Below are 576716 nucleotides of genomic sequence, written 5' to 3' on the forward strand. Positions count from 1 at the left end.
CTTCACCCAGTTCCCTCGTCTCCCCACCCCTTCTCCGGCAACCACCAATCTGTTCTCTGTATCTTTTTACACACACACACACACACACACACAAGCTAGTTTCAAGGGGTATGTTATATTGGTGAGAGAATGTTTTCAGTTCAGTTCAGTCGCTCAGTCGTGTCCGACTCTTTGCGACCCCATGGACTGCAGCATGCCAAGCCTCCATGTCCATCACCAACTCCCGGAGTTTACCCAAACTCATGTCCATTGAGTCGGCGATGCCATCCAGCCATCTCATCCTCTGTGGTCCCCTTCTCCTCCTGCCTTCAATCTTTCCTAGCATCTGGGTCTTTTCAAATAAGTCAGTTCTTCGCATCAAATGGCCAAAGTATTGGAGTTCCAGCTTCCACATCAGTCCTTCCAATGAACACCCAGGACTGCTCTCCTTTAGAATGGACTGGTTGGGTCTCTTTGGAGTCCAAGGGACTCTCAAGAGTCTTCTCCGAGAGACTGTTTTACATGCTCTTTGTACTGAAATGTGAGAAGTCAGTCTATTTAAGCAACCAAATTGCAAATTTGTTGTTATAAACAAAAAGGAAAATGAAAGATGAATTGATTTTTATTTTTTTATAAGTAAAGGGGGTTGCTGAAGATTGACGGCAGACGGGGACGGCAGAGGATGAGATGGTTGGATAGTATCACCAACTGGATGGACAGGCGTTTGAGCAAGCTCCAAGAGTTGGTGATGGACAGGGAAGCCTGGCGCGCTGCAGTCCATGGGGTCTCGGACACGACGGAGCGACTGAACTGAACTGAAGGGCCCTAGCCTTACTGGGATGTCACGCAAGGGAACTCTGGAAACTGAGCCCTAAAACCCGGCAGTCGGGGGTCAGGGCAGGTTTCTGCACAGACGGTCCTTTCGGGCCCGCACCCTCCGCGGTTAGAGCGGGCCCAAGAGCCTCCAGGGGGAGACGGGGCGGAGCCCGGCGGGGCGGGGGCTGGACAGCGGCCGCACCCTTCCTCCGCCGGGGGAGGCGGGACGTCCGCCCTTCCCGCGTGCAGGCCGCGCCGCCCCCCGCTCTCCTCCTGCGCACCGCGCCATTACCGCTACTCTCGCCCGAGGAACCCCTCCGCCCAAGGCCGAGCGCGGCTGGCCCTCGAGCGGCATGAGGCTGACCCCCGAGACGTGCTGGCTGCTGCTCTGGCTGCCGCCTCTGGCCGCGCAGCCCGCGGGCGGCGAGCGCGGGGAGGAGGAGGCGGCAGCCGTCTCAGGTAACCGCGGGCACGGGCTGCGGGCGCGGGCGCCCCCTCCCTCTCCGGCCTCCTGTCGCCCTTCCCCCCTCTTCGTCCCCGCCCACGCCGACACCCCGGCCCGGCGGTGACCCAGGCTCTCCCCGCCCCCGCGGCGCGGAGCCGGGCGCGGGCGGCGTCTCCCTGCCAGATTTAAGGTTTCCTCCGCGAGCGTGGCCCTTACCGCCTGCTTCGGCTTCCCTGGACTCTGCCGGGGACTGGATTTTAGGATTAGAAGCAGCTGCAAAGTTCATTCTGGCCCAGTTCCCACGTTTTACAGAAGCAACCAAAGTCCAGAGAAGTTTTGATTTGTCCAAGGACATGAGGACAAGTCATTGTTACAGATGATCCTTGTCTCCAGACTTTCAACACAGGACATTTGTATTTATCAGTTTAGGTCGAAAAATATTCTTTCCCTATCTAGCCGCAACTTTGGACTCAAGATTCGGGATGGTAAAAGCTTAGCTTTAGAATTACACTGAAATTCTGCTACCCTGACTAGTTCTGTGACCTTGAGTCAGTCAAGCCACTACCGGTCGCGTGTAAAACACGGATAATAATATTTCACAGGATTGTCGTGATGTGTAACGTGTGTGCAGTCCCTGGTCCACAGGAAACAGGAAATGGTAGCTGCTTCTGGTGGTATGGCTATCTGTGGCGTGCTCTCAAGATCCTGACTCCGGGCAGGCCAAGAGTTCTAACTTCAGTTCTGCTATGAGCTTAACATTTCTATTTCATTTTCCCCATTAAATCCTTTAAAAGATTTCCTGGACTCACTGTCCACTAACTTCCCTTCATCTTTTTGCCCACCTTCGGTTGCAAGGGAGGCAACCAGCTGTGGGCTTATAGGTGGGGAAAGCTGCCTCCTCCTGTTAAAATCCGGATTGTCTATGAATGAAGGCAGTTACCAGATTTTCAGCTGGAGCTGCCAACTCCTGGTAATCTCACAGTGAGGTACTTGGGGCTATTCTAGATCAGTTTTCATTGAATAGAAGTTTGTCAAGTGTTTACTTTCTACTGGGCAGTGTTAAAAGTGCTTTGATTGCATTATCTTATTTAATACCCATAGTAGCCCTATAGGGTAGGAACCATTTATATACGTATTTTACAGAAGAGGGCTTGGTAGTAAAAGAGGTAACCAGTATATACTGATAAAAAAATAAAGCACAGATCTGTCTAAGAGTTTCGGAGCATGGCAGCAGCCAGAACATTGTAAGTAGCCTGGACCAGCATCCAGAACTTGGATTTCTTCTTCGGTCATTACATTCAGCCACTCACTTGTAGAATTATCTTGGTCCAGGCAGATAATCTTTAAGGGCCATAGTTTTCCCATCCGTAAAACAAAAATCTTCTGTTGCTGAATGTTCTCCAGTATTTTCCTTACCTTTTTCTCTTTTTAAGGGAATCTTTTTTTTTTTTGGCTTTGGTGGATCTTTGTTACTGCTCAGGCTTTTCTCTAGTTGTGATGAGTGGATGCTACTCTTCGTTGAGGTGTGCAGATTTCTCATTGTGAAGGCTTTTCTTGTGGCGCGCGGACTCCAGGATGCGTAGGCTTCTGTAGTTGTGGCTCGTGGGCTCCATCCAGCGCGCAGGCCCAGCGGCTGTGGCTCGTGGGCTCCAGCGCGCAGGCCCAGCGGCTGTGGCTCCTGGGCTCCAGCGCGCAGGCCCAGCGGCTGTGGCTCCTGGGCTCCAGCGCGCAGGCTCAGCGGCTGTGGCGCACAGGCTTAGTTACTCCGAGGCATGTGGAACCTTCCTGCACCAGGGGTTGAACCCACATCTCCTCATTGACAGGCAGACTCTCATACACTGTGTGCGCTACCTTTTCTTTACTTTTATTTGCCTCAATGAGCCCGTTGTTTTTCAGGTTTCAGCTGGTACTTCGTTTTCAAAATAGGGCCCAGCTATAATGTGAGATGCTTGGATTAGATGATACTTCCTGTTCTAGAAATCTGTCTTCCAATAACACACACACTTAGACACACACATACCCTTACACACCCTTCCATGGAATGGAGAACATCCAGACTGAGGCCAGAACAGCTTTCTGGCTCCCCATTTGGAGGAAAGTCAGAGGCAGTTGATACAGGAGGAGCAGATGGTTGTCTGGCTAAGAGGAAGAGAACCTTCAAACCAAAGTAACCAGGAGTTTGGAACCAGCGGGCAAGGTCCTTAGATGAAATTCAGGCCACTGCGATGAATTCCCAGGATTGAACCATAGTGATAGGCCATTTGAAACCACAGCTTTCAAATTCATCCATGGGGAAGAAAATCAATACTTGAAGTTAGAATCAGACCAGAATGTGCATTTGCATATGATAGTTTCAGTTTCATTCTCTATGTACCTTCTTGCATAGAGAATGCAATGAAGAGAAATGAAGATCAAGATTCATATTCAAGCCAGGTTAGAAAAACAACAAGTACGGTTAACAGAGAAGTTCTTTTGTAACTTTGATACTACCTGCTAATTAGTTTGAATTTGAACTTACAAAATAATACCCAAAAAAATCCTTCCGCCCTGCGAACTCTCAGGAGTTCAAGTTTATTGCTTTTTAACTCTTCTCCCTGCCTTACCTTATCCCTAAAGAAAAGCAGTCATATAGGCCAGATGGGGAAAGTGGGAGCCTGATTTAATAAGTGATTTTATTATTCTATTATAATTTCATCTGGAGATATTTTTTCCCATAAGGGCATGTAAGGTTAAATTTTCAGAAGGAACATTGCTGAAATATTTTTACGTTGGAGATTGTTTAAAATCTGCAAACACCTGAAGAGTGTTTGTGCTCTTTATTTTTAGCATATTCTATAAGTAGGTTTAAGTACTACCTGCCCTTTTTTGAAGTTTTGACTGAATATTTTTACCTTAAAAAGTAAGTTTAGTTTATGACTAAACTCTTTAATTATATCCTTATACCTGTAGGAAAACTAATAAATGACAAAAGTAGTACAGAAGAGTAATTTTAGATTTATTGGTTGAAGCAAGTGATGTGAAGCGGTCTCTTTTATATATGATATGTAGTCCTAACATTAGATTGAATGTTTTCAAGTCGAGTGGTGTTTTAAATGAACTAAGGGATCGCAGTGGTAAAGGGAACCCTGACTCAAATCCTTTGAAAGAACTGAGCTTCGTCATAGCAGTTTGGGCACAGCTGGCCAGAAACCCACTGTTCTCTAGAAGTCGGGGTTATTGACAGGTTCAGGAGAGCCTGCCGAGGACTGCAGGTGGTTAAGGAGGGCTGTGCTCGGTGGTGGCCTTGCTGGGTCGTCATAGTAAGGATGGCACTTGGGGTCGGTCCTGCAGATGCTCCGAGGTGCTTGGGAACTGAGGCAGAGCTGGGCCGGCCCACACTTGCAGACCATTCTCCTGACCTGAATCAGGGTTGAGGAAGTGAGTACCCAGGTTACGGGGGTGGGGGGGCACCCGCTGGGAAGGAGATGTGTTTCAGCTCCGGGGAAGCAGCGGCTCTTTCTGGGCAGGTGTTACTCTCTTCTGACCCAGTGAATGATTGTTTTGACATTTGTATGTATCCCTAAAAGTTTCCTTTTGTTTTCTGGATTGCCTTGTAAGGGGATGTTGCTGTTATTGAGATATATGTCCTTTTGCCCAGTCTACCACCAGGACGTTCCAATGTTACCTGATTGAATGGGCAAAGACCGAGGCTGCATGAATAAATGACACCTGCCGACATGCCCGCAGCCTCGTAGCCTTCAGTGTCAGGGCTTGAACAGGTGACAAAATTCAGCCAATCAGTCAAGCTGGCTACAGTTTTTGTCTGCCCTCCTCCGGCGGAGGTAGAGGAAGTAGAAACTGCCTAATGAAATGTCTCTAGAAGAAGATAACTGAAAGGAGGTGAGGCCTAGGAAAGACATGACCTTTATAAATCATCGAAATGAAAAGATCTGGTTCCCTCTAGGAAGACAGTAGGCCAGCTGTGTTAAGAACCTTGGTTGTCAAAGTTACTATCTTACGCTGGCCCAACTAGTCCATGACTTAAGACTCCTTGGAGTGAATTCGCTTGGAGCTAGGGTTGAGCTTTCTTGTGGCTTGAGTTTCTAGTTCCTTAGGTAGTTAGGAATTCTTGTGTGGGTTGACTGAGATGCAGTCACCTCAGGAGACAGGTGGTAACAGAGCAGCCAGAGAACATCATGAAATGCCAGTGCCTCGTCTGTGATGTCTCCTGTGTGAACTCAATGTCAGTCTCACCTCCAAAGCCAGGCGTTGCTCTGGAGAATTCCAGGGGAGATGCTGTTTGCAACATGCTCTTAGTAGTAGATCTGTAGGTGTCAAAAATCAGGGCAGCCTGCCTCTATCTGTGCTTTCCTTAATCTGGTTGAAGACCAGGTGACATCGGAGCTAGTTCTCGTCCTCCAGCTGGGAGGTCCCTTACAGAGAATGCGCTGACGTACCGTATCAAGTACAACGGCAGCAAGCGGATTCCCGCCTCTTGTCGCCCGTTCCCTCCTCTGCCTGGTGAGGAGAGAGAAGATGGTTCCCAGCTCGAGGGGTGTTAAGGGTTAGCGCTCTCACCCTGTAGTTCAGGGCACAGGGATGCTGGGGTAGGGAAGGGGTGGTGGAGCCTGCAGGTTCTGTTGTGGGGATGGCCATGGTGCAGGCTGGACAGGTGCTGAGCATCAGGTTGCTTCAAGGGGAGCCTGGAGAGCACCCCCTCTTATGGTGCCAGCACTGGCCAGGCTCTTGTGAAGACTGGCCATTGCAGGGAAAGAACAAATTGGCCAAAATGGCGTCGTCAGGCTCTCTTGCCCCACGTTTTGTAGATGGTGATGATGTAACCACTGAGATCACTTAAAGTGCTGCACGTGCACATCACGAGGTACCCAGCTGACCACGGGCTGCTTTTGTTCTGTAAGCACATATAAGCTCCACCTGGGAGTGACCTTGTGGCTGTGTTGTGGCTGCATTATGTCTGTGTCTGCTGGGTCAACCACGAGAGGAGAGAAGACAGCGTGTCTGCAGTTCCTATCGCTCCTCGAGTTTTCTTCCAGCTTCCCTGCTTGTGCCTTGCCTGCCATGGGTTCATCAAACAGCGCGCACAGTGAGATACAGCGAGACAGCCTTGCGTTCACTAGGTCAACTCTGCGACCCTGTGGACTGAAGCCTACCAGGCTCCTCCGTCCATGGGATTTTTCCAGGCAAGAGTACTGGAGTGGGTTGCCATTTCCTTCTCCAGGGGATCTTCCTGACCCAGGGATCGAACCCGGGTCCCCTGTATTATAGGCAGATGCTTTTACCGTCTGAGCCACCAGGGAAGTCCTAAATAACCCACCAGTCCTCTGCAATTACAGCACACGAGTAAAAGACGAATACTTAAATGTGGGGATACAGTAATGAACATGCCGTGTCCTGAACTTCATGAAGGGAGAGTATCAACTAAAAAATATGTATGTAATATGAAGAGAAGAAAGCAGAGTAAGAAGGGAGGGGTTGGAGTGTGCCGTTTTAGACAGCAGGGTCGGAGAAGGCCTTGCTAAGAAGGGAACGTTTGAGCACACAAATGTTATCTATTGGAAGGAGAAACTCTGCCAGGATCTGGGGAAAGCAGTTGCAAGCGGAGGAAACCGCTTGCAGGAAAGCTTGAGGCGGGGGCAGCTCAGCGTCCTGAGGACAGGTTGACCGATGTGGCCAGAGGTGCCTGGATCCCAGGAAAGGAGAGCAGGTTTTGCTTTGAGAAGTCGTTTGGGGAGGGGGTGGTTGAAGAGGTAAACGATGTGCTCTGATTGATGTTTCTAAAAGGTCCATGTGCTGGAAAGAGGATAGTTGTGGAGGGGGGAATTGAGGCGGTTCTGGGAGCCGACCAGCTCGCAGTCCTTTACGTTCATCCAAGTGCATGAAGCCTGTCTGGACGACAGGAACATTTACTCCTAAAGTCAAGCTATTGCCCTGTACCCAGATTGCATCATCTTGCTCGTAGCTGAAGAGTTACAAATATCAAATGATTTAGGAGACAGTCTTAGGACCAAAATGAAAAAAAGCCTCAGTGGAAGGTAACGTTTGCTTGTGACGCTCAGGCTCCACAGCACATTTCCTCTGCCCACTAACAAGCCCGCTAGCCATCAGTTCCCACTTGTGTGAACTGATTTGACCTGTGTAGACGTGGAACTCTCTGAGAGGAAGGACCCTGGAAGGACCACAAGAAAAGCCCCTACGGTGGGCACACGTAGTTTGAGGAGCAACCCTGAGGAAGGAACAGCTGGGGTTCATGTTCTCACGATGGTCTGGGCTGCTGGGGTCTGCAGACCGCTCTTCACCTGCCTCTCCCCCACCTCCACGTGTGCTCCCTCCGCAGTGACAGGCAGGGATCCCCTCTTTTATTGGAGACTCCCAGCAGAAAGATCTCCGCTCTGGCTGACCGATTTCACGTGGTTCCTCCTGAGTCATTACGGGTCACCCCGTCCTTCCCCAGCTTTGGTGTATTTCAGATTTTCCTGGAGAAACAACTGATCACACTCTCCTTAGGGGAGTCAGGGGTTGGCCTGTGGTTTCTCTGTGTGCCCTGTTGATGTTCCATGCTTGACAGATGTGGTGGTGGTACCCTGTCCTAGGTCCAGGACTGGCTTTTGAGTTTCATCTCCCTTTATTTATAATTCAGTAGCAGCAGCTGCAGAGTAAAATGAACCCCATTACTTTATAATTTGGTTGTGGCATTTACTACAGTCATTTACCACCTGTAATGCAGTACTTGTCTTCTGTTTCACAGTGTTATGCTGTGTTACATATTACATACTATATATTGCATATTACCTAGAACACACACACACATGTATGTACACATCTGTTTTGAGCCAGACTTCTCCTGTGCTCCAGACCTGTCATCTTTACCTAGTCCCATCAACCAAGACCTCAGTACATCTAGAAGTGAACTCATGCCCTTTTCACTGGACAGACTTGCTTCTTCTCTGGTATTCTGTATGTGGATAAAGGGCCTCACCATCTCCCCGCTCACCAGAACCATCAGGTTGCCTCTGAATCTCTAAGTCTGTTGATCCGACTTGCTAGGTGTTTTTGATCTGCTCTTTCTCCCTCCTGCTTGGTTCATTTCTTACTCAGATTGCTTCGGGAGCCCCCACAGCTCCGCATGCCATGCTCTTCCCCTCTGGGTTTCACATGGCTTCCAGAATGCTCTTTCCAAGACACGCCTGTGTTTTCTGTTCCCGCAGGTCCGTTTGCCCTCCTCTCCCCTGCTCAGTGCCAGGGAGCTGGCCTCTGCGGGCTTCTTCGCCCTCTGGCTTCCCACTGGGTTTGGCCGATGAGAGACTGGTAGGGGGTGGGGGCAGGAGAGAGCTGCCCCTGGAGTCCCGGCAGTGTCTGTTCCCTTGGGTTGCTGTCCTCTCAGCTCTGGCACCTCCAGTGACAGCGGGTCCCCCTTTGCCATCTCAGGCCTAGGAAGATTGAAGGCTTTCTGCTGTTGTCGGTGCCTGGGAACCCCCATCCACGTCTTCACTGAACTCTTCTCAGTTAAACCCTCTGGCATGTCAGCAGTTTCCTCCTGAAACTTTGTTTGCCTGAAATCCCTCAGTGCTCTGCTTTCAGCCAGAAGTCCTTGTTACTCACTGTAATGATAATTGCTGCTTAGCTCTCTAGCTGCAAGTGTTAAAATGCCCTTGTGTATTCCCTGCGTGCCATCCTCGTGAATGGCTAGACCACGTCCATCGTTTCCCTCATCTCTGGGGATCTCTGCGCACTTGTCACCCCCACCCCCTGACTTCTAGATCACTGCCCCCAGCTGTGGTCAGTGGTCCACTCAAATTTCCTCCTCTCCAGGAAGCCTCTCAGTCCTTCCCCTCTCTTTCAAGACTGAAGATGTGCCTGTTCTCCTTGCTCTTACCGTCCTTCCATCTGCCATATGACTTTTGTTATTAGACTGTAATATTTTTTGTCTCCTGCTAGGCTGGAAAGACTGAAGGACTATAATTACTGCCTAGAATAATTTAATGTTCATAAAGTATAAAAGCAGTCATCATTAACCCTGTGAATAAAAAAGATTTTGGGCAATTATATATTTAGGAAATATATTCTCTTTTCCATCTTTCAGTTTCTACGTGTCAAGTTTTGAAGGAGATGAAGATAATTAAAGCTTCTCTGTCAGGCTGTTACTGCTACAATCAAAATTCCCAAGTGCAATGGAAGTATATATGGTCAACTGTGCAGGTAAGAGCTTACTTTCAAATTATGTCTTAGGAACAGAGACTTTAAAGGTACTATTTCAAGAGTAGAAATAGACATAGAGCTTTTATATGACTTAGAGCTATTACCAGTAGGAAAGCTGCCTGGGGAATCACACGGTAGTTCAAGCAGAGGGATGTGGTAGAAACATAAACTCTCCATATTCTTCATCAGCCCTTCTTCATCCACTCCAAGTAAATATACTATATGATGCAGTGTGCTTGCTGTTGAGACATGGCTCAGGGCAACATCCTCTCATGTACTTCCAAAATCATTGCTGTCTCAGGCCTTTCTATATATATATTATAGAAATTCTGAAGTTATCTCTGATCTCACATATGGTCAAGATAGTCATCCTGGAGTGCAAAGTCAAGTGGGCCTTAGGAAGCATCACTATGAACAAAGCTAGTGGAGGTGATGGAATTCCGGTTGAGCTCTTTCAAATCCTAAAAGATGATGCTGTGAAAGTGCTGCACTCAATATGTCAGTGAATTTGGAAAACTCAGCAGTAGCCACGGGACTAGAAAAGGTCAGTTTCAATTCTAATCCCAAAGAAAGGCAATGCCAAAGAATGCTCAAACTACCGCACAATTGCACTCATCTCACACGCTAGTAAAGTAATACTCAAAGTTCTCCAAGCCAGGCTTTAATAGTACATGAACCATGAACTTCCAGATGTTCAATCTGGATTTAGAAAAGGCAAAGGAACCAAAGATCAAATTGCCAATATCCACTGGATCATAAAAAAAGCAAGAGAGTTCCATAAAAACATCTACTTCTGCTTTATTGACTATGCCAAAGCCTTTGACTGTGTGGATCACAAGAAACTGTGGAAAATTCTGAAAGAGATGGGAATACCAGACCACCTGACCTGCCTCTTGAGGAATCTGTATGCAAGTCTGGAAGCAACAGTTAGAACTGGACATGGAACAACAGACTGGTTCCAATTAGGAAAAGGAGTACGTCAAGGCTGTATATTGTCACCCTGCTCATTTAACTTATATGCAGAGTACATCATGAGAAACGCTGGACTAGAAGAAACACAAGCTGGAATCAAGATTGCCGGCAGAAATAACAATAACCTCAGATATGCAGATGACACCACCCTTATGGCAGAAAGTGAAGAGGAACTAAAGAGCCTCTTGATGAAAGTGAAAGTGGAGAGTGAAAAAGTTGGCTTAAAGCTCAACATTCAGAAAACTAAGATCATGGCATCTGGTCCCATCACTTCATGGGAAATAGATGGGGAAACAGTGGAAACAGTGTCAGACTTTATTTTTTTGGGCTCTGCAGACTGCAGCCATGAGATAAAAAGACGATTACTCCTTGGAAGGAAAGTTATGACCAACCTAGATAGCGTATTCAAAAGCAGAGACATTACTTTGCCAACAAAGGTCCGTCTAGTCAAGGCTATGGTTTTCCCTGTGGTCATGTATGGAAGTGAGAGTTGGACTGTGAAGAAGGCTGAGCGCCGAAGAATTGATGCTTTTGAACTGTGGTGTTGGAGAAGACTCTTGAGAGTCCCTTGGACTGCAAGGAGATCCAACCAGTCCATTCTGAAGGAGATCAGCCCTGGGATTTCTTTGGAGGGAATGATGCTAAAGCTGAAACTCCAGTACTTTGGCCACCTCATGCAAAGAGTTGACTCATTGGAAAAGACTCTAATGCTGGGAGGGATTGGGGGCAGGAGGAGAAGGGGACAACAGAGGATGAGATGGCTGGATGGCATCACTCACTCAATGGACCTGAGTCTGAGTGAACTCCGGGAGTTGGTGATGGACAGGGAGGCCTGGCGTGCTGCGATTCATGGGGTTGCAAAGAGTTGGACACGACTGAGTGACTGAACTGACTGAACTGAACTGAAGGTGTCTATCAGTTTGCAGTTTTACTACTACAAAATGACTATCCTCACTTCTGTGGTGAATGAATATTTTGAGGGGATAATTTGAGACTAGGTATATATTCTGTTGCTCATCAAACTTTCACCCGTTAGTTTTATTATCCATTGATGATGCTTGCCTAAATCAGTCATCATCACAGTGTTTATCAAATGGTGATTTTCTAATTCCATTATTCCTTCTACAGTTGGCTTTCTTCCTTAAGGAAGAGTTTATCTCTCCAATTTTATTTAGATCCATATAGTCTCGTGGATTGCCAGTTCATTCACTGGACTACAGTTGATTACTTGTGTTATTTATTTTTATATTCATATTGTCCTGGATTTGGCCAGTAAGAGCCCCTTCAAACTAGCTCCTATGACTTTTACCTTGTGCTTATCATTATTTGAGCACTTCTTTACCTTCTGGCAAATAGGATGTTCCCAGGCTTACTCTGTGATTTCTTAGACCCGGCTCTGGAGTCATACATTTTCTGAGGAGCCTTAAGTGTTAGGTGTGTTCATCACTACTGGGTATCATTGTCAAATGTGTTTGTACACACATACGCATCCATATTCCTGTACACATAACTGTTCTTCCTTCCTTTCTTCCTTACTGTCTGTCAAAAACCATGCATTCTTCTCTCTCCAGTACCACTGGATTCTAGAGTCTTCATCCTTTCTATCTCTGTAACTCTCTTCTTGGATTGTGAGAAACCTGGTTCCCATTATCTTCAATATATTTTCCTATTCCTAGAGTAATTTCAGAGTTGCTAAGCCATACTGTTGTGAAAAGCAAACCTAGTAACAAGAACTCAGCATTTGTTTACAACGTTTCATCCTCATAGTTTGCACTATCTAAATACTAATGGGGTTACAAATCTAAATACTGTGCTCAAAAGTTACTTGGGTTCCTGCATTCCCACCCATCTCCCTCAAATCTGGTTATATTATTCATTTGGAATACATTTGTTCCTATTTGTTACCATTGCAGAGTTCTTCCTCATTCTAGTTGATTTTATTGTCATTATTTTTTTTAGTGTGTACAACATTAAAAGGGTACAATATTAAAGGCCCCAAAGTCAAAACTACACAAAGATGTTCTCAGAGAAGTGTCCCTCCATCTCATCCCTCTGACCCTTTCCCATTGGATACATGCAGGGAATCAGTTTTGTTATCTTTCCTGTGTTTCTTTTTGCAAAAGGAGCAGTGAGGCATATTTATAGATCATACTTAAAGCCATGAGGCTAAGCAGTGAGTTTAGATAGAGAAAAGGAAAGGATCAGTGGCTGAGACTGGGTCAGTTTGCTATTAAGACATCGGGGTTGAAGGGGGGGATGTGCAGCAGAGGAGACAGAGAAGGAAGAGCAGGTTGAGGAGGAACGCCGGGAGCCCAGGAAGTGCCAGAGGGAGGAGCGGGGGAGGGCCCAGCCGCGCCGGACTCTGAGGACGGGTCAGACAGGATGACAGGGAATGCACTGACCGTTTGGTTTAGCAACATGGAGGTCGCCGGTGACCTTGTCAGGGGCAGCCTGTTGGGAACGAAAGCCTGACTGAAGTTCTAAAGACAGAAATAGGGGAGAGGAACTGGAGAATGCAGAAGAATTTTATTGCAGTGGGAAGCGAGGAAAAGGGTGATAGCTGGAGGGTAAAAGGAAGTCAGTAGAAGGTTTTCATGTGTGTGTGTGTGTGTGTGTGTTTTTTTATGAGAAAAATACTGTCATGTCTGTAAGCTGATGGGAATAGTCTAGAAAAGTGAGAAGAAGTTCTGGTGGGATGTCCTTGAGCAGCTGAGTGGGTCGGATCCAGGGCACAGGTTGGGAGCTTATCTTTAGAATGGAGCATGTCAGTCTCCTTGTGGTGGAAATTTCCTCCGAAATACACAAGCTGGAAGCAGAGCATGTGCCTGCAGGTGCTGACAGGTGGGGAGATATGGGGTTAGGAGCCCGTCCAGGTTCTCTTCAATCTCTTCCGTTCTCTGTGAAGATGGAAGAATCCTCAGCCAACAGTGAGGAGGGGAGGAGTTATTGGGGTGTTGAGGACGGAGAAGCTGTGAGGTCAGGGTTGAAGAGAAGGGAAGAGTGACTGGACAGGAATGGGTGGTGTGATGGCAGGCAGCCCTCTGGTCCCACTTCAGGTTCCCACACACGGATTTGAAGAGAGCACTGCTGGTTTTTCCAGCACAATGGTGCAAATGCAGAAGTGGGAAAGGTGGAGGGTTGAATTTTGTGAGTGAGTGTGACAGAGCACGAGGGGTACAGACGAGGATTCATGGAGGGAATGTTTCGTGATGATCGATCATGGAACTCAGTGGGCAAAAAAGGGGCTGAGGCCACCCAGGGTGCGGAGGAGGGGAGAGACGCTTGATCAGTGCTGGGGTCCATGCTTGCTGGCGGCCGGGAGTCAGCGGGGCACGCTGGAAAGACAGGTGGTGGTTGTCTAGTGGGGTGCATTTGATGCAGCCTGTATTTGGGGCTGCAGTTTGGGACTGACAGGATCTAGCCTGTGGCCGCGAGAGTGATTACCTGAGGTGTGTGGAGAAGAGGAGCTGTAAGAGGGGAGAAGTTCGGAGAACCAAGAGGCCAGGATGTTGGAAGGACAGGATGTGTGTATTGTGTGAATTTAGTCCCAGAGACGTATAACAGGAAGTAGTATTTGGAGAGCAACGGTGAGCCAGGAGCTGAAGTCCCAAGAGGTTTGAGGTGTAGGTGGACAGATTGTGGGTGGTACCACCTGATGCCTGAGATTCAGGGCTGCTGCTGTCACTCCCCTTCTCAGGCTCGCCCTCTCCTTGGACAAGGAAGAAAGAGAGGGATAAAGGCAGCAGCAGAGTGTCGTTTAATGGTCCCTGGGCTGTTGGCCTCTGCTCAGCGTTCTAGATGGCGCTTTGCTGCGGGAGTTGAGTAGGACCTGGGGTTGGGTCCCTCTTCAAAGGACATGGTGACAGAAGCCTGAATCACATGCTCAGCTGGTCCGGAAGACAGAAATGTTTTTTTTCTCAGTCACAGTGGAAACAGTAGAGAGAGAGAGCCTCTTCTCATGAGGTTTAAAACCCAGTAGTTGCTGCCCGTTATTTTCTCTCATCTTTTTTCGTGTGGCCTTTGGTCACAGTAAGCTGCTGGAAGAAGGCGTTAAATCAGCCACAACTCGGGAAGAAGCATCCACTCTCAGAAGTGTCTGTGGTCCCATATGTGTTGGCTACACCAGAAATCCAGGTCCATCCCTGGGATCAGAACGTGACCAAGTACTCTGAGTGTTCTTTACTCACCCAGTTCTGGGTTCTCTTTATTCCTTTGCTCATAATTTTGAGAAGCTGTTAAGAAGTTTTAACTTTTCTGTTTGTAAATTTGTTGATTCTTGTTTCATAGGTGAAAATTAACAGTTCAGACCTGTTCAATGTTGTATATATCACAGAAAGGTATAATTGCCAGTATCCAGAAACCATTCTATCCATCATCAGATGTATGATTCATAACTTTTGGACACCAGAGGAGTCTAATGATATAACCATCACCATCCATCCATACGGACAGACTGTGTGTTTCTCTGTGAAGCCAGCCAGGAAGATCTTTATCTATACGATAAGTGTGAAACAAAACAGTAAGTCTGTTTTTATTATACGTGACTTTCTGGTTCAGCTTTTCTGGAGTGACATTTCAGTAAGCTGCCTGTCTTTCACTGACTGCATTGACACAAAATCCTTGTTTGTCGTGTTTCTGTGTTTGTTTGTTTGTTTGTTTGCTCCAGTTGTGGATTTCAAGCTCGTCTTTGTGTTTGTGGTGGGCATCTTCCTCTTCTTTTACGCAAAGACCTTGAGTCGGTAAGTATTCATTTTTACTTTCTTAATTTTGTGAGTCAAAAAGGGTAGAACAGGAGGATTCCCTGCTGGTCCAGTGGTTAGGACTCTGGGCTTTCACTGCCAAGGGCCCGGGCTCAGTCCCTGGTCAGAGAACTGAGATGACATAAGCCACAGGGCATAGCCGGCAAGGGAAAAAAAAGAGTAGGACACTTTTGACCTTGTGCTAAATGTTTCCATACTAGTTGTAGTTCTTGCTTTAGGTTTTGCCAACAACAGGTCTCAAGATAGTTTTGAAAAGGTTTTTAAAACCAGTGAGAGTTATTTGTATAACGTGGCGTGTTCCGGTTACACCGTGTTTTCACACGCATTATTTTGTATCATGTATCAGCATACGTTATTTTAACTGATTTGTTTCTCTTAACAACTGTGTGAGCTCTGGATGCTGATTCTCATTTTATGGATGAGAAAACCAGCATCCATCATCACAAGACTAGCCTTGCCAGGGCTGAGATTCACACTCAGGTTTTCTGATGCCGTGCCTCTCTCTTACATTTGTACCACCTCCTGGATTTGTGACTCTGATACAGAAGGTTGGATTTAATGTATTATCCTGATGCTTTCTTTCTTATAACTTCTTTTTGGAAAAATTTCTTTTCAGTAATATTTTACTTCTTGACTTGCTATTCTGAACATTGTTTATTTTTGAGCTTTTCATTAGAGCTTCACAGTGTGTATTTAATGTCCTCCATGGTCTTAATTAACTATATGTTGCTTGCATAACCTGAAGAGTAAAGCTTGGACTCAGAGGAGCTGGGCTGCAAGCCTGAATCCTTCCAACTGGCAGATACTGACTGGAGGAAGGTCTTTAACTTCTTGGTGCCTGGGTTTCCTCCCACATAAAACTGAGACATGGATAGCTATTGCACATGGAGTAGGAAATGGCACCCCACTCTAGTATTCTTGCCTGGAAAATCCTGGCAGGCTACAGTCCATGGGATCACAAAAGAGTTGGACATGACTGAGCAGTTGAGCATACACGTAGCTCCTATACAGGGCTATTGTGAATGCATGTAAAGCTCTCAGACAAGTGCCTGCCACATGATAGGTGCTCCAGTAATTACTGTTGGACCAGATTCTGAACACAGGAGATAACTCAGACGTTCTGTTCTGAGTCAGTGGCAAGCTATTTACCATAAATTTCAAGTAGAGATTTCACTTTTTAAGAGTATAGGATATAATTACAGCTGGCATCTTAGTTTTTCCTCTTAGTATTCTTTATTGCATCTGTCAAATTCCACGTTTCTAATACCGAAAGTGTGACTTGGCATTTAAATGACTTTTTTCTGCTTGTCTTGACAGAAGCCCTGTTTTCTTTTACTCTTCGGGGACTGTGCTAGGTGTTCTAATGACATTAGTCTTTGTCCTGTTGCTGGTGAAAAAGTTCATTCCTAAGGTAGGTATATCAGGTACAGATGAATTAAAAAATGGAAATCATTATCTTATAAACATGAAAAATTGATTAAAGTTAATTCATGTTTATTATGACAGTTCCTAATTTCTACATTGTATAAACTGGCTTAAATTGTGTCTTTTCTTAAGAGATTCTATTTTCATTTGTTACAATGTATAGGTTTCAGAATTACATTTTGGCCATACTTTTTTTGAGACCCTTTTATTTTCTAGATAGTGCAACGTTCTTATGAGTGATGGGGACTCATCCTATGCTGAATGAAAATTTCTCTTGTCATAGTTGAGGAATGTCATGATGCTGAACCATCAGGGCCTTGAATAACAGTGTTGCAACACCTGGGGATTTCTTCATCGTTATTAGTTCCCCCAAAACATCTTCCATAAAAGAATGGCCTGCACTTAGTTGAGGATACATATGTATTAGTTCACGATGCTAATGTTGGGTTTACTCTGATGAAAGCCTATAACACCAGCATTATTTTGAGATAAATTTATTTAGAACAATGTTTCTCCAACTGTAACGTACATGCAAGTCACCTGGAGTCCTGTTGAAGTGCAGTCTCGGACTCAGGAGTCTGCTGTGGGCCTGAGAATCTTAGTTGCCACTAGATTCCTAAAGACACTGAAGCTCCTGGTGCACGGACCATACCTTTAGTGAGACTTGAGAAGAGTGTCTTGTCTTGACTTCAGTGTAGTTTGATATACAGATTTCAAATACAAAGGGTTTTATTTGTTTACTTCTACTTTTATGAGCGTGAATGAACCAAAAACCATGTGATTTATTTTCTTCCGCACACAGTATAGCACCTTTTGGGCTCTAATGCTTGGTTGTTGGTTTGCTTCAGTTTATATTCTGGGGCAACTGATGGAAGAGCTGAAGAGACTGTGGTATGAAGGCAGAATATGTGTATTAGGTAGGTAAAGATTTGAAAAATACAGTCTGTTATTGGTAAAGCTGAAAAGTACAGCCAGGGGCCCTTTCTTGACATACGCTCCAGCATTCAGATTTTCATTTTGAACTAAGGAGAAGAACTGTTAAAAATAATATTTTATTCCCACAGTTGGTGGTTTCAGTTCATTAGATATCATTTTAGACTATTTCTCTTTGACATTCTTCTTAGTTTTCTACTCTGATGATCAAAAGAGCAGAACAGCACTTGCCCTTTTTGACTGCACATGCTTTTAAATTGCAGTTAATAACCACCTCTGAATTGTAATGAAAAAATTGCTCTAAAATGCAACTCTTTATTTCTTTTTCTTAATGTATTTGTTACAAAAGGTAAGAAATTGTAAATGACCAATGAAAACTTGACTTTTAGAGACAGACTTGTTATTGTCATTTAAAAGAACAAAAATATCAACTTTTTAGAGTGTTTTAATTGGGAAATAACAGAGAATGGGAGAATCCATTTTCTCCTAACCTCTTAGTCCTGAATTTCTCATATAAGTACTCCCACCCAAAGCAAAAGCAATCGATTTTTGTTTCCCTTGAAGCTTTTATGTTTTTAGTCCATTTTTCTTTTTATAGTAATGCATTTTCAAAGTAAATTACTGCTGCTATGGTGTGTTTCTTTAAATACTTGACTTAATACTTCTATAAGGCAAGAACATTTTCCTCTATAGTTCAATAACTAAATCTTTAAAAATTAATAGTTACCTAAGATTATCTGTTACCTAGGCCATGTTCAGCTTTCCTAAACATCCTTGATATTTGGTTTTATAAGGTAGGATATAGTCCAGAATCACATTTTGCATATATTGTGTCCCTTAAGTCTCGTTTAATCCATAACAGCTTTCTGGTTTGGGCTTTTTCCCCCCCATCTCAGTGATATGCTAAAGAGACCAAGTTAGTTGCCTTACAGCATGTTCCACTTTCTGGGTTTCTCTGATTATTCCTTTGTGGTTTAATTTAACTTGTTTCTCTCCTGTATCTTATATAAGCTGGAAATTGGGTCTTGAGACTTGCTTAGATACAAATGAAATGCTCACTGAATACCTGAGAGGTGATGTGCTCTCGACATTGGATCGCCACTTGTCCCTCTGTTCATAGCACAGAAGCTGAGCACCAGAATGCAAGGGTGATAGCTGATCCCGTCACTGTAAAATCACACTTTGATTTAGTGATTAGAAAATTAAAAATGGGTTTTGTGGCAGACTATGATGTACACTAAGGCTTATTCCTGACCAAAGCAGCTGTGATAACATCTGTCCTCTATGACTCTGGGCCAGAAAAAAGGTACACTTATGTAGTAGTATTATACATCCTTCGGAGAAGGCAATGGCACCCCACTCCAGTACTCTTGCCTGGAAAATCCCGTGGACGGAGGAGCCTGGTAGGCTGCAGTCCATGGGGTCGCTAAGAGTAGGACACGACTGAGCGACTTCACTTTCACTCTTCACTTTCGTGCATTGGAGAAGGAAATGGCAACCCACTCCAGTGTTCTTGCCTGGAGAATCCCAGGAACAGGGCAGCCTGGTGGGCTGCCGTCTGTGGGGTCGCACAGAGTCGGACACGACTGAAGCAACTTAGCAGCAGTAGCAGCAGCATATATCCTTAAGTACTGCAGAGTCCACCTAGTATCTCACAGGGGAGGAATAACTAGCCCTAAATGCATTTTTCAGCTTCACTGGGGAAAGAAAAATGCAGGTGTTCTGATATGTTCTCAGCTCTAAGTCATGACTCCGCCAGGTTTTTCCCATAACTTTGCAGATCTGGCGTTACGTTTTGTACATCTTTCTGCTCTTACAGGCTACATCTTGACAGTTGGCTGTGTCAGCTTTGCTGTTTGCTATAAGCACGGGCCCCTGGTGGAGGAGAGGAGCGTGGTGCTCCTGGCATGGCTGCTGCGGCTCCTGTCCCTGCTGCTGGTGTACATGGGGGTATCCGCGCCCCAGTTCGCCTGCACGGCCGCCCTGCTCCTCTTCCTGTCATCTGGGAGTCGGTGCTATCCACGGAGCGTGCTCGCCTGTGTCGGGAGGTATGTGGCCTCTTTTCTTTCCTCCATCATAAGTTTGATGTTTTGAGCTCTGGTTTTATTTATTCTTTGGGGGAATTTTTTGGACACGTCTTACTTGATATCACAATTCACTCCACTTCATCTGGAGATTTCAGATTTCCCTCTGAGAAGGGGGTAAGGTTAGAGAATGTAAGTGCCTGATCCAAACTCCATTGCTAGCCGTCGTTAGCCCCCGATTACCAGGTAATGACGGCTCACCCAGAATTCACTAAAATCCGTGACATTACTTGGGCGTGGCGTCACCTAACAGTTTACATTTCCTTTCTTTTGGGCCCAAGGACTGCTTTGGGGCTACTCGTGCTTACAAGATACGAGGGAACAGAACTGAATAACAAATTGTTGAAAGTTACAATTTATATAGTCAGGACTTTCTTTTTTCTTAGGTTTTAAGATAAGGCTTAAATGTCCTTCAGCCATGGAGTCTGAGCACCTGTCCTGTGCCAGGTACACAGGTAAAGGAGTGGCCCCCACCCTGGAGGTGTGCTCGTGGAGACATAGGCGTATGGGTGCTAGAGCAAGTGTTCAGATAGGCCTGCCCATCTGAAGTACGCCTGCTTAGTCACTCGGTTGTGTCCAACTCTTTGTGATCCTATGGACTGTAGCCTGCCAGGCTTCTCTGTTCATGGGGATTCTCCAGGCAAGAATACTGGAGTGGGTCGCCATTTCCTCCTCCAGGGGATCTTCCCGACCCAGGAATTGAACCCAGGTCTCCTGTGACGCAGGCAGATTCTTTACCACTGAGCCATTGAGGAAACCCACCCAGAAAGTGTAGCATGTAGAAAAAGTTCAGGAAAGTTTCTGGAAAAGAGACTAATGGGCTGAATCCTAATGAATCAAAACAGCCAGATGAATAAATGTAGGAAAGGCCTTCCTGATAGGGAGAAAGCCCTGTTTGCAGGCAAGTGAAGTGGATGTGGAGGCCTCTCAGGCAGTGCTGGAGAATCTAATCTGATCCTGTACATGGTGGAGGCACTGCCCTTTCTGCATGTCAGGCCATGCACTCTAACTGCTGCCCAGACAGGAGTTAGAAATCAAATGCTTGGGGCCCCAGAAGGTACCGAGTGAAGGATTCCTAGCAGAGGCAAGGCAGAAGTGAGACTGTACAAAGTTCTGCAACTGCCCCAGAGAAATGGGGTCAGTTACCACTCAGTTGGAGCTGATGATTGCCATTTGGGAATACGGGCCTTGCCAGATCACCTCGTTTTCTAGAAAAGCTGGGAACGTGGATTGAATGTCAAGTCTTACGATTTTTAAATGGTGGCAACTAAAGAAAGGCAATGCCAAAGAATGCTCAAACTACCACACAATTGCACTCATCTCACACGCTAGTAAGGTAATGCTCAAGATTCTCCAAGCCAGGCTTCAGCAATACGTGAACCGTGAACTTTCTGATGTTCAAGCTGGTTTTAGAAAAGGCAGATGAACCAGAGATCAAATCGCCAACATCCGCTAGATCATGAAAAAAGCAAGAGAGTTCCAGAAAAACATCTATTTCTGCTTTATCAACTATGCCAAAGCCTTTGACTGTGTGGATCGCAATAAACTGTGGAAAATTCTGAAAGAGATGGGAATACCAGACCACTCAACCTGCCTCTTGAGAAATCTGTATGCAGGTCAGGAAGCAACAGTTAGAACTGGACGTGGAACAACAGCCTGGTTCCAAATAGGAAAAGGAGTACGTCAAGGCTGTATATTGTCACCCTGCTTATTTAACTTATATGCAGAGGACATCATGAGAAATGCTGGACTGGAAGAAACACAAGCTGGAATCAAGATTGCTGGGAGAAATATCAATAACCTCAGATATGCAGATGACACCACCATTATGGGAGAAAGTGAAGAGGAACTCAAAAGCCTCTTGATGAAAGTGAAAGTGGAGAGTGAAAAAGTTGGCTTAAAGCTCAACATTCAGAAAACGAAGATCATGGCATCTGGTCCCATCACTTCGTGGCAAATAGATGGCGAAACAGTGGAGACAGTGTCACTTTATTTTTCTGGGCTCCAAAATCACTGCAATTGGCGATTGCAGCCATGAAATTAAAAGACGCTTGCTCCTTGGAAGGAAAGTTATGACCAGCCTAGATAGTATATTCAAAAGCAGAAGCATTACTTTGCCAACAAAGGCCCGTCTGGTCAAAGCTGTGGTTTTTCCTGTGGTCATGTATGGATGTGAGAGTTGGACTGTGAAGAAGGCTGAGCGCCAAAGAATTGATGCTTTTGAACTGTGGTGTTGGAGAAGACTCTTGAGAGTCCCTTGGACTGCAAGGAGATCCAACCAGTCCATTCTGAAGGAGATCAGCCCTGGGATTTCTTTGGAAGGAATGATGCTGAATCTGAAACTTCAGTACTTTGGCCACCTCCTGCCAAGAGTTGACTCATTGGAAGGGACTCTGATGCTGGGAGGGATTGGGGGCAGGAGGAGAAGGGGATGACAGAGGATGAGATGGCTGGATGGCATCACTGACTCGATGGACGTGAGTCTCGGTGAACTCCGGGAGTTGGTGATGGACAGGGAGGCCTGGCGTGCTGCGATTCATGCGGTCCCAAAGAGTCAGACACGACTGAGTGACTGAACTGAACTGAACTAATATGAAAATAAAAACACAATCAACAAGCCAGAATCCAAGCAGAAGCCACAGTCACTCATTGGGCAGTGCGATGGGGCCCGTCTGTCTTTGGGTGCAGAGGGTGGAGGTTAAGGGCAGGTATGGGGGCAGGAGACCAGTCATCAGACGTCACAGGGGTCCAGGCCAGAGGTGAGCAGGGCCTGGAGCAGGGCAGTGAGAGCAAGGCTAGAAGAGGGAGTTAGTGAATGTTTACGAGGTAAACTTGACTGTGAGGAGGAGACTCTGTGCCAGCTGATAGTTTATGTATCTGCTGATTCCACGGGGGGGTGATGTCACAGGGTTAAAGAGGCACCAGAGGCAGGGCAGGGCCTCTCTGCAGAGGATGCTGGCAAGGCTGCTGCCAACTGCTGCTCTCTGCCCTGTCTCAGAGGCAGACGCTGACTGGGGCTCTTGGAGATGCCTCTGCCAGGAGGGGACTGGCCACTGCACACCCTTTAGGCCTCTCGTCCCTTGTCTGGCTTGTGGCCTGAGGAACCCAGGAGAATTCCTTCCACTTTCCTTGTCAACATCCACTACCCTGCCAAGAGCCGAGTGTGTTCTCTTATCTGCACAGTGATCCTCTTATGCATTTGCTGTGCATTCTGTTTAACACAGACCTAACGATCCAAATGGACTGTAACTTTGTCAACTTTTCATATTGCTGGTGAGTGATTATGTGAAGGATTAGGAAATAAAATAGGAACTCATAGGGTAAACAATAAGCCAAAGAAATAATACTTTGATCATACAGTACTTTGTAGTTTACAAAGAGCTGTTTGAATACATTTTGATAATATATGGTGTTACTATTTTGTCTCTGTCGAACACTTACTGTGCTAAGCATTTGACACAAAGTAATGGTTTTCATCTGTCCAGTGACCTCCTGAGGTAGACGGATGTTGCTTTCACTTTTCTTCCGTGTGAGCAAAGTGAGGCTCAGAACTGTGAAGGAGCTGCCCAGCTCACACAGTGGGTAAACCTCACAGCTCAAAGCATGCCCCTTCTTGTGCTCCAAGCCCGGGCGTTTTCTTCCATGGAGACCAGGCTAGGTGTTCAGTGCTCAGAATAGGAGGAGGAAATAATGTCAGTGGTTCCCTAATCCAGTTTATCAACCAGCAGACGAGCTGTAAAAGTTTACAGATGTTCAGGCCCCAAACCTCAAGGAAGCAAACATACGTTAAAACACCTCCTGGTGATTTTGTTGCTCATTTGTATTTGGGAATCTTTGGTTAAATTTTAAACCACCTAAAACATTTTTTTAAAACTCACTGATAAATATATGTGTTAAAACCTCTTCATCATTAAGCATTCCTTATGAGATTCTTCTAGGACTGTTTTGGTTGGAAAAAAAGTTCCATTTGTGAGCCCTTCCATATGTAGCAAAAGAATAATGATTTTAATATTATGAATTACTGTGTGTACAGGACCCTTGTACTCGGGGGAAGTGTATTTACTTCCTCTGAGGTTAGTCAGTGTCTGCACCACTAGGTGGAGGCCATACCCCGCACATCTTCCCAGCTTCTCTGTTGAGACTCAGTGGCAAGTGATTCTGCTGGGTCTCCATAAAAGGTCATCTCAAAGGTTTGCTGCTGTTGGTGCCCAAGAAAATCAGCAGGGCAGGCAAAAAGAAGCCAGGTTTTTAATTGCCTGATTTGAAAGCACCGAGGAAGAAAAATACAATTATGTCTCTATCAGAAATTGATGCTCAGGACTTCTTGGTGATCCAGTTGGCTAAGGCTTTACACTTCCAATGCAGGAGGCCCAGGCTCAGTCCCTGGTTGGGGAACTAGATCCCACGTGCCACAACTAAGTCTGCATGCCACAGCTAAAGATCCCATGGGCCGCAGTGAAGATGCCTCAGCCCAAAAAAGAGAAAAAGTATCCTCGGTGCCTTAGGACATTATTTAAGCTGGTCCAGGAAGAGGGGGAGTGTGCAGTTAGGCCCAAATTACACGTTCTATAAACTTCAATTGGGATAACAAGAGAAATAAGTATAGTATGATATAGAGGAAGTTAAGAATTATTACTTTCTAAGACATGTATTTTTATAAATCTTAAGAGTTGAATTGAGCAACGAGATATGGCCAGGAATCTAGCAACCAAATGCTGCCTGTTTTAGGAAAATGAAGAAATGGTTTACATCAGAGAAGCCGGCGGTGAAGTTTCTTACTGAAGATGAGTACAGGGAACAAGCTGATGCCGCCACAACCTGCGCCCTGGAGGAGCTCCGCCAGGCCTGCCGCAGCCCCGGCTTCCCGTCCTGGCTGGCGGTCTCCAGGCTCCAGGAGCCGAAAAAGTAAGCCTTGCCCCGCTGCCCACACCACAGCTGGGTTGGCGTTACCCCGGAAATAACATGGCAGTTTGGACCAGGTACTTAAGGCTAGAAACACAGCTTCCCGGGTAACATGACATGGAAGCTATCGAGCTTCTTTTGCTTCAGTGCTCTGCATTGCACCGTAGAACTGCCAGGGTCGGAGTAAATGTTGATCTGATGTATTATATAGGGAAGGCCATAAAGACCACTCATAGGAGAAGGGAGACAGAATGGGATGCGTCATCTGCTTCTCATGCTTTAGGGCTGGAAACTCATTTATAAAGTTCACCAAGAAAGAAAGCTCTGCCCCAGCCTCTTTTCTTTACTGTTTTTCCTTCTTCATTGCTTTATCCAAACAGCAGCGCTCTCAAATTAAAAATCGAAGGGGGAAAGACACTAAAATAGTAAATAATACATTTAATAAGAGAGAAAAGGAATTAGAAAACTGGAGTGGGTCTGTTTCGCAGCACCTGGGCTTCCAAGTCTGCCTGCTTCCTGATCCTTTCCTGAACGTCTGGAGGAGCACACAGCCATTCCTGTTCTCACACCCACTGTGCAAATGCCATCCTGTACTGATGCAAAGCCAAATTTCATTAAGGGGGATAAGTAGCCAGGGAACATGTTATCTTCCAAATAAAGCTTTCTGTGATAACATTAACTTTATTTTTAAAACAAATACTAGGTTTGCAGACTTCGTTCTGGGAGGAAGCCACTTGTCGCCTGAAGAAGTGAGGCTCCATGAAGAACAGTATGGCCTTGGGGGTGCCTTCTTGGAAGAGCAGCTCTTTCACCTGAGGACTCCTGACAGTCTGCCTGCACAGTGACTTCATCCTGGACAAGGAAGTGGGCATGGGCGGGCGGGCAGAACTGTCCAAGGAACAGTGGCCAAAGCGCTCGCCACAGAGAAACATCAAACCATACCGGAAAGGAAAGCTAAACTTCATTGAAGATAACTGATCCTTCTTGGTCAGTTCTGTGTGTTGTCCTGTAGGCGGCCACTGAGATTGTGTGACGATCATTATCACTTTCCTTGAATGAAGACTCTCGTTAGGAACAAGGGAATCGTGTTGATCTTCAAAGGTCTAGTTAATGTGAATAAGTTCCTTGTCAACTCCAGGTCATTAAAGCCTCTCTTAAACCTCAGAACCTGCAACAAAGTAGTGCACTGCTCTTCCTGCCTGTTATCAGTGTCAGGGCTGGAAGAGACCTGGGATATGCTGGACCAGTGTTTTCCAAAGTGTAGTCCATAGGATGCTGCAGTGTTAGCAGGTAAGGGATCCTGAGGTCAACCAGGATGGGTGCTGCAGGACTTCTCGGAGCCTTCAGTAATGCTAATGCGTGTTGCGTGAACCTCCTGAAGAGGGGAAATGGTGTGTAGCAGTCTCTGACTTAATTTGAAAACAGAACCCTTCTTTATGAGATTAATATTCCTTGGACAGAATGTTTAGAAAATGCTGATGGTGAAGGAATGGAGACTTGGAAAGTTAAATAACTTATCCAAGACCACAGAGATTTTTAGAGGCAGCCCTGGGACTAGAACTCCAGCCCTACTGCTTCCTATGATTCAGGTAGAAGAGACTTTTAGAAGCAAGCTGAGGGGCCATCTCTCCACAGCCTTGAGTCTTACAGTATTGGTGACGTATTTTTTTACTTTTTAATAATACCCAAGTAACTGATACCTTCAGTAAAGAGAAACATTTCCTAAGGTTATATTTTAAAGTTTTGACAAGACTTTTATAGACATATATTTAAGATTAGAAGTTAGAATTACTTTTCTAGATCTTTGTGTGTGCGTTGAAATTGTTGAACTACTTTTTGTATTTCTTTGTATGTTGAAATTTAACCTCAAGTTTACTGGCCTGTTTTTTAAAATTGCGTAATTATATATAACAATTTCCTACAAAACAGATTTGTGTTCTTCCTTATAGAGAACAGATCTTTCTTTTTCTTGATCCATGATGTTAATTCTGGAATGAAGTGAGAGACTGATGGTGAGCTTTGACCCTGAGGAAAAGAGGCCAAAACCTAGGTGTGAGGAAAGATCTGAATATGGCACAGCAACCCAGGGGTTAAGATGTTGTTGAATTGATTCTTTTTAAGAATCAAACATGGACTCTTCTGCTATGGGGGGTGGCCTTGAGTAGCAGCATAAAGGACAAGACATCTCCCGTCTCTCGTCTGCATTGAGTAAAGGGGTTCTGCCCTCCTCAGGTGGTTGGCACGGGCTCTGTGCCTCATGCCACCGTGGGCGTGTAGCTGGGGAGCACAAGGGAACCTTCGTTGTGTTCCTGCTTCCACAGGCTGCCTCGTAAAAGCTCACCGTTGCTAGCAAATTGGACTGTTGGACACCAGCATATGTGGGTGAGAGGTAGTGTAGGTGGCCATGTTTAAATAATCGTATCATTCTATATTATTCTTTAAAGGTTTTACAACATATATCACAAAAATTGCTTTGTGAACTAGTTGTTTAGTTTGCCTGTAATACTTAGGGCTGAATTACAAGAGAGTGTCCATCTGACATTTAGGACAGTATTTGAATTCATGACTTTTTTTTTTTTAATCAAGAAATTTAAGAAATTCTAGATTTTAAGAGGTTTGGAATAGTTGATATCTAAACATGTGAAAGAGTTAAGACCCCCAGAATGGCATCAAGAAAAGACAAAGGATCTTATATTTTTTTGTATGTGATTATTACTCCAGAGTTTAGAGAAGTACAATGTTTAAATCACTTTTTTTTTGGTCCAACTGAAAGAAGGATCCTGTGCAAAAATAACATAATGGATGTAGAATTTTGAAGACTCCTGCAGTAAGACAGGTATTTTTAGCTGACCCTAAGAGCCAGATGCTTTCTGTATTTTTTTTATTTCCTCTTTTACATATTTTTAATATGTAATATTAAATATTAAAAATATTTTAAATAACTTATTGAGATATAATTTATATACACATCTATTTAGAGTGTACAGTTCATGATTCTTAATATATTCAGAGTTGTACAACCATTGCCATAATCAATTTTAGAACATTTCTGTCACTCTGAAAAAAACCACTGTGCCCGTCAGCAGTCACTCACTGCTTGGCCCCAGTCTTCTTTCCCGGAGCCACAGCACCTAGCAGTCTCCTCTCCACCTCTCTGTATGTGCATATTCTGAACATTTCATATCAGTGCATGCATGCTGCTCTGCAGCTTCAGTCAATAGCCTCATACAATTTGTAGCCTTTGGTTTCTGGCATTTTTCATTTAGTATAATATTTTTTTTTAACTTATTTATTTTTTAATTGAAGGATAATTGCTTTACGGAATTTTGTTGTTTTCTGTCAAACCTCAACATGAATCAGCCATAGGTATACATATATCCCCTCCCTTTTGAACCTCCCTCCCATCTGCCACCCCATGCCTCCCCTCTAGGTTGGTACAGAGCCCCTGTTTGAGTTTCCTGAGCCATACAGCACATTCCCGTTGGCTATCTATTTGACATATGGTAATGTAAGTTTCCATGTTACTCTCTCCATACATCTCACCCTCTCCTCCCCTCTCCCCATGTCCGTAAGTATTCTCTGTGTCTGTTTCTCCATTGCTGCCCATTCTTCGGTACCATTTTTCTAGATTCCATATATATGCGTCAGAATACGATGTTTATCTAGCTCTTCCTGGCTTACCTCACTCTGTATAATAGGTTCTAGGTTCATCCACGTCATTAGAACAGACTCAAATGCATTCCTTTTTATGGCTGAGTAATGTTCCATTGTGTATATGTACCACAACTTCTGTATCCATTTATCTGTCAGTGGGCATCTAGGTCGCTTCCATGTTCTAGCTATTGTAAATAGAGCTGGAGTGAACAATGGGATACCTGTGTCTTTTTCAATTTTTATTTCCTCAGGGTATATGCTTAGGAGTGGGATTGCTAGGTCATATGGGTGGTTTTATTCTTGTTTTTTAAGGAATCTCCATACCATCTTCCATAGTGGCTTGTACCAATTTACATTCAACAGTGCAAGAGTGTTCCCTTTTCTCCACATCCTCTCCAGCATTTATTGTTTGTGGACTTTTGGGCGATGGCCATTCTGACTGGTGTGAGGTGATATCTCATTGTAGTTTTGATTTGCATTTCTCTAGTAATGAGCGATGTTGAGCATCTTTTCATGTGTTTGCTAGCCATCTGTATGTCTTCTTTGAAGAAACGTCTATTTAAATATTTTCCCCACGTTTTGATTGGGTTGTTTTGTTTTTCTGGTATTGAGTTGTACGAGCTGCTTGTATATTTTGGAAATTAATCCTTTGTCAGTTGTTTCATTTGCTATTGTTTTCTCCCATTCTGAGGATTGTCTTTTCACCTTGCTTATAGTTTCCTTTGCTGTGCAAACGCTTTTAAGTTTAATCAGGCCCAACTTGTTTACTTTTGTTTTTATTTCCATTACTCTAGGAAGTAATGAGGATCTTGCTTTGATTTATGTCATCGAGCATTCTGCCTGTGTTTTCCTCTAAGAGTTTTATAGTTTCTGGTCTTACATTTAGGTCTTTAATCCATTTTGAGTTTATCTTTGTGTATGGTGTTAGGAAGTGTTCTAATTTCATTCTTTTACATGTAGCTGTCCAGTTTTCCCAGCACCATTTATTGAAGAGGCTGTCTTTGCCCCACTGTATATATTCTTGCCTCCTTTGTCAAAAATAAGGTACCCATAGGTGCATGGGTTCATTTCTGGGTTTTCTACCTTGTTCTATTGGTCTATATTTCTGTTTTTATGCCAGTCCCATACTGTAGCTTTGTAATATAATCTGAAGTCAGGAAGGTTGATTCCTCCAGCTCCATTCTTCTTTCTCAAGGCTGCTTTGGCTATTTGGGGTCTTTTGTTTCCATATGAATTGTGAAATTTTTTGTTCTAGGTCTGTGAAAAATGTCATTGGTAATTTGATAGGGATCACATTGAATCTGTAGATTGCATTTGGTAGTGTAGTCATTTTCACAATATTGATTCTTCCTACCTAGGAACATGGAATAGCTCTTCATCTGTTTATGTTGTCTATGATTTCTTTCATCAGTGTCTTATAATTTTCTGTGTACAGTTCTTTTGTCTCCTTAGGTAAGTTTATTCCCAGATATTTCTTTTTGTTGCAGTGGTAAATGGGGTTGATTCCTTAATTGCTCTTTCTGATTTTTCATTGTTAGTATGTAGAATGCAAGTGATTTCTATGTATTGATTTTGTATGCTGCAACTTTGCTAAATTCACTGATTAGTAATTTTCTGATACTATTTTTAGGGTTTTCTATGTGCAGTATTGTGCCATCTGCAAACAGTGAGAGTTTTACTTCTTTTCTGATCTGGATTCCTTTTATTTATTTTTCTTCTCTGATTGCTGTAGCTAGGACTTCCAGAACTATGTTGAATAACAGTGGTGAAAGTGGACACTCCTGATCTTAGGGGGAATGCTTTCAGTTTTTCACCATTGAGACTCATGTTTGCTGTAGGCTTATATATGGCCTTTATTCTGTTGAGGTAAGTTCCTTCTGTGCCCATTTTTTGAAGAGTTTTAATCATAAATGGGTACTGAATTTTGTCAAAGGTTTTTCCTGCATCTATTGAGGTTATCATATGGTTTTAATCTATCAGTTTGTTAATATGGTGTATCACATTGATTGATTTGTGTTTATTGAAGAATCCTTGCATTGCTGGAATAATCCCAACTTGATCATGGTGTATTAGCTTTTTGATGTGTTGCTGAATTCTGTTTGCTAAAATTTTGTTGAGGATTTTTGCATCTATGTTCATCAGTGATATTGGCCTGTAGTTCTTTTTTTGTGTTGTCTTTGTCTGGTTTTGGTATCAGGGTAATGGTGGCCTTACAGAATGAATTTGAGAGTGTTCCTTTGTCTTTGATTTTTTTGAAATCTTTTTTGAGAAGGATAGGTATAAATTCCTCTTTATATGTTTGGTAGAATTCCCCAATGAAGCCATCTGGTCCTGGAGTTTGGTTTGCAGGGAGTTTTATTATTTCAGATTCTATCTTTTCTAGTGATCGATCTGTTCAAATTGCTTGTTTTTTCTTGACTCAGTCTTGGCAGGCTGTATGTTTCTAGAAATTTGTTTCTTCTAGGTTGCCCAGTTTGTTGGCATATAACATTACTTGTCATTTATCCCCCCATCCTCTTCAACTTATGTTTTGATTAATTTTATCCTTTAATATCTCTGATCACTTAATGTTTACAGTTCATGTTGGAACTTATTAGAATAAGTTCCAATGGAACTAATAATGGAATGCCTTATTAGACAGCTTACTGGGTATAGGTAAGCATGTAACATAGTACTAGAGTACTATATCTATAGTACTATAGATAGATAATACTAATCTGTGGTACTATAGATTATGCATGCATAATCCAGCATGCAGTGGATTCAAATGTCACAAAATACTCAGAGCTGGAACTTGATTGGAGAAATGAGACAGCATTTGTGTCTGTCTGCCACACAAGAATGCTGGCAGTATTATGGAGTGCGTACTGTGTGTAAGGCATGTCATTTAGACATCAGAAGTAAGGCCGATGCTTGATGACCTTGACTTTACAGAGGAGGTCCCTGATGCCACACAGGTTACTTCCAGGTGTAAGTCCCCACTGGCAGCAGCGAGACGCACATCCACACGGTGGGGCTCCATGGCCAGCACTCTAGAGGTCCTTGGGTTGCCGTCAGAAAGTGGGGACCTCCCTGGAGCCACAGTGGGGTAAGTGGTCCTGCATTCACACCTGAAGGAGATGGGAGCTGAGTGAGAATAAGGTACTCACCTGGTCTGGCTCATATCTTCCCCCTCTGGACATCACCAAGTTTCTGGCTTACTGGTTTAAAGTCTTACTTTAAATCACAGTTTGTCCTTGCGTAAGGTAAGTCGCTTTGTGATTTGAGAGCCCACTTCCCCTTCCCCCTTTATTCTCTGTCTGTCCAGACACCAGCCTTTCTCCAGTCTGCCTGGTGATTTGGGATTCTTGAGCCAGGGGTTCACAGGACTGCTCTGGGGCTTCAGAAGTAGCTTTCTCCATTTCTCGCACCCAGGAACAGAAGAATTTCTGAAGAGAAAACCATCTTTTGCTTCCCTACATTCAGCTCTGTCACAACCTAAGAGTCGATGTGGAGTTAGGCAGTGATTCTAGGTTAGTCACTCACAGGAAGCCACACCCATTGTTACGGGGCGCTTGTTGTGTGCTGATAACCTTGTCATTTTGTCCTTAAAACCACATGAGGTGGTGTAACGTAATGCCTCTTCACAAAATAATGTTAATTTTAGGGTCCAGCCTTTCACAGTGAAGATGAGAAAACTAAGACCCAGAGATCTGCCAAAGGTGGTTTCTTCCTCTGTTTCTGCATGTCCAGCATAATAGCCAGGAGCCACATGTGGCTGTTTAAACAGCAAGAGAAATTGAATTCCTCGGATGTACTAGCCACATGGCAACCACTTAAGAACTGCTTGTGGCTTATGGCTGCCACACTAGAGGGCGCTCTTCTACAAGGCTGTCGCCTCAGGACATGGAGCAGTGGATGTGTCAGCTGGCCCTTCCTGACTCCATGGCATTGGTCTTCAGAATCCCCGCTGACCTCCAAGTTTTCTCTGCAGGTTGCCAAACCTTCCAAGTTACCCCCAGGGTGGCACTCACGACTAACAGCTGGAGTTTGAAGGTGCTGGACTTCCACGTATCTGGAATATCTAAGGATCCTAAATGGAGCTACAACCGTGCCCTGTGAGTACCAGGCACGTGAGGGGGGGATTCAGAATGACCAGGGCTTTTCTTCAGGCTCATTTTACCACAACAGAAGCAGGGAAGGCCTCCCCGCCTCCTGGGGTCAGGGAAAGTCCTGGGTGGACATTAGGTGGGTTTGAGTTTTGAATCCTGGCTTTGTGACCTGGGCCCCATAACATAAGCTGAGTTAGCTGCAGAATCCTCATACTTAACGTGGGGACAGTGATACGTATCACAGCGGGTGGTTGTAAGGCAGAAGAACAAGGTCATCAGCACACTGCAAGCACCCGGTAACAACGGGTGTGGCTTCCTGTGAGTAACTAACCTCCCAGAATCGCTGCCTAACTCCAGATCCACTGCAAGGAATACTGCTTAAATAATGGTCCCAGCGCCATGGCAGCCTCCACCCTGGCAGTTTTGGAGGAACTGCCATCAGAGGGAAGCACTTCAACAGCATTCTGCTTCCTGTGGCCCATGACAAGATGAATAAGCCAGTAAGGCTGTGATCTTCCTGTGAATTCCTTATACTTTTCATGAGGTTTTTTTGGTAGGTGGAGGTATGTGTGTTAGGGTCATCTGTTATCTACTGAAGGCTCTGAGCAATAGTTTACTAATTCGCAACTAACCTCTTCAGATACCACATGCGCTCAGCGCTTTGCCTGATTTACTTTTTCTACAATTAAGGGAAAAATATGAAACAGGTCATTAAGGCACTGATTGCCAGCCTGGGCTTTGTGACTTCCCTAGGTATTTCCAGGGGTTCTCAAAAGGGATTATAAAATTATCAAATCAAAATTTAATTTGCACTCTATTTTTTAATGGCACTTTAAGGACAGAAGTCACAAAGTCTACAAACCCATGAAGGTGTCTGTTCTGAAAGGTTGGAAATTACTGCATTGTTGAATCAGCTCTCACAGTAAATGTCTCATAATAAAGGTCTGTAGATTGATCTCATTCATTACAGAGCAAGGGACTTTTATTTGTTTGGTCACATCATTATCATTTAGGAAATATTTAAAAATGGTTAGGTTTATTTGAACATGTCAACTGTGCATTTCCAAAACAGCAGGCTTTTCAGAGGAATAAATCAGAACTGTAAACACAAGACACAGTAGAAGTTTTTTGACTTCCTACAGTCAGTTTCACAAATCCACATACTGTATATTCATAGGTGAGGTTCAGCCTGTCACCCATCTCTCTATTTCTATAATTACATAAGCATAATAAATACATCTGATTTTTAAAGGTCACTTAAAATGAGTTATGATAATTTACAGTACAGTACATTTCAGTCAAGTGCAAAAATAACTATTTGCTTAATTCTGTTCCTTCCCATTATTTTATTTTTAGGCTGTGTGCTGTGGTGAAGCTAGATATCCAAGTGTAGAGTGCCTTCTCCCAGATGCTGTTGTGGGCAGAAGTGCGGTGTCGTGAGGAAGCCCTTACTTTACAGTTGGTCCTGCCTAGTTGGGGTCAGAGAGGAAGGTGAGTTTTTCATTTTTAACTCTGTTCTTTTCTTTCCTCTCCTCTGTGCTCATCCACAGTATCGTAGACACTGTGTAACTGACCTTCCTTTAGCTGAAGCCGTGTTCCCTTGTCCACAGCCCTCCCCCAAGGCTTCCTGTAACCTCAGCGTTCATTTTTAGCAGCATGCTCTACGCAGGAGTCACCTGGCCACTGTCCTGACTGTAGCTGCAGTATCCCAGTAGTGTGCTCATACCTGAACTGTCCAGTGTCTGACCGTGTCTTCATGGGAAAGAATGTACTGATATTTGTGTCTTAGGTCATTGGAAAGTGTACTTAACTTCTTATTTCTGTCTTTCCCGTTCCTGGCTTCCTGTCACCACCTTTTCCCCTCACCAAAAACAAAACAAAAACTGAGCCATTATGTAATTTTAAAAAATTGTATCCCTCCCCAGGCACTTAAATCTTATACTGTTATTTGTAAGTAGTACTGCTTAATTAAAAGAAACCCTTAGGAATTCATTGATTTTGTGTTTGTTTTATTCCATCAGCTAATTAGAGCCCAAATCACTAGAAAGCTGTAAATAGTGATAGAGGCTATTTACAGTATCAATATATTTAGTAAACCTTTGTCTATCAAGCCACAGCATACTGAGTTGGTTGGTTTATTTCAAATATTCCTTCCTCTGGTCTTAAAGCCCATTTAAAACAGAAGGCATTTTAAAGCTCAGCTTAGCTTGCAGTGGTCAGTAACAGCTTTTGCTGCTCCAAGAATTGACTATTTTCATTATATACCATACACATATAAAAATATATTTCCTAGAGATATCCCGAGTTTCTAACGAAACTTTTTCCTTTTTTTTTTTTCTTTCGTATTAAACAAAAACATAGATGCTACCAACTTTTATCTGGTTACTTTTAAAATAAGTCTTATAATTTTTAAATGGTTCTTTTTAAAAGAAACAAAATTATAGATGTATTCTGTTTCTTCCCCGTTTGCATTAAGAACCAAATAATCAGAATAAATAATCAGAAGAGGGAACTTACATCAGCATTCACCTTGAAACACTTTCTTCCCCTCCACCCATTCAGTGTAACTGCTGGCTCCAACTCTTACTGCCCTGGCAGAGAAGTCCTGTGGTCCTTAACCTACAAACCCAGAACCGAAAGCCCTCACTGACTCCGTTTTCCCCCGTGACTCCGGTGGGGCTGGGGGAGGTGGCCTGCTTCTGCCAATATGTACTGCAGCTCCTGTGTGTGTGAGTGTCTCCATGGTGATGAGTTCAGGTGTTTAGAAGCGTATGTGGTACTATGCTCCTCAAGTGAGGTGTGTCCTGGGTTCAGGCGCCTCTCCCTCCGTCCTGGCAGAGGAGCCCAGCTCCATGCAGGGTGTGAGGTGAGCGGGATGCCTCAGTGTCCCCCAGCGGCAGGCGGAGCCTGGTGGTCCTCACTGTCCTCTGCGCGCGGGTCCACACTGGGGTGAGCAGGGCTGCTCTGCGTCTGAGATGCGGCTGCTGGAGGGGATGGCTGGCTTCTAGGTGGGTCAGGGGGAGCCTCACATGGTCCAGGCTGGGCTCCACCAGCTGCAGAAGTTTTCTGATTCTCACTGGTCCCCTGGAAGGTAAAGATAGGATATGCCCCATGGTCAGTGCTAGCAAACTTTTTATATGGTTTCAGGTAAGACAGAGGCAGCATGGGGAGAGCATCCTGAAGCAGCGACTTCAGGAAACAAGTAATTGAGGAATAAGGGTGGAACGGCTTACCTTTCATCTCCTTTCCTACGTGCAACTGCCAAAGCCGCATGAAAAACATAAACACTGTAAGCAGATGTACCTTGTGGATAAAGGATACATTACTACCAAAATGCCTGTTACTCTGAGGAAAACAGTCTACATCAGCAGATGCTTCCTGGGCCACCACTGGCCATTGTGGCAAGTCGCTGGGTGAACAGCATGGAATGGAAACTCATGCCGTTTGCTGAGGCCAGAGCATTCAAGGCTGGAAGGCACCTTGTCTAACAGGGAGTGAGGAAGGCGTTCTCGGCCTTGGAGATGGGACCAGGAAAAGAAAGGTCCTGAAATGAAGAATCCTGATGTGTATTTAACTAAACAAATAAGGTGGAACATCAATGTAAAAAAAAAAAGTAAATGAGCCCCTATGTGACCAGCTGGTTTGAGGGAGTACCTATCACTCCAGAACATCACCTACACCATGTCTGTAAAATACCACATTCCTGGTTTCTGAAAATCAAAAAATATGTTTTTGTTTTTGTTTAATGGATTGCCCTCCAAACTAATACCCATCACTTCAAATAGCTAAGCACCAAAAAAAAAAAAAGTTTTATTTCTGTAATTGATTCTAAAATGTGAAAGAAAAAATCGTATGATGACTTCTTTATAAGTTATACCAGCTAGTTTTAATTAATCTTAACATACCAGAAAAAAATGTTTCATGATACTTAAGCCTCATAGGCTTCTGTGAAAATGAGGATAAGTGTCCGAAGTATGAAAACACTGCCGTTTGGGCAGAAGACCTTATTTTTTTCTCCTGCTTCACCTCCTTCATACGGTCTTCCACCCTCTTATCGTCCCTCTTGACTTGTGAGCAGAGGATTTGCATGAGTTTATCTTGATAGACCAGTAAGATCATACATGGACTAGACGTTACCAGCAAAGAATCAGATTTGGTTTAAGCTATAGAAATACTATGTTAGTTTACAAAATTGTGATAAATTAATGTATTTCAAATTAAAGAAATTATCAAAGTACTCTTTAAGTCTTTCTCCTTTATTTTTTTTCCTCCTGTGTCCTCTGAAACTGCTCTAGATATAAAACTGACGATTCATCCCATGAAAGAGAATGATTTGATTAAAAGAACACAGGGACGTTAAACTCGTTACTTTGGCTAAACGAAGTCACACTTAATCATTTTCCAAAAGTATTAATATAGCTTCAGTGACAATTACCTACAATGTTTTATCCATGCGATTCGACTCTACTCAGGAGAGACCACAACTCTAAGGATAAGAAAAACCACACTTTTTATCTTTGAGGTGAGCCCACCAGCAAATCCACACTCCACTCGGGTATCCTATAAGACGCCTACAGTGGCTCAGAGTACTAACTAATTCATCAGATATTTATTGACATACTACTATATAGAAAGTCCCCACTAGGATTTTTAAATTAGAGATTAATATATATATAATCCACCAAGGCAAGAACCATATATCCACACAGTAACTAGTGTCCATCAACACAGACATTTTAAAGAAATATAGAAAATCAGAATGAACTTCTTTCAAGAAGTACTGTCTTCTCTGGAGGCCTTTCTGAACTGTGTAAGGCAGAGTTTTCCCTATGAGACCTTGTATACACCTCTGTAACACACTTGTCACGAAAGTACTGAAATTACCTGTCTGCATGTTTATTTCCCCCGTCAGACCTCCCAGAAGTTTCGCTGAACGAACATCTGGAACAACCAGGCCCGTGTAAGGTGGGGCAGAGGACCTTTACCTGGAGAGGCTGTATCTCAGAAGCACGGCTGTCCCTCGTGAGCTGCATCAACTCTTTGATCTGGTAGAGTGCGTAGGCAAAGGTCACCCAGGGAGAGGAACTGACCCCCCAGGCTGGCTTGTTCACATCCTCCTGTTCTTCCTGGTGCTTGGTTTTCTTGGGGGGAAGTCTGGGCTCAGTGCGTGGCATAACATCTTCTGTCTGTTGTTGGACCAAGTCGATGGTTGCTATGGGAACAGGGCTAGAAGGAACAGGAATCCTTTCTGCCAACATCGTCTTGTCTGGAGAGAAAATCGTGTTTAAATCATTTGTCAATTTTCTGCATATTTAAACAGATGCATGTAAGTATATATAAACAGTAAAAAATAAACAGACAACCTTGATAAGCCCATTCTAGTGTGCTTGGGAATGTCAGCAAGTTGCAGTGCAGCAAGGGAGGCTTCTCTACCTGGTGGAGATTACTGAGCAAATGAATGTGATGTCTGCCTTCCAGGTCTTACAGAGCCTAACAGACATGAACATATTTTTGAAACGTATTGTTAATGTATCAGTATATCATATTTGTGGGGCATAGGTTATAGCTTCAGCCCACTTAAAGTAACTGAAATTGTAAAGATAAGCATCAAAATGGGAAAATCACATGACAGATGCTTTTATCAGACTTCTACTGAAGACATGGACCAAGCTATGTAAGAGATATGATGTGGTTAGGATTATGGTAGAACAAGACTGAGAAAAGTCAGCATTGGTCTTTCTGACTGAGTAACTTGTTGGCATTAAAATTTGTCTCTGGGGTTTCTGTAACAAGTTAGTTTTTCTCTTAATAGAAGCACTTTGAGTACTTGAGGCAAATGCTCCTCAAAGGACAAGACACCATAGAAGATGAGCCTGTTTCAGGACTCAGGAGCTGAGAAAGAATATTTGTTTTAATGGTTGGCCTTCTTCATTCAAAAACAAATTAAAAAGTTCACCGCCCAAATAAGTTGAAAACTTGTTTTCATCCACATATTATATTGGATATAACCTTAGTGTATAGTAATTTTAATGAAGTCCATATCTAATCTGCCTGCAATGCAGGAGACCTTGGTTCAATCCCTGGGTTGGGAAGATCCCCTGGAGAAGGGAATGGCAACCCACTCTAGGACTCTTGCCTGGAGAATCCCATGGACCAAGGAGCCTGGTGGGCCACAGTCCATGGGGTCACAAAGAGTCGGACACGACTAAGCAGCTACCATTTTCACTCTCATGCCTAATTAAGGGAAGACTTCAAATTAACGTTTAGGCTTTTTTTTTTTTTCAGATGAAGTTAAGGCACAGAGATGAATACCACTTCCTGTCCCTAATAGTAAAATGACTGTACAGTCCTTTATGTATTTAAAATTTAAATCTCTTTAGAATACCAGAGAAATTTAAAACCAATACTTTCCCCAGTACCTTGTACCATAAGACAAAACAAAAGGAAGAAAACCCCGTTTTATTTAAACAACCAGTATTCTTTTCAACACAGCAAGTGGCATCTCTCCAGCCGTGGTGCACACGAGCTCAGAGCCATGCAGGTCTGTGGCACATTGTTACCACCTCTGGGTTTCTCAGGGGTATGTGCAGAACTCCCCTTGGCTTCAGCCTTTAGAACCATTAAGGATCAATGAACACGTCTACCTTCTTCCTCATCTGGTACTGCCAGCCACTGGATCAGGGCAAAGAGCAGGAGGATCACCAGGCAGGCCATGCCAATTCCCCGGAAGGTTGCAGCAGCCCCTGTGAAAACAAGTGGTGCTCTAGAGAGTAGTTCCTGGAAAGGCGGGTAGCCCTCACCCAGGCCTGTAGATGTTCTAAAGCGGACAAAGGCAGCAGAGCAGAGAATGGCAAGTGGCCGTTAGCTTCATACCGAAGGAAAAACAAGTCTGGGTAGTTGTCAAGAGACCCAAGAGCTGGTATTGCATATCTGTCATTGATCAGACTGCATTTATAAAATAAAGGGACTGTCTCTGAGTGCCTTTTTAAAATGCAGTGGGCTCTCTTCTTCATAAAGCCCATCTACCTGTTATAAACAGTCCTATTAATCTGTAGTTAAAACAGCCAAGCTCAATAGGTGCTATAAATTCAGACATCTCTGAGCCCACCTTCTATAGATGACTGAGTAGTCCAAGATCCTGGAGCAGAATAATCCCACCTGCACCTCGGCCCCTGTATTTCCGGTAAGGGGGAGCTGATGGAGCAGACAGACTGTTACCACGGGCGCAGGGAGGTCACCAAAGCCAGATGGAGAAACAGTGATGATTCTCTTTTCTCCAGCGTTTTCATCAACAGGTTTAGGGCACTTCACACCAAAATCACGTGGGCTTATTCCTTTGTTTGGCTCCTCTGAGGTACCTGGGTTGCACTGCGGTTAACTGTCTGTCGGCTGTAATCCTCTTAACTACTGAAGCACACTGCACTGCAAATCTGACTACTGTGAAAGCTAGAAAAAGAATATGAAAACGAGAGTCTAGCTTCTGGCGATCTTCAGTAATAACCTGAGCGTTTATGGAGGTGTTGCTGAAAATTTTTAAGGTTTCATCAAAGAAGAAAGGGAAAGAAAGCAAGCCATTCTTACCAAAAAAGTTGACTAACACGCCTCCAATCATGGCACCACAGCCTCTCCCCAAACCCAGATGCAGGCCTTGCAGGATGCCCTGAGCAGACGTCCTCAGCTCAGGGGGAACCGCGGCACTGAGATAAGAAATGCAGGCCGCCCAGATGGCCGCGTGTGTCACTCCTGGGGAGAGAGGGGAGCAGGCGGGATGGCTGATCAGCACTCCTCAGGCTACTCTTTTTTGGAATGTGAGTTACTAATGAGGTACATACACGTGTACACATACACACATATATACACATCTAACAAAGATGTATACTTTTTTGTGGTAAAATACACGTAACAAAATTCGTCATTTAACCATTTTTAAGTGTATGGTTCGGCGGCTTTAAGTACAATTCCAGTTTTGTGCACCCATCACTGCCATCCATCTCCAGAATTTATTTTCAGCACAAACTGAAATTCTGCACCTGTTAAACAACACCATCTCCAGGCCTTGAGAACCACCGTTTATTCTCTATGTGAGTATGACTGCTTGGGTACCTCATACAAGTGGGCTCATACAGGCTTGGTTCTTTGGTGTCTAGCTTCTTTCACTTAGCATAAAGCCTTCAGAGTTCGTCCATGTTACATGTGCCAGAATTTCCTTCCTTTTTATGGCTTATGGATATGTAGCCTTGCAACACTGTTTATCCATTGATCTCTTGAGGGATATTTGGGTTGTTTCCACCTTTTGGCTGTTGCGAATGCTGCTGCTGTGAACACTGAAGTGCAAGTGTCTGAGTCCCCGTGTCAGTTCTTTGGGGGTATGTACCTTAAAGTGGAATTACTGGGTTACATGGTAATATATTTAACACTTTGAGGGTCTGTTTTCCACAGTAGCTGCACCCTTTCACATTCCCAGAAATGCCCACTAGAAATTCCCACTCAAGAATTTCAGTTTTTCCATATCTTACCAGATGTTATCTTCTGTGTCTTTACAATAACGATACTAATGGTTATTAGGGCTTCCCAGGTGGCACTAGTGGTAAAGAACCCGCCTACCAATGCAGGAGACATGAAGAGATGCAGGTTCGATCCCTAGGTCGGGAAAAGCCCCTGGAGGCGGGCACGGCAACCCACTCCAGTATTCTTGCCCGGGGAATCCCCATGGACAGAGAAGCCTAGCAAGCTATAGTGCACACGGTTGCGTACTGTCAGACATAACTGAAGCGACTTAGCACAATGGGTATGAAGTGGTATCGCACCGTGGTTTTGATTTGCATTCCCTAATAGCTACTGATAGTGAATGTTTTTCATTTATTAGCCATCTATAAATCTTCTTGGAGAAAATCTATGCAAGTCTTTGCTCATTTTCAAATTGGGCTGTTTGGGTTTCTTTGCTGTTGTAGTCGTTTTTAAATATATTTTGGATATTAAAACCTTTTATTGGGTACCTATTTTGACATTAAGAACAGATACATAGATCAATGGAACAGAATAGACCTCAGAAATAAACCCATGCACATACAGTCGATTAGTCTACAACAAAGGAGGTAAGAATATACAGTGGAGAAAAGGCAGCGTCTTTACCGTGTGGTGTTGGAAAACATGAACAGCTACATGTAAATCAATGAAATTAGGACACTCCCACATACCATATACAAAAGAAACTCAAAATGGTTTGAAGACCTAAATGTAAGACATGGCACCATAAAATTCCTAGAGGAGAACATAGGCAAAACATTCTCTGACATAAATTGTAGAAATATTTTCTTAGATCAGTCTCCCAAAGCAATAAAGAAATAAAAGCAATAATAAATGGGACTTGATCAAACTTAAAAAGATTTTGCACAGAAATCATCAACAAAATAAAAAGACAACCTAAGGAATGGAAGAAAATACTTGCAAGTGATGTGGCCAACGAGGAGTTACTATCCAGAATCTCCAAACAGCTCATAAAACTCAATATTGTAAAAACAAAGAATGGGCAGAAATCCTAAACAGACATTTTTCCAAAGAAGACATACAAATGGCCAACATACACATGAAAAGATGCTCATCATTGCTCATCATTAGAGAAATGCAAGTCAAAACCACAGTAAGGTATCACCTCACACTATTCAAAATTTTCATCATTTAAAAAGTCTGAAAATGCTGGAGAGGGTGTTGAGAAAAGAGAGCTCTCCTACTCTTTGGGGGGAATGTAAACTTGTGCAGCCACTATGGTAAAAGAGGTTTGGAGGTTCCTTAAAATGCTAAAATAGAGCTAGCATGTGACCCAGTAATCCAACTCCTGGATAATTATCTGGAAAAGGCAAAAATTCTAATTTGAAAAGATATGTGTACCCTAATGTTCACAGCAGCACCATTTACAATAGCAAGACAGAGAAGCAACCAAATGCCCGTCAGTGCATGACTGGCTCAAAAGATGCGGCACACAGATGCACAGTGGGATATAACTCAGCCAAAAAAATGAAACATTCCCATTGACAGCAACAGGCATGCGCCTAGAAGTGTTATAACGGAGTCAGGCAGATCAAGACAGTTACTATATGATATCACTTATATGTGGGATGTAAAAAATAATCCAGATGAATCCATATACAAACCAGAAACAGGCTCACAGCCATAGAAAACAAACATATAGTTATCAAAGGGGAGAGGGAGGGAAGGGGGTACAAATTAGGAATATGGAATTAACAGATAAAACTACTATACAAAAAGCAGATAAGCAATAAGGATTTACGGTATAACAGGAAATTCAGTATCTTGTAATAACTTGTAATGAAATATAATCTAAAAAAACCACTTTGCTGTACATCTGAAAATAATGAAGTAAATCAAGTACGATTTTTAAAAATTATTTCCAATTTTTCCAGTATATTAGCACTATGATTAACATTTTCAGAGAGATAGCTTTTATGTATCTTATTTACATTGGCTATAATTCTACAAGTGGGGTTAATGACTCGAAGGATATAATCATTTTTTTCTTTTTTGCCTTTTAATATATAGTTCCAGTTTGTTTTCCAAAAGACTGCAGGGATTATTTACAATGCCTCATCACCAGTTTCATTATATCTTCACCATTGGTTGGCAGGGAGAGGAGGATAAAGATAACAGGTTGGGAAAAAATTGATCATTAAGGTACAGCATCTACACACTAAATGAATTTAAGTCTTTATTAGAACACAGCTTTACATGGAACAGGAAGATACCATCACAGCAGGTTTATAAACAGCCGCAAAGGATTAAGAAGTCATCTGGTACTGCTTACATTAAGATATGGGCTTGCTCCTGAAAACTAATCTCACTTGGAGATAACATCATCAGAAAGTTTTAACCCATGTTTTGGAAAATTAAACTGAAAGAGTAATATTCATTTAAGATTTAATCTGACAATCTGCTTCTGGCCAAACTGGAATAACAGGTACTGGATTTACTTCCTTCTTGAAACAACCAAAAACTGGACAAAATATATGAAACAATAGTTCCTAAGACACTGGACGTCAGCAATAAGGGCAGTGATCTCTGAGAGACGGGAAACAGTGAGGGGCCCAGTGCACTGGGCCAGAGTCCGACAGCCGCAAGGCACAGAGGGGGCCAGCAAACTGAGGAGATGGGGCACAGTCTGGGAAGACGGGGCAGCTGGGACTCCCGGTCAGAGAGCCAGAGAGAGCGCGCCACAGGAACTCCAGAGGCCCGCAGATGGCTTCCCTCAAGTGTCCAGCAGAGTGCTGATTAACAGGTGCATGTGTTAGAAACCATCCAAAGCCAGGTAAAGAAATGCCCAAGACAATACAAAAAACACTCCTCAGAGCCCATCCAGGGCCGGGAATAGTACCCGTTTCTACCAGCCAAACTGGAAAAACTCGTGATTCCTGGGACTGCTCGATTCAGAAGGGTCTTGTTTTAGGACAACCAACAGGGACCTTCTGTACAGCACAGGGAGCTCTGCTTACTGTTCCACGGCAGCGAGGATGGGAGGGGAGTTCGGGGAGAACGGGTACATGTATGTATGTGGCTGAGTACCTTTGCTGTCCGCCTGAAACTCTCACAATTGTTGTTAATCAGCTACACTCTAATGCAAAATAAGGTTTTTAAAAGACACTGAGGATAAAAACAAACAAACAAAAGGTCGTGTGTTAGTATTACGAAAGAGCCCTAGTTTAAACAACGTTCTGGTCCCATCTAAGTAATGTTTAAAAGCAAGACTCAAGAGGGTCATACTCTTTCTAAGTTTAGGTATGTTCCAGAACAAAGCTCAAGAATATTTGTAGGAAAGCAAAAATATTCAGCACCTAAGGTAAAATTCACAGTGTTGAGCATGTAATCAAATACATTGCTATTCAGTTGCTAAGTTGTGTAGGCCTCTGACACCCCATGGACTGCGGCACACCAAGCTCCTCTGTCCTCCACTATCTCCCAGAGTTTGCTCATATTCACGTCCATTGAGTCGATAATGCTGTCTAACCGTTTCATCCTTTGTTGTCGCCTTCTCCTTTTGCCTTCAATCCTTCACAGCATCAGGGTATTTTCCAATGAGTCAGCTCGTTGCATCAAGTGGCCAAAGTATTGGAGTTTCAGCTTCAGCATCAGACCTTCCAATGAACAGCCAGGACTGATCTCCTTTAGGATGGACTGGTTGGCTGTACGAGGGACTCTCAAGTCTTCTCCAACACCACAGTTCAAAAGCAACAATTCTTCGGCGCTCAGCTTTCTTCACAGTCCAACTCTCACATCCATACACAACCACTGGAAAAACCATAGCTTTGACTAGACTCTCAAGAGTCTTCTCCAGCACAATTTGAAAGGATCAGTTCTTTGGTGCTCAGCCTTCTTTATGGTCCAACTCGCATCTGTACATGACTACTGGAAAAACCAAAGCTGTGACTATATGGACCTTTGTCGGCAAAGTGATGTCTCTGCTTTTTAATACACTGTCTAGGTTTGTCATAGCTTTCCTTCCAAGGAGCAGCGTCTTTTAATTTCATGGCTGCAGTCACCATCTGCAGTGATTTTGGAGATCAAAAAAAATAAAGTCTTTACTGCTTTCACTTTTTCCCCTTCTATTTGCCATGAAGTGATGGGACCAGATACCATGATCTTAGTTTTTGAATATTCAATTATAGGCTAGCTTTTTCACTCTCCTCTTTCACCTTTATTATGAAGCTCTTTAGTTTCTCTTCACTTTCTGCCATTATAGTGATATCATCTGCATATCTGAGGCTTTTGATATTTCTCCCAGCAATCGATTCCAGCTTGTGATTCATCCAGCCCAGAATTTCACATGTTGTACAATTCATATAAGTTAAATTAACAGGGTGACAATAGATAGCCTTGTCATACCGCTTTCACAGTGTTGAACCAGTGAGTTGTTCCATGTCTGGTTCTGTTAGGTTGGTGCAAAAGTAACTGCAGTTCTGCACTGTAGAACTTTACCATTTGATATTAGAATACATTCTTAAATATATGTGGTTATGTTATACATCATTTTAATGGGTGTTTCTCGCTTCATTTTTTTGCTAATGACATTATTTGCTGTTTATACTTAGGGAAATGATGTTAGACAAAAAGCAAATTTTATCAGTTTCTTGATTCAAGTTCAAAATGAGTCATAAAACAGCAGAGACACTCACATCACCAATGCATTTGGCTCAGAAACTAACGAATATACAGTGCCGTGGCAGTTCAAGTTTTACAAAGGAGACAAAAGCCTCAAAAGATGAGGAGTGCAATGGCCTGCCATAGGCAGCTGACAACAACCAAGAACCGTCATCGAAGTTGTGAAAGAACTCAACATTGACCATTCTGTGGTCATTTAGTATTGAAGCAAATTGGAAAGGTGAAAAAGCTCCATAAGTGGTTGCCTCATGAGCTGACCAAAAATTTTAAAAAATCGTTCTGAAGTGTCATCTCATATTCTGCAAAATAGCAAGCCGTTTCTCCATCAGATTGTGACAAAAAGTGGATTTTATATGACAGCTGGTGATGGCCATCTCAAGGGTTGACCGAGAAGCTCCAAAGCACTTCCCAAAGCCCCAGACTTGCACCAAAAAGATCATGGTCACTGGTGGTCTGCTGCCAGTCTGATCCACTACAGCTTTCTGAATCCTGGTGAAACCGTTACCTTTGAGAAGTATGCTCAGCAAATTGATGAGATGCAGTAAAAACTGCAATGACTGCAGTTGGCATTGGTCAACAGAAGGGGCCCAGTTCTTCCCCGTGACAACACCCGACAGCATGCCGCATAATCAACGGTTCAAGAGTTGAACAAATTGGGCTCTGAAGTTTTGCCTCAGTAGCCAGATTCACCTGACCTTGCATCAACCGACTACCCTTTCTTCAAGCATCTCGACAACTTTTTGCAGGTAAAAGCCTTCCACAACCAGCAGGAAGCAGAAAGTGCTTTCCAAGAGTTAACTGAATCCTGAAGAGAGGGTTTTTATGCTACAGGAATAAACAGATTTATTTCTCATTGGCAAAAATGTGTTGACTGTAATCATTATTATTTTTATTAATAAAGATGTTTTAAGCCTAGTTAAAACGATTTCAAGTTCACGGTCCGAAACTGCAATTACATTGCACCAATCTAATAAATGTTACTTCTTGACCACATACAGGTTTCTCAGGAGACATGTAAGGTGGTCTGGTATTCCCATCTCTAAGAATTTTCCACAGTTTGTTGTGACCCACACAGTCAAAAGCTTTAGCGTAGTCAATGAAGCAGATTTTTTCCTGGAATTCACTTGCTTTTTTTACTATCCAATGGACATTGGCAATTTGATCTCTGGTTCCTCTGCCTTTTCTAAACCCAGCTTGTACATCTGGAAGTTCTTGGCTCACATACTGCTGAAGCCTAGCTTGAAAGATTTTGAGCATTGCTAGCAGAGCCTGGTGGGCTGCCATCTATGGGGTCGCACAGAGTCGGACACGACTGAAGCGACTTAGCAGCAGCAGCAGCAGGTGAAATGAGAGCAACTGCATGGTAGTTGAAACATTCTTTGGCATTGCCCTTCTTGGGGATTGGAATGAAAACTGACCATTTCCAGTCCTGTGGCCACTACTGAGTTTTCCACATTTACTGGCATATTGAGTGCAGCACTTTAATGGCATCATCTTTTTAGGATTTTAGATAGCTCAGCTGGAATTCTGTTACCTCCACTAGCATTGTTCATAGTAATACTTCTTAAGGCCCACTTGACTTCACACTCCAGGATGTCTGGCTCTAGGTGAGTGACCTCATCATCATGGTTATCCGGGTCATTAGGACCTTTTCTATATAGTTCTGTGTATCTTGTCACCTCTTCTTTATCTCTTATGCTTCTATTAGGTCCTTACCACTTCTGTCCTTTATCATGCCCATTCTTGCATGAAATGTTCCCTTGGTATTTCCTGAAGAGATCGCTAGTCCTTCCCATTCTACTGTTTTCCTCAATTTCTTTGCATTGTTGATTTAAGAAGGCCTTCTTATCTCCCCTTGCTGTTCTCTGGAAGTCTGTATTCAGTTGGATACACTACTCTTTCTCCTTTGCCTTTGCCTTCTCTTCTTTCGTCAGCTTTTTGTAAAGCCTCCTCAGATAACCACTTTGCTTTTTTGCGTTTCTTTTTCTGTGGGATGGTTTTGGTCACTGCTTCCTGTACAATGTTATGAACCTCCATCCATAGTTCTTCAGGCACTCTGAATATCAGATCTAATCCCTTGAATCTACTTGCACTTCCACTGTATAATCATAAGGGATTTGATTTCGGTCGTACCTGAATGGCCTAGTGGTTTTCCATACTTTCCTCAATTTAAGTCTGAAGTCTGCAATAAGGTGCTCATGATCTGAGCTGGTCAGGTTCAGGTTTTGTTTTTGCTGACTACAGTACAGAGGCTCTCCATCTTCAGCTGCAGAGAATAGAATCCATCTGATTTTGGTACTGACCATCTGGTGATGTCCATGTACAGAGGCATCTCTTGGGTTGTTGGGAAAGGGTGTTTGCTAAGACCACCATGTTCTTTTGACAAAACTCTGTTAGCCTTTGCCCTGATTCATTTTGTACTCCAACACCAAACCTGCTTGTTATTCCTGGTAACTCTTGACTTTCTACTTTTACACTCCAGTCCCCTATGATGAAAATGACCTCTTTTTTGGGTGTCAGTTCTAGAAGATGTTGTAGGTCTTCATCAGTTCTGTAGCTCAGTCATGTCCGACTCTTTGAGACCCCATGGACTACAGCACAGCAGGCTTCCCTGTCTATCACCAACTCCTGGAGCTTGCTCAAACTTATGTCCATCAAGTCGGTGACACAATCCAACCATCTCATCTTCTGTCGTCCCCTTCTCCTCCCGCCTTCAATCTTTCCCACCATCAGGATCTTTTGCAATGAATCAGTTCTTCACATCAGGTGGCCAAAGTATTGGAGTTTCAGCTTCAACATCAGTCCTTCCAATGAATATTCAGGACCGATTTCCTTTAGGATGGACTGGTTGGATGTCCTTGCAGTCTAAGGGACTCTCAGGAGTCTTCTCCAACACCACAGTTCAAGTATCATTTCTTCAGTGCTCAGCATTCTTTATAGTCCAACTCTCACATCCATACATAACTACTGGAGAAAACATAGGTTTGACTAGACGGACCTTTGTTGGCAAAGTAATGTCTCTGCTTTTTAATTATGCTGTCTAGGTTGGTCACAGCTTTTCTTCCAAGTAGCAAGCATCTTTTAATTTCATGGCTGCAGTCACCTTCTGCAGTGATTTTGGAGCCCAAGAAAATAAAGTCTGTCACTATTTCCATTGTTTCCCCATCTGTTTGCCATGAAGTGATGGGACCAGATGCCATGATCTTAGTTTTTGTAGGTCTTCATCAGTTCAGTTGCTCAGTCATGTCTGATTCTGTGCGACCCCATGGATGGACTGCAGCACTCCAGGCTGTTCTTCACCATTTCCCATAGTTTGCTCACACTCATGTCCATCTAGTCACTGATGCCATCCAACCATCTCATCCTCTGTCATCCTCTTCTTCTTTGAATGTTGAGTTTTAAGCCAACTTTTTCATTTTCCTCTTTCACTTTCATCAAGAAGTTCTTTAGTTCTTCTTCACTTTCTGCCATAAGGATGGTGTCATCTGCATATCTGAGGTTATTGATATTTCTCCCAGCAATCTTGATTGTAGCTTATGCTTCATCCAACTTGGCATTTTGCATGATGTACTATGCATATAAACTAAATAAACAGGGTGATAATATACAGCCTTGATGTACTCCTTTCCCAATTTGGAACCAGTTCCATGTCCAGTTCTGTTGTTCCATGTCCAGTTCTGTTGTTCCATGTCCAGTTTTAACTTGCTTCTTGACCTGCATACAGGTTTCTCAGGAGGCAGGTAAGGTAGTCTTATATTCCCATCTCTTGAAGAATTTTCCACATTATGTTGTGATCCACACAGTCAAAGGCTTTGGCATAGTCAATAAAGCAGAAATAGATGTTTATATGGAACTCTCTTGTTTTTTTGATGATCCATTTTCAATGTTGGCAATTTGATCTCTGGTTCCTCTGTCTTTTCTAAATCTAGCTTGAACATCTGGAAGTTCACAGTTCATGTACTATTGAAGTCTGGCTTGGAGAATTTTGAGCATTACTTTGCTAGCATGTGAGATGAGTGCAGTTGTATGGTAGTTTGAATGTTCTATGGCATTGTCTTTCTTTGAGATTGGAATGAAAACTGACCTTTTTCAGTCCTGTGGCCACTGCAGAGTTTTCCAAATTTGCTGGCATATTGAGTGCAGCACTTTCACAGCATCATCTTTCAGGATTTGAAATAGCTCAACTGGAATTCTATCACCTCCACTAGCTTTGTTCATAGTGATGTTTCCTAAGGCCCACTTGACTTCACATTCCAGGGTGTCTGGCTCTAGGTGAGTGATCACACCATCGTGGTTATCTGGGTCATGAAGATCTTTTTTGTACAGTTCTGTGTATTCTTGCTACCTCTTAATATCTTCTGCTTCTGTAAGATCCATACCATTTCTGTCCTTTACTCTGCCTATCTTTGCATGAAATGTTCCCTTGGTATCTCTAATTTTCTTTAAGAGATCTCAGGTCTTTCTCATTCTACTGTTTTCCTCTATTTCTTTGCACTGATCACGGAGGAAGGCTTTCTTATCTCACCTTGCTATTCTTTGGAACTCTGCATTCAGATGGGTTTATCTTTCCTTTTCTTCTTTGCCTTTAGCTTCTCTTCTTTTCTCAGCTATTTGTAAGGCCTCCTCAGACAACCATTTTGCCTTTCTGAATTTCTTTTTCTTGGGGATGGTCTTGATCACTGCCTCCTGTACAATGTCATGAACCTCTATCCATAGTTCTTCAGGCAACCTATCAGATCTAAAGCCTTGAGTCTATTTGTCACTTCTACTTTATAATGTAAGCTCTAGACAGTCAGCAAAAACAAGGCCTGGAGTTGACTGTGCCTCAGATCATGAACTCCTTATTGCAAAATTAAGAGTTAAATTGAAGAAAGTAGGGAAAAACCTCTAGACCATTCAGGTATGACCTAAATGAAATCCCTTATGATTATACAGTAGGTCTCTATAGAACTGGTCAAATTTAGCTTCTTCAGCATCAGCGGTTGACCATAATAGAATAAACATTATTTTCACTGGGTATATTAGATTATATGCCTTGAGAAATATCACAATAATTTTTCTTATGTATGTTTCAGTAATCATTTAAAGTAGGTTGTTTTTTAACTAGAAAGATGAGCTAGATGATTAGAGGCAGTATGCATACTTAATTAATTTCAACAGAATTCAAATGAAATATTTGCTTTATCAGGCTTAACAACTACAGTACCTTAGATAATGCCAGCCTTCTCCAAATTGAACAATGCCTGGATAGAATCTTGATTATAAATGTTGACAGTAGTATACAATTTAAATATTATTATATATATATATCTATTTAAACAATAATTTTTAAAGATGCTGCTAACTTTTCAGATATGACTTTTTTCATTAGCACTTAGGGAAAAACCTCAAAACTATTCCAATAAATAAAATGAAATTCATTCAAAATCAATTCTAATTAATAACCAGCATAGGTTTTGGAAGTCATTTCTTAAAGATGAATCATCAAAGAACTGAAACCACATGAGATGGTTTTAAATTAATTTTAATGGTGATGCCAACTCGATTGTTATGTCTGTGTTTCAGCAATCAATTACAGGATTTACAAGGAGACATAGATGGGTCTACGTATTTATATGATGCTCAGTGTGTCTGACTCTCAACCTCATAGACTAGCCCGCCAAGCTCCTCTGTCCATGGGGATTCTCCTGGCAAAAACAGTGGAGTGGGTTGCCATGCTCTCCTCCAGGGGATCTTCCCAACCCAGGGATCAAACCCAGGTCTCCCACATTGCAGGCGGATTCTTTACCATCTAAGCCATCAGGGAAGCCCTTTATGTTACCAAATGGTAACAAATGTATTTTTGCTATAATTCTATATCAAATATAATTCTAGCAGTTATTCTCTTAAATGTGAAGGCTTGGACACACACAAAATCTTTCAATAATAAAGAGTTTGTTTTCTTTCTTTTTTTTCCAGTCCTAAGGCAATGGCACCCCACTCCAGTACTCTTGCCTGGAAAATCCCATGGGCGGAGGAGCCCGGTAGGCAGCAGTCCATGGGGTCACGAAGAGTCAGAGATGACTGAGCAACTTTACTTTCACTTTTCACTTTCATGCATTGGAAAAGGAAATGGCAACCCACTCCGGTGTTCTTGCCTGGAGAATCCCAGGGACGGGGGAGCCTGGTGGGCTGCCGTCTATGGGGTCGCACAGAGTCGGACACGACTGAAGTGACTTAGCAGCAGCAGTAGCAAGGGCTTTCTAAAACTTTGAGTCTTTTAAGATAATTAAAGCATTTTCCAGCAGGATGACTGAAAATTAGGATACTTTTAAACTAAATTTGTTGGCTGGTATTAAGTGGCAGTTATAAAAAACTCTCTATAGTTAGAATTCTAGAGTTTCCTTATTGCTTTTGGGGACTGATTAGATAATTGGAAACTACATTCTTTAAAGCAACTCAGGGCTTTAACTGAAGGGAAAAATAGTAAAGCATTTAGAGAAAAAATTTTCTCTGGTACTAAAAGCAGAATGAAAGCAATTCTGTCTATATGCTCCAACATTTTCCAAGGTAGATGTAGAATTAAAATTGGTTCATCTGAAATACCTTATTTCAAAATATCATGTAAGTGGAAGAATCCATATTACTTCCAAGAACTAGCAAATCTAAATCCACAAGAGAGCATTCGGTTGATAACAACACCTTGTATACAAAAGACTATTGTGGAGTTGTAGTTCTTGTTCTTAAACTAATGCAGACTTCTAGTAATTCTATTAATAATCTGAAACACTTGCCAATATTTTTACTACACTTGTGTTCTAGTCCTCTAACTTTGAATCATAAAGCAATCTAAAAATCTAAAAAAAGAATCCATTTTCCATATTTGTAAAATTGTATTTTAGGTATAAAAAAACTTTCCTTTAAAATTTAAAGGGTAAGAGATATCATAAGCAGGAAAAAGAGAAGGTTTCTTATGTGCTTGCCTTTTTATTAGATAACTATGAAAAGGAATAGATGATTATTCTCTACATAATGAAATAAGCTAATGTATTCAGTGGCATGGGTAAATATGTTTATACTAGAGTTACCCGTTTTTAAACCTTGTAGTATGAGATAACTAAGTTGGTGGATCAAACAGGACAAATTAAAAGATGTTACCTCCCTGACTGATAATAGTAACAAAGGCACATGAACTGATTCTCCTTGCAATATGTATTACTCTTCCTTGACAACTTGTCATCAAACCACTGGTAACTTTGAGTGGCAATTCAACACCAACTCACATAACAGGTGCTTAATAAAGGTGTTTGGCAATTCAACACCATAGGTTAACTGACAACTAGTGATTCTCCAAGATCACACAGGTCATGGAAACTTAGCTTCTCAGCCTTTTCCCCTTCCCTGGGTCCCTCAGGATCACCTTCAAGGCTAACAGAAATTTAGAGATACTTTCACACCACCTGCTGCCAGGACCTTAGCTGTTTGTGAATACACTACATTTCAGTAACCTTGAACCACTGGAAAGAATTAAGATGAATGTTTAACTTTTCACATTAATAATGATAATTTTTAAGTCTGTGGTGGCTTAGTGGTAAAGAACCTGCCTGCCAATGCAAGAGACGTGGGTTCAATCCCTGGGTCGGGAAGACTCCCTGGAGAAGGAAATGGCAATCCACTCCAGTATTCTTGCCTGGGAAGTCCCACGGACAGAGGAGCCTGGCGGGCTACATCCATGGGATCACAAAAAGAGTCGGACATGACTTAGTGACTAAACAACAACAACAATAATTTCCATTAATGTTGTTACAGCAGTTTACTCTACCAGAACTGTGCTAAGTATTTTATATAGCATTATCTCATCTGTTGTTCTTAGTAACAGTTACCATTTTTTTCTTCATTTTCCAAAAGGGAAACCAAGGGACAGAGATTAAAGTGCCTTCTCCAAAGTGATACAGACATCAGGGTAGTGGAACAGAATTTGAAGCACTTCAGTGCTTAAGAAATAAACTGTACCTTCTCATAACTATTGAAAATATTCCATAATAGTGTGTGTTAGCCGCTCAGTCGTGTCCAACTCTTCGTGACCCTATGGACTGGACCCCGCCAGACTCCTCTGTCCATGGGGTTTTCCAGGCAAGAATACTGGAGTGGGTTGCCATTTCCTTCTCTTTATTATTCTATAATAAAGGTAATCATCTAATTTGAGAGGTTTTATTGATAATATCAAACATGCCCAACAACCTATCAATTTTTTTCAAGTATATTCTCACTACCTTCCTCTCTTCCCTTCTAAAAGTGCTCAGAGCACACATAATATCGAGTTTTTTATCTGCCCCAGAGAACTCCATACCTTATAATACTCAACATTCCCACCTGATTCTGCCACATGAAGTTCAAGATTGTTCAGTCTTGGCTCACAAACATGCTCTATTACAACGCATGGCAGGTATGAACAAGAAAAAAAATCCTTCTTCCCAAGTAGACAGCTGCTCTTTGTACAATGCTGCTTGGCTTGGGGAAATCACATCATAATGGCAGGGAGGGGTGAGAACTGACAAAGCACTGGGGAACTAGGGTGGTTTTGTTTTTCTTGCTCTGTCACTGACATGCGCTTACTCAACAAAACAGACACATCCCTTTAGCACTGGCACACTAGATCACCTGTGACAAACCTTTTCCATGCACGGACCAAAGCAGACATTTCAATTAGTTCACTGGACCATTCAAACGTTGAGATTAAAAGACGTTTCTGAGAGATCAACGTGGTGAAAATCAGTAAGAGACTCTTCTTCAAAAAACAACACAAGAAAAAGAAAAACCAAACAGAACCTCCGTTGGGCAGGCAATAAAAAAAGGAGTCAGTACTGGTTACGGTCGTGCTGCTGTGGTGAGAGACAGGCCTCGGAGCCTTAGTGGTCTCACCCACTGCGCGGTTTCTTGCCTTGCTCACGTCAAGTCCAGTGGGCAAGGAGCCCCTCAGGGCCCCGAGGCGGGCTCACTGCTGCGCTCCACACACGGGCACCTGGGCAGCAGTGCCCGGTGGAGGAGGGAGGAGAAGATGACACGGGGAAGCCTTTAGAGGGGGTTTACAAGCGACACGTCATTCCTGCTTACTACCAGTCAGTCATCTGCTCATACCTAACTGCTAGGGAGACAGGCAGGTGGAGTCCAGCATGTGTCTATGAAGAAAGGGACACAGCAGGTAAACAGCAAGCCAGTCTCTCTGCCGAAGTCAGGGCCACCAACAGCAAGGGACCTTCCAAAGAGAGAAGAGGGCCCCACCAAGAACAGTGGTCCTAGCAGAAGCTTCAAGAACCTTCTGCGTCTTACATGAAGGTAACTTTATGAATGGCAGGCGACAATCGATGCTCCCAAGCCCACCAATATACTTAAGAAACCGCTGCAAGAATCTGCTTCATTTATTCCTTCACGAGCACTTACCGAGCAGCCAGACTAGGTGCCAGAGGCCCTGCTCTGCACTGAGACTGTGGCGATACACAGAACATATCTCTAAGCACTACAGAGCTTACAGTCTCGCGGATGGAAGGGGATAGGATGCACTTGAAGGAGGAGCTGACCGAGCTCCCTGAGGAGAATGAACAGGCTAGGGCCTGGCTCAGGGCTTCACACATACTGGCAACTGAGCAAAAGAGCTGGAATGAAACTCAGCAGGCAGTGGCCTGCGGGCTGGGATGTGAGGAAAAAGCATTTGTGGAAAAAAGGTACCCTGGGTAAGGATGGAGAAAACTAACTCCCATGTGTGAGTGAAAGTGGAAAATGAAGCTTCTATAAACTTCACTTTGCAAAAAAAAAAAAAAAAAAAAGACTTATAAGTTGCTTTTTTTTAATAAAAAAAAAAAAGGTCTGTAGTTAATACACCAATGTTTTGGGGGCCTTTGTGAATTTTACATGCTGGCATAATAACCTTGCGTGTGTGCTAAGTTGCTTCAGTCATGTCCGATTCTTGGTGACCCCACGCACTATAGCCCACCAGGCTCCTCTGTCCATAGGATTCTCCGGCAAGAGTACTGGAGTGGGATAGCATGCCCTTCTCCAGGGGATCTTCATGACCCAGGAATCAAACTAGAGTCTCTTACCTTTCCTGCATTGGCAAGCGGGTTCTAAATCACTAGCGCCACCTGGGAAGTTATTATACCCTTCAGCTCAGATCAGTTCAGTCGCTCAGTCACGTCCGACTCTTTGCGACCCCATGAACCACAGCACGCCAGGCCTCCCTGTCCATCGCCAACTGCCAGAGTTTACCCAAACTCATGTACATTGAGTCTGTGATGCCATCCTATCATCTCACCCTCTGTTATCCCCTTCTCCTCCTGCTCTCAATCCCTCCCAGCATCAGGGTTGTTTCAAATGAGTCAGCTCTTTGCATCAGGTGGCCAAAGTATTGGAGTTTCAGCTCAGCATCAGTCCTTCCAATGAATACCCAGGACCGATCTCCTTTAGGATGAACTGGTTGGATCTCCTTGCAGTCCAAGGGACTCTCAAGAGTCTTCTCCAACACCACAGTTCAAAAGCATCAATTCTTTGGTGCTCAGCTTTCTTTATAGTCCAACTGTCACATCCATAAGTGACGACTGGAAAAACCATAGCCTTGACTAGACGGACCTCTGTCGGCAAAGTAATGTCTCTGCTTTTTAATATGCTGTCTAGGTTGGTCATAACTTTCCTTCCAAGGAGTAAGCGTCTTTTAATTTCATGGCTGCAGTCACCATCTGCAGTGATTTTAGAGCCCCAAAAATAAAGTCAGCCACTATTGCCACTGTTTCCCCATCTATTTGCCATGAAGTGATTGGGACCAGATGCCATGATCTTAGTTTTCTGAATGTTGAGCTTTAAGCCAACATTTTACTCTCCTCTTTCACTTTCATCAAGAGGCTCTTTAGTTCCTCTTCACTTTCTGCCATAAGGGTGGTGTCATCTGCATATCTGAGGTTATTGATATTTCTCCTGGCAATCTTGATTCCAGCTTGTACTTCTTCCAGCCCAGCATTTCTCATGATGTACTCTGCATATAAGTTGAATAAGCAGGGTGACAATATATAGCCTTGACATACTCCTTTTCCTATTTGGAACCAGTCTGTTGTTCCATGTCCAGTTCTAACTGTTGCTTCCGGACCTGCATACAGGTTTCTCAAGAGGCAGGTCAGGTGGTCTGGTATTCCCATCTCTTGAAGAATGTTCCATAGTTTATTGTGATCCACACAGTCAAAGGCTTTGGCATAGTCAATAAAGCAGAAATAGATGTTTTTCTGGAACTCTCTTGCTTTTTCCATGATCCAGTGGATGTTGGCAATTTGATCTCTGGTTCCTCTGCCTTTTCTAACACCAGCTTGAACATCTGGAAGTTCATGGTTCATGTATTGCTGAAGCCTGGCTTGGAGAATTTTGAACATTACTTTACCAGCGTGTGAGATGAGTGCAACTGTGTGGTAGTTTGAGCATTCTTTGGCATTGCCTTTCTTTGGGATTGGAAAGAAAACTGACCTTTTCCAGTCCTGTGGCCACTGCTGAGTTTTCCAAATTTGCTGACATATTGAGTGCAGCACTTTCACAGCATCATCTTTTAGGATTTGAAATAGCTCAACTGGAATTCCATCACCTCCACTAGCTTTGTTCGTAGTGATGCTTTCTAAGGCCCACTTGACTTCACATTCCAGGATGTCTGGCTCTAGGTGAGTGATCACACCATTGTGATTATCTGGGTCATGAAGATCTTTTTTGTACAGTTCTTCTGTGTATTCTTGCCACCTCTTCTTGATATCTTCTGCTTCTGTTAGGTCCATACCATTTCTGTCCTTTATTGAGCCCATCTTTGCCTTAAATGTTTCCTAGTATCTCTGATTTTCTTATTTTTTAATTATTTTTTTTTAATTTAAAAAATTTTTAATTTTATTTTTAAACTTTACAATATTGTATTAGTTTTGCCAAATATCGAAATGAATCCGCCACAGGTATACATGTGTTCCCCATCCTGAACCCTCCTCCCTCCCCATACCTTCCCTCTGGGTCGTCCCAGTGCACCAGCCCCAAGCATCCAGTATCGTGCATCGAACCTGGACTGGCGACTCGTTTCATACATGATATTATACATGTTTCAATGCCATTCTCCCAAATCTCCCCACCCTCTCCCTCTCCCAGAGTCCACAAGACTGATCTATATATCAGTGTCTCTTTTGCTGTCTCGTACACAGGGTTATTGTTACTATCTTTCTAAATTCCATATATATGCGTTAGTATACTGTATTGGTGTTTTTCTTTCTGGCTTACTTCACTCTGTATAATAGGCTCCAGTTTCATTCATCTCATTAGAACCGATTCAAATGTATTCTTTTTAATGGCTGAGTAATACTCCATTGTGTATATGTACCACTGCTTTCTTATCCATTCATCTGCTGATAATCTCTAGTCTTTCTTGTTTTATTGTTTTCCTGTATTTCTTTGCATGGATCACTGAAGAAGGCTTTCTTATCTCTCCTTGCTATTCTTTGGAAGTCTGCATTCAGATGGGTGTGTCTTTCCTTTTCTCCTTTGCTTTTCACTTCTCTTCTTTTCACGCTTGGCATATCTTGAAACAAGTTTGAGAAGCCTGCCAGCACACACTGCTGTGTGTAAGGTCGAGACTGAAAAGCACTATGTCCCAGTTGTTCAGTGTCTCCTCATAGCAGCCTCCCAGAAGAACTTCTTTATTGCAGAGCTTGTAAACATTTCACTTCCCCGAAGATAACTTTAAAAACCTGTTCACTGACTAGTCACTTATGGCAAGGCTTTAATGCATAGTCGCAATTTAACTTTTTAGAGTAGGATTTTCTAAATTGTATTTCTCCTGGTCCTAATTTTTATGATAATTCTTTGTTTTACTTTATTGCATATTATTTAACATTTATTGAAAGCTAACTATGTGCCAGGTAATATGCTAAATACTTTGCATAAATTAATTTATTTAACACTCATTTCAGCCTGATCTGTGGCACAAAAGTCTAAGAGGCTTAGAGTGAGTGATTAAGCAGTTTGTGTAAAGGACACAGACCTACAGGTAGGGGAGCTGGCAAGATGATCTAATTCAAGCACTGTATGGTTTCCAGATTATTGCATATTTTGGTATGCTGTCTCAAATAATATACAGGACAATGTAGGAGCATAAATAAGTAAATAATTAAGACGCACTGATGTTTTTAGAAAGACGCAGTGGATGGCAGGATGGCATCCTAGGGGAAAAGCTATCATATTAAAGATTCAACTTTTAAATTTAGTTTTCAGCTTTTCTTCCCATATTTGTAAGTCTCTGAGACAGAACCTCCTGTATTATTCAAAAGCTTTAATAATTAGAAAACATCAACTACATTTCATCTCTCAGGGGACTGTGAAACCAGAAAAAAAGCATTTATAGTATGTCTTCCTATGACCATGTCTCTTTGAAGAATTCAAAAAGCATAAGATGTGGTCTTTGCTCTTAAGGGTTAAAACCAAGTCAGGAAGTAATATTTGTTCCATAAAATAACTGGGTAACAAGTAAGTGCTAAACTGTAACACAGTCCCTAAGTTTGAGAACAGTTCAGAAAAGGAAGAGCTAAATGTCAGATGCAATTTGCCAGCAAAGCATTCTTGGGGCAGGAGATATTTAAATTCTAAAGGGACAAAATAATGTCTATTTTGAAGATGTTATGTATTAATAAGAACTTTCAGTAACTGTAAAGCATGGGCACGATAAAGAATAAAACTGCTCTGTTACAATTTATAAGATTCTTTTGATTAAAAATTCACAGTAACATCAATGACCTCCGTATGTCAGTCTACCCACTGAAATATCAAGAGCATTCTGTATATATTATGTATTCATGTGACAAGCTACTTGTGTTTCAAGAGTTAAGTCAGACAGAAAATTTCCAATATGGATGATAGCAGCCTAGAATCACAGCTAGAATTTCCACTGTCAGATAAGGACCACATAGCTAATATTTCATAATTCCGCACTCTACCAGAACATGAGAGGAGAGGAAACGTGATTCTCACTTGGCTGAGCAGGCATACTAAACAAGAAGGTAAAGCTTCATGAATGTCAGTTCAAGCCTTCCTACTGGTGACATTAAAAAACTATCTTCTATCAAAATCTTAACCCACATCTTACTGATCAAGCGTCCTGCAGACGAGGAACCAACACAGACCTCATTTTCACAGTTCAGTGCTCGAGCCATTAAGGTGAGCACCACAGAAGGACCTCTTCAGTTACAGCAGTCCTGGTCTGGCCTTCTTCTCCTTAAATACATTTTAATAGCAAGAATAATTTGGATCACATGCATCTCTAAGTCTTGCAAGGGTTTATAACTAATACCCACATAAAAATGAGCATAACAAATCTGACCTTGATTTTTTTTTTGACCTTGATTTTTATCAAAAGTGTATACTCCTGCTCACAATCAAGAATATATTTAAATGCTTCTCATACAGAAGGAGAAAAACCTATGGGTTTTGAAAATGAGATCTTTAAATAAATATAAACTATCCCACCCCTTCCACTGCAACCAGCAATGCTCTGAGGCACTTAGACTCACCATCTCTTTTTAAATTAAATTACAGGCTCCTTACCACCGACTACCAGTTGGTAAAGAATTGGCCTGCAATGCAGGAGACCTGGGTTCCATCCCTGGGTCAGGAAGAGTCCCCTTGAGAAAGAAATGGCAACCCACTCCAGTATTCTTGCCTGGAGAATCCCATGGACAGAGGAGCCTGGCAGGCGACAGTCCATGGGGTTAGAGAGTCTAACATGACTTAGCTACTAAACCACCACAGGCTCTTTATGAGTAGAAAATGTATCTTTCTGCTTCTTTACATAGTAGCACCAGTTGCCTACTGAACAACACATTTGCTGCAAGAGACACTGGCTACTATATGTAAGAAAGAGCAGGGAAAAGAAACATGTTCGTGATCCCCAACAGTGTCCAACAGTCTTACCTCTATCCCCAGATAGTTACCCACATGGCCTCTTTCCTAGGGGCCTAGAGGAGAAGAAATACGCTTTATCCCCATCCCATCTGCCAATTATTACCAGCATGGCCTGAGGAACCAAATGCTAAGATGATGATAAACAGCTTCCAGGAATGTGGAATAACAAGGCATCCTCCATCAGTTACAGGCAGCCCCAAAAAGGAAGAGAGGAGCAGCCCGAGATATGGGTTCAAGCATACCCCTTGTCTCTGCCCCTTTGGTTGCTCAGAGGGTGCTGGTTCTCATGGTGTTTGGGGAACGAGGCAAGGGGTGAGAGGGACGATGAGGAGCCAGCCCTCGCCTCTTTTTTTTTAAGAAGACCCTCTCGTGTGGCTCGGGGGAAGAATTAAAGAGTGCAAGTGCTGTCGTGAGCATTAGGGTGAAAGCCAACCTCCCCCACCCCACCCTCCCCTCCTATGGCTGGGTCTTTGGAAACTGTCAGGTAGCAGTTCCTGCCACGGGGTTACGGGGCATCTATCGTGACAGCGGGCTTGGCCTGTAATTAAATCGTTCCTGCTTTGTCATCATTTCTTGTCTGACTGCATCACCATTAGAGCTGCCTAAAGCACCAGGACTTGACAGTCATTTGGACAAGCCTTGCAAATATGCAAGAATCCAGACTGGAAAACAACCCTGTTCACTCAGAAGTGTGTTCCTAAAACTCAGGATTTACTCCACATAGATAATCCACTGTTTTCCGTGGCAGGCACGGGTCAAAGGCAAGGGAGACTGTGGTGTACAGCCAAAACACTCAGGCCTTACTTCCGCCAGGGGATGGACCCGTCCCCTCCAGGCTTAGACACAGAGAGCCCTGTGGAGCCAGTCCCAGAGCCCTGTTAGACGAGGAGGCTCTTTGTATTTACAGATTCCCCCTTTTTACTTACTTCAGATCAGTAACTAGGTCTCTGCTGGCACAAGGTGAAATAAAATCAAACACAGAGGTATAAACTGCAGCCTGCCACAGGAGGCAGGGGTGACTGCCCGGAGAGGCACGTATGTACAATTTATAAAACCACATCCTGGGTCAGCAGCTGAGGACGACAAACCCACCGAGCCCTCGCCAGGGTCTCCCGCTCGGGTTCCCGGGAGGCTAGTCTGCTCCGCACAGACTGCTTCGGCAGGGGGCTCTGCTCTAAGCCAGCATCTCCACTTCTCCTTAGGTCCCTGGCTGGAGTCCTAGTCCCCCGTCAAAATCCTGCTCACCTATGATCTCCTTGGGGAATCGTTTAACAATATCTCCATCCTCCCACTCTCTGCTTCACAAAGCTAATCATTCCCTCTCTGCAGCATCTCTGGTACCTGGCACATTGCTCCTGATTCCATCTAACACACAGGGTAGCAGGCCATGTGTTTACACATCTGCCTTCCAGAACAGTCGGCGAGACCTTGAGGGCTAAGTTAATACATTGTTTTTTAATTCCATTCCTAGCACCCGGCATCCTGCTTGACTTGTGGTGGCTGTTAAACATTTCTTTGATAAATTAACAGGAAAAAAAGTGTCTCGATTCACAACAGCATTTGTTTTCTTCCCTCTTACAAAATTCTTGTTATAAATATCTTCTTTAATCATAAAAAAAAACTTCTCTCATTAGCTCTATTTTCTTAAGTCACTAATGCAAACCATCTTTTTTCATCTAATTCATATTAAATTAAAAGGAGAGAAAAAAGTACATGCATGTATTATTATGACAGGTATACTGGGTTTTTTTGTTTGTTTGTTTCATTTCTTAGATAAGGGTCTGCACCTGATATCATACCAATAAATAAAGTAGTTAAATCAGGTGCGCATCTTCCTCATAGAACAGAGTAGGAATTAGAGGTGGAATTCCTAAGAACTGTGTTGCATATATCTTGTTATCATTGCACATTTCTTTCCTGCATTTCATATTTTGTGCTTTTTCTTATATGACAGAACACTGAGATGTATGCTCCACCTTAAGACTCTTCAAGAGTTCTCATGATTACAAACAATTTCTTACCATAAGACCAAATTTCCATTTTTTATATATATATATATATTTATAAATAGAATCTGTTTTCATCATTTATACCACTGCATCAGACCTGTGAAAAACATCTTTAAAGTGTGTACATACTTGAATTTTATAATTATCATATGACTATAAATTATGTCTCCTTTCAATTAGGATAATTTTTTTTTCTTGAAACGATGGCATCTGATGAATGACCTTGCATTTTGTACATTTCAGTTAGATATATAATTGTGAATCTTTCATCTTCTATATTATGATAGAGAATTATGTTGATGGTACTGTATTTGTATCTTTAGGGTTACGGAAAATGATAACAGCAATCAATAAAGCTAATGAAATTGTATATAATCACAGATTATTTGGTACAATTAATGCTTTAGGAGCCTGGGTGGTCCCAGAAGACCTAAATTCCAATGATGTTGTCCTGAACCTTTATTTTAATCATAATACCAATCACCAAATGGAACAGCCAAGCTGCTAACAGAGCTTCTCAGGATACAGTCTGGATTATATAGAGCTAATGAATAGAAATCTATGTTTTCACTGTTCTTAAACCACATGGCAAGAAACTTTTTTCAAAGTTACATGTTTCAGGGAAACAGTCCAGTGAAGCAAAGAGAAGAGCTTAGGTCAGGATATTTGAGCAAAGATTTTAAAGGTTCACAGGAAAACAACAGTCTGACTGTAAAGCTTTAGTTACAAATCACTAGCTGTGATCAAAGTAACTGAAGAAATAAAATAATTATGGCAAACATTTTTGTCAATTAGTTAACCGACAAAAACACCAAAATCTTTAAAACATAAATCCTCTTATATTTAAAACCACCTTTGGATGTGCACACCTCACAATTGTATGTAAGAGTTTATTGCAGAGTTCCTCTTTCTTTGTTGAATCACAGGGTGTGGGAAACAGTCCAGCTTTGTTTGGCTTGACAAACACAGAACACTCAGAGGAACTGAAGAGCCAGTCCCGCTGATGTCACCTCTTCCTTCACAACCGTTTCAAACTCATATAAAACAGTGTGTCTGTCCTTCCTCTGTAGAGTCAGATGCTGAAGGCCACTGAACTTTCATGCAGTCATAACTCAGGTAGGAAAATAATCCTAACTCCAACTATTAACTTACCTTGAAGAACTTCCATGGGCAGAACAGTCCAGGCGTTTTCCAGGTAGGAAATATAAATATAGCGAGCTGTATTACAGGCCAGACCAATGTACAGAACCCTAAAAAAAAAAAAAAAAGAAAAATGAGTCACTAGTAGAAATACAAAACATGCAAACATCAACTCCTTTTCCCCCTGCCCAGAATATCCCTGATCCAACAGATGGCTTTCCAAATTCAGGAGTGGAGAAACTAAAGGACAATTAAATGCAACCATGAACTCTTAGGAATAAGAAGACTGCTTCTAACATATCTGCTCTCAGCCTTTTCAAAATGCTTGTTAATATAAAAGCAAACGTCGCCCTTCCTGAAACTTAATTAGTCACAGAGATGATGCTTTTTTAAGATAGTCTGGGCACACTGCCATCTGTAATGACATTGCTGGCTTCCTTCCAGGTGGCTGTAGGGTAAATATGCCTAGGATTGTAACTACCTCACTATGATGGGGAAGGACAGGATAAAAATGAGAACGTATGAACATGTGGCCTCACTTGCAATACACAAGACACCGAGTAGCTTCACAAGGAGACTCTCAAGGTCATTGAAAACTATCCTCCAGTGATGAATAATAAACTACTTGGAAATCAAATACTTTTTTCCTATGAGTTCAATTGATACAAGTTCATTAGTTTTAAAAAATCCATGATATCGCATGCTTATGAAATTGATAAATGCCTATCAGCCTCTAGCTTTCACCCTCACAATCACCGCCACCAAAATTACAAGTGAAAACACAATGAACAAAAGCCTCAAGTGGTGAATCCAAGCACAAGGTTCCGATCTCTCTCTTCTGAGCCAGTCGGGCTGGTTTAGACGCACACGGCGGCTTCTTCTCTCTACAGAATACAGCCTGGGGGGTTTCCTTCTATTGGTTGTTTTCCATTTCTTGGGTAATTTCCAAGCTTAATACTTTTCTTGTTTTCTAAATCCAAGTGAATGAAAAGTAGAAGGTAAAAGAAGGAAACCAATCTGACGGTCAGCAGTTATTTTCCTAATTTTGCTCGACCGTGTTTTTATACCAAAATCATTCCTATAAACAATGTTCTCTTTTTCCAACACTGGATTAAGGAAAGGAAATGCTCGGAGCTATCCAGCTGGCGTTAACGGCAAATATGTGCAGAAGATGGGGGAAGGCAACAAAAGGGCTGAGGTGGCGGCAGGGGCTAGGAAACGGGTATCAGGCACGATTTGGGAGATCTTCAACGGTGAACTGGCCGGGTTATCATAACCTTTGGATTCCGTGTTCTTCTTATTTGTATGCTTTGAGGGAAAAAGTATGTCTCAAACCTGTTTGATAAAAAGTCAGCCGAGCAAACTTGCTATAAATCCGTCAACCAGGGCCCTTCTGCTAGGAAATAACAAAAAATCCACAGGCGATTAAAATGTAAAGTGCACTATACAAAAAACAAGGTACACAAATGTTTCCTTCCAGGTTCTAAGGCAGCCCTGATGTGGACATCAGCTTCACCTCACTCACGCTCAGCAAACACGCTCTATAAAGGGCCATACAGTAAACATGCTTCCAGATCTTCTGCAACTACTCAACTCTGCCTTTGTGGCATGAAAGCAACCATAGACAAAACGTAAATGAATGAGCATCGATGGCTGTGTTCCAGTACAGATTGAATTAGGAACACTGAAATTTAAATTTCATGTCATTTTCATGTATTGCAAAATAGAAGTTTTTTTTTTTTTTTCAACCATCTGAAAGGGTAGAAACAATTCTTAGTTCCTGGACCCTACCAAATAGGCAGCAGGCCAGATCTGGCCCCTGGGTCACAGCTAGCCAACCTCTGACCTAGCTCATTAGTTCTGATTAACTTTGTACATCAGAGCTACTTGGGCAGGTGTTAACAACTACAGATGTCAAGGCCCATACCACTCTCAATTAGGCTGAACCCAGGCTCTGTGCTTTTAAAAGCTCCCCCGGTTATTCAGATACTAAGCTAAAGATGGAGAACCACTGATCTGGCCCTTTCCAGGAAGCTCCCAGTAATTCTTGCCCATAATCCCATCATGAAATATTGGGCAATACATCTTCCTCGTGTTCTTATTGCCTGTGCGTGGTAACTTGCTTCAGTTCTGTCTGACTCTTTGCGACCCCATGGACTGTAGCCCACCAGGCTCCTCTGTGCATGGGATTCTCCAGGCAAGGATCCTGGAGTGGGCTGCCATTTCCTTCTCCAGGGGATCTTTCTGACCCAGGGATTGAACCTGTGTCTCTTATGTCATATTGCGTGTCCTGAAGCTTTCTTTTGAGCCCACTTTTGAATCAGTTACCACGACAACCACTATTCAATCCAGGCCACGGTCCATAGATCTTGGCTCCAAGTAACCCAGAATTGACTGGCCCAGTTTGAGAGGCAGACTGTGCTATACTTCAAACCTCTGCCCATGTGGAATTCAGTCAAATCTGTAACTTTTGGGAGCCTTAGGTCTCAGATTACCACCAATAAACCCAGGGGATACAAGTTGATACATCCTTCTTTTCCACACTGCTAATCTCATAACTGATAGTCCTTCAGGACCAAACATGTGCCTTAAAGGAAAAACACAAAGTAAGTATCCAGGGCAAGTTACTTCATGTCTCAGAGCCTCAGTTTCCTCCTATATTAAGTAGACAGTAACATCAGCTCTGCAGGCTCATTGTGATCATTACAACACAGTGAGTTGCCCATAATAAGCACTCAGTAAAAGGTGTTATTATTACTAGTCTTATTAAAGAATAGTATCCAAGTATCTATTTTTCTGATAAAACTTTGATCCCAGAATTCCAAAAGAGAGTGTGGAGCTTTCCTTCCTTACCAACCATTCTGGGGAAGCCAATGGCTTCAAAAAATCATCAAAGGTAAAAGGATAAGCAGAAAGGAAGACAGCATTTTGGTCTATGAAAAGAGAAAGTAGTAGATACATATTTATTGAATAATCATTGAAAAGTACTGCAGCAAGCTAAGAATCTCTCTACTATCTGAATGGGATATTTAAACTGAGACATTATTCACTGACTTTTGTGCTGATTGTGTCCCCTCTAAAATGCATATGTTGAAATTCTAAGTTCTAAACCCTAGGATCTCAGAGTATGGATATGAAAGAAGGACCTTTAAAGAGGTAATTAAGGTAAGATGATGTAACATCAGTTCAGTCTCTCAGTCGTGTCTGACTCTTTGCGACCCCACAGACTGCAGCACACCAGGCTTCCCTGTCCATCACCAACTCCCAGAGCTTGCTCAAACCCATGTCCATTGAGTCGGTGATGCCATCCAACCATTTCATTCTCTGTTGTCCCCTTCTCCTCCCTCCCTCAATCTTTCCCAGCATCAGGGTCTTTTCAAACGAGTCAGTTCTTCACATCAAGTGGCCAAAGTATTGGAGTTTCAGCTTCAGCATCAGTCCTTCCAATGAATACTCAGGACTGATTGATCTCCTTTAGGACTGACTGGTTGGATCTCCTTGCAATCCAAGGGACTCTCAAGAGTCTTCTCCAACAACACAGTTCAAAAGCATCAATTCTTCGGCACTCAGCTTTCTTCACAGTCAAACTCTCACATCCATACATGACCACTGGAAAAACCATAGCCTTGACTAGACAGACCTTTGTTGGCAAAGTAATGTCTCTGCTTTTTAATTATGCTGTCTAGGTCGGTCATAACTTTTCTTCCAAGTAGCAAGCGTCTTTTAATTTCATGGCTGCAGTGATTTTAGAGCCCCTGAAAATAAAGTCTGTCACTGTTTCCATTGTTTCCCCATCTATTTGCCAGGAAGTGATGTAACATGGGTGGGCCCTAATCCCACGTGACTGGTGACCTGATAAGATAGGGTAGTGACAGACACAGAGGAGGGACCAGGTGAGGACAGTGGAAGGCCAGCCAGGGAAAGAAGTCCTCAGAAGACACGCATCCTGCCAGCACTGTGGCCTGGGACTTTCAGCTTCCAGAACTGTGAGGAAATAATACTTCTGCTTTGTGGGGTGACAGCTCTAGAAGATGAATACATGCACACTCGTGGAATTAAGACTTGCTAATAAAAAGGAATTTACAATATGTTTTACTAAATCATCTTCTGGACCATCAAATTCATTATACTGCATAGAGAGCACACGTTTGAGGTCCAGAACTTTTCCTGGGCACTAAGAGGTCTGGAAATACAGAAGAGTCTGAAAAAGGCCTCTCAGTGAAATATGGAGACCTACCAAGCACCTGTAGTGAAACAGCTCAGAAACAATATCAGTGCTTTCCTGTTTCACAGCTGGAAGTCGGTAAGTATAAAAGTAGACAAGAAATAAAGACAATTTTAGAACTGGTGGCATAGATAAATTAACTGTAAAGAACACAGTTGGTAAGGTGCAGATGATTCAGCAGAAAATACCACACCATGGAAAACTCAAATCACACGTCAAACTCCTTGATTTGATACTTGAGCAAAATATAACGGTGGGAGAAAAGTACTCTTGAGATTCTAATTTCTTACAAAACTACAACCCACAGTATTAACAAGATAAGTTGATTGGTGATTATCTTATAATAAAACGGGTACTTTTTTTTTTCCCCCCAGAAAGACAGTATTCAAGATACAGATATAATTAATTGTGAGTCATCCTGCAATTCCTAACACAGTTGTGGGTTAATTATGATGCCCTACTTTTGTAGTTCAAACCATCTATAACATGGCTGAATGCCCCCTGAGAACATTTCTAAACCACAGAGAACATGAACTTTGCTCAATAAACATTAACGAGGTAACACTCTGTGCTATACACTATGCTGGACTAAAGGGGAATTTTAAAAAATGAAGTGAAATTGGGATTTCCCTAGTGATCCAGGACTAACACTCCACGCTCGCAACTCAGGGAGCCCAAGTCCAATCCCTGGTCAGGAAACTAGGTCCCCTGTTGCTGCGATGAAAGGGTCCTACATGCTGCAACAAAGGTCGATGGTCCTTCATGCCATTACTAAGGCCCAGCGCAGATGAATAAATGAGCAAAAATAAACATTTAAAAAATGTTTCTTAAAAAATGGAGAAATCCTCCATGCCTTCAAGTAACTTAGTCTAGTGGGGAGACAGACACAGAAGCAAGTTAAGTTAAATACAATACTCCAGGAGGTCTGTGACAAAGGAGACATTCCAAGACACCTGCTGCTGCTGCTGCTAAGTCGCTTCAGTCATGTCTGACTCTGTGCAACCCCATAGATGGCAGCCCACCAGGCTCCCCCGTCCCTGGGATTCTCCAGGCAAGAACACTGGAGTGGGTTGCCATTGCCTTCTCCAACGCATGAAAGTGAAAAGTGAAAGCGAAGCCGCTCAGTCATGCCTGACTCTTAGCGACCCCATGGACTGCAGCCTACCAGGCTCCTCCATCCATGGGATTTTCCAGGCAAGAGTACTGGAGTGGGGTGCCATCACCTTCTCCACAAGGCACCCGGGTTAGAAGCAAATGGACAAAGAGGGAGGGCTGAGCATCACAGGCAGAGGAAGAGTAGAAGGTTAACCATGAGACCTCAAGCATGTATACGTAGATAGGGTGTTTGAAAGATATAAGAAGGATCAAAGTCTCAGGATTTATGAAGAGATGAGTGAACCTCTCCAGTCCAGATCCACTCTGAAAATTATCCTCTGTTCCAGAGACAATACAGGTTATGAGCAGCAGAGAAAGACTGAAGAAGGATTATACTACAATGCTCTCAAACGAATGAGACAAAAGAGCAATACCACAGGGAGAGAACCCATTCTCAGCTGAATGAGTAACTGGCAGCAAGCATGTTGCCAAGCCTCTAAGGGACAAACAGAAAAGTTTCTCATAAAAGATAAACCATGGGAGGGGACTTGCCTGTTGGTCCAGTGGTTAAGAGTCTACCTGCCAATGCAGAGGACACAGGTTTGATCCCTGGTCCAGGAAGACCCCACGTGCCGTGGAGCAACTGAGCCCATGCACCACAGTTACTGAGCCCACACACTCTAGAGCCTGTGCTCCGCAACAAGAGAAGCTGCTACAATGAGAAGCCTGCGCACTGCAACTAGAGACAGCCCAAGTGCAGCAATAAAGACCCAGCGCAACCAAAAAGAAAAGTGTTTTGTTTTTTTTTTTAAATTTTAAAGAACACTGGATGAAAACAAAATACCCTGGGTAAAGATGTTTTTTTATCAACCAGACATGAGGTATTTGCAGATGGAGACTGAACATGCGCTCAACCTGTGGTTCAAGTCCTTCCACAAAGACACAGTATTCCCAGGCACACAAGTGTTGCTCCAGGACTGGAACAAACCAAGATTCAGAAAGTAACATTGTGGCAGGTCACAGAGCACTATGCAATGTCCTCAGCTACACCTGGCTGGAGCTTCACAGGAATACCAACTGCTAATGGGGAAGAAGCGGTCCTAAGTACCAGACGCTTGGAGTACTGTCTGCGGTTTGCCTCAGGCCTGAGTCAGCTTAGGTTTGCTGAAGGGTGAACAGTACATGGGCTCACCTTTTAGGCTGGGTTCCGTTATTCCCGGGTCGTTCTTTTCTGGTCTATATAAACTTGTCAGAAAAACAAACAAGCAAATTCCTTCAGACACCATTACAGATGTCTTTCTAGAGCAGGCAGACACCAGCTGCTAATTAAAGTCAGCATTCAGTGTAAACAGTGAATGAAGAATGAAGCTTATTTCCAGTGTAATTACCAGTTCATACTGACAACCTTATAGTAAGATGATGTTCCCGACTGTCAGCTCTAAAAGGTAGGAAAACATATACAGACTTTTTAGAAGACAACTAAAATAGAAGATTTAAGCCCTGAAGAGTTAAATTTTAGCTAGAGAATTCCTGTTTCCTCATATCCATCCCCCTCCTCCCATCCAGCCTCCACGAGGGACCCTCACTGTGGGTGTGCTCAGAGGGGTTCTCTGCCCCGTCTAGTAGAAAGGGGTTCACTGTTACCGTCTGCAGCCTCTTGTCCTGCCTCCCCTTTCTTGTCCCATACCCAGGGCTGGCTGGCTTGAGTGGACCCTGGCTGGCATTCCTGGGAATTCCCACCCGAGCTCCCGTCACGGGCAGTTCTCATGCTACAGTGGTAGCAAACACAACCAGACAGGCCGTGGAGGTGTGGCCGAGAGGCAGGGGCCCAGCAACGTGCGGCAGCAGCGGCCAAGCCCACGCCCACGCCCGGCGCTCGCCCAGCAGCGGCGAGCCGCTGACACACCATCGCTTCCTGCTTCCAAGACACGACTTTGGGGGCTAGTATCTCTGACTGTGAGAGTCTGATCCTTGAAAGGGCTGACCTCTTCTAAGGAACCTTCTCAAATGTCCCCAGGGATAACTGATCCCCTCTCGCCCTGTTCTTCTGTTAGACTCTGTTTCCATCGAGTGCTCGTCACAGCCTACACGTGCTGCACACAGATGACTGAGCGTTCCTGGGAGGCGAGGACTGGGTCTGGGTCACCTTGTTCTCAAAAGGAGCCCCTCTGCTCACGCGCTCTGTGAATCATAGTAACTTAATAAAACCGATGTAGATGGGTAACACCTGAGGACAAAAACCAGCACTATTCTCAGGAAAACAGTATTTCAGGATGGGCTGCTCTCATTTTGGATGGCATAATTTTTTATCATACGGGACACACCCATTCACTGGGGGATGTTTAGGATCCTGGCTCTTGGGCACTAAATCTCTGGAAAAACTAAAATGCTCTCCCCTCCACCCCTGACACACATACACTTCTAAACCTCCTTTTGGGAACTATTAGAAAGATCTCTCTGAAACAAAGGCCTCCTGGTCACTGTGTTATAATGCTGAGTGTGTGTCTCCATATTCAAGTTATATCAGTACATAAACAAATCTGCAAGACACAGACACTAAAACATGACCGATGGTTATCTTAGAGATTTGTGATAATAGATCATTCACTGTCTAAGGAGTGCATTTCTGTAGATTAGAGTCTGTATAGTGGGTTATGTACTTTTTGATAATCATATAAAAATTAAGATTTAAAAGATGGGAAAAACTATACAATTAGGCATAGGAAAGCAACCATTAAAAACCTAGGTTAAAATAATAGAAAGACTAGTAGAATTCCATATTCAGACGGTCTTAAAAGTATCTTTACATCTGTGTTCTACACTAAAGAAACCAAAACCAATGGAAATCATAAACCCCAATAACAGAATCGTTTTCAAGGAAAAGATTTCACCCTACATTCAAAGACTAGCAAATGTTTTTATATTTTTGTGTTTTAAAATGCTTAACTTGTGAATATATCACATTTCATCAATAATCCACCAGCCACTAACCATCTGGATCTGATGCTGTCACCTAAAGCAAGCTAAAAGTCACTCAGTTCAGTCGCTCAGTCATGTCCAACTCTTTGTGACCCCATGGACCACAGCACGCCAGGCCTCCCTGTCCATCACCAACTCCTGGAGTTTACTCAGACTCATGTCCATTGAGTCGGTGATGCCATCCAACCATCTCATCCTCTGGTGTCCCCTTCTACTCCCACCTTCAATCTTTCCCAGCATCAAGGTCTTTTCAAATGAGTCAGTTCTTCACATCAGGTGGCCAAAGTATTAGAGTTTCAGCTTCAGCATCAGTCCTTCCAATGAATATTCAGGACTTATTTCCTTTAGGATGGACTGGTTGGATCTCCTTGCTGTCCAAGGGACTCTCAAGAGTCTTCTCCAACACCACAGTTCAAAAGCATCAATTCTTCAGCACTCAGCTCTCTTCACAGTCCAACTCTCACATCCATACATGACCACTGGAAAAACCATAGCTTTGACTAGATGGATCTGTGTTGGCCAAGTAATGTCTCTGCTTTTTAATATGCTGTCTAGGTTGGTCATTACTTTTCTTCCAAGGAGCAGCATCTTTTAATTTCATGGCTGCAATCACCATCTGAAGTGATTTTGGAGCCAAAAAAAACCGAAGCCAGCCACTGTTTCCATTGTTTACCCTTCTATTTGCCATGAAGTGATGGGACTGGATGCCATGATCTTAGTTTTCTGAATTGAGTTGAGCTTTAAGCCAACTTTTTCACTCTCCTCTTTCACTTTCATCAAGAGGCTCTTTAGTTCTTCTTCACTTTCTGCCGTAACAGTCATCTGCATATCTGAGGTTATTGATATTTCTCCCGGCAATCTTGATTCCAGCTTGTGCTTCATCCAGCCCAGCATTTCTCATGATGTACTCTGCACAGAACTAAAATAAGCAGGGTGACAATATACAGCCTTGACGAACTCCTTTCCCGATTTGGAACCAGTCTGTCGTTTTATGTCCAGTTCTAACTGTTGCTTCCTGACCTGCATACAAATTTCTGAAGAGCAGGTCAGGTGGTCTGGTATTCCCACCACCAATTTAAGAATTTTCCACAGTTTGTTGTGATCCACACAGTCTAAGGCTTTGGCATAGTCAATAAAGCAGAAGTAGATGTTTTTATGGAACTCTCTTGCTTTTTCAATGATCCAGTGGATCATTGAATTTGATCTCTGGTTCCTCTGCCTTTTCTAAATCCAGCTTAAACATCCAGAAGTTCATGGTTCGTGTACTGTTGAAGCCTGGCTTGGAGAATTTTGAGCATTACTTTGGTCTCTGGTTCCTTTGCCTTTTCTAAATCCAGCTTAAACATCCAGAAGTTCATGGTTCATGTACTGTTGAAGCCTGGCTTGGAGAATTTTGAGCATTACTTTGGTCTCTGGTTCCTTTGCCTTTTCTAAATCCAGCTTAAACATCCAGAAGTTCATGGTTCATGTACTGTTGAAGCCTGGCTTGGAGAATGTATAATAGGCTCCAGTTTCATCCACCTCATTAGAACTGATTCACATGTATTCTTTTTAATGGCTGAGTAATACTCCATTGTGTATATGTACCACAGCTTTCTTATCCATTCATCTGCTGATGGACATCTAGGTTGCTTCCATGTCCTGGCTATTATAAACAGTGCTGCGATGAACAATGGGGTACACGTGTCTCTTTCCCTTCTGGTTTCCTCAGTGTGTATGCCCAGCAATGGGATTGCTGGATCATAAGGCAGTTCTATTTCCAGTTTTTTAAGGAATCTCCACACTGTTCTCCATAGTGGCTGTACTAGTTTGCATTCCCACCAACAGTGTAAGAGGGTTCCCTTTTCTCCACACCCTCTCCAGCATTTATTATTTGTAGACTTTTGGATCGCAGCCATTCTGACTGGTGTGAAATGGTACCTCATAGTGGTTTTGATTTGTATTTCATATTCTAACACCATACACAAAAATAAACTCAAAATGGATTAAAGATCTAAACGTAAGACCAGAAACTATAAAACTCCTAGAGGAGAACATAGGCAAAACACTCTCCGACATACATCACAGCAGGATCCTCTATGACCCACCTCCCAGAATATTGGAAATAAAAGCAAAAATAAACAAATGGGACCTAATTAACCTTAAAAGCTTCTGCACATCAAAGGAAACTATTAGCAAGGTGAAAAGACAGCCTTCAGAATGGGAGAAAATAATAGCAAATGAAGCAACCGACAAACAACTAATCTCAAAAATATACAAGCAACTCCTACAGCTCAACTCCAGAAAAATAAACGACCCAATCAAAAAATGGGCCAAAGAACTAAATAGACATTTCTCCAAAGAAGACATACAGATGGCTAACAAACACATGAAAAGATGCTCAACATCACTCATTATCTATTGTTTTCCTTATTTCTTTGCATTGATCACTGAGGAAGGCTTTCTTATCTCTCCTTGCTATTCTTTGGAACTGCTGAATAGCAAATACAGCATTCTAATCCTCACGTCAGAGGAAGAGAGTTACATATACATGTGTGCACTTACACGTGAAGAGAATATCTCTGGAAGAAGATGCTAGCCCTCATGTCACTAAGGGGCTCCGGGGGACAGGGTAGGGGGGCTGAGGGGCTGTCCCAAGGGTGGGAGAGAGAGACTTTACTGGTTATCTTTCAGTGCTCTCGTGTATGTGTGTGCTCAGTCATTCAATCAAGTCTGACTTTTTGCAATTGCATGGACTGTAGCCCACCAGGCTTCTCTGTCCATGGGATTTTCCAAGCAAGAATACTGGAGTGGGTTGCTATTTCCTTCCCCAGGGGATCTTCCTGACCCAGGGATCAAACCTGCATCTCTGTGTCTCCTGCACTGGCAGGCAGATTCTTCACCACTAGCACCACCTGGGAAACGCCTTGTGTATATCTACTTTGTCAAAGAATAGGGATCAATTATGTTTCATGTAGCTGTAAGCAGACACAGTAAGTGATGTATGATGTCTGACCCAGGGCTCTCCTACCAGAAGGAATCATTATCTAGATTCCTATTTTGGTTTAAAAACAATACAACGTCCTGGAAGAATGGATCCATGTGTATGTACAGCTGAGTGCCTTCACTGTTCACCTGATACCATCATAAGATTGTTAATCGGCTGTACTTCAACAGAAAATCAAACGCTTAAATGAAAAAACAATACAACCTCCTAACTTAATTAATCTTCAATATTATTTCCATATTTGAATCTATTATGAGATGTAAGTCAAATAGTCATACAAATAGTTAAGAAAGGCACATGAAATACTCAGTATTGCCATGATTGGTTCCTTCTGGACAAAGAAAATTGGTATTCTGTAGAGATAAACTTAAGAAAGTATTCATTTACCTCAAGAGCCACCTGGATCATCTGAAAGTATTATATGTAATACAATAGGGAACTCGGAATCAAAACTGCTAACGAAAAAGTTTCTATTATAAAGCTTCTTTTTTCAGTAGCCTTTATGACACAGTGCTCTGCCTAGCTCTCTGTCCTCTAGCCGCATGAATTCCCAAGGGACCCACTAGGCCACTGTCCCCACCCATTCCTACCTGTGCCCTGATGTCCCACTCCTCCTCCAGAGCTCACTCAGCTCCTTACATGTGATCACAGTATCATGTGCTTCTCCTCATAACCCTTTTCTGAGTTGTAACTGTACACTGACAACTTGACTGTATGCTCCATGTAGGGTGATGTCTATTTAATATTATGTTGATGTAGATTTATCCACTCTGCTTGACACATAGTACATACTCAATACTCATGGACTAGTGGGAAAATATCAATACTTTAAATAGAACATTACACAACAAATATTTATTGAACATAATCTGTGCTAAGTGCCAGGTGTAGGGCAGTGAACAAGGTATAAATGTAAACTCTGCACAAACTATCCTTCTAATTGTATGTATATGTAGGCACCTACTGGGCTTCTCTGCTGGGCTCAGCTGGTAAAGAATCCACCTGCAGGAGACCTGGGTTCGATCCCTGGTTTGGGAAGATCCCCTGCAGAAGGGAATGGCTATCCACTCCAGTATTCTTGTCTGTAGAATTCCAAGGACAGAGGAGCCTGGCAGGCCACAGTCTTTAGGGCTGCAAAAGAGTATGTTTGACTCTTTTGCAACACACAGGCACCCATTATATTGGTAATTATATATGCATACTTGTAATTATATACATATGTATAATATAATAAGATACTTGATCATGGTATAGGAATAAGTGATGGGTATGTGGGTTTTCCAAGTGGCACCAGTGGTAGAGAATCTGCCTACCAATTCAGGAGATCCAAGAGACATGGGTTCTATCCCTGGGTCTGGAAGATCTCCTGGAAAAGGAAGGCAACCTACTCCAGTATTCTTGCCTGCAAAATCCCATGGGCAGAGGAGCCTGGTGGGCTACAGTCTATGGGGTCGCAAAGACTCGGACATGATTGAATGACTGAAAATATGTGTACTTAGTCAAAGGCTGAAGGTCTTTCTTTTTCTTTTCATGTGAAAGAATAAACTGTCTTATAAAAGAGGCCTACAACTAGGCTGATTAAAACAGTGGATGTCCACATTTGGCAGTATTCTTGATTAATGTTAACAGGCTACGCTTGAAGATAAATATCCAGTCATTTACGAACAAACAATAGTTCAATGAATAGTTGACTGCAGTTTGTATTTTGGGGGGGCATCCTGAAGTACTATTCAATGGATCCCCAGCACATGTGCACAAGCAGATAACAAGGCTCTTGGGTACCCACAGGCCTATCTCACCAGGGTGAGAATTAGCATATAAGCCACAAAGCTCAAAGAGTCAGTCAGTGGTGCTGCCATGCCAACCACAGCACAGCCAAAGGGATCACCAACAGGGACTCTGGAAGACATCAAGCTTCTATCGCCAAATACAGCTGGCCACTAGCCCATCTTTGTAGAACACAGCATAAGACTCATACCATATGTCAGAAGAGTCAATTGGGGAGGGGGGAAGAATATCCATTTAGCTGTGTATGTTTTCTACAGCTCCTAATATTTCCTTCTATTTTTTCTGCTAGAAAAAGAAAAGGTAAAACTGAAGTCTTAGTCTCTGCTGGTCTTAAGTCATTCTTTATTTGCTGCCTTCAAATCTTTCTTCTCCAAATGACCAACAAGCTAAGCTAAGAGAATGACAGTGGTAACCATCAGCCAGGTCAAGGTGCTGGTTCCTGGCCGTTTGTACATTTCTCCATTGCTCTTTTAGTTTTTATCAATCTGCTTTTTCTCAGCTTGTGTATATCTCTAGGTAGAAAAATAAGGACGTTTAAAATAAAATAGAAAAAAACAAAAACAAACTATACCCCTGATTAATGGAGCCCAACCAGCTGAAAGATACAATATGCTGTTTTGTTGTTCTACTTTCCATCTGGGCAAAAGTCACATGACCAAATGCACGTACATATACATACACATACATATACATCCCCACACACCACGATTTTGTTTAAAAACTTTCCGTAAGATGGCCTGAAGTACACATAAAATACAAACTCTGTAATTTCCAGACAGGAACCACTGACATCCGTCATAGCAATTAATTTGAAAAAGGCCTCAGGAGTTTTAGTTGACCCTATGCTGTAAACAAGTCCATCAAAATTCAGGCTGAAGGAATATCATGACCAAACCAAAAGGACATAATAATCCTACTGTTCTTGACTTTGGCCAGACCATAGCAGGAAGTGGTTACAATTAGGAGATCACTGACCAAAAAAAAAAGAAAAAAAAGGAGTCTGAATGAGGGGGAAGATAAAAAGAGGAGAGTCTAGGATAAGATGTTCTGTGGAAAATCCCTGAGGGAACTGGAGAAGCAAAGCTGTAGGAAGCACATTCAGACATGTGAGGGGCTTTTCTGCTGAACAGGGAGTGGGCTGTGTGGGCCCAGAGTCATACCTGTGAGCAGTCAGCCAAACAGGCATGTTGTTTCAGCTGCTAAGCAGAAACAAAGGGAATGCAGTACTTTGTCCTTTCAGCTGCATTTGATCCTGGAAAGATGTGGACCTGCCTGGGACCTCCGGTGAAAGCCTGGAATATACCCAATAGGAGACAGCAGGCTCTGGTCACACCTTTTGAGACCCAGTTACAGCCACACCTAAGGCCATCTGCTGGACTGTTCAGTTAGACAATACCCTCCTTGTTTTGTTTAAATACCCTGGGTAAGGTTTTCTGCCACCTCAAGTCAAAGAGTCCTAAGTGACCCAAGATCTTAGCTGCCTTGTGAGGTAGCAAGTTCCACATGATTAGAAGGGTCCAAACAAAGGCTAAGTAACCATCTACCAAGGATTAGGGGGAGAGAAGCCAACTGGGCTGAACTTAGGCCCCTGTTATTTTACTGGGGCTACCATAACAAATGGGCTTCCCAGGTGGTACAGTGATAAAGAATTCACCTGCCAGTGTGGGAGATGAAGGAAATGTGGGTTTGATCCTTGGCTCAGGAATATCCTCTGGAGGAGGAAATGGCAACCCATTCCAGTATTCTTGCCTGGAAAATCCCAAGGACAGAGGAGCCTCGTGGGCTACAGTCCATGGGGTCATGAAGAGTCAGACACAACACAGGGACTAAGCAAAGGGCACCATAACAAATACCACAGACTGGGCAGCTTCAATTTATTCTCTTCTCATTCTGGAGGCTCTAGGTCTACGACCACGGTGTCGGCAGGATTCGGGTCTTCTGAGGCCTCTCTCTTTGGCGTGTAGATGACTACCCTTTGCCTGTGTCCTCACGTGGTCCCCTCTGCATGTGTCTGTGCCCCAATCTCCTCTTCTCAAAAGACAGCAGTCACATTCGATTGCTGCTGCTGCTGCTAATTCACTTCAGTCGTGTCCGACTCTGTGTGACCCCAGAGATGGCAGCCCACCAGGCTCCCCCATCCCTGGGATTCTCCAGGCAAGAATACTGGAGTGGGTTGCCATTTTCTTCTCCAGTGCATGAAAGTGAAAAGTGAAAGTGAAGCCGCTCAGTTGTGTCCAACTCTTCGAGATCCCATGGACTATAGCCTACCAGGCTCCTCCATCCATGGGATTTTCCAGGCAAGAGTACTGGAGTGGGGTGCCATTGCCTTCTCCAGTCACATTCGATTAGGGGCCACCCTAATCAGTCAGTTCAGTCACTCAGTCGCGTCTGACTCTTTGCAACCCCATGAATCGCAGCACGCCAGGCCTCCCTGTCCATCGAGTCGGTGATACCATCCAGCCATCTCATCCTCTGTCGTTCCCTTTTCCTCCTGCCCACAATCCCTCCCAGCATCAGAGTCTTTTCCAATGAGTCAACTCTTCGCATGAGGTGGCCAAGGTACTGGAGTTTCAGCTTCAGCATCAGTCCTTCCAATGAATACCCAGGACTGATGTCCTTTAGAATGGACTGGTTGGATCTCCTTGCAGTCCAAGGGACTCTCAAGAGTCTTCTCCAACACCACAGGTCAAAAGCATCAATTCTTCGGCGCTCAGCTTTCTTCACAGTCCAACTTTCACATCCATACATGACCACAGGAAAAACCATAGCCTTGACTAGACGGACCTTTGTTGGCAAAGTAATGTCTCTGCTTTTTAACATGCTGTCTACGTTGGTCATAACTTTCCTTCCAAGGAGTAAGCGTCTTTTAATTTCATGGCTCCAATCACCATCTGGAGTGATTTTGGAGCCCAGAAAAATAAAGTCTGACACTGTTTCCATTTTTTTCCCCATCTATCTTCCATGAAGTGATGGGACTGGATGCCATGATCTTAGTTTTCTGAATGTTGAGATTTAAGCCAACTTTTTCACTCTCCTCTTTCACTTTCATCAAGAGACTCTTTAGTTCTTCACTTTCTGCTATAAGGGTGGTGTCATCTGCATATCTGAGGCTATTGATATTTCTCCCGGCAATCTTGATTCCAGCTTGTGCTTCTTCCAGTCCAGCATTTCTCATGATGTACTCTGCATAGAAGTTAAATAAGCAGGGTGACAATATACAGCCTTGACGTACTCCTTTTCCTATTTGGAACCAGTCTGTTGTTCCATGTCCAGTTCCAACTGTTGCTTCCTGACCTGCATACAGGTTTCTCAAAAGGCAGGTCAGGTGGTCTGGTATTTCCATCTCTTTCAGAATCTTCCACATTTTGTTGTGATCCACACAGTCAAAGGCTTTGGCATAGTCAATAAAGCAGAAATAGATATTTTTCTAGAACTCTCTTGCTTTTTCGATGATCCAGCAGATGTTGGCAATTTGATCTCTGGTTCCTCTGCCTTTTCTAAAACCAGCTTGAACATCTGGAAGTTCATGGTTCACGTATTGCTGAAGCCTGGCTTGGAGAATTTTGAGCATTACTTTACTAGCGTGTGAGATGAGTGCAATTGTGCGGTAGTTTGAGCATTCTTTGGCATTGCCTTTCTTTGGGATGGAAAGAAAACTGACCTTTTCCAGTCCTGTGGCCACTGCTGAGTTTTCCAAATTTGCTGACATATTGAGTGCAGCACTTTCACAGCATCATCTTTTAGGATTTGAAATGGCTCAACTGGAATTCCATCACTTCCACTAGCTTTGTTCGTAGTGATGCTTCCTAAGGCCCACTTGACTTCCCATTCCAGGATGTCTGTCTCTAAGTGAGTGATCACACCATTGTGATTATCTGGGTCATGAAGATCTTTTTTGTACAGTTCTTCTGTGTATTCTTGCCACCTCTTCTTAATATCTTCTGCTTCTGTTAGGTCCATACCATTTCTGTCCTTTATTGAGCCCATCTTTGCATAAATGTTCCCTTGGTATCTCTCATTTTCTTGAAGAGATTTCTAGTCTTTCCCTAATAGCCTCACTTTAATTTACCTCTCTAAGGACCACATCTCCTAATGCAGTCACATTCTGGAGTGTTGGGGATTAGGACTTTAACAGGTGAATTTCAAGGGCCACAATTCAGCTCAAAAATGACCTCTAAGCCTACTTACAACTCCAACATGAAAGAAAGTTGAGTAAAAAGTCCTAATTTGTTTTGCTCAAAAGCCATCTAGGCCTCCCCTGTGGTCCAGTGGTTAAGAATCTGCCTGCCAGTGCAGGGGACCTGGGCTTGATCCCTGCTCCAGAAGAGCCCACATGTCCTGGGGCAACTAAGCCCATGCACCGTAACTACCCAAGCCCGAGGACCCCAGAGCCTGTGCTCCACAGCGAGAAGTCAGCACAGAGAGGAGCCCACACATGGCAACTGGAGAGCAGCCCCCACGCCTTGCAACTCGAGAAGCCTGCACGTAACAACAAAGACCCAGCGCAGCTAAACAGAAAAAATACACACACTTGGCAAGTGTGACTGTAAGAAAAAGCCATCTGCTCCGTGGACCAGAAACGGAGCCTGTGCAAGCAGAGGCAGCTTCCCTGGGCCTCTGAAGTCAAAGGTCCGCACCCTTAGAGGAGGAGTGTTAGCATTTTGTACAACCCAATCTACTGTATTTACTCATTTATGTTATCTAGGGCATTGCTGTTTACTCTTCCAGAGCTGATGTAAAATGAAAGGCTTTGACAAACAGTGCTAATTAACACATTTTCACAAGGGGCAGTGCGACAGGGCGCCTGCTGCACCCGGGCTGAAGCGGTGGCATCCAGGGCACACACAACAGGAAGGGGACTTTTCTCAGGAGTGGTTCTGGGTCATACTACAGGCATTTTGAAAAGATCAAATAAGCATGTTAAGAAAAACACAAAACAGTGCGCAAATGTGTAAACTCCCATTAGGTACAATGCATATATCTCAGCAAGAGCAGCCAAGTCTTTTACAAATTCCATCTGAGCCAGCACATGGAGAAATGTTTAAGGTTTAGGATTCTAACATCCACTGAAGTCAGCAGGTGCTGGAGAAAGAACATTCTCCATACAGATCCCAGTGACTGCTGTCATCAATCACCTCCCCTATCACGGTCTGGTGTCACGGCATGGCCTGGATGAGTTGGCATGAATGGCTCTGTGTACATTTCTGACTTATCAGCAAAAACCACGAACACCTAAGTCCCTGGTGGGGTGGCCAGGGAGGAGTGAGATCTGACGTGTGGTTTTTCACATAGAGAAACCAAGCAAAGTAAAAAAATTAGATCATTAGCATCAACAAAGACACAACATCAAATCCAACCCCCTTGTTTCACAGAGACAAGAAAATGCAGGTCCAGAGAGGCAGGAGAGGGCCACCATTAGTAGGCCAGTGGAAGGCCAAGGGCCCTCTGCTCTGTGGCTCTTAGGCCGGTAACAAAGTGCTCTGCTCCTACTGCAAGGCCCCTGCGTAAAGTCAAACCTACACACGGGCTTGAAGAAACATCTCTGAATTGGATTCAGGAAGTTGGGTATATGTTTAGGTTGACTTTAGAAGATGGTTGGCTGGATGGCATCACCGACTCGATGGACGTGAGTTTGAGTGAACTCCAGGAGTTGGTGATGGACGGGGAGGCCTGGCGTGCTGAGATTCATGGGGTTGCAAAGAGACTGAGTGACTGAACTGGACTGACTGAAGATTTTAAACTTTGATGAGTCAGTAGGAATGAGGGAAGAGGAAAGTAGAAAAACAAAGGCCACTCAACAGCTGCCCAATATCCTGGATCACAAAAGAAACATTCACCCAGAAACAAAATTTTGGGATCCTAGATGGAATGGCTCAAAAGACCCTTTCTACTGATGCAGAACCAGAGACCTCAAGTACCAGTGCTGTGGTAGGACACAGGGTGAACCAGCATTTCTGCCTCCACCCACGGGCTGGAAAAGGGCTGCCTCCAGCAAGCAGACTTCTAAGTCAAATAATCAGAAGTTGACTGCATGGTTTGGGTTGGGTAAGGAGCAGAAGGGATTGCCTGGCGGCTCAGCAGGAAAGAATCCACCTGCAACGCGGGGGACCCAGGTTCCATCCCTGGGTTGGGCAGATCCCCTGGAGGAAGAAATGGCAAGCCATGCCCATGTTCTTGCCTGGAGAACCCCAAGGACAGAGGAGCCTGGTGGGCTATGGCCCATGGGGTCACAGAGCCACACACAACTGAGCCGCTAAGCGTGCACACACATTCAAATTGTAATGCCTACAAAAATATCATAGATTCATTTCTATTAGTGATCTAGAAATTGGAAATGGAAACAATGATTTTCTGATTTAGCCTAATTAGGAAACTGAGCATAAAACTGTTCCCCTATAAAAACTACAAGAATCTTCTTTGTGGAATAAAGTATATTACAGCTATTAGTAGCATTCCTGAGGTAGGGTAATAAAAATCAATCCTACACTCGGGCATTTGTGTTAAATAATAATAATAATAATTGATGTGTTTGCTGGTCTAGTCTTGGTTTGTTTTCTTTCCCAGTTTAATTGCACCTAACAGATAAACACTGGGGCTTCCCTGGTGGCTCAGAGGTTAAAGCGTCTGCCTAGAATTCAGGAGACCCAGGTTTGATCCCTGGGTCAGAAGATCCCCTGGGGAAGGAAATGGCAACCCACTCCAGTACTCTTGCCTGGAGAATCCCATGGAGGGAGGGGCCTGGTAGGCTACAGTCCATGGTGTCACAAAGAGTCCGACACGACTGAGCGACTTCACTTTCACTTTCAACAGATAAACAGTAGCCACAGAAGATAACCCTTAAGCCATTAGGCCGTTTGGGGCATCATATTCCCTCTGGCATTGCGTTTCTCCAGGCAGAAATCCACTCTGGAATGAAGTCCTTGAGTTATGAGTTAATAACACCAAAAGAGCATTAAAGATACAGCCACAACTTCATGTCCTGACTTTAGAATATAATTTTCTTCCCCTTACAAGCACTGAACTTGTCTCTTCCCGAAAGTCCTGCTCCATGGCACAGCTTCCAGAAGTAACGCTGATAGCGTCATGTGTCTTGTTTGAGGTAGGTGATTGCCCCAAATAGCTTTACTAGCTGAAGGGAAGGCAGGAGAGCGGAGGAGGAGGATGGTTACAGAAATCCCAGGCTGAAGTCAGCTGTTGTGCCAAGGTTTCCCACAAACATCTCTAGCTTCATTCTCTCTCCCAAGATCTAGACTCATAAACACAACTCCCCATTAGGCATCTTTCTCATCTAATAGGACCTCCACAAGTCCCATTCTTCAGAACTGATACCCCTTCCCTGGGTTTCCTTGCTTGGTGAGTGGCACCACCAGCCATTTGGTATCCAATTCACAAGATGACTCTTCTCACTCCACCTACAGTAGGCCCTGCCCCCCCAAAACTCTTGATTTTACTTGCTTTACTCTTCCAACTCCGAGTGTCTCAGGTACCTAAGTTAACACTTCTGTGACACCTAGTATTTTCCTTTTATGTTATGGTCCTCCACCCCCTACCAGACCGTGAACTCCTTGAGAGAGGAACCTTATCTGTCTTGTTCAGCACTGCATTCATAGAATAGAACCTGGCCACTTAATAAAGACTTCTTTAAAGAAATACTGAGAGAACGTAATATTTAACTGTGAATTAGCTCTGTTAATGAGGTATGATACCTAGTCATGTCTGATGGCTGGTCATCATACATACATTTCTGTATGATACCTAGTCATCATTAAAAACAGTTTTGCCACTTATATTCAGTGTGAATTGGTTTAATCACATTACTCTCTTCCTAACACTTCTTGAGGGTAGTTAATCCGGAGGAATGACAATTTCACTGGGGGTAAAAAAAAATAATTTGAGAGAATGGGGTATTTTAGAGGAATGGAGAGCTTACCAGGAAGACAAAAGAGGGTGGTTGGAACAGGTGAAAAAGTTGTATCGGACACTGCTCACTGAGAGCAGTCTGAGATGTGAGGCTCGGCTGCATAAAGGGGCAAAATACTCTCCAGTCTAAGACGGTGCCTACGAACCTACAAGGCAGCTGAGAACACAGGCTTTGGAGTCTGTGTGGTTGGTTTGAATTCTACCTCTGCTAGTTACTAGCTGTATGACTGTGGGCAACTTACCTTTGCACCTTGAAGTTCCCCACTCTATGATGGACATAGCAGTGCCTAACTCACAAGGATAAACGGGGGCTTGAAGACAAAACATTTCACACAGTGCCTTGGAGGGCACTTGGATGTAGTAAGTGTTGAAATGACAGTGTTAACAACTATTATTATTTTCTCAATATTATACTATAATTATAATGTTTGTTAAGTTTGGAGATTTCTTAATTTAAAATTTTTATTTTTTAATAAAATTTAAATTTTTTAATTTAAAAAATTTGCTATTCTGCAATTTTGAAGTTGCTAAAAAAAAAAAATTTTTATCTGGGATTGGTGGAAGGCACATCAACAAAGGTCATGCATGAGTCACCAGCTTGTGACTCAAGCAAGAAAGGACAACTCATTATTTATCTGAAACTCAGAGAACAAAGTAAAATGGGACTTCTCTAAAGTAGGGCAGAATAAACAATAATAAATGCTCCACCCAGAGAAGTGTTGCAGAAAGGGAACCCCTTCCAGGACCTGAGAGCGGGCTCTTGTCTAACATTCAGAAAGGAATTGTCCGGAAATGAATGGTCCAAGGAGACACAGCTGACAAACCATAAAACCTGAGACAGCGAGCCATGCAGCAGAGTCCTCCTGGCTTCCTTTAGCCTGTTGCTGTCCGCCCTTCCCAGTAAAGTCTCACGCTCTGTCAGCCGTGTCTCCCTGGACAATTCACTTCCAAGTGTTAGATCCCCTCTGGGGCCCTGGAAGGGGTCCCCCTTCCTGCAATAGAAGTGTTTTAAAGAAACATCAAGGCAGACATCTGTTCATGTCACCTCTTGCTCAGACTCACCAATGACTTCCCATTTCTCTCAGGGAAACACACTCTCTCTCAGTGGGACCCGGAGCCCTTGCACGAGCCCTGCCCACCTTGCTGACTTTATCACTCCTCACTCCTCGTTCAGGCGACATGCACACTTGTGGTTGGTTCCCTCATCTTCCCTGGGCGGCTTCTGTGCAAACACCACTCTGCTCAGATGTCCCTTCCTTAGAGAAAGCCTCTCTGTAAGCTCAAGCGGAAAAGTCGCCTCTTCTCAGTCACTCTGGGAACCTGAGTCCTGCATGAATTTTGCCACGTCGTCATTCATCATGATCAGAAATGAGATAATCTGTGTACTGTTCACTGTCTACCCCAATAGAAGGCTCGTCCTATGAGGACTGGCCTTTGTCTATCTCATCACACATTCCAAATATCCCCAAGACCTACAAAAGCGCCTGTCACATAGGGCATGTTTAAGAAACACGTGTTGAAGGAGTGAATTAATAACAACAGGAATAACACCACCTGTTGTTTACAGCTGAGCACTTACTATATGCTATGCATTATCTTATTAATCTTAACAATAGTATCAAGTCAGATACAATTATTACCACCATGTCACAAATGAGGAACCTGAGGCTTAACAAAGCTAAATTGCTGGCTTATCCAAGGTCAGATACAGTTGAGCACTTATTATATTGCTATGCATTACCTTATTAATCTTAACAACGGTATGAAGTTAGATACTATAGTAAGTGTGGGATTTGAACCCAGGTCAAACGCACACATGCACACATGTGTACTTTTACAGGTGAACCAGCAAAAAGAAGAACACAAGGAGACAGGAGAACTACTAGACGACCCAACACTCCTACCAGGGTTTGGGAAGATGACTAGGGTCAACCCTGGGCCAATTTACTTTCTGCTCCTGTTCATTCTCCTAAGTGGAGTGAAAGCCTGGCCAACATCCACAGTTATTACCAAGGACCATGCCAATCCTCCATTGCTGAGGTGACCTCGCTGCACTCAGCAGTCAACCACACCACACAGCCTCACAGTCCAAAACTACGGTCCCCAGACGAATGTAACTCGACACTGATTTTTCCTGAAAATGTCTGAGCTTCCTTCCATGTGTTATCTTTTTAAAGGAAAGAAAAAGTTAACAAGCTACTGTTTGTCAGCCTCCAGACTACGATTCGAAGATGTTGGTGACAGCAGACCAAAGGTGAAGAAGAGATGATTAATACTTGAGAAATAAGAATGGGGTGCGATTCTTCCAGTTGGAAAGGTTTTGGAGGGATATGCTATGAAGGAAGCTTGAAGAAAAATTCTTATCTACTATTCAAAGTATCCTATTGAAATTATATAATTAAAATCTACCAAGCATCACAAGAATAAGTAGAAATAAGTTAGCCACACTGCTTAGGCTTTTGACTTGCACAAAAAAGGCAGTAATTGACACTGTATGACTCAAGATAATTAAACAGCTGGTGCAAACACTCATACTTGGACTCACGTCAGCAATAAAATGCATGATCTCTGGGATATCACTTGACTTGACTTTTTAGTACCTTGATCTCTTAATATATAAAGAAATATTATAATTACTGCCCAAGTCAGGGTTATTTGATACATTTTGATATTAATTCTTAATGAGGTACTATAAATTTCCACCTGATTTCATTTTAAAGAAAAAGAACTAAGACCTGAAGCCATGATAACTATGTAAAAGTAGACTTCTAATCATTAAATGTGTGCTACTTAGGGAAAGCTATACGGGAGAGCCAGGTGCTCAATGGTAAAGAGTCCTGCCGATGCAGGAGATGAGGGTGAAATCCCTGGGTCAGGAAGATCCCCTGGAGTAGGAAATGGCAACCCACTTCAGTACTCTTGACTGGAAAATTCCATGGACAGAGGAGCCTGGTGGGCTACAGTCCACGGGGTCAGAAAGCGTTGGACCCAACTGCTGCTGCTGCTCTACTAAGTCACTTCAGTCGTGTCAGACTCTGTGCAACCCCATAGATGGCAGCCCACCAGGCTCCCCCGTCCCTGGGATTCTCCAGGCAAGAACACTGGAGTGGGTTGCCATTTCCTTCTCCAATGCATGAAAGTGAAAAGGGAAAGTGAAGTCGCTCAGTCGTGTCCAACTCCTAGGGACCCCATGGACTGCAGCCCACCAGGCTCCTCCATCCATGGGGTTTTTCAGGCAAGAGTACTGGAGTGGGGTAGTGGCACAAAATCTCAGTGTTTATTTTACCTGATATATAAAGATACAATATGTCTCCTTAGAACATATACAGCTTTAAACAAACATAAGCTCTCTCTCACTCTCTCTCACACACATATCTGGTTCCTTTATGGGAAGATAATTATATTGATTCACTATAAACAGACCTAAGCTTCAAGCTCTTTTCCAATCGAAAATACCAAAAAAGGGAGAGAATACATATATCTAGCACCAAGAATGGAAACTTTGAATATTTTGCTGTACTTCCTTAAAGAAACAAAATGTTACAGATAAACGGAGGGCTTCCCCTGCCCTCTTTCTTCCCCAACCAGTCCCCTTCTTTTTATGTCCTGTCTAGAAAGCTAGGGCTATATGAACTCAGGATGCATTTTCCCTCCATAAATTTAAGTGTTTTTTTTCCTATACAATTAGGCATATCCATAAAAGTATGTATAACTTTTGAAACGTATTGCTAAAATTTGCATAAGTGCACCAAACTGTGTATTATTTTGCTTTCTCCCCCATTCAACATCATGGTTGGAGAGCTTTCTATGTTGACATACTGATATAGTGCATTCCTTTCCTGCATACTATTCCATCTTACGACTATCTGACTCTGAATGCACCTATTCCCCAACTGATGAATATTTAGACCAGTTCTCTTTCTCACTGTTAGAAAGCTGCAGTAAGCAAGCAGCATCTTTGTACATGTCTCTCTGCACGTGTGTAAAAGTTTCTCTGATGGCTCATACGGTAAAGAATCTGCCTGCAACATGGGAGACCTGGGTTTGATTCCTAGGTTGGGAAGATCCCCTGGAGGAGGGCATGGCAACCCACTCCATTATTCTTGCTTGGAGAATTCCCATGGACAGAGGAGCCTGGCAGACTATAGTCCATGGGGTCACAGAGTCGGATACAACTGAGCAAATAAGCACTGCACACAGCAAAAGTTTCTCTAGGCAGGTAAGTATCTTAAAATGCAATTATCAAGCCATAGGAAATGTCCAACTTGTACATTACCATGGACTGCTGAATTGGTCTCCACAGTGGTTATCAAGCAACATAATCTACCAGAAGATTGGCTAAATAATAATAAAAAAAATCAAGAGAATTAATATATGCAAGTCACTGTTCTAAGCAATTAATGTGCTTTATCTCATTTAATTTTCATGAAAAAGAGGTTAATACTAATGATATTCCTACTTACAGATGACAAAACAGACATACAGAAAGTTATATAACTTCTCCAAGGCCACATGGTTCCAAGAGGCACAGTCAAGTTCTACACCAGCAACACGCCCCCAGTCCATGCTCGTAAGCACTGTGGACACTGCCTTTCACGAATAAGGACAGGAAGAGACCTTTCCCTGGAGACTGCAGCTATTTCCTTTCTCCATTTTCTTACTCTTGATCCCTGTTCCTTTCATTCCTTGTCCCTTTATTTTTCCCTCTCCCTTACTCACGTCTCCCTTGGTCCACTTGTAAACATGTCTAGAAGACCATGGCTCAGGTGATGGCATTGGAGGGGTGCTCAGAAAGGCACTTGCTCCTGAAGCAAGATGTGGAAACAGTTATAGTATCATATAGTTCCCCATAAACATGAGGATACAAGGATACCTACTTTAAACCATAAAAGAGACCAACATTTCAATAAGATCAGAAACTCAGAACAGAATCTTGGAGACAAGCATAACTGATTTTCCTCAGCCCATTTCTCTTCTTCAACAACAAGGCTTCCTTGCTCACTTTGCTCATGTTTCTGGTTTTAACTATCCCAAATCTGTATTCCCAACCCTAACCTCTTTTTGGGCTTTTATAATAGTCAACTGTCTGTTAGACACTCCCACAGAGATCTTTCAATTTTAAGGTAAACAAACCCATGACTGGATTCTGATGAACTTCCACCCTCTCCTCTGTTCTGTATCTTCTCAGATTTCCTCCTGGGTCTGGCAGAACCACTGCACCCAAACTGAAACCCGAAGGTCTCTCCATCACTTCTCACATCAAGTCGTTCCACTGATTCTACCTCCCACGCACACTCCCTCTCTGAACCTCTGCTGCTACTGCTGTATTCCAGGCCTAATCATCTCTCACTTGGACTGTTTTAAGAAACTTCTCAGTGGGCTTCTGCTTCCAAGTTCCCCACTGCGCTGCAAATAAATCAACACCGGTGGCTCTCCTTGGCTCCAAACCTTGCCACACTGCCCTACTGCACCCAGGATAAAGCTCCTTTCCTAATCCCAGCTCCCATCTGGCCTTCTCTCCCCCCATCTTTTCCAACCCCCTTCCTTTTAGTGTTCATCCTTGCATCCTATTAATCTAGGTTGTCCAGGCCTAAATAAACTCTTCAATTAAACTAAACAAGTATGCAGAGTTTTGATTTTTAAATGATAGAGTAATAGTTACTCCTTTAGATCATGTTTAATTTCAAACGAGACGGTTGAATGGCATCACCAACTCAATGGACATGACTTTGCGCTAGCTCCAGAAGATGGTGAAGGACAGGGAGGCCTGGAGTGCTGCAGTCCATGGGGTGGCAAAGAGTCGGACACGACTCGGTGACTGAACAACAATGACAACGTGAGAAATAAGCCTTATCATTTTTTTTCTATTGTGGTAAAGTCATTTTGTAAATAAAAAATAACATTCCACTAAGAAAAGAGAAGGAAAAAATGTTCAGGTCCATCCTCTGTTGTTGTTTTATTTTTTAAATCAAGAATTGAGTTATTCTATTTCCATTGTTTCCCTTCATTGTGGCGATTGCCAGTATAAGTTCGAAGCAGTTAAGGACAGTGGATGTCAGGATATGATCAGGGAAACAGGCACCAACCTTAATTCAGGGTGGTTAGATAGACACCGGAAGAGCTGAGAAGCCAGAGAACCTGGAGAAAGCTGCAGACAGCCTCCGCAAGGCCTAGGTCTGAAGGATGGGGGTGAGAGCTGCGTTACCAGAGCTCAAGGTCACAGCGCACAGAGCCACAGGTGAGCAGTGACTTGACAGGGCATGGAGGACTTGGGTTGACAGGAGGCAGGGCTGAGTCTGGGAGCAGGGCTGAGCACCGCAAAGCGGGGAACTCTGAGCACATCGAGTGAGGCCTGCAGAGGGCGGCCCTCAGTCTCCAGCTGAGTACTGGTCAACACCTGCATCTGAGCAAATCACCAAAGCCGGGGCAAGAACCACGTGAAAGGATTACAGGGAACAATCTCCAAAGTTCACCCAAGATGAAAGAGGGAAGGTTTTTCCCTTTCTTCACACCCTCTCATTCTCCACCTGGGCCTCTCACCAGCCTGGCAGTTACCACCCTGGCTGGAATACCTAGGTACACACCCCCAGACAGCTTAAGGCAATTGGTCTACATGTAGCTGGAGCATTAGGAGTTTTAAAAGCTCTCCCAGTGTGAGTCTACCATCTGAGCACCACTGCAGCAGTGGACCCAGAAGACCAGGGGCTGGGAGAAGCAGCTTGTGGAAGCCTGCACCGTGCCCCGCGAGGTGCAGAGAGGCCCCAAGAGCCAAGGGGGCCAGGATCAACAATGAGGCCAAAGAGGCAGGTAGAAACAAGGGAGAGGATACGAAGCAAGAAAGTCATAAACACAGCCCTAAATCTCCAGCTCCAGGTCAGCTCCCCTGACCTCACCAGCTGCGGTTTCCGCCCTCTTCTGATGCTGCCGGCTATCCCTCCAGTGACAGGCTGCTAACACTGCCCCACATGTCCTCAGCTGTGGGCCGGCGTCCCGCTATCTGCTCTGGCTCTCTCTGCAGCACCCACCAGGAATGTCTGTGTTCCTCCTCTTGCTAGTAGCATTATGTATTTCCCTCTCTCCTCCCTAAATGACCAGCCAACTCATTTGGATACTTGGCAACTATTTAGTAGTAATTAATGGCTAATGATGGTTAATATATTATCGCTTCCAGACAGTATTTGCATGACAAAACTGACTGAGTACAAGAATTTCAGGTCAAAGTCAGAATTGCTTGAGTAGATTTTTGTGTGTCCCTTAAAATGTAAGTCAATTTGAATTGCATAACATAGGTGATGGCCTAATATTAAATGGTAATGATTTTTGTTGTTCTTCTTAGTCACTCAGTCATGTGTGACTTTTTGTGACCCTATGGACTTCAGCATGCCAGGCTTTCCTGTCCTTCACTATCTCCTGGGGTTTGCTCAAACAAATGATTAATTGAAATGTATTTTGATCACAACTCTACTCATGGTTGCTGAAACATTCAACAAGGTGAATATAGCCTTAAAATACATTTATATTTCTAGATAAAGAAATCTAGTCATTGTCATTACATAAATTAGCCTAGAAATGTACTTGCTGTAAATACCAAAGTTTTGTGGGTTTGAATCAAAAGAAATTTACTTTTTTAGTGGAAATAGGAAGCATTATCCTATTTACCTGAGATAGCCACTTTCCAATGGGGACAAAATCCAAGACTGAAATCAGAAATCATTTACTCTGTGTGTGTTTAGACTGATAGATACGTTAGTCAATGAAAAATGGGGCCCAAACTGCAGAACTGTTACAATAGTAAGTGGTTCAAAATTGGACATGCTGTTTTAAACATTGTTTTCTGGTATCATGGTTTCTTCACTACAAACCTATATAAACTTACGAAAATCTACTTTTTAAAAATTCTTTTTGTTGCTGTTTTCTTAATTTATTTTTAATTGAAGAAAAATTACAATATTGTATTGGTTTCTGCCATACATCAACTTTTGACTACATTAGGATAGTTACAATTTTTGTGGTTATGCTGCCTCCTATAAACAAACCCCCATAAGATGGTCACAGAACACTGGAAAACATGAGTGCATATATGCGGGCCAGACAGATCTCTCCTTATGATCCTACAAGGGAAACATAAAGGCTATTCACAGAAAGATGATTTCTGTTTATCAGCGAATGCATGATATTCTTCCAATTAAAAAGTGAAACTGTCATCACTACATTTTTAAGCCCTCAAATCTCAACCACCACTAACCGGGCTCCAAAAATTCTCACCAAAAGAAACATATCCATTCTACCTAAACACGTGGGCATAATCTCACCACAGCTATCAGAATCAACAGGATAAAAATCCAAAAGCAGTAAATGACCACAAACTGATGGAATCCCAGTAGGCTTCTGGGAACAACAATGTGACCACAACAGCTTTCTTCTTCCATTACATCATTTAAGGAAAAAAAGATGCTTTTGTATGTAAAACTAGAAAATTAAGGTTAAGTGAGTCATTAGTTTTTATATAATGAGATATTAGCATTCATGTAATGAGTTTTTATGTAATGAGTTCTCTTTTATAAAAAGAAAACACAAGTGTGAAGTTTATGTAATTACCAAACCTAATAGTAAACCCGCTAGGATTCTATCATAAAGCTGTACACTAAAAAAAAAAAAGCTATATACTTTAGACAAAAGCCAAAGGTAGAAGAGACATTACTTTTCGTAGCATATGAGAAGACCTTAACAATTTCTGTGAAAATAAAACCTACATGCACACTCTGTACTGGGTCGACATTCAATTAACATTATTGAGTGATTAAATCATGATGTCTAGGAAAGCCACTCATGAGTAAGACCTAACAAGGTACCTTTCTGGGAATAAATGGCTGTGGTTTTTAAACACACTATTAGGTGAGAGGAGATCCTGCTCATACAACCCAACCAAGCTGAAGAAATTCATCACCGTGAGTCTAATTCATTACAGCGCAGACAACATAAACATGACCTGGACAAGGTTAAAGGACAACCCCAGACCATAATATCAGAAGGCTCTTTGCCGACTGGCCCCACTGAGTGTGCCTCAGGGACCCTGTGTCTCTGGTGGCTGTCCATACAGTGCCTGACTTTGTTTGTGACAACAAAGGGGTCAAAGATTTGAGACGGAGAAGGAACGGGACACAGCCTCCCAAAGCAAAATCAAACAAGGAAAAATAGCCACAATTGCATTGGGAAAAGAAAGATTCTAGGTTGAAACCTGACATTAGAAAATATTTTCTTCAGTTAGTCAAAGGAATATTAAAGGAAAAAAGATCAATGTTTCTCAGATCTTGCCAGCATCTATTTCTCCTTCGTAATTTCTCATAGAAACAGTAGATTTAAAGATTACCACATACACACAAACACACGTGGTTGCTTTTAATTACAGCAACTTCAAATTTTAGGGACAGACATGCCATGCCTTTCTGTGAGGTTTAAGTGTATCTGGCTCCACACTTTAGAGCCAAGAGCAAAGCAGAAAGACATAAAGAGCAAGGTACTATTCACACAACTTCAGACAAACATTAGTGGTAAGAAACTTTACATAAAAAATACTAGGTATTTATAGATTTTTCTGCTTAAAAGGATTACATGGGAAATTTTAGGTAGAAGAAAGATTTTTAAGTATCCCATGCTTTCATGGCAGATAAAAATGCAGAGACCCATGTAATAATCAGAAAAAATTATATAAGATGCTCTTCCATGTAATATCATGGATTAATGATTTTGGTGGGTCACATCACAGCCTTATTAAATATAATGGACATCTTCAATACACCAAATGTTCAAGGTGTTTCTGCATCAGCAAGTAGCTGAGAATAACTGAAGGCTGAAAAAACATAATCCTCTTTATCTACTTAAACCCTTCTTCATAAATGTCTTAGACAGCTGGACCCTTCAAGGTCCATAGAGTAACAGAGTCGACTAAATTGGTGCTTATATACTTGCAAACGTTTAATGTAAGAGTCCCTTAGCATACAGAGGGGAAATATCATATATTGAGATAATTCAACTAGGTTCATCATTTCCTTCCTTTTGATTCTATTTTAAAGAGAAAGAGCAACCGAAATTGCCACTCCCACCTAAACCTTACCCCCAACACAAATTATAAATGTGCTCAAAGGATCTTACAAACTATGAAAAGATAGAGTTCAACTGCGAGGGGCAGCAACAGTAGGCATGCTCTTACCTGATGTGGCCAATCAGTTCAATAAGCTTGTGACTAAAAAAATAAGCTGTCAGCTCAGACACATGGCTCAGGACTGAACAGACCCCAAAGAGAGTTGTTGTTCCATTCAGGTCCTCCAAATGCCAGTAGAGAAAGGTGAACACGAAGCCATATCCGAAACCCATAAACCAAGCCACGAACAACACGGAGCCGTACTGCACACTGCAAAGCAGCCTGATCAAGTCCCAGAAGCTGAAGGCCTGCGAGTGGCTGGTGGCGGTCGGTGTCTCCTCAGAGGACTCCATGGAGCTGTTCCGCTCCACCTGAGGGATCTCTACCTCTTTCCCTTTACTTTCACTGTTTTTGAAGTGGCTGTAGCGGAACCGGAACTGAGTAGCAACAATCAAGGCCATGGTCATGAGAACCCCAAAGACGAAGAAGACGATCTGGTAGTTCCGGTACTCGGGCGGCTTACAGCCCTTCCCTTCGATGAGCACGTCTACGTGGGTGTAGTCGATGCCGATGCCCACAGACAGCATGGCCAGGCCCCAGCCCAGGGACCCCCACATGCGCTGCAGGCCGTAGCGGTCTCTGTGCTTCCCCAGGTACTGGAGTGTTACTGTGTCCACGATTGTGACGGAGGAGGCACTGAAAAACTCTCCTATGACAACAACTACCAAGACCACCAAGAAGATGGCCTCCACTTCTTGTTGATCATAAACAAGAGTGACTCGGTCAGAAGGTACAGACTTGGTGGTCGTGACCATAGAAGTGGTTGTCTCCCTGGCTGAATTTCCTGGCGGGGTAGAGGAGGTTGCAGTGCTTGAGTTCAAGGTCACAATATGGTCAATAATTTCATCAGTCTGAGTCTGCAGAGTGGGTGCACTGGTCTTGTTTGGAGCTGTCGAGAAGATGACAGTTTCTGTGACGTTGGGCCCCACTTCTGACATCACTGGCCCACCATAAGGAAGCAGTTGCCTTTTGTCACGAATTCTTGGGGAGGTGGTAATGAAAGAGACAATGGAGGAATTCGTCGGCAGGATAGTGAATGGGTGACTTGAATTGGTGGGATGAACTGTCGGGGGGATCTTTGGTACACATCGCAAGGTAGCGGGTTTGACAAATCCAATGCCCAGGTTGAATAAAACCCAACACAAGAGAGAAAAGAGGAGGACGATTTTGCCTTTTTTAAAGCGATCTGCAACTACACCCCAAAAGGGGGCACTGCAGAATTCAATGAAGTATCGAATACCTACCAGCAGTCCACTCTGGCTGGGTGACATTCCCAGCTGCTTGTAATACACAGGCAAAAGGGGGTAGAGAGAGCCATATGCAGAGTAAAAGAAAAAATAAAAGACCTTGGAAATGAGAAGATCATTGTTTATCTTAACGCAGTGTTTCTCTATCCAGTCTATTTCCTCCTCGGGAATAGCAGCTGTTTCAGAGGGGGACGGCGTTTCATTTGAAGGTGGTTCTGGTTCCCTGGAAATACCATTAAAAGGATCAGCAAGCACGTATTTCCTCTTCTGTTCCTCTTCATCATCGGTTAAGATGGCAACTTTATCATCTGTCGCCATGGCTTATCACCACCATTAGAAAGTTGACGACCTTCAAAATTTTGGCTGTTGATCTGTAAAGTAAAATTTAAAAGAAGGCTTAGTATGAAAATGATAACATTTAAACATAAGAGTTTCACCTTGTAGGAAATAGAGGAGTTTCAAACTACAGCTAAAAATAATAATTGTGAGAGAGAACTATCACCATTCACTTGCAGCCATACAATAATGATAAGGAAAAATAACTTTACAAAAATCAAGTGCTCTCTCTGTGGCCACTGACTGGCTATAAGTACATCTTCTAATGGTTCATTCTTCAGGTTCATTCTCAGTCTTTTCACTGATTCCTAGGGAAAATGTACAAATAATAGGGATTACGTCTAAACCAAAGAGTGGGTAAACAGTATTTACAGTTTCTCGAGTTTACTTTTCAAACAAACCCATTGCACTATGAAGTCTAGAATGCTTAGAAAATAAAGGCAGCTAAAACCATTTCAGTTTCTAGGGGAAAAAAACAGAAATAAGCCCTTAACCATGACTACAAATGTGATGAGAAAAAGGGACCCAATCGTACATTTGCATCTGCAGTTGGTCACTACAGCCATAACAACGATATCCTGATAAGGAAGTAGTCCTTACGTTGCTTATATCACATACATTTTCTTTTTTTTTTCTCTCTCTTTTTTTTTACATACATTTTCCAGATGTGCTTTTATAGACTGTAGTTTAAGAAAATGTCAGAAAAACAGCAGATAGCATTTACTGAGCACGTACTCTGCACCAGACAACACTGAAAGGCCTTTAAATGTGTTAATTCACATTCATCACAATATCTCTACTGTCTTCTCCATTTTACAGATGAGAAAAAATGAGGCGTAGTGAGTTTAAATAACTCACATGTGCACAACACGGATTTGAACTCCAATATTATGATTTTAGGCTTCCCATATGGCTCAGTGATAAAGAATCCACCTGCCAATGCAGGAGATGCAGGTTCAATCCCTGGATCAGGAAGATGCCCTGGAGAAGGAAATGGCAATCCACTTCAGTATTCTTGCCTGGGAAATCCCATGGACAGAGGAGCTTGGGAAGCTACAGTCCATGGGGTCGCAAAAGAGTCAGACATGACTTAGCAACTAAAACAACGACATTATGGCTTTAGGACATATACTCTAGTATAGCACACTAAACTGCCAAATATCACATTTTGGATAATAAAGTGCTATTAAATCTTTTTATGAGACAGGGTGTTTCATATGAAAGATAAGCAATATAACAAAGGGATAAACTTATCGGAACAATGCCACATTCCCCGGAATGTCCTTTTCTTCTATTATACAAATGATTAAAGAGTTCAAAAGGTCTTGCTTACATCAAGATTTGTCAAGGTGCAATGAGTATATTTGTATGTAGGAGGTGTACATATTAAATATCTATTAATTCCTTTCATCTTCTTTACTAGAGAGAAATAACTCCACCCTTTGAAGTACATTTTGCTCTCCCTTTTCCCAAAATGAGAAGTAAATTTCTGAAGATCTTCCAAAATCATGCTTGTAAACATTTAAAAATCTCTACCTAGCTCCAGGCAGACAGTAGAAACATAACGTAATGAGGCCTGTGTAATAAGTCAAATAAGTCAAATTATCTTTTACCACCAAAAGCCAGGTGTCAACATAGTTCTAGCTTTGAAAATGTTCATATATTTCTCTTTTTTTTTGGTTAAGTTTTTTTTTTAATCTGAGGTAAAAATTAAAATTCATGTAACAAAATTAAATTCATGTAACAAAAAATGAGCCATTTTATTTTTTTTCTTTTATTTTTTTTTCAGATTTTTATTTTTTTTATTATTTTTTTAAATTTTATTTTATTTTTAAACTTTACAATATTGTATTAGTTTTGCCAAATATCGAAATGAATCCGCCACAGGTAAAGTGAATGATTCAGTGGAATGTAGCACTTTCACAATGTTGTACAGCCATCACCTCTCTCTAGTTCCCAAATCACAGTTTTCTTAATCATGGAAAACTTTTTTCATCTCCCACAAAACTTGAAGGAAAAGCAAAATCCAACCTTCTGCTGCCAGGCTAAAAGATTTTCCTCACTGTTCTCTATTATTTTTCTTTCATCATTAGTGCCTCCACCTACTCAAGTCAGCACCTCCAATTCTATTTCATCACCTGAAAAACACAGTCATTCTCCTTTGGACTTATTTTCTAAATTAATTTAAGTTTGAGTTCAAACTTCAAAGAAATATTTGTCATTTTTAAAATGTATAAAAATCACACGACACTTCTGGTAAAAATGGCAGATTGAGCACATCTTTTTACTGCATCCCTAAACCTGACTCAAACGGCAACACCAACAAACACCCACGCTTTTAAAGTCATAATCCAAGCTGTGAAAATTAAAAGGTACATAATAGCAATAAAATAAAATTCTGGAAGCCAAAACATAGACAACTGGTAAATAATGGTGAATCTGAGAAAACTGGAACCCTGGTTGACAGTAGGGAAAGCCAAGAACAATAAATTACCATTCCTCAGAGTCCCTCAAAGGCTCACAGGTTGGCCATATGAGGTTTATCTGCAAGTAAGAGGGTATGTGTTTAAGTGGGGGTTGCTGCTAACAACAGAATTAATGGAAAGTCTGGACTCCAGTGCAGAAGGCTCAGTCCCCTTCCCCTCTCCACCTAGCTAGCCAATCAACTAGAGGATATCCCTCTGGAGAGGATAAAACGGAGTTCTTGAGTCATAGAGGACCAGTAACAGCTGAGATTACGGCACCGTACTGAAAAGAGGGGGCCGCTGAGTGAACATACACATCCGAGATTCAAGCCCTGGCCTGGACCCCAAGCCCTATCCCACTTGCCACACTAGGTTCTCAGAGGCTGGAAGGGTCTTCCCTGGAGAATTTGACCAACCCAAGAGAAATGACCTCTCAGTCATGATATTGAAACCTCCCCAACTAAACTATCCAACCAAATCACTCCACACAGGAGCTCAGGGTCTTAACAAGCCCTGTCACTAAATGTGAGCAGTCACCAAGAATTCTAAGACATTTAACAAATGGCTCTTACAGGAAAGAGGGAATCAAAACAGACAGGAAAAAAAATCAATATGGAGAAAACAGAAGTTCTATGAGGAGGAAAATAGTTCTTAAATATAACATTAATATTTTCATAAATAAGATACATACATGCTACAAACATGCTTGAAACAAATAAAAAAAAATAGAAAGTTGAAGAACAGAAATAATAGAAAGTCTCAGCAGTGTAAGAAATATATATATAAAGAAAAACAAAATGGAAATGTTAGAACTGGAAAATACAATAACCAAAACACAAAAACTCTATGGATGGACTCAACAGCAGAATGGAGGAGAGGGAAGAATCAGTGAACTGCAAGTATAATAGAAATTATACAATCTTAACAACAGAAAGAAAATAGATTGAAAAAAAATTAACAGGGCTTCAAGGACCTGTGCGACTATAACAAAAGATTGAACATTAATGACATCAGAGTCCTTAAAGGAGAAGAGAAAAAGAGCAGCGCTGAAGTATTCAAAGAAACAAAGGCTGAAAACATCTCAAAAGTGGCAAGAGACATGAACCTACAGATTTAAGAAGCTGAATGAACTCTGAACAAGTGAAACCCACACCAAGACACAACATAGTCAAACTGTAAAAACCAAACACACAAAAAATCTTGAGGGCAGAGACAGAAATCACAACTTACCAACAGGGGAAAAACCATTCAAATGATAGAATGTTTGTTTCTTTAAAACCGGACCCAAGAAGAAATACAATATTTTTTAAATGCTGAAAGAGAAAAATTGTCAAGCAAGAATCCAGTATCCAGAAAAAGAGACAGTCCAAAACCCAGGAAACTATGGACCAGTATCCCTTATGAACACAGACATGAAAATCCTTAACAAAGTATTAGAAAATTTAGCAAGAAGAATTGTGCATTATGACCCTGTGGGATTTATTCCAAGGATGCAAGGCTGCTGCAGTACTTGAAATTCAATCCATATAATCCACCATATAAACAAGCAAAGGAAAAAAAAAGGTATCATGGTCCTAACAACTGATGCAGAAGAAGCGTTTGACGAAATTAAACACTCATTCCTGAAAAGTCTCAAAAAATTGGAATAAAAGGGATCTTCTTCAACTCAATAAAGATCTCCTACAAAACCCCACAGGTAGCATTACTTTTAATGGTGGAAGACTGAATGCTTTTTCTCTAAGATAGGGAAGAAGGGAAGATGTTCTCATCACTCTTAGGCAACGTCGTGGTGGAAGTTCTAGCCAGTGCAATACAGGGAAAAACAGGAAACAAAAAGTATATAGATCAAAAAGGAAGAAACTGTCTCTGTTTACAGTGGCACGATTGTCCATGCAGGAAATCCCAAGAAATATAAAAAGCTTCTAGAAAGAAGAAATATTTCAGTATAAATTAACAAAACATGTACAGGACTATAAGCTGAAAAACTACAAAATGCCAGTAAAAGAAAGAAATCTGAAGAAATGGAGAGCTATATCATGTTCATGGGCTGCAACACTCAACACAGTAAAGACTTCAATTATTCTCAGATTTATATACAAGTTTAACACGGTCCCTATCAAAATCTCAGGAAGGCTTTCTGGGAATTTGGGTGAGATCACTCTAAAATTTGTCTGAACAGGAAAAGGAATTAGAATAGCTAAAGCTGGTGTCTCAGATGGTAAAGAGTCTGCCTGCACTGCGGGAGACCCGGGTTCGACTCCTGGGTCAGGAAGATCCCCTGGAGAAGGAAATGGCAATCCATTCCAGCACTCTTGACTGGAAAATGCCATGGACAGAGGAGCCTGATAGGCTACAATCCATGGGGTCGAAAAGAGTCGGACACGACTGAGCGACTTCACTTCACTTTAAAGCAACATTGAAAAAGATTTATCACCTGAAGTGAAGTCGCTCAGTCGTATCTGACTCTTTGGGACCCCATGGACTGTAGCCTGCCAGGCTCCTCCGTCCCTGGGATTCTCCAGGCAGGAATACTGGAGTGGGTTGCCATTTCCTTTTCCAGGAGATCTTCCCGACCCAGGGATCGAACCCAGGTCTCCCGTATTGCAGGCAGATGCTTTTACCATCTGAGCCACCAGGGAAGCAACATTGAAAAAGATTTATCACCTAGCCACATACTAATCAGGCTGTGTGATGCTGGCAGAAGAACAGACACATAGATGAGTGGGACAGAGCAGAGAGCCCGAGAATAAATCTATGCAAACATGTCCAAGTGATATCTGACAAAGATGCAAAAACAATTTGGTGAGAGAAAGATGATGACCTTTTCAACAAACAGTGCTGGTGCAATTAGACATCAGTAGGCAAAAAATAAATGGCTCATACGTTATATGAACACTCACTCAAAACACATCATGGATTTGAATGAAAAACTATAAAACTTTTAGGGGAAAAAGACCCCTAGATTCTAGTGCTAGGCAAACAGTTCTTAGACTTAATACCAACAGCATGACTCATAAAAGGAAAAATTGATAAATTAGACGTTATCAAAATTAAAAACTTTTGGCCGAAACCAACACAATATTGTAAAGCAGTTATTCTCCAATTAAAAATAAATTGATTTTTTAAAAATTAAAAACTTTTGCTCTGGGAAAGACTCTATTAAAAGAATGAAAAGAGGACTTTTCCTGGTGGCCCAGTGGTAAAGAATCTGCCTTCCAGTGCCGGAAAAGTGGTTTCAATCCCTGGTCCAGGAAGATTCCATATGCTGAGGGGCAGCTAAGCCCATACACCACACGAAGACTCATCACAGCCAAAAAAGACAAGACAAGACAAGCTGTAGACTGGGAGAAAATATTTGCAAGCCACATATTCAACAAAGGGCTAGTAGTATCTAGAATATGTAAAGAATTCTCAAAACTCAACAGAAAATATACCAAACAATCCAATTAAAAAACAGACAAGACATGAAGAGACATTTCATCAAAGAGAATATATAGGATATACAGATGCAAATAAACTTGTGAAAAAATGTTCATTGTCACTAACCATTAGGACATAAGTTAAAAACATGATATACCACTACGTATCTATAAGAATGGATAAAATAAAAAATAGTAACAACACCAAATTCTAACATCAATAAAGAGAAATTAGATCATTCATACATTGCTGTTAGGGATGTTAAATGGTACAGCCACTCTGCAAAGCAGTTTGGCAATTTCTTATAAATTTAAACAGTGACTAGTGACCCAGCAATTTCACTTTTGGGCATTTATCCCAGAAAAGTGAAAGCTTATTTTCACACAAACACCTGTTCACAAATAAAGCAGCTTTATTGTAATAGCCAAAACCTGGAAACAGCGTAGGTGTCCATTGCGGATGAATGGTTAAACAAACCGTGGCACCTCAATACCACTGAAAACTGTTCAGCAATAAAAGGGAATAAATGACTGACACAGTAACCTGAATAAATCTCCAGAGAATTAAAAAGAGAGAAAAAAGCCAATCTCAAAAGATGATGTACTCCATGATTCCATTCACAGACCATCCTAGGAGTAACAGAAGTACTGGTGTGGAGAACACAAGAGAGACTGCCGGGGCTCACCAGGAGTGGTGTGGGAGGGGGAGGAGATGGCTGCAAAAGTGTGACAGGAGGGCTCTGGTGCCCTGAAAGTGCTCTGCATCTCGACTGTATCAATGTCAGCTGTTCTCCTAATGGTTTTGCAAGATGTTACCACTGGGGAAAAGTGGGTACTGGATCAATGGGCTCTCTCTGTATTATTTCCTATAATTGTATGTGAATCTACAATTATCTCAGAATAAAACAGGTTAATTTTAAAAACTCAAGATAGCAGTTACCCTGGGGTGAGGTAGTAGCTAGAAGAAGGTCTGGGGTCCTGATAATTGTTTTCTTTTTTAATCTGGATCTTTTATTAAATGGAAGTGTTCACTTTGTAAGAAGTCAGTGAACTATATTATTTTTCAACAGAAAATTAACTTGGGGTGGGGTGGGGTGGGAAGGGGGTTCAAGAGGGAGGGGATATATATACATACATACACACACATATACTCAAGGCTAATTCACATTTTTGTATGGCAGAACCAGCACAACATTGTAAAGCAATTATCCTCCAATTAAAAATAAAATTAAAAAAATAAAGTGAAGCACAGAAACAAAAATGAACTTAAAGACTTAAAATATAAAAAGAAAAGAGATGAAAGTACAAGAGAAAAGACAATTATAGGATCACCCAGAAAGACAGGTATCTAAAAAACTGCAACTCTGAGACAAAACAGAGAAAATGAAGAGATGGGAATTCTTTAATTCAAGAAAATTTCTCAGAACTGAAATATATGAGCTGTCTGAAATGACCATGGAGTACTTGACATCGTGGATAAAGCAGACCCAAGCCAAAGCACATGAGCAAGCTCTCAGAACTTGAGAACAATCGGATAGTCCTACAAACTCTTAGAGGATAAAATGTGTCACATACTAAGGACCAGGAACCAGAATGGCTTCAGGAGTCCCAGCAATAACCCTGGAAGCTATTCCCAACCAAATTATCACTCAAGTTTATAGGGGGAAAAAGACACTTTACATACGAATTTCTCAAAAAACAAATGCACCTCTCGTATATCCTTTCTTAGGTTGAGCACCGCCAAAACAAGGGAATAACACAAGAGAGAGTAAGACATGGAATTTAGAAAGTAAGAGAACTAACACAGGAGAGAGGCAAAGGAAAGATGGTGTGCTGGTGGCTAGAGGTCCTAGGCTGGCGCAAAGGGCAGGTGTCACTGGGGCAGGTCTGTAGGCACCAAGCAGATGCTTTGTCAGCAAAGTGACATCGCCAGGATACCAGTACCTCTGAATGTCCTAAGGTCAGACCATTGCTGAGAGTTTAGGGATTAATTACTGGTAAGTGTAGAGAAAAGTAAATAAAACCCTATAAGAAAACAAAAAGTTGCACAGGAAAAGACAAATAATCATACTTCACTATTCATACATGTCTCAGCTACATGGTCACAGTGATGTAAGCAGTGAGTAGTAAACTATTCAAAATTGCCACGTACCTATATGAAGAAAACAGGGAAATGAGAAGGCTGAATGCGCATGGAGAGCCGAGGCAGGATGGACACTTAGCTCTGTATCTTCCACTGTGGGAAAACAATAGATAATGCCTTCATTTAAAAACCACGAACTTAGAATACCAGCTTTTTATTTCAAAACACACTGGTAAATATCAGAATAATCACCTTAAAAGCAGAAAGTGAAAGTGAAGCTGTTCAGTCACGTCTGACTTTTAGCAACCCCATGGACAGCAGCCTACCAGGCTCCTCCACCCATGGGATTTTCCAGGCAAGAGTACTGGAGTGGGGTGCCTTTGCCTTCTCCCCTTAAAAGCAGAAAATGTATTAATATTTGCCTCTGAGAGAAGAAATGAGGCAAGATGGTGTAAAAAGTCTAATTAAAAAAAAAAAAAAGCCTTGCAAACTTGCTCAGTTTTTTAAAAAAGCTTTGTATATACATAACTCATTTTAAAAATAAAAATCAAAGCTAAAAAATAATTATGCAGTTGTAAGAGCTATGTTTTTTTGAAAGATAATAATCAAAAGCAGTTACTAGTATCCTTCCATCACAGACTAAAAAGAGTTTTCAGATTTGTACAGATCAAATTCTAACTGCATGAATTCTAGCCAGGTGGCCTTTATTTAATTATTCTCCATAAATCAACTGCTGATTCTATAACAAGTGGGTCAGAGAAGGACATAAAGTTGCCTTTAAAAAGCATAATTTCTAAATTGTTCAAGGGATGATGAAGAACTAATGCCCAAATAGTAATTCAAAGTTGCAAAATATCTTACATTAGGAGGTTGATTTAAACCTTGATGAGTGACTTTCCCCTAAACCATTCTTTCCTCTCCATCAAATTCAAATGATTTTTGATTATCATAAGGTTATGAAAGGTTTCTCTTGGTACATGAGTCCAGGTGTTAAGTAGTTCTCATAGTATCAACCAATGCAAAGTAGTGAAGAAAATGTTCATGTAATATGACATTCAGTACCAGTTATATGAATGTCACATTCAGTAACTTTTTTATATGAATTTCAAATCTAAAAATACAAACAAAAACTTTTTGTTTCAACTCAGGATATTAGTGTTTAGACACTAAAATTTTCAGGTCATCCTTAGATACTGAAGAAAAGGAACTGAGATAATCCACATTGTGAATACAGAAGCAAAATAAAGTATAACTATAGCCATCTGTAGACTGGTTCCAAACTGGTTCCAAATCGGGAAAGGAGTAGGTCAAGGCTGTATATTGTCACCCTGCTTATTTAACTTATATGCAGAGTACATCATGAGAAATGCTGGGCTGGATGAAGCACAAGCTGGAATCAAGATTGCAGGGAGAAATATCAATAACCTCAGATATGCAGATGACACCACCCTTATGGCAGAAAGTGAAGAAGAACTAAAGAGCCTCTTGATGAAAGTGAAAGAGGAGAGTGAAAAAGTTGGCTTAAAACTCAAGATTCAGGAAACTAAGATCACGGCATCTGGTCCCATCACTTCATGGCAAACAGATGGGGGAACAATGGAAACAGTGAGAGACTTTATTTTCTTGGGCTCCAAAATCACTTCAGATGGTGACTGCAGCCATGAAATGAAAAGACGCTTGCTACTTGGAAGGAAACTTATGACCAACAGCATATTAAAAAGCAGAGATATTACTTTGCCAACAAAGGTTCATCTAGTCAAAGCTATGGTTTTTCCAGTAGTCATGTATGCATTTGAGAGTTGGACTATAAAGAAAGCTGAGCCCTGAAGTGATGCTTTTGAACTGTGGTGTTGGAGAAGACTCTTGAGAGTCCCTTGGACTGCAAGGAGTCCATCCTAAAGTCCAACCCGTCCATCCTAAAGAATATCAGTCCTGAATATTCCTTGGAAGGACTGATGATGAAGCTGAAACTCCAATACTTTGGCCACCTGATGCAAAGAACTGACTAATTGAAAAAGACCCTGATGCTGGGAAAGATTGAAGGTGGGAGGAGAAGGGGACAACAGAGGATGAGCTGGTTGGATGGTATCACCAACTCAATGGACATGAGTTTGAGTAAGCCCGGGAGTTGGTGATGGACAGGGAGGCCTGGCATGCTGCAGTCCATGGGGTAGCAAAGAGTTGGACAAGACTGAGCATCTGAACCTAACTGATAGCCATCTGTGTAATTAAAAGATCAGGAACAAAAAAGAAACAAATGAACTCCACCAAAACCTCTGTGTTTTAATAAAATTAAAACGGGTCCCAAAGCAGGACATGCTTTGGCTGACTTAGATTACATTTAATTTGCCATAAGGATCGACAGAATAAGTATAGGGAATAGTAAGAATATTTATATGTTGGATGAAGTACTTACTCTGTTTGCAAACCTAGGAGAGATTTTGTTTATTTAACAGTCCATCAACTTGAACCCATTAAGCTAATATTTTGTTTTAAACTTCTGAATCTTAAAGATTTTTTAAAACAAACTTTTAAAAAGAGAGAAGACATTTTAAATTATAAGCAGAAACAAATCTATGAACTTCTCTGGAAAATCTTTATTATAGGTTTGCAGTTAATCCTACTTGGAACATTTTAAATTATAAGCAGAAACAAATTGATGAACTTCTCTGGAAAATCTTTATATAGGTTTGCTGCTGCTGCTGCTGCTAAGTCACTTCAGTCGTGTCCGACTCTGTGCGACCCCATAGACGGCAGCCCACCAGGCCCCGAAGTCCCTGGGGTTCTCTAGGCAAGAACACTGGAGTGGGTTCCCATTTCCTTCTCCAATGCATGAAAGTGAAAAGTGAAAGTGAAGTTGCTCAGTCGTGTCCTGACTCTTATCGACCCCATGGACTGCAGCCTACCAGGCTCCTCCATCCATGGGATTTTCCAGGCAAGAGTATTGGAGTTGGGTGCCATTGCCTTCTCCGATAGGTTTGCAGTTAATCCTACTTGGATGAAGAGGGCAGGGGGGGTGGCTTTTGTTTTTCAGAAAATCAGAAAAATTTTCTCACCTGGCACTCTCTAATGATCTTAATCAACATCATTACTGTGAAAACCTGGAAAGGCATTCAACTAGTATCTACACCAAGTCATTAAAAAATAGCAGGTATTTCTGAATTATTGATGAGAGGTGATGAAATCATTCTTGTTAAAATTGATAGCTTTCTTCATTAAATATTTAAATTCAAACTGCTAAAACATATATTGAGTTACCCACAAGTAGATGAGTATGGAAGCAGATTCAACTTTTGAAGAAAAATATCTTAAACCTGAATATATTACTTGGAACAACAAATGCCAAAGGTCAGATCTACCAACACACTATGATGATGTGTGCTTTACTGCAGCAGTGACATAACATCGGTGTCGGAGAGGAAACAACCCTTGGCTTACCCAGAAGGAGACATTCCCTCCTGGCAACATTGCTCTCTTAACGCACTGCTGCCCAGAGACCAGAACTGAGGCTGCAGATGGGGAAAGAGCTACCCTGTCAGCTCTTATGGGCCACTCACTAGGCTTCTGAGCAACTCAGATCATAGAGCAGAACTTTAACTATGGCTGCAATTTATTCCCAACACAGACATGGAAAAACCGCTGTAAATGAGCCTTAAGTGAAGTTGCTCAGTCGTGTCCGACTCTTTACGACCCCATGGACTGCAGCCCACCAGGCTCTTCCGTCCATGGAATTTTCCAGGCAAGAGTACTGGAGTGTGGAGAAGGCAATGGCACCCCACTCCAGTACTCCTGCCTGGAAAATCCCATGGACTGGAGGAGCCTGGTAGGCTGCAGTCCATGGGGTCGCTAGAGTCTGGACACCACTGAGCGACTTCACTTTCACTTTTCACTTTCATGCATTGGAGAAGGAAATGGCAACCCACTCCAGTGTTCTTGCCTGGAGAATCCCAGGGATGGGTGGGCTGTCTCTGGGGTCGCACAGAGTCCGACACGACTGAAGCGACTTAGCAGCAGCAGTGCAGCAGTTAGCAGTACTGGAGTGGGTTGCCATTTCCTTCTCCAGGGGATCTTCTCAACCCAGGGATCGAACCCGGGCCTCCCACACTGGAGGCAGACGCTTTTACTGTCTGAGCCACCAGGGAGCCTTAGCATCCTGGTATTCACACAGTGCACTGTGAACCGTTCAGTTCAACCCCCAGTGTTTTCCAGAATAGAGTTTTCCTTAAAGGCACAGCACTCAATGTCAATTCCAACAGACCTTTTTTTCAATAAGGACTGCTTTAGCATCTGCTACACACTGAGCCAACGTCATGAAAAAGAAATATAAGGTCGGTTTTATAACAGTCCCACATGCTGCGGGGCCACTAAGGTACGCAAAGGTGAATGCCTGTTGTGGAATCTGCCTTTTCCTCTGCGAGCATTTTGACATGACTCCTTTATGGCTGCATGAAATTGTGAAAGAACCGAAGCAGTTCTAGTCTTGTCAACCCTGTCTGATTCTCCAGGGTCCAACTGGAGCCCTGCAGGTGCTCAGTGCTACCCACAGACTCCCCACAACCCTTCCCAGAACCCAGAACCTGCCATTTCTTGTTATTCATGGTGGACCTTTCCCAAGCTTGTAGCAAAATGCGTCTGCTAGGGGACAAACTGATCCATGTGGTGGTTAATTCATAGCCTGCGGCTGCCCACTTTAGACAATGCTTTTGTATTTTAATAGGAGCTTAGTGGGCTATATTATTCTCACTATTATTACTAAATAAAACACAACACTTAAACAGCACTTGCTGTGGGCTTAAAATGGACTAACTCATTATTCCTCACAACAGTTCTCTGGGGCAATATGATTACTTCCCCCACGTTTCAGATGAGGAAATTGAGAAAGAAAGAAGGTAAACAATTACCCCAAGGGAATAAGTGGCAGATCTGGGATTCAAATTGCGAAGTCTCTTCTCTTAGCAGCCACTGCCTCTTGACACGCAGGGCAGCTACTAGACAGGGAGCCAAAGACCTGGTCTTGGGTCTCAAAGACTTCATAGTTAACAGGTGAGCCCAAAGCACAAGGAAGGTTTAAATGACAAGTCAGAAGAATAACAGAAGCCACAGAACACTGCAAAATCAAAAAATGTTACTGACAACAGGGGTGCTTCCAGAGTTCAGAGAAGAGAGCCCAGATTCCAGATGGGAGCTGTCAAGAGGATGAGGGACTTAACCTGACCCTTGACAGATGTGCAGGGTTAGGCTTTAGGCAAAGAGGATGAGAAAACTACTCCGGGATGAGGGAAAGAAAAGACAGCAAGACTTCCTTACAAGGTTAACCCTGGGGCTGATGAGGCGAGCAGACAGTACTAGCTTACAGGAGGCCTCAAGTAGTAAGCTATGGGATGAATGGACAGAATACAAAATACTACATTAGGGACTGATAATGAAGATAAAAGGCTTCCCTGGTGGCTCAGTGGTAAAGAATCCGCCTGCCAATGCAGAAGATGCGGGTTTGCTCCCTGGGTTGGCAAGACCCCTGGAAAAGGAAATGGCAACCCACTCCAGTATTCTCAGGAAATCCTAAGGACAGGGAGGAGCCTGGTAGGTTATACTCCACGGGATCGCAAAGGAATTGGACACAACTTAGTGACTAAACAACAGCAATGAAGACATTCTTTTTTTTAACCCCACAAATATAAATCTAGCATCAACTATTAGATGGGATGCATGCTTGGTGAGCAACAATTCAAACAGTGAAGAACCTGCTGCCCTGCTATTGAATCCAGTGGTGAGCCAAAGGGCAGGGGCAAGTGTGGGCAACACAGGAGTCTCTGGGGTGGGTCTTAACAGAGTGGGAGTCTTAAAGGATGAGTAAGAGACACCCACAGAGGAGGCACAGGGGAGGGGCTGAGCACGATGCCAAGGCGTTCCTGAGTGGGAAGTGAGACGGGCAGAGACTGAGAGCCTCCCTCTGCTACCGTCAAGCTCTGTAGCTTTGGGAAGGCTTCCAGCTTCTCCAAGTCTTATTCTTCCTCATCTACAACATGTGGAATACATGGATATTTTTCCATTAGGGTAGCCATGAGGATGAAAAAAAAGATGATGCCTGTTGAACTCTTAGCACGGCGCCCAATCTGTAAGAATGTATGCATGTTATTTATTTTGAGCATAATGGAGAGCCACGAAAGAGAAGAGGAGGGCAGAATGAGCACATCTGTATTTTGCAATGATCGTCAGAGGTTCAGTATGGAAAGCAGATCGGCAGCATTCTGCTACTGCAACCTCTACTAAGGATTTCCTAACATTTGATCTTTTCTTGTACTGTGGCTCAATGGTAAAAAACCTGCCAGCCAATGCAGGAGATGTGGGTTTGACCCCTGAGTCATGAAGATCCCCCCACTCCGGTATTCTCACCTGGGAAATCCCATGGACAGAGGAGCCTGGTGGGCTACAGTTTATGGGGTCACAAAGAGTCAGACATGATTAAGCGACTAAACAACAACAACTGCACTTAACACTAATTGCAAATACTAATATCCTGTGATGGAACCATTGTAGCAGAACTTTATGAATCTAATGCGATCTTTTACAATGTCTGGAAATCAAATAAACTGGCAGTATTTTCCTGACTCCTTCCTCAACTTCTGGAGGTTGCTCTCACACCTGAGCTGTTGCATGATTTAGGGGTGATTTTACTGCTATTTTAATAGATATTTCCTGTGTGCCCCAACTAGATCATAAACATCTCGAGGGAAGAATTCAGGACTTAGTATATTGCCCTTTACTCTTACTGCTAAGTCGCTTCAGTCGTGTCCGACTCTGTGCAACCCCATAGATGGCAGCCCACCAGGCTCCCCCGTCCCTGGGATTCTCCAGGCAAGAACACTGGAGTGGGTTGCCACTGCCTTCTCCAATGCATGAAAGTGAAAAGTGAAAGGGAAGTTGCTCAGTTGTCTCCGACTCTTAGCGACCCCATGGACTGCAGCCTATCAGGCTTCTCCATCCATGGGATTTTCCAGGCAAGAGTACTGGAGTGGGGTGCCATTGCTTTCCCCACCTTTACTCTTAAGCTCTCAATAAATATTGGTTATCTTTTACAAACACCTGATGGCAAGATTCTAAAGGTTTTACTAAGGCTTAAAATGGCAGACATTTATTTTAGGAAGTGCAGAGAGAAGTCCCAGTTGCTCTCTTGGCTTTGACATAGCAGTGCCTCTTTCAGCCTCCCTTTCCTCAGTATAAAATGGAGACTGAAAACACAAACCCAAGTCAACTAACTCTCAGAGGGATTCTGGGGCTTAAATGAAATAATGTATGAAAAAGCAATTTTTCTAACTCAAAAGCAACATAGGAAAATTCGGTGGTGGTGGCTGTGATCTTATTCCAGGCTATGATATTTCATTACAACTTTGGGTCTTATTTTGCCATTACTCCAAAAGCATTCTTCCCAAGTGTTCTCGTGGTAATCTCTGGCACCACCCTTGAACCCCGGCACCCAGCTAGTATTTTATCCATCATTGCTCATGAATTTACATCCATAACCATTCCCATGACTACAGCCTAGCTGCGGAGTGGGGAGGAGGTGCACAGGCTCATTAGAGGATACATTGTTGGATTATGAACTAGAATAATTAAGTAAACCAGGCAAGAAATAACTATCCATTTAAAATACAGCCCCCTTAGGAACATTTTAATTATATTTGTAACATAGTAAATGTGAAAGAAAGGAGATGAAACTATCTCTAACATATTTTCCTTCACTTGCTAAGATGGTGAAAAGAACAAATTATTTTCATCTCAAGAAGAAGAGAGGCAGAATAGACTTTAACCTTAAATAAGGTTTTAGTGATTAAAGCCAAGTGGATTTTCACTTCTACTTTGTGAAAGACACACTTAAATATCAATTTTAAAAACTGTAATTTAGATTCTCAGACGTTATCAGCTATCATAGAAACAGATTTCTATTAATTCCTTTAAGGCTTTTGGTTAAATATTGTGTCAAGAGGTTACAGTATAAATTTGAAGCAAGGCCCAGAACCTCATTTCCTTCTCTCTCTCAAATAAACCTCCTGTCTTAAAACAAGCCCAGTGTGAGGTACAAGCAATGGTTCATAGTATAGCATGGAAAAAAAGTGTTTAAAATTTTTTTTTATTATCTTGTGAATTTATCCAAACCAAAAAAATCCAATCAGATCAGATCAGATCAGTCGCTCAGTCGTGTCCAACTCTTTGCGACCCCATGAATCGCAGCATCTGTCATCCCCTTCTCCTCTTGCCCCCAATCCCTCCCAGTATAAGAGTCTTTTCCAATTAGTCAACTCTTCACATGAGGTGGCCAAAGTACTGGAGTTTCAGCTTTAGCATCATTCCTTCCAAAGAAATCCCAGGTCTGATCTCCTTCAGAATGGACTGGTTGGATCTCCTTGCAGTCCAAGGGACTCTCAAGAGTCTTCTCCAACACCACAGGTCAAAAGCATCAATTCTTTGGTGCTCAGCTTTCTTCACAGTCCAACTCTCACATCCATACATGACCACTGGAAAAACCATAGCCTTGACTAGATGGACCTTTGTCGGCAAAGTAATGTCTCTGCTTTTGAATATGTTATCTAGGTTGGTCATAACTTTCCTCCCAAGGAGTAAGCGTCTTTTAATTTCATGGCTGCAGTCACCATCTGCAGTGATTTTGGAGCCCAGAAAAATAAAGTCTAACACTGTTTCCACTGTTTCCCCATCTATTTCCCATGAAGTGATGGGACCGGATGTCATGATCTTCATTTTCTGAATGTTGAGCTTTAAGCCAACTTTTTCACTCTCCACTTTCACTTTCATCAAAAGGCTTTTGAGTTCCTCTTCACTTTCTGCCATAAGGGTGGTGTCATCTGCATATCTGAGGTTATTGATATTTCTCCTGGCAATCTTGATTCCAGCTTGTGTTTCTTCCAGTCCAGCATTTCTCATGATGTACTCTGCATATAAGTTAAATAAACAGGGTGACAATATACAGCCTTGACAAACTCCTTTTCCTATTTGGAACCAGTCTGTTGTTCCATGTCCAGTTCCAACTGTTGCTTCCTGACCTGCATACAAATTTCTCAAGAGGCAGATCAGGTGGTCTGGTATTCCCATCTCTTTCAGAATTTTCCACAAAGTGTTCAAAATAGGAAGTGAAATTTACTGGACATGCTGTTAGTGACGCCCTGCATTATTTGTCAAGAAGAGAAACAATATAAGGATTTAAGGGGGTCACAGGTTTGTAAAAATTAGAATCAGTGCAGAGTCATCTCTCTCTAAACCAAGATCAATAGCCAGATGCATCAATGAAACTGTTTAGAATAACCAAGCTCCTGAATAGGCTGGGTTTCCAATATTCACTGAACTTCCATAGCTGAAGCTTAGAAACCTTTTCCCCACTGAAATAATATTACAAATAGTGGTGGAACTCAGATGATGGAACCAACAGTGCTAAAAGTTACAACGTGCATAACTTTTCAGTTCAGTCGCTCAGTCGTGTCTGACTCTTTGTGACCCCATGAATCGCAGCACGCCAGGCCTCCCTGTCCATCACCAACTCCCAGAGTTCACCAAGACTCACATCCATCGAGTCAGTGATGCCATCCAGCCATCTCATCCTTTGTCGTCCCCTTCTCCTCCTGCTCCCAATCCCTCCCAGCATCAGAGTCTTTTCCAACAAGGGGAAATTCTTTCTTAATACTTTTCAACCTGTAATGTAAGCAACATGTCATGAAAGACAAGCCCACTCAGAGGTTCCCCATCCACTCTCCTCCATCCAGGAGCCACGGAAGTGGGCATGGAGCCACCAGCCACTTGCTTCCTCCAGGGCAACAGTTCTATGAAACTGTGGCGTTCCTGCCAGTGATCTTAGAAACCACTGAATAAATGCATCATACATACATGTTCCACTCATTTCCAAATGTATGTTGATGCTACCATCATATTATCTTCTTCTCTAATAAATGTTTATGCAATTCCGATTAGCTTTCTGACATTATGCGGTTTCTCAGACAGGGGCCCCTACAAGGGCAATTACCGTCAAGTCGGAGCCCGAGAACCATGGTGTCTGCAAACACCTTGGAGGTAATAGAACAGGTACTGCATTAGAAGAGGAGAGGAAAAGGAAAGTATGAAACCTGGTCAACACGAGCACAAGCCCAGTTATACTGGGAGCCTCGATTATCAAATTATTTACTATTTTAATGATTGTAAACACAATCTTTGTTTCTTTGCCAAGAAGTTAACACAGAAAAATCTTACCTTTTTGTTTCTCTTTTATTATTTTTTCAAAGCATAAAACAAAGAATTTTTAAAAGGTTGATAATGAAAGTTGAATTATTTAGAGTCTTCTCTGTAAAGTACCACTGTATACTTCAGAAGCAATTTATACAGAATATATATGATTATAAAAGGAATTTCAATTCTATTAAAATGCTTTTTGACTTTTAAAAGGTTTTTTATTTTTAAACCTATGTGAATGCTTGTTTTATATACACAGACACACATTTTTTTTTTTTCAAATCTGTTCAGAAAAGGACTGACCTGAGCAAATACAATTATTATAGGACCATGAGTCTAAAATCTAGAAATACAGGAAATACTAAATACTAGAAACACAAGAAAATTAGACTGTGGAAAAATAAGAATTATACTGAGAAACAAAGAGACAACTCCAGGTATTAGTTCTATAACACTGGGTTAGGACATCAGCACGTGTGTCCGTTGTGTAAAATAATGCTGTATTTATAATGGGTGCTTGATAAATGCTTATTCAATAAAAGACTGGCTTAGTCAAGAAAAGACTTACTTGGCTATTCCGGCATTATTAGTCACTGAGAAAGTTACGAGGCTTAAAGAGTGTACAGTCTATACATAAGACATGGCATTCTAAACAAAAATTTATAGTTGCTTCTTTCTCAAACATGTCTTTTATGAGTTTACAATCTAGATCAAAATATAGATCTCACAGTTTAAAATACATTCTTCCATAGACATGTAGCTATCGCCAATGACTTTTCCTTATACCCTCTAACTACACTATAGTTTAAAACAAAATTTTATATACTAAGCACATTCCAGCATATGTAATCTAATTTGTCTTGCTTTTTATGCTGTTAGGACTCTGTTGAATTCAGAGCTACCAAGTGCTATCAGTTTCTTTCAGATTTATTACCTAGCCCATTAAATAAGGCACTTCAATAAACATACCATACTAATACTTTTGAAAATGAAAATATTCAATGCTGGTAAAGATAAATATTAATAGGCACTCTCATTAACTGAGAGTAGAAGAAAAGTCTTTCTAGAAGGCAAGGATTTAAGTGTATGGATGTTTATCATAATGATGAGAACTGAAACAAAGTCAGTGATCAGCAATGGAAGCAGTTGAATTATGTATCTGAACATAAGAGAAAAAAAAGAAACTTACACCCACAGGATGGAAAACTGAACTTAACAGAACTTAAAATTAATAGATAAATGTTCATGAAAAAAAAAAAGCATTAAGTGGAGAAAAAGCAAGACACAAACCTGTATGTAAGAGTTTACATTTGTAAATTTTGTCCTTTATACAAAATATACTTTAGAAAAAGATTTGAAAATAATAGCAAAATGTTACTCTAAAAGTAAAATTAGGAGTTACTTTAATTTTTTTTCTTTTAGTTTACTGAATTTTTTTTCCCAACAAGTATCACTTTGAAAATACATATTTAAAAGGAATCATTTGAAATACAAAGCATCTGAGTGATAACTGGGACACCTTTGATCCTGCAGTCCCGGAAAGGTCACTGGGACTTGCTCAATTGAAGTCTGCCTATCACTGTGTGGGATCCTGCAGGAACAACTGAAAGGGCCAGTTATAAGAGCTTTGAGGTGCTCTTAAAAGATAAAACATCTTCAAAATAGGGGAACCTCATTTATAGGAAATAAAAGGTAAATGGATATCATTTTTACACTTTTGAAACTCTTTTATTCAAACTCTCTCATAAAGGTGAGTTTGGGTTCTATCTGTTCATTAAACACAATTTCCCGGGAATCATTTTCAAGCAGAAGAAGGCACGCCACAATAGCTACAGAAGCTGGGCTATGCTGGATTGGATCAGTGCATTTCTGTAAAAGTCATAGAGAGTTAGTGTGTCACTTTGTATGGTTCTGCTTTAAGTGTTTAGTGTGGGGGCTTTGGGCTTGGCTCTGCTGAGAAAGGCTTTGGTTACCTTGGGCCAAGGGTATTCTACCTTAACCTTGTCCCTAAAAATGCCCAGAGCAGTTATAAGAATTGAGCATGTGGCTCACAGGGATGCAGTCCTCCTCCTCTGGGAGTCCTGAGCTCTGCTGGCCCCGTCTCCAATCTTCACTCCATGGTGGCCATGTGGAAAGTGGGGTAGGAGCACCTGCCCCACTCTACGGAACCACTTGGGGCTAGGATGCCAGCCTAGGCTTTTTGCTCACTTTCACTGGACACAATTCATCCATAAATCAGACTTGTTGAGACAACACCAGTTCCTCTTTCCAGTTCTTCTTTTATTCCCCGCAAAGCCACACCAGAGCTCTCTCGGCCACCGCTGATTCACGGCGTCCCATCTCTTTCTCTCCCCCAAGTTCCACTCTTGGTCTCAGATCAAAACATTTCCTCATTCACAGTTGAGAAAAGAGTCATTCAGACTTGGACTTCCCTGTTTTCTGCACATTCTCTGAATCTGTCTCCCCTACTCAAACACAGGCCAGGACAAATGTCAGAAAAGATGTCTCAGCCCTGCTTTCCTCAATCTTCTTTTATATCTCTGGAATATGGTTTTTCTAAGAGCCTAGTATTCTTCCTATCTTTGCCCCCATCCTTTCCTATTCTTCATATTCAGCGGGACCACCAGGTTCCATGGTAATACAGGCCAGTCATTCACATTTCCAAACCTTAACATCTCTTCAATGTAACGGACAAAGGGATAAAGGCAGATGAAAGCTACTTTCACTTTTTTCTTTTTTTCTTGCCAGGCCTCAAGGCATGTGGCATCCTAGTTCCTGACCAGAACAGAACCTGCACCCACTACAGCAGAAGCACATGGTCATAACCGCTGGACCTCCCGCGAAGTCATGAAAGCTACTTTTATTACACAACATTTGGGATATTTTTTGTTGGTGCTGAGGTAGGGGTGTGTATGTGTGTCTGTTCGCATATGCTATTTAAAGCCACAGACTAGCAACCAGAGTTGCAATAGCTATAGCATAATATAGACATATATTAATATACAGGTTCACAGCTTAGGTGTTCCACATTTTTTATTTGGTTTGGTTTAGTTTTCTATTTGGGCTGAGGGCCCATAAATCATTACCTTAGCAAATGACTCTCATAGTTTTCAAAAGTGCCCAGCCAACTAACTTAAATGATACCATTATACAAAGTAGCAAATAAGTATCTTATAAATACAAAGAAGGAAAACCAGCTACAAAGCAAATGTTACTGAAACCCAACAATAGGGCTAAGTACTGGATAACATGTCATTCAGGATTTAGGACAATAAATCAAGCTGACACGGGCCTTCTCACCCTCCAAAATGCCAGTAAAGTATAATAATGGCCACAGACAGCTACTGTTGGGTAATTAACTGTGGAAGAATCATATCCAAGTGGAATGTTCTGGATGGAGACATTAGGATGTTTTCTTTGCCCCATGCAGAATTCACAGCAGATATATATGTCTGCATTTCCCAAGAATCCAAAATGCTGTGTCCTGGAAAATAACACATTCATTTTGCTCTGGGGAAAAGGTTTTACCCAAACTGGCTTTACACTAGGGTAGGATTTTGCACTTGATTTGTGGGTTTAAAGAGGACCTACTGAGCAACAAAGTTTCCTAAATCAAAAGACTGAGACTTCCCTCAGACCAAAACAGAATTAGAACCCTACACGAAATGTTGGATGTCACTTAAAATTGTCAGAATATCTCCTATGCAAAATAATTTTACAGTTACCCTTTTCTCAGGATTGCCTATTACATTTACAATGAACCAATCTTATTCACTTTTCCTTCATGTAAAAAACACAAGGAAGAACGTGTTTCCTTGATTCTGAAAACCGTGAATGCATTTGATTCTGGATTTCTAAGTCTGAGCAGGGAAATGTATTAATTTTTAAGAATTCTAAGCAGTGTTTTTTATTAGTATTATATAAAACTAAGCCAAATTGTGGGATTGTATATATACCCATCAGACAAGATTATCTATATATACACATATGTATGTTTCTAAACTATATGTGTATGGATATATATATATGTATGCATCAGATTAGATTAACTTGATAATAGCTTCCTGCTCGTGAAATTATGTTACTAAAAATAATTACACCTGTGAAGTCATTTCATAGACATGACACAGCAGGTAAATTTATATCTCCTACTCCTAACTTCTGGGCTTCCCAAGTGGCTCAGTGGTAAAGAATTTGCTTGCCAAGGGAGGAGACACAAATTTGATCCCTGGGTTGAGAAGATCCCCTGGAGGAGGAAATGGCAACCCACTCCAGTATGCTTGCTGGGGAAATCCCATGGACAGAGGAGCCTAGCAGGCTAGAGTCCACTGGGTTGCAGAGTCAGACACGACTGAGCGCACAATGCACGCACTCCTACCTTCCACATAAAGACCAATTATGCTTCCACAGATAGCCACCACTAGCAAGAGCAGGAAGAAATCCTTACCACCCTCTCCAGCAGATAACCTGGGGTGGGTGTGGGCTTCCCTGGTGGCTCAGTGGTAAAGAATCTACCTGCCAATGCAGGAGACATGGGTCTGATCCCTGGTCCAGGAATATCCCACATGCCACAGAGCAACTAAGCCCACGAGCCACAACTACTGAGCCTGTGCTCTAGAGCCTGGGAACTGCCTCTGGGGCCTGCGTACCCTAGAGCCCTGCTCCCCACGAAGCGAAGCTGCTGCGGGGAGAAGCCTGTGCACTGCAACTAGACAGCAGCCCTCGCTCGCTGCAACTAGAGAAAACTGCAAGCAGCAAAGACCCAGCACAGCCAAAAAATAAATAAAATTTTTAAAAATTGGGGTGTGTGTACCAAAGCATTCTTATTATGGAGGAAAATCGGGCATACTATATAATATGCTATAGGTATTATTAGAAAAGATAAAACTTAGTCATCCAAGATTCATCACCCTTTGCTCCCCTACCTGCAAATTCCAGAATACCACCTTCCTCTTTGACATCCTGAGTCCCATGTTTCACTCCTCTAATATTACAGAGTTTAGGCACATTCACTTTTTTCCTTATTTTCTGTTATTAAGTGAATCAATTCTACTCTTTTTATTTCTCTATTTAGTTTATATAATAAAAGAACAAGTGCCTGTTGCAAAAAAAAAAAAAAAAAAAATGTTTAGTAAGCCCAAAATAACTTTATAAGGTAAAAAGGAAAAGTGCCCTCCTCTCTTTATCATCTGAACCCACTTCCTTCAGGAAGCCACCTGAAGAGACAAGGTATATGTGTGCTTGTATGCAGGTCTGTATATAAAGATCTTCTGCAATTTCCTTTTTTCACTTACCATATCATGATTTTTTTCCTAAGATAATGTGCCAAAGCAGTTAACAGACACATTTACATGTAGTGCACTTCCTTTCCCTACAATGAGACTGCTAAATCAAGATTTACTGAATAGCAAAAGAAGTAAAACAAAAAACCTCTCGGTCTAATACTAACATATCTGGTTATGATCATTTTTACACTTGCCTTCAACATACAAATGGTGAAAACAAACGGGTGAATGTACATGCATAAATACATATGCACTATAAGTATGTAGATTATCTTACACAGATAAATGTTAACATAGTAATGTATGTATATTGAAATGAAATTAATTTTCAAAGGCAAGAAGCAAAGGAAGGCACCCATGTAGGTGGTGAGGCTTCTGGGTCTTGAATAGGGAGGGACACCGTGTGGAAATTTCCTGGGCTTTGGAGGCAGAGACACAGGGTCAAATTTAACCCCACCTCCTACAGATTTTGTGGTTTTTGTATGTCTCTTAACCATTTGAGCTTCCTTTTCATCATCTGTAAAATGGGAAAAGATTTATCTTACAGAGTTTTAGAATTTAAGTGTTTAAGATGGTGCCTTGAACATTCTAAGTGCTCAAAAAGTGCCTTATTACCGTTAATAATCCAGAAACTATATATTCTAGACCTGGTGACCTGATACCTCATATCACCAAATACCTACAAACCCTGCTATTTTGTTTATCTTTGTGTTTTGGTTTGGCTTCATGTTTTTATATTGATTTTATTCATACAGACACAGAAAATGTCTTAGAAATAAATTACTGTAAACATGCCTAGTAGCTGTAATGCATTATCGAAATATGATCCTTTCTCCTCCTAGTCCCCCAGGGTATCTTGCTCTGGGCTCAGTAGCAATTTCCAAGCCTCCTCCTTAAAGCAATCCTAAGTTTTGCTTACAACTTGTGACAAACGCAAGTCATCTGAGTACCACAAAATCACTGAAAATACCTCTCATGTCTGCTGATGCCCAGCAGTTTCAAGTGTCAAAAGCTGACCTTTCCAGTGAAGCTGCCTCCTGGCCTCCCCTTTCACTTGCCAAGGCCATCAATGATGCACACGTACACCTGTGGCAGACCAGTGGCCACGTCTCGGGGAAAGAAATGCCCTGCAGACACCAGGGGCCTGCTTTTATCACCTCCTTGGTCAACCGGACATCCACCACACCTTTTGCATTCATTTACTTTTGAAGAGGTTAGACTTCCACAAAATCCTAAACTTCTAGAACAATTAGAGAGAAGCTTGTCCACTATACTGTTCAACCATCTCCTTTGACAGGTGAGAAAACGGAGGCTCAAGATGTGACCCGTCTGACGACATACAAATAATCTAGACACCAGTTGGGATTAAAACCTCAGCTCTCTAAGGTTCATTCCTATTACTGACAGGTATGGTTTTATCTGTTCCAGTAGCTCTGTCAAATGTTTACTGAATATTTTCGGATGAAAGGAAACCTTCTTGGTTGCGAGTGTGTGGGAGAGGAGAAACCACACCGTGTCCTGGCCTTAAGGGTAATCAATCCACCTGCCTCTTCACGTGGGGGTGGATAAATGAAGGGGAAAGTTGCATCTGGGATTTTTCACCATCCTACTTAAATTTGTAGGGGGCTGTGTAGAAGATAAACTGGACCCCAAAGGCCTAGAAACCCCTACTGTTACCTCAAAATGGCTCTAGGGACACGTTAGGCCAAGTTGAAGTAAAAAGAAGCACAGAGGTGGTGTATTTCTTCTAGGATGGTAGTAGGCAAGGGAAAGAGGGCTTTTTGGGGTTTTTTCCCCCTATTTGTTCACCTGGGGGAAGCAGACGCTGTCAATTTCCTCCTCTAGCCATACAAGCGTCTATCTATCTGTTCGCTGGCTGCGTGCTGGTTTTCGCCAACGATGTTTATGGCAAGGGCGCGAGTGGGGCTGGGCCAAAAAGGGCCTGGACACTGGGGCCCAACCTCACCCCGCACCCCGGCTGCTGCCGGCGCCGGGCGAGGGCTCCCTTGGGCAGCGCCTTTGTTTTCCTGACTCCAGTTACGTTTGCGGAAGTGCTGCCCGCGCCGGGGTGCCGGCTATAGCCGGCCCTAGCACCCCAAAAGATGACAAACGACTGGGGAATCCAAGGGGAGGGAGACAGCAGCGGGTGATCGGGGCTGAGAGCGGTGACACCCCTCGCCCCGACGCCCGGGCTCTGGACCCGTCCTCGCCAGCCGCCCCCCCTCCGCACAGCAGGTGTGCGCGCCGCAGGGGGGGCTCCCCGCCCTTGGCTCGGCCCCCGGCGCTCCGGGCCCCGACTCACCTGCGGTGGCGGCGGCGGCGCTCAGCTGCGCGGGGCGCGGGGCACCATCTCCCCCCGGCGCGGGGCGGCGGCTCTGGGCGCCCGGGCGGCGGCTGTCGGGGCGGCGCGCACCATCTCGGGCGGATAGCCGGCTCCTCCGGGGCTGCGGCGGGGGAATGCGAGCCGGTGGGGAGACCAGGAGCGGCGAGCCGAGCACACCGGCCGGCCCGACCTCCTCTCTCTCTCCCCTCCTGCCTCCTCCTCCCGCCCGGCCTCCGCCGCTCGCTACCGGCTGGACCCGTTTCAGGGCCGAGCGCTGAGCAGCCGCCGCCAGGTGCAGCGCTCCGCCTCCTGCGGCGGCGGCGGCGGCGGCTGCGTCGGCGGCAGCTCCTCCCGGCTTCCCGCCCGCCTGGGCGGCCCCGGGGGACCCGCGGCCTCAGCCCTGCCCGGGAATCGCGCCGAGCTGGTGGAGAGGAGACGCGAGGGTCGATCCTCGGGTCCCCCGACCCCAGCTGAGACCCACTCCCGACAAGGCGAACGATGCGGGCCTAGCTCCGGGGGGATGGGGCGGAGAGCGAACGGAAGGCTGGTTGGGAATTGTAAATATCAGTAACAATCATAGCCATCGTTTATTGAGCGTCTATTAAGTGCCAAGCAGAATGCCGACAGTATTAACGCGTTCGTTCTGCGTCTCTAGACCGACCGTGGCCTGGCCAACAGTCCTCAGGTGACCCGGGAGAGAGGAGCTGGGCAGGAGACAAATAACCAGGGTGGCAGGACTCACCAGGGAAGGGCCGAGACTGAAGCAGGCTTTCAAACTGAGAAGGTGCTACCCGAGTATCTCGCTGAAGAGATAACGATGTGTGTTGCATCAGAAATGTAATTAGAGTTGTATTTCTGGCTAGACATGCAGAGAGGGTGGGGAGAGTGGAGTTGGCTGTAAAAGGTATTCCTTCAGCAGGCATTTTTGGCTGTAATAGGTATTCCTTCAGCAGAAGGAATTTTGGGGGCGCCTGTGATGGGCTTTTGGGGTACCAGATCCTGCTCTCAGGGAGCTTATGTCTTGTTCTGGCAATAACGACAATAATAATGACAGCTAACATGGATGAATGTTTCTCATATAGGAAGCTCTGTTTAAGTACTGTTTAAGTTTTACCGTAATCCTAAAAATACAGGTACTATTATTCCTATCTTACAACTGAGGACACCAAGGCTGAAACTCAATGTGACCTACCTAAAATGACTTAAATAGTAAAAGGTGAGAAGCCGTTCATGTCTAGAGTTTTAGCTCTTAACCACGAAATCGTACTGATGAGAATTTTATAGGCCACGAAGCTTTAGGGTCAGAGGCCTAGAGCTTTAGAATAAAACAAAGTTATGCAGTCACCGTGGCCCCTCCTGGAATCTGGGACTGGGTACCTGAAGCTTATGCTCCATTAGCCTCATGATGAACCCACTTGCAATACAGATAAAAGCGAAACAACGAAAGGCACTGGGTGTTAAAGCCTCATGAAGGAGATGGAGGTGGTGATCGGACTCTGAAAAGGACAGGCTTTGGTCTGGTGTGGCCCATAGATGGCTTCCCACGCAGAATTGGGAACTGAAGAACTACAACCAGTTGGTAGCTGTCATAACAGAATTATCATGCTTCTTATCTGTCCCAATATTAAAGAAGCAACCTTTGGAAAAAGAAAAGGAAGAAAGTGAACAAACTCCAGGTCTAACATGATTCAGTTTCTCTCCTGTGTATGAAAGGAAGGCAGGAAGGACCTGGGTGGGGTGTGGGGGATTGTTCTTAATCTAGAGCTGCCCAGAGGTGGTTCCATGTTGACAAGTGAAGCGAAATCATTCTAGAAGTTGAAGCTGGTTTCAGATAGGAAGGGTGCCCTCAAGGGTCAGCAGAGCACAAAATGTTGTTTTAATTGGCATTTTTAGGGCAGGATTTTTTTTCCTGGTGTATGTGTGTGTGCTCAGTCATGTCTGATTTTTTGCGACCCCAGAGACTGTAGTCCACCAGGTTCCTCTGTCTATGGAATTCTCCAGGCAAGAATACTAGAGTGGGTTACCATTTCCTACTCCAGGTTTTTCCTGATAGCCCCTTCCCTTTTCAGTATAACTAAGGAGAAGATGAAAATATGCAGAAACAAAAAGTGACCTGCTTCTCCTCCCACATCTCCCTACCCCTGGTGAAGTGACTAGTGGGTGTGGATTGGGAAATTAGCTTTCAACTACACTACAAGGCAAGCTGTCCTAGAGATCATTGCCCAGAAAGGCTCAAAGACAAAATTAGGGTGTTGAAATCACGTGGCTAATTGAATCAATTTAAAACGCAGAAGAAGAGATCAGGAGATAGATTAACACACAGACTAGGGTATAAGCAGATGGTATATTTTATGAAATATGCAGAGAACCTGTGCCTTTATCTCCTGTGTCAGTTTTCCTGTGCTGATCATGGGATTATAAGGATCAGAGTTGAGGTCGATCCTGGCAGTCAGAGGGTACCTGGGGCCAGAGGAAGCACATATTTTCTCTACTGAGAGATAAGAAGTGAGGATGGCTGGCCAGTTCCAGCTCTCCAATTAGCCTGATGAGCAGCTGTGGGATTTTATCGGCATTTCTCAGGCAGAGAACAAATGGAGTCTGTGTAGCTGTCACCAGTGGGTGGTCATTTGAAGCCTGCCTGAATATTGAGTGCTAGTAAGCTTCATGAATATTTACTGTTCCAAGAATATTTGGTGCCTACTTGGACTTTCGGACATTTCCTCTCTACGTTCAGCTGATATATGCACTACTTAGTCTTACAAACTACTTGCTTTTATTTAATTTCATTTCTTCTCCTTATCGTGTTTGTTTCTCTTCTTTCCTTTGGCAGAATTGACTTCTTAAATAACAAAGCAAACATATTACAATAGGTAATAGTGAGAAAAAATAGCTCACACTTACATAGAACTTACCTGTGCCAGGTACTGTTCAAAGCCCTTTTTAAGTATTTATTGATTTAAGCCTCACGACAGTCACATACACGTAGGTTCTGTTATCACCTCATTTTACAAAAGAGGAAATCGGTGCATATAAATGTGGAGTGACTACCAAACTCAAACCACTTGTCAGTGATAGAATCTGCATCTAGGTAGAATCGCACCTCGGTAGTCCAGCTCCAGGGCCCAGGCTCTTAATCAGTCCCTCTTCCTAGCATATGCAAACCCTTACAAACATGAATATTCACATATGGCAGCTTGGGGGATTTTATTTTAAGCCAAATGATGTCATCCAGTTTTCTCTCAGCAACATGGGACACGATGGACCCGCAGCTCACCTTGAAACTCTCCCTTCCTCTGACTTCTGTGATGGACAGGCTTGGGTTTTGCAATTCCTCTCGGGCCACTTCAGATTCCACTTCAGTTTTGTTCTTGGCCTCTCTTTCCTCCTTTTTTTCTGTGATTGCTCTCACCCCCTCCCTTGGCTTTAATCCCGGAATATTTAAGGATGCCCCCAACCCCTCTCTCCAGGGCAGCTCCTCTCCTGGTGCCGGACCCATGTGGCCAATTCCACAGGGTGTTTGTTTCACAGGCGCCCATCTACCACCCCTCCCCCACTGGCTTTTACTTCTGGGTTCCCAAACCGCCCTGGGCTTCTCTGGTGGCTTAGATGGTAAAGAATCTGTCTGCAGTGCAGGAGACCTGGGTTTGATCCCCAGGTTAGGAAGATCCCTTGGAGAAGGGAATGGCTACCCACTCCAGTATTCTTGCTTGGAGAATTCCATGGACAGAGGAACCAGGCGGGTTACAGTCTGTGAGGTTGCAAAGAGTCAGACACATCTGTGCGATTGACACTTTCACTTTAAACCATCATCCCCACCTGGTTGTGCAAAGCGCTGTACTTACCTCTCCCTTCACCCTAACCCCCACACCCAGCATGTTAATTTCCTATGCTGCTCTCACAAGCTACCATGAATGCAGTGAAGTAAAACAGCAGAAATTTACTATCTTACATGTCTGTAAGTTGGAAATCCAAAGTGGGTTTCTCCAGGCTAGAACCAATGTGTTTGTAGGGCTGCATTCCACCTGTAGGCTTTGGGGGAGAATCCACTTTTTGGACTTCTCCACCTTCTAGAGGCTTCTTGGCTCCTAGCCCCTTTCTCTCTTCTTCACAGTATATACATCACTCTGACCTCTGCTTCAGCAGCCACACTGCCTCTTCTGACCCTCCTGCCTCCCTCTTATAAGATCCCTTTTGATTACACTGGGCTCACCTTCCTGGTCCAGGGTCATCTCTTCCTCTCATGAACCCTGACTTGATCATATATCCAAAGTCCTTCTGGCAATGAAGGTAACAGAGTTGCAGGCTCCTGGGATTTGGACATGGACATCTCTAGGAGGCCATGATTTTGCCTATCACACCCAGTAAACACCAAGCCCTGTGGAGTCCACCTTTCAAAATATTCCTGGAATTTGACCTCTTCTCTGTATTCCTGTGCTGTGCTCATGCATGAGGTACTCTCTCCTCTGCCTTATGACAGTCACTTCTCTGGCCTCTCTGCCTCAGAGTGTTTTCTCACCCCAATCAATCTTCCTTATTTCAACCAAAGTAATCCTTAAGAACACGAGACAGTGTCATTTATTTGCAGCCCCTCAGGGTTGCCCAACACCATGGGGTACCTACCGTTCATACTGTGTTGTGCCTCCTGGATGGGCTACCAGCAGACCTTAATTCTCTACTTAAAACCCATCCAAGTGGTTAGGACTTTACGTTTTCACTGCCAGGACCCAGGAACCCTGGTCAGGGGAACTAAAAATCCTGAGATCCCATAAGCAGTCTAGCTCAGCAAAATAAATAAATAAATACACCATCCATCCAAGGCCTCCTTTACTGTAACAAAGAGATTCAAAAGTCCAGTAGTTAAATAGGATTATAATTTTTTTTTCTCATGTAGCAATCCACAAGTAGGTAATCCACGATTGATAGTATGACCCCACCATCCACACAACACGGATTCCATGCTTGGTCCAGGTTGACCATTTCCAGCAGCAGCACATGGGCCAGGGAGAGGATAAGCTCTGGCACTTAAAGGGAAGCCCTCAAACTCTCACACTTGCACACATCATGTCCATACGTATCACCTTGGCTGAGACAGTTGCATGTCCATATCTGAGTGCAAAGGAGGGAAAGAGTTTTTGCTACGCGGCCAAAGACCCAGCTGAACTCCATTGCTACGAAAGAAAGGGAGAATGGATTCTGGGAGTCAAGGAGCAGTCTTCCACAGGAGAGAAAACAGTGTCACACAAGGGAAAAATGAAAGAAGGTAACTTAGATTGGAAGATAGGGAGGACCCTTTGAGGAAGTAAGAGTAAACTGGACCTGAGGCATAAGTTGGAGATGACCAGGTGGAGAGCTCTGGAAAGATTTTTCCCCTAAGAAGGAGCTGACTTGAGGCAGCTTAGGTAACTGGAGCAGAGGGAGTGGTGGCCTAAAGGGAAATGTCAAGAGATGAGGTTGGAGAAGTAGGCAAGAACCAGGTCAGGCGACAACCTTCATGTGATGGGCATCACAGCAAGCATCTTGAATTTTAATTCACATTCAGTGAGATCTATTGAAGAATGCTTAGGAGATCTGACTTGTGTCTTTAAATCACTGCAGCTGCTACATGGAGAATGGTATGGAGAGGGCAGAAGTGGAAGTGAGACTCAGTTGGAAAGGAGTTAGTGGTGAGGAGAGAGATTAGCAGTGTTTTGGGGGCAGGGTGATGAGCAGTGGGATGAAGAGAAGTGGACGGATTCGAGAGAGTGTGTTGGAAAGTGTCTCAGCACACTTGGCGATGTACTGGGTGTGGGAGGCAAGGGAAAGGAGGTGTAAGAATGACTCACAAGTTTCTGGCTCGAGCAGCTGGGTGGATGGTGACAACCTTTACAGAGAGGGAGAAGACCGTGGGAGGAGCAGGTTGGAGGGGAGAAAGGAAGAGCTCACATTTTGGCATAAGTTGGAGGAGCCTGTGAGACTTGCCAGTGGAGCTGTGAAGTAGTCAGTTAAGTCTGTGTTTACAAAACTCAGAAGAGAGGGTTGGACCTGGCAGTTATCCAAATCGATGTGCTATTTACGATCACAGGAATGAAGGGGTCACCATATACTAACAGAACCCTGAGAAAGGCCAACATTTACCAGTTGGTATAAGAGGAGGAAGGGCTTCCCAGGTGGCTCAGTGGTTAAGAATCCACCTGCCAAGCAGGAGATGGAGGTTCGATCCCTGGGTCGGGAAGATCCCCTGGAGAAGGAAATTGCAACCCACTCTTGTATTCTTGCCTGGGAAATCCCATGGACAGAGGAGCTTGGCGGGCTGCAGTCCATGGGGTCTCAAACAGTGGGACACAACTTAGTGACTAAACAATTCAACAACAATATAGGAAGAGGAGCCAAGAAGGATTAGCCATAGAAGTAGGAGGAAGGTCTACTAATTGTGGTCATCTTACTATAAATGGTAATACATCTATTGCAGTGGAGCAGAGTTAAACTCTGGTGATAGAAGGAAATATAAAATCTGGTCCCTTCCATCAGAGGCTTGTGAATTTACTAGCAAAGACCTGGCTATAAGTAGATTGATTATAATAGAAGGTAGCATATGCTATGAGTGGTACACAGATTATCTTTTTAAAAACATCACTTTCATTATTTCTGGCCTGTTGCATTAAGTTTCAATCTTTAACTACTTTCAATCAAATGCTAAGTCTTGCCAACTTTATCTCCTTGGTATTTTGCTAATATGTTTCATCTTATCCATCTGTACACACAGTACTCCAAGGCCCTAACGCAACAGTCTCAATAATGACTTTGCTTTTTCCATCCTTGCACATCAATCCAGTATGAACCAAAGCAGCTAAAATGGATCTCAGTTATGTGATTTTTAAAAATATACTTATTTGGGGGAGTTCCCTGATGGCCTCATGGTCAGGATTCCAGGCTTTCACTGTCATGGCCTGGGTTCAATCCCTGGTCAGGGAACTGAGATCCTGCAAGCCACGTGGCATGGCTGAAACAAACATATATACAATTAAAAGTTATTAAAGTGGTAAATTTCATGTAATATTTTTTGCCATAATTTTAAAAAGTGAGTTTATGAAGCAACTAATATGAGAATTGATTTTAGAAGATATGTTGGCAAACTTCATGGCAAAATTATCCTGTTTATACATTTTAGATTCTGCTGATATTATAAATTATACTCAAATTCCACCCTGAAAGAAAAAAAAAAAAAAAACCACAGAAATCAACCTGAAAGAATATGTAATGGCAAAATATAGAACAATATGAGAAATAAAATACATAATAATATTGAATTTTAAGTGAAAGAATAAAATAAATATCCCTGAGTCAACACTAATATAAATAAATGAATAAACAAGTGAGGAAGAAGGAAAACATTTTTGTTCAAAAATTCCAATTCATAAATGTAGAAGTAATGAGGAAAATAGAAAATGTCCATTAGAACATCACAGTAATAACAGATCTAGCATGTAGAACAATGTTGAAAAAAAGCAAAATTGAAGGATTTACAGTATTTAATTTCTACACTTACTATAAACCTATGGTAATCAAGACATTGAGGTATCGGTATAAAGATATAGGGACCAATGGAACAGAATGGAGAGCCCAGAAGTAAATTCACAGGCATATACAACTCATTTTCAACAAAGCTACAAAGGCAATTCAGTAGAAAAAGAATAATCTTTTCAAAATAGGTCCTGGAACAATTGGCTCTCCATATTTAAGAAGTGAACCTTGATTCATGTTGATGTATGACAGAAACCAACACAATATTATAAAGCAATTAAAATGATTAATTAAATTAAACTAATTTAATTTAAACATTGATAATTAAAAATAAATTAAAATAATTTTAAGTGAACCTTGACATACCTCTTACCATACATAAAAATTAACTCAAAATTAATCATATAGATAAAACATAAAACTTCAAGAAGAAAATGGGAGAAAACTATAGTTACATTTAATTTGGCAAGTTTTATTAAACAGAATACAAAAAATACAAACTATAAAGAAAATAGTCAATAAATTAGATTTCATCAAAATTAGAAACTTTGCTTTTCCAAACACAATGCTCTACAAATGGAAATACAAGATATAGAATGGGAAAAATTACTTTCAACCATATATCCAACAAATGACTTGCATCTAGAATATTTAAGAATTCTCACAACTCAATAATAAGACAAATAACTCAACTTTAAAATAGACAAAAGTTTTCAAAAGATACTTTGCTAAGAAGGTATATCAAGGGCAAATAAGCCCATGAAAAGATGGCCAATATTGCTAGTCATTATAGAAATGCTTTTAGTTGGGGGCAGTTTTGCTCCTACACCCCAAAGACATTTGGCAATATATGGAGACACGTTTGATTGTCACAACTGAGGTGGGAAGTACTACTGGCACGGATTGAGTAGAGGCCAGGGATGCCCCCTAAAGTTCCTGCAATGCACAGTGCAACCCCCAACACAAAGAGTTGTTTGGTCCAAAATGTCAATAGTAAATGGGGCTTCCTAGGTGGCGCTGCACCCCATTCCAGTACTCTTGCCTGGAAAATCCCATGGATGGAGGAGCCTGGTAGGCTGCAGTCCATGGGGTCGCGAAGGGTCGGACACGACTGAGCGACTTCACTTTCACTTTTCGCTTTGATGCATTGGAGAAGGCAATGGCAACCCACTCCAGTGTTCTTGCCTGGAGAATCCCAGGGACGGGGGAGCCAGGTGGGCTGCCGTCTATGGGGTCGCACAGAGTTGGACATGACTGAAGTGACTTAGCAGCAGCAGGTGGCGCTAGTGATAAAGAACTTGCCTGCCAATGCACGAGATGTAAGAAACTCGGGTTTTACCCCAGAGTACGGAAGATGACCTGGAGAAGGAAATGGGCCCCCACTCCAGTATTCTTGCCGGGAGAATCCTGTGGACGGAGGAGATTGGCAGGCTATGGTCCATCGAATCGCAGAGTCAGACATGACTGAAGCAACTTAGCAAACACACATACACGTCATTACTAATAAGGTTGAAAAATCCTGCTTTGCTGCTGCTGCTGCTGCTAAGTCGCTTCAGTCGTGTCGGACTCTGTGCGACCCCATAGACGGCAGCCCACCAGGCTCCCCCGTCCCTGGGATTCTCCAGGCAAGAACACTGGAGTGGGTTGCCATTTCCTTCTCCAATGCATCAAAGTGAAAAGTGAAAGTGAAGTCGCTCAGTCGTGTCCGACCCTTCGAGACACCATGGACTGCAGCCTACCAGACTCCTCCGTCCATGGGATTTTCCAGGCAAGAGTACTGGAGTGGGGTGCCATTGCCTTCTCCGAATCCTGCTTTAGAGAAGCACAATACATGTTGTTGAATAGGCAAATAAGTAACATTAAAAATGAGCATACTAACTGTTGTAGAGTATGTGGAGAAACTAGAACCTCATACAAAGCTGCTGGGAATATAAAATCATTATAATACTTTGGGAAATAATTTGGCAGTTTCTTAAAAAGTCAATCATAAAGTTACCCACAGTTATTCCACTCCTAGGTACTTCCCTAAGAGAAATGAAGGCTTACGTTCACATAAAGTCTTACACATGAATGTACGCAGCAGCTTTATTTGTAATAGCCGAGACCTGGAAACAACGTAAATGTCCACCATTTTGCGAACGGATAAGCAGATTGTGGTTTTTGCATGCAGTGGGATTACTACTCAGCAACTAAAAGAAACAGACTAGAGATGCGTGCATTGATGAATATATAAACATACATGGATGAATATAAAAAATAATTATCGAGGAAAAAAGGTAAACAGCCACCTATAAAAAAATGTTTTATAATTCCTTTTATAAAACTCTTAAAAATGCAAACTGATCCATAGGAACAGAAAGCAGATAGCTGACTGCCTGGGAATGGAGCTGGGTGGAGAAGGGAGGGGAGAGAGGGCATAATTATAAAAGGGTGTGAGGACATTTTAGAGGATGATTAATACGCTCTTTACCTTGACTGTGGTGACTGTTTCAAGATGATTTATAAACGCTTATCAACGTGTGAAAGTGAAAGTTGCTCCGTCGTGTCCGACTCTTTGCGACCCCATGGACTATACGGACCATGGAATTCTCCAGGCCAAAATACTGGAGTGAGTGGCCATTCCCTTCTCTGGGGGATCTTCCCAACTCAGGGATCAAACCCAGGTCTCCTGCGTTGCAGGCAGATTCTTTACCAGCTGAGCCACCAGGGAAGCCCCTTATCAAAGTATAGGCTTTCAATAGGTGCAGCAGCTCGTATGTCAGTTATAACTCAGCAAAGCTTAGGAGGCCTGGAGGTTGCAGCTCATGTTGCTCTTAGTGAGTAAAATCATCCCTTCCGTCCTGGACCACATCTTATTCCAAAAGCCAAACGCAACTCTGCAGTACTGGAGTGAAAGGCAATCAGTACCTCTGAGTATTCTTGACTGCTAACACTCTGCCTGGTAGGAGTGACCTATACTGACAGGCACCCTATACTTGGGTCCAAAGGACCCAAGATATTATACAGCAGATGAGGAAATTTCCCTCCCTTGCTATATAAAATTACTGTTTAATAATAAACTGTTACTAATAAGGATAATCCACACATGTTAAGGAGCCAGAAAAGTACACCTAATTATACCCATCTTCCACATGCTTGCTGAAACATTCTTCCAGAAGTTCTAGTCAATGCAATATGAAAATGAAAGATGGGTTATACATGTGGAAAAGGAAGAAACAAAATCATAATATTTATACTGTTTGATTGTATACCTAGAAAATTTGGGAGAATCAAACTGAAGAATTATTAGAATTAATAATAGGCTTGTGTAATATGATAAGGTACAAAATTAATATACAGGAATCAGTATTTCCCAAATAGCACTTTAAAAACTAACACTATAGTATGGGGAGGAAAATGACTCCATTCAGACAACATTTTCTCCATCCTGATCACTTCTTCTGAACATTTTCTAAAGCTTCTGCATCCTTCTTCAAGTGTTTTATTTGGGGGAAGGAATCAACTAAAATGGTCCTTATGCCTTTCTGGAAAAGCTATCACTGTGGTATCCAAAGTGGCATCATTTCCCCTGGATTCAGTGTAAAGCCTCGGTTTCTACCTCGTTCAGTATTCTGCCTGCCACAGCCATGGCAGGCTCTGTCCTATCATTTCGGTATCTGGGAATTTACTAATCAACTGATTTGCACAAAATGTAAATACGGAATTTTTTTATACTGGTTATTTTTCTATATGGTGATAGACTCACTTAATTCAGGAGAGCTGTGTAGGTAAAGCAACATATTTGTAATTATGAAAGTGAAGTCGTTCAGTCGTGTCTGACTCTTTGCGACCCCATGGACTGTAGCCCACCAGGCTCCTCCTTCCATGGGATTCTCCAGGCAGGAATACTGGAGCAGGTTGCCATTTCCTTCTCCAGGGGATCTTCCCGATCCAGGGATCGAACTCAGGTCTCCCACATCGCAGGCAGAGGCTTTAACCTCTAAGCCACCAGGGAAGCAGTAATTATAGATTTAGTTAAACAACAATGAAAGCAAATACTTGTATACTCACCAACTTGTGCAAATAGAATTTACTACTTTTTCTACATGGCATTTTAAATATATCTCAAAGTATGAAACAATTAAAATATTTTTGGTAATTTAAAACCAAATAGGTTTTATTATTAAATACCCCAACTGTTCACTGTGGGACCCTGAATTCTGAAGGAACTGAGTTCCCTCAACTGTGTGAAACTTTCTAGATATGAGAGTCTCCTATAAAATTAATGAACTGAGAATTGGTTATCTTTAAGGCCTCTTTAGCTAAAAATTTTTGTAATTGCATTCTGTACATCTCAAGCATTTTCATCTTCGTCTTGCTTTTAAAATATTATGCAGTAAATGTTTCCCTTTAAAGCCAAAAGCAGCTCCATAGGTCAGGAGTTAGAGCACTGGTCTTGTAAAGTCAGAAGCCTTGTACTTTCCTTTGTGTTGCTACTGCTGTACATTTGTTTGTAATATTAATATTCGTCTTGTAACCTATTTTTAAAGTGTTATTATATGGTACATGGGGAATGTAAAAGGAACCATAATTCTATCTATCATCACTTAACTAGATTCAAAGTTGAGTCTCTGTTAAATTTAATATTGCCAAAATAAATGGGAATGACTTTTACATTCTTAATACCAGGTCATTATTTTACTATTGACAATATGTAAGTAACTTAATGATTATTCAAATACTGTTGGTTAGGCACTGAAAGTCCTGGTAAAGTCCTTCCTGAAATGAAGTAATGCAGAGCGCAGAGAGAACAAGCATGGCATGAAGGTCCTGGCTGTCCCGGCGAAGAGCACGTATTCACAGCCTGCTTCAAGAGCACGTCACAGCTGACCCTCGAACAGCATTGTGTGAGGCCGTTTATGTGGGTTTTCTTCCAATAAATATCAGTTCAGTTCAGTTCACTCAGTCGTGTCCAACTCTTTGTGACCCCAAGAACTGCAGCACGCCAGGCCTCCGTCCATCACCAACTCGCAGAGTCCACCCAAACCCATGTCCGTCGAGTCAGTGATGCCATCCAACCATCTCATCCTCTGTCGTCCCCTTCTCCTCCCACCTTCAATCTTTCCCAGCATCAGGGTCTTTTCCAATTAGTCAGTTCCTTGCATCAGGTGGCCAAAGTATTGGAGTTTCAGCTTCAGCATCAGTCCTTGCAATGAACACCCAGGACTGATCTCCTTCAGAATGGACTGGTTGGATCTCCTTGCAGTCCAAGGGACTCTCAAGAGTCTTCTCCAACACCACAGTTCAAAAGCAAATTCTTTAGTGCTCAGCTTTCTTTATAGTCCAACTCTCACATCCATACACAACCACTGGAAAAACCATGCTTTGACTAGATGGACCTTTGTTGGCAAAGTAATGTCTCTGCTTTTTAATGTGCTGTCTAGGTTGGTCATACATTTTCTTTCAAGGAGCAAGCGTCTTTTAATTTCATGGCTGCAGTCACCATCTGCAATGATTTTGGAGCCCAAAAAAATAAAGTCTCTCCCTGTTTCCGCTGTTTTCCTATCTATTTCCCATGAAGTGATGGGACCAGATGCCATGATCTTAGTTTTCTGAATCTTGAGTTTTAAGCCAACTTTTTCACTCTCCTCTTTCACTTTCATCAAGAGGCTCTTTCGTGCTTTGCTTTCTGCCATAAAGGCAGTGTCTTCTGCATATTTGAGGTTATTAATATTTCTCCCTGCAATCTTGATTCCAGCTTGTGCTTCATACAGCCTGACATTTTGCATGATGTGCTCTGCATATAACTTAAATAAGCATGGTGACAGTATACAGATTTGATATACTCCTTTCCTGATTTGGAACCAGTCTGTTGTTCCATGTCCAGTTCTAACTGTTGCTTCTTGACCTGCATACAGATTTCTCAGGAGAATACCAATACCAATAAATATACTATCTGTGTTTTCATTTTATAGATCTTTAACTGTGAGGAAAAGCTTGTATTTGATTAAAGATCCTGAAATGTGGAATCAAAAAAAACTAGTATTTGAGCCCTGCTGCTGCTGCTAAGTCACTTCAGTCGTGTCGGACTCTGTGCGACCCCATAGATGGCAGCCCACCAGACTCCGCTGTCCCTGGGATTCTCCAGGCAAGAACACTTGAGTGGGTTGCCATTTCCTTCTCCAATGCAAGAAAGTGAAAAGTGAAAGTGAAGTCGCTCAGTCGTGCAGACTCTTAGCAACCCCATGGACTGCCGCCTTCCAGGCTCCTCCGTCCGTGGGATCCTCCAGGCAAGAGTACTGGAGTGGGGTGCCATTGCCTTCTCCAGATTTGAGCCCTGCTGCTGCTGCTGCTGCTAATTCGCTTCAGTTGTGTCCGACTCTGTGCGACCCCATAGATGGCAGCCCACCAGGCTCCCCCGTCCCTGGGATTCTCCAGGCAAGAATACTGGAGTGGGTTGCCATTTCCTTCTCCAATGCATGAAAGTGAGAAGTGAAAGGGAAGTCGCTCAGTCTTGCCTGACTCCCAGCAATCCCATGGACTGCAGCCCACCAGGCTCCTCCGCCCATGGGATCCTCTAGGCAACAGCACTAATTCTATCCAAAATGTTGTTCCTGCCCTCTTGGTGAGTCATTTGTCAATTCCTTTGTTTTTGAGGCAGAGATAACAGTATGTGGATTTTTCAACCGCACAAGTGGACAGCACCCTGAACCCTCTTCATTGTTCAAGGGTCAACTGTATTTGAGGAAAAATACTTGACTATATTCAAGTGATCCTCCTTAAAATATTCCTCCATAATACTATGGGTAACACTCCTTTGTAGATAATTAGATATAGGAAACCAGCTCCAGTGTTTTAACACTCATGTCACATATTTGGGGGCATATTGATTCAATTGTTCATTCATTCAACCAATATTTACTAAGCACTTGTGCTTCCCTGATAGCTCAGTGGTAAAGAATCCACCTGCAATGCAGGAGACCCTGGTTCAATTCCTGGGTTGGGAAGATCCGCTGGAGAAGGGATAGGCTACCCACTCCAGTATTCTTGCGCTTCCCTTGTCGCTCAGCTGGTAAAGAACCTGCCTGCAATGCAGGAGACCTGGGTTCGATCCCTGGGTTGGGAAGTTCCCCTGGAGAAGGGAAAGGCTACCCACTCCAGTATTCTGGCCTGGAGAAGTCCATGGTCCATGGGGTCGCAAAGAGTCAGACATGACTGAACGACTTTAATCTAAGCACTTACTTTGTGCCCCACACTATTCTAGGTGCTAGGAACAGAGCCGAATAACAAAATCCCTATTCCCATCAAGCTTATATTCTAGAGGGAAAATATAAGTTGTAGCCCAAATGTTAGTTTTTTCTTAAAGAAATGTAGTATCAAGTTTTGTTTCACTGTTTTCCCCGAGTTATAGAAAGTAATTCTTGTCTATTGGAAACAACAAAAAAGATGATACAGAAAAGGAAGATTCTTTTGTAATCCCACAGGTTGGCATAATTACCATGAATAGTTTGATATATATACTTCAGTTCAGTTCAGTCGCTCAGTCGTGTCCAACTCTTTGCGACCCCATGAATCGCAGCACGCCAGGCCTCCCCGTCCATCACCAACTCCCGGAGTTCACTCAGACTCACGTCCATCGAGTCGGTGATGCCATCCAGCCATCTCATCCTCTGCTGTCCCCTTCTCCTCCTGCCCCCAATCCCTCCCAGCATCAGAGTCTTTATACAGAGTGTAAAAAATTATTTTTAACTTACAAACTGTACTGCTTTTCTATGAAATGTTTTTTTTTCACTTACCAACAGTGTACCATGAGTTTGTTTTCATATAGTGCCTTTAGATGTAACTCTTCCTTTTTCTTGCACAATATACCATCCTATCAATTCAGTTCAGTCACTCAGTCATGTCTGACTCTTTGCGACCCCGTGGACTGCAGCACGCCTGGCTTCCCTGCCCATCACCAACTCCTGGAATTTGCTCAAACTCATATCCCTCGAGTCAGTGATGCCATCTAACCATCTCATCCTCTGTCGTCCCCTTCTCCTCCTGCCTTCAATCTTTCCCAGCATCAGGGTCTTTTCTAATGAGTCAGTTCTTCACATCATATATAGGCTGCAATTTATTTTAACCATTCTTCCATTTATGATCTTGGAGGTGATTTCCAGTTTTTCCATGATAACTAGTACTTTCAGTGTTTTGTTTAAAAAATCTTTGCCCAGCCCATGGTATTTTAAACACACACTGTAGGACTGAGAGACAGAGAGCCCCCAGTGGCAGCTGCCTTCCTGGGCTGGGAAGACAGAAATCGGAGTTAGGGACTTTAACAGCCATTATCTAAGGGCTTAAGATCCCAGAGGAAAGAGGAATATACAGCAGTGAGATGGATGCTTTGACTGCAGTTTCCTTCCAGGGCTTTTCCAAATTCTAAATTGTACAAATGTGGGGTAAAAGGCTGAGAAACTCAGCAAAGAGCTGCTAGGTGCAAAGAGACTCAAAATCTAAGATGAAATTTTGACAGTCTCACCTGTTTTTCTTAATTTCCTGTGTGTGTGTGTGTGTGTGTGTGTGGTGGGGAACAGGGGTGGGAAGTGGGCTGTAAGAAAGGCTTGAATGCCAAGCTAAAGCCCAGGAACTAGGAGAAAGTCACCAGAGGGTTTTAGGGAATGGAGGACCTGACTGAAACTCAGTTTCATGATGTAGGCATTGGAAGAGCCTCTGGTGAGTGTCCTTCCAATGAGGACAGTGTAGCACAGACAGCTGTGTCCACCCATGGTCACAGATCACTCACAGCGGCTGAGCCAAGGCCACTACCCCTAGTCTAGGTTTTCTTGAACTACTAAAGGTGCCTCAAAGCCATATTGGCAGTGTGTGTGCAAGGGGAGTCAGGGGCAAGGGGAGGGCTGGCCAAACATGGTGACTTGGAAGTTTGAAGGATGAAAGGATGTTGGAGCCCAGGGTATGGGGAGATAGCAGGGAGGAAGAGCTCAAGGATAAGAATAGGACCCCAGAGCTTCCCTCAGGGAAGGATATGAGAGAGAAGAGCTAGAATCAGAAAACTAAAAGGCTGGAGGAGTCTATGAAGGAGGGGGTGGGCAGGATGGGAACCATGATTACTTTCGGAACTGTTGAGTTTCACCAACTGGCAAGATGTGGAGGCAGAAACGGTCAGCAGGTAATTAGATATATGGGTCTGGAGTTTAAAAGAGAGATTGGGGTTTTCTCCTCATTCTAATCCATTCATTCCTTTATTCTTTTCCATCTTTTACAAATTTGGGAATCAAGTATATAGGTGATATAAAGTTGTAAATATCGATGAGATCTTTAAGTGGATAAGTACATAAAGAAAAGAATTTCTAAGCATGGTATTATTACGATTTTACTCCACTCCCACCCCAAAAGCCACAATAGAGATAATCTGATTTATTATGAAAACTACATGTCATGGTTAGAATCCCAGAAAAGTATTGTATAGATTCTACTTGAACCTGATTAATGACTTTAAAATTAATGGTAGTTAGAACACAATTCATTTCATGGCTGGAAACTTCAAATTCTTTGAAAGCCTCATGTATTGAGTTCAAACTTGCTTCCCTATAATCTTTGCTCATTGGTTCTGTAATATAAGTATTTACACTTTTATCTTCTTTCCACAGTAAAACTGTATAATTCAAGGACTACACTAATGCTTACAACTGGCCAACTAATCATCAGCATATAATTAGTTTTAAAGATGAGCAATGGAATATTAAAACAACCTGATCTACTTTTCTCACCTATTAGATTTGAAAGATTGACGCTATCTTGTTTTGGCAAATGAATATTCTGATCCTTTGTTGATGATATTTCTATTGGTACACCTTTTCTGGAGGATACTTTGTCACTAGGCACCGAAATTTAAAATGTCCATTTTTATTTTATTTTTTGCCTTGCCATGCTGAAAGTGGAATCTAGTTCCCTGCTGCTGCTGCTAAGTCACTTCAGTCATGTCTGACTCTGTGCAACCCCATAGATGGCAGCCCACCAGGCTCCACCGTCCCTGGGATTCTCCAGGCAAGAACACTGGAGTGGGTTGCCATTTCCTTCTCCAACGCATGAAAGTGAAAAATGAAAGGGAAGTAGCTCAGTCGTGTCCGACTCTTAGCGACTGACCCCATGGACGGCAGCCTACCAGGCTCCTCCGTCCATGGGATTTTCCAGGCAAGAGTACTGGAGTTGGGTGCCATTGCCTTCTCCGCTAGTTCCCTGATCAGGAATCAAACCTGTGCCTTCTGCATTGAGAGCAAACAGTGTTAACCACTGGACCACCAGGAAAGTCCCTAAAATGTCCATTTTTGATCTAGCAGTTCCACTTCTAGGAATTTATCTAAATGAAATAATTAGAGAGTGCCTGGAAAATCCCATGGATGGAGGAGCCTGGTGGGCTGCAGTCCATGGGGTCGCTAAGAGTCGGACACGACTGAGCTACTTCCCTTTCACTTTTCACTTTCATGCATTGGAGAAAGAAATGGCAACCCACTCCAGTGCTCTTGCCTGGAGAATCCCAGGGACGGGGGAGCCTGGTGGGCTGCCGTCTATGAGGTCGCACAGAGTCGGACACGACTGAAGTGACTTAGCAGCAGCAGCAGCAGATATACACATTCATCAAGCATATCTGTTGGCTTTCTTCTTTCCTGGTAAATGTTTTAATTAAGTGTTAATATAGTGTGTGTGCTCAGTTTTACCTGACTCTTTTGCGACCCCATGGACTGTGGCCTGCCAGGCTCCTCTGTCCATAGGATTCTCCAGGCAAGCATACTAGAGTGGGTCACCATTTCCTCCTCCAGGAGATCTTCCCAACCTAGGAATCGAACCTGTGGCTCCTGCATGTACTGCATTGGCAGGTGGATTATTTACCACTGCAGCACCTGGGAAGCCCTGTAAATACAGTGAAATGACTAAACTTAAGTCTATAGGGCAATGAATTTTTACAAAGTGAACACACCTGTGTGTCTGCCATCGAGGTGTAGACCATTACTGGCATTTCCCCATCACTGCTGCTAAATTGCTCAGTTGTGTCCGACTCTATGTGATCCCATAGACAGCAGCCCACCAAGCTCTGCCGTCCCTGGGGCTCTCCAGGCAAGAACACTAGAGTGGGGTGCCATTGCCTTCTCCCGCCATCACTGCCTTCCCAAAGGGAATCATTACTCTCAGGTTGAAGATCAAGTTCCCAGGGAAGCAGATACTGACATTACTGTACAGCTGGGACCAGTACTTATGGGAGAGAAGGTGGTAGAAGGCCAGGGGTCCAGAGGAAAAAGGAAAGAGAGGGAAGAAACATGACTGGGCAGAAGTAAAAGTGGGCTGAATTACAGCCTCAACAAAGTCTTCAGCTAACTCTACAGGGCACTCTGAACCTGGGACAGCTGTTCAGAGTTTTCCCAGGTTGAGTGAGGGCCTTTATAGCCAGCTCCATAATTGGGGATATAATTGGAGGTCAAATAGCTCTCTTCACCTGAGGCACCTCCTAAGAAGACTTCCTGAAGGGGGACTTGGAGGGTGTATTCCATGAGGGCGGCTTGGTTTTGAAGATTAGAGTATCACCCAGCATATACTTTTGTGTGTTGCCTCTTTCATTTCACATCATGTATGTGAAATACGTGCTGTTTCATTCCATTTCTGTGTACCATACTAGATTTATTCATTCTATGATAGTTGAGCATTGGCTTAGTTTTCTGGTTTGGGCTATTATGAATACTGCTGATATGGACATTCTTATACATGTCTTTTGATGATTATTTGCATGCATTTCTGTTGGGTATGTACCAAGAGAAGGGTCATAGAATAAGTACATGTTCAGCTTTATTAAATATTGCCAAACATTTTTGTACAAATTGTAATTCCACCAGTGAGTATATGTAAGAGACTTAGTTGTTTCAAATTCTAATATTTGACACTGATTGTTAAGCTTTAATTATTGTGGTGGATGTAGTGGCTCTACAGTGTTAAAATGCATTTTCCTGATGATTAGTGATGTTTATGCTTTTGATATGCTTATCAGCCATTTACTCTCTTTTGTAAAGGGTTTTGTGGCCACTTTTCAATTGGACTTCGTATATTTTTCTCGCTGATTTATAGGAGTCTTTTATATCTACAGGATATATATCTTTTGCTAGGTATATGTTACAAATATCTCTCCTATGCTGTGGCTTATGTTTTCATTCTTCTATGCAGAGAAAGAAAACAACTCTAGGAAAGTTGACTAAAATGCCAACAGTAGTTTTGTCTGGAAGTTAGTTTTTCCTTCTTTCTACTTTTTCATATTTTGTAGTTCTTTAAGAAGCATGTAATGAAGAAATAATTTAAAACACAATGAAAGAAATGAGTTTTTAAAGAAAAACAGCATATTGAAAACATGATGTGTGTATCTGTATGCATGTGTGTGTGCACACGTGCTTAGTCATGTCTGACTCAGTCGTGTTTGACCCATCAGGCTCCTCTGTCCGTGGAATTTTCCAAGCAAGAATACTGGAGTGGGTTGCCATTTCCTCCTCTGGGGATCTTCTCTACCCATGGATTGAACCCACGCCTTTTGTGTCTCCTGCATTGGCAGGCAGATTCTTTATCACTGCACCACTTGGGAAGCCTTTAAAACATGATGATGTATTTTAAAGGCGACCCATCGGAAGTGGTTAGTGTGGACAGGAACTTTGCTACAATTTTCCTTCACTGTTACATACGTGCCTATGCAAATCTGCTAGAGACACCTGGTGGAGAGTGTTGTAAAGTTTACAGCAAATGTTCCAATGTGCTCAAATTGCTTGAGAAGTTAGAGCAGGGAGGGCCAGCTTACTTACCAGGGGAGAAATGTTTGTAAAACATATTTTGGTTCTCTTATCATCTCAGCTTCCAAATAACTGAAAAGATTCTGCTACTCCCAGGTTTGGGTAGACCTAGCTCACCAATGGGCTGAGTTTGGACCTGACCAACAAATATGATAAAAATCCAGAGCAAACAAAAGACAGTGAGGTTAGGAGTAGAAATGGGGCCAGTTCACAGCTGGATACATAGTTGGTAGCACCCTGGAAAGATGAAATAGTGGGGCTCCCTTACAGAAAGCAGGAGAAAATGTTGACATTAAAGATACTAAAGTTAAAAGGTTTTCCTTTCTTCTATTCTCTCTTTCAACCTGTCATGCTATTATTTGCTATTTAATGTCAATAAGAAAATTCTTAAATTTAAATTGTTAGCTTGAATTTTACCATTTGTATTTATATAGCACAATGCCAGTTTTAAGTATAAGAGTGTAACTCATATGTGCAATCACCAAAATTACACGTTTCATTTTTCATAGCTTGTGCGTGTGCGCCGAGCCACTTCAGTCGTGTTGACTCTTTGGGACCCCATGGACTGTAGCCTGCCAGGTTCCTCTGTCCCTGGGATTCTCCAGACAAGAATACTGGAGTGGGTTGCCATGCCCTCCTCCATGGGATTTTCCCGACCCAGGGACTGAACCCATGTCTCTTGCATTGCAGGTAGATTCTTTACTGTTTAAGCCACCAGGGAAGCCCATGGATACATATATTATCCTCACTACAAAAGTGGAAAGAATGCAGAAAAGTAACTCAGCTGGTTTTTAGTTCAATTCTTGATATGTACACATCCTGCTAACTCTTTCTACCTTCAGTTTTCTGGCAAGGAAAAACAAGAAGAAAAGGAATTATGGGTGGCCCTATCTTTTAAAAAATATTTACTTATTTATTTGGCTGCACTGGGTCTCAGTTGAGGCATGCAGGATCCAGTTCCCCGATCAGGGAACAAACCTGGGCCCCTGCATTGGGAATGCACAGGCTTAGCCACTCGACCGCCAGGAAGTCCCTAGGTGGCCCTAACTTTCCCTTTCTTTCCATGCCACCATTTTCATCCTACGTGATTTGGTGTAATTATACAGGGAAAAAAAATACTAAAGGGCATAATAGATTTCCTTGGTCTTTTTATGTTTCTGAGAATGCCAGTACCATCTTTTGGCATTCCAAGCAAATTCTAGTTCTAGGGGGCTGTTCAATTCAGTCGCTCAGTCGTGTCCAACTCTTTGTGACCCCATGAGTCGCAGCACGCCAGGCCTCCCTGTCCATCACCAACTCCCGGAGTCCACTCAAACTCACGTCCATCAAGACAATGATGCCATCCAGCCATCTCATCCTCTGTCATCCCCTTCTCCTCCTGCCCCCAATCCCTCCCAGCATCAGAGTCTTTTCCAATGAGTCAACTCTTCACATGAGGTAGCCAAAGTACTGGAGTTTCAGCTTTAGCATCATTCCTTCCAAAGAAATCCCAGGACTGATATCCTTTAGAATGGACTGGTTGGATTTCCTTGCAGTTCAAGGGACTCTCAAGAGTCTTCTCCAGCACCACAGTTCAAAAGCATCAATTCTTCGGCGCTCAGCCTTCTTCACAGTCCAACTCTCACATCCATACATGACCACAGGAAAAACCATAGCCTTGACTAGAAGGACCTTTGTTGCCGAAGTATTGTCTCTGCTTTTGAATATGCTATCTAGGTTGGTCATAACTTTCCTTCCAAGGAGTAAGCGTCTTTTAATTTCATGGCTGCAGTCACCATCTGCAGTGATTTGGGAAAAAATAAAGTCTGACACTGTTTCCATTGTTTCCCCATCTATTTCCCATGAAGTGATGGGACCAGATGCCATGATCTTCGTTTTCTGAATGTTGAGCTTTAAGCCAACTTTTTCACTCTCCTCTTTCACTTTCATCAAGAGGCTCTTTAGTTCCTCTTCACTTTCTGCCATAAGGGTGGTGTCATCTGCATATCTGAGGTTATTGATATTTCTCCTGGCAATCTTGATTCCAGCTTGTGCTTCTTCCAGTCCAGTGTTTCTCATGATGTACTCTGCACAGAAGTTAAATAAACAGGGTGACAATATACAGCCTTGACATACTCCTTTTCCTATTTGGAACCAGGCTGTTGTTCCATGTCCAGTTCTAACTGTTGCTTCCTGACCTGCGTATAGGTTTCTCAAGAGGCAGGTCAGTTGGTCTGGTATTCCCATCTCTTTCAGAATTTTCCAGTTTCTTGTGATCCACATAGTCAAAGGCTTTGGCGTAGTCAATAAAGCAGAAATAGATGTTTTTCTGGAACTCTCTTGCTTTTTCGATGATCCAGCGGATATTGGCAATTTGATCTCTGGTTCCTCTGCCTTTTCTAAAACCAGCTTGAACATCTGGAAGTTCACGGTTCACATATTGCTGAAGCCTAGCTTGGAGAATTTTGAGCATTACTTTACTAGCGTGTGAGATGAGTGCAATTGTGCAGTAGTTTGAGCATTCTTTGGCATTGCCCTTCTTTGGGATTGGAATGAAAGCTGACCTTTTCTAGTCCTGTGGCCACTGCTGAGTTTTCCAAATTTGCCATCCCCACCTAATTAGTCATAATAAATGTAATTCACTTACCTTGTACTTGCTTTAAGTCTCACTGAACCTCTATACATCAGGGGTCTGTAGGAATTCTGTGCTCACACGGCACTGTGAACACTACATGAATGGAGTGGGGTTAGGGGGAAGAGGCAAACACATTTGTACATCACATCTCTGTTCACACGCATGCTCCACTCTCCTAGAAACTTAATTTACAAGTTCAAAGACAAAACGTTTGAGAATTTCAAGACAGCACTTGCAGAACCAAGCATGGTCCCGTGAGAAGCCTTCTGCACCCGCACAAGTCACAAGCCCATGAAGCCAGCCTAAGGATGGTCTTTTTTTCTTTTAATGGAAAAAGCTCTTAATCCTATATGACAATGGCTCCCTGAGGATCAGGAGCATTGAAAATACAGCCTAGAAAAGGAAAATCATATTAAAAATTACAGACATTTTGTTACAAAGTAGTCACAGTGTTGGCTAGGCTGATTATCAAATAGAAATTATAAGCATATAAACCTTTTAAGAAAGATGTCAGTGCTTAGCACAGCTACTTCCCCTGGACCAGTTTCAAAGATCCATTTGTATACACACCAGCTTTTAATTGAGTTCCCTGCCACTCTGCGGGGACAGTCACAGTCCCTTAGGCGTGCTTTATGGATATGTGTTACAATATCAGTACCAAGCCTGGCACAATGAAAAGTCTTAACTATGGATGTGAAAGGTTATGACTTACCGTTTCTACTCTTCCTTTGCATTTAGCACTTACAGAAAAAATAAAATAAAAACAAAACTGAAGCACACGAAGGAAACTCTCAGAAACTTTTGTCTGCTTTTTCCTCCTTTTCAGAATGTATGTTTGACCTTTTCTGCCATGGAGTGGGCAGGGCTGTTTCTGTGCCGAGTGTGCGGTGCGCGGTCAGTCACTCAGTCATGTCCAACCCTTTTACAACCCCATGGATTGTAGCCTGCCAGGCTCCTTTGTCCATGGGACTTCCCAGGCAAGAATACTGGAGTGAGTTGCTATTTCCTTCTCCAGGGGATCTTCCCGACCCAGGGATAGAACCCATATCTCTTATGTCTCTTGCATTGGCAGGCGGGTTCTTTGCCACTGAACCCCTGGGGGCGCCTGCATAATTACTGCGTGTGCGTGTTAGTCACTCGGTCGTGTTTGACTCTGTGACCCCATGCACAGAGGGTAGGGGGTAGGGTCCTCAGTCCATGCAATTCTCCAGGCAAGAATACTGGAGTGGGGTGCCATTTCCTTCTCCAGGGGATCTTCCCAACCTGGGGATCGAACCCACGTCTTCTGCATTGGCCGGCACGTTCTTTAACGCTGAGCCACCAGGGAAGCCTTACCATCTTGACAAATGTATTTATGCACTCTTCATTCTTTGGGGGATGAAGTGGATAAGTACGTCAAAAGTAGATGAGTGTAGCTAAGTGTTGAAAACATCCGCTCTTAAATGTCACGAGACCTTAGTGAATAGAACAAAAGGTGTGTGATCAGAGGTCAGATGAAGACAGAAGCCTGGACGACTCATTTGGCCCAGGTGATGGAGATTGCTAGATGTCCTCTAATGCCCGGCTCCTAACTCCCAGGGTGATAAAAAGCCTGGTTTTCAGTTGAGCCCATGGTTGCTCCAAATGGAGACTTCCTACGTGCAGTCATGTGGCTAGGTTCTGGTCAGTGACGTGAAAAACTGCCCTTCCCTTCTTTGTCTTCTCCTCTGTCTTACTGCCTAAAATGCAGATTCTGTTGTCTTAGACCTGAGAAGGAGGGTCATGGTCTGGGGTTGGGAGAGCAGTGAGATGGAAGGAGTGTGACTCCCTGAGGACTTTGGGGTGGAGCCTCCTTTCAGCTCTGGACTGCTCACCAAATACTTTTGATCTTATTTAAGCCATTATTATTTTGGCATTTTGCCACTCACAGTTAAACCTAATGCTACTGCAAACTTATCCTGGCTGCACTTCTTCTAGACAGAAGGGCTATCTTATAGGACTTTACACTCAGACTCAAAGATCTGCTTTTTCATACTCCCATCATTATAACACAGCAGAAAGCCCTTTATACAATATGTACCCCTTGGCATGTCAAAATCTCATTCAGAGAGCCTATAACTAGGGGCTTAAGAGGCCACAGCAAAAAATTAGCAATACATAAAGTGCATTAAAAGGAAATAACCATTAGAACCCTACTCAACATGGCTGCCAGTCCTCAGGAGCAGTTGAATTGAGACTGGCGTGATGGTTAAGTGGAAGCATGTGGCTAGTGTAGAGAGTAACAGGTATATTTGGAAGGTTGAGCCAAGAGGATCGATCTCCTGAGTGATTGGATGTGGGCTGTAGGAGCAAGAGAGGAACCAACACTGACCTGGCTTCCCAGGGACTGCTCTTACTGATGTGCAGGGGGTCTCTTTTTATCATCCTCTATTTAAGCAACCTGGCAGATTCATCTGTCTGCCAGCCTCCTGCAAAAAAACCCTGGCTGATGCACAAGACGCTCGATCTTGGCGACCAACAGGCTACTCTTTGGAGCACCCAACCCCTAATTCCCACTCCATCAACTGAGTTGTGTGTTTGCTTAGACTGATTGACTTCATTCAAAAATCATATTTCAATGGCATCTTTAATAATAGATCAAGTATAATGTAAAATGAATTTGAAAACAAAGAATTTAAGGCTTTTAAAGTATTGATAGAAATGAGTCTTAAAAACTTACTGAGTATGAGACAATTGTAAAGATAGAGGGGAAAAAATTAAAATCCAGAATGATTATGTTGTCAGACTATATGGCAAATATTTTTTAACTTCTTCCTCTAAAGAAATCAGAGCCTGAGAATTCCCTGGTGGAACCAGTGATTAGGAATAGGTACTTCCACTGCCAGGTCAGGTTCAGTTCCTGGTGGGGGAACTAAGATCCAGTAAGTCACACTGTGCAGCCAAAAAGAAAGAAATCAGAGCTACAGATCACACTCCCATACGTGTGGTTAATGCAAGACCGGCACACACATGCTTAAGGAAGGGCCTTAGCTTTCTGGCAAAGATTGACAATGGACGGATGTGTGCAATAGATGTTTACAGAATGTATTGGATTCTCCGTTCTATCCAGTTTCCCCCCCAATAAAATGGCACATTGATAGATCACATAAATAAATAGATCACATTGAAGATGACTGTTTTCACTGCGTTGTTATTGATAATTTACATATTCTAAAAATGTTTATGTGCACAACATGCTTTTTCTTGAACTATATTCTATTTTTCCATTCTGATGACTATCAGGCAGCACAACCAGTTTCTGGGGTTTGGTTTCTAATGTGTTTTGTGAAGAATGAACTCACTTTGACTTAAAAATCAACCTTTAAAATTAGAATATACAGCTCGAGGACCCACCATCAATCACAAAGCATGTACAGACTTTTAAAAGCTATGTAACTTTTTCACTAAATAAGTCGTTGAATCTTCTGTGTGCAATGAGATACCTTTAAATAGCCTCCAATTAAAATAAATAAATTAAAAAAAATAAACTAAAAGTTTGACATACTGTGATTCCTTTGTAATTGCAGATAAACAGAGGATGCTGCAGAAAATCTTTTGGCCTCAAGAGGGCGTAGGGCAGAAAGGAGATAGCTGAGAGTTTGGTATCTCCAGATGGTGGAAATCTCTCCTCACCAGGGCTGCTAAAGAGATAGGAAAAAGAGGTCTCACCCACCTCAGAGGACATTCAACATGGGATTCTAGCAGACCAACGACTGTATGTATTTAACTCTACCTCTGGTTTTTGAAGTGTAATAAATACTATGCAAAAACTACAGAAATGTCTTTATCCTCTCCTGTCTTACTGACAGAAGAGTATGTTAAGTGAGAGTATTAGAGAGAACTAGAGACATAATTAGTGGCAGAATCAGAGAATTAGAATGAGAGAATAAGAATATAGATTTGAGAGAGAGTTTCAGAATGTGTGTCTGAGTGTGGATGTGTGTGAGTGTGAGAGTTCATGAGTAGGATGGTGCCATCAGGGTTCCGGGCTTTAATTCTTGTAAGAAACAGTGTCACTGAAAGCGCATGAACACGGCCAAATTATGCTTTAGATTCACAGTTCTAAATGTTCTGCCAAAGGCTAAAGCTGAAGATTTTTGTTCCAGACAGGAAACACACAACCCCCTTTGCTCTCCCTAATATTTCAGTGACCTTAACTTATCATCTCTAAACTCATGTTCTAAAGAGCTTTATTAATTGAGCAGGAATTTTTCCTGTCTTCAATATTTTATTGAAGCATTTCAAGCAGCAATAATTGCACAAAATCCTCTATAAAGAATCTCACACATTTAACTGCTGCATGAATATCATTCATTTATTAGCATTATGAACACATAATGGAAAAATGCTCCCCCAAAGAGGAAGGCGAATGTTGACTGTCAATAGGACAAAGCTGTCTTCAAAAGACAAGAGATGTGGAAATTAGGTCCACAGTTGGGCTGTGGAGCCCATGAGGATGGAGCTCATCTACGTGTGTGTAGCCACAGGGGCAAGGTGCTGGAGGAGGCGGCTCAAGAACGTCTCCAGCTGCTTCTCTGATCTGTATGCGATGAGTCCTCCCTTGTTGGCCCACTGATCTACTCCAGCAGCGCCTTCGTTTCCCACGTGATACACCAGCTGTGGCAAGTCAAGGCCCGTGTCAGGATTTCTTTCCAGGCATTCTTTTAAGTCCACCATGCCCCCACCCATGGCCCTGAGGATGGCGTGAGCAGCACAGGAGTCCCACTTGAACGTGGTATCTTCTGAGAAGATGTAAATGTCAGCGAGGCCGAGGATCACACAGAGGCTCTTGTAACCAGCCCCAGCTGCCCGGAAGATGCGCTCTCCACACACATGCGACAACGCGCCCTTGATGGTCTCCTTTTCACTGGTACTAATGACCACTGAGAACCGGCAGGAGCCTTCGGAGCTGGGGTTTTGGGTCCCTTGGCTCTGCGCTTCGCTGTTGCTTCTTGTAGAGACAGGAGGCAGAAGGGAATGGATATTGGTCCCCAGGTAAGAAAGGCCCCAGTAGCACTGTCCTTTCCACCTACGGAAGAGAACGTTCAGTTTGTGGCGGCAAGTTATCACATTGGTTTTTCATTGCTCCTGTGGCTTCCCAACTTGATGTGGAAAATATATAACATAGTGAGTCTCAAGGCCCTTAAGCCTAGAGATAGTAATCAAATGGCTAATTCATTTCTAAAAGTTACTCCCTGTGCATGTTGCTGCCTGTGTTGTTGCCAGTTAGGAATGCGTTCAGTTTTTTTTTTTTTTTTTTTTGCATTATCACATTCATCTAGGACAGTGCTAAAATATTTGTGGGATTTCTAGCCTCTGGGAACACAGCGAAGTTTCACTGCCTCTTTTTGCATTTAAAGTCTAATGGGGATAAAGATGAACAGATAAATAAGATTTTCAATCCGCAAGTCTTTCACAATGCTGAATTTTTTTCAACCGGTAACGCCTTTTCATCTTCCAATTCACTAGCTCCACTTTGGCTTTAACATCAAGAAAGATGGACTCTTTTTTTTGGTGGGGGGGGGCGGTGGTGGTCAACAACAAAAATACCATCTAACATTTCTCAGTGTTTAACTTACTCTATACGCTGGATAGTTTCTTTCCAGAGAAGGAGACTGAGGCTTAGAGAATGTAAGTGTTTAAGAATGTAAATCAGTGGTAGAATCTGCTATCAAACCCAGGATTTGTGCCAACTACTTTGTCAACCATTTCTAGGTCATGATTATGTCAACATCCAGTCCCACTTATTTTTAACTTCTTGACGACCCTTTAAAGATAACAAACACTTTCAGTTTGGAAGAAGGCAGGGAAGAGGAAAAATATCAACACTGCAGAGGTATAGTTTAAGACTATTAAAGAACAAACAATTCTTAGTTACTTGAAGCAAGTCAAAATTTAATTAAAAAATATATAGTTCTACATGAGTGGAAAAAAATGTCATTTATTTCAGTAAAAAGCTGAAACCACAGGAGAAAAGCTGCTTCTACTTGAACCCTGCCATGCTCTGGAGTCAACCCTGTCATACTCGGATCCGTAGGCCGCGGATCAGGGTAACCAAAGGCTTGGCCACCCTCTATGCTCTGCGAACAGTCCACGGGAGTGTGAGGAAGGTGGAAGCAGATAAGAAAGTGATACTGACAGTTTTTTTGTTTGTTTTTATAGGGAGAGGTTCTAATCCTGGCCATACCTACTTATCTTTTCGTTAGATCATTTTCACATTTTGTTGTGAAACCTAGGATTGAAAATTAAAGGACCATTCATTCAAACATGGAGATTTTTAGTAGGAATGCCCAATGTATCGAGTCATGGGAATGTCACATGGAGAGATAATCCCGACAATAAACAAAGCTGAGGTTGTAAATTCTGAAAACCATAATATGCCGAAAATATTCAATTTTTACCTGCGGGTGTGTAGGTCTTGTGATACAAAAGGTTGGTTGATGACTCCCATGAGAGGCACCCCTGTCTGTATGTCATAGACACCAATCAAAACAGTGACGCACTGAAGTCCACTGGGGAAGATTCCTTGGTTGGGTGTAATGTCAGCAGAACCTTTTATATACTGGTAAGTTGAATCTGAAAAATGAAGCAAATCTGTTAGGATTCAGGTAATGATTATTTAGAAGATAATGATGAAGACACCTATAAAACCTGTCCTAGATCATTTCTAATTTGGTAACAGCTATGGTCTAAATGTTTGTGTCCCCCAAAATTCTAACCCTCAGAAGTTGATGGTATTAGTAAGTAGGGCCTTTGGGAGGTACTTCAGTCCTCGGGGTGGAATCTCATGAATGGGATTAATGATATTCTTAGTCTCTTCCACTTTATGAGTACACTGTGAGTGTTAGTCGCTCAGTCGTGTCTGACTCTTTTGCAACCCCATGGAATGTAGCCGGCCAGGCTCCTCTGTCCATGGGATTCTGCAGCCAAGATTACTGGAGAGGGTTGCCATCCCCTTCTCGGGGGATTTTCCTGATCCAGGGATCAAACCCGGGTCTCCTGTATTGCAGGCAGATTCTTTACTGTCCGAGTACACAGTGAAAAGACGCCAATTATGAATCAGGAAGAAGACTCTCACCTAATCATGCTGGCACTTTGATACTGGACTTCTCAGCCTCTGAAACTGTGAGATATAAATTTATCTTGTTTAAAAGCTACCTAGTCCATGGTATCTTGTTATAGCAGCCCAAATGGACTAAGATAATAACCAATCACGTTTTACCTCTGGGTGCCACTTATATGGAATTATTATTTGACCTTTTGTACTTCACTTTTAAGCTGCTTGTGTTTCATTTTCCCAACCATACATAAATTCTTGGACAAAGGGGACATGTCTACAATTCCTATGGCAGCTAGCATGTCTTCCTTCCTTTTTGTGTTGTTAATTGCTCAGTCATGAACAACTCTTTGTGACCCCATAGGACTGGAGCCACCAGGCTCCTCTGTCCATGGAGTTCTCCAGGTGGGAATACTAGAGTAGGGAGCCATTCGCTTCTCCAGGGCATAACACCTTGCAAATGGTAAGAAGCACTCAAATATTCATCACCATGTCAAAATCATTTAAAAGGTATGGGGGTTCCTTTGAGCTCTTACTAATCAGAGGACAGGTCCAACCAAGGTGGGCGGGAAAGTCCTTCCAGGAATCTGAATTCCATTTCATTTGAATTCCATCAGGGATGGAATTGCCTTTTTACTTGTTTGTTTTGTCCCTCAAATTAGGAGGAAAGAGACAATGGTGTCACAAGAGGAAGAAGCTCAGACAGTAAAGCGTCTGCCTACAATGCGGGAGACCCCAGTTCAATCCCTGGGTCGGGAAGATCCCCTGGAGAAGGAAATGGCAACCCATTCCAGTACTCTTGCCTGGAAAATCCCATGGACTAAGGAGCCTGGTAGGCTACCGTCCATGGGGTCGCAAAGAACCTGGGAAAAAGAAGCTAAGGAGTGAGGTTTCTGCTTAAAAGATGTACCTGCCAGCAGCTGACTGCCAGCATCTAGTGAATTAATACCCAGTTAAGGATGTGCCAGGCACAAGATCCAGAGAGCTAGCTAACAGAATCAATTCAGGACAAAAACAAAACAAGGTTTCAGTTCCTCAAAAACCATAACTGAGGCCGATTTACCTTTAGGCGATAAAAGATCCTGGAAAACATTCATAGTCTACATAACAATCCACTGACTGAATGCTCTACTGCTGTGATTAAAGGCATGTCTATCACGTAGGGGAGAAGGTGTAGGGGAGAAGGTGAGGGGAGTCTGCCTACTCAGCTTAATGATTGGTCCCAGTTGTGTTGGGTACACTATGCCAGGAAGCTGGGGGAAAAGTGGGACTTAGACCGAGGGCATTATATTAACGGCATCATTGAGATAGGCCTACAGTTTTAAAACAATGAACTATAGATTATGGTTCTACCATAATCATGACCAAAAAAATAATGGCGAGGTATACACAGGACTCACAAACCGACTGCTAGGAGTCACATTCAGTTGTGTTTTGCCTGATCTGTACAGCGGTTCTGCTTGTTTACTTACTTAAGTGAGTTAGGAGCCAGGAGTTAAATTGTGAGAGCTCATTTAAAAACCTGGATTTGCGTTTTTATTATTTTTAAATCTGAAGATCTGCACTGTACTTCCAGATGGTAATAATCTGCCGGAGCTGAATGTTCTCAAGATGCATGTGTGTTCAATTAGTTATAGCTGCCATCATTTCATTCTTCTCTCACATTTAGCAGTCTGGCCCCTGAGGTCTTTCAAAAATGAGTTAATTCAGTTTTGTATATGTGCCTTTATATGTGTGTGTGTGTATACACACACGTGTGTTATAAATATGTGTATATGTATATAATACACACCTCAACTCTTCATTTATTTATTTAGGCCCCAGTGTGTAGCTTGTGGGGTCTCAGTTCCCCAACCAGGGATTGAACCCAGGTTACAGCAGTGAGAGTCATTTATCATTTTAAAACTTCAAAAATTTAAAAACTTCTAGGAGAGTTAAACCATATCCTCAATTTTCATTTTTCCAACACTACCCCCTCACAAAAAAAGGATTACTAAGAAGAGCAAAGAGACAAAAGCAAACACTCTCCCCTGCTTACCTATAGGATCCACCCAGATTCCCAAGATGTCCTGTGGAATGTTGATCTCTACTGAATCCAGAGCTGGGTCACTGAAGAAAACGTCCTGGTGCACAACCTTGGCTAAGGCCTCAGATGCCAGCTTGTTACCATTAAGGACTTTGCTGAGAAGAGCTACTGTTTCTTCCTCTGTAGGACCCAGTCTCATGATAATCTTTTCCCCTAGAGTCAAGACAAACTGAAGACCATCACATCTCAAGTTTCAGAGGAGAAAGAACAGGGGATTGGGAGAAGCACCTCAGATTAGGTGAGGATAACACATCCAGCCCATTTCACTGTTCATTTTTCCTTTTTCCTTAACACCAAAACATTTTGTATTGGGGTCCAGCCAATTAACAATGCTGTGATAGTTCCAGGTGAACAGTGAGGGGACTCAGCCATACATACACATGTATCCATCCTCCCTGAAACTCTCTTCCCATCCAGGCTGGCACAGAATATTGAGCAGAGTTCCCTGTGCTATACAATAGGTTTCTGTTGGTTATCCATTTTAAATATAGCCCAACTCCACTATTCTAAACTGGAGAATCCCATGGACAGAGGACCCTGGTGGGCTACAGTCCATGGGGTCACAAAGAATTAGACACAACTGAGCGACCAACACACACATACACACACACACACAAAGATATCCAGTCTAGTGTCTCCTAATCTGGCTAACCGCCAGAATCTCCCCAGTGGGCTTCATAAAGTCAAAGCTGATTCAGTAGTCACTCAACCACCTCACAGTGAGAAATGAAATCCAGGCACCAAAGGGCCTTCTCTCCAAAAAAAGTTCCCACATGGGCACATGCACAGTTTTTGTATCCAGTTTAAGGCAGCTCACGTTAAGCATCCTGAACCCTGAGTCTTTGATAAACAATATTCTGTGTCTTTTACCTTGTGGCTTTTAATATCCTGGAGGTCACCCTGTTCACGTTTGAATATGTTGATTGAAAAGAAAAGAGTTTTTAATAAGTACACAGAAAGGCTTCTACCTCCCTCTATGATGCTGCTTTTAACTAAAAACTGTCTATGCTCCGTAAATATAAGATGACATACATTCGTCTTTAAATGTGGTAAAGCTGTAGGACTCTAAATCACATATGTAGAATAGCTCTCCTCTGTGAAACCACTGGGAATCAGGATGTAAGCAAAGCTGCTTCTGCAATTGGAACCCCACGTTACCAAGTCCATGTGTTCGCCATCACTTTAAAGATACTTCTTAGACCCCTGCTTCATCTGGTTTCCAACCCCCCAAGCACAAATGAGAAGAGAGGCTCTCCTAGGACTTTTACCAACAAAAAGCAACAGCAATGCAGAATATAAATTTCTAAAAATTAAGAAAACATGGCACTTTGGGGCTCCTGAGGTATCTCGACAAACACTCCTAGCTATCCTAGCCATCCCGAGAACCAGCAGCGGCGCCATCACTGGAGCGCCTGTTAGACATTCAGAACTTTAGTCCCCATCCCAGACCTGCTGAGGTCTGACAGGATCCCCTGGTGACTCCTGTGACTGTTCGAGTTTGGGAAGCACACTGTGAATCTATGACAGTGACGATTCTGAAACAGCAAGAATCAGTCAATTAAGTTTAATTCAAATTACATGAGATTGTTAAAGTTGGGGAATAATGTTAATCACCACCACTTGTTGAGCAGCTACTCTAGGCTCGGGAAAAGTCATGGGTTCACTCAAAGGAGCAAATCGTATCACCTTACTCCACGGCTTAAAGTTTGCCGCTGAATTCTCATCATACTTAAGGAAACTCCTTCCTTTGAACTTCCATGATCTTATCTCACCTCATCCACCAGCTCCTCCTCTACCATAGGTCTCTGCCCTCTAATAAACTAAAACCATCCTTTCCTTCAGTTCTCAGGAAAATGTATGTGGAATGCATTTTTGCCTCTATCATTCTAGATAAATATTACAATAACTGTTTATGCTGTAGCCAAATATAGGTTTTTCAGTGTAGGATTTCTTATGGGGGTAAGTCACAGGTGATTTTTTTTAACCTTAAGTTTAACTGACATTTCTCTTTCTTCTTACTGAGTGTCACAGAACTATCTTAATACGCGTCCCATGAAATGACAAATTTTTTCCAGAGTTAATCCAGAAATTAGTTTCCTTTGTAAATATGCCTCTAGATGTTTAACTATTTGTCACATGATCTGTTTAAAGTTCACTATTTTAATGTTCTACCATAAAACAAACAAAACCCAGGCAAACTAAAAACCGCTTGCTTCTCTAAAAAAGGGTCAGAGATGTTGTATTTTTCTCTCTACCACAAGGGAACACGGGGGTCCATCAAAGGAGAATTTGGCTCACAGGAAACCAATTAGAGTTAAAACTTGGTGCTAAAAGGAACCTTTTAGGTTGTCCCACTCCCTTTACAGAGGTTCTGAGACCAGAGAAGCAGAGATCATTCAGGGACAGGGGCTTCTGCACATGCTCAGCCTAGGTCTGTGGACTACCCAAAGTGTCAGTCACTCAGTCCTACCCGACTCTGTGTGACCCCATGGACTGTGGCCCACCAGGCTTCTCTGTTCATGGGATTCTCCAGACAAGAATACTGGAGTGGGTTGCCGTTCCCTTCTGCAGGGGATCTTCCTGATCCAGGGATGGAACCTGGGTCTCCTGAATTGCAGGTGCATTCTTTACTGCTGACCCACCGGGGAAGCCCATGGGCTCTCCAGGAGGTCCACAAATGGGTCTACTTGGACGTGAGATCGTCTGCACATCTGTGTAGATCTGCATCCTTTGCGGGGCATCTGTAACTTCCATCAGATTCTCAAAGGGCCGTGCAACTTTCCCAAAGGTTAAATCATTGTTCAATGCTACAGAGTTACAGCTAGAATACATGTGAACTTGCTAAATAATTCTAAGATGCCGCATCTCTGTCTTACGTGGCAGGTTATCCTGAAGTGCTGAATGAAGTTTAACATTCAAATGTGTTATCTACATGAAAGGCCTCCAAATATTCATTTCATGATGTAAGTTGAAAATAAAAATACCATATGATAATTAAGTTATAAAATTATATTAAGATTCTTGTACTTACCCAAATCATTAGTAAATTCATTGGATTCTTCTCCAAAAATTTTTTTCCCCAAGCCTGGAAACTGAATGATTCAGAATATGACAAGAATGCAAAACAGCAACAAAAAAAACCCCACATTCATGCTCAATTCTGAACAGATTTCCACTTTATATTTCAAACTAAATAGCACAATAGGTCAGAAATTTGAGAGTTTACAATTCCAGAAATCAATCCAAGTATAATAAGTGAAGTCAGATTGGTTCCGCACTTTTCTAATATCAGTAGTTTTCTATACTTCCCTGCTCCTTTGCCCCTTTAGAAAGTCCAAATCATGGTAGAAGTCTGGTTTCTTTATGTTCTGTTGAGTCTGCAGAAGTACTTCTAGAACTTCATCCTTCTAGTTAAGGGCCATGAGCTAGAATGCTTACAAAGGAGATGTTTTAACTGCTGCTCCTACAAAGTACCCAAGTAACTTGCACAAGTTAATGTTACTGACAAGTACCTAAGATGATTACTTGAACCCGGATAGAAAGGAACAGAGGATAACATTTAATTTTGTTTTCTGCACATGTTAAGGTATCCTTAACCATCAGGCTAGGAAGGCCATGTAGCAAAAAAGGGGAAATATTTTACTTGCCAACAACTTATGCATCAATATTTTGATGGAATGAAGAAACAAACAAAAAGAAACAAGCTAAATAGGAAGCTTCTCTCATCTTTGTATGACCAGGAAGCTTTTGGACACATTTTGCTTCTGATTTTCTCTGTAGTAAAGATAATTTCTCTCAAAATATGTGCTGAATTATGGTAAGAGTACAATTCTCAGGCAATGAAAGCAAGGAAATGCTTCAAATGTTTGAGCTCAGTTATTCACAGATGGCCAATGGATGTAACAGTGCCCACAACTACTTGTTATTTTTAACTCTTTTGAAGAACAATGAAAGTCACCACATACTGGCACTGAACCTCTCGATGAAGTCATCAAAGGCTGAAGCTCCAGCCCCCCAGTTTGCCTAGAGACCCTTTCTGAGGCTGTAGTACGTAAGTAAGAGTCGTGACACTTTATACAAACCAAAAGTGAGTGTCATTTATGTGTTCATAAATCCTGGCAGATACTTCGTGAATGAACAACTGCCTGAACTTGTTATAATGCTCTGAGGCAAATATTAGCCCACAAAACTTACACTTCTAATCCAGTTGCTCAACCACCCCTTCTACCCAGCTCTCTTGATCAGTAACAAAAATAAATTTCCTTCCACTGGATCCAGATTGTATAGGGCATGAAAAAGAACAGTTTGTAGAAATTTCAAGGGGTCATTTATTCTCTCTTCCTACCTGTGGTCAAGGACTCACTTAAATTATTCTAAACAATCCCTAACATTTTGAGAATTTCATAGAAACAATTCCAATATTTTGTAGGGCTTTCTGACATAAAATTCTATCCTCCCAAATCTAAAAGAAAAGTAATTCGATTATTATATAATAGGTAATATAGTATCACAAACAGCATAGACTCTGGAGTTGGTCAGCCCATGTTCAAAAACCAGCTCTTCCATTCATTTGCTGTGCAACCCTAGGCAAGTTATTTAACCTCTGTGTCTCCCTTTTCTCTTCCATTACATTGAAATAGTTCTTACCTCATAAAATTGTTATTTGTTAAACTAATATATTTAAAGCCCTTAGATAAGTACTTGGCTCATAGTAAGCATTTACAAGTGCTTGCTAATGTTATTGTTTGCTATAACTGCTTATGAATATAGTTTATTTACCCTAGTCAGCTTAAAATACCTAGAATTACAATCATTGTTAGTTACAAACAACGTTTTCCTACTAAAATAAAGAGAGACTCTAAGTCTCCAGAACCCTATGAGGCTATCACTGAGGCAACCATTAGGTAAATGACTATGTCAAAAGGTGGGACTTAATATTATCAAGTTAAAAAAAAAGTTATAAAACAGTATGTTCTCATTTCTTTAGAGTTAAGTTAAACCTGCCATGCACACATAGAAGGAAAACATTCTAATATTTAGCAAAACAGTTGTGGTTTTCTCTAGTGATAGAATTAGGAGGATTATTTTTCAACATTTAAGTTTTTCCTGTAACACACATTTTAGTAATACTGCAGTCAAAATAAGGGGGGAAAACCTATTTGTTTATTAGAATCCATGGTGCTGGGGGGCAGGTTGTGGGGAGGAGGAGGCGGCGAGCTATTTTACAGGGGGGAAACCACAGGGGCAAATAATTTGCAATTACCTTGGCTGTGACATTCCTTACCTTGTTCTCCATATTCTCTTTGATAACTTCCTGTACCAGTACATCAGCCAGGGTCTTGAAATCAACTGCAAACTTCTTGTTCTTTTCTCCCTCTTTCTTTTCTTCTATCAGCAGCTGGAAGAGGGTTTCCTGCTGCCTGCACGCCCGGGCAATGTTGGCAGCTTTCTCAGAGACTCGGAGCAGCTCTTGGAGGATATCTGACATTTCTGAACCTGGCTGGTTGCAGCAGCTGGTGGAACAGGCACCCACCCGCTGAGCTGTCAGCTGGGAAAGTACAAGAATGTGAAACAGAAAGCAGTTCAGAGAGTGTGAGTCAACCTGTGAGCATGGCTGAGTGGCTAGTAGAGATCACAGTCACAACCTCAGGTGGAAGCTTCATCTAAAACTTGAAACTTATCTTTCAAGATCAACATACTTATAGTCTCAAATCCATTAGGCAAAAAACTGACTTTTTGGTGAAAGAGAGAGTCTACACTATATTTACCAAACTCTAGACCAATAGGCAGGTGGATACACAAGCACAATGTTAGAAGGAAAAGCCAAGTTCATGAAATGACCTTCAAATGAGCACATGAGCTTGGCAACACTATTAAAGTAGTGCTCTTTCCTTCACCCTTTGGGAGAAGGAAGAAGTGAAAGTGGGTTTATCCTATCAGTCTGGGAGCAACTTCCTAAAGTACCAAGCACCACCCCGGCAGACATCTCAGTGTCCTGCAAGACTCTTGAGACCACACACGAGCTAGCAGCCCAGGTGATGTACCAACCGGCTTCCCCCCCCCCCCCCCCCCCCGACCCCCTGCTTTTTTTTCTATTTAAAATGTCCCACTAGCTGTGCCGCTTACAGCAAATTTAAATAATAAAATGAAGTAAAACATGCAACTTGTTGGGATTTGAAAAGTCCTGGCTTCTAAGAGGCATGCTACAATGCCTTGACATACCTCTTGGGTAAATAGCAGAGAAACATTTCTCTGTTTCAACAGTAGCTGCATTTTACTGAACGCTTTAATAATTCTTATCTCATTATTATGAGAATTACTGTGAGGATTATCAGCCTTATCTATAGTCAAGGAAACTGCAGCTTGGAGAAGTTAAGCAACTCGTTTAGGTTACATAAGACTAAACGGCAGGGCTCAGACTCCGTCGTACACACAAGCTCACGCTCTTTATTATTGTAACAAATACTTTACTTCTTGAAAAAAAAAAAAATCCCTTAATGGACTGTGGGAGGCTGACAGTACAACAGTTAAGATGTCAATGCAGTGGAGTTAACTGTCAACTGTCATCGCTGTGTTGTCTTAAGCAAGTCTGCTTTAAAAATCACATGCTATTTTCTTAAGATAATGGGCCAACCATCATCAGAAAATATGTCCAACCTCAACAGTAATAAATGGCAAGTGAATAAAACAATGAGACATCCTACTTCACGATTAGATGGGCAAAACTGTTAACATTCATTCTTCCAGGTGTGGAAACAGATGCTGATATTCTGCTAATGGGCACGTAAAAATGTGGGTTTGTAGAGGAAAATCTGAGAAAAATGGATCAAAATCCCTAGAGATGCTATTACCTTCAGCCACTAATTCCAGTTGGCCTTATTTTGAATTAAGGAAGGTATATTTTTTTAAGAAAGTTATATTTAACATTTTAAATATTTCTGCACAAGAAGGATTAGTATTATTGACTGTAGCAAAAAGTTAAAAACATCTTAAATACTGGTGGAATGTAGATTAAACTATTATATAGTTATTAAACAATATTTTTGAAGAAATTTAATAGGAATATGTTAAAATGCTATAATGTTAAGTATATATAGTATCACAGTATGTTCCTAATTTGTGTTTAATACACACATACACTCTGTTTATACATATGGAGAGAGAGTTTGAAAGACTAGATGATGTTCTAATGGTAGTTAAATGTTTAATGGTGGTTATCACTGCGTACTAGAATTGTGGAGGATTTTTCTCATTATGCTTTTCTGTAATTACCAAATATTCTACAGTAAATAATACTGTTTTTATAATACTAAAGGATATGTTAAAATGCTTTAGGACAATTAAGCACAAAGGACTGCAAGTCGTGAAGATATCTGTCCAAACAAAGAGGTGCTATGGCCACAGCACAAATCCAGATGACACAGACGATAGAGTTAGAAATTAGAAACACCTGCCTACCTTAGCTTCCCCCCCCAAGGAATAAATACATTTAAAAAAATCACTTTGGTCAACAAACTTCAACATTAAGAAAAATAATTATATTAATATAGCTGAGGCATCTTAGAAATAACTTATGGCATCTATATGCTATTAATTATAAGTTTTATATAATATATACATGCATGGATACATATATATCAGTAGAATACATTAAGTTCCAAGTATATAAATTCAATAATTTTTATTTCTTAGGATGCATTATATAATTATTATAAGGGAAAAGAATTAATGAACTAATAGTATCTAAGTAACTTTTTATCTTAAAAACAGCATGAAGATTTTAAGGAGTCCAATTAGAAAACTTTCTAGATTAACAGTCAGTGTGTGTGTGTGCGTGTGCACGTGCTCAGTCACGTCTGACTCTCTGTGACCCCACGGACTGTAGCCCACCACGCTCCTCTGTCCATGGAACTTCCCAGGCAAGAATACTGGAGTGGGTTGCCATTTCCTCCACTATGAGATCTTCCTCACCCAGGATAGAACCCACATCTCTTATGTCTCCTGCATTGGCAGGCAGATTCTTTACCCCTAGATTAATAATACCAGTAGGGAATTCCCTGGCGGTCCAGTGATTAGGACTCCAGGCTCTCACTGCTGAGGGCCCAGGTTCAATCCATGGTCAGGGAACAAAAAGTCCACAAGCCACACAGTACAGCCAAAAGAAATAAAAGCTTCCATCTAATGGATATTATTAAAAAAATACCAGTATTGTCTATTTTACTCCACTTTGTTAAAACCGATTACCTTTTTTAAAAGGAACACCGTACCACCACACCGTTGAATAACCAAAAATCTCCCCCATGATGTCCTGAGAACTCATTCAGGTGAGTTACACAGGGTACAAGCTCCAGGCACCACCACCACCCTTCTCTTCACACAGAAAACTCACCAACCTAGTCCTGATAAGTTTCTATACAGCAGCCGAGAGATCTGGTATGTCTCCCCTTTGAACCTGAGAACCTGATCTTTATTTCCTCAATAATGAGTATTCTCACGTCACCTGAGCAGAGCAACTTGACCAACAGGGGAAAAAATTCAGCTCTAAACTTCAGTTCCATAATTAACAGGGGCACAGATGTTCAGAATTCATCGTAACACAGTAAACCAGGTTTTTCAGTTCCAAGGTTATCCCAGCGCTCAACCTTAACCACCCTTTCTTCTGAACCTGGAAACACTAGGGTATCTTGTCAAGCTCCAGGCTGAACACCCAGTTTCAGCTCAGGACGAGGCTTTCTGTAAGCCACCCCCAGAATTTCTTTAGCTCCAGGGTCCAAGCCCCCTTAAAAAAAAAATCTCTCCCAGCCATCATCATCTACATGCAAGACTTCCTAATTAATTTGCACAGCTAGCCGGCTGTTTTCTGGCTGACTGGACTGTTTTGTCCGAATGAATGAGGCCCCGTCCTCTGTGCTTCTCTCCGTTAACTGCTTCCAGATCTCGCACAGAGTCGGACATGCCTGAAGTGACTTAGCAGCAGCAGCAGCAGCAGCAGCAGCAGCAGATAAGTAAGCTATTGCATTTACCATAATTTAATAGCCTTGAATATGGAAGAAATTCCTTGGGATTAGTGGTTAATGGGTGTTCTGAGAACCACGTTAGAAGTACCTAAGGTGTCTATTACAAGACAGATTTCTGGGTTCCATCTCAAGTTAGCGAGTCAGAACCTCTGGAGACAGGTCCCAGGAATTTGTATGTTTGTCAGCTTCCTAGATGACGCTCAGCACTGAGATGTAATGGCCACTGTTCTTAAGGCTGTTCATCCTTCAATACTGTGCTGGTAATCTCCGTGGGGCTCAGGCATCTCTGTGGGACCATGCGCTCTCAGTTATCCATGCACAGACACAGATCCAGGCTAAAATAATAACAGCCAGTATGCAGTAGGTGCTTTACGGCAGGTATCCTTCTAAGCACTCTACATATTGTTAACTCTAATTCTCATACAACCCTAAGAAGAAAATACTATTATCTATATTTTAACTGATAAAGAAACTGAGGCACAAGAGGGTTAAGTAATTTGCCCAAAACCACACAGGTGGGAAGTGGCTAGGACAAGATTCAAGCCCAAGCAAACTGGTAGCAAACTTTATTGGCTAAGCCAATGCTCTAGCCAATAAAATCTTCATAAATTGTTAGTTGTTAACTAAGGGAAGAAATGAGCAATCATGGGATCAATAATCACTAAACTATTATTATAAGGTACTACTGCTGCTGCTAAGTCGCTTCAGTCATGTCCAACTCTATTCGACCCCATAGACGGCAGCCCACCAGGCTCCCCCATCCCTGGGATTCTCCAGGCAAGAACACTGGAGTGGGTTGCCATTTCCTTCTCCAATGCAGCAAAGTGAAAAGTGAAAGTGAAGTCGCTCAGTCGTGTCCGACTCTTCGTGACCCCACGGACTGCAGCCCACCAGGCTCCTCCGTCCATGGGATTCTCCAGGCAAGAGTACTGGAGTGGGGTGCCACTGCCTTCTCCGAATTAGCTGTGTGGCATTAGGTAATTTACCTACCCTCTTTCTTCATCTGCCATATGAAGACAATACTTATCTGTGGAACATGCTCCCAGAGTCATAAGAAACCATACATGCTTAAAGATCAAGCACAGAGCCTTACATACAGTAGAGGGGATCTTCCCAGCCTAGGGACCAAAGACGTGTCTCTAAGTCTCCTGCATTGGCAGGTGGGCTCTTTACCACTAGCGCCACCTGGGAAGCCCGTAACAAATGACAGCAACTACTATTAAATACAGTTTCACAGAACTCACAACCACAGTCCTTACTTGAAAAATAAGAGGTTGGCAGCTTTGTTACGGGTCACCGAAATCTTTTCTGAAAATTTACTACTCTATTAAATCCAAAAGGCTGGAATCTACTTGCAATTATTCGAATGACCCAGAAAAAAGTTCCTTTATGAAGGCCAGATCTGATTGCTTCGGTTTCTGGGTGTCTGGGTAGAAACTCTGGCTCCTGGATGTTGAAGACTACTCTGGCTTCACGGTAGACTACCTACAGATGGCTCCAGAGGGTCATTATTCTGTCAAGGGGTCATTTTGTCAGGAAATCTATAGAGATTCTAAGGCCAATGGTGTCTGTTCTTGTGGGAGGGGCCTGGTTGTACCGGAAGCTGGCCGTGCCCTTGTGTTGTTTGTGAGGATGGAAGTGGGACAAAACAGACGGGGGCATCAACAAAACAGAAATGCTCGCTAATGAGTAGGCAAGTAGGTCAGAGCATTTCTGGTGACAGTCATTCCTTCCTGCAGATAATCCACTCCTTTTATAGAGCCCACATTCTTGCCCATCAGACAATTCCACCCCATTCCCACCATTCATGACTTGAATTCACTCTTTCACTCATCCCTGGAGGACTGGCAATTTGCAATGACTGTGTGGTGGCCGTGACTGACTGCTATTGCGGTTGGGGAAAACAGCTCAACTTCCATGAGATACCTGGGTGTTTCACTAGAAGTGTTTTTGTTGACCTCTCACAGAGCGCAGCTGTCCAGGACTCACCCTGGGCGGGCACATGCTGAGGCTGGCCAAAACCCTCTTTAGCTCACATTGCTCTTGTAGGGGGAACAGAGACCTTGTTCCTCATCCCCTTCCAGTTCAGGGCTGCTTCAGGGAGTAGTTTAGAGAATGGAAGCTGCTCAAGCAGAAAGGATGGTGTACAGAAGTGAGCCCACACAGACGGGCTCAACTGGATCAACCGATGATGGCGAATATGCAATTTGCTAACAGCAGCCTCCCCTGACATCCCTAGGAGACGCTCATCTGCCCACCCGGTCACATAGGCCAGAAGGAAGACCGTGCCACAGCACTAATAGGGATTTATAAACTGTACCTTTCAGCTCATTGGAAGTTGAGTTGTCCTTCCAGTGTATAAGCTTTGTTCAGCTTTCAGAGACTTGGTCATTACATGTTTCTCGAAACCCACTGAGTGGGACAGCACGGGACAGCCTGTGCTTCTTTTGTGTCGCTCTACTTTGATCTCTGCGATCCTACTGTCAGCACTTCACAGGCTCTGACTAAGCCCGGCACTTCAGGGGCTGCTCTCCCACTCTCGGTCCGTTCACTCCCACGCTCTGGGCAGATCATTCATTTGCACATGCTGTTCCCTCCTGCCTGTATGCCTGATGTCTACTCACCTTCTCAGAATCTATTCAAGGACAAGAAACTTGAACAGATGCTTCATCAAAGGGGCTATTCAGCTGGCCAATAAATATATGAAAAGATAATAATTATTAATATAATAAAAGATAATGTTAATAATTAATTATCAGGAAAATGCAACTTAAAAATCACTACAGGGTACCACTGCATGTCTGACCAAATAGCTAAAAGTAAAGATTGAAAATGTCAAGGTTTGCTGAGGATGTGAAGCAATGAGCCTCTTCCACTGTGAATGAAATTGGTACAACCATGTTGGAAAACTAGAATTTGTTGACTATAAGCATAACCTATGACCCAGCAGTTTCTCTTGTAGTCTTGTCCTCAACAGAAATTCCTGCTCATGTATATTAAAAGACATATACAATATTTATGAGCAGCATAATTTAAAAATCACTGCAGATGGTGACTGCAGCCATGAAATTAAAAGATGCTTGCTCCTTGGAAGAAAAGTTATGACCAACCTAGACAGCATATTAAAAAGCAGAGATATTACTTTGCCAACAAAGGTCTGTCTAGTCAAGTCTATGGTTTTTCCAGTAGTCATGTATGGATGTGAGAGTTGGACTATAAAGAAATATGAGTGCTGAAGAATTGATGCTTTTTGTTGGAGGAGACTCTTGAGAGAGTCCCTTGGACTGCAAGGAGATCCAACCAGTCCATCCTAAAGAAAATCAGTCCTGAATATTCATTGGAAGGACTGATGCTGAAGCTGAAACTCCAATAACTTTGGCCACCTGATGCGAAGAACTGACTTGTTAGAAAATACCCTGATGCTGGGAAAGATTGAAGGTGGGAGGAGAAGGGGATGACAGAGGATGAGATGGTTGGATGGCATCACTGACTCAATGGACACAATTTTGAGTAAACCCTGGGAGTTGGTGATGGACTAGGAAGCCTGGCGTGCTGCAATCCATGGGGCTGCAAAGAGTCAGACACAACTGAGCAACTGAACTGAACTGAACAGTAGAAATAACTCAAGTGACTATGAACAATAAAATGAAATAAACTGAGGCAGACTTACAGAAGAAAATACTATACAACAGTGAGAATTACTGAATTACTGCTTTGGGCAATAACATGGATTCATCTCACAAAGGCATACTGCTGAGTGAAACAAGTCAGACACCAAAAAAATAAATACACTGAGCAATTTAATTTAGTTGATGTTCAAGAGAAGGTAAAACTAACTTATGGTGTTAGAAGTTGCAATGGGGGTTACCCTTGGAAAAGGAGAAGGAATTACTTACTGATGGGGGTAAATGACGGGGCCTTTAGGCATTCGGAATGTTCTGGATTTGAGTGATGGTTATGTGGGCGGATTGGCTTTGTGTAAGTGCATCAAGCTACACACTCGGGCCTTGCATACTTTTCTAATTGAATAAAAGTTTTTAAAAGGGTGTGTGTGTAGCGAGGAGAGTCCACGTGACAGTTGGCTCCTCCAGGAGCAACACCTGACCCTCCATCTTTTGTACCAGGGCCATGGGAGAATGCAGGTATGCCAAATTTCTTTCCCAGCCCTCCAACACACTGTACACTGGTTTGCTTCTCTGTGCTCTGTCTGGCAGGAGATTTAAATGTGTGTGGTTTCTTATGACTCTGAGCACATACCTCAGAGGTGTTCAATAAGTGTTGGCTGAAGAATTTCCTCTTAGCTTTGTAAACACAAAATTCACCTTTGTCATATTGTTTATTACACCTGGTTTTATACCCAAGTGCCATTTCACAGGTGCCATTAGGCACATGGGCCCATATTTATTTATATCAAAGCCTATGTATAATCAGGGCTTCCTTGGTAGCTTAGTCAGTAAAGAATCCCCCCGCAACACAGGAGACCAGGGTTTGATCCCTGGGTCAGGAAGATCCACTGGAGAAGGAAATGGCAACCCACTCCAGTATTCTTACCTGGAGAATTCCACAGACAGAGAAGGTCCATGGGGTTGCAAGAGTCTGACACAACTTAGGGACTAAACCACCACCACCACTACATACATCCTACATTCATTTACAAAAACAAAGCAAAGCTGTATCTGGATGATTAGCAACTGAACTACATTTCTGAGCACCAAAGAAGATTCTGATATCATGCTCTGTCATCTGGCAGTGACCTATCTTGATTAATTTCATTGATTAAATGGCCCAAAATGGTAAGTTTAATTTGGCTTCGTTAGAGAAGACATTAACTAGGGGATATGTAAATTCATCTATTTAACCTTCACATTTCTCTCTCCCTTCTTCCCATCCTTCAAACAATGTTGACATACAAGCCTGTCTCTAGGCTGATCAGTCTACCTCACCCTAGCCCTACTGAGGCTGCTCTTGGACCACATTAGCCCACATTTTTGCTCACTGATGGGGCTCAAAGCAATAGAGCACAAAGACAGCCTCTATCCTCAAATGTTATTCTGGTAGCTTTTAAGTGAGAGCTTGTGCTAAAGTAGTGTTTTCCAAATGCGTAAGATCAAGAATTAATTGAAACATTCATTAAAAATATAGAGTTTTAGACTTCCCCTGGAGATATTGATCCAGGAGATCTGGGTTGAGGACAGGGAATGTCACTCAGCTATTTTTATTCGACAGTTTAAGGAAACACCAGGTTCAACCATCAGCGATGTCTCTCACTGGGTATTCAGGAGCAGAACAGGGAAACGCTATTAGCTACTGCAACTGCCTTGGTTGCCTAAGGGTCAACTATATTGACTTTTTTTTGTAACAAAAATTAAGTGCTGGAAAAAAAGTTGATCTACATAAGTATTTCACATTAGTATAATATTGCCATTGAAATATAGACTTCAATATCTTCTCAGAATGCATTTGAAAAGTATGAAAAAATATTCCATTTAGAAATACTTTTAAATTTGATAGTGACTCCTTTTTATCCTCTCCTCCAGAGTTAGAAACATTTTCACTAACTATAAGCTCTTTTCTATCCGCTGCCTTCCAACTACACACTTAAACTTCTGTATGCTAAAAGATGTTTTTAGCATACCACCGAGGTGTCAGAAATGAAACCTGAAATCATATAGAATATTAAAAAAAAAAAAAAAGTAGATTCAGTGTAGCTATCTTAATTGTGGGAAAAAATAAAATATTTTAAAATTTAATGCCTAATTCAAGACAAAAAGAAAAGACACAAGAAGTATGGCTTGTAGAAAGAATCTTTTCCAGCAGAATATCAGTCTGGTAGCTGTTAATCCTATTATTAATCTTGTTGTTTTTCAGTAGCTAAGTCGTGTCTGACTCTTTGCAACCTCATGCACTAGCACACCAGGGTCCTCTGTCCTCAATTATCTCCCAGAGTTTGCTCAAATTCATTTCCATTGAGTTAGTGATGCTATCTAACTGTCTCATCTGCTATCAATCCCTTCTCCTTTTGCTTTCAATCATTGCCAGTATCAGGGTCTTTTCCAGTGAGTTGGCTCTTTGCATCAGGTGGCCAAAGTATTGGAACTTCAGCTTCAGCATCAGTCCTTCTAATGAATATTCAGAATACTCTCGAGATTCTTCTCTAGCACCACAGTTTGAAAGCATCAACTCTTTGGCACCCAGCCTTGTTTATGGTACAACTCTCACATCCATACATGACTACTGGAAAGACCATAGCTTTGACTGTATGGACCTTTGTCGGCAAACTGATGTCTTTGCTCTCTAGGTTTGTCATAGCTTTCCTTTCAGGGAATAAGGTCTTTTAATTTCATAGCTGTAGTCAACATCCACAGTGATTTAGGAGCACAGGAAAATAAAATCTGTCACTATTCCCACTTTTCCCCCTTTTACTTGCCATGAAGTGATGGGACTATATGCCATGATCTTAGTTTTTTGAATGTTGAGCTTTAAAGTCAGCTTTTTCACTCTGCTCTTTCACCTTCATCAAGAGGCTCTTTAGTTCTCCACTTTCTGCCATTAGAGTGGTATCATCTGCATATCTAAGGTTGCTTTCTCCATGAGTATCATTAATCTTATTAATCCTCAAATCCATTTTTAATGTTTCCTTTTGAATGTAACATTTTTAGTCATTTTATCTTTTCTTCTGAACTTTGAAACACTTACTTTTGGCACCAACTCACTTAACACTTGCTTTTTATGGTCTATAGGAGCCATGTTTAGGCCACAGGAGAGCTGGTTCTTAGGCTCTGCCTGGACTTTAACCAACCAGGTGTAAAACCTTAGCCACATGGGTAAGCTCTCAGGGACTTGTTTTCCTCATTTTTGCAAACATAAAAAAAGGAAAAGAAAGAAAGGACAGGGAGATTGGAGGAGATGATTTCTATGGTCTGTTCCAGTTCCAAATTTTCTGACTTTTTAATTATCCATTTTCCAGATAAAAGAGGTTGGGGAATATTATTCAGCCTTAAAAAGGAATGACATTTTCTCGCATATGCCTCAATATGCATGAACCTTGGAAACATTATCCTAATTATAAGAAGCCAGGCTTAAAAAAACAAGTATTGTATGATTCCACTTATATGAGGAACCCAGAATAGTTAAATTCATAGAGACAGAAAGTACAATGGTGATTACCAGGGCTGGGAGAAGCTGGCAATGGGGAGTTATTGTTTAACGGATCCAGAGTTTCAATTTGGGATGATAGGAAAGTTCTGGAGATGGATAGTGATGATAGTTGTATAACAGTGGAAATGTACTTAATGCAAGAGCAATGCATACTTGAAATTGGTTAAAATGGTAATTTTATGTTATATGTATTTAACTATGATTTTTAAAGAGTAAAACACAAAATTACAAGTTCAAAAAAAAGTACATTTCAAAAGCTTTTGATGTTTATCATCAACCTAATAAGGAATGGCATAATAAATATTGTTGGTTGAATGAAAAAAAAAAAACAAGGTTGGGAAGAAGTCATGAAAATTAAGTTGAAAAAGAGCACTAGGCTCTTTACCTTGTATTTGATTTTACACTGCAATCACACTGGTTTTATTGTTTTGGCCGTGTTGTGTGGCATACAGAACCTTAATTCCCCAACCAGAGATTGAACTCATACCCCCTGCATTGGGAGCAAGGAGTCTTAACCACTGGACTGCCAGGAAAGTACCCACACTGGTTTTTATACTTAAATTGTGTTTCCGGGTTACAGTGGTTTGGGTTAGTGAACCTTGTGAAGAAGGCCTAAGCCCCTGACCCCAATTCTAATTGTTCTCTCTCTAAGAGGTTTTAAGTTCCTTGAGAACAGGACACACAATTTTTTATCCCCTCATGATACACAGTGGGAATTCTGTAATTTAACTGACTGATATCATTCCATTTGAGATAAATATGTTTAAAAGGATTTTACTGCACTAAGATTAATCTGTAAGGGTTTATTCATTATGTAAATTTTAGGATTATAATTGTGAGGAAACATGATTCAAAGGAGTTCTTAACACAACATTTTAGAAGATGGTTATTATTATTTATTTCTGCAGTGATAAATTACATGACCTAAAATATATTCTCTGAATATTATAGCAAGAAAGCAAAGATCACAGATCACATTATATGTCATTTTGGCAGACTGGATTTCTGGCAGCCTATATCTTATCATTCTACTTCCATTTTGTAGAGGTGAATGTTTACTTTTAACAGATATTTAAGGAACACAAAGAAATAGTACCTTTTACTTGAAAAGGTCAAAATACTAAAAAGATATAAAAGGTTCATTAAAGCCATTCCAATAAATTAATATACTAAATGCGCTTGCATTCTTGTTAATCCTGAAACCACAGGTAATTGTCTAAGCTGGTTAATATTTATCTTCTTGATCTCATTTTTCCATTTTTATTTCCCTCATTTTTTGCTATTCATGGAAGCTTACAGTCAGCCATATTTTAAAAACAGATCTTTCATGATTCCCAAATCAAACTGAGATTATATGGGGTTATATGTCATTGTGGCAAACTCCAAGGAGTTAGCTAGAGGGGTTTTCTAGAACTTGGGAGATGAGATCCTATTTTTCAAACTGCTGCTAAGTCACTTCAGTCGTGTCCAACTCTATGTGACCCCATGGACTGCAGCCTACCAGGCTCCTCCATCCATGGGATTTTCCAGGCAAGAGTACTGGAGTGGGGTGCCATCGCCTTCTCTGATTTTTTTTTTTTAAGTTTAAGTACATTAGGATTACCTTAGCCATTTTCCTTTAGTCATTTGAATTTAATCCTTTTCTATTTATTACAGCTGTCATTAGTATCAAGGGAAACCTACCATCATCACTCTGTAAAGAAAAGGACAAATGTAAGTATCTATTGATAAAGTTAGCAAATACTTACATTAATTTAAACTTGGATAATTAAGTTAAAAGATGTTAAATACTGAGTTGATTAAAATGAGAACAAGAAAGCAAGGAACCCTTTTCCACCTTTCAAGAAGAAAAAAAAAAAAAAAAGACAGAGTGCCAAAGGAATAGAGACAGAAAGAAACAAATACTTCCCATGTGGTAATTCATCTGAATGAATTCTTTTATAGATAATTAATATTTTACTTTGTCAATTCGTTTTCATATATAATTAACCAATTTTATGCCCAGGTTTTGTTTTGTTTTTTTCTTTTTTTAGATGGTGTTGGGTCATTTTAATAAAAGTTATAAATAAGATACTAAAATTTGCATGCTGGTCCTCCCTGAAGTAACAAATAAGGCTGTTATATGAAAGAAAAATGATCAGGTACAATGTTTTGCTGTAGATTACTTTCACAGTTAGTTAGTTCACTCGCTCAGTCGTGTCCAACTCTTTGTGACCCCATGAATCGCAGCACACCAGGCCTCCCTGTCCATCACCAACTCCCAGAGTTCACTCAAACCCATGTCCATCAAGGCGGTGATGCCATCCAGCCATCTCATCCTCTGTCGTCCCTTTCTCCTCCTGCCCCCAATCCCTCCCAGCATTAGGGTCTTTTCCAGTGAGTCAACTCTTCACATGAGGTGGCCAAAGTACTGGAGTTTCAGCTTCAGCATAAGTCCTTCCAATGAACACCCAGAACTGATCTCCTTTAGGATGGACTGGTTGGATCTTCTTGCAGTCCAAGGGACTCTCAAGAGTCTTCTCCAACACCACAGTTCAAAAGCATCAATTCTTCGGCGCTCAGCCTTCTTCACAGTCCAACTCTCACATCCATACATGACCACTGGAAAAACCATAGCCTTGACTAGACGGACCTTTGTTGGCAAAGTAATGTCTCTGCTTTTCAATATGCTGTCTAGGTTGGTCATAACTTTCCTTCCAAGGAGTAAGCGTCTTTTAATTTCATGGCTGCAGTCACCATCTGTAGTGATTTTGGAGCCCAGAAAAATAAAGTCTGACACTGTTTCCACTGTTTCCCCATCTATTTCCCATGAAGTGGTGGGACCGGATGCCATGATCTTACTTTTCTGAATGTTGAGCTTTAAGCCAACTTTCTCACTCTCCACTTTCACTTTCATCAAGAGGCTTTTTAGTTCCTCTTCACTTTCTGCCATAAGGGTGGTGTCATCTGCATATCTGAGGTTATTGATATTTCTCCTGGCAATCTTGATTCCAGCTTGTGCTTCTTCCAGCCCAGTGTTTCTCATGACTGACTCTGCATAGAAGTTAAATAAGCAGGGTGACAATGTACAGCCTTGACGTACTCCTTTTCCTATCTGGAACCAGTCTATTGTTCCATGTCCAGTTCTAACTGTTGCTTCCTGACCTGCATACAAATTTCTCAAGAGGTAGATCAGGTGGTCTGATATTCCCATCTCTTTCAGAATTTTCCACAGTTTATTGTGGTCCACACAGTCAAAGGCTTTGGCATAGTCAACAAAGCAGAACCTGCACTAAATATCCATTAATAAAATGCTCTTATAACATTAAAGAACTTAAATTAAGATTGCCTACCACAAAAAAGAGACTGAATATGTAAAAATCTTTGCTAAATTCAATCACGCTGGAAGGCTTGACTAAGAATGATATAAAAGTTTCAGATTTCCTCAACGTGTGACATTATCACATTAGCAAAACCACAGTTTCCATTTATGAACATGTTATCTTCAGGAATGGTAAAAGATTATATCAGCAACAGTTATTGCCTATCTGTGATTTCCAATCTTGCCTTTTGTGTTTGTTCTGGTTTGCCCTTTGAAATTTTTATCATTTTGACCTATTTTAAGTATCTTCTTTCCCTTAGAAATTCTGATTCAGAAAATCCCAGGTAGCAAACTGGAAGTCTTTTAGAACCAATGCTGTCCTCCCCTCCTCTCATGTGCTCTTTAGTCCCTGGGTAATTTTAAAAATTAGACAAGTTTGGGGACTGCTACTCACCAATCATGAGAGATGAGAAACAAAGTACCCTCAGCTCTTCCTTCATCTCTAAACTCCAAATCAAACAAAAACATCAATCTAGAGAGTTGTATTTGCTTCATTAATTTAAGCAATTATTAATGCTTAAGCAATTAATGCTTAAGATTCAAAATATTTTAACAAGGACATTTATTGAGGACACATATCTAGAAAAATTTCATAAATATAGCATCCTCACACTTAATAAATGAAGACACATGGTTTTATTATCACCATTATCTCAGGCAATTTGTCTACAAAATGAAATGGATTAAGACATATTCTAATTGGTATCAGAGACAGAAATAAAAGCAGAAATAAATGTATAATGAATACTGTAAAGCTTTTGTTTGCCTCTGCTGCTGCTGCTAAGTCGCTTCAGTCGTGTCCGACTCTGTGCGACCCCAAAGACGCCCTAACAGGCCTTATATTTCAAATTAGACATGATTTTTTTTTCAGAACTACCACTAGTATAGCTGTAATTTAAATCTATAATAAGACATTTCACATTAAGTAGTATGAGTCCAAGCTGCAATTTCCAACCAAGTGGTAATTTAGTCCAAAAGCTTGAAAAGAAATGGTAGCTTATTCTATGAAAAAATAAATTGTAACTTTATGCATTTTACGTAATCTTCTTCATGACTATGAGTAAGAACTAACTTCAAGAGTAGTTTAAAAATCCACAAGAGCTTAAAAGTAGATTCTAAGAATACAAATATCTGCCTCGAAAAAACGAACTATTCTATTACCTTTCTCCCCTTAATATTCCCTATTTTAAAAAGTAAAAAATTAGGTCACTTAGCTAAGTCATCAGTCAATAGTGGTTCGGTAGATTATTTTCATTATTAGACTATTATCAGGCTGAGTACGGCTGATCCTTATCAATTTCTTTGATTTTTAAAGCTAGGAGTCACAGGAAAAAAGTAACAAGGTTTTATTCAACATGTGGGATGCACTCAAGAGGTCTATCCACACAGCCTTAACCCACTGTTCTGTGAAAGTGAACGCATTCACACAGCGGGCAAACTTCTGCTTATTCAACACTTTAAAAGTAGCTTTAAAACGGAAAAATCCCCCAAATACTCTAATCGTTTCTATGTATTCTTCATGAGTGTAATAAATAATCTAGGGAATTTTTTTTTCACGCTCTTTGTATCTTAACAATATACTTAATTCGGCCAAACCCATGTGAACTATTTTCCCCTCTACTCTGGTCACACCAAATAACTATGCACATCTCACAAAACAGCCTTTCAAAATGCAGGGGATTAAAAGCAAGAAGGCAAAGGCTTCTAAATATAGTCCCTTCATGTTTATTTTACTTTCATCTTAGGTCACTAGCGTCAGCCAACAGCGGTGGACACTTGGAAGCATCTCTCAAAGCAAAACGAGGGGGCGCTTGACAGCTACGCCATCTACCTGTTGAACCTGGACCACGGCGCTCGGCTACAGTCAGATGAGCTTCTACGACTTAAAAATGCTAATGATCGAGTTAAAAAAAAAAAAGTTGTTTGCCAGTCTTTCTTCCTTCCGTCTATTTCTTTCGGGCAGTTTCTGCGTAGCTGAGGGAGCCAGAGGACTCGAGAGCTCCTCCGCCCGGCTGGTAGCGGCAGCGAGGGGGCCGGGCTGGGTGGCGGGCTCGCTGCAGTGGACAGAGGTCATCACAGGCCGGGCGGAGAGGCAAGGCGCCCTCCCGACCCAGGTTTACTCACCTACCGTGCGGAGAGGCGATGAGTGCGTGCTGTTCGCCCAGCGGGGAGACCCAGATCCGAGCAGGAAGGGAGGTTGTGGCGCCGGGGCGAGGGGCGCGTAAAGAGGAAAACGTATTACCTAAGCCGGGATGCGGAGCCCAGAAGGAGGCTGCAGCCTTTCCCTCCAGAAACGGAAGAGGCGGGGGAGGAGGAGGCGGAAAATGCGGAGGAGGAGGTGGCCCGGAGTGCGAGGCTAGCGAGGGGCGCCGGGCGTACGGCCGCCGGCGCAGCTCCAGGGCGAGGGGCGGGGAGCGCGGCGGTGGTCGTCCGAAAGCGAGGCGCAGCCGGGCAGCTCGCGGCCTCGCTCGGCCCGGGATCGCAGACCGCAGCATCCGCCAAGCCGCCGCCCCCTCGCGTCCCCCGGGACCGCGGCGTGGAAAGCCGCGGTGACGCCTCGAGGCTCCGGGGGCGAAGCGGGCATCCCACGCCTGTCTGCCCGAGTCTGCAACGTCACAAGTGGAGCGTGATGATTCAGAGCGAAGTGCCAGGAAGAGAAGGGCTCCAGGGTCACCTAATGCACTGTTGTTTTGTTCTTGCAATCGCCCACAAATTCGGTTTTAGTATCTTCCTCTTCCATTCTTCCGTACCCCCCCCCCCACCTTTTTTTTTTGAGGATTATGGGTTTGACGAACGGGTTGGCAGCTGTGAAGATGGACTTCCTGAGGGTGACAATGGGGTCCCATTGTTCTACTAGAAATGTCAAGCGTGCGGGTTGTTCGGCAAACCCGCGCAGCCTCTCCTGGGCGCTTGACTTACACGGTGTGGGCTTAAGGCCACCTTGACCGGAAGCACACCGTGGGTAGGAAACTCTTCTCTCTTAAACGCTTTAAACTGTGGGATTCAGCATACCTTAAGGATGGTTTTGAATGCTGGGTGGAGATAGGAATGAGTGGTGACAGGGAGAAGGGTAGTCATTTTTAAAGGGCTACAGAGTTTTGAATAGAAGGCGGCTGGCCGGCGGCCCAGCAGGCTGGATGTGGTTAGTGAGCACCCTGGGCCTTCTAAAGCCCTTCACACATCCTATCACTTCATGGCACACCTAAGAAATGATCACGTCTGCAGGACCCCAAATGGCAAACAGGCTCATGTAGGAGGAACTGGGCCCTTCCACCTTGGAGGGCAGAGGAGACCACTGTCTATATACTCATTCCCTGGCATGAAATTACAGTGCTCTGTTTTAGTGTTCTAGCTACCAGATTTTCTGATCCCCATTTCCCCAAACCTCCTGAGTTATCAAGACCTGGTCCTCACAGCAGTGGGAAACCACCAAGATGGGTCTGGTATAATGCTCAACTTGTCATAGTCCAGGAAATGATGCTTGAAAGGTTAGTCTCCCAGACAGATTTGCTCCCAGCCTGCTTCTGTGATGTCTGACTGAGACAACTTCTCCTCCTTCCCACCCCAACTCCATTACCCGGCTTTCACTCACTAGCAAGTCCAGCTGATTCATTTTTTCTTGTCTCTCCAGATTCATTTTTTAGATCCATCCCCTTAGGGCTCGTTAGGTCCATTTCCTTTGTTATTGTTTATTTATCATTATTCCATTTCTATCTTTGATGGACAAAGGTCAAGAAATAGTTTGAACATGATCTTTGGAAGTAAAGAAGCAAATACCAGAATAGAGAGAGCAAAGAATTTGCCCCGAGGGAGGAGGAACTGGGGGAGTGAAGGGTGGAGCAGGATGTTTTTGTGACAAAGCTGTGTTCATCTGCAACTGAGTCTATTCCACTTTCCACTTTGCTACCACAGAGCTCACCCTACATTGCACGTCTCAGTGGGTTGCTTGCTTAAAAGCCTTCACTGGCTCCCGCTACCCCGGTCGTCCTATGGAGAGCAAGCTTCTAGGCAAAGCTTCTCTCCCCCTCCAATCTGTCAACCCTGCCCCCTCACACTTGACACCCCATTTTACCACACCACATCTAGTTTCCTAAATGCATAAATTTGTTTCATTCCTTTGTGCCTTTATACATGTTATTTATTTTGCCTGGAGTATTCTCTGCTGCTATGATAATAGCTAATGGCTAAGTGCTTTTGTCTTTTATAGCTATTCATTCCTATATCAATCCTATGGTTAGGATCACTGTTAATCTCAATTTAATAAACAACAAAACTGTGACTTAGAGAGGTTAACCAATTTATTCAACTATGTAGCATGCATGTGTGGTAAGTCGCTTCAGTCATGTCCAACTCTTTGGGACACTATGGACTGTCTGTGCATGGGATTCTCCAGGCAAGAATACAGAGTGGATTCCATGCCCTCTTCCGGGGGATCTTCTCAACCCAGGGACTGAACCCAAGTCTCTTATGTCTCCTGCCTTGGCAAGCAGGTTCTTTACCACTAGCCCTACCTGGGAAGCCCAGAGTGGTGAGACCACGTTTGAACTCAGCAGTATGACTCCGGGACTCACATTATTTTACCTGTTCATACTTTTAAAAAATTCTCAGACACTAAATTTGAGCAGGATTTAAAGTTTTTAAAAAATCTTAAAAGTGAAAAAAAAAATCTTAAAAGTGCAAAGAGAAAATATAAGTGAATTGCTTTTCATCTCAAAGTAAGTGTGGAACAAAGGATAAAATTACAAAGGAAAGTGACAGATCTGACTATGGAATTTTTAACTTCTTTCATCAAAGAAACCCATACGGTAAAAGTAAAAATTACTCCAAAATATACAATATAGGAACTTCCCTGGTGGTCCAGTGGTTGAGACCTCCCCTTCCAGTGTAGGGACTGTGGGTTCCATCCCTGGTTGAGGAGCTAAGATTCCACATACCTTGTGGCCAAAAAACCAAACCGTAAAACAGAAGCAGCAAGCAGCACTTCCAGTAGTCCAGTGATTAATACTCCACGCTTCCACTGCAGCAGGCTTAGGTTCAATCCCTGATCAAACACTTCACATGCCATGTGATGTGGCCCCCCAAAAAAACCCAGGAGCAATGTTGCAACAAATTCAATAAAAACTTTAAAAATGGTCTACATTAAAAAAATCTTTTAAAAATGTGCATTATATATGAAAGATGAACGTAACATCCTCATTTAATAAGATCTTAAAAATAAAATATCTTGTTTTTAAAAATGGGCAAAATATAAATTAGTTAAATCATGAAAGTCAAATGCAAATGGCCAAAGTATTTTTAAGAGAAGTGAAAATGTAGAAATGAAGAAAATGCACCTTCAAGGGAGTGAGGGAATAGAGCTAACAATTCGGGCCACCGACCCTTGAGACAGGATGTTTGGCAAATGAGCAAGCTCATCTGCTGAGAAAAGCATAACTTACCTCAGTGTTTCTGGAGGGCAGTTTGGCAGAATGCAATCAAAGCCTCAAAAATGTTCACACCCTTGGACTCAAAAATTACATTTCTGGGAATTCATAATGCAGGGATTGACAAATATTTTCTATAAAAATCCAGACAGTAAATACTTTAGGCTTTGCTGGCCACATACGTCTCTCCTGCTTTTCTTCTTTGTCTGTGTGGTTTTTTTTTTTTTTTTTAACTCTGCAAAAACATGAGCGCCATTAGCTTGAACGTTGTAGAAAAACTGGTTGTGGCCTGAAATTGGCCTGAGATCAGTAATGCGTGCAAAGAGTTGACTGCAAGAAAGTTGATCATGGTGAATTTGGTAATAGTCAAAAAGAAAGCAACTAAATGTCTGAGGATAGAAATTCATTCCAACCAAGTGTGAAACAAGTTTTTTCAAAGTTTTTAAATGTTTAAAAAATTTTCAGAATGATATTTGTTGCATGATATAGTATTCATGGTTTGTTAAATGGAAAAATACAGTTTACCAAAGAATATCTGCTGCTGCTGCTGCTGCTAAGTAGCTTCAGTCGTGTCCGACTCTGTGCGACCCCATAGATGGCAGCCCACCAGGCTCCCCCGTCCCTGGGCTTCTCCAGGCAAGAACACTATGTTATCCCAAATTCAACATAATTATGTGTATGGTGGTGGTGGTGTAGTTGATAAATCATGTCCAACTCTTGCAACCCCATAGACTGTAGCCCACTAGGTTCCTCTGTCCATGGGATTTTCCAGGCAAGAATACGGGAGTGGGTTGTCATTTCCTTCTCCAGGGGATCTTCCTGACCCGCAGATGGAACCTGGGTCTCCTGCACTGCAGGCAGATTCTTTTCTGACTGAGCTACCAGGGAAGCCCAATTATGTGTATATATGCATAGAAAAAGAACTGGAAAAATACAAGCTGTCGATATTATAAGATGTTGATAGTGACCTTGGGATAGGGGTGAGATTGTAGCTATCTGGGGCTTTTTGTTGTATGTATATGCTTCTAATAGTGAATATGTAATTGTTTTTGAAATAAGTAAAAATAGAAACTTTGCTTGAGCAACAACAAGGCCTTTAGTTGCCGGTTTGAGAAAAGTTCCCCCAAATTCACTTTCCCTCTCTCTGTGTACTCCCTGAATACACAATGATCTTTTGAGTACCATTATTTATTTCACTGGAGAATGGTCAGTACCTTTATTTAGCTATGCATTCCGCTGTTATTGGACATCTGGGTTCCCAGTATGCCCTGTTGTAAGTATGCTGGTTATTTCCTACTTGCTGCTTGCCAGATCCTGTTTCCTTCCTTCTTTGCCGTACTCTGTCCTCAAAAGGCAGAACTTTCAGAGACTATTTTCTTTGGGCTCTGTTGCCAGCTGGCTTCCTCTGAGGATTGGGCAGTGGGTGAACCAACAGTAGATTGAAAGTGAAAGTTGCTCAGTCGTGTCCAACTCTTTGAGACCCCATGGACTATACAGTCCATGGAATTCTCCAGGCCAGAATACTGGAGTGGGTATCCTTTCCCTTCTCCAGGGGATCTTCCCAACCCAGGGATCAAACCCAGGCCTCCCGCATTGTAGGCGGATTCTTTACCAGCTGTGTCACAAGGGAAGCCCAGGAAAACTGGAATGGGTAGCCTATCCCTTCTCCTGGGGATTTTCCCAACCCATGAATCAAACTGGGGTCTCCTGCATTGCAGGCGGATTCTTTACTAAGCTCTCAGGGAGCCCAACAGTAGATTGGAGAGTAGCAAAAGGAAAAAGGAGGAAGGTTGGGGGATTTTTTCCCCCCACCTCTTTTTTTTTTTTTTTTGATGTTTTGGGCCTCTAGGGTTCTTGCAAGGCAGCCCCTGCTGCTGCTGCAGCTAAATCGCTTCAGTCATGTCCAGCTCTGTGCGACCCCACAGACGGCAGCCCACTAGGCTCCCCCATCCCTGGGATTCTCCAGGCAAGAATACTGGAGTGGGTTGCCATTTCCTTCTCCAATGCATAAAAGTGAAAAGTGAAAGTGAAGTCATTCAGTCGTGTCCGACTCCTAGCGACCCCATGGACTGCAGCCTACCAGGCTCCTCTGTCCATGGGATTTTCCAGGCAAGAGTACTGGAGTGGGGTGCCATTGCCTTCTCCAAACCTAACCCTAAGTTTCTGTAAATAGTCAGCTCAATAAAATCTCTTCTGTTGCAGCATCTAAGTGGAAGTTCGTTCCCATTAAGACAGAATGATGGATTAAAGAACACTGAAAGTGAAAATGAAAGAAAATCGCTCAGTCGTGTCCGACTCTTTTCGATCCCATGGACTGTAGCCTACCAGGCTCTTCCATCCATGGGATTTTTCAGGCAAGAATACTGGAGTGGGTTGCCGTTTCCTTCTCCAGGAGATCTTCCCGACCCAGGGATTGAACCCGGGTATCCCTCATTGTAGGCAGACGCTTTACCATCTGAGCCACCAGGGAAGGCACATTGGTGAACACCGTAAAACACAAATCTTTTATTTTGTATGCATCATATTTTACATCTGAGCTTTCAGGTATTGGCAAGGTAATTGTAGAATGATTTACAAGTTTCCTGAAACAGGAATTTGAATTACTCTGAGGCCAGTGCTTGGGAATGTAACCCTCTGACTATTGTTCTCCACTTCTCCATATGTTTTTTGACAAGAAACACTCAGTTGCATTTTATTGAAGGCATCATCCACTACAGTATGCTGGTGTTAAAATTTGATGTTTTCCATGGAATCTTTAAGGAAATATTCTTAAATATCAGGTATACCATATAAATGAGACAAAAGTCATATATAGATTTGGGAGAAGCTTCTTTCTCATCTTTGAACCAGACCTTAGGACATGCCTGCAGAATCCCAGGGCTCCTTGGAACACAGTTTAAAAATACAGATTTGGAGAGTACAAGAGTCTGGAAGATATATCCTTCATAAATATCAAGTGTCTAGTATATGTCTCTAGGTTAGATTCCTAGAATCACATGGTCAACCATATGATTTTGCCCATTGCCCTTCAAAACCCTCCTCACTGTGAATGATCTTGCTTTTCTCGTTACTGCATCTATTATGAAATACAAACCACCCCCCCACATTTCCTAGTTTCTTGTCACAATTTTAATCGCATTTTTATTATTAGTGAATTTATTTCCCTTGTCTATTTGCCATTTATATTTCCTTTTATCCTCTTCCTTCCCACCTGTTTTTAGCTGCATTTTCATGTTTGACCATTTTTTATTTATTCAATACATATTTTTTTTTTAGTTATTGTATATAAGGAGGATAATTGTTTTGCAATGTGCTGGTTTCTGTTGTACAACAATGTGAATGAGTCATAAGTGAAAATGTTAGTTGCTCTTTTGTGACCCCATAGACTCTAGCTTACCAGGCATCTACGTCCATGGGTTTCTCCAGGCAAGAATACTGGAGTGGGTTGCCATTCCCTTCTCCAGGGGATCTTCCCGACCCAGGGATCAAACCTGGGTCTCCTGCATTGCAGGCAGATTCTTTACTGTCTGAGCCAGCAGGGAAGCCCATATATATGTATATCCCCTCGTTTTTGAGACGCCCCTCTCATCTTCCATCCACTCCAACACAAGACGACCCTGTGTTATACAGCAGCTTCCACATATAATTCCTTGTATCTAGGTATTCTGCTAATGGATATAAATGATAAACAATACAATTATGCCTCTGCCCTAATGGAGCTCACAAACTAGTAATATTGTAGTCTTACTATTTACCCTGTTTAATTCAATTAATAATATAGTGCATATGGCAACTCTTTGTCACATTTGTTGTGAGTAATTTGTTATGATGAATTTTTATTATTACAAATTTAAATTTTTTTGTGTGTAGTCAAATCTATGAGTCTTTGTGTTTATGCCTAGAAAATCCTTTTACAACCAAAGATCAGATCAATATTCACTTTTATTTCTCCTGCTATTTTTCACTATTTGATATTTTAGATTTAAGTCTTTAATGATCTGTAAGTTTTTTAAGTCTTTATTGAATTTGTTTCAATATTGCTCCTGTTTTGTCTTGTTTTTTTTTGGCCGGGAGGCATGTGGCTCTTAGCTCCCTGACCAGGGATCCAACCTGCATTGGAAGGCAAAGTCTTAACCACTGGACTGCCAGGGAAGTCCCTAGAGGTTATTTTGGGACGCTCTAAATTGATTTCCCCGGCTCAAAAATCTAGCCAGTTTTCCTGACATCATTATTGAACAGACATCCTTTTCCGACTAATCTCTGATGACAAACAGATCATGTATTAAATTCTTTTATGCTCTAGGCTATATTTCTGGATCCTCTATTTGTTTTTGTTCATCTTCATCCACCTCTGAATTGCTGTGCCAAAGTCATAGCTTTTTATTTATTGTATTTATTTATCTGGCTGCATCACGTCTTAGTTGCAGCACTCAGACTAAGTAATTGCAGTATGTGGGTTTAGTTGTTCCTCGTCTTGTGGGATCTTAGTTCCCAGACCAGAAATTGAACCCGTGACCCTGGCATTGCAAGGCAGATTATTAACCATTGCACCACCAGGGAAGTTCCTGGCATAGCTTTTTAATAGCAAACTGGGTAACTCTTCATCAAAATTCCTTCCAAATATTCAAAATATTTGTTTTTAGATGAAATTTATTAACCACTTTTCTGGTTATAAAAACAATGCATTATGAAGACAAGTTGTAGAAACTTTGAGAAAATATGGAAAATGTAAAGAATGAAACAAAACGCATCCCAAATTCTGTGACTGTTAACATTTTGGAGTATAACTTTCCATCTTTTCTGTGTGTGTGTGTGTGTATATATATATATATATATATATATATATATATTATTTCCACAAATATTACCAAACATACTGTTTTGTAAACTGCCCTTTAATAATCATTTATGAGCATTTCACCATATCATTAAATATTCCTTTGAAATATGATTTTTAATGACATATTAGCCAAGACCTCTAGCATAAGGGTCAATATAGTAGTGTCAGCAGGGAGTGCTCACAGCCTCCTAGACTCAGTCATATCCTTCACTCAGTCATATCAAGCTAGCACTGAGGTCACCAGTTGTTGTCACATGGATCAGTGTTACATGCCTGTCACTGTCACACTTCAGAGCTTGAAATCAGCTGTTGCAAACTTGAAATCGGTGTTGACTGTAATCTGCTGGATTGTAATGGGTTTTGGAGCATTTACACCTATATCTTATCTGTTAGGCATCTATAAAAATGACTCAACCATAGGATGTTAGGTAGCTAACAAATAGGCAGAAATGTAGGTTATTCAAACAAGAACTAAACTTGAATTGATTTAGTTATGAGATTTCTAGCACCGTATTGCACAATCTTATTTTTGTTTTCCTTTAAAAATCATTAACTGATAGGACTTCCCTGGTGGTGGAGTGGATAAGAATCCACTTGCCAGTGCAGAGGACAGGAGGTCAACCCCAGCTCTGTGAAGACTCCACTTGTGGTGGAGCAATGAAGTGGGTGTGCCACACCTCCTGAGCCTGTACTCTGGAGCCCTCGAGCCACAACTCAGTAGCCAGTGTGCTGTAACGAAGACTCAGCGGAAAAAAAAATTCATTAATTAATACAAATCGTTTATACTCGCCTTAGAAAAGATGGAACAACTCATGAAAATAAAGCATATCCATGGTTTATGGAAGAATTTAGGGGAAGAAGAATCCTTAACGTTTTTGATAGAATATTTAAAACTCCTTGAATTTTTCTTAAATTACAGTGAAATTAACTAAACTATATAAAGTAGGGAGCTTTGAGTGTGATATTGAGGGCTACACATAGCTGAAATCCCACAAAAGCAAAGGGTTAATTTCTAGAACAAGTCATGCAGATATATTTATAGGCACTTCCCAGTATATGGGAACATAGGCTTATCTCTATCAGTCTCACCAGGCCTGAGTGTATCTTTACTCTCTCACACTCTATACACACAAACAAAACCCAAACACATACATGCATTAAACTTCATAAAATGGGAATTATCTTTTTTTCACTTACCTTTCCGTAGAAGGGCTGATTACTGAATTCCAAGATGTGAAACAGAATAAACGTCAAAGCCTTGAAGTATTACATATGGATACTTAGGATCTGAGCTCTCCTCTGTCTCAAGGGAATTAAAAGCTGGAAACTGAGAGCAAAATATTCAGGGTAGGGACACTGGATAGCCTTGCTTCATCTGAACACTTTTTAAATTAACTGCCCAGCTCAGTCCCTGCTGATTAGGTGTAGAATTCTCTGTTGTTCAAGTACAAAGGTTAACCTCTGGAGCAAGCATATTATCAATGAGTCATTTCCTCCAATTGTTAAATATTCCTCAATATTTCCTTGTTTACTTTAGCTATCCATGTAAAGTCCTAAAATCAACTTTCGTTGGAGACCCCTTGATACTCTTTAGCTTATATTTCTAATATTTATATCTTCATTGCTTTTTCCTTTTTTGATTTTTGCTTTGAAATACATTTGCCCAGCATTTTTTTTTAGAACTGTTAATTTTATAATCTACCTTTTGGATATTACATGGCAAACATGAGTATGATACTAATTTCATAGGGAAAGGTGCATTAAAATTCTTTAAACTTCTTAGGCATTCAAAAATAGAAGTTTAAGAAGCTTGTTTAAGATGTCTAATATGCAGAATCCAATTCTTTCCCCAAACCACACCCTCCATACCTCATGTTACCTACTTATTCTGGTAAAACCTTAAGCCAAGAGACTGGAAAGGCCAGTGGAAACAAGTAGATCTTTCATATGCAAATTATACTGTGATCTCTTTTGTTTAGTGACTTCCTTCTATGATCCATAAAGTTCATCATTACTTAGGTAATATTAGGAAACAAGTATATAATCCTAACACTTAACAACTTAAAAATAATTTTAGCTTTCAAATGTCTTTACAGTTACTGAACTTTTTATCCGAAGTGCTTTTCATGAAAAGAAAAGTGTTTTTTCCCTACAGGATATGCTGACACTGAAATGTTTACTGAAATGTTTGCTTAGTGTGATCAGTCTCAAATTTCTACAAAGGAAGTTTCGAAAGAACACATTGGAAGATTAGAAAGAACATATACTGAACTCCTGTTTTGGCTGTTATTGTTCACACAGCTTTATTTTTTAATATTTGTTTGTTTCTGCCTTAGGCTGCACTTGGTCTTAGTTGAGATACTCTGGATCTTGGGTCTTTGTTGCAACACGCGTGTGGGATCTAGTTCCCTGACCAGGGATCAAACATTTTTCCTCTTTTTTTTTTTTTCACAAGTTAAATATATTACCTGAATATACAGTTAAATTTTACCTTGGAAACAGCAACAAATGTGGTTCAGCAGATGCTTCTGTGAGCACCAGTGAGTTAATGAAAGTTGCAGACTATTGCTTGACACCAAGATGAGGAAAAGGACGCTAATTCCCAGTCACCATCTATGTCCCCACTGCCATTTCTGGTCTCTTGCTCATCTTCCCTTTTAAAAAAAAAAAAAAATTATTTAATTTTGGCCATGCTGGGTCTTCACTGGTGTGCAGGCTTTTCTTTAGTTGTTGGTGCCGAGGCTACTCTTGAATTGCACTGCACAGGCTTCTCATGGCAGCGGCTTCTCTTGCTGTGGAGCGCAGGCTCTGGGGCACGTGGATTTCAGTAGCTGTGGCTCCTGCGCTCTAGAGCGCAGGTTCAGTAGTTGTTGCACACGAGCTTAGGTGCTCCGGCGCATCTTCCGCCACAGCAGGGATTGAACCAGTGGCTCCTGCATTGGCAGGTGAATTCTTTACCACTGAGCGACCAGGGAAGCCCCTGTCTTCGCTTTAGATAGTCTTATCTTCTGGGTGATTATGGAGGTTTTGTCCTCAACATACTCCAGGGTCTAGGAGGAGATGAGAGTAGAGCTGCAGCTATCTCTAATTTGTTGTTGTTGAAGTCATAACTTAAAACTTGGGGAAAAGTGTTTTCCCCAAAAAGAAATCTTTGATGTTATGATTTATCACAAGTTTTTCATCAGCTGCATATTATTTCCTACCTTATCCACTCTGTGGCAGGAAGGTTTTTTTTAAATTTCATTTATTTATTTAGGCTGTGCTGGGTCTTCACTGCAGTTTGAGGAAAAGACGTTGGTTTAATAGTTGTGGCACACAGGTTTTGTTGCCCCGTGGCATGTGGAATCTTCCCAGACAAAGTATCGAACCTGTGTCTCCTACATTGGCAGGCAGATTCTTAACCATTGGATCACCAGTGAAGTCCCCACTCTGAATCTTAAAAACACACACCAAACAAATATTGTGATCTTGCCTTCCACTATCTTTTTGTTTTAAGTGACAATTTTGCTCCTAAATACAGGCAGAAATTTTACAAATTTTGATTGATCTTACCACTAATAACATGGGATGCATTATCTTGGTTTTTTTAATTTAAGATTTGGAGGCAAGGGTCTCAAAGGAGGGTTTCTGAGCATTGAGGCTGCACAGAATACTGATATTCACGTTTCTCGTTTGTTACCTTTTTATCTTTGGGAAAGTGAATGTAGCATTAATAGTAACAAACCTCACCAACCAAACACCAGAACAATAAAAATATGACTCTGAAAAGGACTCGAAGTCTTCTCATGTAAGTGGAAAAACATATGATTTTGACAGTCATTTGATTTTATTTCTCCTCCTCCAAAGAAATAGCAAATATTAAGAAATCCAAAGTTCATAAGAGCTAAGTATATGCATACTTTAAAATAAATTTTAGTCTTCCTACATATTATTATTGCTATGTATGCATGTGTGTATAGTTGCTTCAATTGTGTCTGACTCTTTGCGACCCTATGGACTGCAGCCCACCAGGCTTCCTGTATGAGGAATTCTCTAAGCAAGAGTACTGGGGTGGGTTGCCATGCCCTCCTGCAGGGGATCTTCCCAACCCAGGGATGGAACTCCCATCTTCTGTGGCTCCTGCATTGCAGGAGGATTCTTTACTGCTGAGCCACCAGGGAAGCCCATTGTACAGATGCATACAATTCTAGGGAAACCTAGAAGAGTTTAAAGGCTATAATTATCACAAAATGTTTTCCTGATTACATAGTTTCCAGTTGACCTTGCTAACATCACAGTATTTGTAACTCTACTTATCAAACTTGGTAGGACAGGTCAATTTACACATTTATTAATTTGGGGATGTTATAGTGGTAATATAAAATATTTATTGCTAAACTGAAATCCTCAAGACTGTATATAGTATGCATATTTCAAAATAATGATGCTAATTTGACATTACATATTAGAAATATGCCCATTATTAGAAATATGCAAATAGACGTTTGTACTATTATCATGTACCAAGGCTTATGTTTTTTGAAAATACAGTGCTTCATAATGTCAGTGTTATATCTTGGGCTGTATATATAAGAGTTATGCATGTATTATTATTTTAATTATTAAGGACACAATTGTGCATGCACTATATCAAAATAAGCAATAAATGAAAGCTCTTACATAAGGAATCTGATTTGGAGGCACTACCTTAAGAAAAAAACATGTCTTTCCATCTTTGATGTGATGTAATCACCACCTGGTGGCAATTTACTAGAAACCTAGTGCACATCGCAAATTCATCCAAAAAGTATTTGGGGAATCACCTACAAAGAAAACGTGGTAGGTCTTGTGTAATGTTTTTTATGTCCTTAAAAACCACTTTTTGTTGCAAAACAATTATTTACTCTCAAGAGAAACAATAAAAAATATAAATTGTAATAGCGAAGTAGAGAGTCACCCCTGTTTCTACTACCACCCAAGGATGACTGCTGCTAACATTTTGGGTATATATTCTTCTAGTGTTTCTGTGCATATATACACAGATTTTTTTTTCTAACAGAAACCATCTTTGTTTTTGAAATTTCCTATTTTATTCATGCTCCTAACTTTATCAGCTGCTGTTTGAATCAATACACTGAGCATGATACTGGCTGATGATCTGAGAAACAAACCATCATTGCCTACCAAATCCACATAATGCTGGAACTCATGAACATCCCCAGTATCCAAACAGATGGTTAAATCTCATGATCTCTGGATCTAAGGTGACCAATTTATAGCTCAAAACAGTTAAACCAGGGACTTCCCTGGTGGTCCAGTGGTTAAGAATCTGCCTTTCAATGCATGGGAGGTGGGTTTGATCCCTGGTTGGGGAACAAAGTTCCCATATGCCACAAAGCAGTTAAGCCCGTGCCACAACTCCTGAGCCTGTGAACCACAATTAGAGAGTCCGTGGGCCACAATGAAAGACCTCACATGATGTAATGAGGATTCTATGTGTTGCAACTGAGATCCAAAGCAGCCAAATGGATAAAAAACAGAACAACCTGAATTCTTCTGAGTAGCCTTTTCTGATTCCTAGACTATGACAAGTGGCCCTACTCTGTGCTCCCATTGCACCATGTAAACTCCAAGGCTGCAGGGCCTAACACCTAACTCAGCATCTGGATCGTTAGAGGCCCTCAGTGACTAGACAAAGCACCAAGAGAGAGGCAGATATACCACAAGTGTGTATGAAATTCCATGTGGCCAGAAAGAGGAAGTTGAAAAGAAAGGGCACTCAGAAATGTGGCTCAAAGGTAAGCAATATTAAAAAATGTTTTAGTCACTGGTTCAATTGTTAAATTTAAATTAAAAATAATTCATTTCCTCAGTTGCACTAGACACCTTTCAAGTGTTCAGTATCATTTGTGTCTGGTGTTGAACAACATGTGTGTATGTTAAGTCGCTTCAGTCATGCCCAACTCTGTGGGACCCCATGGACTGTAGCCTGCTAGGCTCCTCTGTCCATGGAATTCTCTGGGCAAGAATACTGGAGTGGGTTGCCATGCCCTGCTCCAGGGGATCTTCCCAACCCAGGGATCGAACCCTCCGCTCTTACATCAGGAGATGCACTGGCAGGCAGGTTCTTTACCACCAGCACCACCTGGGAAGCTTGAACAGCATAGTAATAGATGACTGGGAGATTTTTTAGCAATTAAATAATAAGTCAAAAGGTATCCTAGGAAGGCTTGTTATCAGTAAAATCAGTAAAGGATGTGATGGTTGAGAGATAAGAGAGAAGTTACATCTGGGATGAACATGAATATGGGTACTAGGACAGTAGCAGTGAGGTGTTAGGAGTGGGCAAATCTGAGATAGGTTGCAAAGAAATCACTGGTATGCCTGGATGACTGATTGGCAACGAGAGAAGAAAAAACTATTCAAGAGTGGTAGCCAGCCTCCAAACAGCCCTCGATGACCTCCCAGTAATCACGCCCTGGTGGAGTCCCCTCCCACACTGTACCAGGCGTGGTCTGTGTGACCCATAGAATAGGGCATAGTGATGGTACCTCATTCCCAAGATTAGGTTATAAGAGATATGGTGGCTTCTGTCTTGGTGGCTCTCTTTTGGATCACTTGGTCTGGAAGAAGCTAGCTGCTACTTTGCAAGAAACCCTAAAGAGAGGACCTTGAGGCTAGAATTGAAGGCTGCCAACAGGCATGTGAGTGAGTTTGGAAGTGGGCTCTTCTGCCCCAGGAGAGCACTCAAATGACCATTGTCCCAGCTAACGAATTGACTGCAATCTCAGCGAAGATTCTGAGCCAGAACCATCCACCTAAGCCTCTCTCTGATTCCTGAGCCTCAGAATCAGAGACATAATAAATATTTGTTGTTTTAAGTTGCTAAACTCTGGGGTAATTTGTATCAGCAACTGATAATTATTGCATCAAACACTAATAAAAAGATAATCTAATTTAAAAATGAGCAAGAGAGTTAAAACTGCTACTTTACAGAAAAAGATAAAAAGTATATGAAAAAGTGCTCAATATCATTAGCTACAAGGGAAATGTAACTGAAAACCACAATGAGACAATACTATACACACACCAGTAGACTAAAATTAAAAAGACTGACAGCACAAAATATTGATAAGGATGTGGAGCAAACACAATTCTGTTTTTTTTTTTTAGGTTTGAGACATAATTCATGTATAATACAGATTTATCAATTTAAATTATGTAATTCAATAGTTTTTAGTTTAGTGCAACCATCACAATGGCCTTCCATGGTAACTCAGTGGTAAAAAATCCACCTGCCAATGCAGGAGATGCAGGAGACTCGGGTTTGATCCCTGGGTTGGGAAGAGCCCCTGGAGAAGGAAATGGCAACCCACTCCAGTACTCTTGCCTGGGAAATCCCATGAACAGAGGAGGCTGGCAGGTTACAGTCCATGGGTTCACAGAAGAGTCAGACATGACTTAGCAACTAAACAACAACAACAAAAAATCAGAACATATTTTGGAATATTTTTATTACACCAAAAAGAAACTCATATGACTTAGCTGTCACCCTCCAGTTGTCCCACCACTCCTCCCAAGCCCTAGGCAGCCACTAGTCTACTTTCAGTCTCTATATATTTGCTTGTTCTAGACACTCATATCACTGGAATCATAAAAAATGTCATCTATTGTGACTGGCTTCTTCACGTTGCAGTGTTTTCAAGGTTCATTTATGTGGTAGCATGTATCAACAGTTCATTTCTTTTTATTGTCAAATAATATTTTATTGTGTGCTTATATCACTTAAAAATCCACCAGTTAGGCCAACTTTTTCATGATTATAAATAATGCTTTCATAAAGATTTGTGTGGACTATGTTTTCATTTCTCTTGGGTGTATATCCAGAAGTGGAATTGCTAGGTCTTGTGCTAACTCTGTGTTTAACCATTTAAGGGACTGTCAGACTTCTTTTCTGAAATGGCCATGGCATTTTACATTCCCACCAGTATTCAGGATTCCAATTTCTCCACCAACACCTGTTATTATCTGTCTTTTTGATTATAGCCATCCTAATAGGTGTGAAGTCACATCTCATCATGGTTTTGATTTGAATTTCCCTGATGGCCAATCATATTGAGCACCTTGTCATATGATTATTGATCATTTGTACATCCTCTTTGATCTTCCATGGTGGCTTAAACAGTAAAGAATCTATCTGCAGTGCAAGAAACCTGGGTTCCATCCCTGGGTCGGGAAGATCCCCTGGAGAAGGAAATGGCAATCCACTCCAGTATTCTTGCCTGGGAAATCCCGTGAACAGAGGAGCCTGGTGGGCTACAATCCACTGGGTAGCAAAGAATTGAACATGACTTAGTGACTAAACAACAACAACAACTTCTTTAGAGAACTGTTTTTTCAATCTGCTGTCCATCTAAAAAATTGGGCTATTTGTCATTTTTTACTGTTGAGTTGTTACAGTTCTTTACACATTGTAGATACCACCTCCTTACCATATATATCATTTGCAAATTTGTTTCCCATTCTGTGCATTGTCAGCAACTAGAATTCTTAATCTAAAATAATAAAAACACTGAAAAAGATTTTAGGTTACATAATTTGCCCAAGGTCACTAAATTCTTAGTGTGTTAGAGGCAGGTCAGGACTGAATACATAATTTGTGGAGCTTAGTGCAAAATGAAAATGCAGATTCCTTTGTTCAAAAATTATTAAAAGAATAGCAATAAAGCAAAGGCACAGTCCTTCTAAGCATGGGGCCCTGTAAGCCACAGATTACACACACATGAGGCTGGGGCATAGGGAAGATTTGAATTTTGGACTTATCATGGGAAAGCCCATGCTTTTCAAAGTAAACCATGCTGATGATTGTTCATTTTTTGTGCACACTAACTGACGGTGATGTCAGAGTTCAGTTCAGTCACTCAGTAGTGTCCGACTTTGCAACCCCATGGACTGCAGCACGAAAGTCTTCCCTGTCCATCATCAACTCCCGGAGTTTACTCGAACTCATGTCCATTGAGTTTATTATGCCATCCAACCATCTCATCCTCTGTCGTTCCCTTTTCCTTCTGCCTTCAATCTTTCCCAGCATCAGGGTCTTTTCAAGTGAATCAGTTCTTCACATCAGGTGGTCAAAGTATTGGAGTTTCAGCTTCAGCATCACTCCTTCCAATGAATATTCAGGACTGATTTCCTTTAGGACTGACTGGCTGGATCTCCTTGTAGTCCAAGGAGACTCCAAGAGTCTCCTCCAACACCACAGTTCAAAGCATCAATTCTTCAGTGCTCAGCTTTATAGTCCAACTGTCACATCCATACATGACTCCTGGAAAAACCATAGCTTTGACTAGATGGACTTTTGTTGACAAAGTAATGTCTCTGCTTTTTAATATGCTGTCTAGGTTGGTCATAGCTCTTCTTCCAAGGAGCAAGCGTCTTTCAATTTCTGCAGCCACCATCTGCAGTGATTTTGGAGCCCCAAAAAACAAAGTCTGACACTGTTTCCACTGTTTCCCCATCTATTTCCCATGAAGTGATGGGACCAGATGCCATGATCTTAGTTTTCTGAATGTTGAGCTTTAAGCCAAAATTTTCACTCTTCTCTTTCACCTTCATCAAGAGGCTCTTTAGTTCTTCTTCGCTTTCTCCCGGCAGTCTTGATTCCAGCTTATGCTTCACCCAGCCCAGCATTTCTCATGATATACTCTGCATATAAGTTAAATAAGCAGGGTGACAATATACAGTCTTGACATACTCCTTTCCCAATCTGGAACCAGTCTGGTGTTCCATGTCCAGTTCTAACTGTTGCTTCTCGACCTGCATACAGATTTCTCAGGAGGCAGGTCAGGTGGTCTGGTATTCCCATCTCTTGAAGAATGTTCCACAGTTTGTTGTGATCCACAGAGTCAAAGAATTTAGCATAGTCAATAAAACACGAGTAGGTATTTTTCTGGAACTCTCTTGCTTTTTTGATGATCCAGTGGATGTTGGCAATTTGATCTCTGGTTCCTCTGCCCTTTCTAAATCCAGCTTGAACATGTGGAAGTTTGCGGTTCAAGTACTGTTGAAGCCTGGCTTGGGGAATTTTGAGCATTATTTTGCTAGCATGTGAGATGAGTGCATTTGTGCCATAGTTTGAGCATTCTTTGGCGTTGCCTTTCTTCAGTCCCAAAGAAGGTGATGTCAGAGGGTGATGTCAAATAGCAATTTCCCACAACTGATTAAAAACTGAATTGGAAGTCAGGAGTTCTTTCTGTCGCCCTGTTTGTCCTCTGTTCAATGGTTATTTGGTAATTATATTTGAGGTAAGTAGAAAGGTAATTTTGGACCAAAGCCTTGACGGTATATCCACAGATGTCAAATTGCTGAGACTAACTCCTTCAAATTCCCTCTCTCTGAAATTCTTCCCTGAGTTCCACCTTCTTGATAAATCTATCAGTGCTTCAGTGGCGATGAAATGTTTGCTGAGGGACATCTGGGTGTATCAGGTGGCAGAGGACCAATCTTCTGTATCTATGTAATAGTGGATACCAGTGGATGAGTTAAATTTTGGTTTCATTGAAGAGTAGGCTACTTTCTAAGTGCAATTATGCTTTCACTGATAACAGTAACTTAGTTCAGTTGAAGACATATCTATCATCTCTTAAGGAGATAATTCTTGTCTGTCATTAAGACTGGGGAATTTATAACTTTTCCAAAAAACAGGAAATATTAATATCTCAATACTAATATTCTGCTGTTAGGCTAGCAAAAGATTACATAAATGTATTCTTATCACATATATTTCATCCATTTGATTCTCAGAATAGAGAGTAAGTTTATATTTTTTAAAATTAAAAACAAAATTTTTTTGACCCCACCGCCAGGCATGCGGGATCTTAGTTCTCAAATCAGGGATAAAATTTATGTCCTCTGAAGTGGCTGGCTGCACAGTTTTAACCACTGGACAGCTAACGAAGTCTTAAGCTTACATTTTTAATTTTAAAAAAGGCCTTAAAGCTCCAGAAAAGTCTCTTCTATCACTCTTCGATAGTCAAAGTAAGCTACCTTGACCGCTTGGGCTTTTCCCAACAGAGCCCCTAGCGAGCAATCTCCTCCCACGCTCCCTATCAGCCCGCCTCTGCTCTCTGACCGCGTCTTCACCCCCACCTCGACCTCCGCCTTCACCCGGCCCCGCTCCGCCCCCCGGCCCCGCTCCGCCCCCCGGCCCCGCTCCGCCCCCCGGCCCCGCTCCGCCCCCCCGGCCCCGCTCCGCCCCCCCGGCCCCGCTCCGCCCCCCCGGCCCCGCTCCGCCCCCCCGGCCCCGCTCCGCCCCCCCGGCCCCGCTCCGCCCCCCCGGCCCCGCTCCTCTGGGCCCAGCCCACCTCCTTTCTCTCTCAGTCCCTTTCCTCAGCAGTTGTTCCCGCCCTGCCCCTTAGCGAGGCGCAGCGGAAAAGGCCTGCTCTAGGCCTCTCTAGCTCTCTGGAGGACTTGCCGTCTGTTTCCGGAGGCTTCCGGCGGCAGTAGGCGGGCCTGACGTGAAGAGCCACGCCGAGGGGGCTGCTCAGTCAGCGCTGATTTAGCTCGCGTGTTTTGGCAATGGGGTTGCAGGGGTTGTGCAGACTCATGTCGAGGTGAGTAAGCGAGCGGCTAAGGACAGCCTCGTCAGTTGCGCTTGCCCGGATGAAAAAGGTCGGGAGTGGGGACTGTCTGGCCTTGAAGTTTCTCATCGCCTTTGGAGACTCAGCTCTGACCCGACTCGCGCGGGTCATCCCTCCACCCACCTCCTCGCCTTACTCCTTCTAGCACCGTCTTCTCAGCATCGCCTTCGTTTTCTGCCTCTCTGGCTCTTAGGCAGCCTTGACCCCCGTTCCTTTCCTTCTTTAGTTGAGTAAGTTTGGGGGACACGCAGAGTTTCCACTTGGAGGAATTTTGTGGCATTTTTGGTGCTGCTAACAAACATTCGTGCTTTGCTAGGTGTCTCTGTGCTCGTGGTGTGATTGGTGTGCTAGGTGTCGCATGATTCCAGCGTTGGTATAGGTGTCTGAAACTTTGAGCCGTGTGTTGCGCACACACAGCTTGCCTTGGGGAAGTGTGTGTGCAAAGATGTTTAACTTTTGAAAGTGCTGCTTAATGCCACTGGAGCTCAGCTGAGAAAATCTGATAGCTATCACTGTAGGCAGGCAGGCAGGCTGCAGCAGTCCTGAGACCGTTTGCCTGCCCCCCGTGCATTACCAGGTAGCAGATGGGACCACTTGAAGGAGAACCGCTAATTGGCCTGACAGCTGAAATTCCTGGGGTTTTTAACCTTGGCTTTTGCCTTGGGGATAAGAGATGGGAGTGGTTTTTTTCATTTAAGGATAGTTGAAATGGCAACCCACTCCAGTATCCTTGCCTTGAAAATTCCATGGATGAGGGGCCTGGTGGGCTGTAGTCCATGGAGTCGCCAAGAGTCGGATACGACTGAGCGGCTTCACTTCACTTTCAGGGCTTTAGAGGGGGCTTCCCAGGTGGCGCTAGTGGTCAGAAACCCACTTGCCTGTGCAGGAGACAGAAGAGACCATGGGTTCGATCCCTGGGTGGGGAAGAACTCCTGGAGGAGGAAATGGCAACCCACTACAGTGTTCTTGCCTGGAGAATCCCATGGACAGAGAAGACTGGCGGGTTATAGTCCATAGGGGCGCAAAGAGTCGGACACGACTAAAGCGACTTAGCATGCACAGCTTTAGAGCAATGTGTCTTGTCTTAACTTTGTATCCATGGGCCTGGGGGCTTCCCATGTGCGCTAGTGGTAAAGAATCCGCCTGCCAGTGCAGGAGACATAAGAGAAGTGAGTTTGATCCCTGGGTCTGGAAGATCCTCTGGAGGAGGGCATGGCAGCCCACTCCAGTATTCTTGCCTGGAGAATCTCATGGGCAGAGGAGCCTGATGGGCTTATAGTCCACAGGGTAGCAAAAAGTCAGACACAACTGAAGGGACAGCATGAATGGACACCGAGGACCTGGTGTTCAGTATTTGGAAAAAAAAAAAAAAAAATAGAAGAGTTGCTTTTGTTCTCTCTGTGTGGTTATTTTTTTTTAAATTTATTTACTTGTTTATTTTTATACCTTGAAATTAGTTGTCCCTGTGGCTCTAACTAGCTCACAGAGAGACTTGGCAGGTATAAAGAACAATCAGTTCTTTATAAAGAACAATCACTGCTGCTGCTTTTTTGAAGCTGTGAACAAATACCAGATTGTTTGAGAAACAAACTGGGAAGGCATATTTGTTAACAAAATTAAATGACTTGGGAAAGACTTTGTTATTCCCAGAGTTCAGGCTGGCTTTGTTCCTTCCAGTATTGCAAGGTGCACTAATTAGGCAAATCCTGGACCCATTTGGGGGTTTTGATCAGAGATGCATTTTTCCAGGAGTAGGCCTGGTGTGGGTGTTAGCCTAGCAAAGCAGAGCACGGAGGCCAGTATCATCCAGTCTATAACAATGTAGTCTACAAATGTACTAAGTAATAGGGTGCCACAGTTTTCTGAGAGGAAGTAGGGTCTCTGTGCTGTGGTTGACATTGTTGTCCAGTCCTTGAAGTCCGGCTACCCTTGGCTGTTCGGCCAATGTCTTGCTTTCCTACTACCACTGTCCACTACTTATCTTGCCCTGGTGCCAATACAGCCCTTGGAATTTGTCGTCATTATTCCCCAATAAAGTACCTCTCTCTGAAGATAACTCTCAGGTTTGTATGACTAACCCTAATTTGTCCTGAGCTCCAGTACTATTCACAAACACCTGAATGTCTTCTTTGCACCTCAAATGTACATTTGGACGTAACTGCAACCCTTTTTCCACCTCTGCACTTTCAACTTCTTAGTACTGTCCATCCTTTTAGATTCCTAAAGTTATCTAAGTTCTCCCACGCGCTCAATCCTTATCTTTTCCTGCTCATTTGAATTTGAACACACTTCTTATGTTCACTTTGTGGAAACTTGATTTATCTCTTGTTCAGTCGCCAAGCTGTGTCCAGCTTTTTGTGACCCCATGGTCTGCAGCTCTTCAGACTTCACTGCCCTTCACCATCTCCCTGAGTTTACTCAAACTCATGTCCATTGAGTTGGTGATGCCATCCAACCATCTAATCCTCTGTTGTCCCCTTCTCCTCCTGCCTTCAGTCTTTCCCAGCATCAGGATCTTTTCCAGTGAGTCAGCTCTTTGAATCAGGTGGCCAAAGTATTGGAGTTTCAGCTTCAGTATGAGTCCTTCCAATGAATATTCAGGACTGATTTCCTTTAGGATGGACTGGTTTGATCTCCTTTGTGGGAATTTTCTTCCCGGGACTTGGAAACAGTGAACCTGAAAGAATAACACTTGGACAGTCTCTGCAAGGACTGACAATTTTATTTCTGCAGTCAAGCCTTTTTATAGGAGCAAGGAACAAAGAGCTTAGAGCATACGGCCAGCAGAGCATGTACAAGGCTAAGATATAATCAGTAAAAGATACTTCAAGGAACAGCGTGTTCTTAACGACCCATGTGTTTATCCATGACCCATTTTCTCAAGCAATGTCTTTAATGTTTAATTGCTAAATTTTGGCGCCGAGCATAGCCAAAGGCAGGAAATGTTTTTCAGCTATCAATACACAATGCCTGGGTACTTCTGGCCCTTCACCATTTCCCCGAGGACCTTCTCCTTCAAGGCTATTTTGCATTGCACCTCCAAACATCCTTGCTGTCCAGGGGACTCTCAAGAGTCTTATCCAGCACTACAGATCAAAAGCATCAATTCTTTGGCGCTCAGCCTTCTTTATGATACAACTCTCACATCTGTACATGACTGCTGATTTATCTCTTATCTCTTTGCAATTTGAATAGTTTCTGCACATGACTGCCATGTTAATCTTGTGAAAGTTTACTTCAGTGCCATCCATTTCTCTGCTCAGAAGCTTTTAGAGGTGTCCTCTTAGCTATGGCAACCTCCTTCAAAAGATCCCGTGCATGTACTGCTACATTCACTGCCCCCACCCCTGCAGCAGGCCGCCACCGACCCATGCCTCCACTGGAGACTCCTGGACACTCCTCAGCAAGTCTGGGTCAGTCTCATGTGGGGTCATTGCTCCTTTCTTCTGGGTCCTGGTGCACCAAAGGTTCTGTTTGTGCCCTCCAAGAATCTTTTTCCCAGTCCTGTGTAAGTTCTGGCAGCTCTATGGTGGGGTTAATGGCAAGAATGAATGTTGACATTTTAGGAATCAGTGAACTAAAATGGACTGGAATGGGTGAATTTAACTCAGATGACCATTATATCTACTACTGTGGGCAAGAATCCCTTAGAAGAAATGGAGTAGCCATCATAGTCAACAAGAGTCTGAAATGCAGTGCTTGGATGCAGTCTCAAAAACGACAGAATGATCTCTGTTCGTTTCCAAGGCAAACCATTCAATATCATGGTAATCCAAGTCTATGTCCCAACGAGTAATGCTGAAGAAGCTGAAGTTGAATGGTTCTATGAAGACCTTCAAGACCTTTTAGAACTAACACCCAAAAAAGATGTCGTTTTCATTATAGGGGACTGGAATGCAAAAGTAGGAAGTCAAGAAACACCTGGAGTAACAGGCAAATTTGGCCTTGGAGTACAGAATGAAGCAGGGCAAAGGGTAATAGAGTTTTGCCAAGAGAACTCACTGGTCATAGCAAACACCCTCTTCCAACAACACAAGAGAAGACTCTACACATGGACATCTCCAGATGGTCAATACTGAAATCAGATTGATTATATTCTTTGCAGGCAAAGATGGAGAAGCTCTATACAGTCAGCAAAAACAAGACCAGGAGCTGAGTGTCGCTCAGATCATGAACTCCTTATTGCCAAATTCAGACTTAAATTGAAGAAAGTAGGGAAAACCACTAGACCATTTAAGTATGACCTAAATCAAATCCCTTACGATTATACAGTGGAAGTGAGAAATAGATTCGGGGGATTAGATCTGGTAGACAGTGCCTGATGAACTATGGAATGAGGTTCGTGACATTGTACAGGAGACAGGGATCAAGAACATCCTCAAGAAAAAGAAAAGCAAAAAAGCAGAATGGCTGTATGAGGAAGTCTTTCAAATAGCCATGAAAAGAAGAGAAGTGAAAAGCAAAAGAGAAAAGGAAAGATATACTTATTTGAACGCACAGTTCCAAAGAATAGCAAGGAGAGAAAAGAAAGCCTTCCTCAGAGATCAGTGCAAAGAAGTAGAGGAAAACAATAGAATGGGAAAGACTAATGATCTTTTCATGAAAATTAGAGATACCCAGTGAACATTTTATGCAAAGATGGGCTCAATAAAGGACAGAAATGGTATGGACCTAACAGAAGCAGAAGATATTAAGAAGAGGTGGCAAGAATACACAGAAGAACTAAACAAAAGAGATCTTCATGACCCAGATAATCATGATGGTATGCTCACTCACCTAGAGCCAGACATCCTGGAATGTGAAGTCAAGTGGGCCTTAGGAAGCATCACTATGAACAAAGCTAGTGGAGGTGATGGAATTCCAGTTGAGCTATTTCAAATCCTAAAAGATGATGCTGTGAAAGTGCTGCACTCAATATGTCAGCAAATTTGGAAAACTCAACAGTGGCCACAGGACTGGAAAGGGTCAGTTTTCATTCCAATCCCAAAGAAAAGCAATGCCAAAGAATGCTCAAACTACTGCACAAGTGCACCCATCTCACACACTAATAAAGTAATGGTCAAAATTCTCCAAGCCAGGCTTCAACAGGACGTGAACCGTGAACTTCCAGATGTTCAAGCAGGATTTAGAAAAGGCAGAGGAACCAGACATCAAATTGCTAACATCCGTTGGATTATTGAAAAAGCAAGAGAGTTCCAGAAAAACATCTACTTCTGTTTTATTGACTATGCCAAAGCCTTTAACTGTGTGGATCACAACAAACTGGAAAATTCTTCAAGAGATGGAAATAGCAGACCTTCTGACCTGCCTCCTGAGAAATCTGTATGCAGGTCAGGAAGCAACAGTTAGAACTGGACATGGAACAACAGACTGGTTCCAAATAGGAAAAGCAGTATGTCAAGACTGTATATTTTCACCCTACTTATTTAACTTAACAATAACCTCAGATATGCAGATGACACCACCCTTATGGCAGAAAGTGAAGAGGCACTAAAAAGCCTCTTGATGAAAGTGAAAGAGGAGATTGAAAAAGTTGGCTTAAAGCTCAACATTCAGAAAACTAAGATCATGGCATCCGGTCCCATCACTGCATGGGAAATAGATGGGGAAACAGTGGAAACAGTGTCAGACTTTATTTTTCTGGGCTCCAAAATCACTACAGATGGTGACTGCAGCCATGAAATTAAAAGACGCTTACTCCTTGGAAGGAAAGTTATGACCAACCTAGATAGCATATTGAAAAGCAGAGACATTACTTTGCCAACAAAGGTCCGTCTAGTCAAGGCTATGGTTTTTCCAGTGGTCATGTATGGATGTGAGATTTGGACTGTGAAGAAAGCTGAGCGCCGAAGAATTGATGCATTTGAGCTGTGGTGTTGGAGAAGACTGTTGAGAGTCCCTTGGACTGCAAGGAGATCCAACCAGTCCATTCTGAAGGAGATCAGCCCTGGGATTTCTTTGTAAGGAATGATGCTAAAGCTGAAACTCCAGTACTTTGGCCACTTCCTGCGAAGAGCTGACTCATTGGAAAAGACTCTGATGCTGGGAGGGATTGGGGGCAAGAGGAGAAGGGGACGACAGAGGATGAGATGGCTGGATGGCATCACTGACTTGATGGACGTGAGTCTGAATGAACTCCGGGAGTTGGTGATGGACAGGGAGGCCTGGCGTGCTGCAATTCATGGGGTCGCAAAGAGTTGGACATGACTGAGTGACTGTTCTGATCTGCTCTGATTTAACTTATATGCAGAGTATATCATGCAAAATGCCAGGCTGGATGAAGCACAAGCTGGAATCAAGATTGCCGGGAGAATTATCAATAACCTCAGATATGCAGATGACACCACCCTTATGGCAGAAGGTGAAGAACAAAGCCTTTTGATGAAAGTGAAAGAGAAGGGTGAAAAAGTTGGCTTAAAACTCAGCAGTCAGAAACCATAAGATCATGGTTTCTGGTCCCATCACTTCATGGCAAATAGATGGGGAAACAGTGGAAACAGTGACAGACTTTATTTTTGGGGGGCTCCAAAATCACTGCAGATGGTGACTGTAGGCATGAAATTAAAAGACGCTTGCTCCTTGGAAGAAAAGATATGACTGACCTAGGTGAAGTCGCTCAGTCATGTCCGACTCTTTGCGACCCTGTGGACTATGTAGCCTACCAGGCTTCTCCATCCATGAGATTCTCCAGGCAAGAATACTGGAGTGGGTTACCGTTTCGTTCTCCAGGGGATCTTCCCTACCCAGGAATCGAACCCGGGTCTACCGCATTGGAGGCAGACGCTTTAACCTCTGAGCCACCAGGGAAGCCCTATCGACCTAGACAGTATATTAAAAAGCAGAGACATTATTTTGCCAACAAAGGTCTGTCTCTTCAACAGAATGGTTTTTCCAGTAGTCATGTATGAATGTGAGAGTTGGGCTATAAAAAAAACCTGAGTGCCGAAGAATTGATGCTTTTGAACTGTGGTGTTGGAGAAGACTCTTCAGAGTCCCTTGGACTGAACCAGGCCAATCTAAAGGAAATCAGTGCTGAATATTCATTGGAAAGACTGATGCTGAAGCTGAAACTTCAACACTTTGACCACCTGATGGGAAGAACTGACTCATTGGAAAAGACCCTGATGCTGGGCAAGATTGAAGGTGGGAGGAGAAGGGGATGACAGAAGATGAGATGGTTGGATGGCATCACCGTCTCAATGGACATGAGTTTGAGTAAACTCTGGGAGTTGGTGATGGACATGGAGGCCTGGTGTGCTACAGTCCATGGGGTTGCAAAGAGTCGGACATGACAGAGCAACTGAACTGAACTGAACTTAGCTATGGAATTAAATAAAAACTTCCCAGCCTTGGTTTCAACGATTTGACCCCAGTTTACCTCATGAATTCAATGGTACTTACTCTTCTGTTAACAGCTCCTGGGAGATAGTATTCTAGGCGCTTCTCTTATCCTGTGGCCAAACTAGACTACTTGTTCTTATTGTTTCTTACTTCAGGTCCTTGAAATCCAGGGGGATCAGATGAGAAACAGATATTTAAATGGAAGTAATATTTATCAGCTCTGGTAAGTGTGTTAAAGGAAAAGAGAACCAGGTTTAGAAGGAAGTGAGAGATCAGGGAGCCTCTTCAAAGGGATTGATCTCTTTTAAGTTGTTAGTAACACTCATTCCCTTCATCTTCTCTGTGGTTTGCTGAACTGTATTCTTTTGGTTTGGTTCTTGGTCTGCCTCTCTTTACTCTTACGTAGTTGTTTCTGAAGACTCAATACTTGATTCAATTTTGTTTTCCTATGCTGAAAGTGAGAGTTAGTCACTCAGTTATGTCAGACTCCTGGAGTTTGCTCAAACTCAAGTCTATTGAGTTGGTGATGCCATCCAACTGTCTCATCCTCTGTCGTCCCCTTCTCCTCGTGCCGTCAGTCTTTCCCAGCATCAGGGTCTTTTCCAGTGAGTCAGCTCTTTGAATCAGGTGGCCAAAGTATTGGAGCTTCAACATCATCCTTCCAATGAAGGAAGGACCCCATGGACTGCAGCTCCTTTCTGTTCGAAGAGTCCCAAACTCATATGCAGATGCTCAGATGGGAGCATTGAGTGGTGCTAGCTGGTGGGGATGAGCAGGGAACCGATGAGCAATCGAGGGGGCTTCCCTGGTGGCTCAGTAGTAAGGAATCTGCCTGCCAGTGCAGGAGACTTGGATTCGATCCTGGGTTGGGAAGATCCCTGGAGAAAGAAATGGCAGTCCACTCCAGTATTCTTGCCTGGGAAATCTCTCGGACAGAGGAGCCTGGTGGGCTACAGTCCATGGGGCTGCAAAAAGTCAGACGTGACTTAGCGACTGAACAAGTGAGCAATAAAGAGCCCTCTGTCTCAAGGAGGCAGCTTTTCTGCCTTGGGCATTGTTGCCATTGTGAAACCTAGTCCCAGTGTTTCCATAACTATCAATATTTCTGGAAAGACTGGAAAACTCCATTTTTAAGTGAAATCTCTTGATTTTTTAAATCTTCATAATTTTAAAATCCTGCTAACTGTACAACATGTTTGTCAGCACAGGAAGCCTTCAGGCCACAGTTCTTAGCTGCAACTTTCTAATTTATTCCCCATAGAGAACTGAGAGGTATGTATGCCTCAGTGATTGTCTATGCATGTGACTTGTTGACAAGTCTTTAGCTAACTTTTCTTTCAAACTCCAGTCTCTTCTCCACTCACTGTTGAATATTTTTACTTATACCATTACAAATTCAAGAAATTAAAAATGGAATTCATATTTCATTCTACAAACTAGCTAGTTTCCTTTCCAACCTTTTCAGTACCTATTTCTCCTGATTCTCTTGGCTTGAAATCTTGGGATCATTTTTGGCATAATTCTTTTTCTTTTCCGTTGAGTTTTTACTTGATAATAACTCTGTAAATCATGCTTTTGTTTCCACAATTGCTTTTCATCAGTTCATGTCTGAATTACTTGGCCTTGGACTTGATCTTCTATTCTATTCATATTCTACTTTGCCTATTTCTGCTGTAATAATCTTCATTAAGCACTGTTTTTATTATATTGTTATCTTAAACAGGTTCACTGAAAGTTAATTTTGTAAGCCCGTGTGTGTGTGTGTGTGTGTGTGTGTGTGTCGATAATCAAAAATTTCATAAATGATAAGGTTCTCATTCTCCTTAGTTGTTTTTAACCTTAGCATGTATCAGGATTACCTGGAGGGTTTGTTAAACATAGATTTCTGAGCCTTACCGCACAGTGTCTGATTCAGTAGGTGTGGATGGGGTCAGATATTTGCATTTCTACCATGTTCCCAGGTAAACTGATGATGTAGGGCCAGGGGCCACTTTTGGAACAACTGCTGCTGGCAGTAGAGTTGACCATCATGTGAAGAAAGTAAGCCTTATAAAGAGAATTAGTAAATTAGCAGTCGCTGGGATGTGCATGCCTCTTCCCTTCCACCAGATGGCACTCTGGGAGCCAATAGGAAGGAATATGAAGATCATAAATTCAGAATTACTAGGAGACTCTGAACATGCAGATACATTTTTGAGTTATAAAAGTTAATACCAGTTTAAAAATAATAGTTGAGTATAAATTGGAATATATAGAACTAATAGATTATATAGAATCTGGCAGGAAACTTAGTTGTACTTAAGTTTATTTTCTATTTGCTTTATAGTAATTGGTCCAGAGATTTTTTGACCTGTAAAGGTGATACATAGTGGTTTGAACTGATGTTTTATAGTTTTATATTAACTTTCCTCAAATGAAATAAAATTTTTTTTGTGCTCATTGATTTATTCACCTTTTCCCCTTTATTGTGGACTTGAATTTTCACTACTGGAATGGTGGAACAAATTTGGGGTAGTTTCTTTTTAAAAAAATTTTTTATTGGAATATAGCTGCTTTACAATGTTGTGTCAGTTTCTGCTACACAGCAAAGTACATCATTTATACATACACATATATCTACTCTTTTTTAGATTTCCTTCCCATGTTCAGTTCAGTTCAGTCGCTCAGTTGTGTCCGACTCTTCGCGACCCCATGAATCGCAGCATGCCAGGCCTCCCTGTCCATCACCAACTCCCGGAGTTCACTCAGACTCACGTCCATCCAGTCAGTGATGCCATGCAGCCATCTCATCCTCTGTCGTCCCCTTCTCCTCCTGCCCACAATTCCTCCCAGCATCAGAGTCTTTTCCAATGAGTCAACTCTTCTCATGAGGTGGCCAAAGTACTGGAGTTTCAGCTTTAGCATCATTCCTTCCAAAGAAATCCCAGGGCTGATCTCCTTCAGAATGGACTGGTTGGATCTCCTTGCAGTCCAAGGGACTCTCAAGAGTCTTCTCCAACACCACAGCTCAAAAGCATCAATTCTTCAGCGCTCAGCCTTCTTCACAGTCCAACTCTCACATCCATACATGACCACAGGAAAAACCATAGCCTTGACTAGACGGACCTCTGTTGGCAAAGTAATGTCTCTGCTTTTGAATATGCTATCTAGGTTGGCCATAACTTTTCTTTCAAGGAGTAAGTGTCTTTTAATTTCATGGCTGCAGTCACCATCTGCAGTGATTTTGGAGCCCAAAAAAATAAAGTCTGTCACTGTTTCCACTGTTTCCCCATCTATTTCCCATGAAGTGATGGGACCAGATGCCATGATCTTAGTTTTCTGAATGTTGAGCTTTAAGCCAACTTTTTCACTCTCCTCTTTCACTTTCATCAAGAGGCTTTTTAGTTCCTTTTCACTTTCTGGCATAAGGGTGGTGTCATCAGGTCACCACAGATCATTGAGTAGAGTTCCCTGTGCTAAATAGTAGGTTCTCATTAGTTACCTGTTTTATATATAGTAGTGTATATGTCACTCCCAGTCTCTGAATTTGTCCCCCTGTCTCTGCTGTAACCATAATGTTCTTGCATCTATAACTCTATTTCTGTTTTGTCAGTAAGTTCATCACAGTTATTCTGGGGGACTTCCCCGTGGTCTAGTGGCTAAGACTCCTGTGTTCCCAATCAAACCTAGGATCAAACTCCTGGATTTGATCCCTAATCAGGAAACTAGCTTCCACATGCCTCAACTAAGAACCGGCATAGTCAAATAAATATTAAAAAAAAAAAAAAAGTTCAGTGTTATTCTGGATCTAAAAAAAAAAAAGAAATTAGCACTTAACTTTTTTGATACTTAATTTTTCTTTCTGGAAGGTTTTGAGTTAAGTTGAAATAAGTTTTAGAAATGGTGCTTTAGGGTAAGTATAATTCAGATTTTAAAAGTCTGTATGAAATTTATTTTAGAAATGCTCCTAAATAAGCTAGAATCTATCACTTCAGATTTATTGATTTTAATGATAACTTGTCTGCACTTTGGAATCATATAGGAGGAGCTTCAAACAAAATACGTGTCCTATTTTGTTATGTTAGGACACACAATATGTCTGTATCCTTCCATAGTTTTCAGAATGTCCTATGCTTGGGATCACAATATATAGCCTTTTCAGATTGACTGCTTTTGCTTAGCAGTGTGCATTTAAGGTTCCTCTGTTTTTTTGTTTTTTTAATGGAATAGTGTTGTTTCTTTTTATTGCTGAGTAGTATTTCATTGTATATATATACACCACAGTTTGTTTATCCATTCAGCTATTGAAGGACCTCTTGGTTACATCCACATTTTGGCTAATATGAATAAAGCTATCATCAACATTTACGTGTAGGTGGACATAAGTTTTTAGCTCATTTGGGTAAATACCAAGGAGTGCAATAGCTGGGTCATATGATAAGAGTATGTTTAGTTTTTTAAGAAACTACCAAAATTTCTTTGAAAGTGGCTGTATTGTTTTGTGTTCATACCACAATGAATGAATTAAACTTGTTTTTAAAATTTTTTATTCTAATAACTGTTCAAAGAAGCTAAAGCAAACAAAAGGGAATGTTGTATTTATACATTGAAACATGACTATCCACATTACTGTGTTCATTGTATTCTACATTTGTTTCAGGTTTAATTCATATAAAAGGACTAATATCATACTGCAGCATTTGGTAAGTTTGGATTTTGTTTTTCTGGCATATTTATTTATTTTTCCATAATAAATTATTTTTCCATCATAAATTACCCATCATATTATAAATTCTGATGGGTAATTTAAAATGTTGTTAGGGAAGTAGAGAAATACTGGCAGATTTTGTTGACTGTGGTACACTGTGATTTCCAATTTTATAGTGTCAAATTTGACACATATAACTTGTAGGAGGTGGCATAAGGTTATAGGTAAGAGGATGAATCTTCAAGTCAGAATGCTTAGGTTTAAATAACGAATCTACTACTTAATCTTGGGCAGATTACTTGCTCTCTCTCAGCCTCCTTTATTGATATTTTAAAAAGGGGGATATTAGTATTCACCTTAGAGTGCTTATGAATAATAAATAATTCATTTAAAAATCTGATATAGTGCATGGCATATAATGGTCATTTAATACATGTTACTACTACTATTGTAATAGTACCCTTCCAGAGCTTAGATGGTCTTAGTTTATCAAGTTGTAAGGAAGAAATGATTTTTATTCATTTTTGTGTATCTCCACTATCGACTGAATCTGTCCCCCCAAATTCATATGTTGAAATCTAATTGCCAGTGTGTTGATATTTGGAGATGGGGCCCTTAAGAGGTGATTAGGTCAGGAAGGCAGAGCTCTCATTAGTGAATCAGTACCTTTATAAAGGAAACACCAGAGAGCTCCCTCCCCTCTTCTGCCTTCTGAGGAAGGATGTAGCGAGAAGACAGCCATCGATGTATGAACTGGGAAGTGAGACCTCACCAGACACTGAATCTGCAGGCGTCTCGATCTTGACTTCCCAGCCTCCAGAACTGTGAGAATCAAATGCTGTATAAGCTATGCAGTCTATGGTGTTTTAGTTATAGCAGCCTGAATGGGCTAAGACACCCTCTCATATAATCTGACAAGCACCTTGCACATAAAAATGACAAGTCCCTCTGATGTAGCACTTATGGCATGCCAGGTGCTATTCAAAGTACTGATACTTATTAATAGTTCAGTTGATTCTCGTAGTCTTATGGGATAGATACTACCGATCTTTCATCTGTAGTTCTGAAACCTCAAAATCAAACGTTTGTGGATGTTTGTGGTAAATGCATTTGGTGGCTGTCTTGCAGTGATCGCTGAACCCAGGGTATGCAAGGCACAAGCTAAGAGACTGGAAGGAGACTCAGGAAGCCATAGGAACTGCAGACACATTTATTCTCTCCCGGCTGGCACGGCAGCCATAACACAGCCTCTTTTCTGGCTGATGCAGCAGCCATAGCAGCAGCTGTAACATAACCAGAACGCAGCTGTGACATATTCATAGCATAACCTCACATAACATAACCATGATGTCACTCCAGTATAGCCCTGATGCAGCAGCAGCAGCAACTGGGGCTTTCATGGTGAAGCTCATACAGGTGTACTGCGCACACTAGCCTGCGACCAAGTGAGTACCTCGTGTTGCACATGCGCAGTACCATAAGCAATCTCAGCTGTTACATACCGTGCACAGTCATTGTCTACAGAACACGGGGTGAGAGGGCCTGACTCGTGCCGTCTTGTTGATTTCTCCACATTCCACCCCTTCAGGCTATAGTCCATGGGGTCGCAAGAGTTGGACATGACTTAGAGACTAAACCACATTCACCCCTTCAGGGTCTCTCACCTCACAATCTATGCACAGTCCATCGTCCACAATATTCCCTTGGCAATTAATGCTGATCTTTGAATTTAGATCTCCCAAAAGCAGTAGCTATAACAACAGTTACATCCCCCAAAACATAGAAAATCCAGTGCCAGGTATCACCTGGAACTCATGTTGCAGTCCTTGCCCTCATGGGGCTAGAAGAGCCACCCACTGCATGTAGAGTGCCTTTTTCTTCCTTGACCAAGTCCAGTCCCCCATCTGTCCTTGTGAGATTTCAGGAAAGCCTTCACAGGAGCAACTCCACCCCTGCTGGTGTGTTTTTTATTGAGGATCCACAACCCCCCCTCCCTGCCCACCCCCATAGGCTCCAGGCCCAACCCCTTCTAGGAGGGGATTTTTTTTGTGGTATTCAGGGACCACCCACATGATTCCAAATGTTTTCACACTGTTCTAAATATGCAAGAGAATTAGAGGTTAGTAGCACATCACAGGACACAGCCTTTGCAGTACAATCTATATCACAGGACACAGCCTTTGCAGTACAGTCTATATCACAGGACACAGCCTTTGCAGTGCACTGTTCTACTAAGTCTACATCACAGGACACAGCCTTTGCAGTAGGATCTGTATCACAGGACACAGCCTTTGCAGTACGATCTATATCACAGGACACAGCCTTTGCAGTATGATCTGTATCACAGGACACAGCCTTTGCAGTACACTGTTCTACTAAATCTGCATCACAGGACACAGCCTCTACAGTACACTATTCTACTAAATCTATATCACAGGACACAGCCTTTGCGGTACGATCTACATCACAGGACACAGCCTTTACAGTACACTATTCTACTAAATCTACATCACAGGACACAGCCTTTGCAGTACACTGTTCTACTAAATCTACATCACAGGACACAGCCTTTGCAGTACGATCTACATCACAGGACACAGCCTTTACAGTACACTATTCTACTAAATCTACATCACAGGACACAGCCTCTACAGTACACTATTCTACTAAATCTATATCACAGGACACAGCCTCTACAGTACACTATTCTACTAAATCTATATCACAGGACACAGCCTTTGCAGTACGATCTACATCACAGGACACAGCCTTTGCAGTACACTATTCTACTAAATCTACATCATAGGACACAGCCTTTGCGGTACGATCTGTATCACAGGACACGGCCTTTGTGGTACACTGTTCTAAATCTACATCATTTGGCCACCATAGCCATCAGTGTATGCACTAGGAATGGGAAACTGCTCTGGCTTGCCATGAACAAGGCTGCATTCAGCACCAGTGTCACCCAGGGCCATTACTCTTTGTACACTGGCTCGTGACCAGTGAATTGCAAGTTCTACATGGGGCCTCCAGTCCCTGTTTGGGCTCAGGAGGGTGCCTTGATCTGAGCCGTATTCAAAGTGAAAAAGGGTGTCATCTAAAGGAATATCTTGGGTGCATGTAATCTTCTAACGGAACCACCTACATCTCTTGCTGTGGGTGCTTCCTGAACTTGGTAAACTGCTCCTTCAGTCTGTTGCCTCCATAGCTCTCTAGGAGCAGAACTCTGGGCTCTCAACTTTATTTCTGCAAACTCCTGCTGCCAGCAAATCAGCCCACATTTGCAGTCTCATCACCTGGGTGGGGCTGTTATCAGTTTGGGGCCCCTTCAGGGTCCTCACACTTCTAATCCCCTGTGCTTGTGGCCATCCCTCTATTTCTCCCAAGCTAGCCACCATCGAGATCACTGCATAGATGGGACATCCGACATAGGGTGCAAGAATAGCAGTCAGGGATCCAAAGTGGTAGATGGGGCATTGTTCAAAATAGTATCTTGAATGCCACCAGTAAAATGCTCATCATCTAGGCCTCAGCATTAGGGTTAGATATCTACTGCTTCATGCCCGGTTCTCTCACCACTTGGGTAAACTTGGCATAGGTATGCCTCTTAGAGTATCGGGAGCTCTCCCGTGTTTGACCACATGGTGCAGATGGCAGCGTTAGTCCATTCCATCAGGGTGTGTGCTTGGTTAGGTGCACCCTGCATGAGCCACCTAGCCTTCTGTGGCCTTTGTCTCAACGAGAAGTGAGTGGTTATAGATGCCAGCTGTTCTACCTTGTGCCCGGAACACAAGATACCGTCTACCCTGGTATCCCAGAGTTGCAAAAGCATCCATACTGCCAAGGGTTCCCTGTGCGTTTGCTGAAACTGCGTACCCAAGTCAGCTAGCTTGACCTGAGTATATGGTGGATGCCTCATTAACTCAGTCACATTGGAGCCTGCTTGAGGATGCCCCCACCCCAGGTCACAGACCGCTCATGCTTCACTTTCTGCTGCACAATGGGCCTCACTGCCAAGTGGAGACCCGCAGTCTCAGAGCGTTCATCACCACTGTCACTTACCGCCTCGCTGTCAGAGATGCTGGGTTCCCCGGGGCCACGGGGTTCTTGCTCCAATGCCAATACACTTCTTCCAAGCATCTCTGCACGTTGCACACTGGTGTGGCATCATGGAGAGCACTCTCCATGTTCGCCTTCAAGGCAGCCAGGAAGGTCTACCGCATGGTGCCAGTGGCAGTCCGTACCCCTTGCGCAGCAGACGGGAACTCACCGCCTGGTACGCCTTTTCAGTGCTGTCCAGTGAACTGTCCACCACTTCGTGGTCTTCCAGTGGAGCCCACACCAAGAGGATCGCAGCCACACAGTACCACATGCTATGAGATGGCCACCGTCTCCCCCATCCGGTGGAGCCTCAGGCTCTTCTCCCTTCTGGGTATCCCGCCACCTCTTCTTATGTGGAGCCTCAGGCTCCTCTCCCTGCTGGGTATCCCGCCACCTCTTCTTATGTGGAGCCTCAGGCTCCTCTCCCTGCTGGGTATTCTGCCAACTACACCAGTTGTATTGCTCTTCATCCTGTTCCTGACACCAGTTGTCTTGCTGTTCACACTGTCCTCACTGTTCGCTGAACCCAGGGTAGGCAAGGCATGAGCTAAGAGGCTGGAGGGAGACTCAAGGAGCTGTAGGAACTGCAGACATGTTTATTTTCCCCGGCTGGCACAGCAGCCATAACACAGCCTCTCTCCTGGCTGATGCAGCAGCCGTAGCAGCCACAACATAACCGTAATGTAACCATAACAGACTCACATAACATGATCATGACATTGCTCCAGTGTAGCCCCAGGGCAGCAGCAGGCAGGGCTTTCATGGTGAAACTCAGACGGGTGTACCGCACACGCTAGCCCACAACCAAGTGAGTACCTTGTGACGTGCATGCACAGGGCTATAAGTGATCTCAGCCGTTACACAACCACGTAAGGTCATTGTTTACAGAACATGGGGCGAGACGGGGTAAGAGCAGCGGGTGAGAAAGCCTGATTGGGGCCATCTTGTTAGTTTCCCCACCGTGGCAAAATATGACTGGAACATACTTTTGAAACTCTTTTTGTCTTTATCCTTTTTTTAAAAAAAAATATTAATTTATTTTAATGGAGGCTAATTACTTTACAACATTGTATTGGTTTTGCCATACATTGACATGAATCCACCATGGGTGTACACGTGTTCCCCATCCTGAAACCCCCTCCAACCTCCCTCCCCGTACCATCCCTCTGGGTCATCCCAGTGCACCAGCCCCGAGCACCCTGTCTCATGCATTGGACCTGGACTGGCGATTCATTTCACATATGATAATATACATTTTCAATGCCATTCTCCCAAATCATCTCACCCTCTCCCTCTCCCACAGAGTCCAAAAGACTGTTCTATACATCTGTGTCTCTTTTGCTGTCTCGCATGCAGGGTTATCATTACCATCTTTCTAAATCCCGTATACATGCGTTAGTATACTGTATTGGTGTTTTTCTTTCTGGCTTACTTCCCTCTGTATAATAGCCTCCAGTTTCGTCCACCTCATTAGAACTGTCTTTATCCTAACTAGTGTACATATTCATGGTTCGGTGCAGAAGTAGTAAAGCATTTGGTTACAGTGTACTGACCAAGACTGGATGTGATATGTTCTTTTACCTTTCCAAAGTCTAGAAAATTTTCTGAATTTTGAAATGCATCTGGGCGCAAGAAGTTTTGATAAACACTATGGTCTTATCTCTGTTTACTGGGTCAGCATCAGAGGCTAAGTAGTGTGCCCCAGTGTCCCTGCCGCACAAGTAGGAGGTGGGGTTTGAATCCAGGCTGTCTGGCTCCATAACTGCCTACTGCACTCTGGCCTGTGGCACAATGGGCACTGAGTTTAACCACTGCAGCATGTTTCTCTGTCCAGCCTAAGTGGAGATGGGCATATGAAAACTGAAATGTCTTACCCTTGTTTATTTTAGTCAGCTGATTTACACAGAGGCTGAGGAGTTCCCTGGAAAAAGAACTTAGAACAATGTTATTTTTCATATTTAGATTCATATTTAGATACACACACAAGTGGAATACCCACTTCCAGTGGTATTCCAAGAATATTCTTGCCTGGGGAATTCCATGGACAGAGGAGTCTGGCGGGCTACAGTCCAGGAGGTTACAAGAGTCAGACACGACTTAGTGACTAAACCACCACCACAAGTGGAATAGAAAGACATGACAATCCAAATTTCATAGGATTGTGTGACCTGGTATAAACCACTTTGAGCAAAGGAATGTAAATTGGACTCTCATCAAGGCCTGAGGGCTGAATGGTTCTAGGTACCAGTGTTGGTTTTTACATGTCCTCAGATCTGGGGGGAGAGGAGCTTCCCAGGTGGCACAGTGGTAAAGAATCTGCCTGCCAATGCAGGAGACATGAGTTTGATCTCTCGGTCAGAAAGATCCCCTGGAGAAGGAAATGGCAACCACTCCAGCATTCTTGCCTGGAAAATTCTGTGGACAGAGGAGTCTCGTAGGCTGTTGCCCATGGAGTCGCAGAGTTCACATATGCACATATGACTGAGCACATATGCACACAGAAATAGGGAAGCTGTATCCCAAGAAGTCCTTCTGTGACCCTTCTAAGAGAGCTAGTGACTCCAGGAGTGAGAGCCCTTTTGACTTCATAGCGGAATGATGGAAATATGTCATTGATGGCAGAACTTTAGGCAGAGTTATGAGAAATGGATAGAACTGACTTGCGATAATAGTGTGACATTCCTTTAGACCCTTCAGAGATATTAGATGGACCTTACCTGCCTCCTGAGAAATCTGTATAAAGGTCAAGAAGCAACAGTTAGAATTGGACATGGGACAACAGACTGGTTCCAAATAGGAAAAGGAGTATGTCAAGGCTGTATACTGTTACCCTGCTTATTTAACTTATATGCAGAGTACATCATGAGAAACGCTGGGTTGGAAGAAGCACAAGCTGGAATCAGAATGTGAGGAGAAATATTAATAACCTCAGATATGCAGATGACACCACCCTTATGGCAGAAAGTGAAGAAGAACTAAAGAGTCTCTTGATGAAAGTGAAAGAAGACAGTGAAAAAGCTGGCTTAAAACTCAACACTCAAAAAACAAAGATCATGACATCTGGTCCCATCACTTCCTGGCAAATAGATGGGGAAACAATGGAAACAGTCACAGATTTTATTTTCTTAGGCTCCAGAATCACTGCAGATGGTGACTGCAGCCATGAAATTAAAAGATGCATGATCCTTGGGAAAAAAGCTATGACCAACCTAGACAGCAAAGCAGAGACATTACTTTGCTGACAAAGGTTTTTCCAGTCGTCATGTATGGACATGAGAGTTGGACCACAAAGAAAGCTGAGTGCTGAAGAATTGATACTTTTGAACTGTGGTGTTGGAGGAGACTCTTGCGAGTCCCTTGGACTGCAAGGAAATCAAACCAGTCAATCCTAAAGGAAATCAGTCCTGAATATTCATTGGAAGGACTGATGCACAGCTCCAATACTTTGGCCACCTGATGTGAAGAACTGACTCATTTGAAAAGACCTTGATGCTGGGAAAGATTGAAGGCAGGAAGAGAAGGGGATGACAGAGGATGAGATGATTGGATGGCAACACTGGCTCGATGGACATGAATTTGAGCAAGCCCCGGAAGTTGTTGATGGACAGGGAAGTCTGGTGTGCTGCAGTCCATGGGGTCACAAAGAGTCAGATACGACTGAGCAACTGAACTGAACCTGGAAAGGAGGTCAAAGTTCTGCGGGTTTGTCAAGCTAATGTAACCTGGTGGGACCTATTAATGAGGTCTTATTTATATTCATAGGCTGAATGAATGTTCTAATGTTATATTTAAAACTCATATACAGCATTTAATTTAAAATGCAGAAGCTCATTTTTTTTCCCACATAAGTTTGACCTGGACATGGAAAAAACTTTTTTCCTTCAGAAAGTAGTTCTTTTCAGTATGAAGGCATGCTGGTTGGACTGCATGAATTGATACTGCATATATCACTTTCATGACAGCAATCATGTTTGTATTCTATATGTCCAGATGATCTAGAATCAGTATCAACCAATTTATAATCTATGCCTTTTGAAAAGACATACATTAAATGTTTGCTTTGTGTATGTAAAGAACTTGACTAAGCGGTTAAGAACATTATTATGAAAAAGACAATTCCTGACTTCAGAAACGAATAATGAAAGAGGTAGAAATATGTACTAATAATGTATTATAAAAAGGCCAGATGAATTAGAGGTGTGAACAAAAATGGGATAGACTGATATTGGCTTTATGTCCAGTGAAAGCTTACTGGAGAGAAACCATTTATTTGATCTGAGCCTTCAAGCGTGGTTAGGGTTTCAAGAGGGTAGAGATGGGAAGTGGTGGGAGTTCACAGAGTAACACTAAGAGATGATTCTGTTCTCTATCGTAAGGTGATTTCTATTACAAACGCAGAAATTGAGGTTCTGAGATGAGCTTGTCTGAGGGTGTATTAGTCGTGAGTGGCGAAACTAATGTTTGAGGTCATCTGACTCCAAAATTTGTTTTCTTTCTGTTACACAATATATTTATTCCTGTGCAAAGAACTGTGAGATAGGAGAGTGGAGATTACACTCAGGGCTTTCTATGTATCCTTGGTAAGGAGTGCTGTGGGCTGGTGAATTTTCCTGGAATCACATGTGGAGAGACTTGAAGGCCAGGTCATGTAATTTGGATGTTTTTGAAATTAATGGCCTGAGTCATGGAACATTTCTGCATGGGAGTAACAAGATAGAACTGTGCTTTGGCAAAATTCTCTGAATGCAGTGTGACAAATAAACCATCTGGCAAAAATTCTGAAAGTCTGCCAAAAAGGAAAGTTATAATACTGCTGTACGGCTAGGGTAATGAGAATAGAACGTAATGGATAGACAGAATCATTTTAGAAATAGTTTCTCTAGTATTTGGTAACTGCTTCAAGTTATTGGCAGAGAGAGGAAGAGAACATTTAGAAATCAAAGATAACACTAGCATTGTGTGCTTGTATAACTGAAAAAATGGTGTTACCATTACCTGATAGAGGAAACAGAGGAGGAGAGACAGATTTGCCACAGAGATATTTCTTGGTAAATGTGGTTTCTAACAAGTTGAGTTTGGGGTGCTGAGTAGGTACCTCTGTAATTGTAGCAGGCATTTGGAATAAAGGGCTGGGGCTCTGGAAAAGTAAAGATACAGATGTAGGTTTGAGTCAGCTGCTTAGAGGTAATAATTGAAGATGGGAAGTAGATGATATCACAAAAGGTGAGAGAATAGAGCACAGCTGAGGACAGTTTGAAAGATTCTCTAAACTGTTTCCATATGGAGGAATTTACTGATGCAGTTTGAAGGCAGGAAGGATTGAGTGAAGCTTGAGTAATCCTTTAGCCAGTGTTTTTTGATGCTTTCAGTTGTATGTGCTTTGGTGTCATATTTTGTTACATTAACTTAAATTACATTCTTCAGTATTGGCTGGAAATTGATTAAATGTCAGAATAAATCATATTCTGCAAAGGTAGGCTATCTCCCTGGGTATGTCTTTGAGTGCAACTTAGTTCACTGCCGGAGGATATTATATATAGTGAAAGGTATGTGGTTGAAATTTGAGATTTGTTGTGTTATAGTAGGACTGCGTCCATATAATGATGGATTATTCATTCAGCTTATTAAACATTTGTGGGAGACGTGCTGAGTATCAGATACTCTGTCTTCCTCAAAGGAAAGGCTTGTTTCTCTCAATGTTTATGAAGTCTCTACAGCATTTTCCAAAATGTAACCTGGAAAATATGAGTCCCAAGAGAGCTTTTCCATGAAAATGTAAAAGTTCTTTAATCAAGTGAGAAATATCTGCTTATTGTATTTTAAAAGTTTACATTGTATTCACATATTAAAGACTAAAAATCTTATAGCAATTAAACTTTACATTGGTTTAAGGTTTTCTCAAACTTATTTGCCCATGGGTCATTTTCTCCTTCCACATAGCAGCAATAATCATCTTTTTGCACACTTTGGGAAGTGTTGCTACTGTGGATTTCGCCAGAATAGTTCCACGTTCCAGCAGAGAATATTCTAAGTTATTTTTGTCTCAGGAATTTTATTTTGACAGGCTTTACGCACTCAGATCAGCGTAGGGCTGTGTGTTGATGGTGTCCATACATTTTAAGAAGTTTCCTTCTCATTTCTCCATTGAATGGATGTTCTCCTTATCCCTGCTGTCGTCCTCCCCAGCCCCAGGTTTGGGTTGTATGTGAATTTCATTTCTGACTCTCCTTCTCTGTAATCTTTCCTAGCATGAGAAATTTTTCTTCATAGAAACCTTTTCTAGGTTTTAACTAAAAGTTAATGATATTTTTGGAAAAGAGCTGTTTTCTGCAGAATTAACATACATAAAAGACACTAATACTGAGGACTTCATCTTTTCCCCTTCTTCCCTTTTGCATGAATGTTTTTGATTAATAGTTGTTTTCAGGTTTTAAGAAGGCCATGAACTTTTCAGATAGGAAAAAGGATCCTTTAATAATTTTATCATACTAGTGGCTTTTAACAGAAGATTTTGTAATATTCTTTGTTCAAAGTTTGACCCTCTTTGTAAATGTCCTGCAAAAATACTTCACCTAAGTGCTGGGAAGTCCATGTTTAAAGATACTCCTACATCACTGTAATAGCAACAGTAAACAATTAGACACAGTGCTGATCAGTAGGGGACTGACTAAACCATAATCGAGAATGAACAACTGTTAAAAATAAGTGGGTAGCATGAGTGTGCAATTGGCAAAATGCATACTAGGAAATAGCATAGGTTAGATGCTCTTCTCCCTCCCCCGCAACAAACTGTAGAGAAAACAAAGGGATGGAGGCTGAACCTGAGATTTTAAGACTCAAAAGATACACCCACTTTTAAAAAATGAACAGATGACGTTTATGGATGTATATTTTGTGTTTATCGTGAAAACCAAGGCAGTTGTTACTTTTGAAGGGAAGGAGGAGTCTCTGATCGGGCTGGGGCAAGTGAAGCTGGCTAGATAACAGAGTTTGGGTTAGGTTTTAGTCTGGTAACTAGTAGTTAGCCCGTTAAAGTTCCATGGATGCTGGGAAAAGATATGAAACTCTTGAGTTAGAGATAGAGAACATCAGTATTAGTGACCCAGCGAGCAGCGTTGAGCTTCAGGTTAGTTCCGGTTCCCCTTGCCCCAAGCCCCATGGGGTGGCAAAAGGCCCAAATGAATGAGTTCATATGCAGTGAGTTGCATTACAAGACAGTGGTACTGAGTTTGGGGGAAACTGCCAGTCTGTAGCATGCTGTAACCAAGCTACTGTCTGTCCCAGTGAGACACTTTACCTTTTCTTCAGTTTTTCTCACAGCAAATACAACTCTGAGCAGAGCAGTCAGGCCCTTGGATACATGACATACAGCACTAAAGTACAGGGAAACCTCAGGACCCGCGGTGGATGGCTTCTCCCAACAGCCAGTCAGGTCACTGCAGGTGTAATTAGTTAAAATGAGGTCCTATGGAGTAGGAATCACTGGAGTAATTCAGTATCGCTCATCCTTACATTGTCCTCGTTGTTGTCCAGGCGCTAAGTCATGTCCGACTCTTTGTGACCCCGTGGACTGCAGCACGCCAGGCTCCTCTGTCCTCCACTTGTCCTTATATAAAGGGGAAATGTGGAGATACACACAGGAGAATGCCATGTGAATATGTGAGTTATGCTGTGACAAGCCAAGGAATGTTCAGAAGCTAGGAGAGAGGCCTAGAACAGGTCCTTCCCTAGTGACTTCAGAGGAGGTTTGGTCCTGCTGACAGCTTGATCTCAGCCTTCTAGCCTCCACACAGTAAATTTCTGTTTAAGCCTAGACTTAGTCTGTGGTGCTTTGTTACAACAGCCCTAGTAAAGGAATATAGTTACTATGTTACACTTGTCAAAATTAAGAACATTGCAATATTAGTGTTAGTATTAATTTTGGACTTTGTTTGGATTTCACCAGTTTTTCCGTTAATTTTCTATTGCAGAATATCCAGTCCAGGATATCACCTGGCTTTTCTTTGTCGTGTCTTCTTAGTCTTCCAATTTGTGCTCTTTATCAATCTTTCCTTATTTTTCATGACCATGGCAGTTAGGAGGAACACTGTCTGGTAGCCTGTAGAATAGTCTCTAATCTTGGCTTGCATCTATTGTTGCTGTTTGTTTTTTAATAACTAGACTACAGTTAAAAGTTTTTGGAAAGAATATTACAAAGGAAAGCCCCCTTCTCATCACGTATCAGGGACTATCCGAGGGTTTTGACATATGCCTCAGGGAGTGCATGACATCCTTATGACAGCTGGTGATGCTGACCTTTATCATGTAGCGAACATGGTATTTGTCAGTAGCTCAGCTGGTAAAGAATCCACCTGCAATGCCGGAGACCCCCGTTCGATTCCTGGGTCAGGAAGATCTGCTGGAGAAGGGATAGGCTACCCATTCCAGTATTCTTGGGCTTCCTTGGTGGCTCAGCTGGTAAAGAATCCACCTGCAATGTGGAAGACCTGTGTTCAATCCCTGGGTTGGGAAGATCCTCTGGAGAAGGGAAAGGCTACCCCCTCTATTATTCTAGCCTGGAGAATTCCACGGACTGTATAGTCTATGGAATCACAAAGAGTCGGACACAACTGAGCAACTTTCTCTGCTCCCTGAAGTTACCGTTTTTTTCCCTTTTCTACTCTGTGTTTTGGAAGCATGTCAGTAAGTTCAGCCCACACTCAGAAGGTGAGGGGGGCTACGCTTTACCTTCTGGAAGGGGGATTTCCATAAGTTATTTAAATTCTTCTGTGGGTGAGATCATCTCATCTCTCCCATTGATTTTTTAAAAAAATATTTATTCCATTTTTATTTGGCTGCATGGGGTCTTCAGCCCTGGTCCACAGGCTCTTTGATCTTCACTGTGGCATGCCAGATTTTTAGTTGCAGCTTGTGAACTCTTAGTTGCAGCAGTTAGTATCTAGTTCCCTAACCAGCTTTGCAAGAAATGTTCCCTTGGTATCTCTAATTTTCTTGAAGAGATCTCTAGTCTTTCCCAGGAATGGTATGGACCTAATAGAAGCAGAAGATATTAAGAAGAAGTGGCAAGAATACCAGAAGAACTATACAAAAAAGATCTTAATGACTCAGACAGCCATGATGGTGTGATCACTCAACTAGAGCCAGACATCCTGGAATGAGAAGTCAAGTGGGCCTTAGGAAGCATCAACAAACAAAGCTCGTGGAGGTGTGGAATTTCCAGTTAGCTCTTTCAAATCCTAAAAGACGATGCTGTGAAAGTGCTGCACTCAATATGCCAGCAAATTTGGAAAACCCAGCAGGGGCCACAGAACTGGAAAAGGTCAGTTTTCATTCCAATCCCAAAGAAAGGCAATGCTAAAGAATGCTCAAACTACCACACAATTGCACTCATCTCACATGCTAGTAAAGTAATGCTCAAAATTCTCCAAGCCAGGCTTCAACAGTATGTGAACCATGAACTTCCAGATGTTCAAGCTGGATTTAGAAAAGGCAGAGGAACCAAAGATCAAATTGCCAACATCCGTTGGATCATCGAAAAAGCAAGAGAATTCCAGAAAAACATCTCCTTTGCTTTATTGACTATGCCAAAGCCTTTGACTGTGTGGATCACAACAAACTGTGGAAAATTCTTCAAGAGAAGGGAATAGTAGACCACCTGACCTGCCTCTTGAGAAATCTGTATGCAGGTCAGGAAGCAACAGTTAGAACTGGACATGGAACAACAGACTGGTTCCAAATTGCGAAAGGAGTACATCAAGGCTGTGTATTGTCACCCTGCTTATTTAACTTATATACAGAGTAAATCATGCAAAATGCCAGGCTGGATGAAGCACAAGCTGGGATCAAGATTGCTGGGAGAAATATCAATAACCTCAGATATGCAGATGACACCACCCTTATGGCAGAAAACAAAAAGGAACTAAAGAGCCTCTTGATGAAAGTGAAAGAGAGTGAAAAAGCTGGCTTAAAACTCAACATTCAGAAAACGAAATTTAGTGTGAAGAGAGATGAAAGTTTATTAATACTTGTATGTAGCATGTTGTATAATATGAAACTTTTATCCATATTATTTTAAAATTTAGAATGATGTAGGTATCTGAAAACTGCAACTTTTTTGGTCTATCATCTGTTTTTTTGTCTGAGTGAGGGTTTAATCAAGGAAGTAGAACCACTGAGTATTGAAGGGGAGCAAAATACACCACCCCAAGACGTGCCACTTGCCTCACTCAGCGTGGTGCGTGAGGCCCTTCTTGTTGTTGCTTAGTCACTTGGTCGTGTCTGACTCTTTATGACCCCATGGACTATATATAGTCCATCAGGCTCCTCTGTCTATGGGATTTCCCAGGCAAGAATACTGGAGTGGGTTGCCATTTCCTCCTCCAGGGGATCGTCCCAATCCAGGGATCGAACCCGAGTCTCCTGCGTTGGCAGATGGATTCTTTACCACTGAACTGCCTGGGAAGCCTGGGTGAGGCCCTAAGAACTTCTGTATGAGGCATGTTCTTCACTACTACTGAATATGATTTTGTAATCCCATTTTATAATCTGGCCTTAAAGCACTTTTTCTGCCTACTTTCCTGTCATTTTCTCAAGCAGCCTTTATTCCACTCCTGTTTAACAACTTAATATTTTCAGATAGTCGTTGTTCATGTTTTAGCAATGTGCTACTCTCCAGGATTTTCACTCCTTTTTTTCCTAGAGTACATCAAGGTCCAGCTCAAATATCATTGTTTTTTCTTTTTTCCAAGTTGTTGGTAGCTACTATAGTCAGAATTACTTGCCCTCTGTGTTCATCTTTGATTTTCAAGTACCTAACATATTGCTTCAGAGAAGGCAGTGGCACCCCACTCCAGTACTCTTGCCTGGAAAATCCCATGGACAGAGGAGCCTGGTAGGCTGCAGTCCATGGGGTCGTAAAGAGTCGGACACGACTGAGCGACTTCACTTTCACTTTTCACTTTCATGCATTGGAGAAGGAAATGGCAACCCACTCCAGTGTTCTTGCCTGGAGAGTCCCAGGGACGGGGGAGCCTAGTGGGCTGCCGTCTATGGGGTTGCACAGAGTCAGACACGACTGAAGCGACTTAGTAGTAGTAGTAGTAACATATTGCTTGGTATACAGTAATAAAGATTTAAGAGTATTTCATTTTAGGACTGGGTTCTAATCAATTCACAAAATTAAGAGATTTAAGAGATATATATCTTTTTTGGAATTGTTTATCTACACTGTGTAAAGAACTTTAGGACACTTTGTGAGATGTACCAAGTTGTCCGTTTGATTAGCTGCTCTTAACATTGTATGAAAGATGTGCATTTAATGTGTGATGTTGATGTTGACTTGTGACAAAAACGTAATGAATTTTATCCTAAAGTTATTCTTTGTTTACACAGAAAATGTCTAATCACACAGATGCAGCAGCAGAAGTCCTGTTGGAAAGAAAAGGTTGTGCAGGAGTGATAACACTAAACAGACCAAGGTTTCTGAATACCCTGACTCTTGGTATGATTCGGCAGATTTACGCACAGCTAAAGGTTTGTCATTTCCTTAAAACAGTCATATGGATCCTTTTAAAAGTTGTCTTTATAGAACTTTCCTAGTGTTTTTTCCCGCAGAATTGCTTCAGTGTATCGGCGCAGTGCCCAAGCCCCATTGCTTCTGGAGTCCTCGGTTCTTTCCTCAGTGGTTGTCCTGGAGCGTCCCTAGTGACGGGGAGTTCATTGCTGCATAAGACACGCCATTCCACTTTAGCATGGCTCCAGGTTGTGGTGGCTCAGATGGTGAAGAATCCGCCTGCAATGTCGAAGACCTGAGTTCGGTCCCTGGGCTGGGAAGATCCCCTGGAGGAGGGCATGGCAACCCACTCCAGTATCCTGGCCTGGAGCGTCTCCATGGACAGAGGAGCCTGGTGGGCTACACTCCATGGGTCACAAAGAGACACGACTGAGCGACTAAGCACACCACAAGTTTCTTCGTACATTCTGCCGCTCTTCATTTTTCCAACGTTTTGACCAGTAATATTGGCTCTGCCTCTTGGGTCATGAGTATACACATATAGTCTGCTTCTACATGACAGCTTTTTTGGTTGGAAGATGACTGTTTTTGAAGTACTTGTCCAGCCTTTTCTTGGAAAAGGCCTTAAGCTTTCCTATTCTAAGAAAACTGCATGGTGTAGTGGAAAAACATGACTCAGTCACACTACCTGGGTTTGAAATTTTGAATTTCTATTTATTAACTGTATAGATTGGAAATGTTATTCTCTCTGTTACTCCATTTTCCTCGGCTGTGAAACAGGGATGGTAATTCACAGAATTGTTGTAAAGATGAAGTGAAATAGTATACCTGATACACTTGGCCACATAGGGGTTAAAGATGAGTTCTCCCCTGCTCACCAGTTCCTTAATTCTTCATTTGATGAGTCTTCCATTCTTTATCTGTTTGGGCCACCTTATAATATGAGCTTAAGTGTGATATAGAGGAATAAACCAGGTGTTCCAGGTTAAAGTGGAAGAAAAGTAGAAACTTCCATGTTAGAATACCATATTTCCATTAGTGTAATCCAGTATTGCATTAACCTGTTGGACAACCACCTCTTCCCAGGTACATCTCTTCTTTATCTTGTATATTTTTATTCTCTAGTGTAGAATTCATGGAACCCCGGTTAATTCTTCTGACTCTGGTAAACTAATTTTTTATTTAGTCTATTGTTCTAGCCTTTTCAATATCCATTGGCTCTTGATTCTTTCATCCTGCTTATTTATTAGCTGTCCTTACCAACCCCAAAACACTTCCAGATTTGATCAGGAAAAGTGTTTCCACTCTGTTATTTACAAATTTGTCAGTAGGACAGAGCCTTTATCACCACAGTAGAAAGATTACTGCTGTTTATCTGCAATCTCTGGGCTGATTTGTTTATCAGATTTATAAGCTTATGTAACATAACATTATTAGGCCCATATTTTTTTCACCTTGGTATCAAAGTTGTCATTATCAAATACGGATCACAAAATGTACTCATTTAGCAACTTTGAAATAGCTTCTAATTTATGTCAGAAAAGAAAATGAAGTTAGAATCCATTCTTCTGGATATGCTTTATAAAGCTTATGCTTTGCGTATATCCATATATGTCTATATATACACATATGTGTTTATGTGTATATGGATATATCTCATTCATTTTTGTAATTTATTTTTTTAATTGATGAATAATTGCTTTACAGAATTTTTTCTGTAAAGCAGAAAAAACCTCAAACCTCAATGTGAATCAGCCACAGGTCATGAGTTTGTATTTATAATATGCTTATACCATCTTCTTTTACATTTGACCAGAAGTGGGAACAAGATCCGAAAACTTTCCTGATCATCATAAAGGGAGCTGGTGAAAAGGCTTTCTGTGCTGGAGGTGATATCAGAGGTAAAAACATTGCTCCCTTTCACCCAAATACTTTATTTCCCCTAATCATCTTGAACAAAATGTCTAACTTATGATACGTGAATTCACTTTTTATTTTTAAATAGCTGTTATTAAGCAGCTCAGTTTATCACAGGCAGGCATGCATGCATGCTCAGTCGCTCAGTTGTGTCTAACTCTTTGCGACCCCATGGACTGTAGCTCACCAAGCTCCTCTGTCCATGGGATTCTCCAGGCAAGAATACTGGATTGGATTGCCATGCCCTCCTCCAGGGGATCTTCCCCACCCAGGGACTGAACCCACATCTCCTGCATTGGAAGGCAGATTCTTTACCACTGAGCCACCTGGGAAGCCCTTTGTTTAGGCGGTTTACCAGAAATGCTTCCTGGTTATAACTCAGCTTCCTCTCCCTAAACACTCATAGGCCTGACAATCTGGCTATGTTGAGTACTTGCCATTCTCCAGATATAACGTACTCTTACATATATCTATGACTTTGTGCTTTCCCACTGTTCATGATCCCAAAGCAAGAATGCACTTAATATAGTATTTATCCTGTTTATATTATCAATGTTTTTATGTTTAAATACACATGTTGAGATAGTCAAAAAGATTAATTTTCCTTATCTTGCTAATTATTTACGTCAGTCTGTACACATTTAACAGTTAAAGACGAAAGAGAGAAGAAATGTTGAGTTTGTAGGCTCCTGGGATTTTTTTTTTTTTAGTGTTTTATTTTTTATATTTGATTTTTTTGTATTGTGTTAAGATGGTGTTAGGGTTATTCTGTTTGCTAAATTTATAATTTTATGTAAACCATTACATTTGGAATAGAAAGAAACAAGCTCAATTCAGGACATAATTTCGAATATCTATTAAAGGAACTGAATCTTGAAATCTCACTTTGAAATTTTCAGCTGCTTAGACTGTTTTTGGCTGTGCTGGGTCTTTCTTGCTGTGGGCTCTCTCCAGTTGCGGTGAGCAGGGTCTACTCTAGTTGTGGTGCTTGGGCTTCTTATTTCGGTGGCTTCTGTTGTTGCAGAGCATGAGCACTAGGGCATGCGGGCTTCAGTAGTTGCTGCACATGGGCTCAGTAATTGCGGTTCTAGGGCTCTAGAGCACACTGGCTTAGTTGTCCCACTGCATATGCGATCTTCCCAGACCAGAGATCAAACTGATGTCCTTTGCATAGTGAAAGTGTTAGTTGCTCAGTCATGTCTGACTCTTTGTGACCCTGTGGACTGTAGCCCACCAGGCTCCTCTGTCTGTAGAATTCTCCAGGCAAGAATACTGGAGTGGATAGCCATTCCCTTCTCCAGGGGATCTTCCTGACCCAGGGATAGAGCCTAGGTCTCTCCTACACTGTAGGCAGATTCTTTACTGTCTGAGCCATCAAAGAAGCCCTAGAATGACTTGTTAACTGAATTGTTTTTGAATTTATTGTTTTGCCTACAACTTAAATATTTTTAAAACACTGTTTTTCAGCCTAGAATTAACTTTTGCTCTAGAGTTGGGCCTTTGATCCTGTCAGTTTACAAATGAGCAGAGCCTTATGTGTTGATTTTAGCATCTTCTATTTGTGCGTATGAGTTTTAACTTTATATTGCTGTTTGGAAATACATTTAAAAATTCTAGAATTATTCTCATTTACATGTATTAAGTATTAAGATCTCAATTCCAAGAAATTTAGTTTCTTTAAACATCATAGTCCGAGACAGTAAGTGAGCACTCTGAAAAAAAATTTTTTAATGATATTACTAAAACATCATTTAATTTATATGGAACTATTAATAATTGATTAGAATAAGATTAGAAGGCAATCTCAGAGGATTTCTGAAGTAAAAGAGATTTATTTCACCAGCAATACAATTTGTACTCCTTTTCTTTTAGAATTGGTGAGAAATGAAAAAAGATAATGGATAAGAGTTTTAGGGATTTTATCAGTGAAAGCCTCAGAATGAGGCTCAATAGCAAACCTTTTTAAAAATTTTTATCTTTTTAATTTCACTTTCAATGATTAATTAATTCGGCTGCACTGCATGGCCTGTGGGTAGTTCCCTGACCAGGGATTGGACCTGGGCCATGACAGTGAACTCTGACTCCTAATCACTGGACCATCAGGGAGTTCCCAATCTTTAAAAAAAAAAAAACCAACAGGAAAAGAAGTCAATATTTGGTTAGAACATTTTGAAGGAAGCTGTATCAGTTCTGAAGTTTGTCTAAAAATCTAGTAGTCACCAATTTTTATGCAGCTGTTTCTCATAAAAGAAGAAACATGTATATATATTTAGTTTATATTTTAGTAGGTAATTTTCATGGAGAAGGAAATGGCAACCCACTCCAGTATTCTTGCCTAGAGAATCCTGTGGACAGAGGAGCCTGGTGGGCTGCTGTCCATAGGGTTGCACAGAGTTGGACACAACTGAAGCGACTTAGAATGCATTCGTGTGTTGGAGAAGGAAATGGCAACCCACTCCAGTATTCTTGCCTGGAGAATCCCAGAGACAGAGGAGCCTGGTGGGCTGCCGTCTATGGGGTCACACAGAGTCGGACACGACTGAGCAACTTAGCAGCAGCAGGTAATTTTCATAGGACTTAAAGACAGGAAAAGCATATACACTTGGTAGTATATGGAAGAGAGTTTTGACGGCAGTTTTGACATTGACCATAGTAAGAGTGTAGTGGATGTGAACTCTGGATAACAGAAAATTGCAACAGAAATGAAACCATTTGATTTTAACATCCTTATTTATTAATATCCATGAAAATATAATAAGAATATTACTATGTCATTTACCTCTCGAGCCTCACCTTTTACCATTCTCCTTTAGTCTTTTAAAACTACTTCTTTTTCTTTACTTATTTCTTGATTTTATTCTTTCTTGCCTGTTTGCCATTGTAGGTGCTCCTTTGTCTACTCAGAGCCCCCAACCCCCCACTGCCATCATTTTCTAGGAAACCCTCACCTATCGTTCACATTTGGCTCAGATGTCTCTCTTCTGGAAAGCCTTCTTTTAATCATTATCTCTTCTGCTTCCATTTCTGTCGCATCCCAACCCTAGAGTGGGCATGGCACAGGGAGTATATTTTAATAGTCTGTCTTACTAGTCTGAACTCCAGGCAGCTGTCTTATAACAGCACTGAAAATAGCGCATGGTATCTAGTAGATGCTCAGCAAACGTTCCATGAGATGAATATGACAGACGTATTTAACTAGTTAGAATATATAGAACTCTGTGTGTGCATGCCCAATGTGTGCATTCATTTCTTTGTGTGTATGCATATAATGTACTTTTTTTTGGCTGTGCTGCATAGCCTGTGGGATCTTAGTTCCGCCACCAGGAACCGTGCCCCCTGCAGTGGAAGTGTGAGTCCTAACCACTGGACTGCCAGGGAATTCCCTGTATAACGTATTTGTGTTAAGATACGTTGTCAAAGAAAACATGTATACAGCAAATGTTTATTCAGGTGGTATAGAAAATAGTCAAAATAATATGCATTTGGTACCAATATATAACTTACAATTTATAGCACCTTGTAAGTTGTTCTAAATAAGAATTTTTGCCTTGAAGTTTTGATATTGGACTATGGATTTGGGGCTGACTATAAGATGTCTGTGGTATGGGCGACTTCAGAACCTTAAGAAACCATTCTAAACTTTCCCTTTGGTACTTTCTGTCACAGTATTTTAAATTTATCTGACTGTATTGACTGGAAAACACTTTTTTATATTTGTAATCCTTTTTTTTTTTTTTTTCCCTTTTCTCGTATTTTAGCACTCTCAGAAGCTAGAAATACAAACCAGAAAATGCTTCAAGATTTATTCCGAGAGGAATATATTCTGAACAATGCCATTGGTATGTGTGCCCTGCTGAGAGCTTTGAAAATGGAATGAAGACAAAAGCTGCATAGAATGAGTTATTAAAATGTAGTCAACATGCTTTATTTAGTCTTTTATATACTTTGTGACAGAAATGAACTCAATTAGCCTGACTGCTCAGTTCAGTCACTCAGTTGTGTCCGACTCTTTGTGACCGTGTAGACTGCATCACGCTAGGCTTCCCTGTCCATCACCAACTCTCGGAGCTTGCTCAAACTCATGTCCATTGAGTCGGTGATGCCGTCTAACCATCTCATCCTCTGTCATCCCCTTCTCTTCCTGCTTTCAATCTTTCTCAGCATCAGGGTCTTTCCCATGGAGCCAGTTCTTTGCATCAGGTAGTCAACGTATTGCAGGCTCAGCTTCAGCATCAGGCCCTCCAGTGAATATTCAGGGTTGATTTCCTTTAGAATTGACTGGTTTGGTCTCCTTGCAGTCCAAGGGACTCTCAAGAGTCTTATCCAACTTCACAGTTCAAAAGCATCAGTTCTTCAGCACTCAGCTTTCTTTATGATCCAACTCTCATATCCGTACATGACTACTGGAAAAACCATAGCTTTGACTAGATGGGCCTTTCTTGGCAAAGTAATCACGAACAAAGCTAGTGGAGGTGATGGAATTCCAGATGAGCTATTTCAGATCCTAAAAGACGATGCTGTTAAAGTGTTGCACTCAATATGCCAGCAAATTTGGAAAGTCGGCAGTGGCCACACGACTAGAAAAGATCAGTTTTCATTCCAATCTAAAAGACAGGCAATGCCAAAGAATGCTCAAACTACTGCACAAATACACTCATCTCACACACTAGCAAAGTAATGCTCAAAATTCTCCAAGGTAGGCTTCAATGTTGTGTGAACTGTGAACTTCCAGATGTTCAAGCTGGATTTAGAAAAGGCAGAGGAGCCAAAGATCAAATTGCCAACATCTGTTGGAGTATTGAAAAAGCAAGAGAATTCCAGAAAAACATCTACTTCTGCTTTAATGATTATGCCAAAGCCTTTGACTGTGTATGTAGATCACAACAAACTGTGGAAAATTCTGAAAGAGATGGGAATACCAGACCACCTTATCTGCCTCCTGAGCAATCTGTATGCAGGTCAATAAGCAACAGTTAGAACTGGACATGGAACAACAGACTGGTTCCAAATTGGGAAAGGAGTACATCAAGGCTATATATTGTCACCCTGCTTATTTAACTTTTATATGCAGAGTACATCATGCAAAATGCTGGGCTGAATGAAGCACAAGCTGGAATCAAGATTGCCGGGAGAAAAATCAATAACCTCAGATATGCAGATGACACCCCCCTTATGGCAGAAAGCAAAAAGGAACTAAAGAGCTTCTTTATGAAAGTGAAAGAGAAGAGTGAAAAAACTGGCTTAAAACTCAACATTCAGAAAACTAAGATCATGGCATCTGGTCCCATCACTTCATGGGAAATAGATGGGTAAACAGTGGAAACAGTGAGAGACTTTATTTTTGGGGGTTCCAAAATCACTGCAGTTAGTTACTCTAGCCATGAAATGTCTTTTAATGCTTTCTCCTTGGAAGCAAGCATTGCTCCTTGGAAGAAGGCTGTGACCAACCTAGACAGCATATTAAAAAGCAGAGACATTACTTTGCTGACAAAGTCTGACTGCTCATTCCAGAACAATTCACACTTTTTTATTAAATGGCTTCCCTGGTGGCTCAGATGGTGAAGAATCTGCTTGCAATGATGGAGACTCAGGTTCTGTCCCTAGTTTAGAAAGATCCCCTGGAGAAGGGAATGGCTACCCACTTCAGTATTCTTGCCTGGTGGACTACAGTCAGGTTTAACTACTGTTTGCCCTATAATCAACATGGAATCATGGATTCTCATCATATGGTTGGGTTTCTTGGAAAACAAAAAAATAGGGTCCCAGTTTTCTCTATAAAATGAAGTATCGTTTCCTAATTCCTGAGAAACTCTGGGATGAAATTTCTTTATAGTCATCATTCCGGATTTCATTGGAAGTGAAGTAGTAGTTACTTTTATCAAGCATGTGTTTCAAGTGTTAAATTACAGTGGATAATATAGTGAATACTTGTATATCCACCAGCTCAGAATGAACAGACCTCTGTATTTTATTTCTGTTTGATGTTTTGAAACTTATTTAAATTAAATAGAATACTATGAATTTTTAAAATTTTTACTGTCCAGTCTACTTCGTTGCTCGCTTCAGTGCCATTTCTTTCTCCAGAAGCAGCCTGATCCCTCCTCAGAAGAAACCATTGTCATTAATTTTTAGCACATCTGATTAGGCTGTACGTTATATTTTTACTATATATTTATGAACAAAAGTAGTAGTATTTCATGGTTTTGAAATTTTCATAAGTACTTTCTTACTGCATATGCCAAAAGTTGTTTTTTAATAGCATGGAATGTAACTGTTCTATGTTATTCAGCTACCCAGTATTACTTACCTATTTGACATTAATGGATATTTTAGATTATTTCAAATTTTTATTAATACAGATTGTTACATCTTTATATGTAAATCCTTGGTGCCCATGTGCAGAAGTTTCTAGAAATAATAGAAGCCAAATGGATGGGTCATAGTTTATACCTCTTCAGTGTGTTTCCATATTCGTCTCCAAAGTACAAGACTTTATTTTCTGCATGTCATTGCTGTCATTTGTTTGTTTTTAAACTTTGTTAGCTTGATATCTTACTGTGGTTTAATTTGTGCTTCATTGTAAGTGCATGAGGTAGAAGGTGTTTTATGTTAATCATTTAGATTTTCTTTTCAGTTTCATCCTTTGTTTTTCTTTCTTATGTTTTTCTTTCTTATCATTTTTTTCTTAATTGATTTTATAGGTCTTTATGTAAACACACTTCTCTCAGTCTGCTACTTTATCTTTTCATATATACAAGTTTTTGTTTGAGATGAAATGAATGCATTCTTTTCCTTTATGATTTGTGTTCTTTTGCACTAAAAAAAAAACAAAAACAAAAACATGGGAGTATTTAAGATGTTCTTTTATATCTTCTTTTAATAGTTTGTTTTTTATACTCTAAATCCAATGTACTTGGATTTTTTTTGCATGTGACATCTTTTATTTTCTTTTTAGAAAACTAGATGTGTAATGTCTTTGACTGAAAAGGCTTTGTCTTCCTCACTGGTTTTAATGATACTTCTATCGTATATCAAGTTCTTTGTGATCAGATCTGTTTCTGGACAACTTTATTCACTGGTCTGTTTGTACTTATGATGAAACTATAGTGTTAAAATTAGTATGGCTTTAAGATATGTCTATATGTGGTAGGAAAAGTTACCCTTCTTTTAGGATTGTCTTGGCTACTCTTGGACTTGAGTTTCCAAAAGGATCTTAAAATTATTTCGACGTTTAGTAAACTTATGCAGACATCACCATAAACCAGTTTTAGCACATTTTCATCAGATTGACTTTCATGTCCTTTCATGTTTTGTAATTTTCTCTATAAAGATCTTGCTGATAAAAGTATTTTTTAAGTGTTATTCTTAAATAGTTTGTTTTCTTACTTGTTACATTTCCTAATTGACTATTTCTAGCCTATAGAAATATTTTTGATTTTAGTATTTTGTTTTTATAACCAGCAACCCTGCTGAAATTTGTTGTTAGTTCTAAAGATGTTTCTGTAGATTATCTTGGCTTTTCTATATAGGTAATTCTACCCTCTGCACATGACTTTTCCCCATCTCTTTCCAGTCCTTATATTTATGACTTTTCTTGTTACATTTGGTTAGAACCTCTGTTATAATACTGAATGATTGTAGTGTTGTCTTATTTCTGATGTACATGGGAAAGCTTTTAAAATTTCATTCTTTAGTATAATCTTTTTGTAGACGCTTTTTTACCAAGTTACAGACATTATTTCTATTCCAAAGTTGTTTGGGGTACTTTCTTTTGTTTGTTCAGTTGCACTGGTCCAGTACTTGAGCATCCACTTTTTCTGACTTCTTCCTCTTCTCTCCTGGGCAGGGACTTACTGAGTCCCAGCATCAGCAGGTAGAGTTTTCCTAGCTATGTTTCACAAACCACATAGCTCTTATTACTATAAGGCTTTATGTAGGTAGCTCATTGCATGTTCTGTGTGGCCTAGAATTTCTTCCTGATTCAGAACAGATACACACACCCTCGCTCATAATCTTTGGCTGTAGCTTCCATACAGCTATTAACTTTGAGTTTTCTTGTATGTTTCTGGCACTTGGGGATTTCCCTTGTTTGGCTTTGAACTTGGATATATATTGAAAAAAATTTATTTTCTAGAATTTCAGTGTCTTTGAAGTAGCAGTGGGGAAAAGAGGCTGTTTCCCAATTTAAGTGAGCCACTTTCAGTGGAGAGCTCACATTTCTTTCATAATCTGTAAAATTATACAGATCAGATTCACTTAGAATGTTTTATTCATTCTAAAAATTCTTACCAGCACTGTCCAACAGTACTTCCTGGAATGATGAAGATATTCTGCTTCTGTGCTGAGTAATATGGCCACTGCTAGTTACACGTGACTAACAAGCACTTGGAATGGGGCTACTTGTGATCAATAAGCCTAATTTTACCTTTGTTTAATTGTAATTAATCTAACTATATTTGGCTGTTGGCTGGTATATTAGTGCTGCTGCTGCTATACTAAATAAAAGAGGGGATAAAACCTCTAGTTTTAAAAGAGTTTGGGGAAAAAAAAAAAGAAGAAAAGAGTTTGGTAAAATATTAATATACAAGAGAAAGCCTTCCAGACATAATTTCTGTACATTATAATGACCTATCTTAATCATTAAGGAATTTGACAAATTTTGGCCTTGTGTCCTGCATCAGTTAGCTTTTAATACTTTATAACTAAAATATATGCATCTGTAGCTGAAATGGTGAATTTGTATGTATCTCCACCCCTATCACGATTGAGCGACTTCACTTTCACTTTTCACTTTCCTGCATTGGAGAAGGAAATGGCAACCCACTCCAGTGTTCTTGCCTGGAGAATCCCAGGGACGGGGGAGCCTGGTGGGCTGCCGTCTATGGGGTCGCACAGAGTCGGACACGACTGAAGCGACTTAGCAGTGGCAGTAGCCACCCCTATCAATAGAGACATTAGTTTCTATTGTTTCTAGGGGATTATAGTTAAAAATTGAGGGCTGTGGACATGCTTGTGTATGTGAAGTTAAAATTGTACTTTGGTGGTTTATTTGACAGGTTGGGAATATTTACAGAATTGCTAGATGGATCAAAACTGAAATTTTATATTGGTCTTTGGTAAGGAAGTTATATTGGCAACAAACTAGTAGAAGTACAGTGATGGATATGTTTATGTTGTGGGTGACTCCCTCTCTCAGAGGAAGGAAGAACAAAAGAGGGAAAGGAGCAGAGTAAAAGTTGGCAGAATTTTTGAGCTGGAAGGAACTTCTGAGGCAAGTCTCATTTAATAGATGAGAAAACGTATCTATGTATCATATACATGATATAGACATGTATGATAGGCATATATACATATAGCTTATGTGTGTGTATATGTATACAAATGTGTACATATATGGAAATGCCAGTATATAAGTAGAGACATCACCTTGCCAACAAAGGCCCGTATAGTCAAAGCTATGGTTTTTCCAGTAGTCATGTATGAATATGAGAGCTGGACCATAAAGAAGGCTGCTGCTGCTGCTGCTGCTGCTGCTGCTGCGAAGTCGCTTCAGTCGTGTCCGACTCGGTGCGACCCCATAGATGGCAGCCCACCAGGCTCCCCCATCCCTGGGAGTCTCCAAGCAAGAACACTGGAGTGGGTTGCCATTTCCTTCCCCAATGCATGAAAGTGAAAAGTGAAAGTGAAGTTGCTCAGTCGTGTCCGACTCTTAGTGACCCCATGGACGGCAGCCTACCAGGCTCCTCTGCCCATGGGATTTTCCAGGCAAGAGTACTGGAGTGGGGTGCCATTAGCTGAAGAATTGATGCTTTCAAACTATGGTGCTGGAAGACTCTTGAGAGTCCCTTGGACAGGAAGAGATCAAACCAGTCTATCCTAAAGGAAATCAATCCTGAATGTTCATTGGAAGGACTGATGTTGAAGCTGAAGCCACCTGATGTGAAGAGCCAACTCACTGGAAAAGACCCTCATTCTGGGAAAGATTGAGAGAAGGAGAACGGGGTGGCAGAGGATGAGATGGTTCATTTCAGTCACTCAGTCGTGTCTGACTCTTTGTGACCCCATGGACTGCAACTTGCCAAGCTTCCCTGTCCATCACCAACTTCCAGAGCTTGCTCAAACTCATGTCCATTCAATAGGTGATGCCATCCAACCATCCCATCCTCTGTCGTCCCCTTCTCCTCCTACCTTCCATCTTTCCCAGCATCAGGGTCTTTTCCAAAGAGTCAGTTCTTCGCATCAGGTGGCCAGAGTATTGGAGCTTCAGCATCAGTCCTTCCAATGAATATTCAGGACTGATTTCCTTTAGGATGGACTGGTTGGATCTCCTTGCAGTCCAAGGGACTCTTGAGAGTCTCCTCCAACACCACAGTTCAAAAGCATCAAGTCTTCAGTGCTCAGCTTTCTTGGGGTCCAACTCTCACATCTGTACATGACTACTGGGAAAACCATAGCCTTGACTAGGCAGACCTTTGTTGGCAAAGTAATGTCTCTGCTTTTTAGTATGCTGTATAGGTTGGTCATAGCTTTTCTTCCAAGAATCAAGCATCTTTTAATTTCATGGATGTAGTCACTATCTGCAGTGATTTTGGAGCCCAAGAAAATAAAGTCTCTCATTGTTTCCCTTGTTTCCCATCTATTTGCCATGAAGTGATGGGACTGGATGCCGTCATCTTTGTTTTTTGGATGTTGAGTTTTAAGCCAGCTTTTTCACTCTCTCACTTTCATGAAAAGGCTCTTTAGTTCCTTTTTGCTTTCTGCCATAAGGGTGGTGTCATCCGCATATCTGAGGTTATTGATATTTCTCCTGGCATCTTGATTCCAGCTTGTGCTTAATCCAGCACAGGATTTTGTATGATGTTCTCTGCATATAAGTTAAATAATCAGGGTGACAATATACAGACTTAACATACTCCTTTACTAATTGGAACCAGTTCCATGTCTGGTTCTAACTGTTGCTTATTGACCTGCATACAGATTTCTCAGGAGGCAGATAAGGTGGTCTGGTATTCCTATCTTTTGAAGAATTTTCCAGTTTGTTGTGATCCACACAGTCAAAGGCTCTAGCTTAGTCAATGAGGCAGAAGTAGATGTTTTTCTGGAATTCTCTTGCTTTTTCAATGATCCAGCAGATGTTGGCAATTTGGTCTCTGGTTCCTCTGCCTTTTCTAAAACCAGCTTGAACATCTGGAAGTTCTTGGTTCACGTACTATCGAAGCCTAGCTTGGAGAATTTTTAGCATTATTTTGCTAGCGTATGAGATGAGTACAACTGAGTGCTAGTTTGAGCATTCTTTGGCCTTTCCCTCCTTTGGGATTGGAATGAAAACTAGCCTTTTGCAGTCCTGTGGCCACTGCTGAGTTTTCCAAATTTGCTGGCATATTGAGTGCAGCACTTTAACAGCATCATCTTTTAGGACTTGAAATAACTCAGCTGGAATTCCATCACTTCCACTAGCTTTGTTCATAGTGATGCTTCCTAAGGCCCACTTGAGCTCGCACTCCAGGATGTCTGGCTCTAGGTGAGTCATCATACCATCATGGTTATCTGTGTCATTAAGATGTTTTTTTGTATAGTTCTTCTGTGTATTCTTGCCACCTCTTCTTAATATCTTCTGCTTCTGTTTGGTCCATGCCGTTTCTGTCTTTTATTGAGCCCGTCTTTGCGTGAAATGTGCCCTTGGTATCTTATCTGTAATTTTCTTGAAGAGATCTCGAGTCTTTCCCATTCTGTTGTTTTCCTCTATTTTTATGCATTGATCACTGAGGAAAGCTTTCTTATCTTTCCTTCCTATTCTTTGAAACTCTGTATTCAGATGAATGTATCTTTCCTTTACTCCTTTGCCTTTTGCTTGTCTTCTTTTCTTAGCTATTTGTAAGGCCTCTTCAGATAACCATTTTGCCTTTTTGCATTTCTTTTTCTTGGCGATGGTTTTGATCACAGCCTCCTGTACAATGTCATGAACCTCTCTCCATAGTTCTTCAGGCACTCTGTCTATCAGATCTAATCCCTTGAATCTATTTGTCACTTCTACTGTATAATCATAAGGGATTTGATTTAGGTCATACCTGAATGGCCTAGTAGTTTTCCCTACTTTCTTCAATTTAAATCTGAATTTTGCAATAAGGAGTTTATGATCTGAGCCACAGTCAGCTCCCAGTCTTGTTTTTGCTGACTGTATAGAGCTTCTCCATCTTGGCTGCAAAGAATATAATCAATCTGGTTTTGGTATTCACCATCTGGTGATGTCCATATGTAGAGTTGTCTCTTGTGTATGGAAGAAGGCACTTGCTATGACTAGTGCGTTCTCCTAGCAAAACTCTGTTAACCTTTGCCCAGCTTCATTTTGTACTCCAAGGCCAAACTTGCCTGCTGCTCCAGGTATCTCTTGACCACCTACTATTGCATTCCAGTCCCCTATGATGAAAAGGACCACTTGCCTGTTGCTCCAGGTATCTCTTGACTGCCTGCTTTTGTATTCCAGTTCCCTATGATGAATAGGACATCTTTTTTTGGTGTTAGTTCTAGAAGGTCTTGTAGGTCTGCATAGAACTGTTCAGCTTCAGCTTCTTCAGCATTAGTGGTTGGGGCATAGACTTGGATTACTGTGATGTTGAATGGTTTGGCTTAGAAACAGAGATCATTCTGTCATTTTTTAGATTGCACCCAAACACTAAATTTTGGTCTCCTTTGTTGACTATGAGGGCTATTCCATATATTTTAAGGGATTCTTGCCCATAGTTCATCTTCCAGTGTCATATTTTTGCCTTTTCATACTGCTTTTGGGGTTCTCAAGGCAAGAAGACTGAAATGGTTTGCCATTCCCTTCTTCAGTAGACCACATTTTGTCACTGGAGAGATGGTTGGATAACATCATTAAATCAATGTACATGAGTTTGGGCAAACTCTGGGAGACAATGAAGGACGGGGAAGCCTGGCATGCTGCAGTTCGTGGGGTTGCTAGAGTTGGACATGACTTAGTGACTGAACAACAGCAGCAACATATATATTGAATATTGTTGAATTGCCAGTTAATGACAAAGCAGAGACTGCAATTTGGGTCTTCTCACTCTCAGTCCATGCTTTTTCCTGTATGCTGCACTTCTCTTTATATCCAGATGCTTCTTTAGATGCATAAAAAACAAATTATGTTCTTTAAAATACAGCTGTGTTAGATAAACATTCATGACTTACAAGGGAAACATTGTTTTTCTCAGTAGCTGAATTATATGGTCTTTCATTTGTTTCAAATTGAGGTATTGAGTTATTTAATAACAATGAATAGCTGATTAGGATTGTATATGAATTGATGTTTTGTTTATTTATTTTTTAATTTTATTTTATTTTTAAACTTTACAATATTGTATTAGTTTTGCCAAATATCGAAATGAATCTGCCACAGGTATACCTGTGTTCCCCATCCTGAACCCTCCTCCCTCCTCCCTCCCCAGTACCCTCCCTCTGGGTCATCCCAGTGCACCAGCCCCAAGCATCCAGTATTGTGCATCGAACCTGGACTGGCGACTCGTTTCATACATGATATTATACATGTTTCAATGCCATTCTCCCAAATCTCCCCACCCTCTCCCTCTCCCACAGGGTCCATAAGACTGATCTATACATCAGTGTCTCTTTTGCTGTCTTGTACACAGGGTTATTGTTACCATCTTTCTAAATTCCATATATATGCGTTAGTATACTGTATTGGTGTTCTTCTTTCTGGCTTACTTCACTCTGTATAATAGGTTCCAGTTTCATCCATCTCATTAGAACTGATTCAAATGTATTCTTTTTAATAGCTGAGTAGTACTCCATTGTGTATATGTGCCACAGCTCTCTTATCCATTCATCTGCTGATGGGCATCTAGGTTGCTTCCATGTCCTGGCTATTATAAACAGTGCTGCAATGAACATTGGGGTACACGTGTCTCTTTCCCTTCTGGTTTCCTCAGTGTGTATGCCCAGCAGTGGGATTGCTGGATCATAAGGCAGTTCTATTTCCAGTTTTTTAAGGAATCTCCACACTGTTCTCCATAGTGGCTGTACTAGTTTGCATTCCCACCAACAGTGTAAGAGAGTTCCCTTTTCTCCACATTTATTGCTTGTAGACTTTTGGATCGCAGCCATTCTGACTGGCGTGAAATGGTACCTCATAGTGGTTTTGATTTGCATTTCTCTGATAATAAGTGATGTTGAGCATCTTTTCATGTGTTTGTTAGCCATCTGTATGTCTTCTTTGAAGAAATGTCTATTTAGTTCTTTGGCCCATTTTTTGATTGGGTCATTTATTTTTCTGGAGTTGAGCTGTAGGAGTTGCTTGTATATTTTTGAGATTAGTTGTTTGTCTGTTGCTTCATTTGCTATTATTTTCTCCCATTCTGAAGGCTGCCTTTTCACCTTGATAATAGTTTCCTTTGTTGTGCAGAAGCTTTTAATTTTAATTAGGTCCCATTTGTTTATTTTTGCTTTTATTTCCAATATTCTGGGAGGTGGGTCATAGAGGATCCTGCTGTGATGTATGTCGGAGAGTGTTTTGCCTATGTTCTCCTCTAGGAGTTTTATAGTTTCTGGTCTTACGTTGAGATCTTTAATCCATTTTGAGTTTATTTTTGTGTATGGTGCTAGAAAGTGTTCTAGTTTCATTCTTTTACAAGTGGTTGACCAGTTTTCCCAGCACCACTTGTTAAAGAGATTGTCTTTAATCCATTGTATATTCTTGCCTTCTTTGTCAAAGATAAGGTGTCCATATGTGCGTGGATTTATCTGTGGGCTTTCTATTTTGTTCCATTGATCGATATTTCTGTCTTTGTGCCAGTACCATACTGTCTTGATAACTGTGGCTTTGTAATAGAGCCTGAAGTCAGGTAGGTTGATTCCTCCAGTTCCATTCTTCTTTCTCAAGATAGCTTTGGCTATTCGAGGTTTTTTGTATTTCCATACAAATTGTGAAATTATTTGTTCTAGCTCTGTGAAGAATACTGTTGGTAGCTTGATAGGGATTGCATTGAATCTATAAATTGCTTTGGGTAGTATACTCTGAATTGATGTTTTAAAAAACATGTTTGTATTAAAAGCTGTATATTTAGTCTACTTGATATTTCACAGTTCATTTAACTTGTGATTTTTGGAAAAAGCAAATGTGTTTTAAACATTGTGACTAATTACAACTCCATTTCTTTTAGATTCTTGCCAGAAACCATATATTGCACTTATTCATGGAATTACAATGGGTGGGGTAAGTAGCCTGCTCACTCTCATCATTGTTGTGTGAGTGGTATAAAAAAAAGTTGATTATTAAATAGAAGTGAGATGATGAATGTAATAAAATAGGACTTGTTGAAACAAAATCATATTTGGAGCCTTGCAGGTTTGGGGTGTAATATTTGCTTTTCTCAGAAGACTATGTTATATGCTATTTCTGCTTCATCAATTAGTAAGTTTTTTAAGCTAACAAATGGGCTTCCCTGATAGCTCATTTGGTAAAGAATCTACCTGCAATGCAGGAGACCCCTGTTTGATTCTTGGGTCAGGAAGATCCACTGGAGAAGAGATGGGCTACCCACTCCAGTATTCTTGAGCTTCCCTTGTGGCTCAGCTGGTAAAGGGTCCACCTGCAATGTGGGAGACCTGGGTTCGATCCCTGGTTTGGGAAGATCCCTTGGAGAAGGGAAAGGCTGTCCACTCCAGAATTCTGGCCTAGAGAATTCTATGGACTGTATAGTCCATGGGGTCGCAAAGAATGGGACACAACTGAGTAACTTTCACTTCACTTTAGCTGACAAAAATGATTGAGTCTTTTTTCTTTTGTAGAGCCCTTTTTCTACTTACAAGTGAACTGATTGCTTTCACCAGTTTCATGAAAGAAACTGGAATATTGAGGTCTTTTTAGACTCTGTATAGGATGTGGTTACCTAAATTATATGTACTTCACAAAATTTCACCTTAGTGAAAGTGTGTGGATACTCTGTAAAGTTCTCTGAAAGTACATTTCTGTCAATTGAAAAACCTTGTAATAACACAGATGCAAAATAAATAAGTCTTAGATGTCACTAGCCTTGAACAACTTTATAAGGAGTTGGAGAAAACATGAAATAATTACAGAAGAACTGTTCAAATGTATGACACTGACAAAGACAAACTTTTAAAGTGAGAGATCACAGTGGGTCTTTATGGCAGGAAAAGATAGGATTTAAGAAGGTAGTACGAAGCTGAAGGGTGAAATTTCAGTGTTTGAACTTGTTAAGTGTTTCAAAGATTTTGTCAGTGAGAAAAGTCTCCCTTCTTCTAGGAAGACCACACCCTAGATGAGGTCTCTTGGGCACTTGGAATTGCTTAGATTTTTAAAAAAAAAATTATTTTTTTTGAAGCATAGTTGAAGTGTACTGTGTTAATTTCTGCTGTACAGCAGAGTGATTCAGTTACACATATATGTACATTCTTTTTCATGTTCTTTTCCATTATGGTTTATCACTGGATGTTGAGTATAGTTACTGTGCTATACAGTAGAACCTTTTTGTATATCCATTCTGCATGTAATAGTTTGCATCTGCTAGTTACAAACTCCCTATCCATTGGAATTGCTTAGATTCTGCACATGATTTTGGAAAAGGGCTTCTACATCTTTGTTAGTGGTGGGTATTAAGCCTGAGTTGATTGTGCCTTTTTTGTCAATGAAGTGTTACCATGGGAAAAATGAGAAGTCTCTGAAAGAATTCTGCAGAACAAGGGGAAGGAGCTTAATTGGAAGCACTGAAGAAAGAGCCCCCTGTGAATGTGAAATGAACTAGGAAAAAATGAAAACAAACAAAACACCATTGGGCATACTTAATAACGTGTAAAATGATGTGGCTTCAATAAAATAGGAAAGATAGTCTGTAAGGAGACGACAGGCTCAGATGCAAGGGCAGCAGTTTACACAGGGGAACAGCTAACATAAGGAAGGCTGACTGGAAACTAAGACACAATAGCAGAACCTGACACTCCACTTTGAAGGCCATAGATTAGGAGTCGAATTTAACATTACAGATATGAAGTTGTGTCTGTGGAGGACAAACTTAACAAGCTCTCACCAAGAAAGGACAAGGATAAGAATGATGAGAACAAATGTTGTGAGGTAATGAAAATGAAAGAAAGATACTGGGAACCCAACAAAGAAATGACAACTATTCAGTGGAAAGTAAATCAAACAAATGGTCATATATAATTAAAGATTACTTTCTTTACCATAATCAAAAACAACAGCAAACCCCTCTTAAACCTAAGATATGTATAATCAAAGAAAAACAGCTTCAGGTTAAAAAAAAAAAAAAAACCTGTGAAAAGAGATCCACATGTAGATAAAAACTCAGGTAAGGTTTTTAGAATTGTATACTTTAGGAAACAGTGCAGGTGTTCAGGCCAAACACTGCTGCTGATGCCTGGGTTCTTAGTGTATCAGTTCAGTTCAGTCACTCAGTCGTGTCCGACTCTTTGCAACCCCATGAATCACAGCACGCCAGGCCTCCCTGTCCATCACCAACTCCCAGAGTTTACTCAGACTCACGTCCATCGAGTTAGTGATGCCATCCAGCCATCTCATCCTCTGTCGTCCCCTTCTCCTCCTGCCCCCAATCCCTCCCAGCATCAGAGTCTTTTCCAATGAGTCAACTCTTCGCAAGAGGTGGCCAAAGTACTGGAGTTTCAGCTTTAGCATCATTCCTTCCAAAGAAATCCCTGGGCTGATCTCCTTCAGAATGGACTGGTTGGATCTCCTTGCAGAGTACATCACGTGAAATGCTGGGCAGGATGAATCACAAGCTGGAATCAAGATTGTGGGGAGAAATATCAATAACCTCAGATATGCAGATGATACCACTGTAATGGCAGAAAGTGAAGAGGATCTAAAGAGCTTCCTGATGAAGGTGAAAAAGGAGAGTGAAATAGCTGGCTTAAAACTCAATATTCAAAAAATGAAGATCATGGCAACGAGTCCTATTACTTCATGGCAAATAGATGGGGGAAAGTGGAAACAGTGACAGTTTTGATTTTCTTGGGCTCCAAAATCACTGCAGACCGTGACTGCAGCCACAAAGTTAAAAGACACTTGGCTCCTTGGAAGAAAAGGTATGACAAGCCTAGACAGCATATTAAAAAGCAGAGATATCACTTTGCTAACAAAGGTCTGTATAGTCAAAGCTATGGTTTTTCCAGTAGTCATATGTAGAGGTGAGAGTTGGACCATACAGAAGGCCAAGTTTCTAAGAACTGATGTCTTCAAACTGTGGTGCTGGAGAAGTTTCTTGAGAATTCCTTGGATAGCAAGGTGATCAAACCAGTCAATCCTAAAGGAAATCAACCCTAAATACTCACTGGAAGGACTGAAGCTGAAGCTTCAATGTTTAGGCTACCTGATGGAAAGAGCCATCTCACTGGAAAAGACCCTGATACTGGGAAAGACTGAAGAGAGGAGAAGGGGACGACAGAGGACGAGACGATTGGATGGCATTACTGAGTCAGTGGACATGAGTTTTGAGCAAACTCCGGGAGATAGTGAAGGACAAGAAAGCCTGGCGTGCTGCTGTCCATGGGTTTGCAAAGAGTTGAACATAACTTAGCAGCTGAACAACAGCAACATATTGTCAGCCCTGCGCCTTTAAGACAAACTAACAAAATCATGTCTTTTCTTCCATCAGTTCGCCAACTACAGTGCCCCCATATGTACTCTACATATAATTCATCCTTAATAAAGACTGAAGTTCTACCCTATCTTTTTAAAGTCTTAAATACCACTGTGGTTTGATGTGATTTCTTTCTTCATTGACTTGGTGCATTCAAACTTTACTGCAAATATGGCATTTATTCTTGTTGTCAGTTATTATGAAATGTGCTTAAGTATGTTAGATGGTTTATAAAGGCAACAACTACTTTTTAACGTTTCCATAGCAACTAGTGAATGCACAGTAAGTATTTAACAAATTATTTATTGAAAATTCTACTTTAGATAATAAACATCTTGTAGCCTTTGAAAGAGTAAAATTTACAGACTGGACACGAAGCAGTTCTTGTAATGGGATTTTGTATGTATCTTGGTTTTGAAAGCTAACTGTTGTATTTTTTCACATTTCAAATAATGTCAAATTATTTAATCTTTGATTTTGGTTGAAAATAATAATACACACAGAGTTAAAATCATGCCAAGGAAATAAACTAGGTATGAAAAGTTGCATTGAAAGGACATTCTGTTATTCTTAACATGGCAGTGTTCTCAAAATAAAATTACATTAGAAGCCCTCCAGCCTGGTCACACTTTGGAGCTTACCTGTAACTGACTGGTGGGGGTCCTTACTCTGGTACTACATGGCTTACTAACATCAGACATCGTGTTTGTATACCCAGAGAAATATGAAGCTGAAAGCCTTGCTCTGTGGTCCACTTTTCCATCAGTTAGTGATAAAAAGGTCATTGGCACCCTGCCTGCTGCCTGACCTGCACTGAACCAAACACGCGTGCAGTGTTCTCTGTCTGTTCTGGTCTCTGCATCTTTCTGGCTAGCTGAATTCTGAGATGGAATCTGAAAGCTGGTTGAGGACTCTTGTTTTTCTGTTGTTCCTTCTGGCTATGCTTTTTCTTGAAGGCTAACTTTTCATGTCTCATTTACAAACCTTGCTTAACCTAAGACTCAGTGAACTTTAACTTTTGAAAATGTAACCCCCTAGATCTGTGGCTCTCAACTTTGGCTGCCTTTTAGAATCACCTGAGAGATTTTCAGAAACCCCAGTGCCCAGGCTTTACTTACCTCCCAGAACCATTAATCAGATATTGGAGCAGGTCTGAGGCATTTTTAAAGCTCTCTGGTAATTCCAACGTGAAGCATAAGGTAATGAACTGCTGATCTACTAGTGATTCCTAACTAGTAGTCCAGTGTTAGCTGTGGACCCTTTTCAAAATTCCCCGAAGCCAGTGGTTCTTACAAGTTGCTGCTGTTGCTGTTTAGTTGCTCAGTGCTGTCCAACTCTTTTGCAACCCCATGGACTGTAGCCCACCAGGCTCCTCTGTCCATAGGAATTTCCAGGCAAGAATACTGGAGTGGGTTGCCATTTCCTTCTCCAGGGGATCTTCTCGACCCAGGGATTGAACCCTTGTCTCTTGCACTGGCAGGCAGATTCTTCTTTTTTTTTTTAAATTTATTTATTTTTGACTGGACGATAATTGCTTTACAATATTCTTTTGGTTTCTGCCATATATCAACATGAATCAGTCATGGATATATATTTGTCTCCTCCTTCTTGAACCTCTCTCCCACGTCCTGCCCCATCTCCCCACCCTCCCAGGTTGTCACAGAGCACCAGATTTGAGCTCCCTGTGTCATATAGCAAATTTACACTGGCTATCTAATTTTACATATGGCAATGTATATGTTTCAGTGCTACTCTTTGAGTTCATCCCACCCTCTCCTTCCCTTCTGTGTCCACAAGTTTGTTCTCTATGTCTGTATCTCTATTGCTGCCCTGCAGATAGGTTCATCAGTACCGTCTTTCTAGATTTGCATTCCCACCAACAATACAAGAGTGTTCCTCCTCACCTTCTCCAGCGTTTATTGTTGATTTTTTGATGATGGCTATTCTGACTGTGTGAGGTGAAACCTTATTGTAGTTTGACTTGCATTTCTCCAGTAATGAGTGATGTTGAGCATCTTTTCATGTGTTTATAAGCCATCTGTTTGTCTTTGGAGAAATGTCTGTTTAGGTCTTCTGGCAGGTGGATTCTTTACCACTTGAATCAAAACCCAAGGACTTGTTAAAAGGTAGGTCTCCCATTCCAAATTCCAGTTTAGTCAGTTTGAAGGTTGGGCTGAGAATTTGCATTTCTAGAAGTCCCAGACGCTGCTGCTGGTGACAGGGAGCGTGCCTCACTTTTGGAGCTGCTGCCTTAAAGTGTTGAGAGCTCATGGTTTTTATGCAAAAGGCCTTTTTATTTTCAGAATTTTTAGTAGAATGTTAGTATTATATGTAGTTGTTTTATGGATATGTTTTAAATCCTAATGTAAAAGCATGAGAATAAGATAGGGAAAATGTAGCTTTGAAAAAAAGGTGGCTAAAAAAACAAAAAAAGAAAAAAAGGTGGCTAAATAGTTTTGTCTCTGTCTTTATCTTGATTCTGATCAATAAATTGTTTCCTGTAAGAACGAATTATAAAAACTTGAACAGTCCAAAAGATGGCTCCATAGTGCTTGATTTTTATTTTTTTCTTTTTACTGTAGAAAAAAAATTTTTTTTTTCAGTAAGGAGAATGACAGTTTTACAGTCTCTTAATGTTTACCATAAAGAGTAGAGGGGATGCGCTATGTGGAAGGGATGACTAAATTCTATTATGTTTCAGCTTTCAGAAATTCAAATGTTTATTTGATATTTTGATATGCAGTAAAATAAAATGTTTCTGAGTGGTTTTCCACTTGGTTAATCAAAACTATGTAAGATTATGTCTTTACAGTGTTTCTGAAATATACCAAATTATTCTGAATAGCAATTTGAAAGAATATTCTGTTTCCAGGAAGAAAGAATTTTAAGTTCCTTTACCTTTTATTTTAAATATCTAAAGTCATATTTTCTTAAGTTAATATATAACAGGAAGGCAAACTTGCTTTAAAATTAAAATTAATTTTAAGTATATATGCATGTATGCTAAGTCGCTTCAGTCGTGTCCAACTCTGTGTGACCCCATAGACGGCAGCCCACCAGGCTCCTCTGTCCCTGGGATTCTCTAGGCAAGAATACTGGAGTGGGTTGCCATTTCCTTCTCCACCAGTTCTATGCTACTGCTGCTGCTGGTGCTAAGTTGCTTCAGTCATGTTCGACTCTGTGCGACCCCATAGACAGCCTCCTACCAGGCTCCTCTGTCCCTGGGATTTAAGTATTTATATAGAAGAGAAAAAAAATCATTTTTATTTTGTATATGTAGTACTACCTGCATTTCCTTCCCAACTGAATTGAATATAAAGAACTTTTGATTCTTTCCTTTCTTTGTCCCTTTCTCCCTTCCTCCCTTTTCTCTTCCCACCAATGCACCAACTCAAAATATGTATACAATATGGTATTGTTTTTGTGTTTCTCAAAGTGTCCTAAAGATGCTGCCAGCAGAAGGGTTTGTGATCAATATAAATGGAAAATTAAGATTTCAAGGCATACTTTAGAAGGGGCATATTCTGATGAATAGACAAGAAGTGGGAACTGGGTTGGAAGCACTAAGCATATACAGTCTCCGAAAGACTTTCTGGGCCACAAACCAGACACATGGAAAACTGACTAGTGCTCAGTTAAGTGGGACCTGCTGAGTCAGATTAAGTTGAGCCACTGATTAATGTCACTGAGACATGTTCTTGTGAAAAGAATGAATAGTCTCACAGACTGAATTAGCTTGATGTACTGCAAGGGTCTGTAAGACATAAGACATCTTTGTTCTGTTTTATTTATTTATTTCTTCTTGCATTGCTTTAAAAAAATAAATTTATTTTAATTGGAGGTTAATTACATTGGAGGTTTTGCCATACATTGACATGAATCAGCCATGGGTGTACATGTGTTCCCCATCCTGAACCCCCCTCCCACCTCCCTCTTCATCTCATCCCTCAGGGTCATCCCAGTGCACCAGCCCTGAGCACCCTGTCTCATGCATTGAACCTGGACTGGCGATTCATTGCACGTATGATAATATACATGTTTCAATGCCATTCTCCCAAATCATCCCACCCTCGCCCTCTCCCACAGAGTCCAAAAGTCTGTTCTTTATATCTGTGTCTCTTTTGCTGTCTCCTGTATAGGGTCATTGTTATCATCTTTCTAAATTCCATATATATGCATTAATATACTATATTGGTGTTTTTCTTTCTGACTTACTTCACTCTGTATAATAGGCTCCAGTTTCATCTGCCTCATTGGAACTGATTGAAATGTATTCTTTTTAATGGCTGAGTAATATTCCATTGTGTATATGTACCACAGCTTTCTTATCCATTTGTCTGCTGATGGACATCTGGGTTGCTTCCATGTCCTGGCTATTATAAACAGTGCTGCGATGAACATTGGGGTACAGGTGTCTCTTTCAGTTCTGGTTTCCTCGGTGTGTATGCCCAGCAGTGGGATTGCTGGGTTGTATGGCAGTTCTGTTTCCAGGTTTTTAAGGAATGTCCCCTGTTCTCCATAGTGGCTGTACTAGTTTGTATTCCTACCAACAGTGTAAGAGGGTTCCTTTTTCTACACACCCTCTCCAGCATTTATTGTTTGAGAACTTTTTGATAGCAGCCATTCTAACCGGTGTGAGATGGTACCTCATTGTGGTTTTGATTTGCATTTCTCTGATAATAAGTGATGTTGAGCATCTTTTCATGTGTTTGTTAGCCATCTGTATGTCTTCTTTATTAACTATGTTAAAGAAGATTTTTAAAGGAGCTTTTAACTTTGGTACACCTCTCCCCCCATGCCATTTAAATATCTTGATTAAAAAACATTATTGTAATACTCTTTAATACACATTAAAGAGTACATTGTAGTATGATGAGACCAGTGAGACTTTCACAGGCCATGCCACTTTTAAATGAGAAACCATCCAAGAAGCTTTCAAAAGATCAGATATTAAGTCACTAACACAGCCTGGAAAATACCCTAAATTTACATTTTAGCCATTTCAGTTGTTTATGCTTGAGACTTTCATTGTGAAGGTTGTAGTCCACCAACCAAAGAATGTTCTTTTTCATGCAATAAAGATAGAAAGGGCTATGCATAGAAAATCAATCGTGTATTTGCTCCTGCACACCATTCATTAGTGATGTTTTGTTTGAAGACTAACTGAGAGGCCTAGCCATGTTACAAAAAAAGAGTTTAGAGTGACCAACCTTCCTCCAGTGAAATAAAAATCATAATAATTCTTACAACTAGAATGAGGTGTGATTGATAGGTAAATTGCAACTCAAGTATGTAACTTGATGATATATAAATACATTGTGAAAGGAATATATTACGAAAGGATCCTCTGATTTTATTCATCTTATAACTTTTGTCTTTTTTGGTTGTGTATTTTAAACAATGTCTTCATATTTTCCCCACTGCCGAGTCCTGGCAACCTCAATTCAAGGCTCTGAGTATACTTTATATTCAAGGCTCTGAATCATACTTTTTGTTTTAGTTGTTCCACAAAATAAGTGATATTATCCAGTATTTGTCTTTCCCCTCTGAATTATTTCACTTAGCATAACACCCTCCAGGTTCATCTGTATGTATCCTGCAAATGGCAGGATTTCCTTTTTTAAGATTGAATGATATTTTGTATTTTATATATATGTAATTTATACTGTGTGTATATTACATAATTACTGTATATAATATGCTATATATTCATATTATATATGTGTGTGAATATACACACACACACCACATTTTCTTTATCCATTTATCTATGGACAGACACATAGGTTGTTTCATGTCTTGACTATTGTGAATAATGCTGCAGCGAACATGGGAGTACAGATAACTCTTCAAGACAATAACTTCATTTTCTTTAGGTATATACCCAGAAGTGGAATTTCTAGATAATATGGTTCAGTTCAGTTCAGTTGCTCAGTCGGGTCTGACTCTTTGTGACCCCACGAACCGCAGCACGCCAGGCCTCCCTGTCCATCACCAACTCCCGGAGTCCACCCTGCTTTTAATTTCTTGAAGAACCTCCATACTATATTACAAAGGGGCTGTACCATTTTTCATTCCCACCAACAGTACAAGTATTCCCTTTTCTCCACATTCTTGCTAGTGTTCATCATTTGTCTCTTTAATGATAGACATCCTAACAGGTGTGAGGTGAAACCTCATTGTGGTATTATTAACAGATGTTGAATACCTTTTCGTGTACCTGTTGGCTATTTTATATATCTTCTTTGGAGTAATGTTCAGGTCTTGTGCCCACTTTTCAATTGGATTTTTTTTTTTTTTTGCTATTGAGTTGTGTGAATTTTTTGTATACAGTTGCCCCTTTGTATCCACAGGGGATTGTTTCCAAGACAATGCCCCCTCCCCTGTGCTATGGATACTAAAATCTATGGATGCTCACTGATGCATAGGTGGTTCAGTGGTAGAATTCTTGCTTGCCACATGGGGGGCCTGGGTTTGATTCCCAGCCCATGCAGCTTCAGTGTACCCTTTGGGTTCCCTGATGGCTCAGATGGTAATGAATCTGCCTTCAGTGTAGGAGACCCAGTTTCGATCCCTGGGTTGGGAAGATCCCCTAGAGAAGGGAATGGAAACCCACTTCAGTATGTTTGTCTGGAGAATTCCATGGACAGAGGAGCCTGGTGGGCTACAGTCTGTGGGATCACAGAGAGTCACAACTGAGTGGCTAGTCCCTCACATAAATGGCATAGTATTTGCATATAACCTATGCATATCTTCTTATAAACTTTAAATTATCTCTAGGTTACTTATCGGAGAAGGCAATGGCACCCCACTCCAGTACTCTTGCCTGGAAAATCCCATGGATGGAGAAGCCTGTTAGGCTGCAATCCATGGGGTCGCTAAGAGTCGGACACGACTGAGCGACTTCACTTTCCCTTTTCACTTTCATGCATTGGAGAAACAAATGGCAACCCACTCCAGTGTTCTTGCCTGGAGAATCCCAGGGACGGGAGCCTGGTGGGCTGCTGTCTATGGGGTCGCACAGAGTCGGACACGACTGAAGTGACTTAGCATAGCATAGGTTACTTATACCTAATATGATGTAAATGCTGTGTAAATACAATGTAAATAGTTGCTGTTGTACAGCAAAATTCAAATTTTGGTTTTTGGAAATTTTTGAAAATTTTCCTTCCAGATATTTTCAATTCAGTTGGTTGAATCTGCAGGTTTGGAGAGTTAAGTGTATTCTGGATATTAACCCCTTATCAGTTATATGACATTTCTCCCATTTCAGATGGTAGATGATTTCAGGTCTCCATTCTAGTCTTTAATCCATTTTAAGCTGATTTTTGTGTATGGTGTGAGGGATTTAGTTTCATTTTTTCCCATGTGGCTAGTTTCATTTTTTCCCATTCCAGTTTTCACATATTGTGTGGCTTTATTAATATTTATAGGCTCACTTTGCCTTTTTTTTTTTTTTTTTTTTTGAGTGGGGTTCCATTGATTTTTTTATGCCAATACCATAGTGTTTGGATGACTGTAGCTTTGTAATATGATTTGAAGTCAGAAAGTATCATCCTTCCAGCTTTTGTTTTTCTTTCTCAAGATTGCTTTGGCTGTTTGGGGTCTTTTGTGGTTTCATACAATTTTTAAGATTATTCTATTTCTGTGAAAAATGCCAATGGAATTTTAAGAGATTATGTTAAATCTGTAGCTGCTTTGGGTATATGGACATCTAAACAACGTTAATTCTTTCAATTCATGAGCACAGAATATCTTTCCATAATATGTGTCTTCTGCAGTTTCCTTCATCAGTGTCTTATAGTTGTGCATATGCAGCTCTTTCACCTCCTTGGTTAAATTTATTCTTAGGTATTTTTTTTGTTGATGCAGTTGTAAATGGGAGTGTTTTTAGGTTCTTTTTCTGAAAGTTATTTGTGTACAGAAACACAACTGACTTTTGTGTATTGATTTTGTATTCTGAATTTATTTACTAGTTTAAACAGTTTTTTGGTGGCATCTTTAGGATTTTCTATATATAAGATCATGTCATCTTCAGAGATAGTTTTACTTCCTTTCTGCTTTAGATCCTTTTATTTCTTTTTCTTGCTATTCTTTGGAACTCTGCATTCAGATGTTTATATCTTTCCTTTTCTCCTTTACTTTTCGCTTCTCTTCTTTTCACAGCTATATGTAAGACCTCCCCAGACAGCCATTTTGCTTTTTTGCATTTCTTTTCCATGGGGATGGTCTTGATCCCTGTCTCCTGTACAATGTCATGAACCTCATTCCATAGTTCATCAGGCACTCTATCTATCAGATCTAGGCCCTTAAATCTATTTCTCACTTCCACTGTATAATCATAAGGGATTTGATTTAGGTCATACCTGAATGGTCTAGTGGTTTTCCCTACTTTCTTCAATTTAAGTCTGAATTTGGCAATAAGGAGTTCATGGTCTGAGCCACAGTCAGCTCCTGGTCTTGTTTTTGCTGACTGTATAGAGCTTCTCCATCTTTGGCTGCAAAGAATAAAATCAATCTGATTTCGATGTTGACCATCTGATGATGTCCATGTATAGAGTCTTCTCTTGTGTTGTTGGAAGAGAGTGTTTGTTATGACCAGTGCATTTTCTTGGCAAAACTCTATTAGTCTTTGCCCTGCTTCATTCCGTATTCCAAGGCCAAATGTGCCTGTTACTCCAGGTGTTTCTTGACTTCCTACTTTTGCATTCCAGTCCCCTATAATGAAAAGGACATCTTTTTTAGGTGTTAGTTCTAAAAGGTCTTGTAGGTCTTCATAGAACCGTTCAACTTCAGCTTCTTCAGCGTTACTGGTTGGGGCATAGACTTGGATTACTATGGTATTGAATGGTTTGCCTTGGAAATGAACAGAGATCATTCTGTCATTTTTGAGATTGCATCCAAGTACTGCATTTCAGACTCTTTTGTTGACCATAATGGCTACTCCATTTCTTCTGAGGGATTCCTACCCGCAGTAGTAGATATAATGGTCATCTGAGTTAAATTCACCCATTCCAGTCCATTTCAGTTCGCTGATTCCTAGAATGTTGACATTCACTCTCGCCATCTCTTGTTTGACCACTTCCAATTTGCCTTGATTCATGAACCTGACATTCCAGGTTCCTATGCAATATTGCTCTTTACAGCATGGGACCTTGCTTCTATCACCAGTCACATCCACAGCTGGGTATTCTTTTTGCTTTGGCTCCATCCCTTCATTGTTTCTGGAGTTATTTCTCCACTGATCTCCAGTAGCATATTGGGCACCTACTGACCTGGGGAGTTTCTCTTTCAGTATCCTATCATTTTGCCTTTTCCTACTGTTCATGGGGTTCTCAAGGCAAGAATACTGAAGTGGTTTGCCATTCCCTTCTCCAGTGGACCACATTTTGTCTGATCTCTCCACCATGACCCGCCCGTCTTGGGTTGCCCCATGGGCATGGCTTAGTTTCATCTTGACTAATTGCTTGGACTAGACTTTCTATGGTGAATAAAAGTGGTGAGAGTGGGCATCCTTATCTTACTCCTGATCATTAGAGGAAAAGCTTTCAGCTTTTCACTGTTGAGTATGATATTAGCTGTGGGCTTGTCATATATGGACTTTATTATGTTGAGGTACATTTCATCTACATTTAACTTGTTGAGGGTTTTTATTGTAAAAGAATGTCAAATTTTATCAAATGCTTTTTCTGTATCTATTGAGATGATCATGTGATTTTTATCCTTCATTTTGTTAATGTTGTACATCCTGTTGATTGCATATGTTGAGCCATTCTTGCATCTCGGGAATAAATCCTACTTGATCATTATATATGGTTCTTTTATTGTTGAATTTGGTTTCCTGATATTTTGTTTTTCACGTGTGTGTTCATCAGGAATATTGTTCTGTAATATCCTTTTCTTATAGTGTTTTTGTCTAATAAGAATAATAGACATTTTTATTGCTAAGCCTGTTTGTGTGGATCAAGGTTACCTGATCTCAGAACATGAATCTGAGACAAGTATGCATTGAACTCTGGTATGATGGAACTAGACTTGAATATGCAAGGATAAAGGGATCAGTCAGAGGCTAAAGGAAGGTATTGCAGTGCAGTTGCCCTGGGAAGTAAAAAGAACTGTATTGACAGGCAAAGTTGTCTTATAGAGAAAACAATAAAGTATATTAAGAGAGGGAGAATAATCAGACAAAAAAGGATATGGGGAATTCCCTCCTGGTCCAGTGGTTAAGACTAGGTGCATTCACTGCCAGGACCCGTGTTTGATCCCTGCTCAGGGAACTAAGATCCCACAAGCTTCATGGCATGGCCAAAAAAAGAGAAAAAGAGCCTCTTTAAAGAATAAAGATTGGTAACATGGCAGGATCTATAAAAGGAAGAATAGAGAGGAAATTTTCGTTGGGTTTCTAAGTGTTTAGAATAAATTATACATTCATTTTCATTTGTGTTCACTAATGAAATTTTTTCAAAGGGGTGGAGATCTTTTTCTTCATAGAGAGGGTTAGGTTCCTACCCTTCCCCCATAGCATTCTATCTACTTATATTTTGTTCTGCTCTTTGAGGAAAGAGTAAAGATTGCTTTTATTTGCAGAATTTCTCATAATAGATTTTTAGGGTTATCTCATTTCTCGGCAAACCTTTTTCATAGGTAAGCATGGGGTTCTGTTTTTCAAGATATGATGGATTACCGTCTAACAAATGTTTCTCCAACATTTAACCCCATGTCACCCATTGTCTGTCTTATTAGATAGGGCCTTTTAGCCTGTCCTTCCCTCTACTGTTTTCACCCTAGCTTTTAGCCCAGACGTATCTAGTACAGAATTGGGGAGTGCTTCCATTTACTAAGCAGGAACTTGGCTTTACTGCTTGCCCTCTGCTCAATCCCTATCCTCACTTTTAGGTATTGATTTCTGGGAAGTAGGACTTTTAACTTTCCAAGAGTGTGGGTATTCTTGGCAACTTTCATAGACTTGCAGATTCTCAGATCTACAGAGAATTCTTTTCCTTTTTCCTTGGCCATTTCCTGTGGTCCTACTGGTCAGGATTTTGGTTCATTTCCTTTTTAACTGTGAAAGTGTTAGTCACTTAGTCGTGTCCGACTCTTTGCGACACCATGGACTGTAGCCTGCCAGGATCCTCTGTCCATGGGACTCTCCAGGCAAGAATACTAGAGTGAGTTGCCATTCCCTTTCTCCAGGGGATCTTCCTGACCCAGGGATCGAACCCTTTTCTCCCACATTTTGGGCAGACTCTTTTCCATCTGAGCCATCAGGGAAGCATACTAGGTTCTTGGTCAAGTGGCATACAAGGTCTTGGTCTGTGCCATTCTCATCCTGCCTCTATTTTACCCCCACTGTGCTGAGTTGGATGATTTGTGGTCTAGAGGGCTTTGTGCCTTATTGATGCTTCAGATTATTTCACAGAGAAGAAAGGGGTAGGGGAGCTCCACTTGCCCATAAAACGAGCTCATTCTCCTGATATATGCACACAAGAGGTTTAAGACTAACTAGAGGTTCATTTTGATTTTAGCCATAATATGAGGTAGCAAAAGTTACTGGATGTACTGGTGAGGTTCTGGGGATAAGATAGTGAGCAGGATAAATCTGTTTTCTTTCCTTATGGAGATTACTGTCTTGTGAGGCGAGTATACGGTGGTCTGGAAATACATGAGTCCCAGCCTTAACTGTGTATATATGTGCAAGCACTTTAGTAATGGGGATGGTGTAGGGAAAGGATACTGGAGGAAGTTTTATTTAAGCTGAGACTTAAAGAAAAATCAACCAGGAACAAACAAGTTGGGATAGTGGACAAATGTGATATAGTTGTTGCAGGTGTGTTAAAGAGGTTGATGGAGTATAGAAGATACTGTGTGAGAAGACAAGATTAATAGTATATGTGAAGCTGAGAAGATTCATGTTTGGGAAAAGTTAAATGTGCCTAGATTTGAGATTGTGGAGGAGAAAGTGGTTCAGATCTTTGGTTAGAGAGGAAAGCAAGAAGCCGGGTCAGTCCTCTTATATAAGATATATTAAGTTGTTTATCCTGATATCAAGAGGGAAAGCCATTTTTATTTCTTGTGGGAAGAACAGGTGTAGGGGGCATGGGTAGGTTCGGATGTAAAGAGATTATTCAGGAAGCTATTGCAGGGATCCAGGTGAGTGATTGTGGTGATGTTGAGCTAAGGAAGAGATAATGAAGGGGGAGAAAATTAGGTTTAAGGGAGATACTTAGGAGGAGACTTGTGGGATTCAGTAATGTATTAGGTGTGAGAGATAACGGAAAGATAGAGGCAAGGATTAATCCCAGATTTTTAGACTGGGCAGTGGGATGAACAATGGACTATTTAAGATGTGGGAGGAAGTATGGCTATGAAAAGAAGAGAAGTGAAAAGCAAAGGAGAAAAGGAAAGACATAAGCATCTGAATGCAGAGTTCCAAAGAATAGCAAGAAGAGATAAGAAAGCCTTCTTCAGTGATCAATGCATAAAAATAGAGGAAAACAACAGAATGGGAAAGACTAGAGATCTCTTCAAGGAAATTAGAGATACCAAGGGAACATTTCATGTAAAGATGGGCTCGATAAAGGACAGAAATGGTATGGACCTAACAGAAGCAGAAGATATTAGGAGGAGGTGGCAAGAATACACAGAAGAACTGTACAAAAAAGATCTTAATGACCCAGATAATCACGATGGTGTGATCACTGACCTAGAGCCAGACATCCTGGAATGTGAAGTCAAGTGGGCCTTAGAAAGCATCACTACGAACAAAGCTAGTGGAGGTGATGGAATTCCAGTGGAGCTGTTCCAAATCCTGAAAGATGATGCTGTGAAAGTGCTGCACTCAATATGCCAGCAAATTTAGAAAACTCAGCAGTGGCCACAGGACTGGAAAAGGTCAGTTTTCATTCCAATCCCAAAGAAAGGCAATGCCAAAGAATGCTCAAACTACTGCACGATTGCACTCACCTCACATGCTAGTAAAGTAATGCTCAAAATTCTCCAAGCCAGGCTTCAGCAATATGTGAACGGTGAACTTCCTGATGTTCAAGCTGGTTTTAGAAAAGGCAGAAGAACCAGAGATCAAATTGCCAACATCCGCTGGATCATGGCAAAAGCAAGAGAGTTCCAGAAAAACATCTATTTCTGCTTTATTGACTATGCCAAAACCTTTGACTGTGTGGATCACAAGAAACTGTGGAAAATTCTGAAAGAGATGGGAATACCAGACCACCTTATCTGCCTCTTGAGAAATCTGTATGGAGGTCAGGAAGCAACAGTTAGAACTGGACATGGAACAACAGACTGGTTGCAATTAGGAAAAGGAGTACATCAAGGCTGTATATTGTCACCCTGCCTATTTAACTTATATGCAGAGTACATCATGAGAAATGGTGGACTGGAAGAAACACAAGCTGGAATCAAGATTGCCAGGAGAAATATCAATAACCTCAGATATACAGATGACACCACCCTTATGGCAGAAAGTGCAGAGGAACTAAAAAGCCTCTTGATGAAAGTGAAAGTGGAGAGTGAAAATGTTGGCTTAAAGCTCAACATTCAGAAAACTAAGATCATGGCATCCGGTCCCATCATTCATGGGAAATAGATGGGGAAACAGTGTCAGACTTTATTTTTGGGGCTCCAAAATCACTGCAGATGGTGACTTCAGCCATGAAATTAAAAGACGCTTACTCCTTGGAAGGAAAGTTATGACCAACCTAGACAGCATATTGAAAAGCAGAGACATTACTTTGCCAACAAAGGTTCGTCTAGTCAACGCTATGGTTTTTCCAGTGGTCATGTATGGATGTGAGAGTTGGACTGTGAAGAAGGCTGAGCGCTGAAGAATTGATGCTTTTGAGCTGTGGTGTTGGAGAAGACTCGAGAGTCCCTTGGACTGCAAGGAGATCCACCCAGTCCATTCTGAAGGAGAACAGCCCTGGGTGTTCTTTGGAAGGAATGATGCTAAAGCTGAAACTCCAGTACTTCGGCCACCTCATGAGAAGAGTTGACTCATTGGAAAAGACTCTGATGCTGGGAGGGATTGGGGGCAAGAGGAGAAGGGGATGACAGAGGATGAGATGGCTGGATGGCATCACTGAACTCGATGGACGTGAGTCTGGGTGAACTCTGGGAGTTGGTGATGGATAGGGAGGCCTGGTGTGCTGCAATTCATGAAGTCGCAAAGAGTTGGACACGACTGAGTGACTGATCTGATCTGATGGCGGGGGAGTGGATTGGAGAGAGAGTAAAGGGAGATGAATTTAATTTGGGCCTTGTTAGGTGTGAAATGGCTTGTGGGCTTATCCATGTCGGAGTATGTTGTCTGAACAGCAGTGTTTCCTCAGTTCTGTAGGTCTGGAGCTCAGGGTGAAATGCCTGTGGGCTTATCCGTGTGGGAGTATGTTGTCTGAACAGCAGTGTTTCATCAGTTCTGCAGGTCTGGAGCTCAGGGTGCTGCCTAGGTAGGAAGTGTAACTTGAGGATTCAGGCACAGTATGCTTCATGATGTATGCTTCTGCAACGTGAATTAAGTCATAAGTGATTGGTAATGGGAAAATGATATTCAGTTCAGTTCAGTTGCTCAGTCGTGTCTGACTCTCTGCGACCCCACGAATCGCAGCATGCCAGGCCTCCCTGTCCAATCACCAACTCCTGGAGTTTACTCAAACTCATGTCCATTGAGTCGGTGATGCCATCCAGCCATCTCATCCTCTGTCGTCCCCTTCTCCTCCTGCTCCCAATCCCTCCCAGCATCAGGGTCTTTTCCAATGAGTCAACTCTTCACATGAGGTGGCCAAAGTATTGGAGTTTCAGCTTCAACATCAGTCCTTCCAGTGAACACCCAGGACTGATCTCCTTTAGGATGGACTGGTTGGATCTCCTTGCAGTCCAAGGGACTCTCAAGAGTCTTCTCCAACACCACAGTTCAAAAGCATCAATTCTTTGGCACTCAGCTTTCTTCACAGTCCATTCTCACATCCATACATGACCACTGGAAAAACCATAGCCTTGACTAGATATACCTTTATTGGGAAAGTAATGTCTCTGCTTTTTAATATGCCATCTAGGTTGGTCATAACTTTCCTCCCAAGGAAAGTTCATGGCTTTTAAGTTCATGGCTGCAGTCACCATCTGCAGTGATTTTGGAGCCCCCCAAAATAAAGTCAGCCACTGTTTCCACTGTTTCCCCATCTATTTCCCATAGGATAATGCAAAAATTAGATTGGTTCAAGTGCAATTTTCTTTTTTTTTCCTAGGCAAGGAGAGATAGGATATGGCAGTAGATATATAATCATCTAGTGGAGCTTCCCTGGTGGTTTAGATGGTAAAGAACCTGTCTGCAATGCGGGAGACCCGGGTTTGATCCCTGGGGCAGGGCAGATCCCCTGGAGAAGGAAGTGGCAACCCATTGCAATAGTCTTGCCTGGAGAATTCCTCAGACAGAGGAGCCTGGTGGGCTACAGTCCATAGGGTCTCAAAGAGTCGGACATGACTTAGCAACCAACACTTCATTTCAGACAGGAAAAGAGCACTTAAGTAACTCAGTCATTACACTGTGAATATAAGTTTTCTTGTCTGTATTTTAAGAAAATTAAAAAAAAAAACAAACCCACAGAAACAAATGCCTGTAGCTGGGGGCGGGGCGGACCTCCTCCATTAGGCGAACTCCCAACTCCTGGCACTTGGTGTTTAATGGCAGTCCCACTGGCTCATAGCTACGCTTCAACCAGTGTCACAGTATCTTCTAGGCCCGCTCTGATTAAAGTATTGTCATTCTTTCTACTTAATTTTTGTGCATTTTAAATTTTGCTGTGGCATTCTTTATTCATATTGAGCTGGCAGTCCTAATCAAGTCCCTGGGACCATTTAGACTTTCTATTAGCACTCAGATTACAAAGCTGCATAGGTTTTAGGCAGACTGCTGAAACTATTTTTCTTATAAGATCTGTCCAGTTCTGTAGAGCCTGAGGATTTTTTCAGGAACTTATATTATAGCAGAGATACTTGTATTGAAAATTTGTCAGTAGAAAAGATTGTGCAAGGAAATGTGACGAAATAGAGTGAGAGCCAAAATAAATCCAGAATGGAATACAAAAGTTTATTGGCCAGAGGCAGAACAAGGAGCCTATAAAAGACATTGAAAAAAGGGAGCCCAGAAGATTGGGCAAACCAGAAGGATGGACTTGTCCTGGAAACCTTCATGTTGGTTTCTCTACCCCCAGAAACCTTTGATAATGTGCTTTGTGGCAGAGAACCATATTCCAGGTTCATTTGGTAAATTTCATTCACCAGACTTAGAAATCAGCTGTTTTTCCGAGGATGGATAGCCATAATATTCTTCTTCGTTGGTGTTTAGTCACCAAGTCGTGTCCAGCTCTTTTGCAACCCCATGGACTGCAGCCTGCCAGGCTCCTGTGCCCTGGGATTTCCCAGGCACAAATACTGGAGTGGGTTGCCATGTCCTTCTCCAGGAAGATACCCTGCATTGCAGGCAGATTCTTTACCACTGAGCCACCAGGCTGGCCCCAGTAATAGCCTAGGCACTCGTTAAGTTTGTAACTGTTTTCTAGGCTTTTTTGAAGAGGACTTAGAATGTGTTTTGTTTTTAAGAGAAAACAGATCCTAAATTGAATACTTCCTATGCAAATTTAGATTCTTATTCCTTTGATATTTGTATCTTTCTTCCCGTATATGTTGAATATCTTGTTTTTTAAAAAAGTAACATTTATATGGCTGTGCACCTGAAACTGTCACAACATGGTTAGCCAGCTATACTCCCAATATAAAATAAAAAGTAAAAATAACATTGTGACAAATTTGCTTTGTCCTAATGTGTGTAATAGTTTCAGAATAACAATAGCAACATTATTATGAAGAATAGTCACTTGAGATAATTGCTATCTTTGCCCTATACCAATTTATTTTAGTAACTTAGCTTTTTCATATTTTCCCAGAGTATTTGATTCTCATGAAACAATTATTTATTTATGACTGTTATTTGGTAAACTCTGAACTCAAAAGATCAGAGAGGTGAAAGTCGCTCAGTCATGTCCAACTCTTTGCGACCCCATGGATTATACAGTCCATGGAATTCTCCAGGCCAGAATACTGGAGTTACTTTTCCCTTCTTCTCCAAGGGATCTTCCCAACCTAGGGATCGAATGCAGGTCTCCTGCATTGTGGGTGGATTCTTTACCAGCTGAGCCACAAGGGAAGCCCAAGAATACCGGAGTGAGTAGCCTTATCCCTTCTCTAGGGGATCTTCCCAACCCAGGAATTGAACCCAGGTCTCATGCCTTACATGCAGATTGTTTACCGACTGAGCTATCAGGGAAGCCCTGTATCAGGCATATCAGAGAGTAGCTTTCAGGATGCTAATTAATATGGATATTAGTTAATGTTTTATGGAGTTAATAGAAATCTTTGGTAAATTTGAGGTCTATTAAGAGTTCCTCTATTATAATAACCCTTCTTGTTTGAATATATGATATAAGGCAGTGGTTTCTTAGAGCCTCTCTTTTTAAGCATCTATTAAATATATAGGGGCTTCTCTGGTGGCTCAGACAATGAAGAATCTCCCTGGAATGCAGGAGACCTGAGTTTGACCCCTGGGTGGAAAAGATCCTCTGGAGGAGGAAATGGCAACCCACTCCAGTATTCTTGCCTGGAGAATCCCATGGACAGAAGAGCCTTGCAGGCTACAGTCCATGCAGTCACAAATACAGATGTTTAAATATAATATGTGATAATGTTATATTGGGAGAATGTGATTATTGAGGTAAAAACCTTGAGTATGAATTTAGGAGGTGTGTGTAAGAGTTATTTCTAATTTATGTTTTAAAGTATGATGTACCAAAATTCATATTTTACTCACTGGCTTTTTTATTGTGACATAATTGATGTATAATTAGTTTTAGGTGTACAACATAATAGTTTGATGTACGTATATGTTGTAAAACAATGTTAATACTCATCACTGCACATACTTGAAAAGTTTTTTTCTTATGATGAAGACTTTTAAGATTTATTCTCTTAACAACTTTCACATCTCTGTTTTTCATTTAAAGCAGAACTGTACCTTCAAGGATGTTAGACTGTTAATTCATAAATAAGTTAAATATTTCTACCTCAATTATTTGTTTCTATTGAATATGTTTTGTCTAAACATAGCATGAACTATGTGCATCCAAAGCAGAATAAAAAAATGTGTCTGGTGCTAATCTCTGTAGTCTATCAGTATACATCAATGTTACATCGTCATTATGTTAATACCACTAATATGCAGTATTAGCCTGTTAATGTGAGAAGTGTCACACATTAATATTAATGTGAGAAGTGTCACACAATAAAATGTCATTGTTTTTACTGTGTAGGCTGCTAATTTAAAGCATGTGGACCTGAGATGCATTATGAAACTTATGATACTTATAATATTACATACCATAGTGAGATTATGTGTGATGAAAAATCTATTTGAATTTCTAACAAAAATATCTAATTTCAAAACACCATTTATAATCATGAATGATGGTGATAGAAGACTGTCTCACATACTCTCTGATACTGTGATGCACTGTTTGTTCTGGACAGGCGCTTACTCATTCTCTGTGATTATAATTTAAATTCATGAGTCTGTGTGTGAGCATAAGTCACATCACCCCATTGTCTGCCTTTCTGACTTTGTTGTTTTCTTTACTGTGGTTGTTGGTGCTGGTTACTCTGGAACATTTATTTTTATTCTCATTTTGGTTAAAAGGACTGTTTTATTGTGATTATTATTTATTATATTTATTATATATATTTATATATATTATATATAATGTTTATATTTATTATATAAATAAATAAAATTTATTTATTATTTATATTTACTGTTATTATTATTTATTTCTGTAAGTTTATTGTGTAAACTTACAGAAAAGTTGCAAAAGTAGTACAGAGAACTCTGATGTATCTTTCATCCACATTCCTTGTTATTTCCACATTTACTTTATTTTCTCTTCTCTCCGAAATGTGTCTAGTTTCTGAACCATTTGGGAGAATGTTGGAGACATGATAATCCTCTGTTTCTAAATTATTCATTATGTATTGCCTTGGAATAAGGACACCAAAATCAGGAAATTTAATACCGAAATATCTGGAACATTTCTTTTTCAGCTACCAAACTAAATTGTTCTACGTGTGGTTTGTTTGTTTTGTGTTGGGAGATTAATCTTGTCTTTAGTGGAAATCATGGAACAATTGACTATATTAAATTAACTTTAAATACCTGTATAATTTTCAGTTTTTAAAAATTAATGTTGCTTTTTTGTCTAGAATAACAATATTGAAATACTGAAGTGATGCTTATTTCTAAAGCATCAGATAAACAGATTTGCATTTTGAAGGCTTTAATTTGGGGCTTCCGTGGTGGCTCAGTTGGTAAAGAATCCACCTGCCAATGTGAGAGATGCATGTTTGATCCCTGGATTGAGAAGATACCCTGGAGAAGGAAATGGCAATCCAGTATTCCTGCACAGAAAATCAAAGGACACAGGAGCCTGGCGGGCTATAGTCCATGGGGTTGCAAAAGAGTTGATTGCAAAAGAGTTGGACACAACTTAGTGATTAAACAACAACAAAATTTTGCTTTTTAAAGTAATTATAATGAGATCTTCTTTAAAAGACTTAAAGCTATACCAGCCTTTCCTGTCATTAAACAGTCTGGAAACTCACCTGGCTACGTTTCTTAATTTAAAAAAAGTTTTAGATTGCCTAAGTTTTGCCTTTAAGAATGTGAAGCTTAAAGTAGGTTACAAGTTTGCCTACATTCATATATTCAGTTATTCATGCTTATCCACATTCGTATTCTCTATATGAGATTATAAATATGGATCAGACTCATTTTATCTGCACATGCTCATACAATATTGCAATTAAAATTATTTAATAATAATCCAGCTAAAAAGCCATGTCAGAATGCTTGCAATATCATAATTATAAGACCCAGAAAGATTAAATGTAAAATAATAGAAAAAGATAATGGTTATTTTTATATCAAATAAGGGATGTGCTTGCATGTGTGCTAAGTCGCTTCTGTTGTGTCTGACTCTTTGCCACCCCATGGACTGTAGCCTGCCAGGCTCCCCAGTTCATGGAATTCTCCAGGCAAGAATACTGGAGTGGGTTGCCATGCCCTCCTCCAGGGGATCTTCCTCACCCAGGGATTGAACCCACATCTCTTTTGTGTCCTATATTGGCAAATGGGTTCTTTACCACTAGTGCCACCTGGGAAGCCCCCAATAAGGTACATTTTATGGCAAAAACTTGTACTTGGTTTAGAAGGACATTTCACAGTTATAAAAATAGGTATAACAAATCTAAATTTGTATGTCCTGTGAATCTTTCTATTGTGTATTTTTTCTATTAGGCTTTAGTCATGTGGTCTTATGTTGGATTATTTCTAATCAAGTGCTGGTTATTTATGATTGACTTATTTCTACTTCAGTATTATTTGAGCCCTAAGATATAATCTCCTGACCTTTGTATCTAGTAGTATTTAGGCTAAGGGCTCTAGCATCCCAGATCATCTCAATTCAGTCAGGAATGAGAGGCTTTGAAGCTGATCTTCACTTCGTGTGAAGGATTATTTGAATCCAGGCCACTGTAACTCATAATGTGTAACATTTGGGGGCTCAATTCAGCAAGCCCTAAATTTCAGTTCTTGTTCTCTCAGCAGGTAGGACTTAGTTCAGTTCATTGAAAATTGTTCAGCCTTTCTCCTTAAGATCAGTGAGATCACATTCTGAAAGTAATCTTATTGATTATAATCAACTATAGAAAGATATTTTATAAGTATTGTGTAAAACCGTTTCTAGCAATGAAGCAGAACAGAATTACTTAATGAGTTTTGTAACATATGACTCTGAGAAACAGTGGGAACAAGCCTCTGCCTCTTAAGATAACTCTAGTGGTGTGATATTTTCAAACATTTAAAAATGTGTGGTCTTTCAAAAAATTGGAAAGTCCTTAAAGGAGAAATAGACAAAATCACAATCCTAGGAGAAGTTTTGAATATACTAATTTCAATAACAGATGAAACAGACATAAACAGTATATATATATATGTGTATACGATCATTTTACATGCAAGCACATGATTTGAACATTGTTCAGTGAACTTGATCCAGTTAATATGTATTCAATAACTTTCATGTTCATTTCATGTGTGCATGGAGCATTTACCAAAATTGGCCCTAGAATTAGTCTCAGTATATTTCAAAGGCTTAATCTGACAGGCTGTTCTCTGGCCCCAAAGGAATTAAGCTAGTTTTCAATAACAAGTGAAAGTATTAGTCTCTCAGTTACGTAAGACTCTTTGCAACCCCTTGGACTATAGCTCACCAGGCTCCTCTGTCCCTAGAATTCTACAGGCAAGAACAAGCCCTAAGTGAGTGGGCCTTAGGAAGCATTGCTACAAACAAAGCTAGTGGAGGTGGTGGAATTCCAGCTGAGCTATTTCAAATCCTAAAAAATGATGCTGTGAAAGTGCACTCAATATGCCAGCAAATTTGGAAAACTCAGCAGTGGCCACAGGACTGGAAAAGGTCAGTTTTCATTCCAATCCCAAAGAAAGGCAATGCCAAAGAATGTTCAAACTACCACACAATTGGACTCATCTCACATACTAGTAAAGTAATGCTCAAAATTCTCCAATCTAGGTTTCAATAATACATGAACAGAGAACTTCCAGATGTTCAAGCTGGATTTAGAAAAGGCAGAGGAACCAGAGATCAAATTGTCAACGTCTGTTGGATCATCGGAAAAGCAGGAGAATTCCGGAAAAACATCTCCTTTGCTTTATTGACTATGCCAAAGCCTTTGACTGTGTGGATCACAACAAACTGTGGAAAAGTCTTAAAGAGATTGGAATACTGGAGCACCTTACCTGCCTCCTGAGGAATCTGTATGCAGGTCAAAAAGCAACAGTTAGAACCAGACGTGAAACAACGAACTGGTTCAAAATTGGGGAAAGAGAATGTCAAGGCTGTATACTGTCACCCTGATTATTTAACTTATATGCAGAGTACATCATACGAAATGCTGGGCTGGATGACTCACAAGCTGGAGTCAGGATTGTGGGGAGAAATATGAATAACCTCAGGTATGCAGATGATATCACCTTCATGGCAGAAAGTTAAGAGGAACTAAAGAGCCCCTTTATGAGGGTGAAAGAGGAGAGTGAAAAACCTGGCTTAAAACTCAGTATTCAGAAAACTAAGGTCATGGCATCTAGTTCCATCACTTCATGGCAAATAGATGGGGAAAGAATGGAAATAGTGACAGACTTTATTTTCTTGGGCTCCAGAATCACTGCAGATGGTGACTACAGCCATGAAATTAAAAGATGCTTGCTCCTTGGAAGAAAAGCTATGACAAACCTAGACAGCATATTGAAAAGCAGAGAGTTCACTTTGTCGACAAAGGTCTGTATAGTCAAAGCTGTGTTTTTTCCAGTAGTCATGTATGGATGTGAGAGTTGGACCATAAAGAAAGCTGAGCGCTGAAGAATTGATGCTTTCAAACTGTGGTGCTGGAGAAGACTCTTGAAAATCCCTTGGACAGCAAGGAGATCAAACCAGTAAATCCTAAAGGAAATCAGTCCTGAATATTCATTGGGAGGACTGATGCTGAAGCTCAAGCTCCAACACTTTGGTCACCTGATGCAAAGAGCCGACTCATTGGAAAAGACCCTGGTGCTGGGAAAGATTGAGGGCAGAGGAGAACGGGATGACAGAAGATGAGATGGTTGGATGGCATCATCAACTTAATGAACATGAGTCTGAACAAATCCTGTGAGATAGTGAAGGACAGGGAAGCCTGACATGCTGCAGTCCATGGGGTTGCAAAGAGTTGGACACGACTGAGTCACTGAATGACAATGAAAACATTGTAATAAACAAAATTGCAGAGTAGAATGTGAGGCAAGGGTTCTTACAATAATACAAAAAATTATTAATAAAACTCGTGCATGTGTGCGTGCCAATTCGTTTCACTCATGTCCCACTCTTTGTGACCCCATGAACCGTAGCCTGCCAGGCTCCACTCTCCATGGAGTTCTCCAGGCCAGAATATTGGAGTGGGTAGCTGTTCCCTTCCTTCGGGGCATTTCCCAACCTGGGGATCGAACCCAGGTCTCCCACACTGCAGGCAGATACTTTACCATCTGAGCCACCAGGGAAGCCAAAGATAGAATTCACTGGTTCAGAAGGATTAAGAATAAGTAGATGTTTTGAGTATTGTGAAAAGAACATAACGTAGGAAATGTATGTCACAATGTGAGCATTGATACAAACTTGAATTCTTTGTAATCACATGTGTACCTCTTATTTTATTCAAATATGTCTGTTTATTCCAGAGATGTCTCTTAAGTTTGTCCTTTTCAGTGTGTTTATCAAATCAGAAAAGAATTTCAGCCAAATCTTTTTATTTTGTAAAACTTTTGCATACTAATCCGTTTTAAGAGTTAAACAGTTCCCAAGTGGTATGTCTGAGAAAAATGTTGCTAATTTTATTTGATGGAATAATGTGAATAAATAAAATGTGTGAATATTCTATTTAAGGCCACTGAAATTTGCTAGAAGAGCTTGGTTATGCTTTTTTGATGATTCGTCCCACTGAGAACAGCCAGTGGTTCTGCGAATAGTCAGTACTCTGTAATGCTGAGTCTGGTTTGAAATGAGAAGGAATTGGGGGAGAGGATATGAAGTAGAACACAGGACACTGATGAAAGGTGGCTTGCTGCTAAAACAAATCTGTTCCATATGTCAGGAATACCCATGTATCTTTTTGCTTAGTAAGTTCTGAAATTGTGTGGTTTAGGTTTTCCCTCTCATCTGTCTCCTGAAATTTCCTTTAAAGATATGCTTTATGAGGTGTTATAGATAATGCATATTATGTATGTCTTTATATATAATATATATGGATAATTTACTTGGCTTTTAATGTTTATAAATGTGAGAGTTTAATTTTTTTTTTTTTTTTACCCCCACATTATTTTTAAGTGATTTTTTGCCTTTTTCCTAGGGAGTTGGTGTCTCAGTTCATGGGCAATTCCGAGTGGCTACCGAAAAGTCTGTTTTTGCGATGCCAGAAACAGCAATAGGTAAACTAAAACAAAAACCACCACAATAATTACTTTTAGAATGATCAGATTTTGATACTTTTCAAATTACATTGTTATTGAAGGAATCGATGGAATTTTGTGTGAGCTACAGCAAAGAAAGAACTTTTAAAACAAAATTATTATAGGAAGATACCTGAGAGTTTATATTAGCTCACAGGTTTATCTGAAAACAGAAAAGCAAGCATATTTAACTGGAAACACTAGCACATTGTAGTTGATTTTATTTATTTATTCTTATTGAAGTGTACTTGCTTTACAATGCTGTGCTAAGTTCTGCTGTACATATATTTAATTTTAGATAAAAAATTATTAGAGGAAATATTCTTGCATTCAGATCTAGTCTTAATTTGGAATTAACTTTTTATGTGGTGTGAGGTGTGGGTCAAAGGTATAGATCAAAGTTTAGGTCAAAGGTATAGATCAAAGTTTATATTTGCTTATGGAGATTAAATCATTCCCACATTATTTTTTGGAAAAAGCTGCTGTTTCTCCACTGATTGCCTTTATGCCTTTGTAAGTGCCAATCATGGTGCTAATGCCCTGCTGTTTTGATTACTGTTGCTTTACAGTAAGTCCTGATCAAGTAATGATAATCCTCTAATTTTGTTCTGTTTTTTCCCCTCCCAAATTGTTTTGGCTATACAGATCATTTGTATTTCTGTATGAATTTTAGAGTTGTCAGGCAAGTGTATTCTCCTTGGTTCTGTCTCATCACAACAAATATTTGGAGTGATGGACATTAAAGCCGTCCGTGCGTCACAGCTCTTGGGTCTTGAACAGACTGTGTTATTGCTCTTAGACAGATCAGTGTTACAGCTCTATTTTATTTAGAAAATAGCAGGAAAATCCATCCTTGAGGCATGAGGGCATGCCGACCGGAAGACACGAAGAGAAAAGAGTTGGGGAATGCGTCAGTGCGCGGGGGAGAGAGAGAGAGAGAGAGAGACCTAGCCCTTTGGCTCCTCCTTTTATATGTTTTTTCCTCCCCCTGGGCCTGCCCTATGTAAATTGGGCTAGCCAGGAGTGCTGTTTGTTCTACCTGAGGCCCTCACTCTGGTCCTCGGACCTTCTTTTGACCTTCCTTTGTTCTATTTTCGTGGGCTTTTCCCTTCCTTGTCTTTTAGCCACCTCCATTTTGGACTCCTGTTTCCTATTCTAACTACCTAACAGAATGATTTTGTAAGTTTGAACAAGAAAACCTATTAGAATTTTTATTTGGCTTGTCTGCTGCTGCTGCTGCTGCTAAGTTGCTTCAGTTGTGTCCGACCCTGTGTGACCCCATAGACAGCAGCCCACCAGGCTCCCCCGTCCCTGGGATTCTCTAGGCAAGAACACTGGAGTGGGTCGCCATTTCCTTCTCCAATGCATGAAAGTGAAAAGCGAAAGGGAAGTCGCTCAGTCATGTCTGACTCTTAGCGACCCCATGGACTGCAGCCCACCAGGCTCCTCCATCCATTGGCTTGTCTAGGATCTATCAATTTAGGGAGAATTGACATCTTAACAATATTGAGTCTTTAAACTTGTGAGCAAGGTATATCTTTCCATTTATTTAGATCTTCTTTAATTTCTTGAAGCCAAATTTTGTAGTTTTCAATTTTGTATACATCCTTTGTCAGATTTTTTCCTTAAGAATTTAATATTGTTCAATGATATTATAAATGATATTTAAAAAATCTAGTTGTGATTGTTAGTTATCAATATGTAGAAAATGACTTTTGTAGTTTGTATCCTGGGAGAAGGAAAAGGCAGCCCACTCCAGTATTCTTGTCTAGAGTATCTCCATGGACAGAGGCGCCTGGAAGGCTCCAGTCCATGAGGCCGCAAGAGTCAGATACGACTTAGTGACTACACCACCACTACCACTTCATATCCTGCAGTGATAGATTCACTTATTAGTTCTAGTAGATGTTTTGTAGATTGAATTGGATTTTCTAAATATAGTTATGTTCTTTACAAGTAAAGTATGTTTTACTTTTTTTCTTTCCCATCTGGATACTTTTTATTTTTTCTTGTCTAATTCTGCTGGGTAGAACCTCTAATACAGTGTTGAACAGATATGTTGAGAATGGACCTTCAAACATTCAGTCTTCACCAATTAAGTATAATGTTAGATATAGGTTTTTCATAGATGCCCTTTATGAGGATGAGGAACTTTCCTTCTATTGCTTGATTTCTGGGGGATTTTATTAGGAACGGATTTTAGATTTTGTCTTTTTTTCCTGCATCTGTTCATATGACCGCTGGTTTTTTTTTCTTTTCTTTTCTTTTTTAGTTTTTCTTTTTTAGTTTATTGTTAAAGGTGAATTACTTGATTGTTTTTTCAACAGTAAACTAACTCTGCATGCTGGGATAAATCTCACTCTAGTATGTTGTGTTCTACTTTTTAATATGTTGTTGGGTTTGGTTCACTGAAATTTTATTTGGAATTTCTGCATCTGTGTTCATGAGGTGTATTGATCTGTAGTTTTCTAGTAATATCCTTGCTTCTTTTTGATGCAGGATAATGCTGGCTTCATTTCTTGAAAAGTTTTTGTAGAATTGGTTCTTTTTATTTTTTTCCCCCACTGGTTTGGTAGAATTCACCAGTGAAACCATCTAGGCTTGGAGTTTCCTTTTCTAGGCCTGGTAAGGTTTTTAGCTGCAAATTAAAATCTTTAATCGATGTAGAATTTTCAAGTTGTCTATTTCTTCTTGCACAAGATTTGGTCATTTGAGTCTTTTAAAAGTTTGTCCATTTACTAGCATAAAGTTAATTTCCTTATTAGCTTTTCAGTATGTGTAGAACCAGTATCTGGGTCTCTCATTCTTGATATTAGTAACTGTCTTCTGTTTTTTTTCTGATCAATCGAATTAGCATTTTGTTAATTTTATTGATCTCAACATTTTTTTTTGGTTTTATTTATTTTCTATTTTATTGATTTCTGCTCTGATATTTATTACTCCTTTCTACTTTCAGTTTCACCTCTTTCTCCAGTCCCCTAAGGTTAAACCTGAGGTCAGGTATAGAATTCTGTTCTGATGTTTAAATGTGATCTTACCCTTATCTTGGTTCCTCTGTGGGTTTTTTTTGGTTTTTTTTTTTTTTTTACTTTCTATGGCTGCTCTTAAAACTTTCTGTTGATCATTTGATTACGATGTACCTTTGTGTAGCTTTCTTCATGTTTCTTATGTTTGTGCATGTATATTTTTTAATGGTTGTGCTTGTCTAGTTATGTTTATAGTTTTTGTCAGATTTGGAAATTTTGACATTATTTCTTCAAATATTTTTGTGTTCCACTGTTTCCTTTACAGGAACTCCATTTAAACTTTTATTAGGCTCACTCATGCATTATTCATTTTTAAAAATTTTCTTCTTTTCACCTTGTTGTTGTTCATTCGCTAAGTCGTGATACTTGCTCTTCCTATATCTTCAAGTTCACTAATCCTTTCTTTTACAAAGTTAAAATTGCTCTTAGTCCCATTTAGGTATTTTTTTAGCTTATACATTCATCTTAGTTTTCATCTGTAGTACTATCATGTGGGTGTTTTTTAAAAATATCTTTTTTGTTTTTAGCTTTTTGAACATAAGGTACGTGTATATTATAACTGTGTTGATCTCCTTGTTTGCTAATTCTCATGTATATGTCAGTTCTGAGTCAATTTTGATTGTTATATCATGTCATTATGGGTAGCATCTTCCTGGTTTTAGATACCTGGTATTTTCTTATTGGATCCTAGACATTGTAAGCTTTACTTTGTTGGGTGCTGGCTACTTTTGTATAGATGATTCCTAACTTATGATGGTCTGACTTATGACTTTACAATGGTGCAAAAGCAATATACATGTAGTAGAAACTGTTCTTTGAATTTTGACCTTTTCCTTGGCTGGCCATATCTGGTATCATACTCCTGTGATGCTGGGCAGTAGCAGTGAGTCTTTCATCTTAGGCAGTCATCTAATCACTAAGATAAATATCTGGTACTTGGAACCATTTTGTTTTTCACTTTTAGTGTAATATTCAATAAATTATATGAGATATTCCATCAGTTCAGTTCAGTCGCTCAGTCATGTCCAACTCGTTGCGGCCCCCATGAATCGCAGCATGCCAGGCCTCCCTGTCCATCACCAAATTCCAGAGTTCACCCAAACTCACGTGCATTGAGTCGGTGATGCCATCTAGCCATCTCATCCTCTGAGATATTCAATATTTTATTAAAAAATAAGCCTTGTGTTAGATGATTTTGCCCAACTGTAGGCTAATGTAAGTGTTTCAAGCACATTTAAGGTAGGCTAGGCTAAGCTCCAGTACTTTGGCCACCTCATGCAAAGAGGTGACTCATTGGAAAAGACTCTGATGCTGGGAGGGATTCGGGGCAGGAGGAAAAGGGGACAACAGAGGATGAGATGGCTGGATGATATCACTGACTCGATGGACGTGAGTTTGAGTGAACTCTGGGAGATGGTGATGGACAGGGAGGCCTGGCGTGCTGCAATTCATGGGGTCGCAAAGAGTCTGACATGACTGAGCGACTGATCTGAACTGAACTGAACTGAGGCTAAGCTATGATTTTTTGATAGATTAGGTGTATTAAATGCATTTTTGACTTACGGTATTTTCAGTTTATGATGGATTTATCAGAATGTGACCCCTACACACAACCCCAATGTAAGTTGAGGAAGATCTGCATTCTTGTAAATGTTCTTTACTTTGCTTCTAGGATGAGGTTAAGTTACTTGGAAATAGTTTGTTCAGGTCTTTTAGGTTTTTTGTTTGTTTGTTTGTTTTTAATATAGGATTGGAGCAGTGTTCAGACTAGGGCTAATTATTTCCTACTACTGAAGCAAGACCCTTCTTTGCATTCTACTCGGTACCTCCACGAATCCTGAGCTTTCATGGTCTGGTTGGTGGGAACAGGTACTATTCTCAGCCCTGTATAGATTCCCAGTACCGTTCTCTGTAATCATTCCTTGTGGTTCTTTCCTTAACCTCACAGTTTCTTCATTGAACACGTGTATTTATCAGTACCAAGCTGGGGATTTAAGGGAGACACTCTGCAGATCTCCAGTGTTTTCTCTCTGTGCAGCCCTCTCCTCTCTGATACTCTGTTCTGGGAATTCTTTCTCCCTGAATTTTTAGCTTAATTCCCCTCAAATCTAGGACTGTTTTGGGCCTGGACAGTATCTCCAGGCATTAAGATGGAGCTTTTGTAGGGCTTGTTGTTTAGTCTCTTCATTGTGTCTGACTCTCTGAGACCCCATGGACTATAGCCCACCAGGCTCCTCTGTCCATGGGATTTCCCAGGCAGGAATACTGGAATGGGTTACCATTTCCCTCTCTAGGAGATCTTCCAGACCCAGGGATCAAACCCGTGTCTCCTGCATTAACAGGTGGGTTCTTTACTACTGAGCTACCAAGGAAGCTTTTAAGTAGGGTTTACCTCACTTGTTTTCAGATATTCAGACATCACTTTCCTTTACTGCTTGGTGGTCCAGTATGTTGAAAACTTATTTCATATACTGCAGTTGTTTTTCTATACTTATTTCAGGTGAAGAGTAAATTCTGTCCTTCTTACTCCATCTTACTCAAAGTGTAATTCTCCTGGATGGCTATTTTTAGCTTCATTTCAGTTCAGTACAGTCACTGAATTCTGTCTGACCCTTTGCAGCATGCCATAGACTGCAGCACGCCAGGCTTCTCTGTCCATCACCAACTCCTGGAGCTTACTCAAACTCATGTCCATAGAGTCGGTGATGCCATCCAACCATGTCATCTTCTGTCGTCCCCTTCTCCTCCTGCCCTCAATCTTTCCCAGCATCAGGGTCTTTTCAAATGAGTCAGTTCTTCACCTCAGATGGCCAAAGTATTGGAGTTTCATCTTCAACATCAGTCCTTCCAATGAATATTCAGGACTGATTTCCTTTAGGATGGACTGGTTGGATCTCCTTGCAATCCAAGTTATTCTCGAGTCTTCTCCAACACCACAGTTCAAAAGCATCAATTTTTCGGCACTCAGCATTCTTTATAGCCCAACTCTCACATCCATACATGACTACCATAGCTATGGAAAAACCATAGCTTTGACTAGACAGACCTTTGTTGGCAAAGTAATGTCTCTGCTTTTTAATATGTTGTCTAGGTTGGTCATAACATATCTTCCAAGGAGCAAGAGTCTTTTATTTTCATGGCTGCAGTCACCATCTGCAGTAATTTTAGAGCCCAAGAAAATAAAGTCTCTCACTGCTTCCATTATTTCCCATCTCTTTGCCACAAAGTGATGGGACTGGATGCCATGATCTTAGTTTTCTGAATGTTGAGTTTTAAGCCAGGTTTTTCCCTCTCCTCTTTCACTTTCATCAAGAGGCTTTTTAGTTCTTCTTGACTTTGTACCATAAGGGTGGTGTTATCTGCATATCTGAGGTTATTGATATTTCTCCTGGCAATCTTGATTCCAGCTTGTGCTTCCTATAGCCCAGCATTTCTCATGATGTACTCTTTGTATAAGTTAAATAAGCAGGGTCAGAACATACAGCCTTGACATACTCCTTTTCCTGTTTGGAACCAGTCTATTGTTCCATGTCCAGTTCTAACTGTTGCTTCCTGACCTGCATACAGATTTCTCAGGAGGCAGGTCAGGTGGTCTGGTATTCCCATCTCTTTCAGAAATTTCCAGTTTCTTGTGATCTGCAGTCAAAGGCTTTGGCATAGTCAATAAAGCAGAAGTAGATGTTTTTCTGGAATTCTCTTGCTTTTTTGATGATCCAACGAGTGTTGGCAATTTGATCTCTGGTTCCCCTGCTTTTTCTAAATCCAGCTTGAACATCTGGAAGTTTACAGTTCATGTACTGTTGAAACTTGGCTTGGAGAATTTTGAGCATTACTTTGCTAGTGTGTGCTGCTGCTGCTGCTGCTGCTAAGTTGCTTCAGTCGTATCCGACTCTGTGCGACCCCATACACGGCAGCCCACCAGGCTCCCCTGTCCCTGGGATTTTCAAGGCAAGAACACTGGAGTGGGTTGCGAGTGCAATTGTGTGGTAATTTGAGCATTTTTTGGCATTGCCTTTCTTTGGGATTGGAATGAAAACAGACCTTTTCCAGTCCTGTGGCCACTGCTGAGTTTTCCAAATTTGCTGGCATATTGAGTGCAGCACTTTCACTGCATCATCTTTTAGGATTTGAAGTATCTCATTTGGAATTCCATCACCTCCACTAGCTTTGTTCGTAGTGATGCTTTCTAAGGCTCACTTGACTTCACATTCCAGGATGTCTGGCTTTAGGTGAGTGATCCTGGTTATCTGGGTCGTGAAGATCTTTTTTGTATAGTTCTTCTGTATATTCTTGGTACCTCTTCTATTCTGCTTCTGTTAGGTCCGTAACCACTTCTGTCCTTTATTGTGCCCATCTTTGCATGAAATGTTCCCTTAGTATCTGTAATTTTCTTGAAGAAATCTCTAGTCTTTCCCATTGTATTGTTTTCCTATATTTCTTTGCACTGATCACTGAGGAAGGCTTTCTTATCTCTCCTTGCTATTCTTTGAAACTTTGCCTTCAGATGGATATATCTTTCCTTTTCTTCTTTACCTTTTGCATCTTTTCTTTTCTCAGCCTTTTGTAAGGCCTCCTCAGACAACCATTTTACCTTTTTGCATTTCTTTTTCTTGGGAATGATCTTGATCACTGCCTCCTGTACAGGGTCACAAACCTCCATCCATAGTTCTTCAGACACTCTGTCTATCAGATCTAATCCCTTGAATCTATTCGTTACTTCCACTGTATAATCATAAAGGATTTGTTTTAGGTCATAACCAAATGGTCTATTTTAGCTTAGATGATTAAAGAAGTTGTCCATGGAGATGTCTTTAAGCTGAGATTTGAATGACAGGAAGCAAGCAGCTATATTAATATCTTTTATAAGAGAACACTTTGCATTAAGAAAAGTTAGTCTAAAGCAAGAATGAAGCCTTACTTTATTTGTTCAAGGAACCAAATAGTGTCTGCTCTCTGAATCGGGGGCAGAGTGATACACTGTGGTCTTCCAGAGCTACACAGGCAACTCAGGTGAAGAGTTTGGATTTAAACGTAAATGTTACGGGAAACTGTGGGAGAGTTTAAAGCAGAGAGTGACGTGGTCTGGTATACATTCTGATACCACTCTGACTGCTTTAAGGAAAATGGATTGTATGTGTGCAAGAGTAATGGCAGAGAGGCTTGTTAGAAGGTTATTACATTAATCTAGAGCTCTGTTATCTAATTCTGTAGCCACTAATCACATATGACTGTTTAATTTAAATAAATTCAGTTCCTCAGTTGCACCAGCCACATTTCAAGTGTTTAATAGCCATATCTAGTGGCAGCATAGATTACAGAACATTTTTACCATCAGAGAAAATTCTATTGAACAGCACAAGTCTAGAGAGAGATAATTTTAGGCTTGGAGTGATAAGAAGCACTAAAGTTGGAATAGAGAGGATATATTTGGAAAATGTTTGGAGTTAACTTGTGATGTAGTGAATCAGGAATAACTTCAAGGTATTTAGCTAGTGCTGCTAGATGGCGATAAGGCCACTAGAGAAGGAGCAGTGTGGTTGGAGGAATGTGACTCAAGGCTTGTGTTTGCCATGTTATATCTGGGATGTTTATTATCTGTGTGGTTAAATGCAGATATGAGAGTTCATATCCAGGAGAAAAAACCATAACTAGATAGATAGATTTGGGTCTTTATTGAGCTGCCAAAGCAAAATACCAAGACTGGGTAGCTTAAACAACATTTATTTCTCCCACTTATTCCTCCCGCTGGAAGCGGGAAGTCCTATATCAAAATATTGGCAGATTTGGTTTCACCCAAGGCCTCTCTCCTAAACTTGTAGAGAGCTGTCTCTCTCTGTGTCCTCACATGGCCCTTTGTGTTGGAGTCTTTCCTCTTCTTATAAAGACACCAGTCCTGTTAGATAAGGCCTCACCCTTAAAACCTCATTTAATCTTCATTTCAGTTCAGTTGCTCAGTCATGTCCGACTCTTTGCGACCCCATGAATTGCAGCACGCCAGGCCTCCCTGTCCATCTCTAACTCCCGGAGTTCACTCAGACTCACGTTCATTGAGCTGGTGATGCCATCCATCCATCTCATCCTCTGTCGTCCCCTTCTCCTCCTGCCCCCAATCCCTCCCAGCATCAGTCTTTTCCAATGAGTCAACTCTTCGCATGAGGTGGCCAAAGGACTGGAGTTTCAGCTTCAGCATCATTCCCTCCAAAGAAATCCCAGGGCTGATCTCCTTCAGAATGGACTGGTGGGATCTCCTTGCAGTCCAAGGGACTCTCAAGAGTCTTCTCCAACACCACCGTTCAAAAGCATCAATTCTTCGGCACTCAGCTTTCTTCACAGTCCAACTCTCACATCCATACATGACCACAGGAAAAACCATAGCCTTGACTAGATGGACCTTTGTCGGCAAAGTAATGTCTCCGCTTTTGAATATGCTATCTAGGTTGGTCATAACTTTCATTCCAAGGAGTAAGTGTCTTTTAATTTCATGGCTGCAATCACTATCTGCAGTGATTTTGGAGCCCCCCAAAATAAAGTCTGCCACTGTTTCCACTGTTTCCCCATCTATTTCCCATGAAGTAATGGGACCAGATGCCATGATTTTCGTTTTTTGAATGTTGAGCTTTAAGCCAACTCTTTCACTCTCCACTTTCACTTTCATCAAGAGGCTTTTTAGTTCCTCCTCACTTTCTGCCATAAGGGTAGTGTCATCTGCATATTTGAGGTTATTGATATTTCTCCTGGCAATCTTGATTCCAGCTTGTGCTTCCTATAGCCCAGCGTTTCTCATGATGTACTCTGCATAGAAGTTAAATAAGCAGGGTGACAATATACAGCCTTGATGTACTCCTTTTCCTATTTGGAGCCAGTCTGTTGTTCTATGTCCAGTTCTAACAGTTGCTTCCTGACCTGCATACAGGTTTCTCAAGAGGCAGGTCAGGTGGTCTGGTATTCCCATCTCTTTCAGAATTTTCCACAGTTTCTTGTGATCCACACAGTCAAAGGCTTTGGCATAGTCAATAAAACAGAAATATATGTTTTTCTGGAACTCTCTTGCTTTTTTGATGATCCAGCAGATGTTGGCTATTTGATCTCTGGTTCCTCTGCCTTTTCTAAAACCAGCTTGAACATCTGGAAGTTCATGGTTCACGTATTGCTGAAGCCTGGCTTGGAGAGTTTTAAGCATTACTTTACTAGCGTGTGAGATGAGTGCAATTGTGCGGTAGTTTGAGCATTCTTTAATCTTAGTTACCTCTTTAGAGTCCCCTTCTCCATATTGTCACATTGTGGTGCTAGGACGTCAGCTTAAGATTATGGGACACAGTTTGGGATACAATTCAGTCCATCACATCAATGTTGTCTAAAGCTGTCAGAGCTAAGGAAACGTTTGTAGTGGGGAGCGGATAGTCTAAGATGAGGCCGAGGTACAGCAGCATGTGCAGGCCCAAGGGAAGGAAAGCCAGCAGAGGCACTAGAAGGAAGCAGCCACTGAGGCAAGGGGTGAAGGGAGAACGTGGGCTCTGGACCAGATGAAAGTGCTTCAGGATAGAGGTGTTTTTGCTTGGACAGAGTGCTCCTGAAGTTCGGGGGTAAGTAGGAATGAACATTGAGGAACAGAAAGATGACCAAAGTGCCTGGGGGTTAGTGAGTGAGTGGTAAGAGATATAACTGAGAAAGTGATAAGGGGTGTTGAAGACTGATAAAGGTGTTAGTTTTAATCTAAAAGAAATGGGCAGTCATGGAAGACTTTTAAGCAATAGAATACAAGACTCATCAAAATTTGTGTTATTAAGATAATTTAAAAAATTCAATCAGACAAGAGCATTAAAAAAAGATTTGTGTTATTAAAAAGATCACTGGCTGTTGTGCAGAGAACTGTCTAGAGGAGGAAACAACAGATCATAGTTGTTGGTGGAGGGTTGAGGGGGTGGTACAGGAGGAGATCTGTGTCTGGGTAGTTGTACCCTTTATTGGGGTGGGTGATCCTGGATGACGGTGTTGGTGGGGGTAGGCAGGGGTTATGAATTCAACTTTAGACCTATGTTGTTTGAGATGTTAAGAGATATTTCTATTTACAGTAACATGCCACTGATTCTTTCAAGTCTAGGAACTTTTTGGCAAGTGGACCTGAAAGGAATTTGAATGCTTGTATTTTTATCTCAACTTAACTAATTGAAGTGATTTTGAAATAGCTTTTAAACCTAGAGAGTCAAACTTGTTTAGGAAGCTCTTAAACACCAAAAAGTAGTACACTGACAAGTATTTGCATATCTGCTATTTTTAGTTGTTGCCAGTAGAGAGAATAAGGGAATTTTTAAAATACTCATGGTTAAGAAAAGAATAGGTGCAATTTCTGTTGATTAGGTATAAACTTGTTCATTTATTAGAACTACTGGTTATCACATCACTTTAAGTATCTTGAATATTAGATATTTGACTGTTTAGAAATTGATTAAATGGTAATAATAATTTATCACATAATAGCCAGAGATTACATTTTTTTCTGTGCTAAATCATTTGGACAGGAAATATTTGTTTTCAGTGTTTACCTATATTGGAGATTCTTAAAAAGTAGTAGTTGAGATAAGAAATTTAGGTAATAGTTATCAAGTACTTACATGTAAATACTGTGTCATCAAACCCTTTATTGTCTTCTATAGAAATGAAACATGAAAATTTTGAAAGATATCCCAGTTAAGTTAGCACAATTTATAGCAAGTCTTTTGTGATATTGGTTGTGTTGTATGTGTTACGTTATAGTACCATGGTATAATAATAATATTTTTAATATAGATTCAGACTCCAGAGAAGAATGGCTCTTTGATATAAAGTAAGAGAGCTGGAGTTATCTCTTTCATTTGAATCATTATCTCTTTTTGTTTTTAATTACAGGGCTATTCCCTGATGTGGGTGGAGGTTATTTCTTGCCACGACTTCAAGGAAAACTTGGGTACTTCCTTGCATTAACAGGATTCAGGCTGAAAGGAAGAGATGTGTACACAGCAGGAATTGCTACACACTTCGTAGATTTTGAAAAGGTAATTACTTGGATGGCTGCACTTTGTGTTGTCGGAATAACTCATATTCCATGGGGTATAAGTGTTTGGGATAACAGGCTTTTGGCAAATGTGGGTCTGAATCCTGCATCTGCCCTTAAAGCTGTGTGACCTTGGGGAAGGTGCTTAAGCTCTTCAATCCTCAGTTTTCTCATATGCAAAATAGAGGTAATTATATCTAGATCCAGGGCTGTTTTGCCTGGTACCTCCAGTGAGTATCTTTTAATGAATAATTATAGTCTGTGTGAAAAAAAAAAGTAATATTTTAAGAAAGTCTAATATATAAAATCTGAATTTATAGAAGAAGAAGGCTAAATGCTGAAGAATTGATGCTTTTGAACTGTGATACTGGAGAAGACTCTTGAGAGTTCCTTGGATAACAAGGAGATCAAACAAGGCAGTCCTAAAGGAAATCAACCCTGAATATTCATTGGAAGGATTGATGCTAAAGCTGAAGCTCCAATACTTTGGCCACCTGATATGAAGAGCCAACTCATTGGAAAAGATCCTGATGCTGGGAAAGATTGAGGGCAGGAGGAAAAGGATTTCTGATCTTGAGGGCAGGATGTTAGGGGATAGGGGAGGGAATGTTATTAAAATGTATGAAAGTATACAAAGTTGAAGGTTGTCCCTGTAACACTGACATGAGGGCCTTTCATCACATTTGCCTGAATTTTCAGATCTTTATGGGCATCTTCAGTCACATTGAGTAGGTGGCTGTCTCATTCTTCCCCGAGCTATAACAGGGAGCAAACAGGGGCACTCTGTTACCTACTCTGGAGGGACACTCTTGATTATAGTGGCATTTGGTTAAGGCTGGTGGGGGGACCTGATCCACAACCCTTCCTTTTTTTGTCAGTCTGCCCAGTAATCTCTGCAGTGCATAGGCTACCATTTACGGGGCCTGAAACAGTTAATAGAAATGAGTAGTACCCATTGAGAATGGAGCTAGAGGTAAAAGAGAGAAAAAACCACCTGTATCATCTGACAGAGTAAAGTATGATAAGTCTACAAACAGAATACAAAGAAAGGATTCAATGGACTGAAAGGAGGAAGAGCTTACTTACAAAAAAGGATTGAGAAGATGCAAGAAAGGTTTAACAAGGACCTAGAAGAAATAAAAAAGAGTCAATATATAATGAATAATGCAATAAACGAGATCAGAAACATTCTGGAGGCAACAAATAGTAGAATAACAGAGGCAGACAATAGGATTAGTGAATTAGAAGATAGAATGGTAGAAATAAATGAATCAGAGAGGAAAAAAGAAAAATGAATTAAAAGAAATGAGGACAATCTCAGAGACCTCCAGGACAATATTAAACGCTCCAACATTCGAATCATAGGAGTCCCAGAAGAAGAAGACAAAAAGAAAGACCGCAAGAAAATACTTGAGGAGATAATAGTTCAAAACTTCCCTAAAATGGGGAAGGAAATAATCACTCAAGTCCAAGAAACCCAGAGAGTCCCAAACAGGATAAACCCAAAGCGAAACGCTCCAAGACACATATTAATCAAATTAACAAAGATCAAACACAAAGAACAAATATTAAAAGCAGCAAGGGAAAAACAACAAATAACACACAAGGGAATTCCCATAAGGATAACAGCTGATCTTTCAATAGAAACTCTTCAAGCCAGGAGGGAATGACAAGACATACTTAAAGTGATGAAAGAAAATAACCTACAGCCCAGATTATTGTACCCAGCAAGGATCTCATTCAAATATGAAGGAGAAATCAAAAGCTTTATAAAAAAGGACTGAAAGTTTTCTCCTATAGGTTGCAGTTCAACTTGAATCTTAACAGGTCAACTGGGCCTTAAGACAGGAGAAGGTTTTCTGGATAGAGGAAGCTGTAGTGAGCAAGCCTGTAGGGTAGAAAAGCATTAGCTTTGTTTTAGAAACCTTGGAATATGGAATGAAGCAGGGTAAAGACTAATAGAGTTTTGCCAAGAAAATGCACTGGTGATAACAAACACTCTCTTCCAACAACACAAGAGAAGACTCTATACATGGACATCATCAGATGGTCAACACAGAAATCAGATTGATTATATTCTTTGCAGCCAAAGATGGAGAAGCTCTATACAGTCAGCAAAAACAAGACCAGGAGCTGACTGTGGCTCAGATCATGAACTCCTTATTGCCAAATTCAGACTTAAATTGAAGAAAGTAGGGAAAACCACTAGACCATTCAGGTATGACCTAAATCAAATCCCTTATGATTATACAATGGAAGTGAGAAATAGATTTAAGGGCCTGGATCTGATAGATAGAGGGCCTGATGAACTATGGAATGAGGTTCGTGACATTGTACAGGAGACAGGGATCAAGACCATCCCCATGGGAAAGAAATGCAAAAAAGCAAAGTGGCTGTCTGGGAAGGCCTTGCAAATAGCTGTGAAAAGAAGAGAAGCAAAAAGCAAAGGAGAAAAGGAAAGATATAAACATCTGAATGCAGAGTTCCAAAGAATAGCAAGAAGAGATAAGAAAGCCTTCTTCAGCAATCAATGCAAAGAAATAGAGGAAAACAACAGAATGGGAAAGACTAGAGATCTCTTCAAGAAAATCAGAGATACCAAAGGAACATTTCATGCAAAGATGGGCTCGATAAAGGACAGAAATGGTATGGACCTAACAGAAGCAGAAGATATTAAGAAGAGATGGCAAGAATACACAGAAGAACTGTACAAAAAAGATCTTCACGACCCAGATAATCACAATGGTGTGATCACTGACCTAGAGCCAGGCATCCTGGAATATGAAGTCAAGTGGGCCTTAGAAAGCATCACTACGAACAAAGCGAGTGTAGGTGATGGAATTCCAGTTGAGCTATTTCCAATCCTGAAAGATGATGCTGTGAAAGTGCTGCACTCAATATGCCAGCAAATTTGGAAAACTCAGCAGTGGCCACAGGACTGGACAAGGTCAGTTTTCATGCCAATCCCAAAGAAAGGCAATGCCAAAGAATGCTCAAACTACCGCACAATTGCACTCATCTCACACACTAGTAAAGTAATGCTCAAAATTCTCCAGGCCAGGCTTCAGCAATATGTGAACTGTGAACTTCCTGATGTTCAAGCTGGTTTTAGAAAAGGCAGAGGAACCAGAGATCAAATTGCCAACATCCGCTGGATCATGGAAAAAGCAAGAGAGTTCCAGAAAAACATCTATTTCTGCTTTATTGACTATGCCAAAGCCTTTGACTGTGTGGATCACAGTAAGCTGTGGAAAATTCTGAAAGAGATGGGAATACCAGACCACCTGACCTGCCTCTTGAGAAACCTGTATGCAGGTCAGGAAGCAACAGTTAGAACTGGACATGAAACAACAGACTGGTTCCAAATAGGAAAAGGAGTTCGTCAAGGCTGTATATTGTCACCCTGCTTATTTAACTTATATGCAGAGTACATCAAGAGAAACGCTGGACTGGAAGAAACACAAGCTGGAATCAAGATTACTGGGAGAAATATCAATAACCTCAGATATGCAGATGACACCACCCTTATGGCAGAAAGTGAAGAGGAACTAAAGAGCCTCTTGATGAAAGTGAAAGTGGAGAGTGAAAAAGTTGGCTTAAAGCTTAACATTCAGAAAACAAAGATCATGGCACCCGGTCCCATCGCTTCATGGGAAATAGATGGGGAAACAGTGGAAACAGTGTCAGACTTCATTTTGGGGGGCTCTAAAATCACTGCAGATGGTGACTGCAGCCATGAAATTAAAAGACGCTTACTCCTTGGAAGGAAAGTTATGACCAACCTAGATAGCATATTCAAAAGCAGAGACATTACTTAGCAACAAAGGTTCGTCTAGTCAAGGCTATGGTTTTTCCTGTGGTCACGTATGGATGTGACAGTTGGACTGTGAAGAAGGCTGAGCACCGAAGAATTGATGCTTTTGAACTGTGGTGTTGGAGAAGATACTTGAGAGTCCCTTAGGCTGCAAGGAGATCCAACCAGTCCATTCTGAAGGAGATCAGCCCTGGGATTTCTTTGGAAGGAATGATGCTGAAGCTGAAACTCCAGTCCTTTGGCCACCTCATGTGAAGAGTTGACTCATTGGAAAAGACTGTGATGCTGGGAGGGATTGGGGGCAGGAGGAGAAGGGGACGACAGAGGATGAGATGGCTGGATGGCATCACTGACTCGATGGACGTGAGTCTCAGTAAACTCCGGGAGTTGGTGATGGACAGGGAGCCCTGGGGTGCTGCGATTCATGGGGTCGCAAAGAGTCAGACACGACTGAGCGACTGATCTGATCTGATCTGATCTGAAAACGTCCATTTGGCTGAGCTTAGGAATAGGTATGTGAGGGATATAGATGGAGAGCTGTTGGAAGATAGAGGGAACAAAAGTACCCACCAAACTGGGACAGTATCTTGAGACCAAAAAAATGAGGCAGGTGTCTCCATATAATCACTGGATCAGTTTATATAGGGTAATGTATTCTCAGGGTGGGATTGGGCAGACAGTGATCTGGCAGCATTCACAGCTGAGGGGCCACTGGGACAGTTTTATAGTTGACCTCTGGGTATGGGGGTGTGTGCTTGGAACAGGACGTGCATTCCTAAATCAGGATTTATGAATGGTTAACTCATTTCTGGGCTTCCCTGGTGGCTTAGATGTTAAAGAATCTGCCTGCCATGCAGGAGACACAGGTCCTATCCTTGGGTTGGAAAGATCCCTTGGAGAAGGAAACGTCTGCCCACTCTAGTATTCTTGCTGGGAAATTCCATGGTGGGCTTCCCGGATGGTGCTGCTGGTAAAGCACCTGCTTGCCATTGAAGGGGATGTAAGACGTGGGTTCCATCCCTGGGTTGGGAAGATCCCTTGGAAGGCATGGCAGCCCACTGCAGTATTCTTGCCTGGAGAATTCCATGGACGGAGGAACCTGGAAGACTACAGTCCATTGGGTCACAAAGAGTCAGACATGACTGGAGCAACTTAGCACACACACAGGAATTCCATGGCATCTCTTGGGCACTGGGGATATGTTAGCCAGAGTCTTTATCATCGTCTGGGGACTTAACAGAGCATGGAGACCACCTGGCCTCAATGATTATTAAATGAGGTCTGTTAACCACAGAGCACTTGATAGAGAAGGGTTACTGCACAGCACAGTCTTGGTAGGGTCAGTGGAAGAGCAGAAGAACCTGTGTGGGCACAAGATGGCATCAGTTATGTTAACAGCTGTCCAAGAGTTAAGTGTGGCTATATTATAGAGCTGTGCATTGACTACAGTAACTGTTAGTCACAAGTGGCAGTTTTTAATTAAAATTGGTTAAAGTAAAATTTATAGTTCAGATCGTTGGTTTGCAGTAGCAGTGCTCAATAGCCAGAGGGAAACAAAGATGAATGTCTCTATTTCTCCTCTTCAGTTTTGTTCATCTTTATCCATTCCTTGCAAGGCAGCATTTGCTTTGTGGGAATGTGTGTGCATGCAACTTCAATGAAAATTGCCTTCATTGACTCAGTGGAAAAGCGAGTGTCATAATTTTAAGACAAGGATTTTTATTAAAGAATAAGATTTCTTAAAAAAAATGGTGTTTCTATGGGTTTTTAAATGTTTTCCTTTTTTTCCACCTGTAGTTGGGCATGCTAGAAGAAGATTTGTTAGCCCTGAAATCTCCTTCAAAAGAAAATATTGCAGATGTCTTAGAAACTTACCATGCAAAGGTAATCTTAACAGTATTCTAACCTCAGATTTTAATTCATGGGAAAGGGGAAGTGACTGAAAAATTAGAAGTTGATGAATATTATAGTTTGTGAATATAAATAAACACATTGGGATTTATTTACTGTAAAACCTGATGGGAGTGTCAGTGTTTCACAGTTGTTAGGATGGCCATCTGAGAAGATGACTTCTTTACCTGCAGCTACATGGCTTGTTTTCTCGTTGCTGGTGAATTTCGGGACATAGCCTCGTGACTGGCCCTTGCAAGGAAGGGCTTTTTACAACATACTGTGACTTTTCTATAATGTAGGTTCAATGTAGATACTACTTGTGGAGCTGCTAAAGTGAAACTCTGGTATCCGTCTGAATATAATAATGCAGTACATTGCAGTGTTTTCTTTTAATTGCTTATGTAGTCTACCTTAAGTTTTCTTTTGAGTGCTCAGAATCTATAAACGTGCTACATGACTTCTAGTTAAAAATGATATCAAAAGATTGAATATATGCTCTCTCCTGAACCCCACTAAAATTATAATAAAGGAATAGAAAAGGCAGGAATCCACAAAGAGAAGGAGAACAGAAGAGGAGACAGTGGCAGGTATGAGATGTCACTATTCTGGAAGCTTGAAAGTGGAAGGATGAGGGCAGCTACTTATCCTTCAATGCGGGAAGCCAATAAGCAAACCAGTTCTTGCTGTAGACTCTTTGTAGGTATCAGGGCCTCTGACAGGGCCTCGCTGGCTAAGGGCAGGGTAGATGAGGTATTCTACTGAAAAGATGAAGAACATATTAAATGGGAAGAATGCTGGCCTTTTTTCCTGGTTGGCTCCTACAATTCTTACATACCATCTATCTTAGTTTGGGCAGCCATAACAAAATTGCTGTAGACCTGTGGCTTAAACAACAGAAGTTTCTCAGGGTTTTGGGGGTTGGCAAGTCCATGATCAAGGTGCCAGCTGATCAGGTTCCTGGTGAGGGCCCTCTTCCTGTTCTGCAGATGAATGCCTTCCTGCTGTATCCTCACACAGCAGAGAGAGAGTGAGCTCTCTGAGGGCTCTGTGTATAAGGGCACTAATCCCATCCCGAGGGCTCCATCCTCTGGACTTAGATACCTCCCATAGGCCTCACCCCCCAAATACCATCACATTGGAGTTAGGGTTTCAATGTGAATTTAGTGGGGACACAAACATTTAGTCCATAGCACCATCCCGCTCCCAAGCATTTCATTAGAAGGAAAAGAAAACGTGTGGCTATTGACATTCGAGGACTCCTCTAATGAAAGAAACATTCAGGCCTTTGTGTGATCATCTCATAATGTATAGATAATTGACACTTCTATAATTGCAATTGACATTACAGAGCTTCTAAATTTTAGTACTTCACACAGAAAAACAAGGATTGTCAGGCATTAAAAACCAGAGATTGGCCAAAAAAGGTACTCGAAGGGAGTAGACAGTGCAAGGAGAAGGAAACTAAACAATTATAGATTTGGCTGTGTTTTTTTTTTTTTTTTGATCTTCAGATAAGAGGAAAATATTTTATCTGTGAAATAAGAACAGTTGTTACTAAGAGAAATAGTTAAAGAATAAAAAAGATATTTAAAATATGACAGTGAAAGGGAGAAAAAAAACCCGCAATCGATTAGACTAAAATTGGTAGATGAGGAAAACTCTAAGAGGATAATAAGATGAAAAATGAAGAGAAAGGAAAATTATTCCAGGAGGTCCAATATCTTAACTGTCAGGAATTTGTTATAGAGGATAGGAAATATTTAGAGAAATAGAAGGCAATGGCACCCCACTCCAGTACTCTTGCCTGGAAAATCCCATGGGCAGAGGAGCCTGGTGGGCTGCAGTCCATGGGGTCGTGAAGAGTCCAGCACGACTGAGCGACTTCACTTTCACTTTTCACTTTTATGCATTGGAGAAGGAAATGGCAACCCACTCCAGTGTACTTGCCTGGAGAATCCCAGGGACGGGGGAACCTGGTGGGCTGCCGTCTGTGGGGTCGCACAGAGTCAGACACGACTGAAGTGACTTAGCAGCAGCAGCAGCAGCCTAAAACTACCCAGAACTGAAAAACATGAGTAGAGATTCAGGGCCTTGAACACTTAATGCTGTGAATATGAATGCAAGCATGTGAGGGTTTCATCGGAGTTTGTCAAAGCATTTGACAGTCTCTTATGTTGTCAAGTTGGATAAATGAGGGATGGATCATAGTGTGTGGAGGCTGAAGGGCCTTACCAGAGAGTTCTGATAAGTGTGTAGCTGTTGGTCTGTAAGTAAAGTCATCTTGGCCTTATTCAGTGTTTTGTTTTGTTTTTTGTTTTTTTTTCAGTTATTTGGATAAGAATGTTGATGGCATTTTGATCAGATTGATTTGAAACTAAGAAAATAAGTTAGGTAAACATGTGGGCGGAAAAAAAAAAATACTTCCAGTTCAGAGTAATATGTTTAATAGTAAAAATATGAAATTTGATCAGTGGGTGGGGAACATCCCGTGTGTTCCCTCTATTCTCTCACCACCGCGTGTTCACGACACGCTGACGCAGATGTGTTTGCTTTCCACATATTAGGCGGTCCTCCACAACACCAGCCGGTTATCTTATGACTCATTTCAGTGCCAATGCTACCCACCTGAGATTACCGTCAGATCACACAACTCACGGGCCCAGACCCACACGATGGGCCGTCCTTCAGACTCCAGTTACAAATCTCAGGTTGTCACCTGTACCTGTCACTGACTGGCAGCAAACTGGGGTGCTCATGATCCCCTCCTCGGCTTTGAGAATTTGCTAGAGTGACTCATAGAATTCAGGGACGCACATAACATTTTTTGGTTTATTATAAAGCACACAGTGAAGGGTATGAATGCACAGCTCAGTGGACAGATGCATTGGGTGAGATCCGGAAGGGCCCCACGCCCAGGAGCTCTGTCCCCATGAAGCTGGGGTGAACCACTCTCCCTGTGTGTTCATCACCGTGGAAGCTTTCCAGACCCCGTCCTTTGGAGTTTTTCGGAGGCTTCACTATGTACGGACAGTTGATTAAATCATTGCCCACTAGTGATCAAACTCAATTTCCAGCCCCTTTCCCTTCACTGGCGGTAGAGAAGGGGGAGGTGTGGGAGAGAGTGGACAGTGAGCGATGAGACTCAGAGTTCCCTTGGTCGGTTTCCCTGGCACCTGGGGGCTTTCCTCAGGAACATAAACAGAGGTATGATTGAAGAGGGCTTGTGAATAACAGAAGACACCCGTTTCACCTTCATGTCAGGAACGGAGGACAAAAGACCACATATTATAACAAAAGATTCTCCACTTAGGGATTTCCATGGGTTTTGGGAACTGTGAGCCTGGAACAAATGCCCAAATATATGGGTGAAGATCAGATACATGTTTTTTATTTTAAATCACAATGTCACAATAGAGTTAATTGAATTTCAGTCCAGGGTACCAAGTTCATAAGTACAGGATGGAAGAAATGTAGCCTACAACAGCACCAGTTTAAAAAAAGTCTTAACTGTTCAGTGGAAACCAGTAGCGTGATACGACTGCCCCTAAACTAAGCCAGAGTTGTTGCAGGAAGGGGGACCCCTTCCAGGGCCTGAGAGTGGGCTCTTGTCTAACACTCAGAAATGAATTTCTGAGGAGACGCACGTGCTGACAAAGCAAGAGATTTTACTGGCAAGGGGTGCCCAGACAGAGAGCAGTAGGGTAAAGGAACCCAGAACGGCTCTGCCTCATGGCTCGCAGTCTTGGTCTTATGGTATGGGACTAGTTTCTGGGTTTCCTTTGGTCAGACTCTCTGATTCAGAGTCCTTCCTGGTGGTGTGCACATCGCTCAGCCAAGGTGGATGCCAGTGAGCAGGCTTCTGGGGGATGGTAGGACACGTGGCATCTCCTTGTGATCTCTTCTGAACTCTTCTGGTTGGTAGTAACTTACTAGTTCTGTGTTCCTTACTAGGACCTCCTGTCCTAAAACATCTCACGCACATGGTTACTATGGCGCCTAGGCAGGGTGGGCGGTTCCAGTCAGCGCGCTCCCCCTAACAGTTAGTCCTGTTACATAAAGCGTTGTTTCCAAAACAAGCAAGGCTGTGCAGAGCCTTGTTGCACTGCGCTATGATTCAGCCACACCTGCAGCTAAGGCGCTGGACCACACTTGGAGAACAAACTGGGACTTGGACATAGGCAGCTCTGGAGTGTAAGGGACTCAAAACTGCACTGTGCAAGAAGAGCGACTCAGGGGCATTAACTAGAACTATAAACAGGAGAGGGTGGATTTTTGGTCCAGAATTTTTTTTTAATGCTAATTATAGTTTTTCACGCACTCCTGAGCTCCTTTCTGAGGTAGTGTTTTTTCCCCTGGCGGTCAATGCTGTGGGGATATCAGAGATGTGGTAGGAATTTCTGTATCAGAAATTGGGGCAGGATGACTTCTCAGGTCCCTTGCAATCCTTAAATTCACTGACACACTATGATGATGACATCATCATGTATAATGCCTACAAATAAAAATACAAGAACATTATTTTTGCTGCTGATACTTTTATCAAGTATTAGTCCAGAATAATACCTAGTCTGACTTTTGAACATACGGTGGTAGTTATTTATGAGACTGGATGTAATTTTGACCGAAAGTTATAATTTCCCTCAAAATATATCATTAAATATGGTGAAAATTTTAAAGGTTTTACAAAGATTTGTATTACTTCAAAATAATTAAACGTTTTCTTTTCAAACAGTCAAAGACTGATCAAGACAAGCCTTTTATACTCGAGGAACACATGGACAAAATAAACAGGTACTTAGAGATCTCAATTATATCTGTTCCTTTGGAAAGACTATATTAAATTGAATTTACTGACACTGTAATTGTGCTGTTTGACAATGCACCGAATTCTGAGATCAGGTAACATAGTGTTTTTATTTTCACTTACCTTTGAAAGTGGCTTTGTGCCCACTCTTTCAGGGGGAAATAAATTCATTATATTTAAGTAATCTATCACGTTGTTTCATTTTATCACAAAACATCTTTCTTTTTCTTTAATGGGGAAGAGAGGCTAGAAAATAACAACTTATCTTTTATCTTCGTGAAGTCATCTTTTCTGAAGGTCTTATCAAGCTGTTCAGCAAAAAGTTTTGTGCAGTGTTTGAGAGACTGACTGACTGAAACGTAAGACGAGGAAAACACCACTGGAATAGAAGGCAACTATCTTTATGCTTTAGAAGCATGAGTTTTTTTAATAGTTCAGACATCATTTATGTGTATATAACAGATTCAAGAAAGCAGAAGAGAAAATTTAGGCTATATTCATATTAGTGAAGGTAGATTGCAAACACATACCCAGAGAGGCAGTATTTTATTTCATCATCCTGTCGTATAGGTTGGAAATTTTTTCATTTTTGAAATAAGGTTTAAGGGAAATCTATGTTTAGATTCGTTGCTATTATGGAAAGAAGAAATCGCTTGCATATTGTTGAAGTCATATGTTTCCTTTTTTTAATAGTTGGTTCTCAGCTAATACTGTGGAACAGATTGTTGACAATTTACAGCAAGACGGCTCGTCTTTTGCCCTGGAGCAGCTGAAGGTAATAGACTGTCTCTGCCTGGAGTGTGGTGAACTCGTGACAGAGCAGCCTCTGGGGGTGTCAGAGCTCTGTGCTGGGGGCGTGGCCCACTGCACAGCATTCTTTCTGAGCTCCATTGAGCATCAGAGAGTAGTTCCACAGAGCCTTTACCTAAACTCAGATGCCCTGTCTACCCACTGGATAGTGACAGCAAAGCTAAGCTGTTTTTAGGTTCTTTGAATGGAACAGAGAAGGACTTCATAAGCATGCTTCATCTCCAGTAGTCCTTTTTGTCTTGAGGGAGAAATGTTCAGGGACATTTTTATTAGAAGGGCTAGATTGATGGACAACAGTCACCTTATAATTTATTGCAGTTGTGACATTAAAATGTAAGTTCTGTTAAACTTGCAGCGTGTCAGGATATGGTCTTTTCTTTTTCTTTTCTTTTCTTTTGTTTTTTAACTTTACAATATTGTATTGGGGAGGATATGGTCTTTTTAGCAGGAAGTTTAATAAGAAAGTGATCCCTTTTAAACCAGCAAGAGGCTCCATCTTCAGCCATAGCTGAGCTCTAAGTGGTGTTCCCCAGTGTTAGTATGCTTTGGTCTTTCTTCAACATGACTCACCTCATGACAGCATGTTTCTGTGTAAATGAGTGCACATTGGATACTGACATTTGTGGAACCGTCATGTGACTGTTAAACTTGGTTTATTTTAGACTTCCAGACAAAGGAAAGAAAAAGTATGTTTCCTTACCCTGAAAAGAAATGGTGGTTTCTCATTATCTGATAGTATTTTTCAATATATAGGTATAGCATTTCAGTTGTCAGATAACGTATTGACAAAAATTTAAGTTAAGTCTTACCTGTAAAGATGAAAACATTGCCTCATTCTTGAGGGAATGTTAATTTGTCACTTAGGATCTTATTTATTATGGGGATTTTATTAACTTTCAAAGTGAAGTTGCTCAGTCGTGTGAGACTCTTTGTGACCCCATGGACTGTAGCCCAGCAGGCTCCTCCATCCATGGAATTTTCCAGGCCAGAGTACTGGAGTGGGTAGCCTTTCCCTTCTCCAGGGGATCTTCCCAACCCAGGGGTTGAACCCAGGTCTCCCACATTACAGGTGGATTCTTTATCAGCTGAACCACAAGGGAAGCCCAAAACAGCCATGCTAAGTCACTTCAGTTGTGTCCGACTCTGTGCGGCTCCAGAGACGGCAGCCCACCAGGCTCCCCCGTCCCTGGGGTTCTCCAGGCAAGAACACTGGAGTGGGTTGCCATTTCCTTCTCCAATGCATGAAAGTGAAAAGTGAAAGTGAAGTCGCTCAGTCATGTCCGACTCTTTGCGACCCCATGGACTGCAGCCTACCAGGCTCCTCCATCCATGGGATTTTCCAGGCAAGAGTACTGGAGTGGGGTGCCATTGCCTTCTCCCCAATTCACAAAAGTAATGTTACCATTAACAACTCTCAGGAATGTTTGCATAAATGTAGGTAATCATTTTATATTTCAAGGATTCTGACTTGGAATTTGATTCTCTTGGTTTCAGAGCAACACAGAAGCCAGCCTTCCTGGCCCTGCCTTCCCCTACCCCCCTGCAATAGCATTAAGTATGTACTCGGCAGTTTCATTTGAAAGCAGTCACCAGGCAGCATATTCTCTCATAGGCTATATAGCATCACTTTAAGGCAGTACAGAAAAGCAGCTAGCCATATTATTTTAAAACCATTGGCCTACCCCAAAACTGAAGAATGGAACTCAGATCAGTTTTCCTCCCATTCCTCTGGCAGTATGTTTATTCTGCATTCAGAGGAGGCTACTTGGCAAGTCACCTTTCACAGCTAGGGTCAGGACTGACCACTCTCACTGGAAAGACTGATGTTCATTTTTATTCAGTTGACCTGCTCTGGTGAATGAATGTGGCTCCACATATTAGTATCTGCTGGGCATAACATGCTATAGGGATCAAAAATTCCCACTGAGGCTTCCCTGACAGAGTTTAGATATAGGGCTCCTTTTAATTATGTCAACCGGGACACACACCAGAGAACAACCCCGAGGGAGGAGATAGTTGTTAGTGCTTCAGTGACAGGTTTGCAGAGCATGTATTTGAACAAATTTTAAAGAAGATTCTACCTCTGTGTCATTAAACCTCAAAGATTGCTCCTAACCCTGTGGGCTCTTCAGGGATTCCTGTCTTTCTTCTGCAAGCCCTAGTGATCTAGTCTGTGTTGATGTTGGAAGTTGCAAACATCTGCTCTGTCTTAGGGGTTCTTTTCTCTCCAGGACTGTCCATGAGGAAGGACAGGATTCTTTTCAACATACTTGCTTATCATTAAGTAACATAAGGTTTTTCTTTAATCCTTTCTTTAGATTTTTGACTACTGATCACTGTTGGGCTTCCCTTGTGGCTCAGCTGGTAAAGAATCCACCTGCAATGAGGGAGACATGGGTTCACTCCCTGGGTTGGGAAGATCCTCTGGAGAAGGGCAAGGCTACCCACTGCAGTATTCTGGCCTGGAGAATTCCACGGACAGTATAGTCCATGGGGTCGCAAAGAGTCGGACACAACTGAGCGACTTTCACTTTCACTATAGGATAACATGTGGACTTCAAAAACGATAAATAGGGAAGTTGTAAATTCTTTACAGCTGATGGAATTTTTATCGTACCTATTTTATGGCTTCTAATGTGCTTTTTTAGACTTTCCTCTTAAGTTCCAGTATACCATTTTCCATTATTTAAATAATGCTTAAGGTTGGAATTCATCAAATCTCCTGTCCTGCTTATGGGGTACGTTGTTCACGGTGCCAAGCAAACTTATTTGGCTGTGTCGGTCTTAGTTGTGACATGCGGGATCCTTACTGCATCACGTGAGATTTTTTTGTGGACTCTCTGGTTGTGCCGCACAGGCTCTAGAGTGCACGGGCTCAGTAGTTGTAGCATAACGGCCCCGTTACTCCACAGTATATGGGATCCTAGTTCCCCCACCAGGGGTCGAACCGGTGAGCCCTGCATTGCAAGGCCGACTCCCTGGACTGCCAGGGAAGTGCCTTCTGAGCCGCTTTTGAGTGTACAGTTTAGCATTGAGTATATTCATGGTGTCGTGCCGCCAACCTCCAGAATATTTTCAGCTTGCAAAACTGAAGCATTATACCCATTAAACCATAACTCCTCATTTCCCTCTCCTCCCAGTCCCTGGCAACAACCGTTCTACTTTCCTTTTCTGTGAATTCGACTACACTGGACACCTTGCGTAAGTGGAATCATGCAGCGTTTTTTCCTTTTGTGACTAGTTTATTTCACTTACCATGATGAAATAATTCACTTATGTCACTTACCTTGATGAAAAAGCAAGGTTCATCCATGTTGTAGCTGGTACCAGAATTTCATTCCTTTTTAAGGCTTAATAATATTCTCTTATATGTTTATGCCACAGTTTATTTATCCATCCATCTGGAAGCATTTGAGTTACTTCTGCCTTTTAGTTCTTGTGAATAATGCTGCTATGAACGTGGGTGTACAAATATCTGCTTTTAATTGTTTGCAGACATACCCAGAAGTAGAATTGCTGCATCACATGGTAATTCTGTTTTAATGTGTTGAGGACCTCTGTACTCCTTCCCATAGCAGGTGCCCCACAGACAACAGTACACAGAGGTTTCAATTTTTCTGCATCCTTGCCAACACTTGTTATTTTGTCCTTTTTTTTCCCTCATAACCATCCTAATGACTGGGCGGTGATGTATCATTGTGGTTGGTGATATGGAACATCTTTTCCTATGCATATTGACCATTTGTATTTTCTTTGGTGAAATGTTTATGTTCTTTGGTCATTTTAAAATCAGCTATTTGTTTTCTTGGTGTTCAGTTGTAGGTTGTGCTCTCCTGTTTCAATCTCCCTTTTCTGTTAACGAGACATGCAGGCTTGCCAAAGTAAAGAAGGTTCTTGGGGGCCAATCAGAGAAGTATTTCTTTTCCAGGATTACAAGTGATGTCAGGAATCAAAGGAATCATAAGTAGAAGAGGTTGAGACTACCTGCCTCACCTCAATTCTCAGCAAGAACACTAAGCCAAGGAAGGAATTTAAATGAGTCACCAGCCCTTAGGAGCACTGAGGAATGACATACTAACGGCCAAGAGAGGCAGAGAGACAAGAGCAGGGAGCAGTGAGTCAGATTAGTGTCCAGGAAGGTGGTCCTGAGCAAAGGACCAGGGAATCCAGTGTTGCTTTTGACTTGTCCTTTGGGTGTTTTCTGGTTATTGATGTAGGACAGCCTGCTGTGTTACAGGCCTAGAGAGGGCATGTACTTTCTTTTTCCAGTACTACAAAATTTATTAGATTCTTAGGTATTTCTTTCTTTAATCACCAATGTGAGATTTATGTGTGTTTTTATTTTACAATGCTCATTTCATGAAGAATGAAATGAAACTGTTTTTACTTGAAGAAGATAACATACACCAATATGACAAGCCTCTGTATATAATTTGTGCACTGAAAAATTGGAGGAAAAATAGGAAAACTGAGAACATTAACCAGGGTATAGATTTTAAGAAAGAGTAGTAGCAAAGTATTAAAAAGAGAAACTTAAAAGATTACTCAAATATGCAGATGACACCACCCTTATGGCAGAAAGTGAAGAGGAACTAAAGAGCCTCTTGATGAAGGTGAAAGAGGAGAGTGAAAAAGTTGGCTTAAAGCTCAGCATTCAGAAAACAAAGATCATGGCATCTGGTCCCATCACTTCATGGGAAATAGATGGGGAAACAGTGGACACAGTGGCAGACTTTATTTTTGGGGGCTCCAAAATCACTACAGATGGTGACTGCAGCCATGAAATTAAAAGACGCTTACTCCTTGGAAGGAAAGTTATGACCAACCTAGATAGCATATTCAAAAGCAGAAACATTACTTTGCCAACAAAGGTTCGTCTAGTCAAGGCTATGGTTTTTCCAGTGGTCATGTATGGATGTGAGAGTTGGACTGTGAAGAAAGCTGAGCACTGAAGAACTGATGCTTTTGAACTGTGGTGTTGGAGAAGACTCTTGAGAGTCCCTTGGACTGAAAGGAGATCCAGTCAGTCCATTCTGAAGGAGATCAGCCCTGGGATTTCTTTGGATGGAATGATGCTAAAGCTGAAACTCCAGTACTTTGGCCACCTCATGCGAAGAGTTGACTCATTGGAAAAGACTCTGATGCTGGGAGGGGTTGGGGGCAGGAGGAGAAGGGGACGACAGAGGATGAGATGGCTGGATGGCATCACTGACTCAATGGACGTGAGTCTGAATGAACCCTGGGGGTTGGTGATGGACGGGGAGGCCTGGCGTGCTGCGATTCATGGGGTCGCAAAGAGTCAGACACGACTGAGCGACTGAACTGAACTGAAAAGGTTACTAATCTTTCTGTAAGCTTTGAGAATTACCTGTACACTGTACTATATAAGAATAAAATGACCTGTATTCAGAAAATTTGTTATAGGAATTGTTCTCCTGTAAACAACTGGAGACCTGGACAAAATGTATGAAACAAGTGTTTATAAACATTGGACAAAGCAGGCAGCACGTATGGTTCCTGAGAGAAGGGAAACAAACAAGAGAGCCCTAAGATTGATTCAGCTTTCTTCTCAGAGGAATTTCCAGGATAGTGATCTGTAAACGTTATGGGTAAAACTACACAAGACCAAGGAAAGAGTCACAGGAAAACAGTAGTTTGAATAGTTAGCAAGGCTCACACAGGTCTGGGAAGTGTTCACCTGCCATGAGCCAGAAAGTTTACACTTGAGCAGTGGGGATAAATTAATACTAGATTGAAACTTGCTCTGAACTCCCAGGATAATTCAGTGGGGAGAAGAAAGCCTTTTCAACAGATGGCTCTGAAACAAATGGATATCCATATGCAGGGAAAGAAAGGTTACTGGCTCTTACTTTGCTCTTGTAGGGAGGAAAAAATTCTCTATCCTCTTAGGTTCTCTGGCTGGTCTGAGAATCACACTTATGAGAATCACATAAGACAGATCAATGGGAAAAGAATATACAGATTTTATTAAATTTTTACAGGTACATGGATGTCTGTACAAGAGAATGAAGATGTGAAGGATGACCAGAGCAGGAAGCTTTCATAACTTTTAGATAAAACAGACAATAAATTTGTGAAGAATTGACAAGACAAAGAACTTTTGGTTAGGAGTAGTACATGGTAAAGAAGTAAACAATGCTTATTTGTACGGATTTATTGGCCCCAGTGTAGAAGGAAATGGCAACCCACTCCAGTATTCATGCCTGGAGAATCCCATGGACAGAAGTGCCTAACGGGCTATAGTCCATGGGGTCGCAAATAGTCAGATATGACTGAAGCGACTTAGCACACACACGTTGGCCCCAGATTCCCTGTTTCTGGTGATCAGGATGTCTTCCTTCCTCCTGGCACAGGGAGGGTACCTTTTACATAGGGATTGCAGCTCCTGCTTTCAAAAGAAAAGGAGGGTCAGAGTGCCCTTCTTATACCTATTGTTTCCCAAAGCCTCAAACTCAAAATAATCAGTATGCCAAGGTAGCATATCTTGGGGTAACATGCTTTGAGCTCCTTCACACCAGATGCAGTTCAAAATGTTGGATTACAAACCTAAATGTAAGTGCTAAAACTGTACCACTCTAAAGGAAAGTGTAGGAGAAAATCTTGGTGACTTTGGGTTAGATAAGATTTTCTTTTAATGTGAAAAGCTGGAATTGCAAAAGAAAAAAGAATTATAAATCTTTATTACAGTCAAACACTTTTCCTCTTTGGGAGGAAATATTTGTAAGACATGTATCTGATAACAAGACTTAAATCCACCATATATGAAGAACTCATGACATAAGAATGTAAACACAACTAAAAATGGGAAATGTGGACATTTCACCAAAGAAGATACTCAAATGGATAGGAAGCACATGAAAAAATGCTCGGCATCTTTATTATTATTGTTGTTATTTAAAAAATATATCTGTGCCAGGTTTTAGTTTCAGCTTGATGGATTCTTAGTTCCCTGACCAGGGATTGAACCCAGGCCCCCTGCATTGGGAGCATGGAACCTTAGCCACTGAGCCATGAGGGTAGTCACTCAAGATCTTTAATCTTTAGGAATATGCAGATTAAAGCCATGACGAGATGCAGCTGAGCATCTGTTAGAATGGCTAAGATTTAAAAGGTTGATAGTACCAACACTTAGTGTTGGTAAAGATGTGGAGCACCTATCTCTCACATATTTCCGGCAGGAAAGCAGTTTGGCAGTTTCTGATGGAGTTAAATGTACATTTACTGGGAAAATCCAACAATCCTGCTTCTAAGGATTTACCAAAGAAAAATATAAACATATGTCTACACAGGTGCTTGTACTTACATGTTCATAGTAACTTTATAGTTGCCCCAAACTGGAAACAATCCAATACCTGGCGGTGTTGAATGAGTAAACAGATTGTAATAAATTCATACAGTGGAATATTATACTCAACTATAAGAAGGGATGAGTTGGTACATCAAAAGCTTGGATGAATTTCAGAAGCATTATGCCAAGTGAAAGAAGGCAGACACAGAGGATTACTTAATGTATGACTGTATTTTTATGAAATTCTAGAAAAGCCAGAACTGTAGGCACAGAAAACTGTTTCTCCATGGTAGAATTGAGGGAAGTAGAACTCTTTGGGGTGATGGAAGTGTTCTACATCCTTATTGTGGAGGTAGTTGTACAACTGTATACATCAAAATTTGTAGACCTAAATTCACGTAAAATGAGTGAATTTTATATGTAAATTATACTTCAGTAAAGCTAATTATTTAAAAAATAAAATGATATGCCAAATTATGTTTTAAAGTTTGTGCTATAGAAGTGGGCATTAAATTTGCTGCAGTTTTGCTTTTTCTAGGACATTTGAGGTTATTTGTAGTTTTTTACTGTTAGAAATAATGCTGCTATGAACAATTTGGTCTATGTCTTTGGGTAACAAAGATACACATTTCTGTATACACCTAGAAGGAGTTCTGCAAAATCATGTGTGTTGTTAAAAGATACACTGAGGCATATTAAAATTTTTAAGAGTTTATTTGAGCAAAAATTGATCCAAATTGGGCAAAGTCTTTTATGGAAAGGAGGTGGAAGCAAAGCTTATTTGTTTGGCTATAGCTTAAGCAGTAGCTTTATTTGGGAAAGCCTAAATTGGCTGTTTATGATTGGTTGTCCTTAAGTTTTGACTTTTAAACTTGAGGCATTACAGGCTTAGATTTTGGTTTGCTTACAGGCTACTAAAGCATTAAGGGCACTTCAGTTGGATGGCCTCTTTAATTTAACAGTATGTACATTTATGTTGGTTACTGTCAGGAAGTTTTCCAATATGGTTGTACCAATTTACATTGCATAGTAAGTTGCTCTACATTCTCACCAATGCCTGAGATTACTTATGTTTTTCATTTTAGTCACTTTGGTATATGTAAAATAGCATTGCATAATGATTTTAATTTGCATTTCCCATGATGACTAATGAGGTTGAGTATTAATTCATACCTTTATTGACAGTGTGGTATCTTTTCTTGTAAGGTGTCCGTTAAATCTTTTATTATTACTGTTAATATATAGGAGTTATTTCTATGTATGTGGATATTTCTATCCATATTAAGTCCTTTATCCAGTACATAAGCTACATACATCTTTCTCCTATCTGTTACTTGCCTTTTTTCTCTCTTAATGGTGGCATTTATTTCTGTTCAAAATGTGTGAAGAAGGTTTCCTGAAGATTTGGGGCAGACCCATAAATGGGAGATTTCATTAAAGACTCTTTACATTGATCAACTGTAATGTAGGATAGGAGTTTGTTATTTTGTGGTTTTAAAAAAATTAAAAATCCAACTGTATACAGTGTCTCTAATTAGTATTCCTTACTTTTTTATTTTCTAAGTGTCATTTCCCCTTGTAGAAAACATTACTTCTACTCAAAATGGTTTCTATACTTTTTCAAATAATTTGTTTTGACCTGTTTAGCACTGATTTATTTGTCTTGTGCCTTGCAAGTATTTTAAAATATCTGCTATTCAAATTAAATAATTAAATAATTTCTATTGTATGAACAAATGATTTCTTCTTCTTCTCTGACCTCTGTAATTTGAAAACTACATTGAATAGTTCTTAAGTGAATATTGCCTGTGACTTACGGAAACTTTTCTCCGTGGCATTTTTAACAGTTCAAAGAAAGTTTTTATTTTTTTAATTAATTTATTTTTAAGCTAATTTTCTTCTTTTGTATAATTATTTATTTTTTATTTATTATTTTTGGCCGTGCTAGGTCTTCGTTGCCACAGGGGCTTTTCTCTGTGGCAAACAGGGACTGCTCTGATTGTGGTGCGCGGGCGTCTCGTAGCGGCGCCTGTTCTCGTTGCAGAGCGCGGGCTCCAGGGTGCGCAGGCTCCAGGGTGCGCAGGCTCCGTAGATGCTGCGCGTGGGCTCCGCAGTTGTGGCTTCCGGCCTTCAGAGCACAGGCTCAGCATTTGTGGCAGACGGACTTAGCTGCTCCGCGGCACGTGGGATCTTCCCGGATCAGGGATCAACCCTGTGTCTCCTGCATTGGCAGGCAGATTCTTTAGCACTGAGCCACTAGGGAGGCCCCAAAGACAGTCTTTAAAAAGTAGTGATTGTGGTTTTTTAATGGAAGGATTAGAAAGTTCATCTCATAGTATACAAATAGATTGGGAATATTCTGTAGTCTTTCATTAGAAGAGAGCAGAATTATATGTATTTATATTTTTTCCTATACCTTTATATATTCTTTTGAGTTAGATGAAGAATAAGCCAATTTGTTGCCTTTAATTAGCTTCTTAAGCTCTCAGTTCCTGTTCATTGTCTTTACCCTCTATTTAATGTCAGTATCAGCTCCATTTTTTAATGCATTTTTAAAGAGTAAAATGATCTAAATTTACTTGAATTTCTTTCTGTTAGTGTTCCTTCTTTTGAGATTAAATCTGACAGAATTTAAACTTTAGAGAACGTTATACATTTTTTTTTAGTAAAGAAAAAATGATCTTCCTGGTACTGGACTAAAAACTTTTGTTTGGTGCTTTGCCACGATTATGCTAAGGCATAATCTTACTTTTGTGAGATTTTGTTGTATGAAGGTATTGTTAAGGAGCAAATTTTAATGTGATTTATATCAAAGCTCAGCTAGTTTATTATTTAAAAGTAAAGGAAGTATTGGGCTAAAGCTAGTAAAAAAATTTTTTTTTCTTTAATAGGTAATTAAAAAAATGTCTCCAACTTCACTAAAGATCACACTAAGGCAACTCATGGAGGGGTCTTCAAAGACCTTGCCAGAAGTATTAATTATGGAATATCGGCTGAGTCAAGCTTGTATGGTAAGAATTTTTCTTTAAAGTATTTTCATTTTCTAGTTGTGAAAGTCATATATGTTCATTATAGAACATGATAAATATAGAAAATTTATAAACAAGAAAATTGAAACTGTCTGTAAATTTACTCTGTGAAAATACAGTGGGCCAGTTAGCTTAAGGTGTGTGGAAATACTAGATTGTTAAGCCTTTATGAAATAGCAGTTACATTTGCATGTAATTGTAAGAAGGACTCTGACCTTTCTTGAAATTCAAATAGAAATTATAACCATTTTCAGAAATTATATGCCACTTTCAGGCATAGGCAAGAAGCATAAATTCTCTAAATCTAAATATATATAAAATGCACAAAGGGAAGTTATTAGTCAGTTACATGTTTCAGTTAATAGACTAGCATTAAAATACCATTATGGATACACTTAAAATAGGCAATAATCACATAGAATATTATTGATTTCATGAAATATTTTAGTCATAGTGATTTCTTCTTCCAGATAAATTCTTTTAAAGCAAAATTATCTCTTTTGTGTTATGTGTAGAGAACCTTTGCATTAATAAACTCATCGCCTAAAGGAAATATTATGTTTAATATCTAGAAAGCAGATATACCTAATGGACTTCCATGTCCTGGAATATTATTGTGAAGATACTCAAAATAGTTCATATAACTATAAATTAAGCTCTATTAGTCATATCTTGAGGTTATTCCATAGTATGTAAATTGCAATGAGGTCTTTTATTATAAGTCAGTACTGTTTGTACTTTATATGTATTCTCTCCATTAAATATTACACCGTCTCTAGAAAGCAGGTATTGTTATTGTTTCCACTTTGCAGATGAGGAAACAGTGGCATAGAAGAGTAACCTGCCTCAGGTGATACAGCTATTAAGTGGCACAGAGATGGCAGGTGAAGCCCGGTGGCCAAAGTCTTGACCACCACCCAGTATATCTCACCCAGGCCCTGTTCTCCACCGTACATTTAGCGCCCTGGCTGGATGGATTGGTTCCTTCCTGCCTTCATTCTCCCAGCAAATACACTAGCCATATGCCAGGCACTGTGCTGGGTATTACGTTGTGGTATGTCCTTGTTCTCGTGTAATTTATTGTTTCCTGAGACTATAAAAAACAAATAAAATAAGTAAAATAATCACCAACCTATAAGGTTGGTGATAGAATGATGTGGGGAAAAGAGGGAATGGGGGAACCTTTAGATAAGTAGGTCCAGGAAAACATCTTGAGATGTTAGCTCACCTGTGACCTGAAGGGTGAGACATGAGCGTGTTGAAAAGCCTTGTGGGTTTCAGCAGGGGGTGATTTGGTTTGATTTGTTTCAAGAAGGTAATTATTCCTGCTGAGTGATGACGGGGTTGGAGGGGTTTCAGAGCGGGGGTGAAGATCAGATATGAGTTTACTGCAGTAATCCAGGTGCAGAATAGTAGTGGCTTAGACCCAAGAGGTCACAGTGGTGAGGAGTAATTGGATTTGAGACAGATGTAGGAGATAGATAGGCCTTGATGGGTATGAAGGACAGAACACATTTAGGAGCTGGAGTTTACAGGTGTGGGTTAGAAATTTAAGTCTGAAAGACAGCACCAGTTTAAAAACAAACAAACAAAACTTTGGAGATTTGCTTATTTACTTAACAAATAAGAGTGCTTATTACCATGTGCTTGGCATGAATACATAGGTGAACAAAACAGACATATCCCTCCTCTCGTGGAACTTACTTTATAGTGGGGCAGATAAACTATAAATAGATAAATGTGTTAAATATGTAGTATATTATTATGAATACTAAGGAGAAAAAGTAAATTGGGAAGAAGGGTGTGGAATAAGGAGGATAGAAGTTGAACTTGTAGATAGGATGACAGAGAAGACCTCACTGAGATGGTGATCTTTGAGTGAAAACCCAGAAGTGTGCTAGTGAGTCAAGCGCACACCTGGACGGCACCTGAGCACAGGGCTCTGAGCTGGGTGAGGGCGGCCTTCCTGTTCTGGGAAAGCAGGTAGGCCTTGTGGATAGAGTGGGGCGGGGTGGTCAGTGGGTGAGAGAGAAAGATCAGAGCTGACAGGGTAGGGAGTGGCAGTGCAGAGCATAGGAGCCTGGGAGGTCTTTATTAGACTTTCTAAGATTGCTGCAGGGGTGCTGTAATTCTCATGGCGTGCAACCAGAAAGGCAGGAATGTGGAGTAGGATTGCTGTCATGGCATTTTATGGGATCATGTCCATACAGTACCCAGGGCAGAAGAATGAGTTCCTACAAAGCTGAAGTTAAATTCGTAAAAGACTTAATCGGTTTTCTCTCCTTTTCACTTTTCAACATGTGGCTGTAGGTAGGGTAGTAATCCTTCCTGAACATTTCCTGTACAGTAGTCATCTGTTTTAGCTCTGGCAACTGCTTGCTTTTGTTCTGAGTAAAATGGGAAGGCACTGGATGTTCTTGGAGCAGTGGAGGGCCAGAATCTTATATTTTAACAGAATTGATTACTTAGGCGCTGCTGTGTTGAGTTTAGAGTGGATAAGATCATATCCTGATGCTGGGAAAGACTGAAGGTCAAAGGAGAAGGGGGCAACAGAGGATGAGATGGTTAGATAGCATCACTGATTCAATGGACATGAATTTGAGCCAACTCCAGGAGAGAGTGTAGGACAGAGGAGCCTGGCGTGCTGCAGTCCCTGAGGTCACAAAGAGTCAGACATGACTTAGCGACTGAATGACAACAAGATCGTATAGAAGGAAAATGAGCAGTGGAAGAGGAGGAGGACAGAGGTGGGAGGACCAGGAGAGCATGGTGTCACGAAAGCAGGAGAGGAGTGCCCCAAGGAGGAGGAGTGCTGCCGAAGCCTCTGGTAGACAAGAATAAAGGCATACTGTGCAATGGCAGCACTGAAGATACAGGTGATTTTGGCAAGCCGTTTCAGGGGTGTGTTGAAGCAAAAGTTACAGGGTGCTAAGTTGGGGAGAAGAGGGGAAATGAGTAAATGGGATGCGAAGAAGCAAAGACTGTGTTCACAGCCTTTTCTTCTTGAAAGAGAAACAGGGTAGAAGCTGAGGCTGTGAAATCAAGTGAGATTCCTTTTTTATTTTGAAAGGTGGAAGTTACTAGAACATGTTTGTAAATGATTGGGAATGATCCAACAGGGGAAAAGGATTATGTTGATGCTACTAATAATAGTTAACATTTACTGAGCACTTACTGTCTGTCAGACGTTGTGTTGAGATGTTGATTAAAATAATCACGGAGAAGGCAATGGCACCCCACTCCAGTACTCTTGCCTGGAGAATCCCATGGGCGGAGGAGCCTGGTAGTCTGCAGTCCGTGGGGTCGCTGGGAGTCTGACACGACTGAGCGACTTCACTTTAACTTTTCACTCTCATGGATTGGAGAAGGAAATGGTAACCCACTCCAGTGTTCTTGCCTGGAGAATCCCAGGGATGGGGGAGCCTCGTGGGCTGCCATCTATGAGGTCGCACAGAGTCAGACACAACTGAAGTGACTTAGCAGCTTAGCAGCAGGATGGAGGTATTATCATTTCATATAAGGAAACTGGGAAGTAGAGAAATTACTGGCCCAGGGTCACGTAGTTACCAGGAGATGAGCCCAGATATTTGAAGTGTATGTACTTAACCACTGAGTTATACTGTGTACCTTGACCACGCCAGGAAAAGAGAGAGAGAGACCTTCTCAGGCATAGCCCTTGAGAAGAGGGCAGATGAATGGGAAGGCAGGGGAGGACTGGCCTTTGGCAGGGGAGGGTCCCTTCTGCCTTAGTTGGGACTTGGAAGGCATGGTGCAGATGGCTGTAGTTGGACTGCAGGTTTTTCGATAGTGGGAAGAAGAGAATGTTCATGTCTTAGGGCTTCTCTTTCTTTTTTAAAAATAAAGGTTAAGTCATTAGCTGAGAATATAGGCGGTTAAATCATTAGTTGAGAATCTAGTGTAGAGAGTAGAACTTGCCTAGGGGTAGACGTTGAGAGGACGAAGACAGTGGAAGTCATATCCAGCAGTGGGAAAGAGAGCATGGATTGTGAGGCAGTTTTCTGTGCCTTTGAGATTTGTGATCATGACTTTTACGCAGCCAGTCACAGCTGTATGGTTCTTCTGCAGTGAGATTTAGCTGTGTGAATGCAGGCAGAGATAAATGGTAGGGTTTAGCTGGTGTGGAGATTTTGGCAGGATAGACTAAATGGGAGAAAAGGGCTTGAGGGAGATGAGGGCATTTTCAAGAAAAAAATGACTGCATTAAATAACTGGGGAAACCGGGCTGGATGAAGAGCAAAGTGAAGCCAGAACAAATGGTAAGAAAGTCATAGGTCACTGGAGCTCAGTAAGATCGGGGATTTGAAGCAGTGGAGATACTTAGCAAATAAGAATAGGAGGAGGTGATCAGAGGTGGTCCAGTCTCTGAATGTCGTGGCTCAGGGTGTGGCCACGAGAGAGGGGACTAAAGAGGGTGGAAGAGCAGGGCTCATCAGGAAGGAGGATGCCCAGAAATTCCTCTTTGAATCTTGATTTTCTTTCAGAAAGGCCATGACTTTCATGAAGGCGTTAGGGCAGGTAAGTGACACTTGTTTCCTTCCTGGCTATTATGGAAACGGGATTTTTGAGCATATATTGTTTAAAAAAGACAGTTGTTTTATTAGTGAAAATCAAACTTTTGTAAAGATTGAAAAAAAATTTTAATATTACCAACTGGCATATGAGGGAAGATCAATCTTTGAAACCAAAATTGTTTTAAAATTTCCAGTAGCCTTGTCACTGCTCCCTAATTTATATGTAAGAAGTAATCCTGCTCCTAGCAGTCACACGGACTACCTTGGCTGAGTGCAGTGTGGGTTTGTCAACTCATTCTGCAGCTGAAGCCTTTGAAAGGTGCCTTTGTTCTCTTGCAAAAAGCCCGGAGGTCCCTGCTCTTCTTTTGTCCCGCCTTGGTGAAACCCCGGCCATGGTGAACCCTGCCATCTACCACTTTGCCTGTACCTAGCAGCTCAACATGGCCTTGAGAAAAAACTGCATGACATAATTCACAGCATCTGCAAATGGTATTAATTCCTATTTTTGCTTGTCATCTTCAATCAGAATATTAAGAAAAAACAAGCAATTGATTTTTGTTCTAGCAAATTTGCAATCATTTTTTTATGTATGAGCTCATATCCCTATAAATAATAGCTGTCATTTATGTTGTATAAAATGAGTTATTTCCCTCTGCATGTATTTCACATATCTACCTTTCTTGTGTTTTTATTTATCACTTTAATATAGTACAGACTCTGGATATACTTTATCTGAATAAAAGGTTATATTCTTTGAGCAGTAAGCTTCAGTAAACACTGGTCACTATGGTAGAATTCTCTTCATTTCTGGCATGATATAGTATAAGAAATAAAAAATCCTTTTAGAGAACACATGGAGCTGAATCAGAGGAGATGGTTATATGTTTTATAGAAAACATACATTCGTTCCACTGATTCCCTGCAAATTCTTGCTGCATGTGGATCAGAGCTTAGACCTCTGATTTGAGGAGGACCTGTGTGCTACTTCGGAGAAGGCAATGGCACCCCACTCCAGTACTCTTGCCTGGAAAATCCCAAGGGCAGAGGAGCCTGGTGGGCTGCAGTCCATGGGGTCACGAAGAGTCGGACACGACTGAGCGACTTCCCTTTCACTTTTGACTTTCCTGCATTGGAGAAGGAAATGGCAATCCACCCCAGTGTTCTTGCCTGGAGAATCTCAGGGACGGGGGAGCCTGGTGGCCTGCCGTCTGTGGCGTCACACAGAGTCGGACACAACTGAAGCAACTTAGCAGCAGCAGCAGTGTGCTACTTGGGTTATGCTGCTAAAGTATTCAATGTATGTTAATAGAAGCCCTTCTTAACTTAAAAAAGAAAGGTATTATTTTTAGGTATACCGTTAGATATTTTAAGGAAAAAGGACTGAAACCAAGTGACATCAAAGTTCTAATTCACAGGGTAGGGGCTTATCAAGCTACTTTTTAATGAAGAGTAAGTATGCACCCTCATCTTTCAGCATAACCTCTTTATTCAGAAAGCAGTATCTATTCTGAGTAAAACTGTTAAAATGTTCTTGCATAACCAAATGTTTGTTACAATTTGCTAATTATAAAGTATGTTAGCAGATTAATTAAACTACCAAATTAGAGGAATGGTTGTCAGAAATGCTCTTAACATCTAGAATAAACTTCTTCCTTTAGAACTTACAGAAAAGAATTTTAAAAGGATTAACTCAGATTTGCTGGAGTTACCAACTAGAGTTTTGAGTGGGTACCTCATGAAACCTTCTGAAAAACCTGTTTCCTACATGGCAAGAATGTTTTATCTGTGCTGGATTAAAAATGTTGTTAGTTTAAAATTAAGTAACATTGAAGATTTGATTAATATTCTCTCTGCTTTTGTCCTTCAGTAGACTGTTAAGAAGGTATATAGCATTGACTTGAGAGCTTAAAAGAGATTGTTGTAGAAAGAATGTTCCAGGATTGTTTTTATTTACTCTGTCCAGGGAATGTAAAACTTTCAAATTGGCTGGGATCATAAGCATCAGTGTTCAGTATCACCACTGATCAGATACTGGAATCCTGTAGTCAGGCAGCCAAACCTTGGAACCCTCCAGTATCCACATTTAATTATGCATAAATCCCCCTTCCCTCTATCTCCTGGGGCAGCCTGCTGCCTTTGGTTCCCAGATTGCTTCTTTTTTTTTTTTTTTCTAATTTTATTTTATTTTTAAACTTTACATAATTGTATTAGTTTTGCCAGATATCAAAATGAATCCGCCACAGATTGCTTCTTTAATTATTTAGCCTTTTAGTGATAAACTCATTTTTTAATGTTGGCTGGTTGGCCTTGTATGTTTAAATTTAATTTTCATTCCTCACAAGAATTATGCACAATCTAAGCGTGGTTGAAATTCCCTACCACAGCTCATTCTCTTTTTTTTAATATTTGAGATAATTGTAGATTTACATGTAGTTGTGAGAAATAATATGGAGAGGTCCTCCATACCCTCCACCCAGTTTCCCAAATGGTAACATTTGTATAACTGTAGTATGTGATCACAACCAGGAAACTGACATTTTCCTCCCTTTTAGAAGGAGGTTATGGATTGCTTCATACTTAAAATCCTGTGGGGATTCTGTGTGGCTATGCTAAGTGATGACTATACTTGAAATAAGAGAAGTAGAGCTTCTCGTGATAACCTGAGGTGGTCTGGTGTTTTAATTCAGTGTGAGCTAGATGATTCAGCAAAACAGCAGTATGCATATTAATTATGCATAAAGTCTCTTTCCCTGTACCTTAAGTAATTTTCTTCTCAGTTCAGTGTAGAGGTTAGAAGACAGATCTGGGCCCTCCACCCTCCCCTGCCTTCCCTTCAAACCACACCAACTCTGGTTTTAGCTCTTTTACAGCAGAGATTTCATTTATGATTTTATTAGAAAAAGTTCGAAGGCTTAAATCACTGGATTAGTTCAGTAGGCTGTATTCAAGTTAGAAGCATCAGGCTTAGCATGTTAGGTCATCATCCACACTCTGTGGGGGCTTAATTTAAGGGGAGTAGGGGAAGGAACATATACAAAAATTTCAGCTTTGCAGAAAAAGAAGTGCTGTAGAAAAATATGCCTAGTCCAAGGTAGTTTGTGTCAATTCAGTAATTAAATTCTGGTAATACCAGAAAAAAATAAATATTAACATTTGTTATGTCTCTACTTGACAGTTTTAATAGATAAAGACCAGAGTCCAAAGTGGAAACCAGCTGACCTAAAAGAAGTTACTGATGAAGATTTGAATGATTACTTCAAATCTCTGGGAAGTAATGATTTGAAATTTTGAAATGATTGGATTTTTAAAATATTATTTTGGAGCAGAGGTTGCCAAACTATGGCACATGGGCCAAAGCCAACCTCCTGCCTGTTTTTTTATATATCGCTCAGCTAAGAATGGTTTTTCCATTTTTAAATTTGGGAGAAAAGAAATCAAAGACCAATATAGCATGGCATGTGAAAATTACATGAAATTCAAATATCATTGTCTATAAATAAAACTTTATTGGAACATGGTTTTACTCATCTGTTTACATATCTATGGCTGTTTTGAGTAGTTGCAGTAGAGATTGTAAGGCCTGCAAAGCCTAAAATATTTACTTAAGTCTCGTCCTTTTCACAAGAAGTTTGCCAACCTCTATTTTAAAAGATGGAAAAATTTGAAGGTCTTTAGAGATTCCTGAGTTAGCATATCTAACTGAAATGGGAATTTTATGTTTTGGCTCTGGATATTGGTTTTTAATGTTCAGTTCAGTCGTTCAGTTGCATCTGACTCTTTGCGACCCCATGGACTGGACACGGCAGGCCTCCCTGTCCATCACCAACTCCCAGAGTTTAGCCATACTCACGTCCATTGTCGGTGATGCCATCCAGCCATCTCATCCTCTGTCATCCCCTTCTCCTCCTGCCCTCAGTCTTTCCCAGCATCAGGGTCTTTTCCAATGAGTCAGCTCTTCGCATCAAGTGGCCAAAGTATTGGAGTTTTCAGCTTCAGCATCAGTCCTTCCAATGAATATTCAGGACTGATTTCCTTTAGGATGGACTGGCTGGATCTCCTTGCAGTCCAAGGGACTCTCAAGAGTCTTCTCCAACACCACAGTTCAAAAGCATCAATTCTTCGGCGCTCAGGTTTCTTTATAGTCCAACTCTCACATCCATACATGACCACTAGGAAAACCATAGACTTGACTAGACGGACCTTTGTTGGCAAAGTAATGTCTCTGCTTTTTAATATACTGTCTAGGTTGGTCATAACTTTCCTTCCAAGGAGTAAGCTTTTAATGTTAAGTTTAATGTTAAGTAAACTTATATGTAGGTTATAAAATGTTTTTTGGATACTTTGTTAACACTTCATAGAATTTCATAGTATAAAAATCTATTTTAAAGAATTCCGAGTTACTGTAGCTAAAGTGTTCCTTTTATAACATTAGAAATCTCAAGCAGAGAGAAAAAGGTTATTATGAGATTGTCTCTTCATTATTAACTCAGCCTTGGCCTTCCCTGAAGTTAATCAGAATCCCTTCCTATGGTGAAAGTAAAAGCATTATTTCTTGTTGCTTGCAATATTTGCTAATCTGGCAGAATGAGGTATTAGAAAATTCTTATCTCTTAAGATAGACACTGTGCAATTTACATCAGACTTTGGTGTGATAACAGTAATTTATCCTTACAGTAGTTCAAATCAGGAGAAAAAACTTGAAAACCTTCTGGTTTCAAGAAAATACTTGAAACCCTTTTGTTCTGTGAAATACCTTCAGTAATTGCTACTGTTGACAAAATGAGTTTAAGGTACACAACTGTCAAAGCTAAGGTTTTTTCAGTAGTTATGTATGGATGTGAGAGTTGGACCATAAAGAAGGCTGAGTGCCAAAGAACTAATGCTTTTGAACTGTGGTGCTGGAAAAGACTCTTGAGAGTCCCTTGGACAGTAAGGAGATCAAACCAGTCAGTCTAAACGAAATCAACCCTGAATATTCATTGGAAGGACTGATGCTGAAGCTAAAGCTCCAATACTTTGGCCACCTGTTGTGAAAAGCCGACTTATATGAAAAGACCCTGATGCTTGGAAAGACTGAGGACAGGAGGAAAAGGGGGCGATGGAGGGTGCGATGGTCAGATGGCATCATTGACTCAATGGTCCTGAGTTTGAGAAGACTCCAGGATATGGTGAAGGACAGGGAAGCCTGGCGTGCTGCTGTCCATGGGGTCACAAAGAATTGGACACGACTGAGTGAACAACAACACAATTGTGGATGTCCCAGACTTGGGACGTTAATGTCTAGGTAAGAATCATTTTTAAAGATTAGCTTATAATTTATTTTATAACTTGGTTCAGTTTTTCCTTCATTTCAAACCCTTCAGAAACTAAGAGAACTTTAGTTTTGAAAACTGAAAAGCAGGCAGAACTGAAAAAGACAAAGATTATATCCAGCACTCTTTTCATAGATGAGAAAATTGCAGTCCAGAAGGATTTGCCTTACATTTTCTGTTCTCAATATATTTAACATGAATCATCACTCCCCTCCCCCAAAATTAGGAACATACTTGGAAAAAAGATGCCATAGTAATGAATGAACATGTTTACATTTATATTCTTTTTGTTTGTTTTGGCTGCCCACCACTGCATGAGGGCTCTTCCCCCACCAGGGATCAAACCCATGCCCTCTGCAGTTGACGCATGGATTCTTAGCCACTGGACCACAAGGGAAGTCCTACATTTATATTTTTAAAGCTCCTAAATATGGATGCAAATGATCTAGGAAAATATTTTGTATAAATGGATCTTTATTTTCTTTGTATTTGCTAGAAATGCAAAAAATGTTAAGTCCTTTATGTTAAAAAAATTTTAAATCACACAATGGGAAAACGCACTTGCTTGCATCAATTAAACAAGAACTCATAACTAGTTAATTGCAACTGGACTTTTATTGTACAGTTAGGAAAAGTGTTTTCACAAAAATAATTGGAAAAAATATACCATTTCATAGGTAAGTCTTACAGTGAAGAGAATTTGCTAACAAATGTCATTCCAAGATGTAGGGAGTACGTTTGAGCTCGTGTCCACTGCTGCAGGGAAGACATGTCCAGTTTGGTCACAAAGATACAGGATGAGGGAATTATGATTAAGCAAGCCATTTATTTGTTAGAACTTTGTTTTTAAATTACTGTTCATTGATATTATAATTTGTCTCTTAACTTCTGATTTCTAAAAATATTTAATTACAAAAGTATAGTTCCCCTATCTCATAAAATGCCAATGATACCGAGTGGGCTATACACGTGTCATGCTACTTGATTCATTCAGCATGTCTCTCTTTAATACTAATAAGGCAGTTTGACACAAACGATTCCTTTGGGACTAAGATCACATTTATCCCCTTCAAAATTGTGCTTTAAGTGCTAATAACCATAGGTGGTTTGCAAAGAACTGATAAGGCAACAAAGTGGAGAGGTCTCGGATCAAAGGCCCGGGCATAAAAGGTGGTGACTAGCACTGAAGAGAGGCTGCATGGGGAAGGGAGCGGTGAGAGTGCGTCTGTGGGTGTGTGGGCTTTAAGTGAGGAACTGGTGCCTCTTCTCCGCTCATCTGCTGCTTCTACAGCTGCCCCTGCAGGTACTCTGTCATCTGCTGGCATTCATCTCCCCCTCCACCGGGTGTTTTTGAGGTAAAAGATTGAATGGTTTTGCACGTGTCATGTGGTAACCAATGGAGTGGTGTGGGAGCGGGGGCAGGTCTTGCCCTCAAATAGCAATACTGGAAGCTTGTTTTTAGAGCCTGATGGGAGTGTTGTTTCTTGGTCCCTCTTTCCCCCGCTTTTCTTTCCCTTATAGTTTGGTCACTGTTCTTATTTCTTCGTGTTTGTGATCTAAGTTTGAACAAATGTTTTCAGGTCCAGTAGCTAATAATTCTTTCAGTCTTGTCTTCTTAATGTCTGTCTCCTTCCTTCTCAAACAGCCTTTCTACTTTGTTCATGAAAGACCTTCAAATGGAGGAAATCTGATATTTAAATATTAAGGCAGGTTAGAAATGGAATTATCCTGTCAAAGATGTTCTCGTTTATTTTGCCATCACACCAAACTATATCTTGATAACAGTCATATGCAGTACATTTGATCTAGCTGTTTCCTGCCTGCCCCCAACATGGTTTATCCACTAACTCACTGACTATACAAGCTTTAAGTCTCTGTGTCACAAGCTACTATAACTCTGTTAAAATGAGTTGGGAGCGAGGAGGTGGTGCTCAGTGACAAAGCCATAGAATCAGAGAGGGTGACAACAGAGATTAGGCTTCTAGCTAGATTACGATCTGGCAGACATCGTTGTATTACTCCCCTAGAAAGTAAAGGCCAGGGCAAAGGAGGAACCTGAGGTTAAAATATTTAGGTGTAATCAAAGCCTACTAGTCTATATCCCTATGTATGCTGAAAAATCTAGTGTAATGCACTTTCATATGGCTTTGTGTTCTCACCATAATATGTATTATCTTATATACTTATATCTTTTAAACAGCAATGACCTTGTAGTGAAAGTATATGATGTGAGATATAAAATGAATGAAAAATGACATCTAGGCTTTTGTCTGAGTTATTAGTATAAACACTCATAAAACTAAATTTTTCTTCATGAGCTGGAAATGTTTTGCATGTTTTGGGAACTTTCTATTCTTAGCCTTGTGACTTCAGATCTTTGTATGAACAGGGTGGTGGTTCTTCTGTTTCTGTTGCTAGATTATAAGTACAACAGTACAGTACAAACCCTGGGAGCAGGTGAAGGTTAAATGACCAGTTGTACAAATGCAACGAAAGATGACACGCCTGTCACTTTGAAAAATTTTCTTTGCCCATTTACCTTGGAGAATTTAGTCTGTTTGACTGTGGGCTTCAAAGTATAATGCTAAAACTAGAGGTCACAATTCTGCTTGCTCATAAGGTCATATACATTTATGTCATTAGAGGTCACAAGCTTTTTTCTGCCTTTCTTTATTTTTGATTATAAGGGTCTACTGTATCTTAGTAAAAGGATCTTATAATGTATCAGTTTTCTTGCAAGTTATGTCTTCTTGGTATCTTCTTTCTGCTTTCCTGAATTTTCTGTCACTATCTTAAACTAATTTTTTTTTTCAGAAAACTTCCCCAAAAAGCCAAATTTATGAAAATAGTATAGTATATGGCTGTAAATGCCCCCATGGGCTTTTTTACCAGTAAAAATATACATGTGAATATTTCCTTTAGAGGAGTATTTGATCTTTTGTAATAACTATAAATCTCATGCATAATCCGAATAGTAATCTGAATGGTGCCTGTCCATGTACCAATCCCTTATATCTGTGAGACAGTAAAACTTAACACACATGCAGCACTGAGACCGGGTTCTTCTTCCTACCTCACCAGCTAGGGTTTCTGTTACTTTAGTTTTTTGGATTGCTGTTTATAAAAGCTATGCATGCTTGTTTTCTTATATAGTAATATCACTGGGCTACCTAATTCAGTGCAGTAAACATTGTCATGACTTCTATAAATTGTATCTCGTTAAGATGCTTATATGCAAAGTCTGAATCATCCAATAACAGCTGTGATTAGTTAGGGCCCTGACTAACTATCCAGGTGATAGTTATGCTTTTCATCTACAAAAGTAAATATTTAATTAAGGACAGGGTTCATGGTAGACCTCTTCCACATGGGTTGCTTTCTTATGTTTGACCATTTGTGTTAAGGAGGGATCCAAACCTTGACCCAAAAGGTTTTGACAAACAAACCCATCGTTAACCACTCTGGCTTGAGTGCCATTCCCTTACCCAGGCATTTCAAGAAAAATCCTTTCGTACCTTGCGGGTTTTGTTTAAATTGACAGTTATTTTGTAAACCCAAGGTGCTTTTAAAATTCTTACTTCTTTGGTGATGGCATTACTGCCTCTGGAAGGAAGTGGTGTGACACACAGCTGATTGATTCCTGTGGCTCCAGAGGACTTACATTTAAACCTTTAATGACTCAAATCCAAGACCAAGCAGAGAGAAACTGCTGTTAATGTAGAACTGCTTAAAACACTTCATTTTAGGTATTAGACTCTTGAAGCTATTGTAATATTTTTCTTTACACCCAGATGAAGTTATTTGTATTTATTCACACCAGTTTCTGCTATTGTTTCATGTATTTAAACTAGCACCAACTTTATCCACAGTTCAAGAAAGTGTTGTCATCCTACACATAGAATCAAGGCCCTTCACTCTCAATATATGGGATGTCATAGTACTTGAGGTTGTTGCCTGCCCACTGCTGCAAGGCATCACTCAAGATTTCCTGGGACAGGTGCTGTGCAAATTCGAAGACCACAATTTGAGGCCCTGGGGGTTCCTTCACTTCCTCTTTGACATTAACTAGAGAAGGTATCCTGGGTAGAAATTTCTCTTCAGGCATAAAGTTTTCTTCACTCACATGCCTCTTCTCACTCTCAAGTGTGGTGGGAAATGGGAAAGTTTGTTTTGATTTCATGCAGCCCATGTTATGAAGAGCTCTGACTGAGTGAAGGGAAGCAGTAGCAAAGACTACTTCAATAGCATCTTTGGAAAACACCAAGCATTGTCCACTTGATACTGACCAGTGTTTTTCCTCTCCAGGACACTTCAGAAATCAATATTCCCTTTCACCAATCTTCACATGTAGTGTTTTATCTGTCAAGAGAAGGTAAATTTCATTTTGAAGTCATATAATGCAAATTGTGCCCAATTAGGTAGCAAGTAGAAACAAATCTTTACTACTTTACTAAGGTATCAACAGCTTTATCTTATCAATAGAAAAGATAATCATTCAAAACTGGCAATTAAGAAATAGGAAACATTTTTTCAAGATCATGAAACTTTTATAAAACTGAAAAGAGTCAAACTGTTGTTACCTTAGATTTTTTTTTTTATGTACACCAGGGTTCAGCAAACGATATATAGCCTTTGGTTGTAGTTCACCGCGGGGACAAGAACACTGGTGGGCATAATCCTGGGGAAAACTCACTGGTATGAGCTCCTTTGGCCAGGTGAGATGCTGAGAAAGATTGAAGGCAAGAGGAGAAAGAGACAACAGAGGATGAGATGTTTGGATGGCATCACCGACTCAATGCGTATGAGTTTTAGCAAACTCCAGAAGATAGTGAAGGACAGGGAAGCCTGGAATGCTGCAGTCCATGGGGTCGCAAAGAGTTGGACACAACTGAATGACTGAAGAACAACAATGAGCTCTCCTGGAGGTGGCCATAGAGAGAAGTGAAGAAGAGAAGTGAAGTTGTTCAGTCGTGTCTGACTCTTTGTGACCCAATGAACTGCTGCCTGCCAGACTCCTCTGTCCATGGGATTTTCCAGGCAAGAATACTAGAGTGGGTTGCCATTTCCTTCTCCAGGGAATCATCCCAACCCAGGGATCGAACCCAGGTCTCCTGCATTGCAGACAGACTCCTTACTGGCTGAGCCATGAGGGAAGTTCAGAGGTGGCCATTTTCTCCCCAAAACCTGGCCCCACCCCAGACCCTATAGGCTCCAGTACTGGGAACCCTCAAGGCAGACAACCAACAGGGTGGGAACACAGACCCACTCATCAGCAGACAGGCTGCCTAAAGTCTTCATGAGCCCATAACTGCCAGCTAAACACATCCTTGGAAATAGCCCTGCCCACCAATGGACAGGAACTAGTCCCTCCCACCAGGAAGCCTGCACAAGCTCTTAGACTGGCCTCGTGCCCCAGGAGGCAGACAGCAGGAGCAAGAGGAACTACAGCCCTGCAGCTTGTGAAATGGAAAGGGCAATCGCAGAAAGTCAGACACAATGGAGATGGCACAGGAATATGTCACAGACAATGAACAAGATAAAAGCCCTAAACAACAACCAGGGGAAGTAAAGCTAGGTAGTCTACCCGCAAATAAAGAATTCAGAGTAATGACAGTACAGATGATCCGAAGTCTCAGGAAAAGAATGGAGGCACAGTACAAGAAGATACATACATGTTTAATAAAGAGCTAGAAGATCTAAAGAGATGAACAATGACAATAACTGAAAATACATGAGAATAAATCATCAGAATAAATGGGCAGAAAAATGGATAAGTGTGAGTTGGAAGACAGAATGGTGGGAATCAAAGAAAGAAAATACTAAAACAAGGGAAAAGCAACAAATAATATACAAGGCAATTCCCATAAAGTTTTTCAGCAGAAACCTTGCAGGCCAGAAGGGCATGGCACGATAGATTTACAGTAATGAAAGGGAAGAACCTTCAACCAAGAATATTCTACCCAGAAAGTCTCTCCATTCAGATTTGACAGAGAAATCAAAAGTTTTACAGACAAACAAAAGCAAAAAGAATTTGACACTATCAAACCAGATTTGTAACACACTAAAGGAACTTCTTTAAGCAGGAAAGAAAAAAAGGCCACAACTAGAAACGAGAATACTATGAATGGAAAAGCTCATTGGTAAAGGCAAACATACAGTAAAGGTAGGAAATCATCCGATACAAATACAGTATCACAACTAGCAATTGTGAAGAGGGTACAAATGCAGGATACTGGAAATGTATTTGAAATTAAAAGACCAGTAACTTAAGACAATCTTATTTATATATAGAGTGCTATATCAAAACCTCATGATAACTGCAAACCAAATATCTACAATAAATTCACTCACACACACACAAAGGAATCCAAATACAGTACTAAAAGTCACAAGAGAAAAGAACAAGAGGAAGGGGAGGGGGAAAAAAAATCCACCACAATTAACAAAATGGCCATAAGAACCATATATATTGATAATTACCTAAATGTAAATGGATCAAACATTCCAACTAAAAGAACTATATTGGCTGAATGGATTAAAAAAAGCAGGACCTTTATATATGCTGTCTACAGGAATCTCACTTCAGATTTAGGGACACATACAGTCTGTAAGTGAGGGGAGGGAAAAAGATATTCCATGCAAATAGAAATCAAAAGAAAGCTGGAGGAGCAATACTTGTCAGATAAAATAGACTAGAAAGACTGTTACAAGAGACAAAGGACACTACATAATGATAAAGGGATCAATCAAAGGAGATATAACAAGTATAAACACATATGCACCCAAAATAGTATTTGCCTTATATATTCAGGTGCTCCTAACAGCTATAAAAGTAGAAATTGCCAGTAACAATAATAGTGGGAGATTTTAATGGCCCACTTTCATCAACAGACCAGACAGAAAATCAATAGGGAAACACAGGCCTTAAGTGACATATCAGACTAGATGGAGATAATTGATATTTAAAGAGCATTCTATTCAAAGGCAGAATACACACTCTTTTTAAGTGCACATGGAGCATTCTCCAGGATTGATCACATGCTGGGCCACAAAGTAAACTTGTTTAGGAAAATGGAAATCATATTAAGCAGCTTTTCTGACCACAACACTATGAGATTATAAATCAGCTACAAGAAAAAACTTGTAAAAAACACAAACACGTGGAGGCTAAACAGTATGCTACTAAAAAATCAATAGACCACTGAAGAAATCAGAGAAAATACCTAGAGACAAATGAAAACAAAAGCCACAATGACCCAAAGCCTATGGGATGCAGGAAAAGCAGTTCTAAGAGGAAGTTTATAGCCATACAATTTTACATCAGGAAACATACCTAAACTTACACCTAGAGCAACTAGAGAAAGAACAAACAAAACCCAGTTAGTAGAAATCATAAAAACCAGAGCAGAGATAAATGAAAGAGACCAAAAAAAAAGAAAAAAGAAAAAATCAATCGAAAAAAAAAGCTGGCTTCCTGAAAATATAAAATTGATAAAGCTTCAGCCAGGTTCACCAAGAAAAAAAGGGATCATCTTGAGATTCTGCCTGGGGCATCTTCCAGCATTTAACACTAGAAGGTTGAGTCCAAGCAGAGTGGCAATTCTGCTGTGTTACAGAGGCAGAGACTGAATTACTGAAGCAGATGAAATTACAAGAGAATTCAAGAGAAAAAGGAGTTTGGAGGGAGGAAGAAATTTGCATGAGGTCTCACTAAAACCAAGCAGGACCCTGCAGGGCCTTCCTCGGGAGAGACCCGTGGGTCCTCTGCCTTTTCTAAGCCCTTCTCTGAGTTCCAAAGAACAAATGCAGAAACAAAGGAAAACAGTCAAGCAAGACAAAATAATAATAGCTGTGAAAAAAAGTCAAGGATCTTTAGTTCCTCTTCAAGTGCTATAGATAATACCTTGAGCCATATTCTTGCTTTGCAGATACTAAAACCACCAGGTGAAGGACGTTAACTGTCTGCTGACCACCAGCATGCAGACCCCAGACTGGGTGGAACCAGAAGGTTGATGATATTAACTCCAAAGTGCCACCTAGTTACCTCACCACTAACCAATTAGAAGGATGTCCATGAGGTGATCACACATCCCGAGACCGTCTCCCTCACCCTGCCTTAAAAAAAAAAAAAAACTTGAAAAATATATACCTGTATATGTATAACTGAATCACTTTATCACTTCACTATAACCTGAAAATAACATATTGTTAATTAACTTTACCCCAATGTAAAATAAAAACTTAAAGACAAAATGTCCAATGATAAAAAATAAATTTGATACTTTTCTATTTAATGACTATGTTTTAAACAGTGTTTCTGTATGTTTGTCACTACAGCATCCTTAATTAATCTGAACATGGGTAATAAAGCTTCTTAAAAACAAAAACCCCTTGACTAAAGCCATCAAGGAGTTCAGGGATTTTGACCACGATCTGTTTATTCTCCTTGCTTGGCCCCACACTAGGCATCTTGCAATAAAACTGCTGTCCTTCACCACAACCTGGTGTCAGTTGCTTAGCTTTGATGTGCATCAGAAAAGCAGACCTAAATCTGGTTTGGTTGAGGGCTGGGGTGTGTATATACAGAAACATTTGCAAGACTTAGCAAATGAATACCTGCTCTGGGACTTAGAATTGAACAGTGATGCTATAATTTCAATAGTGCTAGGGAATTCCTGAAGTTCCACACCAGCCAAAGTGAAGAAACCTCACTGAACACTTGAGGCATTTAGCTACTACTTTATGTGACACTTTAGGAGTGAACCCTAGAGCAGAGTTTAATGAAACTTTTCACTAAAGGGCTAGATAATATATTAAGTCCCCTGCATACCAACAGATTACATTCTGAGAGCACATTTGTAAGTCCAGTTTGTTCCTAAGCCCAACAAAGTTAGCCTAGGTACCCAATTAACACAATCAGCTATGTAGTACTGTATGTAATACATTTATAATACTTTTCACACAAATAGTGTATAAAAATAAAACATTTTTGAAAATGGCAGAGTAGAAGGACATGTACTCATCTCCTCTTGTGAGAGCACCAAAATTGCAAATAGCTGTTGAACAACCATTGATAGGAGGACGCTGAAACCTACCACAAAAAGAAACCCCACGTCCAAAGACTAAGAAGCTGCAGCAAGTTGGTAGGAGGGATGCAATCACAATAAAATTAAATCTCATACCTGCTAGGTGGGTGACCTACAGACTGGAGAACAATAATACCAAACAAGTTCTTGCACTATTGTGAAGGTTCTGAACCCCAAGTCAAGCTTCCCAGCCTGGGCATCCAACAAAGGGACTGGGATTCCTCAGGGAATCTGGCCTTCAGGGCCAGCGGGATTTGATTATAGGCCTTCCAGAGGACTGAGGGGAACAGACACTCTAGTCTTGGAGGGCACAAACAAAATTTTGCATGCACCAAGACCCACAGGAGAGGAGCAGTGACCCCACAGGAGACTGAACACCACCTGCCAGTGTTGGAGGGCCTCCTATGGAGCATGGGTTGGCAGGGGCTCACCACAGGGACGGGGCACTGGAAGGTCCCCCTGGGTGTAAACCCTCTTGGAATTCACCATTAACCCTACCATAGAGCCTGTAGACCCCTCAGGCCAAACAACTACCAGGGAGGGAGTGCAACCCCACCCATCAGCAGACAATTAGATAAAAGCTTTACTGAGCAAGGCCCTGGCCACCAGAGCAAGACCTAGTTTTCCCATGCCAGTCCTTCCAATCAAGAAGCTTACACAAACCTCTTAGCCTCATCCATCAGAGGACAGAGAGAAGAAGCAAGAAGCACAGTCTCACAGCTGCTGAAACAAAAACCATATTACAGAAAGTTAATCACGATGAAAAAGCAGAAATTTATGTCCTAGATGAATGGACAAGATAAAATCCCAGAAAAACAACTAAATGAAGTGGAGATAGGCAATCTTACAGAAAAAGAATTCAGAATAATGATAGTAAAGATGATCCAGGATCTCAGGAAAAGAATGGAGGCAAAGATTGAGAAGATGCAAGAAATGTTTACCAAAGACCTAGAAGAACTAAAGAACACATAAACAGATGAATAATACACTAGAAGGAATCAACAGCAGAATAACTGAGGCAGAAGAAAAGATAAATGACTGGGAGGACAGAATGGTGAGAATCACTGCCACAGGACAGAACATAGAAAAAAGAATGAAATGAATACAGCCTAAGAGACCTCTGGGACAACATTAAACACATCAACATTCACATTATAAGGGTCCCAAAAGGAAAAGAGAGGACCTGAGAAAATATTTGAATAGATAATGGCTGAAGACTTCCCTAACATGGGAAAGGAAATAGTCAGCCAAGTCCAGGTAGCACAGAGAGTCCCAGGAAGGATAAACCCAAGGAAGAACATACTGAGACACACAGTAATCAAACTGACAAAGACTAAAGACAGGGATAAAATATTAAAAGCAACAAGGGAACTCCCATCAAGCTATCAGCTGATTCTCAACAGAAATGATACAAGCCAGAAGGGAATGGCATGGCATATTTAAAGTGATGAAAGGGAAGAACCTAGAACCAAGAATACTCTACCCAGCAAGACTCCTTCAGATTTGATGGAGAAATCAAAAGCTTTCCAGACAAGCAAAAGTTAAGAGAATTCAGCACCACCAAACCAGCTTTACAATCAAAGCTAAAGGAACTTATCTAGGCAAAAAACCCAAGAGAAGGAAGAGACCTACGAAAATAAACCCAAAACAATTAAGAAAATGGTAATAGGATAATGCTGCTACTGCTGCTAAGTCGCTTCAGTTGTGTCCGACCCTGTGCGACCCCACAGACGGCAGCCCACCAGGCTCCACCGTCCCTGGGATTCTCCAGGCAAGAACACTGGAGTGGGTTGCCATTTCCTTCTCCAGTGCATGAAAGTGAAAAGTGAAAGGGAAGTCACTCAGTCGTGTCTGACTCTTAGCGACCCCATGGACTGCAGCGTACCAGGTTCCGCCGTCCATGGGATTTTCCAGGTAAGAGTACTGGAGTGGGGTTCCATTGCCTTCTCTGAATAGGATCATACATATCGGTAATTACCTTAAAATAAATGGATTAAATGCACCAAGCAAAAGACTTTGACTAGTCGATGAAAACATGTGCATGTATGCAGTTCAACTTACAACATCACTCTGCTTGACCCCCCCCAATTGTATGTAATTATTTTATATTGTTAACTTAATCATGTTCCCACTATGACTTAGTTATAATTATCTTCTATTTTTTGTCTGGCTATTGATTGTGAAAACTGATAAACATCTTTTACTATTGTGATTATGTAACTATTACTCACTTAATACCACTGTATCATGATTGGTCAACAGAAAAATAATAGAGCTTTATATTACCAAAGCTGGGATCTAATAGAAAAACCTGTAGTCAGTTTTTAAAATCCAGATGCATATCATAATTATCTTGAAATTTTTTGAAAAATACAAATGCTCAGGTATTGCTTTTCTCCAGAGCTCCAGATATTATGTTTCTAAAGAGCAGTCATGTTTAAAAACAACTGGACTATATGATGATCTTTTATTTTTATCTAGTTTGTTTTACTTTTTCTATTTCATATTCAGTATTCCCATTTCATTTAGTTTATGTTCTCCAATTTCTCCTTCTCTTTTTATTTGATGTTCTTTCTCAAGCCTTTAACAAGTGTAGTAGGAAAGCTTTTGTGTGTGTGTGTATATATATATATATGTGTGTGTGTATATATACGTATATATATATACACAAGTGTGTATATATATATGTATGTATATACACAAATGTGTAAAATATATATTAGAAAACTTATGAATTTTTGCCTAATTATGACATTTTGATTCTGTTTTATTTAATATGAATATAATTTTGATTTCTAATTAAAAATAGATATACAACAAGCAACAAAGATTTACAGTAGAGCATAGGGAACTATATCCATATCTTATAATAACTTATGATAGAAAATAATTTCAAAATAATATATGTGTATTTGTATAACTGAATCACTTTGCTGTGAACCTGAAACATTATGAGTCAACTATACTTCAATAAAATATATATATATATATATTTTTAATAAAACATTTTTACTTGAAAAGTACAATACTACAGTAACAATAGCTGGTGCTTCTTAACTGTACCAGCTGCATCACTGCTGCTTTTATGCTTGCTTCTGGACATCCTAAACTTGAAATAAAGATACTGTACTGTGCAGTAAAATATGCAAAAGCAGAATCACTTGCAGAGGATTACACATGTAGGCCAGATATGGGAACTAACTTAAGTGACAAGACACGTTTGTATCTTTGAAAGTTCGCAACTTGAATGTTCACATATAGGGGACTTACTGTGTATAATTTAGTTTTGTGAGCCACATGGCCCATGTTACCCTACTCAGGCCTACTATTGTAGTGCAGAGGCAGCCATAGATAATTTGTAAACAGACGGGCAAGGAGTAAGTTCCAATAAAACTTAATTTTTTAAAAACAGGCAGCCAGTCCAATGGGCTGTACTGGACTAAGTTTGCACAAACAGTTCCATTTGAACAAAGGATAAAATTCAATACTGTTTAAAGGAAGATGGCATAATCCAAATTCCTACAAATTATCCACAATGTCTACCACATAATGAAATATTACTAATAATGCAAAGAAGCAGGAAAATGTGCCTATTCAAGAAATAAAATTTACTAGAAACAGATCCACAGATGACCAAGCACTTGGTAATTAACAGAACTTAATAGAACTTTAAACAGCAATGTAAATAATTTCAAGGCTCAGATGGTAAAGAACCTGCCTACAATGCAGAAGACCCAGGTTCAATCCCTGGGGTGGGAAGATACCCTGGAGAAGGGAATGGCAACTCACTGCAGTATCATTTCCTGGAGAATTCCATGGGCAGAGGAGCCAAGCCATGGGATCACAAATAGTCAGACACAACTGAGCAACTAACATACACACACAAGGACATAAAGGAAAAATGATCATTGAGTGAGCAAATAGAGTATCTCAGCAGAGAAATAGGAATTGTAACAAAACACACAAGAAGTAAATTCAAGAGCAAATGAAAAACTCATTATATGGGCTATTGGGCATCGGAGAAGAAAGACTAGTAAGCTTGAATATAAATCCATAGATACAGCCAATCTGAAAAGGCGGGGGGGAGGGAAGATTTTAAAAAACTGAACAGAGAAACCACTAAAAACATAATGTAAATATGGCTTAAAAACAATGAGACATTAGATATATTTAACCTAGAAGAAGGCAGGAAAGGATGAATATAGGAAGAAAAAAATAATGGGACAAATAGAAAACAAACAGCAAAGTTGCTGACCATAGATATCAGAAATTACTTAATGAACTAAAAATTTGAATTAAAAGGCAGACTAGGTAAATAAGATTCACATGTAATCAACTAATCTTTGACAAAGGAGCAAAGGTAATAGAGCAAAGACAGTCTTTTCAATATGTACTGAAACAACTGGACATTCATTGTAAAAAAAAAAAAAAAGTTTAGACCTAACACCTTTCACAAAAGTTAACTCAAAGTGAGCCATGGTCTAAATATAAAGCAAACTATAAAACTTAAAAGATAAAATCCAGGAGTTAAATGTAGAGAAATCTCAATGACCTTGGGTTTGGCAATGACCTTTCAGATACAATATCAGAGGCATGATTCACAAAAGAAAGGAGTGATAAGTTGGACTTTGTTAAAAGTAAAGATTTCTGTGCAACACACTGCCCAGAAAATGAGGAGACAAGTCACAGACTGGGGGAAAGTATTTGCAAAAACATATCTGATAAAGGATTGTTTATCCAAAATATACAAGAACTCTTTAAAACTTAATAAGAAAACAGGTTGACTTAAAAATGGACACTAGATCTGAACAAACATACCTTCCCAGAGAAGACAAAAGGGAAATAAGCATGTGAAGGAGTATTTAACATCATATATCATTAGGGAGTTGCATTTTAAAACATTGTGATATCAGTACAATCTATATGAATGGCAAAAATCCAGAACACTGACAGCACAAAACACTATTTGAAGATGTGGAGAAACAGAAAGCAAAGTTGCACAGCCTCTGCGGAAAACAGTTTGGCAGTTTCTTACAAAATTAAATATATTCTTTCCATATGATCCATCAATTACACTCTTTGGAATTTACCCAAATGAGTTGAAAAATTATGTCGACACAAAACCTCATACATGGATGTTTATAGCGGTTTTATTTAAAATTGCAGAAACTGGAAGCAACCAAGATGTCCTTCAGTAGGTGAATGGGTGAACAGTGGTATATCCAGACAATGGAGTATTATTCAGTGTTAAAAAGAAATTATGTTATTAAGTCATGAAAAGTAGCTGAAAAACCTTAAATACATATTACTAAGCTCTAAAGAAGACAATCTTTCCAACTGTATGACAGTCTGAAGAAGTGAAAATTATGGAGACAGTAAAAAGCCCAGGGGTTGACAGCACGTAGAGAGGAGGGAAGATTGACTAGGTGGAGCACAGAGAATTTTTAGGGTAGTTCTCTGTGTGCTACTATAATGATGGATAATGTGCCAGTTGTCAAGCCCACATAATGTACAGCACCAAGAATGAAACCTAACGTCCGGTAAAGACTTGGAGAGGTCATATGTCAATGTAGATTCACTGTAACTCTCAGATTGGAGTGTTGACAGTGGGTGAGGCTGTGTGTGTTGGAGCGGGTGAGGGGAATGGGAAGAAGGTAACTATTTCCTGCTCAACTTTGCTGTGAACCTAAAACTGCTCTAAAAAAGGAAGTCTATTTAAAAACTCCAACTATATGCTAATTATAAGAGATACACCTTACATACAAATATACTGGTTGCAAAGAGAAGGTGAGAAAGGATATACAATGCAAACAAGAAGTATAAAAAAGCTGCTGTGGCTATATGAATATCAGACAAATCAGACCTCAAAGAACCAGTAGTATTACAGAAATTAAGAGGGACATTTTATGTGTCAATGAGGAGAAGACATTATAATCATAAGTGTATAGGTAACTAATAACAAAGCTTCAAAACACATTAAGAAAAACTGATAATTAAAGGCAGAAACAGTATTCTCTCAGTAACTGGTTAGAATACCCAAAGGGAAAAAATAAGGAATTCAGTTTTTTAACAACACTATAATTCTGCTGGACTTAACTGACATTTATAGAAAATTATACCCAACAACGGTAGGATACACTCTTATAAGATGAATATAGAACAATCACCGAGAGAGACTACATGATAGTCTCTACAGATTTCAAAAGCTTGGAATCTTAGAGTATATTTTCCAACTATCACAGAATTAATAAATAAAAAAATATCCAGGAAAGTCCCAGATACTTGAAAACTAAACAAAAACCCATGGGACAAAGAAGAAATCATAAGGAAATTAACATATTTTCAACCAAGTAATAGCCACAACATATCAAAAATTTTTAAATGCACTTTTGAAAGTTTAAAGGGAAACTGATAGACTTGAATCCTTGTAACAGAAAAGAAAGCATTAAGTCAGTGATCTAAGTTTTCACCTTAAAAAGCTAGAAAAGGAAAAGTAAATTAAACCCAAAGTAAACAGAAGGAAGGAAATAGTATAGATGAGAGCAGAAAAAAAGGAAAGGAAATGGAACCAATAGTGGTGCTTAAAAGAACATCTCATAAAATAGCTAAGTCTGTATCTAGTCTGATCAAGAAAGTGAGAGGACACACATAACCAAGAAGCGATGGGGAAAGGACATTACTGTATACTCCTTACTCATTAAAAGACGAAGAAGGGAATATTATGAGCAACTCTGTACACACCAAACCACCAAAACTGGCACAAGAGAAAACAGAAAGTCTGACATCCCTATATAAATGAAAGAAATCATATTTATAACTTAAACCTTCCTGGGAAGAAATCTCTGGGCTCAAATGGCAACTCTGAAGTCCTAAATTCTTTCAAATGTTTCAGAAAGAACTAATACCAATCTTGCCCAAACTCCAGAAAATAGAGAGAGAGGATTCCATATGCATTCTGTAAGAAGTCAGGATCCCCCTGCTACCACAAGTAAAGACAGTTCAAGAAAAGAACACTCTGCAAGTCAATATCCCTCATGAATACAGACTCACATAACACTTTTTTAATGGCAAATTGAATCTAGCATATATAGAGTATGGTTGCTACATCATGACCCAAGTGGGATTTATACCAGAACACGATGTAAATTTTGATTGTAACATTCAAAAGTCAATGAACATAATTCATTGTGTTAATATAGAAAACAGCCAGATGATCTCAATAGATGCAGTAAAAGCATTTGATAAAACAACCATTCACGATAAAAATTCTTAGCAAACTAGAAATAGGAGAGTCTTCCTCAAACAAATATATAACAGTGAAAGACTGAATAACTTTAGCCATGATGGGAACAAGGCAACAGTGTTTATTCTCACAATTTCTATTTATTTTGCAATTTTTACTTAATATTGTACTAGAGGGAAGAAATAACAAAGCATACAGTTTGTCAGAAAAAAAAACCTGCCTTTAATTGCAGATGACATGACTTGTATATGTATGTAAAAAATCCAAAGGAATATATATGAAAAAATTAATAGAATAAATGATTTTAGCAAAGTCTCATGGTACAAAGTTATAGAAAAATTAACTGTACTTCAGTATACTTAGTAATTGAAAGATGAAATTAGTGCCATTTGCAATATATAAAAACTGAACAGCTAGGGGTATATTTAACAAAATATATGAAAAACTACACTGTATATGCCATATGTGAATAATATAAATTGTAAACTAAATAGATAAAGTGTTCATGATCTCAAAGATAATATTGTTAAGATGTCAGTTCTCCCCCAATTTATATATATATAAATTTACATATAAGCACTATTCCAGGAGGCTTTTTTGTAGACACTGACAAACTGATTCTAAAATTCCATTCAAAATCCCAGCAGGATTTGTTATAAACACACCAAGTCTAAGCTCACTATGGAAATGCAAAGAAAGAAACTAGAATAGCCAAAACAATTTTGAGAAAGATCAAATTTGGAATACTCACATTACCCACTTTTAAGAATGATTAAAAGGCTACAATAATCAAGACAGTTCTATATTGATGAAAGGCCAGACACACAAATTTTTGGAATAGAAGAGTCCAGAAATAAACCCACAGGAGTATGGTCAATTGAGTTTTGACAACTGTGCAAAAATAATTCAGTGCGAAAAGGCTCATTTTTTCAATGACTGGAACTAGAACAACTGGACAGTCATATCCACCCCCTCAGAGATCTATACCTTACCCTTTATATAAAAAATTAACTCAAAGGGAGTCATAAATCTAAATGTAAAATATAAGACTTTCACAAGACATTACAGAAAACATTCATGATCTTGGGTTTGACAAAGAGCTTCTAGATATGACACTGAAAGCATGAACCATAAAAAAAACTGATAAACTTGACTAAAGAAAAATTGAAAACTTTTGTTCTGAGTAGAACACAGTTAAGGAAGTAAAAAGATGAGCCCCAGATGGAGAAAAAAATATTTGCACGTCATTTGCCCAACAAATGAATCCAATCTAGAATGGTCAAATACCAAAAGTCAACAGTAAGAAAACAATCCAATTTTTAAAGGATGTGTAACAGAATTTTCATGCAAGACATCATCTGTGGATGGCAAGTAAGTACATGAAAGTGAAGTTGCTCAGTCGTGTCCGACTCTTTGCGACCCCATGGACTGCAGCCTACCAGTACATGCTCAACAATACTGGCCATTTGAAGAATGAAAACCATGGTATGATACATCTGTACATCTATTAAAATGGGTAAAATTAAAAATATGCAATACCAACTGCTGGTAAGTATGCAGAGCAATTGAAACTTTCATAATTGCTAGTGGGAATGCAAAATGGCACAGCTACTCTGGGAAACAGCTTAGGATTTTCTTATAAAGTTGGAACAACTACTTATCATATAACAGATCAGATCAGTTGCTCAGTCGTGTCCTACTCTTTGCGACCCCATGAATCGCAGCACGCCAGGCCTCCCTGTCCATCACCAACTCCCAGAGTTCACTGAAACTCACGTCCATTGAGTCAGTGATGCCATCCAGCCATCGCATCCTGTCGTCACCTTCTCCTCTTGCCCCCAATCCCTCCCAGCATCAGAGTCTTTTCCAATGAGTCAACTCTTCGCATGAGGTGGCCAAAGTACTGGACTTTCAGCTTTAGCATCATTCCTTCCAAAGAAATCCCAGGGCTGATCTCCTTCAGAATGGACTGGTTGGATCTCCTTGCAGTTCAAGGGACTCTCAAGAGTCTTCTCCAACACCACAGTTCAAAAGCATCAATTCTTTGGCGCTCAGCCTTCTTCACAGTCCAACTCTCACATCCATACATGACCACAGGAAAAACCATAGCCTTGACTAGATGGACCTTTGTTGGCAAAGTAATGTCTCTGCTTTTTTTTTTTTTTAACTTGAGGGACACCTGGGTGTCGGCGCCGCCTGCTGCTTGGATCTTGCTTACGCGCGGACCCACCCGGGACCATGTCTCTGCTTTTGAATACGCTATCTAGGTTGGTCATAACTTTCCTTCCAAGGAGTAAGCGTCTTTTAATTTCATGGCTGCAGTCACCATCTGTAGTGATTTTGGGGCCCCCCAAAAATAAAGTCTGACACTGTTTCCACTGTTTTCCCATCTATTTCCCATGAAGCGATGGGACCGTGCTGGGAGCCGGTGAGGCATTCCGCTCGTGACAAAGGTCATGAGGAAGGAGGCTCGGCATACGCAAAGGCGGGATCGAGCCTCAGGAGTCCGCCCGGATATTCTCGAGCATTTTCCCCCCCAAAAACCAGAGTCTGCCTACTTTATTGCTTTGTGCTCTCACCTCTGACTTTGCTGGAGGCTGTCCCCTACCACCATCTCGCTCTCTCTGTCAGAGAGTTAACTTACAGCTCCAATTAATAAAGTTCCTGGGCAATTAGGAGTGTTTAAATCCAAACCCCTCAGATGGCTCTCTAACTCGCCTGACAAGTTTACCCGGACTCCTGCCGCTATGCATACGATTGTTTACAGTCTCCCAGCCTCGAGAGGCACAGGAAGCGTAAGATATTCAAATAGCTTTAGAGCCTCTCAGAGAGTTAGAAACTGTCAGAATAAACTAGTAAAGGATTTCATTGATGAGCCAATGCTTGTTGCCAAGTTTTCACATCCCCTGAATTGTATCCTTGAATGTGTATTAATTAATATAGTTGTTATGTAGAAAAAATAAGTAGTGGCCTTGGTGTTAGTAACTTTAGACCCTTAAGGTAATAAATTCTTTCCTTTGTTGTACACCCATTACACATCCGCCCTATAGGAATGCAATTTTATCTTCAGAAGATGGCGCCAAACCTTAAAATAATTACTCTTAGGGAAAATAAGTCTTTGTTGATAAGTCCTTGTCAAGAGTCATAAAATGTTAGTAGGCCTTCTGGCCAGAAGATGATGTAAATCACCTAAACCATTTGTATACGATAAATTTGCAGGAAAGAAACCCTGGTTTTTGATAAGAATCAAAGACTGCTGACTTTGCATCCCCTATTATCCTCTATGTGTAACTTAGGGTATAAAAGCCCCTGTTAAAAATAAAGCTAGGGGCCTTGCTCACCAATGCTTGGTCTCCCCATGTCATTCTTTCCTTTAACTTCCGGCTGAAGTCTCCATCTGGAGCGTGGATATCCTCTGCGACCACTTATTTGCCTGGGCTTCTAAGACCCACTCGAGAAGGTGTCTAAGGTGGGGCACCTTCCGCTATTCGAGAGGGCGCCTGCGGCCTCCGTGGTCAGAGCTAACCTGGTGTCACGGGTTATATTGATTTTCCGCGTAAACCAAGCTACTCAGCCTCTTTTCTCCACTGAATTTTCCTACTGAGCTATCCTCATTCTATTACTCTTTATATCTCTAATTACCATTTGAATAGGTCGCCAACGCCGTCTCCCCTTCGAATACCCTGGATCAGCGGGGGCTGGTCCTCGGCAGGACCGGATGCCATGATCTTCGTTTTCTGAATGTTGAGCTTTAAGCCCACTTTTTCACTCTCCACTTTCACTTTCATCAAGAGGCTCTTTAGTTCCTCTTCACTTTCTGCCATAAGGGTGGTGTCATCTGCATATCTGAGGTTATTGAGATTTCTCCCGGAAATCTTGATTCCAGCTTGTGTTTCTTCCAGTCCAGCATTTCTCATGATGTACTCTGCGTGTAAGTTAAATAAACAGGGTGACAGTATACAGACTTGACGAACTCATTTTCCTATTTGGAACCAGTCTGTTGTTCTATGTCCAGTTCTAACTGTTGCTTCCTGACCTGCATACAAATTTCTCAATACCAGATCAGGTAGTCTGGTATTCCCATCTCTTTCAGAATTTCCCACAGTTTATTGTGATCCACACAGTCAAAGGCTTTGGCATAGTCAATAAAGCAGAAATAGATGTTCTTCTGGAATTCTCTTGCTTTTTCCATGATCCAGCGGATGTTGGCAATTTGATCTCTGGTTCCTCTGCCTTTTCTAAAACCAGCTTGAACATCAGGAAGTTCATGGTTCACATATTGCTGAAGCCTGGCCTGGAGAATTTTGAGCATTACTTTACTAGCGTGTGAGATGAGTGCAATTGTGTGGTAGTTTGAGCATTCTTTGGCATTGCCTTTCTTTGGGATTGGAATGAAAACTGACCTTGTCCAGTCCTGTGGCCACTGCTGAGTTTTCCAAATTTGCTGGCATGTTGAGTGCAGCACTTTCACAGCATCATCTTTCAGGATTTGGAACAGCTCAACTGGAATTCCATCACCTCCACTAGCTTTGTTCATAGTGATGCTTTCTAAGGCCACTTGACTTCATATTCCAGGATGTCTGGCTCTAGGTCAGTGATCACACCATCGTGATTATCTGGGTCATGAAGATCTTTTCTGTACAGTTCTTCTGTGTATTCTTGCCATCTCTTCTTAATATCTTCTGCTTCTGTTAGGTCCATACCATTTCTGTCCTTTATCGAGCCCATCTTTGCATGAAATATTCCTTTGGTATCTCATTTTCTTGAAGAGATCCCTAGTCTTTCCCATTCTGTTGTTTTCCTCTATTTCTTTGCATTGATCACTGAAGAAGGCTTTCTTATCTTTTCTTGCTATTCTTTGGAACTCTGCACTCAGATGTTTATGTCTTTCCTTTTCTCCTTTGCTTTTTGCTTCTCTTCTTTTCACAGCTATTTGTAAGGCCTCCCCAGACAGCCATTTTGGTTTTTTGCATTTCTTTTCCATGGGGATGGTCTTGATCCCTGTCTCCTGTACAATGTCACGAACCTCATTCCATAGTTCATCAGGCACTCTATCTATCAGATCTAGGCCCTTAAATCTATTCTCACTTCCACTGTATAATCATAAGGGATTTCAACACACCTAGGTATTTAGAGAAATGAAATTTGTGTTCACATAAAAAGCTTTATGTAGTTATTTATCACAGTTTATCCACGACTGCCAAAAATTGAAAGTAGCAAAGGTACTGATACCAATATGGATGACTCTTAAAGGCATTATGCTGATTGAAAGATCCCAGTCTTAAAAGGTTTTATGTTGCATGATTTTATTTATTGCATAGTGCATGATTCTGGAAAAGGCAAAACTATAGGAACAGACAACAGATGTGGTCTTTGGGGGTCAGGGTAAGAGGAGAATGTGACTACAAAGAGGCAGCAAAAGGGAACTTTTTTGGGGTGTTAGAACTGTTATGCTTACTTAACTTATGTGCAGAGTACATCATGAGAAATGCTGGGCTAGATGAAGCACAAGCTGGAAACAAGATGCTGGAAGATCAATAACCTCAGATATGCAGATGACACCACCTTATGGCAGAAAGCAAAGATGAAAGTGAAAGAGGAGAGTGAAAAAGCTGGCTTAAAACTCAACATTCAAACAATGAAGATCATGGTATCTGGTCCCGTCACTTCATGGCAAATAGATGGGGAAACAATGGAAACAGTGACAGACTTTATTTTCTTGGGCTCCAAAATCACTGCAGATGGTGACTGCAGGCATGAAATTAAAACACTTGCTCCTTGGAAGAAAAGCTGTGACAAACCTAGATAGTGTATTAAAGAGAAGAGACATTACTTTGCCAACAAAGGTCCATCTAGTCAAAGTTACGGTTTTCCAGTAGTCATGTATGGATGTGAGAGTTGGACCATATAGAAAGCTGAGCGTTGAATTGATGCTTTTGAACTGTGGTGTTGGAGAACACTACAGAGTCTGTTGGACAGCAAGAAGATCCAACCAGTCCATCTTAAAGGAAATCAGTCCTAAAAATTCATTGGAAGGACTGATGCTGAAGCTGAAACTCCAATACTATGGCCACCTGATGCAAAGAACTGACTCCTCTGAAAAGACCCCGATGCTGGGAAAGATTGAAGGCCGGAAGAGAAGGGGATGACAGAGGATGAGATGGTTGGATGGCATCACCAACTCGATAGACATGAGTTTGGGCAGGCTCCAGGAGTTGGTGATGGACAGGGAAGCCTAGCATGCTGCAGTGCATGCAGTCGCAAAGAGTCGGACATAACTGAGCAACTGAACTGAGAACTGTTATGTATCCTGATTGTCATAGTGGTATATGAATCTATACATATATCAAAACTCATAGAACTGCTCACCAAAATAATGTCAGCTTTGCTGTATGTAAAGTAAAAATTAAAAAGCTGTTTTCAGAACAATACCACCATTATACACTCATTAGGACTTCTAAAATTTAAAAACCTAGCAATGCCTAGTGCTGGTGAGGATGTGGAATGCATATATTGTGGTGTGAGTGGAAAACAGTACAACCACTTGAAAGAACTGAACTCACCATTTTATTTCTAGGCATTTATTTATGACAAATGCAAACATGTCTGCAAAAAACCTTTAGTCCAATGTTCATAGCAGCTTTATTCATAATACTGAAAGCTGAAAACAAATGTCTATCAATAGGTGAATGGATGAGTAAACTGGGATATCCATAAAATGGAATACCACTTGTCAGTACAATCCATGCAGCAACATGGATGAATCTCAGAAATATGTTGGGTCAGATACAAAAGATTGGTCATATTTATATGAATGAACAGTACTAATCCTATGAATGGAAATCATAAGAGCAGTTCTTTTGAGTGGGAGTTGGTAAGGACTGCTTGGAAGGAGGCATGAAAGAAATGTATAGGTTACGGAAATGTTTTATATCTTGATGGAAATGTCAAACGCTTTGATTTGAAATCATGTCGATAAAAGAGAAATCAGTTTACAAATTGGATATGATGGTCCTTTGTCCTAAACAGTATTGTTCCTGAACTTGTAGCTAATGGGAGTGGAGTGGGAAGAGGGATAGACAGCCTTTCTAAAGAAATGGATTAGTGATACACCATTCCCTACAGTACAGTCTTTAGTTTGAGTACATTATCTTGATTATCTACAGGACTGCAAAATATCTAAGTGATAAAATATTTATGCCACCAACTAGGTTTAGCGACACTGCTTCTATCATGGATAGAATATTCTATAGTTATCATTCAGTTTATTAATTTATATCATGTTTACCATCTGCTTCTTTCCAACTAATAGCACCAAAAAGCAGACAGGCCTGGATATTTCCACTTGCAGAGGAAACTGACCCAGAGAGGTCACACTTGGCCAGTGTGAGCTCCCATTCCTAATTACAGGTTCTTCTGAGAATAACAGTTGCTCCAATAATACTTTATCTTATAATTTTTTAGTGTTTAACACTTATAGGTTTTAAGTGTTAAACATCCTCCCCCTCTTGAATTTACAGAGCCTCCCTCCCCACCTCTAGCTTTGAAGTTAATTCTGACAAAGACCAATACAGCTCCTTCCGAGGCTCTCCTGTTACTCTCTGGTCACTGGCCTAGTGTCTGATCTGGTCTCCAGCAGCAGGGACATTATAACTCAGAGCTTCCCAGGCTCCCAGAGACCACTATGTAGGACTAGCCATCAACTCTGGTCTTCAGGGCCTCTCTTGGATAAAATGACACTGATACATTCATGTCATTGGTTAATCAACTGGTCCAGTAACTGTATAATGGAATTTCTTATCGTCACATGCTTAGAAAAGATGTACTTGCCCTGATAGAACAGGATTGGTAATCCCATATCTTTGTTCATCAGATTGTAATTCTGTGGTTTTCTGGAAGAGTGATCCTGAAAGGAAAATTGGAGCTGAAAACAAAAAGTTTATGCTACTTCTGTTCATGGTAACAGCTGTTCAAACACTTGACAGACATGAGAAAAGGCAAAAACAGAGAGTTTCCTGGTGGTCTTGCTGTTGTTTGGTTGCTAAGTCACGTCCAACTCTGTGACTGTGTACTGTGGCCCTCCCGGCTCCTCTATCCATGAGATTTCCCAGGCAAGAATACTGGAATAGGCTGCCATTTCCTTCTCCAGGGGATCTTCCCAACCCAGGGATCGAACTCTTGTCTCCTGCATTGCAGGTGGATTCTTTATCACTGAGCCACCAGGGAAGCCCTCTCTGTTGGTCTCTGGTAGTGCTAAGATTTGGTGCTTTCACCACTGTGGCCTGGATTCAGTCCCTGGTTGGGGAACTGAGATCCCCCAAGCTGTGTGTCATGAACAAAAATAAATAAAATTACAGATGTGAATAAAGAAATGTGAATAAAATTACCTTAAAGGCAATGAAATCCCAACCTGTATGTCACTGAAGAATAAGCTTTATATAATTTCAGTCTCCTCTAATAAGACAGTTGATTCATAATGAAGCAATAGTTTCAACAGTGTTCACTATTAATGCATGCCAATAGTTGGGCAGATATGATTGGCCTTCTAAGGATTGGCCTTAGGATGAGCTCTCCTAAGTTAATTCTTAGACTGTATTATTCATCTGGCAGGTTAGAAAGTTACCACAGCTATCAGTTAAAGGTATGATATATTTAATGCTGGATGTTAGCAAAGAAAAGTTTTTTGGCTGTCTTGTCACTGGCTGATATAGAAGTATAAGTATGAAATGTTTTTTAAAATACACTTTTCAAAAATACTGAATATCAATTTCTTTTATACTATAGTTTAACATTTTAAGATACATAAAGAGTTGTCAATGAGAACATTCTTCAACCATCTAGCCAGTATTTAATGAGTTTCTGTGTCTTCAGGACCAATATCCATCAATATAAGTGCTTTCAAAATGTACTTAACAAAATAAAATCAAAGGGAGATAGAGTGAGAATGAGATGACAGCTCATTCAGGCTATAATTAGTGCAAATGCCCAGAAAGGATCTTTAGCATTATCTTTGTCCCAATATGTGAAGTGGCCATTTATTCATGCCACTGCCAGCAAAAATAAAATACAAAGATGTCTTTTCCCCCACCATTCCTTCCCCAAATCCCAACACTTATACATATACACACACACATACATCAGAGTCACATGTAAAGAAAAGAAAGCCCCTTTTACTTGGTTCCCTCCATGCTAATGTAATGTAATGTTAGTCGTTCAGTCATGTCCTACTGTTTGAAACCCTATGGACTGTAGCCCACCAGGCTCCTCTGCCCATGGGATTCTCCAGGCAAGAACACTGCCCTTCTCTAGAGGATCTTACATCCTTCAAATAGAAGATGTAGTTTACAGCAGCTCATTCTGTATATTTCATCCTGAAGCTGTGGCCCTCCATCCTGGATTCAATGTCATCAGATTGAGCCTGGTGAGTAAGCTCCTTGGGAATATGTCAGGGAAGGTTCACCAAAAAGCTATAACTTGAATATGAAAGTGAAGTGAAAGTGAAGTCACTCAGTCATGTCCAACTCTTTGTGACCCCACGGACTGTAGCCTGCCAGGCTCCTCCATTCATGGAATTTTTCCAGCAAGAATACTGGAGTGGGTTGCCGTTTCCTTCTCCAGGGGATCTTCCTGACCCAGGGGTTGAACCCAGGTCTTGCAGGTCACTGCAGGCAGACTCTTTACTGTCTGAGCCACCTGGGAATCCCCAACTTGAACATGAGTGGAGCCAATACACACAGCTCTATCAAAGAAAAAACACAAAAACTTCCAAAATCTGCTCTGGGAATGAACAGGCTGCTAAATCCTTGAGAGTCTTTCTTAAATACTAGATTAACAGAAATGGTTATTACTGTTGTAGAGTTTATTTCATATTCTAAGCCTTTAAACAGGTTTTAAGGTTTCATATCTCAAGCTATAGCTTTAAATGGGCCCTAGCCCTGAATTAATGCAAATATCTATATAATAAAAACCACACTGTAGTCTTTAAAAGCTGAATGAATATACTGTCTTTCAGCCAGGACATGGAAGCAACCTAGATGCCCATCAGCAGATGAATGGATAAGAAAGCTGTGGTACATATACACAATGGAGTATTACTCAGCCATTAAAAAGAATACATTTGAATCAGTTCTAATGAGATGGATGAAACTGGAACCTATTATACAGAGTGAAGTAAGCCAGAAAGAAAAACACCAATGCAGTATACTAACGCATATATATGGACTTTAGAAAGATGGAAACAATAGCCCTGTGTACAAGACAGCAAAAGAGACACCGATATATAGATCAGTCTTATGGACTCTGTGGGAGAGGGAGAGGGTGGGGAGATTTGGGAAAATAGCATTGAAACATGTATAATATCATGTATGAAACGAGTCACCAGTCCAGGTTCAATGCACGGTACTGGATGCTTGGGGCTGGTGCACTGGGACGACCCAGAGGGAGGGGAGGGGAGGGAGAAGGGTGGAGGGTTCAGGATGGGGAACGCGGGTATACCTGTGGCGGATTCATTTCGATATTTGGCAAAACTAATACAATATTATAAAGTTTAAAAATAAAATAAAATTAAAAAAAAATAAATAAAAACAAAGTTTAATGCAGTTAATTGAAATGCCAATTCTTTAAAAATATAAAGTTCATTAAAAAAATAACAAAGTTCCTAGCAGCACGTTTGTCATTGTTTGTTCTGTAATAATGGACACTAAGAGTATATTTCCCTTCTTGTAGAGGTCCATGAAAATCAGAGAGTTAGCAGAGGACTCTGTATTGGTAAATCTGACTGTAAATTCTTAACCGGATCCAATGACACCAGCTAAACTGGCAAACAGACACGAACTCAGATGTAATACTCTCATGAAAAAGTAAAGGCTAGAAAAGCTAGCAGATGTGATTTTGGTCTGTCTCAAGGTCACCTAGAGGGCACTACCGTACAGTCTTGGATACTGAGTAGCTGGTTTCGTCCTCAGACACACAGAACACACGCTGTGTGCAGCTGGTCTTGAGCAGGCTGTCACAGGGGCTCTTCATGACGTCACACGTGGGGCCAACTCTTCTCAATGGGGAGGCAGAAAAAACAACATTGAGAAGTGGAAGGATGATATCTGAGAGTCTAATAAACCTGAGTAGAGCCGTGTGGTGTCTTTTTCTGTAAAGTGGGAATCTCCCTCGGATGTTCTTCATAAAAATTACGTGCGCTTCTACACTTAAAGCATCTAGAACTGCCTTGGAATAGGGAAGGTGTTCAGTAAGATTTCTTTCCCTTCTCTCTCTTAGATTGTCTCCTAAATCTACTAAAATCAAATTATTAACTATTTTAAGTGCTTTAGACAAATGGATAAGAAAGACAATATCTGTGTCTCTTTTGCTGTCTCACATATAGGGTCATGTTTCAGAATTACAATTAGGAAAGAGAATTATAACCCAAGAATGCTGACAGTCCTTTGGGATATTAAAAGAGTTATCAGGTGACCGAACTATGTCAGGTGTCAATTACCAGGTCCTCCAGGTGACGACAGGAAACAGGCTTTGTTCTGGGTACAAGTCTGCTTCACCTCACCATGCCTATTTACGACTATAAATATTGAACTTCAGTCTCCAGCCCTATAATCTAAACCCCTGTAGAAAATGACAGGTAGCTCCCGATCAACTAGTTGAAGAATACCTGATCTAGATAATCACCAAGATGGTAAAACATTTAAACTTTATATTCTGTGCTCATTTCTCAGGCATATCATGTTCTAACTCAATGGCACAACTGTACTAATGACACATGAATTAAGTTCTGTAAAATTCTTAAGCCAGTTCCTTAAGCAACTGTTGCTAAATGGAGGTGGGGAGTGGTGGGTACTAGGTAACAATGTCAGAATATTGTTGTTTGTTACAACTGGATTATTATTTAGACCTTGTAATTGAAATTAAGAATCTGAGCCCAAATCAGAACATGAAACTAATAAAACACAAAACACAAAAATGAATGTTCAGTCCTCAATAAACTGCAATCTGAAAATCATGATCCACTCATTCTTATGTACTAAGCCAATTACTGACTCCATAGACTCCTATATCACATTTGTAAAATGTTTTCTGTTCTAAAAGGGCTTTCTTATTTTTTCCTCTTCTAATTCACATGGATCTTTTCTCTTTACAGAGTGACTGATTTTTTAAAAAATTAATATTTTAATTGCAGGCTAATTACAATATTGTAGTGGTTTTTGCCATATATTGACATGAATCAGCCACGGGTATACATGTGTCCCCCATCCTGAACCCCCTCTCCCCTCCCTCCCCATCCCATCCCCCAGGGTTGTCCCAGTGCACCGGCTTTGAGTGCCTTATTTCATGCACTGAACTGGGACTGGTCATCTATTTCATATATGGTAATACATATGTTTCAATGCTATTCTCTCAAATCATCCCACCCTTACCTTCTCCCACAGAGTCCAAAAGTCCATTCTTTATATCTGTGTCTCTTTTGCTATCTCACATACAGGGTCATTGTTACCATCTTTCTAAATTCCATATATATACATTAATATACTGTATTGGTGTTTTTCTTTCTGACTTACTTCACTCTGTATAATAGGTTCCAGTTTCATCCACCTCATTAGAACTGATTCAAATGCATTCTTTTAAATAGCTGAGTAATATTCTATTGTGTATATGTACCACAACTTTCTTTTTTTTAATTTATTTATTTTAATTGGAGGCTAATTACTTTACAATATTGTGGTGGTTTTTGCCATACATTCACATGAATCAGCCATGGGTGTACATGTGTTCCCCATCCTGAACCCCCCTCCACCTCCCTCCCCATCTCATCCCTTAGGGTCATCCCAGTGCACCAGCCCTGAGCACCCTGTCTCATGCATCGAACCTGGACTGGCAATCTGTTTCACATATGATAATATACATGTTTCAATGCTATTCTCTCAAATCATCCCACCCTTGCCATTTCCCACAGAGTCCAAAAGTCTGTTCTTTACATCTGTGACTCTTTTGCTATCTTGCATATAGGGTCCTCATTACCATCTTTCTAAATTCCATGGATATGCATTAATATTCTGTATTGGTGTTTTTCTTCCTGACTTACTTCACTCTCTATAATAGGCTCCAGTTTCATCCACCTCATTAGAACTGATTCAAATGCATTCTTTTTAATAGCTGAGTAATATTCCATTGTGTATATGTACCACAGCTTTCTTATCCATTCATCTGCCTGTGGACATCTAGGTTGCTTCCATGTCCTGGCTATTATAAACAGCGCTGTGATGAACATTGGGGTACATGTGTCTCTTTCAATTCTGGTTTCCTCAGTGTGTATGCCCAGCAGTGGGATTGCTGGGTTGTATGGCAGTTCTATTTCCAGTTTTTTAAGGAATCTCCACACTGTTCTCCATAATGGCTGTACTAGTTTTCATTCCCACCAACAATGTTAAGAGGGTTTCCTTTTCTATGCACCCTCTCCAGCATTTATCCTTGTAGACTTTTAGATAGCAGCCATTCTGACCAGCATGAGATGGTACCTCATTGTGGTTTTGATTTGCATTTCTCTGATAATGAGTGATATTGAGCATCTTTTTCATGTGTTTGTTAGCCATCTGTAAGTCTTCTTTGGAGAAATGTCTATTTAGTTCTTTGGCCCATTTTTGGGGGCCAAAAATTGGGTCGTTTATTTTTCTGGAATTGAGCTGCAGGAGCTGCTTGTATATTTTTTAGATTAATTCTTTGTCAGTTGCTTCATTTGCTATTATTTCCCCCCCATTCTGAAGGCTGTCTTTTCACCTTGCTTATAGTTTCCTTCATTGTGCAAAAGCATTTAAGTTTAATTAGGTCCCATTTGTTTATTTTTGCTTTTATTTCCATTACTCTGGGAGGTGGGTATAGAGGATCCTGCTGTGATTTATGTCGGAGAGTGTTTTGCCTCCGTTTTCCTCTAGGATTTTTATAGTTTCTGGTCTTATGTTTAGATCTTTAATCCATTTTGAGTTTATTTTTGTGTATGGTGTTAGAAAGTGTTCTAGTTTCATTCTTTTACAGGTGGCTGACCAATTTTCCCAGCACCACTTGTTAAAGAGGTTGTCTTTTCTCCATTGTATATTCTTGCCTCCTTTGTCAAAGATAAGGTGTCCATAGGTGTGTGGATTTATTTCTGGGCTTTCTATTTTGTTCCATTGATCTATATTTATGTCTTTGTGCCAGTACCATACTGTCTTGATGACTGTGGCTTTGTAGTAGAGCCTGAAGTCAGGTAGGTTGATTCCTCCAGTTCCATTCTTCTTTCTCAAGATTGCTTTGGCTATTCGAGGTTTTTTGTATTTCCATACAAATTGTGAAATTATTTGTTCTAGCTCTGTGAAAAATGCCGTTGGTAGCTTGATAGGGATTGCATTGACTCTATAGATTGCTTTGGGTAGTATACTCATTTTCACTATATTGATTCTTCCAATCCATGGACATGGTATATTTCTCCATCTATTTGTGTCACCTTTGATTTCTTTCATCAGTGTTTTATAGTTTTCTATATATAGGTCTTTTGTGGCTTGTGGGATCTTAGTTCCCCACCCACAGACTGAACCTGCACCTTTGGCAGTGACAGCACAGAGTCCAAACCACTGGACCGCCAGGGAAATCCTCCAGATAGACCCATTCTTAAGTGTCCATCCCAAGTACACTTCTAGTGTAAAGGCCTTCTCACTACCTGATAGTACTCTATCAGGTAGTTTCCATAACATAGTTATCTTTGTCACTGTACTTTTCTCATTCTGCTTGTTTATAAGTGTGCTAGACTCTTGAAGGCAGACAAACAGCCTTCTTAAATTCTCTGTGAAATAAGATGGGCAATAAGTAATTGTTCATCTCTGTATCTCACTCTTAATATGCCTAGCACAGTGAGGGGCGTCCATAATTGATGTAAATAATTTAAGTTTAGATATTTTAAATAAAAGTCCAATACTCTTAGCAACAGAGTATGTATAGTCCTAAGTTACAAATGATAACCAAGTATCTGGAGCTTTTCAGAGTAAATTACCCATCTATCTCTACTATTTCTGTTGAGCATTATTTCACTTGCATTTTCTCTTTTCTTTTTTTCCTGGTATCTTATAAGTGAATTTATACAACAGAAAGGGATTGTTTTTCCTCATTTTACAAAACACATTGATGTATAACTCTGTAAGTAAGCAGCTTAACTATCCTACCTTGGGAAGCATGTGACCTTGATGATACTGTATGATAAATCAAATGCAATGCCTGTTGTAACATCCATATCTTTTGATTCTAATTTCAGGGATCTTGCTATATGACAGTGCTTTCCTTTCACATTTCATGACGTGCTAATTCAAATAAATTGCCTAATTATGGAACAATTTATTTTATAAACCTATTCTTCTAAAGAACTCTCCCCCAGGTAAGCCTTCAGATAAGACTATAGCCCCAACCAACAACTTGATTTTGAGAGACTTTGAAGCAGAGGTACTCATCTAAGCTGTATCCAGATTCCTGATCCACAGAAACTGTGAAATAAATATATGTTTGCCATTTTAAGCAATTAAGTTATAGGGTAATTCATTATATGAAAATAACTTTAAAAATATTTAGTAACATGAGAAAATGTTCATATGTTCATTTTTTAAATTACTGGTCAAATGGTTATATATCCATAGCAAAACAATGAAAAAACTCAGGCTGTAAATAACAAAAATATTGCTTAAAAACAGACTGTGCACTCACATATTTGTTATTTGAACTAATAATTTCCTACAATATTTCTATTTATTGAAAATATTTTCAAGACAGTTATAAGTCGACCTTGTAATATCATATAATCTTACCTGTAATTAGCATTTAACTAAAGAAATGACACCAAACATTTAAGATATTACAGTCTAAAATAAATAAAAAATTTGCAGAGTTTAGAAGATTCTTCCAAGTCTCTAGAATTCATAGTTAATTTTTAAAAGCAGAAGACTATAATATACATGTATGATTCTAATTTTTAAAATATATATGGTTTTAAAAGAATAGAAAACAGGCCTTCCCTGGTGGCTCAGTGGTAGAGAATCCATCTGCCAATGCAGGAGATGTGGGTTGGATTCCTGGTCCAGGAAGATCCCACATGCTGTGGGGCAGCGAAGCCCATGTGCCACAACTACTGCCGAGCCTGTGCCCTAGAGCCTGTGTTCCACAACAAAGAAGCCACAGCAGTGAGAAGCCTGAGCACTGCACCTGGAGAGCAGGGCCCACTTGCCACAACTAAAGAAAAGCCCATGTAGCAACAAAGACCAGCACAGCCAGTAAATAAATAAAATTTTAAAAGATGGACTCAATTCCATGAAGGATTTTTTAAAAAATAGAAAACAACAAGTGTTTCTCTTTGGATGGTGGAATTATAGGTAATTTAAATTTCTTCTTTGCATTTTTTTCTGCTCCTCAATTTTTCAAATGCATATATTATTTTTTATCATCAAATATATCTTTTTTAAGAAAGTCAAACTGATAATTTGATGCAACACATTTTAGCTGCTTCAAACCAAGATTTAATGTGAATAAAAGACTCAATCATTTTGTGAAGAGAGAGAATAATAATAGCACTGAACCCATACAAGATGTGACTTCCCTAGTAGCTCAGATGGTTAAGTGTCTGCCTATAACGCAGGAGAGCTGGGTTCATTCCCTGGGTTGGGAAGATCCCCTGGAGAAGGAAATGGCACCCTACTCCAGTACTCTTGCCTGGAAAATCCCATGGACGAAGGGGCCTGGTAGGCCACAGCCCGTGGGGTCGCAAAGAGTTGGACACAATTGGGCAGCTTCACTACACTACATATCAAGATTTAGGGGATAGCACGCAATTAGCAGGTAAAAAGTTAATAATATAGTATATCTAAATTTCTTTTTTAAAAAAAAGATGAGTAAGTAGCTTTGATGCTGAGAATCAGATGAGAGTTAAATTAATGCAGGGTTCAGAAGCAGGAATGAGTTTGTGAGGGGATTTGACAGATGTGCTCCATGGTACTGGTCCAGAAGTTCAGGGTTTACTAATAAATTAGAACATCAGAGAGCCGAGCAACTCCTGTATCTCCTATAAACTCAATATTTATCACCTATGATTTACTCGGAGAAGGACATGGCAACCCACTCCAGCCTAGAGAATCCTGTGGACAGAGAAGCCTGGTGGCTGCTCTCCATGGGGTCATACAGAGTCGGACACAACTGAAGCGACTTAGCATGCACGCACGCATTGGAGAAGGAAATGGCAACCCACTCCAGTATTCTGGCCTGGAGAATCCCAGGGACAGAGGAGCCTGGTGGGCTGCTGTCTATGGGGTCTCACACAGTCAGACACGACTGAATCGACTTAGCAGCAGCAGCATGATTTACCCAAATATGCTTGAATCTTACATTCTAGCCCATATCAACTTTGAGGATTTTTTCTATGTACAGTATAAAGTGTGTTTTCTATTAAAGCTTTACCTATAGGGAGAAGGGGAAAGTTGTTTCAGATTTTAGGACTTGGTAAAATAAATTTTTTGTCGAGCCATTTCTCACTTCTCTGAGTGCAGACAGGTCATTCATCCAAGACCCAGACGAAGTTCTTTTGAAAAATGACACCTTGATATTACAAAATAGCAAACCTAAAAGGCTCCACTAAACAAAATGACTTTACCCTCAAAATCAATGCATAAAATCTTTTTCTCACAGTTTTCTTTGAACATCATGAGCTTAAGGAGAGAAGTTTTTCATGCACAGCAAACATGTGTCATTCCGTACTCAGAAAAGTCAGAAAAACCAATAGATTCTAACTAGAGAGCTCTTGACATGACTTCTGCCTAAAAAAAGGTAGAGGAATTTAATTAGCAGTGCAACCACAGGAATTTTTCTTTTCTTCTTTGAGACTCTGCTTCCTCATCTTTATACTAAATGTAATAATGCCTGCACCAAATTCATCGGGAATAGTGATAAGGAAAAACAGAAAGTACCATAGAAATGCAGCAGTTATTTTGCTATTATTATTACTAAACTGATAAGGAGGTAAAAAGAAGGAGGAAAACACTGTGAAAAGGAAGGGAAAGATGACTGTTGAGTAGATTATGTTGAGTAACTCACATTTCCTGGTCCTGAACAGTTCTTCCAATCTCCACAAAAATCTACCCATAAGAAACACATCAGATACCTCAACCTCAAAACTTCCCTTAAAGGTGGAAGCCATATACTCCAAAACAATTGTAAAATGTTGATCCTTGTGGAATTACATTTCACTGTGACTGCATATCCCATTCTAGTGGGATGGATGGTGGGTCTGTCAGTCTCTTTCACAAATCTATGAATTTACGGAGGGTAAACACTTCTCCTTAGTCAAGCCTGAACCCTAATATGTAGTGTCTCATCAAGGCTGGTCCAAAATACCTAAATCTTAATCATTTTAATTGATCAAATAATCTTAACTGACATTTTTTTCGGAGCCATTACATTTTATTTATCTCAATTGTCATTAAGGAATTTGAGAGGGATTAGAGTTTGTCACCCCAAAATATGCACACTGCCCAAGCCTTGTTTTGAGCCAAAGCCAATTAGGCCTCTGCCCTCCAACTTTTTGTCCAAAAGCAGGGCAAAAGCACCTTTGTAAAGGTGTCTCACTCTCCTTGATCAAGAAGAGTGCCACTCTGGAGACAATTCTCTGCAGAACAAACAACCCTATTTATCATATATTTCCTAGCCACCTTCACAGAACCCACTGTCATGCCCTTTTCTTTAGTCTAGCCTCTTTCCACACTTTATCATCCTTTGTTAAGATGGTATGTAAGTCTGCAATTTTAACCATCCCCTTGAAACATGTTTTTTTGTGAACTCCCATGCATACAGAGGCAATTAATTCCTTTCTCCTGTTAACCATTCTGATTTGCAGGCCCAGCCAATGACCCTAAGAGAGTATATGATCTTTTTTCTTCCCTACATCGTCAAAATAAGTTAGTCCTTATGTTATGTAGTGAAGCCACCTCAAATATTTTAGAACAAGTAGGAGGCATAAATAATGAGTGTTAAGTGCTAAGCACGGAATTAAATTCCAGGCAGCAGTACACATAATTTTGAATAACTAAAAGAACCATTATTCTTGGGTAGAGACATGAGAAAAACATGGTATTCAAATCCACCTGGACTCTAGGTCAAATGACCAAGAATTCTGAAAGCTTTGCTATTTAAATTTTTATAATGTTCTCATGATACATATACCACACTACTGAGAAGTGTGATTATAGAGTGATTATACCCTAGTCTCTGTAGCTGATGGTACAGTATTTCAGGATGGGGGGTGGAGGTAAGGTACGGCAGAGGTACATTTAAACATTTCTAAAAAATCTTCTTTTTACCTATTGGATTTAATTCCTCACTAATCCAAGGACACGTCCTCCCCCATCAAGATATTATCTTTACCACAAACACACACATATCCTCATTTTCTCCTTCTGACTTTCTCTTAGGTTGAAAAACACCACCTGCCCTGTATCTCCAGCACCCTTTCCCTCTTCCCCGCGTAAACCAAATCTGTGCCATCTTTAACGCCAGAGGAAACGCCATCTCCTTCATGCAGACCTCCTGGAATTCCTCAGACCATTACCCAGAATTCTTCTTGAACTTGTGTCCAGACTATTAATTTATAAGTGCTGCCTCTTCAAATGAGACCAAACATTCCTCAAGGGCAGGAGCAACTTCTCCTTTTGTTATTTGGCAGAGAACAGTTCTCTCCCTAGAGGCACTTAATGCTAATTAAAGTTTGGCTGCTTATCAAACACCCATGTGCTTCACGGAGTGTTAGATACTGGGGATAAAACAGTGAAACTCCATGTAGTTCTACCTCTTTCAGGACACTTGCAGCGAGCAGAAGCCACACACTCACAGCCAGTGTTTCCTTTGAGCAGTGTAATGTTCCAACAGCTCTGAATTAGAATAGCTCTAAGCTGGGCGTTCACTCTCCAGTTTGCAGGACTCTCGTCACTCTCTCATGTCTGGAACCCATCCAGCTTCACTCGTTTATGTTACCCTCAAAGCCCCTTGTGAAACATCCTTTATTTCACAGCTCTTAATTTATAAGTAATAAATTCTTAAAGTACAAGCTCTTTCTATATCATATATTGACTAGTAATTTATTACCCCCTAAACTTTCAACATGATAATGTAATATTTCTCCACCACCATTCTGTTCGTATCAGTCTTACTATGGAAAATAGGCTCCAGTTTAATAAAAAAAAGAAATCCCCAATCCAAGGCAGATGGTATATTAACTAATTAGGGAAAGGAAACAGAACTGCTCAGCAATTGTTTTGCTTTCTTAAAAGCAAATGATCTTTAAGCTGCAAAGTACAGAAGAAACCTCATTAAGAGAGAACAAACGCACAAGCAGAAGAGGTCACTTTAAAAGAATTCATGTCTTCAAAATCTGGTGAATCACATTCCAGAGAGAATTGGCAGATGTAAGCACAAAAATATTCTGATAACCTCAGAAAAACATGGAGAAGGAAGGAAGTCTCAAGAGACTAGAGATTGAAACACACTTTTTCTCCCCTAATTAAAAAAGAATTCAAAACTGAAGGAAAGAATTAGAATTCCTAGGCAAACCAGTTAATTTAATACCAATCTCCAGCAAAATTCAAGATTTAATCAGAAAACAGGAGGAAAAATACTGAGGGTTTCAAAGAAGTAGGACTTTACTGAGAATCAATCATTTTTAAGCTAACATCATTTACTTTTGTGATAGGTAAGAGAATATGCAGGATCTTTAATTCTAGCAAAGCATTTGATTAAAACTATTCTCATAATGTCTGTATGAAGAAGACTGATCTGTGGGCTAGAAGAGTTTAATCTGAAGGGCAGTGCTAAGTTCAGCGGATTAATTAGTCTCAACAATACCTAGTGAGGGCCAAATACATCTTCCCAACCAGTACTGTAGTTGTCACTTTCAGCACATTACTTTGAGTTCTAATAATTACCTGAAAGGCAGAAATGCCTAACCTCAATTTATTGATATGGAAAAGAAGTTTCTCATGGTCACAAAGCTAGTAGCCAGGCTCCAAAACCAGGATCCAAAAGTCCCCATCTTTCTATGTGCCACAGGCTTCTATAGAGGCCACATGCCAAAAGGACCTGTCCCATGTATTATTAGTGATATAAATGTCTAGTGAACAAACTCACCACATGTGCAGGTAACACAAAACCAGAGGCAGAATGAATATGATGAAAGCCACAATCAGGATTAAAACACATCATTGGAAAAGACCCTGATGCTGCGAAAGATTGAGGGCAAGAGGAGAAGGAGGCGACAGAGGATGAGATGGTTGGATGGTATCACCAACTCAATGGACATGAGTCTGAGCAAGCTCTGGGAGATGGTGAAGGACAGAGAAGCCTGGTGTGCTGCAGTTCATGTGGTTCCAAAAAGTCAGACAGGGCTTAATAACTGAATCACAACAACAACAAGCTGGAAATTGGAGACTTAAAGTAATAGACGATAAGAGAAAAAGTGTTCATATTCAAGACATTAATTGCATAATTTAAAAATGAATAAAGCCTACCTAGACAGCAAAGTGTGTGTGTTGGGGGGGTGGGGCGGGGGGTGGGGTGGATAGTGGTGGTGGTAAGTTTTTTAGTCAACTTTGTTGTATTTGCTACAAAAGCTGATTAAAAATCCAATGATTTTGTTTGAAGATAGGAACTTTTTGCAGTCTGTACTGTTCAGACTAGACTGCATTTTTGAATTCAATTTGGGACTAAGGATCTTTAGCACAGAGAAAGGTCTTAAGTAAGGGGAAACAAAATGAATATTATTTAGTGACGATAACAAACATTTACTAACTTCTAGGCAACTTTGATAGGTACTTTATGAATATTATCTAATTTAATTCTCACAAAAACCCTATAGGTAAACAGAGTATATTATCATTCCTATTTTACAGATGAGGAAGCCAAAGCTGTCAAGTAAAGGAGACAAAAGGCTTACTCTAAACCGTTTTAGACTTTCCATTTCTTAACAATTTTTTGGTCACAAACTTTTTCAGATGGATTAAAGTCTTAGATCTCTGCTGAAAAATTCTACATATAATTTCACAAGCTAGAGGGCTACTGGCAAAAGCAGGATTAATGAGAAGCTGGTCCAAGGAAGCAGTTGTCAGCTCAGTGTCAACAAGGCCTTGCTGACAATAACAGAAAGGAGGGACACTCACAACGCAGTGAGCTTCCTGTCACTGAAGTGCCCCCCGCAGAGTGTGGCCAGTCTGTCAGGAGAGCAATAGAGGGAATGTTAAAATGGACCGGACGTTGGTCAATGATTTTAAAGTATCCTTTTGTTGTAAGACCGTGGGCCTAATGAGTAATTTTTGTTTGATGGCAAAACAAAGAAGTTAAAAACTGAAGTTATGGTTTTAACAGACTATTCTGCTGAATACCTAAACATTAGTTATTTCCCACTTATATATGGTATCTGTATCAAGTATTTGAAAACTACCTCATCCAAATATTAAAGGTATATTCAACTGTTGATCCTGATGTGATTTATACACTGTCATAATAAAAATACACCCTTTATTCCTCTGAATTCTTAACTAAAATATTCCCTACGATAAACACCGTAAATCTCCGATCCGAAAACGATGGGGTCTTTGATGAAAATGTTTACTATTTCCATAAGAGATGGGGAGCGGGCAGACGGGACACAGGAGAGAAACAAATTCTAATTGTTCCGCTCTGCTTCCCAGACCCCTTCGCTAACAGCCAAAGGATCTTACCGTCAGCTCTGCTTCATTTCCCATTTGCAATATAATTCACCTCCAGATTCAGCCTCCCACAGCTCCAACGGGAGCTCACGTTTTGCTCTTGACATGCCATTCGGAGCACAAGCCTCACAGCTTGGCATACAAATTAAACGTTCATAGGCAAATCTTTTACCTGAAAATCTTCTTCACTCTTCAGGTAAGAAGGAGGGAAGAAGGTGAAACTGCAATTCATTAATGCAAAGCTTTAAATTTGGGGGCTGAGAACAAGGGGGATGGGGCGGGGGCTAAGTTCTTAATTAGGAGCCGGAGACACGAGGCTCTAGCAAGCAGCTGGCCCAGAAAGGTCCGGTTTAATCAAAGCCTCCTGGAACTCAGATTTCTGTCACTCAAAATCAAAAAGGCAAAACGGAGGAGCAGAGGCCGACGGACAGGTCGTCCCAGGAGTTCACTTACACGACAGGACCGCGGGCAGGCGCTCGCCTCTGAGGCGTCTGGCTGGCGGCGGGGAGGGAGCAGGCATCCGAGGCGGGTGGGCGTCAGGGCGGGGGGAGCTGAGGCCCGGCCCGGAGCGAAGTGCGGTCCAGCTGTGCGGGCAGTGGCGCCGCCTTCTCGCCAGCGGCCGGCTCAGTCAAGTGGCAGCGTTTGGAGGACGGGGTGCCCTTCGGCCACGCTCCGGGCTCCTCCTCTCGCTGCCGCCGCCGCCGCCGCCGCCGCCGCGCCCGCCGCGCGCTCCAGAAGGGTTTGCGCCCAGCACCCGTCTGGCCGGCCCCGCAGGTGGCGGCGGAGGGGCGCGCTCGGCTCCAGGGCACGCCCTCTGCGGGCGGCACTCCAGCGCCCGGCGGGGCGGCCTGGGCAGCCGGGATCGCGTCCTCAGGCGCTGGTGGCGGCAAGGGCGGAGTTGGGCCGTGAGGCTAGCGGCTCCGGCCACCGCCCTTGCGCCCACCCTCTATACACTATCCGGACTGCAGCTGTCCCCGACCCCAGCAGGAATGAGAGCCCCAAATTTCAAAGACAACATAAACGAGCAAGTCACTTTACTGCCTGGCCCCTGATTCGAGCCACCAGGGCTGCTAACACTCTGCTCTGCCAAGATGAGAAGAGGGGTTGGTCCCTTGTGGGGCTGTGGGGAGAACAGGAGCCCACGTGCACAAACGCAGCAGCCTCACCGAGGTCTTCCCAGCTAAGGGTTCCGGCGCCCCGGTCCAGGCTGAGAAGCCAAACCCACTTTGACCTCAGACCCTCACACCCTGCAAGCCTAGGTCGGGGACTCTGCCCTTCCTAACTAGCGTGCACACTGAGTATACGGAGCAAAAGTGCTTGATGTCATTAAACATTTAAAAGGACACATCCATCTGGTACTTCTCTATCCAGAAATACTCAACATTTTCCAAGCATGTTTCTCCTTAAAACACTACTAACAAAACATCACTGAAGATAGTGATTGCAGCCATGAAATTAAAAGATGCTTACTCCTTGGAAGAAAAGTTATGACCAATCTAGATAGCATATTGAAAAGCAGAGAAATTACTTTGCCAACAAAGGTCCGTCTAGTCAAGGCTATGGTTTTTTCAGCGGTCATGTATGGATGTGAGAGTTGGACTGTGAAGAAAGCTGAGCGCCGAAGAATTGATGCTTTTGAACTGTGGTGGTGGAGAAGACTCTCTAGAGTCCCTTGGACTGCAAGGAGAGCCAACCAGTCCATTCTAAAAGATATCAGCCCTGGGATTTCTTTGGAAGGAATGATGCTAAAGCTGAAAGTCCAGTACTTTGGCCACCTCATGCGAAGAGTTGACTCACTGGAAAAGACTCTGATGCTGGGAGGGATTGGGGGCAGGAGGAGAAGGGGACGACAGAGGATGAGATGGCTGGATGGCATGACCTACTCAATGGACGTGAGTCTGAGTGAACTCCGGGAGTTGGTGATGGACAGGGAGGCCTGGCGTGCTGTGATTCACGGGGTCGCAAAGAGTCGGACAGGACTGAGCGACTGAACTGAACTGAACTGAACTGAACAAAACATCCTTTACTAGCTCTTTTTGGTGCTTAAGTCTCTATCTCAAAACATGGACATAATTCAGTGGTGTTTCTGTGCACATTCGCTGTGATGCCTTTATCTTTCCAGCGTGATTCCTAGCAACAATAAAAGTCCCAAAAGAATTACAGAAGAACCATTATTTTAGTTATGTTCTACAACAGATTAATCATGCAAAACTAACGCTTGAAGAGGCTTTGGTGATAACTTCACCTGACTTCTTTACATAACAGGTGAGGACAGAGGCCCCGAGTCCAGTGGCAAAACTAAATGTGAAAAAGAAAGGCTGGAACCTACACAGCTCACAATCTGTAGATTAACATGAAGGTTAGCTCTCTAGGGGTATAGTAAAGAACATGCCTAGATTGCAGAGTAGTGGAGAAGCATAAATCATACAAAATCTAAATAGTTCAGACTTTTTTAGACTTTAAATGAATCAAACATTCCTACTTATTATAATGCTTAAATTAACTAAAGTAACTTTTATACACAAAGACAGTAGCTCAGGAATACAATTTTCCTTCAGCATAATATTGATGGAATTGGAGTAGTCACATTCTGACAATTTTAGAATATGAAATACTTATATTAATTGATTTGTCTGCTCAGTATTAATTTCTAATGTATACCAGTTGACTACACTAAGATGAAACAAGTATTTAGTTCTATATATTTAAAGCATATCATGCTAAATAATTAGGATCAAATGCAAGGTTCCACAATTAGGCCTAATTCTTCCCTGAAGGTGTCACTGTTTGCCCTCCCTCTTCACCAAAGCCTTTACCAACTTTGTGCTGCAGGGATCCGTAAGAGACGTCTGGGTTCCACACTGAGAGATCAGTGTTAGTTCATGATGTGCTGAAGGTGCACACAATACCTCCATAAAGCCAGCCACAGAGATACAATAGTCATGAAATAACTACAGAAGTTCAGTTCAGTTCAGTCGCTCAGTCATGTCCGACTCTTTGCGACCCCATGAACCGCAGCACGCCAGGCCTCCCTGTCCATCACCAACTCCTGGAGTTTACCCAAACCCATGTTCATTGAGTTGGTGATGCCATCCAACCATCTCATCCTCTGTCGTCCCCTTCTCCTCCTCCCACTTTCAATCTTTCCCAGCATCAGAGTCTTTTCAAATGAGTCAGCTCTTTGCACCAGGTGGCCAAAGTATTGGAGTTTCAGCTTCAACATCCGTCCTTCCAATGAACACCCAGGACTGATCTCCTTTAGGATGGACTGGTTGGATTTCCTTGCAGTCTAAGGGACTCTCAAGAGTCTTCTCCAACTAAAGAAGAGATATAAGCAAACCAGCCAGTAAGTATATACCAGTGGATAGAAGACAGAATATACTGTAAAATGTAAATCATAAGAGGTCAGCGAAAAGTGAGTAAGTTTTGATTAGGGTCATGAGACCAGCATAGAATTTTAATTGTTGCCAGAAGATGTGTAGTTGATGCTATATCCACAGGGGTGGCAATGAGCCTGGAACACATATGAATGGGAAGAAAATGAATCCATGAGAAACAGCAAGGCCCGGGGGCCACTGATGTCAAACTAGGGTGATTTGTTTAGAGAAATAAATCAGCCACTGAAAGTTCTTAAATTATAAAGTGATGTAATAAAAATTGTCCTTGACTAGAATAGATTTAGGATTAATTTGGCAACTCTAAGGAATTAGGTAGAGATTCGTAGCACAAGCCAATCATTCTGCAGAAATCCAGATGGAAAAATATCATGATCTGGCCTACTATAATGCCTGAGAATGAAAAAATACTCATAGAAGATGCTTTGTTATGTTCCCTTCATAAACTTTATCTGTGGTTATTCTTGACAAGATCTGAACTACCGAGATCTGAAACACTTAAAGCTTACTGGAGTTTAAGTATTACTTAAGTATACACTGAGTTTTAAATATTTCAAGTAATAAGAAATTTGCTCAGGCAATAAAAAGTATCTACCAAGTACATATTTCTAGAGTGGAGTTGAAGAAATCACTCAGTTTGCTCAGTAAAAATAAGACAGTTATTAGCTTAGTCTGAAATTGCTGGAATTTGAGAAAGGCTTTTGTTTTGAGAACTTAACCTTTTTGTAATGAACACTGATTACATTTGGAGTCAGAAAAAAACCCAGTAAGACAGTTTACATTTTGAAAAGAAAAGTTGAATAGTTTTAGGCCACCTCTAATGCTCAAAATTCTCCAAGCCAGGCTTCAGCAATATGTGAACCATGAACTCCCTGATGTTCAAGCTGGTTTTAGAAAAGGTAGAGGAACCAGAGATCAAATTGCCAACATATGCTGGATCATAGAAAAAGCAAGAGAGTTCCAGAAAAACATCTATTTCTGCTTTATTGACTATGCCAAAGCCTTTGACTGTGTGGATCACAATAAACTATGGAAAATTCTTTAAGAGATGGGAATACCAGACCACCTGATCTGGTATTGAGAAATTTGTATACAGGTCAGGAAGCAACAGTTAGAATTGGACATGGAACAACAGACTGGTTCCAAATAAGAAAAGGAGTTCGTCAAGGCTGTATATTGTCACCCTGTTTATTTAACTTATATGCAGAGTACATCACGAGAAATGCTGGGCTGGAGGAAGCACAAGCTGGAATCAAGATTGCCGGAAGAAATATCAATAACCTCAGATATGCAGATGACACCACCCTTATGGCAGAAAGTAAAGAGGAACTCAAAAGCCTCTTGATGAAAGTGAAAGTGGAGAGTGAAAAAGTGGGTTTAAAGCTCAACATTCAGAAAACGAAGATCATGGCATCCGGTCCCACCACTTCATGGGAAATAGATGGGGAAACAGTGGAAACAGTGGCAGACTTTATTTTTCTGGGCTCCAAAATCACTACAGATGGTGACTGCAGCCATGAAATTAAAAGATGCTTACTCCTTAGAAGGAAAGTTATGACCAACCTAGATAGCATATTCAAAAGCAGAGACGTTACTTTGCCAACAAAGGTTGGTCTAGTCAAGGCTATGGTTTTTCCTGTGGTCATGTATGGATGTGAGAGTTGGACTGTGAAGAAAGCTGAGTGCCAAAGAATTGATGCATTTGAACTGTGGTGTTGGAGAAGACTCTTGAGAGTCCCTTGGACTGCAAGGAGATCCAACCAGTCCATTCTGAAGGAGATCAGCCCTGGGATTTCTTTGGAAGGAATGATGCTGAAGCTGAAACTCCAGTACTTTGGCCACCTCATGCGAAGAGTTGACTCATTGGAAAAGACTGTGATGCTGGGAGGGATTGGGGGCAGGAGGAGAAGGGGACAACAGAGGATGAGATGGCTGGATGGCATCACTGACTCGATGGACGTGAGTCTGAGTGAACTCCGGGAGTTGGTGATGGACAGGGAGGCCTGGCGTGCTGCGATTCATGGAGTTGCAGAGTCGGACACGACTGAGTGACTGATCTGATCTGATCTGAAGAAACCATGATCATGTTACGGGATCCTTGTTTAGAAATTAGCTACTAGTTTTAATAAAGTTTTAGCTAGTACAGTTTTAGCTTCTTTATCAGGCCTTGCTTGACCTTCAGTAAAATATTTTGGGCAGTATTTTCACTGTTTACCTTTAAAATTTTTTTAATTTACATGTTGTAATAGAAAATTAGAATTATTCATGCAAGAGGCAATTTATGGATAACCTATGATGTAAACCAAAGGAGATAGATGCTTTAAATCATTTCATTGGCTTCCCAGAGTTCCTCCTATGATCCCTCCTCCACCTAATGTACTACTTGCAATTGAGCTAAATTGATCATCTCCTTTTAAAGGATCAGCTTCTAATTAAAAGCAGTTACTGGGGGCCCATCAATTATTTCCCAGGAGAATGCCTAGCTCAGTTCCAGAAAGAGTTCAGTTTCTGGGACATTACTACTTATTCAGATGTAGGATTACTCAGTCTTTATGGACAGGGAAGTTCAACACATATAATCTACAGTCAACATTACAGATTCCTAACCTGATCCAGCCTGATCTAACAACTGAGATCAACTCTACAAGTCTAAAGAGACCAGAAAAGAGTGAATCTACCTCGGGTAAAGTAGAAGCATCAATACAACAACTGCATTATCTCAGTTTTATGCATGGATCTCAGCTCCCATTTCCTCCAGTGCATAAGACCAACACTCCTATTAATGTGAGTGAATCACAGCCTGAGCTACTAAGCTTAGGGTCTCTTTCTGGCTGAGATGACCCCACCCTTCTTGCCCCACTTGTACCCACCCCTTCTTGATGTCAGCCGCTCTGCATACAACTCTAGCTTTCAGTTGCTTCTTTGGAGGGAGGTACCAGGTGAGGTACCTTTCTTGTGAGGCCACTCTACATTTCAATTTGTTATTTGAATTTAGCATGGCTGTGTGTGTGTGTGTGTGTGTGTGTGTGTGTGTGTGTGTTTTTAATGTAGCAAACATTGCTATCTCCTGAAACACACTAAATAGGTCACTAGCCAGATTTGGCCTTTGGGTCATAGGTGGTCCACCTCTGCATTAGTATACGGCATTTTTTTTTTTTTTTTTCACGGCTGTGTGTTTAGAGAGTGATGAGTCACGTATCAGTTCAGTCCTCCTTTTGCTAGAATTGGAGGCCCCCTTTGCTCTTCAGCATAACTCCAGCCTGGCTTCTATTACAGGGATATTCCTGCCACTCTTAAGATGCCTGTTCCTGCCAGTCACCAATGTTCCTGCATCGTCAAATTCAAGGGACATTTCTTAGGCCTTAATTTTTAGTGCATTCATAAGAACTGAAACACTATTATATGACGCTGGTTTCCCTCCTGTGTCTCTAACTGCTCCTAGTCTTCTGATGAATCTAAATACTGTTGTCACCCAGGGCCTGGTGCAGCTTCTCTTCTTTCTCTGCACTCATTCTTCAGAGGAGCTTATCCATTTGCACTGCTCTCATATCATCCTCCTGCCAGTATCCCAAAGGTACATGCTCTGCCTTGGAGGCCTAACAGGCACCTCAACTTTAACATGTCAACAACAGGACTCTTGACACCTATTCTCCAAATAAGTTCCTCCCCTGGTCTTCTCCAACTCAGTAAATGGTAACTATGCTATGCTATGCTAAGTCACTTCAGAACTAGTGGCTGTTAATAAAATCACACTGAGGAGTCATTTTCAGCTCTCCTACTGGTATTCTCTCTCCTCCCATTATATACAGTTTGCTAGCTGTTACTTAGATTACCTCCTCTTCAATTTTACCTTGCACAGATCATTCCTTTTCTAAGTCCTAGCCACACTTACCTGAGCACTTCAGGGCCCCTCTCACCTCCCATCTCCTCTGCTTTTCCTACTTTTTCACTTGGCTGTCTCCTTCACATCTTGCACATCTCAGTTCAAGTGTCCCCTCTTTGGAGATGACTCTCATGACTGTCTCCTAAAGCAGCCTTCTCTCTATAACCAGCCACTCTTTTATACATCACACTGTGTATTTCCTTCATAGCCTGTATCACTACTTGAAATTACCTTATTTGTTTTGATTTTATCTGTCTTCTCTAGAATTTGAGATCCATGAAAAGAGTAACTTTTAATAGCACTTAAACATTTTTGGACTTCCCTGATGGTACAGTGGAAAAGAATCCGCCTGCCAACTCAGGGGACACATATTTGACCCCTGGTCCAGGAAGATCCATATGACACAGAGCAGCTAAGCCCATGTGCACAACTACTGAGCCTGTGTCCCTAGAGCCTGTGCTCGCAAACAAGAGAAGCCACCACAATGAGAAGCCCGCATACCGCCCTACTGGCCATGACTAGAGAAAGCCCATGCACAGTGAGAAAGGCCCAGTGCAGCCAAAATAAATAAATAACTTAAAAAAAAAAAAACAAAGAAAACCCCCATTATTTACCAGTGCCTAGGATAATAGTACCTGGGATACAGTAGGCACTAAAAATATTAATACTTCTTGAGCAAATAACAACAAGCTATTTCCACTTCCAAATATAGGAGACTAATTTATATTACATCAACTTTCCCCACGAAAATAAGTATAAAATTTGGATAAAATCTTAAAAAATTGACCAGAAGTATCCAAAAACTATTAAGGCAGTCAAGACTCAAAGGACCAAGATCCTTATTTGAATATAAATGCTAAAAAGTGAACCCCATGTTTTGTGCAGCATGTCCACTTTGAGGCCTTTGCCAATTTGTAAGCAACAGCCAAGAGGCTGAGGAGCTTTCATTCATTTCACAGAGTTTGGGAGTTGGAACTGCTGAAGTGCTACATTGCAGGAATAACCAGAATAAATCATAAATAAAGTGAAAGTAAATCAGCTCTCACAAAGACTAAACCTAGTCTTGATTAGCTCAAAACATTATGTAGTCTTTCCTAGTCTGCTGCTGCTGCTGTTGCTAAGTCGCTTCAGTCGTGTCTGACTCTGTGCGACCCCATAGACGGCAGCCCACCAGGCTCCCCCGTCCCTGGGATTCTCCAAGCAAGAATACTGGAGTGGGTTGCCATTTCCTTCCCCAATGCATGAAAGTGAAAAGTGAAAGTGAAGTCGCTCAGTCGTGTCCGACTCTTAGCGACTCCATGGACTGCAGCCCACCAGGCTCCTCCATCCATAGGATTTTCCAGGCAAGAGTACTGGATTGGGGTGCCATTGCCTAGTCTAGCAGACTGCAAAAGCACCATCTAGAGTCTCGAATTACTCCTAAAATTTTCAAATCACAATGTCAGAGATTCGATTAATTACTGCCACACATATTCTGAAGACAAAGACCAAAGACTAAGAGAAAAATGGGAAAAATAAGTTGATCTACAAGAGTTCCAGACACAGATTATAAAATAACTCTGATTAATAAGGTAAAAAATAGAAATCCACACAGAATCTTTGTTTTAAATCATATAGAAACTTTAGAACTGAAAAAGGCAATAACTAAAATTAAGAACTCAGATAGACTGAATGCAGATTAGACACAAATAATAAGAGGAATGGCTTCCCTGGTGGCTCAATGGTAGTCTGCCTGCCAATGCAGGAGATGTGGGTTTGATCCTTGGTCCAGGAAGATCCCCTGGAGAAGGGAATGGCAACCCACTCCAGTAATTCTTGCCTGGGAAATCCTGTGGACAGACGAGCCTGGTGGGGTCTAGTCCATGGGGTTGCAAAAGAGATACAATTTAGCAACTAAACCACAACAACAATAAGAGGAATAGTGAAGAGAAAGATTGGACCACAAAAAATATCCAGACTAAATCTTCAAATCTTAAAAAGATGAAAAATGTAACAGGCTTATAAGAGGAAAATATCTATTATAGGTGAAATTAAGAGTTTCAGGAGAAGATATAGACAATAGGGCATAAGTGATATTTGAATAGATAATAGAGGATTTTCCAAAACTGATGAAAATCATCAAGCCACAGATTCAAGATCCTCCATGAATACCAAGCTAGATAAAGTCCAATAAAATCACATCTAAACACCTATTGGTAAAACTGCTGAAAACCAAACAGAAGATCTCAGAACAGCAGAGGAAAAGAGATTATAAATCATCCTCAAAAGATCAATCGTATTTACAACTGCCTTTGAAAAGAATTGATGAAAGCTAAAAGGCAATAGAAACAACATCAAAGTATTTAATAAAACCTGCCAATATTTGTATGTTTTCATAACCCTGCATAGGCAAATATTTCTTAAACAGACCACAAAAAGGATATCCATAAATAAGACTAAGTAATAGTATCAAATTAAAAGAAAGACCTTCTTTTCATGAAATGATACTAAGAATGAAGATGTGAAACATATCATAGGAAAAGGTAATTGCAATACAGATATCTTAAACAGGACTCACACATAAAAATAACTTCCGCAAGTAAAAGATAACCCAATTTTTAAAATGCTAAAAATTTTAATGGGCAATTTACAAAAGAGGATGTCTAAGTGGGCCTTTTACAAAAGAGGATTTATAAATATATGCAAATATGCTCATCATTACCAGTCACTATGAAGTGCAAATTAAGATCAAAATAAGATACCACTAGACACCCACCAGACTTGGGAGAACACCAAATGTTGGTTAGGATAATGAACAACTGGAACTCTCATATGCTACAAGTGGGAGGAAAATTGGTGCAATCATTTTGAAAGATGTTCGGTGCTATTACCTAGAACTAAATATTTTCCTATCATAAGATATGGAAATCACATTCATAACAAAAATTTATGTGCATGTGTACCAAGAGACAAGAATATTTACAGCATCACTATTTATGATAGCTCCAAAACTAGAAATGCTCATCACTATTAGAACCACATCTGTTAATTGGTGTGCACTCAATGAATATAAGTTTTATTATCTTTTTAGCCTATGAAAGTCTTTCCATTATATTGTACATTCTAAAAAATCTGCCTAGCTGAGAACCAAAAACATCTGCTCAGAAATACCTAATGAAATATAGTAATTGGAAGTACCTAAATAAAATAATTACTACCTCAAGAAGTGTTAAAATTTATAATAAATTTAATCATTGAGTTTTTTTCTTTCAAGTACCAGAATTCCAACATAAGGCATAAATTAGATTCAATATAAGAGGCATCCTCTTATGACACTGGAACAAAGATTCATCTCTCTGTTGAAATGCAGAACTAAGTTTTTAAAGTAAATATCTTGCAAAGAAAAGAAAAAAATTGTTACTTCACTATAAATCATTAGTTAACATCTTGGCTACTAACTGTGGCCAAGTGAATCAGATAACTTCAGGGTTTTTTATTCAGGAAAAAATAACCTGAAGTTATCAGGTTCACTAAACTATTACCAGTCTCCGTCAGTAGCTGTGAGCCCAACTGAATGGTTCCTCCGTAGATACTAGAGTCTTGTTTTTTCAAGACCTCTCATGCTACCTTTTCTAAATGATGGCTGAAAAAGATTTACAAGGTGCAATCCTAATCCTAAGAATGATTGGTTTAAAAATATATACACACACAAAATATATACACACACATACTGCTAAGTCATTTCAGTCGTGTCCGACTCTGTGCGACCCCATAGATGGCAGCCCACCAGGCTCCCCCGTCCCTGGGATTCTCCAGGCAAGAACACTGGAGTGGCTTGCCATTTCCTTCTCCAATGCATGAAAGTGAAAAGTGAAAGTGAAGTCGTTCAGTCATGTCCGACTCCTAGCGACCCCATGGACTGCAGCCCACCAGGCTCCTCCATCCATAGGATTTTCCAGGCAAGGGTACTGGAGTGGGGTGCCGTTGCCTTCTCCAGACACACATACTGGAGCTTGGTAAATATGATTTGTTAAAATTCCTACATATTCTTTCTGAAAATGTGAAACCAAGGATACACAATTAGTGGCCAAGGAACTAGTCATAATCTACATGACTGATTTAGGAGCACTTTCCCCTATCCTCCCATTACATTTTATGTATGTGTCCCTAATAAGATACACTTAGTTGTAATGAATGGTTTGCATTTATGTATTCTCACTCAAATGACAGAAGTGATGTTTTAGTTAGCAAGTTTGAGATGGACATGTACACACTGCTATATATAAAATAGATAACCAACAAGGATGTGCTGTATAGCACAGGTAATTCTGCTCAATGTAACAACATACTTGGGAAAAGAATTTGAAAAATAGAAACATTTATATGTATACTGACTTAATTTGCTGTACATCTGAAATGAACACCATATTGTTAATTTACTGTACTCCAATAGAAAAGTTAAAAAAAAAATGATGTCTTTTCATTAGCATGCCCAATTCCTAGCTGAGTACCTAGTGCCTAATGGGAACTTAAGATGTGCCAAATGGATGAAAACCAAAGGAAGTTATAAATACATTAGAGACAATTGTGAATTCTCTCTAGTCAAGGTCTCAGATTTGTAAATCACAGGGCAAGACAAAACTTTGTAGAACTTGATATCCCCTGGGTGACCTAACAGGAACCAAATCCTAAAGTTAAAAACACAGCAGTTGGATGATGTCTATCTCAACATGATACAGTAATCTGTTTCAACATTGGGACAGTCTGGCTCATATTTAATATAATGCACTCTTCTGCTTACGTTCTATTTGCTTGTCTAAGAACTTTTATTCTTTTATTTCTAGTGAAATAGAAAAATTTACTCTCAAATATCTAGATAAATAGGTGACTACTTAAAATGATAAATCTATCATCATTGTATTCCAGATAAGAAATTTTCATTAAAATGTTTCCTTAGAAATTGCTCCCATGAGCCCAACATCTTAAGCAAGAAAAATCCATAGCATTCCTCAGATATGTCCATCAGAATTTAAGTTTGGATTGTGTTTATTACCAATAAACCTTAAACAAGACTTAAATAATTATTTCCCTGGTATTTTGTTAAGTGATCATGGGGACATGATCCTTTCAATTTTACTGATGGAGAAATCAAAAGGCATAAAGCCCTCCTGCCTTACTGCAGTTCTAAATGGGAGAGAGATTACTGTCCAACATGTTTCTCTCAGGTGTTGCCTTTGTGGCTCTATTAGCAATTCTATTTTCTTTTCCAAGGCTTCTTTATTCATAAAGTTTAGTTCATAAAGATTTAAACTTTATTCATAAAGTTTAATTCATAAAGATTCATAAAGTTTAAATTGTAATTGTTTCTTCTGTATATATTCCACATTTATGGCTTCTTTTTCTTCACAAGACTTTCACTCCATTTTTTCCCAACTAATTCATTGCCTAGGGTGGTTGAGAAGAATGTTCTGCTTAAACAGAAAGCTATTATGGGACCAACATCGGTTCAGTTCAGTTCAGTTCAATTGCTCAGTCATGTCTGACTCTTTGCAACCCCATGGACTATAGCACGCCAGGCCTTCCTGTCCATCACCAACTCTTGGAGATCACCCAAACTCATGTCTGTTGAGTCGGTGATGCCATCCAAACATCTTATCCTCGGTCATCCCTTTCTTCTCCCACCTTCAATCCCTCCCAGCATCAGAGTCTTTTCCAATGAGTCAACTCTTCGCATGAGGTGGCCAAAGTACTGGAGTTTCAGCTTCAGCATCAGTCCTTCCAATGAATATTCAGGACTGATTTCCTTTAGGATGGACTGGTTGGATCTCTTTGCAGTCCAAGGGACTCTCAAGAGTCTTCTCCAACACCACAGTTCAAATGCATCAATTCTTCTGTGCTCAGCTTTCTTTATAGTCCAACTCTCATAAATGACTACTGGAAAAACCATATCTTTGACTAGATGGACCTTTGTTGGCAAAGTAATATCTCTGATTTTTAATATGCTGTCTAGGTTGGTCATAGCTCTTCTTCCAAGGAGCAAGCGTCTTTTAATTTCATGGCTGAAGTTGCCATCTGCAGTGATTTTGGAACCCCCCAAAATAAAGTCTGTCACTTTTTCCAGTATTTCTCCATCTATTTGCCATGAAGTGATGGGACCAGATGCCATGATCTTTGTTTTCTGAATGTTGAGCTTTAAGCCAACTTTTTCACTCTCCTCTTGCACTTTCATCAAGAGGCTCTTTAGTTCTGCCATAAGGGTGGTGTCATCTGCATATCTGAGGTTATTGATATTTCTCCCAGCAATCTTGATTCCAGCTTATGCTTCATCCAGCCCAGAATTTCTCATGATGCACTCTGCATATAATTTAAATAAGCAGGGTGACAATATACAGCCTTGACATACTCCTTTCCCATTTGGAACCAGTCTGTTTTCTATGTCCAGTTCTAACTGTTGCTTCCTGATCTGCATACAGATTTCTCAGGAGGCAGGTAAGGTGGTCTGGTATTCCCATCTCTTGAAGAATTTTCCAGTTTGTTGTGTTCCACACAGTCAAAGGCTTTGGCATAGTCAATAAAGCAGAAATAGATGTTTCTCTGGAACTCTCTTGCTTTTTTGATGATCCAGCAGATGTTGGCAATTTGATATCTGGTTCCTCTGCCTTTTCTAAATCCAACTTGAGCATGTAGAAGTTCACAGTTCACATACTGTTGAAGCCTGACTTGGAGAATTTTGAGCACTACTTTGCTAGGACCAATACATGCATAATCAAATTGCTAAAAAGTTATTGTATTAGAATAAAAATTAACTCATATTACTACTCAGATTTTCAAAGAACATAAGTTCTCTATTTCCTACAACCTGTCCCAATCAATCTCCACCCCACCAGGGAGCATCCTGGAGGTGAAGGTGGGGCTTTGGGGAGTAGCCATGTGTGCTCAGTTAGCCATCCTGATCTGAAGAGTCTCTGGGCGTAAATCTCACATCCTCTGTCCCAGAAGGGAGCATCCTAGGCAGCAATGCATTTGAGGAAAGCTGATTACAGGGCTGTCAGCTACCAACTCGTGGAGAAGGCAATGGCACCCCACTCCAGTACTCTTGCCTGGGAAATCCCATGGATGGAGGAGCCTGGTAGGCTGCAGTCCATGGGGTCGTGAAGAGTCGGACACGACTGAGCGACTTCACTTTCAGCTACCAACTAGGTTAATGACTTTAGTTTTGGAATCATTGATCTGAAGTCATTTTCTTTTTTTTTCTGAAAGAGATCAGAGAGTAGAACCAAGAGTCTTCTAAGGTCACTCCTGGTTCCTGATAACAAACTCAATATATCATCTGAATAGAGGTCTTTTTTTTTTTTGAGGCTGAGAAAAAAATGTAACCCATTTATCCAGAAAAGTCTGGAACACATTCCTATTTCCTATGCAGTCCCAAATTTTTTCTTAGGCCACAAGAGACTATTTCCACTGCTCAACCCCTGTTTCCGCACAAACATCTGTAACAGGCGCTGCATTTTATCTCATAACTGATTCCCACCCCAGGAGTCAAAGGCTGATGAAAGATAAAAAAAAAATCAGAAAAATAAAAACTAATAATCTGCTTCACAGTGAGTCCAACAGATCTCTCCACAAGACAACATAACAATAATAAAAGAATGGAGTAGTCATGCCTGGAGTCCACGGCCACATTCTTGGAATGTAGGGCTCGGAAGTCCATGGAAAACAAATCTATAATTTTAGATGGAATGCCTATTAAGGGAATAGTTTACCATTTGGTTAAAGAAATGCCTTATAAAGGCTGGTATAAACTACATTCTGGGTTCAACCATATTAGACCATTTCCTGTGGGGCTGATTAAAGGCAAACAAATGACTAGTTAATAAGTATGTCACCATAAGAAGTGTCATTGATCATTTCTGGAGGTAAGGTCTACCTTCAAGTGGCAGCACCTTCACTGAAATTAGTGGAAGCCTCTCTTCAAGAGCAGCTAAAATTCAGTTACTCCCTCACGGTGGCCCACTTTGGACATCAGCCTGTTCCCTCAACAACTTCAGCAAGGAGAAAAGCGAGGTATGAGTCCTATTTTAGAATTATCCTTTGGAATAAGCTGCAGCATCAGAAAATGATCCTCACTATAAACTGAAGATGGTTTGAGAAATCAGAAATAATTGACAATTGATAAATTGTTTTCTTCTCTCATATTTGCTCACATTTTTTCATTTTTTTGCAGTCAAACTGTATTATAGATACTGTACAACTTTATGCATAAACCCAAGGAAGTTACTTCCTCCACACACACAATAATATACAATAAACTATAACAAATAGGGCCTTAAAAAATAACCAAAATCACCATTATATTAATAACTAACAAAAATTACAATTATTCCCTAATGGCACATGGAAACATCCATGTCCAATGTACCTGTCTGACCCAAATCTCTGGCTTTGACTTTTTATTAGAATCCAAATAAGTATCTTACAGAGTACTAACTGAAATATAATTTAATCCTTTTAAAATCTATAATAGCCACTCCCCTTTTCTTTGCTTTTCCTGTGATGAAAAGACTGAATTATTTATTTATCCTGTAGAATTATTCAGATTCTGTATGTCTCTGTATGCATCCTGCCTGAACACACCATGTATATTTTTAAGAAGAAAGCTTAATTTAATTATAAATGTATTAATCAAGGGAACTGAATTAAAGCCCCAGTTTTGTCCCTAGGTAACTGAGAAGCTTTAAAAATATTTGTCTCTTAGAGACTGTTTGCTCTATAGGTTTTTCTAATGAATCATCTAAAAGCAACTAAAAGTTAAATTTTAATATTCTTCATAGGTCAGTATTTTATTAACTTTACTTTCACTTAAGACTGTAAGTGATAAACCAGAAATTAAACTAATTCTACTATTAGTTATTTTAAGATTAAGCAGAAAAAAAAATCAGCATGTTTTTCAAAGATAAAATCTTTCAATATTTTGATATATTTCCTTTCAATTTTTTATATATTTTATAGTAAATATAGTAAATATTTTATAGTAAATATAGTAAAAACAATATTTTATAGTAAATACTATATTTTATAGTAAATATAGTAAATATATATTTTATAGTAAATATCTAAAATTATATTTTGTATAGTGCTTCTTATTTAAGTATAGTTCCATAATATGACTTTTATTTCAAATAACATTAAATAGTATTGACTTTTCTGTAATTCTTGACTATATTTATAGTATTTAACTGAATGAAACCATATTTTCCCTTAGGGAGACTATCTGGAATATATTTCTTTCTGATTTAAAGCAAGTGTGACTAGACTTTTATGTAACTAAAAATGAACATGTAGCATCATTAAGAAATGTTACTGTTATATTAAGAAATAAAAGTTAGTTATCCATGGGATAATATACTTACCTGTCTTGTAATCTCTCAAGCATCCCTCATGCTGAAGTCTTTTGTGGTTATTATTTAATATCTATAATTTTCAAAGCCTATTCCTCTTAAAATATCCTAAATGAATAAAAAGAGCTAATTATATAAAACACTTTGTCTTAATGTCACTTTAACTAGATAGTGTAAGGCAAGCACAATATCTGCATTAAAGGAGAAAGAAGTATATCCTAAAATTCCAATTTGTCTCCCATTCCATGAGTTAACACACAAGTTTAATTATATTTTGTGGATATCATGGGAGAAAACACGTTTCAAAGTGTATGCTTTTAGCCCAGGATATGGGAAACTATTCAACTCTCACACAAACTATAAATAAAAGGTTAAGAAACTAGTATTTAAGGGTTCATATTTTGAGGTGGGAGATCCCCAAAGAGGAACATGGACTGATAAGTCTAGGACTATGGCTTAAAAAACCTTTTTCTAGGACTAGTCCCATCAAGGCAGGAAGGAAAAACTGGAGGAGAGTGTGGGGATAACAGACCAATGTTCAAGGGCAGTTCATAAATGACGACATCATCAGCCCACTCCTAGGCTCTAAATATGTAGTGGTTTTCAAAGCAACTTAATTTAAGAAACATAAACCAAAAAGATCAAAGTAACTTGAGGTTGAAAGTCACATCAAAACTAGGTCCATGAAAATATCAACTGGTTCCTGACTGTCCTTAAAAAGTTCCTAACGTTGAAAATGAACCTCCACTGTCAGACCCTGATGCTGGGAAAGATTGAGGGCAGGAGGAGAAGGGGACGACGGAGGATGAGATGGTTGGATGGCATCACCAATTTGATGGACATGAGTTTGAGCAGGCTCCAGGAATTAGTGATGGACAGGGAAGCCTGGCATGCTGCAGTCCATGGGGTTGCAAAGAGTCAGACACGACTGAGCAACTGAACTGAACTGAAGATTTTCATACTGAACAATACTATGAAAATCTCTCCAAGTCAACTGGCATAAAGAGAAAATACAGAGTATTGAACAGGGTTCACTGAGGCCTTGGGTAACTTTGTAACATTGTAACCTGTAACAGCATTACTACCTACTTCATCTCCTTGTTGTGAGCCTGAGAGCCTACCAGGGGAAATGCTTCATAAGAACCCAATTTCTTTCTTTCAACGGCTGCATAATACCTGATACGGTTATGCCATAAATACTTAAATCATTTACCTCCTGAGGGTCATTCACTTTGTTTTCAGTCTGACTAGTACAGTGTACAATAAACATAAACTCATATATACCTAATCTAGTGATTTTATTCCCATGGAGTAGATTCCTAAGAGTGGTGTAAGTAAATGTGTAATCAACTTCAATGGCTAATAAAATATTTCTTTTCAAAACGGCTGAAACAATGGCCATTTCCACATACATTAGAGTACCCAGCTTTCTTCACAACAGGTATTTTCACTCTCAGCTTTTGGTCATCTAATGGCTTTGAGGGGCTATGTCACTGTTTATTTCCCTAACTCCTAGCAAGGTTGAACAAGAGCTCACATTCACTGACCACTTGGATTTGTTTTCTCCAAATCTCATTTGCCCATTTTCCTTTGTGGTTATTTACGTTATTCTTCATTGGTGAGCACTTTTGTACAGTTTCAGTTCAGTTCAGTCGCTCAGTTGTGTTTGACTCTTTGCGACCCCATGGGCTGCAGCACGCCAGGCTTCCCTGTCCATCACCAACTCCCAGAGCTTGCTCAAACTCATGTCTATCAAGTCATGAAGCCATCCAACAATCTCATCCTCTGTCGCCCCCTCCTCCTCCTGCCTTCAATCTTGCCCAGCATCAGGGTCTTTTCTAAGGAGTTAGTTCCTCTCATCAGGTGGCCAAAGTATTGGAGCTTCAGCTTCAGAATCAGCCCTTCCAATGATATTCAGGACTGATTTCCTTTAGAATGGACTGATTTGATCTCCTTGCAGTCCAAGGGACTCTCAAGAGTCTTTTCCCATAACACGGTTCAAAAGCATCAATTCTTCAGTACTCAGCTTTCTTTATAGTCCAACTGTCACATCCATACATGACCACTGGAAAAACCACAGCTTTGACTAGGTGGAGCTTTGTTGGCAAAGTAATGTCTCTGCTTTTTAATATGCTGTCTAGGTTGGTCATAGCTTTTCTTCCAAAGAGCAAGTGTCTTTTAATTTCATGGCTGCAGTCACCATCTGTGGTGATTTTGGAGCCTAAGAAAATAGTCTGTCACTGTTTCCATCATTTCCCCATCTGTTTGTCATGAAGTGATGGGACCAGATGCCATGATCTTAGTTTTTTGAATGTTGCATTTTCAGCCAGCGTTTTCACTCTCCTCTTTCACTTTCATCAACAGGCTCTTTAGTTCCTCTTCACTTTCTGCCATAAGGGTGGTGTCACCTGCATATCTGAGGTTATTGATATTTCTCCCTGCAATCTTGTATAGTTTAGATCTTCTCTACTATGTATATCAAATAATTTCCCTTAAGTTATTATCCTCTTCTTTAAAGTTTATTGAAGCACAACATTCATTTCTTTCTAATTTACATTTAATCTTTTGTAAATAGATTAAATTTTAAAATGAGTATCTTTTCCTTTACAGCTTCCTAGTTGATCTATAACCTAAGTGATACTTGCATGTATATAAAATCTATTATTTCACTCTATAATAGGCTCCAGTTTCATCCACCTCATTAGAATTGATTCAAATGTATTCTTTCTAATGGCTGAGTAATACTCCATTGTGTATATGTACCACAGATTTCTTATCCATTCGTCTGCTGATGGACATCTAGGTTGCTTCCATGTCGTGGCTATTATAAACAGTGCTGTGATGAACATTGGGGTACACATGTCTCTTTCAATTCTGGTTTCCTTGGTGTGTATGCCCAGCAGTGGGATTGCTGGGCCATAATGCAGTTCTATTTCCAGTTTTTTTAAGGAACCTCCACACTGTTCTCCATAATGGCTGTACTAGTTTGCATTCCCACCAACAGTGTAAGAGGGTTCCCTTTTCTCCACACCTTCTCCAGCATTTATTCCTTGTAGACTTTTGGATCGCAGCCATTCTGACTGGTGTGAAATGGTACCTCATTGTGGTTTTGATTTGCATTTCTCTGATAATGAGTGATATTAAGCATCTTTTCATGTGTTTGTTAGCCATCTGTATGCCTTCTTTGGAGAAATGTCTGTTTAATTCTTTGGACCATGTTTTGATTGGGTCGTTTATTTTTCTGGAATTGAGTTGCAGGAGTTGCTTGTATATTTTTGAGATTAGTTGTTTGTCAGTTGCTTCATTTGCTATTATTTTCTCCCATTCTGAAGGCTGTCTTTTCACTTTGCTTATAGTTTCCTTTGTTGCGCAGAAGCTTTTAATTTTAATTAGGTCCCATTTGTTTATTTTTGCTTTTATTTCCAATATTCTGGGAGGTGAGTCATAGAGGATCCTGCTGTGATGTATGTCAGAGAGTGTTTTGCCTATATTCTTCTCTAGGAGTTTTATAATTTCTGGTCTTATGTTTAGATCTTTAATCCATTTGGTGAATGAAACTGGAGCCTATTATACAGAGTGAAGTAAGTCAGAAAGAAAAACACCAATACAGTATACTAATGCATATATATGGAATTTAGAAAGATGGTAATGATAACCCTGTATGTGAGATAGCAAAAGAGACACAGATGTCTAGAACAGTCTCTTGGACTCTGTGGGAGAGGGAGAGGGTGGGATGATTTGGGGGAATGTCATGGAAACATGTATAATATCATATAAGAAATGAATCGCCAGTCCAGGTTCGATACAGGATCCTTGGGGCTGGTGCACTGGGATGACCTGGAGGGATGGTACGGGGGAGGGAGGTCGGAAGGGGGTTCAGGATGGGGAACATGTGTATGCCCATGGTGGATTCATGTTGACATGTGGCAGAACCAATACACTATTGTAAAGTAATTAGCCTCCAATTAAAATAAATTTAAATTAAAAAATTAAAAGAAAATAAAATCTATTATTTTCTTCTTTCTTTTCTTTACTCAATCTGGAAGTTATCTGATATACTTTTTTCCAGATGACTAGATTGTTGAGTTAGCACCATTGTAAAAATAATCCATCTATTCCCTTGCTACTGAAATACCATTTTTGTTTTATGTCAAATATCTGCGTGTACTGAGATCTATTTCTGACCTTTTAATCTGTTTTCTGGCTGGTCTCTTTCTAAGCTCAAACCAGAGCCAAAAAGGAGGTCATAATATGCTTCAGTCATATGAAGCAAGTAATTCTTTCCTAGTCTTATTTACAGGATTTCAATAACCCTTAAGATCACTTTATCCACCCATCTTATTCACATTTAAATCAGAATTGTATTACATTTGCTTAATTTCAGGAGAATTCATGTTTTTATGATATTAAATCTTTCTGTCTAAAAACAGATACTGTTTAATGTCTTTGTATAAAGTTTTTCAGCTGACCCATTGTTATTTTTTTCTCTTTTACAACTTGCTGCTAGTACAGAAAAAGGTAATTTATTTTTATCTTGAGTCAAATTCAACTTTAGTATTTCAATGAACATTCTAAACCTTCCTCACTGTTCACGCCATCCTCGTTCTCACCAGACACACTTGCTCCTACTTCATTTTACTTCATTTAAAAAAAACTGAGGTTATCAGCTTTCCAGACTCCTCCGTGTACAATCACCTATGTTCAAACCCATTCTTAACACCTTTCCTCTGTTTCTGAAGGATGAAATTTGTTTCCTCCTCTTCAAATCCAGGCTTTCTTGACTCCAACCCTTTCAACTTCCTTGAGTACCTTGCTCCATTAGTTATGCCCCCTTCACTCTTGTGTCTTCCACCTCTGCTTCTTCTTTCTCTTTTTCAGTCTTTGTGCTCTGTTAAACTCCCCTTTCTGTTGTGGAGAGGCTCCTTTAATTCCCTTGGCTAGATTGTACAGTCATGCAGCCATTTCCAACCACCAGAAACATCATTCTGATGGTCAGCTCTTCTCTTATTTAACTTAGGCCAAAGCTATGCTCTGTTGCTTAGAGTGAGAAGAAAGGGCAAGGAACAAATGTCAGATAGTTATTTTGGGGAGAAAATTTTATGAATCCCAATTTCTTGTAACTTCTCATGTTTCAGTTCAGTTCAGTTCAAGTCGCTCAGTCGTGTCCAACTCTTTGTGACCCCATGAATTGCAACACACCAGGCCTCCCTGTCCATCACCAACTCCCAGAGTTCACCCAGACTCATGTCCATCAAGTCAGTGATGCCATCCAGCCATCTCATCCTCTGTCGTCCCCTTCTCCTCCTGCCCCCAATCCCTCCCAGCATCAGAGTCTTTTGCAATGAGTCAACACTTCGCATGAGCTGGCCAAAGTACTGGAGTTTCAGCTTTAGCATCATTCCTTCCAAAGAAATCCCAGGGCTGATTTCCTTCAGAATGGACTGGTTGGATCTCTTAGAAAAGCACTAAAATCATTAACTAAGATATCTGTGCCTTGTGATTTGCAGTAACCTTCTACCAAGATGTGTGCTTGTCTACACAGACTCCCTTCACCAAAATCACATGCTGACTCTCCTCAGCTCCCTACCTTTTCAAAGCAGTTCCTCAGGACTATTTGAGAGGCTGTCTCCCAGGCTGTAGTCCTCACTAAACTCCAAATAAAACTGAACTCACAACAGTCACATTAGACTTTTTTTTTTTACCCAGTCCACACATGGATACTTAAGTGTTAGTCACTCAGTAGTACTTGACTCTTTGTGACCCCATTGACTGCAGCCCACCAGGCTTCTCTGTCCATGAGATTTTCCAGGCAAGGATACAGAGCTGGGTTTCCATTTCCTTCTCCAGGGGATCTTCCCAACCCATGGATCTAACCCATGTCTCTCCTGCACCGCAGGCAGGGTCTTTACTGACTGAGCTACAAGGGAAGCCCACACAGATTCTTAGATAAGGTTCAAAAAACATCTCTTTCCAGCATAGTTTCTTCAGAGGGAGATCAGCCTACAGGCATGCATTTCTCTCCACTCCCCAGTTAATTCCCACACAGGCAGTCCACCTCATTGCCTGGAGTAGATCCCATTCTTTGGCCAAACAGTAACAATATTTTGCAACTTCTCTCTAAGAATGGAGTTAACTTTCCAACCCTTTGAATCTGGACTCAGCCATGAAATTTGCTTTGGCCAGTGGAACATAAGAGAATGTGACTTTTGGGGTTTGTATGCAAGCTATAAGGCATACTTCTATTGTAAAGCAAAACTGAGCCCTATGCTGTAAACAAAAGGCACTCCAGAAGTAATGCAATTCAGTTCAGTCACTCAGTTGTGTCCGACTCTTTGTGACCCCATGAACTGCTGCACACCAGGCCTCCCTGTCCATCACCAACTCCCTGAGTCCACCCAAACCCATGTCCATCGAGTTGGTAATGCTATCCAACCATCTCATCCTCTGTCGTCCCCTTCTCCTCCTGCCCTCAATCTTTCCCAGCATCAGAGTCTTTTCAAATGAGTCAGCACTTCGCATCAGGTGGCCAAAGTATTGGAGTTTCAGCTTCAACATCAGTCCTACCAATGAACACTCAGGACTGATCTCCTTTAGGATGGATTGGTTGGATCTCCTTGCAGTCCAAGGGACTCCCAAGAGTCTTCTCCAACACCACAGTTCAAAAGCATCAATTCTTTGGCGCTCAGCTTTCTTTATAGTCCAACTTTCACATCCATATATTACCAGTGGAAAAACCATAGCCTTGACTAGACGGACCCTTGTTGGCATAGTAATATCTCTGCTTTTTAATATGCTATCTAGGTTGGTCATAACTTTCCTTCCAAGGAGTAAGCGTCTTTTAATTTCATGGCTGCAATCACCATCTGCAGTAATTTTGGAGCCCAGAAAAATAAAGTCAACCACTGTTTCCCCATCTGTTTGTCATGAAGTGATGGGACCAGATGCCATGATCTTAGTTTCTGAATGCTGAGCTTTAAGCCACTTTTTCATTCTCCTCTTTCACTTTCATCAAGAGGCTCTTTAGTTCCTCTTCACTTTCTGCCATAAGGATGGTGTCATCTGCATATCTGAGGTTATTGATATTTCTCCCGGAAATCTTGATTTCAGCTTGTGCTTCTTCCAGCCCAGCATTTCTCATGATGTACTCTGCATAGAAGTTAAATAAGCAGGGTGACAATATACAGCCTTGACGTACTTCTTTTCCTATTTGGAACCAGTCTGTTGTTCCATGTCCACTTCTAACTGTTGCTTCCTGACCTGCATATAGGTTTCTCAAGAGGCAGGTCAGGTGGTCTGATATTCCCATCTCTTTCAGAATTTTCCACAGTTTCTTGTGATCCACACAGTCAAAGGCTTTGGCATAGTCAATAAAGCAGAAATAGATGTTCTTCTGGAACTCTCTTGCTTTTTCAATGATCCAGCAGATGTTGGCAATTTGGTCTCTGGTTCCTCTGCCTTTTCTAACACCAGCTTGAACATCTGGAATTTCATGGTTCATGTATTGCTGAAGCCTGGCTTGGAGAATTTTAAGCATTACTTCACTAGGTGTGAGATGAGTGCAATTGTGTGGTAGTTTGAGCATTCTTTGGCATTGCCTTTCTTTGGGATTGGAATGAAAACTGACCTTTTCCAGTCCTTTGGCCACTGCTGAGTTTTCCAAATTTGCTGACATATTGAGTGCTGCACTTTCACAGCATCATCTTTCAGGACTTGAAATAGTCCAATTGGAATTCCATAACTTCCACTAGCTTTGTTCATAGTGATGCTTCTTAAGGCCCATTTGACTTCCCATTCCAAGATGTCTGGCTCTAGGTGAATGATCACACCATCATGATTATCTGGGTCTTGAAGATCTTTTTTGTACAGTTCTTTTGTGTGTTCTTGCCACCTCTTCTTAATATCTTCTACTTCTGTTAGGTCCATACCATTTCTGTCCTTTATCGAGCCCATCTTTGCATGAAATGTTCCCTTGGTATCTCTACTTCTCTTGAAGAGACCTCTAGTCTTTCCTATTCTGTTGTTTTCCTATATTTCTTTGCATTGGTCGCTGAGGAAGGCTTTCTTACTTCTCCTTGCTATTCTTTGGAAGTCTGCATTCAAATGGGAATATCTTTCCTTTTCTCCTTTGCTTTTTGCTTCTCTTCTTTTCACAGCTATTTGTAAGGCCTCCTCAGACAGTCATTTTGCTTTTTTGCATTTCTTTTTTTGGGGATGGTCTTTATCCCTGTCTTCTGTACAATGTCACAAACCTCTGTCCATAGTTCATCAGGCACTCTGTCTATCAGATCTAGTCCCTTAAATCTATTTCTCACTTCCATTGTATAGTAACAAGGGATTTGATTTAGATCATACCTTAATGGTCTAGTGGTTTTCTCCACCTTCAATTTCAGTCTGAATTTGGCAATAAGGGGTTCATGATCTGAGCCACAGTCAGCTCCTGGTCTTGTTTTTGCTGACTGTATACAGCTTCTCCATCTTTGGCTGCAAAGAATATAATCAATCTGATTTTGGTGTCAACCATCTGGTGATGTCCATGTGTAGAGTCTTCTCTTGTGTTGTTGGAAAAGGGTGTTTGCTATGACCAGTGTGTTCTCTTGGCACAACTCTGTTAGCCTTTGCCCTGCTTCATTCTGTACTCCAAGGCCAAATTTGCCTGTTACTGTAGATGTTTCTTGACTTCCTACTTTTGCATTCCAGTCCCCTATAATGAAAAGGACATCTTTTTGTGGTGTTAGTTCTAGAAGGTCTTGTAGGTTTTCATAGAACTGTTCAACTTCAGCTTCTTCAGGGTTACTGGTAGGGGCATAGACTTGGATTACTGTGATATTAAATGGTTTGCCTTGGAAATGAACAGAGATCATTCTGTCATTTTTGAGACTGCATCCAAGCACTGCATTTCGGACTCTTTTGTTGACTATGATGGCTACTCCATTTCTTCTAAGGGATTCCTGTCCACAGTAGTAGATATAATGGTCATCTGAATTAAATTCACCCATTGCAATCCATCTTAGTTCGCTGATTCCTAGAATGTCAATGTTCACTCTTGTCATTTCCTGTTTGACCACTTCCAATTTGCCTCGATTCATGGACCTAACATTCAGGTTCCTACGAAATATTGCTTTTACAGCATCAGGCCTTGCTTCTATCACCAGTCCCATCCACTACTGGGTGTTGTGGATGCAATTCAGTAAAGAGAAAAATAAAAGGATGAACAAATACTAACAAAAAGAAAGCATGGCAGTGATTTTGGTATCAGTGAATACAGAACTGAAATAAAAAAGCAATTTTAAAAGACTTCTTTTTTTTTTTTTTTTTACCAATTTAAACATGTATTTAGTTAGGTTTCACAAATGTGTTGAAGATTATTTCTATATGTTGAAAATTTTAAGGCCTAAAATTATGCTCAACATTTGGAGAAATCTGTGCATGGCAAACTCTGAAACCTCTTCCACAGAGAGAAAAGGCAATGGCTTTAAAACTCGTTTAAAAGACTTCTTTTTTAATGCTAAGGGTAAGAATTCAAAAAGAATATAAGAAATGAATACCTAGGTACCAAATAAGTGACTTGGTAATATCTAACTTTCATGAAGTAAAAACCCATAGACTATACAAGGAGAAACAGAAATACACTACAAACAGCATACTTTAATTTACTTCCCAATCCAAAAATATCAGTCAAAAAATGATACAAAATAAATGGAAATAATCACAAAAACAAAAGGGATTATAGAACTATTTTGTACAACTCTATGAAAAATAAATAAAGAAATAGATAAATTCCCAGGAAAAAGTATTCAACCAAAACTTAGCCCAGCAGGTTTAGGAATTCTATTGAGCTCGATTTCTGTTGAAACTTATAACTTAGGCTGTAGTAGCTAAAGTACAGTTAAGAGTATCAAGGTTAAACACTGTAAGATACTGAAGTTGTGTATTGGAATTGAGGGAAATCTGACAGAAGTGGTTGCAAACTAGCTTAATTGCTGGTTATATGTATTGCAAATATCTACTCCACCCCTCCAAAAGTACTATTTTCTAGTTTCACAGAGAAGTCTTTAGAGAATAGGTAATTCTAACATTATTTAAACTATCTCAGATCTCAGAAAAATGTCTCAGTTCTCAGAATAATGAAAACTTAAAAATTATCTCATAAATCATTGATACTAAAACTGATAGAATGCAAAAAGATGAATTATATTTATGAATATCACTTCAAAAAGACAATAAAATATTAATAAACAGTACAGTAAGAGAATTATTGTCATAATCAAATTAGGTTCCTCCCCACCTCCTGTATAAGAACGTCTGAATAGTTCAATAGTACAACGTTTAGTCCTGTATTTTAGCATATTAATAAATCCATGGAAAAATTTCATTTATATGTAATCATAGAAGGGAAGATACCCTGGAGTAGAGCATGGCAGCCCACTTCAGTATTCTTGCCTGGAGAAGTCCATGGACAGAGGAGCCTTGCAGGCACCAGTCCATGGGATGGCAAAGCCTCGGACACGACCGAAGCGACTTAGCATGCATGCACATAGGCACAGAAAATAAATTTGCTAAAAATAAATCTACCCTTGATTTACAAAAAAAAAGCACTCAGAATAAGAGTTGATGAAAACTTCACTTGTATGATTGGACATATTGTATCTCAGTCCTAAGGCAAACATATTTCTTAATGGAGAAACATCTAAGATATTTCTCCTAAAGTCAGAAACTAGATAAACTGTCATTATCAAACTATCAAACTTCTACAATAATCACTACAATAATCCACTACATTGGATACAAATGAACACTGTCTAATTAATTGCCTAATACCTCAAAAACTATAGAAAGTTAAAGGTACAAAAATTGGAAAAAAATTAAATTATCTCCATTTTGCAGATGGTATGATCATATACCTGAAAAAGTCCAAGAGACAGCAAATGAAATGGACAACTAAAGAGAATTCAAAGTAGTCTGATATAAAATGATTATTATACAGAAATTAATCTATTAAAATAACAATGACGAAATAATGTGTTAAGTAGACTCCCTTTCAATAACAACAAAAGATGAAATATTCAGGGCTTAAGAAATACCCAGAACCCAAAGGAGAATCTTTCTAATACAAAGAATATGAAACTTCACTTGGGAGGATGTGGAGAAAAAGAACCCTTGTGCGTTGTTGGTGTGAATGTAAACTGGTGTAGCTGTTATGGAAAACAGTATGGAGGTTCACGAAAACTGCACACCTGAAACACACACTGTAAATCAACTATACTCCAGTATAAAATAAACATAAAAATAAAACTTGAAAATAGAACTATCATATGATCTAGCAATTCCACTTCTGGGTGCTTTTCTGAAGGAAACAAAAACATTAACTTGAAAAGACATGCTCATGTTTACTGCAGCATTATTCACAAGAGCCAAGATATGGATATGGAAGTAATTGAGGTGTCTACTGCTGCTGGATGAATGGACAAGGCAGATGTCGAATAAATATTTATGATAATTTAGCCATAAACAGAAGGAAATCCTGTCATTTGGGCCTTGAGAGTGCTATACCAAGCGAAATAATGAGAGAAAGACAAAATAAAATAATGAGAGAAAGACAAATATTGAATCATCTTACTTATATGTTCAGTTCAGTTTTTTTTGCTTAACTTATGTGGAACCCAAACACGGAAGCAATTAACATAACCAAGCTGGTACAAACGATTATCAAGGCTTGGATATGTTGAGTATGTTGGCTATCTCCTACATGGTATAATGTTGATTGTTCTCGATTAATGTGTCAATCTGATCGCTATCAACTTCAATTGGTCTACCTGACTGTGGAGCATCATCCAGTGAAAATTTCCAGCATGAAACTTCACAAACCACTTTTGACATATTTGGTCACTCAGAGAACCTTCTCCATACACTGCAGAAATCGTTTTTTTTGTGTGTTTTAATCTTTCTTGAAATAACAAAGCATAATATGCTAAAAATTTTGCTTTTCTTCCATTGTCAATAATAAAACAGCTACAAAAAATTTGCCAATTTTTAAAAAAATGCATGCCAATATGACAGTTGTCATAATACAATCTAACAAAATGTTTTGAATGAAGCTGAAGACTAAGTGCTACTAAAGCCATCTTATGGAAAAATCCTGAACGAACTTTTTGGCCAAGCAACTATATCAAATTATTATGTTGTACGCCTGAAACTATTAACTAAATTTTATGTGTCAATTATATTGCAGTGAAGACAATTTAACTTAGATTAATGTAAAGATGTATTGTGTTCTTTAATGGGAAGACAATATCATAAAGCAATGTGTGATACTTTTAAATTATCAAAGAACAAACAGTAAAAATATGGATTATTTTCTGGAACTAGATAAACCAATTTTAAAGTGCACAGGAAAAAATAAGTGATCAAAGAAGAATGATCTGGAAAATTCTGATGATGAACAATAAAGGTACTAACTCCTACCAGTGTAAAAATACTATAATGCATCAATCATTAAATTATAGGATTGGCTCATGAAAAGACAGACTAATCAAATAGGAAAGAAAGTCCAGAGATAGACGTGAATACCTACGGGAATTTAGTGAACTGTGAACACTGCACGTCAAATCAAACAGTAAAGAAAGACTTTTTAATAAACAGTATTGGGAAAACTGGGTAGCAAGTTGGAAAAAATAAGGCAGATTCCATACTGATGCTATGTATCAAGTTAAACAAATAGATCCAAATGGATCAAAGATTTAAATGTAAGAAAATGAAATTTAGAAGTATTAGAAAACAGCAAAGGTGGTTTTTATTATAACCTTGGGAAAGTATTTTATCATAACTACTTATTTATTTTTATTAAAAAAACCAAAAATACAGTTTGTATTTTGGGGTAATTAAAAATGTACAGACCTAACACTAAAAAGAATGAAAAACACATCCAAGATTATCATTCTGTAATTGTTCTGCTTAGCTCTTTTTACTCCAAATATGTAGTCTTATTTGGAGAATGACAGCTGGTCAAATTTTTGCTTAAGACATTTATCCATACTTAACCAGAGGTTTCAGAGATAATAACACCAGTCAGGTATTCTGAATTATTTTATGTTAAATAGGAGCATTTTCCCAATAGTCTTAACATTTTCTCTTAAGTCACATCTATCTTCTTCCTTAAGAACTACATAAGCTTGTTTTAAATAGTTTAAACACCTGTAATAAACTACAGATTGCTAAAAGTAGAGGTACTCTGGTTAATGCTCAAAATGGTATGGCCAGAGGAAAGCCAGCATTATTAAATATGAATGCAATCCTTATAAATATGAATGCAATCCTTACCAACACAAATTGAACCTTTTTTTTCCCCAATAAAAAAGCTAGTCCGAAAAAAGGTCTCATTCTTTTTTTTTTTTTTAAAGGTCTCATTCTATAAAGATTTATCATTTCCAAATCACAGTGAAAGGAACTTGAATAATTTACCAATTTTGTTTTCTACTATGGGCCTTAAAGATACCTCACTAAAAACTGGTATCTAGCACAACAGAATGACGTGCGCAGAATGTAATATTGTAGCGACATTACTGAGGTTGATTGTTACAGACACATTTCAACTCTGGGTATTAAATGTTACATCCTAATTATTTATATAGAACATTGGTCCAATAACAAAAATAGAGAACAGCAGCTGAAAGTGTAGCTCATTCAATGTTCAGAGATAAAAGGGTTAACCATTCTTTCCACTATTTTCGGCAGATCAGTTCTTTTTTGTCATACTTAAATTTGATGGCGACCGAAGAATTCTGGCATTTTTCCAAGCTACTGTATGAAAAGGATGTTGAAGGCCATCACGATCAGCACACTGCAACATAAGGACTCTTCCGTTCACCAATTCTGGCACACTTCCAAAATATACCCAACAACCCAGTTTTATTTCTGTCCAGGAGGCTGGGTGCCAAGAATCGGATATAAGCACAGGTACATATAAGCAGCAAGATTACAGCCAACAGACTCTGAAAATTGAAAATGGCAGACATAGTGAGGCCGGCAAAGCCCCAGCCGCATCACCCTTCTGGGCCCAGGGCCTATCATAACTATTTAACTGTGACTCAAATTTTGGAAAAGCTAACAGTTAAAAGTAAATATAAATGAAATCAACACTTCTGCATGTCAAAAATACACCATTAGCAGAGTTAAAAACAAACATAACAAAATAGGCAAGATATCTCCAACTCATAGCACAGACCAAATGCTTACATTCTCAATATACATTACAAACTTTTAGGAATAGAGAAGAAAATGACTAACTTTATAGAAAAGTAACCAAAAGTTATGAATGGACAAGTCACAGAAAAAAACCCAATGGCATAGCCACTAAATCAATAGCATCTAAAATGGTGCTAACTTCACTAGTAAAAATGCGAATTAATATTACTCTGAGATATAACTGCTTAACCATCAGATTGGCAAAATGCAAAAATGTTATAACATGCTGTTGGAGAGGAGGTTATGGAGAAATGGACACTTTCAAACATTGTTGGTAGATGCAGAAATAACCATTAGGAAAGAATTTCTGGAATTATCAATCAAAATCTCAGATGCATTTACTCTTGATGTAACTGTCTAAATCTTAAGAATCTCATACATATGTGTAAGAGATTTATTTTGCTGCTGCGTGTTCTCTGTCATGTCTGACTCTCTGCAACCCCATGGACTATTGCTTGCCAGCCTCCTCTGTCCACACGATTCTCCAGGGAAGGATTCTGAAGTGGGTAGCCATTTCCTTCTTGAGAGGATCTTCCCAACCCAGGGATCAAACCCACATCTCCTGAGTCTCCAGCATTGGCAGGCAGATTCTTTACCACTGTACCGCCTGGGAAGCCCGTGTATGTGTGTGTGTGTGTACATAACATAGGAAGATACAGATACTGTGTGTAACATGCATACACATACAAACTTATACACATGTGTGCCTAACTATATATCCGTGCTAATTTGAAATGACGGTTTATTTTTTGCAGAATTGTTTGTAAAAGCAAAAGACTAGAATGCAGCATCCAGCAGTATGGGACTACCTGAATAAATCATGGTATATAAAAAATTCTGCACCCACAAGAATGACTAAGGAATATCTGTATCAACTACTGACTTGGAAATATCTCTAGGATAAATTTTCATGTTAAAAAAAGTGAAGAATTAAAGTGTGTGTATATTTTAGGCTATGTAGTGAAGGAAACACAGGAGAGGCAGGTTCGATCCTTGGGTCAGGAAGATCCCGGAGGAGGAAATGGCAACCCACTCTAGTATCCTTGACCTGGAAACCTCCATGGACAGAGGAGCCTGGCGGGCTGCAGTCCACGGGGGTCACCAAGAGTCAGATACCAATGAGTGAAAGAGCACAAGACAATCTTTATATAAAAATACATTCATATTCGCTTGTTTTTGCATAAAGAAATACTGAAAGGACAACAGGTAAACTAATAAAAAAGGCAATCTAGTGTAGCTGGAGGAAAAAGGTGAGATGGCATAGGTAGGAATGAGACTTCAATAAACTGATATTTTAAATTCAGACATAAATTGAAGAAAGTAGGGAAAACCGCTAGACCATTCAGGTATGATCGAAATCAATACACCCTTATGATTATACGGTGGAAGTGACAAGTAAATTCAAGGGATTAGATCTGATAGACAGACTGCCTGGAGAACCATGGACAGGCGTTTGTAACATTGTACAGGAGGCAGTGATCAAAATCATCCCCAAGAAGAAGAAATGCAAAAAGGCAAAGTGGTTGTCTGAGGAGGCCTTATAAATAGATGAGAAAACAAGAGAAGCAGAACACAAAGGAGGAAAGGAAAGATATATCCATCTGAATGCAGAGTTCCAAAGAATAACAAGCAGAGATAAGAAAGCCTTCCTGGTGATCAATGCAAAGAAATAGAGGAAAATAATAGAATGGGAAAGACTAGAAATCTCTAAGAAAATTAGAGATACCAAGGGAAATTTTCATGCAAAGATGGGCACAATAAAAAACAGAAATGGTATGGACCTAACAGAAGTAGAAGATATTAAGAAGAGGTGGTAAGAATACACAAAAGAACTATACAAAAAGGATCTTAATGACCCAGAAAACCACGATGGTGTGATCACTCAACTAGAGCCAGATGTCCTGGAGTCCAAAGTCAACTAGGCCTTAGGAAGCATCACTATGAACAAAGCTAGTGGAGGTGATGGAATTCCAGCTGAGCTACTTCAAATCCTAAAAGATGATGCTGTGAAAGTGCTGCACTTGATACACCGATAAATTTGGAAAACTCAGCAGTGGCCTGGAAAAGATCAGTTTTCTTTCCAATCCCAAAGAAAGGCAATGCCAAAGAATGTTCAAACACACAATTGTACTCATCTCACACACTAGCAAAATAATGCTCAAGATTTCCAAGCTAGCTTTCAACAGTACATGACCTGAGAACTTCCAGAAGTTCAAGCTGGATTTAGAAAAAGCTGAGGAACCAGAGATCAAATCGTCAACATCTGTTGGATCATCAAAAAAGCAAGAGAGTTCCAGAAAAACATCTACTTCTCCTTCACTGACTACACTAAAGCTTTTGACTGTGTGGGTCACAACAAACTGTGGAAAATTCTTTTTCCACAGATCACCTTATCTGCCTCCTGAGAAATCTGTATAGAGGTCAAGAAGCAACAGCTAGAACCAGACATGGAACAGATTGGCTCCAACTTGGGAAAGGAGTACGTTAAGGGTGTATACTTTCACCCTGCTTATTTAATTTAACTTATATGCAGAATACATCATGTGAAATGCCAGGCTGGATGAAGGACAAGGTGGAATCAAGATTGCCAGGAGAAATAGCAATAACTTCAGATATGCAGATGACACCACCCTTATGGCAGAAAGCAAAGAGGAACTAAAGAGCTTCTTGATGAAGATGAGAGAGGAGAGTGAAAAAGCTGGCTTAAAACTCAACATTCAAAAAACTAAGATCATGGTATCTGGTCCCATCATTTCATAGCAAATAGATAGGGAAATGGTGGAAACAGTGACAGACTTTATTTTCTGAGCCTCCAAAACTGCTGCAGATGGTGACTGCAGTCATGAAATTAAAAGACGCTTGCTCCTTGGAAGAAAAGCTATGACAGACCTAGGCAGTATATTAAAAAGCAGAGACATTACTTTGCCGACAAAGGTCCATCTAGTTAAAGCTATGGTTTTTCCTGTAGTCATGTATGGATGTGAGAGTTGAGAAAACTTTCAGATAAAGAAAACTGAGTGCTGAAGAATTGATGCTTTTGAACTGTGGTGTTGGAGAAGACTCTTGAGAGTCCCTTGGACTGCAAGGAGATCCAACCAGTCCATCCTAAAGGAGATCAGTCCTGAATATCCACTCAAAGACTGATGCTGAAGCTGAAGTTCCAATTCCTTGGCCACCTGATGCAAAGAGCTGACTCATTGGAAAAGACCCTCATATTGGGAAAGATTGAGGGCAGGAGAAGAGGGAGACAGAGGATGAGATGTTTGCATAGTATCATCAACTCAATGGACATGAATCTGAGCAAACTCTGGGAGATAGTAATGAAGGACAGCAGCCTGGTGTGCTGCAGTCCATTGGGCAGCAGGGAGTCAGACGTGACTGAGCAACTGAACAAAATAAATAAATTATAAATAAAATTGACTGCATTTACATAACTTCTTTTCAATAGAAAACTGTTATTTTCTGGAGAAGGAAATGGCAACCCACTCCAATATTCTTGCCTGGGAAATCCCATGGACAGAGAAGCCTGGTGGGCTGCAGTCCATGGGGTTGCAAAGAGTCATATATGACTTAGCAACTGAACTGACTGAATCAAATTAAAATAAATAAAAATATAAAGTTTTCTTAAAACCTCCTGCCAATTTTTAGAGCAAAGATATCTGGATAAACTTTAGCAAAGTAACACAGTTTTAGAGAATTATATGAAGAAATTACCAATCTTTACTTTCAATGTGCCAATCTTTTATTAGGGTATTTTCCTTTTTAGTGGAAACTGAAAACTCAAAAAACTTGACAAAATCAAATTTTAATGAAATCATTTATGTCAGGTACTGAGGATGCAATAAGAATACAAGTTCTTGCTCTCAAGGAGTTGGTGGTCTTATAGGGAAGACCACACACAAAAAAGCATTGATTATGCAGTGTTGCTGCTGGTAAGTCGCTTCAGTCGTGTCCGACTCTGTGTGACCCCATAGACGGCAGCCCACCAGGCTCCCCCGTCCCTGGGATTCTCCAGGCAAGAACACTGGAGTGGGTTGCCATTTCCTTCTCCAATGCATGAAAGTGAAAAGTGAAAGTGAAGTTGCTCAGTCGTGTCCAACCCTCAGCGACCCCATGGCCTGCAGCCTACCATGCTCCTCCATCCATGGGATTTTCCAGGCAAGAGTACTGGAGTGGGGTGCCATTGCCTTCTCCAATTATGCAGTGTAAGAGCACCAAAAACTATATGCAATATGTAACATGATTAACTACTTCTTTGCCAAGGCAGTTTTCCTAGAAGAGACAAAAGCCAAAAGTGAAACGAAAGTGTTAGTAGCTCAATCATGTTCAGACTCTGTGGGCTACAGCCTGCACCAGGTTCCTCTGTCAGGGTATTTCCCAGGCAAGAATACTGGACTGGGTAGCCATTCCCTTCTCCAGAGGATCTTCCCACCCCAGGAATCGAATCTCGTTCTCCTTCTTTGCAGGCAGACTCTTTACCGTCTGAGCCACAAGCCAGACTCTAAAGCATGACTAGGAGCTTGAAGAAGGCCCTGGAAGAGCAAGCACAGGCAGCAGTAAGTCCCAGCATCAGAGCTGCGTTGTTATGCTTGTAGGATAAATCTCAAGTTCCTTAGCCTCAAAGCAACCCTTCCCAGGCTGGCTCTGGCCTATCTTTCTTTCCTTATCTCCTACCATCCTGGAGGCCTGGACATGGGTAAGTGTGGCAGGAATTGGAAAGTCAGAAATTGTAGTCAGGAGTTTACTGGCATATGTCTCCTGTAGGGGAGCCCCTGGAGTTGAGGATGTCAGGTGCTCTGAAATAGGAGAAGAAGCTGAGCTTATCAACAGAAGACAGCAGGAGTCTGGGTTAGAGAGAAAAACTGTGACCCAGGGAGACTGCACTCAATAAATACTACAGAGCAAAGCCCACGTGAATGTAACTGCAATTACTGAATAGGTACTGTTCTAAATGCTGCCCTCAGAGACATTTTTTACCTGCATAAGTCATGTTACACCCTTACGTAAAATCATTGCTTCTCATTACATTTAAAATGAAATTGAAACTCCTTCATCTGGCCTTCACATTCAGGTCCCACAAACGGTGTGCCCTGCCTGCATCTCTAACCATGCCCTGTGACACACACTCTCTCTTGCAAACGCCTGTAAGGTCCCCTCTGCCTACAAACCTCTCTCTTTCCTTTGCTCCACTGCCTATATCCTACCCGTCTTGCTCCTCTCACTTTAAATGCTTTAAATCCTTTAAATCTCACTTTAAATGCACCTCCTCAGACCTTGCCGCCTGACCACCTCTCCACCATCTAAGCTATACCTATAAATAAACCTTTGTTACCACACCCTATATTTTCTCCCATATTAGATTTTGTAATTATCAGTGTATAGTCAACTTTCTTGCCTCATGAAACTACAAGCATTATGAGGGAAGGATTTGTTTTGTTGAGTACTCAGAAAAAAATGCCCAGCACAGGGTAAGTAGCAACGATTTGTGAAAAGGATGAGTACATTTAATCTCCATAGCCTTGCAAACACAACTCCCCTTTTTCAGATGTGGAAATCGAGACTCAGGAATGTAATGTGATCTACTCAACATCTCAAAATATGGGTTCAAATCCAAATCCCATGATCCTAAATGCTATATACATTGTCTCCCAAATGAAGAAGGGCTTCTCATGAAAGTAAGTCTGGAAGTGGCCTAGGCAGCTAAAGTGGATGACAACCTGCCCCCTGGCTCTGGTTTATGAGGTTAAGGTTATGCACAAAGAGCAGGCTCTGTTTGAGGGGGCTGAAACATGAATAAAGTCTGAAATAAAGACGCAATGGAATATACTCTAAACAGACTGAGCAAAGTGCATTTGCAAAGGAATAGGGCTTTCAGAGGACCCCGTGGAACTGAATTTGGAGACTGGGCAGCAGTAAGAAAATGGGCTAGGAAAGAGGGTGAGACTTCCAAGTATCCACAGGGATCGAAGAACAGACGGATGTTTCACTGAATGCCGTGAATACTTAGGGAAGCACGTGGGGACTCGGAATAAGCAGCTTGGACATGGTTAGAGGGACTGACTGACCAGGAGTATTAGGAAGTACTCAGGCCGTGTGAGGCTACAGTATTCACTACCATCCTTCTCCCTGGACAGACTTCTCCACTAAGATGTCCTGTCTGTCCCTCATCAAGTTCTGGCGTAACCCTTGGTTCCTCTGGAAACTCCTGCTTCACTGCTCTTAGCTGAGCTGTAAACTGCTGCAAGGGCCAGAAGCAAGAAAATAAATCCCAGTCAGTAGCAGGAATAGAAATGTAGAAATACAAGGGGGCCAGGGATGGGTTTTTCAGGAGGAGCTGAAAGTTCCTGGGGTATGTTTAACACCATATCTTATGCTCTTGGAAGTGGGTGTAAATCTGGGTTATTATCCTAGACCACTGAAGAATGTGTCAAGCCTAAAAGGAACAGATAGGAACATTTTAAAAAAATCACTGAAGCTCCTGACTTCAGACATATTATAGTGTAGTTTAGAAGATCTACATGTTTACATTATATTCAGAGGTGGATTAAAAGTAATAATTGTACATTTATTGTACCAGTCACTAAAAAGCAAAATATTTAATATTAAGAGTGGCTAAGAAAAATTCTACCTTAAAACTGGAATTCAGATCATCCAAAACAGATATCCCAGGAGGTGTGTAGAGGCAGGCTGATGGCTCCTGAAAGGCGGCAGCCGCGGCCGACTCCCAGCCACCTTTCGCCTAGAGACAGTTGCTAGGCAGTACTAGATTTGCTCATAAATGCACTTTTTACCCAAGGATCAGTATTATGATAACACACATACCCCCTCCCACTCAATTTCTCTGCTCCTGTTTCATTAAAGGCAAGAGACTGATAAATAGTATTGGTGATGGTTAATAGTCTCATGGATACTGAATTGTGCTGGGCTGTTTCCTGGACAAAAACATTATTTTTGCCTCCTAGGAGGATGTAGAAAAGTCTGAAAGCTACCTGATTCATTTGTTCTTAAATTTCTTTGAGTCTGAGTACAAATGCTGTCCAGGGAACAAAATGACGGGATAAAGGATCTGAGACTCATTTTTCTTTCAAGTTCTTTTGTTGATTCATAAATAAGCTAATAATTAATTAATTATTAATACAAATTAATAATTAATCTAAAAGCAACTCATTTAGATTAATGGGAAAGACACAAGAATTTGAACTATGTAAAGAAAACAAAGATGTTTCCATTCTAGAATTTTAAGGTTTTACCTTTGTAAGATGCTAGTGAAGTGCTCAGTAATACAATAAGAGGAAAAAGCATTATTGGCTTTGTTTTTGTGAGGTTGGTTTATTTCTCTTCATCAGTTCTTGTCTCACTGCAACAATAATTTGGAGTGAGACTAAAAGGTGCAGACCAACAGACAAGTTGAAGCTCAGTTCAGCTCAAGCAGACAAATCTTTTATTAATCAGACACTCCCAAAGGAGTCTTCCTATCGATCATCCTTCGATAGGTCATCCTTCCTATCGATCCCGCTTGGCTCCCCCTGTTATCCTTCCAGTCTCCTCCTCTTGGTTATGCCTGGTGCAAAGTAGGGCTTGTGCCCACAGTCAGTCAGTGAAAGGGAATGGAAATGGGCATACCTTAAGGCCGATTGACAACGGTAAGTTATATAACAGCAGGCTATGTTGTCTGTCTTCCCATAATTCAGTCTGTTATAGTTCCCGCCTGTCAATGCAGGAGATGTAAGAGACACTGGTTCGATCCCTAGGTCTGATTCCCTGGAGGAAAGCCCTGCAATCCACTCTGATAGTCTTGCCTGGAGAATCCCATGGACAGAGGAGCCTAGAGGGCTATGATTCATAGGGTTGCACAGAGTCGGACACGACTGATCCCCTGAAGGAAGGAAAGATCCCCTGGAGAAGGGAATGGCTACCCACTCCAGTATTCTTGCCTGGAAATCATCTATTTAAAACCATAAAGCAAAAATAAAGGAGCATGCCAATTCTTTTCATGTCATTTATATATGTCTATTATTTAAATAAAAACTACCTACTCCACCCCCTTTTTCTTACCACTTTTACTTTCCCCAAATCTATGATTTTGTGGGTCAAAATTTGTTTATTTTGTCTTTCTTTACCTAAAGTCCTAATTCTGTAACTTATTTGAATATGCATGTAAACAATTTCATATCCAGGGGTTTTCCCTAGGATCTAAAGTAACATTAACCACCAAGTGAAGATTTTTGTTGTTGTTACAGAAGGAAATAAAATAGAACAATACTCCTTATATTTATTTTAGATATATGTAGAATGCCACATAAAACAGCTCCTTGTAGGTTTCTCTTATCTGTGAACTAGGGCACTAATCATAGATAAGCATTTTTTTAAGGATATTATTAAGGTGCTTTCAGATCACTGTAGTTTATACATATTTAATACAACATGCTTTTTTGTTAATAAAAATTTACATAATGCTACTTTCCAGTATACAACATATCTTCATTTTTAATACATTACATCTGGAACAATTAATAAACCTCAACAATTAAAGACATTGTTTTCAAAATGATTTTGAGGGTAAAAATATCTCGTCATATATTTTACATAGCTTTATATAAGTAAGAAAGCCTTCCTCCGTGATCAGTGCAAAAATAGAGGAAAACAATAGAATGGGAAAGACTAGAGATCTCTTCAAGAAGATTAGAGATGCCAAGGGAACATTTCATGCAAAGATGGGCTCAATTAAGGGCAGAAATGGTATGGACCTAACAGAAGCAGAAGATATTAAGAAGAGGTGGCAAGAATACACAGAAGAACTGTACAAAAAGATTTTTCATGACCCAGATACTCATGATAGTGTGATCACTCACACTCACCTACAGCCAGACATCCTGGAATGTGAAGACAAGTGGGCCTTAGAAAGCATCACTATGAACAAAGCTAGTGGAGGTGATGGAATTCCAGTTGAGCTATTTTAAATACTGAAACATGATGCTGTGAAAGTGCTGCACTCAATATGCCAGCAAATTTGGAAAACTCAGCAGTGGCCAAAGGACTGGAAAAGGTCAGTTTTCATTCCAATCCCTAAGAAAGGCAATGCCAAAGAATGCTCAAACTACTGCACAATTGCACTCATCTCACACGCTAGTAAAGTAATGCTCAAAATTCTCCAAGCCAGGCTTCAGCAATACATCAACCGTGAACTTCCAAATGTTCGAGATGGATTTAGAAAAGGCAGAGGAACCAGAGATCAAATTGCCAACATCCACTTGATCATCAAAAAAGCAGGAGAGTTCTAGAAAAACATTTATTTCTGCTTTACTGACTATGTCAAAGCCCTTGACTGTGTGTATCACAATAAACTGTGAAAATTCTGAAAGAGATGGGAATACCAGACCACCTGACCTGCCTCTTGAGAAACCTGTATGCAGGTCAGGAAGCAACAGTTAGAACTGGACATGGAACAACAGACTGGTTCCAAATAGGAAAAGGAGTACATCAGGGCTGTATATTGTCACCCTGCTTACTTAACTTAAATGCAGAGTACATCATGAGAAATGCTGGGCTAGAGGAAGCACAAGCTGGAATCAAGATTGCTGGGAAAAATCTCAATAACCTCAGATATGCAGATGACACCCCCTTATGGCAGAAAGTGAAGGACTAAAGAGCCTCTTGATGAAAGTGAAAGTGGAGAGTGAAAAAGTTGGCTTAAAGCTCAACATTCAGAAAACTAAGATCATGGCATCCAGTCCCATCACTTCATGGGAAATAGATGGGGAAACAGTGGAAACAGTGTCAGACTTTATTTTTTTGGGCTCCAAAATCACTGCAGATGGTGATTGCAGCCATGAAATTAAAGCAATGCTTACTCCTTGGAAGGAAAGTTATGACCAACCTAGATAGCATATTAAAAAAGCAGAGACATTACTTTGCCAACAAAGGTCCGTCTAGTCAAGGTGATAGTTTTCCCAGTGGTCATGTATGGATGTGAGAGTTGGACTGTGAAGAAGGCTGAGCACTGAAGAGTTGATGCTTTTGAACTGTGGTGTTGGAGAAGCCTCTGGGGGTCCCTTGGACTGCAAGGAGATTCAACCAGTCCATCCTAAAGGTGATCAGTCCTGGGTGTTCATTGGAAGGACTGATGTTGAAGCTGAAACTGCAATACTTTGGCCACCTGATGCAAAGAGCTGACTCATTTGAAAAGACCCTGATGCTGCGAAAGATTGAGGGCAGGAGGAGAAGGGGATGACAGAAGATGAGATAGCTGGATGGCATCACCGACTCGATGGACATGGGTTTGGGTGGACTCCAGGAGTTGGTGATGGACAGGGAGGCCTGGCGTGCTGCGGTTCATGGGGTTGCAAAGTCTCGGACATGACTGAGTGACTGAACTGAACTGAATCTTAGCCTTTCAACTGTCCAACAAGCCTCTGCCCTAGTCACCCTATTCCCTCCTCAAAGCTCCTGGCACCTAACAGACGTGATCCTTGATTTTCTCTGTCCCTCTTCAAACCTTCATTACTGCCTCTAAGTTTGTTTTACCTGAAAAACTCATAAGGTTTTTGTCTCTAATCATTTCCGAATTTAGTTATCCCATAAAACTATTCTGAATTCCCATTCCTCCATAAAGCCTCTTCAATTTTTCACACTCCACTAATAGAACACCCTCAATTAGTAACGTAAGTTTTTTTTAATTGAAGTATAATTGATTTACAATGTGCTAATTTCTGCTGTACAGGGCAGTGATTTCTGCTGAATCACAGCAGTGATTCAGTTATATTAATACATGTATGTATCTTTTTCCATTATGGAAGATATAATACACATTGGCTATATATGTATTATATATATATAGGATATTATATACATATAATACATCTGTCCTCTTCAATTGTGGTTTATCACAGATATTAAATATAGTTCCCTGTGCTATACAGTAAAATCTTGTTGTTTATCCACGCTATATACACCAGTCTGCATCTGCTAGTCTCAAAGTCCCACTCCAACACTCCCTCTTCCCCCTCTCTCTTGGCAATCACATGTCTGTTCCCTGTCTGTGAGTCTGTTTTGTAAGTAAGTTCATTTGTGTTGTATTTTAGATTCCACATATACTCACTCGTAACTTTCAAGTCAGTTGGCACCACCATATGTTCTAGAATGTTATCAGTCAAGAATCTTAACTCATAATGAGAGCTGATACTTACATAGAGCTTATTCTGTCTCAAGTGCCAATCTACTTTATCTATAATAAACTCAGTTATAAACATCAACTTTTTGAAGAAGAAACTATTAAAATTCCTACTTTCAAGTGAGGAAATTGGGGCACAAAGAGGCTGTATAATCTGCCCACTTAGTAAGTGGCAGAATTGGGAAACAAATCCAGACACAATGGTTCCATAGTCCATATGCCCTAAACCACTAACCCTTACTACAGGTTCCCTTCAGTTCGAAAATTCCTATACAATATCTAGATCACCCTCATCATCTGATCAAAGAGAAACAAAGGAGGAGAGATATTCAGTTACAAAAAGTTACATAAAGCAGTGTTTATCAAAACTGAATATGCTGTGAATCACCTACGGGTCTTTTAAAATGCAGATTCTAATTTAGTTGATATAAGATGTAGACTGCAATTCTACATTTGTAACAAGTCCCCCCATGATGCTGACTTCACTGGTCCCTGTATTTCACACCAAGTGACAAGAACAAAGAGAAATGTAAGCTGAGACTGGAACTCAGTTTTGACTTATTCCCTTCACTCTTATCCCAAACATTATGCTAATAGTTAAGGAGGAAGAAAAATGTGACTAAGAGAATTTACTGGGACAAATTTTTCTTCGTTTTCAATCATCTTCTTGCTGATCATGAAAGGCAAAGTACAGTTTATGATGCTTTTTTCCACATACATTTTAATTTTGTGGTAGTATAAAAAATACATTTAGGGACTTTGCTTGTGGTCCAGTGGTTAAGAATCCACCTTGCAATGCAAGGGACATGAGTTCAATCCCTGGTCAGGGAACTAAGACCCCACACGCCACGGTGCAACTAAGCCTGTGCACCACAATGAAAGATCATGCCACAACTAAGACCCAACATAATCAAATAAATTAATTCTTTTTACAAAGTACATTTACACAGGGCAAAGCTTTACCGGTTCTCTCAGATCTGCCTGAGCACTGAGCTTGTCCAAGATTTATCATCTATACATTTACTATTCATTTCTCTATCCCATTGATTTGTTGCTCTGGGTAGTGCCTTGGGGATATGGGATTGAAGGCGGAAAGAGTATGTGGTAGGAAAACAAGCTCTCCAAGATACCAGAAAGCTGGAGTCTGGACACCACTTGTGAATATTTGGGCATTCAGTCTAGTTTTTCCTCTGAATGAGTTCATCACCGAGTTAGACTAGAAAACCAGAGTCCCAGATGTCAATTTTTTTTTTTTTTTTTTACAATGGGGTATATATTTCCTAAAGAAAAGTGAAAGTCGCTCAGTCATGTCTGACTCTTTGCGACCCCATGGACTATACAGTCCATGGAATTTTCCAGGCCAGAATACTGGAGTGGGTAACCCTTCCCTTCTCCAGGTGATCTTCCTAACCCAGGGATTGAACCCTGGTCTCCTGCGTTGTGGGCAGATTCTTTACCAGCTGAGCCACAAGGGAAGCCTAAGAATACTGGAATGGGCAGCCTATCCTTTCTCCAATGGATCTTCTTAACCCAGGAATTGAACTGGGGTCTCCTGCATTGCAGGCGAATTCTTTACCAACTGAGCTTTCAGGGAAGCCCATATATTTCCTAAGGGCTTCCTAAATAGTGATATATGCCCTTGGTATACAAAGCACAAGACAAAATTAAGCTTTCCAGATCTGGAAAGACTTGCCTCGTGCAGCTGGTGTTAGCAGTTGTAAATCCCTCTTTTCAGGAGCTCTGGTGGCCAAGAGAAGCCGCACTGAGGTAAGCCAGGAAATGTGGCCAGCTGGTTTCCATTAAGTGTGTGTGACCTTAGCCAAATACACAAATATGTCAGAACTGGAGGAGAGAGTGTGTGTTCTCTTTCTAGCCATCTATTACTATTTAGGGGCTTCCCTGGTGGCTCTAATTTATTTAACTAATATGCAGAGCACATTTTGAGAAATGCTGGGCTGGATGAGTTACAAGCTGGAATCAAGATAGGCAGGAGAAACATCAATAACCTTTGGTATGTGGATGATACCACTCTAATGGCAGAAAGTGAAGAGGAACTAAAAAGCCCCTTGATGAGAGTGATGGAGGAGAGTGAAAGAGCCAGCTTAAAACTAAATATTAAAAACTAAGATCATGCCATCTGGTCCCATCAATGGCAAATAGAAGGGGAAAAGGTAGAAATAGCGACAGATTTCCTCTTCTTGGAGTCTAAAATCACTGCAGATGATGACTGAAGCCATGAAATCAGAAGATGATTGCTTCTCGGCAGGAAAGCTATGACAAACCTAGATAGTGTGTTAAAAAGGAAAGACATCATTTTGCAAGAAAAGTCTGTATAAGCAAGGTTATGGTCTTTCCAGTAGTCCTGTACAGCTGTGAGAGCTAGACAATCAATAAAGAAGACATAACACTGAAAAATTGGTGCTTTTGAACTGTTGGAGAAGACCCTTGAGAATCCCCTGGACAGCAAGGAGATCAATCCTGAATACTCACTTGAAGGACTGATGCTGAAGCGATACTTTGGTTACTTGATGTGAACAGCCGACTCATCGGAAAAGATCCTGATGCTGGGCAAGATTGAAGGCAGAAGGAGAAGAGGGTGACAGAGGATGAGATGGCTGGATGGCATCACTGATATAATGGACATGAACTTGGGCAAACTCTGGGAGATGGCAAAGGACAGGGAGGCCTGGCATGATGCAGTCCTTGGGGTTGTGAAGAGTTGGGCATGACTTGGCAACTGAACAACTGTTGGCTTAGATGGTAAAGAATCTGCCTGCAATGCAGGTTTGATTCCTGAGTTGGGAAGATCCCCTGGAGGAAGGGAATAGCTACCCACTCCAGTATTCTTGCCTGGAAATCATCTATTTAAACCCATAAAGTAAAAAAGAGGAGCATGCCAATTCTTTTCATGTCATTTATATATGTCTATTATTTATTTATTTATTTTTTTTTTGTATTTGTATATGTCTATTATTTAAATAAAAATTACCTACTCTACCCCTTTTTCTTACAACTTTTGTCCTTCCCAAATTTATGATTTTGTGGGTCAAAATTTGTTTGCTTTGTCTTTCTTTATCTAAACTCCTAATTCTGTAACTTCTAATATGCATGTAAACAATTCCATATCCAGGAGCTTTTCCTATGGATCTAAAGTAACATTAACCACCAAGTGAAGATTTTGTTGTTAGAGAAGGAAATAAAATAGCACAATACTCCTTATATTTATTTTTGATACATTTAGAATCCCACATAAAATAGTTCTTTGAGAGCTGAAAAATAAACCGTGTAGATTTTGCTTATATATGAGAATTAGGGCATTATTCAAGGATAAGCATTTCTTTTTTTAAAAAAAGGATACCATTAAGGTGCTTTCAGATCACTGTAGCTTACACATATTTAACACAACATGATTTTTTGTTAATAAAAATTTATATAATCACACTTTGCAGTATACAATGTATCCTCATTTTTAATACATTACTTCATGAACAATTAATAAACATGAATTATTAAAGACATTGCTTTAAAAAAGATTTTGAGGGTAAAACTGTCTCATGTCATACATTTTACATAGCTTTCTGTAAGTATTCATTGAAAATAAATAGCTTTGAAACCTGTTGTGCTGTTTTATTAACTTGCCTCCTCATTCCACAGTATAATTAAGTGTCTTGGGGAGGGGAGACTTATTTTGTTGCCCTCAATATTTCATTAATTAGTTTACAGAAAGATGTTTTACCCATAAACTTTTTAAAATTAAGATACAATTGATCTGTGATAATATATTAGTGTCAAGTGTACAATGTAACAGAGTCAAAATTTTTATGGATTATACTCCATTTATAGCTATTATAAAATATTGGCTATATTCTCTGTGCTGTACAATATATCCTTGTGTCTTATTTAGTTTGTGCCTCTTAATCTCCCACCCCTATCTTGCTCTCCTCCCCTACTCTCTCCCCACTGGGAACCACTAGTTTGTCATCTATATCTTTGAGTCTGTTTATTTTTATGATATTCTCTAGTTTATTTTTTAGATTCTACATTAAGTGATAGCATACAGTACTTATCTCTCTCTGTCTGACTTATTTCACTAAGCATAACATCCTCCAGTTCCATTCATGTTGTTGCAAGTCCCATTAACTTTCATTAATAGCAGATTGCCTTTAGAGTGCCACGTCAGGCACTGTGTTCTTTGTGTAACAGACTTCTCAACATATATCCCCAAAAAGGAGTAGGCAAAGAGAAAGCTCTCTCAGATAACTCACTATTCCAGCACTGATTCCTGCATCAAGTACAGAGGCTGATTTCTTGCTTCACCATCCCCCACCCCCCATTTAAGTCAAGCCCTTGTCAGCTGTGTTAAAGAGAACAAAAGAATCTAACACCATTTCATTAAGGTGGCTTTGGAAACCAAAAAAAAAATCCTTTGAATTATGTAGAGGACATCATTTCACTAACAGAGGGGCTTCGTGTACTCAACATACTTCACTAAGTTTTGTAATTGTGAGCTATCTGCTTTTGGCAATGCTACAGAGTCATATATTCCAAACTTAGGAGAATATAAATTTGAAAGAATTAAGACATCTTCTAAAAATACACTTGAATTAAATGTGGAAGACTTGAGGTGAAGAAAGAATTTGAAAGCTAATGATATTATCTCTTGATAACCTTTACAAAAGCACAAGACTGATTTATAACATGAGGAATAAGCAGACTTCACACCCAAATATGAAGTTTTTCAGAAAAAGATTTTGGAGGAGCAAACAAAGAAAAAAGAATCATAGCTACAGTTTTGCAGGTAAAATAAATCTATATAAAAGGAACGTTAAGGGACTTCCCTGGTGTTCTAGTGATTAAGACTCCAAGCTTCCACTACAGATGAGCTGGGTTCCATCCCTGTTCAGGGAACTAAGATCCTGAAAGCCACGTGACACAGCCAAATCATCAACAGCGAAAACCCCAGGGCTGCAAAAAGCGGAACATTATAATGAGAATGATATCTAGTCGTGTTACATGAAGATTTTATTTGGATTACAGATAGTGTAATCTCTTCAATCACAAAGATAAAAGCAACTGAAAGTCTGCTGTAAAGTAGAAGTGATTCAACAAGCAAATAGGAGAAATTAGTCCACTGGTCCTGTTACTGCCTCTTTTTTAAAATTATTTTTATTTAAACTTTTCTTTAGATTTATTCTTTTTTTCTTTCTTTCTTTCTTTTTTTTTTTTACTGGAGTATATTTGATTTACAATGTTGTGTTCCTGCATCTTTAAAGAGACAAACTGAGAGATGTAATCAGAAGCTTCAGACCCTGTAGAAAATGCTACATCCAGTGAACAGCTTCAGGAATCTGATTAAAGTCATCCTTCCTCCATTTCTAGCCCACTTACAACATAATTTGAAGGTCAGTCTACACAAGAAAGGCACCAGGACACTTGTCTGTGTGTGTGTTCCCACTCTGAATTCAAAGGCAGCATTCATCAATGGCCCAGCCACTTCTTACAATAAGACTCACCACTAGGCTGCAGTCTTGGCTCAGCCCCTCCTTTGAGAACAAATTACTGTGCATAAAATAAATAAACTACAAGGATATATTGTACAACACAGAGAATACAATCAATATTTTATAGTAACTATAAATGGAATATAAGCTTTAAACCTTGTGACTTACTATGTTGCACACTTGAAACATATAATGCTGCACGTCAATTATAGCTCAAAAAAAAAAATCCATTCATAAGCAGTTAACCATTTAGTGGTTTAACACATATTACTTTTCTCTTGTGACAAAAGCTGACACAAGCCACATTCAGTTTAACAATCAGTTCACTGGCCCATCCAGATGCCGTGCAGAGTGTTTTTCAAGAGCATCAAAACTCACATATTGCCTGTCAAAATGTTCCCACTCATCAGCAGGCAGCCTCCTTAAGAACTTTGTTCAATTACAAGCGGATAATCATGTAGCTCCCCATATCATTCCTTGGGTACTTTAAGCCTCTAGTTTCAATGTAGAACAACTGGTTAAATAACAAGTACATAACTGTCCTCCTCTTTGTTCCATTGCTTACACTGGGTCTTGAGATCTTCATGTAAGGCCATGGAGGTTGACTCCTTTGAAAAGTCCACCTGTCGGTAATTGCTGTCAGCACTTGCGCTAGTATTTTCCCCAAAAAACTTCAGGTAATATTCATTCTTTAATCCCTAAAGGCATATTTTTAAAGGAATGCGACACTTCTCATTTTAAAAGAGAAAATCCAGAAATAAAACAGGGAAGCAAAACAATAATTTATTATTTGTAATGCATTTGAATTCTTTTGAATATTTTCTAATGGAAGTGCCTGTAAATGTATTCCACAAATGACTCAGTTCTGTGGGTGTTTTAGGGTGGAGGAGATAGCTATCACAAACTTTTCTGGAGAAAATACTGAGAAAAAGCCTTTAGGTGAACCTGTTTCTGTTTTCCTGGCTTTGGCCTGGAAATGGGAAGAGTGTTCAGTAAGCAAGAAAATGCCAAAGGCAGGGCAGGGAGAACAGCTCTTGCCTCCCCCCATTTTCTGGAAACAAGTTCTCTCTGCACGGCCCCCCTGCCAGCCCCCACTCCCGCCAAGCATGGGCAGACAGACAGAAGCTAAGAGGTTAGCTTTCTGGGCTGAGAAACTTATCAGATGGTGGCCATGGGCAGGGAAGATGACCATCCTCAGAAGCTGGCTTTCTCAGGCAGGACTAAATGGCAGCCACAAATTTCAGAGGGGAGCTTGCTCACTCAAAGTGTGCCCCCATATTGGACAGCGTCAACATCACCACTGGCTTAGAGCTTGTTAGAAATTTAAATTCTTAGGCCCTTCCCTGGTTTTGGTGGTTTAGTTGCTAAATCGTGCCCAACTCTTGTGACCCCATGGACTGTAGCCTGACAGGCTCCACTGTCTATGAGATTCTCTAGGCAAGAATACTGGAGTGGGTTGCCATTCCCTTCTCCAGGGGGTCTTCCCAACCCAGGAATCGAATCCGGGTCTCCTGCATTGCAGGCAGATTCTTTACCAACTGAGCTACAAGGGAAGCCCTAGGCCCCACCCTAAATCTACTTAATTAGAATATCTGGGGTTGAAACTTATAGCTTACTATGAACGATGTCGGATTTGTGATCTCCGAAGAAAAAGATTTACCTTCGGGACCAGGGACCAAGCTTGATCACTCAAGAGCTTTTGTGTAGCAGAGTTTTATTAAAGTGAAAAAGGGACTGAGAAAGCTTCTGGCATAGACATCAGAAGGGGGATGGAGAGTGCCCCCCTTGCTAATCTAAGCAAGGGAGTTATATACATTTTAAATGGGTTGTTACAAAAAATCAAAAGAATGTCTCAAGATTATAAAGATCTTACTAGACCTACTCCCATAATTTACATTTTAAGATAACAGGATTAGGCAGAAGGTTTTCAGGAAGGAGAAACTGTCCTCAAGCAGGATACATTGTTGTTATATAATCCTTAGTACAATACAGAGTTTAAACTGAGTTGATTGTTCTGAAAGCATCAGTTCCGAGTTTAAAGAAAAAAATGTTTTATGTGACTAAGGCTAAGGAATGTAGAGAAGGAAAAAAAAAAAAAAAAGATGTTTGTTTTTCACTCCTCCTTGAGAATTCAAGACCCCATCTCCATTTTGACCACCCCAGACCCCTTTCTTCTCCTCGGGGACCCCGGACTTCTTATCAACCTGCCTAGGAATTGATTCTCTCAAAATCAAGGAATCTGCATTTTGATAAGCTCTACAGATGACTGATTCATGTTAAAGCTTGAGAAGCCCTGGTCCATAGCCATTGGAAGCCTAAAAGTGAGGCTGAGTCTGTCAGTGAGGCCCACAGGAGGCTTTGCCCAAGTTGAGAAGGATCAGCAGTCTCCTTCAGCCACTCCTCCTCATGGAGAGGAGGCAGCCAAGGGAGAGTCCTGGGGTCCCAGGAGCCTGTCTTGGCCTTGTGTCTTACGATCATGTAAGCCACATACCTCTCTCCCAGGTATCTGGCCTTCCTGGAGGAGGAAAGAAGATAGATAAGAGACTTGACGTCTCATGCAAGAAAACCCAAGCACTACCCAGAAGAATTATTTAAAATATTGGATAGGACTTTTAACTGGATTGGACATTTTTTTGTTTTATTGTTTGTTTTTCTAAGCAGAGAATGGTGAGCATGGGAAGAAGACCAGATCAGCTACAAAGTGAAGAAGCTACAAGCTATCTGTACATTTGAATTATGTTAACATGCATTGTAAATTTCCAAGAGTGGAAGGCTGTATAGCATTTCCACACTTATTTCAACACAGATCCCTATTTTCCCCTCCAAAAATAATAAAAGCTAACCCTGATTGTGCACTTATTATCTTCCAGGGACTGTATTAAGAACACTTAAATAGAATAGAGAATAGAATAACAGGAATGTAGATTCCATTGCCATTGTAGCAGTGGATATGCAATGAAGTGAAGACTTAAGACTTGGGGGTCCTCCATGGAAACAACTAAAAATGTCCATCATTCAGCGAAGGAATGAATAAAGAAGATGTGGCACATATATAATTGAATATTACTCAGCCATAAAAAGGGATGAAATTGTGCTGTTTGCAGAGACATGGATGGACTTAGGGACTGTCATACAGAATGAAGTAAGTCAGAAAAACAAATATTGTACATTAATGCATATATGTGGGATCTAGAAAAATGGTACAGGTGAGCTCATTTGCAAAACAGAAAGAAACACATTGTAGAGAACAAACATGTGAAAATCAAGGGGAGAAAGGGAGGTGGGATGGATTGGGAGATTGGGATTGACATATGTTCTGTGTGTGTGTTAGTCACTCAGTTGTATCCGACTCTTTGTGATCCCATGGTCTGTAGCCCACAGACTATTCTGTCCATAGAATTCCTGAGGCAACAATATTGGTTGTGATTCTGTTCTCCAGGGGATCTTCCTGACTCAGGGATCAAACCTGGGTCTCCTCCATTGCAGACAGATTCTTCATCATCTGAGCCATCAGGGAAGCTCATATATATACTACTATGCATAAAATAGATCACTAGTGAGAACCTGCTGCATAGCACAGGAACTCGACTCAGCACTCGATGGTGACCTAAATGGGAAGGAAATCTACAAAAGAGGGGATATACATGTACATACAGTGGATTCACTTTTCCATACAGCAGAAAATAACACAACATTGTAAAGCTACTATACTCATATAAAAATTAATTTTAAAAAATTAAAAAAAAAATTAGGGGTCCTCACTTGTATAGCCCCTTCCAAGGCCCTGTATCTAATTTCATATTGTTTTCTTCAAAAAGGCTGCTGGATTTCAGCTTCACTATCCTTGGCCACCTGGCTGCCACCTACATTAAATGTAAGGTCAGGGATAGAACTTACCTGGTAAAGAAAAATAATGGGGAAAAAGATGTGCCTTAGCCAGCTATACCTTGGAGATTAGGAAACTGAGATACAGTGGGCTGAAGGAACTTATTCAGTCAAAAAGCATCAGTTTACCTCAAGAGCTGAGGTTTGAGCCTTGGTCACCTGACCCCATGCTCCACACTCTTAATCACTATGCTATCCTGCCTCTCCAGCTTAAGGTGTTATTACCATAGTAAACTAGTTTTGGAATTTCTTTGTAGTAGACTAGGTCAGGCATCTTGGGGAAAAAGTTAATCTGCCTACATACACTCATGAAAAGTTAAAGAACCACATGAGAGTTGAAGAATAAAGGAAGCCCAGTTCTGTCAGATGGGGGAACTGAGTCCAGGCTGATCGTTTTCACCTTATACTCAAGTCTGGGCAGGCCACAAGAGGGAGGAAGAAATTTATGAACCCAGAGTCAGGCTAAGCAATGGAAACAAGCCCTATTAGTGGTCCTTTGGAATCAGAAAGTCACAATGGAGAGAGCAAATGGTGATGAGGATGGAGGGAAGGGCCATACGGCTACAACCAGGGTATGCATAGATGTGGAGCATGCTCATGTTAAATTCTTTCCCTCTCATTCTCCTGTTCAGTTCAGTTTAGTCACATCCAACTCTTTGTGATCCCGTAGCCTGCAGCACGCCAGGCATCCCTGTCCATCACCAACTCCCAGAGTTTACTCAAACTCATGTCCATTGAGTCGGTGATGCCATCCAACCATCTCATCCTCTGTCGTCCCCTTCTCTTCCCGTCTTCAATGTTTCCCACCATCAGTGTCTTTTCAAAAGAGTTAGTTCTTTGCATCAGGTAGCCAAACTACTGGAGTTCCAGCTTCAGCATCAGTCCTTCCAATGAATATTCAGGATTGATTTCCTTAGGATGGACTGGTTGAATTTCCTTGCTGTCCAAGGGACTCTCAAGAGTCTTCTCCTGTAGGAACCTAAAACCGGAGTTGCAATCATAGTCAGCTAAACTGGGACCAGAACGATAATACACATCCTCTGATTAACGTTCCAAGTTTGACCAACATTAAAGGCTTTCAGATTTGTGTAGAATTCTGCAAAACAGGGCACTGGATGTACATTCACACACACACACACACACACACACACAGATGCACAAATGTGTTGCATGAGCACAAATTTCCCAGACTCAGAACAGTGCCCATTATGTTGATCTCACAGAGACGGAAAACAACAGGATTAACTGGGAGCAGCCATGTGGATACAGGGCAGAGCCTGGACCTTGGCGAGTGGAAAGCCAGAGGAAGTAGTACCCACTGTTGCCTAAGTATTTCCCCTGTCCCTCACTCCCTGACCAGGAAAGGAAGCAAAAAACAAAGCCATTTGCTTTGAGACACAAACAGTGCCTCTAGTGGAGGGGTTGAGAATACCCCAAGGGAGAAGGGGACTGTTGAAGGGAAAGTAGGAAATAATAGAACTCATTAAATGGAGTCGCTGAGTGGGGTCCAACTGTTTGTGACCCCATGGACTGTACACCACCAGGCTCCTCCATCCATGGGATTTTCTAGGCAAGAATACTGGAGTGGGTTGCCATATCCTTCTCTAGGGGATCTTCCTGACCCAGGGATCCAACCTGGGTCTCCCACATTGCAGGCAGACTCTTTACCATCTGAGCCACAAGGAAGCTCAGATTAATGAGCACAAGCATCTCTCCTCTCCTCTGTTCTCTCCACTCTCCTTCCCTTCCCCCATCCCTTTCTCATGCAAAAGTATATGTGCACACACATATACACACAATCCCTTTGAGAAACATAAGCCAAGGCTTAGGCTTTTGTTCAAAGTAAAAAAACCAAGGCAATACATTGTGCCAAAAAATAAAGATGAGCTTAAAGAGAGAAATAAGTAATCTCTGAGGAACACAAGCATTTTGAAACAAAGAAAACAAACCCAACAAATATCAATAAAATTTAACAATATCAAAGACAGCGAGGGACTTCCCTCACTGTGGTCTAGTGCCCAAGACTCCACACTCCCATTGCAGGGGGCTAGGGTTCAATCCCTGGTCAGGGAACTAGATCCCATATGTGGCAACTAAGAGTTTGCATGCTGTTAGGGAAAGCACACTGATTGAAACCGCCCACCCTGGCCAGGCACCATAGCAACCGTCTGCATGAGTTGTTTTACGACAGGAGCTAATAGCTAATAGGAGCTAATAGGAGCTAAGAAACAGGGAACTAATAAGCCTCCACCAACCAGAAGAGTTCGGAAAAGGTCAAAAGGAGACACCACATATCCGACCACCTCCTAGAATCTTCTCTGGCATCCATCTTGGCTGAACAAGGTGTGCACCACCAGAAAGGACTGAGTCAGAATGATTGGCTAAAGACAACCCAGAAACTAATCCCATCTCCATAAAACCCAAGACTGCAAGCCATGTGACAGAGCTGTTCTCCTGGGTTCCCTTACCTATTTCTCTCCACCCGGGCGCCCTTTCCCAATAAAATCACTTGCTTTGTCAGCACATGTGTCTCCTTGGACAGCTCATTTCTGAGTGTTAGACAAGAGCCCAGTTTCGGGCCCTGGAAGGGGTCCCCCTTCCTGCAACAAATGGCAACTCTGGTGGGGACCCTTTTTTGCTGAGACTGACATCCTGTCCACTCAGGGTACTCAGGGGGCAGCTTGCCTGCCAATGGACCAGACCCAGCGGCCACAACTTGGACCCTTTTGTCCCTGGTCTCCTCCTGATGCAGACAACTGGCCAGAGTGCCCCGACTGGTAAGGAGCAAGAGACTATATTGACCTCTCTTCCCCTTCCCTTTCTCTTTCCTCTCCTTAATCCTTCCTATCCTTCCCCGTTTTTCTAGTCCCCCGGTCTTGGATGCAGGAATCTGGTCGAAGGGCCTTGGCCTGAGCTGAGGATTGGAGACTGATCACCCCCTCTTGGCAGAGAACTCGAATTCTAATTTGAATTCTGGTTTCTGGTAGGGCCGAGTTCCAGTCCTCCCTTCTCTGGAGGCCCAGGGTAAAGTCTCATAACGCCTGGGTATCTGCAGGTGGCAGGAGACGTCTGTAAGGAAGGGCTTCCTTTCCTCCCTTTGAAATCTTTGAAGACCTGAGATATTTTCCTTTATTCTGTTAGTACTTGGATCTGAAGTTTTGTGTCTCTATAGGTTTTCTTATAGAGAAAACTTTATAGAGAGACTGTATTCTTATATTTAAGGGAGTGTCTGATGAGGACTGCCAGGTTTATATGTGTGTTTTAACTCTGTGTTCTGTGTTGTGATTTTTGAAGGCCATTTTGCTTTGTCTGGCCACCATTTGGTTTACACCTGATGCCATTTTGTTAGAACTTGATTTTCTTTCCCTGTGCCTTGAGACCAGGGCTCTCAGGAACACTTATCTAGACCATCTCTAACTCCTGAGACTGAGGAAAAATGGGAAAAAGCCTTTAAAATTTTTATTTATTCCAACTGTTTTTTTATAAACTATTAAATTTTATATTGTAATATCTAATTCATGACTAAACTTAGAAAATGAAGTTAGATCTTGCACTGTGTCTGTCTAAATATGTCTTCGTATGTCTTTGTCTCTGGGCAATATTTTTGAGGTTAATTTGCAAATGAGCTCTATTTAATTGGCTTAAAGAAAAGTAAGCACTTACAAATCAAATAATTCTAAATTAAACAATAAATTCCAGGTTCATGTGAACTGGTAAATATTCAGTATTAAATACCTGATATTAATGTTTGTTTGTTGACCTAATATAGACATGTCTTAGAGTAATTAACATTAAGTAGAATATTTTTGTTGTACCTAGGTTTAATATAAGTTAAATATTACTGTATCTGTTACAAGTTTGTCAACAAGGGCATTACCTTGAGTGAAGAAACTTCTTTAAAAAATGTAAATGAGATATGAGCTTTTAGATAAGCTCTATCATGAATAATTATGCTTTAGGAATATCTGTCTAAAATAGTCTCTCCAGATTGGGGTAACTTGAATTTCTAAGGGTTGTGCTAAACTAAGTGTTGGAAGTCTATTGAATAGTTAGGTCATTTCCAAATAAAATAAGATTTGGAAACATTTACTACTAAACAGTGATTTCCTTTTACAGAAAAACTAAAGAGATTTGGGACTATAAATGAACAGTGTTTGGTGCCATCCTAAAATGTTTTAAGAAAGCAAGGGTTTTAGAAATTATCACTGGTATTTATGCTCATCAGTCTATAAAATGCTAATATAAAAGTTCTTGGTTGCTAAAGGGAAGTGTGTTTTCAGTAAAAAAAAAAAAAAAGTATGAAAAAATACTAAAAAGAGTTATGCATGATCAGGATTTTTAAAAAATTGGATTACAATTGGTTAGATAAATGGATTTTGTTAGGAATAACACAGCCATAGGAAAACTGGTTAGAGCCAAAACTGGTTAGGTCCAAGATGGCTGAGTCGACTTTCACCAGAACTTCAGCCTTGGTATATACCCCCATCGTGACATATCAACAAGCTAAATGATACACCCATCAACATTGACTAAATCTGACCAAATGTTCTAAATCCTTTTAATTGATTTTTTTGACAAAACCTCCTAAATCGAATTCTTTTGAAGTTACTTTGACCTCTAGCTAACTTTGGAGTGCTTCAGAGGGCCCCTGAAACATCCCAAAGAAAGAGATTAAACTGTGTCTATTTGGTTGGTTAAATTACATGAAAAATATTATCAAATGAGTCATAAATCCTCTCATGTTATAATGTATGGTAAATATTACTAATATAGATATCCTAGAAATTATATGGAGCTCTTAACATTCTGATATGTCCTGGTATTCCAATGAAAAACCTGATGACCTCACAAAAATTAACAAAGGACTGAATGAACCAGCAAATATGCTTATAACTTTTATGTTTCTGTCTGAAAAATTACGGGTTTGAATCTTGTGTTTTCTGGGAGTAGGGAAAACCTTCCTCTCAAACTAATTATGACAATAATTTGGTAAAATTATACATTATAAACAAAACAATTATATTTTCTCTCTATCTGACTCCTCCAGAAATTGGAAACTCTTAGGTTTCCAGTAAGTTTATCAAATGAGTTAGGAAGGTTATCTCATTAACAGGGATAAAAATCTCAAGGAATTTTTGAGATCTTAAAAAGGGAAGAATTCACCTAGATTTGTTAAGCTAAATCTGTGATAAGCCTTTGGTGTGAGTTTCCCAGGGTTATTTTATTTTAAAAGTTCAATCTGAGACTCTATAAACGTTTCAGCAAAATAAAAAGTCTATGATCAATTATGGTTATATAAATCATCAGGTCAAAATTAGTGAGAGTAGATCTATTTTGCAAACAACCTAGGCTTAATTTGGTTATATTTGATAAAAATGAGGGTAATTTTAGGGAGAAAAAGATGTTTCAATAAATGTTAAATCCCAGTTTGTTAATGGAGGTTTGCATCTAGAAAGACTCATTTCTTTGCTGTTACGTGATATTAATGTAAAATTTAATTGAATTCTTAAAGAACACCCTGTTTGTTTCTGAAGCTTATCTCAGTAATCTATCTTTGGATGAAGATCAGATGCCTCATGACCTGCAACCAGGACTGGAAAAAGACATAATTTAAGGGACTATCTCCAACCTAGATGGAAGGGCTTTTTTTATCAGGTACTCTTAACTAGCTCATGTACAATGAAACTGAAGGGAAATTAACTCAGATTAATCCCCACTTCCAAAGGCCCCTACACTGGACTGGTCTATAGAGAAAACAGCTGACCTGATCTCACCTTAAAATGATGTTCAAAGAGAGGAGAAACTACACTACACCAGGATGAGAAGACAATGACATCAGAGGTAGACAGCTTGCCCAAGATGCTGGACCTGATTCATATGATCATTTATAATGTTTTCTTGACTTCTTAGACCTTTGTATATAAATCACACACTTTTCTAGCATAGGCCTGATCCTATGCTAGTTTTAGAAATCAATCCAGTTGTTGGGTTTGTGGCCAGTTACCTGTGTCTAGTTCTGGGTTGCCTTGATAAATTTCTCTACTACAAGGCTGTAACTGGTTGGCCCTGAGAAAATTTATTTAAAAAATTAAAGTCATATTCAGGTCACTATTGATATTATTAGATGGGATCCCCTCATTGGGCCAATTAATAATGCCTCCTCCGACTCTGGCCATAAATTTGAGCTTTCTTCTATTACTCAAGCTCAATCAGAGCAACAAGCAAAGTTTCAGCAAAGGAGGAAAAATCTCCCATAATTATGGGATGGATTTATATAGATAACACCATGCTATGAGAATCCCAGGGATGGGGGAGCCTGGTGGGCTGCCGTCTACGGGGTCGCACAGAGTTGGACATGACTGAAGTGACTTAGTTGCAGCAGCAGCTTGGTAATTTAGGTTTAAAGCCTCCTCTATGTTGGAAACAATTAAATCATACTAAGAATAATCAGTCTAGTAACACTAGAAACTCGGCTATGTGTCTTATGGACAGTGTCAATATATAATTTTCCTGGAAAATAAAGATTCGTACAGAGTAGACTAAGTCAGATGACCTAGGATATACTGGGCTACATGTAATGGAAGCTCTTAACTTAAGTCTTCTGGAGAAGGCAATGGCATCCCACTCCAGTACTCTTGCCTGGAAAATCCCATGGACAGAGGAGCCTGGTAGGCTGTAGTCCATGGGGTCGCAAAGAGTCGGACACGACTGAGTGACTTCACTTTCACTTTTCACTCTCATGCATTGGAGAAGGAAATGGCAACCCACTCCAGTGTTCTTGCCTGGAGAATCCCAGGGACAGGGGAGCCTGGTGGGCTGCCGTCTATGGGGTTGCACAGAGTCGGACACGACTGAAGCGACTTAGCAGTAGCAGCAGCAGCAACTTAAGTCTTACTTGTGACTTTACTAATATTGCTATCTGAGGGGTGGTCCTAAGATGGTGGAGGAATAGGACAGGGAGACCACTTTCTCCCCTACAAATTCATCGAAAGAACATTTGAACACTGTAGAAATTCCACAAAACAACTTCTGAACACTGGCAGAGGACATCAGGCACCCAGAAAGGCAGCCCATTCTTTGAAAGGAGATAGGACAAAATATAAAAAATAAAAAGAGAGACAAAAGAATTAAGGATGGAGACCCATCCCGGGAAGGGAGCCTTAAAAGAGGAGAAGCTTCCAAACACCAGGAAACCCTCTCACCAGCAGGTCTGGGGGAGTTTTGGAATCTCAGAGGGCAACGTAACTGGGAGGAAAAATAAATAAATAAATAAAACCCATAGATTATGTGCCTAACAGCAACTCCCAGTGGAGAAGCAGCCTGGATGCTCACATCCGCCAGTAGCAAGCAGTGGCTGAACAAGGAGGCACTGGCTGCATTGCTTAGGGTAAGGACCTGGCCTGAATGCCCTGAGGGCAATCTGAGGGAGCTAATGTGAGATAGCAACCCAAACTGTGGGATAGCCAGGGAGAGAAAAAAAGAGAGAGAGAAAACTATCCCACAAAAAGCCCTAACCTAAGGCACTGCCAGGCCTGCTCACAGAACAAAGGACTGAGCAAATACCAGAGGAGAGCTAGCGGGCTGTGGACTGGCCCATCCCCCACTGGAGGCAGGGAGGCAGGCAGGTGGCAGCCAGAGCCAGAAAGGGGCAAACTCGGCCCCAGAGATGGCATCCTCTACCAAACTGCAAGCAGGCTCCCAGTTCCTAACCGACTTCCTGGGATTCTGGATGGCTGACATCCGCCAGGAGGGTCGTGGCCAGAGATCAGCTCCCCAGAAGAGACACACGGCACACCTGAGATGGTGCTCCCGCTGTGCACCCAGATAACAGAATGGCTGGGATGGGGGAGGTGATAAGAGGCACCCCCAACCTGGGAGAGTGCGCTCACCAAGCACCTGGTCACCTGAGCTGCTTGGACCTGGGAAGGGCACAAAACCAGGCCCAACCGAGTCTGCGCCTTTGTGGAGTACCTGAGGACCTGAACCCAAGTGGCCTAGACCTAGGAAATGTACACAACCCAGGGCTGCTTTAGGCAGCTCCCCTGCAGAGCAACCTGGAGCCTGAGCAGTGTAGACCAGGAAAGCACACATGCTGTGAGCAGCGGCAAACCCAGTGTGGCCCAGACACTGTGAGAACTCCCCACACACACCAGTGATATTTGTTTGCAGTGTTTCTCCCTCCCCACAGCACGACTGAACAAGTGAGCCTAAATAAGTGACCACCTTCGCCCCCTTGTGTCAGGGTGGAAATTAGACACTGAAGAGATATGCAAACAGAAGAAGCCAAAATAAACAGAGGGAACCACTTTGGAAGTGACAGGTGCAAGAGATTAAAATCTTGTAGTTAGCACCAACTACATTGGAAGGGGCCTATAGATCTTGGGAAGTATAAGCTGGAACAAGGAACTATCTGAAAATAAACTGACCCCCCTCTGCCCACAACAGCTGCAGAGAAATTCCTAGATATATTTTTACTATTATCATTTTTTAAAATAAAAAAATAAAAATAAAAAAAATTTAAGTCCTCTATTACTCCTTTAATTTTCATTTTATTAACCTACTATTACCATGCAAAAAAGACCCTATATTTAAAGCAAACATCATATATATTTTTTATAATTTTTGTGATTTTGTTTTGTGTTTTTAATATTGTATTTTTGAGAGTCTAACCTCTACCCTAGATTTTTAATCTTTCTTTTTGGTATTTGTTATCAATTTTGTACCTTTAAGAATCAAATCTTTAGTACCCATTTTTACTTAGGAGTGTGATTACTGGCTTGATTATCCTCTCTCCCTTTTGACTCTCCTTTTTCTCCCCCATGTCACCTCTATCTCTTCCCTCCCACTTCTCTTCTCTATCCAACTCTATGAATCTCTATGTGCGTTCCAGGCTGTGGAGAACACTTAGGGAACTGATTACTGGCTAGATTTGTCTCTTTCCTTTGATTCCCCCTTTTCTCCTCCCAGTCACCTCTATCTCCTCCCTCCCTCTTCTCTTCTCTATGTAACTCCGTGAACCTCTCTGAGGGTTCCAGACTGTGGAGAGGACATAGGGAATTGATTACTGGGTAGATTGCTCTCTTTCCTTTTGATTCCCCCTCTTCTCCTCCTGGTCACCTCTATCTCCCTCCTCCCTCTTCACTTCTCCATGTAACTCTGTGAACTTCACTGGGTGTCCCTCACTGTGGAGAATCTTTTGACCATTAACCTAGATGTTTTATCATTGGCGCTGTATGGATGGAGAAGTCTTGAGGCTACTGTAAGAATAAGACTGAAGACCAGAGGCAGGAGGGTTAAGTCCAAAACCTGAGAACACCAGAGAACTCCTGACTCCAGGGAACATTAATCGATAAGAGCTCATCCAAAAGCCTCTATACCTACACTGAAACCAAGCACCCCCCAAGAGCCAACAAGTTCTGGAGCAAGACATACCATGCAAATTCTCCAGCAACTCAGCATCATAGCCTGGAGCTTCAATATACATGCTTCCCAAAGTCACACCAAACCCATAGACATCTCAAAACTCACTACTGGACACTTCATTGCACTCCAGAGAGAAGAAATCCAGCTCCACCCACCAGAACACCGACAAGCTTCCCTAACCAGGAAACCTTGACAAGCCACTCATTCAACCCCACCCACAGGGAGGAACCTACACAATAAAGAGGAACCACAAACTGCCAGAACACAGAAAGGCCACCCCAAACACAGCAATATAAACAAGATGAAAAGGCAGATAAATACTCAGCAGGTAAAGGAACATGATTAATGCCCACCAAACCAAACAAAAGAGGAGGAGATAGGGAGTCTACCTGAAAAAGAATTCAGAATAATGATAGTAAAAATGATCCAAAATCTTGAAAACAAAATGGAGTTACAGATAAATAGCCTGGAGACAGGGATTGAGAAGATGCAAGAAATGTTTAACAAGGACCTAGAAGAAATAAAAAAGAGTCAATCAATAATGGATAATGCAATAAATGAGATCAAAAGCACTCTGGAGGGAGCTTTTGAATAGTAGAATAACAGAGGCAGAAGATAGGATAAGTGAGGTAGAATATAAAATGGTAGAAATAAATGAAGCAGAGAGGAAAAAAGAAAAAAAAATTAAAAGAAATGAGCATAACCTCAGAGACTCTGGGACAATGTTAAACGCCCCAACATTTGAATCATAGGAGTCCCAGAAGAAGACAAAAAGAAAGGCCATGAGAAAATACTTGAGGAGATAATAGTTGAAAACTTCCCTAAAATGGGGAAGGAAATAGTCTCACAAGTCCAAGAAACGCAGAGGGTCCCAAATAAGATAAACCCAAGGCAAAACACCCCAAGACACATTGTAATCAAATTAACAAAGATCAAACACAAAGAACAAATATTAAAAGCAGCAAGGGAAAAACAACAAATAATACACAAGGGGATTCCTATAAGGATAACAGCTTATAAGAGTTCAATAGAAACTCTTCAGGTCAGAAGGGAATGTCAGGACAGACTTAAAGTGATGAAAGAGAAAAATCTACAACCCAGATTACTGTACCGAGCAAGATTTCTTTCTCCTTCAAATATGAAGGAGAAATCAAAAGCTTTACAGACAAACAAAAGCTGAGAGGATTCAGCACCACCAAACCAGCTCTTCAACAAATACAAAAGGATCTTCTCTAGACAGGAAACACAGAAAGGGTGTATAAACTCAAACCCAAAGCAAGAAAGTAAATGGCAACGGGATCATACTTATCAATAATTACCTTAAATGTAAATGGGTTGAATGTCCTGACCAAAAGACAAAGACTGGCTGAATGGATACAAAAACAAGACCCCTATATATGCTGTCTACAAGAGACCCATCTCAAAACAAGGGACACATACAGACTGAAAGTGAAGGGCTGGAAAAAGATATTTCATGCAAATGGAGACCAAAAGAAAGCAGGAGTAGCAATACTCATATCAGATAAAATAGACTTTGAAATAAAGGCTGTGGAAAGAGACAAAGAAGGACACTACATAATGATCAAAGAATCAATCCAAGAAGAAGATATAACAATTATAAATATATATGCACCCAACATAGGAGCACCGCAATATGTAAGGCAAATGCTAACAAGTATGAAAGGGGAAATTAACAATAGCACAATAATAGTGGGAGACTTTAATATCCCACTCACACATATAGATAGATCAACTAATCAGGAAATTAACAAGGAAACACACACTTTAAATGATAAAATGGACCAGTTAGATCTAATTGATATCTATAGGACATTTTACCCCCAAACAATGAATTTCACCTTTTTCTCAAGTGTACATGGAACCTTCTCCAGAATAGATCACATCCTGGGCCATAAATCTAGCCTTGGTAAATTCAAAAAAATTGAAATCATTCCAAGCATCTTTTCTGACCACAATGCAGTAAGATAACATGTCAATTACAGGAAAAAAAAAAAAAAAACCTATTAAAAATTCCAACATATGGAGGCTGAACAACACACTTCTGAAAAACCAACAGATCACAGAAGAAATCAAAAAAGAAATCAAAATATGCATAGAAATGAATGAAAATGAAAACAAAACTATGCAAAACCTATGCTGCTACTGCTGCTAAGTCGCTTCAGTCGTGTCCGACTCTGTGCGACCCCATGGACTGCAGCCCACCAGGCTCCTCCGTCCATGGGATTTTCCAGGCAAGAGTACTGGAGTGGGGTGCTATCGCCTTCTCCAATGCAAAACCTATGGAGCACTGTAAAAGCAATGCTAAGGGGAAGGTTCATAGCAATACAGGCATACCTCAAGAAACAAGAAAAAAGTCAAATAAATAACTGAACTCTACATCTAAAGCAACTAGAAAAAGAAGAAATGAAGAACCCCAGGGTTAGTAGAAGGAAAGAAATCTTAAAAATTAGGGCAGAAATAAATGCAAAAGAAGCAAAAGTGACCATAGCAAAAATCAACAAAGCTAAAAGCTGGTTCTTTGAGAAGGTAAATAAAATTGACAAACATTAGCCAGACTCATCAAGAAACAAAGGGATAATAATCAAATCAACAAAATTAGAAATGAAAATGGAGAAATCACAACAGACAACACAGAAATACAAAGGATCATAAGAGACTACTATCAGCAATGATATGCCAATAAAATGGATGACTTGGAAGAAATGGACAAATTGTTAGAAAAGTATAACTTTCCAAAACTGAACCAGGAAGAAATAGAAAATCTTAACAGACAGATCACAAGCATGGAAATAAAAACTGTTATCAGAAATCTTCCAGCAAACAAAAGCCCAGGACCAGACATCTTCATAGCTGAATTCTACAAAAAATTTAGAGAAGAGCTAACACCTATCCTACTTAAACTCTTCCAGAAAATTGCAGAGGAAGGTAAACTTCCAAACTCATTCCACCATCACCCTAGTACCAAAACCAGACAAAGATGCCACAAAAAAAGAAAACTACAGGCCAATATCACTGATGAACATAGATGCAAAAATCCTTAACAAAATTCTAGCAAACAGAATCCAACAACACATTAAAAAGATCATACATCATGACCAAGTGGGCTTTATAGGGATGCAAGGATTCTTCAATATGTGCAAATCAATCAACATAATACACCACATTAACAAATTGAAAGATAAAAACCATACGATTATCTCAATAGATGCAGAGAAAGCCTTTGACAAAATTCAACATCCATTTATGATAAAAACCATCCAGAAAGCAGGCATAGAAGGAACATACCTCAACATAATAAAAGCTATATATGACAAACCCAGAGCAAACATTATCCTCAATGGTGAAAAATTGAAAGCATTTCCCCTAAAGTCAGGAACAAGGCAAGGGTGCCCACTTTCACCACTCCTACTCAACATAGTTTTGGAAGTTTTAGCCACAGCAATCAGAGAAGAAAAAGAAATAAAAGGAATCCAGATTGGAAAAGAAGAAGTAAAACTCTCACTGTTTGCAGATGACATGATCCTCTACATAGAAAACCCTAAAGACTCCACCAGAAAATTACTAGAGCTAATCAATGAATATAGTAAAGTTGCAGGATATAAAATTAACACTCAGAAATCGCTTGCATTCCTATACACTAAAAATGAGAAAACAGAAAGAGAAATAAAGGAAACAATTCCATTCACCACTGCAATGAAAAGAATAAAATACTTAGGAATAGATCTACCTAAAGAAACAAAGGACTATATGTAGAAAACTATAAAACACTGATGTAAGAAATCAAAGAGGACGCAAATAGATGGAGAAATATACCATGTTCATGGATTGGAAGAATCAATATAGTGAAAATCAGGATACTACCCAAAGCAATCTATAGATTCAATGCAATCCCTATCAGGCTTCCCTGGTGGCTCAGAGGGTAAAGCGTCTGCCTACAATGCGGGAGAGCCAGGTTCAATCCTTGGGTCAGGAAGATCCCCTGGAGAAGGCAATGGCAACCCACTCCAGTACTCTTGTCTGGAAAATCCTATGGACTGAGAAGCCTGGTAGGCTATAGTCCATGGGGTCACAAAGAGTCGGACATGACTGAGTGACTTCATTTTGACTTTCTTTATTAAGCTATCAATGGTGTTTTTCACAGAACTAGAACAAATAATTTCACAATCTGTATGGAAATACAAAAAACCTCAAATAGCCAAAGCAATCTTGAGAAAGAAGAATGGAACTGGAGGAATCAACCTGCCTGACTTCAGGCTCTACTACAAAGCTACAGTCATCAAGACAGTATGGTACTGGCACAAAGACATAAATATAGATCAATGGAACAAAATAGAAAGTCCAGAGATAAATCCATGCACCTGTGGACACCTTATCTTTGACAAAGGAGGCAAGAATATACATGGAGAAAAGACAACCTCTTTAACAAGTGGTGCTGGGAAAACTGGTCAACCACTTGTAAAAGAATGAAACTAGAGCACTTTCTAACACCATACACAAAAATAAACTCAAAATGGATTAAAGATCTAAAGACCAGAAACTATAAAACTCCTAGAGAAAAACATAGGCAAAACACTCTCTGACATAAATCACAGCAGGATCCTCTATGACCCACCTCCCAGAGTAATGGAAATAAAAGCAAAAATAAATAAAAGGGACCTAATTAAACTCAGAAGCTTTTGCACAACGAAGGAAACTATAAGCAAGGTGAAAAGACAGCCTTCAGAATGGGAGAAAATAATAGCAAATGAAGCAACTGACAAAGAATTAATCTAAAAAATATACAGGCAACTCCTGCCGCTCAATTCCAGAAAAATAAATGACCCAAAGAAAAAATGGGCCAAAGAACTAAACAGACATTTCTCCAAAGAAGACATACAGATGGCTAACAAACACATGAAAAGATGCTCATTATCAGAGAAATACAAATACATCACTCATTATCAGAGAAATACAAATCAAAACCACAGTGAGGTACCATTTCACGCCAGTCAGAATTGTTGCTATCAAAAAGTTTACAAGCAATAAATGCTGGAGAGGGTGCAAAGAAAAGGGAACCCTCTTACACTGTTGATGGGAATGCAAACTAGTACAGCCACTATGGAGAACAGTGTGGAGATTCCTTAAAAAAAAACTGGAAATAGAACGGCCTTATGACCCAGCAATCCCACTGCTGGGCATACACACTGAGGAAACCAGAAGGGAAAGAGACACGTGTACCCCAATGTTCATCGCAGCACTGTTTATAATAGCCAGGACATGGAAGCAACCTAAATGTCCATCAGCAGACGAATGGATAAGAAAGCTGTGGTACATACACACAATGGAATATTACTCAGCCATTAAAAAGAATACATTTGAATCAGTTCTAATGAGGTGGATGAGACTGGAGCCTATTATACAGAGTGAAGTAAGTCAAAAAGAAAAACAATACAGTATACTAACGCATATATATGGAATTTAGAAAGATGGTAACGATAACCCTATATGAAGATGGCAAAAGAGATACAGATGTATAGAAAAGTCTTTTGGACTCTGTGGGAGAAGGTGAGGGTGGGATGATTTGTAAGAATATTATTGAAACATGTATACTATCATATGCGAAACAGATTGCCAGTCCAGGTTTGATGCATGAGACAGGGTGCTCAGGGCTGGTGCACTGGGATGACCCTGAAGGATGGGATGGGGAGGGAGGTGGGAGGGGGGTTCAGGATGGGGAACCCATGTACACCCATGGCTGATTCATGTCAATGTATGGCAAAACCACTACAATATTGTAAAGTAATTAGCCTCCAATTAAAATAAATAAATTAAAAAAAATACTTCTAGCTATGTTATTTGTATTTCACCTGTTTTACAAAATTGCTGTTCTTACACTGCCAAATATGTGACTGAGGCCTCTGATAAAATAATATATAGTTCCATATGAGATCAATAATGGTAACAGTGTAACTAGATATGGGAAGAAGCAACAAGAGGGAATGTTTTCCTGGACCAAGAGCTAGTAAGACAGGTGGTCCAGAGAATTTTGGTTACTGTTTTATGGCCTAGTCCAGTAACAGCACATTGAGTGACCTGTCAACAAAATCTTTGCCAAACCTGGGAACGGACATTCTCAGCACCATGGGATAAAATGGTTATGAAATGCCCCCATCAAAATCACGGTCAAGTTTATGAACAAAAAGGGGCTCTGTCAACTGAAAACTGACACTTGCCATCTACGTCTACAAAGATTAAATCATGGCCACTGCAACTGTTGACTTTCAACACCCCTGAAAGGAGTTCAGGGTGAAAATCAGGAATGAGGCATTCTGTGCTCTGGGAAAAACTGGCAGAACAAGCCTTCAGATAGTTAGGTCTTTTCAGGAGAAGATTTAATGAGTCCCAATTCTTGCATCTTCTCATACTTAGAGAAGCACTGACATCATTAACGGTGACATCTGCTTTGGCTATTATGGAAAATTTTACATTAAAAGTCAAAATAGAGTGGCTATGGTTCAGACATCCTGGGAAATAACTAGGTAATACTATGGGTGTAATTTCAGATTATACATTCTATTGCTAAACACTTGAGTTTTCTGAGCCGTGTCAGGCTTAGATGCCACCATTCTCAAAACAGTGTCTGCTGGAAGCTAGTAACTGCTACCTTACTTTTTATAAAACTAGGCAACTGGCTACCTGGCTACAAGTCTCCCCAAAGTGCCAGGTCCAGACTGGGTTTCAGGTCTATTCTTCTAAAAAGAAATGAGATCTATTTTGCCTATTAAAATTCCAGTTACCCCACCTCCGGTCCATTACAACAAAATGGCAGACCAAGGGATTGAAATTTTAATCATACAAGGCTCAGATCAAGGACTTGGAACTCAGGAACACATCCAATTCAGTATCTCTTTTCCAAACTGAGGCAGTCCTATGCCCCATTTTGACAGGAAGTTATCACAGTCATAGTTGCCCTGTTCCCTAAATTAAAACTGAGCAGGACTCTGTGGGGCTCTGGAGTACAGATCTCTTCTGTGCTCTCCATTTCTTGTCTGTAAGATATAGGCTTCATTCAGCCTCCTTGATCTTCACTGAATTCCAAAGGGTGGATTCAAACAATTGCTAATCAGGGAAGGGAGGGGATATAGAAACACAGGAGAAACAATCAAAGGTTGGTACAGCCTCCAGATAGGTTCCTGGTTCCTACTCAAAGAAATATGCATAACAATGTCTTTGAGATCTTCTACAGAACTTGAGCCCCCACCCAGGTGGAGGATGGTAATTTCAGACTAAACACAAGATTCCCAGAGCACAGGTCTGTTGCCTCACCACCAACCAATCAAAAAAAAAAAAAAAAAAGTCACAAACCCTGCAGCCCTCACCCCAAATGTTGCCTCCTGTTTCTGGGGACCAGTGATGACCATCCTGTTAGGTCTCCTGTTTGGCCCCTGTCTATGTCGTCTCTGAGAGGAGCCAACAATTTCAAACTAAAGTGCTGTTATTACAAGGGTGAATGCTGGTTTCAGGTAAAAAAAATACCTTGACTTAGATCAGGTAGAGAGAGACTTCTGCTCTGCTAGGGAGGCCTACGCCCATGCACAGCAGGAAGAAGTTACAGAAGAAAGAGACCTCCACCCCAAGAAATATCTTTAGTATGAAGTCTCTTGAGGGGAGTTGTTAGGGGAAGCACACTGACTGAAACCGCCCACCCTGACCAGGCACCATAGCAACCGTTTGCATGAGTTGTTTTATGACAGGAGGTCCTGATAAGGAACATGGAACTAATAAGCCTCCACCAACCAGAAGAGCTCAGGAAAGGTCAAAAGGAGACACCACATGACCAACCACCTCCCAGAATCCTTCTCTCTGGCATCCATCTTGGCTGAACAAGGCGTGCACCACCAGAAAGGACTGAGTCAGAATGATTGGCTAAAGACAGCCCAGAAACTAATCCCATCACCATAAAACCTGAGACTGCAAGCCATGTGACAGCTGTTCTCCTGGGTTCCCTTACCCTACTGCTCTCCACCCGGGTGCCCTTTCCCAATAAAATCTCTTGCTTTGTCAGCACATGTGTCTCCTTGGACAACTCATTTCAGAGTGTTAGACAAGAACCCAGTTTCAGGCCCTGGAAGGGGTCCCCCTTTCTGCAACAATGCCACAATTGAAAAAAAGATCCTGCAGGATGCAGTGAAGATTGAAAATCCCACAACTAAGACCACAACTTGGACCACATGCCACAACCAAACTGCAGCCAAATAAATAAAATATTTTTTAAAAATCCAAAGCCAGAGAAAATTCTAAAGGCTTCAAGAAGTAAAAAGAAAAACAATAATAAAAAAGGATATTAAAAAATACATTGTAAAAACAAGAATCATGCATTAAACCTTTCAACAGTAATATTGGTTAGAAGACAACATTGGAGTTATACTTTCAAAATTTGGAAGGAAAAAATTTAGACCTAGAATCTTATTTCCAGCTAAACTGTAAATGCAAGCACAAAATAAATATTACAGAAAGTTTACCATCTATCCTTTTTGAAATAACTATCATAGGCCTTACTCCAGGTAAAAGATCTAAGAGCCCAGGAGCAGGCAGTGAGAAATGTGTGAAAGACTAAAGCATTGAGTAATTTATTATTGTTTAAATCAGCAATTAGTACAAATAAACCCACTTGATCAATATGAATCCGGGATTTAAACACTAAATGATACAAATAGGAATTTGTGGTTGTATAGGTCAAAGTGTGTTAAGAACCAATTAACAGGACTTCCCTGGTGGTCCAGTGGAATCTGCCTGCCAATGCAGGGTGCAGGGACTTCCCAGTCCCTGGTCTGGGAAGATTCCACATGCCTTGAGGCAAGTGAGCCCACGCACCACAACTACTGAGCCCTTGAGCTCTGGAGTCCCTGAGCCACAACCATCGAAGCCCACACACCTAGAACCCGTGTTCCACAACAAGAGAAGCCAAGCAATGAAAAGCCCATGCACCACAGTGAGACAGTAGCCCCCACTCGCCCCAACTAGACAAAGCCCGTGCATAGCAACGAAGACCCAGTGCAGCCAAAAATAGATAAATCAATAAAAGTTAGTTTTTAAAAAAGAACAAGTTAAGATTACTGGTTTGCTTGTGGTAAAGACTGAGATATTGATAAACTTCAGGTAAATGCCCTTGATTCAGTACCTTAAGGGTAATTACCAGAAAAATACAGGGAGGGAACACAGGATTTAATGAGCATGGCCTTGCCCACCAGAGCAAGACCCAGTTTTCTCCACAGCCAGTCCCTCCCATCAGGAAGCTTCCATGAGCCTCTTATCCTCATCCATCAGAGGGGAGAAAGAATGAAAACCACAATCACATAAAACCAACAAAACTGATCACTTGGATCACAGCCTTGTCTACTTCAATGAAACAATGAGCCACATTGTGTAAGGCTGCCCAAGACAAGACAGGTCATGGTGGAGAGTTCTGACAAAATGTGGTCCACTGGAGAAGGGAATGACAAACCACTTCAGTATTCTTGCCTGGAGAATACCATGAACAGTATGAAAAGGCAAAAAGATATGATACTGAAAGATGAACTCCCCAGATCAGTAGGTGCCCAATATGCTACTGGAGAAGAGCTGAGAAAAAGCTCCAGAAGGAATGAAGAGAATGAGCCAAAGCAGAAACGATGCCCAGCTGTGAATGTGTCTAGTGGTGAAAGTAAAGTCCAATGATGTAAAGAACAATACTGCATAGCAACCTGGAATGTCAGGTCCATGAATCAGGGTAAATTGGAAGTGGTCAAACAGGAGATGGCAAGAGTGAACATTGAGATTTTAGGAATCAGTGAACTAAAATGGACGGAATGAGCAAATTTAATTCAGATGATCTTTATATCTACTACAGTGAGCAAGAATCCCTTAGAAGAAATGGAGTAGCCTGCATAGTCAACAAAAAAGTCAGAGATGCGATCTTAAAAATGATAGAATGATCTCTGTTTGTTCCAAAGGCAAACCATTCAGTATAACAGTAATCCAAGTCTATGCTCACAGTACTAATGCCAAAGAAGCTGAAGTTGAACAATTCTATGAAGACCCACAAGACCTTCTAGAACTGACACCAAAAAAAGATGTCCTTTTCACCACAGGGACTGGAACCTAAAAGTAGGAAGTTGAGAGATACCAGGAGTAACAGGCAAGTTTGGCCTTGGAGTACACAATGAAGCAGTGCAAAGGCTAACAGAGTTTTGCCAAGAGAACACACTGGTTATAGCAGACACCCTCTTCCAACAACACAAGAGAAGACTCTACACATGGACATCTCCAGATGGTTGATACTGAAATCAGATTGATTATATTCTTTGCAGCCAATGATGGAGAAGCTCTATACAGTCAGCAAAAACAAGACCAGCAGCTTAGTGTGGCTCAGATCATGAACACCTTATTGCAAAATTCAGACTTAAATTGAAGAAAGTAGGGAAAACCACTAGAGCATTCAGGTATGACCTAAATCAAATCCCTTACGATTATACAGTGGAAGTGAGAAATAGATTCAAGGGATTAGATCTGGTAGACACAGTACCTCAAGAACTATGGATGGAGGTTTGTAACAGTGTACAGGACAAAGTGATCAACTCTATCCCAGAAAATGCAAAAAGGCAAAATGATTGTCTGAGGAGGCCTTACAAATAGCTGAGAAAAGAATAGAAGCGAAAGGCAAAGGAGAAAAGGAAAGATATATCTATCTGAATGCAGAGTTCCAAAGAATAACAAGGAGAGAAAAAAAAGCCTTTCTCAATGGTCAATGCAAAGAAATAGAAGAAAAAAATAGAATGGGAAAGATTAGAGATCTCTTCAAGAGAATTAGAGATACCAAGGAAACATCTCATGCAAAGATGGGCACAAAAAAGGACAAAAACAGTATAGACCTAACAGAAGCAGAAGACATTAAGAAGAGGTGGCAGGAATACACAGAAGAACTATACAAAAAAGATCTTAATGACCCAGACAACCATGATGGTGTGTCACCTAGAGCCAGATATCCTGGAGTGTGAAGTCAAGTAGGCTTTAGGAAGCATCTCTACGAACAAAGCTAGTGGAGGTGATGATATTCCAGTCGAGCTATTTCAAATTCTAAAAGATGATCCTGTGAAAGTGCTGCACTCAATATGCCAGCAAATTTGGAAAACTCAGTAGAGGCCACAGGACTGGAAAGGTCAGTTTTCATTCCAATCCCAAAGAAGGACAATTCCAAAGAACATTCAAACTATCACACAGTTGCACTCATTTCACATGCTAGCAAAGTAATGCTGAAAATTCTTCAAGCCAGACTTCAATAGTACAGGAACTGAGAACTTCCTAATGTTCAAGCTGACTCAGAAAAGGCAAAGGAACCAGAGATCAAATTACCAACATCTGTTTGATCATGGAAAAAGAAAGAGAACTCCAGAAAAAACAACTGCTTCATTGACTATGGTAAAGCCTTTGACTGTGTGGATCACAACAAACTGTGAAAAATTATCAAAGAAATGGGAATACTGAACCACCTGACCTGTCTCCTGAGAAACCTTTATGCAGGTCAAGAAGCAACAGTTAGAACGGGACATGAAACAACAGACTGGTTCCAAATCGGGAAAGGAGTACATCAAGGCTGTATATTGTCACGTTGTTTATTTAATTTATATTCAGAGTACATCATTGGAAATGCTGGGCTGGATGAAGCACAAGCTGGAATCAAGATTTTGCCAGGAGAAATATCAGTAACCTCAGAAATGAAAATGACATCACTCTTATTCCAGAAAACAAAAGGGAACTAAAGAGCCTCTTGATGAAGGTGAAAGTGGAGATTGAAAAACCTGGCTTAAAATTCAATATTCAAAAAATGAAGATCATGGCATCAGTCCCATCATGTCATGGCAAATAGATGGGGAAACAATGGAAACAAACTTTATTTTCTTGGGTTCCAAAATCACTCTAGATGGTGACTTCAGCCATGATGTTAAAAGACACTTGCTTCTTGGAAGAAAAGCTATGACCAACCTAGATAGCATATTCAAAAGCAGAGACGTTACTTTGCAGACAAAGGTCTGTCTAGTCAAAGCTATGGTTTTTCCAGTAGTTAAGTATGGATGTGAGACTGGACTATAAAGAAAGCTAAGTGCCAAAGAATTGATGCTTTTGAACTGTGGAGTTGGAGAAGACTCTTGAGAGTCTGTTGGACTACAAGAAAATCAAACCAGTCAATCCTAAAGGAAATCCTAACCCTGAATGTTCATTGGAAGGACTGATGCTGAAGCTGAAGCTCCAATACTTTGGCCATCCGATGGGAAGAAGTGACTCATTGGAAAAGACCCCAATACTGGGAAAGATTGAAGACAGGAGGAGAAGGGGACAACAGGCACAAGATGGTTGGATGGCATCACCAACTCAATGGACATGAGTTTGAGCAAGCTGGGAGATGCTGAAGGACTGGGAAGCCTGGTGTGGTGCAGTCCATGGGGTCACGGGGAGTCAGACACGACTGAGCGACTTGACACAATGTATATTCTGACTCTAATGCAGTGAAATTAGAAGGAAAATCATTCACAATATTCACAAGGTTGTCCTCCTCCTCTGTTTTTGGTTATAGTAAACTATATTACTGGATGAACCCTTCTATTGAAAAAATCTAAATACACTGAGTATACGATTTTTAAAGATGTCTTTAAATTAATGAAGAATTGACAAGATTGTAAGAAATTACTAGGCAAAGCCTGAAGGGCACAGAGGAAGGTAAAGAGGTAAGCTCATACAGGGTCCTCTTTTGACCTGAAGGCCAGTCGCAGTAAATTTGAACTTTCATTTTGATGACTTCATTTGAATGAGAAGATCAGAAAAAAAGCTCAGTGTCAGACAAGGAGAGGAATCTAATGCTAGAGATTTCTCATGATAAGCTGGGATCTCAAAGACTCTGAGACTGGGGTTAACTGGAAACAAATCAGCACATATATATACAATAATATATACTTCCATAATTGCAGCAGACCGAGGAAACTTAAGTCTTGAACTTGCCTCAGGGTGGCACATTATAGTGATACAATTAATGTTCCTCAGTATCTGATAGAAGCCAATTTAAATTTTCTCTGGAAAAAAGTAAATTTATTCTAGATCTCAGAATTTTCTGTAATATTTTTTTAAGTACAATGGCTATAAAGCAGCCAAAGATAATAAATAGAACACAACAAACAAGAACTGAAAAAAACAGCAGACAAATGAAACAGATCTATAAACCTTCAGATACCAGAATTATCAGTCATAGACTACAAAACAACTATGTTTAAATAAATAAGACAAATATGGAGGGAAAAGTTTGCAAGGAAGAAGAACCTAAAAACTGATGGATTATATCCAAAAGAAACCAAAATCTCTAGCACTGAAAACTACAATGAACCAGATTAAGAACTCAGTGGATAGGCAAAAGAGCAGATTACAAACAGCTGAAGAGAGAATTGGTGTAAGGGAGAGAATATACAGAATGCAGCCCTGGGAGATAAAAAGATAGAATACATAAAAGAGAGGGTAATATAGTTAAAGGACAGGGTCTAACAATCAACTGGAGTCTCAGAGGAAAGAAGAGACTGATCAATATTTTCAAAGATAGCAACCAAGCCGTGTATAGAATTTATGAAAGACACCTTTTTATATATTCAAGAAACAACCAACAAGAAAACTTACAGCTGATTTTTACAGCAACAATGGAAGCTAAAAGGAAGTAGAATGGCATCTTTGTTGTGCTGAAAAATAATAGTCAAACTAGATTTGGCAACAATATTTTTTAAGAATAAAGGCAAAATAGTCAATTTGTGACTAAAATGAAAGCATTTGTCAAAATACACTCACAGTAAAGAAAATTCAAAGCATCTATAGATGAATAAAATGATTGATATGTAGGTAAACCTATATAAATGATGAGTAATATAAAACAGTAGTAATAATGTCTTGCAAGGTTTAAAAATTATGTATTTTTCCTGTAATGGTGAACCTGGTGATTCCAATCAATGCACCCTCTGAGAACAACTAGAAAACTGGCATCAGAGAGCCCATGGAGAATCACAGTGCCAAGGCCCAGGAAAAGAAGTACAGATAGGAAGCCTGCTATTAGGAACATCTATTAATTACTGAAGAATCAGCTAATTAGGCCAAAAGCTAAAATGAGCTTTTCATAGACTCATAGGGTCAGCAGCATAAAGACTGAAGTTCAAGACCAGTTGAGTGGTAAATGGGGCTAGTAACACCTCCGCTTCAGGTGGCATCCCCAAATGCTACACTTGAGGGATAAGTGAACTAAAATATAAAAGCCAGCTTCAAATCACCAAAAGACTAGATTGAGTTAAAATAATCTGAGATCACTTGTACCCCTGGACACTTGCCTGCAAGGGTAAGTCTCCTTTGGAAGAAAAACAGCAACAGTCTGGCCTCAAAATTTTCTACAAGTTTTCAGAATCAATTCAAGCACTCAATCTAGAAAACTAGGCATACTAGAAAACGTGCTGAAATAACAGACCATAGAGAAAGATGCACTAATATACAGATACTATCAGATATGGTACTGTTTTTAAAATAACACGATATTTTCAAGGAAGTACAAACAGGATTTAGAATTTTGACAGAGAACTAAAAACTATACAAAATAGCTGAATAGAAATTCTAGAACTGAGAAGTACAATAGTAAAGCAATGGATTGTTTTCAAAGGCAAATTACAGACAGCTTAAGAAAGGATCGATGACCTAGAATATAGACCACAAGCAAATGTCCAAACTGAAGGACAGAGACAAGAATGGAAAGTAGAGAAAGCAATGTAAAAGACAGAAATTGCAGTGGGACAGTCTGATACTACATGTAATTGATATTCCAAAAAGGAGAAAGAAAATGGGACACAAACGTTTGAAGAGATGGTGACTGATAATTTTTCAAAAACAGTAACAAGCTACAGATTCAAAAGAATGATAAACAAAGGAGAATAAACACAGAGGGAAAATATTAAGGAATATAACTGTAAAACTGCTGAAACAAGTAGAAAGAGGAAAAAGTCTTAAAAACAGATTACCTGTCCCACCCACTGCCACACACAGGGGGCTTCCCTGGTGGTTCAGAAGGTGCAAGAAACCATCTGAAATGCAGGCAACGCAGGTTCAATCTCTGGGTCAGGAATATCCCCTAGAGAAAGGAATTGCAACCAACTCCATTCCTGCCTGGAGAATCCCATGGAGAGAGGAGCCTGGTGGGCTACAGTCCATGGTGTCACAAAGAGTCGGACATGACTAAGGGGTTAACCCTTTCACTTTCACCACCACACACACACACACACAAATATAATTCATAGCTGAATTTAAAACATAAAAAAAAGCCAGAAGACAATGGAATGATAGCTTTGAAGGGCTGGAAAAAAATTCCATAACCAATTAAAAATAAACATTAAACAAGGACATTTTCAGATAAAGCTGAGAGAACCAGGCACCAAAAGACCCATTCTAAATGTGGAAGAAAAATGATGCCATATGGAGGCTTGGGGTATAGGAGAAAATGGGGAGAATGAAGTCTGAAGATCATGGCATCCAGTCCCATCACTTCATGGCAAATAGATTGGAAAAAGTGGAAAGAGTGACAGACTTTATTTCCTTGGGCTTCAAAATCACTGAGGACAGTGACCTCAGCCATGAAATTCAAAGATGCTAGCTCCTTTAAAGAAAAGCTACGACAAACCTAGACAGCATATTAGAAAGCAGTGACATCACTTTGGTGAAAAAGATCTGAATAGTCAAGGTTAAGGTTTTTCCAGTAGTCATGTACAGATGTGATTGTTGACCATAAAGAAGGCTGAGTGCCAAAGATATGATGCTTTCAAACTGCGGTGTTGGAGAAGACTCTTGAGAGTCCCTTAGACAGCAAGGAGATCAAACTAGTTAGTTCTAAAGGAAATCAACCCTGAATACACATTGGAAGGACTGATGCTGAACCCGAAGCTCCAATATTTTGGCCACCTGATCCACAGAACTGACTCATTGGAAAAGATCTTGATGCTGGGAAAGATTGAGGGCAGGAGGAGAAGAGGGAGACAGAGGATAAGATGGTTGCGTGGTATCATCAACTCAATGGACACGAGTCTGAGCAAACTCTGGGAGATAGTAATGAAGGACAGCAGCCTGGTGTGCTGCAGTCTATTGGGCAGCAGGGAGTCGGACATGACTGAGCGACTGAACAACAGCAAATTAAATAAATTATAAATAAAATTGACTGCATTTACATAACTTCTTTTCGATAGAAAAGTGATATCTTCTGGAGAAGGAAATGGCACCCCACTCCATTTTTCTTGCCTGGGAAATCCCATCTACAGAGAAGCCTGGTGGGCTGCAGTCCATGGGGTCACAAAAGAGTCAGACAGGACTTAGTGACTAAACAACAACAAATTCATCATGGCACTATTCACAACAACAAACACATGGGTACAATCTAAATGTACATTGACAGATGAATGGATTAAAAATGTGGTGTATATATATATATATATATATATATATATATATATATACACACACAGTGGAATGCTATTCATCTTTACAAAGAAGGAAATTCTGCAATATATAACAACATGGATGAACCTTGAGGGCACCATGTAAAGTGAAATAAGCCAGTCACAGAAAGACAAATACAGCATGATTCCACTTATATGAGATACCTAAAATAGTCAAATTCATAAAGTCAAAGAGTGGAACACTGGTTGCCAGGGGTTGGGGGAGGGGGAAATGAGTTACTAATCAACAGGCATAAAGTTTCAGCTAAGCAAGATGAATAAGCTCTAGAGATCTGCTGAACAACACTAACTTCAGACAACACTACTTTATTATGCATTTAAAATTTATTGTGTGTAGATCTCATTAGGTGTTTTTACCATAGTAAAATAAATTTTTAAAAAACTGGTGGTAAAAAAGGTCACCTAGCCTAAGTAAAATATTTTTAATGGCTCACTTAATTATGTAAATAGATACTAATGTTGATAAAAAATCTATTCTGTTATTAAACATTTTCAACTAACTTCCATAAAAAAGTGCTGCCTTCATATATTATATCCACACATATATGTATATACATACACATACATGCTTATCTATGTATGCATATACAGGCATATGTGTACACACATATATGCATGTAATGATGTTGAGTGTCTTTTAGTGAAACTCTTGTTCACTCTATTGAGTTGTCCCTCTCTCAGTAATGGAAATAATGAAAAGAAACATCAGGAAGAAAATCTCAAAATATTTAGAAATGAATGAAGGCTTATTAAGAGAAAAGGGGAGGAAGATGTAAATAACAATATATGGAACAAAAAAGTTAAAGTAGTCAAAAGGATAACAGATTTTTTTAAATTATGAAAGAATACCATAAATGAATTAGTGAACTTGAAAAATTAATGAAATGAAAATACTGAAGATAAAATTTTAAAATTGGCCAAGTGAAAGAAAACTTGAATAGATCAATAAGTACTAAGAAAATTTAATCAATCATTTTTTTTAAAAAATGTAAAAACTGGCTAAAGCCCATAATTTCCAGTTACTGGGAAAGCTACTCAATTAATTTTATAACAATAGTATTCTCTTCATACAAAATATAATAAGGATGGGAGAAGCAAAGGAAATTATGGGCAATTATATATATAACATTGATGCAAAAATACTAAATAAGGTATCAAATAATAGAACCCAGTGTGCCATAAATAATAATAACAAGGACAAGAAGAGCAATAAAACATCATGATCAAGTAGAGTTCATGCCAGGAAGGTAAAGTCTAAGGAGGGAAGGCATATGACCAACTCAATCAGTTCAGTTGCTCAGTCGTGTCTGACTCTTTGTGACCCCATGGACTGCAGCATGCCAGGATTCCCTGTCCATCACCAACTCCTGGAGCCTGGTCAAACTCATGCCCATTGAATTGGTGATGCCATCCAACCATCTCATCCTCTGTCATCTCCTTTTCCTCCTGTCTTCAATCTTGCCAAGCATCAGGGTCTTTTCCAATTAGTCAGTTCTTCAAATCAGGTGGCCAAATTACTGGAGTTTCAGCTTCAGCATCAGTTCTTCCAATGAATATTCAGGACTGATTTCCTTTAGGATGGACTGGTTGGATCTCCTTGCAGTCCAAGGGACTCTCAAAAGTCTTCTCCAACATCACAGTTCAAAAGCATCAATTCTTTGGTGCTCAACTTTCTTTATGGTCCAATCTTGCATCCATACATGACTACTGGAAAAACCATAGCTTTGACTAGATGGATCTTTGTCGGCAAAGTAATGTCTCTGCTTTTTAATATGCTGTCTAGGTTGGTCATAGCTTTTCTTTCAAGGAATAGATGCAGAAAAATAATCTGATTACATCTAAAATCTACATATGTTAAAAAGCTCTTAATAAAACTAGAAATGGGAAAGAAGACCCTTACTTTGATAAAATTATCAAAAAACCTTTAGGAAGAATCATATTAATGGAAAAACTTAAAAAGTGTTCCCTTTACATTCAGGAACAAGATGAATATTCTCTTTATCACTGTAACAGAACACTGTGGGTCCTGGCCAATAAAAGTTCAAAAGTACATAATTAAAAAGAAATAAGAAATAGATTAGAAAATGAGCATATCAAAATTTGTGGTGTTCTACTTTCCAACAAGTAGAAGGTAAGAAATCACAATAGTAACAAACAAACAAAAAAAAAAACTAAGAAGACTCTACATAAATCAACAATGCATACATAAGGAAAGTCTAGAAAATCCTCTAAAAGTTAAACATAAGACTACAAAATTTTATTAAATTTATAAGATCTGAATAATTGGAAGTATATATTAATACTACATTTATTACTAGAATCATGACTCAGGCAGAAGTGAGAAGGAAAAATGTTATTCTAAACTAAAAACGTAATGTTGAGTGAAAAAATAAGTGAATTTGTACAATTTATGTAAAATTTATAAACCAAGGACTAAACTACGTATATTTAAGAATACGTACGGCTCATTTCCACATACATACACACGAACACATATACATTCCTGGTATGAACCCTATTTCTTTATCATGATGTGTTTTTACATATATCCATATATTCTATTTGAAGGATGAACATTAAAGACCCATAGAGGCTTGTTTCTCCCTGCACAAGTGCCTTCAAGGGGTGACGTAGTCTGGGCCTGAAAGACTTAATCTCTCTAAATACCTAGCTTAGTTTACTTCGAGTTGAAAGAGATGTTGCTGGCACACTCACAAAGTTAGAATGATGGTAAAAATCCTCCAGAGGCATTTTCAGTGTAATATCATACTTCTGCCTGGGTTTATTAATGCACTCCACGTGATGGCTAATGGATCCTGGGCACGCTGGGGCTCAGTCTCCTATTTGAGATGATGTCCCACTCAGTAATTCGATGACCAGAAATGGGACTCAGCCATGAGAAGGAATCTGATTTCATTTCTGGGATGGAAAGAAGCGAAGTAACAGAAACATTCCAACTCAGGTTGCGTTTTGTTTTCAAAGTGGGCGTTTTGACGAGGTATCCGGGTCAGCTGGCAGCTCTGAGGCCTGGCTCAATTTGCAATCTCCCTGCCCTGTCCACACGCAGAACAGACCCTTCCCTGCACTCTGAGGGGTTCTCTCCTCTCCTGGAGGCCTAAGTCATCTGCTCTTCCCACAGAATTAGAATCACTGCTTTCCAGTTCTTGACCACTTGTCTTTGGAAAGATTAGGAGTCATAAAGACACGGTTGTGATCGTGCAGCCTGTCTTTGAGCTTCTAAATGCTCTGAGAGTTAGATCCTGGGACACCGCGGAAGCCCCTTGCCTCGATGGGTGTGCTCCACGTGCTTAGTCTCTTCAGGCAGACTGATGTGTGTGACAGAGGATAAGACTGGATCTCAGCGACGGTAAACGTAGCCGCATCGGGGGCCAGCATCCATTAACATCCATTAATGGCCAGAAGAGTTTCCTTCCCCAGTTTACCTTCCTGAATATCACAGATCACAACTTCTAGATCATTTTTAAGACCAGGTGAATCTACGGTAAAAAAATAGTAATGCTATTTACATTACAGAGTCATCCTATATAAGAGAAGGAAATAATCTTGCTATTCTGCTGATTCTACTATATTTGTCTACCTTATAATGTCAACTTTCTTTTGATTTAAGCTTACCTCTAAGCAGAGTCTGGGCTAAATTCAGGATTTAAAAGAAGTAAACGACCTTTAAAGAAAAAAATACTCAATTTTTCCCCTTGATATCAAAGGGAAAATAGTGCACAGCAGGATGTGAGGACCATTGTTTTGTATGAGTCTGGAAAACAATGCACTTTATTCTCGGTGAGCATTTGAATATAATGATGCCATGGTGATGCTTGGCAGCTTTCTTAGTGATTTATTGTCTTCCAGTGTGATATTCTGTCTGAATGTTGTCAGTTTAAAATATTTTTATCTTACTGAAAAATAGCTTAACATTTTTTTGCCAAATATACCCTCATTATATGATATTTATGGGAGCAGCAGGTATGAGTGAGTGGTCCAGGCCATTCTGATGTTGGGCCACTGTATTTTGTTGTGGTTTTGTCTAGATCTCACCATACACCAGGCCAGTGGTTTGCAAACTGTGATTCCTGGGCCAACAGCATCGGGATCACATGAGAACCTGAAAATTCAAATTATCAGGCACTACACCAGACCAACTGAATTGGAAACTCTGGAGTTTGTGTCCAGTAATCTCTTTCAAGAGAAACTTTAGGTAATCCTGATGCTTGCTTAAGTCTGAAAGCCACTATCATAGGTCAATTATACCCTCAATATGCAGCATCCATGGTAGCACCAGAGAGGGTTAAAGGAATCAAATTTTCTTAAGCCAGGCAATTGCATTTTTTAAATCAATGTCCTGGGGCTTAGAGGGCAAGTCCACAGCTTGAGGTTACAGTTTCTTTAGAAAGAAAATAACAGTCCTATTTTGATAACTCTAGAAAAGAAGCAAATCCTGGGATAGGTAATAGGCATTTAGGAGGATACCCTAGTTCTCAGGTTTGTGGGGATTATTTCCCCCTCTCTAGTCTGATGGTTACATGGGCCTTAGGAAGAGGGGTGTCTGTTCCTCCTAGGACAGAGTGGCCAAGCGGAGATGAGTGCCTCCCCAGCAGATGGGATGTTGTGGGCTCACATCCCAGCAGAGGATTAACTGGAGTCCTGGAAAAGGCATTGTCCATCCAGCAGAGGGATCTTGTGAGACTGTCAGCAGAAGGTGGCATGCAGGCCTGTTAAGGAGCCTGTGTGACAGTTTTGGGGACACTGTCAGATAAAACCTGAGAAAATAGTGTAGAGGCTAAAGGCAGGATGGATGCCATAGGCAACGTCATGTTGGTAAAACAAATGAAGATTACACCAACTGGCTGAAGATACCTGGACACGCATTCATCCCTGGGCATGCATTCACACCTGCTGCATGGCCTCGATACTACAAACTCCTTCACTTCTTGTTTGCTGACCTCTGATTCTAACACTGCCTGCCTGCTTTTCTTATATCTCACAATATGCATACCTTTCCCCCTTAGCCCTGGCTATAAATCAATGAGATTTGAAAGGCAGGAAATACAATTTCACAAGTAATTCAAAGGTGTTGTAAAAACATATCTTATTAAGACAGATTATTCCTCCATACCTCCTACAATATTATAAACCAGCACTTGAGAAGTAATCAGAAAGTAAAGAAAACAGAAACCCCACATAGGAATGTTGAGAGAGCTAGCTAGCCTTTGCCTTTTGCCAGTAAGAATTTGAGTAAATGAGGCAAATTTTAGTTAGAGTCCAGTCAACCTTTTAGGCCTCTTTGACTTTTGCTTGAGAGTCTGAAATTTATGTTTAAAAGATTTTAGAAGGAAATATTTTATCCTCTATCTTGAAATGAGGCCTTTGTGAAATTTTATTGAGAATCCTAAGGAGTCAAGAAAAACAAACACGGATGGGTAACACAGTGTTCATTACTTGCTCATCACATGCTTTCTATTTTCTCTAAACATCACAAACTCCCATTTTCTTCCTGATCCCAACAGACTCTTCCTACACATGTCTTATGGGTTTGATATCCAGGCTGCCCAGAGAAACATCTTGCCTAAGATATTCCTTGATTTGTGACCCCTGAATCCAGTCATTTCTATAACTTCAGCATTTGTTCAGGGGATGGCCACATTCTACAGGGAGAAGTTGCCATATAAGCACCAAGAATAATTCCTAGTTAAATCAGAGGGAATTTCCAATAACGTTTCCAGAGAAAGGTTTTTTTTTTTTTTTTTTTTTTTTTTTATATATAGTAACAGATTTAGTTTTCTTTATGTAACTAGAAGTGATTACATTGGTTAATAGATCTTTTTGAGTTGTCTGTATGTAAAATTTGAACAACTTCTTTATTTCTACATGAAACAGAAATTGTACCACCAGAGAGTTTAGTGGCAAATATACTGGATTATCAGTAAAGTGGCCAAGTTACTTTTCCAGCCTATCATTTCTTCATCCATAAAACGAAGGAAGTAGACTCTGATCTTTAGCAATATTTAACAGTAATTAAGGTCAACTCCAGAAAAAAATTTTTATGCTGTAAAATTCAATTTGATGTGTTCTGTTGCATCACCTTACCTTGTCTAGCTGTTTCTATGCACAGAATACTAATAAGTGTTACTGGATGACTATCAGACTGTGTTTCCAAAACTGTGTCCTGGCGTTGCTTTCCTGAGACACCCATGCCTGACTTTGTATGACTCCACTCTTTCAGCAATGCACTTCTGGAACAAGCAGTACTCAGGCTGGTGAAGGATGAGGCTGGACAACATCCTGAAATCAAATAGACTCATCTAAATAGCCTACTCCTACTGGCAAACAAGCCCAGTTCCATATTTCTCAAACTGAAATAAAAACCCACTTCATTTCCTTCTCCAACTTGGAGTCCTGAGACCAAGATCATGTAGATGAATAATAAGACAAAATGAAATTTTAACGAAAACTTGTTTTAAATAATTGCCTCTTTCATGCCAGATGTTCAGATACTTTTAAATATCTTTTTAAAAATTTACTGTATTAAGAACCCAGTGAAGTAACTATTATTCTTCCCATTTTACAGATGAAGACAAGGTCTCAGTGAAATTTGGTGACTTGTCAAAGGCCACACATAAGGAAAGGCAGAATCAACTAGAATCCAGGTCAATTTGAATGCTCTCCCAACTATATCACCCTGTCTCTCATGTTTTAAGTACTGACTAATAAACATGTGACAGCACAGATATTTGAGTAAAAAGTACTATATTCCACATAATATGGCCCTTCTCTTCAGTACACCTAGATGTGGCCCACACAGTTGCCAAAGATTACTTAGCAGTCTCTAATTTCACCTCTTCTCTCTCCAGCTTATGTTTCTTGCTGGCAAAATAGTAGCGTCTAGGAATAGAATCTCCTCAGTTGGGTGAATTTAAGCTGTTCCTCAGTGATGGTCACCACTTAACATTACCACAACAAAAAACATACCGCTTGAGTTGCTATACAATTGTTTAACCTAAATCCTAATGAGGGAATATGTTTTAATGAACAATTAGCACCTCTTTTTGAGACAGAGACAAAGAATACAGTCACTTAAAGACATTTTTTGAATTGGTCTCATTTCTTGGCAATTTGGGATGAGGCTGATTGCTTTAAGATACTTTATTTGGATTATGGTTAGGATTTGCTCAGATAAGAATTAATCTGCATCCAAGCGATAAAGACCTTATGACTGTCAAATTCAGAATCATCCATGAGTACAGAAAACAGGTGATAAGGAGAGAGGCTAGGAAAATGTCAAATTACCAATGTTCAAGAGCTAGACAATAATTAGGAACAGAGACTTCAGCAGAGATAGAACAGGATGAACAGATACTGGACAACCAGAGTAAGGACTAGGATGAGAACTTCCAGATGATGGCACAGATGGTTGGAAATTTGGAAGGAGCTTTCCCTAGGGTAGGAGCTATAGCAACTCAGCAAAACTGAAAACATTTTATAAGACTGAGAGTGTATTTGGAAATATATCAACTGGCAACCTCCAGTGACAGAATTTTCAGATATCCTTGATCTCAGTGTCATTTGGCGCCTCAGAACAGACAACACAGAGGAGTATAAGGTCAGTTGCTGCTGCTACTAAGTCACTTCAGTCATGTCGGACTCTGTGCGACCCCACAGACAGCAGCCCACTAGGCTCCCCTGTCCCTGGGATTCTCCAGGCAAGAACACTGGAGCGGGTTGCCACTTCCTTCTCCAATGCCTGAAAGGGAAAAGTGAAAGTGAAGTAGCTCAGTAGTGTCCGACTCTTAGCGACTCCATGGACTGCACCCTACCAGGCTCCTCCATCCATGGGATTTTCCAGGCAAGAGTACTGGAGTGGGGTGCTATTGCCTTCTCCGATAAGGTCAGTTAGATGTAAGCATAAAAATACAATTAAATCCTAGTATGATGTATCTACAGCTTTAATTATTATGCTACCTCATATTACATAACATAAATAAGAAAAATACACTCTTAAATTTTTATGCTGTGTTAGTTTGAAGTGTACGGCAAAGTGATTCATATATATATATATGTATATATACACTCACACATATATATGTGTAGCTATATTCTTTTCTAGATTTTTTCCATTATAGGCTATTATAAGATTTTGAATATAGTTCCTAGTGCTTCAGTAGGTGTGTGCATGCTCAGTCATATCTGACTTTTTGCGACCCCATGGACTGTAGCTCACCAGGATCCTTTGTCCATGGGATTGTGCCAGCAAGAATACTGGAGTGAGTTGCGATTTCCTCCTCCTGGGATCTTCCCAAGTCAAGAAAGGTGGATTCTTTACCACTGAGCCACTTGGGAAGCCCATACAATAGGTTCAGTTCCATTCAGTTCAATTGCTCAGTCGTGTCCAACTCTTTGTGACCCCGTGGACTGTAGCACAGCAGGCTTCCCTGTCCATCACCAACTCCCAGAGCCTGCTCAAACTCATGTCCACTGAGCCAGTGATGCCATCCAACCATCTCATCCTTTGTCATCCCCTTTTCCACCTGCCCTCAATCTTTCCCAGTATCAGGGTCTTTTCCAATGAGTCAGTTCTTCGCATCAGGTGATCAAAGTATTGGAGCTTCAGCTTCAGCATCAGTCCTTCCAATGAATATTCAGGACTGATTTCCTTTAGGATGGACTGGTTGGATCTCCTTGCAGTCCAAGGGATTCTCAAGAGTCTTCTCCAACATCACAGTCCAAAAGCATCAGTTCTTCAGTGCTCAGCTTTCTTTATGGTCAGACTCTCACATCCATATGTGACTACTGGAAAAACCATAGCTTTGACTATACAGACCTTTGTTGGCAAAGTAATATCTCTGCTTTTTAATATGCTGTCTAGCTTGGTCGTAGGTCTTCTTCCAAGGAGCAAGCATCTTTTAATTTCATGGCTTCAGTCACCATCTGCATTGATTTTGGAGCCCAAGAAAATAGTCTGTTACTGTTTCCACTGTTTCTCCATCTATTTGCCATGAAGTGATGGGACTAAATACCATGATCTTAGTTTTTTGAGTGTTGAGTTTTAAGCAAGATTTTTCATTCTCATATTTGAATTTCATCAAGAGGCTAAGTTTCTCTTCACTTTCTGCCATAAGGGTGGTGTCATCTGCATATCTGAGGTTATTGATATTTCTCCCAGCAATCTTGATTCCACCTTGTGCTTCATCCAGCCCGGCATTTCACATGATGTCTGCATATAAGTTAAATAAGCAGGGTGACAATATACAGCCTTGATGTACTCCTTTTCCAATTTGGAATCAGTCTGTTGTTCCATGTCCTGTTCTAATTGTTGCTTTTTGACCTGCAGATTTCTCAGGAGGTGGAGAGAGGAGGTACTTATTGTTATTTATTTTATACATAGTCATGTGTATATTTTAATCCCAAACTCCTAATTATCCCCCCTTTTCCCCTTTGGTAACCATAAGTTTGTTCTCTATGTCTGTTTTATAAACAAGTTCATTTGTATAATTTTTTTTTTAATTCCACATGTAAGCAATATCATATGATATTTGTCTTTCTCTGTCTGACTTACTTCACTTAGTTTGAGAACCTCTAGGTCCGTTCACCTTGGGGCAAATGAAGAAACATAATATAGTCTTGTCTTTTTTTTCATGGTTTAAAAAGTTTATAAATTAGGTGCTAATCTTGTCACACCACATGAATACTGAGACTACGCTCCATTGTCCCACTTATGCTTCTTGTATCAGTTCTTTGTCATTTCATTCTCATCCTCATTCATTCATTGTTCAAGTATGTATTTCCGGCACTTTCTCTGTGCCAGGAAATCTGCTAGATGCTAGAGGAAGAGATGAGTAAGAGAAGGGCCCCACGGCCAAGGAATTCTATTCGGCAGGATAACTAGATTCACAATCACATAACCCCAGTACAGTGTGACAATGCTGGGGCAGAGGTATGCCTGCGGTTTGCTGGGATTTTAGAGACAGGAGTAGCATAGAAACATTACTAGGAAGCCTTGAGGGTCCACTAAGAATGGAGACAGTGAATATGCAGTGGGATCAACTCACTCTGCTGCTATAGAAAAATCCCCAAATCTATCAGACTAGGTCAAAAAAAAAAAAAAAAGCAAAGAAACCAAGTGGATTTATGGTAGATCTAGAGATTTGTAAGGATTGTTGAACAGGAAAAAAAAAAGGATCAAGAGATATGGGGTATTAATACTTTTCATGAAAAGAGCTCAGACTGAAGTAGCTAGGCAAGAGAGTAAGCTAAAAGAGGTTAGGTGAGTTTGCAGATAAATAGAAAAGGAGGAGGATCAAAGAAACCAGAGGTCTCGATGAGATTTTAAGGGCCAGGAAAGAGGGAGACGGCGAATTAGGCATTTAGGTTCAATAAACCAATCGGCCCACAATCAGGGTATTCATACAAGTTTTATTGCTCAGTGAGAGGAAGTGAAATAAATTATTAATCATTATTCCAGGCAGCAGATGTAAACTGGAATGTCCCTAGGATAGCGTTCAGTTCAGTTCAGTTCAGTCACTCAGTCGTGTCCGACTCTCTGTGACCCCATGAATCGCAGCACGCCAGGCCTCCCTGTAATCCACATATTAGATAGACACTGTGCTAGTTACTAGGGATAAGATAGAAAACGAGGTAGAAATCTCACCTGTCATCATAGTCATCTAGGAATGACAAACATTGAACAAGACATTATTACAGTGATGAATGTTGCTAAAAAGGGAAATGAAGGAGCCATGAGAATTTATTACAGAGGGAACCAACATCTTCTCACAGGTCAGCAAAGGATCCCCTTTGCTGAGATTGCAAAGATGAGTAGGATTTTGAAGGTGGAGAAGTGAGACATGACTGCACAGGCAGAGGGAAGAATATTTACTAAAGGTCTTCAGGTGGAAAAGAACATTATATTTGATTTCTAAATTCCATTGGCTTTATAAAAATCCGTATCATTTTTTCTTGTTGTTTTTTCCCCTTATGTTTTATACTCCTTCCTTCATTGCTTTGAACATTTAAAACATATATTGTAAACATTTTATTCTGGTTATTCTTCTCTTTCAAGCATTGGCTTCTCTTTCTTTCATCTGCTGACTCTTACAGATAGTGGTTTGTTTTAAGGTATAATTTATCATTTGTGACTATCATTAGAAGAGAGTTCCCTCTGGGGAAATAGTCTACAGGGTACTGTTCTTCTCAACTTGAGCAAAACAACCAGATTTCTGTTCAGGTTGATTTCCCAGCTTCAGGTCCCTGCACACAAGGAATGTGATTTTAGACTCTCCATCTGCATGTGGCACAGATCTGGAGTTTTGATTTCTTGTAGGTGAGGTTTTCTCATTTGTGATCCTGGGATATTATAAACCTTCTTGTTGTTTATATGGGCTGTTGGGAAGAGTTTCCTAAGTTTCATTTCAAAGTCTCCACAATCCTTTGTGACTCCCAGATTTATTGAAATAGCTCAGTTCCAGCTTTCCTCCGAGGGCCTGGAGCTTGCACTCTCCTTCCAGGGAAGTTAGTTGTTGGAACCATTTTCAGCATCTAAGGCCTATATCTGGTTCCAACAATTCTATGAGCTGTTTGGGCACAAGAGTCTGCTTAGCACTCTGATTTGACATTCCCTCTTTAATTCTGACATATGGAGGGGCTCTCTTGGTTTCAAGTGAGCCACATACTTAAAGTTGTAGCCATATTTTATTCTGTGTTTAGAGCAGAAAATAATTATTTTGTAACAGCTTATGTTATAATATGGTACATTTTATAAACTGTTTTAAAAAAGTATTCATTCATCCAAAACATATTCATGGGGCACCTGTGATGTTCTAAGGATTACAGGACTCAAAGGTAGAAAGTGCGGGAAGAGGGGCATTATATCAAGAATGAGTTAGTTGTGCAAAACATGTTAACAGTCTGGATTTTTCTTGAGAGCAAAAGAGCAGCTACTGAAAGATTTTAAAACAAGTTTGCATTTTTAAAATGCAGAGGAGAAACGGATTAGAGCCCCAAAAGAATAGATGTGGGAGAAGTGTTCAGTCATCCAGTAAGTGATGACAGTGGCTTGAACTGGAGAGTGAGGACAGATAAAAGGGAAGGTACTTAAGAGGTATTCAGGTAAATAATTTAGTAATACTTGCTTATGGACTTAATTGGGAAAGAGAGATGAGTCAAATGCCAATCTTAGGTGCTTGGTTTGAGTATCTGAGTGTTGTTAATGGCATTTAATGACAGAGAGAGTACAATGATAAGGAACAAACTTAATGGAAACTATCTCAGGTTCAGTTTGGGGCATGTTGAATTTAAGGAACCAGATATCATGTGATATCACGATGATATCAGGGTAATATCAAGTAAGCAGTAGGCTATTTGGACTGGAGACTCAGAGCCTAAGTCTAAGACGGAGATGAAAATGGGATTTTGTGGAGTAGATGAAGTTTCCTGAAGAGAGAGGGTAGAGTGATCCTAAAATTCACATGGAACCACAGAAGACTCTGAATTCCCAAAGCAATTCTGAGAAAAAAGAACAAAGCTGGCAGTGCCATCCTTCCAGGCTTCAGACAAAGCCACAGAGCTACTGTCATCAAAACAGTTTGGTACTGGCACGAAAACAGACATATAGGTCAATGGAACAGGAGAGAAAGCCCAGAAATAAACCCACGCACCTATGGTCAGTTAATCTATGACAAGGAGGCAAGAATATACAGTGGAGAAAAGACAGTTTCTTCAGTAAGGGCACTAGGAAAATTGGACAGCTCCATGTACAATGATGAGATTAGAACATTTCCTCACCTTTTTGTATTTTATTAAAAAAAAAAATAAACTCAAAGTGGATTAATGATCTAAATGCAAGACCATAAAACTCCTAGAAGAGAACACAGGCAGAGCATTCATTGAGGTAAATCACAGCAATATTTTTTGGATTGCTCTTCCAAGGCAAAAGAAATAAAAGCAAAAATAAACAAATGGGACCTAATTAAACTTAAAAGCTTTTTCACAACAAAGGAAACCACTGACTAAAGGAAAAGACATGTTATGGAATGGAAGAAAATATTTGTACATTATATAACCAACAAAGGTTATTTGATATCATTTATATCAAAATGATATAAACAGTTCCTATGAATCAGTATCAAAAAATCCAAACAACCAATCAACAAATGGGCAGAAAACCTGAATAAGCATTTTTCCAAAGATGACTTACAGATGGCCAACAGGCACATAAAAAAAGCTCAACATCACTAATAATTAAAGAAATGCAAATCAAAATCAAATGAGATATCACTTCACACTTATCAGAATGGTTATAGTCAAAAGGTGTCCAAATAACAAATGTTCGCAAAGATGTAGACAAAAGGGAACTTTTTTTTTTACCTCATCATACAGCATGTGGGATTCTCCCTGACCACAGGTCAAACTCGTGCCCCCTGCAATGTAATTACAGAGTCTTAACCATTGGGCTGCCAAGGAAGTCTGAGAAAAGGGAACCTATGTATACTGTTGGTAGGAATGCAAATTGGTACAGCCACTATGGAAAACAATGGGGAACTAAAAACACCAAACAGAACTACCATCAGCTCAGTTCAGCCATTCAGCTGGTCTGACTCTTTGCAACCCCACGGACTGCAGCACGCCAGGCCTCCCTGTCCATCACCAGCTCCCAGAGTGTAATCAAACTCATGTCCATTGAGTTGGTGATGCCATCCAAGGATCTCATCCTCTGTCATCTCCTTCTCCTCCCAACTTCAATCTTTCCTAGCATCAGGGTCTTTTCCAATGAGTCAGTTTTTCACATTAGGTGGCCAAAGTATTGGAATTTCAACTTCAACATCAGTCCTTCAAGTGAATATTCAGGACTGATTTCCTTTAGGATGGACTTGTTGGATCTCCTTGCAGTCCAAAGGACTCTCAAGAGTCTTCTCCAACATCACAGTTCAAAAGCATTAACTCTTCAGCACTCAGCTTTCTTTATAGTCCAACTCTTACATCCATATGTGACTACTGGAAAAACCATAGCTTTGATTAGATGGACCTTTGTGGGCAAAGTAATGTCTCTGCTTTTTAATATGCTGTATAGGTTAGTTATAACTTTTCTTCCAAGGAGCAAGCATCTTTGAATTTCATGGCTGCAGTCACCATCTGCAGTGATTTTGGAGCCCAAGAAAATAGTCTGTCACTGTTTCCACTGTTTCCCCATGTATTGCCATGAAGTGATGGGACCAGATTCCATGATCTTAGTTTTCTGAATGTTGAATTTTAAGCCAACTTTTCACTCTTTTTGACTTTCATCAAGAAGCTCTTCAGTTTCTCTTCACTTTCTGCCATAAGGAGGGTGTCATCCGCATATCTGAGGTTATTGATATTTCTCCTGGCAGTCTTGATTCCAGCTTGTGCTTCAACTGGTCCAGGATTTCTCATGATGTACTCTGCATATAAGTTAAATAAGCAGGATGACAATATATAGCCTTGATGTACTCCTTTTCCAATTTGGAACCTGTCTATTCTTCCATGTCCGATTCTAACTGTTGTTTCCTGACTTGCATACAGATTTCTCAGGAGGCAGGTCAGGTGGTGTGGTATTCCCATTTCTTGAAGAATTTTCCACAGTTTGTCATGATCCACACAAAGGCTTTGGCATAGTCGATAAAGCAGAAATAGATGTTTTTCTGGAACTGTCTTGCTTTTTTGATGATTCAACGGATGTTGGCAACTTGATCTCTGGTTTCTCTACCTTTTCTAAATCCAGCTTGAACATCTAGAATTTCACAGTTCACATACTGCTGAAGCCTGGCTTGGAGAATTTTGAGCATTATTTTACTAGCATGTGAGATGAGTGCAATAGTGTGGTAGTTTGAGCATTTTTTGGCATTGCCTTTCTTTGGGATTGGAATGAAAACTGACCTATTCCAGACCTGTGGCCACTGCTGAATTTTCCAAATTTGCTGGCATATTGAGTGTAGCACTTTCATAGCATTACCTTTTAGGATTTGAAATAGCTCAACTGGAATATCATCACCTCCACTATCTTTGTTCACAGTGATTCTTCTTAAGGCCTACTTGACTTTGCATTCCAGGATATCTGGCTTTAGGTGAGTGATCACACCATCGTGGTTATCTGGGTTATTAAGATCTTTTTTGTATAGTTCTTCTGTGTATTCTTGCCACCTCTTCTTAATGTCTTCTGCTTCTGTTAGTTCCATACTGTTTTTGTCCTTTATTGTGCCCATTTTTGCATGAAATGTTCCCTTGGTATCTCTAATTTTCTTGAAGAAATCTCTATTCTTTCCCATTCTATTGTTTGCCTTTATTTCTTTGCACTGATCATGAGGAAGGCTTTCTTTTCTCGCCTTGCTATTCTTTGGAACTCTGCATTCAAATGGGTATATCTTTCCTTTTCTCCTTTGCCTTTTGCTTCTCTTCTTTTCTCAGCTATTTGTAAGGCCTCCTCAGACAGCCATTTTGCCTTGTTGCATTTCTTTTTCTTGGGGATCACTGCCCCAAGAAAGAGGCAGTCTTGATCACTGCCTCCTGTACAATGTCACGAATCTCCATCCATAGTTCTTCAGGCACTCTATTAGATCTAATCCCTTGAATCTATATCTTACTTCCACTGTATAATTGTAAGGGATTTGATTTAGGTCATACCTGAATGATCTAGTGTTTTCCATACTTTCTTCCATTTAAGTCTAAATTTGGCAATAAAGAGTTCATGATCTGAGCCACACTCAGCTCCTGGTCTTGTTTTTGCTGACTGTATAGAGCTTCTCCATCTTTGGCTGCAAAGAATATAATCAATCTGATTTCAGTATTGACCATCTGGTATGTCCATGTGTGGAGTCTTCTCTTGTGTTGTTGGGAGAGGATGTTTGCTGTGACCAATGCATTCTCCTGGCAAAACTCTATTAGTCTTTGCCCTGCTTCATTTTGTACTCCAAGAGCAAATTTCAAGAACTACCATAAGATCCAGCAATTTCACTCCTTGATATATATCTAAAACAATGAACACACTAATTCAAAAGATACACGCACCCCAATTTTCATAGCAGCTCTATTTACTGTAGATAAGATATGGGAGCAACCTAAATGTCTGTCAACAGACAAATGAATACTAAAAGATGTACATATGTGTGTGTGTGTGTGTGTGAGTGTGTGTGTGTGTATACAAAATGAAATGTTACCCATTGAAAAGAATGAAAATCTATAATTTGCAGTAACATTGAAGGAACTCGAAAACAATATTCTTAGTTAAATAAATCAGATAAAGACAAATATTTCACGTTATCACTTATAAGTGAAATCAAAAAACACAAATGAATGTACAGCAAAACAGAAAGACTCATAGATAAAGAAAACTAGTCTTACTAGAGAGGAGAGGTAATGGAAGAGAGGTATATTAATTTAAGGGTGTGGAATTAAGAGATACAAACCACTATGTAAAAAATACATAAGCAACAGGATACATTGTATAGCACAGGGAATTATGGCCATTATCTTGTAATAACTTTTAATGGCATATAATTTGTAAAAATACTGGATCACTATATATATATGTATACTTGAAACTAATAAATCAAATATACTTCAATTAAAGAAATAAACAAATAAGCTAGTTTAAAAGAAAGAGTATAGACTGAAAAGAGAAGAGGGTTTGTTATTCACCTTGAGGAATTCTATCACCTAATGTTTTGGTAGAGGTAAAGAAACGCCAAGAAAAGAACTGCTGGAAGGGAATGTTATATCAAGGGTGAATTTTTCTCCTTAAGATGGAATAGATGGAGGATATTTGATGACAGGAAGCACATCAAGGAGAAGGCTGAAGTCACTATACAGAGGAAAGACCTGAGAATCCGGAAGAGGATAGGGATTAAGGGCAGAGGTAGAGGACTGTTCTTTGACGGGGACAAAATGCTGAAACAGGAGGGAAGGAAGGCAGGATGGGGACAGATGCAGACAGCTTCATAGAGTTGATTTTTGAAAAGCCATGGTAGTTCTCTGATAGTGTGTTACTTTCTGCGTAAAGCTGATGGTGAGTTCGCCTGTTCCATGTAATAGCATAGGCAGAAGGACAGAGGCTTGAGGAAGTTTAAGACTGAACTGGCTGTAAAGACACAGTGGGATTTCCAGGGAATGTTGACAGCTCAGAAATTGGCTTTTTAATAGGATTTATTAGTGTTCTTCAGCCTGGGTACACGTATAGAGAAGATGGGGAGCTGGATTCATCCAGCATGGGCTTTATCAGTTTGGGGCTTTGACAGGTGCTACAGAAAGACAATGAGGCAAGGTAAATTAGAATACTGACAGGAAACCGGTGAAAATGACGGCTTGTAGAATATACACTGGATGAGGGAGGGAACTAAATACAGGAAGGAGATGATGAGATGAAGATAGTAGAGTGGTGCTAGGGTCTGAACGTTTGTATCCCGTCAAAATTCACACGTTGAAATTCTAACCTCCAAAGATGCTGGTATTAGGAAGTAGGGTTTTGGGGGTGAGGGGTGTGCTTAAGTCATAAGGATGGGATCCTCATGGATAGAATTAGTGCCCTTGTATAATACAAGAAACTCTAGAGAGTTCCCTAGCTCCCTTTTTCCCACCTTGTGAGCACACAGAGAGGAGGTGCTGGCTATGAACCCAGGAAAAGGCTCTCCCCCAACTATGCTGGCACCTTAATCTCAGACTTTTATCCTGTAGAACTCTAGGAAATAAATTTTTATTTATAGGCTACCCAGTCTGTGGTATTTTGTTACAATAACCCTAACAGACCAAGATGAATGGGCAATGAACTGAAAGTTTTTAACTGAAGTAGTGGTAGATCCAAGTGAGCAAGCCAAAAAGCTCAGTGTCTATAAACTAAGAATGTGAAGTTTCTAGAAGTGGTTTCAAAGGTGGAACTTTCCAGTGATGAGTTCTAGAGTTTGAATCTGGGAATGGTAGCTGTACTAGTCAGGAAAATATAAGCTATTCTGCATTAAAAGATTGATTCCAATCTTAGATAAAATCTCAAATAAAACAAAGCTTTACTTATCACTCAAGCTGTTTTATTTTGGCATGCTGCCATTTCAACACATAGCCTTCAGGTTTCTATGGCAGGAGATGAAAAGACCGTACTGAGTTCTTAGATGCTTTGTTCTGGAAGCAAAACATGTCACTTCGACTAACAGTCCTTTGTCCAGAAGTAGTCCCATGGCCCCATCTGCGGTGCCCATTTGCAGTGGGGCAAGAATTTAAAAGAGCACAAGGATATTTAGTGAGGAATAAATGTCTCTCCACAGCAGCTGAGATGGATGAAGTAGATGATTAAAAATAAAGTGATTACAGAATGTCATCTTTGATGAGCTGCTGGAGTGTGGTAGAAAGGAAAACTGAATGAGGTGGTATGGCCTTCAGTGAAGGGGTGGGCAGATGCTAGTTGGTAAATGACAGCAATGAGAAGAGAGCTGGATGGTGAGTCTTAAAGAAGAGTGGAATTTTCTCCTGGGTGGAGAAGAAAGTGCCCAAGAGAAAACGATAAAGAAATTTATCACCTGGGCAACAGGAATCTAGCCATTCCATTAGACTGCCTGGGAATCTGGACTATTGCTCACTAAAGTCTTGTAGAGAGATTAGAACCGCCATCCAGCTGATCTTCAGAAACACAGAATGCTGTTGTGTGGTAGGAAATTATTTCTGAACAGAAATTGATGTGTTCCCTTGGATTTCTTTCTCCCTATTGTGTTTGCCCCTATAAAGAGCTGGTTGTGCTCCTTGCCTCAAGGTAAGAGTTGTGGCAACGTGGAAAGCAAAGGCTCTGAAACATGCTCCTACGTTTGAGTGTACCAATAGGCCAGCCTATGACAAGAATGGAAAGGTGTGATAGCCAGAACAATGGCTCCCCTGGAGACGTCCATGTCCTAATCTCTGGAACCCGTGAATGTGGTAGGCTAGCCGGCAAGGGGGAAATAAGATTGCGGATGAAGATACTAAACATCTGACATTAAATTAAGGAGACTTAAATGTAACACAAGGATCTCTGAATATGGAAGAGGGAGGCAAAAGAGTCAGTGTCAGGCTTATGCAGCATGAAAGACCTGACTGGCCAGCAATGGCTTTGGAGATGGAAGGGGGCCATGAACCAAGGAATGTGGGCCAGTTTTAGAAGGAAAAGGAAACGAAGAGCATTCTCCCCTAAAGCCCCCCGAGGGCACAAAGCTCTGCCAACACCCTCATTTCAGCCCAGTGAGGCTCACGTCAAACTTATGAACTCTAGGATAAATTAGTGCCGTAATGTGCTACAGCTGCAGTAGGGAACTAATACGAAGGGCACAGGCACAGTTTCGAGAGCTGCAAGTTTAAAGAGGGAATTACCCAGGGGGAGGGACGGTCAAGCAGTGCCCAAGCAGAGGCACAAACCCAACACGGAGCTAACAGCAGAGAGAGAAGCCCAGGACGCGGCTCCCCCACGGAGCACAGAGGCAGGCGGTAGGCTCCCTGAAGTGGCATTACGACCCGAGCTTCAAACCTGGCACCATGTGGGGAGACAGCAGACCCCCACTGAAAATGGCACCTTAATTAGCCTCAGGAAGAGTTTGTTTTATTTTGGCCACAGGTATTTTGTTCTCTTTTCCAGTGCTATACCATAATATTGTTTTTGTTTAGTGTGGTGATTTTGTAATGGTAACCTGGCTAGCCTGAACTAGAGTTCTTGGTTTTCCTTTCCTGTAGGTTGGGGTGAGCCCCAAGAGAGATTTTTTTTTTTTTTTTTTGTGGAGGGGGGTGGGCATGGGGCAGCACATGAAACCTTAGTTCCCCACCAGGGATACAAACCCTGCCCCCTGCAGTGGAAGCTGGAGTCTTAACCGCTGGCCACCAGGGAGTGCCCCCAAGAGAGGTCCTTGTGGGTGATGTGGAGGGCAGAAAGGAAAGTGCAGCTCGGCTGTGGGGTCACTTGATGCTGCCGAAACTGCCTCACTTTCCCCTGGAGCTTCCTTCTTCTCCAAATCCTGCTCCAGGTGTGGGTGTTTAGCTCCCTGAAGAAAGCCCTGCCTTTGTATTCCTTTCCTGCTGCAGGATAGCCCACCCCACCACAGGTGCTGTAATAAGAACTGACACAGGTGCGTCCTGTCAGCTCCACCTCAAACTGGGTTCTGGCTGCTTCTTGCTTCCTCCTACGTTATATCCATCTTTCTTTCCCATCTGCCTGCTGTGGACTTCAAACTCCCAGTTTAGATGTGAATATAATAGCCTTTCAGAGACTGCTTAACCAGCTCCCCATTACACAAAATCAAATTACTGTGATAAATAGCTTGAATATGATGTGTGTGTGTGTGTGTGTTAGTTATTCAGTCATGTCTGACTCTTTGTGACCCCATGGACTGTAGCCTGCCAGGCTCCTCTGTTCATGGGATTCTCCAGGCAAGAATCCTGGAGTGGGTTGCCATTTCCTTCTCCGTGAATATAAGAGAATGTATATGACAGAAGGCCAACAGGCACACAAAAATATGCTTAACATTGCTAATTATTAGAGAAATGCAAATCAAAACTACAGTGAGGAATTACCTCACACCAGTCAGAATGACCAATAATAAACACTAGGGAAGGTATGGAAAAAAGGGAACTCTCCTATACTGTTGGTGGGAATGTAAATTATGCAGTGACTATGGAAAGCGCTATAGAGGTCCCTCAAAAAAAAAAAAAAAACTAAACGAAAAAGAGAGTTGCCATATGACCCAGCAATCCCACTCTTGGGCATATGTCCAGAAAAGATGAAAACTCTAAATTGAAAAGATACACTCACCCCAATGTCCATAGCAACACTGTTTACAAAAGCCAAGGCATGGGAACAACCAAGTGTCCATCAACAGATAAATGCATAAAAAAGTGGTATAATCTATACAATGGAATATTATTCAGCCATAAAATGAATGCATTATTGACATTTGCAGCAACATGGATGAACCTAGAGATTATCATACTGAATGAAGTAAGTCAGACAAAGACAAATATTATATCACTTATGTGGAATCTGAAGAATAATGCAAATTAATTTATTCACAAAAGAGAAACAGTGTCACAGACATAGAAAACAAACTTATGGTTACCAAAGGGGAAAGGAGTGGGGATAAATTAGGAATATGGGATCAATAGATACACACTACTATATATAAAATAAAACAAGGATTTACTGTATAGCACAAGGAACTATATTCAATATTTTATAATAACCTATAATGGAAAACAACCAAAAAAAGAAAAAAATATAATTGAATCACTTTGCTGTACATCTGAAACTAACACAATATTGCAAATCAACTATACTTTAAGATAATGTGTATATATACAGGAGGCAGGAGGAGAAGGGGATGACAGAGGATGAGATGGTTGGATGGCATCACCGATTCGATGGACATGAGTTTGAGGAGGCTCTGGGAGTTGGTGATGGACAGGAAGGTCTGGCGTGCTGCAGTCCATGGGGTCACAAAGAGCTGGACATGACTGAGCAACTTAACTGAACTGATGTGTATACATATGTCCTGCTCCTCCGAACCTTTGGTCTCCATCATATTTGTTTTTGATATAACCAAAAATTCTTTCCAATTTCTGTGATTTGTAGGAGTTATATTTAGTGCTGCTCATGGATTATTATTCTGGTCATTTACTCTTTTAAATTATCCCTCACTTTTTCTGAATACTATTTTTCTTGGATCAGTAGAACATGAACAACTCATTCAGATAAAGTAATCATTTGTTTTCTACTTAAAGCTACCTTTAAAACGCCTCCCCTCACGCCTCCTCTAACACCCTCCAAAAAGCCTTGAAAGGATTGTTCAAAATACACAACAGATATACTGCTAATAAGGAACCAGTGATCCATGAATAAATTATGAATAGTGACAGAAGGCAAGGCAATGTTTGTGATTCAGCTCAACAGACTTTGCTGGCAGGAAAACATCCTGTAATCAATCCTTTGATTGCTGGAAAACATAGTTCAAAATAAAAAATGAAGTAATCCTGCACCTACAGCCAGAAACATAAGAACAAACACCACAAACTTATAATTCCCCTCCCTGGGCCTGCTTTGAAACAAAACTTAAGCAGCCTGGAAAGAGTGGGAGATATGATAGTCAGATAGTCCTGGGTTGAAACCATGGTTCTGGCACTCTGCAGCTCTGTGAGTTTAAGCCAATGATTTAACTTTCAGAAGCCAAATTTTCTTATCTACAAAATGGCAGTAATAGTACCAAACTCATAGGATTGTGGAAAAGATTAAAAATAATATGTAAAACTTCTAGCACATAAAAGACTATTAGTAAACACCCCAAATAGCAGTTGCATCCCCTTTATTAATACCTTTAAAAACATATGTCTCTGAAAATGATGTCCTAGAAAATCCCTATAGGTGAGCGCATGTATGTTTACCGGTTGCTTAGGCCCGTTCATCTTACTTTGCAGCTGTAACACCCACTGAGGCCAAACTAAAGTAGTGCAGGAGCTCGCCCTCTTCACAGCTGGGGGAAGACGGAAGTTCTTGGCAGGAGTGTGGAAGCTTGGAGAAAGCGAGGCCCTTGTCCTCATTCAGGGAGCTGCTACCTCAGTAGGTGCACTGCGTGCCCGGTCACGAGACAGGGGAGGACAGAAGGAGTGCAGGCCCTCCTGGCCCAACCTGGAGTTGAGTGCGTGAGGAGACCGCTTTCCTCTCCAACCGCCTCCAGCTGTATCCCACCTTCTTCTACAAGTTCCTGTGGTCAGGTTACCAAGCCAGGGCATTCCTGAAGTGAAAATACACTGACAGCGTGTTTGGAATCTATAAATAACACTTTAACAATTACGCACAGAGTCAAATTTAACACTAAGACTATGGGAAACTTCTCCCCAAAAGACTGAATGAAAATGAAGAGGTCACGTGACCCTCAAATAGAGTGAAATTATGGATGAAGAAAGGAAGACTGAAAACAAAACGTTCTTGTGTTCCAGACAATAGTTTATAAAATTCTGGGGCCAAAAGTGGTGGTGGTAGTTTAATCACTAAGTCATGTCTGACTCTTGTGACCCCATGGACTGTAGCCCGCCAGGCTCCTCTGTCCATGGGATTCTCCATGGAGTGGGGTTGACATTTCCTTCTCCACGGGATCTTTCCCACCCAGGAATTGAACCTGGGTCTCCTGCATTGCAAGGGTCAAGGGTACATAACCTTAAATAAGACTCTTTATTTCCCCCTACCTATGCAATAAGGCATCCTAGAATATTTATTTTCTGATTCTTGCACATGTATTATTATTACTTTAGGTTAGTAGTTAATGACTTTTTTTTTTTTAATTTAATTTAATTTTATTTTTTAACTTTACAATATTGTATTGGTTTTGCCATATATCAACATGAATCCGCCACAGGTATACTCATGTTCCCCATCCTGAACCCTCCTTCCTCCCCGTACCATTGCTCTGGGTTGTCCCAGTGCACCAGCCCCAAGCATCCAGTATTGTGCATCGAACCTGGACTGGCGACTTGTTTCATACATGATATTATACATGTTTCAATGCCATTCTCCCAAATCTTCCCACCCTCTCCCTCTCCCACAGGGTCCAAAAGACTGTTCTATACATCAGTGTCTCTTTTGCTGTCTCGTACACAGGGTTATTGTTACCATCTTTCTAAATTCCATATATATGCGTTCGTATACTGTATTGGTGTTTTTCCTTCTGGCTTACTTCACTCTGTGTAATAGGCTCCAGTTTCATCCACCTCATTAGAACTGATTCAAATGTATTCTTTTTAATGGCTGAGTAATACTCCATTGTGTATATGTACCATAGCTTTCTTATCCATTCGTCTGCTGATGGACATCTAGGTTGCTTCCATGTCCTGGCTATTATAAACAGTGCTGCAATGAACAATGGGGTACACGTGTCTCTTTCACTTCTGGTTTCCTCAGTGTGTATGCCCAGCAGTGGGATTGCTGGATCATAAGGCAGTTCTATTTCCAGTTTTTTAAGGAATCTCCACACTGTTCTCCATAGTGGCTGTACTAGTTTGCATTCCCACCAACAGTGTAAGAGGGTTCCCTTTTCTCCACACCCTCTCCACCATTTATTGCTTGTAGACTTTTGGATTGCAGCCATTCTGACTGGCGTGAAATGGTACCTCATAGTGGTTTTGATTTGCATTTCTCTGACAATGAGTGATGTTGAGCATCTTTTCATATGTTTGTTAGCCATCTGTATGTCTTCTTTGGAGAAATGTCTATTTAGTTCTTTGGCCCATTTTTTGATTGGGTCATTTATTTTTCTGGAATTGAGCTGTAGGAGTTGCTTGTATATTTTTGAGATTAGTTGTTTGTCAGTTGCTTCATTGGCTATTATTTTCTCCCATTCTGAAGGCTGTCTTTTCACCTTGCTTATAGTTTCCTTTGTTGTGCCAAAGCTTTTAAGTTTAATTAGGTCCCATTTGTTTATTTTTGCTTTTATTTCCAATATTCTGGGAGGTGGGTCATAGAGGATCCTGCTGTGATGTATGTCGGAGAGTGTTTTGCCTATGTTCTCCTCTAGGAGTTTTGTGGTTTCTGGTCTTACGTTTAGATCTTTAATCCATTTTGAGTTTATTTTTGTGTATGGTGTTAGAAAGTGTTCTAGTTTCATTCTTTTACAAGTGGTTGACCAGTTTTCCCATATGATTATCTCAATAGATGCAGAGAAAGCCTTTGACAAAATTCAACATCCATTTATGATAAAAACCCTCCAGAAAGCAGGCATAGAAGGAACATACCTCAATATAATAAAAGCTATATATGACAAACCCACAGCAAACATTATCCTCAATGGTGAAAAATTGAAAGCATTTCCCCTAAAGTCAGGAACAAGACAAGGGTGCCCACTTTCACTATTACTATTCAACATAGTTTTGGAAGTTTTGGCCACAGCAATCAGAGCAGAAAAAGAAATGAAAGGAATCCAAATTGGAAGATAAGAAGTAAAACTCTCAATGTTTGCAGATGACATGATCCTCTACATAGAAAACCCTAAAGACTCCACCAGAAAATTACTAGAACTAATCAATGAATATAGTAAAGTTGCAGGACATAAAATCAACACACAGAAATCCCTTGCATTCCTATACACTAATAATGAGAAAACAGAAAAGAAATTAAGGAAACAATTCCATTCACCATTGCAACGAAAAGAATAAAATACTTAGGAATTTATCTACCTAAAGAAACTAAAGACCTATATATAGAAAACTATAAAACACTGGTGAAAGAAATCAAAGAGGACACTAATAGATGGAGAAATATACCATGTTCATGGATCTGAAGAATCAATATAGTGAAAATGAGTATACTACCCAAAGCAATTTATAGATTCAATGCAATCCCTGTCAAGCTACCAACAGTATTCTTCACAGAGCTAGAACAAATAATTTCACAATTTGTATGGAAATACAAAAAACCTCAAATAGCCAAAGCGATCTTGAGAAAGAAGAATGGAACTGGAGGAATCAACCTACCTGACTTCAGGCTCTACTACAAAGCCACAGTTATCAAGACAGTATGGTACTGGCACAAAGACAGAAATATAGATCAATGGAACAAAATAGAAAGCCCAGAGATAAATCCACGCACATATGGACACCTTATCTTTGACAAAGGAGGCAAGAATATACAATGGATTAAAGACAATCTCTTTAACAAGTGGTGCTGGGAAAACTGGTCAACCACTCGTAAAAGAATGAAGCTAGAACACTTTCTAACACCATACACAAAAATAAACTCAAAATGGATTAAAGATCTAAACGTAAGACCAGAAACCACAAAACTCCTAGAGGAGAACATAGGCAAAACACTCTCCGACATACATCACAGCAGGATCCTCTATGACCCACCTCCCAGAATATTGGAAATAAAAGCAAAAATAAACAAATGGGACCTAATTAACCTTAAAAGCTTTGGCACAACAAAGGAAACTATAAGCAAGGTGAAAAGACAGCCTTCAGAATGGGAGAAAATAATAGCCAATGAAGCAACTGACAAACAACTAATCTCAAAAATATACAAGCAACTCCTACAGCTCAATTCCAGAAAAATAAATGACCCAATCAAAAAATGGGCCAAAGAACTAAATAGACATTTCTCCAAAGAAGACATACAGATGGCTAACAAACATATGAAAAGATGCTCAACATCACTCATTGTCAGAGAAATGCAAATCAAAACCACTATGAGGTACCATTTCACGCCAGTCAGAATGGCTGCAATCCAAAAGTCTACAAGCAATAAATGGTGGAGAGGGTGTGGAGAAAAGGGAACCCTCTTACACTGTTGGTGGGAATGCAAACTAGTACAGCCACTATGGAGAACAGTGTGGAGATTCCTTAAAAAACTGGAAATAGAACTGCCTTATGATCCAGCAATCCCACTGCTGGGCATACACACTGAGGAAACCAGAAGTGAAAGAGACACGTGTACCCCATTGTTCATTGCAGCACTGTTTATAATAGCCAGGACATGGAAGCAACCTAGATGTCCATCAGCAGACGAATGGATAAGAAAGCTATGGTACATATACACAATGGAGTATTACTCGGCCATTAAAAAGAATACATTTGAATCAGTTCTAATGAGGTGGATGAAACTGGAGCCTATTACACAGAGTGAAGTAAGCCAGAAGGAAAAACACCAATACAGTATACGAACGCATATATATGGAATTTAGAAAGATGGTAACAATAACCCTGTGTACGAGACAGCAAAAGAGACACTGATGTATAGAACAGTCTTATGGACTCTGTGGGAGAGGGAGAGGGTGGGAAGATTTGGGAGAATGGCACTGAAACATGTATAATATCATGTATGAAACGAGTCGCCAGTCCAGGTTCGATGCACAATACTGGATGCTTGGGGCTGGTGCACTGGGACGACCCAGAGCGATGGTATGGGGAGGGAGGAGGGAGGAGAGTTCAGGATGGGGAACACATGTATACCTGTGGTGGATTCATTTCGATATTTGGCAAAACTAATACAATATTGTAAAGTTTAAAAAAAAAAAAAAAGAAATCCCTTGCATTCCTATACACTAATAATGAAAAAATAGAAAGAGAAATTAAGGAAACAATTCCATTCACCATTACAACAAAAAGAATAAAATACTTAGGAATATATCTACCTAAAGAAATTAAAGACCTATATATAGAAAACTATAAAACACTGGTGAAAGAAATCAAAGAGGACACTAATAGATGGAGAAATATACCATGTTCATGGATCTGAAGAATCAATATAGTGAAAATGAGTATACTACCCAAAGCAATTTAGATTCAATGCAATCTCTATTAAGCTACCAACAGTATTCTTCACAGAGCTAGAACAAATAATTTCACAATTTGTATGGAAATACAGAAAACCTCGAATAGTTAATGACTTTTTAAAAGCTGTAAACATTCATCTTTTGCCCTCATATGCATGTTTGCGGTGGCTTCCCTGGTGGCTCCAGAAGGTAAAGAATTGGCCCGCAATGCAGGAGATGCAGGTTCAATCCCTGGGTCAGGAAGATGCCCCGGAGAAAGGAATGGCTACCCACTCCAGGATCCTTTCCTGGATAATTCCATGGACAGAGGAGCCTGGTGGGCTATAGTCCATGGGGTCTCAAAGAGTCTGACGTGACTGAATGCCTTAGCACATGCCTATCTGTACTATTGATAAACTTTTCTACCTATGATTTGAGGTTTCTGTAGATATGGGATTGAGAAGAGCATGAAGTTCAAAAATAGAGACATAGTCTGAAAAATGAAAATTGACAACACAGCCTTTCTGCTGTGTTTTCTTCTGCTTCTACCAATAAGCCCAATACAAGTGAAATTCTATTCACATAGGTTAGAATTAGACAATAGAACCAAGGTGGTGGTTTGAGACATAAACGAGTGGAGAAAAGAAGCCTGCCCTGCAGAAGCCTGGTGAGGAGAGTGGATTCAGCTCACTTGGGAAGAACTGCTTCCAAGATGGCTCACGAATGTGGTTGGCACACTGGTGCTGGCTGCTGTCAGGGGACTTCGTTTCCTCTCTACAGCCCTCCTTGAAGGATGGCAGCTGGCTTTTCCCAAAGTAAGCAACCCAGGAGACCCAGGCAGAAGAATACTTCCTACGACCTTGTCGCAGAGATCACAGACTTTTGCTGTGAATCACCAGGCCACCCCGATTCACTGTGGGAGGCTTTCCTTACTTCAGTTCAGTTCAGTTCAGTTGTGTCCCACTCTTTGCAAACCCCTGGACTGCAGCACGCCAGGCCTCCCTGTCCATTCCAACTCCTAGAGTTTACTCAAACTCATGTCCATTGAGTCCTTCCTTATTAACAGTAAAAAGAAACCCAATGATCTGCTAGACTAGGACTTTAAAATAATACTATTGGAAATGGCAGCAGCCCCTGAGATGGGCAATATCAATCTTTGTCCAAGGGGAGGCAGGTATGTATAAGAAGGGAAATGGAAGATAAGCTTAATGTGTCTACCATTCGCTTACATTTATAAGAACTGTTTTGGGCTAAGCAGTGTCATAATGGGGTGCCATATACATCGTGCCGAAGGACCAGAGACACAGAGCTTCACTGTATAAAAAGTCAGCTCTCTTTGGTTCCTGGCGTGATGGAGCCAGTGTTAGCTTTTGCATGAGCACATGGAGTCTGGGGAAAGGTTTTAGGGCAGACAGAACCTCTTCAGAGTAGTCCTAAATGGAATCGTAGCTCTAAGGAGTCCTAAGATTTAGGATTCAAGACTCAGGACTTAATCCCCAAATTTAGAACTCTAGGGAGTCCCATGACTTTTTGGGAGTAAATCCCTTATGATTATACAGTGGAAGTGAGAAATAGATTTAAGGGACTAGATCTGATAGACAGAGTGCCTGATGAACTATGGATGGAGGTTCGTGACATTGTACAGGAGACAGGGATCAAGGCCATCACCATGGAAAAGAAATGCAAAAAAGCAAAATGGCTGTCTGAGGAGGCCTTACAAATAGCTGTGAAAAGAAGAAAAGTGAAAAGCAAAGGAGAAAAGGAAAGATATAAGCATCTGAATGCAGAGTTATAAAGAATAAGAAGGAGAGATAAGAAATCCTTGCTCAGTGATCAGTGCAAAAAAATAGAGGAAAACAACAGAATGGGAAAGACTAGAGATCTCTTCAAGAAAATTAGAGATACCAACGGAACATTTCATGCAAACATGGGCTCGATAAAGGACAGGCATGTTATGGACCTAACAGAAGAAGAAGATATTAAGAAGAGGTGGCAAGAATACACAGAAGAACTGTATAAAAAGGATCTTCACTACCAAGATAATCACGATGGTGTGATCACTCACCTAGAGCCAGATATCCTGGCTCTATCCTGGATGTGAAGTCAAGTGGGCCTTAGAAAGCACATCTTCACATCCTGGAATGTGAAGTCAAGTGGGCTTTAGAAAGCATCACTACGAACAAAGCTAGTGGAGGTGATGGAATTCCAGTTGAGCTATTTCAAATCCTGAAAGATAATGCTGTAAAAGTGTTGCACTCAACATGCCAGCAAATTTGGAAAACTCAGCAGTGGCCATAGGACCGGACAAGGTCAGTTTTCATTCCAATCCCAAAGAAAGGCAATGCCAAAGAATGCTCAAACTACTGCACAATTGCACTCATCTCACATGCTAGTAAAGTATTGCTCAAAATTCTCCAAGCCAGGCTTCAGCAATACATGAACCGTGAACTTCCAGATGTTCAAGCTGGTTTTAGAAAAGGCAGAGGAACCAGAGATCAAATTGCCAACATCTGCTGGATCATTGAAAAAGCAAGAGAGTTGCAGAAAAACATCTATTTCTGCTTTATTGACTATGCCAAAGCCTTTGACTGTGTGGATCACAAGAAACTGTGGAAAATTCTGAAAGAGATGGGAATACCAGACCACCTGATCTGCCTCTTGAGAAACCTATGCAGGTCAGGAAGCAACAGTTAGAACTCGACATGGAACAACAGACTGGTTCCAAATAGGAAAAGAAGTATGTCAAGGCTGTATGTTGTCACCTTGCTTATTTAACTTATATGCAGAGTACATCAAGAGAAACGCTGGACTGGAAGAAACACAAGCTGGAATCAAGATTGCCGGGAGAAATATCAATAACCTCAGATATGCAGATGACACCACCCTTATGGCAGAAAGTGAAGAGGAACTAAAGAGCCTCCTGATGAAAGTGAAAGAGGAGAGTGAGAAAGTTGGCTTAAAGCTCAACATTCAGAAAATGAAGATCATGGCATCTGGTCCCATCACTTCATGGGAAATAGCTGGGGAAACAGTGGAAACAGTCTCAGACTTTATTTTTTGGGGGCTCCAAAATCACTGCAGATGGTGACTGCAGCCATGAAATTAAAAGACACTTACTCCTTGGAAGGAAAGTTATGACCAACCTAGATAGCATATTCAAAAGCAGAGACATTACTTTGCTAACAAAGGTCCGTCTAGTCAAGGCTATGGTTTTCCCAGTGGTCATGTATGGATGTGAGAGTTGGACTGTGAAGAAAGCTGAGGGCTGAAGAATTGATGCTTTTGAACTGTGGTGTTGGAGAAGACTCTTGAGAGTCCCTTGGACTGCAAGGAGATCCAACCAGTCCATTCTAAAGGAGATCAACCCTGGGTGTTCTTTGGAAGGAATGATGCTGAAGCTGAAACTCCAGTACTTTGGCCACCTCATGCGAAGAGTTGACTCATTGGAAAAGACTCTGATGCTGGGAGGGATTGGGGGCAGGAGGAGAAGGGGACGACACTGGATGGGATGGCTGGATGGCATCACTGACTCGATGGACGTGAGTTTGAGTGAACTCCGGGAGTTGGTGATGGACAGGGAGGCCTGGCGTGCTGCGATTCATGGGGTCGCAAAGAGTCGGACGTGACTGAGTGACTGAACTGAACTGAACTGAACACTGATATTGCAAGATGTCTGCCTTTCAGCATCACAGGCACAGTGATCTCCAGCTGTCTGCGTGATATGTACGGTCACAATGTCTTCAGAACAAAAACATATGGTATAATTTGGCAATGGACAGGGTTATTGGAAATTAGAGCTATCTTTGAAATCCTTACCCAACTCTTAGATATATGAACTTGTCCTTTTATATGAAAAGCAAAGTAGCTATTGGGAAGTATAAGCAATTAACAGAATTCTAGAATTCTCAAGGATGGATGGGTTCTAAAGGAAGTGAAGGCTTTTTTTTTTTTTTTTCCAGTGTTCATAGATTAAGAAAAGAAGATTGAATTTTGTTTTATGTTTTAATATAATCTCATATTTTTAAAGAAATACACACTATTTTAAATTTACCACAATTTTAAGAGGTGAAAAATATGACATAGCTTATTAAAATAAATTCTCCTGAAAAACCTCCAAGTCAATGGAGGGGAAACATCACCTGTGACTGGAAAAATAAATAAATAAAATAAAGGAAAAGAAACAGAATAACAAAATACCTGAAGATGAATTCAGGTAACAGCTGGGTGCAGATAGGTCTGTGTGGTCTCAAACAGAAATCCAGACACAGGGTAGAGGGATGCACAGTTACAGGATTAGGGCTCGATGGGACTATAGTGACCCCTGCTGGAGCCTATCTTTTTATTTTTAAATTTGAGAACTGAAGTCAGGGCCTGTGTAAAGATAATTATAACTTCTACAGAGTAGTTGAGTTAGAAAGTTGGGTAAAGGCTTAGAGAGCATTTAGCATCCCCTCATTATTTCATCGGAGAAGGCAATGGCAACCCACTCCAGCACTCTTGCCTGGAGAATCCCATGGATGGAGAAGCCTAGCAGGCTGCAGTCCATGGGGTCGCTAAGTGTCAGACACGACTGAGCGACTTCACTTTCACTTTTCACTTTCATGCACTGGAGAAGGAAATGGCAACCCACTCCAGTGTTCTTGCCTGGAGAGTCCCAGGGATGGGGGAGCCTGGTGGGCTGCCGTCTCTGGGGTTGCACAGAGTCGGACACGACTGAAGCGACTTAGCAGCAGCAGCAGCGGCGGCAGCATTATTTCATAACTGATGAAATGGGTCTTTAGCCCACAGAGTTTAAAATGACTCGCTTTAGTTCACAGAACTGGATTACCAGGGGAAAAAAGACATCTGCCCAGTTTGTGGGCCTGTTTATACAGGTGGAGTTTTGTGTCACAATAAATAAAGTATCTGTAACTCACAAAATGAAGAGGCCAAGCAACATATCAGGAATTAAGCTTATTTTAAAATACACTATTTAGTGGATTTGGTTAGTGAAGACTCAGTTTTGCTGAAGAGACAAATTTCTAATGCACACTAACATGACATTTATTTTTCTTTCTTTCCTCTTTGGCCTTTATGAGCTTACACAATGTCATATCAGAACTAAGTGTATTTTTGGAATGTTAATTTCTGTCCTTCACTGAGTTACCTATGTTCCCTACCTCTGCTGTTTTGACCCTTTTAAAATATTTCTTTGGGCTTGAGTATGCTTTTTATGTCCTTCCCCGCTGTCTACCTGTAAAAATCTCCTGACACTGTATTGAGAAAAAGGATGAAAGGGAAATAACACATATGGGAATTGTTCTCATATCAGAATTTTCTGGAAAGCCTGACTCTAATTCTTCCCCTCTACTCAGGGCCCTGGGGTCGCCCGTTCCTGAGTGCTTTGCTTTTTCATCTTTCTCTCTTCACTCAACATCTCTCCTTCTCCAATCCTTAAATCAGAGTTCCCAAGACACAGGATGACCCTGGGGTTTGTGTGTTTCTTCTCCTCTCACTGTACCAGGGAGGCAAGATCCCGGTCCCTGCTTATATTCATAGGTAGCTATGAAAATTTTGGCAAAGCCACTTTTCTTCTTCCACATTTTCAGTTCTGTGACATTTAAATGAATACAATATTGGCTGCATTTACTTCACAGTGTTTCAGTTCAATTCAGTTCAGTGACTCACAGTGTTTAGTGAGGTTCAAATAAGATGAAGTATTTGCAAGAGATTTGAAGAACAGAATGAATTTTGGATAGGATAATTTCTGAGATATTATTTTTATCATTTTCTTTGTAATTTGTTTCCTCTCCAACTATTATTCAAGCAGGTAGCCAGATTCTTTTCTCTCTCTCTTTTGTTGTTTTTTTTTTTTTTTGCTGGTGGAATTTTTTGCACAGGGAGAACTTAAGCTATCTGAGGTTTAAAAATTTCCTCTTATCTTTTATAGAAAAGATTATGCTAGGAACCCTTGGAGAAGGAAGGAAGAGGAGAGACGTAGGCAATGAGAACAAGATGGAAGTCGGTCCCTCTTAGACTAGAAAGGTTATAGAGATTTATTGCTTTCATACTGCACAGCCTGAGGTTGCCCCTGAGGCAGGTAGCAAGACCTCCAGATAGAAGACTTCATAACAGAGATATTAAAACCTGACTGTCTGCTCTGCTTGCAGAGAGACAGAGAGAAGTGGAGATCTACATCAGCTCATGGGCAAGTGCTATTTGACCAAGGAGTCAGGGGCTTGAAGGAAAGGATTAGCAGGCTGATTAAAAGGAGGTCTGATGCAGACTTATGTGGATGGGCCTCTCAGAGTGGGCAGACTGAGGATATTTGCATCCTATACAGAAGTTTACTAAAAGGTATCCATTGAAAAAGATCCTCAGTAATCAAGTAAGTGATATGACCCATTTTGTGAATGTCAGTTAAGTATTTTCCCCAGTCACCCTGGTGCCTGACAGTGGGCCCGGCAAGAATGCGGGCTTAGGAATATAGGCTCTCTTTCATCCAGGCCGATCCGGCTACTTGCCCTGATAGTACTTATCTAATCAATATCCGAAATCACACTGAACTCCCCAAATGGCATCAGTTCCAGGACTTGTCAATCACCTAATGGCAGGTTGGTTACACTGAACCTCCGTCATCACAGAGGAAAAACATACTCTGGATTTGGATTTGTCTTTTTGCCTATAATGTTTCTGTTAGCACCACTATTCACGGACTTAGAGGCTGTTCTGTTTACTCTCCTGGAACCCCATGAAAATTTTGACTAAGGAACTCCATTAAAAGAATAAGAATTGAAGACATGGCTTCATGTCCAGAGGGAAAATCTGCCTTGATAGAATGGTGGAATGATCTATTAATAACACATGTATATTGCCTCTTGTCGAGCTGGGGAGTTGCCCCACAAGCTATACTGAATTCTCTGAGCCAGCAACCAGTATATAATGCTATTTCTTCCAGAGCCAGAATATTTATAATACAGAATTATAATGAGCAGTGGTCCCTTCATTATAATTGCTAATGACCTAATCGCGTAACTCTCATCTCATCTCGATGTTACCTCATAGCTTCCAGGGAGGAATATGTCCTCTAGGAAACACCAGAAGGGTTTCACGGAATAGGAGCTGAGACTGCCACATAGCCACTTGAGTTCTTCATGCTGCTGAACCAGCAAGCAAAGAAGGGCACTGACTCCTGTACTGACTGGGGAACTTGATCATAATTAGGAAATAAGAACAGGGTTAGTACTACACCGTGAAGGGAGGCAGGACTGTGTCTGGAAGCCCAGGGATTTTTTTGGGCAACTCTTCGTACTCCAAGATCCATGTAACATCTCTGGAGGATTAGAGTAACCATAGCCAAGCAGGAACCATGTATGGTTCAGCTCTTTCAGGGGTGGAAGTTTAGGCTACCCTAACTGACAATCACAACTGGTGAGAGTATTATCTGAAGACAAAGAGAACAGTGGAAAGCTTGTAGAAGAAGGGACTTGCAAATACCAACAATGGCCCATAAACTGTGTAGAAATAAGGACTGTAATCATCATGTATATTTTCTTTTTTTTTTTTTCATTTTCATTTGCTTCCCTGAGGTCTATCGGTATCCGAATCTAATTATGCACTAGGCCTGTGTCTGGAAGCAATGAGAAGCAATGGGTTTGACTTTGAGGAGATTCCTTATCCTCTGACAAATCAACTATCTTCGGTGATACTGAAACAGGTTATCCTGTGACTTCCCTAGTAGTCCAGTGGTTAAGACTCAGCGCTTCCACCAGGTGCCTGGCAACCTGTCAATAAATGCTGTACCTTCCTTCACCACCTACACACACGCACACACACACACACACATACACACACTAAGACTCAGCAATCCCAATGCAAGTGTTGCAGGTTTAATTCCTGGTAGCAGAACTAAGGTCCCACATGCCACAAGGTATGGCAAAATAAATAAATAAATAAAACAGGGTACCAGGCAGAGATACTAAGATTATCAGACAGAGGACCAAGGGTTGCTTCTGGGAAGGTGGTGCAAGTGGTAAAGAATCCACCTGTCAATGCAGGAGATGCAAGAGATGCCGGTTTGATCCTGGGTCTTGCAGATCCCCTGGAGAATGGCAACCCACTTCAGTATTTCTTGCCTGGAAAATTCCATGTAGTCTGGTGGGCTACAGTCCATGGGGTTGCAAGGAGTCAGACACGAATGGGCACACATGTCCCTAAGACTCGGTGGGATTTGGGGATTCAAGGTGGCTAGATTCATCAGAAACTACCCAAGGATTTCCATTCTCAGGATCCCACTCTCCTAATTAATGCCTAGAAGACCTGCATGGCAATGCACAAAGCTGCAGAATCAAACTTTGGTTTATTTTTTAGTACTTCAATCCCACTGGTTCAAGAAATAAGACATTTTTTTAGATAGTCAAGGAAGCTTTCTGATTCTGACAGTGCCCTGAATTAAAAATGTAAATCTCTGACTTTGTCATTTAGGTAAGCTTTCTAATGCAATTAGAACCACACCCCACAGCTCGCATAATTTCCACCGTGGTAATTTTACTGTAACAGCCACTGTCTGTGCACGCTAACTCGCTTCTGGAGTGTCTGACTCTGTGTGACGCCGTGGACCAGGGCCCACAAGGCTCCTCTGTCCATGGGATTCTCCAGGCAAGAATGCTGGAGTGGGTTGCCATGCCCTCCTCCAGAGGATCTTCCCGACCCAGGGATCGAACCTCCATTTCTTATGTCTCCTGCATTGGCAGGCGGGTTTTTTCACTACCAGTGTCTTGTTTTCCACTGACAGATCACTACTGATTTCAAATGTGACCTATGTACATGTTAATGTCCACTATATGCTCATATTATGTGCTAGGCTGCTTGGGAAGAAAGGGATACAAATGAAGAAAAGAAATGGGCCCTGACCTCAAATATGTTGTGATCTTATACTTGGTAGCTAAAAGAGTTCTCCTAAACTCTGGAAAGCAAACAGCATTCTTTGAGCTGCTCCATTCCCTTTTCACTAGATGACCAGTGGGTGCTATATTTGTTAAGCTGAGTGAGAGAGGAAAGAAGAAGTTTCTTGAGTCCCCCCATATTTTTCATTGAAATAATGTTATAAATGATGGTTCTTTTTATACACATTCTTCAAAGACGATTGAACCCTAAAAGTTACTGAAATGCAATGCTATTTGTATATAAAACAGTCAATTTCTGGCAAAATTATAAATAATCTTTAAGTGAGTAACCAGGAAGCCTAATTACTATCCAGACATTGTTTCTATTATAAAATATACTTCACATCTACTATACGACATTGAAAATGTTCTTACCTTTTCCCTCTCACCTAAGCATACAGACCAACTCTGGCATCAGAGGCCGAAAGGGAACCCTCCTGTCCTGGTCACCTCTCAGTGACTCCAGGTGGTCTGACAATTAAGGAATCATCCCTGCTGGCTTGGGAAGCATGTGGAGGCAGGCGTGGTGGGCAGAGAGGGCTTTCCCAAGGCACTACATGCAGACTGCACCCTCCCGACCAGGCCACCAGAAGCAGCATTCACTCCATACGTTCCAAGATAGAATCCTTCCCTCAAAGACACCTTTTACTTCTTTCAAAATTAGTACCTGACAAAATAACTTTGCCAAGGTCACTCAGCAAGAGTAGCAGACTAAGTTTTCAACCCACTCTAGTATTCTTGCCTGGAGAATTTCATGGACAGAGGACCCTGGCGGGCTACAGTCCATGGGGTCCCAAAGATTCAGACACAATTGAAGTGACTTAGCACTCTCTTCCTCCAAAGACCACATTCCTTCCTCTATGTACTTTAGTACTTTCTAGAAAATACAGTCACTTTAAAAAATAGTCCACATTTCCCACTGAGTTATCCTGATAAATGAAAGCATGCCTTGCCTCAAAGCTTTCTATTCACTTTTGAGAGCTATGGTCTCAAAGCTGACAGCACTTTAAAATCATCTGGGCTCTACTCCAGACCAACCAACTAAATTAGACAGGGCTTTTTTTTTTCAAAGTTCCACATATGATTACAGTATATTCCCAGGGTTGAGAACTGCTGGTGTTTGAGTATCAGACCTAGGCTTGAAGTTGACAGCTATAATATGCTGGCTGTTTTAGCAAGGTACCTAGAGTCATATTAAAAAAATTCATGCTGGTTACAGGCAATGTATTTGAGCATCTCACACCGTGTCTGGCAAGTAGTAGAAATAAATAATAAATGTTATTATTATAACTGTTAGCATTAAAACTGGAGAGTGGTATAATGAAAAGTAAGTGGGGCTGTAGTTAGATGGACCTGATTTCAAATCCCAGTGTTAGTATTTTTAGATTTTTGTAAGTTAAATATTCTGTGGCTTTGTTTCTTAGTTTGTATAACAGTTATAACAATTCCTATCTCATAGAATTGTGATAATTTTTAATCAAAATTGTGAAAATGTTTGTGAAAAACCTGGCATATTCCTCCTATTGTTTGTAATCTATGTTAGTAAAACAGTCATTGAAAACAGTTATAGAATGTTCCTTATATTTAGAAATGTTATGTTTTAGATGTGGAAATGTACAGGTTTTTTTGTTTAGTATAACAGATTCAAAGGACAGTGTGGATTCTATTTATTCTATACTATTCCGTACTCTGCTACAGAATAAAAGCATAGAGACTTGATGATTGGGTATGATAAAGGGGCTTATTGAAGACAGTACAGGTGGAGCCCATTGGGTCAATGGGCTGGAACAAGAAATGCAGGCGTCTGGGTTCTTCCATCCATGCTCTGAGAAGAGAGGTGGCCTGTCCCTGAGCCAAGTGCAGATCAAAGTGGCCCAGAACGCAGCGGGGAGCCAGGCTAGCCGTCACGGCTGCCATCATGAAACTGAGTCCAGAAGAGTCTTTAGCCGCTTCAGTCTCGACGCAGTCCCTGCTGCGCAGGGGCTGCCATCGAGACAGAATGTGTCAGCAGTGTTAAAGCAAACATCCCTGCTCCATCTGGAGGGCAGAGTCTATAAATAGGAGATCTGGACACGGCTCACACCAGACCCTTGTGTCATTATCTGCCTTCACAGGATGTGCCTGGCACAAAGGGCTAAGCAATCTGGAACAGTGCCTGACATATACAAGGCACTCGATAAGTGTTCCTTGAATTGAATTGACCCGTGTCCTCTGCCCGGGACACTTTTCTGATGGAACTGCGTGTTAACATTTACAGGGTCCTACCAACTGCCTGGCCCTGTCCTAGGCACTTTATATAGAGATCATCTCATTCATCTGGCAAACCCTTGCCCATCCTTCAAGATCTAGCTCAAATGTCACCTATTCTGTTAAACCCCTTGATTCCCTGAGGCAGAGCCCTCTGTGCTTTTGCACTGACAGCTCTTTGCTCAGTCTTCAGAAGGGCACTTACCACCTTCTACTTTAACATATCTGTTTACAAGTCTGTCCCCCACTGGAGTGAGAGGTCATCAGGGGCATCATGTCTTTATTACTTTTTTTGTTACTGGTACTTAGCACAGCATCTGAGGCAGTTAATTTTCAAAACTTGTTTGCAATTCTTCTGACTAATGTCATGTTGAATATATTTATTTCAAAAATGGCATCTTTCTACACATCAAGCCAGCTAACATCTTTATATAACCGAGGAAGGACAACTTTCATATAACTAAGGAAGAGTGAATCCTGCACCACAGAGTCTGAACTAGTGAAGAGTGAGATCCGAGGCCTCACTGCACGCATCAGCTGTGAGAATGAGCACCTCACAGGAAGTGCCTGACGTACTTCCACTGGCACCTACCTAGGGACCCAACTGGAGTTCTCAGGATATCTACAGTACCCGGCCACTGTCTCCTGGCAGGACCTACAGGCTGCAACAAAGAGAAACATGAGCGGATTTATGTAATAAACACGCTAACACATACACACCCCTCATTTTTCACTAAAGCATTATCACCTGAAAACTGAAACTCCAGTTATAAAATGGAGAAATAACACTTGCTTTGCACATTGAGTGAGGATTAAATGAGATAACATATATGAAGTGTCTGGTACAGTGAATAACTTATTGCTACCAAAAAAGGAGTGGTAGCCATGGGGCCACTAGGAGTCGGACACGACTGAGCAACTTCACTTTCACTTTTCACTTTCATGCCTTGGAGAAGGAAATGGCAACCCACTCCAGTGTTCTTGACTGGAGAACCCCAGGGATGGCAGAGCCTGGTGGGCTGCTGTCTTTGGGGTCGCACAGAGTTGGACATGACTGAAGTAACTTAGCAGCAGCAGCTATTTTATTATCCTGCAGCCAGAAAATACTCTATTAACCTTCCAGCTTTCTGATTCCTTTATTGCATTGAACAGCATGGAGCTGGGAACTTCTCAAGAAAAATTCCTTGAGTCCCAGATGCTTGACATGAACAAGTGGTTGAATGATGGTGCCATGTATTGAAAACGAGAGGTCTGAGTGGGAAGGAGAGGATGAGTAACTAGCCATGTTAAATTAGAAATTCGTATTAACTATCCAAAAGGGATTAACGCAGTCTGTTGAATATGAGTCTGGAGAAAACATCAGCAAATATTTAATACTAAAGTCTTAGGCTTGGATGAAATATCTATGGAGAAAACATACATACATATTAAATGTAACTTTTCTTCTTTTCATAGTTATAAAATCTGTTCTAAAATTTGTTTTTTCTACTTAGCATGTGATATTCATCTTTCTATGTCACTGCATACACCTAGATTTACCTGGACATACTAAAATCAATTTAGTTTAATTTATTTCTAATTATTGGACATGTAGGATATTTTCAACATTTCAATATAATTAACTCCACAAATATTTTTAATAGTTTGTACATGTTGATCTGAGGGGAAAGTTCTAGAAAGCAGATTTCCAGGTCAAAGTGCCTGGCATATTTAAAATTTTGAAAGAGAATGCCAAAATGCTCTACAAAGTGGATAAAAATTAAAATTTACACTTCTACTAAGAGGGAAAGAGGGCACTATTTTCCAATGCTTATTCTACCACTTGAATGAGAGATGGTATTTCACTGATATTTTAATGATATTCTTATTTGTGAGTGATGTTGAACATCTTTTCAGATTTATTGGAAATATGTATTTCTCTTTTGTTATTTTCCTACTGGGTTGTTAACTTTTTTCCTTATTCTTAAGGGTAACTGAAGGTAAGAGAAATGTAGTCTTTTCCCTCTCATAAGTGTTACATTTCCCCCTTTCTAATGTTTGTCTTCTCAGGGACTTCTATCCCTGGTCACATTTGTTATCTGGTACTGTACTTGCCTTCCTGTTGTAAACGATTAGAAAACAGGATAAAGCACACACACACACACACACAAAACCCCACAACTGTTTCAGAAACTGGATACAGACAGAATAAATATAAATGGGTGCTGAATTTTGTCAAAAGCTTTTTCGGTATCTATTGAGATGATCCTATGGGTTTATTCTTTAATTTGTTGATGTGATGTATCACATTGATTGATTTGTGGATACCAAAAAATTCTTGCATCCTTGGGAAGAAGCCCAGTTGACCATGGTGTATAATATTTTCATGTATTGTTGCATTTGGATTGCTGTTAATAGTATTTTGTTGAGGATTTTTACATCTATGTGTATCAGTGATAGTGGCCTGTAGTTCTCTTTTTTTGTGTATCTTTCTATGGTTTTGGTATCAGGGTGATGTTGGCCTCATGGAATGAATAGAGACAGACAGAATAAGACTGTGGTCTTAAAAAGAAGGGAAACGATTGATCCGTAGAATTGCACTGGACAAACATTTTGGATCACAGCGCAGAGAAGTGAAAGCCAAGCAGAGTACAATAATCTTGCTAAGCTGGGGAAACAGAGATCAGAAATGGGGGAGGTCAAGGGCACTGGATATTATGGGGTGGAGTGCTGAAGAGAGGGAGCTATTCAAAGGAAGACTCCAGAAATCTGCATGGAGTCCCCTTGAAACTGAAACAGGCTGCAAATGAATAGAGTAAAACTTCATGGGCCAGGCAAAGAATAACCAGGGAACTGTAAGTTGGGTACTTCTTCAAGGTCACAAAGGGCTCCAAGTTCTGATTAGCCAGAGAGAAAGACTTGCTGAATGTCCAGGGCATTAAACAACCTCAGAAAGTTTGTATGTTCCTAGTTAGATTAAATGAGGCCCGGAGTAAAGGCTACCGTATACCCACCGTAGCAAGCCTGAAAATCAGCCTCAAAAACATCAAACTGATCTACAAGTAACTTATCTGCTTGTCTAAACCAACTTGAACACTCATTAGAGAAAGACAATTTAGACCCTCTATAACACAGCATTTACAATTCTGTACACCTAATAAAAAATAGCAAACATACAAATGAGCAAGAAAATGTGACTCAAAATAAAGAGAAAAAACAACAGTCAATATAATAGACACAGAGGAAAGACACTGATGATGGAATTTTCAGACAAAGATTTTAAAAGTCATTATAAATATGCTCAAAGTTTAAAAGAAAATAAATGAACATAATAAGGAAAGAAAGGGAAGGTATAGAAAGGAACCAAATGGATTTTGGGGGATGAAATATGATATCTGATATTAAAATTTCATTTGAGGAGACTAACAGATTAGACATTGCAGGAAAAAAAACCTCAATGAACCAGAAAAACAGCTAAAAGTTGTCAAAACTGAAGCACACAGAGAAAAAGAGAAAGAAAAACAATATGAATCGTACCTCTATGACCTGTGGGGCAACATCACATTGTCTACTTAATACACGTGCAGTTTCAGTCCCAGAAAGGAATAAGGAAAACATTTGAATAATAATGGTTCAACTTTTTCAAAACTGATGAAAGCTCCAAACCCCCAAATTCAGAAAAGCAAATGAACCACAAGCACAGGGAGAATTAACAGAGAGAAAACCACATCAAGGCACATCATATTAAAACTGCTGAGAACTAACAATAGTCTTAAAAGTGGTCAAAGAAAAAGGCAGACTAATGCAAGAACAATGATAAGTATTACCACTGATGTCTCTCAGAAACAATGCAATGCAGAGGACAATGAAATGGCATCTTTAAAATCTAGGAAAACAATGGGGACAAAGAATTTTACACCCAGTGAAAATATCCCTCAGAAACAAAAGTGAAAAATGCCGTTTTTTTAGACAGACAAAACCTGAGAGACCGTTTCACCAACAATCCTCAGGTAAACTAAATGCTCAAGAATTGCTTTTAGGCTGAAGGAAGATGATTTCACATAGAAACATTGAGCTCTCCCAGTGATTCTCGACTGTTGATAGTTCTGTCCCCGGGGGAAACATCTGGCAGTGTCTGGAGACATTTTTGGTTAGCATGACTTGGGGGAGAGTTGTTACTGGCATCTAATAAATAGATCCAGGGATGCTGCTAAACATCCCAAGGTGTACAGGACAGCGTCCTACAACAGAGTTATCCAGCCTGAAGCGTCAATTGTGCGGAGTGTGAGAAATCCTGATCTGTACAGTGAATGAGGAGCATTAGAATTAATAAATATATGCATAGGGGTGTAATTGTTTGAGGCAAAATTAATAACAATGTATTAGGAAATTTATAACACAGGGAGAGATAAAATGTGTGACAGCAACTGCACAATGGATGGGACAGAAGAAATGGAAGCATATTATTAGGAAGTTCTCAGATTATAAATAAAAGCAGTAAAATATTACTGGAAAGTAGACTGTGATAAGTTAGAGATGCATATTATAACTCTAGGGTAACCACTACATAAATGAAACAATCAGATGCAGTGAATAAAGCCCTAAAAAATACTCAATTTGAAAGAAGATGGAAAAAGAAGAAAAATGGAAAAAAAAAAAAAAAACAGGTGGGACAAATAGAAAACAAATAAAACATGCTAGACTAAAACCACAGAGAAGGCAATGGCACCCCACTCCAGTACTCTTGCCTGGAAAATCCCATGGAGGGAGGAGCCTGGTGGGCTGCAGTCCATGGGGTCGCTAAGAGTCGGACACGACTGAGCGACTTCACTTTCACCTTTCGCTTTCATGCATTGGAGAAGGAAATGGCAACCCACTCCAGTGTTTTTGCCTGGAGAATCCCAGGGACTGGGGAGCCTGGTGGGCCGCCGTCTATGGGGTCACACAGAGTCGGACACGACTGAAGCGACTTAGCAGCAGCAGCAGCAGCAGACTAAAACCAAGTCACACTGATAGCTGCAGTAAATGTAAGGGCTTCCCAGGTGGCACAGTGGTAAAGAATCTCTCTGCAATGCAGGAGACACAGAAGACTCAGGTTTGATCCTTGGGTTGGAAGATCCCCTGGAGTAGGAAATGCAATCGACTCCAGTATTCTTGCCTGGAAAATTCCATGGAGACTGGTCCCTGGTGGTCACAGAGAGTTGGACATGACTGAGGATGCATGAATTAAATGTAAATAATCCAAACATTCCCAATAGAAAGCTGAGGTTGCAAGATAAAAAAAGCAAGACCAAAGTATATCTGGTCTATAAGAAACCTACTTTATTTCTTAAATATTTTTCTTTTTCCTTATTATTATTATTTTTTTGAGCCACACTGTGTGGCTTATAGGATTTCAATTCCCCGCCCAGGAATTGAACTCAGGCCATGGCAGTAAAAGTACCAAATCCTAACCACTAGATAATCAGGGAACTCCCAAGAAGCCCACTTTAAAAATAGAGACCCAGACAGGTTGGAAGTAAATGGATGGGAAAAGATATACCATGCAAACACTAATCCTAAGGAATCTGGAGTTAGGAATTCCCTAGCAGCCCAGTGGCTAAGAAACCTGATGTGTTATATTAATACCAGACAAACACAATTTAAAGGACAGGAATATTACCAGATATCAGAGGGGCATTTCATAACCACAAAAATAATCAATTTAATTCATCACAAAAACGTAACAATTGTAGGCATGTATACATCCAACTGTGGGTGTGTGTGTGCTTAGCCGCTCAGTTGTGTCTGACTCTTTGCCACTGCATGGACTTGTAGCCCACCAAGTTGCACTGTCTATGGGATTTTAAAGGCAAGAATACTGGAGTGAGTTGCATTCCCTTCTCCAGGGTATCTTCCCAACCTAGGGATCAAACCTGAATCTTCTGGATAGGCAGGTGGATTCTTTACCATTAAGCCATCTGGGAAGCCCATACATCCAATTACAGAGCTTCAAAATACTTGAAGCAAAAACTGACTGAACTTCAACACTCCTCTCCTAGTAACTGATAGACTAAATAGATAGAAAATAGGTAAGGCTATATATAACTTAAACAACCCTACCCGACTAATTGACACCTTGAATCATACATTCAACAACAACAGGATACACCTTCTTTTCAAGTGCTCCTGAAACATTCGCACAGATAGACCATCTGCTGGGCCATAAAGCCAGCTGCAATGAATGCAAAAGGACTGAAATTATACAGTATGTTATCTGATTAGAATAGAATTAAACTAGAAATCAGTAACAAAAATATATCTAGAAAACTTTCAAATATTTGGAAACTAAACAACATACTTGTAAATAGTTAAAAGGTCAAAGAAATAATCATAAGAAGAATTAGAAAATATTTTGTATTGTGCACAACTTTGTTTTCTTTACCATGCTGAAATTTAAATTTTTTTAAAATCTGGGCACATCTATTAAGCTACAATAGAAAAGATTGATAAATGGGCCAAGTTAGTTTTAAATTTCATCATGACAAAGAAAACCTCAAACTAATTCATGAATGTATATGTGCTTAGTCTATATGATACCCAATCCAAAATTTACATCATGGTATTTAAAAACCACTCACATTTTACTCTCATACTGTTTCATTTTTGAGATTTAAATTTCTGATGAATATGGAACTGTGCCTGTCTTCATGGAGGTTATAGTCTAGTAGCCAGAGGTCTATCTGGCTATATCTGCCCCAGTGCCAATACATAATCCAGCTATTTAACGGCCTAACTTCAAATGACACTATTTATCTCTTATGTAGTTTTCTTGGGGCTTCCCAGGTGGCGAAGTAGTAAAGAATCTGCCTGCAATGCAGGAGATGCAAGAGATATGAGTTTGATCCCTGGGTTGGGAAGATCCCCTGGAGTAGGAAATGGCAACCCACTTCAGTATTTTTGCCTGGAGAATCCCATGGAGAGCGGTGCCTGGTGGGCTACCGTCCATGGGGTCATGAAGAGTCAGACATGACTGAGCATGCATGCATTAAATGTAATAATGTACATTATTTTCCTTACATGCTTGTGTCTATTTTTCATTCTTTTTTTTTCTGTTTCACATCTCTTTTTATTTTTTCCATAAATACCATGCTATGTTAAATTACCAGTCCTTAAAATGTTTTCATATCCATTAATGCTAGTCCCCTTTCATTCTTCTTCCTTACCAAAATTTACCTACCTATTCAGAAATATTTGTTATGTTTATACAATTGATTCATGTTTTAAATGGAACTGCTTTGTATTTATAGACTAAAGAGAATGACATTTATATTATAAATCACTGAGTCTTCCTATTCAAGAACAAGGTATGTCTTTCCCTTTGAGTTTTAGTATTTTCTTCCTATGAAGCAGTGGCTTTTTACCCTGGTTGTATACTATAATCACTTTGAAAATGAAAGTGAAAGTCGCTCAGATGTGTCCCACTCTTTGCAACCCCATGGACTATATAGTCCATGGAATTCTCTAGGCCAGAATACTGGAGTGGGTAGACTTTCCCTTCTCCAGGGTATCTTCCGAACTCAGGGATAGAACCCAGGTTTCCTGTATGGCAGATGGATTCTTTACCAGTTGAGCCACAAGGAAAGACCAAGAATACTGGACTGAGTAGCCTATCCCTTCTCCAGTGGATCTTCCCAACTCAGGAATCTGACTAGGGTCTCCTGCATTGTGGATGGATTCTTTACCAACTGAGCTATCAGTTCATTTCAGTTCAGTTCAGTTCATTTGCTCAGTCGTGTCTGACTCTTTGCGACCCCATGAATTGTAGCACGACAGGCCTCCCTGTCCATCACCAACTCCCAGATTTCACTCAAACTCACGTCCATCGAGTCAGTGATGCCATCCAGCCATCTCATCGTCTGTCGTCCCCTTCTCCTCCTGCCCTCAATCCCTCCCAGCATCAGAGTCTTTTCCAATGAGTCAACTCTTCGCATGAGGTGGTCAAAGTACTGGAGTCTCAGCTTCAGCATCATTCCCTCCAAAGAACACCCAGGACTGATCTCCTTTAGAATGGACTGGTTGGATCTCCTTGCAGTCCAAGGGACTCTCAAGAGTCTTCTCTGACACCACAGCTCAAAAGCATCAATTCTTCGGCGCTCAGCCTTCTTCACAGTTCAACTCTCACATCCATACATGACCACAGGAAAAACCATAGCCTTGACTAGACGGACCTTTGTTGGCAAAGTAATATCTCTGTTTTTGAATATGCTATCTAGGTTGGTCATAACTTTCCTTCCAAGGAGTAAATGTCTTTTAATTTCATGGCTGAAATCACCATTGATTTTGGAGCCCAGAAAAATAAATCCTGACACTGTTTCCACTGTTTCCCCATCTATTTCCCATGAAGTGATGGGACTGGATGCCATGATGTTCATTTTCTGAATGTTGAGCTTTAAGCCAACTTTTTCACTCTCCACTTTCACTTTCATCAAGAGGCTTTTGAGTTCCTCTTCACTTTCTGCCATCAGGGTGGTGTATCATCTGCATATCTGAGGTTATTGACATTTCTCCCGGCAAGCTTGACTCCATCTTATGTTTCTTCCAGTCCAGTGTTTCTCATGATGTACTCTGCATATAAGTTGAATAAACAGGGTGACAATATACAGCCTTGACGTACTCCTTTTCCTATTTGGAACCAGTCTGTTTTTCCATGTCCAGTTCTAACTGTTGCTTCCTGACCTGCATACAAATTTCTCAAGAGGCAGCTCAGGGGGTCTGGTATGCCCATCTCGTTCAGAATTTTCCACAGTCAGGGTCAAGAACTAGCAAAGCCGGCCTGCATACTTGTTGAGTTCTCCTTAGGTGTTTTTACTTGTTTTGGCTTAGTTTGGGCTGTTATTTTGAATGGTGTCTGTTTTGTTCATTATTATTTTCTAATTGATTACTTTCTGTATAAAGAAAATCCAGGATTTCAGAATGTATTACTTTTGTAACTTGCCACCTATTGAATTTACTTAATATACATATTTTCAGTCAATTATTTATATTTTATAGGTATTAAATTATACTACCTACAAAAATAATGATAACTCTGCCTTTTCTTGTCCTATACTTACGCCTTATTCCACTATCTTGTCTATTTGTGTTGGCTAACAATTCCAGAAAAGTAACAAGTAATAGTTATGGTATCTTTGACATATTTCTGATTTTAATGAGACTATGTATAGTGTTTCACCATTAAGCATAATGCTGGTTTATCACTTCAAGAAAATATCCATCTTAAAGGTTTTTTAATAAGGAATGGTCCTAACTAAAGGACTCCTAAATTCTATCAAGTGTTTCACAGGAATAAATTAAGACGATTGTATCTTTTCTCCCTCTTCTACCTAATAATATGTTGAAAAATATTAATAGGTTTCAGATGTTGAACCGTGTTTGTGCTGCTGGAGTGACTTGGCTTCATTACAGTATATTGTTCTTTTCTGTGTACTGCATAATTCTATTTGCTAATATTTAATTTAAAATTTTGGGTTAATTTTTTTTCTTGCTTTCACTGACAGGTGTTAGCAGTATTGTGGTAGCTTAAATTTTTTGGTAAGCTTTCTGTATTAATTTATTTTTATTCTTTACTTTCCAAAAATTCTAGAACAGTGGCTTTCAGAATATTTTGATTGTGACTCAGAGTAAGAAATATACCTTTAAAAGGGGACTTGACATAAATATATGCATTGTGACAAATGTTTCAAATAATAATACTTGTCCCATGAGTTTGACTTTATACTATTCTATCAGCATAAAGAAATGCTCATCTCAAAACACTATTTTGAAAAATACTGTATGTTATTTGAGGATTTGGAAGAACCATCTATAAACTGGTGCTTTTTTCAGAAAGTAGCTCTCTGGTAATTATTCCATTTTCTTTCTTGTGTTTTTTTTTTTTTTTTTTCTAGACAATCTATATATTCTTAATGTCACATAGGTCTTAAAATTTATTTACATAATAATTTTGCTGCTGCTGCTAAGTTGCTTCAGTTGTGTCCAACTCTGTGCCACCCCATAGATGGCAGCCCACCCGGCTCCCCCGTCCCCAGGATTCTCCAGGCAAGAACACTGGAGTGGGTTGCCATTTCCTTCTCCAATGCATGAAAGTAAAAAGTGAAAGTGAAGTCGCTCCGTGGTGTCCAGCTCTTCAGGACCCCATGGACTGCAGCCTACAAGGCTCCTCTGCCCATGGGATTTTCCAGGCAAGAGTACTGGAGTGGGGTGCCATTGTCTTCTCCGCAGTATACTCTAATTCTTTAACTCTCTCACAGAGTCTGTAAATCACTTCTCTCTGTCCTTTCTTATTTAGAATATTAGTACCTTCTTTGGAATTTCTAAAATTGACTGACTTAACCTAGTATATTCTTGTTTTTTTTCTCCTTAAGGAAACAGGCTATAGATTTATATTATCATTTCTACTGCTTTGCTGTTTCTCATTTTACCTTTTTATTTCTTTTCTGCTTTTTAAGGTTTAATTTGTAGTCTATTTTGTAGTTCATTTTCTATTTTTTTTAACTTAAATAGTATGTTATTTTCTTGTGTTTGTGTTTGAAACCATGACTATCTGCTGAACACAGAAGTTGTACTCTACAGCTTTGGGTGTATACTGTTTTAATTACTGTTTGTATGCATTCTGGAGTATCAGTTTTCTTTCTTTCTTTTTTACCAAGGTTGCTTTAAATAGTTTTCATATTTCCAAGTAGTTGAGATGTTCATTTTTATTTTGGTCATTCACTTTTTGTTGAATTGCATTGTTTTCAGAGAATGTGGTCTGGATTACTTCTAATTTTGGGAATTAACTGAGAGATCTGGGTGTGTGTATGCGTGCGTGTGTGTGCATGCACATATGTGCAGGCCAACATATCGTCAATTTTGTAAATGTTTCATGAGCTTTTAAAATTAAGATTGATTTTCAGTTAACAGGATATCCGTTTCATCTATTATTTTATCAGATCAGATCAGTCGCTCAGTCGTGTCCGACTCTTTGTGACCCCATGAATCGCAGGGCGCCAGGCCTCCCTGTCCATCACCAACTCCCGGAGTTCACTCAGACTCACGTCCATCGAGTCAGTGATGCCATCCAGCCATCTTATCCTCTGTCGTCCCCTTCTCCTCTTGCCCCCAATCCCTCCCAGCATCAGAGTCTTTTCCAATGAGTCAACTCTTCGCATGAGGTGGCCAAAGTACTGGAGTTTCAGCTTTAGCATCTTCTGGAGTAATTTCTCCACTGATCTCCAGTAGCATATTGGGCACCTACTGACCTGGGGAGTTTCTCTTTCAGTATCCTATCATTTTGCCTTTTCATACTGTTCATGGGGTTCTCAAGGCAAGAATACTGAAATAGTTTGCCATTCCCTTCTCCAGTGGACCACATTCTGTCAGATCTCTCCACCATGACCCGCCCATCTTGGGTTGCCCCACGGGCATGGCTTAGTTTCATTGAGTTAGACAAGGCTGTGGTCCTAGTGTGATATTATTTTATCAACCAAATCTATTTCATCAAACCCACTGACTTCACTGTTCAAAATAACTAACTACTGACGTCTTGATCCAGGAAGTGAATTAAAGCAGGCTACTGTGATTTTGTTTCTGATTATGTTTCCTCATAGTTCTGCAGTTTTTCTTTATGTACTTTTACTGTATATTATTTATCCTTTTAAGATTTATGAAAGGCATATCCTTTCTGTAGATCCTTTACCATCATAAAATTTCCCCCTTCATCTTGTATTGTACTTTCTGCCTTAAATATCATCCTGTCTGACTAATATCATGACCCCAACTTTGTCTTTGCTAGCATTTGCCTGGCAGATCTTTCCCCACTTTTTTCTCTCTAGTTTTCTAGTCATTTTGCTTTAGATCTTCCTCTGTGCTTATCATGTATACCAATCCCTCATTTTCAGTTCAGTTCAGTTCAGTTCAGTTGCTCAGTCATGTCTGACTCTTTGCAACCCCACGAATCACAGCACACCAGGCCTCCCTGTCCATCACCAACTCCTGGAGTTCACTCAAACTCGTCCATCGAGTCAATGATGCCATCCAGCCATCTCATCCTCTGTCGTCCCCTTCTCCTCCTGCCCCCAATCCCTCCCACCATCAGAGTCTTTTCCAATGAGTCAACTCTTCGCATGAGGTGGCCAAAGTATTGGAGTTTCAGCTTCAGCATCAGTCCTTCCAATGAACACGCAGGACTGATCTCCTTTAGGATAGACTGGTTGGATCTCCTTGCTGTCCAAGGGACTCTCAAGAGTCTTCTCCAACACCACAGTTCAAAAGCATCAATTCTTTGGCACTCAGCTTTGTTCACAGTCCAACTCTCACATCCATACGTGACTACTGGAAAAACCATAGCTTTGACTAGACGGACCTTTGTTGGCAAAGTAATATCTCTGTTTTTGAATATGCTATCTAGGTTGGTCATAACTTTCCTTCCAAGGAGTAAGCATCTTTTAATTTTGGCTGCAATCATCATCTGCAGTGATTTTGGAGCCCCCAAAAATAAAGTCTGACACTGTTTCCACTGTTTCCCCATCTATTTCCCATGAAGTGATGGGACCAGATGCCATGATCTTCGTTTTCTGAATGTTGAGCTTTAAGCCAACTTTTTCACTCTCCACTTTCACTTTCATCAAGAGGCTTTTGAGTTCCTCTTCACTTTCTGCCATAAGGGTGGTGTCATCTGCATATCTGAGGTTATTGATATTTCTTCCGGCAATCTTGATTCCAGCTTGTGCTTCCTCCAGCCCAGCATTTCTCGTGATGTACTCTGCATATAAGTTAAATAAGCAGGGTGACAATATACAGCCTTGATGTACTTCTTTTCCTATTTGGAACCAGTCTGTTTTTCTATGTCCAGTTCTAATTGTTGCTTCCTGACTTGCATACAGGTTTCTCAAGAGGCAGGTCAGGTGGTCTGGTATTCCCATCTCTTTCAGAATTTTCGACAGTTTCTTGTGATCCACACAGTCAAAGGCTTTGGCATAGTCAATAAAGCAGAAATAGATGTTTTTCTGAAACTCTCTTGCTTTTTCGATGATCCAGCGGATGTTGGCAATTTGATTTCTGGTCCCTCTGCCTTTTCTAAAACCAGCTTGAACATCTGGAAGTTCACGGTTCACGTACTGCTGAAGCCTGGCTTGGAGAATTTTAAGCATTACTTTACTAGTATGTAAGATGAGTGCAATTGTTACAAAAATTAAATTTATATGTTTTCAATTTAAAAAATATTTCTAGCACAAATTAGTATTAGTAATAGGAATACTGTTAGGTATTACTGATATTTTTATTAGATAGTGATAGTGACTTTAATATTTAATATTTATTAAGCACTTACTTGACAACAGGCATTGTTCTTGGTACTTAAACATTATTATCTCATGTAGTCCTCACAACTTGACTAACATTTCCATTTTACAGATGAGGAAATGAAGGTTTCCTAATTTATCCAAAGTCTGAGAGCTCATAGGTACTAACTGGCAAATGTGTTTCTTTATTCACAGGTTTTGGAGAGGGGAGGTTCCTTAATCTTGTTTTTAGTCACCTATTGATACTCTACTCGGTATTGTGAGTATCCCAGGTACCTACCATTTCACCAAGAAGCTGTTGGTCTGTCCCATAGTCCATACTCCATTCCATAACCTTGCACTTGCTCAAGTACTGTTTTATAACTATGACCCACTTCTCTTTAGGTGTAGGGCAATGTTGTACATAAGTATACTCAATGCCAACCACAACCAGTGAGTGTTAAATAAACTTGTCGAGATGAAATTCTAACTAGGGTCTTTACCACATTTCATCAAGTCTTTAAATTTCACCTGTTATCTCATCAGATTTGTCCTCTGAGTTTGAGTGAAGATGAAAAATGTCAGATTTATTCATAGCATATTGAAAAGCAGAGACATTACTTTGCCAACAAAAGTCCATCTGGTCAAGGCTATGGTTTTTCCAGTGGTCATGTATGGATGTGAGAGTTGGACTATGAAGAAGGCTGAGCGCCAAAGAATTGATGCTTTGAACTGTGGTGTTGGAGAAGACTCTTGAGAGTCCCTTGGACTGCAAGGAGATCCAACCAGTCCATTCTGAAGGAGATCAGCCCTGGGATTTCTTTGGAAGGAATGATGCTAAAGCTGAAACTCCAGTACTTTGGCCACCTCGTGTGAAGAGTTGACTCATTGGAAAAGACTCTGATGCTGGGAGGGATTAGGGGCAGGAGGAGAAGGAGACGACAGAGGATGAGATGGCTGGATGGCATCACTGACTCGATGGACGTGAGTCTGAGTGAACTCCGGGAGTTGGTGATGGACAGGGAGGCCTGGCGTGCTGCGATTCATGGGGTTGCAAAGAGTCGGACATGACTGAGCGACTGAACTGAACTGAATGATTTATTAATATTAAATTTAGGTAGAATATTTTATTGTATTACAGTGGATTTAAATTCATTGTCTCAATAATGGACATGTTAAAATGTCCATTATTTAACACAGATTTTGAGTCTTAATAGTAATGCCTTATTTATGGGTTTTATTCAATACATTTCTATATGTTACAAAAAAGAGAGTAGATACATAAAACTGAATTCAAAGTTTAACCTGAAGTCCCTATGACCTTAGAAAGATTAACAGTACAGGTGATGTAGTTCTTAGAGTTCCCAGCAGGGGCCAGAATGTTCATATTAATGAACATTCACGTTAAATGACAATGTTTTTTACTGTAATTCAAGATTGTATCTGTTTTTAAACCAATAAGAAAGTCAAATAGAACTTTTTATACTTAAAATTACTAGAAACTTCTGACTTATTCATTAAAAATTTTAAGAATGTAAATATATAATTCAAAATATCAAAAAAAATGAGTTTGACAGAAGTAGTAACGTTCTGTAACAAAAGGCTAACCCCCAGTATCTGAGGAAATGGGAAGCCTAAGTAGTTTTAGTCAGTAGACACTAAAACCCCTACACTAATTGCCAAACTCAGGTCACTAGGTCTTTTGGTTGCCAAGCCAGGCCATGGACCGGATCCAAGAATAAAGGGCACCACTGTGGCACTGACCCAGGAAATTGAGCACTGACCTTATTTGTTAATTTTAGAATATTAAAAAAAAATTCTTAACTCAATATAAAAAAGTCCTGGTGCTTCAAATGTATTTCAATGCAAATTGCCTTTGCAGATCAAATGAACTTTTAAAATTTAATTCTAATTTAAGTCATGTAACCTCTCCCAGGGCCTCAGTTTCTCCATCTGCTCAAGAGTAGATCAGATATGATAATCTTAAAATTCTGATGTTCCTAAAAGTTAATTTTTCCTCTTAGACAATAGGCATCATTTTTTTTTCCTGTCTCTAGTTCTTGGCATGGTCTCTAGCACAAACCAGGTGCTCAGGAAATGTTAAATGAACAAATAAATTAATAAATAATTTTTAGAGAGTTCCTCTCTAGGAATTTACAGAAGAATTTGGAAACAGAATGCCTCTGAAAGCCAATCTTCCGTGAATTATGAAAAACAATGCTTTAGGCAATTTCAAGGAAATGAGAAAACATTTTCTGAATACTCTTGAAAAAAACTGAATTCTTCTATGGCTATCACCATGTCCAAAACACTACCTGAGTAAAGAAGGAGTCATTTTTTTTTTAAGGGTTTAAAAAATTTAAAAATTTTTAAATTAAATTTAAAATTGAAATCTAAAAAAATTTTAAGAAAAAATTTTTTTAATCTGCAGAAACATACTCTGTATTGAGTCTATGGTTACCAAAGATCCCCCCAGAACAAAACCCCAAGAATTGCAAGATTTTCTCTTGGGAAGTGTTTGTTTACTGGAAGGCTTATTAACTCAATAATAAGGGAGAGTAAAGACTTCAAAACTAAAGATCTGTTTTTGTCAGTTCAATCTATATTGTCATCTGCTCTGGAAACCCTGAGCTTGTTCTAAAGTAAACTGAACTATCATGAAGAAAATCAGCCATCAAAATAGTGAAAACGAACCTCTTACACTCAGTTTTTTCTCATTTGTAAATTTAAAAAATTTAACTTCATTAAGTCTGGGGACCAATGTATAGCTGCAAGCAGGAATTTTATGCCTTCTTAATCCAGAGAGGTGGGCAATGGTGTGGGTTTAGACCAGAAGTAAGGATGTGGGTGCAGCAAATATGACAGCCCAACTGCTGCTGCTGCTGCTAAGTCACTTCAGTCGTGTCCGACTCTGTGTGACCCCAGAGACGGCAGCCCACCAGGCTCCCCCGTCCCTGGGATTCTCCAGGCAAGAACACTGGAGTGGGTTGCCATTTCCTTCTCCAATGCATGAAAGTGAAAAGTGAAAGTGAAGTCGCTCAGTCGTGTCCGACCCTCAGTGACCCCATGGACTGCAGCCTACCAGGCTTCTCCGTCCATGGGATTTTCCAGGCAAGAGTACTGGAGTGGGGTGCCATTGCCTTCTCCATGACAGCCCAACTAGAGACTGCTATAACTTATATCAGAGAATCTGAAACTCCCTACAGGCTATCTTGCTGTATGTGCATTCAACATGAACAAAAAGAAAATTCAAGTCCAGTAAAAAGGGCTAAAATAGTGAATCACAGACTTTTGCCAAACAACAGTCAATGATTTGGGCAAAGGACTTAAGTAGCTATGCTTATTTGCTATTAGTAGAATAAAGAAATGTTTGAGCCTGGTTCTCAATGCTTGAATAATAAGATTCCTTTTCAAGGAAAAACAATTTTTTTGAGAACTCATAGATAAAAGTCAAATCTATCACTTTAGATGTCACTTGAAGCCAACTTGATTATAGTAAACAAATTCAGCTGTAAACATTTTTTTATAACACTGTAGACACTGTATTTTTATACACTGTATAAATGAAGACACTGAAGATGTAAAGTGGTGACCTGGATGATCCAGAATATGCAATATGCACCAAAAACTAAGTTTTTTAAATGATACAAATGAACTTACTTACAAAAGGGAAATAGAGTCACAGATGTAGAAAACATACAGTTACCTAGGGGGACGGGGGGAGGGTAAACTGGGAGATAGGAATTGACACATACACTCTACTATATATACACTAGGTAACTAATATGAACCTACTGTATAGCGCACAGAACTCTACCCAATACTCTGTAATGACATTTATGGGAATAGAATCCAAAAAGAGCAGATATGTGTATATGTATAAACTGATTCACACCCCTTGCCTTGCCTAAACACACACAGACACACACAGACACATCCATTTTGAGATTTCTTTCCTCCTCTTTGGCTACTTTTGACTCAGTTTGACCTAGATAGGACCTGTGCTGGGTAAGGGCTTTGGCAGTCTTAAGTAGTGTCAGAGCAAGCACAGTCACTCCCTAGCAAGGTCTTATTACTAGCTACAGAGTCTCTCTGTGCAGTCATAGATCACTGAGTGCAAAAGTCCAGTGCAATGTTTGAGTCCCATGCATGCTCTCACAGAACTGAGAGAGGAGGCAAGGACACAGGACCCTCCAGTGCTGGGACTCTCTACTGGGGTGAGCAAGAGGGAACCCAATAGAAATGCTGCGAACCACAGAGCCACTCAGAAAGCCTGTAAATATAAACATAACAACACATTATGAATATATAAGTATAAGTATACCTACCAAAAAATCAGAAAGTTGAACTTTTTTGTATTCAAGGGAACAGTCATTCATTTATCGGTTCAGTTATCAGTAAACACATTTGGGAACTGTAAAAATCTAATCAGTTCAGTTCAGTTCAGTCGCTCAGTCATGTCTCTTTGCGACTCCATGAATCGCAGCACGCCAGGCCTCCCTGTCTATCACCAACTCCCGGCGTTCACTCAGACTTACGTCCATCGAGTCAGTGATGCCATCCAGCCATCTCATCCTCTGTCGTCCCCTTCTCCTCCTGCCCCCAATCCCTCCCAGCATCAGAGTCTTTTCCAATGAGTCAACTCTTCTCACGAGGTGGCCAAAGTACCAAGTCTTTGAGTCTAGTCTCTTTTTTCAATGGAGAAGAAGAGGAAACCAAATTATAACTTAATTTTTATTCTTTGTATTACAAGTGTATAATTAATACACTGGAGTTTCCATTTCAGAAAGGAAGAAGAGAAATCACATTTTGCAGCTTTCCTGAACTAATACAAAGAAATGCAGAAGTTTTGTTAACTGGGATATTATTATGACACGTTGCCATAATATGAATGTCATCATCTCAAGACTGACCTGAAAACCAAAATAAAAAAAAAAAAAGAGAGAGAGAGAGAGAGAGAGAAAAAAAAGAAAACCCTCCAGACCAGATTTCAGTCTACCCCTTGAGCTGACAAACATTGGCCAAATGTCCTCTACAGAACCTGTAAGTTAGTAGTTGGTAATTATAAAACAATAAAGTATATATTTCTGCTCCTGGCAATAATTATGTATCAGTTAAAAAGTATACATTGTCTAAAAAATCACCATATTTGATGTCTCATTAAAACAAAGTTACAAATATTAAGATGAGAGGACTTAAAGTTAGATGGGAAAATATTCAATTGAAGCAGTATAAAATGCATTACTCTGGGGCAAAGTGTGGTCTGGAGATCCCTGGAGTGAAGACCCTTTTAGACAATCTGTGGAGTAAGAACTGTTTTCATAACAAAGCTAAGATTTCCTTGCTATTCTCATTTTCTCTTACGTATATAGTCGAGTTTTCCAGAAGTTCCATGTTATGTAACATCATCATTACTCTGTCAGCAAATAGAATACATGTTTGCATATGTCTATATTCTAACATTTCTCATTTTTAATTTATAATTCATTAAATATTGATAGATATGACCCACATAAACAAAAGCTTTTCAGGATCCTGAATAACTTTTCAGAGTAAAGGAATCTTGAGACCAAAAGGTTTGAGAATTACTGTTTTAGGGGATACACCTCAAGTGAAAGAGCACACCTCATCACATTTCCACTCTATACGGAAGAATCTAGAAGATTGAACCTACAATTGAAGAGTGCAGGCTTTATGAAGACAGTGACTGTTTCTGTCTGCTTTCTCCTCAGAATTTAGCATGATGCCAGGCACATAATTTGTTGTTGTTCAGCTGCTAAGTCATCTCTGACTTTTTGCAACCCCATGAACTGCATGCAACATGCCAGGTTTCTCTGTCTTTCACTATCTCCTGGAGTTTGCTCCAACTCATGTCCATTGAGTCACTGATACCATCCAACGATCTCATCCTCTATAAGACACATTATAGACATTAGAATATTTCATAAAATAATAAGTGAATTAATACAGCTGAAACTCAAACAGCATAGGGGTTACAAGTACCAACTCGCGTCCAAGTTGAAAATCCACATATAATCTTAAGGTCAGCCTTGGATACATGCATATCCAAGGTTCCCCATCTGAGGATTCAACCAACCTCAGATAGTGTAGTACTGCAGTACACATTTAGTGAAAAATGTGCATATAAGTGGACCCATGCAGGTCAAACCTGCGTTTTCCAAGGGTCCACAGTACACACACACATGCATACATGCATCTCTAAATGAAAGCTTTGCCATCTGACTTACTCAAGGTCACATAAAACGTCAGCGAGAAACCCAGAACTATATTCCAGATCTCTGTTCCTATACTGTTACTCCCTGAGTCAAGGGTACTTTTGTTTTTGTTCATTTTTATTCTGTAATCTATTGAGATCACAGATAATCAGATGTTGCCACTGTAGGATGGCAGCCTCTCATGCTGTTATGTGAATTGAGCACTATCCAGTTTGTTTCTGGCTTTAAGTGTAATCAGAACAGTGTTATATCAAAGGGCTATCATCACAAGGAAATGGCAAGAGTGATCAGATAAAATGCATCTTTCTCTCTTTTCCCACAACAGACTCGAATTTTTCATGATTCATCCTTATTCTAATTCTTCAGTTCAGTTCAGTTCAGTCCTTCAGTCATGTCCGACTCTTTGCCACCCCATGAATCTCAGCAAGCCAGGCCTCCCTGTCCATCACCAACTCCCAGAGTTCACCCAGACTCACGTCCATCGAGTCAGTGATGCCATCCAGCCATCTCATCCTCTGTCGTCCCCTTCTCCTCCTGCCCCTAATCCCTCCCAGCATCAGAGTCTTTTCCAATGAGTCAACATTTCGCATGAGGTGGCCAAAGTACTGGAGTTTCAGCTTTAGCATCATTCCTTCCAAAGAAATCCCAGGGCTGATCTCCTTCAGAATGGACTGGTTGGATCTCCTTGCAGTCCAAGGGACTCTCAAGAGTCTTCTCCAACACCACAGTTCAAAAGCATCAATTCTTCGGCGCTCAGCTTTCTTCACAGTCCAACACTCACATCCATACATGACCACAGGAAAAACCATAGCCTTGACTAGACAGACCTTTGTTGGCAAAGTAATGTCTCTGCTTTTGAATATGCTATCTAGGTTGGTCATAACTTTCCTTCCAAGGAGTAAGCATCTTTTAATTTCATGGCTGCAGTCACCATCTGTAGTGATTTTGGAGCCCAGAAAAATAAAGTCTGACACTGTTTCCACTGTTTCCCCATCTATTTCCCATGCAGTGATGGGACCGGATGCCATGATCTTAGTTTTCTGAATGTTGAGCTTTAGCCAACTTTTTCAATCTCCTCTTTCACTTTCATCAAGAGGCTTTTGAGTTCCTCTTCACTTTCTGCCATAAGGGTGGTGTCATCTGCATATCTGAGGTTATTAATATTTCTCCCGGCAATCTTGATTCCAGCTTGTGCTTCTTCCAGCCCAGCGTTTCTCATGATGTACTCTGCATAGAAGTTAAATAAGCAGGGTGACAATATACAGTCTTGACATACTCCTTTTCCTATTTGGAACCAGTCTGTTGTTCCATGTCCAGTTCTAACTGTTGCTTCCTGACCTGCATACAGGTTTCTCAAGAGGCAGGTCAGGTGGCAGGTCAGGTGGTCAGGAACATCTCTTTCAGAATTTTCGACAGTTTCTTGTGATCCACACAGTCAAAGGCTTTGGCATAGTCAATAAAGCTGAAATAGATGTTTTTCTGGAACTCTCTTGCTTTTTCGATGATCCAGCAGATGTTGGCAATTTGATCTCTGGTTCCTCTGCCTTTTCTAAAACCAGCTTGAACATCAGGAAGTTCATGGTTCACGTATTGCTGAAGCCTGGCTTGGAGAATTTAGAGCATTACTTTACTAGCATTACTTTTCACAATAAACTGTGGAAAATTCTGAAAGAGATGGGTATACCAGACCACCTGATCTGCCTCTTGAGAAATTTGCATGTAGGTCAGGAAGCAACAATTAGAAGTGGACATGGAACAACAGACTGGTTCCAAATAGGAAAAGGTGTTCGTCAAGGCTGTATATTGTCACCCTGTTTATTTAACTTCTATGCAGAGTACATCATGAGAAACGCTGGGCTGGAAGAAGCACAAGCTGGAATCAAGATTTCCGGGAGAAATATCAATAACCTCAGATATGCAGATGACACCACCCTTATGGCAGAAAGTGAAGAGGAACTAAAAAGCCCCTTGATGAAAATGAAAGTGGAGAGTGAAAAAGTTGGCTTAAATCTCAACATTCAGAAAACGAAGATCATGGCATCCGGTCCCATCACTTCATGGGAAAGAGATGGGGAAACAGTGGAAACAGTGTCAGACTTTATTTTTCTGGGCTCCAAAATCACTACAAATGGTGACTGTAGCCATGAAATTAAAAGATGCTTACTCCTTGGAAGGAAAGTTATGACCAACCTAGATAGCATATTGAAAAGCAGAGACATTACTTTGCTAACAAAGGTCCATCTAGTCAAGGCTATGGTTTTTCCTGTGGTCATGTATGGATGTGAGAGTTGGACTGTGAAGAAAGCTGAGTGCCGAAGAATTGATGCTTTTGAACTGTGGTGTTGGAGAAGACTCTTGAGAGTCCCTTGGACTGCAAGGAGATCCAACCAGTCCATTCTGAAGGAGATCAGCCCTGGGATTTCTTTGGAAGGAATGATGCTAAAGCTGAAACTCCAGTACTTTGGCCACCTCATGTGAAGAGCTGACTCATTGGAAAAGACTCTGATGCTGGGAGGGATTGGGGGCAGGAGGAGAAGGGGGCGACAGAGGATGAGATGGCTGGATGGCATCACTGACTCGATGGACGTGAGTCTGTGTGAACTCTGGGAGTTGGTGATGGACAGGGAGGCCTGGCATGCTTTGATTCATGGGGTCACAAAGAGTCGGACACGACTGAGCGACTGATCTCTCTCTCTCTTACTAGCATGTGTCTCCTCCTTTTTTTGCCACATCATCAAACTCCTGGCAAACTTCACATTAATAACATTTGGGAGCTTCCAGAATGCAAACAGTGAAACCATTAATGTTTTTTGGGAAATATGCTTTATACTCTCAATGTTGTTTTGAAATGCACACCCCCTCCCCTGCCGCCTGGTGTTTGTAAGACAGTTGAGAGAAGTTTGCTTGCTACCTCACTTATGGTTACACAAACGTAAGGCCTCCTGAGTACAAAGAAGAACAGGGGGAACGCAAACTTCAGGCCCTGTGAGGAGGGGCACTGGACTCCTGTGAGAAGAAACTGCTTTCAAAGAATTCCTGGGAGAAATTCTCTATGCACTCATCCTAGCAACAAAGTCCTGTCCGAAGTTAGGCCCGCAGCACCCACACGGCAGTGAAGGTTCCTACTGCTGGTGAACCTTGCTGCTCCGAAGCCATAGGAAGGTTGCAAATCCCGGCACTGGAGAAGGAAAACACGTTCTTGAAATTTCTTGAGTACCTCTTAATTCATTCAATGCTGACCTACGGAGATTGGATAGAGCTGACTCTCATTATTCACAGTGGCTATGTTCTACCCAATCACTGCCAACATGAATAAGTGATTCCTGAACCACTGCCCCTAGGGGAACTACAAGGTTAGATCCCCGTCAGCCTCTGGTCACGTTTTTGTTAACCAATCAATAAATAACCTTGTTTTGTGTGCATTTCTGTTTTAAAATATCTTATTTAATACGTACTGCTAATTCTTCAACATTGGTTCACAACCAAAAGGCCTATAACTGAAGCCTGAATGAAGCTTACATAACACACATTGTTTTTCTATGAGGAAAAATTTTTCCTTCAGTCCTACCACAGCCTTCTTGCTTAAAATTGTGGACAAAATATACATAACATGAAACTGACTATTATTTAACTGATTTTAACTGTACAGTTCAGTGGCATTAAGTACACTTACCTTGCTGTGGAACTATGATCAACATTCATCTCTAGAACTTTTTGATCTTCTCGAATTGAAAACTCTGCATCTATTGCACAGTAGCTTTCCCCCATCACACCGCACCCTTCCTCCAGCCCCCCGGCACCACCATCCTTCTTTCCATGACAGTCATCCTGTGCCTAGGAACACAGCCCTTCAACACTACGCTTGGGGGGCACTGTAAGCAACAGGATCACTCCCTACCGCCACCAAATGCACACAAAAATATAAAAAGCATAGTGGCATATCGATTGCAAAAAGGGCGCTTACTAAGTATGAGGGCTGAAACAAGGCAGAGAATTGACTCGGTTGACCTCAGCTGGGATCCTGTGTGTTGGAAGCCTCAAATTTTCCATTGTTCTGTGCATACACACAAATGCTTATAAAAGCACTGTAAGGATTGATTATGAAGTTAAGATAAATCTCAGCAAGACATAAATGTGCAAACACGGGATCCATGAATAACGAGCACTGACCATGTGGAAATGATAATCTTTGTTTCCTTTATTCCAGGCAGTAAGGAGAAAGCGCTCACAGGGCTGCCTTACACCATTTTACTAGAGAGCTAGCCTATGTCAGTCGGTAGCTGGCAATTACAAACTGAAGCAGTTCTAGTTCATGTGGAGGATGAATTTAACCATAATCTCAACCCCCTCTGCATGAAACAGAGACTAAGTACTCAAGTACCAGTTATCAGTCACTTACTATATGACAGGCACTGTACTCAACAATTTACATGTATTATTGAATTACATGCCCCCAACACTCTATGAGGAAGCTGAAGGTTAGAGAAGTATCTCATTCATTATTACACAGTGGCAAACTGAGATGTGAACTCAGGTCTATCCAACTCCAGGACCTGAGATCCCAATTGCTACACAATTCTAATCAAGTTAAAAGGGAAAAAGGATTTGATTTGCTCAGAAGTGTATAGGGGCATATGTTACAATTATAACATTACAAAGATTTATATGTTGAAAAATAAATTTACCAAACAAATAAAACTTTATAAGCCTGATCTAATACTGCTCCGCAACAAAGACTATCTGAAATCCTTCAGGGCATCTGGTTTGTGTCTGGTTTTCCTTAATCTTTAATGATGGGCAAATCTAATGCATTATGTAAGGCCATTTTTTCTCAAGAGATGTAGATACCTCTTAAGAATTTGATGAAAATGCATTAACTTTTCAGGCTACTGAGTTGCATTTTAGTGCACTGAGGCAGTAAATTAGTGTACAATGTGCGAAAGTAGTGACCTAAAAAATAAATATTTGATATGAACCACTGCACTCTCTTGGGGAAAAAAGTAATGGATTAACTCTCTTAGGAGTCCTTAGCTTCCCCAAAAGTAGTAGGAAAAATAAATCTCCTGTGGCCTGGAAACAGCTTCTGTTTCTTGCTGGCTATATTTGTTTAGGTTTTTAATAGTTCATTTGATTAGACCTTGTGGCTCCCAAAGCTAAGGTTGAGAGTTTGATCCCTACAGAGGCCACTTCAATTTAGAGAACAAAAAGCCCCATTCTCTGCTCCCAGACTTTACCCCAAATCCCTGCCAGGTGTCTGCCCTCCGGTCAAATGAGAAACTGGCAAAGGAAGTACTAGGAGGTCGCACAGTACTAGGAAGTAGAAAAATGGACTAGCGCAGTACTGAGAAGCAGAAAAATGGGCACCCTTCGTGACGGTGCTCCTTTCCTTTTCTGTGTTCACAATGCTCCGATATAATTTACAGAGGGTAGATAACTACATTTTTTCTTTTACCACTGGAAAGCTGAGGAAAACTTTGTTACCCATCATAAAATTCACTATCTTCTAAGTCATTCTATGTTATTCTAAGATCAAATAGCTGACAATATCCTCTTTGTAATAAACAATGAAAAAACACATCCTCTGAGCAATATTAATCTGCAACTTTAGGATAGGAAGTAACTTAATAGTAGTCAATCGAAACTGAAATACAATTTTCATATGAATAAAAGATATTATTTAAAAGTAATTCCATGAGCAATTTAATATTAAAGTAGGATTTTCATTATGTGTTAAGAATTTATTCAGGGAAACAAGTTTCTCAAATTATAGCAGAAAATCTTTTACTAGTATCACAGTCTTTTCATTTAAGTCTTCCTGAATAAATCTGTATTTTCTAATTATACAAGACTAAAAATAATTTAATATAACAAATAAAATTATTTTTACTTCAAATGCTTACTTAAATAGTATAAAATCATTTTATTTTCTGAGGGAAAAGCATATCAACTTTTTAAGTATGAAGTGTAAATTAAGATTTATTCACTTAAATTATAATTTTTAAAGTTTCACATATAAAGATGAATAAGATCTAAGTGTATATGTTATTGTTAATAAAGTTTTTAATTTTTCGAATGTAACATACAGCCTTTATTATTCATAGATTTATTCCTTTTAAGAAGTAGTCAAATGAATCAGCTCACCCTTGACTGTAACAAAATACTGTTTGGTGACTTGTGACAGACAGGGTTTTAACCTCTGACAGCGAGATTCATTGTGGAGCAAGAGCCAATCACAGATCCCGACGACACTTGTCTCATCAAAGTTGGAATATAAAAAGCCACTTGGAATACAGTATAAAAGATTCACTGGTGTGGCAAGTTGTCTCTCAGACTGGGCAGGCATTAACGTTTGGCTTGGCGTTACTCAAAAGCAAAAGAAAAGTAAAAGGAAGAAGTAAGAACAAGGGAAAAGATTGTATTGATTTTAAAACCATGCAAAAACTGCAAATCTCTGTTTATATTTACCTATTTATGCTGATTGTTGCTGGCCCAGTGGATCTGAATGAGAACAGCGAGCAGAAGGAAAATGTGGAAAAAGAGGGGCTGTGTAATGCATGTTTGTGGAGGGAAAACACTACATCCTCAAGACTAGAAGCCATAAAAATCCAAATCCTCAGTAAACTTCGCCTGGAAACAGCTCCTAACATCAGCAAAGATGCTATCAGACAACTTTTGCCCAAGGCTCCTCCACTCCTGGAGCTGATTGATCAGTTCGATGTCCAGAGAGATGCCAGCAGTGACGGCTCCTTGGAAGACGATGACTACCACGCCAGGACGGAAACGGTCATTACCATGCCCACGGAGTGTGAGTAGTCCTGCTGGTGCAGAGCAACGACTCTGCTGACTGCTGTTCTAGTGTTCATGAGAAACCGATCTATTTTCAGGCTCTTTTAACAAGCTGCTGGCTTGTATGTAAGGAGGAGGGGAAAGAGCTTTTTTCAAGATTTCATGAGAAATAGACCAATGAGACTGAAAGCTGCTACTTTATTTGTTTCCTTAGAGAGCTAAAAAGCTAAAAATCAAAAATGAAATGCTTGCATAGCATTCATGTTATATAGTTTAGTATGACAACTATAACATGTTTATGTTTTCACAGCTTAATGCTACCAAGGTAAAGGATTGGGAGACAGTATCAGCAATGTGAAAAATTTACATCAAATTTCCTAATTGCATTTGGTTGCCTGAAATATGCATTTAAAATAACAGGGTTTTTTTTTTTTTCATTAATAAAAGAGAAAGGAAGAAATCTGTAGAGGTTGAAGCCTATTTGGGCGTTTGCTGAACACTTAGAATGACTTCTGTTATTCAAAACTATTTCTCATAGGGTTTTTATGTTCTTCACAGAGTATCTAATTTTGAAAGCTATTAGAGTGGAAAGGATAAAAGAATATTCTTAATAAACTTAATGTATTAGTAAGAGCAATAAGGAAGTAAACACAGCATAATGAAAAATCATGAGCTAATCAGCAGAAAATTCTAAGAAATAAACATTTTAATTGAGTAGATTATGGCTTACAAAGTTCCACTTATACCCTGACCATGGTACTATTGTTGAGAGTACCTGGTCTGCACATATCTAGGAGGCACATGCTTAATAACCTTCTAAAATATTATTTTATTCCTCATAGGAGGGAGAACTATTACCTATATGTAGTACCTATGTTGTTTCTGAAAGATAATATGTTTCATATATTTCTGTTGCAGTCAATTCAAACCTATACTCAAGGAAAGGGAGACAGGCACCTCAACAGAGAAGGCATGACCAGAAAGAGTTTTGTGCCATGTGTCTGCGATCTTGCTTTATACAGGGCTCTACCCACTTTAAACTGGACTCAAAACAGTTTCAAAATACTGCTTTTTCTTATTAAGTAACTAGTTTATAAGGCAACAAATAAATTTCCTTTAAGACTGTGCTATCAGATAATCCTGGAATAGATTTGCCTTATTTATAAACAATCTTGAGAAAACAAATAGGCAAGAAATTGCTAAGTGCTTCTGCTTACAATGACAGCCTGGCCCTAAAGACAATGTTTTCTAAGTTTTGAAACAGCTTGAATACAACATCTAAGTTTTGGTGCTAATTACCTGCTAGTTTTTTTATTTTTTTCCTTTAAAAGGCTGTCCCAGCGTCCTAACATAACAGATGCACTATATTTTCTGCTAATTCCCGAGGCTCAGTTAGTTGCTCACTGTGTCTTGTCCCCAGGTAATTCAGGCCTGGGGGAAGGGTTCCTTCCTCCAGACTGATTGGTACAGCTGCTCAGTAAGTGTAACTACTCAGATTCCCAAAGAATTCTAAGTGGATGTTCTTCCACAGTGTCTCTTGTTCTCTCTAATCATCATCATTTTAAAATTTCATCCACTTTTCATTCCTTAATAGAATTTTCCTTAGTCCACAGTTCTCTGGAAAGGAAGTAGGCTTCTCATAACAGCTGAAAAAACATATACCTAAAAGATTCTGAAAAGCTGTAATAAAAGCTGTAATAACTGTTATACTTGATATTTTGCTGTTATGAATGAAATGCTACATATTTTTCCATTTTAAAAGACTAAATATGCACACATTATTCCAATTAAAAAATGTTCATAGATTGATATGGAGGTGTTCGTTCATTTTTCATAAAAATGATCTTAGTAACTTTTTTTCTTATTCATTTATAGCTGATCTTCTAACGCAAGTGGAAGGAAAACCCAAATGTTGCTTCTTTAAATTTAGCTCTAAGATACAATACAATAAACTAGTAAAGGCCCAACTGTGGATATATCTGAGGCCTGTCAAGACTCCTGCGACAGTGTTTGTGCAAATCCTGAGACTCATCAAACCCATGAAAGACGGTACAAGGTATACTGGAATCCGATCTCTGAAACTTGACATGAACCCAGGCACTGGTATTTGGCAGAGCATTGATGTGAAGACAGTGTTGCAGAACTGGCTCAAACAACCTGAATCCAACTTAGGCATTGAAATCAAAGCTTTAGATGAGAATGGCCATGATCTTGCTGTAACCTTCCCAGAACCAGGAGAAGATGGACTGGTAAGTGATTACTGAAAATAACATGCTAAAAACCTTGTTATGTGTTTATTCATAATGTGAATGAATAGTAGTGAAAAATAACTACCAGTTTCCTGTGCTTATAAGCCAGACAAAGTCACGTTACCCCAGTGGTAGCCCTGTACTCAATAAAAGTAGGTGTCCCATTTCACATCCTATGAAACACTCTCTTGATACTTTGACTTTGCATGAGGATTTAAAAGAAAAAAAGTTATACCATGGTCCTTAAGTTTTTAGGGAATTCTTTGGAATTGAGAATGAAATATAAAATGCTTTCCGTTGATGTGCTACATGATTATATAAATAAAAACATGAAGTCTTCACAGTGGATTCTAGTACTCACCCAACAACACATTTTTTCCCCCAGAAGAGTGACCAATTTGTTAAAATTCTTTTGCTTAATAAAGCAGAAAAATGAACTCTACAAGTTATAATTAAAATAAAATGCTTTTACTTATAGAAATTAACTAGATATATGTTCAGGTTTATATACTATTAAATATACTATATTTAAGATCTCTCATGATAAATATGTTCCTTGTTTTATAGACTATTGATGCACTGATGTATATGTGGATTACTTTGTGAATTACCCCTGGTAAAATTAAAAATTTCAGGCTAGTTAACTTGTACTACTTAGCTATTTTCTGAACTGTCTTACTGTTCTTTAACAGGAGTTAACTTAGGTAATGTCAACTAATTTAATATAAAGTCAAACAGAAAATAATGCCTTATATATTATAAAAATTAATAAAAAACCATTTTAAAATCTAGTATAAGTTTAGAGCTACTCACTCTTCTGGCTTATCTATGCTTGTATTTACTTCTGTTTTCAAAAAATTTTTTAATGTGACCATACCTTTTATTTCCATTTATTGATATAATTTACAACAAAAGATTATACTTGCAAGCTTTATAGTTTTTAAATGGTCTTATTTGTAGTGAATATCATATCTAAATGATATCTAAATGTAAAGTAAATCATACCTAAATGAAAACATATTCTTTAAGACATTATAAAATTTTCCAGGTGATCAATTTTTCTTTAAATATACTACATAAAATGTTATTGACTCCCAAAATGATGTTATTTTGTATAATCTTAAATACCAATAATTACCAGGTCTATTTTGGTTTTAGTGTAGGATAAAAAAGAATGTGTTCTTTTTTCTAGGTAGCATTTTAATGATCAAAGTTGGTGACGTGACAGAGGTCTTAAGTATTATTAAACAGATGATTAATAAGATGAATTCCTCAGACTTTTCCATATAAAAGGAAAAATGTCTCAAATTCATGAAAAGATTGGTACAGGAGGAGGATTAGCAAATTGTAGTTTAAATATCTGAATGGAAACACTTTTTAGTGAAAGAATAAAGGGAATATCATTGTATCTTCTTCTGAGTCTGTGCCTCTCTCTCTTGGAGTTAGTCTTTCCAACCCTATATACTTACCACTATCTTCATCCCTCTACCTTCCTTTTTCCCATTACATCTGTGCAGTACTGGGTGGCAACTATTGTGTTTCGGTGTTAATATCCAAGTTTCCCTGAATAAGACCAAGTGAATGGAGGATGAATCAGTATACCTATCCCTCCAGGAGTCATCAGACATATTTGGCCACCATATTTAATCAATAAGCAGGAAGACATAAGCTAGCCTTGTCCCTCTTCTTTCCCCCCTGCTCCTTTCTCTTCTCTTCCCCCTCTCCCTTTACTGTCATCCATCAGTATTTTCAGAGCATCTATTATGTGTCAGGCATTCAGATACTCAAACCGAGGAAAACAAGAATAAACAAGACAAAGATCTGACCACAGAGGAATCCCTATGGCTACTGTAGACTTTTGAGCCATAAAGGAAGAATCAAGCCTAGTGTAAATGAAAATTCCTTAATGCTGTGCCTTTTAAAAAGAAATGTGACATAAGCAAAATGATTAGTTTCTTTCTTTAATAATGAGTCCTTGAGGTAGGAGAGTGTTTTGGGATCTATTATTAACTCTTCTTTCCTTTCCATACAGACTCCTTTTTTAGAAGTCAAGGTAACAGACACACCAAAAAGATCTAGGAGAGATTTTGGGCTTGATTGTGATGAACACTCCACAGAATCTCGATGCTGTCGTTACCCTCTAACTGTGGATTTTGAAGCTTTTGGATGGGATTGGATTATTGCACCTAAAAGATATAAGGCCAATTACTGCTCTGGAGAATGTGAATTTGTATTTTTGCAAAAGTATCCTCATACCCATCTTGTGCACCAAGCAAACCCCAGAGGTTCAGCCGGCCCCTGCTGTACTCCTACAAAGATGTCTCCAATTAATATGCTATATTTTAATGGCGAAGGACAAATCATATATGGGAAGATTCCAGCCATGGTAGTAGATCGCTGTGGGTGTTCATGAGGTCTATATTTGGTTCATAGCTTCCTAAAACATGGAAGGTCTTCCCCTCAACAATTTTGAAACTGTGAAATTATGTACCACAGGCTATAAGCCTAGAGTATGCTACAGTCACTTAAGCACAAGCTACAGTATATGAGCTAAAAAGAGAGAATATATGCTATGGTTGGCATTTAACCATCAAAACAAATCGTATAATAAAACGTTTTATGATTTCCAGAGTTTTTGAACTAGGAGATCAAATTCCATTTATGTTCAAATATATCACAACACATGCAGGTGAATGAAAGCAATTCTCCTTGTCTTCTGGTGAATTAAAGGAGTATGCTTTAAAATCTATTTCTTTACAGTTTCACTTAATATTTACAGAAAAATCTATATGTAGTATTGGTAAAATGCAGTATTGTTATATACCATTATTTGAAACATCCTTAAACACTTGAATTTATATTGTATGATAGCATACTTGGTAAGATGAGATTCCACAAAATAGGGATGGCACACCGTACGCAAGTTACCATTCCTATACTGATTGATACAGTACATTAACAGTTTTTGCCAATGGTGCTAATACAATAGGCTGAATGGCTGATGTTATCAGGTTTATCAAGCAAAAAACGTTCAGGAAAGTAATAAGTTTCTCCTTTCTTCAGGTGCATTTTCACACTCCTCCCTATGGGCAATGGATGTTCTATAAAGAAAGAAAACTCATTTTCCTAGAGGTCTACATTCAATTCTGTAGCATACTTGGAGAAGCTGCATTGAAAAGGCAGTCAAAAAGTATTCATTTTGGTCAAAATTTCAAAATTATAGCCTGCCTTTGCAATACTGCAGCTTTTAGGATGAAATAATGGAAATGACTGATTCTATCAATATTGTATAAAAAGATTTTGAAATAGTTGCATTTATATAATATGTATACAATATTGTTTTGTAAATAAATGTCTCCTTTTTTATTTACTTTGGTATATTTTTACAGTAAGGACATTTCAAATTAAGTATTAAGGCACAAAGACATGTCATGTAGGACATAAAAGCAAAAGCTTATATTTTGGAGCAAATTAGTTGATTAAATAGTGGTCTTAAAACTCCATATGCTAATGGTTAGATGGTTATATTACAATCATTTTATATTTTTTTACATTATTAGCATTCACTTATGGATTCATGATGGCTGTATAATGTGAATGTGAAATTTCAATGGTTTACTGTCATTGTATTCAAATCTCAACGTTCCATTATTTTAATACTTATAAATATTAAGCATACCAAAATGATTTAACTCTATTATCTGAAATCAGAATAATAAACTGATGATATCTTACAAATTGTTAATTTTATTTTATAATTTGATAATGAATATATTTCTGCATATATTTACTACTATTTTGTAAATCAGGATTTTGTTAATCAAATAAATTGTACTTATGATTAAGTGAAATTATTTCTTACATCCAATGTGTAGAAACAATTTAAGTTATATTAAAGTGTTTTCACCTTTTTTGAAAGACAACAGTTTCATGTTATAATGATTAACTTTAGATTTCTGGTTTCCACTTTATTATAAAAAGTTTAATGACTGAGCACAAAAGTTTGGTTTAGAAATTTTAGGTCTGCTACTCCAGTTTCTCATGAGTGAAATTCCTGTTAAATTGGTTCTGGTCAAGTTGCTTTAAACATACAAAAGCAAGGACTAGTTACATCTGTTTCATTTCTCTTTATCTTGACCTGAAAACTATTTATATGTTTTCTTAGGTTCAATTTCCAAATGCATTGCAGTTGGCAAGGGTATATGGTCCTAGAGTTACAAGTTCTACTGAAGCCACAGGGACACAGGGAGGCTGCATCTTTTCCCGAGCACTTAATGAGACTGACACACTTATCTGAGTTTGGGGGAATACATTTTCAAACTGAACTGAGAAATAATTAGGAAGTGCCTAGAATCCTTACGTGCAACACTATTTATACATGTTTTTGAAGTGAGCTCTCTTCTCCACTCCTGGCCAGTTTAATAACTTAGCTCTAAAGAAGTGACTATGTTTAATTAGCAGTGACTAATTCTCTCTGGTGTTCTGAGTCTTAAATAAATAATTTATAAGTATGATAAATACAATTTTAAACTATATTACAGCAATTTACACTCATACAAACAAAATGTACTACTTCTTCTAATTGTGATAATATTTAACACTGCCAAGGCTGGAGCTATACGTGAGTTGCTCCTGGGGGGGTGCGGGGGCAGGAAGGAGCCAACTGTGGGGACGGGCTAAGGCCACTTTTTGGTTGCACGTATCAGAACCTACTTTTATCTGGGCCATGAGTATACATGACCTAAAAGTCGGGGTCAGCAGGTGCATCCACGCACCTTAGGCTCTGGAGTACAAATAACTGGGGCCCTTGACCTCTACAGTGAGAAATGTGAGGAAGTATCCCTCTCAGTTTCCAAGGGCCCAGTCACAGGACTCCTCAATCTTCATACTCAGCCTCACCCATGGGTCCCCAGGATCACATCACCAATCTCTCCATTTGGTAGTCCTTTTCAAAACCCATAAGACCATGAAAGAAAGCATCAGGACCAATTTCTTCTGTGACAAGACCTAGGCATTTCCCCCCCCTATTTTGCCAAAGTCATAGGAATGGCAAATGTGCTTTGGTAGTCTGTTTATGAGCACATCACTTTCATTTTCAGCACCCCAGGAGTATTCACTTGTGACATGTGACACTAATCCCTGAAATTTTCAGAAAATATCATGTAAAGTTCACTGTAATGTATCTGTTTTAATATTCTGAATGTTTTGTAATACTTCTCATGCTTCCCACAAATCTATATTAGTTTAAAAGCACAATACAAATTAAAAACAAACAGAAAACCCTTACAAACTCTATGGTTCTCTTTGTATTTAAATTTATTTTTGCACTTCTGTATAGAACTTTAATTTCTTAAACTAAAAAGGCAATATTTTGACACTGACAGCAGATAAATTATAACTCAGTTACCCTATTCCCCCAAACAAAAACAGATCTACTTCACTTTAAGATACCATATACTTATTGAAGAATATCTATGACCCTGTTGGGTCTGTTGAAAACTAGGGACACACTCACCAGGAAAAAGAAAACTCATAATTTTGCATATAATATCAGGAAGTTTAGGGTCTTCCTAGAGTTTATTCATGGAGAAGGCAATGGCACCCCACTCCAGTACTTTGCCTGGAAAATCCCATGAATGGAGGAGCCTGGTAGGCTGCAGTCCATGGGGTCTCTAAGAGTCGGACACAACTGAGTGACTTCACTTTCACTTTTCACTTTAATGTATCGGAGAAGGAAATGGCAACCCACTCCAGTGTTCTTGCATGGAGAATCCCAGGGACTCGGGAGCCTGGTAGGCTGCTGTCTATGGGGTCACACAGAATCGGACACGACTGAAGTGACTTAGCAGCAGCAGCAGAGTTTATTCACAGAATCTAATTTACAAACCCTTAGGAGGGATATCAAGTTTTCCTTCTTAAGGTAAAAAATTGTTTATGAAGTATTAAAACATATTTATAAGGACCTGGTTCCCAATTAATTAGTTTTAATTCTTAACTAATTTGAATGTTTGAAGAGGAAAATGAATATCAAATCATCCTAGATGTCTTAACATGACTAAGTAAAAGTCACTCAGTCGTGTCTGACTCTTTGAGACCCGGTGGACTATACAGTCCATGGAATTCTCCAGGCCAGAATACTGGAGTGGGTAGCCTTTTCCTTCTCCAGGGGATCATCCCAATCCAGGAATCAAACCCAGGTCTCCCGCATTGCAGGAGGATTCTTTACCAGCTGAGCCAGAAGGGAAGCCCAAGAATACTGGAGTGGGTAGCCTATCCCTTCTCCAGAGGATCTTCCCAACCCAGGAATCGAACTGGGGTCTCCTGCATTTCGGATGGATTCTTTACCAGCTGAGCTATCAGGGAAGGCTCAACATGACTAAAACCCTTTCTAATTGCCAATTAATGATTGGATGATCTTTAAGAAACACAGAATGTTTTATAACCTGACTAAAACCTTTGATAATTATAAAAACATTCTGTTTCTTAAAGATTATCCAATCATCATTTGGCAAGTCTGTGGCAGATTTAACTAGACAGCTGAATAAAAAGCACTTCAAATTATGAACCCAAACTATTTATTTGTGTCAAAAACAAAATCAATAAATCATCAAGGTTTTGATGTCTGAGTATCAGAATTAGGCAGGTATGAGGAGACAATATTTGCTGAGCACCTTTGCACATCTGTGCTCAGAACCTTCCTCACATGGTCAGTATAGGAGACATTACCGTCCTCACGTCACAGAAGAGAGCTCTGAGGAAGTGAGACACCAGGAGGCGCCGCAGTGGCTGGTCTGGATTTGAACTCAGAGAAATCTGACATAATGATTCATTGCTCTAGTTACAACAATTCTTCACCAATTCCTAATGACAAAGTGAAGCTATATTTTTTAATGTTTATAATTTGTAATATATCCTTATCTATATTCAGCATTGGTTTCTGCACATGTTATATGGCTGTATTTTAATAAGTATTAGGAGAAGGTAGAAGAAGAGCAGGTGACTAGCAAAGCCAAGAAACAACATACAGAGACAGAAGTGGATCAGTGTCAGAGGATGTGAGAGCTGCAAGAGACCTTAGAGACCATCTAATTAAATATGACAGAATATGACAGAACCCTCTAAAGAGAGAGATGCCCAAAGTCATAAATTGAACTGGTTCACAAACTGAAACAAGAGTTCTGCAATGCTGGAGGAGAGTGGGTTGTGGGTCAGAGTGAGAAGAAAGATTCCAAGAGGCAAAATGCAGGAGAGCTACCAACGAAAACAGGCTCTGAGTCTTCGTATGCTGGCTGAGTAATGTCCATACCGGGCACTAACTAAATATCCATAAGATGAAAACGATTTACATGTATCTAAATAAATCTCTTATCAACTGGAGATTTTCTTGTACAAATAGACTCCAGAAGGAAATCTATGGCTGCTGCTGCTAAGTCGCTTCAGTCGTGTCCGACTCTGTGCGACCCCATAGATGGCAGCCCACCAGGCTCCCCCTTCTCTGGGATTCTCCAGGCAAGAACACTGGAGTGGGTTGCCATTTCCTTCTCCAATGCACGAAAGTGAAAAGTGAAAGTGAAGTCACTCGGTCGTGTCCGACCCTCAGCGACCCCATGGACTGCAGCCTTCCAGGCTCCTCCATCCATGCAATTTTCCAGGCAAGAACACTGGAGTGGGGTGCCAAAATCTATGGCAGTATGTCATTAAAACCACTACTTTACTCTCCATAGTAATACAAATGAACAATATCTTTCAAAGTACCCTCACATTAATGATGTAATTTCATCTTCATAATGCTTAAAGTATTATTATTATGCCCATTTCATAGAGGGAACTGAGGTTCAAATAAATTAATCAAACCGCCCAAGGAAATATAGCATTTATATTTGTATATTAATTATACAAGAAACAGAAATCTAAGGGTTAAATTTGTTTGATCATTCATTCCAATAGTACTTATTAAAAATGTAGCTTGATAAAAAATTTCATTTAAGGAAATTTGCTGTATGACTCACGGAACTCAAACCTGGGCTCTGTAACAACCTAGAGGGTTGGGAAAGGGTGGGAGGTGAGAGGGAGGTTCAAAAGGGAGGGGACATATGTACACCTATGGCTAATTCATGTTGATGTATGGCAGAAATGAAACCAATATTGTAAAGTAATTACCCTTCAATTAAAAATAAATAAATTTTAAAAAATCACGCAAACAAAATTCCATTTAAAATATCACATGATCACTTTAAAAAATAAGACACACGAATACTACCCAGTAATATAACTAAGAAATTAAGCCTTAGGCTAAAATATGATATGCAAGTCATGACTTGCCTGGCACATGACATATAGTGTTGAAATGTCATTTGCATGGCCATTCAGTTCCAGTTTACACATTGCAAAACACATCAAAGTAAACTATACTGATTCTGGTCCTTGCTGAGTACAGTGTCAAGCAATGCAAAGTGGTAGTAAATTTAGTTCATTCATGCCCAGATGGAATTTTATAGTCTTTAAAAATTAATATATGTTCATTAGAGAGCATTCATTTACAGCAAGATTATCTTTGCTACCATTTAAAACACTAGATAGATTATTTACAAATACTTTACTAGCTTACCTGTCAAAAGACCTCAATGAATGTCACATCCTGTCAACAACACAGAATGCTCTTGAATGTAAGACTTTATATATGAAGCTGTCTAATTTATCTGACAGGCATAACATATACATGTAATAATGATAGACAACTGTCTAATAATATTACAATGGTTGAACAGTTCACTTCAGCTACTGTTTAACATTACACTAAATGTTCCTGATACAGAAATACATAGTTTTGTCACTGAAACAACAAAAAAAATACATGCTTAGTCTTTTCACTGATTCCAATTTTGCATTACTTCAAGATAGAAAAGTTTTTTAAATAGTACAATGCTATTATTTAGGTTGTATAATAAAGGTAATTTTTTATTAAACACACATATATTGACTTTCTTGAAAAACTGACTTTAATATTTTCTTTTATTAGTTCTGCATATCACTATGATAAAACACTATTCACTGGAATTAACTTATCTAAAACATATTTCTGATTCTGATCTTAAGGAGATCTGTGGAGCATTCTTCCAAGAAGGGCCAACAGATAAATTTGATTCCATTAGTCTTAAAGGTAAGCTTTAGGTAAACCAAAATAATAAAGAGATTAACCTACTAATTCTTATCTTTAATTTGTTTTCCTAACCATTCAAGACCATTCTACTAAGAAAATTTTTTTCCTATAATGTTATGTTCTTTTACTTCCCCTAACATCTTATGAAGGACCCTATTCAGAACAAAATCTGATTATGCGGTTTTGGCCATGGATCCTCCAGAAGACTTTCCCATATCCGCTCCCACGGACACTAACTCGAAGAAGCCAAACGTCTCTTGGCTCTGTTCCCATGGAACTCAGAATGTTGGCATCGCCTCTCCACTAGCCAAAAACAAAACATGTCAATACAGGAACGTTCGCCTACATCACGACATCAGATCTTCAAAATGCTGAGATAGGATTCTGAAAGTGAAAATCAAGCATAAAACACCAATTTACTGAGCAGACCGAAGTGACTGTGGGAGAAAACCCAAACTGTTAAATGGAAACAATAGGGCAGTCATTGAGGCAACTGCTTGGCTTGAGCTCCAAGAATATCTTCCTGAAAAGCTGCATACTTCTCAGCAGCTCAAGAAATGGCCTGAGTTATGTAGCTGCCTGCACCCTAAGTAAAGGATCTACTGAGGCCATCTTGGGCTCTGAACCAGGCCAGGTGCTCTGGGATAGCGCAAAAGAGACCAAATGAGAGTATTGGTTCCTACTTGTAGATGTTCCCTGGCAGCAAGTAAAACTGTCCCAAAGTCTAGAATCTATCAGGACCTATAACTTATGAATTAGTGAATTATAGTTCCTTACAGTTCCAGAGTCATACAAAATTCCAAGGAAGTTGCATAGGAGACGGGAAGCTAGCTGGGCTCCCATCTACCCTCAGGTCAGGATGCATCTCTATGACTGAAATAACTTGCACCAACTGGGACTCCTGGGGGAAGACCTTACACTGCAGTGCCAGCAGAGCTCTCTCCTTTGCTGATAGGGGAGGGTAGACTGTGACTAGTGAGCCCCACCTTGTTTTTACCAGATGTTTGAACAAGCAGTCCTGGTACTGGCCAAAGACAGCAGTGTTATTTCAGGCAGAATTTGTGCGAAAGGCTGGAATTTTGTGCCAAATGGCTTTATATCTGTTGATACAACATGTATTGTGTTGACACACTGTATCTGGTAACCAGGTACATTACCTGGTTAGTATTCTTGGGCCTCATATATCCTGTTCAGATGGGCAAGAAATAAACTACTCATGGAATCTTGGACAGGAAGCATGCACATTTATTTACAAGGGAGAAGTACATTATACAGATATTAGTATCTCCACTTTTAAAATGAGGAAGTTGAGGTTTAGAGATGTTTGTGACCAAGTGACTACGACAGGTGCAAACATGATGAGAGAAACACAAATACAGAACTAATACAACACTGTAAATCAACTATACTTAAATTAAAAAAAAATTACAAAGGGACCTACTAAAAAAAAAAGGACCTACTCTCCTTATTATGCAAATAAATGTAAAAAGAGACATATTAAATAGCACAAGGAACTATATTCAATATCTTGCAATAATATAAGCAAAAGAATATGAAAAGGAATATGTGTGCTCAGTCACTCAGTCACTTCGACTCTGCGACCCCATGGACTGTAGCCTGCTAGGCTTCTCTGTCCATTCTTCTCCAGGCAAGAATACTGAAGCGGGCTGCTATTTCCTTCCCCAAAAAAGGAATATATATATATATAAAAAAGAACTCAGCCTATGAAGTAGGGCATCAAAAAAGATCACTGTCTAAAACTTCTCTCTTTCCATCAAATTCATTTCCATCATAAGCTCATGAGATCTTTACAGGAGAGGATATAGGAATAGGTTCTGGCTATATATATATATATATATATATATATATATATATATATATATAAGAGCACACACACACACACACATATATATATAAATTGAATCTCTGTGCCTATACCTGAAACTAACACAATACTGTAATTCAACTATACTTCAGTTAAAAAGGTAAAACAGCCAAAACCTCCCAAATGTAGAAGTAAAGTTATTAGTTCAGATGTGAAACTATTAGTTCAAATGTAAAGCTATTAGTTCAGACGTAAAAAAATAGAATTTTTTAATTGTGAAACTGACATCAGCTTTTATCTCAAGCTTCCTGTGCTATATCACCATTTCTGCTCTATAGAGGCACTGTGATATCAATGGGACCTGCTCTAATAATGCTTCTCACCTCCACAGACCTCACCCAGAAAATGATGAACAATATCCCCCTACTCTCAAGTCTCCAAATTTAGAGGATGACTATAACATGTTTCTCTTCTCTACGTCTAGCTCAGCCTATGAAGTAGGGCATCAAAAATGATCACTGTTTAAAACTTCTCTCTTTCCATCAAATTCATTTCCATCATAAGCTCTTGAGATCTTTATGTGAGAGGATATAGGAATAGGTTCTAGCTATTTGAATCTATTTACTAGTACTTTATATTTCATACCTGAACACTAGACCCTTGAACTTAAAATTTTTCTAAATACTTTTTTTCTTGATTCTGATCTGAAAAGTACCTTCTATAAAAATTTAACCTTTTAATAAATTATACTATTCATTCTAATGATAAAAATGTAAATTAAAATTATATACTATCCTTTCACCTACAAATCTACTAAATTTTTATATTAAAATATAGTGTTATTAGTAAGATGATCAGCAATAAGCACTCTAAACATTGCCCATAGAAAGGCCCTGGCCAGCTGCCTTCCAATATTTAATAAAATCCTTAAAGTTTCTACAGAATAATTTTAATTCTAAAATTTTATCCAGGGCTTCCCCAGTGGTTCAGTTGGTAAAATTTTATCCAAGGAAAACAAAGATAAAAATACTTACATGAAATCACAGTGCTATTTACTGTTTTTAAAATTGGAAGTTATGTCTCCAACAATAAGAAATGGTTACATTGATTATGATAGATAACAATTGCATGTATGCATGGTAAGTCGTTTCAGTCATGTCCAGCTCTTTGCGATCCCATGGACCGTAGCCCCTCAGGTTCCTCTGTTTATGGGATTCTCCCAGCAAGAATACTGGAGTGGATCTTCCTGACTCAGGAATTGAACCCGTATCTCTTCTGTCTCCCAAATTGGCAGACAGTTTCTTTATCACTAGCACCACCTGGAAAGCTTGTAACACTAGTATATTAAAATTTAAAGACAATCTGAGGACACAGCAAATACCATGAGGATGAAAATGAGATACAAAAAGAATCTAAGTCTTCACGATATTACCGAGATACTGATCTTACTGTACCTAGAGCTGCCTTACATCTGGACTTATATAATTGATTTTTCTACTGTTAAAGCCATATTTGAATTGGGGTTTCTGTTATTTACAGTTGAAAGGATTCCAAATAAATAAATATGTATATATAGCATGTGTGGGTATCTTTAATTTTAATAGATGTTGCCAATTTTTTACTCTGTAGAGATTGAACAGCAGCAGCAGAGATTGAACCAATTTATATTTCCATTAATAATGCATAATGTTACTATTTTCCTGCACCCTCATCATTCTTATTTCTGAAATGAGAGGTAAAAAAAGGTTTTAATTGCATTTTTTTCTTATTTTGAGTTTGGTTAATAATCTTTTTATATTTAAGGATTATTTGTACTTTGTTTTTCTGTTAATTATTTGCTTTTACCCTTTGCTTATTTTTTCTATTAGGTTGTGAGTATTAAAACAAAACCTGCATACTTAAGAAATTAGCCGTAACTGGGGAATTACCTGGTGGTCCAGTAGTTAAGACAATGGGGTACAGTCAAAAAAAAATTAGCTATAGATTTTCAGACAGATTGCCATTTGTCTTTTGACTTGTGGTTCCATGTTTTTTTAAATATAGAATTCAAAATATTTGCATGATGCTACATATTTTAGTCTTTTTTTGATTTCCATTAATTTTCTTTTTGGTCATTCTATGCAACTAACAGGATGTTAGTTAGTTTCCTGACCCAGGGATTGAACTTGGGCCATGGCAATGAAAGTGCCGAGTCTTAACCACTGGACTGTCAGGGAATTCCCTGGTTTCCAACTCTTGGTAATACAGAGACTTCTACAGTATATTTGTAGTTTTTAATGTCATAATTTCTTCTAACACATTTTTGGCTTGCTAATTACTTTTGAAATCTTTGATCCAGCTCAATGCTATCATCATAGTCTGAGGTAGGAATCCACTTTATTTTTCTTCAGATGACTATCCATTTGTCACCATTTATAACACTATCTTTCCCCTAGTGATTTGGAATGTGGAATGGTGCTTAGTGGACACTTGTTCTGACCACATGGATCCATAGATCCAAAAAGTCATCTTTAGAGAGTTTAGCAATAATACACGATGCTACTGTCAAATCAGCCACCTTCTCGAAATCGGACTACAAGCAAGTTCAGATGAATGTGAAAACAGTAGCATGACTGATGATAACACGGTTTCTGTCCAATCAGAAATGACCAGATATATTTATGCACATTCATATTACTTCATTTATTCTGTCAAAAATTTAAGTCTACTATTGTCATATTTTAATTCCTGCTTCACCTTAGGTATGGCATACCTAGTCCATAACAACCAAATCCATCCAGGACAAAGTCCCTTACCTCTACTGAAGCCAAAATCCCTTTCTCCCACAACTCCAGAGGAAAAAAATGACACTTCCCTCCTCTTTCAGTCACAAAAAAATATTCTCATTCAGCCTCCTGAAGGAGCAGTATTGTCCCTCCAGTGTCATCAGAAGAGGAGGGCAGGAAAATGATTGTCTCTGGTATTTTCTCTCTGAAATAACATATTAATTCTGTTCATATCTGTGTGATAGCCTATCAGGTTTTACCCATCCACCGAATCCTAGATACCACTGCAGGAACTGTAGAAGGAGGAGAGGCGTAAATCATGGTTCTTTCTCCAGGAATGCACAGGCGAGTGACAGCGGAAAAGCACGCCGTCAACTTTAATAAAATGTGACAAACGGTTTACCCAGGGTGCCGGGGGAGAGAAGAGGAACGTCATCTCACCATGCTGGGAATTCACTGAAGACTTACAAGGAGAAATTGATGTTAGATGTCTTTAATAATGAATAAAAGTTTGACGGATGAGTAAGGAGAAAAAAGACAAAGGAGAAAAAAGAAGGAAGGGCATTCCAGAACAAAGTCCCCACCCACAACACATATACACGTGAATGCAGGCATGAGAGAACATGGCGGCTGCCAGGTCCTGCGAGTATTTCAGAACGGCTGGAGGGGGAGGGCCTTGGACAGTGAGTGACAGGCCATGAGGCTCGGGGGGAGAGCGACAAGCAGGACGTGCTTTGTATGTCTTTCTATGGAGCTTGTACTTGATGCTGTCAGGGATGAAAGCTAGTGAAACATTTTAAGTAGGGAGCAACATGGTTAGAGGTTAAGTTAAAAAAAAAACAAAAAACAACCTTTTTTTTGAACTTTCCAACAGGTTTTTATTTTTGCTTTATAATCTATTACGGTGTTTGAAACCTAAAGAAATACATTTTTTCTTCAAATTTGGATGTGCGTATCAATATCACTTGTCTGGACTGAGCACACTCTATGCCATGATTTTTTGACCCATATCTGCTCCAAAATTATGAAGCTTTGTCTGTCTACTCACGGACTCTGAGAACATGGAAAACAATAGCGAGAGAAAAGAAAAAACATTTTAAACAATGTACTTAAAATTTTATTGTGCCAAGTACCTCCCTTTTGATATCTGATCAAGCCTCTTTATCCCTTCTCAGATTTTTTTTTGTTTAAATAAATGGTTTAAAATACATAATTATAAAATATTTAAATGTGTCATATAATAAAATCTGATAGCACAGAAACTTACTAAAATGAGTAACATCTAGTAGTAGAAGTAGATGTAGTAGAGCATCCATCATAATTTACAAGTGGTGACATAACCAAAAGGGGCTGATATCCAAAATACATAAGCAGATCATGTATTTCATTACCAAAAAAACAAACAACTTGATTTTTAAAAATGGGCAGAAGACCTGAATAGATATTTTGTGAAGAAGATACACAGATGATGAACAGGTACATGAAAAGATGCTCAATATCACTAATCATCAGAGAAATGCAAATCTAAACCACAATGAGATATCACCTCACACCTGTCAGAATGGCTATCATCAAAAAGACCATGAGCAACAGATGCTAATGAGGATGTGGAGAAAAGGGAACCCTTCCACACTGTTGGTTGGAAGTGCACATTGGTTCAGTCACTATGGAAAATAGAATGGAGGTTCCTTATGAACCTAAAAAGGGATCTATCAAATGATACAGCAATTCCACTCCTGGGTATATATGTGGAGAAAATAAAAACACTAATTTGAAGATACATGCACCGCCAAAATTCATAGCAGCATTATTAACAGTTGCTAAAACACTTACTCCTTGGAAGGAAAGTTATGACCAACCTAGATAGCATATTCAAAAGCAGAGACATTACTTTGCCAACAAAGGTCCGTCTAGTCAAGGCTATGGTTTTTCCTGTGGTCATGTATGGATGTGAGAGTTGGACTGTGAAGAAAGCTGAGCACCAAAGAATTGATGCTTTTGAACTGTGGTGTTGGAAAAGACTCTTGAGAGTCCCTTGGACTGCAAGGAGATCCAACCAGTCCATTCTGAAGGAGATCAGCCCTGGGTGTTCTTTGGAAGAAGTGATGCTAAAGCTGAAACTCCAGTACTTTGGCCACCTCATGCGAAGAGTTGACTCATTGGAAAAGACTCTGATGCTGGAAGGGATTGGGGGCAGGAGGAGAAGGGGATGACAGAGGATGAGATGGCTGGATGGCATCACCGACTTGATAGACATGAGTTTGAGTGAACTCCGGGAGTTGGTGATGGACAGGGAGGCCTGGCGTGCTTTGATTCATGGGGTCGCAAAGAGTCGGACATGACTGAGTGACTGAACTGAACTGAACTGAAGATATGGAAGAAACCTAAGTGTCCACTGATCGATAAATGGATGAAGACGATGTAATATATATAGATACAATGGAATATTGCTCAATTATTTAAAAAATAAAATGTTGCTATTTGCAACAGAATGAATGGATCTGGAGGGCACTGTGCTTAGTGAAATAAGTTAGACAGAGAAAGACAAATACTGTATGTTATCACTTGTATGCAGAGGAACCATAGATCAAATTGCCGACATTCACTGGATCATAGAGAAAGCAAGGCAATTTCAGAAAAAATATCTACTTCTGCTTCATTGACTATTAAAGGCTAAAGCCTTTGACTGTGTAGATCACAACAAAGTACGGAAAATTCTTAAAGAGATGGGAATACCAGACCACCTCACATGTCTCCAGAAACCTGTAAGCGGGTCAAGAAGCAACAGTTAGAACTGGACATGGAATGACTGGTTCAAAACTGGGAAAAGAGTACAAGGCTGGATAGTGTCACCCTGGTTTTTTAACTTACATGGAAAATACATCATGAGAAAATGCAGGCCTGGATGAATCACAAGCTGGAATTAAGATTGCTGGCAGAAATGTCAACAACCCCAGATACGCAGATGATACCACTCTAATGGCAGAAAGAGAAGAGGAACTAAACAGCTTCCTGATGAGGGTGAAAGAGGGGAGTGAAAAAGCTGGCTTAAAATTCAACCTTCAGAAAACTAAGATCATGGCATCCGGTTCCATCACTTTGTGGCAAATAGATGGCAAAAAAGAGGAAATGGTGACAGATTTTATTTCCTTGGGCTCCAAATCACTGTGGATGGTGACTGCAATTGTGAAATAAAAAGACGATTACTCCTTGGAAGAAAAGCTATGACAAACCTAGTGCTGATGTGCTCAGTCGTGGCCAACTCTCTGCCACCCCATGGACCATGGCCCGCCACGTTCCTCTGTCCATGGCATTTTCCAGGCAGGGATACTAGAGTGGGTTGCCATTTCCTTCTTCAACGACAAACCTAGACAGTGTATTAAAAAGCAGAGACATCACTTTGCCAACAAAAGTCCGTATATGGTTTTTCCAGTGGTTGTGTATAGATTTGAGAGTTGTACCATAAAGAAGGCTGAGCACCGAAGAATTGATGCTTTCGAAGTGTGGTGCTAGAGAAGAATCTTGAGAGAGTCTCAAGGACTGCAAGCAGATCAAACCAGTCATTCCTAAAGAAAATCAAGCCTGAATATTCATTGGAAAGAGTGATGCTGAAGCTGAAGCTCTAAAACTTCGCCCACCTGATGCAAAGAGCTGACTCATTGGAAAAGACCCTGATGCTGGGAAAGATGGAAGGCAAAAGGAGAAGGAGGAGGCAGAGAATGAGATGGTTGGATGGTATCACCAACTCAGTGGACATGAATTTGAGCAACCTCTGGGAGATAGTGAAGGACAGAGGAGTGTGGCGTGCTATAGTGCTTGGTATCTCAAAGACTTGGACACAACTTAATGACTGGACAGCAACAACAATGTGGAGTCTAAAAAAAACAAACAAACAGACGAATATAACAAAATAGAAATTGACTCACAGATATAGAGAACGAACCAGTGGTAGTGGGGTGGACAGGAAAGACAGAAGGAGGGGATTAAGAGGTACAAACTACTACGTGTAAAAGAAATGTTACAAGGATATATTACACAGACAGGGAATATAGCCAATATTTCATAATAAATAGAGTATAAGTTACAAAAATACTGAATCACTATGCTGTGCACCTAAAGCTAATATATTATTAATCAACTATAGTTTAACAAAAATAAGTTAAATAAACAAAAGTAGTCATGAGCATATATGAGATAATTGCAAAAGCTACAACTTGATATGAAACATTCATGATTTTTGTTGGTGACGTGGTAACATATTATGAATAGTTTTGTGCCTTCAATCCTATATTCAAAATGGAAAGAAATGCCAATTTTTAATTTTGTGAGAAAAAAATAAACATGATTTTTCCAATCCAATTCTCAGATCTTCTGAATTCTACACAATTGTATTAATTAAAGGTGGAAATAGAGACAATGAATTCAATTAGGAATCTGTTTTACTAGTCTAGAGGAGAAGTGATGATGGTATGACTAGTAATAGCTAATATACTAATAAAATCAAGCAATTACTATATTCCGGGTACTGTTCAAAGTGCTTTACATGGTATCTCATCTGCGGAATTAGGGCCATTATTAACCTATATTTTTACAAGCAAAGAGACTGAAGCACAGAGAGTTAAGGAACTTTATTCAGTTTGCACAGCTGGTGAGTAGCAGAACTAGGTTTTGAATTGGGATAGCGTGACTCCAGAACCTCACTCTTATCCACTACTGGGGCAGTAGGAACAGTGGTAAAAAACATACTAGATGCATGTGGGGAATAGGGTGGACAGGACATGGAGAAGCAGGAGAGAGGGGCATCTACAGAGAAGTGCAGGTCAAGGGGCGATACTGTAAAAATACTTGCCACCCACTGTTCTGTCCTTCTTGGCAATTCCTCCCTCCCTGTCCTCATTTAGTCATTAAGGGTAAATCATGAGGGTGAGAATTATTGTCCCCAGAAAAGTAAAGAAAATACTAACTAGGAAATTGAGATATGATACTTTTTCTGGACCAAGAAAGAGACAGAAAGGGAGTGAGAAAGGATAAATCACATCCAAATAATCTTTCTCCATTTTTAAAGTCCAAACATGGCTGTAAGAGGTAAGTAAAGTAGAAAAATTCGGACAAATCTGAGTGAATCCAAGAATATTGGTGCTGGTGCCCGGACTCCTATGTAGCATGGAAGGTCAGAAAACTTCAAGAGAATTGTTCTGCTTGATATGGTCCTGTATCTGATGTGATGTTACAGGAGTTGAGCTGCAATGACCAAGAAGGTACCTAAGCTAAGAGCATCCACAATGGATCTGAACTCTCCGGATTGTTTCTGAGAGAGTATCTAGGAGCCACCCAGTCTCCAAAAGAGGACAGTTAGTTGAATGTGTTGCTGGATTGGCTGCTGGGTATGGGTGAGGATGACAAAGGCCTCTTAACTGAAGGCAGTAGCGTTGCCATCAGCAGCACCTGTCCGCACAGTGCTCCGAAACCCAGGTGAGATCAGCGGCACATCAGCGGCCTTACACACAGGATGCTCAGTCAGCAGGGAGCCTTGCAGACCCATCAAGAGGGGAGGATGCTCAGTCAGCAGGGAGCCTTGCAGACCCATCAAGAGGGGAGGATGCTCAGTCAGCAGGGAGCCTTGCAGACCCATCAATAGGGGATGATAAGGCCTTGAGGCCAGGCAATACAGACCATGTCAGGAAGGCTGGGAAGAGGACTAGAAAACCCTTCTGCACAGACAGGAAGCTGGGTGAGCCTTGCTGCTCAGATTCACTTAGAAAAGCAGAATAGGAGGAGGGGGAGAACCTTCCTGCAGTGAGAAATATTGAAAAAGTGGCCCCCCTAAAAACTCTAAATGTTTTTGATATTTAATTTAGTTCTATTTTTTAAATTGTGGTAAAAGAAACCTGTACATAAAATTTACTGTTTTAGCATTTTCAAATGTGAATTTTGCTAAGGTTAAGGCAGAGGAACCAGAGATCAAACTGCCAACATCCGCTGGATCATTGAAAAAGCAAGAGAGTTCCAGAAAAACATCTATTTCTGCTTTATTGACTATGTATGCCAAAGCCTTTGACTGTGTGGATCACAAGAAACTGTGGAAAATTCTGAAAGAGATGGGAATACCAGACCACCTGACCTGCCTCTTGAGAAACCTATATGCAGGTCAGGAAGCAACAGTTAGAACTGGATATGGAACAACAGACTGGTTCCAAATAGGAAAAGGAGTACGTCAAGGCTGTATATTGTCACCCTGCTTATTTAACTTGTATGCAGAGTACATCATGAGAAACGCTGGACTGGAAGAAACACAAGCTGGAATCAAGATTGCCAGGAGAAATATCAATAACCTCAGATATGCAGATGACACCATCCTTATGGCAGAAAGTGAAGAGGAACTAAAAAGCCTCTTGATGAAAGTGAAAGTGGAGAGTGAAAAAGTTGGCCTAAAGCTCAACATTCAGAAAACGAAGATCATGGCATCTGGTCCCATCACTTCATGGCAAATAGATGGGGAAACAGTGGAAACAGTGTCAGACTTTATTTTTGGGGGCTCCAAAATCACTGCAGATGGAGACTGCAGCCATAAAATTAAAAGACGCTTACTCCTTGAAAGGAAAGTTATGTCCAACCTAGATAGCATATTGAAAAGCAGAGACATTACTTTGCCAACAAAGGTCCATCTAGTCAAGGCTATGGTTTTTCCTGTGGTCATGTATGGATGTGAGAGTTGGACTGTGAAGAAGGCTGAGCACCAAAGAATTGATGCTTTTGACCTGTGGTCTTGGAGAAGACTCTTGAGAGTCCCTTGGACTGCAAGGAGATCCAACCAGTCCATTCTGAAGGAGATCAGCCCTGGGATTTCTTTGGAAGGACTGATGCTAAAGCTGAAACTCCAGTACTTTGGCCACCTCATGTGAAGAGTTGACTCATTGGAAAAGACTCTGGTGCTGGGAGGGATTGGGGGCAAGAGGAGAAGGGGACGACAGAGGATGAGATGGCTGGATGGCATCGCTGACTCGATGGACGTGAATCTGAGTGAACTCCGGGAGTTGCTGATGGACAGGGAGACCTGCCGTGCTGCGATTCATGGGGTTGCAAAGAGCCGGACACGAGTGAACGACTGATCTGAACTATATTCACATGTTATGCAACAGATCCCCTTCCTCACCACTCCCTCCTGCAGCCTTTGGTCAACACTATTTTCTGTTTCTATGAGTTTGAGTACCTTCTATAAGCAGAATATAAGTGGAATCATACAGTACTCACCTTGAAAAAGCCTAAAAATTTCCCTGGAAAACTGGAAACATTGATTGGCAAACTCAAGCATTTTCCATCATTAGAAGGAGAGGGGGTTTAAAAACAAGGTGAGAGCAGTTAAAGAAAACTAGATCTCTTCAACCCCAGTTTGTGACCATTACAACTCCAGTCACATCACAGGCCCTAAGAAAGAAAAGTGATTCATCAGATTGTGGAGCTAGAGTCTCACACTCAGGAGCAGCGTGAGTGTCAGCTCCGAGTCATGCCTCTTGTGAAGCTAACATAGCTCCACTAGGGTTTTCTTAGTCCTTTTAAACTTAACTCCCACAGTACTAGCAGTAGGTTTTTCTTCTGCCCTGGCTTCGGAGTTCATTCTCCAGCATTTAAGACTTTAGTTGTCTCTACCCACTACCCCACACCTCCCCTGAAAAATCTCAGTACTTTGAAAATTCAAAGTCCAAGCAAAAGTCCAAGTTCCGCATAGCATTTTTCCCTTCAAGTGTCTGGCTCTGGCCTCAGGCTGGCTTGGATTTCTAGGATTTACAATCATTCTGTGTTGCAGATGTAGGCTGCGTCTAAAATCTTGGGCATCCTAGACAGGTTCTGAATGACTGCAGCACTTGGTGCAAATAAATATTATTGTGGGACCGTGTCCATCTTCCAGTCTGGGTAGCTATGGCAAAGTATCAGATCAAGTCTTAGAAAGCCAAAAGAAATCAAGTCTGATTACTCTGCGGGTAGATTTCAAAAGGGATGTCTGTTCCCTGGGGATTGAGTTATTTCAGGTCTCACTGGAACTTTCTCCCAGTTCAAGGAATCATCAACAATATCACTATCAAGAAGGTATTTGGCCTTCTCTGAAAATAAAGTGAGACCTCATACCTTCTTGGTTGACAGTTCATCTGCTGTGTTGTGCTACGGATTTCAAAGATAGATACACTATATAAATGATTCTTGTATAAATTGCCCAAATTTATTTAATAGCATAGAGTAACTCCTGTGCATTGATATTGCATATTAAATAATGCTTGCACCTTGTGGTTCTAGCAGTTTTAATTTTATCTGGTATGTTTAGAAGGTACACTAGATACAGATCTAGCATAGGGCTTTACTGTTGGTAATACTCAATTCAGTTCAGGTCAGTTCAGTTCAGTTGCTCAGTCGTGTCCGACTCTTTGTGACCCCATGAATCGCAGCACGCCAGGCCTCCCTGTCCATCACCAACTCCCGCAGTTCACTCAGACTCATGTCCATTGAGTCAGTGATGCCAACCAGCCATCTCATCCTCTGTTGTCCCCTTCTCCTCCTGCCCCCAATCCCTCCCAGCATCAGAGTCTTTTCCAATGAGTCAACTCTTCCCATGAGGTGGCCAAAGTACTGGAGTTTCAGCTTTAGCATCATTCCTTCCAAAGAAATCCCAGGGCTGATCTCCTTCAGAATGGACTGGTTGGATCTCCTTGCAGTCCAAGGGACTCTCAAGAGTCTTTTCCAACACCACAGTTCAAAAGCATCAATTCTTTGGCGCTCAGCCTTCTTCACAGTCCAACTCTCACAGCCATACATGACCACAGGAAAAACCATAGCCTTGACTAGATGGACCTTTGTTGGCAAAGTAGTGTCTCTGCTTTTCAATATGCTATCTAGGTTGGTCATAACTTTCCTTCTAAGGAGTAAGCGTCTTTTAATTTCACGGCTGCAGTCACCGTCTGCAGTGATTTTGGAGCCCCCCAAAATAAAGTCTGACACTGTTTCCACTGTTTCCCCATCTATTTGCCATGAAGTGATGGGACCAGATGCCATGATCTTCGTTTTCTGAATGTTGAGCTTTAAGCCAACTTTTTCACTCTCCACTTTCACTTTCATCAAGAGGCTCTTTAGTTCCTCTTCACTTTCTGCCATAAGGATGGTGTCATCTGCATATCTAAGGTTATTGATATTTCTCCCGGCAATCTTGATTCCAGCTTGTGTTTCTTCCAGCCCAGTGTTTCTCATGATGTACTCTGCATATAAGTTAAATAAGCAGGGTGACAATATACAGCCTTGACGTACTCCTTTTCCTATTTGGAACCAGTCTGTTGTTCCATATCCAGTTCTAACTGTTGCTTCCTGACCTGCATATAGGTTTCTCAAGAGGCAGGTCAGGTAGTCTGGTATTCCCATCTCTTTCAGAATTTCCCACAGTTTATTGTGATCCACACAGTCAAAGGCTTTGGCACAGTCAATAAGGCAGAAATAGATGTTTTTCTGGAACTCTCTTGCTTTTTCAATGATCCAGCGGATGTTGGCAGTTTGATCTCTGGTTCCTCAATTAATGGTAGTTAAAAATAAAATGTTGACAATAATAATATATCTGAATCTATTCTATACCATGCTGCTGCTAAGTCACTTTAGTTGTGTCCAACTCCGTGCGACCCCATAGATGGCAGCCCACCAGGCTCCCCCGTCCCTGGGATTCTCCAGGCAAGAACACTGGAGTGGGTTGCCACTTCCTTCTCCAATGCATGAAGGTGAAAAGTGAAAGTGAAGTCGCTCAGTCGTGTCCGACTCTTAGCGACCCCATGGACTGCAGCCTATCAGGCTCCTCTGTCCATGGGATTTTCCAGGCAAGAGTACTGGAGTGGGGTGTCATTGCCTTCTCCAATTCTATACCATACTAAAGCAATAACTAATAAAGCACTTTTAATTTTCTAATAAAATTGAAAATAGGTCATAGTTTTAACTCCAACACCTTTCAAAACTCTGATGACAAAAAAGCAATTCTGTCAAGAATCTGGAATGCTTGACAACGAAATTATTTCACCAGGGCAAAGGATAATGCTTTAATACTAGGATGCCACTATTTATACTTTATTTGCAAAATACCCAATGGAAATGATACTTAACATAAAAAGAACCTATTTTAACTCTAAAATAAGGTTTATTTCTTTAGTGGCAGCTTCATTTAACCACAAAAATGAATCTTCTCGTCTGCAGTCTTGTAAGGTACAGGCTGATTTAAGCCCCGACTTTCCTAAATCCAAACACGTTACAAAGATCAAGTCAGCTGTACTGCACCGTGGCCCGTAGCCACACTGCGATTTGGGGAGCACATAGTTGGCCAGGCGGTACCATGCTCTGTCCAAGACAACTCTAGCCAGGCTCTTGCCAGCAGTAAGCAGCAATATCAAGCAGTCCTGATAGTTGCTTCAGTGAGTCTTACTGCTTGGAGTAATAAAAATAACCAAGCACTTTAGATCAAAGATTTATTAGTAACAGAAATTTAGAACTCAAAAAAAAAAATTGTATAGTTTTCTTAACTTAAAATTTTGTACCAAAATACACTGAATTTTTCACTGCAATGGTGTGCCCGCTTTGGAAAGCAGTTTGGCTATTTCTTATAAGAGTTGACATAGTCATCGTATGACCTAGAAATTCCACACTTAGGTATTTACCCAAGAGAAATAAATACATATATCTATGGAAACGCCCAAATGTGAATGTTCAAAATTGTTTTGCTCATAATAGCCTAAAACAGGAAACAACCTCAAGGTCTATCACCTGCTGATAACCTAGGTATGTCCATAAAATGGGGCTTCCCAGGGGTGCTAGTGGTAAAGAATTTGCCTACCAGTGCAGGAGATGTGCCAGAGGTGTGGGTTCAGTCCCTGGGTTGGGGAGATCCCTTGGAGAAGGAAATGGCAACCCACTCCAGTATTCTTGCCAGGAAAATTCCGTGGACAGAGGAGCCTGGAGGGCTACAGTCCATGGGGTCACAAAGAGTCACAATGCAATATGTGATGCTGTGCTGAAGGAATGATATATATATGTATATATAAACACACATATATATATAATATATATAAACATATGACATTCTGTGCTGTGCTGTGCTTAGTCGCTCAGTCATGTCCAACTCTTTGCAAATCTGTGGACTGTAGCCTGTCAGGCTCCTCTGTCCATTGGGATTCTCCGGGCAAGAATACTGGAGTGGGTTGCCATGCCCTCCTCCAGGGTATATGACATTCTAGACAAAGGCAAAAGGAGAAGGGGGTGGCAGAGGATGAGATGGATAGATAGCATTACCAACTCAACATGAATTTGAGCAAACTCCGGAAGACAGAGAAGGACAGATGAGCCTGGTATGCTGCAGTCCATGGGGTGGCAAGCATTCGGATATGACTTAGTGACTGAACAACAATGACAATTTCTTTTTTTAATTTTTATATTTTATTGTAGTTGATTTACAGTGTTTCAGGCATACAGCAAAGCGATTCAGTTATACATATATGTATTCTCTTTCAGATTCTTCTCTGTTATCTGTTATTATAAGATATTGAAAATAGTTCCCTGTGCTGTACAGTAGGTCCCTGCTTATCTATTTTGTATATAGTAGTATCTGTTAATCTCAAAATTCAAATTTATCCCTCCTCCTTTTCCCTTTTGGTAACCATAAGTTTATTTTCTATGTCTGTGAGTCTATTTCTGTTTTGTAAATAAATTTATTTGTATCATTTTAAATAAGTACATTTGTATTTTTTTTAGATTTCACATATAAATGATATATGATTTTTGTCTTTCTCTGACTTACTGTACCTTACTTAGTATAGTAATCTCTAGGTCTATTCATGTTGCTGTAAATGGCATCACATCATTTTGATGGCTGAGTAATACTCCATTGTATGTATATATACCACACTTTACTCACTCACCTATTGGACACTTAGGTTGTTTCCAAGTCTGGGCTATTTTAAATACTGCTGCTATGAACACTGGGGTACATATATCTTTTTGAGTTAGAGTTTTCTTTGGATATATGCCCAGGAGTGGGACTGCTGGATCATATGGTAGCTCTACTTTTAGATTTTTTCAAGAACCTCCACAATGTTATCCACAGTGGCTTCACCAATTTACATTCCCATCACCAGTGTAGGAGTTTTCTTTTACTCCACACCCTCTCCAGCATTTATTAACTGCAGACTTTTTGATGATGGCTATTCTAGCCAGTGTGAAATGATACCTCATTGTGATTTTAATTTGCATTTCTCTAATAATAGTGACGTTGAACATCTTTTCATGTGTCTGTTGACTATCTGGATGTCTTCTTTGGAGAAGTAACCATTTAGGTCTTCTGTCCATTTTTTGATTGGGTTGGTTGTTTGTTTTGATAATGAGCTATATGAGCTGTTTGCATATTTTGGAAAGTCACGTCATTTCCAAATATTTTCTCCCATCCCATAGGCTGTTTTGTTAATCATTTCCTTTGCTGTGCAAAAGCTTTTAAGTTTAATTAGGTCCCATTTGTTTTTGCTTTTGTTTCCATTACTCAAAGAGATGAGTCCCAAAAAATATTGCTGTGATTTATAATGTTGAGTGTCCTGCCTGTGCTTTCCTCAGGAGTTTTATAGTATCCAGTCTTACATTTAGTTTTTTAATCATGTTTAATGTGTTTCTTATACGGTATTAGAGAATGTTCTAATTTCATTCTTTTACATAAAGCTGTGTGGTTTTCCCAGTATCACTTATTAAAGAGACTGTCTTTTCTCCATTGTATATTTGTACTTCCTTTCTTCTCAATTAATTGTGCATGGGTTTTTATCTGGGTTCTCTATCCTTTTTCATTGATCTATATGTCTGATTTTGTGTCAGCACCACACTGTTCTTGATTAGTATAGATTTTTAGCATATCTGAAGTCAGGGCCTGATTCCTCCAGCTCTGTTCTTCTTTCTTAACAATACTTTGGCTCTTTGGGATCTTTTGTGTTAAAATACAAATTTAAAAAATGTTTTGCTCCAGCTCTGTGGAAAATGTCATTGGTAATTTGATAGGGATTTTACTGAATCTTAGTTTCCCTTGGGGTATATGTTCATTTTAACAATATTGATTTTTCCAATCCAAGAACACAGTATATCTTTCCATCTGTTTGTGTGGTCTTTAATTTCTCTCATCTGTGTCTTAGTTTTCAGAGTACAGGTCTTTTGCATCCCTAGGTAGGTTTAAACCTATCTAAACCTATCCACGTGTTTTTTTAGGATTCATCTAAGTATGAGACAAAATATTTATTTATTTATTAGCCAAGCCACATGGCTAGCAGGATCTTAGTTCCCTGGCTGTGAACTGAATTGAATTCTGGCCTTGGTAGTGAAAGCACTGAGTCCTAATCGCTGGACCACCAGGGAATTCCCACAAAACATTTATTTAAATGTAACAAAAATGAATAAAGCAAAATTATTTATGCAATCATTCTTCAATAAACAGCTCTCAAGTTTCTACATGTAAACACATAATAATATCTGCGTCAAGGAGCTCACAAATGCAAATTAAACCAGCTACAACGCAATTGCTGCCTACGTGGAAAAAAATCAACAGTACCTGCTATGCAGAGTGGGTGTGGTTGGTGAGAGATGCGAGAGGACTAGAAGAGAATCTATAGACTCTTTAAACCTAGAAATTTGAGTTGGAAGTTTACTGGGCCAGGAGAGTGGTGTGGATGTGAGGGAAGGGAAGAAGGAAGAAAGAAAAAGAGCAGATTCTAGTGAGATATGCAGGCGGACGCACAAAGCACATTTGGGGACTGCCTGGAGTAATAACAGAGAAGCAGCAAAGCAAAACTGAATAATTCATTTATAATCAGCCCAATCTGTTACTGTCAGGTCCATGAGCTGTGCAATTTGCTAATGCATATTGCTAATGAATTCATGTATTTATTTCACAAATAGCTAAAGTGGTTTTGTCCGATGGTCATAAGATATGTCAACAACTCTTGTCAGCTAGTCTATAAAGGTATGTTACTAACCCTGAGGCCAGACTCTGGATATGCTTTTATTGCCTCTATTGGAAAACCAATGTAAACTTCATACTGTCATTGTTTTTTGTCTGCAAATACATGTATTTAAGATATGTTCTTTTTAGCCTATCCTGAGCATTCTGGAAGAAGTTGTAGGAGAGAATAGTTTGCTAGTTATTAATAAATTTAAGAGACTATATAACCAATAACCAAGGATCACTACTGAGTCACTTCTTAAGCAGATAATTGTAAGAGTAGAAACTTGCAATTAACAAAATTATCAGATTAGTGTTGAAATACTTATCAGCTTCTTTGTTCCACCTAACTAAAATCCTATTGTTGGCATGGTTGAGATTAAATTCATGTATATAGACTTGCATACCATTATGCTCCTTTACTGAGGAAAAAGAATTATTTTTACTGCATGATACCAGTGAAGATGGACATTTTTCTTTCTCCTCTTCACCCACTACCAGCTAGGGAAGGCTGAGTGGGCTGCTTTTGTTTCCAACTGTATAGTATATAAAGCCACAGTCTTTGAATGACAAATATTAATGACGCTGAAAGACAATTCTTTCCGTAATATTTAATTATTAGTGATGCAAGTTCTTAAACAATTAAGAGCATATCGATACCTCTACATTAAATTCCAAGGAGGGAATAAATTAGAGGAATGAGTCTACTAATCCCTGTGGGTGATAAGAAGAAGGAACTTAATGCTTTATATTATTTGACGGTTCAAAAGATAGACAAAACATTTCACCAAGGAAAAACACTTAGATACAATAATAATCGAGTCCACTGTGAAAAAACGCATATGGTCAATTTTAGGAGTAAATTAATCTAGTCAAAGGAGCAGACCCAAAGACTTTTCTATTACACAAGCACACTTGAGCCTATTTAAAAACGCACATTAGTAGGGGTGAAGAGAGTTCAGGCCAGTAAGTCCTTGGCACCTCAATCAAGATTGCCAGCATAGTTATCAATTAATATTGCAGTGGTTTCAGTAATGCATACACGTGTCAGATAGGAACTATCCTGAGTCTGCCACTTCATTTTACACACGATCCTGAACACCTGTCAGGTCGTGATGATTTTCAGTCACTACTGACCCAGGATAAATTTTAACAGGTGACAGGCTCTGGATCAAATTACCAATTCCCTGAGGCATTCAGTCCTCCCAAACCTAAGTATTTCTGGCATGATTTATATGTTCTTTAGCTTCCTTTATAATGTAATTTAGCGTTATGTCAGTTCTAGTACTATTCTTAAAATGTGAGAAAATACCCAGTGTTCAGTTTTTTAAAACTCCTTCGCAGAAAACTATAAACCATAGAACATAAAGGAAAAACGTTTTTTTTTAATCATTGTTTTAATGCTTTATTGTGCAAAACAAAAGCAGGCAATTCTTGTTGGTCTCTTAAATTAGATATGAAATTTTAATAGTCTGAATTTAAACATCTGAAGACTGATGGTTTACAAGGATACCGTAAAGACTAATTATCATGGATTCAACACCCTTCACGATCAGGATTTTGGCTGTTTTCCCAGACTTTACTTCTCTTTAGTGACCTTCCCTAATGCACACCTTATACAACTGAATGAATATTTGAGTACATAATTTCCAGGAATTACTGATCACTTCTATACCTTCAAATCTTTGTTAATATTACTCCTTCTGCCTGAAAAACCCATCCTCATTCTGCCTGGAAAATCCTCAAACTTCTTATCCCTCACTTCTTTTGTTTTTTAGCAGATGATGACAGCCTTCTACATCATGAGAAAAAGGGCACTCAGTGTCCCCCTTTTGTACATGTTAGACAACTGAGTTATCCTTGATAACATTCTCCTTTACCGCTCCAAATCTAGTCCATTACTAAATCTTGTTACTATTTTTAAAATCCCAGAATCAATTTACCTCTTTTCATTTCCTCTGCAATCTAACTAGTGAAAGTCGCCATCATATCTTGCCTAGATAACTACAGGTAAGATTAACTGGCTTCTCTGCTTGTTCCCTGGTGGCTCAGATGGTAAAGCATCTGCCTGCAGTGTGGGAGACCTGGGTTTGATCCCTGGGTTGGGAAGATCCCCTGGAGAAGGAAATGGCAACCTACTCCAGTACTCTTGCCTGGAAAATTCCATGGACTGAGGAGCTTGGTAGGCTATAGTCCATGGGGTCTCAAAGAGTCGGACACGACTGAGCGACTTTCTGCTTGTTCACTTCTCAGTCTCTGAGTACACTTCTAACACTGATATTGGGAATCCAGGTTCACAATCTATGCACTTTGTGATGAGTCAAATGTTAAAGTTGAGCTATTAATAGTAAATCTAAATTTTAGCACATCTATCGGAGGAGTTTGATGTAAAGCCTAAGTCTACATGAGGAGCTGAAAGTAGTTATGGGGGACTGATTATTTTAAGTGGGTGTGAGTTTGAATAAGTTCCCAAGACAGACTTGGCTATCCGTCACTTTCACAAAAGTCCAAATGATACCTCCATGGAGGTGGCATCTGAACTCACGAGGATGCCACAGGAAACAACGTACTGAGAGAAGAGAACTAGGAGAAACTTGGGGAACTCCTATATTAAGGGGATAGGAAGAGAAACCAGAAAGTTGGCAGTAAGAGAAAGAGTGGAGCCAAGAAAGTAGTGTGTGTGTGCTTGTATTTATTTTTATTACAAACTTGAATTAATTCTGATAGATTCTAGAAGGCCAGGATAATAGAATTTTAGATTAAATATATATATTCAGGTAAATCTGGCATTTGTGCATATACTGGGAACAGAAAAGGCTATAAAAATTAGGGACAAGGGTACCATTAAAGAAGCAAATACAATAATGCTGGCTTGAGGTGATTCTGTACCAAATAAAATGGTGAACTATATTTAAATATTACTGTATTTGGTATGTACATATGTAACATAGAAGATCTTAGAACTCTCAGGCACATTAGCCTACAAACCTGTTTTTCTCAAGGACAAAAAGTCTCTTAACGAAATAGATAATTTTTTACAACTTTTTCTGATGCCTATAAAAACCAAATAATACAAAAACTAAAAAATAGCAAGTAAAAATCATCTAGAATCCCCCCTACAGAGCCATACTGTTAACATTTGGGTGCACATGCTTCTAGAAATGTATATTCTTCCTCTCCCAACAACACACACTCTTTTACATATGTCGTAGGGGTCAGCAGCTAAGGTGATCATCTGTTTCTATAAATGAAGATTTACTGGAACACAGCCATAGTCACTTGCTGGACATGGTCATAGTCTACACATTATCCATGGCTACTTCTGCACAACAAAAGGAAAGTTGAATAGTATGACAAAAACTATATGACCTACAGAACTTACTTACTACCTGGCTTTTTACAGGAAAACTCTGACAACCTTGATATGCAGAATCATACCACATATATTGTATTATAACTTAGTTTTTCACTCAACATACCGTTAATATTTTAACTGATCAATCAATATACATTATCATTTTAATGGCTGCATGGAATTCCATTATATAAAGGAGCTATAATAAATTTCTGTTGATGGCTATTTAGAGTTCTAATTCTTCTATATTATAATCTATGCTGCCACAAAAACCTTCACAGACGTCTTAGCACACGTGACTATCTTAAGATAAATTCCTGGAGATAGGATTGTGGGGTCAAAAGCTCTCTATATTTTACATTTGATACACTTTTTCCAACATGCTTTCCAGAATGAACCAAAATAACTTTCATTCTTATCAGGAGAGAACGAAAGTGTACATTTTTTCTATTTCCTTGCCAATCCTGAGAATAAGCAAGTATTTTGAGTCTTTGAAAAAAAAGATACATCAGCTGTTACCATTTGTCTTGTTTGATTCTTATAAGGGAAAATATCTTTTATGATTATTGGACATTTATGCCTCTTTGTGAATTATGGATTGCATTACTTTATATTTACATAAAAATGTACTTCATTTATTTACCTTGCCAGTTTTTCTGTTGAACCATTTCTTAAACTGATTTGTAAGTGTACTATGTGCTACATAACTTAACAAATATCTACTGAACATTAAAGACATAAGACCTATAGCTATATTCCATATAAAGAGGAAAGGAGGTATGGTCCCTGCCTTCACAGTCTTATAAAAGAGAGGAGTTATCATTTTGTTTGACATATAATGCAAAGCCATTCCTAAAATTCAGTGAATTGTTTCATAAACATCTCCTAGGAAAAGCAACATCCTGAACAAGTAAAATCAATTCACTTGAAAATTAATCTTAATCATGGGAAACTAGGCTTGTCTCTAAAGCCTACACATTAAGAATCCTACTGATTAAGTTCTTAAAATTCTGAGAATGTCCAATGCTAGTTTTTTGCCATCAGAATAATTTTTTCATTTTTCTAATTCTTATATACCCCAAACAACACAGAAAAAAATATAAAGGAGAAAGTAAAACCACCTGAAATACTCTACACAAAAGTACTTTTATGTTTCTTTCCACTTTTCACTAATTATTGTACATGTCTGAAGCATATGGCAGGTAATGAGGGTAATCAAAAAGCTAGGCAAAGAAAGGGAATCTAAGGGAAACCAGAAAATAAGGCAAGTCTGAGCAGAGAGTAGCAGAATATAATAGAACAACCATCCTCTGCTCCTGAGGTTTCTTCTGGGGTTACAGAAAACAGGCAGTTAAGAATTGAATTTTATACACAAAATTACATATTGAAATTCGACAATACCTGGTCTGATCATTTGCTATAGGTTTGCAAACAAACAAACAAAAAAAATCCTCACATTTAAATTTAAGGATTTTGAACAAATCTTGTTACACATGAAAGAATTTAAAGAATTCTGAACATTCTTTCATTACCTCTTATAAAACCAAAGAGTGGGCTACCATCTCCTTATAGTTCTTACAAAATGTACAAGGGAAATTGATAATCAAACACCGCTGATGACAGATATTTATATCAAATTCACATAACTATTCCTAATTATAAATATACATTCCAAGATTATCCACAAGTATGAACTCCTATTAATACGTATTGCAGTTACATATGCACACTGTAAAGAGATATGCCCTTTCACCTTTTATGTACTACTCAGAAATATTAGAGTATCACCAGCTGCCATAAAGGTCACACTGAATTTTGGGTGCTAATTGTGGCAGACATATGAACATCACTTTATTTAAAAATAAAGAGTGTTGTTTAAATCTTCATTCTAATCTATTTCCTCCTGCTTAAATGGAAATGAAAACAAAATTTACCAAGAGGCTGTGTTTATATGTACCCCCCCGCCCCCCGCTATGAAAAAAGAGATTGGTATATGCAGCATGTGAAACCTGATAGAGAAATTAGTTAGCTGAAACCTCAAGCCAAGTTTGATCTCGAGTACGTAGTACCACGTGATCCCCACTGACTCTACGAAGAGTACAGCATTGTGCACGCATGTCCCAGGCTTGGATTTGGAACATAATGTGGCATGTGGGGTGAGGGCAAGGGTTAGGGGGCAAGAAATATTACTCTTTTAACAAATGGTGTTGGGTATAAAGTTAATGCTAAGGTGTATAATCTTTCCAAGGGCCAATTTAAATACTTATATTTCAGTGCATGCAGTAAAGTTGTTCCCAAATTCTAATCATGGAATTTTGGACCTGGGTTACACTTAAGTTCATAGTTGAAATACATATGTATAAAAGACTTAAGTAAATTAATATGTTTGGTTGAAAAATAAAATTTCTCTTATTTTTAGAAACTTAAGTAATTACTTTAACATGAAAAAATTCATTAAGTTATAGCTACAATGTACTGACTCCCCCAAAAATGCCATTTGCTTTCACATCTTGTTGCTATGACTCCTGCTTTTTCCTTTAAATTTAATTTCTCCACTCAGTTTCAAAAGCCTTTTCGATATCTAAAGTGTCAACCATTTCCTCCAAGAAGCCATTTTCTTTCTGTCCTCCAAGCTGAATTTATTCTTTGCCCTGATTTCTTTCAGGACTTCACCTGTAATCTTTTTTCACCAACTATTACATTATACCTCAAGGCATTGTTAGTTGCTACACTTCAGCCTTTCTTGCTGGCTTGGCTTACAAGTAGTAGATTGTAAACTACTTGAAAGCAAGAAATGGTTTTATTACTTAAGCATTCTGTGAAGTGCCTAGCACACTAAGTGACCAAAATGTTCCTTCAATTTAATTCAATAAACCTTTACTAAGAACATGTTTTACGCAAGACAGCAGGCCAGTGTCCTAGGAACTTTTCATTGACACTCATCTCCTACATATTCACACTTCTGTATTATCCCTTGAATCACTGGGACTAGTTGCTTGAAAATGACATTTTCCAAAGTCCATAGCCAAGTGAATTCCAGTTAGATTCTGCCATTTGGAGGCACTCACATACAATCAGAAGGTAGGAATTCGATAGTAGCCATTTTTTTGTTTCCAGCAGTTACAAAGCCAGGTATAATAAGGCCATTAGAAACGTTGTTGTTCAGTTGCTCAGTCATGTCCAAATCTTTGCAGTCTCATGGACTGCAGCATACCAGGATCCTCTGTCCTTCGCTATCTCCCAGAGTTGGCTCAAACTCATGTCCATTGAATCAGTGATGCCATTCAACTATCTCCTTGCTGTCTCAAGAGTCTTCTCCAACACCACAATTTAAAAGCATCAATTCTTCAGTGCCCAGGCTTCTTTATGGTCCAATTCTCACATTCATACATGACCAGTGGAAAAACCATAGCTTTGGCTGTATGGACTTTTGTCCGCCAAGTGGTGCCTTTGCTTTTTAATATGCTGTCCAGGTTTGTCATAGCTTTTCTTCCAAGGAGCAAGCTTTTCATTTCATGGCTGCAGTCACCTTCCACAGTGATTTTGGAGCCCAAGAAAATAAAGGCTTTCACGGTTTCTGTTTTTTCCCATCTATTTGCCTGAAGAGATGGGACCGGATGCCATGATCTTTGTTTTTTAAATGTTGAGTTTTAAGCCAGCTTTTTCAATATCCTCTTTCACCTTCATCAAGAGGTTCTTTAGTTCCCCTTCATTTTCTGCCATCAGTTCAATTCAGTTCAGTCGCTCAGTCCGAATCTTTGTGACCCCTTGGATTGCAGCATGCCAGGCCTCCCTTTCCATCACCAATGCCCGGAGCTTACTCAAACTCATGTCCATTGAGGTCTTTTCCAATGAGTCAACCCTTTGCATGAGATGGCCAAAGTATTGGAATTTCAGCTTCAGCATCAGTCCTTCCAATGAACACCCAGGACTGATCTCCTTTAGGATGGACTGGTTGGATCTCCTTGCAGTCCAAGGGACTCTCAAGAGTCTTCTCCAACACCACAGTTCAAAAGTATCAATTCTTCGGTGCTCAGCTTTCTTGACAGTCCAACTCTCACAGCCATACATGACCACTGGAAAAAACATAGCCTTGACTAGACAGACCTTTGCTGGCAAAGTAATGTCTCTGCTTTTTTTAATATGCTATCCAGGATGGTCATAACTTTCCTTCCAAGGAGTAAGCGTCTTTTAATTTCATGGCTGCAATCACCATCTGCAGTGATTTTGGAGCCCCACAAAATAAAGTCTGACACTGTTTCCCCATCTATTTGCCATGAAGTGGTGAGACCGGATGCCATGATCTTAGTTTTCTGAATGTTGAGCTTTAAGCCAACTTTTTCACTCTCCTCTTTCACTTTCATCAAGAGGCTTTTTAGTTCCTCTTCACTTTCTGCCGTAAGGGTGGGGTCATCTATGTATCTGAGGTTATTGATATTTCTCACAGCAATATTGATTCCAGCTTGTGCTTCTTCCAGCCCAGCATTTCTCATGATGTACTCTGAATATAAGTTAAATAAGCAGGGTGACAATATACAGCCTTGATGTACTCCTCACAACTGCAAATGCTAATACATGATTTGGAGACATAACTGTAATTCCTCTAGACATTAATACTTTTGAATTGATTATAAATGTATTTAGAGATTTCCTTTCAGAGAAGGCAATGGCATCCCACTCCAGTACTCTTGCCTGGAAAATCCCATGGATGGAGGAGCCTGGTAGGCTGCGGTCCATGGGGTCACTAAGAGTTGGACACGACTGAGCGACTTCACTTCACTAGAATCAGTATGAGTGAATTTGAGTGCACACTGAAGGTTTCTCAAGCCTAAATTAAGACCTAAACAAATTACACATGTGCACTGGTCTTCAATGACATAATTTTAAATATGCTTCAACATACTTTTTCTTAACGCTATAGATATACTTAGTATAGTTTAGAATTGCATAAGACTTGTGCCCAGTCTACAGTTACACAAGGTATGTATAAATATGGCTTTATTTGTGCCCCTGTACACAGTATTAGAAAGAACTGGGCAACTTAAAAAACTAATAAAAACCAGTCTCATAAATCTTATCTTGGTTTCTCATTCAAAAAGACTTTGCAGATTCCAAGTGCATATCAGCCAACTGACTGCCTGATGGAGGCTCACACCTTTAGGAAGCCCGCATCTACCAGGATGTTGTCCCATAACAGCATCTCCAGTCAAAACACCATGGTCGACAGGATGATTCTCTCCCATCTCTTGACTTCCACATACCTGCCATTTACACAGTATGACATCAAATACATTCATTATTGTATCTAGTACCTCCCTGGAGGATATTATAGATTTTATAAGGCAAAAACAGTATAGATTTATAGGTATGGGTGATAATCCAGACATCACTTTGCTGACAAAGATCCATATAGTTAAAGCTATGGTTGTTCCAGTAATCACATACGGATGTGAGAGTAGGACCATAAAGAAGGCTGAGCACCAAAGAATTGACACTTTCGAACTGTGGCACTAGAGAAGACTCTTGACAGTCCCTTGGATAGCAAGGAAATCAAAGCAGTCAATCCCAAAAGAAAATAGCCCTGAGTAATCATTAGAAAAACTGATGCTGAAACTGAAGCTTCAATACTTTGACCACCTGATTCGAAGAGCCAACTCATTGGAATAGACCCTGACGTTGGGAAAGATTGCAGGCAGGAGGAGAAGGGGATGGCAGAGGACAAGATGTTTGGAAGGCATCATTGATTCAATGGACATGAGTTTGAGCAAACTCTGGGAGATAGTGAGGCACAGGGAAGCCTAGCATGCTGCAGTCCATAGGGCCAAAAAGAGTCGGACACAACTGAGTGACTGTACAACAAGGCTTCAACAGTACATGAACTGAGAACTTCCAGATGTTCAAGCTAGATTTAGAAAAGGCAGAGGATCAAATTGCCAACATCTGTTGGATCATAGAAAAAGTGAGAGAATTCCAGAAAAACATCTACTTCTGCTTCATTGACTACTCTGAAGTCTTTGACTGTGTGGATCACAACAAACTGTGGAAATTTTTTAAAGAGATGGGAATACTAAAACATCTTACCTTCCTCCTGAGAAATCTGTATGGAGGTAAAGAAGCAACAGTTAGAACCAAACATGGAACAGCAGACTGGTTCACAACTGGGAAAGGAGCACGTCAAGGCTGCATGTTGTCACCCTTCTTATTTAACGTACATGCAGAGCACATCGTGAGAAACGCTGGGCTGGAGGAAGCTCAAGCTTAAATTAAGATTGCCCGGAGAAACATCAATAACCTCAGATATGCAGATGACACCACCCTTATGGCAAAAAGTGAACAAGAACTAAAGAGCCCTTTGGTGAACGTGAAAGAGGAGAGTGAAAAAGCTGGCTTCTGTTTATAATAGCCAGGACATGGAAGCAACCTAGATGTCCATCAGCAGATGAATGGATAAGAAAGCTGTGGTACATATACACAGTGGAGTATTACTCAGCCATTAAAAAGAATACATTTGAATCAGTTCTAATGAGGTGGATGAAACTGGAACCTATTATACAGAGTGAAGTAAGTCAGAAGGAAAAACACCAATACAGTATACTAACGCATATATATGGAATTTAGAAAGATGGTAACAATAACCCTGTGTACGAGACAGCAAAAGAGACACTGATGTATAGAACAGTCTTATGGACTCTGTGGGAGAGGGAGAGGGTGGGAAGATTTGGGAGAATGACATTGAAACATGTAAAATATCATGTAAGAAACGAGTTGCCAGTCCAGGTTCGATGCACGATACTGGATGCTTGGGGCTGGTGCAGTGGGACGACCCTGAGGGATGGTATGGGGAGGGAGGAGGGAGGAGGGTTCAGGATGGGGAACACACATATACCTGTGGCGGATTCATTTTGATATTTGGCAAAACTAATACAATTATGTAAAGTTTAAAAATAAAATAAAATTTTAAAAAAATTCAACATTCAAAAAATTAAGATTATGGCATCTGGTCCCATCACTTTATGGAAAATAGATGGGGAAACAATGGGAACAGTGACAGACTTTATTTTCTTAGGCTCCAAAATCACTGCGGATGGTGGCTTCAGCCATGAAATTAAAAGACATTTGTTCCTTGGAAGAAAAGCTATGACAAAGCTAGACAGTGTATTAAAGAGCAGAGACATTACTTTGCCAACAAAGGTCCGTCTAGTCAAAGCTATGGTTTTTCTAGTAGTCATGTACGGATGTGAGTGTTGGACCATAAAGAAGGTTGAGTGCCAAAGAATTGATGCATTTGAACTGTGGAGCTGGAGAAGACATCTGAGAGTCCCTTGGATGCAAGGAGATCAAACCAGTCAATACTAAATGATATCAACCCTGAATATTCATTGGAAGGTCTGATGCCGAAGCTGAAGCTCCAATACTTTGGTCACCTGATGTGAAGAGGGGACTCATTGGAAAAGACCCTGATGCTGGGAAAGGTTGAAGGCAGGAGGAGAAGGGGATGACAGAGGATGAGACGGTTGGATGGCATCACTGACTCAATGGATGTGAGTTTGAGCAAACTTCGGGAGATGGTGAAGGACAGGGAAACCCAGTGTGCTGCAGTTCATGTGGGTTGCAAAGATTGGCACACAACTGAGTGACAGAACAACAACAACAACTCCAGGGAATCTTCCTGGAGGGATCAAACCTGCGTCTCTTGCATCTCCTGCAAGCAGATTCTTCCACCACCTGGGGAAGCTGCATGGCATAGAAATAGATAAAACAGCTCAGTTATTAGATACATACCCCAGTGATTGAAAGCAGGGACTTGAGATATTTGTAATTCCATGTTCATAGCTCAATGGTATAAGCAAGCCTAATGTCCACTGATGGATGAATGGATAAACAAAATATAGTATACACACAACAGAATATTATTCAGACTTAAAAATAAAGGAAATTTTGACATCAACAACATGGATAAACCTTGAGGACATAAGCCTAAGTGAAATAAGCCAGTCATAAGAGATAAACCTACATGATTTCATTCATATGAGGTATCTAGAAAGTGCTGTGCTTAGTCGCTCAGTTGTATCCAACTATTTGCAACTCCACGGACTGTAGCCTGCCAGGCTCCTCTGTCCATGGGGATTCTCCAGGCAGGAATACTGAAGTGGGTTGCCATGCCCTCCTCCAGGGGATCTTCCCAACTCATGGATCAAACTGAGGTCTCTCTTATTGCAGGCGGATTGTTTACCACCTGAGCCACCAGGGAAGTCTGGTACCTAGAATAGTCAAATTCACAGAGACAGAAAATAGAATGGTAGTTTCCAGAAGGGGGTGGGTGGGTGGGGACTGATTAATGTGTACATAACTTCACTGGGAAAGATGAAAAGATTCTGGAGATAGATGGGTGGTGATGATCGCACAATAATATAAATGTGCTTAATACGGCCAAATTGGTTTATTTTTAATGGTTTTAAAAAAACACCCAATTTAGTTAAACAGAATAGGTAATCCAGAAATCAATCTGAGCGTATATGTGACAAATGCAGTATTTCAATTCACTGGGGAAAATATACTATATATAATATATGATACTGACTCAATTAGCCAGTCATCTGCCAGGACCCTGGACCCTGATCTCATAGCATATACAAACTTAAATTCTAGATTGATTAAACACTTAAAACTAAAAGTAAAAATGTTAAAGGTAAAAAATGATACATAAAACATGTTTGACTAAGTTAAAACGATGGTAATGATGACCCTATATGTGAGACAGCAAAAGAGACACAGATATAAAGAACAGACTTTTGGACTCTGTGGAAGAAGGTGAGGGTGGGATGATTTGAGAGAATAGCATTGAAACGTGTGTATTATCATATGTGAAACAGATCACCAGTCCAGATTTGATGCATGAGACAGGGTGCTCAGGGCTGGTGCACTGGGATGACCCAGAGGGATGGGATGGGGAGGGAGGTGGGAGGGGGGTTCAGGATGGGGGACACATGTACACCCATGTATGGCAAAAACCAGTACAATATTGTAAAGTAATTAACCTCCAATTAAAATAAATAACTTAATTAAAAAAAAACATGTATGGCATAAAAAATTATAAACAAACTTAAAAGATATGACATTTAGGCAAAAAAATTTTTTTCACTGCAGCTGACATAATGGACTGATGTCTGATATAGCAAGAACTCAAATATTGTTAGAACAAGACAATGCAGAATCTGAATGGAAAAATTGATATGAATATAAAATTGAGGAACAAATCTACATGTCTAAAATCTATCTCACACACAGCCCTCACATCAAGAAAAGATGGGGTCTGTTCTTCCTTCCCTTGAATCTGCACTAGCTTTGTGACTTGCTTCATGAAGTCATGTCAGATGTCACTCTCACAACAATGTGGGACAGAAGTGATGTTTTAGGTCTTCTATTCTCGGGTACTGAAAGGACTAGCATCTTTTCTTTCAGCCCTCCTAAAATTCAGCTTTTATGCTCTACAAATTCAAGCTTGCACTAATGAGAGATTTGAGGCCTTTGGGGAAAGAAGACCTGGAGGATGAGGATGATGGTTATTCTTGTTTCAGCCAAGATTTATGTTCGATGTTCCAGCCTCAGCTACACTCCTAAGTAAATGCAGCCTCATAAATGACAAATACACTTGTGAGGAAAGGTAACTGAAAATAAACAGTATGATACCATTTACAAGCTTCATAGTGGGCAAAGATTTTTTGTTGCTTGCAGGTCAAGATATGCAGAAAATAAGACTTGAAGAGAGTTGAGTGGAAGATGACAATTGGCCCACAGAGTTTGAAGAAGTTACTCTGACAACCTGTATTCTTATGGATTGTCCTTAAATCACTCTGAAAACACTATCAGATTTGAAAACAAAAAAAGAGACTGAGTTAGTTACAAATTTTCTCATAAAGAAAAGCTCATGTCCAGATGGTTTCTCTGGTGAAATCTATCAAACAAAGAAGAAGTAATCAAATCCTATTTCTTTAAAAACTCTTTCAGTAAAGAGAAGGGAAGAAATAATTTTCCACTTATTCTATGAGATCAATATTATCCTGATTTCAAAGATAGACTAAGACATCACAAGAAAAGAAAAGAAAGGTAGAGACAAATATTCTTCATAAATAAGACACTACCCCACTCCAGTACTCTTGCCTGGAAAATCCCAGGGACGGAGGAGCCTGGTAGGCTGCAGTCCATGGGGTCGCACAGAGTCAGACACGACTGAAGAGGCTTAGCAGCAGCAGCAGCTGCTACTGCTAAGTCACTTCAGTCTGCTGCTGCTAAGTCTCTTCAGTCATGTCCGACTCTGTTCGACCCCATAGATAGCAGCCCACCAGGCTCCCCCATCCCTGGGATTGTCCAGGCAAGAGTACTGGAGTGGGTTGCCATTTCCTTCTCCACAAACATCCTTAAAAATATTAGCAAATGGAATCCAGCATATAAAAAGGATTATAACACCAGGACCCATTAAGATTTATCTGAGGAAGCAAGCTTGGTTTAACATTTGAAGATAAATTAGCACCATACACTATATTTATAGAATAAAAGACAAAAACCACATGATCATCTCAATTGATGCACCAAAAATATTTGACAAAGTCAAATATTAATGACAAAAACAAAAAACTCTAAACAACTAAGGAATAAAGAAAGTATTCTTCCACCTCATTAGAACTGATTCAAATGTATTCTTTTTAATGGCTGAGTAATACTCCATTGTGTATATGTACCACTGCTTTCTTATCCATCCATCTGCTGATGGGCATCTAGGTTGCTTCCATGTCCTGGCTATAATAAACAGTGCTGCGATGAACATTGGGGTACACGTGTCTCTTTCCCTTCTGGTTTCCTCAGTGTGTATGCCCAGCAGTGGGATTGCTGTATCATAAGGCAGTTCTATTTCCAGTTTTTTAAGGAATCTCCACACTGTTCTCCATAGTGGCTGTACTAGTTTGCATTCCCACCAACAGTGTAAGAGGGTTCCCTTTTCTCCACACCCTCTCCACCATTTATTATTTGTAGACTTTTGGATCGCAGCCATTCTGACTGGCGTGAGATGGTACCTCATAGTGGTTTTGATTTGCATTTCTCTGATAATGAGTGATGTTGAGCATCTTTTCATGTGTTTGTTAGCCATCTGTATGTCTTCTTTGGAGAAATGTCTATTTAGTTCTTTGGCCCATTTTTTGATTGGGTCATTTATTTTTCTGGAGTTGAGCTGTAGGAGTTGCTTGTATATTTTTGAGATTAGTTGTTTGTCAGTTGCTTCATTTGCTATTATTTTCTCCCATTCTGAAGGCTGTCTTTTCACCTTGCTAATAGTTTCCTTTGATGTGCAGAAACTGGAGCCTATTATACAGAGTGAAGTAAGCCAGAAGGAAAAACACCAATACAGTATACTAACGCGTATATATGGAATTTAGAAAGATGGTAACAATAACCCTGTGTACGAGACAGCAAAAGAGACACTGATGTATAGAACAGTCTTATGGACTCTGTGGGAGAGGGAGAGGGTGGGAAGATTTGGGATAATGGCATTGAAACATGTATAATATCATGTATGAAACGAGTCGCCAGTCCAGGTTCGATGCACAATACTGGATGCTTGGGGCTGGTGCACTGGGACAACCCAGAGGGATGGTATGGGGAGGGAGGAGGGAGGAGGGTTCAGGATGGGGAACACATGTATACCTGTGGTGTATTCATTTTGATATTTGGCAAAACTAATACAATTATGTAAAGTTTAAAAATAAAATAAAATAAAATAAAGTATTCTTAATCCTTCAAAGAATATATGCAAAAAATTCATAGCTGACATCACAAGTATCGGTGAAAAACTTATACTTTCACCCTAAAACTAAAAAAAAAGGCAAAAAGGTCTACTTTTATCATTTATATCACCTTTGTAATACAGGTCCTGAAAGTTAGTGCCATGAGAAACAAAAATAGGTTAAGGGCATCCAAATTCTTAAAAAAAAAAAAAAAAGTAAAATTGTCTTCTTTTTCAAATTCTTTTGTTTATTCTAGGCCTTCTGCATTTCTATATAAATTTTTAGGATCAGCTTGTTCATTTCTACCCAAAAAAAATATCTGCTAGGATTTTGATAAGAATTGAATTGAATTTGTAGATCAATTTAGACAGAAGGTCATCTTGACAATATTGAGTTTTCCAATATATGAATATGAAATCTCTCTCTACTAATGCAGATCTTTAACTTCTCCCAGCATTGTTTTGAAGTTTTTAGTATACAAGCATTGCTACTCTTTTCTGAAATTTATCTGAGCTACCCTGCTCTACATATTTAGAAGTTATAGTAATTTTTTGAGAATGCCTTGAGATTTTTCTATACCCAGAATCAAGGAGACATTCCTAGATAAGTTTCAACATCTTTTAAAACAATATCCATATATATCGCAGCTCTGTTTACAAGTTTGTGCTAGTTTCTGCTGTACAACTCTGTGAATCAGCTGTAAGCATGCATATATCACTTCCTTCTTGGAACTGCCTCCCAGCTCACTCCCCATCCCACCCCTTCAGGTCATCACGAAGCACTGAGCAGAGTTCTCTGTGCCATACAGCTGCTTCTCACTAGCTATCTATTTCACACAAGGTAATTGGTATATGTCATGGCTACTTCCTCAATTCACCCCCACCTCTCCTTCACCCTGCTGTGTCCACAAGCCTGTTCTCTTCCACATCTCTATTCCTGCCCTGTAAATAGGTTCATCAGCACCATTTTTCTAAATTTCATACATATGCGTTAATATATGGTATTTTTCTCTTCCCGACAAACTCAATATTATTCTGATTATAGTAACTCCTCTACATACAGACAAGCTCTGTTCTGAGGGCACATTCATAAATCCAATTTCATGTGTAAGTCCAACAAAGTTAGCCCAGGTACCAAAGTAACACAATCACCTATATAGCACTGTACTGTAATAGGTTTATAATTCTTTTCACACAAATGATACATACAAAACAAACACTCAAAAATAAACATTTTAAATCTTATAGTACAGTACCTTGAAAAGCACAGTAGTACAGTATAAGAGTTGGCATCGAGTGGACAGGGAAGAAGAGTTACTGACTGCAGGGGGGAGAGGAGGTGAGAGATGGCAGAGCTGAAGGATTGTCAGCAATAGAAGACAGAGGGCAAGCTGCAATTTCACTCACGCCTGATGGTTCTGGTTCCTTGCTGGACTCAATTCTATCTACCCTCCTGAAAAAAGATCCAGTGATGTCTGTGTGGTGGCTCTTTTTTTCCTCATCATGGATGACACTGTAGCACTGGACTGCGTTCTGAACAGCTGCTGCAACCTTCCTGCAGCGTTCTACATTTGGGTCCTGTGCCTCAAAGGCTAACAGTGCCTCTTCCAATGAAGAATATTCCCCTGCCATCTCCTGCGTCCTGGGTCTCTCTGGTTCTTCAGTTACTTCTTCCTCTGGTCTCTCTTTGTCCTTTCTCTGGGCCTCCAATTCCATCAGGTTTCATTAGTAAGCTCCTCGTGTTGCCTGGCAAGGAGTTCAGTGAAGTCGTTCTCTTGCAGATCTCTTCCCAGCTTCTCGCTGAAGGCCACTGAGTTGCTGAAGACCTCTTTGGACTCCTCATCCAAACACACATTTGCATCTTTGAAAGCTTCCAACTTGAATGTTTGTATGTAGGGGACTTACTGTATTGCCTCATATAGTTTTGCTATTCTTTTTACTTTTACCTTTCTATATTATGATGACTTTTAATTGATGAGTTTATTAGTTCAGTACATTATTCCAATTATTTATACTTCTGGGCTTGTTACTATAATCTTATTTTGTGCTATTTGTCCTGCTTTTCTCCTTTGCTTCTATTACTTTCTTGTCTTTTGAGTAGGAAGGAGAATTAAGACTTTTAGACTAGAAGTTCAGAGAAGGCTATGGCACTCCACTCCAGTACTTGTGCCTGGAAAATCCCATGGATGGAGGAGCCTGTTGGCTGCAGTCCACGGGGTCACGAAGAGTTGGACATGACTGAGCGACTTCACCTTCACTTTTCACTTTTCACTTTCATGCATTGGAGAAGGAAATGGCAACCCACTCCAGTGTTCTTGCCTGGAGAATCCCAGGGACGGGGGAGCCTGGTGGGCTGCCGTCTATGGGGTCACACAGAGTTGGACATGACTGAAGTGACTTAGCAGCAGCAGCAGTAGCAGACTAGAAGTTATGCATTATATTTTTATTTGTGGTTACCCTCAAGATTTTGTCATATGTGCTTAACAAATTCTATCTTAAGACATTGTCCTAGCTTTCTGAATTAATAAGCTACTCAAAGATACAGATCCTTAACAAAAAAGAATTTCTCCATTTGATCTCGACATGAGCAGTCCAGGTTAAAAGCAGTCCAGGATATATGGACCTCTGTTCCATATCACTCAGGGCTCTGGCCTTCTTCCATGTCATTGCACCATCATCTGCTGGGATGCTGTCCTCGTCTGCATGGTCAACACTGGACTGCTGCCACATCTATGTTACACAGGAAGGAGAAACGGAGGAAAAATCCAGTGCAAGCAATTTTCTTTCAAGCCAATGAGGCAGCAGTTACCCAGCGTTCCTGTCTAAAAGCAAGTAGTCAGTCACATGGCAATATCCATCTGCGAGTCAGACTGGGAATGTAGTCTCTTGCTGCTAAGACCAAGTACCTAGGAAGAAAGGGAGAATAGACCTTTTGGAGACAACCGGAAGTCTGGCCATTTAAATGCCTATGCCTACTTTTCTTCCACACATAGAAAAGGTCTGTTGCCTCTTTATGAAACACAATCCAAGATCCCACCTAATCCAAAGTCCAAACATCCAGGTGCTGCAAAATTGTCTCCATTCAGCTCATATGAGGTGCCTTTTAGTCCTATGAACAATATGCTAATAGAAATTATACAAACCTTAACCCTACTACACTATGATGGAAGACCCTTTGGATAAAGGAAAAACTAGAACTACAGAGTAGTCACCTGCCCACAGAAGGGAGAAAAATCATGCTGAGCAGGAATTACAAAGAACCCCTTGGCCTAGTAGCAAAGAAGGTTTCTTGGTTACATACAGGTTCTAATCTATTAGAAAAATTCCCCTATTAACTATCGGCTCTGCCTTTGCGTTCTAGTCATGCTTCATTGTTCGTAATCTTCTGTGGTCCTATGTGATTTGGAGAGACTGTAGCAGGGTGGATTAGGAATGCAGGAGTGTACTGTTTTTATAGCCCACTTCATTGTTAGAGCAGGTTTGGAAGCCTGAGGGTTGCATCAAGGATTGAACAACCACAGTCTTTCACAAGATCTCACTTACAGACTTGTTGGAAATGTAATTTGCAAAACACCTTATTTGGCTTTGGTTTTATTTATTTCCTATTTGTTTATATGCCAGAAATCCCATCAAAATTTGGGTTTTGTTCTTTTTCTAGGCAAAGTTTCTAAGCCAGCTCTTGCTTGTCTTGCTGCCCTCTCTCCCTCTTTCTCATTTTGGTGATGGCTACTTTGAAGCTATCTCAACAATAGGTTTAGGTTGGAAGGCAACACCCGCAGTCTGATCTCTGTCAAAAGACTGTCTTTCTTTGATGAGGATTTAGGGAAAAGCTGCAAGTTACAGTTTTATCTCATGCTATTTCTTATAATACATTACTAAAAGCAATAAGGAATATGTGTTCACTACTCTTGTTGCTTTTAGCGAGGTATTATAAGAAAAAGATGAGCTAAGGCAAGAATATGCCAATTTGCAAGCAGAGAAGGAAGGGGATACAGAATCCAGAAATTTGAGCCTTACAAGCTGGAAAAGCCAACTGCTTCTGTACCCCACACAACATAAGATCTACTGCCTCACTGCTAAGCCCTAAATTTTGCTAAGCCAAATGCCCCATATTTTAGGTTCCTATGATTGTTGCACTCCAGCTGCAGGGACCAATTTAGTTAATGTTAAGCTTAAGCTGCTCTAAGAAATAAATCTAAAAATATGAAGAGTTAAGTAATGTAAATCTCTGTCTCATGTGATGGTCACAAGAGTCAGGTTAGCTGTATGACTCTGCTCTACTCAGTCATTCAGGGACCCAGATGATTCCATTCTGTTGTTCCACTGTCCCTTGTGTCTGTATTTGTATGTTCAAAGCTAGGTCTCTATGTTTTCCATGTCCAAACATCAAAAAGGAGGAAGAGAATTCAAGGATAAACAAATTCTTTTCAGAAAACAAGATGAAAGGGGCATACCTGACTCCAACTCACATAAGATTGGTGAGAACTCAACATACGACCACCTCGCTGTATGGGGGTCAGGGAAGTATGGTGTCTGATTAAATGGCCATGTGCCAAAGAAGGAGAGGAGATGAGATTTAGAATCTGATCCCCTTTTAGGAGGGATAAGTGAAGTGAAGTCGCTCAGTCATGTCCAACTCTTTGCGACCCTGTGGACTGTAGTCCACCAGGCTCCTTCATCCATGGGATTCTCCAGGCAAGAATACTGGAGTGGGTTGCCATTTCCTACTTCAGGGGATCTTCCCAACCCAGGGATCGAACCCAGGTCTCCCACATTGCAGGCAGACACTTTAACCTCTGAGCCACCAGGGAAGCCCTTAGGAGGGATACCACACCTACAAATCTCTGCTTCTCAAATACAGCTCTGAAAATATTTTAACTACAGCCAGCTCTCTTTCAGTTGATATGCTTTCGCTTAAGAGTTTTGTTTTTGTCATCCTTGAAGACCCTCCCAAAGAGATAATACTGTTATTTTTCACATATATGTTTAGATTTACTTACAAGTTTACCAATTTATTTGCACTTTTTTTTTTTTTTGGCATTGTATCAGTTTTCTTATTATTGTAAAATGAATTACCAGAAGCTTAGCGGCTTAAAACAACATTCACTCATTAGCTCACAGTTCTGTAAGTCAGATGTCTGACAAGGCAAGGAGGGTTCTTTGCTGTAAATATCACAAGGCTGATATGAGGTTGTCAGCTAGACTCAGTTCTCATAAGGAGGCTTTGGGGCTCATTGCTGGAGCCCAAGGCTTCCAAGTTCACTTTTTTAAAATTGGAGGATAACTGCTTTACAATGTTCTGTTGGTTTCTGCCATACCACAGTGTGAATCAGCTATAAGTATACATATGTCCCCTCCTTCTTGAATCTTCCTCCCACCCCCACCCCACCCCACCCCTCTGGGCTGTCACAGAGCACTGCGTTGCCAAGATCACGCTTTTGTTGCTAGAATTCAGTTTCTTGGGGTTGTACAACTGAGGTCCCCATTTTCTTACATAGGCAACTGTCAGCTCTTTTCCACATGGCCCCACAGGCGGTTCTCAGAACGGATGCATGTTTTTGAGATCACACAGATAGTGTCACTTTGACTTCCTCTTTTGCAATACGCTGAAGATACGCCTGTGTGTGTATACCTATATAATACCTGCATGTGTGTGTTATACTAGACTTTCAACTGCTCTTTGAATCAGTCATAACAGCTTACTGAATAAAATAAATTCTTTGGTACTTGTCATTTTTATGTATATGACTTGTGTTTTTTAATCTTCTTGAAAGTTGTACTTTAAGAGTGGCATCCAGTAAAAAAAAGCCAGCTTGCTACAGATTGCCTTATAATAACAACTGCTGATCATCAAGCCCCACAGATAAATAGGAGCCTGAAATCTGATTTTTGGTGCCTCGCTATTAAATATGAAAAATGAATTTACATTTAACCTGCAGTGTGAAAATATAGCAAAAAGAAGCAATCAAATCAAGAATAGACTGAGAGAATGTTAGGAGCAGAAGAAAACTTAAAAGAAATGATATTTAAATTCTCAGAGAAACTCCCACTTCTGGATAAGATGGAGTCAGCACATTCAACCCTGCCTCTTTTGCTGATTATAGTGAAAAACCTATGGATGAAATACACAAGGCAATTATCAGAAGATGGTGAGAAAGAGAGAAAAGAAGGCAGACTAGGTACCAAGGAATCTGAGAAATCGCCTGTGTGAGATGCTGATTTTTTTTTTCCTGTTTGTTGCTTGTCTCCTATATGTGCAATGGGCACAGATCAAGACAAAACAAAAACAAAAGCCCTAAGGAAAACCCATTTTCTCTAGTGTCAAAGGACTAGGAAAAGGATGGCTTTGTATAATGCAACCCATCTAATTACATCCTCCCAACTCCAGATAAGCATCATGAAAGGAACAGCGCCCCGCTTCCTCCATACCAGGCACTGTGGGAAGGGAGCTCCGCTGACCATTTCCATCTTGCACTAAGCATAAGAGCAAAGAGCAGCATCCCATCTCCTCCCAAACTAGACCTGGGGTGGAGGGAGGATCAAAGAGAGAAGAGGTAGAGAAAGGGACTCCCGAATATGTCCACAAAGCCCTGGGCGCAACCCCAAGTGGCCCTGGCACGAAACAGAAAAGAATCAACACTGTAAAAGTTGTAAAAACTGAACTATAATACAGTCTATTACCAGGTTTCAAACTGACCTCCGGACAGTAAAGACACATGCCAGATTTGCACTACAATTGCTTTGGAAACTAAACTGTCATTCAAGCCACAGTCAACAAAAAAATGGGTCGGGATGTGTGTTCTGAACCTAAAAAGGATGACTGTCTGCTAGAAGAGAGGACTTGAATAAGAACTATATTCTCACAACATAATACTCAAAATATCCAAGATACAATTCAAAAGTACACATCACATCAAGAAACAGGGAAATTTAAACTTGAATGAGAAAAATAATCAATACATATGAGATAATATGAGCTGTTGGAATTATCAAACAATGACTTTTTTTTTCAGTTGCATTGTTCAGCTTGTGGAATCTTAATTCCCTAAATAAGGGATTGAACCTGGGCCCCTGGCAGTGAAAATGCAAAGTTCTAATCACTGGACCAGCAGGGAATTCCCCCTCAAACATTGATTTTAAAGAGCTATCATAAAAATGCTCCAAGACGTAATTACAAACACTCTTGAGACAAGTGGGAAAACTGAAAATTTCAGAAAAGAAATGGAAGATATAAAGAAGAACCAAAGGAAAATTTTAGAACTGAAAAATACAATAACCAAGCTGAAACAAATCACTAGATGGACTCAGTGAAAGAATGGAGATGACAGGAAAAGAGTCAGTAAACTAGAAAAGTCAACAGTAACTAACAAACATAAGCAAGTGAGAAAATAGATTTTTAAAAAGATCTGCACCTCAGGGACTAGTTAGGACAATAACAAAAGCTCTCTTATCCATGTTCCTGCAGTTTTACAAGAAGGAAAAGGGTGCAGGGGTGAAAAACTTTTTGAAGAGGTAATGGTTGAAAACTTCTCCAATCTGATGAAAGACAGAAGACATAAACTTATAGGTTCAGGAAGCTTAGTGAGCTCACTAAAGAAATCAGTAAGTAGGATAAGCCCAAAGAAACCGATGCTCAGATGCCATACCCACATTTCTGACAAAGTAAAAACAAAGAAAAACTCTTGAAAGTAGCCATTGATAAAGAATACAGTACCTGAAGGGGCCCAGTAAGAGTGGATTCTGCATAATAAATCAAGAGGCTAGAAGGAGGTGGCATGTGGGGGTAAGGCTTCATGGCATTGGTCTTGACAGTGATTACCCTGACAATGATTACCACAAGCACAGGCAAAAAAAAAAAAAAAGGCGAAATAAAAAATAAGACTACATGAAACTAAAAAGCTCTTGTACAGCAAAGGAAAGAAATCAGGAGAGTGAAAAGACAACCTATGGAATGAGAGAAAATACCTGCAAAGCATATAACTGATAAAGGGCACATTTTGAAAATATATAAGGAACTTCTACAACCCAACAGCAGGAAAAATTAATAACTGTATTAAAAAGCGGACTTCTAAGGAGTTATATACAACTGACTGACAGGTATAGGAAAAGATGCTCAAAGTCACTAATCATCAGAGAAATGGAAATCAAAACCACAATGTGATTACTTCATACCTGTGAGGACAGCCATTAAAAAAAAAAACCACACACACACAGAAAATAATGATTGGTAAGGATGTGAAGAAACTGGAATTCTTTTTAACAGTTGGTGGGAATATAACATATGCAACTGCTATGGAGAATGATGTAGAAGTGTCATAAAATAAAACAAAACATAAAACACAGAACTACCATATGACCCAGTAGCTTACTTCAAAGTATTACCAGAAAAACTGAAATCAGGATATCAAGGAGATATCTGTACTCCCATATTTACGGCAGCGTTGCTCACAATAGCCAAGAAGCAGAAACAAGCTAAATGTCCATAAAAGATGAATGATAAAGACAACACGGCATATACATATAACAGAATATCTTTAGTCATGAAAAAGAAAGGAATTCTGTAATATGTTACAACATGGATGAAATTTGAGGATATTATGTTGAATGGAGTAAGCCAGTCACAGAAAGACAAATAGTAAACAATTCCACTTACTTAATTCACTTGAGTTATCTAAAGTAGTCAAATTCATCAAAGTGCAAAACAGAATGGGGTAGTTGGCAGAAACTGGAACGAAGGGCAAATGAGGAGCTGCTGTTCAATGTGTGTTAAGTTTCTGATATGCAAGATGAAAAACTTCTAGAGGTCTCTGCCCAACACTGTGCTAATTGTAAACAATACTGTATTCTTTAACATTTCAGAGGGTAAATCTCACATTATATGTTTTTTTCACAACTGAAAACAAAAAGTGACACAATATTTTTAAAGCGCTGAAAGGAAAAAAACAGTCATACAGAATTGAACACGTCAAAAAAGCTGCAAAAGTGATTCAATGGGGAAAAGATAATATTGGAACAATTTGACAACTACCTATGGGACAAACAAAGCAGAGAGAGACAGAGAGATATTCACGAACTCAGCCTGAGTCTCACACCTTATACAAAAAGTAATACAATATGGATCATGGACATAAATGTCAAATGTGTAACAATAAAACTTTCAAAAGAAAACCTAAGAGAAAATCTTACCTAATCATGACCTAACATTAAGCAAAGCGTTCTTAGACATGATACCAAAAGCACAATCCATAAAAAATAAGTTAATTAGATTTTGTCAAAATTAAAAACTGCTCAGTGAAAAATATTTGTCAGGGAATGATAACACAAGACAGAGACTGTTAGAAAATATATGCAAATCACATATAAACCGTAAGAGTGGGGAAAAAAAAGACAATAAGAGAATCTTTTCATCATTTTAAAGAGGTTCCAGAAAAAGAAGAGAAATTAAATTGAGGGGAAAGCATCAAAGAAATAGCTTTTAAAACTTCCAAGCACTGAAGAATATAGGTCTTAAGCCTGAAAGTATACAATGAATATCCATGAAAATTAAAGACAGGAGATCTAGAAAAAGGAACATCATAAAATTTTAGAAAACTGGGAACACAAAGACAGACTCAGAAGCTCCCCGAGAGAAACAAGTAACACAAAAAGGACCAATAATAAAAATGTCTTCAGTTGTTCTTGTTGTTCAGTTGCCCAGTCGTGTCCAACTCTATAACCCCAAGGACTGCAGCACGCCAGGCCTCCCTGTCCCTCACCATTTCCCAAAGTTCGCCCAAGTTCATGTCCATTGCATTGGTGATGCCATCCAGCCATCTCATCCTCTGATGCCCTCTTTCCTTCTGCCTTCAATCGTTCCCAGCATCAGGGACTTTTCCAATGAGTTGTCTGTTTGCATCAGATGACCAAAATACTGGAGCTTCAGTTTCAGCATCAGTCCACCCAATGAGTATTCAGGGTTGATTTCCTTCAAACTTGACAGGTTTGATCTTCCTGCTGTCCAAGGAACTCCCAGGAGTCTTCTCCAGCACCACAGTTTGAAGGCAACAAATTCTTTGGCACTCTGCCTTCTTTATGGTTCAGCTCCCACAACCGTGAGTGACCAACGAGAAGATCATAGTCTTGACTATACAGACCTCTGTCAGCAGAGTAATGTCTGTGGTTGACTTCCCTGGTGGCTCAGATGGTAAAGCATCTGTCTACAAAGTGGGAGACCCGGGTTCAATCCCTGGTCGGGAAGATCCGCTGGAGAAGGAAATGGCAATTCACTCCAGTACTATTGCCTGGAAAATCCCATAGACAGAGGAGCCTGGTAAGCAACAGTCCATGGGGTTGCAAAGAGTCAGACACGACTGAGTGACTTCACTTATGTTAATACACTGTTCAGGTTTGTCATAGCTTTCCTGCCAAAAAGCAACTGTCTTCTGACTTCATGGCTGCAGTCACCATCCACAGTGATAATATCATCGAACTTCTCATCAAAAACATTGGTTTCCCATTAACACTAGGATAATTTCAGAACAAAAGCCCATTACATGACCTTCAGGATGTGTATATCTAGCTCCTGTCCACCTCTCAGGTCTCTTACTTTTTCTCCTTTCATCTCCGTTTAATTCAGACGCATTGGTCCTTTTCCTCATCCTTAAGTGGAAGATTCTTTTCTTCTCATATCAGCTAGTTTATTCCATCTACTCTTGACATCTCAGTTCAATTATCCTTGTTTCACTTTTCAGTACAATTATGACTTTTAGGGGAAGTCTTTAACTCAAATTTTTCCACTACATGACTATATAGTATTATGGCTACCCCTTCATAATACTTATCTCAGACATGATATTTTTAGTACAATTTTATTAATTCTCAAACATCATCTTATTTGAAATAACAGCAGTAATTGATAGCTTATCACTCCCTCCTTGAAATATTGCCTTTGTTAGGCTTCCAGGACCCTGCAACTCCTTTTTTCCCCTAACTGAATACTACTCATTTTCCTCTGAGATTCTTTCACATCTCCAACAACTTCAATATGCTAGAATGTCCCAAGGTTCCATCCAAAGCCTCTTTTATTTACCATCGACACCCATATGAATTTAACTGCTTATCTAACTTATATGCAGAGTACATCATGCAAAATGCTGGGCTGGATGAAGCACAAGTTGGAATCTAGACTGCTAGGAGAAATATCAACAATCTCAGATATGCAGATGACACCACCCTTATGGTAGAAAGTAAAGAGGAACTATAGAGCCTCTTGATGAAGGTGAAAGAGGAGAGTAAAAAAGTTGGCTTAAAACTCAACATTCAAAAAACGAAGATCATGGTATCCAGTCCCATCACTTCATGACAAATAGATGTAGAAAAAATGGAAACAGTGTCAGACTTTATTTTCTTGGGCTCCAAAATCAGTGCAGATGGTGACTGTAGTCAGGAAATTAAAAGATGCTTGCTCCTTGGAAGAAAAGCTATGACCAACCTAGACAGCATATTAATAACTGGAGACTACTTCATTGCCAAAGGTCCGTCTAGTCAAAGCTATGGTTTTTCCAGTAGTTATGTATGGATGTGACAGTTGGACCATAAAGAAGGCTGAGCGCTGAATAATTGATGCTTTTGAACTGTGGTGTTGGAGAAGACTCTTGAGAGTCCCTCGGACTGCAAGGAGATCCAACCAGTCCACCCTAGAGAATATCAACCCTGAATATTCATTGGAAGAACTGATGCTGAAGCTGAAGCTACAGTACTTTGGTCACCTGATGTGAAGAGCTGACTAATTGGAAAAGACCCTGATGCTGGGAAAGACTTAGGGCAAGAGAAGAGGGGGGCGATTATATGCTAATCATTCTGGCATGATTGCATGGCATTGCTGACTCAATGGACATGAATTTTAGCAAACTCTGGGAGATAGTGAAGGACTGGGAAGCCTGGTGTGCTGCAGTCCATGGGTTTGCAAAGTGTTGGACACGACTAAGCGACTGAACAACACCACCACCACAACAGCACATTTCAATAATTTATCCTTTCTCATGGCTTTAAATACCATTGATCAGTTCAGTTCAGTTCAGTCACTCAGTTGTGTCCGACTCTTTGTGACCCCATGAATCGCAGCCTGCACGCCAGGCCTCCCTGTCCATCATCAGCTCCCGGAGTTCACTCAGACTCACGTCCATTGAGTCGGTGATGCCATCCAGCCACCTCATCCTCTGTCATCCCCTTTCCCTCCTGCCCCCAATCCCTCCCAGCATCAGAGACTTTTCCAATGAGTTAACTCTTCGCATGAGGTGGCCAAAGTACTGGAGTTTCAGCTTTAGCATCATTCCTTCCAAAGAAATCCCAGGGCTGATCTCTTTCAGAATGGACTGGTTGGATCTCCTTGCAGTCCAAGGGACTCTCAAGAGTCTTCTCCAAGACCACAGTTCAAAAGCATCAATTCTTCGGTGCTAAGCCTTCTTCACAGTCCAACTCTCACATCCATACATGACCACAGGAAAAACCATAGCCTTGACTAGATGGACCTTTGTTGGCAAAGTGATGTCTCTGCTTTTCAATATGCTATCTAGGTTGGTCATAACTTTCCTTCCAAGGAGTAAGCGTCTTTTAATTTCATGGCTGCAGTCACCATCTGCAGTGATTTTGGAGCCCCCCAAAATAAAGTCTGACACTGTTTTCACTGTTTCCCCATCTATTTCCCATGAAATGATGATAGGTGACTACAAAAGTTAAATTTATAGCCTGGATTTCTCTTTGGAGCTCCAGACTTGAGTGTCTTAATGCTTATCTACTTAGGTGGCTAACAGGCATAACCCATTTTTCTAGACAACCATCATTTTCAATAACAGCATTCAATATTGGAAATTATAACATCCTTCTGAGATAACTTTAATCATGACATATCTCTGGATTTCTTCAGTTCAAAGTAGATATTTACATGAGAGTTATCAAACTGAGTCCAAAGGAAAGCATTCAATTATACACTATAAGCAGAAAAAGGGGGAAAATCACTTTGTAAGCTCCATTAGGGCAAGGATAGTGGTCTACCTTATTTACTATTATACATTCAGCAGCAAGCACAATGATAGAAGACTCTCGATAAATATTCAATAAGCAAACTTGTACTAGAGAGTTCCAGAAAAACATCTATTTCTGCTTTATTGACTATGCCAAAGCCTTTGACTGTGTGGATCACAATAAACTGTGGAACATTCTGAAAGAGATGGGAATACCAGACCACCTGACCTGCCTCTTGAGAAACCTGTATGCAGGTCAGGAAGCAACAGTTAGAACTGGACATGGAACAACAGACTGGTTCCAAATAGGAAAAGGAGTACGTCAAGGCTGTATATTGTCACCCTGCTTATTTAACTTATATGCAGAGTACATCATGAGACATGCTGGGCTGGAGGAAGCACAAGCTGGAATCAAGAATGCCAGGAGAAATATCAATAACCTCAGATACGCAGATGACAGCACCCTTATGGCAGAAAGTGAAGAGGAACTAAAAAGCCTCTTGATGAAAGTGAAAGAAGAGAGTGAAAAAGTTGGCTTAAAGCTCAACGTTCAGAAAACGAAGATCATGGCATCTGGTCCCATCACTTCACGGCAAATAGATGGGGAAACAGTGGAAACAGTGTCAGACTTTATTTTGTGGGCCCCGAAATCACTGCAGATGGTGATTGCAGCCATGAAATTAAAAGACACTTGCTCCTTGGAAGGAAAGTTATGACCAACCTAGATAGCATATTGAAAAGCAGAGACATTACTTTGCCAACAAAGGTCCATCTAGTCAAGGCCATGGTTTTTCCAGTGGTCATGTATGGATGTGAGAGTTGGACCATAAAAAAAGCTGAGCACCGAAGAATTGATGCTTTTGAACTGTGGTGTTGGAGAAGACTCTTGAGAGTCCTTTGGACTGCAAGGAGATCCAACCAGTCCATCCTAAAGGAGATCAGTCCGGGGTGTTCGTTGGAAGAACTGATGTTGAAGCTGAAATTCCAATATTTTGGCCACCTGATGTGAAGAGCTGACTCATTTGAAAAGACCCCAATGCTAGGAAGGTTTGAGGGCAGGAGGAGAGGGGGATGACAGAGGATGAGATGGTTGGATGACATTACTGACTCAATGGACATGGGTTTGGGTGGACTCTGGGAGTTGGTGATGGACAAGGAAGCCTGGTGTGCTTTGGATCATGGGGTCACAAAGGGTTGGACACGACTGAGTGACTGAACTGAACTGAACTAGCCTCTCAGGCTATTTTTTGAGTAGTAAAAACTAATGGAGAAGGAAAGGCAATTCATGAAGGGAGAAAACTAAATGGCCAATAAATATATGAAAAGTGATCAACCTCATTAAGAAAATGCAAGTTAGAGCCATCAGTTCAGTTCAGTTCAGTCACTCAGTCATGTCTGACTCTTTTCGACCCCATGAATCACAGCACGCCAGGCCTCCCTGTCCATCACCAACTCCTGGAGTTCACTCAGACTCATGTCCATTGAGTCGGTGATGCCATCCAACCATCTCATCCTCTGTCGTCCCCTTCTCCTCCTGTCCACAATCACTCCCAGCATCAGAGCCTTTTCCAATGAGTCAACTCTTCGCAAGAGGTGGCCAAAGTACTGGAGTTTCAGCTTTAGCATGATTCCTTCCAAAGAAATCCCAGGGCTGGTCTCCTTCAGCATGGACTGGTTGGATCTTCTTGCAGTCCAAGGGACTCTCAGAGTTAGAGCCATAGGGAGATATAATTCCATTTTTATTATTACAAATTTAAAAATATTTGACAATACTGAGGATGTGTAGAAACAAACTTTTATATGCTAATGATTATCAGTTCAGTTCAGTTCAGTTGCTCAGTTGTGTCCGACTCTTTGCGACCCCATGAATTGCAGCACGCCAAGCCTCCCTGTCCAACACCAACTCCCAGAGTTCACTCAAATTCATGTCCATCAAGTCGGTGATGCCATCCCGAATCTCATCCTCTGTTGTCCCCTTCTCCACCTGCCCACAATTCCTCCCAGCATCAGAGTCTTTTCCAATGAGTCAACTCTTCCCATGAGATGGCCAAAGTACTGGAGTTTCAGCTTTAGCATCATTCCTTCCAAAGAACACCCAGGACTGATCTCCTTTAGGATGGACTGGTTGGATCTCCTTGCAGTCCAAGGGACCCTTAGGAGTCTTCTCCAACACCACAGTTCAAAAGGATCAATTCTTCAGTGCTCAGCCTTCTTCACAGTCCAACAGGACTGATCTCCTTTAGGATGGACTGGTTGGATCTCCTTGCAGTCCAGGGGACCCTCAGGATTCTTCTCCAACACCACAGTTCAAAAGTATCAATTCTTTGGCTCTCAGCCTTCTTCACAGTCCAACTCTCACATCCATACGTGACCACTGGAAAAATTATAGCTTTGACTAGACGGACCTTTGTTGGCAAAGTAATGTCTCTGCTTTTGAATATGCTATCTAGGTTGGTCATAACTTTCCTTCCAAGGAGCAAGTGTCTTTTAATTTCATGGCTGCAATCACCATCTGCAGTGATTTTGGAGCACCAAAAAATAAAGTCTGACACTGTTTCCACTGTTTCCCCATCTATTTGCCATGAAGTGATTGGGACCGGATGCCATGATCTTCGTTTTCTGAATGTTAAGCTTTAAGCCAACTTTTTCACTCTCCACTTTCACTTTGATCAAGAGGCTTTTTAGTTCCTCTTCACTTTCTGCCATAAGGGTGCTGTCATCTGCGTATCTGAGCTATTGATATTCCTCCCGGCAATCTTGATTCCAGCTTGTGTTTCTTCCAGCCCAGAGTTTCTCATGATGTACTCTGCAAAGAAGTTAAATAAGCAGGGTGACAATATACAGCCTTGACGTACTCCTTTTCCTGTTTGGAACCAGTCTGTTGTTCCATGTCCAGTTCTAACTGTCGCTTCCTGACCGGCATATAGGTTTCTCAAGAGGCAGGTCAGGTGGTCTGGTGTTCCCATCTCTTTCAGAATTTTCGACAGTTTATTGTGATCCACACAGTCAAAGGCTTTGGCATAGTCAATAAAGCAGAAATAGATGCTTTCCTGGAACTCTCTTGCTTTTTCCATGATCCAGCGGATGTTGGCAATTTGATCTCTGGTTCCTCTGCCTTTTCTAAAACCAGCTTGAACATCTGGAAGTTCACGGTTCACGTATTGCTGAAGCCTGGCTTGGAGAATTTTGAGCATTACTTTACTAGCGTGTGAGATGAGTGCAATTGTGCGGTAGTTTGAGCATTCTTTGGCATTGCCTTTCTTTGGGATTGGAATGAAAACTGACCTTTTCCAGTCCTGTGGCCACTTCTGAGTTTTCCAAATTTGCTGACATATTGAATGCAGCACTTTCACAGCATCATCTTTCAGGATTTGTAATAGCTCAACTGGAATTCCATCACCTCCACTAGCTCTGTTTGTAGTGATGCTTTCTAAGGCCCACTTGACTTCACATTCCAGGATGTCTGGCTCTAGGTGAGTGATCACACCATCATGATTATCTGGGTCATGAAGATTTTTTTGTACAGTTCTTCTGTGTATTCTTGCCACTCTGCTTCTGTTAGGTCCATACCATTTCTGTCCTTTATCGAGCCCATCTTTGCATGAAATATTCCCTTGGTATCTCTAATTTTCTTGAAGAGATCTCTAGTCTTGCCATTCTGTTGGTTTCCTCTATTTCTTTGCATTGATCACTGAGGAAGGCTTTCTTGTCTCTCCTTGCTATTCTTTGGAACTCTGCATTCAGATGTTTATATCTTTCCTTTTCTCCTTTGCTTTTGGCTTCTCTTCTTTTCACAGCTATTTGTAAGGCCTCCCCAGACAGCCATTTTGCTTTTTTGCATTTCTTTTCCATGGGGATGGTCTTGATCCCTGTCTCCTGTACAATGTCACAAACCTTCATCCGTAGTTCATCAGGCACTCTGAGTATAAATTGGTATAAATATTTTGGTGAGTAACTTGACAGTATTCTATGAAAATGTGCAGATTTTATGACCAGTATTTCCACTCATAAGCACAAAACTCAAAGAAACTCTCACATAAGAGATATGTAGAAAAATTTTCATAGAACTATTGTTTGAAATAGCAACATGTGGATAACCTAAATGACTATCAACAAAGAATAGATTAATAAATTGAAGCAGTATATCAACACAATGGAATATTACTCAGCAGTGAAAGTGAATGAAACAGTTGTTTCAACTTAAATATAGTGATAAAACACAACATTGAGCAAGAAAGGCAAGTTGCAGAAAAATTCATAGTGATACCGTTTATGTGCTAAAGTCACTTCAGTTGTGTCCGACTCTTTGTGACCCCATGGACTGGAGCCCACCAGGCTCCACTGTCCACGGGATTCTCCAGGCAAGAATACTAGATTGGGTTGCCATTTCCTTCTCCATTGTTAAAAACAAGCAACAGGATACCATATTGCTAAGGATACATATTTAATAAAAGAATTCAGAGAAATATGGGGATGATAAATATAAAATTCAATATAGTGGTAACCTTTGGAGAAAAGTTGGTTTCTGTTAATGACAGTAGCTCCTTTAAAAAAAGTGCTTTGTCTTTTCTTTTTGGTGTTCTGCAGTTACACTGTGATAATGTCTAAGTGTGTTATCAGTTTAGGGAAGCACGAGATGTGTAATGAGGAAAACTAAAAACAAAATCGTTCAATATTGTAAAGTAAAAAAAATTATAATAATAAAAAATAAAAAAAAGAATGAATAGCAGTCAAGGGACATTTTAAGACATACATTAGATAATAACACTTCTGTGAAATTGTTCAATGACATCTTATGGTTCATTAATAAAGTCAACCAACCTCTCCCCCTCCCCCCCAAAAAAAATCATTCAAAATGACAGGGACTATCTAGACTGCCTACCCCAGGCTGATCCGTGGGCTCTCATCCACAGTGTTACTCAGGAACCCAGCTTCCTTCCACCTTGTTTCAATGACATTCCAACAGTCAAACCAGGCCTCAGGCATATTCTTGCTTTGGTTTACATGAAAGGGAAAGAAAACAGAGGTAGCCCGTTTATTCCTTACGGTTCCCAGCTGAAAACATTATACACGCAAGAAATTAGGCATTAAGTCACACCAGACCATACAGGAGATTGGAAAATATAGAGTAGTTGAAAAGTCATGTCCTTGGTACTTGACTACTAAGCAAGAGAGGGAAATTGCAAATTAATGAATTTGCAAGTTTGTAAAGTTGTCCTTTACCACTCTACTTACAGATTTCCTTTACTTACGTTGCTTGGGCTTATCTGAGCTAGTTGAACTGTGGTATTTTTCATAATTACTGGGGAATTTTTAGCTATCCATCATTTTATGTGAATTTTTTGAGATAATTCACATGAAAATGTAAGAAATAACACAGCCATATCCCCTATGTCTACCCAATTTCCACTAATGGTTCAGTTCAGTTCAGTTACTCAGTTGTGTCCTACTCTTTGCGACCCCATGAATTGCAGCACTCCAGGCCTCCCTGTCCATCACCAACTCCCGGAGTTCACTCAGACTCATGTCCATCGAGTCAGTGATGCCATCCAGCCATCTCATCCTCTGTCGTCTCCTTCTCCTCCTGCCCCCAATCCCTCCCAGCATCAGAGTCTTTTCCAATGAGTCAACTCTTCGCATGACGTGGCCAAAGTACTGGAGTTTCAGCTTTAGCATCATTCCTTCCAAAGAACACCCAGGACCGATCTCCTTTAGAATGGACTGGTTGGATCTCCTTGCAGTCCAAGGGACTCTCAAGAGTCTTCTCCAACACCACAGTTCAAAAGCATCAATTCTTCGGCACTCAGCTTTCTTCACAGTCCAACTCTCACATGCATACATGGCCGCTGGAAAAACGTGACATCTTACAAAACCATAATTCAATATCGAAAACAAAATATAGACATATAACCACTAATCTATACAGATTTCCCCAGTATATCACTTGTGTAGGTCTGTGTATACACCACCACAGTCAAGCTACACAACTGTTCCTTTATCACAAGAATTCTTAGTGCTGCCCTTTTATAACTACTCTCATCTTCCTCCTCCTTCCCCCTCTCATCCCTAACTCCTCAGTTCAGTTCAGTTCAGTCGCTCAGTTGTGTATGACTCTTTGCGACCCCATGAATCGCAGCACGTCAGGCCTCCCTGTCCATCACCAACTCCTGGAGTTCACTCAGACTCACGTCCATGGAGTCAATGATACCATGCAGCCATCTCATCCTCTGTCGTCCCCTTCTCTTCCTGCCCCCAATCCCTCCCAGCATCAGAGTCTTTTCCAATGAGTCAACTCTTCACATGAAGTGGCCAAAGTACTGGAGTTTCAGCTTTAGCATCATTCCTTCTAAAGAAATCCCTGGACTGATCTCCTTCAGAATGGACTGGTTGGATCTCCTTGCAGTCCAAGGGACTCTCAAGAGTCTTCTCCAACACCACAGTTCAAAAGCATCAATTCTTCGGTGCTCAGCCTTCTTCACAGTCCAACTCTCACATCCATACATGACCACAGGAAAAACCACAGCCTTGACTAGCCAGACCTTTGTTGGCAAAGTAATGTCTCTGCTTTTGAATATGCTATCGAGGTTGGTCATAACTTTCCTTCCAAGGAGTAAGCGCCTTTTAATTTCATGGCTGCAGTCACCATCTGCATTGATTTTGGAGCCCCCAAAAATAAAGTCTGACACTGTTTCCACTGTTTCCCCATCTATATGCCATGAAGTGGTTGGGACCGGATGCCATGATCTTCGTTTTCTGAATGTTGAGCTTTAAGCCAACTTTTTCATTCTCCACTTTCACTTTCATCAAGAGGCTTTTTAGTGCCTCTTCACTTTCTGCCCTAAGGCTGGTGTCATCTGCATATCTGAGGTTATTGATATTTCTCCCGGCAATCTTGATTCCAGCTTGTGTTTCTTCCAGTCCAGCATTTCTCATGATGTACTCTGCATATAAGTTAAATAAGCAGGGTGACAATATATAGCCTTGACGTACTCCTTTTCCCCTAACTCCTGGCAACCACTAATTCGTTCCCTACTTCTAAAATGTCATTTAAAAAGGTTATATGCTTGTGCTCAGTTGCTTCAGGTGTTCCTGACCCTTTGTGACTCTATGGACTATAGTTTGCCAGGCTCCTGTGTTCATGGGATTCTCCAGGCAAGATACTAGAGTGGGCTGCCATGCCCTCCTCCAGGGGACCCTCCCAACCCAGGGATCAAACCCACATCTCCTGTATTGCAGGTGGTTTCTTTACCCCTGAGCCACTTGGGGAGCCCTAAATGTTATATAAACGCAATTATACAGTATTTAACCTTTGGGAACTATTTCTTTTGCCACACAGTATAATTTCCTGGATATTTATCCAAGTTGTTGTATGTATCAACAGTTCCTTTTTATTGCTGAGTAGTATAGTATGGTATGGATCTGTTAAGTTTGTTTAACAATTCACCCACTGAAGCATATCTGGGTTGTTTCCAAGCAGTGTAAAATGTGGTTGCTACCACTGTATTATAATGATCCAACTTATATGCTGTAAAAAATATCCAGTATTTACAGTGAAGCATCTTACATGATACAGTGTTAAATTTTTTAAAATAGATTTTCCTGTAAAGAATTCAGTTTAGTTTTAAAATTGCATATACATGCTTACTGTAAAAGTTCAAACAGTATCAAAGTGCATAACAAAGTACAGTACATTATAAAAAGTAAATGTTCACCCTTATGCCTCAGCACTAACATCTCTTTTCTCTTCCCAGAAGTGACTACTATTAATAGTTTAAAGTATATGTGTGTCTTGGATCTGGTCAGATCCAAACGTTTTTCAGTTGATTACTTTTCATTTGTGAGAAATCACATTACCTGCTTGTGGTAGTCTGTTTCTTCCCCAATATTAATCCTGCTTACACTTCCGCCTTTATAAAAATGTTGAAAGTGAAAAAAATAGGTAGTGTCTTTAATTGCTACATTTAATATTTGTAACATTTACATATTCATGTATTCTAATTCTGTTTTCAGCAATTTTCATTGTTTACATTAGGTTGGTAACATTTTCTATGAAAATATTAATGTTCAAACCATTTGTATGAGACTTCATTGTGTATGTATCAAAAGAGTTTTAAATATGGCCTACTTGAGCATGATACTTTGTTACAAAGCATTTTAAAATGTAAGAACCTTGACAAGATGTAATGATGCCATCCACCAGGAGGTAGGTGAAATCAGGATTTTGACCTATTGAATATATGAGGTATGGAGGGCCAGGAGAAAGAGAGGGAGCTGGTATATGTTTCCTAGCCAGGGAATAACTGTTAACCTGATTAGTCATATTCCAGAACAAATACTGGGGCATGTGTGTGTGCAAAGATCATGGGTATGGCCCTCCCTCCCTTGTCTTCTTCTTTATAAGGCTGCAGCTGGTATGAGGACCTGATTAGAAGGAGAAGGAATCCATATTTGTTCCCTGGCTTTTTATTCCCTCTGAATCCCATGCGGTAGAATTTGGGCATTTCAAAGCACTGGCCAGACAATAATGGTCAAAGATTGGGCCACACACCAGGGTCGTATTCTAAAATCTAACATAGGCTGAAGTGCAAACCTGGGCATTATTTGGAACAGAAAATAGAAAAGGCATACATTTTTTATCTAGTCAGGAGTTGGAGTTAATAACTTCTTATGGCTGATATCAAAAAAGGCATCTCTGTAGGCCTGCTATACTTCTATTAAAAGTAGTAATAAATATCAAAGAATCAGCCACAGAGGTGGGGTCAGGAACCTCACTATCCTGACCTTGATATCCTCTGGCTAGCCATATGACAGGTCTCACTGAAGAAAATTCAAAAGCTGTCTGCATCAGCATATTTCTTTTTAAAAACATAGTGAAAGTCTGCCAGAGGTTAAGGCTTAATTAGTGTCCAGGAATCTGACCAATTATGTTAATTCATACGCCTCTCCAGAAAAAAGCAGGGAAGATTCTTCCCTTCCAAGGGGTAGAGTCCCTCTTTTGCTTTATCTTAAGACTGAAAACTAGCAATGACTGGGTTAACAGACTGGAAATAAAAGTGTGTGTGCTGGGAGGGAGGCAGGGGTACAGGAGCTCTATCAGCTCTTTCTGCTTTTTGCTCACCCCACCTCTTTGTTCTTCCCGAGTTTGTTTATTTCCTCGAGGTAGAGGGGCCGTATCTTCTACTCCAGTTTATCTGAGTACCCTAGCCTCAGGTTTGGAGTATCAGATACAAGATAATCTAATAATATACAGATACAAGATAATCTAATAACAGATGGATTTGGATTTTTCCACTTTGCAGTTGACTCTCATGTGTATATTTTCCCTCAGGAATCGTATGAAAATGGGTAGTCTTAGTCAAGAAAGATTTAGGCATGTGGTTCTCTTGAGCTAACATCAAATAGCAGGTATTCAATAAAGAGTAGTTATTATCAGGTAATGATCAAACATATTATATGTATCAAAGATAAAAATTAATATGAGACTAATTTGAACTGGGTCCTGCCAAGGCAAGCGAACTCGGACTGAATACAAAAACATATTTTTTTTCATTTTTAAAAATTCTTTTTGATGCCTGTAGGCAGAAGTGGCTCAGTAGTGTCTTCCTGTGAAAAGAATGTGAAAAAAAACTACACAAATGTTACATTAAGATTCTTTTCATTTTATGAAGAGAACATTGAATATACAAGTAATGATACCACAAATATTTCTGGGGATGTATTTTCTCATTTGAAATGAATATAACATTATCTACTCCCTCCAATAAAAAATTATAAATGGATTTTTAAGTTAATGAATCATGAAATATTTTTGTTGAGTTACAAGTGAACCAAATGGTCCTATTTATTTTAACACCTGGAAGAAGTCAGGATGTGCACAGCTGGCTGTGAGCTTGTCACACATTCCTAAGTGTACAGTTACGACTAGTGTTCTCAAAGTCCACTGACAAACAGTTGCAGGTGGCCAAGATGTTTGTGTGCAGGAACAGCTTTACTCAGCAAAATCTAATAATGTATCAATAACAGTATTTACTTTTGAAACCATCAGTTTCTAAGAATGGCAATTTCTATTTTCTTTAAATTATTTGAAGCATGCTTGGCTCTGCTAATAAGAAATTTGCAAAATCTCTCTATGTCAAACAAATTTCAGCAAATAAAAGAGCATTTAAGAATACTGTCAAAGAAAAAGTTTATCTGCTAAAGTCTAACTATTTAGAATATTCTTACAGTGGAAATAGCCACACCCTCAAAGTATAATGAAGGTTACCTATAAAATTCATTCTGTAGAGATCATTTCTAGATGACATGCAGTTAGTATTCCAGAGGAGGGAAAATAATTATTTTATAAAAAAGTAATTCTCAGATTTTTATTTATTTATTTATTTATTTATTTTATTTTATTTTTAAACTTTACATAATTGTATTAGTTTTGCCAAATATCAAAATGAATCCGCCACAGGTATACATGTGTTCCCCATCCTGAACCCTCCTCCCTCCTCCCTCCCCATACCATCCCTCTGGGTCATCCCAGTGCACTAGCCCCAAGCATCCAGTATTGTGCATCGAACCTGGACTGGCAACTCGTTTCTTACATGATATTTTACATGTTTCAATGCCATTCTCCTATATCTTCCCACCCTCTCCCTCTCCCACAGAGTCCATAAGACTGTTCTATACATCAGTGTCTCTTTTGCTCAGATTTTTAGAAGATATAAAAATTTATGTTCTAAAGTAATTTAAGTTGTTTTATATAATGCACTTTAATTAAACCTCTGATGATGTTTTCATAATGTCAATGCACATGTGGGCTTCATTCATTCAACATCATAACCAATAAACAAATGGTGTAGCTAAGTAGTTAAGAGTTATGTTCTGAATCCAGATACCTTATATATATCTTAGTTCTGCCAGTTATTTATTAGTAATTAGACCCTGGGAAAGTCATTCAGCTTTTGGGCATCAATTTCCTCAACTGTAAAAGAGTATTAACAAATCTATCCCATAGATTGTTGTGAAGAATGAATGAATCAATATATATATGAAAGTCTTATAAAATGACCAAAATGTATCAGATCATATCAGATCAGATCAGTCGCTGAGTCGTGTCCGACTCTTTGCGACCCCATGAATCGCAGCACGCCAGGCCTCCCTGTCCATCACCAACTACGGGAGTTCAACCAGACTTATGTCCATCGAGTCAGTGATGCCATCCAGCCATCTCATCCCCTGTCGTCCCCTTCTCCTCTTGCCCCCAATCCCTCCCAGGATCAGAGTCTTTTCCAATGAGTCAACTCTTTGCATGAGGTGGCCAAAGTACTGGAGTTTCAGCTTTAGCATCATTCCTTCCAAAGAAATCCCAGGGCTGATCTCCTTCAGAATGGACTGGTTGGATCTCCTTGCAAGTCCAGGGGACTCTCAAGAGTCTTCTCCAACACCACAGTTCAAAAGCATCAATTCTTCGGCGCTCAGCCTTCTTCACAGCCCAACTCTCACATCCATACATGACCACTGGAAAAACCATAGCCTTGACTAGACGGACCTTTGTTGGCAAAGTAATGTCTCTGCTTTTGAATGTGCTATCTAGGTTGGTCATAACTTTCCTTCCAAGGAGCAAGCATCTTTTAATTTCATGGCTGCAGTCACCATCTGCATTGATTTTGGAGCCCAGAAAAATAAAGTCTGACACTGTTTCCACTGTTTCCCCATCTATTTCCCATGAAGTGATGGGACCGGATGCCATGATCTTCGTTTTCTGAATGTTGGGCTTTAAGCCAACTTTTTCACTCTCCTCTTTCACCTTCATCAAGAGGCTTTTTAGTTCCTCTTCACTTTCTGCCATTAGGGTGGTGTCATCTGCATATCTGAGGTTATTGATATTTCTCCCGGCAATCTTGATTCCAGCTTGTGCTTCTTCCAGTCCAGCGTTTCTCATGATGTACTCTGAATATAAGGCAAATAAACAGGGTGACAGTATACAGCCTTGACGTACTCCTTTTCCTATTAGGAACCAGTCTGTTGTTCCATGTCCAGTTCTAACTGTTGCTTCCTGACCTGCATACAAATTTCTCAAGAGGCAGATCAGGTGGTCTGGTATTCCCATCTCTTTCAGAATTTTTCACAGTTTATTGTGATCCACACACTCAAAGTCTTTGGCATATCAATAAAGCAGAAATAGATGTTTTTCTGGAAATCTCTTGCTTTTTCGATGATCCAGTGGATGTTGGCAATTTGATCTCTGGTTCCTCTGCCTTTTCTAAAACCAGCTTGAACATCAGGAAGTTCACAGTTCACATATTGCTGAAGCCTGGCTTGGAAAATTTTGAGCATTACTTTACTAGCATGTGAGATGAGTGCAATTGTGTGGTAGTTGGAGCATTCTTTGGCATTGCCTTTCTTTGGGATTGGAATGAAAACTGACCTTTTCCAGTCCTGTGGCCACTGCTGAGTTTTCCAAATTTGCTGACATATTGAGTGCAGCACTTTCACAGCATCATCTTTCAGGATTTGGAATAGCTCCACTGGAATTCCATCACCTCCACTAGCTTTGTTCGTAGTGATGCTTTCTAAGGCCCACGTGACTTCACATTCCAGGATGTCTGGCTCTAGGTCAGTGATCACACCATCATGATTATCTGGGTCGTGAAGATCTTTTTCATACAGTTCTTCTGTGTATTCTTGCCATCTCTTCTTAATATCTTCTGCTTCTGTTAGGTCCATACCATTTCTGTCCTTTATCGAGCCCATCTTTGCATGAAATGTTCCTTTGGTATCCCTGATTTTCTTGAAGAGATCTCTAGTCTTTCCCATTCTGTTGTTTTCCTCTATTTCTTTGCATTGATCACTGAAGAAGCCTTTCTTATTTCTTCTTGCTATTCTTTGGAACTCTGCATTCAGATGCTTATATCTTTCCTTTTCTCCTTTGCTTTTCGCTTTTCTTCTTTTCACAGCTATTTGTAAGGCCTCCCCAGACAGCCATTTTGCTTTTTTGCATTTCTTTTCCATGGGGATGGTCTTGATCCCTGTCTCCTGTACAATGTCACGAACCTCAGTCCATAGTTCATCAGGCAGTCTATCTAGCAGATCTAGGCCCTTAAATCTATTTCTCACTTCCACTGTATAATCATAAGGGATTTGATTTAGGTCATACCTGAATGGTCTGGTGGTTTTCCCTACTTTCTTCAATTTAAGTCTGAATTTGGCAATAAGGAGTTCATGGTCTGAGCCACAGTCAGCTCCTGGTCTTGTTTTTGCTGACTGTATAGAGCTTCTCCATCTTTGGCTGCGAAGAATAAAATCAATCTGATTTCGGTGTTGACCATCTGGTGATGTCCATGTATAGAGTCTTCTCTTGTGTTCTTGGAAGAGGGTGTTTGCTATGACCAGTGCATTTTCTTGGCAAAACTCTATTAGTCTTTGCCCTGCTTCATTCCGTATTCCAAGGCCAAATTTGCCTGTTACTCCAGGTGTTTCTTGTCTTCCTACTTTTGCATTCCAGTCCCCTGTAATGGAAAGGACATCTTTTTTGGGTGTTAGTTCTAAAAGTTCTTGTAGGTCTTTATAGAACCGTTCAACTTCAGCTTCTTCAGCGTTAGGTTGGGGCATAGACTTGGATTACTGTGATATTGAATGGTTTGCCTTGGAAACGAACAGAGATCATTCTGTCGTTTTTGAGATTGCATCCAAGTACTGCATTTCAGACTCTTTTGTTGACCATGATGGCTACTCCATTTCTTCTGAGGGATTCCTGCCCACAGTAGTAGATATAATGGTCATCTGAGTTAAATTCACCCATTACAGTCCATTTCAGTTTGCTGATTCATAGAATTCACTCTTGCCATGTCTTGTTTGACCACTTCCAATTTTCCTTGATTCATGGACCTGACATTCCAGGTCCCTATGCAATATTGCTCTTTACAGCATCGGACCTTGCTTCTATCACCAGTCACATCCACTGCTGGGTATTCTTTTTGCTTTGGCTCCATCCCTTCATTCTTTCTGGAGTTATTTCTCCACTGATCTCCAGTAGCATATTGGGCACCTACTGACCTGGGGAGTTTCTCTTTCAGTATCCTATCATTTTGCCTTTTCATACTGTTCATGGGGTTCTCAAGGCAAGAATACTGAAGTGGTTTGCCATTCCCTTCTCCAGTGGACCACATTCTGTCAGATCTCTCCACCATGACTCACCCATTTTGGGTTGCCCCACGGGCATGGCTTAGTTTCATTGAGTTAGACAAGGCTGTGGTCCTAGTGTGATTAGATTGACTAGTTTTCTATGAGTATGGTTTCAGTGTGTTTGCCCTCTGATGCCCTCTTGCAACACCTACCGTCTTACTTGGGTTTCTCTTACCTTGGGCTTGGGGTATCTCTTCACAGCTGCTCCAGCAAAGCACAGCCATTGCTCCTTACCTTGGATGAGGGGTATCTCCTCACCACCGCCCTTCCTGACCTTCAACATGGGATAGCTCCTCTAGGCCCTCCTGCACCCATGCAGCCACGGCTCCTAGGACGTGGGGTTGGTCCTCCCGGCCACCGGATCAATATATATATAAAAGTCTTATAAAATGACAAAAATGTATAAGAATCATATAAATATCAGCTGCCTCTAATTATTACTATTATTGTCATTGCCAATGAGATATCACCTTATACCTGTCAAAATGGCTGTCATCAGAAAGACTACAAAAAAAAATATTGGTAAATATGTGGAGAAAAGGGAACCACATGTTAGTGGGAATATAAATTGGCTCAGCCACTATATAAAACAGTATGCAGGTGTCCTCAAAACCTAAAAATATTACAGAAGTGCCATATGATCCAGCAATTCCAATCCTGGGTATATATCTGAGAAAAATGAAAACACTAATTCAAAAAGATACATGTACCTCAATGCTAATAGCAGCATTATTTACAACAGACAAGACATGAAAGCAATTTAAGTGTCCATCAACAGATGAATGAATAAAGAAGATGTGGTGTACACACACACAGTGGAATATTACCCAGCAATAAAAAAGAATAAAATTTGGACATTTGCAATGATGTGGATGGAGTTGGAGGGTATTGTGTTTCTCTGGTGGCTCAGATGGTAAAGAATATGCCCACAGTGCATGAGACCTGGGTTCGATCTCTGAGTTGGGAAGATCCCCTGGAGGAGGGCATGGCAACCCACTTCAGTATTCTTACCTGGAGAATCCCCATGGACAGAGGAGTCTAGCAGGCTACAATCCATGGGGTCGCACAGAGTCAGACATGACTGAGTGACTAAGCACAGCACGGAGGGTATTGTGCTTAGTGAAATAGGTCAGACAGAGAAAGACAAATACTGCATGTTACCATTTACATGTGGAATCTAAAAAATAAAACAAACTAGAGAATACAGCAAGAAACAAACTCAGATACAGAGAACAGACGTGTGGTTCCCACGAGGAGAGGTAAAGTGGAGAGGGGCGATACAGGGGTAGTGGTAAAGAGGTAGTACATAGTACTGTTTTACTATGTCTTAAAGAAATAAATTACGATGATATCTTGAACAGCATAGGGAATATAGCCACTATTTTTATTACTATAAATAAGAGTATAATCCATAGAAATTTTGAGTGACTATTGTATACCTGATTCTAATAATGTAAACCAACTATACACCTAAATAACATATATTGTTGCTGCTATCTGAGCACTTGAGTTGCCTTGTCCTCCTCCAGGGGATCTTCCTGACCCAGGGACTGATCCTGTGTCTCTTATGTCTCCTACACTGGCAGGTGGGTCCTTTACCACTAGCACCATCTGGAAAGCCCAGAAATGCCATCACCCTTAAAAACAGGCACCAAGGCATGAGGGCTTCCCTTGTAGCTCAGTCAGTGAAGAATCTGCTTGTAATTCAGGAGATCTGGGTTGGATTCCTAAAGCTGGAAAGATCCCCTGGAGAGGAAATGCAACCCACTCCAGTAATCTTGCCTGGGAAATCCCATGGGCAAAGGAGCCTGGCAGGCTACATACAGTGCATGGGGCTGCACAAGTTGGACATGACTTGACAACTAAGCCACCACCACCACCACCAATGCATGAAGAAAAGATGCAATCCCCTGGACTGATATAGACAACAAAGTGAGCTGACCATCTATTACTTGTTTCTGTTGCTATTATCACACACTGGTCCTCTGTTTTCATTAATTAATTAATACAGCCTATAATTTTCAAGTCCTAAAGTGATGGAATGAAAAAGTAACTTATTTATAGTAAAGACTGATGAATATTACAGCTATGTAAGGGATCATGGAAAAAGGAAGAGAGTTCCAGAAAAACATCTATTTCTGCTTTATTAACTATGCCAAAGCCTTTGACTGTGTGGATCACAATAAACTGTGGAAAATTCTGAAAGAGATGGGAATACCAGACCACCTGACCTGCCTCTTGAGAAACCTGTATGCAGGTCAGGAAGCAACAGTTAGAACTGGACATGGAACAACAGACTGGTTCCAAATAGGAAAAGGAGTACGTCAAGTCTGTATATTGTCACCATGCTTATTTAACTTATATGCAGAATACATCATGAGACATGCTGGGCTGGAGGAAGCACAAGCTGGAATCAAGATTGCTGGGAGAAATATCAATAACCTCAGATACGCAGATGACACTACCCTTATGGCAGAAAGTGAAGAGGAACTAAAAAGCCTCTTGAAAGTGAAAGTGGAGAGTGAAAAAGTTGGCTTAAAGCTCAACATTCAGAAAACGAAGATCATGGCATCTGGTCCCATCACTTCATGGGAATTAGATGGGAAAACAGTGGAAACAGTGTCAGACTTTATTTTTGGGGGCTCCAAAATCACTGCAGATGGTGACTGCAGCTATGAAATTAAAAGATGCTTACTCCTTGGAAGGAAAGTTATGACCAACCTAGATAACATATTCAAAAGCAGAGACATTACTTTGCCAACAAAGATTCGCCTAGTCAAGGTTATGGTTTTCCCAGTGGTCATGTATGGCTGTGAGAGTTGGACTGTGAAGAAGGCTGAGCGCCGAAGAATTGATGCTTTTGAACTGTGGTGTTGGAGAAGACTCTTGAGAGTCCCTTGGACTGCAAGGAGATCCAACCAGTCCATCCTAAAGGAGATCAGTCCTGGGTGTTCTTTGGAAGGACTGATGCTAAAGCTGAAACTCCAGTACTTTGGCCACCTCATGCAAAGAGTTGACTCATTGGAAAAGACCCTGATGCTGGGAGGGATTGGGAGCAGGCGGAGAAGGGGACGACAAAGGATGAGATGGCTGGATGGCATCACCGACTCGATGGACTTGAGTTTGAGTGAACTCCAGGAGTTGATGATGGACAGGGAGGCCTGGTGTGCTGCAATTCATGGGGTTGCAAAGAGTCGGACACGACTGAGTGATTGAACTGAACTGAACTGAAGAATCAGTTTGTTAAATAGCCAAAAATAAAGCTGAAATACCGTCTGACTATATATTCAATAAGTTATAGAAGATGTGACTCAAAAAAGGTGGGAAGGCAAAAGTTCTTAAAAAGATATATGCTTGTAATTATTCTACAGTTGCATATCCTCGGTACAGTGAAAGTATCCTGTTCCAAACACAAATGTAATGAGAAGTTTTTAGATACTTTAAAGGTTGTTCTTTCCACTCTGTATTGTTCTTCTTTTACCCATTTCTCTTGATTCATAAATATATATAAATATTACTCTCAGTAAAAACAGCAAATAAAGCCTAAAATAAGAGAGCTAAATGCTTGGCTTAGAACTCCAAGACAGGATCTCTATGTATGGCTTTTATTTCTAAGATCTAGATTCACATTTAAAGAGAAAACTGGTTTTGTTTTAATTCCTAAAGGTCCTGATTTTAAGATCAGAACCTCAAGCTCTGAGGATGTATCTATTAATGACCACCTTATGGCAAGGTAGGAAATAGCGGCTAACCTAAGCCTTTTCTTGGTTTGAGAAAAACGTTATACTAAAGACTAAGATAAGACAATTCTCTAACTTTAGACTTCTAGGTCTTGGAAGGATGACTGGATAAAAATATCAATGAAATGTAGTCTTGTTTACCTATACATCTATCTCCCTACTCCTTAGATCTGGCTTTCAAAGTCCTTAAAACACTTACCAAAGGATTACAGAGGAGAAATAAGTGAATCAAGGTTACTAAACAAGGAAGATTCAGAGAATGAAACTGAAGTTTCCTCTGATGAAATAGAGGAGAAAAAAGCTAACACTGAGGAAGCTTGGTGAAAGAGTCACAAAAAAATGACAAAAGAAGCCTGAAATAACACCCCAAACTCACTCCAGGTTTCCCTTATTTCCATCAAAGTGTAGAAATGATCCAGAAAAGTTCCTCAGTGTTCTGCTACTCCTATCCCTGTGGCATGAAAGACAGTTGAGGTTGAAGTCAGAGTACTTGCCAGGAGTAAAACAGAAGCAATGAGCCAAATGACACTTACCTACAGCTCAGACAGTAAAGAATCTGCCTGCAATGCGGGAGACCTGGGTTTGATCCCTGGGTCAGGAAGATCCTCTGGAGAAGGGAATGGCTGCCCACTCCAGTATTCTTGCTTGGAGAATTCCGTGGACAGAGGAGCCTGGTGGTTGACTGTCCATGGAGTTGCAAAGAGTCAGACATGACTGAAGCAACTAATACTTTTGGGGCTTCCTAGTTGATGCTAGTGGTCAAGAATCTTCCTGCCAATGCAGGAGACATAAGAGACTCAGGTTCAATTCCTGGGTCAGGAAGATTCCCTGGAGAAGGGCATGGCAACCCAATCCAGTATTCTTGCCTGGAGAATCCCATGGAGAGAGGAGCCTGGTGGGTTATAGTCCACAGGGTCATAAAGAGTAGGTCATGACTGAAGTGACTTAGCACAACTTAGCAGGGAGGCAAAGAGCCAAAAGGCATAGATCAATAATGGCAGCCCCAAACTGAGAAGTACAGAAGGGGCCAAATTAGCAGGGAATAGCTGAGCTCTCCAATCACTATACTCTGCCCTTGATAACATGATGATGATGACTATAAAATGAAGTTGCTCAGTTGTGTCCAACTCTTTGCGATCCCATGGACTGTAGCCTACCAGGCTCCTCCATCCATGGAATTTCCAGCAAGAGTACTGGAGTGGGTTGCCATTACCTTCTCCAGGGGATCTTCTCAACCCAGGGATTGAACCTGGGTCTCCTACATTGCAGGCAGACACTTTACCATCTGAGTCACCAGGGAAGCTTGATGATGACTATAATAAAGCAGATATTAGGTACTAAATGCTGTTTAAGTAATTTACAGGGAATGAACTTGATCCTCACAATCCTATAAGATAAATTATATTCTCCTATTTTAAAGATGAGAGAACTGACACACAGAAAAGAAGCTTTGTACAGCCAATAAGCAGCAGACTTGGACTCTGAATAAGAGAATAAATCAAGAATTATATTGGTCATGAATAATTTATAGTAGGTAATATAGACAGAAGAGGCTTATTATGCCCAGAGACCAGTTGGGATAAGACACCTCAACCAGAGGTGGTGAGGATCAGATTCCTCTTCCTCAGTGCTAGGAGAATAAGTAAACTCTTTGGATTTTAGATCATTAGCGAGAAGAAAAATAGGGCAAAAAGGAGGAGGGAGAAACCTGTATGCTTATAATGTAAGATACATTCATATTTCATATCTATGTCTTTGAACATTTATTTACTGTGATGTCTCTAGAAAACATGTAAGTAAGGCTGTCAACTAGGCTTTTAAAAGCAATACTGGGAAGTAAACTGTTTCATTTTGGTGATCTTCCTTAGTCTTTTTTAGATTTAGGGTTTCTATTCTAAGCCTGTTTCTTACTTTCAGCAAATGCTATATTAAAGACTAAGATAAGATGACTCTGTAACCTTTGATTTTTGGGCTTTGGAAGAGTACTTAGGGAAATACTTCCCAACAGTGAAATGTAGGTAATAGTCATTTGGTTTACCTACAGATATACTTTCCTGCTCTGGGCTTCCCCAATGGTTCAGTGGGTAAAGAATCCACCTGCAATGCAGGAGGCACAAAAGAGGTGGGTTTGATCCCTGAGTCAGGAAGATCCTCTGGAGGAGGAAATGGCAACCCATTCCAGTGTTCTCGTCTGAAAAATCCCATGGACAGAGAAGCCTAGGAGGCTACAGTCCACGGGGTTGCAAAGAGTCAGACACAACTGAGCACATACATATATTTATGTGTGTGTGTGTCTATGTATATGTATATAAACATGTAAGCATGTATGCAAATACATTAAAAAAATAGAGCCCATAGAGTACAAATATTCACAGTGAGTATTGCTGGGGAGTAGAACTATGGGTAATTTTAATTTTTTTCTTTGTATTACCTGAAGGATTTTTTCTTGGTGATATGTATTTTATTGCAGTAATAAGAAAAAAAATTCATTTTAAAGAGATTAATGAGTACAAAGAATAAAAAATGAAACTGCAAAAGAAAATAGAGATGTACAGAAATTCCTATGCCCTCTGAGCTGAGGCAGAGACAAGGTAATAGTTCTTCTGATATGAATCCCATTTTCAGAATGCATAACAATTAAGATATGATGAAAAAGAATTTTTAATAATTGTGAATTAATTTCTTCCTCTGTTAACTTTCAGGGTTCATTTGTATTTTAAGTTAAGAATGCTATACATTTTAAATTCTCCCAACTTACTAACTTAATTGTTAATATTAACAAATTAATATTTGCATACTGCCTACAATGTGCTTACTGCTGTGGTAAGTTCCGTAGAAGGTAAAGAAATGTACTTTTAATATGTTAAACTTTCCACGAAGACAGTCTGTATGTGTGTTAGTTGCTCAGTCATGTCCGACTCCCTGCAACTCCATGGGCTATAGCCCATCAGGCTCCCCTGTCCATGGGGATTCTCCAGGCAAGAATACTGGAGTGGGTTGACATGCCCTCCTCCAGGGATCTTCCTGACCTAGGAAGGTTCAATCTTCTCCAGGGATCGAATTTGTGTCTCCTGCATTGCAAGTGGATTCTTTACCATCTAAGCCACCAGGGAAACCCATGAGAGTCAGTCTGGCATGACACAACAATAATGATAACTTGGTAAATTTGCTGGTCAAAAATCTCAGCAAAATAAACATTGCTTCAAATTTCCATGTAACATGGCATCTTCAGTAAAGATACTACCATTGATCCACCATCAACAAAGTGTGTACTTTTGAATAACGGTAATAAGTTCATTATTCACACAAATTTGAAACTCTGGTTAGAATCAGAAATCACTAATAGTCAGCTAACTTAATAACCCATATAGGATTCAACCCATATATAAATTAAATTGTCATCTAAGGATGATGATGAGAGTGAAAGTCTCTCAGTCATGTCCGACTCTTTGCAACCCCAAGGACTATACAGTCCATGGAACTGATGGCTTATAATTAGTATTTTTTGAGTGTTTAATATGTTCCAGGTACAAAACTAAGCACTTAATCATCATCACCATTTAATGTCTTAGAAAATTTAGGCTCACAGGTTAAACAAATAGTCCAAGTTCACATGTTTACTAGTGAGGATTCAAATCCACTACTGTCTGGCCACAAAGCACCACATCACATCTTCATTAAATATTTCTATATTTAGTCACTATGTAATGCTAAAGTAAATCAAAATGGTTTGTGAACTAGTGAAAGTTTAAAATTTTATACTTATGAAAATATCCGAATACTTAAAATCCATGTTTGAAAACTTCAGAGCCAGCAAAGTACAAAAATGAAAAAATAGTCACTCATCAAGCCAAAGCATATGCAGATGGAGAAGATGGAACTTAAGGGATAAAATTAATCTTTTTTCCCTGTCACTAATTCATCATGTGGCCACAAAAAATAATAATAATTCAACGGTTAGGTCAACTTCAGGGAACAAAAGAAAATAAGTTCCTATGACCAGGTACTTTTGCTACGCTTGCTAAATCCTTGACTAATCAACAATTTGATGAGACAGGTATTATTACTCCATTTATATATGGCAAAACCAATACAATATTGTAAAGTTAAATAATAAAATTAAAAAATAAATAAAAAAATAAAAACAAAAGAAACCAGATTCAGAAAGTTTGAATAACTTGTATCCAGTTGGTAAGTGACAAAGTTGAGATTAAACAAAAAAAAGCACAATTAGAAAATTAATGAGCTCTATTTTAAAATAACATGTATGTGTGTTGATCACTGACTGCTACACTGAATGTGACTGGATCAAACCCAGGTCTCCTGCATTGCAGGCAGATTCTTTACCATCTGAGCCTCTGGGGAAGCTTGAATAACACACTTTAAAATAACGTTTATGTGTGTTGATCACTGACTACTACACTTATGTAACTAATTTACAGAGCAAACTAGTTTTCTGATATGATATGCAAGACCTAGGAATAAAAACATCTGCAAAAGTTTAAAAACATTGATTTTAAGTTCTCTATTTGAAGACTAATGAAATGACTTCCTAACCATGGTACACGTATCCATTTTCCATGACTAAAAATCTGGTAATAAAAGGGAAAAATTCAGATTATTTCTGAATTTTGGAACTGAAAAGATTTTAATGACTGAAAAGGGAAACAAGATGTTTAAGACAAATGTGTAAAAACAGACATTTTCTTTTTTTGCACCACAGTGCTCCAATGCTCCAATAAAGCCTACACTTTCAGGTTGCTAAATTGAAATCTTCTCTTTTAAATACTTTTCAAAAACCAGGAATTTAGAAAAGTATCACTCTGAACTATCTTTGAAGGTTCATGGCATCCAACATCATCATATGAAATAAGAAATAGAAGCATCTTTTTAATGCTACATACTCTATTCTCATCATCTTTTAATGTTTCCTAATTTATAGAATCAGATTTTTAAGCATGGTAAGATCATCTAGTCCAACAACTTAATGTTGAGAAAGGAGAAAATTGGGATCCAGGGAAGTTTGAAAAGTTTCTCCATGACTGTTTGTGAATTAGTGCCTGAGTGGAGACTAAACCCTAGGTTTCCTGATATTAAGTCTAAAACTTATTATTCAATATATTATAACACCATACTACCTTCATTTCTATTTTGAAAAATGTCAAGCATATTTAAATCCTGGGTCCCTAAGCGAAGGGTTCAGAAGTCCCCACCCTTCTATTGAGAAAGTTAGTTAGACATATTCTTAGAGTGGTTATCTACTTAATATTTACCCTAAATGTATACTGGTCAAGAATAAATAGTCTCCTGATGAAAAGGGGTTCAGATTACTAGTGGCCCTACCTATAATGTAAAGGCCTCTTTGGTAGTACTTAAAGAGCAATAACAACATATTTGGATACAAATTTATAATTTACAATGTCATTTCACATATTATCTTAGCTGAAGACCCTCAAACAAGCTTCTTTTTAAAATTTACTTTACCAAGGTATAATTTAAATACAAAAAAAACAAAGTACACCCACTTAAAGCATAGGTGTGCTGTGTGCTAAGCCACTTCAGTCTGTCTGACTCTTTGTGACACTATTGACTGTAGCTTCCCAGGCTCCTCTATCCATGGGATTCTCCAGGCAAGAATACTAGAGTAGGCAGCCATTTCCTTCTCCAGGGGACCCAGGGATCAAACCCACAGCTCTTACGCCTCCTGCGCTGGCAGACAGGTTCCTTACCACAGCACTACCTGGGAACCTGTTAGTTGCTCAGTTGTCTCCGACTCTGTGACTCCACGGACTGTGGCTTGCCAGGATTCTCTCTCCATGGAATTCTCCAGGCAAGAATCCTCTCTCCAGGGTATCTTTCTGATCGAGGGATCTAACCCAGGTCTCCTGCATTGCAGGCAGATTCTTTACCATCTGAGCCACCAGGGAATCCCTTAGAGCTTAAGAGTTTTTTGGTTTGTTTTTGGCTTAAGAAAAAAAAAGATTTATTATCAATGTCTAGAACCTTGGGAGTGGCTTCATTGGGTGTTTTGGTTCCAATGTTCTTACAGCTCAGTTCAGTGACTCAGTCATGTCTGACTCTTTGTGACCCCATAGGGTGCAGCACACGAGGCTTCCCTGTCCATCATCAACTCCTGGACTTAAGTTAAACTCAAGTTCATCGAGTCCGGGATGCCATCCAACCATCTCACTCTCTGTTGTCCCCTTCTCCTCCTGCATTCAATCTTTCCTAGGATCAGGGTCTTTTCCAATGAGTCAGTTCTTCTCATCAAGTGGCCAAAGTATTGGAGCTTCAGCTTCAGCATCAGTTCTTCCAAGGAATATTCAGAGCTAATTTCCTTTAGGATGGATTGGTTGGATCTCCTTGCAGTCCAAGGGACTCTCAAGAGTCTTCTCCAACACCACAATTCAAAAGCTTCAATTCTTCAGTGCTCAGCTTTCTTTATAGTCCAACTCTCAAATCCATACATGACTACTGGAAAAACCATAGCTTTGACTAGATGGACCTTTATCAATGAAGTAATATCTCTGCTTTTTAATATGCTATCTAGGTTGGCCATAAGTTTCCTTCCAAGGAGCAAGCGTCTTTTAATTTCATGGCTGTAGTCACCATCTGCAGTGATTTTAGAGCCCCCCAAAATAAACCATCTTACTGTTTCCATTGTTTCCCCATCTATTTGCCATGAAGTGATGGGACCAGATACCATGATCTTAGTTTTCTGAGTGTTGAATTTTAAGCCAGTTTTTTCACTTTCCTCTTTCACTTTCTTCAAGAGGCTCTTTAGTTATTCTTCGCTTTCTGCCATAAGGTTGGTGTCATCTGCATATCTAAGGTTATTGATATTTCTCCCAGCAATCTTGATTCCAGCTTGTGCTTCTTCCAGCCCAGAGTTTCTCATGATGTACTCTGCATAGAAGTTAAATAAGCAGGGTGACAGTATACAGCCTTGACGTACTCCTTTTCCTATTTGGAACCAGTCTGTTGTTCCATGTTCAGTTCTAACTGTTGCTTCCTGACCTGCATATAGGTTTCTCAAGAGGGAGGTCAGGTGGTCTGGTATTCCCATTTCTTAAAGAATTTTTGACAGTTTATTGTGATCCACACAGTCAAAGGCTTTGGCATAGTCAATAAAGCAGAAATAGATGTTTTTCTGGAACTCTCTTGCTTTTTACATGATCCAGCGGATGTTGGCAATTTGATCTCTGGCTCATCTGCCTTTTCTAAATCCAGCTTGAACATCTGGAAGTTCACGGTTCACATATTGCTGAAGCCTGGCTTGGAGAATTTTGAGCATTACTTTGCTAGCGTGTGAGATGAGTGCAATTGTGCGGTAGTTTGAGCATTCTTTGGCATTGCCTTTCTTAGGGATTAGAACAAAAACTGACCTTTTCAGTCCTGTGGCCACTGCTGAGTTTTCCAAATTTGCTGGCATATTGAGTGCAGCACTATCACAGCATCATCTTTCAGGACTTGACATAACTCAACTGGAATTCCATCACCTCCACTAGCTTTGTTCGTAGTGATGCTTCCTAAGGCCCACTTGACTTCACATTCCAAGATGTATGGCTCTAGGTTAGTGATCATACCATCGTGGTTATCTGGGTTATAAACATCCTTTTTGTATAGTTCTTCTGCGTATTCTTGCCACCTCTTCTATTCTGCTTCTTTTAGGTCCATACCATTTCTGTCCTTTATTGTGCCCATCTTTGCATGAAATGTTCCCTTGGTATCTCAAGTTTTTTTAAAGAGATCTCTCATCTTTCCCATTCTGTTGTTTTCTTCTATTTCTTTGCATTGATCATTGAGGAAGGCTTCTTATCTCTCCTTGCTATTCTTTGGAACTCTGCATTCAAATGGGTATACTTTCCTTTTCTCCTTTGCCTTTTGCTTCTCTTTTTTTCTCAGGTATTTGTAAGGTCTCCTC

The 576716-nt window shown here is 40.4% G+C and overlaps 7 protein-coding genes, 1 long non-coding RNA gene and 1 other non-coding gene across 38 annotated transcripts; 3 read left to right on the top strand and 6 right to left on the bottom strand.

Moving 5' to 3' along the window:
- The first annotated feature begins 1004 nt into the window (after positions 1–1004).
- Positions 1005–39001, top strand: NEMP2 (nuclear envelope integral membrane protein 2). Of its 5 annotated transcripts, none has more exons than XM_070802154.1 (11): positions 1005–1254; positions 9321–9436; positions 14696–14927; positions 15075–15147; positions 16486–16579; positions 17396–17510; positions 19346–19574; positions 24339–24515; positions 25216–32263; positions 33614–33748; positions 37170–39001. In XM_070802154.1, exons 1-9 carry the CDS (start codon positions 1149–1151, stop codon positions 25355–25357), a joined length of 1284 nt encoding a protein of 427 aa, XP_070658255.1. In that variant the 5' UTR covers positions 1005–1148; the 3' UTR covers positions 25358–32263; positions 33614–33748; positions 37170–39001. The 5 variants fall into 5 exon arrangements, with proteins under 5 accessions (XP_070658255.1, XP_070658254.1, XP_019824956.2 ...); XM_070802153.1 differs by lacking the exon at positions 37170–39001 and adding an exon at positions 35405–36494; XM_019969397.2 differs by lacking the exon at positions 37170–39001 and having other exon boundaries at positions 25216–25802; positions 31124–32263; positions 33614–34249.
- Positions 33215–122391, bottom strand: MFSD6 (major facilitator superfamily domain containing 6). 3 transcript variants are annotated; one of them, XM_070802152.1, is made up of 9 exons: positions 122072–122391; positions 104324–104407; positions 94714–96322; positions 63523–63620; positions 39839–40000; positions 38902–39000; positions 37243–37523; positions 35491–35515; positions 35199–35341 (listed from the first exon to the last, which is right to left on the bottom strand). In XM_070802152.1, the coding sequence occupies exons 3-9, from the start codon at positions 96267–96269 to the stop codon at positions 35331–35333; spliced, it is 2232 nt and encodes a 743-aa protein (XP_070658253.1). In that variant the 5' UTR covers positions 96270–96322; positions 104324–104407; positions 122072–122391; the 3' UTR covers positions 35199–35330. The 3 variants fall into 3 exon arrangements, with proteins under 3 accessions (XP_070658251.1, XP_070658252.1, XP_070658253.1); XM_070802150.1 differs by lacking the exon at positions 35491–35515 and having other exon boundaries at positions 33215–35341; positions 122072–122388; XM_070802151.1 differs by lacking the exons at positions 35491–35515; positions 104324–104407 and having other exon boundaries at positions 33215–35341; positions 122072–122388.
- Positions 122392–149318: 26927 nt separating this feature from the next.
- INPP1 (inositol polyphosphate-1-phosphatase) lies at positions 149319–185336 on the bottom strand. 8 transcript variants are annotated; one of them, XM_070802157.1, is made up of 6 exons: positions 185164–185336; positions 159452–159715; positions 157199–157259; positions 154120–154320; positions 151426–151600; positions 149319–150053 (listed from the first exon to the last, which is right to left on the bottom strand). In XM_070802157.1, exons 2-6 carry the CDS (start codon positions 159653–159655, stop codon positions 149492–149494), a joined length of 1203 nt encoding a protein of 400 aa, XP_070658258.1. In that variant the 5' UTR covers positions 159656–159715; positions 185164–185336; the 3' UTR covers positions 149319–149491. The 8 variants fall into 8 exon arrangements, with proteins under 8 accessions (XP_070658258.1, XP_019824986.2, XP_019824979.2 ...); XM_019969427.2 differs by lacking the exon at positions 185164–185336 and adding an exon at positions 175832–176112; XM_019969420.2 differs by lacking the exon at positions 185164–185336 and adding an exon at positions 175828–176112.
- A 6106-nt stretch (positions 185337–191442) lies between these two features.
- LOC139186843 (uncharacterized) lies at positions 191443–195398 on the bottom strand. The gene is made up of 2 exons (XR_011570442.1): positions 195309–195398; positions 191443–194457 (listed from the first exon to the last, which is right to left on the bottom strand). It is a non-coding gene; the product is annotated as an uncharacterized lncRNA (long non-coding RNA).
- HIBCH (3-hydroxyisobutyryl-CoA hydrolase) lies at positions 195385–347639 on the top strand. Of its 11 annotated transcripts, XM_070802166.1 has the most exons (16): positions 195385–195557; positions 207565–207607; positions 223108–223248; positions 225045–225129; positions 228904–228984; positions 240328–240380; positions 267868–267946; positions 279880–280025; positions 285636–285722; positions 290464–290522; positions 291229–291310; positions 301546–301665; positions 306186–306219; positions 315833–315899; positions 319456–337277; positions 343140–347639. In XM_070802166.1, the coding sequence occupies exons 1-15, from the start codon at positions 195523–195525 to the stop codon at positions 319460–319462; spliced, it is 1119 nt and encodes a 372-aa protein (XP_070658267.1). In that variant the 5' UTR covers positions 195385–195522; the 3' UTR covers positions 319463–337277; positions 343140–347639. The 11 variants fall into 11 exon arrangements, with proteins under 11 accessions (XP_070658267.1, XP_070658276.1, XP_070658271.1 ...); XM_070802175.1 differs by lacking the exon at positions 315833–315899; XM_070802170.1 differs by lacking the exons at positions 315833–315899; positions 319456–337277 and having other exon boundaries at positions 343140–343259; positions 347329–347639.
- Positions 202320–202391, bottom strand: TRNAW-CCA (transfer RNA tryptophan (anticodon CCA)). Its single transcript has one exon. It is a non-coding gene; the product is annotated as a tRNA-Trp (tRNA).
- On the bottom strand, positions 312124–392625 carry C2H2orf88 (chromosome 2 C2orf88 homolog). 7 transcript variants are annotated; one of them, XM_070802210.1, is made up of 2 exons: positions 392608–392625; positions 312124–315886 (listed from the first exon to the last, which is right to left on the bottom strand). In XM_070802210.1, the coding sequence occupies exon 2, from the start codon at positions 315714–315716 to the stop codon at positions 315429–315431; it is 288 nt and encodes a 95-aa protein (XP_070658311.1). In that variant the 5' UTR covers positions 315717–315886; positions 392608–392625; the 3' UTR covers positions 312124–315428. The 7 variants fall into 7 exon arrangements, 4 of the variants coding, with proteins under 4 accessions (XP_070658311.1, XP_019825030.1, XP_070658294.1 ...); XM_019969471.2 differs by lacking the exon at positions 392608–392625 and adding an exon at positions 388138–388248; XM_070802193.1 differs by lacking the exon at positions 392608–392625 and adding an exon at positions 350626–351057.
- On the bottom strand, positions 380867–381339 carry LOC109565554 (protein kish-A). The gene has a single exon (XM_019969477.2). It carries the CDS (start codon positions 381278–381280, stop codon positions 381098–381100), a length of 183 nt encoding a protein of 60 aa, XP_019825036.2. The 5' UTR covers positions 381281–381339; the 3' UTR covers positions 380867–381097.
- Positions 392626–492265: 99640 nt separating the features above from the next.
- MSTN (myostatin) lies at positions 492266–498840 on the top strand. Its single transcript, XM_019969486.2, has 3 exons — positions 492266–492784; positions 494641–495014; positions 497047–498840. The coding sequence occupies exons 1-3, from the start codon at positions 492412–492414 to the stop codon at positions 497425–497427; spliced, it is 1128 nt and encodes a 375-aa protein (XP_019825045.1). The 5' UTR covers positions 492266–492411; the 3' UTR covers positions 497428–498840.
- Positions 498841–576716: the final 77876 nt, after the last annotated feature.

The sequence above is a fragment of the Bos indicus genome, chromosome 2, assembly GCF_029378745.1.
Source record: "Bos indicus isolate NIAB-ARS_2022 breed Sahiwal x Tharparkar chromosome 2, NIAB-ARS_B.indTharparkar_mat_pri_1.0, whole genome shotgun sequence".
Taxonomy (NCBI): domain Eukaryota; kingdom Metazoa; phylum Chordata; class Mammalia; order Artiodactyla; family Bovidae; genus Bos; species Bos indicus.

Excerpts from the sequence above, each read along its gene's own strand:
- NEMP2 (XM_070802154.1), top strand. The coding sequence starts at position 1,149 with ATGAGGCTGACCCCCGAGACGTGCTGGCTGCTGCTCTGGCTGCCGCCT. Across the intron at positions 1,255-9,320 it reads GGAGGCGGCAGCCGTCTCAG|TTTCTACGTGTCAAGTTTTG; the intron begins GTAACCGCGGGC and ends TCCATCTTTCAG. Across the intron at positions 14,928-15,074 it reads GATAAGTGTGAAACAAAACA|TTGTGGATTTCAAGCTCGTC; the intron begins GTAAGTCTGTTT and ends TGTTTGCTCCAG.
- MSTN (XM_019969486.2), top strand. The coding sequence starts at position 492,412 with ATGCAAAAACTGCAAATCTCTGTTTATATTTACCTATTTATGCTGATT. Across the intron at positions 492,785-494,640 it reads CATTACCATGCCCACGGAGT|CTGATCTTCTAACGCAAGTG; the intron begins GTGAGTAGTCCT and ends ATTCATTTATAG. Across the intron at positions 495,015-497,046 it reads AACCAGGAGAAGATGGACTG|ACTCCTTTTTTAGAAGTCAA; the intron begins GTAAGTGATTAC and ends CTTTCCATACAG.
- C2H2orf88 (XM_070802210.1), bottom strand. The coding sequence starts at position 315,716 with ATGGGCTGCATGAAATCAAAACAAACTTTCCCATTTCCCACCACACTT.
- INPP1 (XM_070802157.1), bottom strand. The coding sequence starts at position 159,655 with ATGTCAGATATCCTCCAAGAGCTGCTCCGAGTCTCTGAGAAAGCTGCC. Across the intron at positions 157,260-159,451 it reads AAGAGAATATGGAGAACAAG|TTTCCAGGCTTGGGGAAAAA; the intron begins GTAAGGAATGTC and ends TGAATCATTCAG. Across the intron at positions 151,601-154,119 it reads AATCTGGGTGGATCCTATAG|ATTCAACTTACCAGTATATA; the intron begins GTAAGCAGGGGA and ends TTCATTTTTCAG.
- MFSD6 (XM_070802151.1), bottom strand. The coding sequence starts at position 96,269 with ATGGCGACAGATGATAAAGTTGCCATCTTAACCGATGATGAAGAGGAA. Across the intron at positions 40,001-63,522 it reads GCCCATGGAAGTTCTTCAAG|GAGTGACACACGCGGCCATC; the intron begins GTAAGTTAATAG and ends CTCTCTCCCCAG. Across the intron at positions 35,342-37,242 it reads CTGAGATACAGCCTCTCCAG|GGGACCAGTGAGAATCAGAA; the intron begins GTAAAGGTCCTC and ends TTTACCTTCCAG.
- LOC109565554 (XM_019969477.2), bottom strand. The coding sequence starts at position 381,280 with ATGTCTGCCATTTTCAATTTTCAGAGTCTGTTGGCTGTAATCTTGCTG.
- HIBCH (XM_070802163.1), top strand. The coding sequence starts at position 195,523 with ATGGGGTTGCAGGGGTTGTGCAGACTCATGTCGAG. Across the intron at positions 223,249-225,044 it reads AGATTTACGCACAGCTAAAG|AAGTGGGAACAAGATCCGAA; the intron begins GTTTGTCATTTC and ends ACATTTGACCAG. Across the intron at positions 267,947-279,879 it reads GATGCCAGAAACAGCAATAG|GGCTATTCCCTGATGTGGGT; the intron begins GTAAACTAAAAC and ends TTTTAATTACAG.